Genomic DNA, 511,303 nt, shown 5'->3' with positions numbered 1-511,303 from the left:
TCTGCAAAGGACACTGGGGCAGAAAAGAGATATTGAAATTACATACCCGACTCGGTAATAGTTCTCTTTAGCAAGGCAGAAATCATTGTACTTTTTGAAAGCATAATGATCATTTGTGTTTCATGTCTTCCTTCACAGAAGCAGCTGTTGATTATTTTCAAGTCTCCATGGAAGTGATAACATAGAATAAAATACATGATAATTTTTCCAGAGCACTATTTCCATTTTCCATTATTTTCTTGCCACATACCCTGTTATAGGTGATCAAAATAACAGCAACACTGTTCAAGAAGGTAAAAGAAAATTCGAGTTGCACAGAGCAAATTGATTAAGTAAAGGTAGGGGTTCTGCAGTATTACCTTTCATCTTGTCTTTGAAATCCTCAGAAAAGGGATCTATGAAAAGCAATAGATTATACTGCTGGAGTTCAGGCACAAAGCAATAATTTATCTAGGCCTGATGTTCAACCTCAGGCCTAATGAAAACACGGGTATACACGGGTATATTAGCTAATCAATAGACAATATCCAGTGACAATTGCTAAATAGAGTACAGACTGGTCATTAGTGGGGGTTGAGGGGGTGACATTAAAATGAGAGATGTTCAATGGTAGGTCTTTAAAAAGACAATAGAATTATTCAAGTGTTTTGTAAACTATTAGCTACTACTGAAGCGTACAGGTATTTGCTAAGGATGTAAACAGCATCTTTTTAACATTTATCTATCTGCTATATCTTTGTATTTCTAGTGTTTGGAGAAGAAGACAGTGGAAAAAAGTCTTAACTGAAATTAGTATTGTGTCTGACATAACAACTTATTATTTCTTATTATTAAAAACCTTGACTACTTATAAATGGAATGCTTATCTAAATTTGTACTGTAAATCAAGCCTTGTCCTGTATTTTGTTTTAAAGTTTGAGCAGCACTAACAACAGTCCAAGTCACACAGCATTTAGTAAATCTTGAGGAACAGCATGTAATGCCATGTCTCTGTAAAATGAAGGTCAATATGACTTCAATATATTTTTCTGAAACCTGACAAGTAAGGTGATATTATAATACCTTTCTCACTGGGATATTATAAATGATCTTGGCACCAAAGATTAATTAGGCTTACGCCCTTCCAGGATGTAATTCCCCCTTGGGTTTTATGAAAATGACTTACGACAATTCTGAAATCACAGACATGCAGCTCTTGGAAAGCAACTACAAGTACTTTGTCACTTGCATGCAAAATGAATTTTCTCACTGTCGGGATGCCCTAATTTATTCAGCTGAGCACCCCTTCAGTTGACATGTCATGGAGACAGAGGAGTGGGGTGCAATTTGATTCCATGGTAAGGAGTTTAAAGGGCAATCTGTGACAACCATTAAACAGAGATGGTGTAAAGATGAGAGAAGCAATTCTAGTATTTTTGGTTATGAAGTTTCTAGGTTAAAAGCCAGATTAATTTGAATACATTGAGAATTGCACAAGTTTTTTTTACAGTTTTCAAATCTATATAGGAAGTTGAAGCCTTTTAAGTAAGTATTTTCTGTGAGGTTTATATACAGTATACTGTATATAACCAGTGAGAGTATGATCAAATGTTCTATATGATTAAAAAATAATGTATTTAAAACAGATTTTATTATGGTAGTGCAACACAAATCTACTAATCAAAAGGTTTATCTCATACAGAGTTTGAGTTTAATAGTGATGAAAACAAGAAGAAAGCCTTAAGATTGTGAGGCCAATTTACTAAATAATTTCTAATTTTCTTTTATTTCACAAAGAAGGAATAATTCATTAACTATATATATATTATTTCTGTATCTCTGCCTGCATTTCATTCCAAAACATCTTAAAGGCATGTTTTGAGGAACCACACATTAACTTAATTTTTTAAAACCTTTGAGAAAAAGATATAAAACAGAATGGAATAATTTATATGATGCCAGACTATTAAAAGCTAAAATCCAGTACAATGCAGTTAATTATTATATTTTCTTCCTTTCTTCCTGTTCGGTATTTACATTTATTTGAATTGTTTGTGAAGATTAAGCTATAGGCAGGATGATTTATGAAAACTGTATATACTGTATGGCTCTTATATTCCCTAAAATAGACTCACCTTTCCTTCTTTTTTTACAAAAGTCAAGGGCAATTACTGTTATTTTCTTGAGGAAACCAAAAAGCATTTTTTTTTAAAGTAGCACTAAATGTACAGAACATTTTGCCAATACAGTTTAGAGGTTTGCATGAATAACTTTACTCAGTTTTACTCAGAAGGTTTACCATTTTGGGGTGTTGGTTAAGGTATTATCATTTTTTTCTGTTTCCTAAAATTTTCTGCATTATAAAATTTAAACATTTTCTGGATTTTGTAATACAAATCAAATGGTTAATCAGTGACTGACATAAATATTTGATTAATATATAAAAGATTGCAGTTATTTCATATTGAAAACTATTAGATTCAATTTAAAATTAAACAGGCACAGCAAATGGAGAAAATTGATCAGGCATACTGTTCATTTCATAAAGACTGTGTTATGAACTTGATCATTAACTTCAAACATTATCAGATGTTACTAAAGAAAAAAAATGAAGAGGTTTTTAGTGATAGAAAACGGTTAAAGTGTTTGGAGAAAATTAACATTCTATTGAAATGTACTGTAACATAGGAAAGCCGCAAACACAATTAAGATAAGAATAATTTAACGAGTGGGATAAGACAGTCCTATCAGTTTATCCTGCTTACTGAGTAAAGAATAAGCATCAAATAAATTAAGAAGTGGTACTTAAAATGACCATGCACAGTTAAGGGGATATTTCTTTAAGGAAATTCAACTACCTTTGCTGCAATCACAGTGGGAGATTTACCGAAACCATGACGACAGAAAGAGTTCAACACATAACACACCACACACCAAAACACAGACACAGACACAACGTTCAGGATCACACACAAATAAACTGCAAGCATGAAAAAATTCCAACCCAAACTGAAAGCATTGCATATATGCATATAAACACCTTAGAAAGCACAAGATCACATCCATACACATTCATTCAGTGCCCACTGTTAATACTCCCTTAGATATTTACCTTTGTCATCTAAATCAAATGCATGTGGTTATACAGTTGCAAGTTAATAGTCTAATAAAACACTGTACTTCCAAAAAAAGAAAAGAAAGAGACCTATAAACACATCTGTAGAAGCAAGCCCTCAGTGAGACACTACAGAATGTAATGACCCAAAGAAAATGTGCGTCATTCAGATCAATGCATTACACCAACAGCAGTACTGAAGTAACAGTGAAATAGAGAGCTTATAGTACATAAACTATTCTGTATTTATTTTCTGCTCATAGGTTTTATCAGCAAATTAAATTGTGATGGGTTTTCAAAACATGTCACCAGTCTTTGTCTCCACTATATTTTCACACCATATTTTTAATAATATTCAATACATGGAACAGCTGCCATAAACCATAAAGTTACAGGTGTAATACTGGTGTCAATACTTCAGAAGAGCCAGGCAGTATTAGAAAAGATATGTTTACTGTACGTGTAAATGAAGCTAGAAATACAAAATAAAGGATCCATTTTTATGTTATCTGCAATAAGGTAATGACAACCAGAGTAATGTACAAAAAAGGAAGAGATCAGGCTTATTTACTTCTGTGTCGAAGAGATATATGTGGGTTAATTGCCTCCACAACAGTCATCAGAACAATCCATCAAAGAGATATTGTAAGGTTTGAAAGAGAGAGAATCAATATCAGAACAGGCACTCTTTTCCAGGGTTTGCTCCCATTGCTGATGTGAAAAACATAGTGAGTAAAAACATTTGACTGTTCTGTGAAACACAGCTCTACCAACAATGGCATCTGTGTTTCAACTGCAGCACAGAGATCATTGTGAAGAGTCAACTATCTACATTAGTCCCTGGCTAGGACAGGGTGCTGAATAATTTCAGAGTGGAGAGGCTTGCCCTGTCATTGAGGACAACTCTACCAGCACTCCTAAATAGGGAGTAATAAGCAGAGCTCAACAACCATAAGATTATTCAGTTGTGTGAATTGAAATACAGCACAGAAAATTAATCTGTGAAGATCTCCAAGTACTCTTCACATCAGCATTAGGTGTGCATAAAATAAATGTCTATGTATCATGTTTCAGTTTAACTGTCTAGAATGCTGTTTGACAAACCTTTTTTTCACTGATCACTTTAAACATGCTGAACATGTTTTCTCTCCATGTTACATACTCATCAAGAATGGGGGAGTGAGAAGCTATTAACTTCAAGGTGGCATGTTATCTTTCACGCAATTGCTGAAAAGTACATTTTATATAAATGGTAGAAAAGATATAAATAATAAAAGTAGAATTCCTTTTGAGGAGAAACCATGGCAACAAATCTTTTGCACTTGGTCAAGAAATAAACATGTTACATGAAGCCAAAATGCTCCGACCTACCTACAAGATGAATACTGATTTAGAAATTCATTTAATTGTTATATTTATGTTTTTATTGATCATCAGCAACAATCATATATAAAAGGGAAAAAAAATTATCCAAGTAACACTTTCGTCAGTGTAAAAGTTCCCCTGAAATTCTCTTCAGAAATATTTTTTCCTATTATGTCATGGTTTGAGGAAAACATAATCCAGATGCACTAAAGAGAAACAGTTTACTCAAATCTTTATTTGTGTAAAATTATTGTGTGGTTCAATCAATTATAGGCCTGGTTTTTGTAATACAATTTCAACAGCACTTCTCTGAGATTAACATGCACTTCAGAATAAATCAGAAATCAATAGTTCATCAGACTGGCCTTCAGATCTCAGATGAGCAGAATTGTAATAGCTCACTGCTTTGTATGTTGAAAACTCTCATAGAATCTTAGTAAAATTGGCACATAGCCCTGTGTGCTTCTGCTCTGTTATATTCCAATTTACCTAAGAAAGGTCTTTGTTGTACTGATGAAATCAAAATGCTCATGTACCACTATTCCAGTAATCTGAAGGGACTGGTTGTTTGATTTTGAAAGTAATCTAAAAGGCATATTTATGTTTTAATGTTTCAGAATAAATCAGAAATCAATAGCACATCAGACTGGCCTTCAGATCTTACCTAAGCACAATAACCTCGAATCTTATTGAATTTATCTATTATATTCCAGTTTACCTAGGAACTATTTTTGTACTAATGTTCTTAGCTAATGTAATAATGTTCAGAAGACTTTGTTTTTTTTAACAATAAAGTCACATATCAGATTTCAGACAAACATCAAACAGAATAAAGTTAACTAAGAAGGCTTCACAGCCGAAACGTTGTGTTTTCTCTCTTCTCTTTTCAGCATGGAATAAACCTATTACTTGTTCCTTTGCAGACTACGCATGCTGAACTAAAGTTAAGTTCAAGTTAAAAGTAAGTTGTGGACATGACTGCATTTCATCATTACCAAACATGAGTCTACATACTGTAGTGCAGCAGACATGTTGAGCAATGATTTAAATTTTGTGGACATCACAAAAGCAAAACCCAGGACTTTGGGCTTGTAGTTCACATCCAAGTTAATAAGCTTTGCAAAGTCAGCATTTTTAGACACAATGGTCTAAAACATTTATCACATGAGACATCATGTGACCAATGGATTAGAATAGTGTGGTATCAGAGTCACTACAAAGTACCACAACTATCTCACAGTGAGGGTTAGGTTATTATTCACAGCAATGGAAGAATTTGAAATAGAAGGAAACAGACAAGTTTTAGCTCCAAGTTTCTCCATGGCATTTTTTCCCACATGGATTAGAAAGACAGCCATTGAAGACTGTGATAAAACACAGTTCTTGATATGGGAGTGGTATGTTGGGTCTTTTTCAATAAATACAAAAAGACAAATCTGAAAACATAAAGAAACTGCTTGACTGTCTTTGTTAATACAGTATTTAGCAATAATGCTAAAGATCCATTTTCTTGACATTTAGTTGCAGGCACTTGCTTATATGACTTACTTGATAAACTGTAGAAAAAATGCATTTCAAAATGACAAAATGCATAAGCAAAATGTAATTAGTAAGGAAACAAGGGTGCTAAGATTACATTAATTTTAATAAAGATATCTTTAATAAAGATAGTTCAAGATAATATAGGGCATAAAACCTCTTAAGAAACAGGCTTACGACAGAAGACGTGATATTCTGTAGCATTTATATGGGTGTTTATGTATCATAATTGCTTACACTTACAGTATAGAGTGCTTTTCTGGAAACTCCACTCAACCCTCTTTACAGGTAAGGGGGACTCACCAGAGCAGAATAATGAAGCCAAATTCATTTATGGGGATTATTAGGAGTCCATGATTGGTAAGGGCCAATGGGAAATTTGACCAGGACGTGGGGTTACACCCCTACTCTTTTCGAGAAATGCCCTGGAATTTTTAAGGACCACAGAGAGTCAGGACCTCGGTTTTACATCTCACCTGAAGGACGGCACCTTTTACAGTATAGTATTCCCGTCACCATACTGGGGTGTTAGGACCCACATAGACTGCAGGGTGAGCACCCCCTGCTCACCCCCCGATAACACCTCTTCCAGCAGCAACATTAGTTTTTTTCCAGGAGCTCTCCTATTCAGGTAGTGACCAGGCTCACACCTGCTGAGCTTCAGTGGGTTGCCAGTTGTGAGTTGCAGAGTGATATGGCTGCTGGCAACTGCTGGAATGCAGTTTATTCTACAAGCCTAGTGTAAAATAAAATTTGTATGAAAAGAGGAGACATGTTAGTGCTGAACTTCTATTGTCTACGCAGTCAGTAAAAGTTTGTTCGAGTGACTTTTCTAAATGAATTTCCCTGTTCTTGGTTTTCTTCCCCTGCTAAAAATTTCAATAGAATAATTTTAGTGTTTTCAGCCAAATTAGATGCTACAGTATGTGCACATATTATTTTCATCCTGTCTGTCTGTCTGTATTTCTCTGAGTAGTAATCACAGGCTTTCTCATGAAACTGAAATCTGCAAAATTGTCAGTTTCATGATAAGAGCATGAAGAACCTGACTGAAGGTGCTGTATTATATAGAAACCCAGTCAATCCTGATCATGAAAGATTAAAGAGGTTCCAGACCTTATCATATAATGATTTCACTTCACTGAAATCCTCTGCATTTTGAAACATGAAAAGTCATTGTTCATGACTATAATGTATAGGATCAGGTTTTAGGGGTTCACTTGGTTACCCTTGTTTTTGCATCTCAGAATTCTAGTCAAAGCCATTGGGAACTAAGGGATTGAACTGCACAGTTGTGCAGATCAGAGACATGACTGGGTCTGTTCTGATTAAACCTTGTCTGTTCTCCCTGAGTGTGCATGGGTTTGAGCTGGGCACTGCAGTTTCCTCCCACAATCCAAAGACATGGATTGCACAATCCAAAGACTGGCAGGTTAATTGGCTTCTGGGAAAGTTGTTCCTAGTGTGATTGTGTGCATGTCTGGATCTGTGTGAATGCCTTGTGATATACTGAAATCCTTTATAGGATGTATTCTGCCCTGCCTTGTGCCTGTTGCTTGCTGTGATAAGCAAATATTGGACATTGGATACATGTAGAAAAATGTCAAAACTGCATTTCTATAACTTTTAACAGTGAATGCAGAGATGTAGAGATCTGCTTTACAGATGCTGAACTTCTTCAGCTATTTCAGTACCACCAGCAACTACTTCTGTACTGAAAAGTGGGTGTTATTTTAAAATATATTTATATATTCTGCATAAAACCACTGGTTTCTGTTTCAGTAATTGAAGCTGAAAGGATGAAATAGTACATTTGGATGGACACCCGATTGTCAGTTTCAGGTAGAAATCTCAGCAAAATTAACTAACCTGACTTTTACTACGGGCATATAGCAGTTAAATCCCTTTACACAACAACAATCTGTGGTCAGGACCAGAGAAGCACATATAGTACTTTTTGACAGAAAACTGAAATTATTTTCTAAACCTGGTGAATCAGTATGAAAAAGGTGAAATTGACAGAAACAGGTATTTGTGGGATTTTGACCATTACTTCCTTCCATCAGACTAAAGATGTCAATATACTATCTTCTCATCAAGCCACTTACTGATCAATAATTAAATAACCATTCCGTTAATAGCAATGCTCAGTCTCCCCAATATCCCATAGACTGTATTTATCAGACAGACAGCACTGTAGACATTTATTTAATCTTTTCTTCCTTGTGAAAATCTCCAGCATAGCAGGATAATAATAATAATAATTGCTTACACTTGTATATAGCACTTTTCTGGACACTCCACTCAAAACACTTTACAGTTAATGGGGACTCCCCTCCACCACCAATGTGCAGCTCCACCTGGATGATGCGACGGCAGCCATAGTGCGCCAGAACACTCACCATACATCAGCTATCAGTGGAAAGGAGAGCAGAGTAATGAAGCCAATTCATAGAATAATTGGGAATAATTAGGAGGTCATGATTGGTAAGGGCCAATGGGAAATTTGTCCAGGACACCAGGGTTATACCCTTACTCTTTTCGAGAAAAGCCCTGAGATTTTTAATGACCACAGAGTGTCAGGACCTCAGTTTTACGTCTCATCTGAAGGACAGTACATTTTTACAGTATAGTATCCCCGTCACCATACTGGGGCGTTAGGACCCACATAGCACTCCCTGCTCACCCTCCAATAACACCTCTTCCAGCAGCAACCTTAGTTTTTCCCAGGAGGTCTCCCATCCAGGTACTGACCAGGCTCACATCTGCTGAGCTTCAGTGAGTTGCTAGTTATGGGTTGCAGGGTGATATGGCTGCTGACATATTTTGTCAGCAGGAAACAAATGTTTGCAGTGTGTCCATGCAAGTGATTCTTTCAAGTTTTACAGACATTTTTTTCATATTAATTGACTATTCCATGATACTCAAACCATAGTAGTAGTATTACAGTAACAGTCTCCTATTTCTGCCACTCATCCCTGACTATAAAGCTGTGGAAATCAATGGATAGATTTGTAACTTTTTAATGAGGTAGGGAATTATATACTTCTATGTTTGCAAGGAGTGTTTACTTTACTTACACAGCAAATCCTTGTCTATTAAATTTAAGCATCATCAGTAAGTTTACTTAACCTTCATGTTTTGTTGAGATTGCCTTTACTTCCTCATTGTTTGGGGTCCAAGAGACACCAATGCTGTACTGTATGTATAAACATAATAATAATAATAATAATAATAATTTTGAAAATTAACCTATTTTTTTTCCTTCAAATATTTTTTCTTCTTCTGACCTACTGTAATTAAAACCCAGTAGACAGAAAATGATTGAAGCCTTAACCCTCCCTTTAGCCACAAAATAGGCGAGCGGATTTCAGAAAGATGATGAAATCCGTAAATGACCATAGAACATTACGTTACATTATGTTTATATGTTACATGGGCTATACATAAACAAATATATAGTTCTTTAGTTTTCCAAAAAAATAATTAACAGAAAAATAAATGTATGTTATCCAGGATAGTAATGCTATTTATGTTTGGAGTCAATTTGACTGCAGAGAGAACACTCTGTTAAAAAAGTCAATTAAACCAATCCAAATAGACAACTGATCTGTCTAAGCACTTGTCCAACAGACAAACTATGTACAAATTTGCCATATATAACACCCCACCACCACCCCCGTGGACAAGATTGCCAGGCATGGACCACTATTCCCTAGACCCAAGGCATAAAACTCTACCAAAAGGTCCCTAGCCCCACAAGATGCTAAGGCAAATGAACTATGTACAAATGTACAATATATACATCTCCCCAGGCCAACAGGACTGGCAGACGCAGGCCCCTGCTCCCTAGAACCCAGTCCAAAATGCTTCCAAAAAGTCCCAAGCCCTGCAAGATGCCAAGGCTGGGGGGAATAGGCAAAAATGAAGCAAGACCCTACTTTATGCAAGATGTGCAGACAGTTTGTGTGTGTGCCCTACATACGTATATACTTGTGACATTTCATACACGTTATGCAAGTCTTGGAGCCATTTTCTTTTGTGCAGACCTGGCACCTGCCTTGTTTCCCAGTTGCTGCTGGAGTGTTGGGGGGGGTTCGGGCCGATGTTGAATCTCCCTCACTATGGATGCAGTCGTGATCTGGGAAGGCTCCCTCCTCCCTATATGAGGCTTCACCTAGCTGCTCCAAGAAAATTCTCCTCCGGTTCAGTTTGCACTGTACCAATCATTGTTGATTTCACTCCAAATGATAAAAGCATTGTAAGTGCTAACATCAATGATGTTAAAAAAAATGACCAAGGGCCAGCGGGCAGACTTTCACTGGCAGTTATAGGTGGCAATGACTTTATCCAAGTTGTCTACCCCACTTTTGGTTTCATTGTAGTCTAAAACCGTTTCAGAGATGGAGGTGGGATTTTTTGCAAAGATTTGTGTATGTGTGCATGCACATTTATCTGTGCACATGAGCAAGTGTGTGTGTGTGTGTACAGCTGTATTTGGGAGGGGTAATATTGAGCCAACTGGACTCTCAACACCAATCAGAGAATCAAAGCATATGAAAATCCATTGCATTTAATCATATTTTATAACTGGGTTCTCTGAGACCCTAAACAGACCTTATGTATAATTTTCCGCAGAGGACTTTGAAATGTCATCAAATCAAAATCATGTTTATAAGCAGTTCTCATAAAATTAGGAAAAGTATCAAGCTGATAAAACAGTTAGGTATGTTAAGTATGTTTATTAAGCTGTTAAAGAGGGTCTGGGGTCTCCAGGACCCCAAACAGAACATAAGGGTTAATGTAGTTCAGGTGGATAGCTGCTTCAGCATGTGTAGGCTGCAAAGGAACAAGTAATAGGTTTATTCTATGCTGAAAAGAGAAGAAAGAAAACAACATTTCGGCCGTGAAGCCTTCTTCAGGTGTGAGAAAGACAGGGCAATAAGGAAAGGTAATGTAACAGGAGAACAAAAGCTGGGAGCTGGGAAGGGCGGGAGGTGGGAGCAGGGAACAGACAGAGGTTCACACCTGAAGAAGACGCTCACACCTGAAGAAGGCTCCACGGCCGAAACATTGTGTTTTCTTTCTTCTCTTTTCAGCACATTATAAACCTATTACTTGTTCCATAAGGGTTAATAGTTTAATATTGGGTTCTTAAAATTATAATTCTGTGGATGCTGGAAAATCTATAAAATATCTTTTCAACTTCTCTTTGTTATGATGGGAAATAGATACTGATGCAGAGATATTGCATTTCTCCAAAATATCTTATAAGAGATTCGACTGTTGTTACATTATAATTTGCCATCTTTTCATTTTCAAATCCTTGGACAAACTTACCCTTAAATAGTGTGTTCCAGGTTCCAAGCTGTTTTGATACAGAACTGCCCACTTGAAGAAATAAACATTCGAATTATATACTGTACAGTACATAGTACCACTATCTGTGGAATTTATCCAATTTATGTGCCTATGGCCACCATGTTTTATGGTGTGGAGTAACCTTGTATAAGGTTAATAAATTAAATTAAGATGTGTATGTCTGTAGGGAACATTGAAAGCTAAGGTCTTTATTGCAATGTTAAAAAACATACAAGCGTACTGATTAGCTAATCTCTTTCTATTCTCTCACTTGCCTTGCTATTTGTCTGTATTACACTTTAGTGAATGCACTAGAAAACAGCAAGTTTCCTCTCTAATCAGGAGATTGCAGACACAAAGGTGGCTCCTGTAACAACAACTCTTAGGTAACGTAGAGTAATAGTCTTTCACAGGACAAAGGTCATTTTTGATAACAATGATTGCAAAAATTGATGGACTAGAGTAGCACAGTAGGTATGCATGCGTGTCATTCTTCCATTTCTGCACTGAAGATTTCACAACTTTTTTTTCCAAGGGTACACTGATTTCTGCCATATCCAGTTGAACTGAGTGGAATACCAAACTCAAATACAAGTAACAGTTCTGTAATGTTTTTACATTTTCTTTTGTTGCCACTGAGAAAAACAGCACAAACCTTAAGCAATGATATCATCTTATATTTGTCTTTATTTGGCTACATCATTGAACGTCTCAGAGCTGAATCAAGGCATTGACTTCATTTCTGATTTTATTAAGAGGAGAGACAAGTCCCCTTACTGATATATTGATATACAGTATCATTTACCATAGCCAGTCTATCTGGGACACTTGACAAAATGGTCTATTTGTAAAGACTAAGCAACTGCTATGGAACAAGTGTGAACATGATTTTTAGTGTCTTAGTACAGTATATAACATGAAAATAGAACTGTGCAGGAATAACTGTCCCTCTATTCAAAGACAACTTTATCAGGTAAGATGACCACGTACAGTATATCTTAATGATAATTTCATACAATAGTTTTCCTCCACAGTTCTCTGGAACTCTATGTCCCAGCCAGTTTGAACCATGTGACCCCTTCTTAAATCGGTAGATTTAAGTTTCTTTTCTTCTCTTTTCAGCATGGAATACACCTCTACTTGTTCCAAGGTACCTCAATATGTTGCACCAATGGTTCAGTACAATGTAGGAACAGCACCTAGTCTACGTTGAGTTCCTAATACAACAAGTATGGAGATACAGTAGGATTAGAATTCTGGGCTTGTAAAATGGAGGTTGTGGGGCACATTCCAAATGGGGCACTGTTATACCCTTGGCCAAGGTATTTTACTCAGATTACTTCTGCAAAACGCCCAGTTGTTCAAATGTAAGTCGTTTTGGATAGAAATGGCAACCAAATAAATTAATAATCAAGGTAGTCTGCTATCAGATCGCTGTTTTGTTTCATAGTAAGAATATATGTCTGTCATTTTAAACAATGACCTTTACTCCAAGTGTGCACTATGGCATGGTGCCAAAAAGCTTAAGTTAAGTTAAAACCCTAACATAGGTTGTAAGGCTCTGTTTACACTCATTGGCTTCGCTCTGCTTTTAAGTTTGTAATTGAAAAATATCAATGCCACTTGAAATTTATACTCGGAAACATTTATACAAAACTGACAATTCTAAGGATTGCTTGAACACTTTTTTTTTCGCTATAGCTCTCCAACGCATTTATTGTGAGAAGTAATGTTCTAAAAATTCTTAAGGAAGGAAAGTTTCTTCACATTTTTGAAAACTGATATTTTGTGAGTTTTCCTAAAATCAGAGGGAGTGTATGAAATTTTGGTCATAATCTAAAACAGACATTAGAAACAGATAAGGAGTGAATGTTTAATTAATCAAGCTGCTGCAGTGCTCACACACAGAATCTCTATCAACTTCTGGCACTTTCTTCAAAGTCAGACTGGATACTGCGTGTATCACCACTGCAAAAATACAAGTCTAAAAATAACACTTATGAATAACTGAATGAAGTCATATTCTGCTCCCCCACCCAACTCATCCTACTCGCTTCTGGGGCACCTCACTGGGCTGACTTTCATCACATGTGACAGGACCTAAAGGAGCCCTGCTCTCACAGTTCATTGGCCATTCCTCATGCTCAAGGATGATTGTGACCCATAAGACCAATACATGATCTGCACAGCCTCTGTATGTTAAGCAAGTTTTATCTAGGTAGATAAACTGGCCGTGTATCGTACAATCCAGTCACAGTGAGCTTCATTCAATGCTCTCACCTTGCTTCCTTGTTCTTGCACATTTAGGTCTCAAAATCCTGGGCTCCTTCTGAGATAGTCTTCCTTCATCAGGTTCATTCAAGGACCTGAACATCCACAAAGTCAACATTTGTGCTGCTTTTCTTCCAGGTTTGGTTTAAATGTATCTTTGAAATGGTTCTTGATGGAATAGCTTCTTCTGCTGGGCGACTGAGTTGCATAGCTATGCATATAAAGTCTTGCACATGTGAACAATAAGCTCATTGATCATTTGGTCATTTTGATCAACGAAGTTCTAGTGTTTTATGGCTCAACAATCAATGCACCTCTTTGCAGCCATCGGAGATTTTTGTTTTTTTTGGCCCTTCTCAAATGGTATGAACAGAGCCAGATTAACATACCAAGTGCCCAAATATTTAGGAGAGACTATAAAGATTATCAAAGACCATTAGCCTTTTGTACAGACAACACACATATCAGATATACAGTGGGTCTGTTGGATGGATGTGGGTGAAGAACTGGTTTCTCAATGTCACTGTTTCAGGTGAAGTTATGGGTATAAAAGGATGGAAAGATACAACACAGATGAAGCTTAAACGGATGTACCACTTAAGCATGGTTTGGAGTGTGAATTTTTACTTCTTGTAGAGTTAGGTTAGCACAGTGCCCTTGTATGTTGCTGCTGAGCTTGGGCATTGATTTCAAATTTATAGTCCAGAGAACAGAGTGCCATCTATTGGTTCACCAGTATCACTGCATCCATTGACTGTAAACTCCGGATTTTCCTTTATAAATTTATAAAATATATAAATTCCTTTATATATTTGGTCTGTACCGAGTATAATCTCTTCAACAATTACTATAATGTCTCCTGAAATCAGAGAGATTGACAGAACTATGTAGTTATTTCTTTGATATTTGGCTAAAATTCCTAAGAATTTCCAGGCAATCTTTTAAAGCTTTGCTCCTGGAATTACACCATGCCTGATTCTGATATCTAATGAGACTGGTCTCCTTGACAGTAATGTTGTACAACAAACTCTATGTAATGCATTAAACTCAACTGAGTAAAGCAGGAATTTAAATTTGGAAGACAGTACTATAAAAGTATAATTTGAATATTCCATTTTCATATGGCCTAGTGCCCTGTGAGGTAAAGTGTTTCATGGAGGCTCAGATCCAAGATGACTCTCGACTAATCCCATTAATGCTGCTGATATTCACTCAGGGGGTTGTAAAAAGATTAGGAACATGAAGATGGGAAATTACAAGTGGAAATGAAACTGCTTTGTTCTGCTAAATCCTGTGTAAGTTTTTAATTTGACAGTACTAAACTTGTGATTACATTTTTTTTCTGGGAAAAAATACTCTACGAAACATGAGACAAAAGTATGCAATTTATGCGTTTTAATGGTACTGAAGACTTGAGTGCTCACTTCAATGTACTACCGTACAGTATGTCCTATCTTGCTGAGTTTTAGTCATGGATACATGTGAGCAATGGGCCCCAAGAACTCTTATTGAATAGATCCTAGAGTCAGCTATGCATTATAGAGGACTTTTGTGTGAAAAGAATGTGATATTAGTATCCTTTGCTCGGTAAACCTTCTTTTGGTGTTTTTTTTACTTACAGATCTGCTACTTTATTTGTAGTGATAAAGAGGAAATCAAAATCATGTTAAGCAATACAGATCTTAATTTTATGTTACAACATGGTTTTAAGGGTTATTTTCATAAACTGAGAAGTCGGTTAATAGTAGTGCTCAGCAAAGAATTACTACACACTAGTGCTTTATGGTGGCTTTTTTTGTTTTCCAGAAGATTCTTATCTCTACCCAGTGAAAACTAGCATTGCCCTTTGCAATTCGGAAATAGCATTGGAAAGCAGTGTGTTTAACCACCGTATTTAAACCTAAATGTTACACTTTTCCTTGTCAAACAACCATTAAGCACTGCATTACTGCAAGTCAGGTTACAACGTACCTTTTGACTTTTGATTTATGTACTGCCTGGCCTGGCAGACATCTTGCTAAATATACTGTAGCTATTCTCTATAATACTATAATACCAGGCAATAAAGAATAATGGATATAAATATGCATGTATAGGCTAGATTAATCATGTAATGGCATCTCATGTCCCTAAAAATATCCCAGTATCAGAAGAGCACCATCGATTGATTGAAACTTCCTTTATAAACTCAATTACGCGAGTATCTGCAAGCAAGAACTGAGCTAGAGTGAGGTGAAGTATTTCATCTGTGGAACGAGCCAATGAGGACAAATAGGATTCATATGCTAGGCCAGTCTCCTGTCCCCTGTAAGATAAGATAAGATCACTTCATTGGCCATATACAATTTCTTGTATTAGGAATTGGTCTTTTCACATACCCCAACTTGCTCTTCATGAGACACACAGACAAGGAGAGAAGCTTGGGGTCAGAGCACAGGGTCAGCCATTTATACAGCGCCCCTGGAGCAGTTGGGGTTAAGGGCCTTGCTCAGGGGCCCAATGGAGTAGGATTCCTCTGCCGGCCGCGGGATACGAACCGGCAACCTTCCAGCCACCGCACCGCCCCTGTATCTATTAAAATATGAAATACGTCAAATATTAAACCTTTAAAAAGTCATACGTAAATTTTCAAGTACCAATAAAAATAGGGAAAAAATTCCTGAATAAAAGATACAACTTCATGTATTTGAGTCCATATTACTGTTCAGTTTTCTAAACACATATCTAAGCAAGTAAATGCAGTAAGGATTAATTTATAACTATGTACTGTATGGAAGCATTCTAATTTCCAGGAAACAAAAGAAAAATAAATATTTTCCTTTCCTTTCTGTACCCAGAAAGGTACCTAGAAAAGTATTATGTACCCAGAAAAATTATCAGGAATGGACCTGTGGTGAAGCAAAAGGCATTTGAGTTCATGATCTTCCAGCCGAGAGGAACGTGTTGGGCTTCAATTCTCATTTCCAAAAGTAAGAGAAGGTCTGTAAAACTAAAGGGGTGTCAAATTGAGATAAGTAAACATCAACATGCCAGGTTCCCCACTTCTCAGGTACTCTTGCTTTAAATAAACCTAGAAAACCTAGAATCATATAGCCTAAAAAATCATATTATATCTTTTGTTTGATGACCGATATATACAAACACTGGTGTACATATGATCTGTATGAGCAACAGCTCATTCCATTCCTTCTAAGAATTTTCAAAATCCATTTTATAGCATCATATAGCCAACTTAAACATTTCAGACAATGGTGTACACATGAAACAGTCTAGAATAATTTTAGACCATGGGTAATTGAACAGTAAATCTCATACACAGCATGCTCTGGTCTAGGAACTCAGTTGTTTAGTTCGTATGCAACCTGTTCGATAATTATGCTGCCAATATAATGTAGCAAGACCTATCACCCTGTGAGGCTGAATTTTCTGGAAGGCACTATCTGGCAGTAAAATGAATATTAGGCCTTTGTGAGATGTATGAATCACAGGACAGATATTTGACAATACTGGGCTGCTGTCAGGAACTAATGTTTTGAGACAGGGTTCGAACTGAAAGTCTGTCAAACTGCCAGTTGCATTTCTCTTCGGTTCAAGTCCTTCATCTCAATCCAGTCGAGTGCTGGGCACTTTAAGATCACTTCACTACAAACCCTCTATTTAACAGATGGACATCTTTTCAATTACTGCTTTTCCTGGAGTTATCTGCTGTCTGGGGGATATTTCCACTCTTCCTCATCAGGGGTTTTGTGCATGAACGGATTTCACTGGTTGGAAATGGCTTCCCTTTCTATTTGTCTTTAACTTTAACCACAAATAACTTGACCTGTTAATGAAAAAAAAGCACCTGTAATGTGCTGCTGCGTTCTTCAACGGATTACTTGATAATGAGTCTGAAATTATAAATGACAAAGAGAAAATACATCAGTTTAAACAGAATAAACTTTAATTTGGTTAATTCAACATGTGTACAGCTTGTTATGACATGAATGTATATTACAAAAAAGCTACTGTATACAATTTGTCAAGTGAAATGGTTTCAGAAATTTCAAATATTCAATAGATTAGAACCAAAAGTATCAGATGAGATGTAAACAAAGCTGTGCTTTACTTAATTAATACATTTTTTGTAATTATCCATGATTGTATAAACATATAAATTTTCATGAACAGCTTAAGCAGGCCAAACCTGAAAACATACAGAACAGCTCCAAAACCATGGAAAAAAGTATATTATAAATGTCAACATTGTTAACTATATAATTTTTAAACCATGTATATAAACCTAGAAAAATGTTTATTACATTCATTCAGGAAGAAAAAAAAGTATAACAACAATGTTAAGGAATAATTTAACTTTGCAATATTAACATCAATTTACAGGCAAATAATTCTAAACAGGTTATCTTCTTTTTAGTGTACAAAAATCAACAGAATGTAATGTTCCACATGTGCTGTCTTTTTACTGTTCCTATAATTTCTAACACTTTATAACTATGACCAAAAGTGTTTGAACTACAGTGTTAGGGCAAAGCAATACTCTTGGGCATGGTTGTAATTAAGTGCAATCAGTAGTAATGAATTTGTAGGAAACTGTAAAGACAGTAACTTTGTGAGCATGGGAATTCAACCTGAATTGGGCATTTGAAGAGCGTAATTCGTGCAGAAATGTCAAGGTCCTGACCTTAAATCCATTGCTTATTAACTTACACACAAGACTGCTTACTCTTAATTCAGAGTGTCATGATCACTGACAGTATACATATGTTTACAGAAAGCCTATGATGCGTGTTCAGAATGAGGAGTGGGACAGTGGCTAAAGTACCCAGTTCTGCTTTGACAGACACTAAATTTCAATACAGAACGGTAGTTCTGATTTCAATACTACTCTCTGATCCACTTAAAGAGTTTTTAACTGGGCACATGTGCATTGGACACAAAAAGATTTCTTTTGGGGGTGGGGGTTATGATTGAATCCCTGAAATCTGAGACACTGTCAAATTGCAGTCTGTAATTTTTGCTGTTTCTACACTAGTTTATGGAACTTACTTCCTAACTGTGTTATCCAATTCTGCCAGTGTAACAAGCCACAAGTCAGATAATTTCCCACTTGGATTGCACTCACGATTATCACCAAAACATAGGAAAGCAAAAAGCAGATATAGTTTCAATTTATTTTTTGACCAGTCTGCCTCCTAAATAAACGTGCCAACTCTGCACAACTACTTCATCTATAATCAGTGAAAACTATTGCAAAGAAAACAACCATACCAATCTTTTGGTTTCAGCCCATTCACTTCCAGTGCTCTGAGTGACTACAAACAGGCAGATCTCAGGACACTCAATTTGTTTTCAGCAGATCTGTCTTTCACAGTCTCCAAAAACATACTGCACGATGAGAACCTGTAATATACAGTATACATCTTTATTTGCTATTATCATCATGTCTTTGTAAGCTCTATTGATCACCTTGCATCAATTATGCTGAAGTCTGCATTTCCATTCCTGACCTTGGTGTTGGAATACACTGTAACTATCTCTTAGGCCTCAGAATACTGCAGTTAAGCATTACATCATTATAACACACAAAAATAAAACAACGGGGTTCTATATTACACTCTGCAGTAACAAACCAAAGCAACACAAATCGAGGAACAACTTTCCAGTCCTGGTGGGACTGGCCCTGAACAGGAACACTCTTGGTCCAGACCCTTCAAAAGTAGCAGGAGACAGTAAGAGAGCAGAAGCTCTCATGACTGCAGAACAGTCGACAGCAGGACAAAAAGTAGAAAACAATCTTTTAAATGAACAAATCTTCTTTTCTATTACTGACTATCGCAATTCTTTTCTTCTTTTGTAAGAGTACAAATAACAGTGAGGAGAGCATATTAAAAAGGCTTCACTCCTCAACTACACTATACTCTTCAGCATTATAGTTATGTTTGGGTCATCATCATTGAAAAGAGAAAGTAAACACAAATGGGCAAGAATCCAAACTCTCCGGGGTGCCAATTTCATGTCGACAGTGTATTTTATTTAATCAAAAATATGCTATATGTAGCACTGTGATGGATTTGTTCATTCCTAGTCATCTTTATTTTAAATATTATGCAGCAGGTACCATCTGTTCGGAAGTGTCTACATTAATCCAGTCAAGCTGTGGTGGCTGCCTGTACTGTATGTGAATGTGTGTAGGAAAGAAAGGGAGTGTGTGCAGTGCAGGTGGGAGTGATCAAGCAGACTGATTGAGATTCTCCTGGGAAGACTATGAAACAAATATATATACTGTATATGTATATTTTAAGCCACATACTGTACTTGGGAAAACACTGAGTCATTATTTAATTCAGAGGTATTGCATAGTCTGGATAAATATTGTCACAAATCAGCTGCATACAACATAATATCATGTATTGCTTAATATTAGTAGCAGTCCCCGAGTCTCAACACATTTGAAAAGAAGGTTTCTGAAAGTTTCACTAAAGCATACTAAAAGAACATACTGTACAAAAAACGGCAAGTCCTTTACAATGTATGGAAATGTACAGAAAACTAAATATTTTGAATCCACAGTTCTTTTTTTGTTTTAGGTTGGATATGTAAAGCTTCTGTACATCGAGATTTCTGATATCTCTTCACTAAGAAATAAACTGCCAAGGCAAAAATAAAGAAATGCTTTCAGGGATCTAAGATGTAGGTAAAATACAAGATATAAAGGGGTGGCTACTTTATACATTGAGAGATCAAACTGCATTAAAGCTGTTATTTCACTGTTAGTTACCTTCTTCCTTACAGCTTTTAAAGACTGCAAAAAGGATCATTAGTTTCTGCACATTGTGGATAATCAATCAGATACCTGTAATTATGAAATATATTTATGCAAATTACTACCACGTAGACTGAAAACATTCTCTGTATTCTAACCATTTCAAAATCAATGGTCATGATCATGAAACGAGTTCTACAGTATGTATGACATTCTGCATTCTCTGCTATGACAGATGTCTTCCAGCTAGCCATGACCATTTAAAAAAGACTTACATCAAATATTTTAAGTAACGTTGCATTACAACTTCAAGTAATAACAGAGAACAGAAAAAAGTTGGTGAAATCAACTGTATAATACAAGATTTCACAAAGGTATGAACAAGTTAAGACGTTTGTTTACAAAATGGACAAAATCAAATCTTTTTTCCCTTGTATTTTGCTGTCTATTATGACCCACGGCATTCCTCTTTAGTGGTGATAACTTCAAAAGCCAGACACATTTCGGAATAGGCAACAGGAAAGCTAAAAAAAACCTCTCTGAGAGTCTCAGATGTAGGTCTGGAAGAGAACTTTGTTAAAATGAATGATTTTTTCAATCACATCAACTGGTGTTATAGCAGAATGGAAATGTATTTGCTCTGCTACAGGGCGCAAAGGCATTACCCTTTTAAACCAAGATAGTGTAGGTGCCAACTATTCACGGCAGAAATTAAAAACAGCTCTTACTAATGATATCAGAAAAAAATCACAAATAGCACTGAAGAGAATAAATTAAGACAATCTAAGCATAGTATAATTTTAAATTAGGAGACTGAAAAATGAGTCTAATATCTGAAATGCGTAAACCCCTTTATTCACTATGTCCCTGGGTTCTAAATAAGCAAAGGGATACAGATAACCACTGTGTGCAGGAAAACGGACAGATGCACTAATGTTCTCACAGGGCAAATTCTAGAGCCCACTGACAAATAAAACCCATATGGGCTAATGGATAGTTTCCATCGCTGTAATCATGGCCAACCAAATTAAACCAACTGAGAAAATACCCATCTCATTACTTTCATGCTTTCTTTAAACCTTTTTTTAAAATGCTGGTGTTTCTGTGTATAGAGTAAATCCTTAACAATTGGTGGACAAAACAGTTGAAACCTCTAAAACAGTTGATTACTAGGAACGAAACCGCATTTCTTTCTCTGTTGTACTACAACTCTTGAAAACATTTTGTACACATTTTGCAAATAATGAAAAATAAACATCAACTCAGAACAGAACCCAGGACTCAAGAGCTGTGAGGTAGCAGCACTATAATAAAACTGAGATGTAATTAAATTAATCCGGAGCAAAGTGTATCCAAATGTCTGTACATCACTGTACAATGTCTGTACCTCACTTAACTGTGGTTTTGGAATATTAATCAGTCTTCCAAATTTCATGTTTCAATTTTATAGAATGCATGTCAATTATTAACAGTTATTTTTAAGAAAACTATTAAATTATCAGGGGCAATTCACAAATTGTGACAAGATATAGTTGACCTATATCGCCATATGAGGCACAGTCAATATTCTGTACATGTGACCTTGGACTTCCTTCATGCTCTCTCAACTGCAGTATTCATTCTTGCCCTGGAAAGAATGAACTCAAATAAGGATTGGATGGAAAGTAACATAACTGAACATTCAACAACTGAAAAAAGGATTAAAGATTTCTATAAATGAACACATTTATGAAGACAGTACACAAGAATACATTGCAAATAATTAGCAGCTGATTCAGCAGCAACCTGTGATCAGTTTTCAGAAGACTTAGTACAAAGCACAAGGAGGAATACTAAATTTGTTCAAATACATTCTTCACCACTGGAATTTTTCTATTTTACTTAGCAAATTATGAAATAATCAAGTAACCTTGAAAACCTCACTTCCCATATTATCCTACTGATTTTCGAGTAAGGTCTGAATACACCATGATTAAGATAACCAGTTTGCTCCCCATATCTTGGTGCATTTCTTCTGTATTATTCAAAGGTATCACTTACTCATGATAATTATAGCCAAAAACTTTATGGGGAAAAACACAGCTTTGTCATCATGCCAGCAGACAATCTCAAGCATGTCTGCATCAGTTATACTATGGAAAACCATGAGATGTAATAACATTCCTGTTGTGATTGGCACAACTGGAATCACAATGTTATTCTGCATTCTAAATTGCCAGCTAATAAATTGACGAACTTATGTCCTTTTCCTAAGATTCCCAAAGCATAATGGGATACTAATTTGCAATTACTAAATTCTTAAGAGTACGTGCAATGGACGGCTACACATACAAGCACATACTGTACACATTTATAAATGCAGAAAAACACAAAGGCCAATTGGGACGTACTATTTGGACACTAGTCTGATTAAGATGGGCAATGGCAATTTTGTTTGCTTTTTCCCCCAGACACTCTTGTAACCACTGCCCCTCACCTCATCCCTCTATCATTTCTGACTTTTAGCTCCTGATGGTCTGGTCAGAGGGTGAATCTTTGGCTTGGTTTGACAACTAATTCAATAAGTATCAGAATAACAGACAGGTAGATGACCCAACATAAGGACACTAGACCCCTCCTCTGTAATCTTTTCTTCAGCCTTGAGAATGCCTGAGGTTTTGAGTTTACTGTGCAAACTTCAAGAACCACATGTGGCTTGGCATTCAGTTTCCACAAGGATGACTCAGACCCATGCCAAGAAATTGCTGATTTAAGCTGCTCTGGTATTAATGGACCACATAAATGGATGACTTCAAATGTAATTTAAACCTTTTACGAGCATTTTGCTGTTCCTAGTGGCTTGTAATTTTGACAAAACTGAACAGGGTCCTGGTGATCATATAGCACATGAAATAATGTCTTCAAAGAAGAACAGAAAGTTTCTGCTTTGCATCATTATCGCACTTGCATATTTCATCTATCTCACTTCGCATACACTTTTCCACTGGAGTAGAATGATCTGCAAAAGATCAAACCACTATCAGGGTAGCAGTATAGACATAGCCTAAATCTCCCTCCATAATGAAGATGCCTGCGTTCCTCTGTTACCCCTCTAGCTTCAGTAATCGAAAGCTTAACATCAAATCTGCATCTTGAGTATTAAGAATTGAGTATTTAGTATGGGCTGTCATAGCTGCACAACATCTCCAGCAATAAAGCTAAATCACAGTAAAAAGAAGATCTAGAATGATACTGTTCAATTACGAATAAGGAACATTAGCATTAAAAGGTGCATTATAAAATACAAGCTGGCCTATCTGAACAAAACACAATGTTTTTAATTTGGAATAGTCCTTGGCTAAAGCAGTAGTTGGCACCGATCTTTATGATATAAATCTCTATGAGCACCATTCTCATTTACTTGAAGGGATTCTTTTTTGATAGTCTATGCTTTCTTCTTAATCCACCAATTACACAAACAGTTAATTGGGAATGCCAGACATATCAGGCATTAAGATGTTACTTTTACTGTGCACAGTATAAAAGTAATGTTTTTTTTTCCCAATCAATTAAAAAAACAAACAAAAACAAAATAGGACAGTACAAATAGTGCTAGAAAAATCTTATAACTATCCATTATAGCAGTAGTAGTAGCAGTAGGTGTAGCAGTAGTCATTTTCCCCAATGTGTTATAAAGTGCCACAGTTCACACGCGCTCCGCCACGTTCTGTGTGTCTTCTCTCCTGCTGATCTGTGGTTTGAGCAGAACGTCGGAGAGAAGTGCAACTTTCTGGCTGTGGGTCAGCTGTGTGGGAGCCAGGCTCCCCTCCTTCCTCTGTTCCCTGCATGTGTGGGCTAGCTGGACTCCAGTGACTGGCCCCGCTGCTCCTCGTACACACGCAGGATGGCCTCACACACGAAGCGATACTGACTCTGTAAACAGAAATATCAGGACATCAGGTAAGAGGCTGCACCATCTCTGAAACTCCAGACACAGAGGCAGGACTGAGTGTCCCTCCACAGTGCCCTCTACTGCTCTGATGTTTATAGAGTGAGGAGAAGGCACCACTAGACAGCGTGACTGAACATTTGTGACTATAGCCATATACATAATGCATTTTCAGTCAGTCTGAATTGGAGAGTTTGTTCTGTAGATTGGACATTTCTGTGAAATGGGTATTTATAAAACAAACCATATGCTATGTAACCTCTTGCATTTTAAATTCCATCAGTACTTTATTCCTTTTAAGAAAGAATGTCTGGTAACATTTAGTTTACATATAAAGAAGCATGTGGCTTCACAGTGAAGGCATTTATTATATCAAAACTTCAGTCCACCTGCTAACTACAGTACAACTCATAAATGCAGCTTGATGCGTGGTTTCCATTCTGAAGAAGCACAAAACCTTAAGACAAAAACCCGCCCGCAAATTTGCAATTCGATACTTGGACAATTGCACTTCAGTTTGTCCCTTGGATATCATTATTTTATGTACTTTGCATGGCCTAATTTGAATGGGTAATAAAGGTCAGGATCAGACATAGTACTTAACAAACCAAACCAGAAGCACATTGAAGTCAGCATGTCAGTTTCCCTCTAAGCACCTTGTTACTAATGGCTAGGAAAAACATACACAGTAACAGTCAGCATACTGCATATAAGGAAGACTATCTAGTTTTTCTCAAATATTAATACCACACCTGCCCTTTAGTCTCTTTAATGTTTTATAGAAGGAACTTATTATCTTAAAGGGCAGCATGGCACTGATCATAACATTAAGAAAGAGCAGTCTAACTCAGAAAATAGAAGGATAAAAAAGGATTAAATTAAAATATGTATGCTACAGAGCCAGAATGTGTTATTCAATTGCAATTAACATCACTTTGAATCTGTACACACACAAAGAGGGAAAGAGTAGGAAAAAGAAAGAGAAAGACTGAAATCTGTGTAAAATATTGTACAATGGGGGTTTTTAATTAAGAAGAATTGGCTCTAGAGATCAAATACATCTTCATACAGCACTTGGATAAGTAAAGAAGAAACATTCTGATGTTAAGCTTTATGTGGAAGCTGTACAAGAAACACTTTTCTACACTGAACTATGAAGAAAGACCCAGGTTAACCCTTTCCTCATCAGTAATAAGGGCTAGCACTCAAAGCAGAAGTGATGTCCTACTGTATGTAAACATGGTAGACTGGCATTACCCATCAATGTGCCAATGGTGGGTTCTGGCTTGAACATTGTGACTGATGTACATTCCAGACATGAACTGCAATTTAGTGATGGACACATTTACTAGAGTTTTAAAAGGCAGGAATTTCACTGTTGAAGTGTTTTAACTAATCCCCTCAAAGGCATGGAGAAATAGGACAGTTACTCATTATATTCAGAATCATACTGTACAAAGCCTACCTCTAGATCAGAATTTCAACATCTTCCATGAAAGGACAAAGACAAACATTACATTTTGGAGACTCAAAACACATACTGTTATTGTTCATTCCCTGGAGGGAAAAGCAAGGTAGTACAGTACAAGACCACAATCTGAGGAACAATTCGCATTCTCTCAGAAAAAAGTCCCAATGTTTATAGGGTAGGTAAATACCTCTCTCGGATATAACACTGCTAAAGAGAAAAATACTTAGGAATCAACAATTCTGAGGAGACAAAGACATTACCCTTGCATGAGCAAATAGATTTCTCCAAAACAAAGCAATTATACCCTTTAAGAAACAGTTAATTTATTAATAATAACCAATTTCAACATTTAACACAATTACACTGTAAAAAAGGTTACCTCCAAAGTCCTATTTCACAATGAATAACTGTCAGTTACAATAATAAAAAGGCCCCATGAGGTTAAAACGCAGGCCGCAAAATGTCAGCACGGCAGGCTCTTGCAGTAACCTGTTATTATGATAAAGGAAAAAAAAATGCTTGAAGAAAAGAGGGCATGTTGCTGGATTACTGTTCTGGGAAAGGGCACAGATCAGGGACCTGCATTCTTTTATAACTGGAAGGGGCTGTTCCAGCTGTGAGGCGTTAAATGTGCTGACTCATTTGAAGGTTCTAGATATTTTCATTCTTTCCTGTGCGATTTATTTACTTAGGACAAACAATGTCAGGTCTGAAACCCTCAAGTAATGAATTAACTGTGCAAACAGCCTGCTTTCCTGAGATATACAGCAGGAGACGAACATTGCTTATTTCCAACTTCTCTAGTGGGAATTCGATGGTGAAGAAAAAGAAAAAAGAGCACTTAAATACAGCCTCATTTCATTCACCTTTTTTAGGGGTTGCAAAGAGCATTGATAAATACCACTATAAGTAATGACGTTATAATGGTTTATAACATCATTAAGAAAAAATGTAATGGATTTTTTCTGTTCGGTTATTAATGGCAACACAAGCCAAAGTGTTATTCATTTTTGTGTGGATTTGTGAGTGTTTTAGAACCTGTTAAATTGCATTTTTACTTCCTGAGTAAAGCAATTCCATAAACTACACAACCATAAATAACTATAACATGGTCAGGAGCTACTGTACCACTGTTAGAATATGTGGTACTAAATTACTCTACATAAAGCAAACTCTAAGGTAGAAACTACAGATCCAAATGTAAACATGAGTCAGAAACATAATAAGTCACTTAAACTCCAGGTATAATAGTCGTGTAATAACTTAGTATAGTAACATATGTAATGGTGTCTGACAAACTTCATGTTGAGTGAAAATTTTAGCTTTGAAATGCATATGCCTAAGTGAACTGTCTGCAAACAAAATCAATGTCTGGAACATAGAAAAAAAAATCCCCCTATGGTATGCAGGGTACAGCGATATCCGTACAGTATATCAGACTGCCCTCTTCCATCACAATATTAAGAATGGAACCAATTCAATCTGATAAAATTCATGTTAAATACCTCTCAAGATATACCGTGATTATCTTCGAAAGGCAAAGAAACTTGCTAGTCTTATAGAGTTCATCTCTTCCAAAGAAAGAAGAATCCAACAAGCAGCTGTTAAGTTAAAAACTTTAATTTGCTTGCTCAGATACCCAAACTCACCGCAGTCTGCACCATCATGGCTCTCTGGTCCCTCATGGTTCGTACAATGTCCAGTGGGTAAACAGGCTGGTTCTTTTCAATTAGCTCCACTGCTGTCTCCATGGTAACAAGGACACCAGTTCGGCCAATCCCAGCACTGCAAAAGATTCCCCACAATAACACACAGCTGGGTAATCCTAGGAAAGCCTAGAAATACTACAACCACAAGTGTGAAGCCATTTATGGACCTATCTAGATTAATCTACTGTGTCTCTACTGTGTTGTTCCTTTTGAGTTTTATGAACATTCAATATGTACTTAAGTTACTTATAAGAGATAAGATCACTTTACCAGCCATATACAATTTCTTGCATTAGGAATTTGTCTTTTCGCATACCCCAGCTTGCTCTCCATGAGACACACAGATTCACAGACAGGGAGAGAGAAGCTTGGGGTCAAAGCGCAGGGTCAGCCACTTATATGGCGCCCCTGGAGCAATTGGGGTTAAGGGCCTTGCTCAGGGGCCCAACTGAGAAGGATTCCTCTGCCGGCTGCAGGATTTGAACCGGCAACCTTCCAGCCACAGATCCTTAGCCACAGTGCCACTGCTCTGCCCCAACTTGTATATTTAGTATGAATTCATGGTACTCTAACACAAATAATGCTGAAAAGAGATACTCTATAAAAGTCATAGATCCTGGATTGTTTTATTCCCAAGAATGAACTCTTTAAAGATTACAACCCCCACCATCTAACAAAAGTTCTGAGAAAGTTCTCATAGAGAAGCTGGGAGAGACAAGAAAGGAATTGCACAAACAATTGCAACATTAGATTTTATTATTTTTTTAATTTTACACCAGTAAGCATCAACATCTTTTTTAGAGAAAACAAACTGCAATTTGCTCATGCATATTACAATGGCTTCAGGGTTGTGGGTGAGCTGGATCACATTCTGGCAAGCTGAAGCCACTAGGCAGAATACACCCTGCAGTCCATCACAGGGCAGACAAACAGACAAACTGACACCAGGGTCAATTTTCTCAGAATTAGTATTTCTTTGGACCATGGGAGGAAACTGGAGCACCTGGCAAAAACCTCAACAAACATGGGGAGAACATACAATCTCCACACAGATAGCACCCCAGGAATTGAACCCTAGACCCTGGAGCTGCAGGACAGCTATGCTAAATACTGTGCCTCTATGCTATCCTACAAGTTTGCAATTAATTATATCAAACTTTTCTAAAATGCAAGTCCCGTAAACGGAAATATTGTTATTTTAAAAGACCATTGTTATTTTTAAAGAACACTGCTGCAGTGAGATCAACAGATACAGTTAAAACAGTATTCACACTCACTCTCAACATAGCCACAAGATGTACATATTAGTATTGATTATATTGAGATAACTTTGTAAGGGACCGGACCTGTGCTCCATGGAAAGTTGTTGTTGAGTTAGACAACTGAGGATTAAATAGATAATTAGCAATTCTACTGTATTTTGCATGAGCACGTTTTGGAACATTCAGTGTGGGTCACATGAAGATGGATGGATGTTTGCCCGTTATGCCTTCCGGCACTTAGGGGCACCAACATGCTGTTGATGTTACCGGAACATTAGTTTTTTATGGGACAGGGTTGTTAGCATTCTGCCCAACCTCCAACATGGAGGACCTGGCGCCCGATGTGGGACACAAACCCACTGCTCTGAGATTATGAGTCTCATGCTCTACCAACAGAGCTAGTCAGGGCCGGTCACGTGAGGAACATTAAGATAAGTGATGGTATCGGTTTTGACCACATTGTTTCAGATGCTCTTTGAGTGATGTAGTACCTCAAGTTCTTGGTTGTAAAAGGCATATCCTCTTAGTTTCAGTTTGTGCGCTCTGGTTTGTGTTACACTGTTGATTCCAATTACCTCTAAACATTTTGAATATTTGAATTAAGTCCCCTTATAGTCCTGTGTTCAAGGCTACAAAGGTCCAGTATTTTCTTATTGGTGAACCCGAGGTCTGACCTGGGTGCCCTTCTCTTAATGGATTATCTTTCTTGTTTTACTGTTGATCAAACTTGATCACAGTTTTACAATTGTGGTCTTACTGGCACGCTAAACAATTTTAAGATAAAATGTCTTGCATTACGTTATATGCTTTTAACGATATATCCTACCATTTCTGGCCTTTTTCATTGCTTCCCGCAATGTCTACAACAGGGATATAAGATTCATTTGCTATGGGCATTTGATTTCAATGTACTTCAGGTGGGCCCTACATACCATAAAGTACAGAAATACAAGGCACATTCTACATACAGTACATGCATAGTATTGTTTGTTGCATTGTTGCTTTTTGAATTTTGGTGTTTATTTTTATTGTATTTACAATAAATGTACCTTTTTAAATGCAATAATAAATACAGTCATTGCGTTGTCACTAGATGTAAATTTAGCAAAACTTACAGATGACCCTCTGGGTATGGGACGTTTTTCAGCAGTATTAACTATTTAAGATGGGGTAGCTGTGATTGTACTGTGTGCTATGTATGTCTATGTTCTGTCCTCCTGTTGCAGCCCATTGGACAAATAAAATGCTGTTTCTGGGAAACATCAGCCCGCTTGGCTTTCTAAAACTTTCCGACACTTTTTCAGGACTCACCTGCAGTGGACAAACAGTGGGTCACTTTCACCCCTCTTCTGCCGGATAAAGTTCACAAAGTCCAGGAAGTCAGAGGGGTCATCGGGCACACCGTGGTCAGGCCAGGCTACGTACTGCAGGTGAGTGACGCTGCGCTCCTCTCCTGTCTGGGAGAGGAAGACTGTCATTAGTGGGACTGTGGAAGGCCAAAAAGATGCAGAGGCAATAAAATCAAATACCTGAAGATTAGAGAGTAAAGAATCTGGAAAGACTATACAGTACACATCTTTTTACCCCTCGCTCTGGTTTCCTTGTAACTTGTTTAGTGATGTGTTCAAACTCCTATAAGCTATATCCTACTAAAATATCCTCTATAGCAAAGCTTCATACCTTTTGATTGACATCGTTAAGCAGCCCACATACCAAATCTTTGGATGAGAGGAAATACTCATGCAATATTTTCTACCTTCTTAAACTTGCTTGACTTATTCTTAATGAGAAAAACTATAAGGTTTCAAACACTTGGCTCACTCAAGGCTGTGTTAGAATGTTAAGTGTTTCTTCTAAATACTGGAACATTTGGGTTTTGGCTATGCTTTTTTTCTCCCAAAGTTGTACACTGAAGTTAGTGTAGTGGAAAAAGATCCGTGTGCATGGCCGAATAGGGCTTCAAAATTAGTCACTTGAGACTGCACAAAGCCTGGTCTTTTACACCTTGGCCAAGAATTCTGTGGAACACGTGCTGCTTAACCATCTTTCCCAAATCCACAAAGGGCTTTTCTCAGTCACTAATTAATTAATGTGTCCTGAATACAATTTGCCTTGCTTGAGTGAAGCACTGCGGAGCCCAACATATTGCCATTTTTATCATCAATAATTGGCATACAAGCCCAGTCTTTCAGCTTCTCAGGAAAACAAACATCAAACATAACAAACCATTAGCCTTTAGAGCACATTATCACATATGAAATGTGCAGGAGATAGAGACATTTAACTTAATGCAATGAATGACTGCTTCTGCATTCTGAATGTAAGAATTTAAAAGATGTTCACCAAGAATGGTATTACATTCAAATTTGGTTTTCTTAGATATGATTCTATTATCAGCAGGCAGAGCTGTCTTGTTTATTTTGATGACACACAAGTAGCATGAATAGAGCTTGGATACTTGAGTAAGGCGAGAAGAATACTGTATTTATTTTTAAAAAGAAAGATAATAAATATAAAGAGACTGAGGCTGCATATAAAACCACTTCACTGATGAGTGTGAGAATAAGTGAAAAATAAAAATGTCTAAATGAATCTAAAGAGATCAGAATAAAGGACAGAAGAGTGAGCAAATTAAGGTTTTTGGATTTCCTTAAATTATTTAATTCCTTACCTAATTACTGAATAAAGCCAATAAAGTAAGCAACATTCTGACCCATACATGGATTGCAAACTGAGCTGTACATATCAACTGTTTGGGCATTAACATCTCCAACTTTAATTGATAAAATCCTTTGAATTATCTGGTCTGTACAACTGTAAATATATGTTTAACAACAGATTACATATAATTAATTTGTTTTAATTTGTTTTTAAAACAAGTTTTGCCTTGGCTGGATCCAAGTCATTTCCATGGTTATCAACATGAAAACCAGTTTCCTGACATTATCTCCTCTCTCTGTTCACAAACTAGAAGTCAGTACTTTAAACTCCCATAGTAGATCACAAATGGATGGTGATCTTGACTAAACAAATTCTTAATTAAGAAAGTGAACCTGTGGATCCTCCTTCCCTTCTAACTCCCTTCTGACACTGTCCTTTCAATTCTAAAGGATTACTTTATGCCAAGAGAGGTCAGGGACTGGAACAGACGGGCTGCTCTTCCTGTGCAGTTTCATAGATGCTGCCTTGGAAATTACTGTGTGCTCTGGATACTTTCTCAGAAGTCTATGATAACAATCTGCTGCAGATAAACAGAAAAACATACAGATAAAGACAATTGTGGCATTGGAACTGTCCCTAGACTGTGGCACAGTCCTATTTTCTCACAATGAACACTGAATATACAAATATATCCATCAGGTAGTGAGTGACTTACAGTACAAGTACAAGGCATGAAGCAGACATGTGCTTTTATCTGCACCATCGTGTGCTTGGATTTCTGTTGCAACTGTTCTGTCTTCTAGGTTCCTTATCTTAGTGTTGTACATCTTTAGACCTTAATCCTTCCTTGCTTTTGGAAACTGAAGGCTGATGAGATTTGCTACTTATGTGCTTCAGCCCTGTTATTAAAGAGAATGGATCCCTTTAATACTTAAATGATATTAGACCTGTGACTCATTATGCAGATTTCTTTACTCATCTACATTTTTTCTTTTGGAGAAATACAACAAAGTAGTCCATGGATTCAAATGACCATTTAAGAAAACCTTTAGATCAAAGTTTAATTTTGCATTTAACAATGTATACTCATTTGTTGACCTTACACTTGTTTTTGTCGAAATTTCCTCTAATTTATAGTGACATAGCAGCTTTCCATATTAAAACACTTTCTTGCTCCCTGCTGAAGAAAGCATTCTTTTCTATGATAAATCAATGCTGTCGTTCAAAGCTGGTATACGATTTAATGAATAGATTATATTATATATAATAGATTTATAGTCTATTATTCCCTAGAAATGATTAAAAAATGCTACTCAGGACCGGTATGTACGTTGCACATACAAAAACAAAATACACCACTTCATAAAACATACATTTTCCACTAAGTGGCAACGCAGAACTAAACAAAACAAACCTTCAACAGTCAGTAGTGTTTTGAAATGACAGAAACCTTAGCTCAGGTGCAGGCAGCAGAGTCTTCAAATGCATCTACTATAGGGGATAATTCCCTTTGCGAGAAACACTACAGCTGCCTGCTCTCTGGCTGCCCTCTCCTTTGTGGTGATGCATTCAGATTCCCATGGCAACAGCAGAGTGAGAACAAGAGGTTCATTTCAAGGTACACTAATCTGACAATCCTGCCCTGGTCCCTGTATGAGATAACAGCAAACTTCCTGGACAAGGAGCTTTATTTCTGCTCTTGTCAAAGCCAGAATTGAGAAAGGAGTGAAAAACCCTCTACTTTTAAGGCAAAATGCCACAACAGGAAGCAAAGGGTCAAAAGTGAAAAAACCATAAAGGTGGAAAATGATATGGGATAATAGATAATAAATCAATGATTTATTTATTATTAATAATATTTTCATCTAGAAACGTGCTAAATATTTTACATACAAGATTTTTATAAATGACGCTTATCACAGAAAAAGGATCAGTAGTAAGGGGTAATTGTAGCACAATTAACAATGAGGGTCTACATTGGCTAGGGAGGTTTACAATCAATAAATCACTGAGGCCCAATGGTATTTTTCTGGTCCTACTTAAGGAAATGGGGGATGTTATTATATCTACCTATAATATCTTAACACTCAGAATCAGAGCAGTACATACACGTAACAACTGAAGTTGTTACATCAATCATCAATAGTATTCGTCCAAAAAAGTGAATGTTTGTCAGTTTTGTCTGAAGCAGGTTTTCCCACTAAATTGTGACTAATTTTGTGCATTAATGTTCCCATGAATTTTGACTCTCCTGCTCATTAGAAGCAGAATTATAGCAATACTGCCACCGGTTTGACAATAGGGATGGTGTAGACCGAGTTATGGACTACGTTGGGTTTGCCTTAGATGTAACTCTTTGAAATTAGACCAAAATATTCCAATTCTCTCTCACAAAGCCTTAGGTGCATTGCTGCAAAATGTAATGTGGGAATGGAGATATTTTTCCTTAGTTCCACACAAGCACGCTTTGTGGATTGACTGGGCTATTGTTGACCCATCTTTCAGTCAACGCTGGCCTCGTTCTAAATAGGTTCCTCCTCACCTGGCTGTGCAGTTTGGAGGGACAGTCTGATCTAATCTGGGTGCCCTCAGCTTCGCAATGTTTGACTTCACCTTGATTGAGATATTAGGGGATTGTTTTAATATCCTTCTACTGATCAGTGCCTAACTATATCTGGGTTGTTTTGAAAGCTCCTTGGTCTTCAGAACTGAATTTCTACCAATGATTCACTACCTGAGTCAGGGACCTTAAACTGGTACATTTATTCTCAAGTCTCGAAGATTATTTCCAAGTGAGAGACGGAAGCCATACAACTATTTGTATGTTAAGATATTTAAATTAATTTAGGTGTTCCAATCCTAAAAGTTTGAATACTTATGCAATCAAGTTTTCTTTCATATTATCTATTTACTTCTTTTTGTGCAGTTGCAGATCATGTATAAATTGGCTTCATTACTCTGTTCTCCTCCCCACTGATAGCTGGTGTGTGGTGAGTGTACTGGTGCACTATGGCTGCCGACACACCATCCAGGTGGGGCTGCACATTGGTGGTGGTGGAGGGGTCCCCATTACCTGTAAAGCGCTTTGAGTGGAGTGTCCAGAAAAGCGCTATATAAGTGTAAGCAATTATTAATGATGTATATAATATATTCATTACTGCTTTCATTACAAGTTTCATAAATGCAAGCTTTGAAACAGCAAAAATATGAGAACTGTGCAAGTGTCTGATACTTTTGTGAGTTATTTACACTGGTTGAAGGATCATACTGCACATATCTCATGAATGATTTGGAGCTTAAGCAAACTACACACAAAAAAGGGATCTTGGTGATTCTTCTATGTCCTCATGAGACAAAATGGAAAAGCAGTAAAAAAAAGTAAATAATGGCCGAGTATAAAGCAAAAATGTGTAATGTAAATCCATGTAAGTAATGTTAAACTTTACAATGCACCAATAACACCTAACTAAAACTTTTAAAATATCCTGGTCACTTTTGGTTACCACACAGAGAATATATGAAATCTTAGAACAAAATAAAAAATAGCAACCAGAATGGATAACCATATACAGACAGGTGAAGTGAGGTAAGAGAATCCACAAGGGAGACTTAGAGCAGCTTTAAGTAGAAAGATCCTAAATCTTATATAGAGTTAACCCAGGAGACTATTTCCTAAAAACACAGGATCACATATTGAACATCCTTGAAAAACACACCATCTAAAGAACACCATCGTAACTCCTTCATAAACAGTACATAGTACAATCATAGTAAATCATGTACAGGAATCATATAGCAAACCAGAATCACTGTTACTAAGCTGATTCTGTAGAAAGTTCATGTCATCTATCAACTTCTTAATGCAATCTTCCATAATTTTACCTGACATGTTTTCACCTGGAGTTCTTAGGTTTTAGCTGAGCTAACTGTATGTCTATAATGCACAAATGGTTGTAAAGGATCAGGAGTGTGAAGTGTGAAAGAGAACTACTTTGCGACACTACTTATGCTACTTACACATCTAATTGTGTAAAGCAAAGGCACATTCTGTGTATCAACAAAATGAATACTGTAATGACCCATTAAACTAAGCACTTAAATGGAGTTTAAATTTGTTTAATTTGTTTAAGAAACAATTCAGAATTGAGAGCATTAGTGACATCTTCTAAATCAACTACTTGCTTGCTTGATCCTATCCTAAATATTATAAATTTGTTTCTACACCTTGGATACAGCATGTACCGAAATCTCTAAAAATGGCTATTAAATTTTTTAAATTATTTTATTGCTAATGTCCTGGAGAAAGCTGTAGCAAAACAGTCATGTATATTTTTGCAAAGAAATTAGGTCTTTGCAGTTTTTTGACTGCTTTAGTCAAAGTACTGAATGACCTACATCTCTCCACTGACCTTGGCTGCATTTCTATTAGATCTAAGCACAGCGTTTGATACCATAGATCATAACATTCTATTAAACAGACTTGAAAACCTTGTTGGCATAAGTGGACAGATGTTCCTGGTTCAGATCCTACCTAACTGATCGCTATCAATTTTTACAGGTAAATAATGAATATTCTGAGCCTATTGGGGTAAAATATCGAGTCCCTCAAGGTTCAGTGCTTGGTCCTTTGATGTTTTCCTTGTATATGTTACTCCTCGGTCATATAAGTCGTAAGCATGACATTAACTTTCACCCTTTATGCAGATGATACTCAGTTGTACATATCAGTCAAACCAGATGAAGTATATCAATTTTCCAAGACAGAAAACTGTCTGAAAGACATTAGAAGCTGGATGGCTTGCAACTTCCTTGTGCTTAATTCTGACAAAACAGAAGTGCTGGCGCTTGGTCCTAAGGTTGCTAAAACTAGGCTAGCTGAATGTACTGTACCTTGACTGTTGGTGGCTTCTCTGTTGCTCCCAGTACAGTAATTAAAGACCTAGGTATTACTATAGATTCTGATCTTTCATTTGATATTCACATTAAAAATCTTTCTAGAGTAGCCTTCTTCCACTTAAGAAACATTGCAAAGCATAGGAGGCTGCTATCTCTCCTTGACGCTGAAAAATTAGTACATGCATTTATAACTTGAAGAGTGGATTACTGTAATGCTGTGCTCTCTGGTTGCTCTTCAGTGTCCCTAAATAGACTCCAGTTAGTTCAAAATGTGGCAGATAGAGTACTCACAAGAACTAGAAAATATTAACATATAACTCCTGTTCTGTCATGTCTGCATTGGCTTCCTGTTAATTCTGCATTGATTAAAAATTGTCATTCCTCATTTATAAAGCTCTGCATGGCCCACAATATTTGAGTGATCTCTTAGTGCCTTATAATCCCTCTCGTACACTTCAATCACAAGGAGCAGGTTACCTAGTTGTTCCTACAATTAAAAAAGTCACAGCTGGCAACAAAGCATTTTCTTATAGAGCTCCCAAATTATGGAAGAGCCTCCCCAAAGATTCAGACACATCTAAATGTTCAAATGTAGGCTAAAAACATATTTGTTTAGTCAAGCTGATCTGAGAAGTTGCTAATCGATTGCAGTACATCTTGTTTGGTTTTTGGTAGCCGCTAATGACATGCACTTTTTTAATTTCAGAAATTACAGAGTTTCACAAAAATATGCTAATCTGCCAATCAATCATGATATGAAGATATTCATAAACATTTTATGCATCAAAATCTTTAACTCTGTCACTTGCGGTTATTTGGAAATAACTGGTTATTTGGAAATGTTTTGACATGCTCATTCTAACTATATTAAGTGTATACACTTTATAAAAAGCTAAAATGTTTAAACCCTTTCTATGAATATTTGCTTGTATTGTTGTAAAAAAAGTTGTAAAATCCACTTAATAGGGAATATTAATATGGAATCATGTAACTAAAACTTTGGTAGCTGAAAAAAACTGTCACTAATGATATTAATTTAAGGATCTAAATACAGCTACAGTAGGGTAAGTGCGTGCCTATCACCCAGAAGGTCCCATATAACAAAGACTCATTCTCTAAAAATAAAATAGTATATAATACTGCATGTACACTATATTGACATTTTTATTATTTGTATATACTGTATCACAACATGTTAAATATTAAAATGATTTTAATAAATTAAAGACATGAATGAGTTAGCAAATGTGAATACCGTCAACGGTGGGAGTATAAACCAGTTCAACCAGTTTAAAACAAGCCTTAAAATGAAATCATAAAAATTATAATTATAATCTAGAATAAAGCGGTATTACAAAAAACTCTGACACCAAAGTATAAGAATGTCTCTGATCATTATCAACTATATTCATTTTATTACTAATAAATAATAATTTCAAACTACTTGTATTCTGTTCAGGGTGATTTGTGATTTGTTTTCACAATGTTCCACAACGCCTAATTTGAGATACGATGTTTCAGATGTCAATAACTTTGTAAACAAAATACACAGAGCCTTCAAACCACAAGCAGTAAGCAAGTTCACAACAGGAGAATTACTATTCAAAAGTTATGTAAGAGAAACACCTGACCATATAAAGCAGAATAACACAAACTCAAAATTATGCATCTTGGATGAGTATTGGGTTCAACCTCTCTTTAATGTGCAAAAGTGTATTTTCTGTTTCTACTCAGATAACAATAAACTACATATACAATTCTTTTGACAGGAAGTGGCCACTAGCTTTTTCACTACAGCATGCATTATGCTAAATTTTTATTTTCTATTGTTTAATTGGAAAAAGACTGTCTCAAGGGGCTCAGCATTGACAGAGGTTCGAAACCAGGTGTTTTCTGGCGACAGCCCAAGTGCTTCCACACACCACATAAGGGCTTCACTGTGCCGCCTGGCAGTTTTACAAAAAGTGCACTCTGACAACAATATTTTAAGAATGTAGTGCTGAGGTGCACTGCAGATTGCTGTATTATCCGGCTCGCATTCTGAATGGCTGGATCTATACATGCAATGTAATCCCATTTTCAGGAAAAAATACTGTAAAGTGATATTACATTTAAAAAAGTAGCTACCTATGTATTTTATATAACATATAAAATATTTTCAAGAAATAAAATTACATAATGAAGAAACAGTTTCATCTAATGCAACACAAGTGCTACCTAGTGATCTGTCTTGAGTTGTGAAGGGCTGAAAGCGGTATGCTGGATAGATGGCTGCGTCTGTAGCTACTGAACAACTAAACAATCAAGATGGACTAAATGGCCTCTTTTTGTTTGCAACCTTTCATATGTTTTTACTATAGTCCAAAAAGTCTTAGAAATCTAATTTATACTGTCTGATTTGACATTTATAATGATGAGCACATAAAAATTAGATAGATGATTCAGAATACACAGTAAAGTCACCATAGTTACCACTGGGTAGCAAACACTGTATAAATAATACACTGTGTATACCACTGCTGTTATTGTGGTATATTTCATTACTATGGTTCTGCAAGAAGGTGGATTATATGAAAAACTCATGCAGTAAATAAGTAAATATGGATGAAAATAAAAAGGTGACAATGTCCTAAATATTTGAAAATTAAACTCTCTTCATAGGTACTGTAAGTGCTGAAATAGAGATAATTTAATCTGAGAGGCAGTGCTCGGAGTACTTTTATGTGGTATTTATGAGCAGTGCAAAAGCAGTTACTTTTCAGATGATGAAACAAAGACCACATAAAGGTATATTTTACTTGACACCTTTTAGACTAAAGACTTATTTTTTCTGTCACTACTTAAGAAACCAATGTGACTGAATAATATAATAGTTATTAGGAACAGAATCCATGGGTTGCTTTCCTGCACATTCATCCATTTAATTTGCAGTTGTGAGAAAGAGGACAAAAGACTTCAACTTTTTACCCACTGTGTTGAAACTTACAAGGGCAGCAGCACAAGCAATTTCCTTCAGATTTTAATAATATACCTCTATATTACTGAAAATGGCTCCACAGAGGGAAGCGAGTGAAGTAGTAATTTCCTAAACATCAAATACAAACACTGTCAACAGGAGATTTAATATAGGAAGCAACATCATCAGCATTTACACCATCCATCACCTGCTTAATTCACGCAAGAGTACAGTGTTTGACTGCATTTTAAGTTCAGCTTTAAAATATACAGTGTGGACACTGATAATTTCTTCACAGGATGTAGGAATTATTTTTTTTAATTTATTTTGATTCTTCGTTGATAAGGTTCATTTTAGTACACAATTACGAATATCATTTAAAAACAGAAACTAAGAACTGCCATGCAAACAGATGATCATGTTGACAGACTTTCCAATGGCATCAACACTATTCCACATCATCAACCATATTGATGTTGTTTTCATCTTCTAGAGCCTTTAGTGTGGTATACCATAGTAAAAACAGGTTCACGTGTTGCAAAACCTTAGATAATTAAACCATGGTAAAAATACAGGAGTAGGAAAAGCACGATAGAAACCATGGCAATGAAAAGTACATGCTTGTCACTTTATAACTTTAGTAAGACTACAAAACAAGGATGCTAACCATCAAAGGTCCAATATGATTCTTTAGTAAACATAAGTCCTCCCCATTTAATCAATAACCTACAATATAAGTGAGCAAAATGAACCACTAACCAATGGTTATGGCATCTGTGACACTGTTTCTGCCATATCCATATTGGTATGACCTGCAATGACAAATAAGCACCCGCACATGGCACCTCAGTAACCCTCTATCCATTATCAAAGAGCTTCATATTCCTTGGCTGGCTGTGGCAATCAGGAGCCTAGCTTGAAAACACTACACAGCAGACAGGATTGTAGTCTATTTCAAAACGTCAATTAGCCCAGCCATCATGTCTTGGTTGAAGGAAACCTGAGCACCCAGTGAAACCCTATATGAACATGGAGGAAGCATGCAAAAGCCACAGAAAAAATGTCTTAGTCCAGAACTGAGCCCAGGAGGCAGCACCCACTGCCACACTACTATGCTGCTGTACTCCAACATACAGTTCTATAATGTGCAATGAGGGCTAGTGTCATCATGCTGTGGGTGTAGCACTTTGCAGCAAGAGTTGAAGGTCTGAAGCCATCACTTTTAAATGTCCTCTGTGAAAAAGGAGTGCTGGCTGCCTAGAGCTTGACTCATCCTGGGCTGGTCTTGTCTGTATGTGAATTGCTTACCAATAAAGGTGCCCCCATACAACAAAGTCAGCATGTGGATGAATGGGTATGTTACATTTGTAGAATTTGCCTTAAAAAAGGATTACAGTTTTTGGCTACAGTCAACATTGCTCAGTATTGAATCTTAAAAAATCTACCCTCTGTCTGAACCATACTAGACCTTCTAAATTGAAACTCAATTTAATCCTCACCAAAGGGAACACAAGCTAATTAGTAAATCTTGATTATGTTAGGAAAAAAAAAGCTTATCAAGTGAGAACAGAAACAGAATCTTGAAATGAGCTTTTAAAATGTCTAACATTTAGACAACTTTTTAAAAAGTGCTTCTAAACAACACTATATCAAAAGGTAGCAATAAAACCAATTTTTAAATGAAAACGTTTAGTTTTGAGAGTTATGGTACTGAACTGCTCCCTGAGTTAAATCATTGCTTAATAAAATTAATGAATTTTGATTTAGCTTTTTTGCATTTTTAATAAGGGGCATACATAGGTAGGAGTTTATCCACCCACTTTCAGATCACTTTATCCAATACAGGGTTGCAGTGGAGCCAGAGACTAACCTTGCAAACAGCTGGAGCAAGGCAGAATACATGTAATAGAGTACGTCTTTGGACTATGGGAGGAAAACAGAGCACCCGGAGGAAACCCACCCAAACAAGGGAAGAAAACTTTATTTTCCTGTGTCTAGGCTACAGTTTGGATAATGTATTATTTTGTTATTTGTCCTTTGTAATTGTCCTTTAGGCGTTTCCTAGGACCTCCTTTCACATGAGGTCTTGGTGGTTGGTCAGGTAAATCACTTCATGCATCGCAGCAAATGTATGAGATACACAACCACTTGAAAGAAGTTTAATTAGACAAGATGTCAGGTCAGGGTTAGTAATGGAATTGGGTGTTTAAGCAAAATGAAGTCGTGTTCAACTATATCTTTTTCGCTTCTTCTCAGTGCTACAAGCCTGTACTAAGTGACTCACATTTTTGTTTGTAGACAATAAAGAGCCTTCAAATATTACTGCAAGGTCTGGCTTGTAGCCCTGGTATTTAGATTTAGTCTGTAGTCATAAATCACTAAATAATTATCACAAGAAGCTGCCAGTCAATAAAAATATATTGGTGATGACAGGTGTACTGTACCTTCTCAGCTGAAAGATGCTCAGGTTGGTTTAAGAATTCCATCTTTCTTTGTGCAAACTCTTAAGCATATAACTTGCTAATATTTTAAATACACTATTGTGTAAAACTGCCAGCTTGCACACAATAAGGAGTTACAATACACGTATATTATTAGCACAACTTACTTAAAGTCTCTATGACTATCTACTATCATAACAATACTGACTGATACTGATATGCGTATTCTGGGTAAGAAGCAGCCAAGCTTGTCTTTTCAGCAATCTTTAATTTAGAATGATCATAATCTCCAAAAAATGATCTCTAGATCTCAAGAGATCATAATCTATAGGTTAGCCAATATAAAGTACTGTAGTAGCTAATACATCAAATTTATCAAATCTGATTGACTCATTCTCAAGTGTTTCTCATTGTCGACATCATTTGTCCTGCTATACATGTCCATAAAGCTAAGTGGGCTTTTTTGTAATACAAAATATACATGTATCAGGATTTTAACTATACTTAAAGCAAAATTACATTTTCAGTAGAAGATCACCATAGAATTGTGTTTTTGCATAAAAGAGAGGAATAGTGCAAAAGAGCAGAAGAATGAAAAATGTCAGACTTTTTCCACAGCAGAGATTAAGCTATTGGATATTAATAAAGGGGGGTCTGAATGTATAAAATGGTCTAGACGCAGTCCATACGTTATAAATAATGCTCCATGCTATAATGTTATTACAATTTTGCTCATGATTGTTTAATCTTTACAAAACTCAAATTACTAAAAAACTGTGAGAGCTGTCATAGCTCACCACAAGCTGTTGTACAGTATGCAGTGCAGTTATGAAAAAGACAAGTTTGCATTTCTTATAACACAACTATTTAAAACTACTTTGATGTTCGAATAATTTCCTGATGATATATTTAATATTTTGCTAAACCAAGCTCAAACCTGTGCATGTTACTGATGTTTTAATCATCATAATTACATGATTAATAATATTTGACTCTGACCTTAAGCATGAGAACCTTTGAAAGCCACAGTTGACATTTACGTTTATCAACCAATTCAAACACCCGAAGCAAGGTCTTATGTTGAGTGATCCATTCTAATAATGGTCTTCTCTGTTCCAGGTTTACTTTACTGGTAGGATCTTGTTTGTACAGAACAGGGGAGAGCTCCCAGAAATTCATCTAAGTCTGGCTCATTTTCACCAAGGTGTATTAAAGAGGCTATTCGACATAAATAGTACCTAAGATGCCTCTAAATCAACATCTGGCTGTTTTGAAGAGCGTTCAAGTAAAATCAATTTGGTTTATCTAATGCCAAAAAATATCAGACTGCTTCCTTGTAAACACATTTGTCACTTGTCAGTCCCATATTGTTTATTTATAAAACTTTGTACTGTATGTTCTACTGCCTTAATAGTCATCCTTATCAAAGCAGATCAATAGGTTTTATATGACAAATGTTGAAAAAATATAAAACAAGTAGAACATTATAAAAAATGTAATTAAGGGACAAGAAAAATAACAGAAAAGACTGCTTTTTGTTTGTATTTAAAAGATTTATCAATAGGTCTTTATTAGTTTAGAGATTATTTCTAAGATGGATCACATCAGAAAACTCAGAGTCAGTTCCTCATCTGGGCATCACAGCCTTTCCAGAGATGGACAGAACTGTGAAGCAGCTGTCTGGCATGTTTCAGGACCAGAACCAGAGCCGCTCAATACTACTCAATCATTACGATGGCACCCTTCTTGTCAAGCAAAGCAAAACACTTCCCAGACAATCAAAGTGTCAACTGTGCTATGCCATCTTCTTCCAATCCGCAACATTTCACTCGGAGTTTGGATACCGGAGGCTGTAAATGTCACATAAAACTCGAACAGGAATAACCTTTTTTTATCTCAGTGACAACAGAACTGCTTTTCTGATGTTTAAGGGGTACTCTGGATCTTCTGAAAGTTGAATGTGGTATGGGCGCTCACTCGGGAGCTCTGAGCACTATAATCGTGGGTTCGAGCTTGGCTCACATTACTCGCTGCCCGCGATGTGTTTAATGGTGAGTGGCTTGAAGGTGTGTGTTTCACAGGAGTCTGCCTATACGGAGTTTGGTAGCTACAAGCTTAGACATGCAAAACAAATGGCCCTTCTCAATCAGGTGGGTATAAAATATAATTGGAGATTCTAAATTAAAAAAGTCAGATTGCAAGATCGAAAGATGGGAGAAACGGCAGCTTTGTACCTCTGTGTTTGTAAGTGTCAGCTCCCGGAAGACATAGGCAATGTTGCACTCTTCTGAGTGACAGCACACTCGCAGACGCCCGTAGTCTCGCACCTCCTGGGGGTCAGGCCAGTACTGATGACATTTTGTCTGGAATAAAAGACACTGAATTAAGCCATGAACCAACGCATGTTTATTCCCATATCTTTAAGTATGGGGTAATGTATGGAGCATTAAACTGTATTTGGTCTCATTAGGCTAAAATAAGATGAAATACAAATTTACATTCTTAGGCTACAGTTTAAACTTCCTTCAGCGTCATGCAAAGTGTTATAGGGCTGGTGAACTGCTGTAATTTTGAACCACCAGTGGAGAAAAAAAGAGTGTGTGACTGGTAGAGGAGCATATAAAGCTTGACATACCACCTAAGTATCTGCTCTTGAAATTTGTTCCTGTCACCATGCATAGGACACAATGAACGATGGTCTTATTCTAATCCTACTCTGTGACATTAAAAAGAAAGGGCAACGTGGCACAAGTTCTTTGTTAAGTGTATTACAGCGCCACTAGCTGGCAAGAATCTGAACTACAGCAGAACGTGCTACAGAAAGGATTTCTGGTAAACTCCACCATGACCTTTTAGTTCCTGATTGTAAAAAGGAAAGACACCTACAGCAGGGAGCCTTCACACACAAGAGCACAAGCACAGTTTATTTAGCATGCACTGGAAGTCCTGCATGCTGCAGAGAGAACAGGAATAGGAAGAGGAGGAAAGGGCTGGCCAAAACTCATCCTCAATCCTGGACGCGAGGAGCATAGTAACTACATCTGAAGAATGAGACACTCTCCAGACAACACAGATGAACCATTTTTATGAGCTGCCCCAGGGAGAATTTTAGCTATCACAAGTTCTGTTTACTAGCCAAGGAGCAATCAATAATTTTGCAGATTTACAAAGCAGCCCAATTGCCTCAGCTCTGCCTTTTGATTTACTTGCTGGATTACAGGTGCATAGCAAGTGGGCAGCATTCATGAATACAGAACAGAACTCAGAGCTCAGACAACGTAGCTTCTCAAAAGACACAAGAGGAGGGGAAACTCTTCTAAATTCAAAACTAGATCTACAGTCACACTAAGCTTCTGCATAACATAGGAACAACGTTTACAATCCAGAGGTCATTCAGCCCATCTAGCTTATTTTGTTTCTAGTAGCTAATTGATCTCATCCATTTCTTAAAAGTAGGGATGCCATTGGCTTCAACAAGATGGCTAACTTATTCTAGACTCCAACAGCCCTTCATGTAAAACAGAGCCCACTATTCTCAGTTTTAAAAGCATTTCCTTTAATTTTCATGTGTCCTCTGGTCTCAGTTTAATATTTGAATTGGGTGTCCCTGCCTATATTCTCTCTGTCCAGTTTTCTTTAGCTTGTCAGAGAAGTATACTCCTTTGAGCCCAGGAATGCACTCCTTAGAACAATTCCAGAGTAATATGTTTTGTAGCATATCTTCCAAAACCGGACACAATGTTCTAGTGCGACTTCGTTTAGAGTATTTAAGATAACCCTTGATTTAAATTCGGAGCTGTTAACATTGCAAGCCTTTTTATTGCTTCCCCACAGTCTGGACAACATTGTCTAGAAGACATGAATGATTTATCCAAAACACTTAGGTCTCTTATATGTTTTTTTCATGCTCAGCACTTTCACATTTTCTATTTGTACTTTGTTTTTGAAACCTGCATTCAATACTATGCGGTTCCCAACATTTCAGGCCACCTGCCTAGTATTTGTCAGTCATGAATTTAAATCATTTTGAATTTATTTTGGAATACAGTGTTTTCTAATTCTCCTAATTAGGTATTATCTGCAAGCTTCACACGTGTGCTTAATATAACAGAATTTAGATAGTTCACAAAAATTATGCAGAACAATAGTCCAATTCAGATCCCTGTGATTCCTATTAAATTATATCAACCTATTCTCCCCCAGTTTACACCATGACATCTGACACTTCAGCCTGCCTTTTAGCCACTAGCCACTGTACACTTGCCCACAAAACACCACTTGGCACTAAAACACTTCTAATAGTTTTGTCTTATACAATTTGTATCTTTTCCAAGTATTCATGGGTACTACAACAGTGTCACTCCCAGTTTGTGGACATGTGTTCTGGGGTCTAGAGCCCAGACATGTACTCCATATTATCATCTCAGCATGACTTTTTTTTCTGTTACTGTATTTCACCTGAACACTTGGTTTATTAACTGGTGTGACAGGTTTCACATTTGTTTTCAGAATTCAAAATTGTTCATATATCTTGACATAATACTTTTCCGTATAAGAGGGAGAGACCTTGAAAAATCTGTACAGATAATTTGATTACATTAAGACTGGTCTTAAGCTTGGACAGAAACCAAAAGATTCCACAGCCCTCTGGGAAAGTGGATATGCCTTCTTTACAGCAACAAGGGAGTTGTGAAAATCTGAGCTTTGCATCCAGTAAGTGAAAACAAATGTACAACTGTGTTGGTTAAAAGGAGCATCCAGAGAGGAAATTGGACTGATTATAACACAGATATGTCTGCTTATTATGCAATTACTAATTTGTTTTTTTTACTGAAGCAGAGTAGAGAACTTGTCCTATGTCAAACTGTTGTCCCAACAAACCTGCACTGGTAATGGTAAAGAAAACAACTAACACTAGACCAAGGACCCACATTTTCAGCTGGCACTGATGTTCTGCAACAGCATAGGATGACTGACTGTTAACAGTGACTTTAGCTTTCAGCCACTTTAGGCCTGTCCTGCAGTGCTCAGACAGGTGTCTCCATTGAGCCTTCTTTGCTTATACACTTTTATACACTTAAGTGTCATGCTGGCAAAGGGTTTTCATTTGTGTCAGTAAGTAAGTGCCAAGTAAGTGCCAAGACTTAACATTCGTGAAGTATACTATGTAGGTTTGGTTCTGCAGAGTAAATTCTACTCATAAGTTTGAAAGTTTTTGGCAAACTACATAAAGTGGCAAATTTAAATCTTTATGATATTCCAAAATATTTTTATACTGTATATAAAGCATCAAAAGAAACTATGCACTTTATGCATGTATGTTTTTAGAAAAATACATGTTGGATACGGATTAAATAATTTTAGGGTCATTTTGATTAATGGATAACTCACGACACGTCTACTTCTGAGTGACTTTGTTGCATATGCAATAAATCAACTCATAGCAAGAGAGCTGATTGGGAGCCATTTAGCTTGTCAATTTTAAAACTTGATGAAAATCAAGAAACAGAAAGGACCCAATATGCTCTGATTATCAAGAGAACAATGGGTTCATGCTTTTGGCATGTTGGAGGTTAATGCACTCTTGCTTGCCATCTGTAGTGTGAAACTTCCAAGTTGGCAACATGTTACAGTTAAACTCAGTCCATCAATGATTGGCCACAGTCTGGAAGACGAGTCATGACATCTCCTCAAGATGGAATACAAGTCATCTAATTGTGATGGTCTGGGAAGGAGTCCCTACTTGTACTAGCTGATGGCAACAACTATACAGCACTAACTTCTTCAAGGTCTGGAAACTCACTTGCAATCTTTTCTCCAGCTGATCCTCATGTAACATGACTCGAGCAGGACAATATCCTTCCTCATGTTGCTCAAGGAACAACAGCTTTTTTGTGAGATGAGAATGTGACTGCTGTGTCCTCCTCGCCAGACTTGAGCCCCACTGAACACTTGTGGGATGATCTGAAATAATGTGTGGCCCTAGGACTTGAGGATCAACAGAAAGGCACCTTCTCACCCTGGCTCCAAGGAATTGAACAGACCTCCACAAGACAGGATTTGCTACCTGGTGCAAAGCATGCATTGCAGATATACAACTCGTATGGTAGCCTGTATGGTAGGCTACCAAAGGCAGTCATACAACTGAACTTAACAGACCACCTGTTGATGAGAAATACATTCATATAAGCCATTTCTGCCCAAGAAACTGCATCTGCTCCAGTTTTGGCAGTTTTCCAGGTAAATTGTAAATTTGTTGTAGATTTGAGTGTTAATTTTCTTTAGATGCTCAGACTTTTAACTAAAGACATTGAACAAGTAATTAGAAAAAGCAATACAAAGATAATAAGGAAGATGACCTACTGCTGAAAAATCTTGTCTTGCAATATTCAGAAATTATAGATCAACATCTTAAAAAAACTCAAAAGTTAAGCAAGGGTATTACCTATGAACATTTCTGTTTTATTAAATGGTAATGAACTCTTGCAGATCTACTTTTAACACTTGGGAACATTAATCTCACAGTTAAGAAATAGAGGTTCTAGTACCTACAGTAAGTGTTTTAGATATAGGGCCCTGAGCATGGATTTGAACAGCATAACACAATTACAGTGAATATTGCCTTTCCCGTCATGTTCAGCAGACTACACCTATAGTATAAACAGAAAACTGAAAAACCAAAAGAAGTTTGGAACTGGAAGTTTGGGGCAGGACTGGAAACTTGAAATCCCCACATACAGTACATAACTGACATAGTTAAGATAATATAGTTAAGTTTTACAATACTACTTTGAACTAGGCTGACATTTTCAGCACTGGTTAAATTGCCAGCAGATAGTAAGACACCTCAGTTTATGTTGTTGACCATTAAAGCCTCTACATGAACTTTTTCACACCTCTGTGCCACACCCCAGAAAGGCTCATCTGCCAGCTTTTAGCAGGAAAAATCAGGAAGAGAAATACCCAATGTCTGCTTTGAAAACAAATCCTAATTGAAGTTGGCCTTTCCTCCAAAGACATTGACAGAGTGATGCTACACATCATGCATTTTTAAATTCTAATACAAAAGGTTATTATCAGTGAGCACAGCTAGTTTTCAATTAAAATGTAAAAACAGAAGTATGAAAAAAAAGAACTGCAATGTTGTGGTCTTTCCTTCTTTAATACGTAAATGCAAATCTGTACAACAAAAGCAAGTTAATGGTTGAGTATTGATGTCATTGTTCTTTCAGCAAATGAAATACTTATTTATAATTCTTGTTTTCCAGAATGAGATAATTAAAAGCAAACAAAAGATGCCTCCAGTTGTTAAGCAGTGGCCATGAAATGGTAGGGAGTTATTTTGAAGAAGCTCTTCTTTAATGAAAGCACCAACTGAATTTTCTGTTCCTAGTAATGGGATTGTAGTTGCCAAGCAACATCCAAGCAGAAGTATATATGCAAGCAAGCTTTATTGCTCCTACAAACATGGTAGATGTCTTTCAATAAATGTTGATATTTATTTCTGAAAGCAGCCGATGATGAGACAGGAACACGGGTGACATTTTAATGATGTTTCTCTGAAAAAATGCACCTGTATGGTTTGCAATTTGGGCAAATCATTTCAAGCACAATGCCAGCCGACCCACAAGGATTCCTTCCAAATCGGACTGTAAGGGCACCTTGCATATTAGCCAACCAACAATTCAGAACAGTCAGAAACCTAAAATCTTGAAAAATAATTTGTTACAGAGTACATTTTTTGGTTTCTGTTATTTTTCTTTAGCTAATACCAAAGGCAGAAATTAATACATGTATTTCTAGTTAATTATTAGATTATTACATAAACCAACCTGCATGTTCCTACACAGACTGTGCTATATGAACAGCTGTAATCTCTATGCCCCTTCAGCTATGGGCTGTACCTACCCGGCCGCGCTCCGTCAAGGTAGTGAGCATCACAATGATGGCAGAGTTCTGCTCCCACACAGCCTGCCAGAAGTGTCTGCAGGTGTGTGGAAGGGGGCCCTGGCTTGCTACATACTTATTCACAATGCCAGCAGAAGGAATTTCCATCTGAAAAAGAGGGAGAAACACTAGTTAAAACCAATGCCAAGGCTTCCGATAGCAGAAGAAGCAGGGAACAGTCTGATGACGCACATCTTGCATGTTGCACGCACGGTGTAGTTCATATGTTTCTCAGGCTAGTACGAGGTTTTGTAAAAATAACCCAAGAGGTGGAGAGCTGGAACAATAAGTTCCAAATATTTGACAATTTCATTTTGTTCCATGACAAAATGATTAAGTGCCAGAGCCTGAAACTAAGTAATACTGCCACACTCACATCATTTCCAATGCACAACAGAAATACTCAAGCTTGAGCACTTATTTTGGCATTCAGTTTATTCTAGGATGCAAATATTTCTGTAGATGTGGAACATTTTAAGTTTGGAATGTGCCATTAAGATGTACTGCATCACTGTTTTTTTCAGCAGAAAGCATAGCCAGTACTACTCCTGTTATTAATCAGTAACACAAGATGCATAAGTGCCCATTCAGCAGGCAATGCATGGTATATTTTTTGTTCACCTGGTATCTTTCCACCTGAACATGGATTTAGTACTCAAAGCAGGTATGAATGGATTTTGTTATATCTTTTCATCACTGTCCCACCGTTCAAACACATTATATGATGTTTGCATTAATTTCTCACTACTGCTTTTGACAGTTGAGCATATTTACATTACCTAAACAATTTTATCTGGAGCACAACAACATCCCCATTATTTTGCCAGTGAAGTCAATTCCAGGTTCTTTTTTATTTACATTTGAGTTATTAAAAATAATATTACCAAGAAATCACTTTCTTGAAATAATGTTCTCTGTTGCTCAAACCAAGAGCAGTCATGTTTAACCACCCTGCTATCAGTCCACAAGCCAGATGTTATATTTAAACCTTTAATTTGTAAACGTAGATTTCTAAATCTCTACTCCTACTATCCTCCTAGTCATATTTTCTTTTTATAAGACAAGTAATTCATTGGGTTTACTGTATTTCATAATAAGAGGTTTGCTGCTGCTTTAAGTCTGCACATAAATACCACCCAAATGAGAGATTAAAACCTGAAGGACTGCAGGCCTTTGAACTTTATATTGAAGACCTGGCAGAAGGCTGCTTTAAAAAAGTACAGCAATGCACAGCTTCACTATGTGACTTATAAACTTGTTCATCCCAAAATATCCACTGAAAAACAACTCCTGATGACATGGATCGTGCTGGGAAAAGTGCTCCAGGCATCAACCAACCAAATTAATTATGGGCAGAATTAATCACACTTCTGGGATTTAAATAGTCACATTCAAGGGTACACTAAACACAAACATATAGTATATCCCTTCATCCATCTTGTAATCATATCATTCAATTCAGGGTTCACAGAGGAGCCAGAGGCTATCCCAACAAGCAATGGGTGTGAGGTGGGATACACTCTGGACAGGACACCAGTCCGTTACAAGGCAACACAGACTCACACCAGTGTCAAGTTTACCAGAAGCCAATTAACCTACCTACATATCTTTGGACTGTGGGAGGAAACCGACACACCCAGAGAAAACCCATGTAAACACAGGGAAAAAACTCCACACAGATAGTGCCCCAGGAACTGAACCCAAGTCCCAGATTGTGAGAAGCAGCAATGCTAACTACTGTGCTACCACAACATACAGTATATCCTTCCCTCTCAAACATAAAGGTATTTCAATAAGGTGTAGGGAAGTCACAGTGAGGAAGTCACAATGAAGATTAGTTTTGAAAATAGTTTTAAGGTGTTTTACGAAAAGCCTCTTTGGAGAAAGCAAAAATGGAGACATACATTTATCTCTCCCTATCTGCTCTTCACGTAGATGTTTACCACCATCTTATAAACATTAAAACATCTCTTTTACCGTAAATGTCAGTTTAAGAGAAACTTCTTCAGCAAATACTTAAGGCCAGCATAACTTTTAATTCAACATACAGATTATTAGAAATACTATTGTGCTATATATGGTAAAGTTATCTTTGCCTTCTAGTTTCTCTGAAATGTCCAACTTTTCCTGCAAACATTCCACACAACAGGTGTCTATCTCCCTGGTTTACACCCTTTACATACATCAAATCTGACAAAGGTAAGAAAGGTACTCTCTCATGGTAGAAAATGAAATGAAATGGTAGGTTTGAATACACAGAGTACTATAATATCATCATCCGCCTCTGCTCACATAAGGACATGGGGATGGGAATTCAAGCACATTCTCCATGGAAGAGAATATCTGCCACATTGAAGGCATAATTAGGAAGGAGAAATGTGTGAAACTTGCTATTATTGTAAACAAATTCAATGTTTCCCTGGGTATTGTTCAAAGTGTCCTCCATGGGCTGCTGGGAACACTTACAGATGTTAATAAAATCCATGCAGATGGAGAGCAGCTCCAAACAAACAAACTTCCAGCATTAAGAATTGGATGAGCCAGACCACACTTCAAACCCCTGACCTAGCAGCTACTGTTTTCCCTCTCTTCAATCCCTTCAATCAACAACGATTACAACACTACAACATTTAACTATTAGTTAAATCCAGCTACACTCTTTACACATTTATATTAACACATTTATTGATCAGACTTCTTAAGGAATAGGTTTCCAATTCCAATTCTCCAAACCTGGTCAAAGACACTCCCATTCCAAATAGTCCTCTGATTCTAAATATTGGGAACACAGATGCTGAAGGTTGGAAGCACGTTGGATATAAATTATTATGGATAACTTAAGCAATAATCTGTCCAATTAAGAGAACTATAGAATTTGAGGATTAAAGGGTACTCAGTTTTGTGTTGCAAATCTCTGAATTGTTTAAAGTATCACCACCTGGAAAATGGTTACTGTGATCATTTAAACCAGGATTGTTCTCAGCACAGGCAAAACAGTGGAGTGGCAGTTACTTCTTATCTCTTGGGTCCTGGTTTCAGTCCAGACTGAGGCAGTCTGCACAACCTCCATTTTCATATGGGTTCACAAATGCGTGCTCTGAGTTTTCTCCTTACTTTCAAAAACATGTTTGAGTGTGTATCCCCCCTGTGAAAGGTAGTCTTAAGCTTCAAAGAGAAGCTCTAGGTTGCTGCAGTTGATAAACACATAACAGAACTATACCTCATCACAGTAATTATCATCTTCATTAACATAACATTAATGTGAAGAATACAGCACTTACATTAACGTGATTGGCATTGAGATAATCATCCTCCTCCCCCTCCAAAACCACCCTCGTGGTGTCATCTAAGGAGAAACAAAAATGAATGTACTGTACACAGAGAAAAGGATAATCCGTTTTGCTTTAGGATATAAGGTACAGAAGAGAAAATGAAGCTGACATTCAAAGCAATATTGTTACATCTTTGTTTGCCTAACAATGTGATATTATGGTTAATGGGACATTATTCTTTACAACCAGCTAAAAAATAATTGGAGGATTAATGACAAGACATTTTTTGTTACAGAAAATGAAAAAAAGAAAATGGAGTATTGATGAAATTCCCACAGCTCATACTTTAAAGTACTCCTTTTTTAAAGCTCAAGCTAACTGGTAACAATGCTACTCTGCAGCCATTAGTTATATGCAACCATAAATTCACATTGGTTATAATACTAGTAGAACTACAGTAGTAAGTACAAACTGACAGTGGTTGAGTACAGATAGTAAAACTTACATGGCAGCACGTCTTTGTATCTGTTTTTTTCCATGTTCTGAGGTAATTTGGCACACAACACTGCCATCCCAGGCTTTTTTCTGTATAGTTGCTACAAAAAAAACATTTAATTTATTCTTACATTATATACAACAGATATCTCCAGCCAGATATTCATTCACAAGTTTTTTCTTTATTCATGTAAAACAAAGCAGAGAAATGCTTCCCCATATAAGACACAAGCCTTCATTTCATTAGGTCTGTATGGCAGGAAAACTCTGCACAAGACATTGTCATCTATCGAACTATTTGTATTATCAGTACAGTACACAGGTAGTTTTCTGATATATTTTTGTTTTTCTTCCTGAAGAGATCTTCACTATTATTCACTATTTCTTCACTGTTATCGTTAGCTTTTCGATTGTTTCATTCAATTGTTCGAATACAACTGATCTGTATAAAACAACCATTTACAATAATTAAACTGCCAACATAAAACATATTAAAATATACTTTACAGTTGAATGTCCTTAATCTGTCAAGATGGCTTTAGTACATCAACATACTTTCATTATGATGGAGGTCACAGTCCACTAATCAGACCAGTATAATCTATCCTCTGTTTGTTTGTCCGTGTCCTATTATTCAGACTGACACCCAACATTTTTCTACACTCCATCTGCAATATGATCAATAACCTACTCAAAACATCTGATACTTCATAAAACTGGAAGTAAATGCTTCTGCATCTATCTTCATTGCAGTTCATACCTGCAGTTTAACCGACTATGACTGCAATTTGCGATGCAAATTTGATCAACAAAAAACAATTTGGGTGAGAAGAGATTCTGGCTAAAGACAAACTCTTCGTCTTGCTCCTGTCACCTCAAACTGAATCAGCAGTGTCCCACTCTGCAGACCCCTCTTCAGCTGCTCCATTGACTCCTCCAGGGTTTCCCCGTAATGTGTGCAGGGGGGCAAGATGGGGTCTCCCAGCAAAGAGGAATGGTCATCATCTTCTGGTCGTGGCACCACGTGCAGACTGACCACTGCAAACCAGAGACGAGCAGGAGAGTTGTATGACTAACATACCCTTCCTCAGCGCGAGCCGCTTCACTTCTGCTTCCAACATCAAGCTGTCCATAATCTTTACGTTTTACTACTCATCTGTAGCATTCAGCTCCAGCTGCTTACCAAAAAATGACTGTTAGAGCAGTCTATCAATCTAATTACATGGTTATGAGAAAATATTTCTCAAGGATTTGGTGTCAAGTGTAAAGTGCTTAAACAAAACATTGAGTTTTCACATACTTCATCTGTCTGTTGATTTAACATATACTGTATGACAGATGTAGTCCATTTCTTGTCCATGTCTTTTCCTCAGTCATATCATTATTGCTCTGTTCTCACATTAATCATGACAATTGCAAAGTACTGAAAACACTTGAAGGTGATAATGTGTTATGAGCCATTATATTTCCTAGACAGTTGCATTCTAGTGGAATTGCTTACCTTTGCGCCTGACCAGTAGTGCAAGCTCTTTGGTGTGTGACTCCCGGCTGGCTTTGATGAACATCACTACTTGGTCGTGGGTGTGCTCAGAAATATCTCGGCCATTAATCAGGACAATCTGATCTCCTTCTAGAAGCTTGGGGACACACTTACCAGCCTGCAACACAAAAATACCTAATATTGCTGAGAAGGAATACATTACTTCATTAACTGAACATACACATTAAAGAGTCTGCCTGACCAATGTTGTATATTAGCAGTTCAAAATAACACAGCGCATCAGAAGATATATCTGAATGTTTTGCCTTAGGAACCATCTCATGTTCACTACATCACTATAGAAGATGTGTCTTTGCCAGTTCTGGGATTAATCTGCCCCATAGGGAAAAGACTCACATAAACAAATTTGTTTTTTTAAGAGAGCTTTGCTACTGGCCTAGGTAATTGTCAGCCTCTAGTGAAGAATATGATTTTATATTTTGACTGAGGGAAACTGATTCGCTTGCATCCTGTGGACATAATGTACAATAAAAAAGCTTTTTCAAGGCAAAAAAGAGGATGAAACAAACTCTCCTTTAACTTGACCCGGTTTAGAACACTTAACTGGTCTAATTTAATTAGATACTTTTGTCTGTCAGGAGTACAAGTACATAACTTAATCAGTTATTATGATATGATTCAAATCATGAGAAGGCCATTTGATACTTAGGTACGGGGCAATAAGAAAGGCATCTAGCGAACAAAAAAATTGCCATTAAGATGTAGGAATGCAATTTGTGATTGGCGGTTGATGTTAAACTTAGCCCTCTCATAGAGCAGTTATTCCTATTCCTCTTATGCATAAAGCATCGATAATTTAATTAATGAAATATGGATTTTGGTATTTTTGACACGTTTAGGATCTTTGAAGTTTTGAAAACAACCACAAACTTATAAATCCAGACCCTGATAGTTACTACCACTTTTGGAATTTGTTCTTATGATGATAAAATTGCCACTGAATTTCCACCGCATTTCTGCAATACCACATTAACCACATGTGGATTGCAGCCAAGATAGAATGTGAACCTGAAGCTAGGACAAGGTGTGAAACGCAATTAAAAGGCTAAAAAATAAATGATCATTTAAAACGCCATTAAAACTGAATTTTTGTGCAACCTTCTGTTTAATCAGAAACCAACAGTGCACGGACACTGTGCTGTTTCTGTTCTGTCAGCAAACTGCTTTGCTAGGCTGCACCAACTGGAATTGAAAGATTACACGTATTTTTTCCATTGTAAACATTTTAACTAGGATTTTGGCTTAATTTTCAGTCCATTCACAAAAAAATCATTTGCCTATTTCAGCATTGCAAGTCTGTCTTAATTGGCTGGACAGAATCAAATTTCACTTTTGCATTTTATTGTTTTGATTGCTACAGTTCATTACTATTTCAGCTGCTCTTACCGGTGAGTCTGCACTGACCCGTGAGATCACCAGAGGCATCTTCTGGTCCACTCCTCCCTGAGACATGCAGAACAGAGTTGATAGTTTATACTGTATGCCTGATGCAATTAAGATGATGTAGACACGAGAACTGGGACACATGGTGCATAGACATGACTGTCTAATTCACCAAGCTACAGTATATAAATGTTTGCTTGACACTCACATCTTTATTAAGCAAAAGAAGAAGTCCAGTGTCTTTAAACCCACACAAATATGAATTTTAGGCTCTACGTCTTAAAAAAAAGATTAACTGCTGTCTCCAATTTCTTGACACACAGGAGGAACAGTGCATAAAAGCATATACTGTACAGTGCTCTCCAGATTTATTCACAGTCAAAATGAAATGGAAACAGAAACACAAAGCATCATATAGCAACAGAAGGTTCTATAGATTAGATCAAATATCTTTACAAAAGATTCTAAAAATATTACACTGTAATCTAAAAAGCACTGCAAAGAGCAAAGTGATATTTAACATAAATAAATTAAGTCCAGAAAACATGCAGGTCAGATTTATTCATACCCCTGTGTTTAGTATTTTGTAAATCTTCCTTTGGCAGGGATTACACTGATGCCTCATGTAGTGTGCTAGGAGGTTCTGGCATTTCTGAGAGAGGATTTCTAACCATACCTCTTGGCAGAATTCCGGTATAAAGTCTGAAGGATACAGTTTCCATTTCTGAACTGTCTTTTTGAGTTCAAATCACAAATATTTGACTGGATTGAGGTCTGAGAATATTAGTTTGCTTTAATTATTTCTATATTGGTGTGGATGGATGCTTTGGATTAATGTCATGTTGGAATGTCTACCTTGGCCAAACTTGAGCTTCTTGGCAGAGGGAACCAGGTGTTTGGCCAAAATGTCCAAAAATTATTTTGCATTATTCTTCTGTGTGTTCATCATCATTGCTGTTCTCCAGCTTTTAAGTGTCAAAACCTAGCTGTTGTTTCATCCTGCTTCCTTTGGCTACTGATTTCTGCCTTAACTGGAAACCTTCTCGTATTGTCGATTTTGTTCATCTCCATCTTTCCCTTCACAGTCGTGTACAACAGCCTACTGCTTCTCTTTATGCCTCTGTGTTTGTTATTCAGTCTTTGCAGTTTATGACAGCATTTGTGTCACCAATTCATAGAGTATTTATGGTATGTCCATCACTTTGGTACCAATACTTATGCCGGTCCCCTGCACAGTTGTGTCATTTTTATCATTACCTACATTTGTTTGGCAACCTTTGATTTGATATCTTCTTGTTAATTCCTATTACTTGTATTCTGTCCTTCTGAGTATGTGGCACTCTTTACTTGCTCTAGGTTATCTCTTTTTAGCTTTATTTTCACCCTGTCTTCTCTGTCCTTGCTCTTAGCCATGATTTTAGTTTTGTAGGTATTCACAATCAGCCTTAATGTCTTATGTACAGTGCCCTCCAGAATTATTGGCACCCTTGGTCATATGATGATAAAACTGCCACTGAATTTCTGTATCACTGCATTAACCACATGCGGATAGCCAAGACTAGGTCGCAGTTGGATCTGCCAGCAGGACAATGATCCAAAGCATACCTCCAAATCCACACAGAGATGGTTCACTGACCACAGAATCAAGCTTCTGCAGTGGCCATCCCAGTCCCCTGACCTAAACCCCATTGAAAACATGTGGGGTGAGCTGAAGAGGGGAGTCCACAAGTGAGGACCAAGGACTCTGAAGGATCTGGATTTTTTGGAAGGAGGAATGCTCTCAAATACCTTTATATGTGTTCTCCCACCTCATCCAGCATTATAAGAGGAGACTCAGTGCTGTTATTTTGGCAAAGGGAGGGTGCACAAAGTACTACTGTAAATGCAAGGGTGCCAATAATTGTGACACATGTGTTTTTGAGAAAAAATATTTATTTTTCTTTGAATAATTTAACCTCACTAAAAGGTTAGATTTCTCTCATATTTTCAGTGTAAGGTCAAGCTGATGAACAACAAAGATATTTTTTCATAGCCTATTTTGCTCATTTTTACCAAGGGTACCAATAATGCTGGAGGGCACTGTATGTCACAAATTCACTTAATTTGTGAGCTTTTGTAGCTTGTTGCTACAATTTCAATATTCAGCAGTTAAACCACTGTTAGATTCACATTGTTTAGCTTCTCTCTAGCACAGTTAACGTTCTTACCTCAATTCTGTCTTGCTAGTGTGTAGATTGCCTCCAGTATAATGATAAAATGGTTGATAGCACACAATCCTGCATATTCTACTACAGTATAACATTCTTAGAACTGACTTTTTAAGGAAGACACATTATCTAGTCACTAACTCATTCTGTACCATGAGTACCATGATGTTTTTCTTGCCATTTCATTGGGTGTATGAATAAACATAGGAGGTACTGTATACACAAAGATGATAAGAATTTTAAACTCACTTTTACATTAAATCCAAACCTGCCCTCTTCATCAGGGGTTATCCGAATCAACAGAAGGTCACCATCTACCATCTCATTCTAGGGAAAAAGAGATAGTAGTTTGTTGTACACAAAAGTAAAATGCAGCTAAAATAAAACACAGACCAACCACAGAATCAGGCAGTGTTGATTTGTACACTATAAGAACATTTTTTTCTTTTTTGTTAACACTGTTATAATAAAATTAAATTAAGTTCCCTCAGATAGAGACAGATAATGTATTCTTTGAAAATCTTTTTTTTTTAATCTGGGTGAATTATCTGAAGATTTAGCCCTTCTGCACAGATCTTTGAATTATAGCCCTAAACATTAAGAACACAATAAAAGCCCATGAAGCTTGTACCACAGTAATAGAGCTAATGTATGCACCCAAGCCAGTAAAATATCTGCATTTTGTTATAAGCTACATTAAACAAGAGATCCTATATAGTCTGCTAATGACTGCTGGCTTAGAAATCGTGTTCTGCATCATGATCCCAGTGAGCCAGGTGTTGTAATAAAATACATGTCATTTGTGTTAATTTTATTATAAATTAAGTCCCATTACATTACAATGTTTTTGGGCAGGTGATGAATTTTTCAAGGTACTACAAGCTCTGTCACATCTTTGTAGAAGACTGGCAGCAGTGAAGGAATGATACATTAATATCGCAGTGATATCAGAGTGCTGCATTCCTATAGCAGCATACAAAAAGAAACTTGTATCTTGGTGTGAATGGCGGCAATACTCGGGACAGGTCAGCACTACTCTGGGATTACCAGCCCTGTACAATTCTATACAGAACCAGAGGGAAAGAGATAAAGACATTTTTCATACGCCATGACTGAAAGATACCTGTCCCCTAAGAAATAATAAGGAACGACCAAAGCATCTTATCAAGTGCCTGCTTCAGGGAACTAGCTCTGCTCCTGCTGCCATAGTTGAAAATGGGGCCAAAGGAACAGTGAGGTCAGTGGAGTCTGTGCTTCCCAGTGGCATTGCACATGACACGGACACCAAACAATACAAATGTCCACAGGCCTGACATTTCAGGGAAGGAGCTGCGACATTGCCTGGGACAGCAAAGAAATCCTGAATAACTGCAAAGCTTTCAATGTTCTGCAGGGCTGCATACTTCACCCACCCATCACTTGAGCAATGAAAGTCATTTCCAGTCAACTCTGCAGCACTATTTCCAGCTGAGCAAGGTAATGTACTATAAAGACCCTTTTCAGACTGACCTGCCTATACTACTAATGCACTTGCAATGTGAAAGAGGATTTATCTAACAAGTCTAACAATGAAATTGGAAGGGCATGAATAACTGTCTGCCTCTAGTGTTAGGCAGCAGTCCCTAGCACCCTCTTCAGTGTAAATTATCTTTTAATAATGACTACATTGCCTCAATGTTAACCCGATACAATTTTCCAGGAAACAATGCTTAAATGGCCGCAAAGCATATGAATGTGAAGGTAACCAGCAAATGCAAAACATTTAAGCTCTAGTTAACCTTTTAACTGCCATGCAGGATAAAAAAAATACAAAAGTTAAATCCATAGTTTTAGAACTGCGTCTGTGGAGAAAAGCAGTGGATAATCTGTCATGTAGTAGGTAATAGCAGCTAACATTGACTCAAGCTTGTGAACTTGTGAATTTGGAAGGTACATGCAAATGGGAGCCAGGGGCTGCTTAGCAAGCCTTCTGAACTTCACCTTCATTTAAAGAATCTTAATTAACGTTTCATCAAACAGCTCATCAAAGATTTATCAAAAAGGATAACATTGACTCCTCCCTTATCAACTAAACAAAGGGCCTGTCTACACTGCATCAAGGTTAGGAGGCCATTAAACCATAAAGGGAGTTAAACTCAAGATATGAGACCATGTGAAACAAGCAAAAGGCAGATTTTTCTGCTTGTCAAGACAAGCTGTCTCCTAGAATAGTTGTGGAAGATTGCCACATTCAGCAGAGCAGCATTGTCAGAGTGCTTCATGTGAGAAGGTCCTCATGAATGTATATGAAAGGAGCAGGTTCTGGCTGTAATGGAACAAAAGCAAGCAACCAAAGCTTCTCTAATGAAAACACTACTGTACTGAGCACCACTCCAAACTCATACTCTTATTGACTACACCTGGGTACACATAGGTACAGTACAAAAATATGTTAACATCCCACATTCCAAACAAATATCTTATTACACAATTAACAATCTATTTCTAAAAGGAAAATACATGTCTGGTAACCCCACCATTATTACAACCCCTCAGTTTCATCTTTCAGTAGTAATCCATCACATAATGTTGAGATGGTTCTTGTAAAACTACGTTTTCTTAATGTTCTTGAACTTGTAAATTACTGTAAGTTTCAGGTTATGCTGATTTTATATGGTCTATTAAAATCACAGAGCTTATTTCTTACCATAACTGACTACTTAATTGCATTTTATTTAAGTCTAGATAATGATTTTGTGATTTACTTGAAAGAGGTGAGAGGTGGAATGGGAGTTTTGTAAAATAAAAAGTAAGCTTCTAAAATCTCCTTATTTAACTCATATTTAAAGCAACTTTTTTTCTTTTTTAGTTGGTGGTTCTTCTAAAATTTGCAGCAGTACATAATGAATACACAAGGCTTAAAATATAGAACTCACTCTAAAAGTGATGACTAGGAAGAAAAAAGGAAGCCTGTTTTATTTCTCTCTCCTGGGTCAACGATGGGAAGACACAAAACCATACAGAAGCAGAAATCATATTAAACTGTGGGCTTTTCTGACCTTGTCACAGTAGTACTGAGAGTCTGGGTCAGTGCTGCTGCCTCGGGTCACATTATCATAACTCTCCAGGAACTGCGAGTCCAACCCATCCAAGGGGTGTGAGCCAGACAGCCGATGTGTAGTTGTGACTTGCGTCTCCTCAATGCTGGGGGAAGACTGAAGCGAATGATTCTTGGGCGCTTCAAGTGATGCGGTTGGTGCTTCACTGTTTTCCAGGAGTTTCCTTTTTAACACAACAAAGAAAGGCATACATTTTTCTTCCATAAGCTACACTGCTTACAGTAGCGCTACCATAAGATTTATATCAGTTACATCTCATTTTGAAGAAACACAACCTTATCTGCGAGTCAGGTGTGTCTGTGAATTCATTTGTGTGGTTTTGTTCACTTACTAGACTAGATAACTCAAACATTTCATAAGAACGTGAGAAGGTCTGAATGGTTTCCTTTCCTTTGTGACTTGCATAAAGGACAGGAAGTAAATTTGAAAATCTTGATTATGTGATTGCTGGAAGCTTATTGATTTAAGGATCTCACAGAGCCTCTTCTTAAATGAAAAAAGGAATGGGCTTTAAAAATGAAGATAAACTTTCTTCCAGACGTTCAAAGTCTTTGTGTTGTATTACTACTATTGTGTAGCAGTAAACGTAAAAAGTAGTAGCGATGCTAGAAGTATTTCTTGCATTTGTATAGCAATTTTGATCTTGAAGGTTCCCAAAAGGGAGACACTTTACCACAGAGGTGCAGCATCCACCTGGCTGATACACAGCAGCCATTATGTGGCCTACGAGCTACTGAACAGGAGGTCAGGTAGAAAACTGAGGAATAACTTCAGCTCCTAAATTAAAGAGGAATACTGGGGAGAGCAGATTATGCAAAACATAGCCATAATTAAGTCTGGGCAGTGGTGTGAACACCCACACTCCTACATATGGTACCATGGATTCTTTAACCACCAGGAAGTCAGTAATGTGGTTGAATGTTTTATCCAAAAGAACACACCTTTTATAATGCAAAGTCCTTTGGTCACTATAATGGGGTATTGGCTGAACAGCTCAAGAGGACCAGAGGGAATAGTGCCACCTAGTGGTCCACCAACAACTTGGAGCAGGACTCACGAGGCCCAGCCATGCTTAGTTTCTGAGACCTAACAAGAACAGGCTGCAAGGTGCTAAAACTGCTGTCTGCTGTCAAAGTAGTGGCTTACTTTAAGACTTACTGTAAAAACCTTCTTTTAATTCCTACTTCAACCATTGGGCCTGTGCGTCATTGCTTTATTTCTCACAATGCACAGCACTGTCTGAAACACTTGTTTTTTTGTACTTAGTAAAAGTAAAACCTTTAAGATGCATTTACTTTAAATCACTTATGCAATGTAAATCTTTTAGTGAATATATCATTTGGAAAAGAACAAGGTAAGAATCGTATAAGCATTTTAATTCCCACTTTATCGCCTGTAGAAGTACCTAATAATGTAAAAACTTACTTTGGCAATTCTGATTCAGATGACCTGTGGGAAAAAAACAACAAAGCATGTCACATTCCATTTTATTCCCATTTACTGTATATTTTTATGGTATTTCTATATGTTTGAGTATTTCTACAGCAGTACATACAGTACGTACTTACAAAGCTATTATAAATGTTATAGAAAACAGACATTGCATTCAGATTCTTTTATCCTGCCTTGTAGAGAAATCAAAAACTTAAAATACAAAGCATTCCAAAGATTATTTTAAATAAAAGAGACAAAATCAGAATGAACTACTGTACACCTGGAACCAAGAACCAGCGGCACTAATTTTGTTCAGCAATTCCACAGTCTATAAACTGATATTCTCAACATCATGTTATACTATACTATCATACTGTCTCATCTCTGTAATATTTCTGTCTACACCACAGGCCATGACAGTTACAGAGCAGTATGTCTTGAATGAGGGGAAAAAAAACAACACAATCCTGGTTACATACGAAAGTTAATGATCGAGAACAAACCATTCAGTTAAAATCACTCAATTACAACACTTTGACATTTTTGAACCACTCAGTGCTTGGAATACTTGCAAATATCTAAAATGCCATTGTTTCACACACAGAAAACATCAAATATTGCAACCTCATTTAAGCACTAATTAATGTATAATAGAAAAAAAATTTGAAAAATGAGATGGAAAAAGATACAGTATACCAAAACACATCTTACTAAATTCATTCACATGCAAGTACTGGAGCTGACATGTAAGTGAATGGGCTTTAGTTTCAGAAATTTGGTTTGATCATGATCTGAAATTTCATCATTAATTTAATCAAAAAATCAATTTCTCATTGTCAGTTTAAGCACAAAGCCAAAACCGATTAACAATATAAAAAGTACTTGAGGTCTTCCATATAAAATAGTATTATTGCACAAACTCAAGGGATATACAAGGTAACAACCTCACTACCTAAAATAGTTCTTCAAATGCTATTCCAATCAGACAATCAAAGATACTTTCTAAAATCCTGCAGTTTCACCTGCTCATTGGGGGAGAAAATGAGTTGAAGCCTGTATCAATTTAACATTGATTTGAGAAAAGATTTAATGCACCTGCTATCCTGATAAATCCATTATCGCCATTCTGGCTCTGCCAACCTTTCTCAAGCTGTAGTCTTGTCTCATACTCACAGCAGGTAACTAGATAATATCCTATTCTGAAACTGAGGACTGGGCTCTGTAATGTATTGCAATACTCACATTTAAATCAGCAGTTTAATGCAAGTTTAGTAAAAGTGCAAGAAAACCACAAAAGGGACTCAAAAGGCATTCACATTGCATGAACTTGTACTACAAAAGCAAAGGAAAACTTACACCTTGAGAACAGTTATATTTATGGAAGGTGAATCTTGAAAAACAGTCTAAATGAGCATCCACATTGAATAATTTTAGACAAATGCAAAAGAAGAGTAGCATAAGTAACTATGGAATATTTACTATTAAATATTGTAGGACATAAGGGTCAACTGGTCAAGTGGCCAACCTGCTCTCATATAGTAAATTAGTAAAGAATGTGCTCACAATTTGCTCAAGAATAATGTACTATCTGATAAGAACTACATGATAAAAATACAATGAAATAAAGCACTAAGACAAGAACAGGTATTTTAAATCACTGAAAACAAAAAAAGACCCATCACTGTTAAAACTAGAAAGTACAGCTCTACTCTTTACCAAGGAGGATATTCAACAAGACAGATAAGCCATATCAACTTCCACTTTACATTATTTCAACCTGAAATTATTTCACTTCACTACAATTTAGTGCAGTACTGCTGTATTGTGCATGAGCGTCAAGCTGGAGGCTGTATTTAAAGACTTACCACAGAATCCAATGAACTTCATCTCCCAGCAATAGACCTCCCGTTGTTAAAGAAAGTAAGCTTGCTGTATCTTCTTGCATGCTCCAGTAGGCACGCCACACACAGCTTTGCACCCCTCAACCAACCAGGAAAAGGGCACAGAGCTGGTATTGTGCACAAGTTACAGTACCAAGGGATTTACAATAATATCTGATTAGAAGGCTAAAGCTGCTTGCCCTGGAATCTCTCCCAGACCCCTCTTAAGATAATGTGAAAAAAGGAAGAAACATCACAAAACAGAAAAAGCTCCAAACACACTTGAACCTAGCTCTTTTCATCAAAACCTTTCACAGGATCACAGTTAGCCATAAATTGAACGGAACAATAACATTAGCCACGCAATAAGGGTACAACAGAAGAAACAACCGGGTAAATGCTTTTACACGGCTTCCCCCCCTTCCCCCAACTCAGGTCTGGAGGAAACAGCTGCAACGCCACTGGAACAAAAGAAAAGGAAAAAAGATCTGGTTGCAGAGCTGACACAGAAAAATATACAAGGGCTTCAATCGCCACAGACAAAGACTACAAACACCGCCCGCAAAGAAACATTAATGAAGCTCCGTCAGCTATTTGTACCCAGTAAGGCTCATTGACGGCTATCATTCAGGGAACTCACGATTTATTAGGGGCGTTGTATTTCACTATACAGCTCATTAGCCTGTAGCAGGATTCTAGAAAAGCCATAACTGTTTCCTCTCGTCTATTAGAGGAATCCACTTGTTTCCTCAGACCTCCCTTCATTTCTGTTAAACAGTTTCACTCTTCTTGTATTCCTGCTTATTCACAAAGCCTGGGGGTAATTGTTATTTTAAAGTCCAGACATCTGGGGATATCAATGATTAATAAATGGCATTTACTGTAAGGCTGGCTTCCTATGTGACTAAGGGGTTCCATATCAGTCGATGCACAGTCAGCATCCCGTAAGGAGGAAGCCGTTCTGAAATTGAGATCTATAAAAAGACAGTTTGTTATTTATTCATGCGCTTCCCTCAATTGTTTTAAGATGTACTGCAAAGTGTTTTACAATGTCGTAATCAACCTACTGGCATGGCTCAGTGTAGGCCTCAATCAAAATGAAGTGTTAATGGCTTCAGTAAAGTTATCATTTTTAGAAACTGGCTGCTGCAGGCACACATACCAATATCTAAATATACACGCAAGCATTAAGCACCCTTAATCGTGATAACGAGTGTACGTAATCTTTTTAAATAGATTAAAAGCCTTAAGACTTTCAAAATCATACTGTATGTATAAAAATAAGATCTGTAAAGAACTGGGACATATATTTCAAAATGCATGATATATGAAATTATTCCTATCCCCGCTATTTTATGAACTCACCTTTCTTCATCTGATATCATAAGTGCTCTAAGAGACTTTAATGAAAAACAAACAGATTTTTGGGGTACTTGCTTGAGTTCAGGATGGCCTCTATGATCAAGGTTTGGTGCTTAGGTCACAAGTTGAATATGACTGGAATTCCCCAAATGGGGGTACATGGTGGTGGGATTAGTGGGCCAGGACGTTTTGGGCTCAGAAAACACAGTACCTTCCCAAACCCTGTGGCTTCCAAAACCAGATATCTAGATTTGCAGTGCTGTTGGTGAGGGATGCCCCTCTCCTCCAATTGGTACTGAGCCTCCAGTACAGCACAGGGCAGAGTTGCCTGCTATAAAAGACGAGCTGCTCCAAAGTGAGCAGGTCAGAGGAGTCTGCCTGCACTTCCTCATTCTCCCGTGTGCGGTTGTGGGGTTTGCAGTTGCAAGCCTGGACATGAAAAACTCACAACCGGTGACTCCAAATCATGCAGGTATAACAAAAGAAAGAACAGATGATTCTTGATTCATTTGATTACCAAGTCTGTTATCAACATCTGAGATTGATGCAGTTATTGTACTGTTAACCTATTGTAAATCGCCATTTTCCCATCTAGTCATTTTAGAACTACTTTATCCAGTACAGTGACATGGGGAAAGCTTGAGCCAATCATGGTGAACAACGGATGCTGGGCAAGACACACCCAGGGCAAGATGCCACTATATAACAGGGCACACACACAAATACATACACGCTCACACCAAGGCAATTTTTCCCAGAAATCAACTAACTGACCAGTACAATTGTTGCAGACATCCTCTTCATGAGGTTAACCTCATCCTGATGCTATCAGAATTTGCTGAAAATACCCAAAAGCCTGCCCTTGTGTGTGCATTAAAGCCCCAAACTACATTTGGGTAAAACTTTCCTATATCGCCTGCCTGGTAGCAAGGCAACTAGTCAATTGCCTTTGAACGTAAAATTGGTCAATTTCAGACGTCGCAGTCAAAACTGTCTTACACATTTTTATAACCATATCTAAAATTTTGGAGGTTGATTGGAAGTTGATAAGCTTTTACTTTCAAAACTCTGAAAAGTCTAATAAAGGCTAATAAAGCCTAGTTCCTAATCCTTTCCAAAACACTTAGAAAATATACAGAAACATTATGGACACAAAGAAATTGGTGCAAGTGGCAAAGAAAACCCACAGAACACCATCATGTAGATCATGAAGGAAAAAATGAAATGCACTTTTGTAGTTCTTTGTTGACATAATACTGTGTGGCTGGCTGTCATGCACACAAACAGAAAGTGTCACTACCTACATAAGGACTTCCAAAGCATAATGTATAATCAATGACACCATTGTGGTGACAGATGACTCACAGTTTGAACTGTTTGGTAATAATCAAAAACAGTTTGAGGGAGGACTGGGAGGCGTTATCACAGCCCATGAAAAACAGCTACAGTAAATAATACAGTGGATTAATACGAGCATCTTTGCCAAGGGTAGTGAAGATTTCTGAAAAGAAATCAATGGTACACTGACTGCCACAATGAATCCATCGGAGAGGAGTGGGGCTAGAGCTGCAGACTCCAGAAAGAAGGGTTGTAGGGACAGATCTGGGTGGGACACCACTGCCATCCCTTGAATCTAATTTAAAATGACAACCTGGTGAGCTTTTCATGAAGCAGGGCACTCAATGAAACAAACTGAGTTAAAAGAGCATCCATTTAAATGAAATGAGTGTTAACTCAAAGGGGTATCAAAATCCACACTGAACAAACTTCAGTAAGTCCAGGATTCAGCAGCCAGAATCATGACCAGGTCACATGCAAAGCGATCACATTACTCCCATCCTGGAGCATAGCCAGTTTATCCTTGCTGTCATATTCACATTAATTTAAATAGCTTTCTAGTTTCATAGTTGCTTTATCCCGTTGGCATGGGAACGCACTTCAGTTTCGCTGTATTTGTAGCTCAATGGAGCCTCTTCTTCTTGCTTGCTTATTTTGAAAAATTCTAAGCACTGATTTCCATTGACATCTTCACAAAAAGGTTTGTTCTTTTTAAAACACCTTATACCCCACCCATACGATTTGATTCTGCTTTACCTTAAACAGAAGCACTGAACAGCTATCATGGTGTAGTGTAATCTGTCTTGTGAGTGAGTTTGACATTCGAGAATTGCTTCAACTTCAGGACTTGGTATTTGGCAAAACTTCTATTATTGTTCAATTGTCCATAAGTCAATGTCATTCTACAATCACAAATATATTTTATATGAATACAAAGGGGGCTCACACACGAAATATGAATACACTTCACATAGTAATGTAACTTATTCATTACTGTTATACAGTATAATGCATTATATGACTTCATATGAATCTCTTTGCTGCAATTGTTCATTATTTGTGCCTCTGGCATGCATAACCTGTGTGTAGTTTTAGGTTTATTTCTAATATGGTCTATGTGAACAAACAAATGAAACATTAACAGGTTTATATGGAAGCCTGTTTCCGCCAGGGAGTAAAAAAAATGCGCTATGGTATCTCAGAATTGCGACTTAGTATCTCACATTTGTGACTTCGAAATAGCCCATATTTCATTGTCTTTCCTTTTGTTATTGTAACGGATTCAGGTTCTAGGGCTTGTGCCCTTGCCGCTTCCACCCTAGTTTGTGCCTCACTGCACTGGCTCGAACCCAGGTCTTGCCAGCTATCTAGACGCACATATTTGCATTGACCTTAGTCTCTCAGCTGGTGTGTCTCTCAAAACCCTGCTCTCCAATGTCACAAACTGAGTGAGATTAAAGTGTGTGATGGACAGAAGAGACCCAGAGCAGCCCCTGGTGCTGTCCAGATGACTTAACACAAGCATAGTCTACTGAAGAGCCTACAGCTCCTCTGCAAAGACGAACAGTTTGTGGCAGAAGTATGCATGATTGGTTACTCATCCAAACCATATTCAACTTTTAAGTTCAGTTGCTTTTAAGTACTAATTAACCTGGGAAACCAAGTTTGTTTGTGGCTGAGATTGAGGACAACTATAATCTTTAGCAAAATCTATTCAGTCAAGAATATATTTTGTACCTTTTATGGAACATTTGAGCCCCATACATCAGCTACCGAGGTCACCAAGTAAAATATGCATCTATGTCATTCTTTCTAATAACCTGCCAGTCCTTTTAATTGGTGACAGTTCTTCTCTTAAATTCAGAAGTAGATTAGAGTACATCTGATTAAAAGTGTAGCACAAAAGCTAAAGTTATATCTAAGATATTTATAACACACATCTAAGGTACAAGAAGGATTGAAAGTAATATTTTTTAAAAGGATTTGGTACCAGCAGCCATACCACTCTGCAACTCACAACTAGCAGCCCACTGAAGCTCAGCAGGTGTGAGCCTGGCCTGTACCTGGATTAGAGACCTCTTGGGAAAAACTAAGGTTGCTGCTGGAAGAGGTGTTAGTGGGGCCAGCAGGGGGCGCTCACCCTACGGTCAGTGTGGGTCCTAATGCCCCAGTATAGTGACGGGGACACTATACTATAAACAGGCGCTGTCCATTGGCCCTTACCAATCATGGCCTCCTAATAATCCCCATTTATGAACTGGCTTCATTATTCTGCTCTCCTCCCCACTGATAGCTGATGTGTGGTGAGCGTTCTGGCGCACTATGGCTGCCTCATCGTCCAGGTGGGGGCTGCACATTGGTGGTAGTGGAGGGGAGTCCCCATTACCTGTAAAGTGCTTTGAGTGGAGTGTCCAGAAAAGCGCTATATAAGTGTAAGCAATTAGTAATTATTATTGAACAAAAATGTCTAAAAGAGAATCTGCATGCCTGCTTGATTCCAACGTTTTATCAAAACAATCATGTTGGAAAAAAATAAAACACAGCCATGTTATTAACTTGTGAGCTGTCTGTTTAAGTGGTTTGAGTGGAGACCTGCATCAAAGTGTGCTGCCTTTACTCCTTCCGATCCAATTAATATATTCTTTGTCATTTTGAAACCTTGTCATTCTAATGTTGTGATGTTAGTAAATACTTTTTAAATGCCCCTGTTTAAAAGAGTGGAAATTTCTGCACGAGTTTTAATGCATACACAATGATTCCTGCCCAGCACCCATGGTAGCATCAGAGACTGACCAATATCAGATCTGATCTTAAAAACCCTTGGAGAACACTTGAATGCAGAGCATTTCAGTAACATGCACTTTGTGTGCGTTTCTGTGTGTTCTCCGGAAACAGCCCTTTTCATAAATTAAAACTCATTTCAAACCTTGGCTGAATTGCATTGCACTGTGACGTGTCGTACCCCTAAAGATTCAGCATCAGTCGAACTGCACTGTGCACCTGCATTTTAAATGAGCTAAAAAGCGTTTTAGTTGTCAGTGGGCGTGATTAAAACCACTACGAAGACCAGAGGGGCCTTGTTATCTTACTTCCTGCTGGTGCCGTAGTTCGGAGGGGCTTCTGTGTCGCTGTCCTTGCTTCCTAGAGTCCCCCTGTAGGTATAGAAGACGTCCTCCGTTTCGGTGATGTAGCTCATCTCGCTGGCCAGGTTGTCCATGGAGGAGTGCCGAGGCTTCCTTATCTCGTGCCGCAGTCGAGGGCTTCTCCTGCAGGGATAGCCATGAGGAAAAGAGGCCTCTTATCCGCTATATCCAGTGGCTACACTCGGACAACCCAGGTAAGCTCAGCATGTGAAGCCAAGAGATGAACAGTTTCATGTTTGCATCCTCAATGACATTTGCGGAGTAGCTAACAGGCGTCACTGTGAATGTTTAACAAAGATCACACTCAGGCACTGAGGAGGCTCCAGCAATCCAGCTTGCCATCATGGAAACATTTAATAAAGTTTCATAGTATAGAAATATAACATGTTATTCATACAGCTACTCTTTCTTTCACTCCAAAACATCTACTGTTCAAGTATTTTACAAAAGTATTCACTCCCTTCCAATGACGTCTCATTTTGTTGAATATTGAATAACAAATGATTTATACATTTTTTTAAAGTGCTGCATATGCTTCTGGAACAGCTACTTGCCACATCAAGTTCATAACTTGACAAAATCTAATGAGCTATGTCAGATGCATCTATATGTACTTTTGAAAACACTTATATTTCTGTTTGCATGTTCATTTGAACAACCACCTTTTTTTCCCATAATCCTTAGTATTCAAAACTCGAATACTCAAACTGAAGATTTTTATGGGTGAAAGAAGTTAAATGTCCACAAAACCTGGAAAGAAAATCACTTATCACTTATCATGACTTATCAGGGTAATTTTACGCATTTGCGTAAACTTATTTGCGCATTTGAGATCATTTAATTTTGCCATAGCAAAGGTTTTAAATAGTTAGGTATTGGATGTTGCATGTTTCATTTATTTCTTAAGGTAAATCTCCAAACTTTGGTGTAATTTTTTCCATATAGGCTCTTCATATATCATTAGGACTTTTTTTCACAGAACTGTTCACTTTATACTCACAGTGGATCATGGGTAATGCTAACTGTGTTTCGTCAAAAACTGTTTATCTAATTGAGTCAAACCTTGAAATGATAGTAATTGTGCAATTTCATTATAGTGTTAATGCAATACAGTGATATAGAATTCTGCCTCGGCACACGTTTCCTCATTTCAACCTGTAGTCTTAGGAACTGTTAGAACAATTGACATGAAACTTGGCAGATTTCATTTTATTAGACCCTGCATTCAACTCTCATTTTAAATCAACTCTTTTTAAGTCTATTGGTTAAAACCTGCTTGTCAAAATGAACTGTAAAAAGGGCTAATTGCACTTATCCAAAAATTGTTCACCCATTGAAGTCATAATGTGGTAACAATCTTTCTCGTTTACCCTGTTTACTTGTACAGTAGTTCACTCTGTTATACAGCTTGCAGTGTTCTAGTTAAGAAGCATTATAAACCGCATAATAAAATTGCAATAATACTACTACTACTATTAAGGCTGTCATTTTTGAATACTTGTGGACTGTATTTTAAGAGAGCTTCTTTTAAACTGTCCATAATCATGAAGATTGCTGTATATTCTTTGTGCTTCACTACTACAGAGTAATGAACTGAAGGCAGCCTTTTAAGAAAAATTACCATGCTTGACAGGACTAACCAGCTCCTTGCATTTGTCTCCCTGTATTGGCCTGAATTGTGAGAAGCATTAATGCTTCTAATAATAAAGAAATTTCCCAGCAATGTATTTAAATGGAACAGAACTGTGGAATTCCTGCCTCCAGAATGCCTGAATAGTTCCTTGTGTGTGGCTCAGCTCTGGCATCTTACCAGTTTGGTGTCACTGGTGGGGAGCGAGATGGAAGGCTCTTGGTCTCCAGGTGCTCCAAAGACAAGGATTTTCTCAACACTGGATTCCACACCATGCCTCCAATGACCTTCCGACAGAACTGGCTGTTGATGGATCTGGGGGAATTCAACCACAAAATGGATGAAACTGGGCAGGAAATATCCCTAAAGACACCTAAGGAATAGAGTCAAAAGTGCAGAATACCCAGGCTTTTGATGTTTTCATGTAAGAATCTGAATGCTCCTGAGGAGACTTTGCACTTGAAATCAATTTCAGCTTGCCACGCTGTCTTTCAAAAATAAGTCAGATAAATGGATTCACTGAACAGACTCAGATCTATCAAGGAATATCACAATTTCCCTGTTCTTTCAAAGCAAAAAGGAGGGATTGCTACACATATGTCTGCAAAAACTACAGAAAAGAACAAAAGGAGTAAATATTGTATAAAAATTGTTTCAACCACATTCTGAAAAAATGCAGTACAGTATACCTTTTGGTACTGAACAACATAACTCTGTCTCTGTAATAAAGGCATTTTTTTATTGCTGTAACAAAGGAACACTATCATGTCCAAAATGTAACATACAAGGAACATGGCACAAAAATGCTGCAGTAAAGCAACAGCCCTTTCAATACAAATGCATTGCACTATGGTTGTGCACAAGAGGCATGTCACGTGCACAGGTCAAGTGAGCAAGACTGGAGGGGAGATGTTGAAGACTAACACTGTGCTGGCCCAGAAAACAATCTAGAAACCATTTACACTGTGTGCTAATAGCAACAGTTGATATCTTTAAGGTGACAGAAAGGAAAATGAACCACTCACCACTATAGTCCCTACCATCATGCACCACCCAAGGAAATTAAATAAGACGGAATCAATGGACTTATATTTCTTAAAGCAAGGCTAAGATCTGAACTGCAGAGACCATGGTTAATTGGTGATTACTATGAAAAAGGAGGCATAACTTCTAAACATTAGCCATACCTTAAATGCACAAGCTTAATTTCTCTTAAGAAAACCATCCGATAACAAGAAAAAGTAATTACTGGATATTCTGAGCTACTCATTTATTGGTACACAGGGGTATAGATTTGTAATGAATACATGCTCTCGTCAAAGATAAATAAGACATAAATATGAACCTAAATGTGTTTTATTGGCATACCAAATGTGAATTAGTCAATTGCTATTAAGATTAGTCTCAAATTAGTGTTTTCCTTGGATATCTTTTAGTAGATTAATAATATTGTTAATGATGTGATTTGTATATATTTATTTTACATTTATATAAAAATGTCTATCATCATTAACAATATTTTAAATGTTATGCAGAGCAGTGCAGTGTTTAAAGATATGAAAATGTTTTAGATACTACCATAAACTAATTACAAGTGCAAAGTGTTCCAGAATCCAAGACTGAACTCATTAATGATTGAATTAGCAGATCTCACAAATTGTGTTCTAAATTCCCTTCTGTGCCTACAGAGTACTGTTTTCTTTGTTCAGATCTCTTATAGGAAACAAACTTTAATCTTAAAAAGGAAAACAAATTGCTAGGGATGGGCCTATCTAATGTAGGACAGGGAGAGCAAGGTTTAGATTACGGCTGCAAACAGAGAAGGGTTACTTTTTCTGTGTGTGATGTTCTTGCACTGCACATCGCATTCCCAACATACTCAGAAATAATCAGAGATTTGTGCAGCAGGCTTTCTAATGTCTATACTGTGCAGGCTGCAAACAGTGGATCCTTCCACTTCCCCAAAGAAGGAAATTGAGTTGAGATTTATTGTGTACTTGTGAAGCAGCACATACAGTATTGTATAGTAAACTGAATCTTCCAAAGAAATAGAAATACCAAAGGTGATAAAACTACACACATTCGTAGTGCAGTTAACAAAGATGACAAAATAAAAATATCACCTTTGTAACAGGCATCTACAGAAACATTAAAAATCTTAAATCTTAAAATATTAATTCTTAGCACAATAATTTATTGCAAAATACAAGCATTAAATATTTTCGTGGTGTTATTTCTGTATTTTGATATTTTTGCCATATTATTCCTCTGAAGCCTCAACAATACTCCAGATTCACCACAATAAAGCTAAAAGTTATGTGGCTCAGGTTATGAAGACTAGCGCAAACAGACTTAGGGATGGAGAAGAAAAAAAACATCTTTACATACCACAAAGTGCCACTTTACCAGGCAGAAAACCGAAAGCAGGTGACAAAGGAAGGAATGGCTACAAGTTATTAAGAGATGTCTGGGAACAACTCTTATTCCCCAGCATTTTTGACTGAAGCTACCTTCCTACCGGTAGAGCCACTCACTTGGCAGGGGCTTTGGAGCCGAGGGTCCAGTAGTTGGACAGCAGCTTTTTTTCCTGAGGTAGTGATTTCTTGGTCTGAAAAAAGGTGTGATGCTCCACGCAAGATTTCCACAGGTTTTTGCATGCTCTGTAGTTCAGCATGCTGAAGGCCACTGAGTAGTCTCGAGTCTCACCCTACAATGCAGAAACATGTTTATTAAAAGACAGAATCTATCCACTTCATTTATGAACCCTCAAAAAATCGGTCTTAACCCACTCATGATCCTAAACCAATTGTGAAACATTTCAAGTACAATATGAAGATATACCCCCATCTTATCTCCATCCATCCACCCATCTTTTAACCATCTTTTATTTTTAATAAAGCCATCATTGTCAATATGGTGAAGAGTAATGCTTGGTATTGTCTTTTCCAGTGTTCCAAAACATGGTTTCATATTAACAATGGTTTGCAGTGTCATTTAGTCGACGAAAGTTATGATGAAAATCTCCGTAAGCGATTTTGTTTTTCATTTTAGTTAGCGAAGATGAAATGCTCATGAAAATAATCCACAATGACGATGATGAAGATGAAATTACTTTGTATTATCGTTTGAGTGAATTAGGACCTGTCTGACTAAAACTCACACTGAAATGAATTTTGTCACATGAAGTTCGCAGTTTGTGCAATTACTTGTCTGAATTACTTTTTCGCAGCACTGTAGGACAAGCAAACCAGGAAAAGCTATTCTAAAAAAATACTGAAGATAAACACAACGTGGCTACATTAACAGTTGAAATCTACAAAAAAATTGAAGCACCATTATGAATCACAGTACGTAGACACGTTTGCATTAAAACAATAGTTTTATATACTGCAGCTAGTCAACAAATTAACTAGAAAATGAAGCTTTTACAGTTTGCGTATTAGGGAACTACTATTTTTTGTCTTGGGTAGAGATTAATGTGTAAATTGGTCGAACACGCCATGCGCGCTGCATTTCTGCTTCGTTATTGCGCTCTGTGAGAAATGTGATTTTTGTCTACATTTTATTTTCAAAATGTTGAAGTGAGTTTGCAAAATGCTTTTTGGGTACTGTACATTTCGTACCATGTAATAGCTATAGAATATATAAAAGAATGTTATTTAATTACATTTGTTTATTTATTGTTGTTTATTTATTATTGTTATTATTTTTAAAGTTATTTATTAATTATGTTTGTTTATATTGCTTTGAAACTTTGAAAAAAGTTGCTTTGAAAAAATTAATTAACAAAAATCATTATATAAAAATAAGGAATTATTAATAACAGTGCCAAACTAGATTTTCTTATTAGGAAAGATTCATATGATGTCTCTGGATAAGATTATTTATTATTAACCCTTTATTGCACAAATATTTCTTGCACAAATATTATTTGACCTTTCTGGGGATCAGCACACTGTTGCACAATCTAAAAAGACTTGTTTTTTAACAGAATCTGATCAGATGTGTTAAATATTTTCTAAGAAATACATTTTATTATACTTTTATACATTTTATTATACAAATTATCTGCTTGACTAAAATGTGACTAAAACTAATTCTGTTGTAGTCAACTAAAATTAAGATAGAGTAAAGTCAGAATTTAGTTGACTAATTCATACTAAAAGTGGGTGACTATACAGTGACTGATTAATAGACACTTTAGTCAACTTGACTAACACTATGACAATCAAAAACTAGTGACTAAATTAACACTGCTGCAAACCCTAATGAAGGTGTAACTTGACAAAATACAGTACTTTGAAAAAGAAATAGTGACTAAAGAAAATTCAGTTTTGAAAGTACTAAAAGCACTGCATTTTGCGCTAGAAATATAGGTTTCAGGCAAAAATTCTTCTCTTCAGTTTCATTTTATATTATGATCCTAAGCCCCCTAGTGGCCTAAATCAGAAAATTCCCCAACTGTACCTGAAGGAGTTACAGTTAAATGTTAAGGTGTACCTGTTGAGCTTTTCTTCACATTTTCACATTTAAATATCTTTCATGATGGCTAAGAAGTAAAGCCCTGGAAAGGTGTTAATGGCCTTGAGCAGTAAAAAGTAAAATAAATACTACAACATGGCTCCTGTACTAGATTTATTGTCCACGTCCGTTTGTCATTTGTGCCTATTTTTTGTTCTCTAATGTTACTGGGTATAGCTGAACGAGTAACCATTCCAATACACTTGTTGTATATAGAAAATAAAGAAAATCTTAAACCTTGAAGATAATCCTGTGAACTCACAAATGGCTCAACCAAATGGTTTAAGCTTTATGACCCAGGCATCGTGGATTTGAGCTTGGGTCATACCACTTGCTTGCTGGGATTCCCCAGGTGGCAGCACTCAGCCATTAGTGCTAAACAGTGGTATTTCACAGGTAGGTGGAGGCATGCTCTTCACTTTCAAAAAGTAGCTGAAAATATTTTAGCACCACCTAGCTCTTTGCAAATCTAAAATAGTTGAAATAATGTCTTGTGGTTGGCACTATAAAAATCATTTTGGTCATTTAAAACCCTGGTTTGTCAGTACTGTAAATGTGCTTTAAGAAACAACCCACTGTACAATATACAAGTACCTTTCTCACTGTTTTTATCATCCTGGATCACATACAGTGGCTATCAAAAGTATAGGTACTCACCTCCTTGAACTTTCTCAAAATAAGTGGTTTATTTTGTGGTAAAACAAGTGGTTTCTAGAATATGCATTATATGAGTAAACGTACAACAAACAGAGTAAGAATGTTTTTAATGCAGAATTGCACTACGGCAAGGTGTCCAGGCATCACGAGCTTGAACCGGCATCGCGTCACTAGCTGATTGTGCCCAAGACTCGCCAAATGATGACAATCAGGTGAGGGTGGGTGGGAATAGCTGGTCGGGGCTCTTCAGGTTGTCAAACTCCACGTCCCAGGCACTCACAGGCAACAAGGGCACCCTTCTGGTCCAATCAGCACTGAACCTCCAGTAAGGAGTTACAGTGGCTGAAAGTATTCACTCTCTCGGTCCTCTTCACATTTTATTGTGTTACAATGTGGAATCATAATGTATTTAGCTTGGAGTTTTGCCACTGATCAACACAAAATTGTTTCAAAGTGAAAACAACATTTTATAGATCCTCCTAAATTAATTATGAGCATAAAATAGAAAACAACTAATTGCATAAGTATTCACATCCTTTGAGTCCATACAGAGGCAATGTAGAAGCACCTTTGGCAGACATTACTATTTCTACAAAATCTGGCAAAATATACTTGTGATAGCTAAATATACTGTACGTAGCCTGTGACACATTAAAAGACCAGTGAGTCAAGGCAGGCAGGTCAGAGAAGTCTGCAAATACCTCCTTCTTCTCCTCTTGTGAAACCGGAGGATTCCAAATCTGTCGGGTGTATTAAGAATTGAAAAAAAAAACTGAGGACTCAAAGTTTTAAAATAAAAGTCACATTCTTATATCTTATTAATTTAAACTCACAATTAATTTAAGATTAATTATTAGTGTATTACATGACTATATTTTACTGCTTCATATGCTGGATTTTGTAAAGTTCCAGTTCCTTTTAAACCCGATGCCAGTGTGTTTAGTTTTTGAGTCAGTGCTCTGAGGCAAGCCTGCCCCCTCCATGATCACCACTGCACTGTCCCTGTGATAGAGCTCTTCAAGAGCCCCAGCAAGGCCCATTCACAGGAGATATCAATCTGTTGCCAGCCACAGCCTTTTTCCACCTTAAGTCAAGGCAACAGGAGGTAAGGTGAAGCCCACATAGCAGAAAATCAAAGGGATCCCACTTACGTGTTTCTGCCTTAACTGTACAAAGAACCTTTTCCTTTTAAAGGAAATTTTGATAATGTTGACCCTAGAAGAAAAAAAAGAAACAGGAAAACTTTGGTTACCAAAAAACTAAATTAATAATGTTTAAAATGTAAAAAAATATGAAATTGTTCTTTGTAACCTTTCTAATATAAGTCGGTGACATTTCGATAATCTGTTGTTTGACAGGCTGACAGGAAATGTTTAGGATTTGTGACCTATCAACTAACTGTGCTGCCCATTGTGTTATAATTCTCACTCTTAGTGTCATACATTATGCAAGTAGTAGAATTTGGGAAATATCTTGCTCAGTTCCATTTTAAGATCAAGTCTCGGCTCCAGTTTCTTCGGCATCATGCAATTGAACAGATAAAAAAACAAAGAGGAACAGTAGTATTCGAAAAGAGCTAGAAGAGAAAACAGGAACTCATGCCAACCCTGTTAGAACCAATCCCCTCCCAGTTCCAATCACTTGAAGTCTGGACAATTGGCATGACTGAATCATCATGGAATCCCTGCCAGCTTGAGGGCCAAGGCTAATGCTTTTCTGTGCTTTTAACAGAGGAACAACAAAGGCTTTACAGGAAAATAAAAGAAACAAATAGCAGAAAAGACCTGATGCATATCTAGGAAAAACCCTGCCAAGGGTTTGATTGCCAAGAAATTACCAATTGGAAAAATCCCAGTGTAACTACACACACGTCATACTTGACTGAGCAGTACAAGAATCAGTCACGTGTAGAGCTCATGTAAAGGGAATGACGGCAGTAAGATTTTTTTGGGATCAATTTAGAACCCGCAATTTTTTTTTCAATTCAATTCAATTCAGAAAAGGAGAGGAGCAGGCTGACAGCTCTGACCTGAGCCATTTGTTTCTGAACACTTTACAGGTAACTCCACCCTGTAGAAGAGACACATTGCTGATTGAAAGGGTTGTGTGTATCTCACCCAACAGTACACCTTGCCTGCCTGGGAGGCTACGGGGGTCACTATATCACTGGGAGATGAGAGAGACCTAGTTAACTAATTGCATCCTTGGAGGTGTTCAGTCAATAGTGTGCTGCTATTTGGGGAATCCCAACAGTCCCAGCTAGGTAGTGGCATGACCCAGACGCGAACCCGCGATACTATAATATCTGTGTTTATCCGTGTTTGGTGGAAGGCCTTTACAGATTTTTTTTAACTGTGCTAAAAAGTTTATTTTACTCCAATGAAGGAACAGTACCATGTCTTAAGTTTGGTTAATGCTATTGGTTTTATGGTTTTGTTCAATGTTTAATGAAACATACACTTAAGTTTTGTTGTACTTTGAACTTTAACAGTACTGTTTTGCAATGCAGCACAATCACTTGAGTCATGGGTGTTTTTTATACAGACATCTGTATTAAAGTGTTTAAAACATGATCTACTTAAAAGCTTAATATCTTAACGAGTTCACACTTAGCAACATTGATTTAGGATATTAAGATTTTCTCTGTGGACAAAATACATCTATTAGTGAGAAACAAGACCTTTAAATAAGTTTCTAAATTATTTAAAACTGTCAATTGTATGACACCTTAATATACTGTGCAATACAACACGTTTTTCCAACCCTTTAAACTATAACACAGATGTGAGGCATTTTGTTTTGAAATTAAATACATTCAGTAAAAACAAGCATTCTGTTTAATCTTCCTCCATTTTTATAACAGTATATTTAAGATGCCTATATATATTTATACCAATATACACCAGATATTTAATATCTTTGTTTTATTAAACATTAAAGTGTTTCAAGGGAAAACATTAAAAGACTGAGATGTATCACTTTAATTGCATCAACTCCCCACCCATGTGTGGAACATGTCTACAGAGAGGCAGTAAAAATGAATGAAATGTCATTGGTTCTAATACTTATATATTGTGGTACAGTACAAGAGTAGATTTTCTACTACTAGACCAGTTGTCTCACATAGGCCTGTCAAATGTGCAGAGAGAACCATTAACAGTTTCTGGTACATATAAAGCCCAGTTTATAGATTGCCATCTTTTTTTTATATTGAAGAACTGAAGCAAGTTCAGAAGTGACCAATGTAGTTACATGTGGCTAAAATTACAATTTGTTCTAGATCTATGAATTATAACTTTACCTATTAAAAGAGCTCTTAGTGCTGGGATCTTTTACATGTATTGTAGCCACTATGTCAGGCTCCTGGCTGCAGGAGCTCAGTACTAAGTACTATGACAAATTATAAGTACTAAGAAAAAAAAACACTTTTTCCCTGTTTGGAGTGTATTTCCTTAACAGCTTCACATCTCAGTCCTTGAGCTTCTTTTCTTAATGTTATATTAAGCAATTTATCATCACATAATTCATGCTGAAGAGAACTAGACTGCAATAATTTCTGTTAAAGGAAAAAAAACTTACAATTCTAAGTTATACCTCTGCCTATTGCAATCTTCATTTACAAAGTACCAATTCCCTTGAGTTTAATTCAGAAATGTAAGATATAAACTTTCTTTTTGCATACCAAACACCTATTCCACTTCTCACACCAGGGACTAAGAGGTGAAATCAATTAAGGCAGAAGCCTTTAAGTAGGCATTAAACAGAAAACAGTCTTAACCTTAAACCACAATCCTTTAACTGTCTTACCAGGAGAAGAAACTTGTGCAAATCATGTTGCGAAAGACGGCAAGCCCCCCAGAGGCTATTCCAATGAGCATCTCAGCATTGCTAGGATCCTGAGAAAAGAAACCGTGACATGAGTTTCTGGGAGCTGTATGTGCTTTGTGAGTTTTCAAAGTGGCACAAGAAGTACGGAGGATTGGCATTTCTTACAGTATATGAAAGCTGTGCAGCATGCAGGCTTCTCTGAACATACTGTATAGTTCTGATTTCTATAAAATGACTTTAAAACTAAGATTCAAAATTGCAGTAATTTTCCAAAATGTAATTAGCAGTTCAAATATAGTACATAGAGTAACACAATTTACTATATCAGGTATAGGCATGTCTTGTACAGCTAGTATATGCACGTCTGGAACAAGCTACCCAGGCATGTTATCAAAGCTAATATTGTTACTGTCCCAGATCTTAACTATGAACCCTGCAACCACACAGGGGAAAATGAGGAGGTGCAGGCAGACTCCTCCAACACATCAGCCTTCAAGCCACTTGTCTCTTAACATGACAAAGCCCACACAGCCCTGGACAGGTTGTTCAACACTGATTGAAGAAGAGGTGAATCCCTCACTGGCAGCAAACCCTCAAGCCCTCGGGAGGCTGCAGGTGTCACTGTGTTTGCAGTGAGCACAATAGGCATGTATTATAAAGCTAGCCTTGGTGGCAATACAGCCAATTGTGTTCCACTCCTTAGGGAATCCTGGTCACAGCTGACTAATCCCATGACCTAGGACTGCTTGTGATGAGCAGATGCTTACCGCACGGATTTATAGCTCATGACAGAGTATGCCATTATATACAGCAGTTCTTTTGGAAATTATGGTTTATAGTTGCACTCTTACTTTGCTATGTGGTCAGGTGTGACTTACAGAGAAATAGTCTCTGTTGTTGTTGTTTTTTTTTAAGTTTCATGCGTACACGGATGCAGCTTTTTAGTAAAGCTACTTCTCTAACCATATTCTGAGGTAGAGATGTATGTCATGACCTGGGTCATTCATTTTTGTTTGTGGTGTTTATCCATTTAAAGGTTAAGCTCTAGTTGATTTTTTTAAATTGTTTTTGTCCAGCAGAGGATGTGAATAAAAAAAAAACTTTGTGCTGTACATCTTTGTGAGTAAATCTGCCTCCATTAGGGACACAGGGACAGTTTTCTTGCAAGACCTTCCCTCTTGACGACTGTCTTTGAAAGATGGCTTCATCACACTGCTGCATCAGAGAGCTCAGCCTCTGCTTGGGAGAGTGTCTTTACAGGCTGAGCTACTTAGGAGAAAAAATTGTTGGATGAGGCCTTCAGATCAATTAGCTACTGAACACCAAATCAAAGTGATAGACGAGGTTGTCTTTTCTTGTTTTTATAAGATGTATAACGATAAGAAGTTGTTTACAGTTGTTAAGAAACAGGGAATGAGCAAGAAAGAGCCACCAATATTCTATTCCCAAACCACTCAGAGCAAGGGGTTTCCAAACTATTATTTGTGTGCGCAAACACACAAACAAAAAATTATTCTTTATAAAAGTAATGTATAAAAGCATCTATTATGAAAGCTATGTTCAGCTCAGGGCTTTTTGCAGACCAAAAAAGTAATAATTCAAGATACATTAAGCAGCCTTTACAGTCAATATATTTGAGGGAAGTAGCTTTTTTCCAGTGCTTTCAGACAGGTCCTTATAATACTCAGGAAAGCACAAAAAATAAAAACAAAAAAGGATATTACTCCCACAAATGAAAGAAACCAGCTTTTGCAGGAGTTTTAATTTAAAACTGCAATTCCCTCTTCAGACCGAATGTTAGTCAACTATTTCCCAGCAGCCCCGCCATTGTTCATCCCTATCAAGGGACTAAGGGCATGGAGCTCAGTGGTGTGTGACCAGCTGAACACAAAGTTCTCATTCACAAAACTCTGAGAACTTCTCCACGCCCTAGGGTGTTCTGTAAGTTTCGGCTCAAGACTGATTTGACTTGGGCCTGTATGAAGTCTCCTCACCCACGCTTCCTGTTTATGGGGGTGTTAAAAAAAAAGAAGTCTGGGAAAACCAAAGGCGGATTCATCAAGGATCTTTTTTTGTAGCACACAGGCATATGCGAGGCATAAAAAGAAAATTAAAATCACTTTCCACATTTAGGAAAAATAAAATTAATCCTTGGAAATGCAATTTCTGAAGCAAGGTCTAAGTCTAGTGTTATTGCAAAATGTCATGGATTGTCGCTACAGGAATGACCTCCTAGCCAGCTTTCAGAGCTGACAAGCAAATAAACCACCCCATGAGTTATATGGGACAGAAGTAAACCTATGCATCCAGATAGCATGATGACCATATTAAGAGACAGATGTAAATAGTTTTCTTTGGTAGCAAGAAAAAAAAAAGTGAGCTCGAAGATCTGCAGGATTTCTACAGTCAACAAGCCCACTGTTGCGGTGCAAACTAAGGAGGTCAGCTAATTACATTCCCCCCCAAAAACATTCCACCCCTGCAGCATATCTCTGCTCCCACTCAGACAGATAAGGTGCTCCTGGCTGCAACAAATCCCTGCATAATGTGCTATTATAATGTCATTAACAGACAAAGGATTTATATTCATGTCTTAAAATGGGTTTAGGATTTTAACTAACATTAAGTACTGAAAACAAAGTCTGAATATATAACACGTTTGGGTTTGTCTTCAAACTTCACAAAAGATGAACTTACTCTAGCACTGTGCAATTCCACACCATAGAACTCCAGAGTTCTGGCTACATTTAAATAGCAAAGCTCTGCTTCTGACTGCTTAAGGCCTCTGGAAAAGAAGAAAAAAATTGATACGAAAACTCCGTTATCTCAATAGTTGACATGTTTTTTTTAATTTTCTTGTGTGCTAAACAATCTCACCACAAGGGGGAGATGTTACCCCGCATAATTCTGTAATGGCCCAGTTGCACAGAATGCACTCAGTTCTTTTCTTGTTTAGTTCTTTGCTTAATCAACATATAGAATGTACAGCACAAGAGGGACATGTGAAATATGTAATTTGCATTCCATTTTATGTTATCATTTAATGATGTATGTGCTTCAGCCGGTTTTGCATAGCTATAGGTCTTTTTTTGTTAAACTGAATTGTCGTAAAAGAATCACTGAACCATCCTTGAGGAAAAACTTTCTTGAAAACCCAGAAAAATTCTGAAAGGTAAGCAGATTAGTAATTTTCAGAACTCTGGAAAATCTCTCTAGGGAAAATACTGCCACTCAAGCCTGTGCAACTGGAAATGTGTTATTTTTTATTTAAGTGAACAATTAAAAAAATGTTATTTAATAAACTTTTTATCTGCAATTTATCTGCCTATATTTGGAAGATGAATTCAAACTACTTTATATTTACTTCAGAACCACTGAGAATGGGGGCTAGAGATAACTAATTCTTTCTCCTGGCTGTAATTTTAATCTGCAAATTGTTTCCCGACATAAGATCACTGAACAGCATGTGAGGTCACCTTTAGAAAATAAAAAACAAAATACCCTTTTCTTCTCAGTATGAAGTTTAAAGAATTAAAACCAAAGTAGATGTAAAAAAATGCTAAGCAAGTGGCTTGAGATGTGATTTTTCTTAAACATTTGTTAACTTACATCCTGATCCACTAGTTGTTTTATTTAGAGTAAACTCTGCATGAATTAACTCAGTCTGCCATCAATTAACCTCCTTGTACACAGCAATTTGTATTATATCCAAAGTCCTAGGTATAGTGAAACACAGGAATACCAACAGGAGACGAAGTGATGTGGCAAATTTAATTAACTTTCACATGACTGTGGTAACGTCAGATGTAAAATGATATTGATCAGCTCATCAAAGCCACAAAAATAATCTATATGAAGCAGCTATCTGCTGAGAGTGACAAATATATGTACTCAAGGTAAATAAAACACATTATGGGATGTGGAGGTTCGTTTTTAAGTGCTGTCCATGGGATCTATTAACATTGTATATTAATGATTTCCTAAAGAAAGAAGGCTTCAGAAGAATATTGAGGGGACCGAAACTCCCCAGATTGTTAGTCATTTATTCATTGCCACTTCAGCACAGTGATAAAAGACTTCAAGACTCTTAACATTTCTGAGTTCTAAAAAAAGTGGAGGAAGTGTTTAGATGGCACCTTCTTACACAGTGGATGAAATGCATTGTACAGAGTTTGGAAGCCAGACTGACCACAATATCCAGTCATATCCATCTGCTGATAGGGATGCTTCCTGAATTAGCCGGAGTACATCACTGAAGTAATACATTTTCGTTAGGCCAGATGGCTTGTTGTCATAATTCGGTTATGTTCATAGATGAAAACGGAGATATAATAGAGAATACGTGGTCCTCTTTTGTAATTGAAATAGCAATTTCTTTGATTTTATTTGGTTTCAACTTCTCACAAATGCAAAAAGAGGAATTCAGGAAAGAACTACCTGTGTTGCTCATGCAGGGACTCTACTTTGGTTAGAAAGTCCTCATCCTGCTCAGGGATGAAGCGGAATTCTGACAAGTATCCTGGCTGGTGCTCTGAATCCGAATGGTCTCCAAGTTCAGCTACAAAAGACAGTTCATTGTCAGTCCTACAGTTATGAAGATTACATATTATATCAAATCCACCTTTTGCAGTAAAATGAAAAAATAAAACTATTATGAATAATTATGTATTATACAAAGTAAGTGGACTCCAGAAAAAAAAGCATATAGTTTAAACAACCTGGCTAAAGTGAACTGAAATATTATATAAATCTGTACAGTACTCTGCAGGGTGAGTGAAAAGTGTTTATGTCCAAAGTGAAGAGAATACTGGATTTGAAAAATAGAACTGAACTTATGATATTTATCCCAAATCCAAACACCTCAGAGACTTTTAGATAACGTAAGAAAGGTTACACTTGAGAGAAACAGGCCTACTTGGGGGTCAAAGTTAACCAAAACTATTCAACTCGCCAAACCCCCTAAGCAATGTCACTTACATTGTACTGCATAGGAGGCCAAGACAACTGCAGAACTGAGTGGGCAACTCAACCTGGAGGACAGACAACAACAAAAGATAGTATAGCAAGGAAGGCATTAGGAGAGATCAAGGGCTACAGGCATCCAAATGTAAAGTTTGCACAAACTGAAATAAGGACATTCCTATAATTTCAGAAGGAAAATAAAAGTATATTTTAAACAATTGTCTTTTACATATTTATATTTAGTCATGGCAACCAAGGTTATGATCAGAAATGACTGTAGATCAACATCCAATATGAAAACAAAACACCTGGACTCACCATCCCTGCACTGGTACTCAGAGCATTAGCATGGAGCTAGGGGATTAAACATACGCTCTGCTATATGCTGCACCAATAAGGCAGTGCTGAATGAATGTGACCAAAAAAGCAGTTTTGTAATCTCTACAACCCACTAGTATCTTCCTTTTCTGTGGAAGTCCATCAGCTGGCCCAATTCCAGGTAAGTACTCTATTGTATCAGTCCAGGTTTTTATGCTCATCGGCTCCTAATCATTTTTTTTTAAGACTGCAAAAGCATCTTTAAAAATACAATAAATCATATCACCAAGGTGCTGCAGACATCGAAATATAATAACCAAAAAGTATGGAGAACTCTGCTCTAAATTAAATTCCGCAGAAACTGGGTTATCTAAGATTGTGAGTTGCATCATGGGCTCCTTTTTTGTTTTTGTTCCTTATTTCCACTTTGTCTTTTGTTGGCAAACCTAATGGATACTTAAATGCTCAAACATTGAGATGTCATGAAATTGTTCATGCATAAAACAATAAATCGAGAACAAAGCCCTTCACAACCAACTCGATTACTTGAGCACATTTAACATGGATTATAATAACTCTTCATGACTTAGTTTATATGGTACCCAAAACATTCTAAATAACAATGGTCAGTAAATGCAAAACTGTAATATTCCATTCCAATACATTCTAATAAGGGAATATCCACTCAATGTTCCGCAGTATTAGAACTCCATTTTCGTGCAAACTGCCTGACTCAAAAAGATGAATCACAGATTCAGTTACACAGCAGGAAAGAAACCATGATCATTACCTTCCTTCTTGAATGTCGTTCTTGAGCTGCAAAAAATACAAGTGTCTGAAAAAGAACACAAACATTATCACAGTTATTTGGTTACAAGAACATTAAACCTTTGCATGAATGTCAAATAACCAGTTTGAAGGAAAAAAAGAGGAAACAAGGCAAGGCCTTTGGTATTAAAGCTCCACATCCTATGCCCAAAAATATATTATTTTTGCCTTCCTAGAGAACTCAAAGCCCAAAAGCAAAATTACTTGATGGTATGTTTTCCAGAAGCATTTTGCAGTTTGGAATCAATTTTGTTGTTAAAGAGTTTTGATTTAATTCAGACATTTTTCTGAGTACTGAGATGACTAATCGCTGTGAAAGAATACAAATTTTAATGGATGGAATGAAAAGGACATGGCTCTTATGTTTATAACTTGCAAGACGGTTCCACCATGAGTTACAATTATACACAGAGCAAGAAAATGATGCTTTTCACATTACAAAGGTGACTACCTCACTGATGCTCACCAATGAAGTAGAGAAAATGTGGATCATACACCAAAAACCTTTTAAAATGGATCTGACACCACATCTTTACACACAAAGCTTTCTTAACAGGTCCAAAACAAAGAACATTAAATTATTTTTTCAAAGAAAAGCACTAAGAACACTAACCTGGTTTGCTCCTGCTGTAGGGTATTGGGATCTGGGCTGAAAAACCTCACCCGGAAATTCAAAGAACAAGGGAAACTCCCTGGAAAATGTCAAAGTGTACAATTTTTCTACAGTCATATTTCAGTCCCTGGATAAAAGGGCAGGTTTTGTGCACAATGGTAGTTTTACATGGCTCTTTAACTGTGGTCAGAGTACGGTGTTTCTGTACTCAAGAATCCCAGGAATTTCATTAGCAGAGTCCCTCACTTACAGAGAGGGCTGTGGCTTAAGATATAAACAGGAACTTGGACCTAATGGAATGTTTAATACAAGTAAAACATTTTCACGTAAGGTGTGAGCCATGTGGAAACTGTCTGGAGGCAGAGCGGCTCATTACAGCCTGAAATAAAGAGTGCGAAACATGTACAGATGAACTCTAAGGAGCCCTTCATTAAAGGCCAAGCTTCTGTAGGTAAGGACATACATTCACAAGCCAGTACCAAGTCACACTGTACATAATATGATTCAATTATCTGTCAGCAGTAAGTAAGAAAAGATAACTTGAAAAGTATAAAGAAAAGCCTTTCTTTCTACTTCTTTATTTTGCTCTACAAATCCACACAAGCATCCATTATTCATGGTCCACAGTTAATTTTACCCAGAAAAACTTTTCTTCATAGTTATGCTGATTTACTGTAATGTGTGCTTACCTTTCAGCTGCTTCCTAACAGGTTTGTTAGGTTCAAGCCACCTCTGTGAAAACAAGTGGAAATTATTAAGTACATGAAGTTCTTACAAACTTTTAAAAAAATAATGTGCTTCCATGCTTGCAATGGCATTAACAAACTCCCACTTCTCTAATGAATCTGATTTATATGGTAGAATAAATCTGCAGATTTACACAGTCAGTACAGATCAGGGGTTGTACCAATTTGATTTCTAAGGCAAAGAAAGCCAGTTAGAAGACTTGGCTCTCTCAGCACTTTGCAGTAATTATTCCAGTCAGGTGTGGCAACTTACAGGAGAGTCTATTGAATCCTCATTGTGCTGTAGGCTGAAATATTCCTTCTCGATCAGGCCCAAGTGGTTATAGGCCATATCCAGCAAAATTTGACCAGCATCTTGTTTCTAAATGAAGACAAGCACAGGAAATAAGAACTAGAGTAAATTATCTGTTGCAAAGAGTTTAGACGAGTGCTATACCAAATAAAATGATTGACTAATTTTTTTTTAAATAGCTATAGGATATAATTTTTAAGGAATTAATTCTTATGGGTTAGCCGAATCCCATGTATTTTAGATCAGATAGGGAATCTGTGCATGTAAACATTAAGAAAAAAAGGCAACAAAATAGAAAAAAGGGATAACATTCTAGCTTTCAAACGGTGTTCAAATTAAAATGAAAAATCAAATATCTAGTAGTTGTATTTACCTCTGTAGATGTGAACAACTACACTGAAATTTGTGGAAGAGTGAACTTGCTCAATTATTTTTCAATAAAATAAGAATAATGCTTAAAGCTTAATTTATTCATAACCAAAATATACATTTCTCAATTCTCTCAGCTGAAATAAGAATCACTCACATAAATGCAGCCAAGTTTGGATAAACAGAATCAAGTATCACATTCAGTTCAATACTTCATTCCTTATTGTTCTTTGATGATACTGATGACCATGAGTAGCACAATCTATAAAGATTAATTTACATGCTTACAGTAGGGCACTGCAAAGTCACAAAAGAAGAATACAAAAAAATACAAACGAGCACACAATCCTTAAACCAAATGGGTAGCAAAATACAGATACATGTTTATATATATCAAGCAAGACAAGGGGTGAGCTTAGCTCCAAATTTCTGTCAGACACATTCATAAGGTAAAAGTCCAGGATCATCTTTTAATTAGCTTTTGATAGCCCCACTGTCTATTTGCTTCAGATGTGTCTGCTCACATTTTCTTCAGCAGATGCAATGACATTGTGAACAATATTCTGGTACGGCAAGGATCCAAACGGGTAAAGACGTGGTTAACCGTGCGCAAACCAAATTGCTGGACTGGCCATCTCAATCTACAGATCTTAAGCCGATTTGTGGTTTGAATTCAAGAAGTTCTCGAAGAGAAACCACAGGGACCAAAGGACCTAGAGCATGGTTAAAAATCCACCTTCAAAAGCGCAAGAACCTCAAAGCACACAATCCAAGCACCCCTACTTGGATAGAAAGACAGACGGGGACTCCATTATAATTTTAGCTATTTTTTGTCACTTTTTGCTGATAATATTTTATATTTATTGATGTAAATGACTAATAATTATGATATTTAAGTAGGTGATTAAAACAATAATAAACCTAAAGGATTACAAAAGTCACTATAAACATTGCACATACCTCAGTAATACAACTGGCCTGGGTGAGCAGCACACAGCTTTTCTATTCTTGGGGAGATGGAGGATGACAGACAGAGGCTTGGATCACTCTCTGGCTGGAGTCTTGAACCGTTTTTGTTTTTCAAGAAACCCAGGGCAGAAAATCCACTTTCACACCCAAAAAAAAAAACACGTTGTTGCTAATGGCACAAGGCTCCTCACTGCCTCTGTGCTCAGCTGGGGGAAATCCTTCAGGTAACAAATCCCGAACTGGATGAGAGACCTTGAGAGTCAATGTTCCTGTATATGCGGCCTGTGGAGAGTTCAGTTGATCGTGTTCAAGGGCTGTCACGTCTGAGGCTTCTGATGCATTTTCCTTAAAACATTACCCATGTTTTGTCCCGTTGCAAGTACTCGGCCTCCAAAAAGTACTTGTGAAATTGAAGATCAAGTGCCTCCAAGTGTCCAAGTATTGAGCTTGTCATCCAGGCTGCGAGTCTGCTCTATCACTAGCCATTACACTGTACTGTCCACTAATGAAAACATGGAAAACTTTCCTTCCACTGCTCACTGTTTCATCTTTCACACTGGATTTACGGTGTAACATGCAGTGTGTCCACAGTACTTGAAGTGCAACCTCTTTGAAGAGTGCAAGGAAGCCGCTTTTTACACCGCTCATAGCTCTTGCACCATAGGGTACACACTGTGACATGTTTTGCCCAGATTATTATCATTTAAAAAAAAAAAATCGAGCAATCATATAAAATTTCAGAACTTGTGCGTTCAGGTAGCTTTTTACAAAAGTTGTTCACAAATTTCACTGTCAACAATGCGAAAAGTTGTACACCTTTAGCAATATCAGTTGACGTCTCTGCAACGCCGCAACTAATTTGAGTTTTTGTATTAAATGTATTGTGACATTTTACGTCATTTTGTCAATTCTGCAAGCAATCGTTGTATCTGACAAAGGTACAGACAGTGTTTACTTATCATTGGCTGCCAGCAATATCAGTCTCTCTGGGATGGAATTTGTTTTACATTGAGCTATTCGCAGTTCCACTTGATAGGAAGCTTTGAGGGCATTCTGGCTCACCTTTGACGATTTTCTCATCAATGTCTGAAAGATTTTAGGCATTCCTGGAAATATCCTTGTTCCCGTTTTGTTTCACTGCAGCTTTGGTGGTTTCATACATTCATTTGACCGAGATTCTGAACAACTGACACATACGCATATGTCCTCTCCCCCAATTTCTTTGAAAGTAAACACATACCTAAGGTACTCTTCCATATATTTCCTCAGTTTCTCAGTTTTCTGTTTACCTTGGGCTGCTGGGAAACCTGCAGTTTCTTTTGTTTCACCAGTCTTTGATGAGGTGGGTGGTAGACCAGTGTTCTTGATTTAAGAAGCAATCCATTATCCCTTTAACAGCTGTCTTTCTTTTTCCCCCCATGTGCAATATTCACGAGTGAATATGGCCAATTACTATAGGTTGAATGCACTGACCAAATGATCCTATATGTTGATTTGTCAATGCAGAGGTGAAGATCAGGAACCTATGTATTACAGAGTGTTTAAGTAAGAGATAGCATGTTCAGAGTAAGAATAAAGCGTCTGATCCTTAGTAGTAGGTCGTAAAATGTATTATATATAGTTAATATATACAGTATATGTAATATAGTAGTTAATGTAATATATATAGTTAATATCCAGAACTATATTCCAGAAAAATTTCTCTTGCAAAAACATTTTTCTATGGACCCCCTGCAGTTCCTCCGCAGACCCCCTAATTGAATACATTTGCACTACAGGAGGAGTCTTGTCAGTGTAATCCTTGCCAGAGGATTCACAAAATCTTAACTACAGGGGTGTAAATAAAAATGAATGTTTTTAAATATATTTAATATTTAAATTATTTATGACAAATATTATTGAGCTCTGTGCAATGTTATTAAGATTACATTATGACTTTTTTTAATGCTTTAAGCGGGACTTACCAAATTTGAAAAAGCTTTTGACTTTTTTGTCCTGGTTTCAGGGTTATGAAATCGTAAGCTTTGGCCATTTTGCAATGCTAGATAGCAGGACATTCTAAAAGATGCTTTAATTACAGTTTGCCTTTATAAAGTCAGTTTGCAGACAGAGGTAAAGTTCATATATCCCTAAATTATTAATTGAAAACATGCACATTATACAAGCCACTGGTCCCATCTAAGTATTCAACATTGCTCACATTGAAAGCCAGGTTTGTCAACTGGATAGTATTTATTGCATAATGAGTATCCTTACACTGCTTGAGGAAGAGAAGGTAACCCAATATCACTGTGCCAAAGATCTTCTGTCTAGTGAAGGTCCCACAACATTGTCACTTTCAGGTATGCAAACAATTGAGGCTACTAAAGCACAGCTAATTCAAGCCTCAAAATTTTCTGTCAAACATATCACTGGGCCAAGTCCTGCCAACATACAGACGTACTGTAGCACCATTCTTGAGCTGTAGTTGCTGATGTTGAATGGGAGGACTGGAATAGGCACGACCTTGTGCTAGCCGGCTTTATGATGCTCATAGTCAGTCTTCTTATATCAGTGGCTGCTTTTACAAATTTGTCCAGCATTTCTTGCAATGCAAGATATGAGTGTGCTTTAAGTGGTGTACTTTCAGCATACGATAACTAGCTTACACTTGTCTTGCTGATCCTGGATTTCCATTTTTACCAGATGAGACACACTGCAAGTCTGCTATAAATCCATAAAGGGCAGTTCAAATCCACACAAATCTAATTGAAAAACAGTACAGTTTTCTAAGCAAACTAACAGAATAAAACTGACAAGAGGTGGTTGTGAATTAGAGCAATTAGTAGTATAAGTGAGGAGAGAGAAGTGATGATTCTTCCACTTAGAGGAGGAGAAGGAAAAGAAGGAGGAGGCCTCTATAACAGTAATTACTATGCTCAGAAAAAAATACATGAGATCTACGAATTGAAGGGGATATTTGACCAATGTGCTGCTTTTTTGGAAAGAGGGGTCCACAGTAAAGAATGACACACTTTTAGTTTATTTTGGTCCTCTACAAAAACACTGGAAAGCACTGGAGGAGTGAAAATTACTCATAACAAAAATTAAAATGTCAATTGAGCTGTATGAGTAAAAGAATAATGAATGCCGCCTAATATGCCTGAGATAATTAATTATAGAATGTACTTAATCCTGAAATGCAAACGCATGTCTCTCATAGGTTGAACAGTATCATATGAGAAGTTGCCTCAAATTGCTCAGATATCAAGGTTAAAGGCAGAAAATTATTTGCCTTAAGACTTGAGCCATAATTGCTGTCCCTTCAATTAGTATTCAATTAATTTCAGGTCAAAAGCTTTAGTCATCACTCATCACCATTACCACTAAAAATGTGAAATATCTCCAATGTCACAGTGGTTCACAGGGTGATGCAGGCCTCCAGCTATCACATTTAGAAAATCATCTTAAATTCATTATCCCTTGTTAAGCTATATTATTACAGAAGCCTCCATAAATGGGCCTAAGCCTAGTGGAAGTGTAATGAATATAAACTTCGGGTAGCTTCATTCATACAACAATCTTGTAACAAACAAATTAGGAACACATACAAGGGGAGGATCTGATGCAAAGGGAATAAAACATCTTCCTTGTCGGATAATTAACATTGTTACAATCATCATCAGAACAATGTTTTGCATGGTCCCGAAAAAATGCTGAAAAACTAAAAACTGACCAAAGCTCAACGACCCTTGAAAGACTTAAGACGGCGTCACACAACACAACTTCTCCTAGGTTTTTCAGTCGTAGACTTCATTTACACAATCCTAAGAAAATCACAGCGAGTTGTAGAGAGTCGCAGCGTGTGCTCCCATTACCGTCAGTTGTATAGTGTGACACCCCCACCGTCTCAGCCCCTATGACTCGCTGCGACTCGCTACGATGAAATCAAACAGGTCTGATTTTCTCGTAGCGAGTGGCAAGTTGTAGGGGTGGGCTCTTGTGTCTGTGACAGTCAATAGCCAATGAGCGCTCAACCGGAAATACAATGCATACAATGCTGCTGCAAGGAAAGAAGACCCTCTAGGACAGAAAAGGCAGCGAGATTCAGCAACTCCAGTCGTTAAATTTGACATGCTCTCTGACTATAAGTCGTGTCTAGTCCTGTAGTGTGACAAAGGCTTAACAGTGCTGCACTTTTCCTTGCAAAAAAATCAGACTGCTCACCATATTGACAGGCTTAGGGGACTGGTCTTCTTGGCCTGGTATGACCTTTTTCCCCCCAAATTGAAAAGTAAGACAGTACCTTTTTTTTTGTTGCAATGATATAGTACACTTTTAACACTCTCCTGTAACACGTCATTTTGGACATTGCCATGGTTATTACATAATGAAAATTTGACGTTTATGTGAAAATGCATGTTTTCCATAATATTCAGCAAGTCTTGGAAATTTGTCAAGGCAGATCTAACATGTCTCCTGTGTTTTGGAATAGCTGCAGGAGTGTTCATTAAATGGAACTGCAGACTAAACTGTTTAAACATAGTCCCTCTTAAATCTGTCAGATCAGAAGAGCTCAAGGAAAGGAGCAGAAAGCCTAACAAGCCGTAAACTTTCCAAAATCTTGCCTTCTTGCATTTCGATAAGAAACGATTGAGGAGACTGAAATTTGCCCATTTTAAGGAGTGCCCTTTGAAATTTTTAAAGAAATGTAAGTATGTAGTATAGAGCATAGATGTAAGAAATCAAACTATTTAGAATACGCTCAGGTGTGTCTTGTTGGGTGCTTTATGATTGAATGTTGTGAGAGGAGTGCATGGTACACAAGCACAAAGCAATATAAAAGACATTCCATTACCTCCCCAATTATCTGTGTGAAACATGGGTAGTCAAATGATATGGACATGACTTCTAAATGTAACTATAGCACTGCAGCCATTCAAAAGGTGAAACATTAAACGAGTGAGCTTTTCAAACAGCTTTTCAGGTACGTATGCTTTGGTTAAATCATTTTTCAAGAAACATCTTCTTCAATTACAAGAGAGGGGAGATCCATACTTTGCCTTATTCTTTGCAAGAATGACCAAAGAAGGATTTTGCAATTTGGACATTCAGCTTAACTCAAAAGGTGCAACACATTAATGCTTCAAACATTATACACATAAGCAGCAGGAAAAGACTCTGACAGGGCAAAGCTACAGAAAGGCTTATATTTCGATGAGCAATCAATCTCCCACTCTTTACAGTTCACATTTAGCAGCCCAAAGCTTGCCAAGCTATTAATTTACTACTAACCATTCATATCCTTTCAAAGTTTCAAAAGACAACTGATTCATGGTTCCACCACGTTTCCCTCCAGTATAGATGATTGACTCTCCTCGCCTATCAATTATGCATGGCAACTGCTTTTTCATACAATTTAAAAGCTGAGTATCAGAGTAGTGTGGTATTCCTTCAAATAGGATGCCTTGATGTCCCATATTGGGGGAAAACAGGTTAAAACAATCCATCTGTTGTCAAGTTGTGTACTTAATTCAGCTACTAATGGTCTGGTCACAAGGCTCTGACAGTTACTGTGAGGTGCTATTTCTCAGGCATGCGAATATGTATGTCCACGGCACGTACAACGACATGCAATACATTTGTCCCTTCTGTGATATTCCTCAAGCCAAGGAAACAGAGAAACTCATAAATAAAGTATCAGAACACAAAAGAGCTTTGGTACAAGCCCGGTCAACTGAAATAGTTTAGTCACAGAACACTGGCATTTATGCATTAAATTTTAATATAACTTTTACAAAAAAAATATTTGTTTTTTGAATAAGATGGAGAATACAACAAGTCCTAAAATAATTGTACTGTGCATCCAGCATATGCTCTAGGACAAGCTGAAAGCTAATCATCTTGCTGAATCGTGTTTTATGACTCAGGTATTTAGTGCTGCAGCTAGTCTCTTATTCCATTTCATTTAACACTGCATAAAGCAGTGAATGGAAATGCTGCTAGTGCAACCGCCTTCCAAATCGAAATACAAAATGTATGCTAAAAAAGCCATATCATCAATAATGAAGGACTGGGTCAAGGATAGTTGGCTTAGAGCATTCTTGTTGCTGAAAAGCATGATTGCCCAGATTCTCCAGCTGAAATCCAATATTCATTCAGCTCTCTTTCACAGCAGTGAAGTATCTCAGTAACCCAAATCCAGAAGTCCACATCGTTACACATCTAAGCAGCTAGATAAAGAGGCTATAACAATACTCACTATCGACCACACTTCTGTATTAAACAGAAAACTCTCTGCTACACTGGATGCCACAGGCTGGCTGACCTGCAAAGAGCTGATAATGGACAGCTAGTGTCCGAGGCTCTGATGTTAACATGTACAGTAGCCATGCAGGGTCTTGCTGGGAGTCTCATTTGATACAAACCGCCTTAAGCTTCCTAAGTCTCTCCATCCCAGGATAACTCATTTTATCTCTGTAACCATGCATTCTGTACAATTAAGGTGACAAGGCCCACAGCTGCTTTTAAACGCCTTTCAGAGGAACTATTTTTGGAGCTCTGTTGAAGCCAGGACTGGTTTAGACGTGTGGGAAAACTGCGGACCCCCCACCCCACCCCCACCCCCCTTGACAGGAGGAGCGCTGAATCAAACAAAAACAAGCCCTTTCAGGAACACTGCACTCCAATCGTGAGGGCAGAGCACACTCACTCAAAAAAAGGGAACAGGAAAGATTAAAATAATGGTATGTTATGCTACACCCTGTCACCTTTTGCACGGTCTGTTTCTTTGTACAAAGTAACATGAGACGTACAGTATGAGCAGCTATTGTAGTGTTGAGTGTTTTGGGGCTTAAGACATTTCAGTTTTGTTTGATGTTTAGATCTGAACTCCCCCCCCGTAAAGGACAGACTGCTATCGCTTCTATAAAAAATTTAAAAAATGCATCCATTACTGAATTTAGCGTTTTCTGTACTTATTTTCTGGTGGAAGGTAATGATGCTTTATGGTGCATACAATTTTTGCAGTATGTGCCAGAGTCCTGTGTCTTGTTTCTACACTGTAATCTAAATGTACAGGACTGCAGTACTGTGCTTGCTTCCCTATGCCCTCCATTGCCATGAAAGCAGGGCAGCTGATACTTCTAATGAATGCACAGTCATTCTGAAACTTGCCACACAGTTCATTACAATGCTAGTGCAAGACTGAACTGAACTGGGATAAAGTGCATCAGTGAACCAGCTGCAACAGTGCACATGATACAGACTAGACTCAACATTTTCTCAATCACTGCCCAAATACAGTCAAACATACCAGTTAAAAGCCAATAATTTCATTTATTTCACCCAGCCCCTGAATAATTTGTTATTCTCACCAAAAATAAACCATTTGAAATCTGGTGAAAAGATTCTAAAATCCAACAGTTCTACAATGCTTTTTTAAAAAAGATCATTTTAACATAACATTATTAGGAATTTTTTTATTGTATCATAATATGAATGTGAGTCCCTTATCAAATAACAGCAAAAAAAAAACCTTGACACTGAAAATTAAGATTCATGGGATTTGAGAGGGATACAGGCCTCTACTAATGTCACACAATCCTATACTAAATTCTGATCCTCAAGTGCGTTCTAAAGCTATTACAAAATGTTGTTATTCTGGTGACAGCATGTCAGAACGTACTTTGTAAATGCAGACAATTCAGCCCAAAATAAAATCTTTTCTCATGCATTTGTAGACAGGTTTAAATCTCGGAGGAAAACAACTTTATTCTTTTCTCTACAAAACCATTTTAAAGCACATTGTTTTGGCAGGCTTCAAACACATCACTAAAATTTGAGGTGAGTAGAAAGCACAGGATCATTGTGTGTAAAAAGAATGAATTTTGTACAGTATACAAAAGGCATGAAGCTCACTTCCAACAAATGTTAGAAAATAGGAATGAAACTTTCATTTATATATTCTTACTCTTCCAAAAACTCTAGAAAAAAATGTTCCAGTAATGCAATTTTCCTGCTAAAGAACACTGAAAGTCAGATTTTATTGGGGATAACTACAGAGGCAGAAATTAAAGAGCCATTCGCACTGCAAAAATGGTTTTGATCATGTCTGTCCAAGGAAACTTACACCACCTGTGACTGTAGCCTTTCCCCTGTCCACCAAGGAGTTTATAAGGTCACTTCTAAGATTCGGCAGGTGCTGTCTGACCACTTCATTCCAGAGTGAAACTTTATACCATCACACTGCCGACTTCGTAAACCTGACTTTATTCTTTTGCTTCTCAAAGCACAGTAGCTGTCTCTGGGTATTATCACCCTCTAGACAGCTGCATGTGTGAGAATGACTGAATGCATTTTCTCACACAATCAGTTGCTCTCAAACGGACGTCTGAGAACTCCTGCAGACCCTGAAGAAAAAACAATGTTTGTGATGGAAAATATAGTGGGCAAAATCAGCATTCATAATACTGTTTAAACAAAGTTAAAACAAAGGGCTGGTTTAAGGCTTTATTTTTTGTTCTATACAAGTTCAATAAAACATTTCCCCATCACACATGTCAGTGTGAGTGTCATATGTGGTGACATATCATATATTGTAAGCAAAAAATATTTTAACAGAAACCCCAATTTTCTCTGAGCAACCAAGGACAGGTTACCAGGACAGATTGAATTGTGTTGCAAGTGCTCTCATTATAAAGATAATAAGCAGTTATAGTGCTGCGGAATAGTTCTGCCGACAGTGGCTGCTCCCTGACCTTCAGTGCCCAATCAGAGAACTGTCTTAGCAGAGCAAGATTTTCACACTGGGCCACAAATTACAGAAACCACTTGCAATTTAAAGAAAACACATGGAAACTAGACTTTTCAAATAAAAGAAAATCTTACAGGCCAAATTAAATAATATCTGATGTTTTGTATTTTAACTAAAATTGACTGAAGTAATCCATTATATAAATTTGTCTTTATTAGTTGAATCTATATAAACATCCAACCATTCACTTTATACTGTATTTCAGGGGAGCCAGGGAGCCTGAGCCAATCCCAGCAAGTAACATGGCAGGATACACTCTGGATGGGATGCCAATCCATTGAAGGGCACACACAGACGCACATGCACACCGTGGCCAGTTTTCCCAGAAGCCAACTTCCCTACCAGTTTATCTTTGGACTGTGGGGACAAAAACAGAAGAACACCCACACAGACACAGACAAAACATTGTGTTTCTATTCTTCTCTTTTCAGCATGGACTAAACCTTTACTTGTTCCTTTACAGGGAATACATACTGTATGAACTCCATCAAGATTGCACCCCAGGTCCAGAATTGGGCCCCAGTACTGCGAGGCAGCCAATGCTAACCACTGTACCACCTTGCCTCTGGGAATCATCAATTCCCTGATATCTTTTCCTGTTTACTTCCAGGTAGAAGCAGTTTTCCTATCACAGATCTTGCATCACTATACAAGCTCCATGCAGATAGCATCCCAGATCCGGTCTTGAACCCAGGGCCCAAGCAGTGCTAACCAGTACACCACTGTGCTGTCCCACTATATAAATATAGATAATTTAAATATGTCTAGACATGAAGTTTATTGCTTTGTTTTGAGGATTCATGTTGCCTGGAGGAAGATGTGTACATACATACTATATTCATACATCCATACAGATCCAACTCTTCATTTACCCTACCAATGTCTATGGTGACAAAGGACATTAAAGATTTTGTTTCTGGCTTACACCAACCTGGTATTCAAACTTGCATGATCAGTTTTTTGTATGCCGTGTTACTTAATCAAAATATTGAACACCAACACACATTCGAAAGACGAATTAGAAAAAACATGCAAACATACCAGTTTCAAGAACTTCATATCAACCAATATAGAGTAGCAAGTGAAACAACAGTATCCTTGGTGCCATCACATCTGCTCTGGCTTGCATTGTCAGAGTGTCTTTATTTTCAATCTACACAAAGGCTTAGTTTACAAGTAAGACCATAAAAACCTCTGACAACCACAAGGAGGCAGTGTTTAACAGACTCCTTGAAAGCTCTGACAAATTCAAAACCTTGCATCCATCTGTCAATTCAAATCTGACACTTAAAACTCTCAGAAATGTCTGTAGAGTGTTGGTATAGAGAAGCCATAGTGTGAAAGTCCTTGCTTCTTTTGAACTTTAGTACATTACTAGAGCTAAAAAACATATTTAAAGAGGACTTTTTGCACAACAGTTGCTAAGTCTCAGCATGTAACATCTGAAATGAAACAAGACACACTGGTAAGTCTTTAGAATTTCGTGCACTGGTGTGGGATAGATTCCCATTTCCATAATCCCATCTCCCATCCAGCCTACATAGTTGAATAATAACGCTGACGTGACCTTTAGCATGCTGCTCTAGGCATCTGACCCAGAAGCTGCAACATTAACATTTCCACCAGCTTTCTTGTCGTAAAGACACTCTAATTTCAAGATTATTAGCAGGGTTTAAGTCAGTTATGGCATAAAGATTTAAGAAGTAATGAAAATGTCATGTTATGAGAATTAGATAGTTTATCAAAATTAAACAGAAAAGAAAACCGCTGGGCAAATCTTTGCAAAATCCACACAACCTACATGTTGCACCCAAGTAATTAATCATAGAAACTCCCTGTAATGTAAACCGATTTGTTTGCATCATAAACAATTTACCTTTTACTGCTATGGAGCCATTAATCAATCCATTAACCACGTGAGAATAGAACAGGAGACGGGGGAAAAAGGAAAGGTTTGCTGGAGGGGATGGGTGTAAATTTCGGTTGGGTTTACAGCAATAAAGCTTTTAAACCTGTGGCATGTGAGTAAGAGGTTTTAAACATGATTTATGTGATGAAAGTAGTGAGTTAAGGTGTTATAATGTTGGAACCAAGCAAAAACATATATTTTCTAACAGATTAGAGCAAACTAAAATTTTTTAACAGCTCTCAAGCCTTAAAAAGGCTCAAGTCAGAGGTACTCTTTCAGTACAAATAACATTAGGGTCAATATGAAATCGGGATAACAAAACAAACTACTTGAGCATGCTTAAATTCAAATGTGTTGAGCAGAAGAAATAGCAAAAAACAGATGAAGCAGCAATATCTTATTAAAGCAGGCTATTATAGCTAAATTAGAGAACAGCAATTCACTTTCGTAAATGCATCCAGCTCTACAACGCAACTACCAAACTGAGCCTGTCTTCTGCAAAAATAGGTAGCTGGTTCGCGTGAAGACCGTACCATGCTGTCCTAAAGGTTTCAAGTCACCCAGTTCAAGTTTAAAATGCACTTAAATTGCCTCCAAAGCCAGGATCAATAGAACTATAATTGATACTTTTTCATTGAACAATAAGATCATTTTTAATTACCTCATCAAACAAGACCAAGATGGTGATTTGCTGTTATTGTAGGACTTGTTATAAAACAGATGACAAAGAGAGATTTAGAGATTAAATGATCCCCCAAGAAACTGGGTTACAGTGGTATAACAAAGTTCCAGTCCTCATCATCTCCCCACCCATAGTCAGATCAGTTTTTCCAGGTGAATTGTGAAGGCTGGAGCTTAGGCACTTACACTGATTTTGAAGCTCTGGACAGTGCCATCCAGGAAGTGCACATTGCAGATGACCTCTGACCTATTCTTGTCCTTTGGCAGCTCCGATACCCGTATGTTGCTGATCCTCCCGCCTAACACGCGAAGCCTGGAGGTCATCACTGTGGACAAGCCGCCTGCGCAACAGACAGAGAAAAGGAACACTTTTTAGACAAGCTGAGGAATCGTTTATTACATAGCAGGATTCCTTAAAAAATAATTAGTAATTCTTCAATCACTTCTTTCTGCTCCTGAGAGGAGTACAAAACCTGGAACAAGGCATTTTCTGATGATTATAAGCTCCCAGTACACATTGGGACGAAGGGACGCAGTTGCATATACGCATTTTAATCATACAAACCAATTTAACAGAACACCATTTAAATTGAAAAGTATGGATGTAAAAACTGAAGTACCATAAACACAGAATCTTTTGTTACAGAAACTTGGTCAAACACTTTATGGTTAAACATGGAATTTGGTTCCCTGTGCATGCAAAAGAGTTTTTCTGTAAGCTGCAAAACCAATTTTCATAGACTAGAACAACTGTGTTTTCAACAAACGCACATATATTCTCTGATCTCATTCCCAGTGACACAGCTCATTCATCACACAACTTCAGTTCTGTCCTCTACAGATCTTACAGTCTCATTCAAACCCAATTTGAGTCATCTCCCTAGCGGTTAATTAAGGATGGAAAAAAAAAAGTCAAGTAACAGCAACATTACAATGAGTGCTTCAAGAAAAGCTTTCCAGATTGCCTGTCATTAAGTGCATAATTATTTAGCAAAATTTATATTATGACGTCAGCCCAAAAATCAAGCTAAACAATTCTTAATCACATTATAAAACCTAGCTCAATCATTTTTTTTTTTAAGTTGAGTACTTGTAATGAGATCCTTAGTTAAGATAAAATTAATGACAAGTACTGTTTTATATGGTACGCACACTGAGGACTTTAAGTATTAACTGTGAGCACATATGTATAACTTTCCTTTGATAAATTTTGATTACTTTTTTGGATTAAAAATTAATTAAAAAAAATCTATGTTCACTTTGTGCTTTACTGTCCAAAATGTTGTATATAACTATACCATTTATTCTATTCCACAGTTAAATACACATGTAGTTCTATTTCCTTTCTTGAAAAAACATGATGAACATGGTATAGCTCCTTGGATAGAACAGTGCCATTAGAATGCTGTTCTCTCCTTCATCGCTGTTCTCCTTCAAATCCTCCCCCCTGTCCCTCTTTCTCTTGTCACATTCAAATTTCATATCTTAAGTAAACTCATTTAACTTCGCCTTTTAGCCTTGTACTCTACTGCTGTCTAGGTTCTCTTATTTATTTTGTTGACAGATGACTTCCCTCCCCTCTCCCTCTACACATGGGGATCTTGCTTGGCGATTTCAACATCCACCTTTCCAAACACTTCCTCAGCTGGGCTTCTTCCCCTCTTGCACACTCTCGACCTCTCCCTCTCTGTTGGGTCTCATCTTCTTCAAGGAGTGACCTTCTTCCCTCCGTCTGTCTATTCTGTTAATTCTTCAACGTCTTGGTCTTCCAGCTGCTCCCTTAATATAATATGAACTTACCTACAGTACCTGCATAGTCTTATCTCTTTTTACTTCATCCCATGACACCCTCTGTTCACTCACTTCTCACCCTGTCTACTCTTCCCTTTCACATTCCTAAGCCAGAACTGAGCTGCACTCATGTGAAAAGATATCTATACTACCAGTCTGGGATATCCATCACTCTTTATCAACCTTCATTTGCCTCTTCAGCACTTGCCTCTGACAAATTTTCCTATTCTGAACCCAGTCCTATAATCAACAATCTTACTGAGCTTTTCTCCTCCATCTTATCTGATGACTATCTCCTCTAAAATCTCTGACATTCACAAGCTCCAAAATTTCCCAAACTTCCAACTCCTCCCTCAATCACTAACCCACACCCTCAGCCTACTCACTACCCACTTGCTCCTATTTCTCTCACTGGTGCTCCCTCCTTCACACCCTTCTCTGACTCAGACACTTCCTCCTTCCACCAGAACTATCACTTGAAATCGGTATCCTCTTCCCACTCATCTCTTCAAAACTAGTCTCTCATCTGCTTCCCTCTTCTTCCCATTTCTTTAATATTCCTGTACTTTTGTACTGATTTAATTCATTTTCATTAATATGAAACAGGTTTGCATCACCTCTTAAAAAACAGCCTAGTCCCCCATCTTCCGAATATTTCAAGCATGTGGTAGACCTCAAACTCTCTCCTTTCCTAATGCATCTTGATTCTCTCATCTGGCATTTGCTCGGTACAGTAGACAAAGTGCTCTCCTCTCCATTACAGATTCTTCACCCAACTCATCCTGCTTCCTCTTTCTTCATTCTTGACTGCTTTGCTACCCTTAAGATTGGATAACTATTATCCCGTCATCTACTGATCAAGACCTTTATAATGTATACTTGCATATACTAGGACTTCTAGTAGACTTGTGTCCCACAGTCTTGTCCTGTGTCCCCTACCTTTCTTTCTCTAGATTCCTGATATTGCTTCTTAAATAACTTTTGCAAGATCTGCTTCTATATCAACCTGTTCTACAAAACTATTAGCCTTGGGACTTTCCCGCTAATACTATTATAATTCCCTTTTGGCCAGACTCCCTGCCAATGACACCCGCCCACTGCAGCACATCCAGCAATCTGTGGCTCACCTCTTCGTTTCTCTTCTTAGCTTTTCACATGTAATGCTTTACACCAGGGCCACCTATTGCATTCGATTCAAACTCAGAGGCTTCCCCCTACAGTTCTCTCCACTTCCTGCTCTTTTGGCAAATATTTCATTCCTTTTTTCTGTTTTTTTACCTTCCAGAGGACTTCATTCTCAATCTTCGGTGATGGAATGAACTACCCAGACAAAGCAGAAGTGCTCGATCCCTGACCACCTTTTGAAACTTGACACAAGATCCATCTTGGATCTATATTCATACCTACAGGGTGTTTACATTACTGCTCTGCAATTAAACTGTCTGTATACCGTGACATTTCTAACCATTTCAATACTTTGCATGGCACGTGACATTTGCTTTTTCAGTTGAAAGTTTAAAAAGTTTCACTTCATTATATCTGCATATAAATTACATTGGAGTTCCAATCTTTAAAACAGGTGTGAAAATCATTAATGGGGACATGTAGTGACAAATCAATCCCTACGGATTCTTCTCATTTTCACATCTCAATCCCACGACAGAAGAAATCTTCAATAGAAAGACCATTACATCAGCTTTTTAGAGTGAGGTAAGAAATGTCACAAACCGAAGGTGGAAAAGTAAACCATCCCACGCGAGCAATTGTTAACTCACTGATCGAAGAACCTCTTCAAGATCTTAGTAAATCAGTAGCCCTTAAATATCCCAAAGCAGTAGTTTCTCATGCATTTAACTTCTTCTTGTACTCATTCCTTCATCGACTTTGTATACATACTGCACATATAATACTGCAGATCTCCTGTTCTGCCTCTCCTTCATCTGAAGTATAGGCTAGAATGAAGTTCAATTAATACATCTGAAGAAGATTCCACATTTAATTGTGTCTTTACCCCTCTTTCTAGAGTTTGGAACTAACCTCTACTCCTCTAACATGCTGACGCAACTGTCCACTTGACCCTTTGATGCTTATTTCAGATGAAATGTCCAACTGAACACATACAGTATGTGGACTTCTAACAAAGTGGTCATTCGTGCACGCCTTAGTTAGTCTCCAATAAAGAGCTGACGTGAACTTGTTACTAAACATTGAATTCTGTTTTTATTACAGGAATAAATTTTGATCATTTCTGCAGACCTTTAAGCTAAGAGGAAATAAAACAGGTTCCATGTTGTGTAAATGTAAAGTCTGTTAGACAACCTATCTGACAGCCTCATTTCAATCCGCATACTGTAGAGGAGTAAATTCACATAAACAGACATCAGCAGCACAGCACTAAAACATATTCTTATTAATACACCTTTCTGGAGAGCTGGCTGATTTACAGTAGCTGCCCGTGTAACACAGGCAGCATGAGTGCATTGCATTATTAATGAGCTGCTGGCCAGGAGGTAATGCATTTACCTTTGACTAATCCCCAGGGAGAAATGAAGGTGAAGTTCTCTTAGGTTGGGTCTTTTAATCATTTCAGACTACGATGCCTGCAACAGCCTTCTAAATGGTAAAAAGAAGTTTACTGCCTTTACCTTCTATTCCAAAAACACTACAGAGCAGAGCAGCTTTTACTGGTTTTGAAAAGTTGTTTATACCAAAAGACACCGAAAATAATTTACTTAAATATCAACCAACTTCCTTTCCAACTTTGTAAACAAGCAAAGTTCTACAAATCCTCAATCATGTGTAGAAAGAATATTTTTTCAATATAATATCTTCCAACGTGCCTCCCAGGTAACTACCGAAAACACAAATCACAGATTACTGAAAAAGAAAAAAGACGTCTTGAAGTCTTTTCTTGAGGAACAGCGTTGTATTCATAGGTGCAAAATGTTTAACAAGTTTATATTGAACATAAGGAGGGGTAAAAGACTTTCATATCAATGTAACGCTTCATAAACGTTGGCTTTAAAGTAGATCTGAAGCATTATGCATGTGATCCTGCAAGAGTGATTCTGCACTGGTCCAGAAGGGGCACCACAGATACACTGTAGCTGCTACCAGTAATAATATGCTTTGATCCGGATACAGAATAATATCCTGACCTCACAATAAATGTGTATAGTCAGAGATAATACTTTCTTGCATTTGTATATGGCTTTTCACCTGTACTGGTTAACACGCAGTGACATAAGAGGATCACAAATGTATGACTTCAATGTTAAAGTTTAAAGCTCAATTAAAAAAACAATGCCATTTGGAACCTTTATAGTTCTGCACTTAGTGAAAACCTCCGATTTTACGATACTCATAAACCAACTTTCCAAATTACTGTAACAATGTAGTAATTTTATGTTAGTAATAATGTACTGCATGAGTATATTAATCTAGGATTCTTGCAACATCAAGACATTTTAACAGCGCACAGGAAAAACAGGTTATGAGTCATTAGTAAAATGCGCTGCTGTATAATGCTGTTGGTCAGCATAGATCAAAGCAACTTTCTCACATGATGGCACGATTGATCAAACAGTCTGACATCTACTTGAATCGAATTGTAACGCACTTACTGCAAGGTACTCATGTAATAATGATCCGGATTGATTGCTATCCAAAGTTTCTATAAATGAGTGCATAAATCTTGATTATGCATTAATCTTAAAGTCCGTCATAAATGCATATTTTTCTTGAAGAAAAAAAAAATCAGTTAGCATGATGGATTAAACTAAAATATAACACAAAAAACATTGGCTTCCCAAATAGCTTATTTTATCATCTTTCGTTAAAAAACTCATTCCAACATATGCTCCAACATATTGGTCTTCCAATACCAAACAACCAGTATGCATTTTAAGTGTTTGTACTGACATACAAAATGCCTGTTTTTTACAGAATTTGCAGATTTCCAGGGCCCGTTACGCTAGTGAGATAATGACACTCATTTCAGTAAGGCATGAGTTAAAAGCCTCCTTGCAGACAGTGCTGTAGGTATAGTCAGCACTCAAAAACTGTGGGCTTTACACCCTGTGACCATCTGGACATAAAGCTAGAAAAGATGGAAAATCCAGACTATGATCACTTACAAAATGTAGTGCTACATTTTCCCGATACAATCTAGCACTTTGCATAAAAATGTAATTGACCATTTAACGCTCAACGAGGACAAATACTTTTTCCATCATTTATAATAATGACTGAAATCAGCACTGTGATCACCAAATTGCGATTTCAGAGCTGAAATTATTATATTCATAAACTACCATGTTATCTGAATGAATTAGCTCACATCCCCAAGAACCAGCCCATCAACTTTTAAAACACTGTCACAAACTCTGGATTCCACCTCGCCCCCCAAACTGAAGTCTCCCCCCCCCCTCCATTCACTCATGCACACTGCAGCCTTGTTCCAAGACCTGGCTCCCAGCAATCAGGACACTTTTTGCATCAATAAGCATGCAGAGACTAGCTCATCCAGCAGGCCAGTGTTGGCCACTTTTGGTAGTTTTATTTTGTTCCCCTTTAAAGTGTTTCTCAAGCCAGCTGACCTTGTCACTGAGGCTTATAAGCTTATATTATTAAAAACCCTGATTAACAGAACAAGCAATGGCCAAGCGTCCTGGATGCCAGCCAACGCACAAATTCCACAGAACGAAATGCATCCGAGAAGCATGGACTTTGCACTTGCACACCATGACTGAAAAAATAATTCCATCTGGAATGCAGCCTACAGAAAACACTTTCCATTTACTCAGTCCAGCAGTAGTGTTTTCCTCTCCTTTTGCAAGAATCAACTGTTCGCTTAAAGTTCCATTCGGGAAAGTTTTGCTGCAGCAGACAACATTTTTTCTTTGCCTGTTTTCTAAATAAACAGGCCTCAGGGTAAGCAACCTTCCAAGCACGTCAAGTACAGGTAGCAGGAAAAAACATGCCCTGCTTTTAATGGACACTCTTGCTTGTGAAGCCTCACAACTTATCTTCTTTTTAGCAACCAGCAACCAGGTTATCTAAAGAAACAATCCTGCCCCTGAGCAGCTTGACAATGAGTCACTGAAAAGAACATGTTGTACAAGAGCTTGCAGTAGGCCACTGAATGCAGAAAGATATCTTCACAACACCTGTGAGTCCTAAAGCCCTGGATTAAAAACTTCTAATGTAGTGAATGCAGTGTACAAGTGACTTCAGTTCTGTGCAGCAGCCTTTTAATTTTGCACGTGGTGTGGCATACAACAGTGCAAAACAGAATACTTGCTAAAAAGATTGCCCATGGCATTACCTGACAGTACAGTAGTAACCACATGAACCTTAACATCTTTCAGGTGTCTTTTTAAAAATGTAAAGAAATTTTCAAAGAAAGCTATTGTTCCCATGTTTTTTTTTAATGCTACAAATTTCTAAGCAAAATGGAACCTTAGGGGGCATTTTAATTAGGAGATGTTGAACTAAGCACACATTTTATGCATTTAATACATGCTTAACTAGGTCCAAATAAAATGCTGTGAGGGACAGGAACAGTGTTTCCAGTTCAGCAACAGTGTGTATAAGTTCACATTACTAAGCTACCACAGAGACTTTTACTGTCTGTTCACCTTGTCTAAATGAAAGGGTACTTTCTCTGTTGCACCTTAACAATGCAGTCTACAGAAGCAGGACTTTGTGATTAACAGCTCACAGTTATAGAGTCTCCATTCATCACGTCATGCACCTATAACTGCAGGCAGGTCAAAGGGCTATAAAAAGGTACAATCTACTGTGCTTTGCAAGGAGAGAAGAAAATGCAACTTCATATTTCTTTCACTTAATTTAAAGCAGAGGATCTATTCATTTTTCATTTTATGAGAATGTCATTTTTCTCATTCTGTTGCTCTAAAAAGGAGCATTTCAATCTTGGCTGTGACATCAGTATAAAAGCCAACACATTAACAACTGAGTGAAATGTGTCATAAACTGGGCCATTTGGTAACTACAGAAGAACCTGCCAGTGATATTGAACTTGAGTGTCAGTCGAACATTATTTTTACATTAACACACGATTAAGGGCCCTGATAACCACATTTATTCTTTTAAAATGCATTGTAAAGACAAGACCCCAAACCTGCCTTTAAGCTGTTCTTAGATGGTCTATGAAGCCAGGACAGTATAAGCCAAGGGTGTCCAATTGTGATCCTGGGGGGCCAGTCAATTTTAGGGAGGATTTTGTCTTGGAGACCTTCAGTCCTAACAGGTAGCTTTATACAGTACCGGTGTCTCCTCGGACCAGCACAGACCCCAGATATCTGAATCTACAGTTCCTCTTGTAGTGAACAGGATTACTATTATAATGCATCATCAGATGAGTAAAACTACCTGTCTCATGATGGCCTAGTCCCAGCTCACACACCATACTAGTGGGGAAAATAATCCAAAACTTGGTAAATCCTGTTTCAAAGTAATAAGAGCAGCCTATATTGTATATTCAACTATAAATAAGATTGCCATAAAATCCTTCAGAACCAGGACTGCCCATTCCTTGTTTAGGCTTATATAGAGTGCTTTACCCAGTGATCTGTTTTATGCTTTTTTATTAAACCCGATTGCATTTATAAGTTACTCACAATACTCTCCATTACATGGGCATGTTCTTTGCAGAGATAGATTACTGCCCTTCAAGATTCTAATGAAATTTGTTGCTGCACAATGCTCTATGTACAAGCCTAACATCATGACGCAGCACGACAAAAGTAAGTGCATTCTGTTCAGCTTTTAATATTCTTTGTTAGGATGGAAGCACGAAGAAACCATCCAATAAATTACTTTTGAAATTGTTTTATAAAGTACCTTTCATAGTAAGGACCATTTTGAAAAGATTAAAGCAAACCATCCAAATGTATTATTCCAGTACTAAATCCAACCTTAATTTCTGCATTGAATTATTTTTTAGTTATATTCATTTAGTGCTGGAACACCCTCAGAAAAAAAAAGTTGTTTTATATACAACTTAAAACAGTAATATACTCTGCAGCAATAATAACAGTTTCCACCCTATAAAAATTTAATTTCTGTGGTACTTTGCTGTCAGTCCAATTAGTCACCCTTCACTGTAATTAGTTTATCTACTTTCCAGATGGCACAGACTCTGACTAATTAAGGTCAGTTGGTAATGCCTGGTACTTCAAAAAAGAAAATAAAAATGCTTTTGGCAAAACCTTCAGGAAACCTTCAGTGGTGGGCTGATATTATAAATGATCATAAAAAGTGATGGACAGATCTTATCACAGGTTTGCTGTCAAAAAACAAGCACTGATTGGACTGATAATTAGCTTAGAATTCAGACATCAGTGTTGCTTTCTTTGCAGCTCTATAAGAGCTGAGTGACGCTCCTGCTAAATAAACTTCAATGCACTGAGAACTAACCTGTTGCCTGTTGAAGGGTCTTCACACACACACATCCATTGTATTTCATGTCTGAGTCATTCCGTCCTGCTCGCCCCTTGCCACACCTTTGTCTGAATCTGATCATGCCATGTGCAAACCCCCTGCACTCATACATAAAGAATGGGAGTGATAAATGCATTTATCACATAGTAATGCACATGTTCCACATTCTTTCAAAATCTCAAACATGATGTAGGTCATAAATTAATGACTTGGCAAGGGGCAAGGCTAGAAAAACAGAGCAAACAAAGCACACACAAGATTTTTCTACTGATTTAATACCATAAGTTAGTCAGAACTCTAACTTATCTAGTTAACAAAAAGAATAAAAAATGACTAATTGTTTTGAGATATCTCTATAACTATAAAACTAGTGACATAACTGAATCAAGTAATTATAAACCAATAAGCCTAGCTCCTAGGTTGTGGAAACAATGGCCAAAATGGATTTAGAAATAAAATACAGTGTTGCTGAACTAACTTGATAAGACACTCTTAACAAGCAACAACAGTAACAGAAATTCACGGAGCACATGAATATGGTCTTTAGATTTTCAGAAGGTTTTTAATAAAGTTACTCATAACATTACAGGCGTTACACAATAGGAGAAAGGAGTGTGTTCAATTTGAGAATTAGTTCATTGGAAACACAGATAAGAGACAGGCCCTCTCTCAATGGAATGAGTGGAGTACCACAGGGATTTGTACTATGTAAATACCATTCCTAAATTAGATAAATGACTTAGAAGTTAGTATAATTCACAAATTAGCTAAATGTACAAACAATATCAAAATAGGAGAATTAGCAAATACTACAGAAGTATTCTACTTTACTACAGAATTTAAAGACTGGGTAAACATTTTGCAAATGGTGTATGCATGTGCAGAGTTAAATTCAGGCAGTAGAAAACTAAAAAGGAACTTGCTTTGGCTCATGAACTATTCACCAGTACAGTGGATTTAATAGGGTGGGAGAATGTTGCCTTAAAGTACAGACCGGAAAACCAAGAACACTGACTTCAAATTTTAAATGAATTGCAGTTTGTAGATCATTCCACAAACTCTATTAGAATACACAAGATGAAGCAGTCAAGGTATTCAAGTAATATACAGCTAGAAAAAAAAGTAACAAAGACTTCTAATGATGTTTACTATTATAACAACTTTATTTACAGAGCATAATTTGGTTAAGAAGAAACCAAGCTTGCTATTTTTAAATCTTTCATCCATATTGACCTGAGTCTAACCACAACAACTCAAGATAAACCATACCTGGGCAGCCAATATGAAGTGCTTTCATTGTCAGGTGTTTCTCATCATCAAAAACATTCTTTGTTCTTTTAAATTTTTAAATTTAGACTTTTTAAATTGTATACCAACTCAGTTTGGAAGCACCAGCTGTGTGTCTTTCATGTCTTGGTTCGCTGTTACTGTACGAGTGAATGAGGAGATGAGGCAGACTCTTCAAACCTGCCCACCTCAGAAACACTTTTAACACGTCACAGGGTTAATGGCCCGGACATCAGCAGTGACTGGAGGCAAGGTACAATCCTCATCACCATCCTACAAGTATTTGGCAAGCTGAAGGGCTTGCAGCCCAGGTGGCCAGAGAATGCCTGGCTCGCACCATTTTCCACTCCAGCCTCAAGAGCGCTGAGCTAACTGTGTGCCGGGGTTGGGGAATCTCAGCCACAGTCTGACCCACGGCTTGCCTTCATCGCACAGCTCAACCTGATCTTGGGAGAGCACCCAATTCATCCAATATAAATAAATACAAATATTTATAAAGTACTAATTTTACTGTAGAGTAGTTTTACTCAATATAAACATTCCAGACAACAGCAGATACAATTGTGTTATCCAGACCAGGTACAGGTGCGAAATACATTGAGAACTGGGATACTGGGAGCACTTGAGGTTGTGCTACAATGCTATTTGGAACGAATAAAAAAAAAAAACCCACTGTATTTACAATAATTATTAGCCAAAATGATCTGGAATAATTAAGCAGAAAGAGATTAATGTAGCCACTATAGATGAAGGGGTTGAGAGATTAAAATTGGTATAATACAAACTGACAAAGTATTTTAAAGCAGTAGAAAAAAATCATTAAAAAAAGCAGTCACATTTAGAAGTCACAGCACAGGAAAAAAAGATCTTTGGATAAATTATTAAAAACAACTGAAGTATTAGTAGGCAAGGTCAAGCATTTTATAAATATGGACAGATTGTAAAATGTTATCTCATAACATAGCCCACTCCAAAAAAAAAAGAAGCACTCCTAAATATTTTGTTCAACTTCACTGCAAATGTATTCTACTTATAAACAGCAGACATGTTCCCCTGTTTAAAATGAGCTCCTGCACTACCTGTTTCTACCAAAGAAAAAAAACTACAAACTGTGTCAGTTACTGCTAATACTATTTCAAGGGTACTGCAGTCTTCTTCAGCACCACATGGGGATTGAAAATACTCCTGCAGATTCCTGCGTTACTCTACCTGCTTCATTTTTCAAAGTTAAAAATGTTTACACTGTCAGAACTACATTATCCAATAGAGGTTTCAAGGAGAGCAAAGTCCATCAAAACTTATTTAAAACTCCCTGTTTTGGTCATCAGATTTCGCCTGACGTGTATTATTGATTTTGTGACCAATGGCTCCCACTATTTAAGGAGTTAAATATAAAGCTTTTGTACTGTACAAAGGGTAGTGTTGCTCCTGGAAATAAGATTACATCATCTCCTGGTAAAATAATTTATACTCTACAGGATAAAAAAAACAGGTTTCAATCCATATTGCAACATGCTGTACTGCAACAGAGAATGAAAAGGAAGAAGCCTTTCTATGAAAATACAGAACATCTTTATTCTCTGAATTGTTATTCTAAAGTATGAAAAAGGGACCAATTTATCAAATGCACCATCGATTTTCACCAGATGAGAAAAAAAAGCTGCTGAAGTTCCAAATATAAATCATTCCTGATGGTTAATTTCTATAGAAGGGCATGTCTTGGAAACTGATGATTCAGAGTTTGCGGAATTGAAAATGTTACTCTTCCTCCGGAGGGAACAGAATCAACTGCAGTTTTTCATTTGGATCTCGCAAACCTCTAAACTACAATAAAGATCTCTCAAATTGAATCATCTCTCTGCCCCCCCCAAAAAAAATGTTTCAAAGCATTGATTTACACTTAACAATTTAGCTCACTGTGCAGTTATGGATATCCTTCCATTGCTTTTCACCAACATTTGACACTATAGTTGTATTAAAAGGCTGGAGTTTCCATCTTATTCAAGTGTTGAGGATGGGTGAACGTCCCATTTATGCATCTTAAAAGTTTTAAAATGCCACAAAATAAGAATATTTGTAAAAACAATTGGCAAATTGGCAGATGATACAATTGGCTGATGTATCATCTGTGATGCACAGCATCCCCACTGCTACAAAAACTCTTAATCTGACAACAGTCATCCACACTTCCCCTTCTAAACCTATCACTTAACACATGATTCTTAATGTTTCCAAGCCAGCTGGTACATTCACAGGATTGAGAATTCTATTCCATGAACAGGAAATTCAGACAGGACTTACTCTATTGTACCTACTCTAATGCAGTTTGCAGTATTTTCCATAAGTTGCTCATTTAGTTGTAGAAATTTAGAAGAGGGATCTACAAGGAAAACAGCATGTAAAAAACATACGTTGCGAAAATGGTACTGAATTAAGAACTTCGAATGTTTCAAAACAAGATGGAAGAGCAGCAAACAAGGGCGTGTGATATACCATCATTGTGATAGATGGTGAAGAAACAACACAGTTAATCTCCCCTCAAGGTTTAAATTCTCCCAGAAAATACAGAATTGAGTTTCCTGAGAAAGCGGTTTAAATTAAATTTCTAAAAAAAACTATTTTTAGTTCTAGCCATTCCGTTTTTTGAATCACCAGTTCTGTTTTTTCATGACAGCTCACAATTCCAAATTCCACACTCCCTTGCAGGAGAATTCAATTCAATTCAACTTTATTGTCATTAAACTTACACAGGTGCATAGTATAATGAAAAGTGTTTCTCATTAGTCACTCAGGTGCATTATATAAATAGGACAGAAGATAAGACAATAGACAGTAACACGGTAGCAATAACAGTAACATGTAATAACATAACATAAATAACATGTAACATGTAATCAAGTAATCTTGAATATGAATATCTCAAATAATCAAGAATATGAGGAAGTGCGGGCAGATTACTTGGCTACCTCCTCTCACCTGCCCACTTTTGAACCGCTCATCTTAACAGGTCACAGGCAACACAGGCCTGGACTGGGACTGCTGCAAGGGTCACTGAGACACTGTTATTTCCACCCTACCCTCCGTGGTGCTGGTCCAGCTGGGCACCACTGCTTAGGGAATCCCAGGAAAACCCACAATATGTGTGGATCATATAGCCCAGCCTGCATCCATGCCTCTGGTTGATCAATCAGGAAGCCTTAAGAGGACCTTTGATAAAAGCAATGTAATATGATGTTCAGGTACTCTAAGCCAATACAGAATCACATGCCAATTTGTACTATGACACCTTTATAATAAGTGCAATTAAATCTACATACAAACGAAGAAAAAAAAACGAATGTACAATGTAATTTGTGTAAAGTTATGTTTGTGTTCCTCTTTTAAAAATACCAGAAAAGCTAGATTCATAGTTGATCATAAATCAGTGTTACCTGACTAAAGGCAAAGTTACCAAGCCATTAGCTCACCTCTCCTCTGGGCAGATTTCACACAAGATCATTTTTAACTGTCAGTCACAGAGAACCACTTTCATTATTTTTATTGATACAGAACCACAGTTGCAACAGAGCACAGTAGCTGTAGTGACAAAGCTATCAACTGCCCTAATAAAAGCTGCCCTTTTTATTGCTAAAGAATGGTAGCAGTTGAAAGAGGGAAGAAGACTTCAAAGGATTAAGAACATAAAAACAAAGGTTACAAATAAGAGGGGGACCATTCAGACTGCCAATCCCATTAGACTGACGTAATATGTCTGATTATTGCATTGTATAAAGTTAACATTCACACCCAGTTGTTATAAATTAGACAAACTCTACACTTTTAACTATATAAAACTAACTTCTCCACCATAACCTTCCAACATAAGGAATTTCTAACAGAGGATGTTATGAAAGTTGGGCATCTATTTTGTAATCTGGGACCACAAACTCAATCTGCTGGCTTTTATTTTCGGATCTGTAAAATCAGGCTAGGTCTGGATCGCAGACCTCTTAGAAAAAAAGTGAATAACTTGACCAAAGCAACATGAATGTCTCTAAGCTTTATAAACATTTTAAATAGTCCACTAAAGCAAAAAAAAAACTACCACCACATATGCTTACTTTCAGTTAAATGTACTCAGACAAAAATGAGGAAAACTGGAGGTTGTGTAAACCACAAGCTTTGTGGTCGCTAATTCATCTCTCACAAACAGGTTTTTGATAGGGTTCAGGCTAATCCTTGGGCTCTTTGAAGCTGCTGTAACATCTCCCACTTCTCTCATGAAAAGCTCTCCAGGTAGACTCTGCAGAAAAGAGGTGTGGACAATTTCAAGGCACAAGTCTCTCCTTTCCCCACAATGTACTGCATGCCAAGACTCCTCTTCACATGGCAGCTTTGTGAATACTATCCAAACAGCACAGGATGGCAGATTCCTGCTGACACAGCTTTCTGTAGACCCAGGCCTGCCACACATTGGCCACAGTCAACAGTCCATCCTAAGAGTCAATTAGACACTGTGTTGTACAGATCTTAAATGGCTTTCCAGTAGCTTTGATATATTCATAAAAGGTTTTATAACTGTTGTTGGTTTATTTCCTACCACAGCTAGAGAGAGCAGAAGAAGCTGGATTCAAAGCCTTGTCCCTCTCAAGGCTATTAGCACATGTGGATGTTCAGTATCTCACCAGCAAGTGAAATGGCAACAAAGCAGGGACACTACGCAAAGCAGGGAATAAAAGTAAATTAATTTGATCTATAAAAGATAGAGCAATGCATTCTGATAGAGTTAAAGTTCCTATTGTAAATTTTAAATTTAGTTATATACACATAAGTAAAAACAGGCTTTTAGATGTAGCTATGTACACTACAACATAAATGCCACTAATTCCTGTATTTCCAGATGTAAAACCGACTGTGTGTGATGCTCAAAGTTACATAGTGGTCTCACATCAGACTATAAGCCAATGGATCCTTTTGGATCAGTGTTAAATCAAAAGCCAGAAAGCAGCTGCCTGTCTTGCTATACACATATGGCTGACAGAGGTCCACAGCATTACTTAAGAAAAGAGAAGAGATCTGGGAAAATAAAAAAAATAAGTAACCATTTAAACTGTACCATATGTTAATATCTGTAATACAAATTAAAACCTTTTTTTTTCCAGCACTAATGATCATAAACTAAAAGTCTTGATAAATGCCAAGGAGCCAATTAAACCACAAACCTGCCCTTTTTAAATCCTTTATAATGACCTGGAAACACTCTTATATGTGCCTTGTATCTTATAGCTACCCACCTTAGAATGCAAAAATGAACTTGTTATTCAGGTGACGCATTTGTGGGTCACCAGACAGTAGCCAACCCAAACATTAAAGATTTCCCAAGCATTAGAGTTAGTGGTCTTGCAGATATAACGCTTGACTTTTTGTGGCAGGAGAGCTCCTCGACTTTCACAGAGGCAACGTGACAGTTACACAGTGCAGCCTTTCGGCACACTGCCAGGCACCAGCTTCCTGCACTGTGTAAATTGAGGAAGCACTACAGCTTCCTTTATAGCCTACTTCCACTTCCGCAAAAATCAGTGGAAAATCAAATAAACATACCAAGGCAGACATGATTAATCCACTGCCCAGGAAAGGAATACTGCTCCAATAAACAAGAGCACAGGGAACAGTGACGCTTACACTCAGCCAGTCACACTCTGTGTCTCTCTTATGTCGCACTGGGGAGATTGAATTAGCTTGAACAGCTGGAGTGACTTGCAATCGAGATGAATTTAAATTGAGCACCACAAATCTTGAGTGAACATCACACTGGGAAGAAGGCAGCCTTTCAATTAACTGGAAGAGCTTGGTCTCGGAATAGTGATTAAAGGGATCAATGGAGCTGTTATATTGGCTGAATAGGCCTGGAGAGGCTGAAACAGATGTTTAAACATCGATGGGGCTTCGCAGCCAAACACGTCTCCTACCTGGCATTCAGCCACTCACAATCCAGCATTCAGAAAGTTTTCCAAAAACAAGAACTTTACACACATTTGCAACCACGAAAAAGAGAAGAAAAGTCGGAGAACCCATGGATATCATTCAAGAACCTTGCAGGATGGCCTTTTGTTTGTTTGTTTCAGGTGAAATTATGTATCTGCGCTGCTTTGGAATTATGCTGTAAAATTCCCTGATTTACATTATCTTAACAGACAAGGACCTGCTCGTGTATAACAAGGAGTTCAATGACACAGGGGTAAAGAAATATCGCTGTCAACATTCATTTGGTTTGCATGCCAGTGGGTTGTTAGAGTATACAATGCGTTAATATACTGGACATAGAATAGCAAGATTAAGACTTGGTTAAATTCCTGTCAGAATTATTTATCCAAACCATTAGAAAGATATGGATTAGGTGATTTACATATGTATGTAAAAACCGAACAATTACACAGCATACGGAGCTGGAAGGGACACCCCTAACCCCCAATATGTAGACCCCTTTGTCGCTCCTACTAACCATTTCCATCAAAAACTGCTGGCTCACTGTTTTGTTTACAGCTCTTGGTAACTTGCAACATGTCCTTTACATGAGTTGCATAGTAGAAAATCTTTACTGGGTGGTACAGAAACAGTAGTTCCAGATTCTAATCCTGATCATTCTGTACATCTGATGTAAAAAGTAGCAAGACAATATGTCACAACCTAATTGCAATCAGGTTTAGTTTCAAGTTTCAAGTGTTCAGGACAACACCCTGGTTAATATGAAAACGTGTTGGAACTCTCCACATCAGTATGTAAATTAATGTGCAACAATCAGTTTGGTAGAGAAGTCAGTGACCTATCAATTAGTTTACCTCTGAGAGCAACAGCATCTTCTAGAACTTCAACTGGTAAAAAAAAGGAGGACAGGCCTGTTATTTCAGTTCAAGGTCAGTGAAGCTGCACTGAAATGGTCTAATGAAGACTTTTAAAAAAATGTATCTGAAACATGTGTTTTGGAGAGGAAACCAGTACAGGATTGGTGCAATACTATGGATCTACCTAGCAATTAACTGGGAAAAACAAAGGACAATGTCTGAAAGAAAGAACCATAGGGATCTTCCAAAATTAAGTAGCCTCACCACATGCAATGTGTTACCTGTTATGCAACCCCAGGCTATATTAAACCACCATGGACGCCACTTCCTCACTTATTCAGACACATGGAGAAAACCCAAACAAACAAACAAACATTTCCTAGGTACATCAATTTGTCTTTCGGAAAATAGGCCCAGTCTGGACCTGCCCTGTTTTGTTTTTTACTCCTCCGCCTAATGCGGTTTGACTAGAAATTGTTCCCAACAGAAATGTTAAGAATGTAAAATATTTCCTAACCAAATCGCACCTAAATATAAGCCCTAAACACAGGCCTTGAGCAGCAGTACAGTGAATCAAGGTACTAGTATGATGTCAGTCCTGCCTAATGCAGCTTCCTACTTCACTACTTACTGTACATTCAACACAGAAAAGTACTGTAGATCATTCAAAACATTTTAGGAGCACTAAACAGCAGAGAACATGCAGCGCCACAATGTATTGTGTCAAAGACTTTTTTTGATACCAGTTTGGTACAATAGCTCGTAGCGAATTGATCCAAGTATCTCATCAAACTGTTTTCCTGTAAGACACCAAGGAATCTGTTTCTACAGCATAGCTGGGTAGCCTGCTTCACCTGACCTCAACTCTTTGGGTAAATAAGTACCTCCTGCTCTTGGTTTTTAATGCACTTCCATGGAACCAGAAATTTTGCATTTTAAAAAACATGATATTCCCGTGCTCACATTGCTTTGCTATCCAATATATAAATTTAGGTTTACTGCTGATATTGATTCTTAATATACATTGTAAATGCAAATTTCTACTTTTTTCCACCCCATGAACTCCCTTCAAACTCTACAATCTAGGCAGACGTCTACTTTATATTTCAAGACAACAATGCTGCTAAATCTTCTGATGCAAATGCAATGAAAGTCAGTACTTCATATCAATTATTCTTAATGTTGTTCCTTAGTTACATTTAATCATTCGAACATGTACTGTAGTGCCTTGCACATTTTTCACCACCTTCCACTATCACATACAGTAGTAGTAGAGCCCTATTTTTTTCAAATTAATTTTCATTAGAACTGTAATAATAAAACTAGTGTGAAGTAGGATGAATGCCAATGAAAACAAGCAAAGAAATTTACAACATTTAGACAGTACCTGATAGAAGCACCTCTGGGTACAAATGATGTTGAGAGCATTTTTTTTGGATAGGTCCTCATCAGCTTACCATAGTGCGATAATGGAGTTCTTGCCCATTCTTCCTATACGCCAGCAGCCATATAACCCTGCAACTCGCAACTGGCAACCCACTGAAGCTAAGCAGGTGTGATCCTGGTCAGTACCTGGATGGGAGACCTCCTGGGAAAAAACTAAGGTTGCTGCTGAAAGAGGTGTTAGTGGGGCCAGCAAGGGGCGCTCACCCTGCGTTCCATGTGGGTCCTAATGTCCCAGTATAGTGAGGGGGACACTATACTGTAAACAGGCGCTGTCCTTCGGATAAGATGTAAAACCGAGGTCCAGACACTCTGTGGTCATTAAAATCCCAGGGCGTTTCTCGAAAAGAGTAGGGGTGTAACGCCGGTGTCCTGGCCAAATTTCCCATTGGCCCTTAGCAATCATGGACTCCTAATAATCCCCATCTATGAATTGGCTACATTACTCTGCTCTACTCCCCACTGATAGCTGATGTGTGGTGAGCGTTCTGGCGCACTATGGCTGCCGTCGCATCATCCAGGTGAGGCTGCACATTGGTGGTGGTGGAGGGGAGTCACCATTACCTATAAAGCGCTTTGAGTGGAGTGTCCACAAAAGCGCTATATAATTGTAAGCAATTATTATTATTATACTGCTCCTGGTCTGACAAGTTCCTTGAAGACAATGATTTTTAAGTATTTCCATAAATTCATTGGATTTAAGTGGAGACTTTGACTAGGCCACTCAAGTGCACTTTCTTTCTGTCAAACCACTCCAATGTGGCTTTGGATTTTGACCTGCTAAAATGTTAATGTGTCCTACTTTTAGGTCTTTGGCAGACTAAAGCAGGCTTTCCTTTGAGATTTGCAAACAAGTTCTGCTATCTCACCCTTGATCTACAGCTGTATGACCAGAACAAGAAGTGTCTACAGCCCCACAGAATTAACCCAGATCAAAGGCTGTCATGGTATTTACATTGACTTCAGGGGAGGTGGTACAACAATCTGGCCTTGGAGTGCAGTGATATGGAATACAGTCGTTACAGACTAGCCTCAAAACAGCAACCCTATTCTGCAGTGGCAGAAATCTCACCAATAAGAGCGTTTTGAGAGACAGCTGGAATCTTATCAGCCTGTGTAGAGGCAGACAACAAAAGTTCTACATACCACACTAGCAATCCTTACTGGGTAATTCAAGCTTTAAACAAGTAGAAAAGATCGACACCTGTGAGAGAGTTCCTTACAAAATCAGAGCAGCCAAACATTATCCTCTTTAACCTTATCTGAAGATAATTTCAATGTGAAATCTTACCACATGCCTTTTCAAGATCCAAGTGGTTTGGCTCAAAGGTTATCCATCTATTTTCTAACTGCTTCATACAATTCAGAGTAGAGGGGGAGCCAGAGCCTATCCCCACAAGCAATAGGCACAAAGTGGGCTACACCCATTAACTTACCAGTATGTTTTTGGACTGTGGGAAGAAACCCACTTAAACACAGGGAGAACATACAAACTGCACTCAGATACCACCCAACGTCCAGAAATGAACCCAGGGCCTCTGTGCTGCAAGGCAGCAATGGTAACCACTGCAGCAACAATGCCACTCAGTTTAGAATACTGAAAAATGCAAAAGTCTACATTTTGTCTGCCACTAATTTTACCATTCACTCGGGTTATGTTGAATCTATTTTATGCTTGTTTTTCTTTGTTTTTATTTTCTGGAAGAAATGCTTGTCACTGGGGTTAACTAAAAATGGGGAGTATACATACATGGTTTGCTGAAAGGTTAAGGTTTACTCATATCTGAATACATCCAGAGAAAGTTAGTATGCTCACATCTAGATTCAAACCTGCCGAGACTTGCAGGCCTCCCACATCCTAGCCAAATGAAAAAAGGGTATTCAGAAAACATGCCCTGCACTGCACATTCAATGTAAAATTGTAGCTCATAGACTGCACACTTGAGATAAAACTTCAACAACAGAGATATAAAAAACACACATAAGAATCATCCCTCAAGTCATGTGATTTGGTTAGCTAGCTGATGAAGGGTTAATATCACAAAACAAACAGCTTTCGAGAAAAAATATACCAAATAGACTATTACAAGACTAAATTAACATGAAGGAACTTCCTTTGTGTAGCCATATACACACTATAAATGGAATACATTTTGTACATACATTCCTTCCTAAAAATCATTTTCAGTATTTCAGCATGACAGGAGGGAGACAATTATGCAGTCAGTTGCAGTCATCCCACCCTGCAACTCGCAACTGTTAACCCACTGAAGCTAAACGAGTGTAAACCTGATCAGTATCTGGATTGGCGACCTCCTGGGAAAAACCAAGGTTGCTGCTGGAAGTGGTGTTAGTGGGGCCAGTAGGAGGCGCTCACCCTGCAGTCTGTGTGGGTCCTAATAACCCAGTATAGTGATAGGGATACTATACTGTAAAAAGGCACCGTCCTTTAGATGAGATGTAAAACCGAAGTCCTAACTCTCCGTGGCCATTAAAAATCCAAGAGTGTTTCTCAAAAATAGTAGGGATGATACCCTGACGTTCTGGCCAGATTTCCCATTGGCCCATACCAATCATGGCCTCCTAATAATCCCCCTCTATGAACCATTTTCATCACTCTGTTCTCCTCCCCACTGCTAGCCCATGTGTGGCGAGAGTACTGGTGCAGTATGGCTGCCATCACATCATCCAGGTGGTGCTGCACATTGGTGGTGGTGGTGAGTGGAGTGTCCAGAAAAGCACTATATAAGTGTAAGGAATTACTATTATTAAATGCTTGCTAGGTGCATGCCAATTTGGGGAAGCAATAAAAAGACCAAACATTTTATTTCAATTCTACACGTCTGGCTGTATAAAGAGATGGTATGTTCAAATTGTGTAATGCACTAGTAAGGATTTATTTAGCATATTTAATATACCGTTTGGTCACCATGTTCCAAAAAAAGATATTGCTGCTCTCCAATCAGTCCAGAGAACAGCATCCAGAAATTCCTGAAGGAGTCCTAAATTCCTGAATGTCCTAAATTAGTTCCCATCATTAACAGATCTAAATTTTTTTAGGTCTGGAACAGAGGCAGTTAAGGGGAGACTTGTTATAAGTACTCAAAACCCTCATTGAGAAAGTAAATGCAGTCATCATCTTCAGAATGAACAGTGAATTTTGAACTAGAGGAGAAAAGTAAAAACAAGTGGGAAGCTGAGAGAGAATGGAACAAACTCCACAGCCATGATGATGAAGTCAGTACCCTGGCTTCTTTCAAGAAATGGCTGGAGGAGATGTTTTGCTCAACAAACTACTAATGTCCAAACAGGCTAAATGGGCCAAAAGCCACCACCTTGTTTAGAACTGTTGTTATCTATTGGCCAGCTCACACATAAATCATCCTTTTATTAGCCAAAATAATGTCTCCCTGGAATCCGCCCCACCCCACACATTTTTTCCCCTCGAGTTGTTCAAAGCTTATATATTTTGGCATCCTAGCATTATAGTTAAAAGCCTTCAACTTGCATAAAAAGGTGATGGCCGATTGTAATTTTCTCATGCATCACCTACTGGCTATCTACAACATAATGCAGTGAATCCCCTGAAAAGAAAATTAAATGATTCTGAATTCTGTTGCTACTTTTGCTCTTTGTTGGAAAAAAAAAACAACTCTGGCAATGAAATATGATTAAGACGAGAAAAATCAGTGCATGTCAAGACATGTTCAGACCGACCTGATTGTGCCAAGATGGGAATCTATGCATTAGATGCTGTGTGTATGTCACAATACAGGCAACGCACTTGGACTCTCTGTTCACTATGCGCCTGACTCATCTACCGGAAGAGCCATATTTCTGCCTGAAGCTGCTGTACTGTACATATTAAAATTTGAGCCATTCTGCACTGCAAATGTAAATATGTCATGCAAAGAGTGAAAAATGAATAATGGAACAACAAAAATTAAACCTGTATTTCAGATCAGCACTGCTCATATTGGCCATGAGAACATGGAAAACAGGCAAGACTGCAGAGATGCTGAAGTCATGAGAAGAAACAAACAAGTTCTACTGTTGCCACTTTGTGCCTCATAATGGGGGAGCAGAGTAAATCAGGTAATAGCTTTAATGCCATGAATTTAAAAATGAAGAAATCTAAAATAATTTAATTGTTCTAGTTATATAAACACAATTTAAGTGTTTGTTTTAAAGAAACTGGCCAAGCTTCCTACATGTGTGAATTTTGAAAGCTAGTTTATTATGACAGTGCATATTACTGGGTTAACATATGAAAAGCACAAATTAGTAACGTATAGTTCTTACAGACTGCCTCAGAGGTTATTTATTACAGTCAATAATGTATACCGTCAATAATGTAATAATTCAACCTTTCCACATTAGTGAAAAAAGTCCCAGTTTCATGAACCCCCTCAGAGTCTTTCACATACAACACTGGGAGGAATGTGAAATCAACCATCTGTAGGAATACCCTAACGTACTTAAAACTGATCTCTATGCATGTGAGCCAGTGTACACCATGTACTTGCCAGAATGATATCACTGCCTATACCATTGCAGGCCTTGAGGTGCTATGGTATTTTTTTTTTTATGGCCAACCTATGATATTGTAGTGTAGCAACATAGTACTATATATTAAATAACATTTAGTTTGTATATAAAAGCTATTAATAAGTAATTCATAATCTTCTTTAAATACCCACCTTTTCCCTTCCACAGTTATTGACAATCCTGTAATGCATTTATAGATTTCTGAGGTGCAATATTGTACTTCTGAAGTGTACTGTTATGTACCACACATGCGTAGCATCTTTTCACTACTCCTAGGCTACGTAGTAAGACATCCAGAAACCCGCTCCCAGTTTACATTGCATGAATAACCCAAGTCGTAGGTTAGTTATTAATGTTAAATTTTTGCTCCAAATAAGTACAAAATAACGTTTTTGCTTTATTTGCACACAAATCAAAAATTATAAACGGCAAGAAGTCACAGTCAAGATTTACAGTCACATGTTTAAAACAATAGAATTCTAATGCAAGTCCCTTTTATGTACTAAAATGTATTATCACTTTAGAAATTACTGGGATATTCATTTTCCAGAAATGCTAAATATTAGTAATACTATATATTTAATCATGATCGCTATATAGTTATATATAACTAAAATATACAATAACATATTATTATATACTCATTTGTTGGCATCTATGCACTATGACAGTGCCTGCAAACCACTAAGATAAAGCTGCAGTCCACAGCTTGCTTTATTACCTGTAATCTTGTCATAATAGAAAAAGAATAATGAACTGTACATATCCCAGTTGTACAGCTACTTTTGGCAGGTTTTACTGCAAAGTTATTGGATGAGCTCTTCAAAATCTAAGGCATGATTTAATTGACATTAGAGGATGAAGCATCTGGGTCCTTCACCCGCGCAATCATACCTTTGCTGATCTTTTCACCAACTAGTGAAAAAGGGAGCAGTAAATAAAAAAATGCCATTTCACTATGGAATACAGCCAAGGACATGGCTATGAAGAATCACATTCTTTTGACGTTTTTGGGTCACAGTATGAGGCTCAGAAATGTAACTTTCTTTATTCAATTATGTAGTAATGAATAAAAAAATTCTGAAAAATGCTATAAAAATAAAATTTGTTCTCTGTGGCCTTTCTGTATTTACAGTACATCCTATTAAGATTTCTCTATGAAAGTTGCATTTATTCCAACAGCCAACCTCATGTAATCAAGTTCATTTTCCTTTTGACACTGCTTGTTTTGACTGCTTTCAGATAATATTCATACTGCATGTATAACCTGAAAATGACAGAAATCAACACAATTGTTATTTATGGGCAAGAGAGAGAGAAACGTTAATGCTCAGTTGACCTGATAAAAAATAACAGATCATGTTGCTGTACTGAGGGCTAAAATCATTTGGTCTTTTATTTTTTGCCACTATTACTTTCCAGGAAGTAATGAAATGACACTTCCTGAAGCCCCCAACATTCCTTAGGACCGTATATGGAAGATGTTTTTCATTTGGTGGGGTCAAAATCAGGCTTTAAAGAGATCAAAGCTGATAACATCACAAAAAAACTATCAACACTTGTACCACTATACACTCCTACCAACACGTGAGAACATGTAATTTTTTTTGCTATTATAACTATTATACAACTATCACACTTAAAACATTTTTTGTAGTTTATTGCACAAAATTGAAAAGTGATTATACCCTACCTAGAATCGCAGAAGATTCCAGTTTAATGTAACTCAGTTCAGACAGGGATGTCAATTCCCAATATGGATGTCTGCAAGGTTAAATAAAATAACTAAAAAAGGTGCTAAAACATATGTTTGCTACTTAGTAACACACACTTTTTTTAATTGGTCCTGTCGGGCTAAAGGGAGGAGCTGTTACAGTCATTGACTGAACATCATATTTAGAATACAGTATATCCAGCCTTAAAAGCAGTTAAAAGTTAACACACCCTTCCCAACCAAGAAGAAAACATAAATCAAAGGTTGATGTTATGTGTTGGAAGGTATGAAGCAGATACAAATGAGTTGGGAAACATGGCTGGGAATTTAATGTATTTGATACTATAAGTCTGTCATGGTACAAAACAAGTAGTGTGAAGTGTGAAATGGTCAAGCTATAAAGAAGCACTTAATACTCTAACAATAAGGCCTAAACAGAGTATCACTCTAAAATCAAGCCTACCGGATCAGTTTATTTGGCAAGACTAACAGAATACTACAAGAATGTTTTAATGTGACAAGCAAAGATGTGTCTTGCAGGGTTCACAACTTGAAAGTGAGAGAGGATGAACTAAAAACAAACAGCTTCAGCCGCAATAAACCAGATTACTGGATCTGAAAAACAACGAGAAGACAAAGCCACACAATGAATAAGTTGCAGAAATCAAGGAAGAACTGTAAAAGAGGAAAAAGGAAAAATGATGTGCTTTGAGAGTGAGAAGGAGTCACTCCCCTAAGACTAAAACAGTTTGAACATAAAAATGTGTGTTGCATAACAAGGGAGAGAAGAGGGGTGGCAGTAATGTTCAAGGCAGCACATAGTTATAATTTGCATGTCATTTCAGTCAAGAATACAATATTTAACGCAGCCTTCAGGAAGCTTCACTAAAAAAAGGGGCTTCTAAGAGAGATGACTTAAAAACACACAGAGGCAGCCTGGGGAAAGTAACTCGGGGAGCTTTATAAATAAGCAGGAGATGTGAGGATTCAAGTTTTACCACTTGATTTATAATCATACTCTGATTGTTCAGAGGCTCCTCAGAAAGAACAGCAGGGGTGTAGGATGTTAGCAAGGTGGAGCCAGGCCTTACAGATTGCAATTACTAATAGAACATTGGCAAGTACTGTTTTCTTTACACAGGACAGTTCTCATTCCATGCTATGGGGAAAAGGGAGGAAACACAGGCTATCAAAATTAGGTACTGTAATTAAAATCCCCTGCAAAACCACCCATCAACTCATAAGTGAAGGTGTTTATGGGAGAAGGTACGTGATGTGCCAAACATAAGGCAAAGAGCAACTTGCCTGTTCTTATATTCAATCATGTTAAGTGACATGACTTCTGGTCCCTCCCCTCTCTCCGAGTAAATAATTCTCAAAACTTAATATTTTGTACTATGTACTGTATCAGCATTCTACTAACTACGCTGTAATAACAGAGATGTTAAAAGGAAGGAATGAAGTGTTGTGAAGTAATATGAGTTGTCATTGCAAACGAAAATTGCGAAAGAATTTATAAATTCACTTTTCTAGTCAAAGAAATAAATGAGTAGTTATCAACTGTCTACTGCGGCAGTTTTTCATATCAATTCCAGTCAATGTCTTTATGCTCCAAAACCAAAATACAAAATGATTGAGGGTTTTCCTGGAATCTGCATGGCCCTCACTTTCTTCAGACTAGAAGGTACCATGCAAAGACCTTGAGGATATTCCATCCATAACACCTGCCCCATTGATTTAGTTGTACAACAATCATTTCCATGTATTAACCCGCATTAACCCACAACCAGCTGCGATAACAGGATTTACTTTATCACAAAAAAATCTGTCACCCTTCTCATCCTCAGCTTTTTTCTGTCAGATAGTGTTAAATCGTATTAAAGGGCAACAGACGGGTTCTTTTCTGCCTTGGCTTTGACAGCAGAGGCCTCCAGGCAGTCAGCTTAACTGTTAGTCAGAGAGATTATGAAAGCAGCCTGTATAAAACAAAACTATCTGAACTCCTCTCACCAGACTATAAACCGCTGAGAGGTGAAGAAATAAAGTAATTGGCAGTCAAAGTGGACACAAGAGAGCAGGATTTTATGAGCCATATTGGTAATGGGTCAAAGTTTATATCCCACAATAAGACGTACAGTACTGTTTGAGCTATTGTCTATATACGTGCATACACAGAATTTTTCCTGTGTAGATATTTTACAAAACGTTGATATAGAAAGAAAGCCCATTAACATCCAACACTTCTCTGTAGCACCAAGCATGTTTTAGAAATCAAGTCACCCTATTAAAACCTGGACAGGGTAGTATCCTCCCGTGACAGGAGGACAGAGCGTCTCTGTGATTCCTGAAAAGGGCAGAGGAGGGCACTTATCATCCATGGTCAGAAAAATAAACCTGGATGACTTAACATACTTTGCAGTATTTTTTACATGTTGTAATTGTGGGAGCGGGAGGAGCTGTGGCAAGCACCGGTAAAAAGTCAACGCTCCTAACTGAGGGACGGAACCACCGGTGTGAGGTTAGCAAGAACCGAAAATAACACAAAAATGGGAGAAAAACAAAACAAAAAGCAAAAAGAAAAAATGTGTCACTGTGCGTCACGACATCCAGGCTGGGCTTACCCTATTTAGCGGGGTCCAGTCTAGAAGAGCAGGGAGCACAAGGCCAAAACGAAATAAAAACTCAATGTGTGAAAAAGGTCAGCCTGCCCCAATAGAGATACTGTACATACCGGAACAGGCAAAAAGAAAAAATAAAATAATGACAGCCTTACTCAGGTATAATCCACTCCAGGACTGCCAGTCTACTCAACCATTTTATGGAAGATGACACCCTGGCTTCAAATGAGCTTCACAGAATAGTTACCAACAACCAAGAGAGCTAAATGTGCAAAAGGAGGCTATTTGGCCTATGAGCACTCTTATATTCTTAAGGCACCAGATTTTTAAGTTATCCTCATTATCCCTCAACTTCAAGTACAAGACCAGGACCATAGAATGCAAAATAACCATAAGGCTGCACAGATCCATTCCTGCTTTTTTCCCCCAACATCAGATTGACCTTTTCGTACTAATCAGACCACACGTACTGCTCAGAAACAATTTTTGTTTAATCTAACTGCATTCTCACTCCACGCAGTTGAGGATTTTGATGTTACTAAAACAGAATTAAAATGAAGCATCTAAGGATCATTGCTATTAATGAAACTGTATAATCATTGGCACCCCTCATCACCAACAATTAGATTAATGAGTATGACAGATAACATACTGTATGTTACGATTTTATTGAAAATGGTATATCCATAAAGTTTAATGAACATCCATTCATTCATTCTCAAACGCAAATTAAGATTGCTAGGTAATTCACCAATATAAGAAATAGGGAGGGTGGCATAGTGGCACAGTAGTTAGGATTGCTACCTAGCAGTGCCTGGGCCCAGTGTTCATTTACTGGAGTGCGTGAAGTTTGTATGATCTTGTGTTCATGTAGGGTTTTTCTCAGTGCTCTTGTTTCCTCCCACAGTTCAAAGACATTCATGGTACGCAAATTGGTTTCTGGGAAAAGCGTTTCTGGTTTGAGTGTGTGTGTGTCTGCCCTGTAATGGACTGGCTTTCAATCCAGAGTATATCCTGTCTGTTGCTTGCTGTGTACATGTTCTTGTTGTATTATAATTAACCTTTAGCTTGCTTAATACATTTTGTTAAACTATTTGTATTATTGCTCATATAAGAGATTGAGGAATCCTGGAGCTCTATTTCTTCACTAAGCACAAAAGGCAAAATCAACTAAAATGAAGGCCAAAACATGGAACCTTTCCTGAGTTTTGGACAGCCTTGCTCAATGGCTACAATAAGCAACATCAACTGTTAGCTTTACAACCGCAAAAAATTAAAAAAACTCCCTTTGCAATTTAAGTATGTTCAGGAAGAAAAATGCTTTTGTCTAAAGTATTTAGAAATAAGTAATATAGCATTCAGGTGTGTAACACTGTAATAGCACATTTAATAATTTAAAATACAATAATAATTTGTAATTACAATGAGTAATGACATAAATCTCAAAGCACAAAACAAACTTTCTGAATGTCCCTAAAAATGTGTGATTCTTCAAAGCCTAGACCGGACAATACAGACCCACCATAGCACAGTATGCACAGTTCTGCATGCAGGTACACTTAATTAAGGATATACCCGTTAGAGGATACAAAATATTGATTCCTACAGATCAGGTTGCATGTTTTTACATTATGCTCTTTGTAGTTAATTTCTTAATGAATAATTTTGAAAAGCTCTTTATATGAAATTCCTTCTGGCAACATGCCTAAGCATGCAGAACACTCCAGGTGGCACAGATGTAGAAAAGAACAGAAATAGGGAAGTAAAGTTTTTACCAATGTTCAGCCTTTGAGCTCCGTGATCAATTCAGTAACATTTGTTGCCAAGATCAGATTTCAGTTAAAAATAAAGGTAAATCACATTGCAATGAGAGGGGCACCTGTTATCACCATTTTGCAATGGATTTGTATCTCCCGGAGAGGGGACGTCATGTACACTGGTCACACTTTCAGAATCGGTAAGCTGCCAGTGGATATATTACATGGAGAGTTCTTCAAAATGATAAAATTTCATTCTATAACCCAGTAGCTGATAATTAATAATTATTGTTTAATATTAAAACAATGGGCACCCTGATCTCCAGGTAGCACATCACATAAGCTCATGGGGTTTACATAAGCCTTTTAATATTTTAGCAGATAAAGCACGATAGTTTGTGAGGTTAACACTGAGTGAAACACAATTAAAAATTATAATAATTAAAGGAGAGCTGGAAATAGTGTATTTAATCCATTGTTGACATATAAAAACATCTTAAGCTTGCCATTGCTCCAGCTAACCAAAGAGGAAAAAAAAATCTAAATTGTCTAGAAAGAAGAAAGCATTGCTCTTTGTGAAATCCTGTATTTAAGAGCCAATGTTATAAGACAAAATGAGCGAATGTAAGGTCAATGTATAGTACTAAAATAGAGCAGTACAACTGCGAGCTAAAGGAGCGAACATTTCTGAAGAGCAAAAAGGGCGCTGAACTGAGTGTAGGAGGATTGCTATTATTAACATACATGGGAGAAATGCAAATAAAGTAATGTTAATTATGCAAGCCAGGGCTATCTGGTATCTCCTACTCACTGTTGCACCTAAAAAATGTGGGTGTCCAGCTGTCTTTACATAGCATTTTTATAGCACATAGGAATTCGGAGCTCTGCAGATTTCTACCTTAATGTCAAAGTACCCATTTGAAAGACATGAAAACACTTTCCTCCTGAGAAACTTTAGGAGGTTTTTAGTTCTTCGATCATTTTTTTTGGGGAAAAAAAAACAACTTTAAAACAAATGTTTCAGATGCTTCCTTTCATCTTCGGGACAAAACACAAGTTTGACAAAGCTTTTTGACAAAAGTACGGTACAGACAATTCTTGTATTGTACAAACCAGATTCTGTAAGGACAAAAAGCCATCATAAAATCAGAGTTTAATGTTTTGTCAAAACAGAATTCTAATCAGATGTTTCTACTTCATCATGAGTTGCAGTAGTTTGAAGTGGTCTTATTATAATAAAATTAATTTAAAATTTTGGAAAAGGAAAAATAGATCTATAAATCTTCACATTTGCTCCTACTAACACGTAAATATAAGGTGATATGATCTAGACAATCCTGACTCATTAAAGGCAGAAAATACACCAGTAATAAATTAAAATATTAATGAAATGATCACTAAACTAAAATATCCAACTAACACTAGCACACTTTGAGATGCATCTCAGCTTAAGAGGCATTTTCACTAACACTGTACAGAAGTTAATTTAAGACAGGCTATTCATAAGAATAGATACTGAGAACTGATAAATTGTTCAGAAAAAGTAATGCGTTTTTTCATCAAAACCTTTTGTTTTCTTGGCTTAGCTCTGTACACACCAACTGGATTTCGGCAACAGGTCATATAATTATGAAATAATTATGAATTTAAAAAATCTGCACATTCTTAATTTATATTTGTCATCTCAACAAAACTGTTGTTCAGTTCAACTGCTTTTATTATTTTCCGACCCCAAATTTGGATATAGTTAGATAAGTTGTGATTTTGTTTCACTTTATTTTTATTTACACTCTGAACATTTGAAAACTAACCTAATACACAGGGGTGTTGTGTCTATATGCTAAGTGAGGTTACCTCTACCTAGGCTATTTTGTAACTTAACAGGTACTAAGTATATACCCGTTAGTGACATGATCAACTGAACATGAGAACACAACCAATCTAGTTTGTCAGCTAGTAACCAGCTGACGCAAAGATTTCATCCAAATTTTCTTGAAGAAAGCCAGGGTATCCATTTCAACAACATGGTTGGGGAGTCTGAAACAACCTACCACAACCCTTTGTCTGAAAAGGGTCTCCTCTTATCAGTTAACATTGCTGCCCTACAGCATTGGGGCAATTCCAGACCTGGTGTGTTATCTGTGTAGAGGCTGAATGTTCTCCTCATATTTTTGCAGGGTGCTCCAGTTTCCTCCCACAGTCCAAAGCCATACTGGTAGGTTAAGTGGGTTCTATAAAACTGGTGCAACGGTGTGCATATTTGTATCTCTGTGTGTCCCGCAATTGACAAGCATCTTACAACTCTTTAAATGTAAAAAAAAACAACTCTAAAGTTAATAAGATTACAGAAAATAGACTAATTGATTACAAAAATATTCACTCCTCTTGTTTTAATACTTAGCAGAAGTATATTTCATTGTTGTAATTGAAGCTAGTCTGTTTGGGTAAGTCTCTACCAGCTTTGAAAATCTGGACACTGCAATTTTCTCCCATTTTCCTTTGGAATATTGCTCGACCTCCAACAGGTTGGATGGGGGCCATTGGGGAACAAATCATTTCAAATCATTCCACAGATTCTCGATGGGATTGAGGTCTGAGACACTCTCCGACACTGATTTTGTTGTTTTTAGGCCACTCCAATGTGTCTTTTTCTGTATGTTTTGGGTCTCCGTTCTGCTGAAATATAAATCTTCCCACCAGTCCTACAGTAGGTATATTGCAGACTGCAGCAGGTTTTTCCTCCAGGATTTGTCTATATCTCACTTCTTTTTGCCCACTATTTTGACAAGTTCTCCAGTTTTCCAGTCCCTCAAGCAGTAATAGCATTATGCTTGCACTACCATGTTTCAAGCAGGGGAAGTGTTCCTGGGATGATGGACAGTGTTACTCTTCCGTCAGACACAGTGCCTAGCGATGAGGTCAAAAAGTTCAATCCTGGTCTCATCAGACCATAGAATTTTCTTCCAGTTGGTTTGAGCTTCTCCCACATGCCTTCTGGAAAACTCCAAGGAAGATTTCACATTTCGTCAACACTGACTTTGTTTTTGTAACCCTCCCACAAAGCGCATATTTGTGAAGTGCCTGGACTACTGCTGTCCCATGGACAATTTCTCCTGTCTCTGTCATGGAAGACTAACTCTGTCAGAGTTGCCATAGGCCTCTTAGCAGCCTCCCTAACATGCACCTTCTTGTATGGATGCTGAGTTTTGGAGGACGGCCTGTTCTAGTCACAGCTGTACCATATTCTCACTATTTCATAATGATGGACTTGGTGGTGCTCCAGGGGATATTCAAAGTCTTTGAAATGTTCTTATATCCGTCCCCTGATTTGTGCTTTTCAATAACTTTTTTGGGATTTGCTAATAATAGTCTTTGATCTTAATGGTGAAGCTCCTGTGTGGAAATGCACTAACCAACTGTGGGACTTTCACAGACAGGCACATTTATTTTGCAATCGGCTGAAACATTTTAATTGTATACAGGTGGACTCCAATCAAATAATTAGGTGATGTCAGAAGACAACTCACTGCACCAGGGTTTATTTAGGTGTATCTTTGCAAAAGGGGTGAATACTTGTCTTTGATTTGTAATTAATTAAAAAAATAGTGTTGGGTTTTTTTTTTTGTTTGGCATTACAGAGTATCTTTTTTTGGTCAGTGTTAATAATTCCTGAATAAATCCATTTTGATTCCACGATGTAAGAAAATAAAATGTGAAAAATGCCAAAGTGGGTGAATACTTTTTTTAGTCACTGTTATACTGTAGGTTCAGGATGTCAATGCTTTCAGAAGCTTTCCTTTCATCTTATGTTGTGCATTATTGAAAGAAGGATGAGGTTGTCTGGTGCATTACACCTAAAAACTATGCTATCTGATCAATTTAAGTCCCTGTGGCAGACATTTGTGGCACACTTGTGCAGTCTGAAGCAAATTACACCTTTTAACTAGCATGCATGCATGCCAAGGCCTTTCCACAGCCCGTGTCCTGCAAGAAGCTGCAGCAGCCCATCTGATCAGAGCCTGGAGTATCATGTAGAAGAAAGCGCCCGTGACCTAAATTCAAACCCCCTCAAGAAACCTTCGTGAAGGATTGCAAATGCCAGCCTCCTTCACAGATGGATGAATAATTCTGAAAAAGCAGCTGGATGTGCTGTTCCAACTGGGAAATCCACTGTACAGTATAGCCCTGAGGCGAACAATAAACGTCTTTTAATAGCAACCAAATGCCTCTGGCCTAAAGTTTCAATGAAGTTTGAAATCCTATGCAACACCAAGTGAATCAAGTCAGTGTACTTGCTTTGCCAAACTGCAAGCAATGCTAACACTACCTCGGAGTAACTGCAGGAATTCCAACAATTATTCCCCTGTCATTGTTAATACTGCCATCAGGATCACAAAATAAACATTTCAACGAATGACACAGCGACACAAACAACAAGAGAAGAAGTTGCAGGCATTTGTAATTCCCATCCAATCTGGGATGTCTCACTAACGGTAATTTTGGCAACATTGTTGGGGGGAAAAAAAAAGAATTAAGCTAGTCATTTTCTAGAAAGGAACAAAAAAAATTACAGATCACATATGTAAGAAATGTTAGCTGCACTATAGCCCATATGAAACAACAGAATGTGAAAAACTTAATACTGTACAATTGTACCTTAGCTTTATGGAGTCTCAAGAATAAATACTAGCTCGTAAATAAAACAATTCAAACGTCTTCAACATTATTTAAATAAAAACACTACGGTGATTTGTCAATGTGCCAAGGATTCTTGTCTCATGTATAAAAAGATCAATATTCTCACCTTGATAGTATTTCTCTAATTGCTACACTCTTTTGCTTCTTTGATAAAGAATTTTCTAGGTACCGTTAAACAAAGGCTCTGCTTTTTTTTTTAACCAAGCCTGAAAATGTTTACACACTGCACAGCAGCAGGCGGCTTTGTACTCAGAAACCTCAAGATACCTTAATCAACACCAGCACTGAAAGACATGGAGGTGCAACAATACAGTAAGCACTGCTTTTCTTTTTGATCCTCAATTAATTAAACCTATAAAAATGCATTTTCTGAGATTTACTGTATACTTCAATGGTATAAAGCAATCAAAATTTTGAGCATTCTCTCATTAAAAAAGAATAGCTTGATGAGTATGGAAGATTGCCATCCTTTTTTGCCTCCATTTCTAACTGCACTCCCGAGAGAGAGATAATGGCCAAATAACAAATAAGTTTGTCGCTCAATTGCGTGTTTTGGCCTGCAGGCATGGGTGTCCAAATTCTAGGTCACAAGTAATACCCACCAAATTGTCATATCTTTGTGTGCTTTAATTCCGTTCTATCAGTGTGGCCTCTAACAAACAACATCAAACAACAAACCATGAAATGTCATCAAACATTTCCAATTTTCACTTCCAAATAGTCTTCTGTTTGGTTATCTACATTATAACTGACAAAAAGAGCTATTTTGTAAAAATAAGACACGAATAAAAAATGTGTTAAAAATTGATGGGATTTAACTGGACTAGCCACGAGAGGAAGAAATTATTATAGAAAATAAGACAAGGTATCTTTTTTTCTCTTAAAATTATGGAAAAATATCCAAGCTTCAAGTACAGCTTACAACAATTTGTCTAAAATTTGTCTTTCTCCACTTGATGATTAATTGCCAGCTCTGAAACAGTTCTGGACACTTGAGCTGCCCAGAGCCTCCAGCAAATTTTCAACCAACATGACAGTGAAAGAGGAGACCTTTTCTAGTGCAGCTATAGTAACCACATCTGGATGATTAAGTCTAGTGTCTTCATATTGTAAAATAGATGGTGACACAGAGCAAGTCACTGTCTTGTGAAACAGAGCTCACTGACTCACTAATCACAATGAAGCTAGCACTCAGGTGCAGCTGTCAGATTCTAGCAAGAATCTGACAGTTTTCAAGTTTTTATGCAGTGGTGGGTAAAGCTGAAAAGGCACTTTTCCATTCTGAATCTAGTGTAATTGTGACTCATACAGGAGAGGATATGCTGCTCTCCTGGGGTTACAGTATACTCAATATGAATCCCCCACCAATGGATGAAATGGATTAAAATCCCCAATAAAGCATCCCCTGCTACATTCAAATATACTTACTGAGAACATCACATTTTCAGGAAATATTTCAGGAAAAATAATCCTCTTATTTTTTTTGTAGGGGAGAGGCATCATAGATACAGTTCACCTCAGCATGTGGACTTTAAAGAAGGATGGTTACTTTCCCCACTTTTAGAGAAGTAAAATTTATCTTGGGTATACCCGTCATCATCCAGAATCTTACATCTGTCTGGGTTCCACAAACACATAATACTATCATTTCACAAACATAAAAATCATCATATTTCTGTCAACCACGACAATTGTTATTCAAAGAACCAACCAGTATCACTCTTATCAAATGGTTACAGCTTTAAGGTCATGTTTTAGAGTAAAAACTTTGAAAAGGAAGACTGGGCACATCTATGTAGACTAAACAAAGCGTCGGACTGATGTAGTTACATATTTCCTTCATCTGTTACAGACTGACGCTGAACAGAACACTACACCTCATCTCCCCCTCCTATGTACAGTACCAGCTGATTTGGAGACATCCAAGAACCTCTCGTGGGATTTTTCTGGGTCCCTTTAATAACGGAAACTAAATTCAATTTTTTCTAGGCGAATCTGACAAAAAAATAGAAAAAAGCTTAATGTGTAGCACAGTAATTTGAATTTCCCTTTTAAAACACTTTTAGCAAATACATGCTTAACACTATATTGAAGCCAGTGGTAAGATCAATTGTGGATCACTCCGAAACAAAAACATCTTGTGGATAAACTCAAAACTTGTCCTTGCATTTTCATTCAATAGACTATGTTCATCAACTGTGCAGAGCTTTCATCCCAGCACGGAGCTGTCAGTTCTGTGCCTGCTTCCCAACTGGAATAAAGACTAGATAATGCAGACGCTGTGTTTTAAATTGCAAATGTGAGCTGTGTTATTTCCATTTTTACTTAAAAGCCGTCATCAGCATGAATGTGCAATAGCAAAATGCAAGAGAGGAAAATTATCCTTAAAAAATATGAGTGTTCCCACCAGGCAACCATAAGCAAAGTGGTTGGATTTATCTTGTTATTTTGTTACCTTATTAACATGACTGTTAAAATGTACATACTGCAGTGGATTGCTGCATAGCACACTCCATCTCTTACTAGCTTGAGACAATTATGTGTGGATCCCATTGCTGTATGTAAAAACCATAGGTGACCTACATTCAGTACTCACAGTAGGGCTGGCTGTAAAATGTTAAAAAAGATGGATTGTGCTAGTTTAGCACTGAACTCAATTTCTTTCTCGAATATTCCAAAACCTGCATCAGGCATTCTTCCTAGAGAAGCTGTATAAATACGTTGCTAAGTCTGGTTCTAGAGCATACCTGTACTTTCACATTACATTTTCTAGTATTTTGGGAAAAATAATTCTCTTTTTTTTCTGGAGGGGAGAGGCATCATAGAGTTCACCCCATGCATGCACTGGAGAAGCCCCTAAAAAAAAGTTATTAAGCTTTTTAAAAACGTCTTAAGGGGAGTGGAATGGACTGTATGCGTGTGTTCTTTAAAAACATGTAAGATCAGCGAAGCTTTATTGACTCAAAACTCAAAACCCTCGAAGTCTCAGAGGTTTGCAGGTGGGTGACAAAGTACAAGGAATTCTAAGTGTCAACAAATTAAAACATTCATCAACTAAAATGATTAATGTGGAACATTAATATAAAAAATGGCCCACTGTTTAGAGGAGATCTTTATAAGGCAGACCAATCCTGCCTCTCTAGCTATTACACTAACAAAAGATCATGCAATACAAAAACAATTACAGTTATCCAACAAACACATTCAGGTATAATATGTTTTTCTAGCTGTTTTTACAAGGATATGATTATTTTCACAATTCAGTAACTACTCTGCAAATACTCACGTGCCGTGTTCTCAGAAACACTGAAAAACAATGATGCATTCTATACCAACATCCAATAAAATGTCTGTGTGCCCTGTGTTGGACAGTGTACAGTCCCAACCTGTGCACTATGCTCCTGGGATAAGCTCTGAATTACCATGAAACTTGCCTGAAACAAATGGCTCTCTGATAATAGATGGATGCGATGTTAATAAATATTTGCTCCCACTATAAAAAGTCACAGTACCATTTTCTGCACATTAACAATTACTAAGCACTTGCACTTTGCCACTGTAGCTGGCACATGGCAAACGCACCGATCCACACATTACAGTACCTTTGAGAGCCAGAGGAAAAACAATAACAACCCATGGGACCTACAGTACGTGAGGCACCAGCAGACCAAGCAGGCAAAGATTACTTTCAGTCTACCTGTAAAACATTCCAGAAAAAAAAACTCTCCAAGCGGTTTCTTAAACTGTAACACTGATGCTCAAGATCTTTCAAACACTGTGATGATTTTAGAAACAAAAAAATGGCACTATAGATGAAAAATGCATCGTGTGATACAGATTAACTGAATGTCCTTTTTGGCTTCATCTTTACAGAGCACAAAACATATTTTAAGCCATTAACTGGTTCACTCACTTACAACTTTCATGTTTTCCAACAGCCATTTTACTTATCTTCTAAAGGGATAGTAGTATAAAGCACACAAAGCAACATCAAAGCCCTCTTTATACCAAACAAGCTTACTGAGGAGGTATTGAAATATTTTCTACACTAAATGACTCACTAGAATAATAAAAAAAAAATACACTCCTCCTTCCTAAGTTGTCACTATACAGTAGAAGTGAATCTGTTCTTGGTTTGTTCTACCAAAATAAATAAAGGAACACATTTGACTGAATGCAATGTCTGTTGAGGACTGCCAAAACACAAGGAGTTCGGCTGGTCTCCAGGTTTCTAGCCACCGACCAATTCTTACAGACTGTGCCAAAGCCAACACAACTACAGAACAGATAATAGATAAAGAAATAATTCTCCAGATTAATCCATCACTGAGGTGTTCCGAAAAAGTGATGCAGGCTTTTTTTAAGCTGCCACGTAGAATGTAGATGGTCTGTTTGTTTAGAGAATTGCTATTTGCCACTGGAGGTGATCTTCACCTTCTTCTGCACTGCTGTATATATCCTAGCCTAGTACTGCACCTTGCTGACACTTACTCTGAAATAGAGAGGAGTACACAGAAATGTGGACACAATGGCACTCTTCACTCAGTCTCAGAGTCTCCCTTATCTCTATGGGTTGTGCACACTGCTGATCCATTTCTGTTCTTTCTCCAATTCTGACCGCTGACACAGAGCTCTCAGTCGCTTATGCTGCTGTCCTGACTCATTTCGGCATATCAGCCAGCCAAATACCCTTCAAGCATCAAAAGCTAATGGAAACTGAAGCCAATATATTTTCAAATGACACAGAACAACGGATTAAAACAGTGAAATTCTAAATTAACACTTTCTCATGACAGTATTTTGCCCAAAAAACACAAATCCACAAATCCATTCAGATGTGCAGCAATATTTAGAAAATTAGACATTAGTTATGGGAAAATGAGCAAAACAATCTCCCCTCCGTTATCTTCTGTCTGTGTAATGTACTGTAATGAAGAAAAGTTTGTGTTCACAATTAACAAAACATCACTGTGAGAATTACAGGAGCTCCTTTAAAGAACTTAAAACCTGCATCCTATTCATAATTTTAACAAGTACTGTAAAAACACAACATGGCCTGTGCTAGAAGCTACACTACCATACATTTCCCCCATCATAAAAAATGCACAAAGAACATTAAGAATGGTGACAAAAGTTGGAAATTCAAAATTTTAAAATGTATAGTACAAGACATTTGGTCTGTTACATTCCAAATAGTATAAGAGAATCATTTAAATAGCATAGCAGAAGGTAGACAGAAGCAGTTTTGGTTGAGCCCAACATGTTAGCAAACAAAGACATACGTGTTTAAACACAAACACATAGGTAAACATGCTGTGCAGCACATAGCGCACTTTACAGCAGATACTCAATATACAGTACCAACCTGATGTCACAGGGAAATCCCATACAGATTACTTAAAGCTCATCCAATTCTTTTTATCCCTTCATGATGGATTACTTCCTCCCTCATTTATTCTTGAATCGACTGTTCTCTAGATATTTTCCCTTCACTGGCTTTCGCTGTTATCTATACTAACTGACAGCATTCATGTAACTTATCTATAGGCAGTGGTTAGACTGGGCCACTGCACTGAAGCACTTTGACAACTACAGCTGTATGGATAATAGTACAACTGTTGTTGTTGCAAACTGGTTCTGAGCCTTGCTTGACTTCTTTTATAATTGACTGAATATGATTCTATTCTGAAATATAAATTCCCCACCCTGGTCCTGGAGGAACACTGCTGGTATTAATTCCAGCTGAGCTCTACATCTCCAGTGCAAATTGATTAATTGATCTGCTGGCTGGCTGGTTTAGACTTTTTTAAAATTGTTTCTTCTGTCAGTACTGAGTGATAAGAAAATCTTTCTTTAAGGATACCAACAAGTTCAGCAGGCAAAACTACCTCTCCTCAACCTTCTGAATAAACAGTTCTTACTAGCGGATTAATTTATGATGAACAGACACGGGTGGGTATGACACTATCAGACACACCCACAGTGAGGCAGTGTTTTTGCTTCTGCAGAGGTCCAGTAAGTTATATTTCAGGCAACGAAGCTGAATGAATACAATTCTGAAACTCAGAAATCGCTACAGGGTTTATACCAATTACAAATCCAATTTGACCATTTAAAAGCTGAAAGCATATTTTCATAAATGTCCCAAACTGAAACTGAAATCAAAGCCTACGATTAAGGAAACAACTGAAAGCAAAAACCAGAAGAAACTTGTGTTCCTCCAGGACCAGGAACCACTGGAATAAATTGCTGTTCTATTTAAAAGAATGTGAAGACTCAGCAAGTTAAAAAGACTCCATTCCTAGACTGAAAGTCCCAAAAACTTTACAATATTTGCTCTTGAACCAGTATTGATCCACATCCATAGCATTTAAGAAATATATACAGTGGTGTGAAAAAGTGTTTGCCCCCTTCCCGATTTCTTATTTTTTTCCATGTTTGTCACACTGAAATGTTTCAGATCATCAAACAAATTGAAATATTAGACAAAGATAACACAAGTAAACACAAAATGCAGTTTTTAAATTAAGGTTTTTATTAAGGGAAAAAAAAATCCAAACCTACATGGCCCTGTGTGAAAAGTGATTGCCCCCCCTGTTAAAACATAAATCAATTGTGGTTTATCACATCTTTGGAAAGCTGAGTTCAATTTCTCTAGCCACACCCAGACCTGATTACTGCCACACCTGTTCTCAATCAAGAAATACCTTAAATAGGACCTGCCTGACAAAGTGAAGTAGACCAAAAGATCCTCAAAAGCTAGACATCATGCTGCAATCCAAACAAATTCAGGAACGAATGAGAAACAGAGTAATTGAGATTTATCAGTCTGGAAAAGGTTACAAAGCCATTTCTAATCTTTGGGACTCCAGCGAACCACAGTGAGAGCCATTATCCACAAATGGCGAAAACATGGAACAGTGGTGAACCTTCCCAGGAGTGGCCGGCCGACCAAAATTACCCTAAGAGCGTAGCAACGACTCATCCAAGAGGTCACAAAAAACCCCACAACAACATCCAAAGAACTGCAGGCTTCACTTGCCTCAGTTAAGGTCAGTGTTCATGACTCCACCATAAGAAAGAGACTGGGCAAAAATGGCCTGCATGGCAGAATTCCAAGACGAAAACCACTGCTGAGCAAAAAGAACATAAAGGCTCGTCTCAGTTTTGCCAGAAAACATCTTGATGATCCCCAAGACTTTTGGGAAAATACTCTGTGGACTGACGAGACAAAAGTTGAACTTTTGGAAGGTGTGTGTCCCATTACATCTGGCGTAAAAGTAACACAGCATTTCAGAAAAGGAACATCATACCAACAGTAAAATATGGTGGTGGTAGTGTGATGGTCTGGGGCTGTTTTGCTGCTTCAGGACCTGGAAGACTTGCTGTGGTAAATGGAACCATGAATGCTGCTGTCTACCAAAAAATCCTGAAGGAGAATGTCCGGCCATCTGTTCGTGACCTCAAGCTGAAGCGCACTTGGGTTCTGCAGCAGGACAATGATCCAAAACACACCAGCAAGTCCACCTCTGAATGGCTTAAGAAAAACAAAATGAAGACTTTGGAGTGGCCTAGTCAAAGTCCTGACCTGAATCCAATTGAGATGTTGTGGCATGACCTTAAAAAAGCGGTTAAGGCTCAAAAACCCTCCAATGTGGCTGAATTACAACAATTCTGCAAAGATGAGTGGGCCAAAATTCCTCCACAGCGCTGTAAAAGACTCATTGCCAGTTATCACAAACGCTTGATTGCAGTTGTTGTTGCTAAGGGTGGCCCAACCAGTTATTAGGTTTAGGGGGCAATCACTTTTTCACACAGGGCCATGTAGGTTTGGATTTTTTTTTCCCTTAATAAAAACCTTCATTTAAGAACTGCATTTTGTGTTTACTTGTGTTATCTTTGTCTAATATTTCAATTTGTTTGATGATCTGAAACATTTCAGTGTGACAAACATGCAAAAAAAAAGAAATCAGGAAGGGGGCAAACACTTTTTCACACCACTATATGTACATAGCAATTTATTAAGCCTTACTAAAAACTCCAGGAGATCTTGATCTTTTAACTAACAATTAAACTCGTTTTTTAATAATATAGGAGAAGCCATTTAGGTCATGCCCAGTAATAACCAAGATTTTATTCACTCTAATAAGGCCAATTATGTTATCAGACAGGCAGCATGGTGGAACAGTGGCTGCATTGCAGTACTGGGGCTCCAGATTCAACTAATGGGATGCTATCTGGTTGGAGAGCATGTTCACATGCACTTTCTCCAGGTGCTCTGGTTTCCTCCCACAGTCCAAAGACATACTGGTAGCTTAACTGGGTTCTGGGAAAACTGACCCTGGTGCGAGTGTGTGTGTTTGTGTCTATGTGTTCCTTGGACTGGCAATGGACTGGCATCCCATCCAAGGTGTATCCTGCCTTGCGCCAATTGCTTGCCAGGATAGACTCCAGCTCCCCCATGACCCTGAATTGGACAGAGCAGTTAGAAAATGATGAATGGAAAGCCCGAAGGTACCTGCCATGGCCTATCTAGAAGTGTCAACCTATAGAGAACTGTTTAGCTGGAATAGTTTTAAGGACATGAAGGCTAAGTGCACTAAAGTCTAGGGAAAGTGATCAAGAGATCTTGACATTTCATTGACTCAATCTCTTAACAGAGACCGATTCTTCAAAGCTCAAAACAGTAGTCCTGCAAATTCACTTTTTCAAACTGCATTTTAAGAACACTCCTGCCACCTAAACACAAAGACATACACACATTCAACAAAGCATGAAAAGCCTGCAAAATACAGATCATTTGGAAAGTGGACAATATTAGACTGAACTAAAAAGAACGCTTTCTTGTAAAATAGCTCTCAGCTAGATGAATTTCTCAGCTAGACGTGTAACTAGCATAGGAGAAATGGAATGAAAACTACTTTTATCATACAATCCCAGATATGAATGCTTAACACAGGTGTCTATTCAGACTTGAGGTCAAATGTATTTATATGCACATAACTTCTCATTGTTGATTTTGAAACTGCAAGTGGATATAACCTCTCCACTAAAAACACTGATTACAGAGCAAACATGTGACATACTGTAATGCAGTTAAAATTCCCTTCTTTCTTCATAACAGACTAATCAACTCAAACAATAGTATAAATAACAATTATTAATTTTGCAGACAGTTAGCTCAAGACAAAAACTTTTGCAGAAAAGTGTTTACTTTTAAGAAAATAACCTACTCATGAGAGGGAAAAAAAGAGTCATAAAATTTGTGGACTAAAACATTTCAATCTTTAGCTTGCTTAGATGGAAGCATATGACAAATATCAATTTTATAATGAAAATAGGCGTTTATAACCAAGTTGACTGCATGGCAGCCAGCACAGGTATGATTCACAGGTTTGTGTTGATGAACAGGAAGTACACTAATGAATTAAACTTGTGTTATTGACAATTTGGTACAAAGCATTTGAAATAAAGCTCCCTTAAGGAGTGAACATACAAATCTAAACACTTGCAGTACAGCTCAGGTCCTATAAATGTCAAGTACAAATGAGAACACTTTACACCTGGTGTTTAATTGCTTTGCATGTAAATACACTTTCTTTTGACACCAAGTATAGTCAATTATTAAATACATTTACTATGATTGGATATTATTGAAGATTATGTAATACTGCTGAATGTCTTATGCATTACAGTATGTATTATGCTCTACAACTACAGAAGTATAATAAACATCTTTTGACTGACGGTGAATTTACAGCAAATACACAAACATTTGGCACACCCAGCTCATTTGGTTTCTAGCTGCCAATGAACTGAGGATCTCATCCAGCTTGACAGAAGCCAGGTTACAAACAACATGGCTGGTAGCCTGTTCCAGCCTCCCACTACTCTGTGTGTAAAAATGTGCCTGCTGTTCTCAGTTTTAAGTGCACATCCACATACTTTTCACATGTCCTCTGGTGCGCGCTTCACGGCGGACAACTAAAATAAGGTCCACTGGGCTTACTCTGCCAGTTCCTTTGAAGATTCAGACTACATAAATCTGGTGCCTTTACAGTCTTCTGTGTTCACAGAAGAAAGCCACCAGGAAATACTGTCACCTCTGGCAATTTCAATGTAGACCTTTACAATGGCACCCCCTTGGGGGAAAACTCTCATAGTGTGTTCTCCAAAGTTTCATGTACATGCTTGTTAAACCCAACACTGGCATCACTGTCTCAGAGATATAAACAAAGGAATGCATGAAGAAACTTCATAGCTGCCCAGTGTCTTATTCTTAAATAATCAAAGAGCCTTGGATGTTGAAATAAACGTGTCACCGGAAACATTTTCTAATCTTTTTTTAGAATAATTAGTAACACTTTATTCACCCTTATTGCTCCAAGCTGCCTTATGACTTTGTCAAGGTCACAATCTGTTGCACTAAATGCAGTACAGTCGTCTTCAAGCAAAAATAAACAGGCCTGGGGATGTGGAATTACAGCATGTCACACTGATTTCACCCTATTATTACAGCCCTCTTGGTGAGTACAGGCTTTGTCTGAAGGGCGACTAAAAATAATCTCTAAATATATAATTTCCATAGGCTACCAATTTGCAATAAGACTCTTGAATAAAGATTCTTTGATAATAACACACTTTCAAACCGGCTGGACAGTGGCAATTTGCTAACAAACGCTGGAGACCTGCAAATACATGTATATTCAGCTCTTCCGAATATAAATACCAACATCTGAAGTGGAGGTGCAGGGCATTTCCACTTTGACATTATATTAAACTGTACTTTAGTTACTTAAGAGATAATAAACTGTCATTACTTTGTGTCGGGACCTGAAAAGAAATACAAGCAGCTGTGCTTCCAAATGCCAGAGGTTATCTTAAGGCTTATTTTCTACCCTATAAAAGAGAGAAACTTACTAAGCAGGCAGCCACTGAAACCACAAGGTGACTGTTCACTTCTCAGCGACTCCCAACCTGACTGGGTGTTGCCAGGGTGCAAATAAGGACTTGCTTCAGTAATGACTCTGTCCCACTGCTGGGGTCGTACAAGGCTGTTCAAATATGGATTTCCAGACAGGAGAGACTAATCAGATGAGCAGGCACCCAAAAAAACAAAATAACACAATGGGACACTTTTGTAAAGGTTATTACGAGCAAACACGGGAGTGCAAGTGTTCTCCAAATATGTGACCATAAAATAATACAAACCATCATGTTTTACAAAGTAAACTGTAGCAATTTATTTTGTGCATTTTACATTATAGTGCACGGTGAGCCCTGATGCACATCTTCACAGAAAATGGGAAAGGGGTAGGCTTGATTCGTGCATGTATCAAAACCTTCAAGCTGCACAGGCCACTGTGGTTTAATTATTAAGTGCATCCACAGTCCTTGTTGTCTTTGCATACACAACTACCTTATTTAAAGTAAAAGGGCGTTAAAAGCCTCAGCTGGAGGCTGCACTCGGCTGTTCCATATCTACCCTGTCTAAAATAACCACGAGTGCTTAAGCTGTGCAAGAGTGAATGATTTTTGAAAGTCTTCTTTTTTTCCAGCCTTGTTCAACAATAATTTGCTTTCTGTATGCACTTCTTGACAGTTGGCTTTGAGAGATATCTTTTCAGGGGTGTTTTCAAGTGGAACAGTAACTCAGTATGGTAAATAATCTAAGAAAGGAAGTCTCAGCTCCTTTCTTCAGTTTTCAAAGACCACTAAGTTTTCTACTTTCCATTCCAAATGCTATCTTAGCCACTGAAATTACTGTGGGCCTAAATTCTGATGCACTAAAGCCCTGAAGAATAAAGTTAAAGGCTCCTCATACAGACAGAAACACTTACAAAAAAGTCAGTGAACACATGTATAGGTAACAGGTTTGAAGTGTACTGTTGATTTATGCTGTTCTCTAGTATATTTCAAATTGCTTATAAGTGGAATAAAAACTGCACCCCATTTACAAAACATGTAACATACAGAAAGAAATATTCATTCAAGAACTCATGAAGGAAGATAAACAGACATCCCTCGATATGTTTTTAAAAAGAAAGAAAGCTAAACAGAAACGTGGAATTATACTGCAGGACAATTACACTACATACATTACCACAAATATCAAGTGTAAGACACTGTAATATGCACAAGATGTATATTGCAATTGAAAATATATTTTTTAAATTTATACCATATAATAAATAACTCTTCAATAAACACAGTGCTCTGTATATGCTATATAAAAAGCATTCATAATCAAAAATGACAAAACGCTTGGTAGTTGTTTAACTTTGTTTCCAAAGTCATTTAGCGTTCTAGGAATTCCCAAGGACACTGCTTTTCAAGCTTAATACAAAAAATGGTTAGAAACCAACATTGGATACATCAACGTACCATTACAGTTGAAAGGGGCACGTCTAGTTCACTATTTAAGGTTACAACATGGACAGAATGCTTTTAATATTCGACACAATGTGCCAAAAATACTGAATAAGCACAGTCCATGAACTATGTGAAAATTAATATTGCACATAAATTTGCAGTTCCAACATTAAATTATTAAGAATATGCAGGTGGAGATACATTAACGTAAAGTTAAAAAATACGTTCAACATGGGCAATCCACCTGAGTACTGGACGTTTTTACAAACCTAGGTCACAAAATAATGTTTCTATTCCCAGTCCGCCTCTCTACGTGAGGTATTACTCAATAAAGCACCACGAAGCTACCCACAGTGGCGTGTTGCTTTTCAAAGCGAGACGAAAACCTTGCGTCTTAGAAATCTGGCTTAAAAATAACACCGATCTGATTGATTACCGACCAAAAAAGAAAAGAGTATTGTGTTCAACTGGGGGAGGAGAGTGTGGGTGAAGTTGAACTGTGCTCCAACATTAGTTCTCCAGGAACTACCAAAGTCTTAACAGCATTTGTGCAAGAGGAAAAAAAATCATGCATGGCTTATTACTGGGTTACAAACAATAAAAGTTTAGATTCCACAAAAACAAGAAACAACAAAAAGGCATTCCAATGTCAGCGATACAAGCAAAACTACGAATCCTGGCAGCGCTGTCGAACTGTACTGAAATTCATTACTGTAAATATTTACGTTGCTATCACAGTCATCTTTACAAGGCTTCACACACCTCATATTTAACTGGGAGTAGCTCTAAACGAGCCGTATGACTACACTACTACCTTGCAGGTTTTCCCAAGTAAAAAGCCCGTGTGTGGCACTGTGTTATTACCTTAACCATCCAGATTCTCGCAGTTTTGCCTTTCTTCTCTTTACATGTGCCACAACCGTTCGTCCCAGTTTGTGTATCCGTACAATTCAAAGACAAAGACAGGTGTCGGCAGGACGGATGACCAGGAAGAGAAGCACTGTTCTTTTCCCCCTCGCTCCCTTTCTTGTTGGACTGCTGCGATACTCGATCTCCGCCTCTCTTCGGGATTCCCGATGGCACCAAGTGCTGATCGGCAATCTTCGGGTTTTATCGGAAACCTGGAAGCGATTCCAGGCTGGAATAAAAAAAAAGCTTGTGCTCGCATAGGTGTCGACTGCACCCTGTTTTACTGTAGTTTCGATTTTGGACATTAATCAGCGGTTAGGCAAGCATTATGTCATGGTAGAACATACAACCTAACAATAATTGAGATCATATAGCGTCTGTGGAAATAGAGTCTGTGTTTATGCATAACTTTAATTTATTAAAACAATAAAACAATTATTGTATTTTTGTACAAATATGTCACTATACAGATTGACTGTATTCGCAATTATAATTACTATTTATTTTTTCTGTAATATTTTGTCTTAATTGTCACCTTTCTGCTTACAAAAAACAATACTTTTCCTGCTGTTTCCTGGCCATTAGATTAAATTCTGTCTACCTACGCATTTAGCTGTATGAGGATGTAAATAAACATGTATAATTTACTTTCCCTCAGAGAAAAATCCGATGATTGCGTGTGGTGTTGTTGATTTTTTTCTCAATGTTTTTGCCAATAATAATCGCCAAAAGTCCCCGGCATGGTTGTGTTTAAAGAAAAGAAAGTCAAATTTCTTTCTGAAAACTCATCCAATTATCGTGTGAGATTTTGTTTTGTCGCAGGACAGAACGGGTGGAAGGTAGAAGGGGCTCCCCTGGCGGCAATGTTATGTAAATGCTGCCGTTTTTCAAAGTGGTTTTGGAAGTGTATTATTAAGCACATACATGTTGTCTTCTATAAACTTGAATTACATTTTGAGTGTTCCTGTAAATTGGTATCAATATAGAAAACTGTCAATTATAATTATATTTAATTATAATTTAAAAGAACGTTTTTGAAGTTTATTTGAATTTATGGAGTACAGTTCAGTTTAGCAGATCTGAAACAGTCATTATGAAAATAGCTATAAGAAATACAATACCAAATTAAGTTTGAGTGTCTGCACACATAAATACTAGTGTGTGTGGGTGTGTTAGAAAATGTTTAGTTTTGATTACTTAAGGAGCAAAAGCTGCACTGTTACCAATTAGATACAGGCACTATTTAAGCATTTATTTTTAATTAGTACAGTTAATAACATTAAACTCCTATGTTCACCTTGGAATTTTAATTCCTACCACAAAAAGAGTCCTGGTTTATGCTTCCCTTATTTACTTTTTCATATAACTCTTGCACACCATAAAGCTCACTGGGGCAGACTTGTTCCGACTGTTCTATTGTGTACATTATGTCCCACATCTCACATACTGTGTTCCAGCTTTAAAAAGGGTGGCATTATAAATGAAATTCATGTTTACCTAAATGGTGTATAAAAAGCAGTAATTCTGCTACATTAGAGTGATTAGCCGCTGTGAACCACTTGCCCTTTTCAGCTACTCACCAGCAAACATGAACAAGGAGACCAATTATCTGCTTCTGCATTGGTTATTATCACTATCATCAAAACACAGTTAGGCCCATATAAGATCACTTCAAAGCACCCCTGTACAAATGATGGTAATTATCCTAGTTGACTTAACTGGGTGTTCACCAATAGACAGGTAAAACATATGACAGGAGTTATTGAGCCATTTTCTGACAATCACTTTTACATTGCAATCAAAGCCATTACTGCAAAATGCCGGGCTACATTTAAAAATTTCCATTTACTATGCATGTATACATGTAGAGCATATTAGATCATTATTATGTAAAGAGTCGTAAAGAATAATCAATTGTATCCATTTACTGTACATAAGTAGTTTTACTTAAATTTGAGTAAGATTAGCTAAAACTCCCCTACTGTATTCTTAGGACCATAAATTATAATGGCTTCCTTTTTATGATAGAAGCCTGTAAAGATAGAAAGTGCACTTTGTACCCTTAAAGCCAGGACAGACATCTATTGCCTGTATTTTACTCATATCACAGAAAAAAAAAATCATAATGCTATGATTAGCACAAAGCTTTTTCTAAACAAATATGTATTCTAAAAATTAATACCAAGCAGTCTATACCCTGTAAAGTTCATGCATACTGTACATAGGTACATAGGTCTTACATAGCCTTCATCAATCAGTGCTACTTAATTTTATGTATTTAACTATAACCAAAATATGTTGTGGTGCTTAAAAATATTCGAGATCTTATGTTAATGTAACTAAATCTATGAACGGAGAGTATTCACATTTATAAGCACAGATGCTGGACTACCTGCTGTCCACATGGACATCTGTCCACAAGTTTTAGTAAAATAACCCTTTAGTGTTTGAACACCACTGCTGGCTACTAGAAGACAAAATACATGAGGAATGAACTCACCTTCTTCTTCCAGTGAGGGGGCTTGTTGATGCACACCTTGGTCCTCCACCATGGCCTCCTGCTTTATCTTATAATCCTCAGTTTATTCGCTATTCAATCCATGCAGCAGAGAATCATCAAAGACAAGGATGTACAAACAGCACAGCAAGTAAAAGGCTGTCTTCATCCAATCTCCTTTCCTTTCCTTTCTTTTTTGTATATTAGTTCTCCGGTACAAACCAGAGGAACAGGTCCTTGCTCATTGCAAAAGAACACCTTAATTAAAAGCACACACCCTTTCTGTTGGCTCCTAAAATGTCTAGCCCGCTTCTTTAGGGCTGGAAAACAGCACATGCTGAAGTAATAGCTATGCTGGTGCGCTGGGAAATAGGTTGAAATGAATAAGAACTTATCATTTCCCTCTTGAAATGTGGGATTTAAGTATGTACCAGCTGGTTTTTAAACAGTACCTGTTACCTCTGTATTCTCTGAAAACATTCAATTGTCAATGAACTGAAAATGAAACACCCTCTAGTTGTTTGTGCACTGTGGCATGATTGTATTGGTAGTGATGCAGAGGCTTAGATATTTTTCCAATGTTTGAACGTGCAACCAATAATATCTTCTCTATCTGAACATGAGCCCAGGTAACCAACAGCTGTAGGTTTATGTTTATTCCTTGTTTGGCATATGTGTCATTTACTTGTAGCTGGGTATCAAGAGTAGACGTGAAACTTGTGTGTTGAGAATACCAAATCTGCTTTGGTTTCTTTGGAAAAGGATGATCTATGTTGTGGCACTAATGTAATCCCAGAGGACAGTGTGCTATTTCCTCACCTGTTGCTGGGCTGTTTTATGCTGAGTGTCACTGACTCACCCTGGTGCTGCAATAGATATGAAACTCAGTTACTGTAACAAAGGCCTCCACCCTTTCCTTCTTCTAAACTGAAGACACATTTCTGTGGTTTACCATGCAAATTTGTTCTCATCAGTCACATTTTCAGATCAACTTTGACTTGCGTTCTGATTAGACGTCTTATTTTAATGTTTAGGTTGTTCATTTTATAAACTTTGAGCAAGGTCCTGAAATTGGAGAATATACCAAGTTTGTTGGGTTCATCAAATGTTTTGTTCACATCTTGGGATGTACAATTTACTACATCTTTCTGGCCCTCTGTAAAGCACGTTTTGAGAGTTTTTGTTTGACATCACTCTTTAAATTTGAGGTTTATTTATTTTATTTATGTCACATGTTATGTAAAACATTTGTGACCATGTTTGATAACAAAAGGCAAAGTGTCTATTATATGTTACTGTGACAGACCATTAGCAATGAAGGTAGTAATTTCTGCTGACCTACCACTAGTGGTTGTTAAGACCTCTATTTTTGCATGTACAGTAGGTTCACATGTAGTACATGGATATAATTAATTACTTAATTATTGAAGGTCCAACAACTATATTTAATTTAGATTTATTTGGTACATAAAGGGACTCACAGGGTAAGGGTAAGGTACAGAGTAAGTTTTTGTTATTGTGTATAAAAGGTTTTGTCTGAAAAGAAAGTCTAATGTGATTTCCATGTGCTCAGGACTCACAAGCCACATGTACACCTTACAATAGTTATGTGACTGAGTCCTGTGATGTGACTGACTGTGTGCCCTCTTTGCTTTCTCATTAACACTTCAGTTATCCATGGATGAAATGGGTGTGATTTTTCAGAATATGTCCATACAGTACATGTATCTCCTCTTGTACTAATGGGAGGAATCTTTCCTAAAGGAACCTGCTCCAAAAGGAATAATTTCTGAGATACTGCAAAATCATGGAAATAGTGTCTTGTCACAGTATTCAGAACCTTCTTTTGGTGTCCCATTTTGTGAAGTTATAAAATGATGCAGACATATTATTTTCTACGCCAAAAATACAGCCGAAATGTCGTGTTTCTTTTCTTCTCTTTTCAGCATGGAATAAACTTTTACCTTTACGATAATACATTATGCAAAACCCAAAAGGTGAGAAAAGCAACAGTTAATGTAATCAAATATTAAGAAAAAGAAATGGAATATGTTGATTGTATAAGCATTCAGACCCATGAACTCAACATTTGGTACAAGCACCTTTCATAGAAATTACAACCACAATTGCTTTGGAGAACATTTCTACCAAATTTGCTCACTGGTTTGGTGCATTTTTTTGCCCACTCCTCTCTGCAGATTTGGACAAACACTCTCAGGTTGCTTGGGGATTGCACAACAGTTTTCAAGCCTTTCCACAGGTTCTCATTAGGATTCAAGTCAGGACAGTGAGTAAGCCACTCAAGGACATTTACTTTCTTTTTCTTAAACCTCTCTAGTGTAAATACGACCTTGTGCTTTGGGTCACTGTCTGGCGGAAAGGTAATTTTTTTGCCCCAATTTTTGGTCTGGAGCAGGTTCTTCTCTAAGATATGCCAGTACTTTGTTCCATCTGTCTTGATAAGCTTCCAAGTCCCTGCTGATGAGAAGCAGAACTAGAGTATAATGTAATGCTGCTACCACTATGCTAGACTGCAGAGTGATGTAGTACAGTATGTTGGGTTTATATCACATGTAGGATTTTACCTTTAGTCCATACGGTTCCAGTTTTGTTTTGTCTGACCACAAAATCTTTTTAAGCATCACTTTGGTGCTTTGTTGCAAACCCCAAGCAGAACTTGAGATGGGCTTTCCACTGTGCTGCACAGGCCCACTTTGTAGAGTGGCTGGGCGGTGACTTTGAAAGAGCTACAGAGCTCAGTGGCTGAGATGGAAGGAAAAGTGCATGAGTCAACAAGATGTTGCCATGTTGACTCATGCATTTTTCCTTCCATCTCAGCCACTGAGCTCTGTAGCTCTTTCAAAGTCACTATTGGCCTCATATTGGCATCTCTAACAAGTTTAATCTTCCTCATCTTAACCATTGTCTTTAACATGCTCAAGGAGATATTAAGGATCATTGAAATCTTTTCATACCCTGCTCCTTATCTGTGCATCTTTACAACTTCATCCCTGAATTTTTTGAAAGCTTCTTGGTTCAAGCTCTTTGCTTGAAATTCACTATGTGACTGAGGGACTTTGTAGAAATATGTGTATTTATTCTGAAATAATATGAACCACTATTATTGCACACTGGTAGAGGCCACTCGACTAATTGTTAAACTCATTCAGGTAATTTTGTGCACCTAAATTAATTTAAGTGTCACGATTATAGTCCCCCCTCCTTAAGGGTGCTCCAGCCCTTTCACTAAGACTTTATTCTCTGCACCTGTTCCCTATTCCCAGCCCACCTTAAAAGCCAGGCGCTGACGCTCATCCGGGCTCTGCATCTGATTTCCATATCGTGCGAGTCCGGGACCTGGAAGCGCCTGGTCCCGTTAAGGTTTTAACCTCTGTTCCCGTTCCTGTTCCCCGTCCGCCGGTTCCGACCCGGCCTTCGTGGTTTTAATTCTTTCTTCTGATGGATCTTCTGGTTTTGGACTTACTCGTGTGTTTTGGATATTCCCTAAGGACTACTCTCTCGGATTGTTCGCCTCGGCCACACCTCCCCCGTGCACCAGCGCACCTTGGACACGCCCCCCTGTCTTCAGCCCCGTTTTCCTGCATGACATTTCCCTAGTGTTCCCCCACTTCTTTAGATTGTGTCGTCCGCATAGGGTCCGGAAAGAACTGTTCGTTACATTAAGTTTGCACATTGCAAAGTGTTTGAATAATTATAGAGTTATGACTTTTCCATTTTTGCTCATATTATCCTTTTTACTTCTTTCTTTTTGTTATGAAGGTTAGGAATATATAACAGATATTAATTGCTACATGTAAGCATCAAGACTGCAAGCTTTATAGCAACCAAATGACCAAATGTTAATACTTTTGCAAGGCACTGCATTTTATAGAATTAACTAATATATTTGCCACAGCAATGTGGTATGATGTTTGACCTTTGTTGTGGATTCGGTTTTAAAATTCACCTTAGACAATTAGGCACACATTTTCTCTTCTCAATTGCATCTATGATTTTCCTCTAAGATAAACTTCAGTTAGGGATGTATTGAATTAATTCAAAATATGGTGAGGAAATACAACATTTACAGTAACTTTTCCTTTTTATTGCACACTACCCCATTGCATGCTGTTTGAACAACAGTGTGTTTTGCTCCTTCCACAGTAACTGGAGAGACTGGGAGAGTCAATGTATCTTCTGGTTTTACCTCCACCTGCATTGTTAATGACCTACTGTAACTTAATGGGACTGATTTAGCATTTCCCCTGGTCTAAAACTGTGAATGATTCACAGATATCCAGATGCTCTGTTGAAGGGAGGACCCAGAGGACCTGAATACCAAGCTTACAGTATCATGTAATGGAGTTAGATCTTATTTCCCAATCTGATTACAGTGTCACACAAACATCAAACATTCAGATGCCTTAGTTATGAAATATTCTGCTGCCCGTTATACCAGTCATTCTTTTGTTAACCCCACGGGTTTCCTACGTATGCAGTGCATGATCAAACACAACATTCTTTTGTAATTGCTGGATACACATTTTGGATTCTCTACTGAATGAAGTTCAGACTGAATATCCAGTGGACACTTGATTTGACACTGATTTGCTAGTATGTTAAAAAAGCACTCCACTAAAACACATCATCATGTGGATTAACCTAATTCACTTGGTGAATAACAAGCTGACTGTGTGTCAAATCAATTAATCTCACCCAGTATATGTTGGTTTCATGAGGATAATTTAAGAGTGAAAAATTAAATGTCTTGCTCAAACTAGTTGAACACAAATTCACAATACTTCATCACATCAACAGAAATATAACATACCCATTATCTATTTGTCAAATCAATATAACATTATTCTATACATGTTTGTGCACCTGCAGCTTTTTGAGTAAGTACTGTGCCAAATGCTACAGAATGAATACAGGAAGTCCAAGTCTGTATGGCTTTTACCAAGGCAAAAATGCCTAAAGCACTAAAACACTATATTATCTTAGCTGCTTTTTTCTTATATAGTAGTTGCTGATTAGAACTTTGACATTCACACTAAAATGTATTAATAGACATTGATAGCCTTATACAGTATGTGAATTATTTTATGCTTTACCATGAAGGACACATGCATTAATGAGCATAACCAGGTTGTTCAGCATACGAACACTGGTGACAGACCAGAACACATACTGTACAAGTCAAGTGCTCTCAATAGCAGCACTTGAGAAATACAAGGCAATTCTACCACCTAGTGGAAACTGCTGAAATTAATTTCTGTGTATATTGCAGATACTGTATGTGTAAAATGAATGAACAATATAGACACACGACACGCTATAGTGATCCTAGAATACATACTCCAGACATTCCAGTATTTGTGGCAAATATCTCATGCTAAGAGAAAATAACAGTAAAGCTGATGTTAAAGAATACATGGATCAGACAAACCCCAACCTACTGTACTATATTTTTGTAAGACTGCTTTACAGAATTTATAGGATATTTTTCACTGGATTTTGCAGGGGCCGTGTGGTGGTGGAATGTGCTGTAATACCTAGGGGGAATCAGATGTACATTGTAAAAAGTATACAATTCTTATTACATGGAACATGGTCAGAATTCTCTTGGTCAATTCTGACACCTTTCAGGAGATAGATCATAAGGATAGAATTAAAAGCTCCATATGACAAAATGAGCTAATACTTGTTCTCTGCAGCGCATTCCATCTGCCACTAATGACAAACATGACTCATTTCCTTAGCTAAAGCGCTACAGAGCTAGAGGCAACAGAGTCACCTCTACTGTACATTTGACTACATTATATCTGTAATCTATCATGGTTATTGCCATACAAATACAGTACATTTTTCTAATAATGGTTCAGTATACTTTTATACTCTTCTAGTGCTTTAACAATGCATTGCTTGTATTGCTTGCATTGCTTGTATGTAAAACCTTATTTACTCTCCACTTTGCTGCCAAGTGGATTGTATTAATACTGTAATAAATAATTATTAATAATAATAATTGCTTACACTTACATGTATATAGTGCTTTTCTGAACATTCCACTCAAAGCACTTTACAGGTAATGGGGACTCTCCTCCACCACCACCAGTTTGCAGCCCCACCTGGCTGATGTGACGGCAGCCATAGTGTGCCAGAACGCTCACCACACATCAGCTATCAGTGGGGAGGAGAGCAGAGTAATGAAACCAATTCATAGATAGAGATTATTAGAAGGCCATGATTGTTAAAGGCAAATGGGGAATTTGGCCAGGACGCCAGGGTTATACCCCTACTCTTTTCGAGAAACGTCCTGGGATTTTAATGACCACAGAGAGCCAGGACCTCAGTTTTACGACTCATCCGAAGGACAGGGCCTGTTTACAGTGTATAGTGTCCCCATCACTATACTGGGGCATTAGGACCCACATGGACTGCAGGATGAGCACCCCCTGCTGGCCCCACTAACACCTCTTCCAGCAGCAGCCTTAGTTTTTCCCAGGGGGTCTCCTATCCAGGTACTGACCAGGCTCACACCTGCTTAGCTTCAGTGGGTTGCCAGTTGTGAGTTGCAGAGTGATATGGCTGCTAAATTATTAAATAAACATGTATTAATATGTATTTTACCAGGTAAATTGTGGTAAGACAAAAACCTCTTGGTATTTAATTATCCTACCATTTACAGGGACCATTATCTGCATGCTATTGTTTCTACTGTCAATATATTCATGAAATTATTTTTCAACCCAGTAACATTTTAAGAACTCACATCAGTATCTACTCAGAAGTTAATTAATTTATCTAGAATACTCACCTAGGAGTTACTCTTTTCTCTCTGTCATCCCATTCCTTTTGACTGATCTGTGCTATACTGTACTGAATCGTTAGTTTCTAGCATTCCAGCAGCGAAAAATAAAAAAATAACTTGACAGCTTTCACTTCTGAAATGTGTATATATTTTATTTTTCTGAGTAAATGTTTGGAAGTAATTGTTACAAAGATAGTGGTTAATTAAAAAGATATAGTTTGCATAAAATAAAAACTAATCAATGTTAGGAAAAAATGCTCGTTTACAATTTGAATTCTAAATATGAAAGTCAGGTTTCTGGTTAAAAATAACAATTTATTTTAATAGTGCCTAGAGCTAACTATACAACATCTTAAGAAAATGTAAATGTAAAAACAATGGTATCTTGAATATTTTCAATTTGTACTATTTTTAATTTCATTGATCTTATTTTACAGTTACCAATGCTGAAACCTTGGTGGTTTCCCTCTGCACATTCATACATCTACTGTAATTAGAACAGACCTTTTACAGGATGTAATTCATGAGGATAAGCTCTGACTGTGTGATCTGTGGAATCTTTGGTTGACATTAAGAAAATAAACCAACAATATAATTCTTCTTTGTTTACACATTTATGTGTCTCACTCTGAGGTCAGCTGGCAGTCCTAATCAATAAACAGAGTCATGTGTTGCTGATCCTTCACATTTTTATGTTAGCTTTGAGAGGACACTGCAAGAGACCAAGTCAAAATGGTTTCTCTGCCTGGGGGCCGCTGGCTGCTCGGGAAACAACAGGGATTGCTGGAGACCCCACTGACAGGATGTGGGTGTGCTGAGAAGCATCTGAGGGCTGGTGTATCAGGTATATTCCAAAGCTGGCCTGTGAAAAGAAGTTGTGTTAAATGCAAATCAACAAATATATAAAACTCACTTAAAAATTAAGATGGCTATTGTTGAAGCTTGGTTTAGCATGTATTTTATAACATATTTACACAGATTCAATGATTCAGTATTGGAAATCATTAAGAAATGCATTTTTCTCATTAACTTGAAAAAAACGGGAAGAATAAATCACACAAGTATAATATTCAAACTGAAATCAAACTATTATACTAATACTATTTTCTTTTTCATACAGTACCTTAAACTATCTTTTAAGAATTGAAATGTCCAAGTAAGTTCATCTCCATTGTTATCCTTCATAAAGAATGAAGATTTGCATTATTTTTCTGGCTTTAGCTATTTGTTCTAAAGACCACTATTTTGTCTGTGCAAGAGTAAAACAATAACCCTTTTCAGCAAGTCTCTTCAGAAATGCACATGCTTTTAAAATGTCTTATTCCCACAAATTATAATTATAGCAAATTATAAAAATAACCTGAGCTTCACCATTGTTTGTTATATGTTGTATGATACAGCAGAAGCAAAAAAAAAAGCAACACAAATAAATAGAGACTTTATTTCCAGGGCTACGGATCCAAAAAAGCACTGCATTTTTCAAGTTTCTTATTTCTTTTTGATGTACTATTTAGGATTCAGAGCTTCAAGCAGACTCATTCTTATTCTTCAGCTGCAGCCTTTACAAAGCAGTTTTGGTGCAAATAGTTCCAGGACAAACCACATTCTCCCTGCAGATGTGTGGTACAATAAAATATAGCTGCTGTGCTTCTTACAGTTTATCATAACATTTTTACCTATGTAACAATAAATATCATTATATGACACGGGTCTTAAGAATTGTTATATTAATTGGTGCCCCTTTTAGAAAGGAACTTCCTCTCTACAACTGGAAGCTGGTGTCAGAACTGACTGTAATTATATTTAACTAAACCTTTAATGATTACGTAACTAGCTCTTTTGTTAATAACACCTCCAATGCACACTTAAAATAGTAATGTGAATTGAACAGAGGACAAAAATTTCTCTAGTGAGGCTCAGAAAATCTTAGACATTACTAGTGTCTTTGAAAAACTTGCAAAGTTGTTCTGGAGTACATCAAACATTTAATTGGAAAATTTAAAAAACAGGAAGTGTATTGAGGTATTCAAGGTGTTTTGATAAACATGTTGAGATAACAGATGTATTTGATTTTTGGATATCTTTTTCTTACACAACAGCAATAGCCTCCACAGGTCTTTGGAGCAGTAGTCTCTAATCCTAGTTCAGGAAATCTTATGTATCTATATCTGTCCATCTGGGCTCTCAATGACTTGAATCAAGTCATTATTGATTTTGTTTAACAGCATCTCCCAGGTGCTGGTGCTTTAAAGAGATCTGAAAAGACTGCAGACGCACTGGCTCTGCAGGACCAAGACTGGACATTTCAGCTTTGCCATCTCTCTAATGTTTTCTTCACTTCTTGGACACAAGGATTTTTTTTGACTGCCTTGGGTTTAATGCCTCAGGATTAAAACAAAAGTCTGACAAAACCTGGACAGAAGCCAATTACAACATCAAACTCAAGAGGGCAGCATAACACAGATTAAAAAAATAACTGGGTAATTCTATACAATATTTTCCCCCCAGTGCCACATTGGTAGAAATCTGAACATCCCTGTTCAAAATAGGTATGCCTGAACTGTCGATGGTACAGTAACTTGTCATGTATTACTGAAAACATAAGACTCAGCTTGAAAAAACAGAATTGACATTGTGACAAAGGACATTTGAAACAAAGGCCTTGGCATATACAAACATTTTTATACATCTACATTATATTAAAAAAATTATGTGTTTCATTCCCATTCCAATTTATGCTTATTTTAAATAAAATAATATTTATTTTTTACGGTCCATAAACAGAGAGCATCTCAAAGTGCTGGAAAGTTTAAGACATGATGCATTTAAATTGCCCTCCTGGAATGAATAAAGTATTTTGAATTGAACTGAACTTGCAAATGAGACGGCAACATTTGGCATCTCTAGTTCATTTTGCCACTAGTTGCTAAGTGATGTAAAGATCTCATCTAGTCATTTCTTGAAAGAAGCAATGATATCAGTTTCAATGTCAGGTTCCAGACACCACTGTATTTGCAAAGAAGTGCCTTCTGTTCTGTTTTAAATGCACTTACCCTTAGTTTCCACTTGTGTCCTTTGGTTCATGTTTCACTGTTAATTCTAAAGAAGTCATAGTTTTGACTTTCTCAATGCCTCCAAGGATTTTGAATATAATAATATATAAGTTTTCTCTGCGTGAGGCTGAAGTTTAATTTATTGTACTATGTTAGAGTACAAAACTCTATTAATCCCTGGTACATAACCTAGTTTATTTTGTTTCCTGAGGATTTTTTAAAATATTTTTGGCATTGTGGTGACAACAATTGTATAGAATTTTCTAAACAAGCTCTTACTAGTGCATTGCACGATTCTAAAGTAATATCTTTTGATTTAAATTCTACCTTTTGAACTGCATGTACTTACTGTATTTTTTTTTTTGCTCATCTAAATTGTCTAAAGCATTAAAATAATGCAAAAGCATAAAATATTAGAATCAGACACATAAATAAAAGCAAGCCAAAGCATAAAAAATCAGCCAAAAACAATACACATTTTAGCTGAAGATAAAAGCAGGCATTACACGTAACACAACCAGGAGACAATATCAGGACATCAGTATCAGTAGTTTTGTATTTCTTGATTGCTCGAGAAGATTGTTTCAGAGTGGAAAATGCTAACAAACCTGAGTTTGTAAAACACTGATTATGTGTGGGAACTTGGCATATACTAATATAATAGCTCAGTGATATAGCTTAAACCTAGACGATTAAAAACATTTTGTTTTAAAAAATAAGTATTAAAAACCACAGTGTGGCACAGTGGTGAAGTGGTGAGCGCTGCTACCTCACAGCACAGGGCCCCATGTTCAATTCCTGGGGTGCTATTTGTATGGTGTTTGTCTGTTTCCCCCATGTTTGTGGATTTCCTCCATGTGTCCTGGCTTCCTACCAGAGTCCAAAGCCATACTGGTAGATTAATTGGCTTTTGTGAATAATGGCCCTTGTCTGTGTGTGCTGGCCCGGCGTCCCATCCAGGGTGATGTACTGACGTCCTGTCCAGGGTGTATCCTGCCTTGTGCCAGTTGCTTGCTAGGATAGGTTCTGGCTCCACTGAGATCCTGAATTGGATAAATATGTTATGGTGGTGGTTTATGTTAGAAAATGGATGGATGAATTAAAAATCAAGCCTGCTTGTAAGAGTAACACAATGCAGAAAAGTCAGATTCTGTGAAATTTGTGTGGCTAATTCAGAACCAGCTAAAACATAAGCAACAGAGTATTGAATATATTTCACCTTACGTATTGCAGCCTTGGAAGCACTAGCAAACAAAGTTTTACAGTAGTTTGCTCTAAAGGTATGCACCAACTTCTCTCAATTTAACTTTGAAGCTTTGAGATGCAGACCTGTGAAAAAGCTACTTTGGAATCAGATATAAGACTCAGAAGTTCAAAAAACACACCTAGATTCCTGATCTGATCTGTGCCTCACTTGATGAGGAACGCCAAGCAACATTTCCTCAGTTTTATCACAAATAGAGTGTCCCAAGTGGTTCAATCAACCAAGCAAGGTTGAGGTGAGTTTGAGCTGTGTCATGTCACTAACCAACGGTGACCAGGATTTCCAGAATGGATACATAAAAACATTGTCACAATTGTAAGTCCCTCCTCTTAAGGGCGCCCTGGCTCTTTCTTGTTTCTCTTGATTTTTTACACCTGCCTCCTGTTCTAGCCCTTCCCTTTAAAAGCCAGACGCTCCCACCATTCTGGGCTCAGCTTTGGAAGATGGACGCCCGGAAGCCCGACTACCAGCAGGTCCAGCAGTGGTCCGACGGCATAGGCTTCACAACGGTGTCCTGACCATCTGGGTCTGGGGCTTAGATTGCCTGGCCGTGTTACCCCTTTTTATTTCGCAATCCCTGCACCTGATCCCGCTCTTAACTTTTGTCGTGTCTGTCAAGGATGGATTTTCAAATCTGTCTCACAAATTTTAAATTGATTGAAGATTATTTTAACTTTTATATCAGTGCAAAGATGGCCACCTTCATATCAGTGGTAGTCTGTTCAGGAGCATAAACGTGTGCAGTCTATTACCAGTCAAGTCAGCAGAACATGTAAGTAGTCGACAAATAAATGGAAACACCTGTGTAAGTAAGGGATGCAAAGTATATGGAAATTAGAGGCTTTTGACACAGGTGGATGCATTAATGAAAGGTCATGTATAAAATATTTGACAAGCTTGGTTGCTAACATTTGTAACTAGCATGGCTATAAGATGAGACCTCAGTGACTTTGAAAGAGAAGTGATTGTTAGGATGTGTGTGGCAGGAGCATTAGCAAGAAACAATAGTGGAAGCGCACACTCCAGGATTGTGATATTTGTGCATGAATTTAAAGTGCAAGGCAAGACTGGCAAGCAACTGCAAATTAACTGACTGCTAATTTCAACCTGGGGAATCCAGCAGCCAGCTGGATTATAAACGGCCCACTGAGAATGAGTGATTGTCTGGTTGCATTGCACAAAACACTCATCACATTTGGCAATGCACGATTGTGAGATGCGATGCAAAGACACAGGCAATGGACTACAGAGCAATAGAGAAATGTAATATTATCCATCAATGTGTTTTTAAGAAACGGACATGAGTGGCACCATCCTAAAGAACTCCACAGCCATGAGTGATTGGTTTCAACAGAGAAGGGTTCTAGTGGGTCTGCAATGTTGAAGAGCACATTTTCCTGACCAGGTTTCCTGACATGGCTACATGTCGCATCATTTCTTTTCTGCCCGGAAAGGTGATTTCCAGGATGACAATGCGCCCATCCACAGAGTATGTGCGGTTGCTCAATGGTTTAATGAGCATGATACTAAAGTTATCATATATTCTACATCCATCAGTTAGGCACGAGTTGATTGACTTTCTCATGGAAGATTGGTGTTGCATCCCTTCTGCAGAATTCCAGATGTTGACAGACTCTATGCCAGGGGTCAGTAACCTTTCAGAAGGGGTTAGCTCATGCACTTGTTTTTACAGATTTGCAAGCCACTGATACAATTTTTAATGTCAATTATAGCCCTACATATATTTTTATAAAATTAAAATCAATACATTAATACTTCTTACCATTTTGTGTGATACTTGCCCTTGCTTTCCTTTGCTGAGTTCTCATATCTCAGGCTTGCAGCTGTACACAATAAGCATCTCACAAACTTGAGTGTTAACTTGTTAACCGGCTACAGGAAGCACACAGATCTGACTTAATTTGTGAAAATAACTCTTCACAGAGGTATTTTGATCTTAATACTGAGAGCAGTGAATATGTCACTTTCTTCAAACAATCAATTTTATTGGCAGGGGCTTTCAACAGGTGATGATAGAGATGCTGTGATCATTTTGAATCCTTAAGATCCAGCAATCTTTAATCTTTAAACAATCCTTAAGATGTTGGAAACTGTGAAAAGCTGAGGTGTCCACATTTTGAAAAGTCCCATAACAGTTTGATCTGTACTCTTCAGACAGAGGTGGTATACAATTTCTTGCATTAAGAATTTGTCTTTTCACATACCCCAGCTTGCTCTCCATGAGACACCCAGACAGGAAGAGAAGCCTGGGCTCATAGTATAGGATCAGCCTTGCTCAAGGGCCCAACAGAGTAGGATTTCTCTACCAGCCACAGGATTTGAACCGGCAACCTTTCAGCCACAGTGTGACCGCTCTGCCCCCAAACCCATGGCGAAAGCTGAGTTCAAACCCCCGACCTCCAGCATGCAAGGCACACACCTAAGCTATTACACCAACGAACCGCATATGTTGGCTAGAAATATTAGTTTTGCAACCCATTTTTCATTGTATAGTTTAGGGTAGGTTTGACCTTTTTCTTACAAAAAGATCTTGATTGCATCAAGACATCAAACAAAACATGCCAAACATTCCCTTGGCTTAGCCACCAAACATTGCTGTGAAGCAGAATGTCCCTGTATGCACTTTCCATCTCCTGAAGCAGAGTTTGAAACTGCCTGTGCGTCTGTTGTTTGTTAATGTTTTCAGCTATTTCACTTACAGTACTGTTTCTCTCCACCGATCTCAGAGACACGGATACTCTAAGTCCTTAATTCTTGAGATGATTGTCTCTTTGTTGGGTAAACAATCAAACAAAACATCTGAACAACTAAGAAAAACACCTTTTATATATTTATATTTTATATATTTGACTGTACACTTAAGTTTGAATAGTGCTATCACCTGCACGGATTGTGAACTCTCCTTTGAAAACAACAGGCTAGCCCCACTAAATAAACCAAGTGTCACGATCGTAAGTCCCTCCTCTTAAGGACGCTCTAGCTCTTTCATGTTTCTCTTGATTTTTTGCACCTGCCTCCTGTTCCTGCCCTTCCCTACAAAAGCCAGATGCTCCCACCATTCCAGGCTCAGCTTTGGAAGATGGACGCCCAGAAGCCCGCCTACCAGCGGGTCCAGGAGTGGCCCGACGGCGTCCTGACCATCTGGGTCTGGGGCTGGGATAGCCTGGCCCCGTTACCCCTTTTTTATTCCCCTGATCCTTCACCGGATCCTGCTCCAGCTTTTAACTTCTCTCATGTCTGTCTTGGATTGGATTACCTGGCTCTGGACTTTTGCCCACACTGGATTTCCCTACGGACTCCCTTTGGACTTGTTTGCCTTGGATCACACCCACCGAGCAGCAGCATACCGTGGACATGCCCCCCTGTTCTTCTTCCAGCCCTGATCCTAGTCTTCTTTCCCCTTGATTGTTTCACTCCCCTCTGGATTCTGCTGTCTGCGTAGGGTCCTGAAAAACGCTTCGTGACACCAAGTGAATCATTTTTCCTGTGCCAAAGAGCTTTTGTTGGGTAGCATGATGTAGAGAATTACAGAACTATCAAGCATAGTTTTTACAGTTTTTTAACTTAATTTCTTTATGGTTTATTAGATATTTATTGCACATGCCATTAAAAAACCTTGTGCATTCCAATAATGGCACATCTGCTCTACGTTGCCATGACGTGTATATATTGGCTGCATTTGGTGGCCAGACGTCCAATTAAGGGACCTTACTCTGGTGTATCTTGTCCAATACCTGTACATGATAAAAACTGGATGTCTTAGAACACCTATGGATAACAAACTAGGATTATTCATTTACCCATAGATATACTTAGCTTTCAATTGGAAAAATATGATTTGAACCACTGAATAGCAATGTCAATAATACCCAAACAATATTCCAAATACAAGGCTTACTATTTTTTAACTGTTTATAAAGAGGACACTTTTTTCTTCAATAAAAACATTGTGCATGGTTTACCCACTGAAGTTTTCATTCCCTCATCCTGAGAACACAGTTAAATGACTTTAATACTAAAGCTTAAAACAAGACATGGACCCACAGCCAACTCCTGCACGGGCATAATCAATTCCTTACACCTATATATTAGTTTAGTTTTTTTCTGTAAAGTTCCTTCCGTGCCTCACAATATTGAACCAGCCTGTCCAGTAATCAATGGGTTTTATTTTTCTAATTACATGGCTAAAGTATAATCCATCTGTTTTCAATGACTGCTTAGTCCAATACAGAATTGTACTGACCTAAAGCCTAACCGGCACACAGTGAGCATAAGGCAGGGTACACCCTGGATAGGACACCAGTCCCAAAGTACATTTTTAAAATGTACATAGATTTAACACATTTCATTCGGAGACAAAATCTATGAACACACTTTGTATAAATATGCATTTTTTATTTTCTTAAGCATTGTGATTCTGAGCAGATTGCTGGAGCTCTGCAGCATTTCCCTATATTTTATTCAGAAAGAGGTGGCTGCTGTATCACTCAAGCTGCTCAGCTTCAAAGACAAAAACCATGAGCAAAGTAGCTTTGAAGTAGTTGTTGTGAATAAATCAGACATAATTCCTGCTGGGAACACTTAGTCTCCTATATGAAACAATTTACTGTGTTCACATGCTTTCAGTAACAGTCTGTAACTACCTCTGCACTTTTTCCTTCTGTTAATTCTTCAAAGCTTGATTTGATTCTTAATGTTTACCTCCCTCTGCCCCTCCTTCTGTTCTTCAGTATTTGGAGGCCCAACACAATACTGAAATATCAGCTTTTTTAAACCTCAAAAAACAAATTAATTAACTGATTTAATTTTTTAAGGTATAGATGTGACAAGTGGTGTGAAGAACCCTATGCAGGTCGGATAGCAAACGAGTCCAGTAGTGCAAGTCAAAGTCGGAGTCGGGTAGGCAGGCAGCGTCGTTATTCAAGAGGGTGCGAACAAATCCAACGGGCGAGACGAAGACGGAGTCAGATCGGCAATCGGTGACGTTTCCAGGAGGCTTGAAGAAAGGGCTTGCAAAGGTTTCGAAGGTGAAGAGCTCAATAAAACAGTAGACTGTTTAATACCAAGCGTTGAAGTGAAGGTTGAGGAGGTTTAAATAGCAGGTTCGGTGAGAAGCGAGAGAGATGATAGGATGATTAGCTTGTGCGTTGTCGTATTCGGGAATTGGACCGGGCTGGTGTCTGATTGACAGGGGTTGTGGGAATACGGCGGCATTTATCTGAATTATGTGACTGATTATGTGAGAGCGTGACAATAGGTTTATGTTGTGTACATTAAAACAGAGGTCTGCTTTATCCACTTCTAAGTTACATGCTGTCATGAGCTAGTGGCATCAAAGTCTTAATGTTTGCTTTTCACATTCTGATTGTGCTACTCAGGCCTAAGTCAGAAAGCCTAAGACACTGGGTAGCATTCGAGGAGTTTGCCTAGTTCCAGGTGGGCAAAGAGGCAGATAAGCACATAGGGGGTTCTGTTGGTTTACTCTGGCTAATTTACTTCATGGTAAATTATCTAAGCATTCAGCGGCCATGGAACACAACATAAGAGAGAAAGAAGAAAAGACAAGAAGCAGAAGGAAGTAGAAACACAGTAGAAGACATGGAGAAAATAAATAACACCATCCTCTGCTTCCACCTCAAAGCTTGTGCCATGCATGGAGGAACTTGTTCTGATCAGGTTTGGAGACCAGAATCCAGTTACATAATCTTAACATAATTTTCAAGCTTTACTGTTTTGTTTATTTGAGGAAATTCTGATTTCCTGTGCAGTGGAATCCTTAGACCAAAAAATGTTCTTTCCTAATTTCGTGATGCATTTCTAGAATCGAGGGATGGGTTCCTGTTTACTTTTGAACATCCCTGTTGTAGGAAGAGAGATTTAGTTCTGAATCATATTCTTTTACAATTTTTTTCTCCTTTTGGTCTTTTTAGGTGCACAGTGTTTATTGGGTTACAGGAGGTTTATGCATCTTTAGAATGCAGGATTCAGAAATGCATAGTTTCTGTACATATACAGTATAGCATGTAATCATTCAATGTGGTGTGTTGTGTAAATGTTTTCTATTATTATTTCTAACAAATATTTGTTTCTATCAAATTTTGACTCTGATTTTGTTATTTTATTGCCAGATCTGTGCTGCAGAATATATTGAATTATCAAGCCATTTCACTCATGCCTCAAATTGTACCTAGGCTATGCTTCCGTTTTCACTACATTTTTGTGACAATTTGTAACAATACCTTTTGACTGAGTTTAAGACAGTGAAGATCTGTGCTTTTGGTAGGATACTGCACTGAGTATAAACATAAGGAAAAATTTAGTTATTCAGAGTCAGGAGTTACTCGAGTAAATGTTGAGCAAAATGGCATTACAATTTTCTGAAAAACAAAATGCATTTTTAATAGAAACTACCAATGGCATGGTGTAGGGCGGCATCTGAAAAATCATCTTCCAGCCAATTAGAATTTTGATAATGTTTAGATATTTTGTAAAACAAAAAAATTTATGAGTAATACTAGCTTAATTTATATAATTGCATTGCTTAAGGGTCATTTTATGTCAAAGGGACAGCCATGTTCAGTTCTAGTGACTATATCAACATTGAAGAATTCCAGCTCTTAAGTTATTTGTATTCTTGATTTCTGATAAGACTGCAAACCTACCAGTCCTTCAACATTTCAAAGTATGAACCATCACTAAACATATTATAGCATACTGAAAATAAGTCTTCATTATAATAATTGGTCTTACCTGGCAAAATAAATATTTGATGTAACTGTTAATGTTCAATCCTGACTGCCTCAGAAAACTATTTAATTACCTTGCGGTAACTGGAAGATGTGCTTCATAGGAGAAAATAAGACATACTGATTTGCTTGCAAAATGTCTATTTTCATTGGCAGAGACAGATTAAATGATCGATGTAAATGATTTAATTGAAACAGTTCCATGCATAATGTAAAAGGTTGCTGATATTGTTTAATGAATTCTATCAATATACCACTGACTAAATAAACACCTCAATTATCAAATAAATCATCTCTGTTTACTAACTAATGCTCAATAATGGGAAATGTTTATCTGGTAGACACGCTAAGACCTAGCATCTAATTTCCTGTGTGGTTGCTGTTGGAATAAAATCCATCAGCAAAACTACTTCCACATTAATAAATCATTAAATGCTGTCACTTAGAGGATGGTGCCTCAAGAAAACACGATGCAAAAATAGAAAATGAAATGATGTCACCACTTACATGACAACCAGCAATATCAGGGAATGGAGCATAAATAATTATTTTTTTGGTTCATTCCAAAACTGTGCACTTACATTTGCTGCAGACTATGTACAGGTTCATAATTCCTGAAGACCCACAATCAATCAGGTATTTTATTTGTCTTCAATTTGTGGTTAAACATCATGTTTGGCTTGACAAATAAACGGTTCAAATAATTTTGTCATTTCTCATTTGGAATGAAAAGCAATCATTTTTCTTCAGACCTAGTGACCTATGACCTATAACATGGAACTAATAAAGACATTAGGAAAATAGAAAATAGATGTTTATACAAAATAAGGAATTTATTTTAATCCTCCAATAAATTCAAATTTTTAAAAAATTGGCAGCATGATGGGACAATAGTTAGACTTACTGACCTGCAGTGACAGGGCCATGGGTTCAATCCCTGGGGTGCTACCTGCATGGAGTTTCTATGTTTTTCCTTCTTCAGTCTAAAGACATACTGGTAGTTTTCAGGAAAACTGGTCCTGGTGTAAGTGTGTGTGTGTTCTTGTCTGTGTATACCATGTGATGGACTGACATCCAATCCATTGTGCTACAAGGCAGCAATGCTAACCACTGTGCTACCATGGTTCCCCATATAAGACAAAAAATGACTTTATTTTCCTGACCTTCCCACTGTGGCAGCCAGGCAGAGACAAGAGAGGCTCCCTACTTCTGTCTCCAGTTTTCTGGTCAATTCCAATCATCTGACAACGATTGCACTGTCCCACAACCTGAAAAACACAAAACCAGAAAAAGTGACTTAGTGTATTTGTTTATTCTGACCTGCTATCTGCTCATTCCTTCACCTGTCCTCACTTCCATCAATGTCGTCCTGCTTCTGCCTAAAAGAAGAAGTTGCTCAAAAACTATCTCACCTGAAAAGGGGTTTGGCCTACTGTCACCTTTGTCCAATTATCTTCCTCAAAGGGCTCCTTCCCAGATACCACTAGGTTGGCACGGAAACGCTCAATAAGCAGCTCTGTGTTGAACTGCAGGCAGGTACTGGAGTCACTTCTGTAACATGCAGAGATAATAAAAAAATGGATGAGGCAATCAATTCTCCTCTCCTCCTCTGTATAAACCTCCTGCATCAATAAAAGCAGGACACTTTAACAGAGCTCTATATATTTTATATATTGCTCTATTACATAAGAGAAAGTAAGCTGCAGAGAGTGCAAATCAAAATGAAGGTTCAGACAAAACTCTTGAAACTCCTGGGTGTAATATAAGACAGATATTAATACGAAAAATACATTCTACAGCAAAAACTGTAAAAACCTGCAAAGAAAATTCAAAAAGACTTGAAATTAAAGATCAGATAAATGTGCAGAAGACATTTAATGTAGGTAACTGCAGAATATAACATGCAAAAACATGAACTGTAGATAAAAAAGAAACACTGAGCTTGATGAAACTTCTTCTGAAGGAGTTTGAGGTTTTTTTTATTATTTACATCTTCTAGACATTGTGGGTAAAAAAAGACCCACGATATTTACAATATTGCATACAATTTTGATAAGCACATTGCAAAAAAGATATTGCTGCTTTGGAATTAATCCATAGCAGAACACCCAAACACTCTATTGGTCTTAAATTATTTTCCTACACGAAGAGCTTAAAGAACTAAACTCTTTAGTCTTAGAAAAAATGACAAGAATACTTGTTTCAAGTATTCAAAATCTTCAATAAAATTAACTCTTTTCTTAAGGATCAGAAGGAAAACATGAACCTGAAGGCATAGACTGGGAATCTATGTTGCATTTAAAAGTGCATTTAAATCTGAGAACATGAGGCCTTTCTTCACATAAAAGAATGTGGGATTCTTGAACAAGCTACTGAACCACCCTGTTGAAGACAATTTTGTGAATTGGATCAATTAACAGTTAGCACCCAAATGTGTAGATGGGTTGAATGACCACCCCTGATTTGTATTTCTTATATTATTAAAAAAGTCACAGGTTGTTCTTATATAAACCCTGTACGGCTGTATGCACACATTGCAAAAGCCTCGTCTGCAAATCATTTCCTCTGGCTGCTCAAGTGTATGAGTTGATAATAATGTTTACTAGTTTCTTAGGATCAGCATAGCATGTATGCAGGTCTACAGAAGTCTGTATCAGACTGGGTACTTACCTGCTGGTGATGTGGTCCTGAAGTAGCTGGATGCTAGCTCTGTTGATCATCAGGTACTGCGCTTCATTCACTAGTGAAAGTGAGGTGCGTGATTCCCCTGGAAGTAACAGAAAACGTACTTACTCTTCTTGACAACAAACCAAGCCTCTGTTTAAGAGAAAGATGTTCTGTCTCTACATTAAAAGAACTAGACTCTGTCAGGTATACAAACAGTCAAGGCTGTAGAATAAGCTTAACAAGTCAGTCTGGGTGATTGCTGTTACAGTAACCACTCCATTATATTGACCAGGAGGCAACAGAAAATTGCGCAATATTGCATTAAGATAAGATACAGATTCAGCCATTTAACAATAAGCACACAGATTTTAGAACTTGTACTTGTACAGGATAGTAAATAGCGATTCAGGTGCAGAGTCACAACATTAACCAGAAACCTCTTGCTACTTCTATATTTTCCTGAATCACTGCCCATACCTTAGCTTTCCAGCTAAGAGTAGACAAGAAAAGGGGAGAGCTCACTGTTTTTCTTACCTTGCAAATGGCCTTTCTTTACATTTCTAGAGAAGTCAGCCCTCTGCCTGATGAGCCGACACGTTTTTCCCACGAATTCAGATAGCCAACCTGCTACCTCATCTCCACAGTCTACTGTCTGCACCCTGGTGAAGAAACAATACCATTTACTGAACCAAAACAAGTTTACAAAGTTTAAAACCCAATTTAAGAAATTCAGCCTTTACAAAATGAAGACAAATGTGACTATTGACCTAAAATCTGTCCTGTAATTGCTTTCCTGAATTAGTTTAACAAGGATATTACCCAGTATCTGTATCAATCAAATTTATTCTTATGTAGTACCTTTCAGTCAGAACACTGAGCTCAGTAGTAGTGACAGGCAACAGATTAATGGAAATTGAAGGCAGAATGTTTAAATTAGGTTAACCTTTAGCACCCCATTACAGATTGAAAAAACTGATAAAGCTTGGGCTTTTATTTTATGAAGATGACAATATCGAGGTCTCACCTGTCTCCACAGACTTTGGTCTGACACACCTGCACAGTCTGCTTTTCCTGGCTACTGCCTTCCAGGGGAACTGATATCATACTCATTCCTGAAAGAGAGGGTGAAAGCACTGTTCATTAGCCAACTGTCAGTTTAGTTAAATACCAAATTCAGGTTTCACCTTCTGTTAAAGACTTTGGTGTCAATACATACTGTACTTATCCGAGGTTAAATACAGGTTTTCACTTTGACTCTGATTGAACAGGCTTCTTATCTGAACAAAATCTAAAACTAATAACGATGCTAATTATATAATTACTTCTGTTTATTCCATTACTTTACTCAGACTTTATAAGTTGATTCAGTTTCCCAAATGAAATAGGCATTCAGTTTTCCCAGTGCTCCAGAAGATGGTGCTAAATTATAGGCAACGATGGCTGAGAGAACAGAATGGGCATCTTGAAGTCTGCTTTTTAGTCCAGTGATCTTCAAGGCTATCAGTGCAGAGAATTATGTATTCTCATTCAGATACAATAGCAATGATATAACAGCAACTATATAAGGTGGTATAAATTCCACACAAAGTTTTGTGTAATTTGTTTACTTTACAAGCATTATTAATGTAAACAGAGATACCTAGAAACTGGGTTCGGTGTTCTGAACAGGATTTGAATTTTAAATTTCCTTTCACAATTCAATGAGAAAATCAACACATTTCCAAAACTTTTGATCAAGATTTAGTGACAGAGCTTTTGAAACACATCGTGTTTCACTTTTAGCTTTATTACATGTTTAATTGTTACTTGTTAAGAAAACCTCTATTGTTCATTTTTAATAAAAAGGCTATCTCTTCAGATATCGGGTCAAGATCTATATTCCATTTGAAACAATGATTCGGGTGCCAGGGTGCTGAATCTGATAAACCCCCTGTTAGTCTGAATGTATTTTGTATTTTTTCAGATATGCCATTTGCAATGAGCTGCTGAAGGTTCTGAGAAGATGCTGGGTTATACAACAGGGCAATGTACAACCTCAGCAGGCCTTCAGTGCTTTGACACTGAAGTAGGGCGCTTTCCCTGGCTCTGTTGCCATGGAGCTGTGCCTGACCTTCTGCGCTCAAAGACAGCTTGCTGTGCTGTAGACTGATGTGCGGCCGGATGAGACATAGCTTTGGCTCCTGCTTCTGGCTTAGGCACACTCCGTTCATATTCACCACCATCCAGATACGGTCGTAAAGCAGGCCTCTCTCTCCAATTGGCCACTCCCTCACCTGCGAAACCCACAGGAGCAGAGAATACACAGCGGGTGAAAAGAAGTCCCTATGGGGATACAGTACACCATGATGATCTGAGTCACTGGTCACACAATGACGACTAACACATACTGTAACATACTGTTATTCATCACAACCATATTGCAAATTGCTCACTTTATTGCATTAAACTAACTACAGGCACATGGCATGAAATAACGGTCAGGGCTCTCTGGACTCCAGACTGGAGAGATTGGCTTAAATCCTGAGCAGGAGGCTGGAAGTCTGGGTGGGAGTGAAGTATTGTACTGCAGTAAGTGCCCTGCAGTATAAATTGGTCTCCAGGCCACCACTCTGAATGAGAATTTGTACTCAGTTAACTTAGCTTGGAATTTATAAAATCCTGAATTAATGCTGTAGTTCCTCTTCTTTAATTCCATAGGCGCTATACAAGTCAATAATGATGGATTGTTCCAGTCTATTATAAAAAATATTATAAAGAAATAATGAGATTACGTTTTACTTAGCTTTAGTTCACCAGGGAGTTCTCTGTTTCTTTTTTGTTGCTGTTTCTGCTTTAATTGGGGTTTTGCTCTCTTTTCTAGTAAAAATACCTTAAACTTATAGTATGCAAATGACTGTTAATTCCCACTCCTTCATGTTTATATTTTTGATGTGAAAATACATTTGTTACCAGTGCAGATATATTTTGCGCACAATCATCACTCAGTCTTGTCTGGCTGATAAAATTATCTAGCATTACCTACAGGTGTTCACTAAACCTGCGAAACAAAAACTTGCCTCATCTTGACTCTTGCTTTCAGCTGTCAGCCAAACCCTCTAAACCCATTTATCATTAAAAGGCCTTTTCATTCTCCTTAGGATGCTTAGTCATCTCTGCAGTCAATCGTCTGCCCTGTGACACCAATCTAAAACAAACTTATTTTTCAACGAAAAACAAAATGTTTAGAAAATAATTCTATTACTCATCATCTGTTCAAAATAATTAAGACAATTTTATGCAAGGGGAATTGTACTATGTTGAAATTTTCCAAATATAAAAGATTACAGGATTTCATCTTCTCAAATATTGGGTAGGTCTTGAAAGAAGTCTTTAATTATAGCTTCCATTATTCCTGACTCCCACACTACCCTCCCTCTTTGTACATGAGCCTGAAACTAGAAGCTACAATTTTACAGATGTTACTCACTAACATTATACAGCCAAAGAATTGTTACTCTTTCTAATAATGAGGGAAAAAAACAATTCATAATATAGGCAATTGTATATCCCAAATATGTACTGTACATTAATTAGTATTATAATGTAAAACAGGTGTGGGCAACATGGTGGTGCAGTGGTTAGGATTACCGATTCACAACGCTGGGGTCCTGGGTTCATTTCCTGGGGTGCTATCTGCATGGAGTTTGTATGTTTTTCCCACGTGTGTGGGATTCTGAGAGGGGCTCAAGGTTCCTCCCACAGTCCAAAGACATAATGGTAGGTTTTTTGGCTTCAGGGAAAATCGGCCCTAGTGTGAGTATGTGTGTGCTTGTGTCTGTGTGTGCCCTGGCATTTCATCCAGGGTGTATCCATCCTTATGTCTGTTTCTTGCCAGAGTAGACTCTGGCTAGCCGGAATCGGCTCTGCCTCCCCTGTGAGCCAGTATTGGATAAAGTGGTTAGAAAATGGATGGACAGATGTTAAGCATGTGTTGTAAATACAGCACAGTCTCTGAACATACCAAGTGCACCACTATTTATTGCCAGCAGGCGAGGGCAGTGTAGTGATGTAATTGTTTGATTGTGATGTGATGTAATGTAGTTATGTAGTGAAGTGATGTAGTTACAGTATATAGAGATGTAATTGTGATATAGGGGCTTCTGAGCAGGTTAAAGTCTACAAGGTTTTCTGAGATCCTTAATTTCCCTGAAGAAGCTCCTGTCACGCCCCGCACAAACGCCATTACAGTACATTTCCAAACCCACTGTTTCACAATCTCATTCCTAACTGAACTCACCAGATTCTCACAGGCACCAGATTCCACAGCTTCTCCCTCCTGAACCTAATATCGAACCACATTCCTCTCCCTTCACTAGTTAAAGTTCCCTCACGTACCAAACCTTGATCACTATTGAAAAGCCTCCTTTTTCTAGAGTTTTCTAGTGCGCGTTTTTGTCTTGTAGGATTTCCCGGTTTTCGGACGTAACTTTTCCCTTTTTTGATCTCGTCTCTTGGATTTCGCCTTTTGGGTTGTCTTCTCGGTTCTTCTCAGCTCTTTCTGGTTAAATGATCTCTAGCTTCTCCTATCCACTTTGCTTCTGGATTGTTTGCCTCTGCATCCTGTAGAATTCACAGCTACACGCAGGATCCCCGGAGAACTACCTGACGGATCCCTAACAGCTCCCACACCAACTCCCTTATATATAGTGTAAATGCCAGCTTGTAGGCTGATTGCCTTTGGCAGTGGTTCTCAAACTTTTTGGACCAAGTACCACCCCTAATCCAACCAAAGCATTCAAGTACCACCTACAAGTCATCCTCTCATAGGAACCCCAGAAATTCTCAATGACCAACATGAGCGCGCGTGCACACACACTCACACATACATATAATAAATATTATAATAATAAACTTTATTTGATATAGCGCCTTTAAAGGTGGCTTCTCAAAGTGTTTTACAGAAAAAAAACGGTAACAACAACTAATAAAAAAACACCATTTCAGTGAGAGGGGTGAGCCTGTTTAGTCGAGCAAAGCAGATGTGAATTAATTTTTCGAGTCTTGATACAATGCACAACAGAGTCTAACAGATTTTAAATCGTCAGGCATTTTCTTGACGGCAAAGGTCTCGCGGTGGATGTTGCAATGCGTTCATTAATTTCTGGAGCAACCTCTCTAATTCGTGCAACTACACCGTTATGTCGGCTTGTCATTGCTCTAGCACCGTCTGTACAAACTCCGACACATTTTTTCGAGTCAATGCCATTCTCTTCGATAAATTCATTCAGAAGCTGAAATATGTGCTCTCCTGTATTTCCTGTTGGTAGCGGTTTACAGAACATAAAGTCCTCATGGGACGTACCCTCAAACTCGTATCTAACGTAAACGAACAAATTGGCCAAATCGACTACAGACTCACCTAATTGCAGTGAAAAACATCTGCTCATCTTAACGCGCTCTATCAGTGTACTTTTGATATAATCCTTCATTTCAATAATTCTATGAGTGACTGTGTCTTTCAGGGGGAGGGGGGCAGCAGGTCGAGCTGTTTAGCAGCTTTTTCTCCACACATAATACATGTCAGCTCTTTTGCCAACGGTAAATACGGTTCTTCAAAATTAGTGTGGCTTACCTGCTTTAGCAATCTGCAAGCTTGCATTTTTCTGCGTTTCCGTTTTTATTTCCGTATTTATTTAAAGTTTTTATTTCATGCACATGAGAGCGAAACACAGAGACGCTCGGTGTATTTTCCTCAAATTAACTTAGAACATTTCTTAAATATTTTTCTGTTATCTATCACGCTTTCCTGTGCTCACAAGATTACCAGCGTTCATAGCACGTATTTCTATGCATTCCTGTGTTTACAACGTTGGCATTGTTCCAAAATCACGCACATTCTCCTTCCTCCCTATTTGCTGGAGATACAGTAGCTTTTTTAAAATACAATTGGTCACTTGCATCCGTACCACGCATTCCTATAGAGTGGTATAGAATTAGAGTATCTCTTGTGTCCACTGAAGTATTAGCGCGCACTGTATCGTAGTACGTAGGCTGCGTATTCGACACGTTTAAAATACAAAACACAAAATATGAAAACCCGTCCCGATTTTTCAGCGCACACGACACAGTTCCAGGGTCATTTGGCGTACCACCTGGCGGCACTCCGCGTACCACTGCCGGTACGCGTACCACAGTTTGAGAACCACTGGAAAGTGTTTTACCCTTTGGTAAACTCCTAAAATGTATGGTATTAACTAACTTTCTTAACCCAGTCACCTTGTAATCTGAAACAAATCATGGTAGTGAATATGCATGTCAGAGCCCCAGGTGCTTCAGAAAAGCTTTCAGCATGTTATTTGAACACTGATGACAGGAAAACCTACTTAGAGATAGCTGGATGTCAACTTTAAGGAGAATTGTAGAAGAAAACCTTTTATACAGTAGCTGGTTCAAAGAAAGTTTAACAGCAAGGTATCCTGGCTCTTGCACATAAGTGAGCAACTCTTTAATATAAACTTGTTGTGAATGTTTTTAAAAAACACTATGTCACGAACACGGACTGAAATCCGTGTCAGATCTTATAGAAGACCCTATGCGATGCGGTAAGAGCTGGAGAAAACAGGAGGCGTGGTAAAAGGGAAAACACAGGGGTTTAATAGTGCACAAAATAATAGTGACAGTCCGTGAGACAGTGTACGGGGAAGACAAAACGGCATCCAAATCCAAACGGGTCCAAGGGCAGGTCAAAGCACAGTCCGAGAGTCCATCAACAAGGAATCCATCGTGGGACGCGACAAAGTTAAAATCCCCGGGAGGGGGGAGCACACGGACAAACAAAACATGGAGGTCCAAGGGTGACGGGGCGAGATCCTCCAGACCCCGGGCTCAGGAAGGGGGAGATGTCGGGGATGAGGCCTATGCCCTCAGGAGACGGACGTAGGGTTTCCTGGTGCTAGGCGGGCCTCGCGACATCTTACCCTAATGATGAGCCCCGAGGACTGGAGGTCTTTAAATAATAACTCTAAAAGGGTACACCTGGAGAGCTTAATCACACGGACAATCATGAGAGCAGTGGAGCGCCCTCTAGGGAGGGATGTCGGGCGTGACACACTATTTCAATACTTAATTTATAATTGTGTTGCTTTACTTTCAAAAAAATATTTTTCATCTTTGTGTCAAAGCACGTTTGTGCCCCCCTTTTTATAAAATATTGGCACTCACAGTGAATGCTGGATTATCTTCTATAATGTGGCAGTTTTGCAATATTTGTACAATATTTGCTTCAGGCAATCAATAAAAAGTTGATAGAAAACAGTGTTGGTGCCAGGTTTCTCCAAGGTCATCTGTGATAAAGGGTTGAGATGGAAAAACTGGTTGATAAACTGGTCATAAGAAAAGCCATGAAGAAGTGACTTCTTGACTATTGGAGGTGGAACATGAAATTAGTACTACCATTTGAGTCCATAAGACAGCAACATACTGTATCATAATATACTGTACTGTTCAGTTTGTTATACATTCACTTTTTAAAGTCAATGATGAATTTAAAGGTTAATGAATTCTTATTTTACAAAAGAAAAGATGATTCTATCACACCCCACTCTTGGGGATCAACAATGTAGATCAAGGGACTTAAACACAAATCTCCCAATGGCAATACTAGGCAGGAGGCTTTATTTTAGCATTTCTGCAGGTCTTTTCAACACAAAGCAGCCTTTCAAGACTACTGTCAAACATCCAGCTCCCAGGAGAGCCCTATATTTACCCAAACAGTCCACCTCCCATGAGAAAACATTGAATTAATCAGTGCCAATAATCCCAATATACTAATTAAGTAAGGGATAATAACCATGCTGTTTACCAGTCCCCTCAAAAACTGACCTGTTACTAGAAGCCAAAGGCCTCTTTGCCTAACCATCTGGTATCTATCACTTGAATAAAACCAGTTCTTTGGAAAATCATGTTCTCTATTATTCTCCACTTTCCTCTCCATTATAGCTACAGTCATAACAATGACTTGCCATTTATTGGTCCTGATTAGAAAGCCAGGATTTTACAAATGTTTTCATAAAAGAAGTAGTATAAGCCATGTTGGAAATATTGTAGAAAAAAGGGAAAAACATCTGTTTGTCATGGACCAGGGACTCTTGCACTGAATCAATACTGAAAGGATGGGCTGGATTTAAGATGGCAATGGATTTATTTCTATCTCTTCCAGTGCTAGGATGAGCTGGCACATAGGAATTTCATTATAAAACATCAAAAAGTGTGTATGGAAACTCATAAATTCCAGATAAATGGGATCGAAGGGAACACATATATTCTCTGAGCATTTCACCTGATCTTCTGTGTCTCTGCTCAAATTAATCACTGCATATTTGATTCGGAAAATGAATACCAATATAAATAACATCTGTGACTCACTTAAGAGTTCTCTATTACATCTTCTTCTTAACGTCAAACTCTGAGAAATGATCTTGAAGAGCTTAATCTTAGGAGAGGTGTTAAAATATATCTATTTCACAAATGCATTGAAAACCAGTAACACTATAAAAGAAGAGTAAATTTTAAGAACATTTAATAAAAAAATACACTTAAAAAACTATATTAAATATGTATCCCTGGGGCTCCAAAGGGTCTGGCAGTGAGATGTTCTGTTCAGCTATAGTAGGCTGTTGTATTTAATCAGAAACTGCTTTTCAGTACCTGGTAAAAAGATCCTTGTCTTTTCTGACTGTGAAGTGCCTTTAGATTCTATATGGAAGGCACTAAATTAATTTAATCCCCCTGCCAACACTCCAGCTTTCACATGTAAAGTAATTAAAGTTAGAAGAGTCCCTGCAGATCCTCGGCAATGAGATATTAAGACAGAGGTTTACATTGCAATTGCACTGAACAAGAGCTGACCACAACTTGCTGAAAGACATTTCAGATAAATTTGTAATGGATTATTACTTGCAACCCCTGTTGATTATGCCGAGTTATTCCAAAGATTGAGTTAGGACAGTTCCTGAAAACAAAAACAAAAAAATGTAATTTACTGAAAACACATAAATATGTAAATGGCTGAAATATTAATATAGTTTAATGACCATCATCCTGTTACAATTAAGGTGAGTGGTTACTTAAACCATATTTAATTATGCATAAATTATGCTAAAAATTTTGCCTGGTATAAGTGTAAGAGGCTTGAATATAGAAAATTAAATATTATAGATAAAAATGAAATATAGTAAAAACAGATAAACACAGACAATACAGGTAATCTAGAAATGTAAGAAGAATCGATCATGATACATTTTTTGACATATTGTCATTCTCCATATTTTATTATGCTATTTTATACAATGGATATTGAATCTAAAGAATTCTTGCAATGTATAAAACATACTGAGTACTCTTTTACTGCTTTTGAACAATTGCATACTGAGTTTGTTCTTGTAAATGTATTTCAGGGGTGGGAGGAGGTACAAGGGGCTTTCCTTCTTTTGTATTCACAAGAAGAAGGAAGGTACTCAAGTTTCAGCTTTGATGAATTTAGTGCTCATATAAGGTGATAGTCTGACAGTAGTGTTGGCTGTAGCCTTGTGTATCTCATTAGAGGAGGAGCTCAAAGGTTATCTGCACTGCCAGGCTTGCATGTAAACTGTCCTTTATCTAGAGTTATGTAAACAAGCAAACCTTCAGAAGGAGACAGAGTAGGCTAACAGAAATAATGAGCAGGGAAAAACTAGAAATATTCAATCTTTTTGGAGCAATGCTAGTGCCCATGAGAGTCAAAACTGTATATACAGATGCAGCCATTCAAAGTGCGCGTTACAGACACGTACCGCAGGTGACGTCGCTCAGTATGACGCAAGATGACGCGTGGCACCGCAGTACATGATTGGTTGACCGACAGGGGCACTCGTGGTCCGTTGGTCTGTCGTAGAAAGACTTACAGTAAACGTCTTTGCTGTGCCCGTTGTAGGTTTTGAATTTTACCACTGAAGGGAAATCTTAGTAGCTGAGCATAAAAAGAATAGGAGCATACTGTAACGCGTGTGAAGGCCATAAACGATATTAATTTTGGAACATAAACATACAGTGTATAGCTGGTCTTGGTACTTTAAAGAAAAAAATACACACCAGTATTCCATTTCTCCCTAAACATTTTAAGCTTCGAAGTCTTTAACTAACGCGATACCGGAGTCAACAAGCATACTTTTAGAATTTGATTAAAAGGGAATATAATATGGAATCGCGTATCTAAAGAATTTAATAACGGTATTTGTGTGCTGCAACAGGGCTGTGTAGGGCTTTTTCGCCTGCCTGTTCATGAGAGCTGTCTTGTAGCCGACTGGTCTAGGTGCGTGACTCCCAGCTGACAGGTTGTGTGGTCGAATCCAGCTGGTGCTGGAGTTTTCTTTTAACAAACATTTCTTCGAAAAAATAGAATAGCGATATTATGGACAATCAATTGACTTTTATATTTCAAAATATCGCAACATGATCGATATTTGCGATATTTTGAACATATCTTCCCTTCTGACAGCGGTGCCTGCTTCTATTGTGTGTGTGTGCAACAGAGTAAATTTTTATTCATTTAGGGCTAAAATACGTTCATTGTCTTCCAATCGAGTTGAGTTGACATTGGAAGCCTGCCACACCCGGACTGTTAAACCAACGCATTAGCACGTCAAAGCCCATTGAGGGTATTGAGCCAGTATTGGCTTTAGTATTCCCCCCCTCTCCCCTCAATTCAATTCAATTCAAGGTGTTTTATTTGCATGACAGATGGGTACAAGCAGTGTTGGGTATGTGTATTGTAACGCTTACGGCAGACAGGCACTGTGTAAGAGCCGGCGCACCAGAGCAGCGCACCGAGGGAGCGTCTGCATTTATAACTTGGTTTTTAAAATTAGTCAAGCAATATGAAGCATCTTCTTTTACTTTTGAGTCCCTTAAATACATTGAACACAGCTTTCTCACCACTTAAGATTGCTCTTGAAACCATCCTTACACAAAGCAGAAGGGAGATCTTAGTGCCTGAGCATAAAAAGAATAGGAGCATACTGTAACGCGTGTGAAGTCCATAAACGATATTAATTTTGGAACTTAAACATACAGTATATGGCTGGTCTCGGTACTTTAAAGAAAACATACACACCAGTATTCCATTTCTCCCTAAACATTTTAAGCATCGAAGTCTTTAACTAACGCGATACCGGAGTCAACAAGCATACTTTTAGAATTTGATTAAAAGGGAATATAATATGGAATCGCGTATCTCAAGAAATTAATATGCAATAACTGAGTCAAGGGACTCAGAGGATCCAAGGCTAGACTGAGTATAATAGGCTTCGGGCTTCTATTGTGACATCTACTGTAAATTACAGAAATGTTAAAAGTAAACAAAATAAAGTAACTAAAATGTGGTCTGAAATCACCCCTTTAGACACCCCTTTTACTTCACTGGTGTCAGATATGAAAGGCAATAGTCTCCCGTTCTGTCTGCTGTGTGTTGCAGCAGAGGGACTCCCTGCAGCTGAAAGGGGCAGAGTAACTTGCATGCCCTCTAGTACAGTTTACACATGCACGACTTTAAAAGCTAGCAAGACAGGTTTCGATTCACATTAGCTGGCGAGCCTTGTTAAAAAAACGAATGATAATGTAACATGCCACTGTTCATGAACAAAGTTATACTGAGATTTCCTAAGATACGCGATTAAAAAATAAATAAATAAAAATTTGAATCTCCTGCGGAACACATTCCATAAGAATCAGTGGTTTTACAGTATATATCGCCTTTAAAGGTGGCTTCTCAAAACGCTTTACGAGATAAAAACAACCAGAACAGCAGCAACAACAATATTGTATTTCGTTGCACTTTGAAAACCAAGTAATAACTATACAGTACGTGCAAACGTTTCGTATGTTGGTGTCGTGAATGCCCGCGTACCCATAAGTATCTTATTTGCCTTGAGTCTGTCTACAGTATCTCTGTCCCACTACCCCCATCTCTCCCTCAATTCAATTCAAGGTGTTTTATTTGCATGACAGATGGGTACAAGCAGTGTTGGGAATGTATACTTTGATATTTACACCCGGCGCGGCACCGAGGGAGCGTCTGTATTTATAACTTGGTTTTTAAAATTAGTCAAGCAATATGAAGCATCTTCTTTTACTTTTGAGTCCCTTAAATACATTGAACACAGCTTTCTCACCATCCTTACACAAAGCAGAAACTGTCCGATGACTCACAGTACAAGTGGAAAGATTACAGATTTTAATCGTCTTTAATTTTGTCTTTAATTTTGCCTGTGGAGTGTATCTTATTAAGCTCTAAATTGCATTTTGAGCGCGGTTTTTTACTTTTTTTTTAATTGCATTTTGGGCGCGGACAGCACATACAAGGGTTAATGAACTGCGCCAAGAAATTTAAAATAGTATTCTTTAGGTGTGAGGGTAGGAGTGGACCGCAGCAGGCATAATCAGCAAACCAGGAAAACAAAGAACAGGACAGGTGAGATGTGTATCCAGAAAGCGAGTGATCAGAAAAAGGAAATGGAAAACGCAGAAAAAGGAAACGCTTTACAGGATAAAAACAATAACAACAGTAGTGGCTGGGCAAACGATTTTTTTATCGAAATACAAATTGAGATACTGTACTGTATAATGATGTGCATGAACAAAGGTATACTGCAATTTTCCTTAGATACGCGATTAATGCTTCGTAGGAGGAGGCGGTCTTTTCCTCTTGTCTTACAGTCTGTCCACAAACAAAACTTTCCTGTTAGACAAGAGGAATTGAAAAAAAACAATTTTGTCAATGAAAACCGGTGTGTGTGTCTCTCCCTGCTGGATGTTCCTCTCACAAACTGCTGAATGAATAAAATAATTTTATTGAAAATGCGTTTGCGATTGTCTGGTATTTAATTTGGTCCCTTTTAACTGTTTTTCGATCTACTGTATTGCTTTGAGATGCCACTTTTAAAGGCGATATGTAAAATAAAGTTTTTTTTATTATTGTTATAGAGAAACATGATCAGATTTTCCCTGGTTCAGAAAAAAGATCTAAAGTGCTACACATAACTTTCTTAATTCGATGTATTTAAAGCAGTGAACTACTGTAGGTGTCACATAACATTCAGAAATACAATCACGTATTTGACAAATAAAAACGATTATAATCTAATCCTTCCACGTTTGATCCCAAAATCCCAAGAAATATAAATCTTGACGGGTAGAAAGCTATGCTGAAAGTTTATTAAGATACTTAGAAGACAAAGATACTGTATCAATTTATGTTGCATTAGCCTGATTATGATTAAAAAACACATATAATTAAACACGCGTTTGCGATTTAAATCAGAACACGATTTAAATCAATATAAATGTTTATATTGTAACGCATACTGTCCAGCCTCCATTTCTCTATAAAAATTTACTCTGTTGCACACACACACACAATAGAAGCAGGCACCGCTGTCAGAAGGGAAGATATGTTCAAAATATCGCAAATATCGATCATGTTGCGATATTTTGAAATATAAAAGTCAATTGATTGTCCATAATATCGCTATTCTATTTTTTCGAAGAAATGTTTGTTAAAAGAAAAGTCCAGCACCAGCTGGATTCGACCACACAACCTGTCAGCTGGGAGTCACGCACCTAGACCAGTCGGCTACAAGACAACTCGCATGAACAGGCAGGCGAAACAGCCCTACACAGCCCTGTCGCAGCACACGAATACTGTTATTAAATTCTTTAGATACGCGATTCCATATTATATTAGCAGAAAAGCTTAAAACTACCACTTTTTCACACGCTATTTCACATGCTAGTTAAATACTTCGATGCTTAAAATCGTTAGGGAGAAATGGAATACCGGTGTGTATTTTTCCTTTAAAGTGCCGATTCCTGGAATCTGACTGGCTGACACCCCTCTGAAGTGGTTCCATAAAATCTGGTATACGGAAAAGAAAGCGTTGATAAATACAAGTGTCTTTTAATACACTCTTTGCTGTGCTCTTGAGGATCCTTGTGATATTTTGAGCTCTAGTTGAATGATAAGTGTCGCATTTTAAATCATTTTCGTAGTTAGAAATTATGAAACGCCCTGTTAAAAGCAAGGAAGTTTTTATGTCCGTTGAAGTAAAACAAAATGCCTGACAAAGTATGGCTTGGACAGATTCCAAGTGCTTGTACAAATGTGCTAAAGAAATTATACTTTGAGTATACAGCTTGTCTAAAGTCATCCATTATTAATACTATTAGTAATATCTTCAGTAAAGGCTTTGATGCATAAATATTTCTGATAAAGGTAGGTTGTGTACTTTTGTCCAACTGAGCAATCTTGCTTTCATAAAATATACCAACATTTTAATGACTGATGATTAACATGCTGTAATACACAGTTCAAAATTAAAGGCTCAAATGCTGTACATGAGAGGTTAAGCTCCCCCTGGCGGTTTTACAAGGCGACGCCGGATAGTTAACCACGTGACACCACGTTAACTGCGTCATACCGCGTGATACTGTGACACGCCCACCGGGGTATGCCGCGAAATACCTCACGCATTTTGAATGGCTGCATCTGTACAAGTAAAACAACAAGGAAACACAATTCTTATTCTTATATGCTATTAGAATAAACAAGTGTATAATAGCATTGCCCCTAAGGAAGAGAGTTTTTGAAGCATTTACAAAAAAATACTCTGTCAGCTTCATCCAATGAATGGCTTAACTTGAAGGATCAAACCTGGTGAAAATTAAAATCCTGTTGTTACATCAATCATCTTTGCTGATCGAGCTCGGTGATATACAGCATTTATTTTTCCAAGATGGCGCTGACCAGAGCGACATTGTGTTTGCTGTTTGTGTCTTGTCTGTTTTGTTTGTTATTGTTTTTTTTAATAATTATGTGTGTTAAAGTACGACAGACTGGGTCAACTGTATTTAATCTAAAGGGTACTGAATCTCAATCTACAACCAAAGCTTACTTTTTCCTTCAAGTGACTTTGTCGGTCTGAATAATACAGGTAGCCCACCCCAGACTACGAAATGGGCCAACAATCTGATTTTCTTACCTTTCTTAGAAAAAGTATTCTTGACTTACCATGTCCACTCTCTACCAAACAGGAAGGATGAACTGGCTTTACTTATTCAATCAAGACAAGATTACATGAATTGCTCTGCACTCTTTCTACTCTTTCTATGTGAATCAACAATAGTGCTCAGACCCTAAGCTACTTATAAAATAATGCTCTCCAGAGTTAGAAACTTTTTTCATTAATAGCAGGTTTTTTATCTGCCTAAAGAATTTGCCTTGGTTATACTAGTGGCTGTTTATGTCCCCCTGGATGCAAATGCAGCTTCTGCTATTCAGCAATTAGTGGCAAAAATTCATATCCAGATTTCCCCGTCATTGGTTTGAGAGATTTTAAAAATGCCAGCCTGAGGAAGGTTCTCCCCAGATATAAACAGCAAAAAGAAGCTGCCACTAGGAAAAATAAAACACTGGATCACTGTTACTGCACTATCTCTGAGGCATACCAAGCTTTGGTTTGTTCCCCTCTTGGCCAGATAGATAATAATGTAGTACAGTATTTCTTGTCCCAAGGTATAGACAGAGATCCAAAGCACGTACAGTATACCAACCATAAGAACTGTAAAACAGTGGTCAGCTGAGACTGAAGAAGTGCTAATGGATTGTTTTGATACCACAGACTGGGGCGTGTTTATGGAGGCCTGCCGTGATCTTAATGAGCTCACTGACACAGTAACATCATAAATTCACTTTTGCGAAATTATATGTGTTCCTTGCAAATCATTCATAGTGTACAATAATAATAAGACTGGTTCAACCGGGAAATGAAAACCCTGTGAGAAAGAAGAACAGGGCTTTCAAAGAAGGAGATGATGCTGACTTCAAATCCTGCAAATGTGAATTCCAGCATACAGTACAGTAAAGAGAGGCAAAGCTGAATATAAGAACAAACTAGAAAATAAGCTAATCACCAACGACGGCCGAGGTGTCTGGCGAAGCCTTCAATTTATCACTTTTTACAAGGTGAAACAAACTGCTGACAATCCTTTTCTCCGAGACCAGCTGAATGAATCCTATTGCACATTTCATGCTCAAAACAACACATAGCAGACTGCACCTAGAAGGCCAGTGGAGCCCCTCCAGCCACCTTTTATCATTCAGAAGTATAATGTAAGATGATTTTTCTGCATACAGCACAGCAGGAAAGCATCTGGACCTGACCTTGTTTCCACAGCTACACTGAAATCTTGTGTTGTTCATCTTGCTCCTATCTTAACAGATACTTTTAATCTATTCTTTAAGCAGACTAAGATGGCTACTCCAATACCAGTACCTAAGAAATCCACTACGAGCTGCTTCAATGACTAAAGACCAATAGCTTGAATTCTGTTATTATGAACGTTTTTGAGAGACTTACTGTACAGTATAGTAAATTTCCTGTCTAACGAGCACTTGCCTACAGAGCAAACAGGTCAGAGGGCTCCATGATATATTTCAACATCTAGAAGTACCCAGCACGTATTGTATGCCCAGATCCTCTCTTTATTGACTATAGTTCCGCGTGTAACACGATCAACCTTCTCAGGCATTTCGATTAGCTAGCAGAGACAGGTATTAATCAGATGGTATTGGCTACTAGATTTCCTATCCGATAGGAAGCAGGTGGTGAAACTAAAGAATACCATCTCTAAACCTCTCACCTTGAGCACAGGAGCTGATTAGGGTTCTCCCCTCTGGTAGGTGGCTTAGGTCCATCAAGACAAGGACAACTAGGTTCTGTAACTACCCAGAGGCTGAGAGATGCACAAACCTGGCACTTTTTGATATTTTTGCATGGCTTATTGATACTCCATCAGAGCCCAGTGTTATTTATCTGTTATTTATTTTATTAATGGTGTGTCTTTAGGATGGTGTGTAAATGTGTTGGGTGGATGCATTATGTTGTATTTTTGTATGTCTTTAATTGTATGAGCTCACTGGATCAAATTCCATGCAACTAGCTGTTATAGTAATAAAGTACTGAACTTTAACTTATATCACTTTGAAAAGCATACAACATAAAAGCTGCTGATTTCCAGCAATCATCTCCTAATTTTCTTACTCTGATAAAAGTACACCTCTTGTACTATATAGTGTCTTTTAAATGTGTTCACCACTCTGTAAAGGTTACATTTTACTTCTGTCTGATCTTGCAATTGTGGCACTTTTAAATAGGACTTTATTAATAGAATCTACACAGTTTACCCCAAACCAATCAAACAAACAAAAATGATAGAATGTAAATAGATTTGATTTTTTCAGTGAAAATATAAAAAACCCTACGTTTTATACATATTCACCCATTTTACTATGGCACTCTTAAATCAGTTCAAATGAAAAAGAGTAGTTTGAAATTTCACAAAGTTAGTGTAATGGTCTCTGTCTCTGTGTATCAAATGGATGTTTTCACTTGACTTCAGAGTACATGCTGTGTCTAAAAGTTCCCTTAGATTCAGTAGATACTGAATTTCAAGGCACAACTCACAGAGTGGGTGGTAAGGTGGTACAATGGTTTGCATTGCTGCCTCACAGTGGCCTGGTTGGATTCCCAAACCTGGGTGCAATCTGAGTTGTGTTTGTTCTCCCCATGTTTGCGTGTGTTTCCTGCAGGTGTTCTGATTTTGTAATGGAACAGTTCTTTCCAGACCCTATGTGGATGACACAATCCGGGGTTGAGTGAGAAACACAGGGGAAAAAGTCATGCAGGAAACGGGGATGAAAACAGGGGGCGTGTCCTTGGTGCGCTGATGTTCGGGGAAGGTGTGGCCGAGGCAAACAATCCGGGAGAAAATCCAAGGGGGAATCCAAACGAAAGCTAAAGTCCAAAACCAGGCGGTCCATCCAAGACAAACTAGATAAAAACTGGAACCGGGTTGGAACTGGCGGGGGGGGGGGAATGGGAACAGAGAATAAAACCTTAACATGACCAGGCGCTTCCAGGTCCTGGACACGCATGATGCGGAGATCAGATGCAGAGCCCGGATTAACGTCAGCACCTGGCTTTTAAGGAGGACTGGGAACAGGCTGAAATGGAACAGGTGCACAAAATCAAGTCCGAAGCGAAAGGGCCAGAGCGCCCTTAAGGGAAAGGGACTACAGTCATGACAGATTTCCTCCCACATTCCAAAAACATAATAGTAGGTTAAGTGGCTTCTGGGAAAATTGACTCTGGGTGTGTATGTGTTTGTGTCCTTATGTGCCCTGTGATGGAGGAGCATCTCATGTGGGAATGGTGGACACCTTCACCAATAATCTAACAATTAGCACCTGGTGGGCCTTTTTACAAATTATAGAGACCCTTTGGCAGTCTCTAGTGGCAGGTCAGTTGTTTTTAAAGTTCCTTCATAGGGTGGCTTACCACAATAATTATGTGATTTAAATTATAAGCAAAATGCAACGTACTGGTATCCCATCCAGGCTGTACCCTGCCTTGTACCACTGCTTGCTGGGATAAGCTCTACTGTAGCTCATTTGAAATCCTGAATTGGAAGGAGAGGTGGAAACAGGTTGGATGGATGGAAATAACTAGTAAAGTGTTGATTTTGAATTTAATGTTAAGTACATGGTAGAAAATTATATCACTGTGGAGAGCCGACTTGTAGTAACTGTGTTATACTCTCTGGCAATGCACATGTGGGCTGCTGACAAAGCTGCTCATGTCTACCCTGAGGCTACTAAGAACACCGCTGTTCTGTGGTTTACTTCTGAATAACCACCTAAAATGGAAAATGTGTTTAAAGTCATTAATTAATCTTAAAAAGGACTGAATACATAACTATTCATTTTTAAGAAATTTAGTCACCACAAGGAAAGTAGCATTCCACTAAATTATCTCAAAATGATGTCATGATGACATTCTGATTAGGCCATAGTCACTGCTTAGATAACCCGCAAGACTGTAAAATGAAACCCAGCCCTAGGGCTCTGTAGCAACAATACCGAGACTGATTTAACTTTAATAGGAGGATTTGAAAACTGCATTTAAGACCCAAAAATAAATCATAAATTTGGCTTAAATCATTCAGTAAGCTTTTGAAAACCTATTACATTACAGTGGGTGTACATACGTGACAACCAGAATTGTTGTTTTTTTTCAGTAGTGACCCTTTTCCTCATGAAGTGGAACAATGAGGCAGTCTGTATGTGAATATTAAAGACTAGAAAGAAAGTCTTTTTGGAATTAACAACCAGTAAGACAGCTCCTTACAAACTGACACTCTCTCCCATTTACATGGACAGCAGGATGCATAAGCAAAGGTCCAAGTTGCTTTGTAAAGCTACCAGCTGCCTGGCAACAGCAAAAGCAGTCACTGAGGGCAAAGGGATTAAATCTGATGGTTCCACATATATTTTCCAAACTGACAAGAAGTACAGACTCGTACCAGCATCAGCTTATTTGCTATTTACCAGTTTTGACAGAAGCTGTGATGAGAGTGAAGGTCTAAAAAAGTATAAAATTTCAATCTCTGTCGACTCCTGCATTACCTTCTGTATACTCTCAAACATACCATAGGCTCCCTTCACATTATCCCACTGCAAATACTCGCCTCTCAACAGAGCATTACCATATGTCTTTCACATGCCTGCAGAGACAAAATGATGAGAAACCAAGGACAGGGCTGATCTGCACACTAGACAGAAGAGAGCTTTTTTGTATGTGGGTGTGTGGGTTTCAGCAAAGCGACAAACTCCAAAGTAATTAATAAAGCTGGGCAACACAAAAGGGTTGATTGTACAGATATGACTGTGAGTTTCATAAGGAACCATTGAAAAATCTCCCTCTGCAATTATAGTTTCAATAAAGAATATTTATGGTTTTCTAACTCTCTGTCATAACATATTCCTGGTGTACAGCTTGAATTGATACAGCATTAAACTCAAAATCACTAAAGGCTTAATATTTACATTCCAATAATGAGATCTGTGTTAGTTCATACACTGAAAGTGCAAATTTCTAGGCTCATGGTCAATTTTAAATGTTTGCAGTGGCCTTTCAGCTTGTATGTAATTTTGGTAATTGGAATCTTTCCAAAGATCAAACTGTACAAAAGGAAAAGGTAATGCCATAAAATAACTTTTAAGTATATCTTTGAACAATACCAACAACAGAGCGATGTAACAATTTCTCCAAACTCATTATTATTTTGGCTGTTTTTTCCAAAGCACCATAAGATGTTGTCTTCACATGGAGTTACTTCTCATTAATTTACAAAATGCTTTTTCAAAGAAATTCTCTCAGCAAACTGAGGAGGTATCAAATTTCTTAAAGCCCAGGTGTCAGGTTCTGCACAGTCTGCTGTATTTGTTCACATGACTGTAACTCCACGATAAACTCTTGTTGACCTGATCACTTTATGTGTTGCAGTGCTGCTATCACTTCAGCCTTTAATCTGCTTTGCAGTCATTTTCCGGTCAGAACTGCTAGAGGAGCATTCATTTAAGGGCTTACCTATAATATCCTCCTATATTTGAATAATACAGCCAACTCACATGGGGCTCAACTGCATTATGTACTGATTCCTTATTTTCTAAGGGGGTTCATACCCTGCAATATTGCAGGTGACAAGCAGCACATTGTCACTAGCTTTGGCAAATCTAGCAAATCTAATACTCTGAACAAGGAATGATACAGCTTGCAATTTTTGGGAGTTGATATGGAGGAGAGGTGTGGGCTGGTGTTTGTGGTCTGGCAAGAAATGTATCCAAATACTATCTTGAAACAGCTGCTTTCCTGAAACTTCTTTATACACAATTTCCATTATTTCACTGTAAATGTTCAGCTAGTAATTTGATACAGTAGCCTTAATATGGAAAATCTAATGAAATACTGTACACAAATCTGCTTAAAGCATAAAGCTAGAAGGAAAATTGTATAAAGTAATGTGCGATGAAAACATTATTAACACCCTGAAACATTCACTAAAAGGTCAGAGAGGATATATAGACTGAGAATTATAAATTCATTTTGATCAATGCACAGCCCTAATTTGTCAATGTACACTACAGAGCATCCAGGAAAACCCAGAACATTTCTCTCTGACACTTTTCTATTCCTGGTGTGGTCCCCTCACACACAGGTAATGTGCTGACACTCTGACAACACTGGCTTTGCTCTCTCCACATACTTGAACTGAGGAACAAAGAAGCAAAGATAAACAAACTACTTTACGTACAGTAAGAAACATATGAAGGGGTATAAACAAGAGAAGGCCTACAGTGCATCTTGCTTGTCTGGCTACTACCAACTCAGTAAACCAAGGATCTCACTGAAAGAAGCCAGTGTATCCTCTTCACCAGCATGGCTGGGTAGCTTGTTCTTACTTCCCATAACCTTCTGTGTAAAGAAGTGTGCCCTGTTCTCAGTTTTTAAAAGCCCCTGCCCTTAGCATCAATTCATGTCCACTGGTTTGCATTTCATTGTTGATTATGAAAATGTCCATATAATTACATTTGTCAAAGCCTAAACTGATTTTGAATACTCGACTGTGCCGAGGAATAGGCATTATTACTCTTCTTTGGATTAATTCTAAATTACCAATATCTTTTTTGTAGTATGGTGACCAAAATTGTACACAATATCCTAAATTATTTTAGAATATTTATGATACTATTTTAAAATAAGACCCCCTTGATTTACATTCTATATTTTTAATTATATAAAACACTCTGCATTTTTGTTTTAGAAACTTAAACATCTCTTTTCCATAAGTACCCTCTTCAGACTCAGTGTTTCCCATTTTATATCTTTACAGCTTGGATGAAATACTATACATTTTCCTGGATTAATTATCTGTCAAATGATTCTCCGGTCTTGAATTCTTTCTAAATGTTTTTAAATTTCCTTTTGCAGCATCAGTAGTGTTTGGTAATCTTTCTAATTTGTTATCATCTGCAAATGTGACTAGTTTATTCAGGTAACCATAATCTACATCATTGATATAAATTAAGGAGAATTGTCCTAATACATATTCCATTAATTACATCACTCCTTATCTGTACTTTCTGTTTCCTGTCTAATAACCTCTTCTTAATAAAATACTTTCTATTTCTCTGAATGTATTTTGTCTTGATGAACTTCATCTGGAAAATTAAAAATGACCATACCATATTCTCAGTTGTGTGTCTGTGTGTACCTGATAAAATACACCCACACCTTATATTACTACATATACAACTTTATAATACAAATAAGAGTATTGAAGATAGTGTATTTAGCAAATCAGCCTTGTCTTAAAATAATTTTACATGTTCTCGCACAGTATATACACATCTCATGTCATCACAGGTTGAGCAGGGCAGAGTAGACTTCCCTTTTCCTGGCAAGCTCCTCTTAGGGGCTTCCCCAGTGCCCCATGCCATCTGAGAGATATACTGTAATCCCACCAGTGTGTCCTGGGTCTGCCCTGTATCTCTTCCCAGTGGGCTGTGCCTGGTACACATCCAGTGGGAGACACCTGGGGGGCATCCTCACCAAATGCTGGAATCACCTCAACTAGCTTCTCTCAATCCAGAGTGATATGCCTTTTGGGTTTTTTTTAAGTGGGTGGGCATGTTTTTTTCCTCTTCCCTACATCTACAGCATCTGTTCTGGCTGCTGAGAATATGGTGATTAGAGGGGTTGGCTGATGCCCCATGTATTTTGCTGTTTGGATGAATCTACTTTAAAACAACATTGAAAAGGGATCCCTACCCTGAGAGAAAAAGCTGATTTGACCCACATGGTCAAGTATTATGCTTAGTCAGTTTTGAAATGTTGCAGCTCTGATAGGGAGTGACTTTTGTTTGTTTTTTTCCAGGAAATTTGTATGTGTTAGAAGTTGTTCTTTTCTTATATTGGTTTCTGATAAAGCAGGAGATGTGTATGTTTTTCTTTCTTTTCTGTCTTCACCCTTCCCTTTTCTATTAGGTTTATTTTGGAGCTTGAAATAAAAGGTTTTTTAAAACTTATCTGGCACTTGTGGATTTTGTTAGTAATGGTGCGACTCACTATGTTCTTGTTTTCCCCCAGACTTTATTTATTTTTTAAAAAGTGGGTCGTAACAAGAGGAGCAGCAACTCTACTCCATGGTCCTCTTGGATTGCCGAGCTCCTCACCCCGTCATGGAGAGTATGCCCAGCTGCCCTATAGACAAACCTAATTTCTACCATTTTTACCTATTATCTCATTCATTTGGTCACTGCCCAAAGCTCATGGCCATAGGTAAGTTTGTATGTTTGTAAACTGACCAGAAAACCAAAAGCTTCATTGGAAAATTCAGCTCCTATTTCACAGTTCAGAGTACATCGGGGTCTTTTTCGTGAGTGAGGGTAGACAGGATCATGAGACTGACCAGTGGAATTGTGCAGCGGGTGCAGTAATAATAATAATAATAATAATAATAATAATAATAACAAACTTTATTAAAATATTCACAGTAAAGTGAATATTGTACTGAGCACTGGTGGTTAATTGGGAATATACTGTATACACATTGTGGTGTTGCCGGAGGAAACGTTTATGTAAATGAGATAAGTTACTCACACCACACTTTTTTTTAATTTTCCAGGTGTTCTTCTCCATTTCTTCCATCCGTTTAGCTTCCAAATCCAGTCCGTAATCTGTTCTCTCAATTCTTATTCTATTCGAGTTCCAAAATCCATAAAGCAACACAAATCCGTGCCATATCCAAGCCACAATCCGTAAATTGTAATCCTTTTTCCTTTTGTCAGTCCGTAATACTTCAATCCTTTGTAAACACCAACCCGATTCCTCTATCTCCTCCAAAACGCATTCACCTCACTGGCTTCCCCACCTGTTCACCGCTTCCGGGGCATTTATATTTTGTTTCCTGATGAGGCTCACCTGTGTCTCATTGTTTCTCTGAATAGGCCCTTTCCATATGCGGGTCAGCTGGTTCTTCTTGGTGGCCATTTTGCTCAGGTCTATGTCGAGTATATTAAGCAGGTCGTTCCGGAAAATACCTGTCATGGATGACACTTCCCCTGGTCATCTTACATTCCCTCCCCCTGAGATCAGCCCTGTTCTCGGGCTGTCTAGAAAAAAATAAACAACGCATTCGAGAGAGGGCATCTACGTTACCTTGTTTCTTTCTGGGTCTATAAACTGTTCGGAACTGAAACCTTTGAAGACTAAGGCCCCATCTTCTGGCTGGAGCCTAATATCTAGGTTAATGGATGGAGTTCTTCCTAATAAATAATATCTTAAATAGTCAAGGGCCCATTTTATTGTGAGACATTCTTTTTCTATTGTAGAATAATGTTTCTCTGCGGGGTTTAACTTATGGCTAATATATAAAATAGGGTGCTCCAACCCATCAATTTCTTGTGATAGTATGGCTCCAATCCCAGTGTTGGAACCATCAGTTTGTACCATGAATGTTTTGTTAAAGTTAAAGATAAAGAAGATAAAGTTGTTATTAATTCTTGAAAGGCCCTCTCTTCCATTTCTGTCCATTTTAATTTTTCAGGACAATTTGTTTTTGTCAAGTCGTGCAAAGGGGCGGCAATGGAGGCATATCCTGGAATGAAATGGTGATAATAGTCTAAAATAAGTCTAAAAAACATTTATATTTGCTTCTTTGTAGAAGGTTTATGACAGTTTTTAATTAATTGCACCTTCTGATCTTGTGGCATGATCATTCCTCTCCCAATCATATAACCAAAATAATTGGCTTCCCGGGCCCCTAGAAAACATTTATTTGGATTGGCCGTTTATCCTGCTTCTCGCAAAGCTCCAGTTACTGCTTCCAGGTGTTGTAGGTGTTGTTCCCATGTCATACTATGAATTACGACATCATCTAAGTAGGCAACTGCAAAATCTCGATAAGTTCTAAGTATTTGGTCCATTAATCATTGAAAAGCAGCTGGAGCCCCGTGTAAACCAAATGGATGGACCCGATACTGGTATAGCCCCTCAGGGATGGTAAAAGCGGTCTTTAGCTTCTTCGGCCATTGGCATTTGCCGATATCCCTTCATAAGATCTAGCATACTGATATATCAGGCGTTACCTAATGGCTCGATTAGCTCATCTATACCGGGCATAGGGTATGCATCAAACAGCGAGATCTCATTTAACCTTTTGAAATTGTTACAGAACCTAATAGTTCCGTCCGGCTATGGTATCAATACTATTGGACTAGCCCACTCGCAATGGGATTCGTCTATTATTCCCATTCCTAACATTTTTTATACCTCTTCTTTAATTAATTTCCTGTTGGCTTCAGGTATTTGATAGGGGGGCAGTCGTACGCTTTTCCCTGGTTCTGTGATAATCTTATGTTGGATGAGGTGAGTTCGACCAGGTGTCCGGAAAAAAAACATTTTTATTTTGAAATAGTACTGTAATTCTTGTAATTATTGCTTCTGAGACAGAGCCAGGTCCCCCACAGCTACCGCACCAGTTTCTTCTTCCAAAGGGTCAGGGGAGAAGTGGGTGAGCAGAACTTCTGCACCATGCCATTTCTTTAATAAATTGACATGGTAGATTTGATGTTGATGCCTTTTGTCATGTTGCTTAACTTTATAGTTGACTGGACCCACCTTTTCCACCACCACAGGAGGCCAGGAATTTACATTCCGGGGTTGGAACTAATACCAATACTTTGTCCCCTGGCTGAAATTCTCTTGCAATAGCTCCCCTATTATAAATCTGCTTTTGTTGGGCCTGGGCTTTCTCCGGGTTATCCTTCACAATGGGAACAACAATGTCTATTCTTTCTCTCATTTGTTCTACATGTTCAGTTACAGTCTGTAAAGGTGAAGGTTGATGCTCCCAAGATTCTTTAACCGAATCTAATAAGTCCCACGGTCTCTGAGCGTATAGTAACTAAAATGGAGAAAACTTGGTGGAGGCCTGCGGTACTTCTCGAATAGCAAACATTAGATAAGGGAGCAGTTGATCCCAATTTTTACCGTCTTTTTGCATGGCCTTCCTCAGAATGCCACCAGAGTCTTATTACAATGCTCCACTAGACCGTCTGTTTGTGGGTGATGCACCGAGGTTCTGATTTGATGAATACCCAATAGCTTACTTAAGTCTCTCATGACTTTGGACATAAAAGGAGTTCCTTAATCTGTTAAGATCTTCTTAGGAATTCCCACTCTAGAGAAAATTTGTACTAGTTCTCTAGCTATGTTTTTGGCCGTGGCCGCTCTCAAAGGAATAGCTTCGGGGTACCTCGTGGCATAGTCCACTATTACCAGTATATACTGATGTCCCTTTGTGGTTTTGATCAGTGGTCCCACAAAATCCATTCCAATTCCCTCAAAAGGAGTTTCTATAATTGGGAGAGGAATCAAAGGGCTCTTATAATAAAGTTGCAGGGCAGTTTTCTGACACTCCGCATTCCCGACAATACTTCTCGATGGCCTTATATATTCCTGGCCAAAAAAACTGAGTGAGCAGTCTCTCTGCTGTCTTCTTCACCCCCAGGTGTCTTCCCAGGAGGTGGCTATGGGCAAAGTTGAGGAGTTTCACCTGGTAGGCTCTGGGAATAAGGAGTTTCTCCACTTCTTCTTGATCCTTCCTCTGCACCTGATAGAGGAGATTGTTTTTAACCATGAAATAAGGGTAACTAAGGGCACTATTATTATTACACAACTTTCCATTAATTTTTCTCACATGTCCCCATGAATGTCTCAAATTTCCATCTTCCAACTGGGCCGTCCCGAACCTACTCAATGTTCTGGTGGCTCCCAGTCCGGTATATACATATTTAGGAATTCATCTCCAAGTTCGGGGCCTTCTTCCTGTTGGTCTGCCTCTCCAGGGGAATCTACTGTGTTGTCAACCATGTCTCCAGGACACGGGTGTGGACTTTGTCTAGCTGACTGGACAGTACTCCAAATTTGGAGAAAGTAGGGACAGTCTCGTCCCAACACCACAGGGTAAGGCAATTGCTCAATCACCCCTACTGTCAGACTATATGTTCCCCTTTCTGTAGAAATGTTAATTTTCTCTGATGGATAAACCTTTGTTTCCCCATGAGTACAAGTAATAGGGATCCCCTCCACTTGCCTGATCTCTGTTTCTTCGGGTAGTGCTGTAGAGGTCACCAGGGTCACCATACTTCCAGAATCAAACAAGGCCTCGACAGGTTCTTCCCGTATCTTGATTTTAGTAATGTGGGGATCCTCACAGGATAGGATGCTCGCCGTGAGGTAGTTACACTTTGCTTCCTCTCTGGTGTCCACTTGCATAGGTTCACACAAGCTGGGAGAATGGCTGGCTAAATGTCCCTCTTCATGACAATTAAAGCATCTACGGGCTTCTTTCCATGGTCGGGGCCTTTGATCTGATCTTTCCTGAAGAGATTTCTTAAATTGTGGTGGACCTCGATAATTACTGTACTTTAGTGACTGAAACTTCAATTAATTCCCCAAACTCTTGGGGTTTCTCCTCTCCTCTCTCCGAAATTCCCCTTTTTCTTCCTTAATTAAGGTTTCAGCGGCATGCTGTCTGTCCACTAAATCAACCGCTTGGTCTAGTGTCTGGGGATCCCCATCACTCACTTTTCTTTTCAAGTGAACAGGCAGTGATCCAAAGTGATCCAACACAACTCTTCCTACCACATGCCCTGAGTTTAGTTCTTCTGGCTGGAGCCATTTCTTTGCCAGATGTACCAGATCAAACATTTGAGATCTAGTGGGCTTGTCCATTTGATATCTCCAGTTATGGAACTGGACCGCTCGTATCGCCATTTTTAGCCCTAATCTCCCTTTTTAGAGTCTCATAGTTCTCGGCATCCTCGTCTTTTAAATCATAATAGGCTTTTTGGGCTTCCCCAATTAAATAAGGTGCTACTGCCCACTGCTCTCTGAACCATGCATTCCTAGCAGCTGTTCTTTCAAAAGCTGTTAAATATGCTTCCACATCATCTAGCTCTGTCATCTTTTGAAGCTCAATTTGTTCTACATTACTGGTATCTCTCCCTGTTACTGGAGGCCGTCTAATTTCCTCCCCTAATCTTTGCAATTCTTCCCTCACCAATTTCTGTTCCTTTATAATTCATTGATTAGTTTCTGTTTGAATTTTATTAGCCTCCTTCTGTGCCTGTATGGCTTCTTGTTGTCCTTTTAAAGCCTGAAACTGGGTGAGGGTGGCTTGGGATAATTGTTGTATCAATTGTTCCATTTTCCTTAGCGAAAGCTCACACACAAACCCCCCAAAAATTAACTTTTTATTTACACAATTCTCAATCCCGATCAGCGAGTGCCCGCATCCTCCACCAATTGTAGTATTGCCGGGGGAAACGTTTATGTAAATAAGATAAATTACTCACACAACACTTTTCTTTTTTAATTTTCCAAGAGTTCTTCTCCATTTCTTCTGTCCATTAATCTTCCAAATCCAGTCCGTAATCCGTTCTCTCAATCCTTATTCTATCCGAGTTCCAAAGTCTGTAAAGCAACTCAAATCCGAGCCACAATCCGCAAATCATAATCCTTTTTCCTTTCGTCAGTCTGTAATTCTTCAATCCTTTGTAATCACCAACCCGATTCCTCTATCACCTCCAAAACACATTCACCTCACTGGCTTCCGCACCGGTTCACCACTTCCAGGACATTTATATTTTGTTTCCTGATGAGGCTCACCTGTGTCTCATTGTTTCTCTGAATAGGCCCTTTCCATATGCGGGTCAGCTGGTTCTTCTTGGCGGCCATTTTGCTCAGGTCTATGTTGAGTATATTAAGCAGGTCGATCCATGTATATTAAGTCCCTTCCCCTGGTCATCTTACAACATGTACAAAGTAATTATGTATTGTGATAGGATGGTAGGTTCCAACAAGATGGCAGCTCTTGTCAGAAACAAAGTCCTTAAAAAGCTGTGAGGGATGACCTGCTGCTCTTGGTTACCTAGCTAATTAGACACAGATGCTTTCATAGGACTGTTGACCTCTGTCAGTGCATAGTATCACTGGGATAAGAGAGAGATTGGACAATGATAAGCCGATAGACAGTTCTGAGAAGAGACTTTGTTTGGAAGCCGGTACGCAGGTTATCTGCCCGGTTGTTTACATAGAGCAGGCATTTGCAGAAATCTAGTTCTAATTCAAGGAATAGCTTAGGCTTCAGTTTCTGTGGTTTAGGTTATTGAGCGTGTTTACACTTTTCTTATTTAATGATCTCCTCATGGTATCCCACCAGATGTGTCACAATATGTAGACGTAACATTCTGAGCTAGAGGGTGTGTCGTTTGCCATTCACATCTTGAAAGTTCACATCTCAGAAAACATTTGTAGTGTACATTTTATTACACTACTTTTTCAGGTTCTAGAGTTCACATTCTGAGTTTCTCCATCTGTAGAACATAATCCTCTGAAAACATATTGTATATGTAAATACATGATAGAGTGTAACTGGTGCATGTTGTGTAACATTTTTTGTTGTGTAGTTGTGATACTGTTTTTGTTAATAAATATTTGCTTCTTTGTCCAAATTATGACTCTGATGTATTGATCTTCAACCAGAAGAGAAAAGAAAGAACTTGCAACCTCACATTGTTACTTCTCGGATACATTTTAACAGCTCTATTTTCCTGAGCCCTCTATTTTGTGACAATATGTAAGAGTATATATGCATTTATTAAATATTATGCAATGAGACAACCTGCTTTCACAAGCACAAGCTAAGCTTAGACTAAGAAAACAGAGCAATTGTTATACCCTGCTAGGGAGAATAAAAATAAACCAAGTCTAGCTTTGTATTGTTATTACACATGATACTTCCCAAGGATAAATTGGCTCTGACATAAAATTGACATACAGAAAACATGTGGCATAATTTCTTCCCAGCAGGATTAATTTTTTATAGTAGATGATTTAATTTGTAAATGTAATTTAAAATGCATTTAATCAACAAACTCTATAAGGGTAACTTATAGATCTAAATCTCCTATTTTAGTGTAAAGCATGGGGTGCTTCTTTTTGAAGGTCCAGGGGGTGGATACAGTCTACTGTCCGCCCTCTGATCACCAGTCAGATCAATAGAGGTTAATTCTAGTCATGACTAAACAAAAGACATGTGAGGTTTTTCACCTGAGCAGCTGCACATCATTTAGGCCATGTGTACTGTACATGCCTAGGCAGAGCTCAGCTGTTCAGAAATCAATGTCTCAGCTAAGGTGTGACACAGGAGCTGGAGGACACTGTTCTGCTTTCAGTATCATCAGTCAAGTATGAATGGAAGCCTTAAAGGCTAGAAGCAATTGAATAATGTTTAAAGAATAAACATGAAAACAAAATGTGAATTCAGAAGCATTTAGATAATATTTTTTGCATTTAAGCCTGTGCTTGAGCATATCTGTCTATAATGAAAAGCAAAAATTAAATATGTAGCTATGTGTATTCTTTAAGAAGAGATGCCACTGCCAGCTACACAAATCTCAGGAGAACTATTTATGCTGACGATGGCAGAGCTGAATTACTGGATGTGCTTTGCTAAAATTTCATTGATTATTATAGTACTGGGAAAGATACTTTGCCCTCTGAGCTAAATAGAGGCCAAACATAGGAAAGACAGCAAATCCTTACAGTTTAGCCCTTGATTGGTTAAATCACATAGCGATCATAACTCATGTCCATGTTGACCTAAACTAAATGAGACCATTTGCTGTAATCAGAGAAAGAAAAAGACCCAACAGACTGAGTCTGATTTAGAAGAAGGCTTTACTCAGGCAGTGCCTCTAGATATTTAGATACTAGGTACTTTCTAATGAAATCTAAATTGATAAAGGTTCAACCCTTAATACCACATTTTATTAAAAGGGACCAGAGTAATAATAGACATCTCATCAACCTTTTGACAGGTGCCACACCCCATAATTGATCCAATGATTTCAATTGATTTTTCAGGAAGTCCTTCTTTCCTGTATCCTTGTTTGTAGTCTTGAGGAGAGAGTGAGTGTGTTTTTAGTTGTTTTAGACTTTTATAGACAGTCAGCCGGGGCAGCTGAGTGGTTAATGCATTAGGGCATTAGGTTAAGAGCAAAAGAATGTCTTGGTCTCTTACTACTAATGGACAGATGTCTGCATGGGTTTGAAGAAAGTAACTTTACATTTACTTGATAGGGATGTCAATGCAAACATCCTACTGTACATGCTGCAAAGTACAGATTGAGAATTTTGCTTTTCCCACCTGATTTATCAGTGACTTGTGTCTTTAAAAATTCTAAAAGCCATTGATTTTCATCGGTATGACACATTTGAAAAGTGTTCATGCATTGGTCAGCATGTCCTCATGTGTACAGATCTGGATCTCTTACAGTTATTGACAGAGGAAACAACCAAAGGAATGTTTTACTTTTTGCTGCCTGTGATGAAACAGCTTTGAGCACTCTGCAAACTGTTGGGAGTTTAATTCTTAACCAAAAGGGTGTCTTTGTTAAAAGAAAGAGACCGTTAGTTAAGCAATCTGGCAGTTTTATCTGAAATATATTGTGTATGGCAGTGCTGTTGATTACAGGGGTCCTGCAAAATTAATGTTTTCTGTGATGGAAAACATATGAATACGATGCACCAGAAATAACTTGATCAGCTCAAAGTTGGATTTTAGTTTGGTGTCCAAACACCAAAAGGCTAAACTTTATGGTCAGGTGCTCCAATGGCCCTTGATTTTGGTACAGAAGGGGGGTCTGAAAAATGGACTTTAACATTGTTAGTGGGGCCAGAAGGGGGCGCTCACCCTGCAGTCTGTGTGGGTTCTAATGCCCTAGTTTAGTGACGGGGACACTATACTGTGGAATAGGCACCGTTCTTCAGATGAGACGTAAAACTGAGGTCCTGACTCTCTCTGTCGCTCTAAAAGAGTAGGACTGTTACCCCGGCATCCTGGCCAAATTTCCCTTTGGCCTTTACCAATCATGGCCTCTTAATAAACCCCATCTATGAATTGGCTTCATTACTCTGTTCTCCTCTCCACTAATAGCTGGTGTGTGGTGAGCGTTCTGGTGCATCATCCAGGCTGGGCTGCACATTGGTGGTGGTGGAGGGGAGTCCCCATCACCTGTAAAGCACTTTAAGTGGAGTGTTCAGAAAAGCGCTATATAAGTGTAAGCAATTATTATAATTATTATTATCAGTAGTAGTAGTAGTACAAGTTTTGCTGGAAAGCAACTCTCTTGATCTACCACTCCTACCACAGTCCACTTAGCAGCGTGTCTTAAAGGTGAAAAGTCAATACCAAAACATTTGAATTTGCATACAATTGCTTGTTGCGAGGTCTCAGATGTTAGATCTGGAGAGGTCAGACAGAATCAACTGGTACCAGCAAGAAAAAATCCTAAAGGGTGGAATGGATTTATGGAGGCAATAGTTCAGATTAGCATCCCAGGTGCTTTATGTGCCAACACTAGTAAACCAGGCTGATGCAGACAAGTACAGTATCTGTAAAGCCATTAAAACTAGATGTAGAACTGCCAGTTGCCAGTGTGTCACCAGATATAGAAATAGTGAACACCTCGCTGATGCAAAATGCTTGTAAGAACCTTCTGGTTGTCTATGTAATTTTTTTTAATGGGGTTTGAATAATAAAGAAATATATTAACAAGCTAATACCTGTATGTGTAACGATAGTAGGATAAACAATGTGTTTTAAATAACATATCTGTATTTTATTAATGTGTTATGTTTTTGTGTTTTAAATTAAATAGCTGTTTTATTTATGTATTATGTTAACATTTGTCCATAATCTCTCATTAATAAAAAATAAAACTATTATTTTATTTATACATACTGTAGAAGTTAACATTTTGACACAATTCACGTTAGAATACATAATGCATAACTGAATATCCTTATTTTTAGGTGGCTTAATTTGGTACAGAAGTCTTCATCCCTCAAAAACACAAATTTTTCACCAACATTTCTGCCATTTTGACTTACATCAGTAGAATAAGGTTCTACAATGTGTCTGTTAAAAAAAGTAACCCTTTACATTTCAGGTGTAGAAAATAATACACAGAAAACTGAAAGGAACTCTTAAAACTTGTTATAAAGTATAGAATTAGTGTTTTCTTTAAAAAGTTCTCAATGCTCTTGAGGAACAGAAAATGTCAGGAAAAAATCTGTATGAGCCAAAAAAATTAATCTCTTCCATCAGTTGTCAGGTAAATATCAAACCAATCCTCTCAGGGCTCATCATTGTCAAACTAAAAGGTCTCCACTTTTAGAGTTTTTCTTTCATGAGCATGTCACTAGGAAACTCTTTCAAAAAGTTTCCCTAGTATACAGATCCCATGTCAAAATATCCTTTTTGACCAAACAGTTGTTCATATTCAGGGTCTGCTTTTTCGCACGAAATTAGCTGAAGTCATAAAATCCCTGACAACACCTTTCGTTTTCGATCAGGTTGTCAAAAATGGCACACACAGCCATATTAACTGTAGTGGGAAAAGGTTGTGCAAAGTGAATGTCTGCCCTCAGATTGCCTGTTTTACAGTAGCAATAAATGCCTGCTCTCCTGGTCCACACTGAGGCTGAAATTAAAACAAATTGTACTCCCTTGCAATCTCTTCCACTAGAATAAGTGTCTTTTACCTGGTGAAAATTTTCCTGCACACAGATCCCTTTCTGAAAATCTATTTTCTTATGGGGGGGTTGGTCTTCTAGAAACACACTCTCAAATCATTGGATCAAAAAAAGGGTTTGACAGTTGTCATAGCTGTTGACGAGATTTGTATACTCTTGTATACAGTATTGTATTACAATGATGGAATTACTAAAGTAATAATAATATACTGTACACTATTATTACCACATGTAATATGCAATGTATTATGTAAAATGCATTATTAATTACTAAAGTAATAATAATATACTGTACACTATTATTACCACATGTAATATGCAATGTATTATGTAAAATGCATTATTTATTACTAACCTCATTAGATCTCTCAACTCCAAACTCTACCAGCTTCTCACTACCGAGAAGGATAAAAAACTCAGTCATCTTCTACAGAAGAAAACCATCAACACCCCTAACACCTTCACCAATCCCAACCTTGTTGTCACAATACCTTCTGACCTTTCCCTTTCACAGGATGAGTCATCCCTCCTCAGCAAAGGCCTCAGTTTTGTACCAGTTCCCAGGAAGCTGGACATCCCCCAGACCATAGTTGACCTCAACCGCTTTTACCACAGGATCCGACTCAGAGCACATTTTGCTGACGATTCCTCTTCACAGGCAGCTGACAACAATCCTGTTATTGATGTCATTAACAATATTAATCCTAAACAGAGCTGTTGGACTCCCCCCTCTGGCCCCCCTCTGGACCTCACCCAAGGAGAAATTCAGGTGCTGATTATCTTAATTGTGGAGGAGCCTTTGTGGTGTGACGGAAGGACCTATATGTCTTTGAAGCCTCTAGACATCTAACCCGACACTTCTGCCTACCTCCCTCTCCAACAGGATCCTACCACTGACTACCAAAAGGAAGTGGTATTCAACATCTCCCTTCTTATCAGCATTCAGGAGCTCCCTCAGGAGGTGAACCAGCTCATCATTGAACATCCACAGGTATCTCAATTTTACCTCTTCTCCAAAATCCACAATCTGAACACCCCTGGATGCCCCATCATATCAGCATGCAACTGTCCGACTACTTACATCTCGGCCTTTCTCGACAGCCTCATGAGACCGCTGGTTGAAAGTCTTCCCTCATACGTCAAGGACATCAACCACGTGCTCCAACTTCTTCATGATTTCCAATTTCAGGGCCCTGAAAGCTAAATTTTTACCATGGACATCACATCTCTTTACACTATCATTACCCATAATGACAGCCTTACAGCCCTCAAGCACACGCTGTACAAACGCACGGTACTTGATCCACCCACACTGAATGCATTCTCATTCAATAACCTTTTTTACCAACAGGTCAGTGGAGCCGCCATGGGCACCAGAATGGGACCCAGCTATGCCAATATTTTTTTTGGCTGGGTAGAAGAGCGCTTCTTCACTTCGTACAGTGGCTATGTCCCTGACATCTACAAGCGATACATTGTTGACTGTGTCGGTGCCACCACATCCTCTAACCACCAGCTTGAGCACTTTCTGCATCATTTCACCAACTTCCACCCGTCCCTCAAATATACAGTTAACATATCTTCCACTACTCTTCTGTTTCTAGACAACAACTTCTCCATTAACTACCCCGGACTCTCTAATTCAGTCTATTACAAACCCACGGATTCACACAGCTATCTCCTGCATAGCTCATTTCACCCCAAACACACTAAAAACTCTCTCCCTTTTTCACAGTTCCTTCGGCTATGACAATTATGCACTGATGACATCAATTTCCAGAACCAAGGCCTCAAAATGTACTCCTTTTTCATCAACAGAGGATACCCCAGCAGTGTTATTGACAGGGCCCTTGCTCAAGCCATAAACACCCCTCGGACCATCAACTCAATCAGGAATTCCCGCCGTAACAACTGCATTCCTTTGGTGCTTCCCTACCACCCCAACAATCCCCAGGACTATTAACGACAACTGTTCCATCCTACAGGATGATCCCTCCATTGGGGCTCTCTTTTCTGACCGCCCCATCATCTCATATTGCCGACCACCTAATCTGCATAACCTTCTTGTTCACAGCTACCTTGACTGCCCTCAGCAACCATCCACGCCAGGCACTTTCCCTTGCAACAGAGCTCGCTGTATCACCTGCAAGTACATATCTAACACCACATCATTCAAGGCCCCTCGGGACAATTCTGGATCACCCAGATGGCATCTTGTACCTCCAGCAACCTTATTTACTGTATCTCTTGCAGTAAATGCCCAGCCATCTACATTGGAGAAACAGGAAGGATACTCGGAGACCGCCTCAGAGAACATGCTAGGGCTGTGAAGATTAAAGATCTCTCCACACCCATTGTTTCTCATTTCACCTCTGACCTTTAATGGCCATGATCACACTAATCTCTCCATCTGTGTTCTCAAAGACGGTTTTCCAAACTCATACATCAGAAAGACTACAGAAACTTAAATTATCCTGCACCTAGGATCACACCTTCACCTTTTCTTAATGACAGACTACTTTTCTTCTAAATTCTCTCTATTCATTGTAGGTTTCATTTCACACCTCTCTTCACCTATCCTGACTACACACCTCCTGATTGGCCTCTCTTTCTGTCCCCTGCTCCCGCCCCTTGCTCCTCCTCTCTCCCAGCTTTTGTTTTCCCACTACATTACCTTTGCTTACTGCCCTGTCTTTCTCACACCTGAAGAAGGCTCCACGGCCGAAATGTTGTGTTTTCTTTCTTCTCTTTTCAGCATGGAATAAACCTATTACTTGTTCATTATCAATATACTGTACTTTTTATAGTATATGTTCAATTTCAAACACTTTTCATTTTTTGAACTGTCACATTTAATACACACACTTTATATATTTATGTCTGTGTAAGTTCTTGAAAGCGCTAGAAAGAATTTAGGCCATGAGCAGAAATGAAAGAAATTCATTTTAAAGCTCTTTTTTGAACTCACAGTGTGTGATCAAGTTTCTAAACCTACTGTACAATTTCTAAATAAACATATTTAACCATATTTATCTTCAGATTGCTTTTCAGAAGGCTGAAACAGTAGCTTTAGGCTAGAACATACTGTACATTAAGCCAAGGAAATAATAACATCAATCTTTTCAGAGTACTGTAGATATCACTAGTAATATGATTTTAAATGGTTAAAAGATTCAAAACTATGAAAAGTAACATGGCACAATGTTTGTATGCAGAATTCTGCTGCTTATTCTGTCACATCAATACAGACCTTCAGTTCAATTTCTGGTGCTCAGCCTCACAGGATAACAACAGAAGTGTAATGTAAACCACACTGTTCTGCACCTGCTTAGACTGTATATTATCTTCATTATACATTATTTAATACCAGTCTGTGCTGGGTTTGTGGCACTATTACATGAAAAAAGCAATTAAAATCTTCAAGGAGGAATGATTCAAATGGTATTGCAAAATTTAAATGTCATATTTCAGTTCCAAATGCATTTTAATGATAACATTTCTTTCTAATGTAAATAACTATCTTTTAATCCTTATCGTCACCCTGTTGCTTCTTGATTAATGCATGTCTCTATGGCTGAGATGTCATCCCATGCTTCTTTTTTTCCCCTTTTTCTATCTCCCTGTCTGACTTGCTTTTTACAAGCATGCTAATTGCTTAATTAAAATTTGATTCAAGAGCGCCAGTGGCTTTACAGCTCTTCACCAGCACATCAAGGCTGAAGCTGCATTATGCTTCAGATTTGTCTGTTTGTAAGACTGCAGATCACATACTGTACATATATTCCAATTCTCTGAGCAACAAAAACCCACATTATGGGTTTTTAAGGACTTAATTATCAGGGACTTGCAAACCCCAGCTAATACTCCAGATTCCTCACAGAGATATGCTGTAGAGGACCTAAATGATCAGGGCTCCTCTCTGGCATTCTTTTCTGTTCTTTGGATTGTTTCATAACACCATTACAACATCTGTGAGAGAGGCTTGCATTTCATCTGTATGTTGATGGTGACTGGGTTAATGTCACCACTGATGAAAATTGAAAATAAATGACAACGACTGATGACTGATTATCTTATTTGACATTTTCTCCTCCATTCTGGTTGAAACTGGTTAAATGTCTCCTATGAATTATTGTCTTATACAAATGCATCAGAATAACTCCACCCTTATTTATAAGAATAAACTTATACAGTGTTTTTCTGGTCACTCCACTCAAAGCACTTTACAGGTAATGGGGACCCCTCTCCACCACCCCCACCGTGCAGCCCCACCTGGATGATACAACAGCAGCCATAGTGCACACAGTACACTTATGGCACATCAGTTAATCTGACAATAAATTTAAACATATACCCCACTGGATCAGAAGACCTTAGTGATTAGCTGATTCAATAAGATTCAGATTCAAGACTTGCTAAATCTTGTTTTAGAAATGTACCTAACAGCTGCTTTGTCAGCAGCTATATCACCTTGCAACTCACAACTAGCAACCCATTGAAGCTCAGCAGGTGTGAGCCTGGCCAGTACCTGGAAAGGAGGCCTCCTGGGAAAGATAAGGTTGCTGCCAGAATAGCTGCTAGTGGGACCAGTAGGGGGCACTCACCCTGTGGTCCGTGTGGCTCCTAATGCCACAGTATAGTGATGGGGACACTATACTGTAAAAAGGCAGTGTCCTTCAGATGACACATGAAACAGAGTTCCTGACTCCTTGTGGTCATTAACAATACCATAAAACACACTAAAACCTAACACTGTATCTGCCTTTAAACCTTTCATATTTTCATAATAATATAGATAAATAGACACTAGGTAATCATTATAAGAAAAGATTGAATTTACGTATGAGAAAAACATTTATAAATTTCAATATATTTTATAGATAAAATATGTCATACATCGATGTTTTTTACATGTTAATTTGTTAATGCATGTTAACGCCAGCAGCCATATCACCTTGCAACTCACAACTGGCAACCCATTGAATCTAAGTAAGTGTGAGCCTGGTCAGTACCTGGATGGGAGACCTCCTGGGAAAAACTAAGGTTGCTGCTGGAAGAGGTGTTAGTAGGGCCAGCAGGGGGCGCTCACCCTGTGGTCTGTGTGGGTCCTAATGCCCCAGTATAGTGACGGGGACACTATACTGTAAACAGGTGCCGTCCTTCGGATGAGACGTAAAACCGAGGTCCTGACTCTCTGTGGTCATTAAAAATCCCAGGGCGTCTCTCGAAAAGAGTAGGGGTGTAACCCCGGTGTCCTGGCCAATGTTCCCATTGGCCCTTACCATCATGGCATCCCCATCTATGAATTGGCTTCATTACTCTTGTAGCGGCAATGCTTGTTAATAAGACACAATTAAGTGTTGCTGTGCTTTCCTAAATCAGGCCCCATCTCTCTCTTCATCTCTGTGGTGCAGCCACAGAGAAGCTATTCATGCAGGCTGATTTAAAGATGTTTTCTTTTGATAAGGGACAGCTCCCAAATGGGGATGCACTTAGCTAACCCTGGCTATCATAATCAATGGTCATCCATTGGCGCCTATCTGTCTAGGGAGTGCCAGATGGACATCTGGACTGCATTCCTAGGTGTCAGGAGTAAGTGACTCATATCTCACCTTGATCAACCAATCAGGGACTGGTAGGGCCGAGTAACCCACGTGGGTCTCTGATGCCCATGAAACTTTCAACCCATGAACGAGCTGAAGTTCCTCCAGGTAAAAACAGGCAACACAGAGGGCCTGAGAGAAATTCTAAAGACTATTCTAAAGGGAATTCAAAGGAGAATTCCAGGGGTGCGAGACAATTCCAGGGCAGGACGGCCCAGGAGCAGAAGGCTCCCAAGGGCAGGACATTCTCGCAGCGCGCCTCCTGACCATCCTGAGACTCAGCCCGGACAACCATGTAACGGCCAGTGTGTCCGAGTGCCAGAACTTTCCTTTGTTCTAAGAGTCGAGTAACGAGTAACCAAAGGATCCACCCAAGGTTAGCATCAGCAGCAAGCCTCTTGAACAGGTCGGAACTGTGGAAAGCTGAATCAGTATTCAGAATTAGCGCTTCATCAGGAACGAACCGGTCCTCTTCCTGACTTGCTGGGACCCACAGTCATCTTTTCTCCTGTGCACAACTGTGCTAGTTTCAGCCAAAACTAACTAGCCGGTCTTCAGAGAGCATCAGCAGCGCACCGTCGCAAGCCGCACAGCACAGCCTGGCACGGAGCCAGAGAGCGCGGATTGGACAGCAACAAGCCTGCAACTGCTTCTTTGTGCCTGCAGGAGATCTGAATCCCCAGAGATTGGATGAGTTTTCAACTTCACTGCATTACTGCTCGAGAATTCAATTGTTATCCCAGCCAGTTGATATCTATTTAATTCCTAAGAGTTATGTACTTGTTTTGAGTATCTAATGTAGAAGTTGTAACCAAGTTCAATTACGAAACGGTCTAAATGAATTATATAGTGAACGTATGTCCTCTTGATATGTGTAACCCTTCGTAACTGACTGAATATATACCTTTTGTATTCTGATAACCCTCACGATGGGATCTGTTAGGTTTACATGCATATTCTATGTATTAATAAATGTATTCTCGTGTATTAGTACCTGTGTGTGTAAGTTGTTTGAGTTATATTGCATGGTTGGATTCTAAGGCCATTAAAAGAATCAATTTTGTGATTTACTGCCACAATTAATAATTGTCCCAGTAAATGCCCAAACCCCTACAGAACTGGTGCCTCGTGAGAGCACACTACACTCTGCTTTCCTCCCCACTGATAGCTGATGTGTGGTGAGTGTTCTGGCGCACTATGGCTGCCGTCGCATCATCCAGGTGGATGCTGCACATTGGTGGTGGTGGAGGGGAGTTCCCATTACCTGTAAAGCGCTTTGAGTGGAGTGTCCAGAAAAGCGCTATATAAGCGTAAGCAATTATTATTATTATAATTATTATTAATTTGTATTAGACAGGGATTAGGAAACCCTGCAATTACAAAGCCATCAACCTGCAATTGCTATAGGTACTTTTAACATTAGCAACTTATTAAGACCTAAAAAATACCTTGAGCTGACTTTCTATCCAAATGATTCCTTCAATTAGGTGAACAAAATCATAAGTAGAATTAAGGTAAGAGAATACTCAGAACATTTGAGAACTGGAGCTGCCCATCCCTGAGGCAGGAGGAAACTGTTGGTCTTAGCATGTATTTATCAACTTATGTTGTTTTATATTTATATTTTAAAGCTTATTATTTATCTACAGGTATCTTTACCTTTGCTTTTTTGGGTATAATTCAATTTGATTTCCTTCCTGGAACAAAATGATTAAACATAATCCCTAGATATACAGTATAATGCAAAATTTATAAACTAATTATAAAAGATAATTTATTTTCCTTTCAAAAAGGTTCTTTTTAACACCTAGAGTAGAAGAACTTGCTATCTTTGAATTCCTTAATGACCTGGATAGATGGTACTAAGAGGCTTCAGGCACTAGCACTCTTGTAGGAGCTGTTAACTATAATTACAATCCAAATAAGCACCAAACTAGTTTAGCATTTATTAAGTACCTTCTGATCTAGAGTGGCCCTAATTTACTCCAAGTTCATTACCAACAAAAATGCATCTTAAAGAACCATTCACATAAAACAAGATATATACAAATAGTCACTGTCATTAGAAAACCAAAGCCTTTAATCAGCTAGTAAATTAATGTGATTTCAGTAGCCTTTTTCTCTTTAAAATGTTTTAAGACTCAGAGTTTGTTTTCTCACTGCAGAATTTGTCACTATTTTTACTTTATCTCAGAGGACAACACTTCATTGAAAACAGTAATGTGTTTTTACAATCACCTCCAGTAGTAATTAATTTTACCTGGTCCCTTTCACCATCACAGGTCTCATCACCTCACACCACTAACTCACAATTTTTACTTCTTCAAATCCACACATCAGTAGTACCCAGCCCTTTTAGTTTTCTCTCCAGCTAATCTTTTCATGCTCTGCCTCTCCAGTGCTAATTTGTGATTTAATTGATCTGCTTATTTGTTTAGATTTGTATTTAATTTGTTTCTTTGATCACAAATTCCCTGTTTCCAATAACTTCAGCGCACAGAACTTTATCTTTCACTAGTTGAATTGATGATGAACAGACACAGCTGGCAATGACACTGTACCTGAAACTCCAACACTGTTTTTTTTCCTTCTGCAAGGGTTAAACGTGTTCCATTACAGGCAACACATCCGAATGATGGCAGTCCTTAAACTCAGACATTTTTACATGGTTGATACCAATTACGTATCTCATTTGACCTCCAATTACAAACCTCATTTGACCTGAAAAAAATGCAATCATGCTCCAAACAAAAAAAAAAACCTCAAACATTTTAGCTTGTCATTAAGAACTCAACTGGAGCAAAAACCAGAAGACACAGTGTTCCTCTGCGACCACTCTGTGATTGTGAACCACTGCAATATATACTTGAAATAAAGAGATGAACAAGAATACCATTAAATGTGAAAGCTTAAAGTGAGTGCCCACATCAGGCTTTAAAAACACCCATACCTGTATAAAACACATACCTCTACTGCAGCACAAGACTTGATCGGATAAAGGAAGATGTTGGTTAGAGTTCCAGAGACTTCCGCACTCCTTGAGCACACAACTCCAGATCTCAGAATGTTGCTTTCCCCACGCTGAGCAGAGATGCTCGGTGTCTTCACAGAGCCACTGAATTCAGATCCTTCCTCTTGAACTTTTAGAGGGCCATTATGATTTGGAAGTGCGGGATATGCTAAGCTGTCTGCCGGCAGAGAAGTTCTTAACCTCTTCAGTCTGTCTTTATCCATTTTGACTGGCTGTTGAGTGAAAGAGTCAACAATGAACCTCAAGAAGGTCTGGCAGTCCTGGAAGGTCGACATGTAGCCAAAAGAGATCCGAACAGAGCCAGTGGGTCGCCCTCCAATCAGATCCACATTGTCTCCACAGACATGGCCAGCCTGGAAAAAATAAAATCATTGGAGATTCCAGTAGGGTGAGTGGGTTTCATAGAAGAAGAGATGACAGGGCTAACACTTTTACTTAGCTGTAAAGCGCTTTGAGTGGAGTGTCCAGAAAAGCGCTATATAAGTGTAAGCAATTATTATTATTATTACTTCACAAGAAAGGTTCTGCACTATTTTTGTATCTTTCATATTTTATCTATATATTATTTACAGTCTTGTCATGTTCCTTGAGTGCTCCGTGTTTTTTATGTAAAATAATAAAAAATTAGAGCTTCCCATCAGCACACAGTTACTAGTGTCTATGAATGCTGAGAAGGAAAACGTTATTAATTTATCATGAAAGTTCATTAGCTTTTACAAGTCTTGCTTTCTTTCTTATTGCTGAGGTTTCAAGGGTTATCATGAAATGTGCTAGGGTATACCGAAGGTTGTTGGGAATACATTTTAAAGCCGTTTTAATGAGGCAATTAATTTAATGAGGGGTATATTTTGTGCATGTGAGTACTGTGAAGGCATGGGTATTGTATATTGATGGACAGAACTCGAGTAGGATGGACTAAATATTTTGCTTGTTTTGGTGATAATTGATAGCCTGAGGTGTGATTGGGGAAATTTTGTCTTCTCACATCTATTGCTTAGAAAAGGTAACACTTTGAGCAGAGGTACCTAACTTCAACCACTTTACACAATGGATTATGGGAGTATGAAACAAACTATCCAGCCAAGTTGTTCATACTGATGCCCTGGTTTCTGTCAAGATCCTTAGATCAATTAGCTAGTAACTACCAAAGAGGTCAAATGGCCTCCTCTTGTATATAACCTTTTCCTACATGTATGTTCTTAAATTATGAGAATGTGGTTATTTGAGAATTTTAGATGTGTTGTCCTTGTAAGTGCTTTTGCACATTTGTTCCTAGTTTTTATGCATATTTGTGAAGGAACTTTTTGAACCTCTGAAGAAAATTGTGATGTCTTTACCTTTTGTTTCCTGTGTATGTGAGATGTTTTTTTCCATTGCTCAAAGAGGGTGACCCTACTTAAATCTAGGTCATTGCATTACATGTACAATAAGGTTTTGGTGATCGAAAAGGAAGTGTATTTTGCCATTAGAACTGGGAATGAAGAGGACATCCCAATTTTCTTTTAGAAAAGCTGCTTTTTTGTTTGTTTTCACTCAACAGCTTGAAAAGAATTGCTACCCTGAGTGGATCATTTCTTTTTGCCTCATTAAACCTTTTCTCACATCTGTTATAGCCATTTTAACAGTCCGACAGTGTCCTGCGGTCCTCTGGTCTCTCACCTGCAGATTGTTTTTCATTTCCTGGTCACTGATGCCCAGGTGGCGCTGGCAGGCTCCAGTGTTGCAGAAGCAGCCTGTGCGGACTTGGATGCTATGCAGACTAGCGAGTTCATCCACCTGAAAGGGAAAACACAAAGCTGCACTGTTGGTGTATGTACAGTAGGAATGTCTTAAGAGACATATTTTAATATATGATGCAGACAGTCCCTGAACTGAAGTAGTTTAAGACTGCTTTTAGGAGCAGGTCATCTGAAACTTGTAAGTTCCATGAAAAAAATTCCAAAGGCACAAAAACAAAAGGAACCAAATTTCAAGCCATGTGCCATTGCAAGCTTGCTGTTGCTTCACTGTACTGCGAAAAAAAACCCACAAATGACAGCCCAAACAATCAGATTGGTACATGCATGATGAGGAAGATCAGCAAGATGCGTCATCTAATAGCAAACTCTACTCAGATCCATTGCTTTGAATATTACCTGTACCATCTTTTAAATATGGCTGTCTTTGATTTGAAAAAGACTGGGATTTCACTGCATTTTTAAGGCAGTTTAAAGCCAGTGACATCAGAGAGATGTCAATCAAACATGACACTAAAGAAGGAAGGCACAGATTTAATATCTCTTGGGGTGCAGCTTTGTATACATGCTAGAACAACAGCTTGGATCAAATCTGTTTGTACTTCAATGGTTAGTTGCAAAGCATAAATCATGGAGGAGTTTTACAGGTTGACACAGAAAAAAGTAGATGTTTGTTTCATTTTTTAATAAATGAAAAGATTTTGATTCCCAAAGGATTTTCTATTCTGTTAACTTTACAATGTCTTCTATATTATCTATCCCAGTGGGACGACCAGTTCATTCAGCAGTTTCGGTTACAAGAGAAAACATGAAGACAGTCTGATTATCACTGTATAGAGTTTGACCTCTGGCATGTTGTCTGACCAACAATCACCTGGACAGTTTCTTTCCCAATGCCATATCCTTACTTAACCAGCATCCTCCCCCAACAACTCCCGGTTTCAGCTGAAAACACTTTGAACTATTATTACTCCTTAGTTCATACATCTTGAATATCTTGTGCATCTTCCCAACATGTTTACATAGTTGCACCTTACTCCTCCATCTTTTGTATATTTTCCAATGTAACTATGTCAGTAATGTTAATGCTTCTTTTGCACCTGTGTGGGTTTTGTGTTGAGCAGGTTCCAAATGTACCAAGGCAAATTCCTGTACCTGCACGTACTGGCAAATAAAAGCAATTCTGATTCTGATTTTGTTATAAGGTTTTTATGGGGCTGATACTAATGTAAAAAAAAAGTTTTTATTGTATTGTAAGTTCCACATGAGAAAGTCTAAAAGAAGAATATAGGAAGGGAGATGGTGCAGAACATACTTCACTCCCAGTTGCTAGCATAATGATGTCAAATCAGACAACACAACAATCATCTACATCTTAGATGTGCAGGAATCCTATTTAGCTTGAAAGATGCATCATAAGACCACTGTAGCCAACAGTAGCAGTTCAATGAGAATTGGTTTTCTCAGCTCAGAGATAATGCTCATGAAAGGATTCTAGAAGCATGTCTGATTGACAGTGAAGGTCAATCAGACAGCAAGCTTGTACAGTAGGTTTCAGTATGATGAACAACTTTGGCACCTGTATTTAGAACAGTAGAAGGCATAAGAAGAAGTGGTTTATAATTACAAAACATTTACCAACACCCTAAAAAAGAAAATAATTGAATGGAGTTGTGATATTAAAGTAATCTTTCAGGATGGAGTAAAGCTTTCTTGAGAATTGTGTTGCATTAGGAGTTTGTCTCTTTATTAAAGTTTGTATCTGAATATTTTGTTAATTAACACACTTGGTTAATTCTTAACACAATTTAGTTGGGTAGTTTATTCATCTTTACCCTTCTTACTAGCTTGTAGAAAAAAAATATACACTTAAGAGACAGGTTAGTTTTACCCTTGTGAATAAGAGTTGTTGCAAATAGTAATCCTGGTCAGTATGAAAAGGAACGGCATATTTAGATATTTACCTGCTAGAACATTATAACTGAATGCTTCTAAATAGGAAATCCTCCTAAAAGGTGACAGAAATTAACAGCTATATTACAGAACTGTGTGGATACCTTGTATTTTTAAAATGTATTGTCCAGATGGGCTAAATTATTTATTTTCAGTAGAATGTGGATCTTGACTAGACACACGGTGTCCTGCGAAGCAGAAGCTGCCTTAATACTATTTGCATTCAGGATTGTAGTTAAGCTGAGCTCATTAATTATTCGCACATCAATGTGGTGCTGCACGTTGACCAAATACAGAGACTGAAGTTACTTGCATTTTTCCCTTTATGATTTAATTTATTTCAATTTGTGTATGGTAAATTTAACAGAAAGACAAAAGCTTAATTCTGAATTAAAACATTCAATTTTTCTGTGCCCAAAAAACATTCTGAAAATAAAAGATTTACATAATTCTTACCAAAATACCAAACTCTTACCAAAACAAAACATAACTAGAACATGTTCAAATAAAACAAAATCAGATACTAATTGGAAAATTGCAAACTGTATATGCAATTTGTGGCTCAAAGATAAAAGTTTCAAGAAACTAATATTTAATCAGAGTTTAAATTTAAAATCAAAGACTCTTCTAGGTGTGATAATTTAGCCCCTTTTCTAAAACATACTCATTTGTTAATTTAAATCTTAATTAGAGTTTCCTGCAATTGTGTATTGAGCAATCTACTTTATGTACTATATACTACAGTATATAGTTTACACCGTAATTTATTTTAATTAATGTACATTAATCTTAATTTCATACTCTCACAAAAATGCCAGAAGCCATGCTTGCAGACTTGTGCACATTTAAACAGAGGTTTATGCCAGGGTTAATTATAATTTTCACAATGCAGTCATTTGCCTTTCCAAATCCCCCTTTAGCAGTTTCACAGATTTCCTCCCACTGATGATAAAAGGACTGCTCACAAGCAGTGTCCAATTAGTAACTCAGACTTGGAATAACTTTATAAGCACAAGCACAAACAGAGCACTCATTATTCTATCTATGAATCTATGAATTGGTTTCATCAGTCTGCTTTCCTCCCCACTGATAGCTGATGTGTGGTGAGCATTCTGGCACACAATGGCTGCCGTTGCATCATCCAGGTGGATGCTGCACATTGGTGGTGGTGGAGGGGAGTCCCCATTACCTGTAAAGCACTTTGAATGGAGTGTCCAGAAAAGCACTATATAAGTGTAGGCAATTATTATTATTATTCTGTACAACTGCCAGGGGGCTCAGTGAATGCTTAACGCAGCATACAGAAGCATTTAGGCTGTTGCCACAAAACACCTAGTTTCGATGCTGAGCCACGTAAAACAACAGGGAGATAGAAGTTTGGGATCAGAGTGCAGGGTCAGCCCTTTATACGGTGCCCCTAGAGCAGTGTGGGTTAAGGGCTTTGCTCAGGGGCCCAATGGGGTAGGATTCTTCTGTCAGCCGCGGGATTTGAACCAGCAACCTTCCAGCCACAGGCGGAGATCCTTAGCCACAGTGCCACTGTTCTGCTCCCGCCTGCTTATAGTAGATATTTTGGAAAAGTTTTAACATGCTTTTTATACTGTTTATACGTTTATATACTGTACTTCATAAAAAGCTATAATGTTTTATCCTTTACTAAGAATACATAGTAATAACAGTACTTGTTGTTATTGTAAAAAGGTTGTACTAATTTAATACCACTTGATAGGGAATATTAATATTGAATTGACTAACTAAGCAGCTCAAAACATCACTCGTGGATAAAGTGCGACAAGCAAACACCAAGAGTGCAGGATATAGAAAATTCATCACATCCTCCAAAAAAACTATCTATTCTACATACCAAACTCAGGGGATGTAACACCTTCAGCCTTTGTGATAAACAAAATGTTTGTTAAAGAAGTATGGAGCTGTTTTGCATAAACTGGCTGCAATGGAATACGTAAAGGGTAGTTCCAAGCTTAAAGGAAAAGACATAACTCATTCATAGTCATTCATTATTAATAATATCTTCCATATTGAATTTAAATTAAATTACAATCCACCAGTCTATATATTTTCTAACCCAAGACAGGTCGGGGTGTGGCTTATAGTACTAAGTGCAGTACAGTACTGGGTGGCTACATCTGCACTCCTATATTCAGTAGTTAACTCTGAGTGTTTATTCTCCTTGCTCTAGGAAGATGAATTAGAGCATCACTGATTTCTCAGATACAACAAGATGAAACATTTACTATATTTTCCCCCTTAGAGCTGTTTCTGGAAATCCCAGCTTTTGAAACATGTGCATTTGTTGGAATACTGATATGATACAGACCTAAAAAAAAAGACTGAACCCATGGTTGGAAAAGCCTTGTGAATACTGTTAAAAACACAGGGCTTAAGGAAATTTTAGAACACTGAGCAGGATAATCAATAATTAAGTACCATAAATATAACTCCCAAATTGTAAAAGACATCCCAAGCATATATCTGATTAGCCACACTTGAGATCTTTATTCTCCTGTACAGCTCTGGCAATGGAGTAAAAAAGCAAGCAAACTGTGATAAATAAATATTTATGAACAATAATAGAAATCTAGTAACATACAATACAACATACAAGTGCCTCAAAGGCCTAAATTCTGACAAACTGGAAAAACCAGACTACAACCTTGTGTTCACATATCCTGTATAACGCCTAACAGGCCAACAAAAGATACATTTGTGTCCTAAATGAAACATTCAGTAGAATACAGCACAGAGGTAAATCTCTTCTTATAAATCCAGATGCTCCAAAGTGAATGAGACCATATTCTAAATAAATGCATCCACTAAACCATAGAGAACATTTTTACCCTGGGGACTCATTATAAAGGAAATCAGGAGTTTCCTAAAAAAACAGAAGGCAAGCTCTCTTAAACAAGGTTCAAATACTTAACTAGAATCTGGTCTTCAGGGGTTGATTTGAACAAGGTCCTTTTGCCTGTTACATATTTCTTCCTTGTGCTCTTTCTCCATCTCTCTACTCCTTATGCTTACACCTCTTTTATCCTGGGTTTCAAACTGATGAAAACTCTTTATGACACTGTGGATAAACTTACTTTTCTCACTGTGATATCGTTACTCATCCCTAGAGGCCAAGATACCAGCAATCACAGTCCTCTAGCTTTCATCCCTGACAGCCTTATGAAAATATGGGCTCTCTTATCAGCACTGTATGTGTCTCTAATCTATATTAAATGCTCATGTGGCTGCCTAAAGGTTCATTGCAGAACCATGCCGAAACCTCGGTCCACTACCAGAATCAGTAATCTTGAATGGACATTCAAGTGCTCCAAACACTAGTTTACTCCGGGAGTGTGCTCTGTTTGGTATCCCCCTTACTAGTGAAAAAAGATATAAGATGTGAAGAAGGGGTTAACTGATTTCTTTCTGCACAAAGACTTCTTGTGACACAAGACATTCCAGGCTTTGAGTTATGGCAGGGATGGGGGTTAACTGATAAGAATTCCAGATGCAAGTTAGAGACCCCCCAACTAAGGAAACCTAAAACCGACCATTAAAAGTGGTCAAGGTCCGAGAAATGTCCGAGCACCGGTGTCCTTCCCCCATTACCATGGTAACAAATTGCGTCAGAAATGGCTGAAATTTGCTATATAAACTGAAAGTTTTGTACCTATATTCCGAACAATATTTTGGTCTTATTGTTCCTTGCATGCAATAAACTCGGTTGTTTAAATGTCATCTCGGGATCCAGAACTTATTTGTCTGTTACAACAGTAGTGAGACCAGCTTGAGTAGAGGAATGACAGAACTCTGCTGTCACATGCATTGACAGCCGCCTGTGTGAATCTCTGACTCAGAATAAAAAGTTATAGCATCTGGGCTGCAGTGATTCAAAAACATTGGCAGGGATTTTCCTTGGTTACATCAGTTATTTCTCTCATAACCTTTCACCCAGAGGGATCTTACCGCAGAGAAATTGGGAATAATTGAACCTGTAAACACTAAACAAATAATCTGAGCCGTGGGAAAATACAGAGAAAAAAGGAGTCACCACACAAACCAACCCTAACAATAATGCTTCTTTCCCTACTCTCTCTCCATACAGATCTAGGACTCCAAGGATTACTTCATCTTGTGCTGATCCCTTTGACAACTTGGAGATGGGTCTTTTGACAACACACTTCCAACATGATCAGATCAAGGATTCTACGTTGAGCCATGCACAAGAGCAAATAGTGGAATTGAATGGACAGTAGGACAAAGGATGGAGTCGACTATCCACTTCCTTTATTATAAAGAAATAATCTATTACATCAGTTAAATGATCAACACTGTGAGCGACTCCTGGTGCACCCAAAACATGGACAGTTCATCCTTCGACTAGCCCATTCGCAATTGCTAGGATGGTGCCTGGGGATAGACAAAACCCGAGAGGGGATATTAAAGATTCCTCTGGCTGGGGATATATAGTATGTAGATATCAGGTGTTACTGCAATAACTGTCCTGACAGTTGGTTTTGTGCTCTGGTTACACACTCTTATTGTGACCACTATCTATTATCGAAGAACCTTTCTCTAGCATCGTAATGGATCTCCCAGGACCCCTCACCAAAACTTCTTGAGGATATGAATACATTCTAGTAAATGTCAATTATGCCTCCCACTACCTGGATGCTAACTCTCTATGGAAGGCTGTAAGCAGTGTGATCGCAAAGGAGAATTTATTCATGTGAGTCGGTTTACTGAAATTGATCCTAACCAGGGAACCCCGTTCACCTCTTGCATCATGCAGGAAGTGGCAGTTCTTCTTAAAATCAAAATGTTAAATACCTCTGTATATCACCCTCATATGGACGGCCTGGTAGACCATTTTAACTGGACCCAGATGCAAATGCTAAAGACTGTGGCTGAATCTGAGAAAAGACTGGGATCAACTCCTACACCTTCTAATATTTGCAATCAGGGAAGTGCCCTAAGACTTAACAGGCTTCTTCCTGTTGAATTACTTTACGGCTAACAAGCCTGGGGTGTCTTGAATGTAGCTAGGGAGTCCTTGGAAAGTCAGGATTTCACTACACATAATGTCCAACTATGCGAATAAGTTCTAAGAGGGGATGACACAACTTAAAACACTTGTGTTAAAGAAAAATACACCTCAAAGATGCACGGAACCAACAATCTAACTCACAATTCAGGACCTTTAAACCAGAGGACCATGTCATGCTTTTGCTTCCCATTCTAGAATGCAGCAAGACCATATGAAATACCATGTGAAGTACAAGAAAAAGAAGCAGGTATACTATGTCAATGTGTTAAACCCATGGCATGAATATACACCTGAAAAAGGGTAATCTTCCCACTTTTGTTGCACCTATAGCCTTCTGGCAGAGGATCAGAAACACTCACTCCTCATCTCTTACTAACACACTCCTTGGCTGGATCTGTCATCTTTTTTCCAGTTTACTGGGGTGTATTCATCTTCTGCAACATCATATCGAGACACCACCAGGAGCTATTGTAAGAATACCATTATATCATGTACCAGACACCAAGCATCAGGAAATCAATCAGGAAGTGCAGAAAATGCTGGATTTTGACGTCATCGAGGGGAGCGCCAGCCCCTGATTCAGCCCCATCGTTCTGGTACCTAAACCTAATGGCTCCTGGTGCTTCTGCAATGACTTGAGGAAGCTTAATGAGGTGTCCTGATTCATTGCTTATCCAATGCCCAGGATTGATGAACTACTGGAGAAACTAGGGAAGGTGAAATACATTACTACCCTGGACTTAATAAGGACTTTCCTTCCTCTCTCTTTCACCTGAGAGAAAGGATAAGGTGCAGTTTTGTCTCAGTAATTTGAAAAGGTGGAGCCGTCCCTAACAGCTGTAGGAAAATGCAGGTTCTCTCATCAGCACCATCTATGTTTGACTGAGAGCCCTATATTAAAAGCTCACACGACTGCCTAAAGCTTCATCGCAGAACAACACTGGAACTCCATAGCTTTTTCCTCTTGATATAGAGTCTTAATGTTCACTCCTAAAACATTTGAAAGAAAACTTCATTCACAGATTGATTCCACACTGGCGCTCTATCTCCTTTGGAGATATTCAACACTAAGCCAGTGGAACACACACTCGTAAAACCCATGCATTGTCACACAAGGAATTAATTAGGGTAAAACAGAAGATTCCTTTTCCTATTGTCTCCCGGGCTACTGACAGCTCTGCAAACACTTCATTCTTGTAGACAATTGTCCTTAGACACTTCAATAGCCACTTCTATAGCAAATACACTCAACCCACCTGGTTCATATCCATTTGATCAGTGTCCTTTAGATTTGAGCCATGTGTCTTCCTTGTGTTGCACCCTAGCCTTCTCTTCACAAATATATTTGTAAATGTGTTTGACATTAGGTTATGTATCACCTGATTATGCAAAACGAGAAACACATGCCCAAGTATTGTAATAGAAAACATAATCATTCTCTTATGTTAAATCACATAACTAATCTACTAAGCAGAGCACGTTCTTCTGTTGTCAGTCACTGAAAATTGCTTTTGTTTGAGTGAACATGAAGCATATGTATTTAAGGTTTATTGGTTGAAGCTGGTAAATGTCATTTCTGATAATAAAGTGACCCCTTAAACTCCCTCAGTGAAAAATAAGTATTCCAAAGAAATTCATTGTGGACTTCACACAGTTCAGCCTAAAGAATATGTTGATTCTAGCATTTGATATTGTATATTCACTCAAATATTTTGAAAATAAGAGACTTACAGAAGAAGAAACATGAAAAAGCATTGATATTTTAGATGTGTGTGACTTTGTAAACTAGCATAAAGCCATCCCTAGCCTGGCCTTAACATTCTCCAAGCTAGCACAGCTTCAGGTCAGTACAATTCATACTATTCAGGCTGTTATTTCACTCTACTTTAATCGCACCGGCAGTATAATGGAGCAACAAAAGGTATTTTCCATGATAGATTACACCAGCCTCAATCAGCATTTTCAGGTAATAGCAGTCAAAAATACGAAAAATTGAACTACAATTGCTAAGGATTGTTCTCTGAGATCCCTATAAAGTCTAAAGAATCCTATTGATTTCTTTATATTTATCTAGAGTAAATACTAGATATCATGTCTAGTGAAAGGATTTAGTCTTTTGTCTATTTAGACTTAAGGGAATCTGAATCCATAATGGTTTTGTCACTCTGAAAAAAATCAACAGGTTTGTTTAAAGCAGTAAGTTATAAAATATTAGCCAAGTTCTAGTATGCATGTTGTATAACGAGGTAAACTCAGGTGATAGAGCAGGATGGGATCTGATAGGAGTAACTAAATCATTCCCAGAGAGAGCAGTTCTGCTTCAAGCAACAGATCAGTATGGAGTTCTGCCATCGTAATTCTTGTTTTATGGTTGTTTTCAACAGAATTAGTCTGAAAATGCTGCTTGGGTGATTTTTAGGAGGTTACTGTTAGGCATCTAGCCAAAAAACCCATTAGACCTACATTAATCTTCATACTTTTCCAATGCATCATACTGCAACAAAGGAACACTTAACAAAATGAGCTCAGAGCATTTTTGAACCCTTATATTACAAACCGGACATTAGTGGAATTTTAACCCCTTAGGCTGAGACAGTACAGCTTCTAGGACAGTATTGCACCTACGGTAAATAATAAAATATATCTCCTTTATGTTTTGAGATGTCTGAAAGTTCTGCATAACAGCCACACAAACACAGCTATAAACTGTCACCTGCTTCACTCACTCAGAAAGCTACAGCCAAGGAAAAAGATGAGCTGACATTAAGCTGTAGTACATTAAGAATTATCTGGGATGAATTTAATAGCTGTACAGCGGAACATTAATTCTTAGTAACTGGAGAGGAAGAGTACTATAAGCAGTTATTTAATCTGGATGATATTACAGACCTTAATGTTATGGATGAAAGTTGAAAAATATGTCTGACATTTTTTTTTCTCTTTTTTTGTTTAGATAAACACTTCTTTCAATGAAGCAAATGACACAACCAATATAATACATCAATTGCTCATGCTTTTTCTATTCTAAATGGAACTAAACATCCAAGACATCCTTACTTGCTGGTTTCAGGACAGGAAGAATGGTACTCAATGTCCAGGAATCTAACATTAAGAATAAGGAAGCTTGGAAGAAGAGATGTGTTCCGTTCATAACATATTGTAAGTGAGAAACAGTGGGTTTACTAATAGTGGGAAAATAAATGCAAGTGGTCATGCTTTTTAGGTTCTTTGTAACCTTAATGTATTATAGTATTAAGTTTTATAAGGTATAAACACAGTAAAGTATACTTAATTGTTCAAGAAAGGAAGAACAATAGTTTTGTAATAAGGCTCAAATACCATGTTCTATTCAGCAGTAAAGCTACAGTGTATATGAAACACCTGAAACATCATACAAATAATCAAAACGAAGAATTCTAAAAAGCTTGTGGGGATACTATTATAAGGCCAGTAAAAAATGTTTATTGCATACTAATTGTCCACTTCGTTTTGATTGGAAAACCAAAGTGTAAATGGGAAGTCTTCTATGTTTTAGCTGTTTTGCCAGTATTTGCCTTGTTAAGATTGGTTGTTTGACAGACTGTATGAAACTTCTGCTAAGCTCCCTGTTTGTGGCTATTTTGTGTTATTTAGACATACAGTAAGCACCAGAATCCTTTCTCCCACTATTACATTTGCCATATTATACTCTCTATTAGCATTCACACGAAGAATCCTACTATACATCATGTAAAAGGAGTGGAAATCATCTGTTCTTATATTTCTTTCATGTCTCTAGTTTTGACTGATTATCTGACATTGTTTCTGCTTAAAATGTAATTTAGTTAAGTAAATATGGCTTCTTATTTCTCAAAACCGATTGTCTTGAGGTCTACAGAGGAAGCCAGAATTACACATACAAAATCAACCTAGTAATAAACATCTCTTGAATATTTTCTTTCGAATATTTCAAAACATTCAAGGAATTATTAAGTTCTGTTTTATGCGCAAATTATGCCACATTGTTTATTCATTCATACACTTTTAACAATTTTTAAAACATTTTTTAGATGTCGTTTAACAATTTTCTATAATGAATATTCAGTGTGTTTTTCCATCTGATTCTTTAGTGAGATACCTTATATAACCCTAATTGACCAAAAGGATTAAATTAATTAGCTTACCAGAGACAATCTGGGAAGTGATTGGTGGAATGTACACGTATTTCTAAAAATGAGCACTGTCACCCATTTCTTTTTTTAATTGAAAGTATTGTAGTTTAAAAAGCCATTTTGAAACATAATTATACTATGGAACAAGTAATAGGTTTATTCCATGCTGACAAGAGAAGAAAGAAAACAAAACGTTTCAGTTGTGGAGCCTTCTTCAGGTGTAATTTTACTATGTTATTAAATACTACATGTATTGACAGCAGCTATATTGCTTGTTTTTAAAAGATACACAGGATGCTGAGAGATTTTAAATGCTATTTTTTGTCAAAATCAGTTAACTAAAATGAAAACCAAAAATCTGAAGGGCCACTATATTTGCTCAGTGCACACAACAATACGTTATAGAAATCTGTATTCTATATTTTGAGTGACAGAGTTTTAGCTGCAGGGATTTAGGTTTTCCAATCTTGGCTGCCTGAGAAGTGATTTATTGCCCAACAAGTCTAACAGATGCACTCCCTCTACTCCTCCAATTACAATAAAGCACTCTGACTGCCATCTCCCATCTCTGCTGCAGTTCAGCACTACAGACAGGGATTGAAAGCAGGATGCCATTTGTTTAAACACATGAAGCGTTTAATGAGTTCATAAAAATAAAATATTCTCACATCTCTACACATGTAGGCGTCAGATAACAATTTTCTATCATGATTCCCCCCAAAATCAAATAAATATGCCAGGTTAAATAAGCTATGCACTAGCAGCAGATCTCATTCTGCTTACTTTCTGAAGGACATAGAAACCTACTTAGTTTGTTTTAAAATAGGCACTAATAATCATTCAGAAATCCATCCAATCGTTGTGAAAAAGCCACTTAGACCTGGTAAGGATGATGACAACCCACCAGCCATGCTGTAAGCACAAGGCTCAAGGAGAGGTAATCTGGAATACCAATGCATCACAGGTGCTCATACACATACTCAGGGACAAACCAGGAACACCAATTAACTTAAAGAGCAAGTGCTGTCCCAGTTTTTCAGACTGGTTATTAAATCACAGTAACAGAATAAATTCACTGATGGTATAGAAAAATTTTACAATTTTTAAAACTATACACATAATTGTGAACTTTGGGAAAGTACTGTAAGTTGCCATGTTATCGCAAATCCCTGGTATCGGCACGGGTGGATAGTATTTGTGGTAAAGTAGTATTTGTTGGTAAAACTGTCTCAAAGTCGAGAGCAATATTTCTATTGGATTAAAAGAGATGTATTCACTAGCCTGCTTGTTTAAAATGGTATAAGGCTGCATCACATCACTGCAACCTTTATTGCCTAGTTCTGAATCACAGAATGTGACAATGTGCATACCTGGAAATTTAGTATATTTTGCGATGCAAATTTGTGGTTTTAGAAGTTACTGTGTACATTTTATTTTTACTGTGGTTTGAAATGCACTCAAATCAACATCAATGCTGATTCTTTCTAACCTCAAAATATAAAAATAACATTACAGTTCCCTTTTAACTAGCATCTATTTGGAAGGTGAGAGCAAACGAGAGCCTGGTACAAAACCCACACAGATGCAGGGGAGAACACGTAAACTATGAGCAGGAGGCTTCCCAGGACCTGAAACCCACGAGGCAGTATGAGCTAATAACTACGTCATTCAGAATAATGAAATATATTATTATCCTTCACACACTCAAGTGTTCTCTGATTATTTAAATGTAAACAAAAGCTCCTGAAAGGACTTCTTGTTTTATATTTTATTATTTTTCTTTTCTTTTTCCTATTGTTACCACCTTATCCTATCAGGGTAGCATGGTCTGAATGACTTACTTACCTTAAACCATATTTTTTTAAATCATGAAAGTGATTAATCATCTGAGATTGACAAACCTAATGTTGCAAGCAAGATGTCGTTTGGTCCTCATCCCTACAGCCATGTTAGTTTCTCAATTTATTTAAAGCCTAATTGAACTAGTTGGTCCTGTTTGGCCAGGGACAGGTAACCAGAGATACAGTACTTGTCCTGAAATACTGTAGCAGTCAGTATAGACCTCAACAAAAACATAGTATTTTCACCTTATAGACAGTTTACTTTTTGCCAACACACAAAAGTTTTGCTTCAAAACATAGGTAGTACAAAGTACACTGCTTGCTCTATGTGATTCTACTTGATTAGTACCACTGTAGGATTAAACACACTTTTCTCTGAGCTAGTCTCTTTTAAAGTGTAAAATCAGCTCGTTAACATCTGAAACCGATTTCCCTAAAACTCTAGTGAGGAATGTGAACCCTGAATTATTACTCTCCACGTGCAATATAATGAAAAGTGGACTTCCTGTTAGATGTTTTTGGACAGCATAACAGCACCTTACTAAAATTAATAAATAAATAAGAAAAAGAAAAGTACAAAAATTGCCTTATATTGGATAGGTTATTTACCATATATTACCATGGAAAGTGTTTCACAGTTGCTCTAAAATATTTATGACCTGTATATGAAATTTACAAGTGGTCTTTTAGGATGATTTCGTTCATTCATCCTTTTGGCACAGATCATTTTCATTAACTAATTTAACTAACCCTTTAATCCAAACAGATTACAGCATTGTCATTTTTTCAATAAAAGATTTTGGTTTCCAACAATGCAAATGTGTATTAAATAGTAACTATTACACTTTTGTAAGATTGGTGAAAATTTGATTCAAGAAAAAAAGGAAGTGAAACAATGTTCACATGGTGTGATAGATCACAAAGCTTCTTGGTACATAGTTTTTTTGTTTTTGAACAAAACTGTTTGTACTTTAAATTTCTATTTCAAGGTTAAAATAATAGGCTGTATGCATGCTCACAAAGCTGAGGGCTTACATTGGAGATGCAAACCAAGGTGAGTTTGTCTCAGGTCATTTTCTGCGTGAATAACTGAATCAGGTGCAGCTACTTAAGACTAAGCCCTTTCATCACACCTGCTGTGAAATCAGCGATTTAGCCCCCACAGGGAAAATGACTATTTTTCACCCTTTCAATAAAATGTGTCACTGTGCACATATTTTCTGCTTTATTTAAAGTAAAAAAATGAGGGTAAGATTTCTGTAGCAGAAAATGCATCATTAACAACATCATAAAGATGGTTTTATGCCTCATTATTAACACATCATTCAGTTAGCTTAAGTGTAGCCTCTCTCATTTGAACATTTTTTTTGTTTCTTCTCCATTATATTTTAGCTCTATACTCTTGACTATACTTCTTGTACATCCAGCAGTTTTTTACATCATAGGTCCTCAGCACATGGGATTTATAATTCCCCTCTCATTATTGTTTAATCAGCATCAGCATTGTATAAAATGCAATTTTTGTATTTGTGGAGTGGCTGTCAGCCTCTCATATCTAGGGACGTAAGCAGTAAAACTCTGATACAGCACAACTTCAGAGTCTCTGCTGTGTTTCTCAGAGAGGACAAGAGCCACTGCAAGCATTTTCTTCCTGATTTTTAAATGTAACTGAACTAATAGTCTTCTTCTATCTGGTCCAATTACAGCATGTGGTACAGAAGGTCACTTCCCTTCTGGGGAGTGTGGTTCAGATAAGAACTGTCTGAATCTTTTGCTCTTTAGCAGTATTTTTGTACAATAACTATCAATTTAATGTAGACATTTTCATTGTGGGCTGTCACTCTGTATTACGATATTAACGTTACTGATTAATCTGAGGGAGATGGAAATGGTAGGATGGATTACTGTAGCTATTTTAACTTAGCTACACTTTTTTGTCTTATATACTGTACCTGGGAATATCCAACGATGTCTCCCTTGTCGTCCAGTACATTGAAATTAATAATGGCACCTTGAGTGTCGGGGTCATCATATTCTGTCTCACAATATATCTGGGCAACTGGGCTGCCATTTGCATGCTGCAGGCTGGACAGGATCATGTAAGTGTAACGTGCAAGTCCAAAAGTGTGCAGTTTGATAAAACTCATCCCTCCTGAAAGAGAACAGAAAATTAGAAAAAAAATGCATCACTGTCGCCAATCAAAACTGATCGATCTCTATGCAGAAAATAAAAAAAATCTTAAAATAAAGTTATAATTTTATTATTAATATATTTGTTCAAGTAGAAATAGATTAAATAAAATGTCCAATTAGATGCAAAGTAATTACACAGCTACAGTATCTCTCTTAATTATTAACTTTGGGGGTTTTGTTCCTGTCTGCTCAATTATCATTGGCAGACATTCCCTTAAATAACATTTTAAATGGTCTTCATCATGGAGTAGAAAGGTAAGAACTCTATACAGAGTCCTATTCTGAAAATAGACAGATTGCTATTATGTAAAATTTTAGTTTTTTAAAGTTCCTTAGATAAACTGTTTTATTACATATTTATGTTCTGCATGAAACATTTCTCTGTTTAACATATTGTTATTGAGGAAGCAGCAGATTGAAAAAATCCCTTGATAAATTGGAATATATTGTAATATATTACAAATTCACAGTGTTTTTAATAAAACCTGTATTACACCACTAAATTATTGTATGATCCTTTTTTAAAAATAAACATATATTCAGTGACCAGAAAGGTCTAAAGGCTTCTTCAACATTCCAGTTTTCTTTCTCAGTTTCTGTACAGTACCAACACAAAACTGTTAGTGTTGCTGAACCGCAGGTTCTCTGACCTACAAAATGATAATTCTCTCTCTTTGAGAGCTTTCAAAATAGTAAAAAGCTACATGAGGTGAAACTTAAATCTCAAAACTGGTAATAACTTGTAAATATTAATTCCATATTTCATATCTGTTTGAAATGTTTCTGGATTAACTGGTTTCCCAGCCTAAAATCTCAAGTCTTACAGTATATACATTTGTCTTATACTGTTCCTGCTCCCTCTCCTCTCCTCAACAAACAAAACAAAAACCAAGACCAAAATTCAGCCAGATATCTGAAGCCCATAAGCACTAACTAAGAGGATGATGTTCTTCAAAATAAAGTCAGCATCAGTTACGTTTTGAAAAGAAAAGAAGTAAGTCTAGGGGTCACAAACAATAAGAGTTTTAAGGCTTCATAAGTGCTTGCTTACAACACGATGACTAACCACAGCCGGGAAATCAGCCACTGATATGAAAGAATCCAATAATCTTGCTATTATTTGAGCAAGGACTGCCAGGTTTGAGCATTGTTTAATTTCACCTGGAAGTGGCTCTATTTCATTTTCCTCTTTAAATAATCACAATATTAAGCTAAAACAGCAAAATGGCAGTCCATGTTATTCAAATCGGTTTTGTTTTAAAGTGGAAGTGTAGGAATTGACATGTTTTGAAAGAACCTATACTTCAGAACTAACAACCAATGGGAAGGGATGCTTGAGAGATTTATTTTTATTAAATTATTTTTTTTGTAAAAAGGAACTGTAACAAACTCTAAACGTAACATAATGGTGGAAAAACATAACTAAGGATCCCTAAAAGAGCAAAGGTAATTTAAAAAACAAAGAGGCCTCATCTTTTGAACAAACAGAAGACATACAGTAGACTAAAACACCTAAATTTATCTTATGAGAAAGCCCAAGAATCTGACAACATGTCTAAGAAGATAAACAGCTCCATGACAAGGTCACGGCAGTATCAATTTACTACTGTTCGATCCATTTGCAATTCTGCTGAAGAGGGAACTATGACAACTCTCTCAGACTAAAAAGTTGGCAATTTAGGGAAAAAATGGAAAAAAATTGAACTGTTAAGTACAGGTTGTTCTGTCAGGTGTTCATAGTGAGCTGAAGCAGGAACTCTTTGCAGTTATTAGTGTGAAAAGCTAGGTAGTGACAAGGTTTTCAAGAATCCTTATAATCCAAAAGGTAACAACACATGCTTAGAAGTACTTATTGTAGTTTTTTATTGAATGTTGTGAAAGTATTGATTGGAATAAAATATTTGAGAAATGAGAAAGAAAAAGCAAGTAACAGCTTTGACTAAGAGATAAATCACATGATATCTCCATGATACACCCATTAAAAATCTGTCCAAAAACCTTCCTGTGGTTCATTGACTATTTAACATGTCTAAAAATTAGACCAACTCTGAATTCAAGGTCAGCCGATTAACTACTCCCCAGTAATCCTGAATTAAGTTTGAGCTGTAACCCTACTGACCAGTACAGTGATGCGGTGGTAAGCATTGCTTTCTTGCAGCACTGAGGCCCTGGGTTTAATTACTGAGGTGCTAACAGTGTGGATTTTGTATGTTGTCTACGTTTTCGGGCCCATTTCCTCTGGGTGTTTTGGTTTCCTCCCACGATCCAAAAACATTCTTGTAAGTTAATAGGCTTCTGGGAAAGTCGGCTCTGGTGTAAGTGTGTACTGCCTGTGTTAGTGTGTGCCCAGTGATGGACTGGTTCTGTCCAGGGTGTACTCTACCTTATGCCTGTTACTTGCCAGGATAGGTCCTGGCTCCCTGGAGACGCTGTACTGGATAAAAACAGTTCAAAAATTGATATTCTGTACAGTATGTAATCCTACCTCTAGTCTTAAATTAAGCCTAACTCTAGCGTTAACCCTTAACCTCTGACTTAATATTAACTTCAGACTGAAATACAATCTATACCTCAACTTACACCTAGCAATAGTTGTAACCACAATTTAACACTATTTCAAGCATAAACCCTATATTTAACTCTAACTTTAAACCTGACTCTACCCACTACCCCAGGTCAGATGTTATTACAGCAAAAGCGTAGGCACCCCTGGTAAAATTTTATGTTTCAGTAAATCTCTAAAAGCAGTTGACACAAGTGGCACAAAACGTAAACATGACATGTTTCTTCAAATTTAAATGCACAGTTAGTATTGATTTACAATATTTACTTTCTGTAGAATAATAAAACAGTGAATATGGCTTCTGCAAACGTTTGGGCACCCAAAAAATTGGTCGGTATTTTCTAATCCCCCAACTCACAAAAATCACAGCCTCCAAACATTTCCTGAAGTCAGCTAAGAGTCTTTCTATTCTTTCTTTTGGATTTTTTTCCCACTCTTCCTCACAGACATTTTCTAGCTCAGAAATATTCTTACAGTAGGTCCGGGGACTATGAAGGCCATTCCAAAACCTTAAACTTTCACAAAATTCACGCAACGCTAAAGCATAATAGATCCAACAAGTGCTTAATCGTTGGTAAGGTGTTTTTTTCTCTAAATGTATCTTCTGTGGTTGTGACAAAAATTGCATTTTAATTTCAACAGTCCACAGAACTTTGCAGGTTCTTTGCAGTGATCTGTGAGTTCTGCTTTGCAGATCTGAACAGTTTTTCTGCAGTTCTATAAGAGGTTTTTCTGGGTCTTCCAGATCTTGCCTTGACTTCAACAGTTCCCTTTAACTTCCATTTCTTAATGATTTTTCTGACAGTTGAAATTGCAAGCTGGCCTCCCCCTGCTTTGTAACTGAGCATTATCTTAATTTTCAAGTCCTCAGACAGCTGCTTTGAGGATCTTACAGTTGTTAAAAGTAGGCATCACAATCTGAGAGATTAAAAGGGTCATTTGTTTAATACTGCAAATGTCTTCACCTGACTTAATTTAAGGCTTTACAAGTCAATCAAGTTTTGTAGCCTTTTGTAGTCTTTGAAAAACATAACTTAAAAAAATAGTCATGAATAGTAATGAAACATTTGCACATCACATCAACTTTTTTATTTTTTTGAATTGTTCAAATCAGCAAATAAATATTAATTTTGCAATACAATTTGCAGAAATATGTTGGGTTTAACTTTGTACCATGTAGAGGTTGTGCCACCTTCTGTTCACTTAGAATTTAATTGAAATATAATTTAGCCAGGGATCCCTGAACCTTTGTACACAACTGTAAATGTACATTCTAAACACAACAACCCTTTACTGAAACCTTAACTAATTAAGTTAATTACACCCTACCTTATCAGTACTTCTTATAGCTAAGGCAAGACAATTGGCATATTTTGAGTGTTGGTGTAAACAACATGTAAACAAACTGTTCAGTAAAAATATTCTTTATTTAGCAGAGAATACCTAACAAGGGCTGAATTAGGCCAAAACAATAACCAGAATCCTACCAGAACTCCAAAAGGCCCACTGAGACAAGAACTGAACCCAGAGAAAACCCCCTATGCCAGCTGGTCCTGATGATGCTCACTGACACTACAGTACCAACCTCAAGACAGCATTAATCAAAGTCAAGCAAATCACAGCACAAGCCAAACAGCATTGCCTTTTCCACTGGGACACACACATAAACCCAACAAAAATGTTAATGTTACAGTACTCTAAAAAGAAAATACACACTATTCAATTCAATTCAATGAATTTTATTGGCATGACCAATGAATTGCAGTGTTGCCAAAGTGTATATAATTAACGCAACATCTGCAGACATTTCCAATACAAACACATCATAGCACATTTACATATGCATACAACAAATAGAACATTATTGAGAGACAGGCTCATTGTTCCTCAGGCTATAACAGGAGATCACATACTGGGCTACCAGCTCAATGAGTTCCCTCCCCCCTCTCCTAGTAGGATTGGAAGCTGCTCTGATTCTGGTTGGTGTGGGAATTCTAGGATTAGGTTTGTTATTTTAAGGATCCCATATTATTTTGCACGGTAATCACATTTTTCACTCTGATTCCAGAGTATTTTTCACAGTGCAGCAGAAAGTGCATCTTTGTTCCCTTTTCTCCCTGCTGGCAGTAAGAACATAGGCTGTCCTCCCTTGACAGCCAGGTCTGTCTGTGCCTCCAAGTTTTGTGGTTACTGAGCCTGTGTCATCAGGGTCTGTTTCTCTTTGCTTTCTTTGTCTATTTAGGGCTCTGTAGCATTCAAGTTTGTGTTTTATTTTTGTGTGTGAGAGAGATATTGTTGTTTGATTTGTGCAGTGATTTGGCTGACTCAGATTTGGAGTGTTCTACCAGTATTGTCCTGAGACCATCGGGTATCAGTGTGGCTCAGGGCAGAGAACTTCAGGACCAGCTGGCTCAGCAGGGTCTTCTGGCGGTAAGTGTTTGTTCACTGCTATTTAGATGTAGCTATTATTGTATTGCTCTTTTCTGTATGTTGATCAACCGTGTGTATTGGCCTAATTCTGCCCTGAACATTTTGTTTGGAAATTTTCTCTGCACATGAAGGATGTTTTTACAGAAAAGTGCAGAGCTTCTGTTGAGTCTTTATCCCATTTTATGTAATCCTGGTCTGTGATTGGACCCCACACTTTGCTGCCTTATAGGGCAAGGAGATATATTAAGTATTCAAATGTTTGAATCCAGATTCTTGTGGGAGGGTTGATGTTAAAAAGACTCCTTCACCACCAGGTCTGACAAATTGAAAATCAGACCAAGGAATGTGTAGCTCGTTGTGTGCTCAAGTGTGGTGTTGTTCACTGTGAAGTGCTACCTGTTTCCCTGAGATCTGGCTCTCTTTAGGAAAACCCCTTGTCACTTATCGTTTTCCGATTGACCGTGAGATGCCCATGTCTAACAGTACTGCTCCAGAAGTAACGGGCTCTGCTGCGGCCTCTGATTTTTGGGCGATGATAAGGAATTATTCATGATACTGCAGAATCACCTTCCCCAGATTACTGTTCATAGAGATGCCCCAGTAGTTATTGGGACTGAGTCTGTCTCTACTTTTATAAAAGGGAGTGATCAGTCCTTGATTCCAGGCCTCAGGAAAACAGTGGGCTCTCAGGATGAGGGTAAAGAGTTTGAGCAGGGCTTAAACATACCAGCTGAATATCTGACCGGGGTAAGAGATAACAAAGAAAAGCAGATCCTGATGAAGTACTGTACAGGCTCAGTGACCATAGCCTGTCCATAGAAACTGGGCATCACATGCACACCCTGGCTGCCCAAAGAGAAGCACTGATGGAGATATACTTTCTGCTGCACTATGAGAAATACTCTGTGTTTAGACATTTTTCCCTAAAATAACAAATCTAATCCCAGAATTCCCCACATCTGCCACAATCAGAACTGCTTCCAATCCTGCTGGGCAAGGGAGAAGGAGACATACAATAGTTGAGCCGGCAGCCCAATATGTGATCTACTGTGTCAGCCTAAAGAACAGGGAGCTATGCTGTCTCTCACTAATGTTATGCTTTTTATGATATACAGGTACAGTATATAAATATCCAATAATGTTTGTCTGTGAATGTTGCGTTAAATGTATATACTTTGGTGATAATGTAATTCATCATTGATGCTAATAAAGCTCTTTGAATTTGATGTCAGATTGAAGCCCCACAAATGTCTTTTGTTTTATCTTACCAAATGAGAACACAGCAATGATAATCTTTGGAGATCAGTAAACACCCTCTTTGAGATGGGGAAAATGGCCCCCAATACAGTATAACTAAAACTTCAAACATTCTCAGACTAAAGAGAACAAGTGTAGAAGGAAAAAAGAAGAAACTGTACTTTGAATACTATACAGTAAGTGGTCTTATAGGAAAATTTATTTTCCTTTTGTAGCACCCACACTATACCAAATGCAATATCCTGCATTTATATGTACTATTTGGTATACAGAGGAAGATTTTCAGTTACTATTTAGGATGTGCATCTGTCATGAGAATGATCTTTTATTTTATAAGAAATGGGTTCCCATTTTCCTTTGAAGTTTTTGTTCCTCTTTTGCAGGACTAAGATCTGTTTCCTGTTTCTATAAATGCTAAGCCCCATTTGGCCCATCTTACCCATTTGGTTGATAGTAGATACATGTTTCAAGCATCTCATCCAGCTTTTTTTTAAATGAAACCAAGATATCAGCTTCAACAACTTGGTTGGGATATGTCCATACCTGTTTTTTCTCCCCAAACACATCAGGTAAAGAAATGCCTCCTGTACACAATAGTCTAAATGAGACCTTATTGGTGCATTAATACTATGATTAGATTTAAACTAATTCTGAAATTGTTTTCACCCCATTTTGGGCTCAGTATGTATACAGTAACTGACACCCCCTAGCTTGTAAAGCTATCAATAACAATCCTAACCTAACACTTATTTATGAAATGCTTCCAGTAACACCATGTATTTTTGTTTCAAAATGACAGCAGTAAGAATCAGAAAAAATAATTAAGGCATAATAATTAAAAAATAATTAAGGCACTCCCATCATAGGGTGTCAATTATGTAGAATGATAAGTGATGAGGATTTATACAGAGAACCCCCTGACTCCTTGACTTGAGTTCAAGCTGAGTTCAAGTGTTGAAGCTCTTAATTGGGAACTTGCTGTTCCATATTCAATACTCTTTGATTAAATCCATGACTTAAAGTATGAAATAACAGGAGAAATGACCTAGAAATCTGATCTGTGCATCTGATATATTGTACACAGCTGCAAAGTGATTTCCACTGAGAGTGTGACTCAAATGTTACTGTAGGTTAAAAAAGTTTTTAAAAATGTAGAATTTGTCTTCATCCATCAGGTTCATCCTTTATAAGATGCTAAATGTAAAAGGTATACAGTAAACACAATGAAAATAAAAATGTTCATTTACTTCACAACAGTGTCTGGAAATGGATGCTTAACCATAAAACAAAGGATAATTGTTTGTAACCATAGGATAGTAGCTTTTAGAAAGAGGTCAGCTGATGGAATAGATTTTAAATATAATCCTTATACAATTAAACATCCCAAACCTGAAGCCAAAGATCAGAACAAATTAAAATAATGTACACAGACACAAAAATTATATAGAAGCATTACAAACTGTGTAATTTGGGCTCTAGAAAATGTCTCTGTTGTACCGCTCAAAAACTTTGTCTGGTTTGAACAGAGAATGTAAAAAATGCTGCTCAAAAACAAAAACTAGCTTACTGCCTCACCAACACAAATCCAGTCTTATGGTGAAGCAGTAGTTAGTGTGTCAAAATCTTGACAGTTTAATCTTGATCTTAATAACTCAAGCATTCATAAGCAATGGTAAAATCCATTTAAGTAAAGATTATCAGTCAACTAAAAAGCAGACATCAAAGTTATCTGCATATCATTTGTTGTGAATAGACACTCTCTTCACCATGACACATGATACAATAAACTAACCAAGCATTATGACAGGCTGATCTTAATGAAGAACTTCAGAAAATGAATTGTGATTTCAGGGAATCCTTTACAGATCAGAGAACAAAACATTTCTATAACACTGAACGTTGTTACAAACATTTAATTAAACTGATCTCACATTTTAACTTGATAGAGCTAATTTTAAAAAATCAAACCAAGTAGCCCTCATACTTGTGTCTAAGTATAATGTATAATCAGAAGTAGTTCAAGTGGGTTTTCAAAAACATACAAGATACATTCCTAGGCTTAAGGGAATGTCCTGCACTGACAGGCTGAGGGAACTACCCACAATAGTCTTGAAAAAAGATGCCAAAATCAACTTCAAAATGAAAAAGTAAAAGAAGTGGGAACTACAGGGAAGTGATTTTAAAACTGAGAAGAAGAGGCAGTTCTTTACACAAAGGATTGTGGGAGTATGGAATGAGCTACCCAGCAATATACAGTATATATACTGTATAAACTATATACTGTATATAAAGCCATCACTCATTAAGAACAGACATATTATATAAAGGAGCCACTAATGCTGTACCTTTCATTTAACCAGTTTTACTGCATTTTCAACACAAATCATAAATTAAAAAATAATCCAATGCCTAGTCTAAAAAAACTTGAAAGCACTGTAGCATAAATGAAAAAAAAGGAAAAAAGCTGGTTGTTCAAATGAACGTGCAAATAGAAATATAGGTTCTCAAAAGTACATATAGATGCATCTGGCAAAGCTAATTAGGTTTTGTTATCAATATATATGAACTTGATGTGGTAAGTAGTTATTCCAGAAGCATACAGTATACAACAATAAATGCTCCCTGTGTGGTAGGAAGGAATTTCTAACAGAAACCGTGACATACCAACAACACAACAGAAACCATTTGAAGCATAAGAGAAGAAGGGTTGTTTTTTCAGACACAGAATATTGAGCTAACAAGTGTTGAAATTGTTCAATTAAAGCAAATCTAGACCTGCAACGCGATCCATATGGCAAAAAGTACAAATAAAAATGAATGATTTAGGTGGCTTTCCCAGGATGATATTTCAAGATTGAAATATATTGAAAAGAAGGCTTGACATGGATGCAGTATGAAAGTTTAGATGTCTTTTTTTCTCAAATTACATGGAATATCAAGATGTATAGTAGTCTGATAATAAAATGTGATTTTTTTTGTTTATTTTAACATTTTTGGAACAATTTTACTTTTATTGTTAACTGTGATCTGACACAGGGGCTATCTTTAATTTAAACTTTAATTTAGAACTAGTTACTGACAGTGTTTTGCTGTTGTTCACATTTCTGAAAGGAGGTTGACACCTGGGATTGTTGTAAACATTGTGCGGATGAGATGATCACTAACCATCATCTCAATTTCTTTAAAACACTCTTCACAGACCTGTGTCATTGGGTCTTAATACTAGTCCTTTAGGGATTTCATTGGCATGACTCTTCATTCAAAGGAGTTCAAAATCCAGACATATGCTCCTGTTTTTTTCCATACTGACTGCCAGTTTAACTACGCAATCTACACAGTTCACAATATCCTTGTACAGTATTTCTGAACAATGGAAGGAAGTACAATGAATTATTTATGCAGCATTACTCTTGCTTTCCTTAAAGTTCCAGCAGGCTGAGCTGAGAAATTTTGTTCTAGAACTTTAAGATGCCCTTATTAACAAAATGAGAATCCTAAAGCAGTTGCCTGTCTCTTTAAATGAGCTCCTCGGGTACTTGCAAAGCACAGTTTTCCTGAGATAATATCCATTTAATCCAAATGCTGTCATTTCTGATTTCATACATGCTCCAGCGAGCAGTAATTCTGTAGGGAATTAGTTGTGTGTAATGAAAACACTAAAAGAGGAAAATGTGTCGCCGTTTGATCATCTGACAGTTGCCTAGGGCTCAAACTGAAAAGTTTTTTTTTATTATTTAATGTTATTATTTTCCTCTTATTTCGACAACGAACATGGCTTGGTGAGATACTCCCTAGCATTACAACTGAGAGTCAAAATGACAGACCCTGCATGGCACAGATACTGCTAAAACCGCTAAAACTGAAGGTTTTAGAAGTAGCTTTTAAGCATTTTGCAACTATTTGTCTGTTATGGCTTTTAGGGTGGTGCTTCAGACCCCGTCGAAACAGTGCCTCTACAACTGGATTTTGGATGCAATTTCAACAGTTTATGTGTGGATTAAGTGTGGATCATTGTGCACTCTATCACAGTAATGTTTGGCAAGGTCAGTTGTTGGGTAGGCAATAGGGGTTCTTACACCCCAATTTACATAGCCGCGATTGGCAGGTTTATTGCTAGTTGTATTATAATTAGAAATATGTTTGGGAATGAGATTGTAATTGACACAACTAAGAGCACAGAAAGACCCCATGTAATTGGATGGCTCTAGATTTCAGTGCTTACTTTATTATCATCTGACCACACTGTCAAATTGATGGTTATTATTATTCAACAAAGAATGCACTTTACAATGTATCCACTGATGAAAAAATGTTTAAATTCATGTTCAAATCTACAGTAAATGTTGGGATTTAAAAAATCTACAAATATAAAATACAAACAAATAAATGCATTTACATCTCACTGACTGCTGCACTGGAAAATCCCATTTTTAAAAGTCTTTTTGAGAAATTATATTACCCGTTTACAGTTTGGTTGGGGATTATCATGCTAGTTGGTTAGTTAAATTGCTTGTTAAGAGCAACAACTAAAGGACACAACCCTAAATGCAGAGAATGTCTGTGCTTTTCCATCAGATTTTCCAAAAGCATTTTTTTCCCACCAGTACACATGCATTAATATTATCTCTGCAGTGACATTAAAATAATTCTATTTTTGCTGGATTTCCAGAAGGTAGGCAGTGCTTTCTTTGCATTTCCCATGTTCTGCTAGCGGTACTGTCAACTCTGTTATTATGTATTCGGCAACTAGCTGTCATATTTGACACACTTTGTGAGGTTCAACTGTCTGGTCCCATGAGTCATTTAATGGTTAAGAGACAGAGCAGCACCCTAGTTCTGCACTACTACAGCACCTACTATATGTCAACACTTCCCACCAGGACTACTATTTGATAGTTGGTCTTCTGTTTCATTGGTGGATGGATAGTCTTCAAGATGACATGAAACTCCTATTAGGCACAAAAGACCTACACACAAAACCACCCTTGTTTATTGTGAGGGAATGTGGAAGTGGGCTGAGAATTGACTAATCCATAATCTTCTCAGATTTCCTCTACTACTCAAGAGCTACAGTAATTGATTCTATTTGGATAGGGATGTACTTCGAACGTGACAAGCTACTGTAGCTTCCTGGTACAACTGCAGTTGCTTATCACTAATGCCCCACCATGAGACTGAAGTGGTAGTTTTCAATATCATCTCAACACAAGACTTTAACATTCTATCCTGAAACCAGCAGTAGGTAACCTCTATTGCGGTTCAGGTGGGTAGCTGCGTCAGCATGCATAGGCTGCAAAGGAACAAGTAATAGGTTTATTCCATGCTGAAAAAAAGAAGAAAGAGAACACAACATTTTGGCCGTGGAGCCTTCTTCTGGTGTGAGCTTCACAGCTGAAATGTTGTATTTTCTCTCTTCTCTTTTAGCAAGTCCCTGGTCTTGCGAGAGCAAGAGTTCCCACGAATTGTGATGTGATGTGGCTCTTCCTGCTTAATAGTCACTGCAATGACTAATGTAATGTGATATACAAACGAATAAGTGCAGGTTGGTTGTGCAGCAGACATTTCACCACAGAAATGTTCCAAGGTGATCTGCATACAGAGTTAACAAGTAAGTACATTGTAGCATTTGTCGGCAAAACCGTCTTGAAATCGAGAACTATATTTTTATTGAATTAAAAGAGAGAGTATTCACAAGCCTAATTGTTTACAACTTAATGCCACATCACATCACTGGAAGTTTTGTTGCCTCATTCTGAATCACATTGTGCTGTGCATACCTGGAAATTTCATCTATTTTGTGATGTAAATTGGACATTTTACAAGTTATTTTGTACATTTTAGTTTTATTGTGGCCTGAAATGCACTCATCGATACTGATTCTTTCTAACCCCGAAACATAAAAATAACATTTCAGGTCCCCTTTAAAAAATCATAAGGTATGAATCATATGTTATGTTAAAGTAAGTACTGTAAGTGAACAACATATGGTGCATCACTCAAAAATAAGCATTTATAAAAATGATGTGGTACAAACAGGCATAGCCATTCCAGAATGTATGTTCATCAGCTGCTACATCATGACAGTGTTTAGTCATGGTATGGGCTGATGTACACAAACAGCACATTTAGATAAGATCACTTTATTAGCCATTTACAATTTCTTGCATTAGGAATTTGTCTTTTCGCATACCCCAGCTAACACCTGAAGAAGTTGTTGTGAAGAAGACAAACGTCGTGTTCTCTTTCTTCTTTTTTTCAGCATGGAATAAACCTATTACTTGTTCCTTTGAAACCTCTGTTGTATGTTAACCTCTCTTATAGAAAGAAATCAGCTCGCAGACAGCTAAAGCTGATTTCTCTAGTAACCTCTTGAAGAATGCTAAACCTTATTAAGCAGTCACTGAAGCCTTCCTGTGCCACCTTCTAGTAGCCTACCCAGTGTTATCACTCCAGATCCAGGTGATCCATTACAGAAATGCTTGGTTACCCCTGTAACCCTGGTTCCCTGAATGATAAGAGCAATCACTAAGCTTCTCAAGATATTTGACTGACCCTGCATGTCTATATCAATGAAAGAGGAAGGGCAGAAGGCAGATCAGCCATAAAGTATATCTTCTCCGGAGAGGGGGTGGAGACAAAGCTGTATGCTCCTGACTGGTTTATTGGAGGTGCTGGAATAAATTCTCAGTCAATTCAATTCAAGCTTTATTGTCCCCTAGGGGAAATTTGTTTCACGGCACAGTCAAATACACAATGACAAAACAAACATCACCAAAAGGGAAGAGAATACAGTAGTGTTACGGAAGATAAGAAACAAGAGACAAGGTAGTTACTTTGCATTGTTTAAGTGTGTAATTGCAGTGGGAATGGAAGATTTCCTGAGTCTGTTGGTTTTACATCAGGGGGCACAGAGGCGTCTCCCAAATGGGAGAAGTGTGAATTCACAATGGAGAGGGTGAGACACACACTCCATGAGGCTTTTGGCTTTCTTAGTCACCCTCTGTTTGTAAAAGAAACTTAAGTTGATTTGATTATCATACACCCTTGGGAGCAACACTACCCCATTGTCTAGTGGCTATTCTTCTACATCAGGGAACCTGGGATACAGGAGCAACAACAACAACAACATCACTTTATTAACCCTTTACAAATTCTTGCATTAGGAATTATCTTTTCGCATACCCCAGCTTGTTCTCCATGAGACACACAGACACACAGATAGGGAGAGAGCCTGGGGTCAGAGTGCAGGGTCTGCCATTGAACGGCGCCCCTGGAGCAGTTTGGGTTAATAATAATAATAGCTTACACTTATATAGCACTTTTCTGGACATTCCACTCAAAGCCCTTTACAGGTAATGGGGACTCCCCTCCACCACCACCAATGTGCAGCCCCACCTGGATGATGCGATGGCAGCCATAGTGCACCAGAACACTCACCACAGCTATCAGCTATCAGTGGGGAGAAGAGCAGAGTAATGTAGCCAATTCATCTATGAATTGGCTACATTAAGGGAGTAGGATTCCTCTGCCAGCTGCAGGATTTGAACCGGCAACCTTCCAGCCACGGGCCCACAGAGCCACCGCTCCACCCCACATAAAGCAATATAATGCTTTGTTTTCTTATTTAGTATTCTAAATTGCATTTCACAATGTACAAACCTTTAATGTTGCAACATGTAAGTTCACAGATGCAATTTATCAGCTTCTAATTTTATTTTGTACACACCTAGCTTTAGCTATATTTTTGCTGACACAGGTGGCTGGCATACAAAAGCCAGTGCTGGCAGCGCTTCAGTTAATTTTCTATTTTTTTTTCTTTTAAATTGATCATAAGAATTTATTTAAAAATGAACCTGAGACATTCTCGAGACATTCATTTATGACATTTGTGAAAAAAATCAACAAAGGGAAGTCAGGAAGGTGCTTTTGAATACAGAATTATTAAAATTGTATAATGAATTCCAGGCAATTTAGCTTCAATCACAATGTCCTTAAAGAGATCTGTAAACACAATACATCTACATTTAAACTATTTTTATATATTTTGGGGAAAAGTATTTTGTTGGCATCTTCCATGCATCCTTTCATTAATTTTCTAATTTCTTTATCCTATGCAGGTTGAAGGGGGAGCAATGAGTGCAAGACAGGGTACACCCTGGACAGGACACCAGTCAATTGCAAGGCACACACAGATATAGACACACACACCAGGGCCAATTTTCCCAGAAGCCAATTAACCTACCAGCATGCCTTTGGACTGTGGGAGGAAACCGGAATTGAACTCAGTGTCACAGTACTGTGAGATAGAAAACACTGCACCACTATGCCACCCATGGGTTTCTTCCATAATTTTTAAATAAAATTTCCTCATTCGTAAAAAGATGAGGCTTTGATGCTGCCTCTCTTTCACTGAATACATTAAACTCCCATTTAGCTACAGGCAGGCACTCTGTTTTTTACTGCTCTCTGATCTGGAGCCAGTAGGATCTCCTAGGGCAAACCTTTGATTGTGAAAGGGCTCAGCTGTGTGTTCTACACATTAGATACTACATTCAATTCCTGCCGCTGACTGACCTAGGCTTAAAATATATGGCAAGATAAAGTAGGTTCAGTCACTGTGACAAGATGGGGATGACTGGAGATGCATGGGGAAGAATGCAGCCTCACGGAAAGCACATAAAAAAAAAGAAAATGGCACAGCACTGCATAGATTTATAACTGCGACATTAGTGTGCAGGTTCTCCAGCTGCTTTATTTACAAGCTGTTCAAAATATGCCTCAAATGCTTTGCAGGTATTTTCAAATAACTTCCTCAGGGGGGAATAAATAGGCAGTAACCTTGAGAAAGGAGAGGCAAAGGGTCAGCAGGGGAGTCTGAAATTCAGAGAGGAGAAGTGCCTGACATTCTCCTTTCAAATAAGGCCCCACACTTTGATGACAGCTGCCTTCTATGTCGCTTGCTTTGCTGTCTGTTTATAAAGAGATGAGTGACGAGCAAGGGCATAAAACCTCCTGTCATGCAAACCTACCGCAGGTGTCATGCCACTTTCTGCTTAGTATACACTGAGTCACTCAGGCTTCAGTAATGTAAAATAAAACATTCACCTTTTTTCTTATTCCTTGGAAGGGAATATTTCAAAAAAGCACTTGAAAGCACAAGAATCTGTAAGTCCATTAATTCACATACGGGCATATGAAAACTTCCCTAGAATCAATCAGCAAAATAGATGAGATCCATAATCTTTTTTGTTTTCTGCTGATAAGCCAATAGTTGCTTGCTACTCACAAAGAAAAGGTTAGGGAACATATTTTGCAATGAAAAATAAAGCATCTCATTTTGTTTTATTAATGGTACTTAAAAACAGAGAATTTGACTTCAAAGCTCGACCTCACATAAACTTATACTTCTGAAAGGAAATTAAGCGCAAGGTCGAAGGGAGGCATCTAGGCAATGCTGGAGGGATGAAGGCTCTCTTTGTGAAGGAATGATTCATGCTGGGAGAGATTTGATATCATTAACAATATCCATGCTTACTACTCCAGGTGTCCAGTATGTTATCTGCCAGCACAGCTCTGGATGAAGAGATACACCGAAGACCTACAGTAATATTACACTTGACCCCCCTCGCAGCATCACTGCATCACAATTTATTTTCAGCCAGGTCTTCAGGAAAGCACTCTTGCAACAGCCCCAGATTCGACAAGAAACAATACATGTTTGAATGTGAGTTACATTTATTCAAATGTTTTGCAGCAAATTTGCTTTTATACTACTCTGTGCAGTGAAAAATTAAATATGTCCATATAAGGTAATAGCAATAACAAGTTTACACTCTCACGTGTTATCCCCAAAGCTGATTGATTACCTGTTCACCAGCTGTAACACAAAACAGATTGCCCTTTAAGGGAACATGGTGCAAATTGTGCTGTACTCTAAAGTGCTTTGATAAGCTTGTCATTCATTAAGATTAAGCACTTTGTTTTAGTTAGAGCAAATTGGAAATTGAATATTAATTAATTGCTACAATACTGCCTAACCATGCCATCTTGTGACCAATAAGCATATCTCAACCCTAAATCAATTTGAAAATATGTAAAAAAAAACAAAGCTTTTCTTTTTGTCTAACCACATCAGGCACGGTTACTAGGAATATGCATCTAATGTCACTCGTGTAACACAGAAATGACCATAGCACAATACCAAAACAGAAGTAATCTTCTGTACTATTGTCGTGCAGTTAATTACAGCTGACCTGCCCCTAGAGGCTGCTATAGGCTACACATTTACATGTAAATAGCCACGGTGGGGATTAATTAGACAATTATTAATTAAATAAAGCAATACATTAATAAAGCAGTTGGAAAACAGTTGAATTGTAAAGGATTTAGGCTTTCATATTTTCACATGGGTGCTTTAATAGTGCTATTGATTTTTAAAGCTGTCTTTCTGTTTGTTATTCCTGAGACTGTAAGGCAGAAAATAAAGCTTCCTGGACTTCTTGTTACTATTTTGCATGTTTGTGTGTACAGACCTTCAGAGCCACTCTGTTATATTAAGGAATGTAACAATGTGAAATACTAATTCCATGGCCATTTGAACTAGAGAACAAACATCTTTAACCATGAAGAAATGGATTGAAACTGCCCAACTACAGATCACCATGGCTGAAAACTGTTGGAGAAGAATCTGAGTCTTAATTCCTTTCAGGCACACTAATAAAGCTGTCACAGCAGAAGCTCATTTACATTTCATGTGAAATGCAGGTTTCCACTTCAAAATGGGTGTGGATTTCCCAAGTTTAATTTTCTTTTCACAAGTCAATGAGAGCATAAGGTGTAACTTGCATTACTTGCATGCGACCTGGTCAGTATCCTGGCTGCCGGATTCTGGACAGTCTTCCATTTAAATAAACTCAGTGCAAACTGTGCATCTTACATGCATAAAAAACAACATTGTATTTGTAAGTGTGTTCTAACATTATGCATTTTTGTAAAAACAGAAGATTTATGTAAAACAAGTGGCAAGCTGTTAAAAAGTCAAACATGTCTCTAAAAAGCCTATTTCCCTTTAAATATTCTTTACACTGCTTGTAAAGCTAGCCAAGACACTACATTTGTTGATCTTGTCCTCGTTCAGCACATAACCATCTGTTCTGAAATACCCCCACCAAATTAGAAAAGAGGCTGATTCTCCCACATTCTGGAACAGACTGTCTTATTGTCTTGTGAAATTATACTTCACTAATTCAAAACATGAAAAGGTAGTAATCAAGAATACTGGTGATGATGGGAATGGTGAAATAATGGGAAAGACATAAAACTTATAGATGGTCAGCCATGAAAAAACCAATGCAACACACTGGTGTATAATATTTCACTAGGAATGACACCACCCAAGATTAAAGTGTCATGAAAGGATTAGGGCTTAACCCGCTTGGCTGAGGGCTGGCCTCCCGGCCATAGGACAAGGAGGCCAGGAACCTCATGCAGGGTGACCAAGGGGTAGCTGCAGAGGTGGAGATGGGGTGGAGGTGGGATGCAAGAGACATGCAAGAGAGAGAGAGAGGGATCTCATTGGTATTTATAGTGTTTTGGGAGAGGAATGGATGTCAGGAGCAATTGCTAATTATTGACAGCTGAGTCTGATTGAACTTGGTTGTTGTCACCCCTCCCGAACGTTTGTTATAAACTCCATTAATTGTAAACACAGCTGATGCCCAGAGGCACCTGCAACAGATGATAAAAGAAGTTGAGTTGCAGTTGTGCAGAGTAAACATCTTCATCGATGTCCTTCTGCACTGTGAATTGAATTGGTTCTATTTACAGTCCTAAAGCATTCTCAAAACAGCCAAGCCCCCTTCTGAAAAGCACAAGTCAATTCAGTCTTAAGCAGATCATGACAAACCACATCTGCAGAGGTGTGCAACACATTGTTCCCATAATCACCACATGTGCAGCAGTGGCCCAGATCACACATGCTGGTTTCCATTAGATTGGTGTGCCAGGAACTTGGATGTGAGTGCTTGGACAGCCCAGCATCACATTTCAGTAAGCATAGATATCAAAATAAATGTAAAAAAAGTTAAATTGAACTCGCAAGAGGAGAAAAGAGACACTGAAAATTGATCTCTGTGGGTTTTCTTACCATTCAGAAGAGGTTGCTGTGTGGTCCAACAAAAAGAAAGAGGAGTCTAAGAAAAACTCATCTGCAACATGTTACAGGCTTCTGGGCCTCCTCAAGTCAGAATGGGCAGGCACTCTGTGTGATATTGTTCATGCATTAATTTCATACGCTATTTGACGGTCTGTATGGCTTTGACAAATTCACGTTCCATGTGGGAATTGTTTAAATGGTTTCTGGAGACGAATGATAAATGGAATTCGATTTGTTGTGCAAAGTGTCTCCTGTAATTCATGATTTATCATCAGTGCAGGTAGTATTAAAGAATATGCTGCAAAATAATAAAAGAAGAAGGGACTCAGATAGTTGTCAGCTTCTTTTTGATTGCTAGTTTACAGTCAGTAGATGCATATTGTGGCCATTCAAAAAACAAAAGCATTTCAAATTACAAGGAGCACTGAAATGAATCCCACTGAATAAAAGGTCCTTAATCATATCTAGCTACCAATAGATCATAGTCTCAGATTTGGAGAAAACAAGAATGTGTAATAATATTCAGATTGATTGATAATGAGAGAAACATATTCACATTTACTCTTTTTGACTGTGATGGGTGTTTATTTTATCTTATCCATATGTGTTATAAATCTTCAGATGGCCATATCAACAGTCAGACTTATCCTTCAGTCATCATAATTGCTCAATGGCAGATGACTACAAGGAACATATGCAGTGCAGTTTAGGTTAATATGTAAACACAGCTGTACTGTTTAATATATTCATAAATATGCTTGTGTGCTATAAAGCAAAAACATTTTATAAGGATTCATCATTTCACTTGCTTTATACTGCATCATGATGTTTGAGTTAATGAAATAGGGTGCTATTCTTAATCAAAGACCATGATTTCTAAATTTTGCTCTACATATGCATCAGCAACAAGAAATAGCAAATCAGTTCTAAGTTGTTAAGATTGTAGATTTAGCATAGAATCATGGGGTTGCCAACACAGATGAAGTAATGGCTTACAATGTTTGTTGGCAAACCATTCAGTGTTAATAGTTATGCAACAAAGAGATGTCTTTAAAGATGCCCTCGATATCATATAGCTTTGCAATTAACAAAAACAGAGAAAAGAGCATTAAGCACTGCAGTTGCAGTTGGTATTTCATAGTACAGATGAACAAGCACAGAAAATTTTAAGCTCACTGAAGCCTGAACAAGCAAGATTTGCGCATTAGGCCTAGACAGATTAATATGAGCACTTGTGTTTTATTTAAGCTTTATTAACCTAGCAGAACCTGAATTTGTTTAAACTTTCTTAACACATGTCCAGGTTGTAAGACGAAGACGATATAAACAGTTCTAGAAATCCTAAAGGGAAGAGATGCGGTGCTCAGAAAGTGAAGCTGCTACATCTAGAGGAAGTAGTTCAGGTGGGTAGCTGCGTCAGCTTGCGTAGTCTGCAAAGGAACAAGTAATAGGTTTATTCCATGCTGAAAAGAGAAGAAAGAAAACACAACGTGAAGAAGGCTTCACAGCCAAAATGTTGTGTTTTCTCTCTTCTCTTTTCAGCATGGAATAAACCTTACATTCTTATGTCTTTATATATTTACATCCTTAGCTTCTCAGAAGAAATCTATTAAAATTTAGAGAAGAGACAGATGCACAGATAAGTAGACAGATACAGTATGTTGATAAATAAAGGTAGAGCTCTAATCACAGCAACTTTCAAGCCAGATTTTCGATCAGATTCAAGCCAGTACTTTGACTGGGGCGACTTGTACCTATTGGTGTTTAAGGTCACTAGACTGCTGAAAGTTGAATTTTTGTTCTATTGTTTGTCTTCAGCAGACTGAAGCTGGATCTCCTTAAAGATTTTCCTTTGCTTTTCTCCATCCATTTTTCCCTCAGTCTTGACAAGCTGATGATGAGAAGTAGCACATTAACATAATGATCCCACCACCATGCTTGACTGTAGTGATGGGGTACCATTTGCCAAATATGTGCAGTATCACTTAAATGCTTGGTTGCACATTACATGTGAAAAATCCAATTAGTTTGGATTTTTGCCATGCAGACCAGCTTTGTGGAATTGCAGTACCATTGAAGCCATTGAACCAATGGCCATTGAACCTTGTATCCTTTTAAAGTCACTATTGTCGTCACAGTTACAACCTTGTGCAATTTATTCTTAGTTAGAAAGGATAGCATGCTCTAGTCACACGTTCCACTTCTTAATGATCAACTTCACTGAGCTCAAAGGGATAGTGAATTTTTTAATAATAATAATTCCTTACACTTACAGTATATAGTGCTTTTCTTGACATTCCTCTCAAAGCGCTTTACAGGTAATGGGGACTCCCCTCCACCACCAATGTACAGCACCACCTGCATGAGTGCGCCACAACACTCACCACACACCAGCTATCAGTGGGGAGGAGAACAAAGTGATGATGACAATTCAGAGATGAGGATTGGTAAAGGGCAGACCGGTGACTCTGTGGCTAAGGATCTGCGCCTGTGACTAGAAGGTTGCTGGTTCAAATTCTGTGGCTGGCAGAGGAATCCTACTCCATTGGGCCCCTGAGCAAGGCCCTTAACCCCAACTGCTCCAGGGGTGCTGTACAATAGCTGACCCTGTGCTCTGACCCCAAGCTTCTCTCCCTGTCTGTGTCTCATGGAGAAAAGCTTGGGTATGTGAAAAGATGAATTCCTAATGCAAGAAATTGTATAGGGCTAATAAAGGAACATTATTATCATTAAAGGCCAATGGGAAATTTGGCCAGGATGACAGGGTAACACTCCTACTCCTTTTGAGAAATGTCCTGGGATTTTTAATGACCACAGAGAGTCAGCACCTTGGTCTTATGTCTAATCATAAGGACAGCGCCATTTTACAGTATAGTGTCACTATACTGGGGCATTAGGATGCACATAGACCACAGGATGAGCTCCCCCTGCTGGCACCACTAACACCTCTTCCAGCAGCAACCTTAGCTTTTCCCAGGAGGTCTCCCACCCAGGTACTGACCAGGCTCACACCTGCTGAGCTTCAGTGGGTTGCCAATTGTGAGCCGCAGGGCGGAATGGCTGCTGGCTGTTTTTAGAACCTTCTACTGATCAGTACCTTTATCCCTGAGTTATTCTGAACGCTGTTTGGTCTTCATGGTTGAATCTCTGCATCAAATTAACTACCTAACAGAGCAATCTTATAGTGACAGTATATTCTCAAATCACATCAACCTCTGCTATGCACATAGCCTGAGGCCTTTCAACAAATAGTCAAAGTAATTTTGTGCACCTTAACTAATTTTGGTTTGCCACAGGAAAAATACTTGTGTAATTGACACAATTATAGATTTGAATTTTGTTTGCAGTTTTTGTTAACATTTAACTTCTCACATATGAATATTGTGAAAATAATATATCTTAATGATAAATAAATATTAGAACTAAATTTACGCTTGAAGGTGTCAAAAATAAAGTATTTTTAGAGCTATATTTGAATGGCTACCATTTTTAAAATCCTTGAGTACGTGATCCCTGTAAGCAAAAACTGCTTAATACTGGAAAATATAAAGCCTGATCTCATTTTTACTTTCTGATAGTCTCTCTAGCTTATTCTTGTTCCATCTGGAAACAGTAGTTCATTATTTTATAAACATATTCCAGTTGATTCATGGGAGTAATTCCATTATCCTCTTTAAGGTGTAAAACTCCCAATCCTTTCTTTCACAATTATTTTCAATTTGCATACACAAATTACAACCGACATTAGACATATGGCTTTTAATTTGAACGCAAAACAATTTTTAATTAGAATTAGTTAAAGCATAAAATCTATTTGGAGAAAATTGCTTGTTCATTATTTTGGAAAAAAGGCACAAATTTAAATCTTAATGAACCTCATAATTACAACAGAACCAAGGCGTAAAATGAAGTGCTTGCTAACCATTCCCCACTTATAGAAAAACTGGGGTACTAAGTCAGAATTTACATACTTAATAGAGGAAAATTCAAAGAGGAGGCTTCATTCTGACGGACAGCTCCTACAACATGGGTTCTGTGTGGAAACTCTTTAAAAAAGCTAGCTTAATCATACAACTTTTAATACTCATTTACTTAACAAAGATCTGCCCATTTTTTTGTATAGCTCGTTAACATGAATCAAAATATCTCTGGCAGGTATTGCAGGATTGGAAGCGCAGTTCCTGTCTTCTTCATAAACTGTTGTGGCATGTGAAAATGACTTGATAAGAATTTTTCTGAGAAGGTGTCAATTCTGTACAGTAAAGTCATGGCAGAGTTTGGAAGGATTTATCTGGTGTTCAAGATTAGGGCTATTTAATCCACTGTGCAACATTACGAAGTATTAGGGATATGTAAGAAATGGAAATGCTGCAGTTGTAAAAAAAGAGCCCTGGCAGAATTTATATTTAAAAACCTCTGGATTACACATGAGGGTAAGAGCAGCTGGCACGTGATATCTTAAAGAGTTGAACACCTCATGAATTAAACAGCCTTATCCTCAGAACAGCATTTCACCTGCATAATAATAAATCAGTAACAAGAATTTCTATATGGGGAGAAACACAAAATATCAGAATCTCTCTACATTATTTACATAGCATAATCCTGTATATCATTGTATTCCTACCTTAAAAAGAGGCAGCAAATTCTGAACATAAACTGGATTGCTGCACGTATCACATTTATATCAATAATAACATTTTTAACAAGTGGAAAAAAAGCATAACCATAAAGAACTTTTTTTATTTGGTTTCTTAGCTGCGGGTGATCTGCAAATTACTGGAAAAAGAAACTCTCAGGTTTCTTTAAAACTTGCAAAAATGTATGTAAATATATAAGAATAACAAAGCTTGTTTTTTGCTGAGATCATAAAACCTTAGTAACACATGTTTCAGATGGGAGGAACGGAACAGTTTTTCCTCCTTTCTCTATGAAGATGTAGACGGACAGATTGTAATGTAATGAATACCTTACATCCATCCACTTTCTAACTGCTTTATCCCATATAGGGCCGTATACTGTACCAGTCCGTCACAGGGCACACACAGACACAAACATGCACACACTCACATCAGGGCCAGTTTTCCCAGGAGCCTCAAAAGACACCTTAATTAGCTGAGTGTGGTGGTCTTTATCAGCCCACATGAAAACGTACTTCTAAGCACCCTTGTCAGGAGGTGTAGAGCTGTAAAATTTTTATATATGACAGTGCTACTGGCACCTTGTTCCCTGGCCATCAGTTGTATCATACTTGCAAAGAATCAGATTTTAATTAACATTGGATTTTAAGAACCTTACTTTGATGTAAATTGAATTTTTTTAATTATCCCAGAAAATAAAATAGAGAACAGTAATGTTACTGATTACTGGAACTGAGCAAAGAAAGGGGACATCATGAGAAGTGGACACACCACCAAAATGATGTGACTGCCTCTATAAATCATTATGCCTCATCTGTCTGTCTCTGTGTTCTCTCCCTTTCTGATTCTAAAATAAAAATAGCACTTGACTTCTGCTACACATATCATAACTTCCTCTAACACAACACAAAAGCTCTCGCTTTTAGTTATTATTCTCCTTCACAAAAACAATTTAGACACCAGAAATATAACAATTCTCCCACTTATTATAGTGGAAATATGAGTAGATGCTTTCAAGTAGCATTTTCATTCTGCACCTTATCACCTCCAGTGCACTGTGCAGCACCGTATTAAATGTGTTTGGGTTCTAGATATATTTTGATTACTTGAGAGTGTCTATTAAATAAGTACATGCTGTAGAAATTGGAAGCAAATTACAAAGAGAAAACCCACGATGTGGGAAAATGTCAAAGACCGATCTTTTGTGTTGAGGCAAGTCATGGTTACTTAGATTCAGATGTATGTTCTGATTAGGGATGATTTTTGTATCAGCGAACCATTAAAATAAGCATTTAGCATAACCACACATAAGCATATATTTGTAATGGGGTTTCCAGCAACATTTGGACTTCTGTACTGCTGGCTATAGTCAGGCAGACATAAAGATATGAACATTTTTTAAAATAAATCTTGTTTTCTATACTTGTCATGGATTTATCTTCAAAGGCACTTTGTTCTTTGGCCCTAGGTCTGACTTTGAGAAAGATGAGCAACACACAATTTCAATCTTTCAATAAAGGGTTTTTAAACATTGGGGGGGGGGGGGGGGGCAATTTTGCAAAAGTTAGCCACAAGAAATGGTTTAAAAGGTAAATTGAGTAATTTATCTTTTTATCCACCTACTTATCCATAACTGCTGAACCCAGAGCCTTTACTGGCAAACAATGGGCACAAGGCAGTATACACCCAAATGAACACAGGGAGAACAAATAAACTCCATGCAGACAGCACCCAAAGTTCAGAATTGAGGGCTCTAGCACTGCAAGCAGCAATGCTAATCACTGTGCTACCATGCCACCCTTTTGATCCAACTGTTTTATATTATTAATCACTGTCTTCGATATTTACATTTATAACTTTAACACAATAAAGTTGAAGATATGACCCTCTCAGCCTTTAATTTGGAATGTTGCTTGACCTACTTACTTAACTTGGCTATGATGGACTTTGACCAAGTCTCTTGTTATCCTCAAAACGAATCTTTGCTCAAAGGCTTCAGAATCTTTTCCATAAATACATCTGCTGCTTAAATGGTGGTTGACAAACACCACATTATAGAATACTCACAACATTTATAAAATATATCAGCAATTAAATAGAAAAAAACTACTGAACTTGATTCATATTGTAGTTACAATTTATTTACTGTTGTGTTTATTGATTTTATTGATTTCATGTATGATTTACTGATGATGTCAATTTAGTAAAGAGTTTCATGAAATAATTAAAATACCTCTTATTGTCAGGTTACGTTGTTCACTGGCTTTGGAGGTCAGAACATCATCAAAGTTTTCTAGTACACAGTGATGGGTGAAGGACCTCCTTTTATTTGAAAACTACTACTTCACCGAGCAACAGTCCTTCCTCCTATTCAAAGAGGTCCTGAGAGACATGTTGCTTTATGAATATAGGCATAATTAAACACAGCTTTTAAAATTTTTAATTAGCCCTGTGCAAATACTGTAAAATAATGTGCAGTGGGGCAGTATACTGAAGAAACACATTGGGACTTTAGTTAGGCTCTTTTGTTTTCGTTGCTGGCATTAGCACAAGAGGCATTTAACTAATTCTATTTTTAAATATTTGGATATTAGACCTCCTCAAAGTGATAAGTGTAAAGTAAGGAAACTGTTGAATTCTCTTTCAGTCCTCACAGGAACTACAACATGATGTGGTTCAGTTTGCGTGACAGTCTTCATCTTGTCTCTACATTGTTGATTTATAAGACCAGTATTTTCTCCCCACATGTCCATCTGAGAAACTGTTTAGACTGATGACTTACATGAATCCCACAATCTTTCCCCTTGGTGATGCCCTGTCACAGTGGGAGAGACTATTGAGCTATTATCACCTCTTCCAGCAGCAACTGTTAATCTCTCAAAGGTCATCATTTCAACCACTACTTGATTTCAGCCCTGCTAGGTTTCTGCTGCACTCCTGATGTTTGACAAACTCTTCTTATAAAGGCATAGAGTGAGAAAGACAGACATCGAGTACCACACTTCAAGGTTAATAACCTCCACCTTATCATTTCCTGCAAATCTATAAAGGAGAACCGAAAGTACCACTTGTTTGTTCTCAGTGGTCAACATCTACTTTATGTTTGCAATTTGGCGTATTCATACAGCATAATTAAAAAACATGTATATAATTTAAATCCATTGCTTTATTAATTTAAGTTGATAAACATCAACAGATGAAACTGAAAAACAGGAGCTAGCATTCCTCCACCCAAGAAAGTTTGGATCTGTGGAAAACAGGCCTATTCATCTTCATGTTTTGTTTTGGTTGTGATCAAATTTTGATGCATTTAATACTCAAATAACAATGTTTCTCTTACTGCAAGTTGTCTTTATTTGAGATTGATAATGTTAGGTGGCACGTTATTGATTAGGAAAGATGATAGGAGTTGAAAAGGGTACTATAGAGATGAAATCTGTATAACAAAATACAGGGAACATTTGCTTCTCTCCACACTCATAACATTGCTTCTTTTTACTTTTCATTATAGAATTAACCATAATTTGTTACTTGCATGTTGGCACAGCTCCTGACTGTATGTATAATGTATACAGTATTTACTTTAGTATATACAGTGTATACATATACAGCACTTTGTAACTAGTATTCAGACACTTCCTTTGGTGTCCATGTTGTAAAATTACAAAATTATGCAGACACAATTTTATTTAAAACATAAGAGTAAGATAAGTTACAGTTAATGTTAGCAAAAACTAAAGAGAGAAAAAAATATATTGATTGAATAAGTTCTCAGTCCTGTGAACTAAATATCTGATAGAAGCACATTTCATACCACTTACATTTTGAAGTGTTTTTTTGGAACATTTATATCAACTTTGAACACTGGCTGAGTGTACTTTTTGCCCATTCATCATGACAGATTTTCTCAAACTCTGAAGTTTCTAGGGAATCGCTTATGGACAGCGGTTTTCAAGTCTTTCTACAGATTCTCAATAGGATTTATGTCAGGACTTTGACTGGACCTATCAAGGAAATTCACCTTCTTGTTTTCAAGGTACTCCATTCTAGTTTTGGCCTTGTGCTTTGAATCATTGTTCTGCTGAAAGGGGGATTTTCATACTAGTTTTAGGTCTGAAACAGATTTTCCTCTTAGATTTGTCAGTAATTTGATCCATCTATGTCAGTATCAGTTTTGACAAGCTTCCCAGTCCCTGCTGATAAGAAGCACAACTATAACATAATGCTGTCATCACCATTTTTGACAGTAAGGATGGTATTGAGTGATGCACTATGCTGGGTTTGCATCAGATGTAACCCTTTGCATTTAGACCACAAAGTCCCACTTTTATGTTATCTGACTACAAAACCTTTTACCAAATGTTTGCAGTATTACCTAAATGGGTTGGTGCACATCCAGTGCTGAATTGGACATGTTTTTGTCAGCTTCCTTCTTGACACTCTGACACACAGACCAGCTTTGACTTAAGTATATTTTGTCTCATCCTGGCCAATGAACTATGTAGCTTTCTAAAAATTACTGATCCTTTACCCATTTTCTCCTTGCTTGGCTGCTCAGATTGCAGGGGCAGCATGACTTAGGTACAATACACCTTCCAATTCTCTTTGATTGACTTTTGTGTATTTTCTATAATGCCCTTGTCTTGGCCTATGCCTTTCTATAACTTTATCCCTGAGTTGTTCTGAAACCTCCTTAGTCTTCAAAGTTGAAGCCTTGCTTGAAACGAATTACCAGAGAGAAGGACCTTTTTGAGATAAATGTATTTATTATGAAATAATGTCAACCACTATTATAGCACACAGACAGAAGCTATTCAATTAAGTGTGTGGCTTGTTACAGTAATTTTGAGGACCTAAATTAATTTAGGCTTGCCAAAGCAAAGACATTGACTACTTATGTAATCACAAATTTTCCACTTTCTTAAGTAATAAGCTATTTTTTTGCTTTGAATGTCTGTAGTAGTTTGTGTAACTGCACCACGTTTTAAAGCAACAAAATGTCACAACCTAGCAAGGGCGTGAGAAAACGTTTGCTTGGCACAGTACTATATGTACTGTATAAAGCTCCAGAGTTCACTTGATGAAAAATACTTTCAAAGTTGATGAAAAATACTTTCATTTGCAATTTACACAGCAATCTAGCTACATATTTAATGTTAAACAATTTAACAATTTAATTTTTAGAATTCAACAATGTTTAATACTTAGGACTTGATAATGAAAACTGTTATGCAGGAATTGTTATAGATAGGCAGGTGAAATCTGCTGGTCACCAACATTTGCCACAAGCACATAATCTTTATGAGATCATTCTCTTCTGGCAGTGGTTGTTCAGCAGTTAGGAGTGGGAAAACAATGGTAGCTGCACAATAGTTTCTACAACACTGTTAAGGAGACACCGGCATTGCATGACATTCAATTGTTGCATCCCCTTTAAACATAGCAAAATGAATGGTTCACTGTTCCTTGTTTATTGATCAAAAACATTCATAGCAGTTTAGTTTTTTATCCTCTTATTTTATTTTCAGGTTTCTTTTTTGTTTTGTACAGTTTACTCAGTACGATCATTTCTGTGTAATAATTACATATAAAGTATACACTATATGATCCCAACCTAGAAAGACATATTGCTTTGTGCAGAATAATATATTCATGTTTGTGTTCCTTTCATGAACAGTACTTGTTTACAGACTGAATTGACATCACAAACATTGAACATACAGCTAAGTAAAATAATTGGCTAAATCCTCGGCTATGAATGTTTAGTCGGTTATTAATGTAACTGTTTCACAAATACTGACAGAATCCTTGCCTTTACAATTATAGCACAAGCATATAGCATTTTGCATCAGTGTTTGTTTCTGTAGATATACACAATAAGTTGGATTGTTAACACAGCCTTGATTGTCTGAGAAGAAATACTTCATCTTGGCACAATCATTAGTCATCACCAATGGGAAGTGGCCTTATTATCACCTTTCCTGAGATGGTATAGCAAAACTGTCCTATTGCATTGCCCAGGCCCAACCTCATTTCCTCAAAGCCTAGGTGACAAAAAAGATAACTGCCATTTTTTTAGTTAAGCAGGAAGGCCGAGAAGAAGCGACCTTAAAATGCGACTGCATTCCTTTTCAGGATACCCATATTCTGAAACAAACCAGCAAACCTTTTCATGCATGGGAATTGGGAAACAGGAGGTCAAAGCAACATGGTTGCACCCTGGACAACTCCAGAAGTGGAAGCCAAATGCAATCCTTTGAAAGATGCATAGCATTCAATACATTCATGTAATGAAATCGTGCAAAGATGTTTGGCAAGGTCCTAGTGGCTGTTGAAGGTGATCCGTACAACTAAAGCCCACAATGTAGAAAAGGCAATAGCGCTTTGCATGCACCACATTTCCAACAGAAGCCTGTGCAGGGTCTCATATGTCTTGTAGCTTCCATTGTCCATAGGCACTATCAGAATCAGGAGCAAAATAAAAATGAAAAAAAAAACAGTTCTCATAACTTTACAGTTTAATTCTTCCAGGTCCCGAGTAACTTACTGCTTCCACAAAAAGTATATTGTTGAAATCCAAAGTTCAGTTCAATAAAAATGCCTGTCTGGAGTGGTTACCCGTTTCATCCAATATTAAAGAAACAAAATATCACATTTTTTCCCGTTGAAAATCTACACTCAATATGTGCAATGTGCAGCAGAAACTTTCTGCTTTTTTTTTCTCCGAGCTTAGGCCTCTAGTTAGTTTGCCCCAGTTTTACAGTATAGTGGCTATTAAGTTGTGACAATAACCTAAGGAAGAGGATATGGGTTCTTTCTCCTTGTTTAGTTTTGGATTTTTGATTGGCTGTGACACTGACCAGCAGGCAGGTCTGAAGCATTGGTTTCAGTCTGTTATGGATAGCGAGGGGCTGAATCTGAGACAGAAGGAGATTGAAGGATTAAATTGCTTTCATTAAGTTAAGTATTAGGGGCAAGCAACCAATGGTTTACCCAGGTCATGTTAATGAGAGGCTGGGATGCTGGGCTGAGATTTAATTGGAAAAAAAGGTCGCTTAAACATTTTAAGTTTTAAGATGTACTTTAGTGGACTCTTTTTCTTCACTCTCTCTCATTTATATTCTAAATTTCCTTCAACATACTGTATGCTGGTTGATGTCTGCCTTCCTGTCCTGCCTTGTCCTGCTGCTTGTGCCTCACATGACTGATTTGGAATGTTGGCAGTATTTTGCCTGCCTGCATTGAGGTCTACTTCAGAGTTTTGGGACATAAGAATTGCTGAGGAGTTTGGAATAGTATGGTCTTATAGAGAATTGATTTGGAGGAAAATACTTTGCCGTGGATGAAGTGTCAGCCTCATCTTTCTCCCTTTATCTTTCTACTATTGTGGTCTCTTACAGTTGAGAACTCTATATGTAAAAACATGTTAGAGTCTAGTTAGATGTTGTTACAATTGTGCAGTTTAAATAATTAAATAATTCGTTGAGCTATGTAACTAAAAGATCAGGAGAAAATAAATAAAACAGAAGACACTACGCCCTCAAGGAACTGAGACTGAGATCATGGGATACATGTCTATGTGATCACCTCCCAAAAACCCAAAACTATAAGTGCAGCTGCCCTAAGCAGTCACTAGAGGGCGAAAGGGGGTCAGGTTTTCAGTCGTGATTCTAGGGCAGCAGATGAGTATTTTACTATGGAATGTTAAGTACAGAACCTGTATTCTCAGGAGACATTCATCCAGGAAATTGAATCAGAGGTAAAGCAGCACAGCTGAGGGAAGGGATGAGCTCTCCTTTAGAGGTATTAATTCTTAACAGTTTGGATCAGTTTCAACCCACGATAAAGGTCGCTTTTGTGTGTCTCTTAGAAATGCGTAAAGCTGTTTTTGTAGAAGAAATATGGGGTGGTTCCAGAATGAGAATATCAAATTCTTTTAAGTAAAGGCAAAGGATGTATTTTTGGAGATTGATGAAAATTTTGATTAATAAGTATTGTACAGGTTGGCAAGAGAACTAAATTCAAAAGAAACAAGTCCCGTGCTCCCTACAAAGAGGTTACTGGAACTAAAGACTGTGGGTCCCATCCCACATCTAATAGTTATTTACTGGGATCTCCCCAGGCTGTGCTACATGGTCTCTGGGGAAATCTCACACATTTTAAAACCTCAAATAGGATATTTCCATTTTCTCTTTTTATAATGTATGTATTTTTTCTTCTAGGGATTAGCTTGCATTTTCCATCTTACAATATTTTAATTTTAGTTATATAAGCTTTATACAGTATGTATACACAGTGCCACATGAGAAAGGCACTCATAATATATTATTAATTGTGCATGTGTATATATTCATATACAAAAATACACTCAGTGATTTGCAATGATTTGCCTTTAAGTTCTTCTTTTTTATATTAGTCTTTAGTTTTACTTCTGACTTAACACTCCATATTTATAGCCTGTAGAGTCATTTGCTCTGAGGTGTGAACTGAGAAAAAGCCTTCCCGAAACAGCTCTTTATAAATGCAAATGCCAGACAGTGACACAGTTTGTGCAGAATACCTTTACACGAAAGCATTAACAAGCACACAGCACAAAAAGTGTGTTCAGACCTTTGTCCACAGTGTACAAAGCATGTTCCTAAAATCACAGTGCAGCACAAATAGCTCTTCGCCCAACTTTGAGCTTGATAATCAGGCACCAAGAGATCAAAATTTGTCCCTTTTTTAAAACCCTAAATTTAAAATCTCATGAAAGTTAATTAGCTGTAATTGCTGACAGACCATCTTGAGATAATGACAGAACTAATAAATGTTACAGCTTTTAGTATAGTAAATTAGTTTATAGTAGTTGTATGCTTAGAAATGCACAACAGAAGGAATTGCAGAAAAACAAGATAAGGAAAAAGGAACAAGTATTAATTGAACAACTAACTCATGGCATCAAATTTGAGGTTGGTATTCATCATAAATGTTTTTTTTTTGTTGTATAGGATTTCAGTACTTCACATTGGCATAACGATCTCTTTCACCTTTCTTTTCACTCAGAAAGAGTTTATTTAACTTTAGTATAATTACATATGGTGAAATCATAAAAAGATCTCTGGTGCTCAGATATTCTGTAACTGATAAATTGTACATGTTTAATTGACTATAAAAAATCACTTACATCCCAGTACTGATTTGTAATTGACAATACATAGGTGCATTCATATTTTTCCATTTTGAAAAGGCCAGATTTTCCTTATGCAGATAATGTAAAAATTATATGCTAGTCCATTATCATTGATAAATATGCCCTTAAGTCCATAAGAACTGTAGTTCCTTTCCTAATCATTAGTCATTCTGATGTTCATACTCCAAATGCAATTTATAATGAAAGTGCATATTTTCAACTGAAGTGCCTTACAATAAATGTTACTCCACGATTACTTACATTGCTGTCTATTCATCATGAGTGCTAAATCACGACATCCAGAACTGCAAACATTCAATTACAAAGTCTTCTCATTAAAGCTCCAAGTATCAAGAACAAGTACAATATGGGTGTAGGAGGCTGTATTAGTGATTCAGTCAATAGACCCCCAAGAGAGAAAGAAAAGGAAATGTGACTCATTTAAAGAAAATGCATCCGATTGAGTGAAAAGCCACAGAACAGTATCCCGAATACATACATATCTTGTATCAGAGCTTATTAAAGTCTGCAGTTGGTAAACATTTCAATTAACTTCAAAGGTTTGGTAGTTTCCCATTAATATGTGAAATATCCATTACAGTGCAGTGAAACACAGCTGGGTATGGCACCCTTCAGCTGGTGATTAGAATTTCCGCACTAGATAAATGCACATTCAGATGGAAGTAAAATTACCAACAGCATACTGGTAAGGATGGAGAGAGCTGTGCTGCCATGTTATCAGAAGAAGGGATAACCATATAAATCTAAACCTTGACCCAGAAATAAAGTTTCTATGGTTGTGTTTTTTTCCTTCATATATTTACAGTATATTTACTGTATATGTTCCTGAAAGGGCAAAGCAAGTGGGATGTTGCCAAATAGAACAATAAAGCTTTGATTCCTTTATTTTATGTTTAGAGTTATGCTGCTGGCCTTTACCATAAGGACTTGATAAATAAAACTAAGTGTAAAGAACAAAAACAAAAATGCAGGATTCTGGACAGGTATAAAAATGTTTTTAAAACTACGAAAATATCCAATATTCCATTATATTTTTACGAGTTTACGACCTGGTTCCTGATTCTAAAACACAGTTCTTTATAGCTACAGTTCATTGAGTTGCACAGAACACCACCTTCTATCAGGCAACAGCAGTTAGGGCTCTGGACTAGTAATTGCAAGGAGACACCCATTTTCACTAAAGCTGACTAAAAATCCCAGATGTACAACATGCCCAGTTTGTTACAAATACTGTATAAGTATATTTGGATCAAACCATCAGCCAATAACATCAGAAAAGTGAAAAATGACCTATTCTTCAATGTCAATACCACAGCCCCCCCATCACTGTGTGTGTGCATTTTGCTTAGAGGAACAGCAGTTCTGGAAGTTGAACCCATCACCCTTTAGTCTGGAATCCATAACCATGAAGCTTAAATCAGCTGGTTGTAATGAAATTCAATTCCAAAGTTTAGCCGATCTATGCAGCTAAAGCTCAGTGTAAAAGGTTCTACCAGTTGGGTTTTCATGTAACTTTTTGTGTACCACAAACAAATACTGCCATAAAGCAAGAAATGCACCTGTCAGAAATCAGTTTGAGAGGAGAGAAACTGCTTAGGTAATGTAAGTGATTATGTCTAAATCAGGCTTGCAATGGTTTGTGTGACTAATAATGTCAAGGAAGTAGATGAGATCAGTGAGATCTTTTTCACCCAGAAAACTTTCTCAGCTTTCTCCCACAGGATGTTTATGACCAATGACTGCTTAATTCTGCAACAATACAAGAGTCCTCCATGAAACCATTATTATATCTTGCTTATAAAACACAAATTGGGTACTTTTCCCTCCCACAGTATTTTGTTTGCTGCACATGTATGCATTTTACATGTTTTCAGAACTGTACTATCACCGGCCGTATACTGTGATTTCAGTGTTAAAGATAATCAGACATTTGAAAGGGTGCTTACATACTATAGCACTATGGCAGTGTGAGAAAAAATATTTCAAATGCAGAATCTGGATACTAGATACTAATAAGCTTTGTAAATTTATCCCTCAGGCTACCTCAAGGCTGTGTCATCTTTCAGCTTGAGAAAAACAGCATCTGCCAAACATGGTAGATAAAATTACAGTAGGATGCTAGAAAAGTTACACAAGCAGGATCTAGGATCTTTGAACCGCACTGATAATAAATTAAACATTTTATGTATGTCCTTGAAACTCCGGAGGGATTTAAAAAATGTGTCCAGATTTTATATCTTAAGAGGTGACTAAATTGAATTACTTAAATATAAGTCAGCTGTTGAAATAGTGTAAAGTTGTAATGCACGTTTTATGTGTTTTTCATTTTAATTACTTCGTGTACAAAAATAAACCTAAAAACCGTTTTTGTAATTTTACAAAAAACCACAAGGGATTTTCTGGATTAATACTACTTTGATAATTTATTAATACTGCTTATGTAATGCAGAAATTTGTAAAATTTGTAAAAGGAGAAATCACCACATTTACCTATTCCATCTTTGTTTTAAAGAAATATCCTAAAGCAATTGGTTTTCACCACATTCTAGAAGTAAACAAATGAAAAACAAATTATTTGCATTCTCTACCACAGCTTGATTAAAGTCAAATATTAAGAGTCTTAGGATACTCTATGGTTAGAACTCTATTGTTCTGTGAACTATATACTGTAATTAGGTGGAGGTGTTAGAAAGGCTGGGTTGGAGGTGCTCTTCTGTTCAGGGTGACTTAGCATTCAAATAATGAACATCTGCTAGAGTTCATATTCATTCCCTAGTGTAAATGAGGTTAAGAGAATACCTGTGTTTTCCCATAGGGCTGAAGACATTTTCACTTAAATCTTATTTGCTATACGCTTAATCAAGATTATTAAGATACAAATATACTGTAAGTAAAACATGGCAATGAAACAATTTATTTTGAAGTTGGAATGTCTTCATAAAATGCTAAATGACTATGACAACTAGCACCTCCTTCTAAAAAAACAGCTGTTAATTTAATTTATAAAACAGAATATTTTGTATCTTTTCATACTGTACCTTTTGGTATATAACTAGCCATACGTTTTACATACAGTTCTACCAACTGTAAATTTATTATTCATCAAGGATAGTCATACTATTGTTACATTATTTGTGTTGTGTACAGTTAAAGAAAGATACTCTATTATTCTAAAAAGATGCTTCTCTGAGCATCTACCTGTCAGCTTACAGGGAATGACATGGAAAAGCACAGGAGGTATAAAGATAAGTGTTTAGTGCACCATAAGTTCTCTACCCCTAAAATACACAGCCGATCACCTAGCACATTATTTAAAATATTTTCTGAATTTGACTATTGTTTAAAAATCCATTGAACACTTCCTGTATGCTGCTTCTACATTTTAGTTCAGTTATTTATATACAGTACATGATATAAACATAGTGTGTTGGTACACCATGGTTGAACAGATTTCATCCCTGCTTTTCATTTAAACAGTTAATTGTATTATGCATATTGTGCGTTATGGACCTGGGGTGCCATTTGAGTGGCTATTTACTGTATGTTTTTCCTGTGTTTACGTGGGTGGGAAACCAGAAGCCAGAGTGGCTAGGAAAATAGAAGCCAGGAAAAAGCAGAGAGACTAAGACCAGAAGCCAGGGCAGCCAGAAAAACAAAAGCCAGGAAAGAAGAAAGGGGAGACAAGGAATAGAAGCCAGGGTGGCCAGGAGACCGCTCGCGGTGTCCAGTACAGGCTCGGCATCCTGTCACGGAAGCTGGAGGCTAGCCGTGGAGAGAGACCAGTGAGACGGAAAGACCCTATGCTTAGCAGCAGGAACGGAGCAAACACGGGGGTTTGGTCTGGGCTCAAGGTATCGGAAGGAGTCAGAGCGAGACATAAGCCCTCAGGTAACAGGCGTGGGGCGACCTGGAGAGGGAGCCTCTCGACAACCGATCCCAATGCTGAGCGAGGAGGATAGGGAGACCCAGAAATATAAAGCCCCAGACAACAAGACACACCAGAAGAACAAGTAAAGCACAGGGAAACTAGGAACAGGACAGAGCAGGACCACCCCCTAGATGTGGAGGGCGTGACATTATCCTCCTGGTGCTACGGTATGTTTTCCTCCCTACTAGGACATACTAGTAGTTGAATTGACTCCTAGGAAAATTGGTGTGAGTGTATGTCTATGTGTTCCCTGAAATGGACTAACGTCTAATCTGGGGTGTATCCTGCCTGGTGCCCACTTCATGCTGTGATAGGCTCTGGTTCCCCTGTGACCCTGAATAGGAGAAACTGAATGGATGAATGGATGAAATGCTAAGGCTTTCATTTGTGTTTCATCACTTCATGCAGTACATGCTTTTGAAATGTTCCCAATATTTAATTTACTCTGTTCTGGGCTCAATACATCAGATGTCCCACAACTTCTAATTAGCCCCATGCCTTTGTTTTAATTCTCTCCTGTGAGATCTGTGTTCACTCACCTGTCAGAGTTTCTAGCACCTCAAAGCCATGGTTAAGAGCAATAACATCCAGGAAAGAAATTGTTCCATCTTCAAACCTAGCAACAGGAACAACAGAACACTTTGTTATTTTGTTTCTTGAACTGATGTGACTCCTGCAATTTACTGGAAAATGTTAAGTATTCATATTGGAAAGGTATCCAGTATATATTATTTAAAAACTGTGTATGATATAAGAAATATTAATGACCATCAGGGGTTAAGGAACCTTTGTGGCTCCAGACAATGAGTGAATTAGTATGGACTTATCACTGACACTCTGTCAAGTTAGCTTAATTCATGCAAGGCACCCATGTTCTACTTCAATAGATCGTTGTCAATCACTATTCTGTGCTGTTTAAAGGACTGCAGTTACTAAGCTTTTGAAACACTGCAAATATCTTTCAGAAAGCCAATAAATAATTATGCAAATTCTCTGATTTGTGTTTCCCAAAGAAAGGGATAACTAGTGCAAATACGTAGGCTAAAATATGTTTTAACACAGTCTGTTTACTTCTACATATTTTTTAACAAAAGTAGGTTAAAACTAAAATAACCTTTTCTTTTTTTATTTGGTTTTGTATTTTTTTGCTTTGTGTCTTGGAATGATATATTAAAACATCAGATTCAAATTTTATTTGCATGTAAAGAAAACAGGCCTCCAGACCTCCATAATATGAAACATACAGTGTATTGTATGGTGTGCTTTAAATTTATTTATTTTGTACCAAGACCTACTCGGTGGTTGTGGTGTCATAGCAAGCAATCTTTTAATAGGTGGAATACAGACACAAATACTGCTTTAGGGTACAAAAAGTACTTTAAATTTTCAGTATAGGAACACAAAACAACCAAGAACAAAAGAAACAAAAGCTTATTTTGTTCAAAAATAATAATGCCTTGTACACAATCCATGGACAATTGAGATTGGTTTCTGGAAATCTAGATGCTCAAAAACCTTTCAAGCAAACAGAATAAAATCAGTTGTTGTATTGTTACTTGAGAATGATTTGATAATGGTTCCTGTTAAGTAGGTGATTCTGTATGTACAGTAAAAGGGATAAGCAAAGGACTATGAATGTATGCAAGTTTGACACCAGCTGTGTTTATTACCCTGGCAATTTGATAATATTGTAATACTAAGCAGTAATCATAGTATGATAATGGACAAGTGGTGTGGTACTGTATACAATCTTTCCATGTTTCCTCATTTGTTTTCTATCTTTCTAGTTTAGGTCTGAAATGCTCCTGCTTACCGAGTAATGTTATGCGCACAGAACTTTAAGTTTACTGGCTACGCAATTGCACAGCTTAGAGGGAATACAGGTTGCCATCAATTATTCCAAGTGGGGGTCAGTAGCGACTACACTAGATACTCCTTGTCAGACAATCATGTTTGTTCAATCATGGTGAGGTGTTGTTAATCATGGTCTCCCAGATTGTGTCCAAACATTGCCAGAGCGTGTTTGACTGTAATGTCTTGCTAAATTAGAACTACTGACTGTGAACACCAACGGTTCAAAGAAAGTGTATCTTGATAAGTGGGACAGATTGACTCCTTTCTTCTTCTTTTCTTTCTTGATTTTTACCAGACATGACATTCAACAGGTTAAATTACCTCATCATCAGTGCTAAATCAAGTCTCTATCTAATAGGGTGATATAGTAAAACAAAGTCACTGGAATGTATGACAGTTTGTAATGGTTAATAATAATAATTGCTTACACTTATATAGCGCTTTTCTGGACACTCCACTCAAAGTGCTTTACAGGTAATGGGGACTCCCTTCCATCACCACCAATGTGTAGCATCCAACTGGATGATGTGACGGCAGCCATAGTGCACCAGAACACTCACCCCACATCAGCTATCAGTGGGGAGGAGAGCAGAGTAATGAAGCCAATTCATAGATGGGGATTATTAGGAGGCCATGACAGGTAAGGGCCAATGGGAAATTTGGCCAGGACACAGGGGTTACACCCTTACACTTTTTTCAAGAAACACCTGGGATTTTTACTGACCACAGAGAGTCAGGACCTCGGCTTTACATCTCATCCGAAGGACAGCGCTTGTTTACAGTATAGTGTCCCCATCACTATACTGGGGCATAAGTACCCACCTGGACCGCAGGGTAAGCGCCCCCTGCTGGCCCCACTAACACCTCTTTCAGCAGCAACCTTTTTTTACCAGGAGGTCTCCCATCCAGATACTGACCAGGCTCACACCTGCTTAGCTGCTGGTTGATCAATTAGTCTAAATGTCTATACTTTATTTTTCTTAAATCAAACATGCAGAAAGTAATATGTTTCTCTTGATGCTCATATGCATATTATTTGTAAATATGGCAACACTTTTATTAATCAAAACTTGTTTTAATATATGGAGAGTAACATATATATATGAAAAGTAATAAACTTTATAAAAGAAACATACTGTAAATTGTGCATATTGTGTTCATACAGTACTTCAAATGGCACATTTCCCATCCCATATGAGAAAGGCCATTTTGCCATTTCTATTTATGAGGGATAATCACACACAAGAATGAAAATATTTATTGAGTGTTTAGTTATAGTAAACATGGTTTAACCCACTTGGCTAAATTCCAACCTCCTGACCTTATTGCTGTGCCATTCACAATGAGGAGTTAACCAAGGGGTAGCAGCAAAGGTGAAGAAAAGGTAGAGGAGGGATGCAGAAAATAATTGCAAATGAAAAAAAGACTATATAGTATATACAGTATAGAGCTGTTAAGGATAGCTGAGACAAATTGAATTTGGCTGCTGTCATCCTTCCCAAACCTAAGTTGTGAATTCCATGAACTGTATATTTGCCAGATAATTATGGAGTTGGGCCAAGAACAGCTACCATATGGTCAGAAAAGACTATTCATCCCCCAAATTATTACACTCGAATTTGTGGGGGAGAACCTCAGGGGAAAAATCTGAGTAAACCATTGATTGATAGTTGGTGACCCAGTTGGCCAGAACACATGTTTGTTTTAATCAGGTATAGCTGAAAAAGGCAATATTCAGCAAAACCTCATTCAGTCAATGTGCCCTGATGCAGTATTTCCCTTTAAAAATGTGTTTTAAATGCTTCTGCACAATGACATCAACCAACACAAAAAAGGGCTTCTGATTTAAAATTATACACACAAGACATGTTAGTCAAGAAAGACTAAGAATCACCTCATTCCATTTGATAATTGGTATTCAGACTCATATTATAGTAACAAAACTCCAAGCAGTAAGGAAATTAATAGCCTGTAATACATTTTTTGACATTTCCTCATCACAGCCATAGTAATGTGTGTGAGTGCTTGTGATACTGTGGATAATATGCTGACAGTGAAAGAGACTGTACAAGATGTACAAGTTAATGAAGCATTAGCTACTGTAACAAATCTCATCTTGTGGCAAAAAGTCCAGTTCAATCAAAGCTTGCTCAGTGAGGCCACAGCCGTTCCCACTCATTAAGATCAGCTCTTCTTTGACAAATATAGAAAATATACCCTTCTGACTCATTACATTGATGAGTGGTTAACCAAATGGAGTAAAAATAGTTAAAAAACATATATTCTTTATTGTATTTTTGTATTTTGTAATTGTATTTACCAACAATCAAGGCTCATACAATATACGGCATGTGTATGTAAAGAATCCTATTACAATTTTTCCATTGACAATAAAAAATATCAATTGAACACCAACACTCATACATTTCACTCACATTTTTCAAAGATTTTCCATTTTTTGTGTACTATTTATTTTAATATAAACATATTTCAAATGTTTAATTTCACCTGGATTAACTCTGTGACTCTATTTCACTAGGTTTCACTTTTAAGATCAAAACAGTCTTTCTGCTGGGAATGTGATGATTGCTATTACACTCACATTCTGGGATGTCACTCCATTTCTTATTCAATCTGGTCTAATACCTTGTGTTTTGTGTAGTATGCTAAAGAAGGTGACCCTACATTTCACATTTACAAATAAAAGAACAACACAAAGGACACAATTTCCACAAAAAAACTAAAGTGTGAAAATCCAGTAGAAGCTGCAGCAGGTTGTCTTGAAGACAGAGCTAGTCAGAACCATCTAATTAGTAGTCCACTGTCAACACAGTTTAATTGAGCATCTCTAGGCTTCTCATTCAAGGAAAGTTTCATAAATACAGTATCAAGAGAGGAAGGAGTGACACCCTCTCATCAAGAGCAGTGATCACATTGACTTTGGCAAGGTGTTAACTTTTATTTCTTTAAAGTCGCAATAAAGATTTTAATACACTGAATTCTATCATGTGATTTTCTCTGGCATTTCTGTGGCAAATGTGAAATATTTTCACAGATTTGATCTTTTTTAAAAAACACAGAACAATATTCTTTATGAAAACAGTCATCAATGTATCAGAACTGTTCAAGGTGCATTTTCACTACTGTTTCACACATAGCACTAAGCCTAGACAAAGACATGAGCTCACTGGTTCAAGTCTGGCCTACTACATGTCATTAGCCAACTATGCTCAGGACTCCTCAAGCAGTGGCCCACAATTGGCCTGGGTGCTGCAGAGTTTGAGTAGGAAATGTGCTGACCTGGATGTCTTGACTTACTGCAAATTAGTGACACCTTTAATCTACTAAACACCCAAACTAAACACCAACACTAAGCATGTTGTAAGGTTTTCAAGTAGAATGTCAATGTCCAACCTAAAGGCTTCTTGATTGAAAACTACAAACAAAAGACAAACAAGAGTTTCTAGAAGGACAGTATCTTCCAGGTTACATTTGTTTTCAGTTAGAAAGTGAGTAAGAAAAAAATGTTGATTTAACATAATTCAAAATAATTAGATTAATTAATTACTTAAGATCAGGGTGGAATGAAAACCAGAGAACTCTGGAGATGGCTGTATGAAAAGTGGTAGATGATTAGACAGAGTCAGAGCCATTGCTCGCCTGGGAAACCACAGCTGCCGCTAGTTACTGTCTTGATAAGCTGTAGCTGCAATTCTCTCTATAAAAACCCAGTACTCTTTTCAGTAGGTGTGTGAAAGGTGAGCTGGAGAAAAGCAGCACATCAAGGCTCTGCAGATGAGCCAAGCAACAACGACACTGACAGCTGCAAGTGCTGAGAAAGACGAATGAGCCATTGAAAGCTGCCTTAAATAAAGAAGCAGACACTGACAGCTGTAAAGAAGAGGAAAATAAGAAGTCCAAAGGAGACTAGGAAGGACAAACTTGTTTCTCTTTGGCTTCCTTTTTTCAGTTAGAAATAAAAGAATGCTAGTTCAATTAAAAAAAAAGTGCACTGCATTAAAATATCTTTCTTGGTCAGACCAAATAACATGCATTGCTTGATAAGTCACAGATGTACAGGATGGTTCATAATTTGACACAGAAGATATACTGTATTTAAGGACAACTATTGCAATTATTGAAAATTTTACTGCTATCTTTATCATCTTTGAACACTTAAAAGCTTAACCTCCACCAAAGAATTCTTTGCACCAGGGAGAGACATTTTATCACCTCTGAGAAAGCGATTCAGAGAGGACGAGAACTACAAATACACAAATATGGGATTTGGCTTCCCTATGGCCATTGGTCCTTCTGTTGAGTTATTGTCAACACATTCCCACGAGCACAGATCCCTGCAAACACCAATGCACTACCTAATTATCCAACCACGTCCCTTGTCCCGCACCACACCTCTCAGCTACTCACTACTTAAGGACTCCTCACCCGTACTTCAATGTTCAGTATTGAGAGCTCCCAGTTCTCATCCTTGAGATCATCCTGGTTTCTTTAATACTTCTGAATACTCCCTGCTTCCCGACCTTGTGCTCTGACCCTGACTACGACTCCTCATCTTTCGACTCGGCTAAGTAAACCCGACTTTCTCTCTCTCTGAAACACGGCTCCTGAAACTAGGGAGTTATCGCATAGGGTCAAAGAAAACACAAACAATTCGGCCTCAGCGTCGTGACAATTATAACTGAAGAATAGATGGACTACAATGTTTTCTGGGATATTTAAGTCAAAAACTGATGCCTTTTGTCATGAAACTTAGGCTTGATGGCAAATGGATTTTACAAAAGGATAACAATAGAAAATATGCATCAACCTCAATGACTACAAGGTTAAGAGATCCAAAACGGGGTGTTCCTGATAGGATATACTAGCAATCACAGTTTGAAGTACAACATGAGCTAAAGAAAACAGGTCACAATGCAGACTGTACACCTTTTAAAAGGAAATGGGAAGCATATTACCAAAGCAAAAGGATGGTTAATACAGTATAATACAGGCTGAACATTACAGGTAGAAGAAACAGTTCTGAAAGATTCTCTATTTATCCATACAATATACTGTAGATGGTTATCAGACTTTAGCAAAAAAAAAGTCTGTCTATACAGATGGATTTTCATGCTAAATCAACATTTACAGTTATTTGAGGGGATACAAACATTTGGAAGCTACAGTAAAATGAGTCAGATTAAAGGGAGGTAGAGGCACACATAGATTGACAGAAACTTGAAATCTGATCCTTAATACCTTAAGCTTTTACAGGCAGAAGCTGCTTTATAGACTTGCTTTATAGTTTACATACTTATGCTGTCTTGGAAATCTGAAAATTTTGTATATATAGTAATTGTGAACTTACTATTGACAATTGCCTTCACAGTTTCCATCGTGCATTATATTTGTAATAAAATATATAACGTGTTGATGGCTTGTCAATAAAAACAATAAAAATAAAAAATACCAAGGCATAGTACTGTACTACAACCAGTTACAGTACTGTGGTTTGTCATTAAAGGTTCTTCTGAGGACAAAGTGGGAAAAAAGGGCATCTCACAATCTTCTAACTGTGTTCAGTGGTAATTTTCTCTCTGTAGGTTGACAAATGAAAACACCTGCAATTGTGAATGTTAATAGTAGAATATAATCTTGCTGTGTGTTTTGTATAAATACATGTAAATATACTTTTGTTTTCATGGTCATTGTATTCACATACGTACTGTAAATTATTCATTCATTCTCACCTGCAGATAAACACATACTGTACACACATTCACACGCACATGTACGCATTATGTCTTTTTCTACAGTACCTTCTATTTTCAATTTTACACAACATGATTTTATTGATAGTAAAATTCATGGGTGAGTAAGCATTGCACATATCAGAAGATGCTGAATGCAGAGCTCCTGCTTGATATACTGGCAATGATTCCATATGCTGCAGGGAAATTTAAACATACAGACACTTCTATTTTATCACGTTTATCACAAACAGAGAATAATATAGCACAGTCTTTATATATGAATTAACCACCAGCAGGCTGCAGGACTGAATTAGTGGATTAGTGGGCCAGCTATATTAAATTTGCCCTTGGGTCCCTTGCTTGTGTGAACACTAGGAAAAGATGTGAATCCTTCCCACTCAAAACGGTTCCCTTAGAGAAGTGAGGAGATCTTCTTTATTGGTTAATGCTGGAGCCGCAGTGACAGCGAGCTCTATTTTAATCTCTGTGACATCAGTGCACTTGCGAGGCATACCGTGGGGTCTGCTGCCTGTGTCGCAGGAGCTGTCACTTCACTGCATCCTTGGCAGCACACATGCAGGTCTCGGCACACCTACAGTATGTACTGGCAAACCGCTTGCTCCCGGAATATGAAGCAGCTTGAAGCTCTAGGTTCCAAAAGTATACAGTATATATATCCTGCCACTAAGGTGCTGCCACCCAGTACAATTTTTGGCACTCGGATCATCAGAGCAGATTGTTGTTTTTTAAATTCAAAAGTGAGTTCAGTGCTTAGTAGTTACTCTTAGTAGCAGCAAGACCGGAGCTGAATACAAAGGCTGGTTGTACTAAACAATTATTGTAGTAGAACTACAGTAGTAGTAGTAGTAGTAGTAGTAGACGTGACATTCGGTAGCAAATCTTAAGCTTATTTTCTAAAACACAGTACAGCTACATAATTGCAAAGTAGGCCCACAAAATCAAAGACTCTGCACTTTGTACAGATTTTACAAATAAAAGTCGAGGTTTGATTGTGTGGGCGTGTGTGTGTTTGTGTGGGTGGTGAGGATATTTTACGAGGGTATTTGAATTATGCATACTGAGATCAAGTGCCTCATAAATTCTCCAAATGAAGATGTACTAAAAAGTTATATTAGATTTAAGTGACTTTCCTGGGAATCCATTAAGACTTTAGTGTTTTTTGTGCATAAAATATACTTTCAACATTCTGCTACATTAGCACCAATTACAATGTATACTGTATGAATACACTGTGCCTGACTAGTGCTCCAGATACAATATTTTGTCTCTTTTCAGACAATACATTCCAAATTATTGGAATTATCAAACTTAAGAATTCCAATTCTTAAATTTGAGTTACAAATACAGTAATTGGGAATTCCAAACCCACATATTCATAGTTGCAGTTATTTCCCTTTTTACAAAGGGGCAGTCCAGTTATCATTGAGTAGGCTTGAGTTCAATGATTCTATCATCACTAATTCCCACACAACAATGGCAGTCTTACTTAAAGAACACACTTCTCTTTCTAACCTCAAATTAATCCATTTTTGCTCCCTGTTGCCATATTATTCTGCATGACACAAATGACATTTGAGACCCCAGCCCACTCTAATAGTATTTCAGAATCCTGGCACAGAACAGCAGTTTTCCATGCGACTGTGATGAGCTCAGCCTGACAACCTAGTGCTCTAATCACGACTCTTGCTCCTATACCAGTTCTGATGTTATAACCATATAGGAATTAAAGTGGTGAAAGAGAACAGATGTCTGTTCATGCCCTGTAACCTTCATGAAGTTGTTTTTATAAATGGTGATTTGAAATTTCATCCATTATTCTAAGGTTCAATGCACTCCATCAGGTGTTCATTTACTTTCTGTAGAACTAGTAGAAATGCATCTTTGAAGTCTGATATAATGGCTCTATAGAGTATACAGGACATCTAAGTTGCTGTACTATTATTCTGCAGTTTGAAGATCGCCCTCATATTAAACACAACATGTTATTAACAAATCTGCTTTAACATAGTCAACGGCATGAATGCAACATGGGAAACAAAATTAATAGGATCATGTCATTCACACAAGCTAAACATAAACTTCTGCTTTGTGCTGTTAAGACACATGAACTGAAAAACTGAAAAAAAGATTATTCAGTACATAGATTCCGTATAAGCAGTAACTCAATTTTTAATGTTTTCCACATGAATTAAGAATCTCTCCTCATTTTACATCCATTAGTATTCTTTTTCTCTGGTAGGTTTTTCTCTTGGGCGATTTTTCAGTTATGCAGCTGCATGTCAGTACTTGTTATAGATTCTATTAGCCCTCGTGTTGCTGCCCTTCTCCTGAGCATACAAGCCACCACTGCCCTACACTCACCCCCACCACACACACACACCACTAACCCCTCTCACTTTAGCCACAGAGTCTGCAGATCAGCACTGCCCCATCAATATTAACACACAGACACTAGCACTCGTGCCTATCAGTTTGCTTTTACTGAAGCACCTTTGCAAGTTATGTCACTCTGTAAGAATGGTTGAATATGCTGAGGTTTGCCATCTGAAATAGTAAATAGCCACTCTTTGACTTCAATCTAATATACATTATTGTTTTTATGTATTCCATTTTCCACATTCCATTTTCTTCATCTGCTTTTTATTTCTGTTGCAAGATGATTCTGTTAAAATATTCTGTCCTGTTTTTGCTAAAACTGCACACACACAAACAAAAACATTAAACCTATTGGAGGGGTTATCTGTTCAAAATAATGGTAGCATTTTTATGCGAGATGATGGCCATTTAACACTACCATTGAATGACCAGTCACTGCACATGACACCCATGTGGGTTATCCAAGAACAAAGCAATTTCAGTGAACCCTCTTCCTGATATTTCCTTATAATTCCTTAACCAGGAATAGACAGCAGTCTAGAACATATCTGATAATCTGGTAATTATATATAAGCATGTATCTGTCTTATATGATGCAAAGTATTTCTATCACTATCACTATATCTTTGTGTTTCTTTTATTTATTGCCTACTTGAACGTTTTTTTCCATGTCTTATTACCAACTATGTAATGATTGCTGATTATTCATGGCTCTTGGGTTTTTCAATTAGTTACGTTGCAAACTCATATAAATACATGAAATACATATAAGAGCGTTTCTTTTGTCACTGATATACACAAATTACTCTAACTGAAAATGAGCAAGAAGGACCTTGGTCAGAGAAGTGACGAAAGAACCCAATGACAACCCTGAAAAACTACAGAATTCCATAGCTGAGATGGTAGAATGTGTCCAGATGATAATAATCTATGCAGCAATATATACTGTAGATTTAGCCTCTATGGGAGAGTGGCAAAATGTAAATGGAATTTGCATGCAGCTGAGCCTAAGACTGTGTGGCAAACGTTTTTCTGGTCTGATGAAACAAAAAATAAACTCTTTTGCCTGAATGTAAGGCACTGTGCCTGGAACAAACAAAACGCAGCTCAGCCCCCATGTAACATCATTCCTACTATGAGAAGCATGGTGTGGTGCAACATCTAGGCGAAAGCCCAGACTTCAATCCCATTGAGAATTTGTGGAAGGACCTGAAGATTACAGTTCAAAGATGCTACCTATCCAACTTGACAGAGCCTGAGAAAATCTGCAAGGAGGAATGAGGGAAAATCCCCAAATCTGTATGTGCAAAGCTCATTTAAACACTCACAAAAAGTTTCAAAGGTGTATATGCTGGACATTTTTTACATGTACAGTAATTTAAAAGAAAACAAGAAAGCTGCAAAAGAGCATTTTCACAAATTATTGGCTCAGGGGAGTGAAAGCTTCAGTAAACAAGACACTTTTTTCATAACATTGTTATACAATAACATATTTTACCGCTTTAAAGTATTGTGCATGTTGTCTGAATTGGGGGGGGGGGATTCAATGCATTAGAATTTCTGTAATATTTTATACAATATTTGCAATTGTTGAGAGAGGTGGAAATGAATACTTTATAAAGACACTGCATGTATGGTACAACATTCAATAAGCTCATGTCCCTTTATGATCTTACTTTCTGAGTATGAAATGTCAAGGTATACAGAACATGAACAATAAGAAACAAGACTGCTGTAGGTGACGTGTGCATGCATAAGCAGCAGACTAGTTCCATGATTTCATTTATACTGTAATAATGCTGTAGCTCAGTGAAATGGTGAGAGAATGCACTTTGGGAATGTTGCCGGCAGGAATCCTTCAATGTAAGCATTCAATCCATAGTATATATAGGTAGTCTCTATTACTAGACTGTGGAAGTGCTACTATCTTTCAAGAAGCACTTGTGAACAGCAAAGAATTGGCCAACCGTACTCAATACCAGGATAGTCTGATTCAGTAGAAATGGTTCAAGACTGTTTCTTCCAGCAATCTGGAATGGCTGTCATGCAGTATCCCACTACATCACTTCATTTAAACTCCAGTAAGAACTTGTGAGACTAGCTTATTACATTTTAACAGTTCCACTTATTTTGTATAGCAGTTTTATCCCGATGGGACAAAAACAGAAGTGCAGCACCCACTGGATTGATGTGTAGCAGCCCTTATGAGCCACAGCCCCACAACATAGATAGCAGGTCAGATTTAGAAGTAAGAAACTGATTTTCTAATTGAAATAGAGGGGATTCAGAGCCTGGCCAGTAAACTTAAGCCCAGGGTAAAATCAGCAAGGACACTAGTGTGCCATCTGATCTTTTGTGAGTAAGTTAGTTCCTCACTTTAATGTCACACATCCTAGAGCACAGTTTCCTCAGTTACAATACAGCCACAATCTTTCCTCTGAACAGAGACTGAGCAGCAATCTAAGCCATATGTTTTTTTTCCTGGTGTTCTCTTAACCAAGCACTAATACACTAACAAGGCCCAGCCTTGTGCAACCAGACAAGACTAGGCTACAAGGTGATAAATTGGGCGGAGCAGTGGGACGGTGGCTAAAGATCTGCGCCTGTGGCTAGAAGGTTGCCAGTTCATATCCCCCGGCCAGCAGAGGGCCCCTGAGCAAGGCCCTTAAACCCAGCTGCTCCAGGGGTGCCATATAAATGGCTAACCCTGTGCTCTGACCCCAAGCTTCTCTCTCCCCATCTGTGTGCCTGTGTGTCTCATGGAGAGCAAGCTGGGGTATGCGAAAAGACAAATTCCTAATGCAAGAAATTGTAAATGGCTAATAAAGTGATCTTATCTAAATGTGCTGATTGTGTACATCAGCCCATACCATGACTAAACACTGTCATGATGTAGCAGCTGATGAACATACATTCTGGAATGGCTATGCCTGTTTGTACCACATCATTTTTATAAATGCTTATTTTTGAGTGATGCACCATATGTTGTTCACATACAGTACTTAGTGTAACATAACATATGATTCATACCTTGTGATTTTTTAAAGGGGACCTGAAATGTTATTTTTATGTTTCGGGGTTAGAAAGAATCAGTATTGATGAGTGCATTTCAGGCCACAATAAAACTAAAATGTACAAAGTAACTTGTAAAATGTCCAATTTACATCACAAAATAGATGAAATTTCCAGGTATGCACAGAACAATGTGATTCAGAATGAGGCAACAAAACTTCCAGTGATGTGATGTGGCATTAAATTGTAAACAATTAGGCTTGTGAATACTCTCTTTTAATTCAATAAAAATATAGTTCTCGATTTCAAGACGGTTTTGCCGACAAATGCTACAATGTACTTACTTGTTAACTCTGTATGCAGATCACCTTGGAACATTTCTGTGGTGAAATGTCTGCTGCACAACCAACCTGCACTTATTCGTTTGTACTGTATATCACATGACATTAGTCATTACAGTGACTATTGAGCAGGAAGAGCCACATCACATCACAATTCTTGGGAATTCTTGCTCTCGCAAGACCAGGGACTTGCTAAAAGAGAAGAGAGAAAACACGTTTCAGCTATGAAGCTCACACCTGAAGAAGGCTTCACAGCCGAAACGTGGTGTTTTCTCTCTTCTCTTTTCAGCATGGACTAAACCTATTACTTGTTCCTTTGCAAACTGTATCATTGTTTAGTTTGGGAATTGTAAGGTCTCAGACCGCAAGTCCTTGCAACAAATTGTCAATACAGCAGGAAACATCATTGAAGCCTCCCTTCCGTCCACTCAGGACATATACCACAACTGCTGCACACACCCTCCCATCCCTCCTGCAAACTCTTTGCCCTCCTACCATCTGGTAACAGGTATCGCAGTATATGGGCCAGCTCCACCAGACTCCGTAACAGCTGTTTTCCACAGGCTCCTCAACACCCTGGTACCCACTGCACCTACTCCAAATCTGGAAACTCAGTTCTTTTTTGCCTAATGTCAGGCATACTGTCTGATGTATTCTTTGCACAATTCTTTGCACAATCTTGTAAAGTTAATTGCACTATGCACATTGCCCTGTACCCTGTCAGAAATGGCTATGTCTACATTGTCTATACCATTGTCTTATCAGTGTCTTGTCTGTATTCGCACCGTAGACCTGAAGAACGATTTCTCGCTCCTCTCTATACTTGTATATGGCTGGATTAACAAATAAACCTGAACTTGAACTTGAAATATGAAAAATGATAAAAGACATCAAAGCAAAACATTAAGAATAAACCAAATTTTCTCTTGTGTAATGTTTAGCTTGAATCTTGGGTAGCATCTCTAAACATTAAGTAATTATTCACACACATTAACAATAGTTTAATTTATATCTATGAGACAGTATTATTTGAATTACACGTCAGTTATAACAAGACAACCAGACAGCAACACAGTTTGGATTCTTCTGATTAAGCTGAAAAGATATAAAATTTTAAGCTACATCAATTCCATAAATAAATCCTCATTCCCAGGGTCTACTTAATCATTTCATTTTAAATCAACATTATGTAACAGCCCTCGAGGGACTGCTTCATCCAAAAACAGTTAAGATTTCTAAATTAATGAATTTTGGAAGACAGTATTACGGGTGAAATTAATGCTGACGACTCTTCAGAATCTCATAAATTATGAAGCTTAAGTAACTCACAACTAGATATTTTAAATGGAAAGATAAATCATGAAAACAAGCAATGAAATCAAACCCTAATCAAACTGAATGAAAAGCTTAGACAGTGTTCTGAAAAAGACATGTGCCCACCTTAATCAAAAGCAAATATGCTCCTATGGGTTTGTTCAAACTGTGAGACTGCAGCTTCTGTTTTGGGCCATATGTTCACACAGGCTTAACCAACTGTTTCTGGACATGTGGTATAGTACATGTGGCGTGTACTATACTTATACAGTATGTTTGTATGTATATGGCGGACTTGGGATATGCAGGTGTTGTAAGCTCTTCCATAGTAAGAAGAATTTTATTTTAACACTGTCAAAAGGAGGAGTATATACAGTACTTTCTTTATAGTATATTAAAATCTAATGTGTACTCATAAAATTACCATTTGATTTTGAATGTACTATACATTAAATAGGCTGCATAGATGTACTGGGAAAATTATAATTACAGCACTGTCTCATGTGACAGAAAAAGTGTACACAACATGTGCACATCCAGGAAAACAACACCTAATTTTCTCGTGCACGTTAATGTCGATGTAAGAACAGTGGAAGAGTTACAAATGAGATGAGGCCAGTTCATCTAGTCCATTTGGTGCCTTTTTAAGCAATTCTTTTTAACTATTCACTGTTAAAAGCATATATTTAATTAACCACTTTTGTAATCTGCACATTCTTCTCCCACTGTTTAATTCATTGATAACATGAACAAGTTTTTTTTTTTTAAATTTCCTTAGTGTTACATTGTTTTCTGTGACAAATTAACAGAAGCAAGTAAAGCAATTTGAGTTACTTAATTTTTCTGTATATTGGATAAGAAGTATAAGCTTCACGTGGACTACTGTGGGAGTGTATCTGTGTACTTTTTAAATTTTAATTAAAATGCAAATAGGCCAAAATAGAACTTCTGAAATCAAGCCAAAATGTAATGTTGTGAATTAATGATGACAGCATTATGTTGCAAGACCAAGGCTTTCATTGATTGTTTGAAAGGAAAGCTGATACAGGAGGTCAGCAGCTCTGTAGAGGTGAGCTGGGTAACCTTCACATGACAAAATTTCCATTATTCCATTAAAGTATTCTGGAATACCATATAGAAGCCACATCTCCATCTCTTTTGCCTCTACTAGGTCCCATGGAAGCAATAACAAAACTATGCATAGAATAAGCTCTTGGGCACTGATTTAATCATTCTGTATATGTGATAAATACAGTGCCAGCTTGAGGGCCTATTGCAATTAATGTTGCTAACAATGCTGCTCCAAACAAAACAACAAGAGATACATTTCTTAACCGACATATGTTACCTGGTAAGCAACCTTTACATACTTTTGTTACAATTAAAAAAATTGAAAATATAACAGAGGAACACTTAAAAACCCAAGAAAATTACACTCCCTGATTGGCAGTAAGGATAAATGTGTGATATATACTGTAGGTGACAACTCCTGTAACATTTGATGATATCTTTATCTATAAGCACGGTAACCAAGCAACTGCAGATCCCATGGACATCTTGTTTATTGGTCTAACTTGAGCCTGCAACCCATATAAAGAAAGGGACCCACTGAGAACCTAAAGCCTTCAGATGTGTTTTGATTTTGTCTACTGAAAGCCACAGATATTTGTGTGTAGCATTAAGATTTGACTCTGGGAGAGATGTTTGTAGCAGGTTGATTGTGTTGCAGTATACATTTAAAACAGCAAGTCCTTATGTTCATATGGTCATCATAAGTCAGATTTAATTTAATTTACCTGCATGCTTAATTACTTTATCTTAAAAATAAATTGTTGGCCTTACCTGCTTGCTACAGAGCTTTGTGGCACAAAGTAGTCTTGGCCTGCCAGGTAGGCAGATGCTGTCCCACCTCCAAAGTATCTCTTCTTTAGGATCCCTATGGTATCATTGCGTATGAGCAGGGCTCCTAAACCAGTGGGGAAACCAAATAGCTTATAGAAGGAAATGGGAACAAAGTCAGCTGGATGGACCTGTAGATTCAGTGGAGAACAACTCACAAAGCAAGCTGCATCCAGCAGCACAAACCAATGGCCTGCTGTTTTGCATGAAGGATACAGCTTCTGAGACTGGATCCCTTTTACATAACTCAAAGGATACTTCTTTCCAGAGAAATTACTCTGGGCAGGGTAGCAGAAGAGGTGAGGATTCTGAGAGTCCTTTCCATTTGGTACCTGCCCAATGTTCATCGATTCTTCAGTTTGAGTCATTTCAATCTCCTCTGGTTGAACAGGAACACTTGTTACACCAAGTGGAGTTGTCACTCCCCTGATCCCCACCACAGAGGTGTGGTTGTCTGTCAGGTAACAGAAGAGACTCCCTGTGTCTGTTTGACTAGTGGGCTTCCAAGGAAACATCTCTGAAACTAATTTAAGAGCTGCGGTGCATCCAGAAGTGAAAATCACTGAGTACTCGTCAGGGTTAGTGTTGAAGTGCTGCAGTATTCTGTAGGAGAAAACAAAGGAAAGTTGGATGCAACTGTGAAACTACATTGGTCCATTATTATACACCTCAATGATTTAATTTCACACCTCTGGAAAATATATTGATTCTAATACTTAATGTCACATGTACAGTAGCACTGCCAATTCTATGGCAGAAAACTTAAGCATGTTTGCAATTTTTCCACAGTTTACCAGTCTCAAAGGTTTATCATAGTTTGTATCAGATTTAAGGAAATCTCTCTTTGCTTTGCACTACTTGTACCATGTACCATGATTTTACTGTGTTTTGCCATGATACATCAAAGTAAATATTTAGAAGGATGGACCTAAATTTTCTCTCCCTATTGTGAATAGTTTACATGTGGAACATTTCCATGGAATCAGGACTGCCTAATCACTATAATAGCATGTTCTAAGTTTGTAGGGAGAGCAATATGCATATTTATACAGTACATCTTTCCTAATTAAAGTTTTCTGACTCTCGCTCAGTTTCCATATTTTGCTGTTTTAAAGCTTGCAGTCATGATGCTTTGAAGCAGCAAATAAAATGTGTTATATACATAACCTACTCCACACATTCAAAACAAAAAAAACAAAAAAATGTAAATAGAAAATTAGTTTGAAAGAAAATGGAAAAGCTGTGATTGCAAACCCTTTGCTTTTACAAACCTAAATTAATTTAGGGACACAATGTTACCACAAAATTAGTTCAATGGCCTATGTGTATAATAATGTATCACAATCAGTATACCTATCTGATTAATAAAATGTCGACCCTTTTATTTGCTGAGGGAGTTTCCACCACCGTTATTACAGCCGTTTACATTCAACCTCAAGCCTGCGTGGAATCAGCACACAGCAAACTCCACAACATTATCAGCAAGCATGAAAATTCCCACCAGGAATGTGGTCTCAATTGTAGTCAGGGACTTCAACCACTGCAATCTGAGGAAGGTACTGCAAAAATACATTCACAATGTACCGACAAGAGGAGGCAATATTCTGGACCACTGCTACACAACAATAAAAGGAGCATACAAAGCGCTTCCCAAACTGAGTTTCGGTAAGTCGGACCACATCGCTCTCCTGTTGCTTCCTGGGTACAAACAGAAGCTGAAGACTTTCCCCGTTACGAACAGGTCAGTGCGTTGTTGGTCTGAGGAGGCAGAAAGCAGGTTAATAGACTGCTTTGATTGTACAGACTGGGACGCATTCAGAGCTCCCGACACAGATTAAAATGAGTATACAGACGCCGTCACTAGCTATATTAAATATTGCACCGACATTTGTGCACCAGAAAAGAAAATTAGGACATTTCCCAATCAGATACCGTAGTTCAACAACGACATTCGCAATAAAATAAAAGATAGATCCACCGTGTTCAAATTGGGGGATAAAGAGCTGTAGAGGGAATCACAGTATGCATTAGAGAAAGCCATAAAACGCTACAGAGTGTGGCTTGAAACGCAGTGCGTTGACACCTGGACGCTGTGGCAGGAATTACAGTCAATCACAGGCTACAAGGGCTGCAGCCAAGAGATCGACACGAACAACGAACTGCTGGAGTAGCTGAACCATTTCTATGCCCGCTTTAATGCTCTGAACACGAACACTGCTGAGAAGACCCCAAGTGTACAGACATCTTTAACTCCTCCCTGTCACAGTCTATTGTCCCCACCAGCTTAAAAAAACACTATTGTTCCACTCCCCAAAAAGGCAAAAGTGACGTGCCTGAACAATTACCGCCCAGTTGCATTAACATCTGTGGTGATGAAATGCCTGGAGAAGCTGGACCCCTTGCAGTTCGCCTACCAGAACAACAGATCAGTTGATGATGCTGTCTCCCTGGCTCTACATACAGCCTTGGAACACCTGGACACTAAGAACTCGTATGTGAGAATTCTGTTTGTGGACTACAGTTCAGCATTCAATTCCATCATACCCAGTCATCTGGTGACAAAGCTCAGGGGATTAGGTCTGTGCAACTCTGTCTGCAACTGGCTGCTGGACTTCCTAATCGAGAGACCACAGGTGGTGCGGATAGGTAATAAAACATCAACACCATTCACCCTGAGCACTGGCACCCCACAAGTCTGCTGTCTGAGTCAAAGGTTATACTCCCTGTTCACTCACGACTGCACAGCAAGACACAACAACAATTGCATCATTAAGTTTGCTGAAGACACCACTATAATAGACCTGATCAGCGATGATGATGAGTCCACTTACAGGACTTATAAGTCATACAGCTGTTTAGGTGGTGTCATAGCAATAACCTGGACTTGAATGTAAATAAAACGAAAGAGCTAATAGTGGACTTTCGGATACACAGGCCACACACTCACAGCCCACTCAGTATTGATGGAACGGAAGTGGAAACAGTCACCAGCTTTAGGTTTTTGGGAATTTACATTTCTAATGATCTAACCTGGACTGTGCACATGGACTCTATCTTGAAGAAGGCTTAGCAGTGCCTTTATTTCTTGAGGTGCCTCAAGCGATGGGGGATGCCAGTACCTGTTTTGGTGAACTTCTACCGCTGCACCATCGAGAGCATCCTCACCAACGGGATCACCGTGTCGTACGGCAACACCTCTTCTCGAGAAAGAAAAGCACTGCAGAGAATTGTGAATGTGGTCCAGAAGATCATCAGCTGTTGTCTCTCCGAGATTAAACAGCACTATGAGGGCCGCTGCCGTGGTAGAATTCTGGCCCTCACAGAGGACAGTCACCACCCCAGGCATGAGCTCTTCACCCCACTGCCCTCAGTCAAGAGATACAAAAGCATAAGGACACTTACCACTAGATTCTTCAATAGCTTCTATCCACAAGCAGTGCGATTGGCGAACACATTTAGCCATGATCCTTGGACCACACCTACACCATCTACCTCATTATGATTTCTTATTTATTGCACATCTCCAGTCATTGTTTACATGTCTGCATTGTTTACATTCAAACTGTTTGCTTGTTTGCTTGTACATTGTCTACTGTTTGTATATTGTCTTGATGCACTGTCTGCACTTTATGTTTTTACACTTGCTTAGACATTCGAGAGATTTAAGAATGTAAGAAGTAAGAATTCCATTGTACATTTACAGGTTACATATGGCAATAAACTTCAAGTTCAAGTTCTGTCTCTGCCTGTAAGGACTACCTGTCAGTTAATTTCAAGCAAAAATTCATCCATGAAGACCAAGGAGATTTCAAAGTTTAGGGATAAAGTCATAAAAAGGCACAGATCAGAAGAAGAGTTTAAAAAGAGTTTTAGGACCCACAATATTTCAATTTTGAGCATAGTTAAGATCCACACTGCATCAATCATGCTGTCCCTGCAAACTGAAGTACTGGGCAAGGAGGAAAACCGTATTAGGAATGAGACCAGTGGCATCTTTGAAAGTGTTACAGAGTTGGTATTAAAAAAAAGTGATGGAGATGCCTATGGGTCAACTGCATCTTGGTCATTCCACAAAAGGGAAAAGTATAAAACTAAAAAATATGCAGTGTATATGCATCAGATCCCAAAGGGATCTAGTTGCGATGATTCTGCATACATATAGCAAAACATTATTTTTTTACCTTTCAGTCGGACAGTGATCCAAAGTAGAAGGCCAAAACCACAATGTAAACGTTTAAGAATATGAAAGTGATTTTCCTTTCTGAAAGTGAGAGCCCCAGTCCAGTCTTGACTTGAATCCTATTGAGAATTAATATAAAGTCTATAGAAAGACTTGAAAAGTGCTGTCCATTAGCAATCCCCCAGCAAGTTCTTTGAGCAAATCTTCCAAGAATAAATTTGGTAGAGACTAAGCCAAAAAGACTTGCGGCTGTAATTGCTGCTAAAAATGAGTCAACCAAATACTGACTTGATGAGTCTTGAATTCTTATGCAATCAACAGATTTTATGCTTTTCCCATTAGAATTTTCTAATGATGTATATTGTAATTTCACATTTGCAATGAAAGACTGTGTTTGTAGTTACACAAAATAACTTCATTGAAAGGGTGTGCTTTACTTTTTTATTAAAAAAGCCATTCACTGAAAGAGAAATGCAGAGCTCTGTGTGATTCTGTCTGATTTTATTTTTAATAAAATCAGTATTACAGTGAAGTATTCCTTTTGTTTTGCTTATTAAAAGACTGATGACAAAATGACAAGTACAACTTAACCTTATTCAGCTTATTACAACTTGGTGTCTCAGAAAGCTTTATAATAATAAACAACCAAACATATTATCAACTTACACAGCCATATCACAACTTTAAAAACACAAAAAACAACAAGGAAAAGCCATCATAAGACTGACTTTGTTTTTATACTTTCCTCTTAGCATGAACTGCAAGAAAAAAGGTGGAATTATTAAACAGATGTGACAACATCTGTTCTCTGAAATGTCACAGCTATCTGTTTTCTCATAAGTGGGGTAAAACAGAAGAGAAGATATCATAGGAATATACAAAGATCTGAAGTTAAAATCCATCAAAGCTAAGTAATTCACTTTCTTATTGTCTGTCTTGAGTTGAAACAAAATAAGCTGTATGTCAATGCTTCACATGATTTCAACAGCAATACCTCAAATTAATCACACAAGATACGACTGAACTCCATGTCAGACAAAAAAGAAACACCACTGAGTATGGAAGAATGTAATATACAGCACCCTCCAAAGGTAATGGGACTAGGGTTCTCAGATTTCTCATTTTACATTTTTGGACAACAACGCATTATTCAAGACAGTTGATTCCAGGGAATTCTGTTTTGTTTTGAAAAAACATTTCCTACATCATAAACTCTGCCAGCCCACATCAAATGATACTTCAATAGGATTATTGCAGGAAAAATATAACAATATTATTAGAAAGCCTTCAATTACAGGTGTTTTCTTGACGTTAGTTCGAATGGATTGTATTTTTTTTTTATAAGGAGCGGGAGCTATCTGATTTTGTCACATAGATAATATATCTAATATTAGATTCATATTTAGTAATTGTAGTCAAGCACATGATTTACTTCTGACCAGATATTTGATACCTGGTCTATACATTAAACTGGGCACTCCAGTACAAACTTTTATTTTTGCTTTTCAGTGAAGCAGTTGCATTTGTACTGTACATATGCAGTTGCATTTGTAACTATATAATATATAGTTACAGCTAGATGGGGGTTGGTCAACATCTAGCTAGTGTCTCAATATTAGCAATTCTTGGTGGCTTCAATGTAAGAAAGGAACTGAGGTATTTGCTGAGGTCGGGTGAGTCTGAGACACACACACAGGCTATCCAGACAGACTTAGAGAGAAGAGAGGAGAAGGAAGGATCCCATGATGAACAAAAAGTCACAATAAAAAGATAAAAAAGAGTGCCAGGCGAGAGTTCCTGGTTTGGATCAACCGTAAAGACCAGATCCTATTTCAGATTCATTGCAGAATTCACACAGACATAGACCTCCAAACATTCATACCAGGGACAATTTTCCCAGAAGCCATTTAACCTACTGGTATGACTGTGGAAGAAACCAGAGCACCCAGAGGAAACCCACAAGAACATATGGAGAACACAGCATATGCAAACTCCATGCAAATAGCACTGGAGGTGCAAAATTGAATCTAGGACCCCAGCCCGCAAGGCAGCAATGCTAACCGGTGTGCCACCATGCCATTGGGATGGTGCTCCCTGCTCCCGTCTCCTACTCCTCCGCTGTCCCAGCTTTTGTTCTCCTATGCTACATTACCTTTGCTTACTGCCCTGTCTTTCTCACACCTGAAGAAGGCTCCACATCTGAAATGTTGTGTTTTCTTCTCTTTTCTGCATGGAATAAACCCATTACTTGTTCTTTTGCAGCCTATGCATGCTTGATGCAGCTACCCATCTGAACTACTTCTGTCTAAAAAAGTGCTATATAAGTGTAAGCAGTTTTTATTATTATTATTAAACTGAGCTAATGTTCTTAAGGGCAGAGCAATGTGGTCGGGCAAGTACCTTCAGGAAGATTACACATCGGGTAGGCCACATAACATGCAATCTGGCTGTTTGCAGCGTCATTATCTCATCATAATGAAATACCAGAACACATTCATTCACATATTAATTTGTGCTAATCAGCCGCTCCTGTTAACATCTTTAATCACTTTCCACTTGCCTTACAGTCATGTTGTCTTTATAACATTTCCATGCTAGAGTGTTAACTTTTTAACTTTAATATAGGAATCTAATCAGCATAAATGGGCAAAATTATCAATCTGAATGCAATATCTCAGAAAGAAGTGTCCTGACATTTTTCCGTATGTATAGAGAATACAGATGTGTTCTCATTAATACACAATCGCAATTAACTGAATAAAAACAGAAGATGCCATTGCTTTTCAAAACACATCAACGTGTCAGCCAGGTCTTAATTGCCCAACAATTGGTAACAAACAAGATACAAATGTTAACATACTTAGGTGCTTTTGAGTCTCAAGAAAATTAAACAACAATGTTAAATGACATATTGATGAATTAAACAGCCAAACCAAACCATTATTACATTAAATGTGTGCTGTCACATCATCAGTTTGAGTGAATCTACAACTTCTAAAGATGCAACTAGGTCATTAAAACATAAAGATTATGAACAGGCAAATAATCAATAAAAATGAAATAATTCTCTAGTTTCTTCTTAGTTGTGTTGTAAATGTTTACCCTAAATGTTTCTTTAATGTTTTCATTTCATTCCTTTATAGGTTTGCAAAGAAATTAGAAGTGTTTTCTAAGCAACCAGAACAGAAACAGTCTTAGTGGTAAACTCCTAAAAAAGTTTTTCTTCATTGTCTAATCAAGCTGTGGAAAAAAATGTAATACTCTTACATTCACCTTCTATTCTCCTGCTAAGCTCTTTCCTACTTGGAATGTTTGGCAAATGCTACTATGTGGAGTGCAATTGAAGATTACAGACTGAGTGTACAGTGTTGGGTGCAGTTATTGGAATTAAGCCATTAGTGGGTGCTTGCTGTGTGCTTTACAAGAGACTGTAAAAACTAAAATCATTCAGTACAAATAAATTATAGATGGCAATTTTTTTAATTCAAATATTTTCACCAAGCATTGACAGAAATGTATAACCCTTGAGAGTCTAATTGTCTGTAGTTTGTGTCATATCTTATTGTACATGGTTTGATTCTCACAAGGGAGCAATTAGTGCTTTTTTAGTGTAATTCTGAGGTTTCTATTTCCACTCAAAACAACTGAAACCATGTGAATTCCTCACCAAATGACAGCAAAATGAAGACAAAGAGAAAAAAAACCATCCCTGAAATGTTTTTCATAAATACAGTATACTAGTTAATTACATTTACAAAACACAGCAGTAAATAATAATGAAAATGTATGTTTAAAAGGGAAACAATAAAGCTAAGTAGAAACACTTCAGTTTCAATACCATTTTTGAAGCACAGTACTAGGGAGAAGATAGGGATATGTCCATTTTGAAAAAAAATATTTGCATGGGTATGATACACACAATGATGATATCATACACATCCTCTGAAATCTTGCAATGTATACAGTATATATATCCCGATAATAAGCCCTGGTTGGCCAAATCTCTCAAGTCAGCTCTTAATTGGAAAAAAATCACTTTCCATCAAGGTGATGCTGTTCTGTTTAAGGAAGCGCAAAAGAGAGAGAATAGAATAGAGAGATTAAGAAGGCTAAATGTAGGTATAAGGGTAAAATGAGGGAAGCAATGTGCAAGGGTAACTCATGCTCTGCATGGCAGGGTATTAGGTCTATGGTGGGAATGCACAAAAATGGAGGCAGCAATATTAATACAGGTGGTAAATCAGATGCTGACTTTGCCGATGATCTGAATCAATTTTATTTTCGGTTTAACACACTAATTTTTCTGATTAAATTAGTGCCTTCAGAGGCAGGATCTCTGATTGTGCAATTAGAATTGATGTGGTTTGTAAATGATTCAATCAGATTAAAAAGAAGAAGAGTCAGTTGGGGAAAGAGTATTGAAAAGGTGTGCTAGACAGCTGTGTGGCATCTTTTCTTTCATTTTCCAAATGTCATTAACCAAACAAAAGGTTCCTAAGGTGTGGAAAGAATCAGTTGTCGTCCCAGTAGCTAAAGTCAAATCTCCCAGTTCACTCAATGATTACAGACCAGTAGTCCTCACCTCTCTGGTTTTGAAAAGTTTTGAACAGATTATGAAAAATGAGATTGTGGTCAAAGTAACCTCACCTACTGGCAACTAAGCTATTGTCAAACTTCGGTCTTGATCTCAATCTCGTCAGCTGGGTTACTGATTTCCTAACAGACAAAACTCAGAGGGTGAGAGTCAAGAATGTTTTATCCAACAAAAAGCATTCTCCTACTGGGTACCCCCAAGGATGTGTATTGTCTCCCTACCAATACCAGCCATATACAGTTTACATGATATGTTTATGTTCCTAAATTAATATTGTTTATGATCATCAGACGCGTTATGCTCCTCTTCTTTTTATGCTCAGCAACTAAAATTTCCCTTTAGTTGTAAAATTCAATATAAATATTCAATACTAAGGGGATTAAAACGTGCACAGTAAAAAGATTAAATAATTACATATTTTCACTACTGACCAATGCACCACGAGTGCCCCTGTCGGTCATTTTGGCCAGCCAATCACATACCGCGCATGACGTAGGTAGTTGCGTGCAGTACAGGTTTGTATCGTGCACTTTGAATGGCTGCATCTGTACACTCCCACCCTAACCTACATCGAGGGAGATTCAGTGGAGCTAGTGGAACAATACAAGTACTTGGCGACTGTTCTCGACTCCAGGCTTAATTCAGAAGCCAATACTGACCTGATTCTTAGAAAAGGTCAACAGCGTCTGTTTTTCTTAAGGAAGCTTAAGTATTTTAAGGTCAATGATTCATTGTTAGTTTTGTTCTATCCGCCCTTCCTTGAATCTGTTCTAACTTTTGCCCTGATCTTTGCCACTAATATATGAATGCATGAGAAAAACACTGTTGAAAGCTAAGGTTTATTTTCTGTTTCCAGTTCCAGGGCTATTTCTAATTTTAATTATATATTCCATATATTTAAAAACATTTTGTCTTCACATTGCAATAATTTATCATGTTGAGTTTAAATGTAAATTAATGTAAATCTAGCCCTGAGTTTACCAAGTTTGCAATTTTCTTCCAGAAGACCTTCTTCATAATCAGTTATTGTAACCCACATTCTAAACTCTATATAAGTGTTTATGTACCTATAATGTCTTTTACTGCAACAGCCAAATTAATGTGAATGTTGTTGTAACATGCCTAACGACTCCATAAAGGTATTACATTGTACACCACTAATGACCGCATTCTTTTTATTTAACATATGTTTGTAATACCAGTAATACTCATTATTCCATTTCAACATGGTATGATGATAAAACAAGAACACTATTAGCACAAACCATCTTTTTTAAAACAGTGTTGATTAACATTTTGTTGAGAGTGTAACGTGTCAATTGATATCAGCCATTACTGGCTTATTGGTTTAATTTGGGCATTATTGCTCTCTAAAGGCCAAAAGCATCAGTAATTAAATTGAATTTTCCTAAAGTATTCTGCAAATCTTTACAATTGCATTTAATTCACAAGAAGTGTAGTGGACAACTGTGGGTATTGGGAAGAATTTAATATAACACTAATTAAGTATTCTAGTTTTTCCTTAAACCCCTGGCAATTTTAATTGATAAAAGCTGCTTGGGTGTACTATTTCAAATGAAAACTGATTGAAATAGTTTTAACCTGATAATGACTTTCAGATTTAAATCATTTTATAATGATGCTAGGACCTATGATATTTAATTTACCTGAACAAGATCCTTTAGGTTTAAATTACTTAATAATTTTCTAGAGGTTTGAAACGAAATCTTTTTTTGCACTTTAGCACTCTAGCCATTAATACACTATACTACAAAGTTATTAATATTACAAAGAAGTGTCTGCATATTGCAGCACTCTAAACGTGTAACAATGGAAAAGTAAAATGAATCCTAAAAGCTCTTAATTAGAAAGCATTAGTGAAATTCTTTGAAAACAGGAAAAGTTTATGGCACATATTTTGAAGCTATGAACACTTGTTCCAGTTTAAATGGAATTGTTTAAACTAATTTAACTTAGAAAAATATTTTAAAAATTAAACAGGCTATAAAGTATATATTGATACATAAGAATCTTTATAAAAGGACATGTATCAAATTTGCAGAAATGTGTAGACTGGTCACCTCATTCTCATTCTGAAGATTTTTTGTACTTATTAATTATTACTTATTAATTACTAAAAGTGATGGAAATTATCAGGACTTTTGCAAATCACACTGAAATAAAACTAATACTACTCCGTTACATGGATTATGAGCTTATCAAAACAAAATTCAAGAAATCATGTTCCACAATAAATATTTGTAATCAAATATCCCTTCTGTTTATCAACAAGAGCAGGATATAGGGTACTCTGGGAATTCTGTCACACAATATTAGCGATCAATTTATGTGTTTTTCTTTTGCCAAATGACATATATAAGTGTTAAGAAAGTCTACTCTATATGATAAATGCTTTTCAGTAAAATAACCTATTGCTAGGTGCAAAAAAGTCCATGCTCTTTGCAGGTGCTCTGTTGCTGGGGCAATTAGCAAGGAACTTAACAATATATTTACATTTCCTCTTAAATACATGTGGTAAGTAGGGGCTTACTAATGGCACAAATAGCTGTGAAGAGTGCACTCTGAGCCCTACAGACCAGACTTTGCTGGCCCAGTTCTGGGCTCTGTCATCAGCTGACCAGGAATCCCCAGGTGCTGATACACAATTTCTTGTTAGACTTAGACAGGAATGAACTGGTCCATGGGTCTCACAGTTTATAAAACAACAATAGGAACACTGTCCTCATGCCCCCTGTGCTCATACAAGGGTTGCTGCAGTGAGTCAAGTTGATAAATAATTAGTGATTCCAAACTGGAGGCTAACACAAATATAAGTAACTGCTCATTTGCATTGATCTATTCACTGATACAAAGATACTTATTCTGGCAAGTGTCACAGAAAATCAAAGCCTATGCAGGAAGCAAAGGGCACAAGGTGGGTCTATGCCCAACTTGAGAAGCCAATCCTTCACCGGGCACAGGCACAAGCCTCAGCAAAGGGACAATTTAAAGACGAAATAGCCAACATGTATTCAGGAGGTGGACGGAAAATGGAATTCCCAGAGTAAACCTAAAGACTTGAGGAGAACAAATTCCACACAAACCATGCCCCAGACTTGAATTCAACGCAAGATCCAAGAGCTGTGAGGCAGCAGTGCTAACTGTCATACCACTCTACTGCCCCTGGCAATTTCAATTTAAATAAAAATAGTGTATCTATTTCTCTCTCTCTCTATATATATACTTTCTTTATGGGAGAGCAGCGCTATCTCAGAACTCAAGAAGACACGGGTATTAAAAGCTTAAAGCTGATATGAAATCCTCTGAAGTTACTTCTGTTAGATGAAGTGTCACTCATAGATAAGAAGTCAATTGTGAAGTACTTAAATTCCTTTTATGCTATCTTTAAATATTTGGTAGCAAACCCTTTTAATTTCAGACTCTTTCCCTATGTTTCAATTATACACCAGCTACTCCACTACAGGCAGCTCGGTGGCGCAGTAGTTAGTTTAGCTGTCTCACAGATCAACGGCCATGTATTCAACTCCTGGTGTACTATCAATGTGGAGTTTTCCCCAGGCCCTCATGGGGTTACTTAGAGGATATGGTTTCTTCCTTTAGTCCAAAGATATACTGGTAGTTTAACTGGCTTCTGAGAGCATTTGCCTTTGTGTGAGTGTATGTTTGTGTCTGTGTGTATCCTGCAATGGACTGCTGTCCTGTCCAGTATGTATTCAGCTTTATGGTTGCTGCTTGTTGTTTGCCATGCAATACTGTATTGGATAAAGAGTATTGGATAAAGATAAACAGATGCTCTCCAAAGATGACAATTCTAACTTCTGTGTTGCCCCCTTTCAATGCCACGCATAGGGTCTTTACTGCTCTCCCGGCCATTCCACGGTATGCCCTTTCCGAAATCCGTAACAGAGAGATTCTGGCAAAGAATAATACTTTCACTTGTCTTCACTGTAATCTGTAATATAACCCAATATATCTGCTTGTCTGACCAGATAACTTTCCTTTCTGTGCAAACCTTTGAAGGGCATTGTAGAATAAAACAATGACATGCACATTTTTAATTTAGGAAAAAAAGCTTAGGAATGTCTACTGAAGTTTCTTTTACACCATTATTTCTGAGGCTTTTCCATTTGTCTGCCATGTTAAAATAATTTTCTCTGAGGTCTAACACTTGTGTTTTTAACATGATTTATACTTATGATATTTCCTTTAAGATGATATAGGGCTCTTCAATTCTTAGTGAAGAACAGATCTATGCATTTGAACTAAATTGTATCTCACACCTTACTGGACTCACAGATTCCTTTCATCAAGGAAAAAAAACTGAAGAAATAATTTATTTCAGTCCTACAACAACATGGGCTAATAACAACACAGACAGGTTCTTGATTTTAAAGATATCTTAAGATAGAATCTTTGATCTTTCATACAAATATTCTGCATCTCTTTAAACATTGTCTGGCTTGCAGCAATGAACAGCTTGTCTTCTCTGCTAGCCAGGTTCAGACAGACAGGCCAGCCTTCAGCAACCTGGAAGCATTTGGGCTCACTGTGCTCTTTCTTTCCATCAGACAATGTTATGTAGATTTTGTGCAGAATGCCATGTCCTTGCAATTGTCCACATGCTTCAGTTCAGCTACATAAAACAAAAAATTATAAAGGTATTAAAGGGGCGAAGCTTACATTACCTGATATCTGCTAAGAGCTTTTCAGTGATCTTTAAAAATCACACATTCTTAAAAGAATGTGTGGATATACCTAAAAATTAATTAATGATTGATAAAGCTGCAACTGGTTCTTTCACATCTTAAAGACCACCTCTTAATTACAAGGGACCTTAAGTGTATTTGCTTTTGTAAATACATTATTAGCTACTTACAACATGCCTTCATCCAAAGCTACTAACAGAGCATTAAAAATCAATGACTACTTAAGAATCATTTATAGCTGTACATAGGTTTGATGTTTTTCAAGGATAGGGCATGAAGAAGCTAAGCAACTTGCAGAGTATAAAATGTACTCCATGAAGGGTGGGACCAGAGATTTAATAGGAAAACCGCTGGACACAACACATTTTCCTTACCCAGGGAATCATCTGGCCTCATCTTGGCTTATTTCTAGCTTTCTTTCTGTACCCTGGTATAAAATACATTTTAGAAAAATATATATTTATTTAGGGGTGGCATAATGGCACAGTGATTCTAGACCTGAGTGCAGTTTGTATGTTCTCCAGGGTTTTGCCAGGTGCTCTGGTTTCCTCCAACAATCTAAAGACGTACTGGTACTGTAGGTTAACTGGCTTCTGGGAAAACTGGTCCTGGTGTGTGCGTCTGAGTCTGTGAGTGCCCTGGAATGGACTAGCATCCTGTCCTAGGTGTACAGTACCTTGTCTTGTACTCATTACTTGCTGGGATAGGCTCTGGCTTTCCTCTGACCTTTTACTGGATGAAGTGATTAGTAGTTGAATAACTACCCCTTAGGTCTAGTACTTCATTTAGTCTACTGTATTTTTTAAATTGGGAGTAATGGATTAAAAAGCTTCCTTAAATGGATGATTTTAGAAACCACTACACATAATAAAATAATTTGATAAGTATATAAAGAAATAAAATGTTATAAATGAAAGATTTATCAAAAGTGGGTATTTTTATATTAAATCCTCACATAATTAATTCATATGACAACAGAGCTGGTTTACTTCTTCCGAATTTTCATGTGGCTAAATACAATGCCCTTTGACCACTCAAAGCAGAATGCTGATACACAAATAAATAATATTCATTAGTATTGCAATGCCGCTGACAGGATCTGTATCTGTATAGAGATAAAGGGAGTCTAGTTAATTCAATTTTTATTGCTGAAAATGTGTTTTTCTCTTAAGCATTTAAATAATATTTCAATAACAAGGTCTGCAACCCTTATTACTTTTCTTGTGCTACAGTATGCCTGTTGGCTAAATCCAACTTCCTCTCGTCAGCCTGCTTAGTTTGAGACAAAAAAGTCAAATGTTCACAATACTATGTGGCAGTCATATTATCAAAATAAAAATTTATAACAATCAGTTATTATCTTTTTATTATATTTTTTTATTTTCCTAATTTGAAAGTGTCAGTTAGTGACATCCTACAGAAGAAGGCTCCACGGCCGAAACGTTGTGTTCTCTTTCTTCTTTTTTTCAGCATGGAATAAACCTATTACTCATATCTCAGAAATATGTTTATTTTCAGGGAAAAGTATAGTTCCAGAAGCATTTCAAAGATCATCTTAAAACATGGCTCAAGTGGAGAAGTACAAAGAGTTCTTAAACCCCTGCAGTTCTTTAAACTGTTCAATGACAAAAAAAAGATAAGGTCTGGAATGCCGTTTCATCTGGTGCACATCATCTATATTGTATTTAATAAACAGTGTGCTTGTAATAAAAGAATTTAAAATATAATGTTATTAATTAAACATTATAACATGGTGTACAGCTATTGAATATGTAATTATACAGTATCTTTGGTGTCTGTGTGATTTTATAGGCAAAAAAGAAATGGCGAAACTGGAAAACAAGTTGAGGGGCTTCTGTTATTTGTGTGATAGGCAGCAGATCAGAATATACTTTGGCGATGCATCTAGCTTAAAACATGAGCTGGAAGCAGTGTAATTTTGCTAAAGTTCTGACACCATATTTATAGGCAACAGTGACTAAAGGAGGGGACAGAGAGTGCTGCATGGAACATTTATATACAGTAGTATAAGAACCTTAGTGCATTACTCCCACAGTAGCTTTCTCCCTCTCAAACATCCTTACAAGTTAGCTGCACCATGTAAAAATAATGATGGTAATTCCCTGCTTATATTAGCAGACATCTAGCATCTAGACATGTCTAGACATCTAGACATCTAGCATCTTGTGTTCTTTCTTCTTTTTTTCAGCATGGAATAAACCTATTACTTGTTCCTTGACATCTAGCATGTTGAGTATGTGTAAATGCAAACACCTTCTATATGTTTATGTCAAGGTGTATGAATAAAAGATATTCAGACATGTTTTCATGATTTAGCAATATGGAGGTTCATTATCCACCTTGTGTTTTTGGTTTTAGGAAGGAGGCCTTAAGGATTTTTCAAAATGTACAGAAAAGGTCCTTAAATCCATTCTGGCATGATATCTAAAGTGCAACTGTGTAGAACACTGGCAGCCTTGGTCATCAATAATGCATCCTTTGAAAGCTCAAAATAGCAGGACACTGTCACAAGGGATCAGCACTTAGCGAAAGACAAGCAGAAAGAATGAAAGGAATCGCATTCTCCTTTATGAATCAAGCTAAATTATTGAACACAGAGAAGTTCAAGATATTTGTCTAATGCTGTGAAGATAGGCTGATATAGTTATGTGTAAACTACAAAGTTGCATTACAATTTTATTAAAAAAGTTTGATGTTTCTTTCCTCTCCAAATGGCATATTTGTTAAAATAACAGGATAGGTGGACATACAGTAAATGACTTTTCATGAACAAAAATGTGATGTTGATTATTTAACCTAACTTTATTCCGTATACCTTAAATACAGTACATACAGCATACTAACATTCTGACTTTAAATCTGACTATCTGACTATAAATTACTTAAATAGTAATTATTTAGCCCACCTATTACCCAGGACATGAACAGACATACATTTCTCTCCAGAATGTAATGTTAGACACAATCTGCAGTGTTAGTCAAAGGATACGCATGGCATTGTCAGTGAATGAAAAAAAAGCCAGGGTATCGGCTTTGACAACATTGCTATCGTATACGCCTTGTTAAACCTGTTGATGCCACAACAGTTCTGCGTAAAGAACTGCCTCTTGCTCTGAATTTTAAATATAAAGTACTTCTTCATAGCTTCCACCTGTGTCTTCTAGACTATTGTTTATGAGAAAGTTCAATAGTTTGAAAGAGTTCAATACTTTGATTTTAGAATACTTCGAAACCTTTTGATTTTAGAATACTTCAGTCAGCTCCTGATTTTGCTATTTTTGTGTCTCTGCATGCAAGCTTGCCACATGATTTCTGTGGTGGTTTTAATGGTCTAGCACTATATGGCTACTATACTTGGACACCCTCTAGAATCTTAGCTCATTGGTTCCCTTCCTTCTTACTAGTTGTGTTTTTTTAGAGTTTTTAGTTGTGAGTTTTGGTGTAAACTTACACACTTTCTCTCTCTTTACTATGCAATAGAATGGTGTCCGGCTCCATTTAAATTAACTAAATCAACTACTTTGAACTTTGAAACTTTCTTATGCTGCCCATCCAAATGTGCTTGTTATTATACAGAGCTCCATATAATTACTCTGTGTTATATTAATAATTATAATAATAATTGCTTACACTTATATAGCGCTTTTCTGGACACTCCACTCAAAGCGCTTTACAGGTGATGGGGACTCCCCTCCACCACCACCACCAATGTGCAGCATCCACCTGGATGATGCGATGCTACAGCAGCCATAGTGTGCCAAACACTATGCTATTAGATACACAAACACCTGCTATTAGTGGGGAAGAGAGCAGAGTAATGAAGCCAATTCATAGATGGGGATTATTAGGAGGCCATGATTGGTAATGGCCAATGGGACATTTGGGCAGGACACCAGGATTACACCCCTACTCTTTTCAAGAAACACCCTGGGATTTTTAATGACCACAGAGAGTCAGGACCTCGGTTTTACATCTCATCCGAAGGACGACACCTGTTTACAGTGTAGTGTCCCCGTCACTATACTGGGGCATTAGTACCCACGTGTACCACAGGGTGAGCACCCCCTGCTGGTCCCACTAACACCTCTTCCTGCAACAGTTTTTCCCAGGAGGTCTCCCATCCAGGTACTGACCAGGCTCACACCTGCTTAGCTTCAGTCGGTTGCCAGTTGTGAGCTGCAGAGTGATATGGCTTCTGCCAGTAGTTTTTAGTAGTAGTGTTGTTTAGACTCTTGTCCTTTCTGTGGCGAGAAGATACACAGCAGCCAGGTAATGCCTTACTCCACCAGGTATCCAATTCTTCAGCTTTTCCATTAATCACTGGGCATCCTGGATCAAGACTTCCCACTGGGAGCCAAGATTCTCACTCCAGCAGAGGTTTATTAGTACAATGGACAAAGTTAACTTAGCATCACTTGATTTAAATTCTACACATTCTGTTACATAACATAACATTATTTTCCCTTTTGTTCATTCCCCATATTATTTAGAAAATGAAAATGATGAAGAGATTAAAAATGTCAACATAGACTCCACTCTTTTTAAAGCTTGATACTTGATAAGCAGTGAAAATCTGGACAAAGAAATTAGTGAAGGACAATAGGAATCTGTACTAGGAACACTGCTCATCCTTATTTCTATCAATGATCTAGATTCAGGAAAACAGAGAGTAAAATGTCACATTTGCAGATGATTAGATGATTCCAAAACAGGAGGATCAGCAAACACTGCGGAAGCAATAAATGAAGTTCAAATGTTTTAAAATTTAAGAATCAACAAACACATGTCAAATGAAATTTAACATAGTAAAGTGCAGAGTGTTGCATGTAGTTAGTGACAACGTTAACTATAAATACAAAATAGGAAACTGTGTTAGAAGAGGCTACTTTTTGAAAAGACTTTGGTATTTATGTTAACAAATTGTTTACATCTTCCAGACAAGAGAAATGTGAAAAACAAAATACAAAATGGACTAGAAGAGGCTACTGGTCAAAAAAACTTAACCATTCATCACTAATGCCCGAGAACTGACATCTGATCTGCTTTATAGTGATTGAATAAAAATGTCATGGACAACATCTTTGAAAAGCATAGAGACTCATATTAAATACATTTTCTCAATTTCTTGCCTCTTAGATTTGAATTATGCAGTGCGCTGAGAAAAACTCAGTACTGATATGTCTGTAAGTTTGGTTGGTCACCATGCATCAAGGTTCACCCCTCTTGTGATGTCATCAGAACCCTGGACATGAAGGTTCAAATCTTTAAAAAGCACAAACCAAGTGGTAAACTCGGCATTTTATGCTTATCTATCAGACAGAGAAGATGCAGGCTGTGAAGACTGTACTGGCAGCTTTTGGACTCCTAATATGGGGGGGGGGGGGACAGTTTGCTAATGAAAAAAGGGCCCCGATCTCTGCAGAGCTCCACTTGATGCACAGTGAGGCCGAACTACTGATCAGACAGGAGGAGGAGCTTTGGAGGCAGGGAAAGGACAGACAGGACTCTGTACTCTTACTCTTACAGTAAGGACTCTTACTGTACTTACAGAATGCGAATTCATTCTGAAACAAAACACCTTCCTTATAATTTACTCATTTAAACTACCATTTCTGCCAGATTGAAGTCAACAAGTGGAATAGAGTTGAATCCAATGGACCAAAACTGGTCTTTGACCCCAAAGCTGCCGCCAGTGCAGCCTAGGGGAAGAGCTCTGAGAGCTGGGCCCAGATGATCAGGACCCTGGTCCTCTCCTCCACAGAGACAGTGAGGACAGGCTGCCGTCTGTGTCATGGTCGTCTTCCCTCCTCTAGAGGGTGCTCCTACCTTTTTCATTGTGTTTCTACTGTTATTAGTTTCACCTGTGTCTTATTCTCTTTATATTATTTAAACCCGGTGTTTCCGCAGCTCAGGGCTCAGCTTTGGAAGAGGGACGCCCGGAAGCCTGCCAACCACCGGGCTCAGGAGTAGCTCCAGGGCATAGGCTTCGTCACGGGATCCTGACCACTGTGCCCGGGGCTTGGAGTGCCTTTCTCCGTTATGGTTTTAACCTTCTATGTTCCTGGATTCCTGTTCCTATTTGTCTGGATGGATCTCCCGGTACTTAGACCCTGGACTGCGCCTTATTTCCCCCTTTTGGACTTCCTCTTGGAGTAGTTCGCTCTTGTTTCCCCTGAGGACCAAGCACCGGATCACTGTCTACACCGTCCCCTGTCATCCTGTCCATTCCTCGCCATGTTTTCCCTGATGTCCTTCTCCTGTCACTTCTGAATTATATGCCGTCAAGAACGGCTCCCGTGACAGTCTATGTGTGGAGTACAGCGGGTCCTTCATCTCCTGTACTGTGTCCTGGTCTGGATCAAGAGGCATCTCCCACTGAATAAGGTCAGAATCTCTGTAGTCAGACTGGAATAAGAGCACCTCAATGTCAGGAACCACAAACAGCTGAGTTGCAGGACAGCCCCCCACTCTTACATTGGAAGGGGAACAAAAGCAGATAACAAACGACAACACAAAATTTGTATGTTTTTTTTCTTGTCTTCAGGGTGACATGTCTATTAAAACATACTCACGTTAATGCAGTCAAGATTAAAGTAGGCACCTTTCCAGCCTAGATTTTTACTGAGTATTCCCCCATTTCCCTAGTTTCAATTACTTGGCCTCAAATTAAGTATGCCCATCAAAGAGTAGGATGTCATGTAATCTGTGTAGTTTTTTGCTTGAAGATTAAGCTGTAGAAGATCTTGTAAAGCCAGAGATATTTTACAAAAAGCTGAGATGCTGTTTTTTCTCAGGGCTGTGTTCCAGTAGCAAAGAGTCGGCCGTGCCCAGGCTGTCAGCACAAGGAAGAGAGGGAGAGTGAGAAAACTACTGGTAATTATAGTCCCACCTCTTGCACCCAGATCACACTGAGAAGACAAGAATCAGGGGAAAGGCATCTTCTTAGACTGACAGTCTCCAGGAGAGAAATCCAGGGGCAGTGCCTGAATTCTGTCTGTACTGAAGAACGTCGTTGCTTAGCAATTCATTCTGTCTATTAAAGAGCCAGTGTTTCTCTCAGTGATGTCAGTCTTCATACATTATTCCTGTTTTACTTTAAACGGTATCTTTTGTTGTCTTAGTCCATTAGATATATTAGATTTATGGCAGTTGTATTAAACAATATGGGCTCTAACAATGTCTACCTCTTCAGAATGGTTTTAAAAGAAATAGCAGCTTTATCTATTCAGACATCCATAGTTCATGAATGTTCAAATTGAGGAGATACTGCTCATCCTAATTTGTATTATTGATCTAGATTCTGGTATAGTTAGTAAACTATTCTCTTTTGTAGCTCATCCCAAAATAATTGCATTCACAAATAGTGTAGGAGCAGTAAATTAAAGTCAAAATGATTTACAGTATATCAAATTCAACACTGGGCAAGCATCTGACAGATCGAAAACACTAACTTAAATCTTATAAAAAATACATAAGTATTTATGTTGATACTGTGGAGATACAGGCTGTGTTGGTGGGAAGGTGGAGCTCTCAACAGAGAGCAACACATTGTCTTGGTAACCACAGCTGAGAGGAGTGGTAATGACTGTCAGCTGTGGGAGTGGTTTAAAAGCATGCTGAATGCTTTCTAGTAAAGAGAGATCAAGCAAAGCCTTAGTCTTGGGGTAGTTACAGGCGAGTGAGGAGGTGGGAGATCAGGGCTCTCGCACACAGAGTTTCGGCTGTGAGAGAGCCGGGCCAAAGCAGGACAAGTGCAGGTGTGAGGCGCTGCTAGTGTGGGTGCCATTAGGAGAGCACATGTGCTGTACAGGGGCAAGAGAGAAGGCAGACTAGCTGTTGTAACTAAACCCCGGTAAGGGACATAGAGAGTGAGCTACAGTTCTGAAAGGAACAGGAAGAAACTGCGGAGCCTTAAAACTGGAAGGGAGCAGGAAGAATGACAGTCCTGGAGGGGACTGTGGAGGGGAGCCTTTCAGAGAGAAGTTGCAGAAGAGCCAGAGAGATTTAAAGGGACGGCAGCCAGCTATAGAGCATAAGAAAAGGGCTGGCCATGGGTCCACTGTGTGAGTGTATTTGGGAGTTAGTGTTTGTCAGAGTATGTGTACTAGAGTGTCATGTACATCCAGAAGAGGGACCCCCAGGCGATACGGGGTATTGGGGAAGAGAGTGGGGTCCATCTGGCTGCAAACCTCTCGTGGTGAAAAGTACAGTGGTGGTTAGGCATGGAAAAGGTGCACCAGCAGCTGTGTGTACTGTACACAGCCCAGGGCATGGGAATGACGTGCCAGAGGTGGGAGAGAGGTTGTGTGAGTGTGTATAAAAGTGTGAAAAAGTTCCCCAGCAGGCTGTAAGTGTCACTCCCCCCCATAATCAGAAACAAGCCCCTTCCAATTCCCGCAAAAGCCGGCATAGAAACTAATTATCCAATCACACCCCTCGATCACCACCACACCACCTGGTTCTCAGAATACTTAAGGGCTCTTTACCACCATCATGGTGCTCAGTATTGGGTATCCCAGTTGAGCTCCTAGTTATCGTCCTTATGTCTACTTGCTGTTCAACTCTTGAATCTCTGGCTTCCTGACCTGTGCTTCCCTTTGACTACGATTCTGGATTTTACAATTTGGCTAAGTACACCCGGCTCTCTCTCAAACGCTGTTCTTGATATTAAAACTGCTACCGCATTAGGGTCCAATTTTACATAACTTTTTCAGCCATCGTGCTGTTACAGTAAGGGGCAGCCTCCCTTGCTCCAGACATGCCTGTTCATGCCCAGGGAAGCAGCCACCACCCCTGTGGAATTACAATACATTTACATCTTCTAAACAATGTAACGAATCTATACAAAAAGCTGAACAAAATGATAGGATATATAGTTAAATATACAGAATTTATATGCAATTGTGTAATGTTAAAATTGTACAATGCACTAATAATATCAGAATAAGAATACTGAATACAAAAAGTATTGTTGATTTAGAATCATGCCACATCAAGTCAAACATGCTTTGGTTTATTGAACTGCTCTAAACTGACTTTGAGGAATAACCTACACTGACAGGTAAAAAGAACAGGAGCTTTTTAATTAACCTTTGACAAAAGATTATGAGGGGACCTGATACTTTTTAAAATCCTCAAGGCACTGACAAAGCCAACATATTCGACTTCTTCAGAATCAACAGTGAAATGTGAACCAGAGGATACACGTCAAAACTACTAGAATGCTCATTTAAAAAGAAGAAAGATGTCCTTACAGTAGAATTGTGGGAATACAATGTTATTTGAAGCTGATACACTTTCATCTACTTACTACAGAAATGGCTAGATGGACCAAATAGCCTCTTCTCCTTTGTAAACTTTCTTATGATTTCCAATCTCATATTTATAGCAAATCTCCTTTCATTACCTGCATGTGACACTCGTCATTTGCCCTCCATACAGTATGTCTGTCCAGTACTGAACTCTTTCTGAATTTCCTTTGCAGCTTATACTGCTATTTTATCATTTATTAATTTGAAGTTTACTTAGACTCAAGATAATATAAATTGATGACATAAATTGATATAAATTAGGACAAACAATGCTGATAATACTGGTGCCTGTAGTTCTACTCTGACCATATAATCCCAATCTGAATAATACCTCAATGTATCTTGTCATTAACCAGTTTTCAGTTCAGAGACTTGCCTTTTGTTTAACATTAATTTTACGGAGAAAGGCTTAGTCCTGATTAGAATATTTGTGACATACAGTAAGTTCCCTCCTCACCCTAATACTGTTTATGTCTCGGTTATAGAGAGAATAGGGAGTTATCTTTCTCTATAGAAAGCAGGACATTGATACTCACACAATTGTAAATATCTGTATATAGCCATAAAACACTGTATGTACAACTGATTGTAAATAAATATTTGTCTTATCTGAGCTTGCAGGCAATTTATTACACTGTTATCAAACTGTGCTGGAGAATAAAGAAATCACATGCTGTGATGCCCTCATGTATATTCCCTCACTATGGGGGATGGAATTAGCATTAAGAATTTGTTTGTCTTTAGAATTTGTTTGCATAGCAATCTGGTGTAAGGACTTGATTTTGATTTCATAACAACATATTTTATATTTTTATATGATTTGATATGAACAACCCCCACCATATTTGTACACTATTTTCCACAGTGTTTTGGCTCCATAATTACAGAACTACAATTTGGCATTCAGTAGAATTACACAGAGGAAATAGTATACCCATTTTCCATTTTTTATAATTATAAGTTCCTTACATGCCGTTCCTCTTTCTCCTTTACACATTGGAGAGATAAAGGATGATTTTAGAGATACAATATTTTCAATTAAAGGCTTCCTAAAAACCCTTAACATTAGTTATTCTCTGGAATAGGGAGTCATATTGTAGAGAGGCCAATTCCTGGGGCAATATCTTATGAAGATAATACTTAAGAAGAGAGTTTCTAATCCCCTATGTGCACTATGTCTGTCGGGCACTGTTCTTTACATGTTTCAATGGTCCCTACAAATTGATAATTTCTGGAAACAGGGCTCTTCTACTTGTTCTATTATAGTAAACAGTATTATTCATTTTACATTTAGTCATCTTGCTAAATGACAACTCTCACCTGAGACTAGCAAAAGCATTAGACATGGGTCTGGCTGGGTAGTGTGACTGTAGCTAAGAATTTTTAAGGCACTTCCTTGGGAGCTTCCAACTTCCCTCTGCTGGCATCACTGGATTGTGGTGAATCTTTATAGTATTTTTATGCGGAAAGTTCAAAGCGCCTTTGGGATGATTCTAGAGGCATTGACGTTAGTCAGGCTAGGACCTATAGTTTTTTTTTATGGGTCCATTAGAAATTACAGTATATGCTCAACATGCTCATTAGTTTTGCATTTATGAAATTAAATGTCAAAATATTTTGCCAAAACTGTAACGAAAAATCAATGTTTAAGTAAACTGCACAAGAACTATACAGTACATGTACAGATGCAGCTGCTCAGAATGCTTTATTTCTACCAAATACATCAAACATAATGCAACGTGTTGCGTTGTGCAATTTTGGAAAAGTTTTGACATGCTCGCTCTGACTATATAAAGTTTATATACTTTGTAAAAAGCAATAACCTTTTGTATGGATACTTGCTGTCGTTATTTCAGTAAAAACAAAAACATGTTTTTTGAATCCGTCTAATAGGGAATATATTATGGAATCGCGTAACTAAAGAAATTAATAACGATATTAATTTAAGGATTTAAATATAATATATTTATATAGCTGGTAGTATTACCATAGTCCACTTTCTTTGTATAAGTGTTATTTTTTCTGACTCATTCACTTATGATACACACACTCACACCAGAGCCAATTTTGCCAGAAATTTTACCTCCCAGTAAATCTTTGGACTGTGCAGTACTGTACAGTACAATATACGGTTTAAAGTTTTTAATTTAAAGTTAAATTAGTGGCTTATTACTGGTTGGTGAAATTTGGATTAAGACAAAATACAGCTTTTCTCAATTTGCATGTAAACCTGAAAGAGGCACATCGTGTTCACTTTATTAGTGGACTATTTTTATATATTCAGCTATGTAAGAAATAAAACAAAAGTCATGCTCTGATTGGGCTTTGAACCGCCTGGATGCAGCATACTACATTACGGTCCATGAGCGTTCCATTGTCCATTACCACTGTAAGGACAATAAAAGTTTAAAAAAAAAAACAAATGTCAAAATGTTTCCAAAACTTCCACTTGTGATATTTTAGCTGCTCAGTTACACGATTCCATATTAATATTACAATCAAGTGGTATTAAATCAGTACCACCTTTTTAAAAATAACTGCAAGTGATGTTCTTACTTTGTATACTTAGAAATGAATAAAACATTATAACTTTTTATGAAGTACAGTAAGTAAACTTTATAATGTTAGAATAAGCATGGTAAAACCATAACCCACTGTAAGTCACCAAGTTAAAGACTTTAACGCTTAAAATATTCATGAAGAAGGTGGAATATTGCTATGTACTTTTTATATTTAGCTACCACTACTATCTACTGTTTGTATATTAGGTATGTATTATATTATACTATTTTTTTATACTATACTATTTACCTTTGGATTTTCTCTATGTGGATATAAACCCGAAAGAGGCACATGGCATTCACAACAAGTTACAGTATAATAATAAACTCTTTTTAATATATCCAACTGAGCAATCTTGCTTTTATAAAATATATTGTACCTACTTAGCTTAATATTTAACATGCTGTAATACACATTTTAAAATTAATAAAAGTCTAAACAGTATACAACTTATATTCTATAATTGGAAAAAGATTGTCCGTCAGCATTGACCAAGATTAAAAACCAGGCAGAAACCGTTTTTTGGCAACAGCCCAAATGCTCCACATGCCACGTTAAGCTTTCACTGCACCACCTGGAGGTTTTACAAAGTAGTGCAGTCCACATTTGAGTATTTCTAAAAAGCTGATACCGCAGACACTCAACTGCAAACTACTGCAGTATCCCCCGTGCATTCTGAATGGCTGGATCAACTTTAATGCAGGAAAAATGTATTTCCCAGAAGCTATACTGATTCTTATGGAAGCCAGTTTCCGCCAGGGAGTAAAAAAAAACACACTATGGTATTCTCTCCGATGCAGTGCAGTTAAAAACATATCTCTGATGCTGTTCCTAAATGAATATCGTTTATGACCATCAGACGCTTTATGCTCCTTTTCTTTTTTCCAGTGGATTGAACAGGGAGAGGCATTTCATGATGTACTTTTCACTGATGAAACAACAGTAGATCTGGAACAGTTTTCAACCATGTCGTTTTATAAAAAGTGGAGATATGTGAACTAGCAAAACCCAAAACAAACATGTATGCCATACGGCGTACGCATTACTGAAGCTAAAAGTTTAGCCTTTGTCACTAATGTAACCACTAAATAAAGACATATAGAAATCCCTACGTTACAGACTGTATATGGGCTGGTATTGGTAGTTTAAAGAAAAAATACACACCAGTATTTCACTTTCCACCTAAACATTTTAAGCATCAGAGTCTTACATGTGGTTATTTCGGAAACGTTTGTACGTGCTCCTTCTGACCATGTTACTGTTTACTGTGACTGACCATATTAAGTTTAAGTGCCTGTGGGCACTTTTCCTGTCCGTAGGGGGGTGGGTGGGGGTGGACCGTCTTTCATTAGAAAGTTAGTCTGTTCTACTCTGAGAATGTAGAGGGGGTGGAAAGTGCCCGCAGTCATTTAATTAGTATTAAAATTTGCACTGATTCCCTTGCGAAGATACGGACATAGGAATATTCGTGCGTGGTCAAAAAAATGGCATAAAAACGACAAAGTGAAGGCTGTGAAAACATTCACAATGTACTTTATACACAAAGCAAGTGTTCTCACAACTCTAGGGGGTTTCATGAAAATGCTACAGGCGTGCCAAAATCGTTTTTTTTAAATTCAATGTGACTTTACCACGGTTTTCATTTACAGATTGTGAATCAAAAAAGGCATTTAATTAAACACGCGATTGCGATTTTAATCAATTACTGTATTGATTGAAACACACATTCTGTACAGATACAGTACAGTCACATTCTCCTGTCGTCCAGTGGTGTAAAACGAATTAGCAGGTGATTGAGATAACAATGCACCGCCCACTGAGTGGAATGTTCTCATTTGTTCTCAAGTGTAAAAAGAGGTGATAATTCTTAATAATTCTGTGTCGCATTAACTAACCTCTTCAGTTTATTCCACCAGACAGTACATGAATATAATTATATCGTTATTAATTTGTTTAGATACGCAATTCCATATTATATTCCCTGTTAATCAAATTCTAAAAGTATGCATTTGTTAGATAACAAGCGAATTCACAGAAAAGGTTAGAAGACTATCACTTTTCACAAAGTATATAATCCTAATATGGTCAGAAGGAGCACGTAAAAATGTTTCCCAAATAACAACATGTAAGACTTTGATGCTTAAAATGTTTAGGGAGAAATGGAATACTGGTGTGTATTTTTTCTTTAAACTACCAAGACCAGCAATATACATTACAGTTTACATACAGTAATATGTTTATGTTCCTAAATTAATATCATTTATGAGCATGTGAAAGGCATGGTGAATCGGAGATTCTCAAGAATTACTTTGTATGATTGGAAACGAATGCGTGATCAGATCAACTAAATGCTGTGGTGTTACTTTTTGTCAATGTAAAAATAAACTCTTTTCGTTTACAAAGACGGTTACAAAGAATGTGGACCAGGGTAATACTTTGAGCTCACAGCTTGTCCAAGGTCATTCATTATTAATACTATTAGTAATATCTTCGGTAAAGACTTTGATGCATAAAATATTCCTGCATAATTAAAATATTTATGATAAAGGTGGTAGGTTGTGTACTTTTGTCCAACAAAACAATCTTGCTTTTATAAAATATACCGCCTTTTTAATGTTTAATAATTAACATGCTGTAATACACTGTTTAAATTTAAAAGTCTAAAGAGTATACAACTTAAATTCTTAATTGAATAAAGATTATCCCTCAGCAGTGATCGGGATTCGAAACCGACGTTTTCTGGTGACAGCTCAAATGCTGTACAGGAGAGGTTAACCTTTATTAGCTCCACCTGGCGGTTTTACAAGGTGATTCCGGATACTATTAACATAATCTAATTTGCATACGGTATGATGCGGTATACTGCGACACGCCCACCGTGTTATACCGCAGCATACCCCACTTGTTTTGAATGGCTGCATCTGTATATAAAGCTATAATGTTTTAACTTTTCCTATTGCTGTCGTTATTGTTGTAAAAAAAATGTACTTTTTCAAATCCACTTGATAGGGAATATTAATATGGAATAATGTTACTAAAGAAATGAATAACAATATTAATTTAAGAATCTTAATATAATATATATATATAGCTGGTAGTAGTACCGTATTCCACTTTCTTCATAAATATCTGCATCAATTTCTTTGACGCATTCACTTGTGATCACTCTGGAAACATTTTGACATGTCCTTTTCAGCTACATATGTAGCCACTCAGAATGCTTGGTATGTCTTCTGAATACGGTAAATGTCATGCGGTGTGTTGCGGTATGTAATTCACTGGCCAAAGATGATCGATAAGTGGCACCTGTGTATTAGATGTTAGTGAAATGATTAATTAATTTAATCTCTCTACTGTGTATGTTTAAATCTGCTTAATATGGAATATAAATATGGAATTTTATAACTAAAGGGAAATTTTGGTAGCTGAGTTAAAAAATAACGAGCATAACGTCTCTGAATATCATATTCATTTAGAATATTAATTTAGGAATATAAATATATTATACAAACTGTATATGGCTGGTAGTGGTAGCTAAAAAAATACACAACAGTATTCCACTTTCTTCATAAACATTTTATGCATGAAAGTCTTTAACTTGGTTACTTACTGTGGTTAGTTTGGAAAAGTTTTGACGTGCTTGTTCTGATTATATTTAGTTTATATATTTTATAAAAAGCTACAATGTTTTAACCTTTTCTATGAATACTTGCATTATTTCAATAAAAAACACATTTTAGAATCTGCTTATATCTGAATATAATATGGAATCATGTAACTAAAGAAATTAAAACAACATTAATTTAATGATCTAAATATAATATATTTATATAGCTGGTTTTATTACTGTATTCCACTTTCTTTTAAAACATCTGCATCAATTTCTTTGCTGTGTGGAACTTGAGTGCAGTGGGGTTGGTGTGTGCATATCACACAGAAGGTCCAGTGTTTGATTTCTGGTCAGTTTTATTTTGACTCCTCTCTAAAAGCAAAATAGTGAATTATATGTTCACTATATTGACATTTTTATTATTTTTATATACCAAAACATGTTAAATGTTAAAATAATATTAATAAATTCAAAACATTAATTAGCAAACGTTCAACCAGTTTAATTCAATTCAAAATACTTTATTCATCCATGGGGACAATTTAAGACAAGCCTTTACAACAAGCCTTAAAATGAAATCATATATATATTATAATTATAGAATAACTAGAATAACAAAGTGATATTAACAAGACCACTGAACCTGAGCAAGAAAGGAAGAAGTATGATTTAGATTTATGATTATGAAGGTTCAATTCAAGCAAGCATAACATTCAAAACACGCTACTCATTTTTTTGAAGATTTAATTATTTGAACACTGAGGACACTAGAGAAATCACGTTAATTAAAATTTATGACTGTAAAAAACTGTCAGGTTTCACTCTCTTGTGTAACAATCGTGAGGTTTCCAAAATTTGAAGCTTCTTAATTTTTTAAGTATTTGCTACCAATAAGAATCTTATTGGCTTTAATACAATATGGCATTATGCTGTATTACTGTATATTCAATATATGTATATAATGTATTGTACACTATCGGTTCAGCATATCATTGGAAATAACTTATTGTGATTCTTGCATGTGGCACGGAATGTAGTCTTTGTTTTTAAACTACAGTACAAGAAGAACAAGTGCTCTTATAAAACATGCCATTTGACTGCTGATTGCCTCATGTTAAACTTCACTTGTTCTTTTGCAGCCTACGCATCCAAAGCAGCTCCTTACTTCTTTAACAAACATTATGTTTATTACAAAGAGTGGGGGTGATACGTCCTGCTGTGTTTGTTATTTTGAATAAGCACTTTTGCTTGGGGGATGGGACTGAATTTACAGTCTCTTGCCCTCTTCTTCATTGTTTATTGTGCAATCCCATGATGAAAGTTGTTTCTCTTTTCAGCATTCCTGGAAGTAACTGTCACTTGTTCCTCTACTGTCCATTAAAACAATGTATGCTGGTCACAAGAGAAACTCTTCTATAATTCTTTAGCCTAAACAAAAAAACTGTGCAGTACTATGTGTTATATTGCACTCTGCAGTAATCAACTGCAATATGATATAATTTGTATATAAATATATGTTATACACACTAAATACAGTATGGTACTGTATGTTTTTAAAGCCACTACAGTACAATATGTATGAAATATTTTTTATAATCAAAATTTAAATTATTTTTTTCCTGAGTACTCCTTGCAGAAATTTGCATTAAGACAAAATATAGATTTTGTGGATTTAAACCTGAAAGAGGCACATCAGGTTCACAAAAAGGTGTAATAATAAACTATTTTTTTATATACAGCTAAGAGCAGGGTGACTTTCTACTCAATGAAAGGAAATCTACAATACAGTCACTTAGTTACTATGTTCGTGTCTGTCTGCCCTGTGATGGACTGACGTCTTGTCCAGGGTGTACCATGCTTTGCATATGTTGCTTGCAGGGAAGAGAGGCTCTGGCTCTCCTGCTCCGCTGAAGTGCAAGAAGTAGGTAAGAAAATGGATGGATGAATATATCAAAAGGGTATTGCAAAAGACTGGTTTATGAAAGGGGTTGCAGTTACAGCAGACTTCCTGTCACTAGAGGCTGCACTACAACCTCTAATTCTGTAAATAGTCCCGCAGCGAGTGTTTATTAGATAATTAATTAGATAAGGCTGTTTCTGCACATTCTCACATGGGTATAATTAAGTTTGTGCGGGTTACATAAAGCATGTGTTTGGTTCTAGTGGAGGCTGGGTTTTGCCTGAAAAGACAAAGCTGCCTGGACTTCACTTCTCACAACCACAAGTTTTTGTGTCTGCAGCACAACAGAACCACTCTGGTTCATGGTAGGGTCTGTCACAGGTATACATACTGTACTTTGCTTTTTTTCTCTTGGGTTCTCTTTTTGAGCCTATTCACAGTATATTTTTAAATATATTGTCTTTAGGTTCTCATTGTTTCCATTCTAGTTTTTAAGTTTTTGAATTTCACTGTAGATCTTTCCACGAAAGAATGGAAACCTTACATCAACAGACTGAATGACTTTTAACAAATGAAACAAATGAACCTATTACAACCCCACGGCAACCTTGATTTTTGTTGCTTGAAATAACCCATCGTAGACAACTCTCAGGGAAGAAAAAAATACGACAAAACTAGATCAGTATTTCTTTGAAGATAAGCAAATCACCCATGAAACAGGGCTGTGAGAGCCCATCATCATTGTGAGATACCTTATCTGTCATGCTGACTGCATTCTATCTGCAGGGACACCTGCAGAAAATGTACCTCTAAAATGTCTTATATCTAGTATGCTTAAGCTCTGTGATCCTTTTCATATTGAAATGGAAAAGTAGACTGAAATCAAGGCCACAGCTGTGCCACGAACTGGTCATTAGTAATCGAGATATGTATCTTCTGCAAAAATGAATTATTTTTATGTAGAAGACAAGGTTTCACTGAACATGTTCTCATACTAGAACCTTGAAGGAAACACACGGCCTAAATGTTATTCAGTGAGAACCCCTCCGTTGTAGCAGTACAGACATCTAGGTTAGAGTGTTCATTTTAGCTCAAAGCCATGTTAGGAACAGGAAAGCTTTTTGATGTTCAATTATTTGAGCTGACTGAGGATTTAAATATGCAGCAATCAAGGGATTGAGATATATTTATATCGATATATATCATACTGTATTTGAAGATGATGTCTGCTTTGCCATACGCCACATTCTTAAACAATAAATCAAGAAAATTAGAAGTTAAAATGTCAGCATACCTGCCAATTTCTGGGCATCTTTTTTTGTCTGTCAGCCCTGGCATTTTACCCTAGGTGCAGAATGTTAATGCCAAACTAATACAGGTATGTGTATTTTGATGTCTAGTAATCCTATGTGGCAGCAGGTTTCTTCTTTTTTTCTTTGTTACAAGAGATCTTGTACTGTGTAAGCAGCACTGCAGCCTGGCAGGGTCATGCAGATCTGAGCAGTGTCTCTCAGGATAATTCATACCATAGACAAACAGCCAAGAGAAGAGTATTATTGGAATCTGACACTTAAGCTGTCACCGTCCAAGTGAACTATGTGCTTGAGGGGGCTGTTTATGTTTTGTGAGTGCTCAGAAAACCCTGTACTGCTATAGGATCAAATCAGTGTATAAATAAGGATTAATTTGCCAAATTTTGAGAGGTTATAACTTTTGATTACTTCTTATTATCTACTTAGAAAAAATACCTGTTTTGCAATGACGTTTCACATCATATTGGAAAATGTAACACCTTAGTAATGCGCTCTGACATTCTTCAATGACTTGGTATTAGCCTGTAAATCTTTACTTAGCAAATTAAGTTATTTTTATTGGACAACTAATTATTGCATGTATGATCTTTCTTTTTAAAATCAAATTAAAATAGATACAAATCCTTAAATCAAACTAGAAATCTGTAATGATGTACAGTATTTAAATATCTAAAGTTCCCATGTTTTCTTTCCATATTAAATACTGCTATTGTGACAATGAAAAGTACTGTTTCAAAAGAAATATTTCTCAACAGAGTGTGGTATCTCACAGATAGAATAATGTGGTGATTAAACATAGTACTATACAGACATCTCTACTATGGGAATCTGGTTCCTTATTATGGATAATTGTAACTTTATCAGGATTTGCCTGTGACACACAAATACAACCGAAGCTGTTCTTTGTAAGATTAATAGTCAATTTATCTTAGCAGCAACAACAGAAATACTTACAAGAAAAGGGCTTAACATTGTTTCCATCAATCCATTTATTCTTATACAGTGTATGAGGCCTGTCATGCAAGTGGTAAGATAAGAGGTTTTCCACCTATTCTACTCACAATGATTTCTCATCACAGATAACTCCTAGTGTGCAGAAGCCAGATCTTTCATTCCACTTAACAGCACACATTTCCTCTACATTTTCAGGTGCTTTGAAGCAAGAATGAGTATGGCATAAGTCTTCCAATTCCCTCTTTAACCTTCATAGGGGCAAAATCTGGGAAGAACTCCTCCTGCAGTTGTTCAGACAAACTATAAAATCTATTAAATGCTTTACTTTTATAAAGCTCATACATGGTGGACATCTGGTAGTACTTTCAAGCAATAAAAAGACAAAGTAAGAAAAAGAGAAGAAGCTACATGAATCTGATAATCACCCATATCAGACTCAATTCCAAGTAATCAAAGATGATTGAACAAAAAAAGAAAAAAGATGATTGATCAAAAGATGAAACAGTTACAGTATTCTTAATGACAGTTTTATTATTGCACCAGCAGAAAAACAGTGATGACTGAAAATCAAGGAAAAGCATACAATGATATATGAAAACATTTCTGTAGCAGACTTGGTTTTAATCATACCCTTCAGTGCAGGTTCCACTTATGACTATTTTTATACACATTCTTTTGAAAACCACACAGCCTGATTACATTATCTACTGCTCAATGAAAATAAAGCTGCATGTTTACATCAATAACGCATTGGGCACATACAGTACTTGTTATTTATCTACAGTGGATATAAAAAGTCTACACAACCTTATTGAAATTGCAGGTTTTTGTGATGTAAAGCCAGAAATCAAGATAAATCATGTCAGACATTTTTCCATCTTTAATGTGACCTTGTAACCAAAAACATTCAAGAGGAAAACAAATAGATAATTATTAGGAAAAATAACTTAAATTAAAAGACCTACAATACCCTGGTTGCATAAGTGTGCACACCCTTTTATAATGGGGGCTGTAGCTGTGTTCAGAGTTAAATAATCACATTCAAAATCATGTTCAAAGGTAAGTAGCATACACCTGCCGTCAATGAAAGTGATTCTGATTAACCCCAAATAAAAATCAGCTGTTCCTGTAGGATTTCCTTGAAACTTTCATGGTTACATCCCACTGGGATAGCCATGGTCTGCAAGGAGCTGACAAAACCTCTACGGGATCTTATTGTTGAAAGGTACCAATCAGGAAAGGTGTATAAAAGAATAAAGACATTGGATGTACCATGGAGCACTGTGGTAACTATCATCAATAAGTGGAGAAAATATGGCACCACATTGCCAAGATCAGGATGACCCTCCAAAGCTGATGACAGGACAAGGACAAACCTTATCTGGGAGGCTACCAAGATGCCTACAGCAAGATTAAAGGAGCTGCAGGAATTGCTTGCAGGTACTGGTCACTCCTTGCATGTGACAACAATCTCCTGTATTCTGTACATATCTGGGCTATGGGGTAGTGTGGCAAGACGGAAGCCATTTCTCATAAAAAAGAACATCCCAGCCCGTCTAAATTTAGCAATAAATACATTTAATCACCTCAAACTATGTGGTAAAATGTCTTATGGTTTGATGAGACAAAGGCTGAACTTTTTGGCCTTAATTCTAAAAGATATGTTTGGCGCAAAGACAACACAGCTCATCATCCAAAGAACACCATACCTACTGTGAAGCATGGTGGTGGCAGCATTATGCTTTGGGGTTGCTTCTCTTCAGCTGGGACAGGGGCTCTAGTCAAAATAGATATGATAATGACTAGCTCCAAATATCAAGATATTTTGGAATAAAACCTGCTGGTCTCTGTCAGAAAGCTGAAGATGAAGAGGAATTTCACCTTCCTACATGATAATGACCCAAAGCATACAACCAAATCAACCAAGGAATGGCTTCAGAAAAGGAAGATCAAAGTCTTGGAATGGCCCAGTCAGAGCCCAGACCTCAATCCCATAGAAAACCTGTGGAATGACCTAAAGAGAGCTGTGCACAGGAGATCCCCTGGCAACTGGATGGAGCTTGAACTTTTTTGCAAGGAAGAGTGGGATAAAACTGCAAAGTCCAGGTGTGCAAAGTTGATAAGAGACTTATTCACAATGACTTTCTGTCGCAGATGCCGGAAAGGCCAGCCGTGGAATGAACAGAAAAACAGTAGAGACCCTATGCGTAGTGGCAAAAACGGGACAAACACAAAGGTTTGCGCCGGGCTCAAGGGTCAGGCAATGCCGGGGATTAGGCCTATGCCCTCACGACACAGACGTGGGGTGACCTGGTGCTAGTTGGGCCTCGTGACATCCGTACCCTAATGCTCAGCGAGGAAGGACATGAATAATCACACGGAACTAGAAACAGGAAAGAAGTAGAGCTCCCTCTAGGGGTTGGATGTAGACCGAGAAAGTTGCACACGTAGAATAAGCTGCACAGCACAGGGGGAGGAAAATCCTCATTTAACTGTCAGAAAACCTCTGGGAGTCCACGGCTGAGAGCAACCCCCTCCTCCAGGGTAATACGATAAACTTTATTAACATGTGATAGAGGGAGCCGAAAGTCTCTAGTGGACCGTGATACTTACTGCTGTAAAAAAGAATTCCAGATTTAGTAAAATTCCATGTCCAAACAGTGATTGCCCTGCTGTTATTGTAAATGAGAATGTGTTCTTAATTTACTTTGTAAAATATAGGAATACAAAAACATACAACCTTCTCATTTTGTACAGATGCAGCCATTCAAAGTTCGCAGTACAAACCTGTACTGCATGCATCTACGCTTGAACCACCGCGCCATACCGCGGTACGTGATTAGCTGGCCAAAATGACTGACAGGGTCACTCGTGGTGCATTGGTCGGTAGTGAAAAGATTTAATCATTTAATCTCTTTATTGTGCACATTTTAATCCGCTTAGTATTGATTATTTATATGGAATTTTACAACTAAAGGGAAATTTTAGTAGCTGAGCATAAAAAGAATAGGAGCATAACGCATCTGAAGGTCATAAATGATATTAATTTAGGAACAAAAACGTATTCTGTAAATTGTATATTGCTGGTATTGGTATTTTAAAGAAAAAATACACACCAGTATTCCATTTCTCCTAAACATTTTAAGCATCAAAGTCTTACATGTGGTTATTTCGGAAATGTTTTTACGTGCTCCTTCTGACCATGTTACTGTACTGTACGTTTATATACAGTACAGTACTTTGTGAGAAAAGTGATAGTTTTAAGCTTTTCTGCGAATATGCTCAATATTGGAGTAAACAAAAGCATACTTTTAGAATTTGATTAATAGGGAATATAATATGGAATCCTGTATCTAAAGAAATTAATAACAATATAATTATATTCATGTACTGTAGCACAAACAGTAGTATATACACATATCTATTGATGATGGTGTGATGGCTTAAGTGACTGACTTATAAGCATGAGGTCGGGTGTTCAAATCCAGCTATCACCACAAGTTTTCTTTTAACAAATAAACACTTCTTTGAAAAACTAAAATAGCAATAGCAAAATAGTAATAGTATGGACACTCTATTGACATTTTTATATTTCTAAATATCACAACATGTTCAAATCTAAGTCATTTATTAATAACAACAAATAATTTCAAACTGCTACTGATATCACTATCATCAATATGTGAAAAAAGTTAATCCTGTTTTTATAGACACAAGAAGAGTATTACTGGACAATGTTGTGAGGCTAAAGAAATTAATAACGATATTAATTCAAAGATCTAAATATATTTAACGAATACGCCTGACAGAGTGTGTCTGCTCGCCTGTGCGGTGACGTCACCGTCTTTCCCTCTGAATAGCTAGCAGGAACCTGTACTGTGTGGATCCCTTTAGATCTCCCTTTAGATTTAAAAGGTTATTAATAATATCTTCAGTGTTGCATTAACATTGGAATGTTCTTCCAAGTGTAAAAAGAGGTGATACTCAACGTGTGTCCTTCATAAATTTTCAGTTTACAGACTGTACAAGATCATTTGTTATGAATAATGTCTTCTGTATCGCATTAAAATTGGAACGCTTTTCACAGGTGTAAATCCACCTATTTCCTAACTGCTTTATCCAGGACAGGTAACAGTTTCACAACTCACCCTTCCTCTTGCCTGTCTGACTTTCTTTTTAACCCTTCTGTGCCTGAATCGCAACGGGTAAGAAAGAAAGAAATTTTTCCAAGAAAAATCTGATGACGAGGAAAAAAATCACATAAAGTGGTTATTAACTATCGAAACCTGTTTTATCGCTTTTAAAGTCATGCAATTTCTAAGTTAAGCAGGAACACATCATTACATCTCATTTTTTATTTCTTTTTTTTTAAATTAAAAAATTCAATTGCCCAGCCTAAGGGCGTTTATAATACTGTGGCATTATTATATAGGACGGACACAGTGACTCAGGCACTCGTTGAATGAAAAACGGTGCTTTATTTTTTAGTACAGCTGAGTACAGAGAGACACACACGCACACACACTTTTTCATTGGCAAAAAGTAATGCCACACTCTATTGTTTAATGCGCACAGGCAGCTGAAGCACCACGTCTCTTCCCATAAAAAGTCTCTGTCTCCATACTATGGCCGCTGTAGTGCAGGCTCGCAGATTTTTTTGTAATGTGAACTCAGCCCAATCCCTTGGTGTATTTATATTATATTCTCATGTACGAGTAGAATAGGTTAATTGTCTTCCAATGAAAGACAGGTTCCTTTCGCTCAAGACAGTCAGGGGACAGTAGAAACTTGCCACACCCGGACTGTTACAGTAACTCAATCAGCCTTAATAGCCTTGCAAATGAGCTCAAGCTGTTGGATATATATCGACGCTCAAGAGATGTCACATTTTACTGTACATGTCAAACTGGTTGCTTTCTATTGCAGATGTGCTCTCGCGGAGACTTTTTTTCGTCATAGCACTTTACACTTAGTTTAAGCTACTGATTGAAATAGGTTTAATACAGGTGGGTAGCCGCATACAGCATGCGTAGGCTACAAAGGAAAAAGTAATAGGTTTATTCCACGCTGAAAAGAGAAGAAAGACGACACAACGTTTCAGCCATTTCAGGCTGCGCTGTTCTGCTTCCTATGGCGATATACAGGTTTTTTACACAAAGCTGTATTGAGCAGTAATTCACGCGTTGTGAACATGTGCACCCAGTGGTCACCCAGGTTCCAGTTAGTGCGTAATTACGCATCGATGAAAAACCAGAGGCTTAAAAAAAGAGAATTAGCTCGCTGATAGTTTTATGTGGAGGCTGTGAAGATTTTCACAAGTCGTGGTCTTTAAAATGCATTTGGTTTGAAGGTTTTCTGTGTTTCCCTTCCAAAGATATGGACAGAAGAATATTCGAGCGTGATAAAAAAATGGCTTAAAAACGACATATTGAAGGCTGTGAATGTCACATGTACTTTGTACACACAGCAGGTGTTTTCGTAACTCTAGGAGGTTTCGTGAAAAAGCTACAGGCATGCCAATTGTAATCATTGTAATCCTTTTTATATTTAAATACATTTTAGAAAAGTGTTATCTATATAAAAAAGTTGCATTTAATACCACTCGATACTAATATATTAATAGAGATAAGCTCTCTATTAAAGCTCAGATCAAAGATCAAGCACAGATCAGACAGCAATATCTCACACATTGGGACTGATCTGTGATCTGTGATGTGGCTGAATGTGAATTGTGGTGCTCTAGCAGGCAGGCTGTGCCGAAAAATAAATAAAAACTAGTTTAACAACTCTTAACCGTACTGTAGTTTTTGTTAACACAAGTTTATCAGTGAAAAGACCATGGGCATTCTCAGAGTAGAATAGGCGTACCTTCCAATGAAAGACAGTCCCCCTTCCCCCCATGGAAAGACAGACAAATGTTTTCACTGCCTATTCAGTAGCTATTCAGAGGGAAAGGCGGTGACGTCACTGCGCTGGCAAGATAACGCGATTCCATATTATATTCCCTATTAATCAAATTCTAAAAGTATGCTTTTGTTTACTCCGATAGCGAGCGTATTCGTAGAAAAGTTCAAGTTCAAGTTTATTGTCATTATACTCATATACAGGTATATGGTATAACGAAATGCTATTTAGCTAGCTCTCAGACGATAAGTAGTACAAAAAAACAACAATACAATGGTATAATAAAAGAAAGGCAGAAAAGGTTAAAACTACCACCTTTCTCACAAAGTATATAAACAATATGGTCAGAAGGAGCATGTAAAAACATTTCTAAAATATTAATGACATTTTGAAAAGTATGAGTTACTTTTACTGTGATAAGGAGGGCAAGTATTCATGGAGAATGGTAATCACTTAACTTTGAATGTTTTGTGATATTTAGAAAGACAAACAAATTCAATATGGTGTTGATAATATTTATTGTCAGTAATATCGGTAGCAGTTTGAAATTATTCGTTGTTATTAATAAATTACTTAGCTTCGAACATGTTGTGATATTTAGAAATATAAAAAATGTCAATATAGTGTCCATAATATTTGCTATTTTAGTTTTTTAAAGAAATGTTTATTTGTTAAAAGAACTCAAAACTGGACTTGAACACCCGACCTCACGCTTATAAGTCAGTCAGTCACTTAAGCCATCACGCCACAGATGCAGTGACGTAGCATTGTGGTGAAACATCCGTACACATATCAATAGAAAGTCTTATACTACTGTTTGTGCAACAGTATCTGAATATAATTATATCATTATTAATTTGTTTAGATACACAATTCCATGTTATATTCCCTATTAATCCAATTCTAAAAGTATGCTTTTGTTTACTCCGATAACGAGCATATTTGCAGACAAGCTTAAAACTATCACTTTTCTCACAAAGTATATAAACATACAGTAATATGGTCAGAAGGAGCACATAAAAACGTTTTCGAAATAACCACATGTAAGACTTTGCTGCTAAAAATGTTTAGGGAGAAATGGAATACTGGTGTGTATTTTTTCTTTAAACTACCAAGACCTCCAATATACAGTTTATGTAATATGTTTATATTCCTAAATTAATATTGTTTATGAGCACGTGAAAGGCATGGTGAATCGGAGATTCTCAAGACTTACTTTGTATGATTGGAAATAAATACATGATCGGATGCTGTGGTGTTACTTTTTGTCAATGAAAAAATAAAGTATTTTCATTTACAAAGACGATTACAAAGAATGTGGACCAGGGTAATGCTTTGAGTTTACAGCTTGTCCAAGGTCATTTATTATTAATATTATTTGTAATATCTTTGGTAAAGACTTTGATGCATAAAATATTTCTGCATAATTAAAATATTTATGATAAAGGTGGTAGGTTGTGTACTTTCATCCAACTGAGCAATCTTGCTTTCATAAAATATACCAACTTGATGTATAATGATTAACATGCATTTATTTAAAAGTCTAAAGAGTATACAACTTAAATTCTTAATCGAAAATTGTCCTTCAGCAGTGATTGGGATTCGAAACTGGGTGTTTTCTGGCAACAGCTCAAAAGCTGTACATGAGAGGTTAAGCTTTACTAGCTCCACCAGGCGGTGATTCCGGATACTATTATCATAACTGTGCTATGATGCGTTATGACGCGTTATGATACATTAAATTGCGACACACCCACCGTGTTTTACCGCAGCGTACCTCGCTCGTTTTGAATGGCTGCATCTGTAATTAATAAATACAGCAATGTTGTTATTGACATCATGAACAAATACAGGGCAAGGAATTAAATTGGTAACAATAATATGGAATACTTTTAAAGATATTGCTTTAACTACACTGCCAGTGTAAGGAATCCCTTCCATATCATTACAGAATTACATGTCATGTTTATGTACTGACTTTAAAAAAGGCTTCTGTTTTTACCACTCAAGTAAACTACTGAGGATAACACTGAATCTCAAGCAGTATAACAAGTGCCACTTACTTTCTGTTCTAGGAATTTTACTTTTACCACAATATGATATATTGCTCAACTGATCACAATCTTATTATGAGGCAAAAAGACCCCTTAATAAACTTGATTTATTCTTTGCATCTGTACAACCTAGATAAAATAAGACGTGCTGATTTTGCTAAAGATATGCTGATACAGAAAGCATTTCTTAAAATTTTGTACCTATGACCACATATTTTGCCACAGGGCGATATGAAATTTAAATTCCAATTAGACTTCTGTTTTACCATGATTATGAAACACCACAGCAAATTGATTTGAGTATTAAGCTTACACAGTAAACTGAGTGTTATTCCTCTATGTGTAACACTTTATTAATATTCTTGGGGATAAAAGAATTAACATCATTCTTCAAAATTTCAGCTTTTTGGACTTATTTTATTCAGTATTTTTTTTTAAGTTTTATTTAATTTTAAATATTCAGATTAATCTCGCATTTAGCATATATTTTTATTCCAAAAGCATCTGAGGTCTTATATATCTTTCCTGACAAATCAGACAGAATACTTATATGTCAGGATAAAACACAGAATCATGAACATTAATTCAAAAAGATTTAGAAAAAGTACTAAAACTTGCAAAGCCATGATAATAGTAAGATGAATGCATTGCCATGTAGTCTTACAGAAAGCAATCCTGACTAATCTCTTCATAGAATATCTAATTGAGAAATACTGTAGAGACAAGTGCATGAAAAAAAATATAATTATTAATTTGGCTAATTTTCTGTAAATATTTAGAATTCCCAGCTCAGAAGAAAATTATAGTATGACAAAAGCCTCACTTATTTTTAACTGGAATTTATCGGGTTTCTTGAGAGAGATGAATACACAGTGCACTGTAACAGCTACCAAAAATGGACAGTCAGAAAAGAACACAGGACTGCTGAATGACTCCACAGTTCCACATGACTCCAAACCAAAAATAACCATGAGTACACTGATGCAACCTATTTTTTCACATGAATGATAGCTCAGGAAGCAGCTTTTACAACACCACAACCAAAACTAAACCCTGTCGTTTCAACTCATCTTAACATATCAGTGCCCCATCAATCATCCTGTTACCTAGGTTACTGTCTTCCTTCCAAAGATGACTTAGAAAGAAACCTATTTACATTAATACAGCAACACCCCTCCCAACAGCCACCACATTCCCACAGGATTGGGAATTGTTGAATCCTTTAGTGTGATTCAAAAAAACACACCAATATACTGTACTGTAACAGTCTCACTTACTGTAGGTGTGTTTTGCATTTGCTTTTCTAAATGCCGATGATGTGTTTCAGAAATCACAGCAAATGATTATTCTATTGCAGTAATCAAAGGTAGCTTTAACCCCATACACAGTACTTATATGCACAAATCAACTAGAACATATAAACAAAAAAGTTGTATCTTTTGGATAAATTGGGGCCTTTTAGCAGTGAAATCCATTCATTGCTGCTACCAGAGCCTATACTGGAATCACAGGGCAATTAACCTAGCCCTGTTAATTGTCTCGTTTTTGGAAAGTGGGAGGAAATGAACACACCCTTGAAAAACCATTTGGACACAATAAGAACATGAAAAATGCACAAGGATGGCACACAAGACCCAAGTGCTTTGAAGCAGAAGAACAGGAGCAAAGACATACTGTACGAATCCTAAATATATGTGTGACTGTAATGTGTGACTTAAAGACATATCAAAATCTGAGTGTCAGAAAAGTTAAAATAATATAATATGCTATGGTACAACCAATGGTATAAACATTTTTTTTTTGCCAGATTCTCACGTGAAAGTCTGATTTTTGACTCTATGTGCCCCTTTTATAAAACTGCTTTCTTTTTTTCTTTGTCATCAGATGGGAACATGGGTCTCTACATCTCAGCAGTAATGGAGCGTGCACCTTAATTCAGACACAGATGCCAAGATGGATAACAAATGCATTTGTTAATTATTTGGCTAGTTTACCCTAATGCATTACTGGCATGGATTCCAAAGCATACTTTATCTCAAATGAAATTGGTCTCATTTTTTCCAGCCTGCAGTTGGACATTTACCAAGGCACTCCTCATGTTACTCCTGTTTAATGCAGGATACAATTGCTCCTTATGCTACAGTCAAACACAAAACACTCTCTGTAACATTACTTTGTGAGTCTATGCCTCTGTGTTTCACTTTGAACGTTAGTAATGGCAGCCAGGAAAGGTTCAGTCTTGTTTTTGTTTTTGTGCATTCACTACACACCCATTTCACATATTCAAGTTTCAGAGATTTCGATCTGCTTTTTTTGACATTATCTATAAAATTTCAAAAGAAGCAACACAAGTGAAATACACCATAGGGATAAGGGAACAGAAGCTAACATTTTTATAATTTTGGCAGGGTTTAAAAATAAAATACTGTTAATTTAAGGTGTAAGCATCTTTTGAAAGATATACAATTTAAATCATTTCTTTCATTAAACTAGAAAACATTTTTATTCAGTATTTTCTCTACAACAAAAGACAATAAAAGATAGATTTCATATCATTTAGTCAGTCTTTGCATCATCACTGTATGTTTTCTAAAGGCAGTGTCACGTGTGAAGGAAGTGCTACTCAATGAACAACAAAACCTTTTTTTTCATGAAAAAAACATTTAATGACTGGCAATTGAACAACCATAGACTAAAACAAAACATATGGAAGGTCTATCAATGGACCAGAGAAGAGGATGTGATCATGGAATCTCTATTTGTTAGATGTCTAATGTTATTATTTTTCTAATTATATAATAATGAGTACAGAATAAACCAGAGATGTATGGTTTATTCAAAGCAGGTGCATTCCAAGTAGGTTGAAAAGAGTCTAATCTCTCTCTTTATACCATCAGATCAGAACATGTGTCTGATGGTGAATACGGAAGATTAATATTCACTAATAGACCATTTTTTGGCACCTCGTTAGTTAGGTAGTTAGTTTAGAAGTGACATTTGTTAGTCAGCTTAGCCCAATGCCACACTTGCACCAAAGTGGGCGGAGTGAAGACTGAGCCTTCATGAGCCTTGAGCCACCTGTCATTTTTCACACTAGGAGTCCAGAGCACCTCACTGACAACACTGCAAACTATAGGACAAATCAATGAGGCCCTGGCCCACTCATATGCTTTCAACAATTAACTAGCTGTACACCACTGTTTAGATAACCAAAGCTAATGACATAGCCCAGATACTAATGAACTGTTTCTGTAATTTAGGGCTCAGCTCTGTTTCAAATGAACGACTCTGAGAAGCCCACTAGTGCTTCTTTTTAACCACAAAATATTAAGATCAAAGTGTTGGATAAGTTAAGGTTAAGGTAATTACATTTTATAGCTTTCTGCAAGGTCTTTAAATTGATTAAACCTCACAGCATTTAATGAAATAAAAGTTCAAGGCTGTGTCTTAATATGCACACTTGCGGTCTTGTGCCCTTCATATGCTCATTTCCAGTTGGGTCTGCTAGGGCTTAGGGTGACCCATTTCTAATTTGTGTTTCGCAACAGTGCCCAAGAGAGCTCCCAATGCGCCCTTTATGCTTCCTTCTCTGAAGTCCTTATCAGACCTGACTTTGCTGAAGGGAATTGCCCCAAATTCCTTGCAGAATAGTAACATTTCATGTTCTAATCTATCCAAGCGGAGTGAAGCTGCAAAATGAAGTTGTGTAATCTCACAATACTTTATGTTAAAACAAACTTTCATTATTCTGCTTTAGATGTGTATTCCTGGTATGAAGTGTTGACATACAGATATTATTTTGTCACTGGATTTTGACCGATATTTGTTCGGTATTGCATATTTGTTCTCCTAAGGTGTATTTTGTAGTATTTAATAGTACAAAGCTCTGAGGTATTGCCAAGTTTACCTTATTTAGTTTACATACTTTGAATCAATCCTGTGTGACTGAACATATTATGTTCCAAGTATTGGCATTTCTGTACAGGAAAAGATGAGGTGAAATGTATTTAATAGTACAAAGCTTGGAGTAAACAGTGGTATTGCCAAGTTTACTTCGCCTGTTTTGATTCGAGTATGCTCAACATGAATGAACACAATATACTACTGCAGGAACAGACGAGATGACCTTCAATTTCATCAAACTGAAAAATTCCCGAAAAAATTCTGTCGACGTGGACGTAGCCACTAGAAAAGAAGCAATGCAAAAGCAGCAACAACAGAAAGCATTTTGACCGTAAGCCATAACCAATGAGTGATTTCATGTTAGAGTGTCCCATTACCTGTTTTATAATAGTGCAGCTGCAAATGCTCGTGTGCTACGACACAGAAGTGAACTTGGAAGAAGGGCTTAGTGCGGTTTTTGGGACACAGCCCGAAAGGAAGTAAACTGTTAAAGGGCTCCATGACAGAAACTTCATTTAGTCATCTGCTACATGTCAAATCTCAGTTATTTAATGCTGAACTGAAATCTGGTACTGAAGCAGCACAATGCCATGTAGAACTGGGTTTCTAAAAAGTAGGATAAGGAGCATACAGTACACATAATCCTGAAAGGTATGAAATGTTGAGATCTTCTATGCCACAGCTCTATATCACTGATCCTGCAAAGATACAGAGTTGAGGACAGCTATAAATCCTGCAAGACTGAAGCCATTCTAGACCAGGTTTGAAAGCCACTGTTCTACACATTGTTGAACAACATTTGGCCATGTGGAAACCAATGCCCTAGCTTCTTTCAGGAAATGGCAAGGTAAGATCCAGAGATCAATTAACACTAGCAGCCAAACAGACTAGAAGCACTGAATGGCTTACTGACTTCTCTGAATATCCTTATGTTCTTCTTGTAGTACATAACTTTCCAGAGAAAGATCTCACTTATATCTCAGTTTTATTAGTTACTGGACCTTTACTGATAAAAGCATAACATTCAATCATTTGTCACAGCACATTAGTCACAATGGCGAGTCTTTCATTAGTCCAGTATTGACATTTGTGGTGTTTTATGGATATTCTACAAAATGTCTACACTTCTGAGTAAAGTTCAATAACTAAACCATTTAGATGAATTTAAGAAATAAGACAACTTCTACATTATGATATTAAAGCACAGCTATATATCTTAATTCATGTACTATGTATTTTTATATACTGTAGAAAGTTTTACAGCATTTGCCATTTTAGAAAATAAGAAAGTGCAATGCCTTGCAAAAATATTCACCCCTTCTAATGAAATTTGAAATGGGGGAAATTCTTTATCAGAAGAGCAGGACACAATCTTGTGCAGATTCAGTTTTTTATTGAGCTCAATAAGTACTGCCATGCTCATTCAGATGGTGCACTTTTTCCAAATTCTTGTTTTCAAACACATTCAAGCTCACAATTTTGAGTTCTGGCATTAGGCATCCTTGTAGTTTATTCTGTTCAAGTGAACAGTTTCTAAAACCTGTCAGTTTAGGGCATCCTTTAAGGCAACATATGTACCTGGTTGTGCTTTTTCTGGACTGATTTCAGAAAATAATTTAATAAATTATTAAACTTTATAAAGTTTAATAAGGCAAAGCCCATTAAATCTTATAGGAAACAGGCATTTTTAAAACAGGAAACAACGTCAGTCAGAAAACTAAAGAGTAAGAACAGTGATTTCTCAAGGGGTAAAATATTCTCTATACTTATGCACTATGTGATAGGATAATGAATACAGTATACTTTTAATAATGCATTATACGGTAAAATGCTAAGTATACATTTTATTTATTTTAATATAAATATTTTAATTAACATTTGATATGCAGGCCATTAGACTTAAATTAAAAATTTTAACTAACACAGTACATACAGAAATGATATAACACAATTATCCCAGTACTCTTTGTATCTATTGAATCAAATAATCACAATTAAAAAATAAAAAAGTTAGAATAAAGTACTGAAACGAGAAATATTTAGTCTTTGAAAATTCCCTTTTTCATTACAGTATGTTTCTGTAAAGCTTTATGATAGAGATTATCATTCTTACAATGTGCGACTTACATACTAAACAGATCTTATTGGACAACCTGTGGTCTGACCTTAAACATTTGCCATAAATATTCATAAACAGTCGCCCGCCACTTTCAGTTAAGAGAAAAAAGGAAGAGCAGAAAGCCTGCCTTTGCCTGTACCAATTGGGATAAATGTATACTCTTCACCACAATTCCCCCACCCAAACCAACACACAAAATATTCTATTTTTAAAAAAGGTCAATATATTCTTTCTATCTCTGATAACAATGCACATGGAAATTACACAGGCATGAGAAAGCAGAGACATTTCACGCAAGTGCAGAGGTCTGGATGATTCTTCCAAGTAAACTGAATTGATGAATTGCAATGATTTATTTCACAGAAATAACTTCCTGCTTCCTAGATGTGATAATGGATTAAAACAGCCACTGACCTCCTGAAGCATGATTTTGTCATATTGAAGATGAGCTGATTATAAACAGCATGATTGGATTCAATGAGAGCAGTTTTCCTTGTTTTATTATAGGGACAGTGGTAAGGTTGCCTTTTAATTTTAGATTACACTCTTCACAAATTCTCATTATGGCAGAGTAAGGCTCATAGAGCTCAGATTTCAGTTTGCTGTCTTAGATCATTCAAGTTTCCGTCAACTTGAGTTTTGAAAAACCTATTTCAGCTACAACCACAGTCACTAGATCCTCACTTTTAGAAGTGGAGGACTTGAGGCTCTTTTCACATTAGAGTTCTCTCTTCTAATACTCTACTGGCTTTAAAAGGCACTAAGTGTTTTTGGGGTTGGTGAAGCTACCAATGTTTCATTATTTTAAATGCATGAAATTAAATGAATCCTGTCTGCTTACTGTAGGTAATGGCAGAACAAAGAACAGCAGAATGGCACAAACAGTATAGCCAACTGTTAAAGTCTCAAACACCAAGCATGCCACAAGGGGAAACTTTTATTCAGCAAGCCAAGGAAACACAGTTCATCTCCTGACCTATACATCTGCAACAGCAATAGGGCTATTATGAATGACCACATGGGAAATTCCAGGCACTGTTGATTAATGCCACAGCCTTGATTTAAGCAAGAGATTTATCATCTAACGGGCTAAACGTGCAATCTGAGCAAAGACCTTTACCAGCTGAGCCAACCTCACACCCTCATCAATGAAATCTTAGTGTGCTTGCAACTACCGTATATATACTGTTTAAGAAGATTCCGTCATTATGCGTAGGCTGCAAAGGAACGGGTAAAGGTTTATTCCATGCTGAAAGGAAAAAAAACAAAATGTTTCAGCTGTGGAGTTTTCACCAGGTGGGCCTCTTGAAGAGTCTGCACGTCATGAACCTTCTTCACACCGAAAGATAAAGAGAAAAACCTTTACCTGTTCCTATATATACTGTATTACACAGTGTACACAGAGGATCACAGATGCTTACGTAGTGCAGAGACTCTTCAAGATCTACATGACTAGGAAATTGCATCACTATTGTTGCATCACATTGAAGAGTTCTATGTTACTACTTGCGTATACAGTACATACTGTAAAGAAATTAAAAAATGTGTTACTGGATTTTTACAAAATATGTTGTAAATCAAGGCATTTTCTAATTTTGTCAGAGTCTAATTAATTAGCACTCACTCAAGCCGAAACTATGCAAGATGCTCTAGTGTTGCCATGACAAATTATGTCTTCTCATCCACCACTTTAACTAGATGCTACAAGAAAAAAATCGATACCACCTGTTGATAATTAGGATCATTAACCACCAGATATTTTAGACTTGTTTACACCCCATAACCCAGCTTTGTTTTGGTTTCTGTTTCGTTTTCAGATTGTTGTGGTGCTTCATCGGCTATGGACATTCACTTGTGTTTCTCTCGCCTTGCTTTGTGAATTTCTCTTTTGGATTTCATGCTTTGCTATGTGATCTCCTGGTTGCTGTACATGTCTGAACCTTGTTCAAGAATCACTTACTACTGGGCTCAACCTGCTACATGAGCTGTTGCTCTTTACATTAAACTTAGTAGTGATAAGCACATCCACAATCTCATGTTTCATGTCCTGTGACCATATGATGTGGTGGTAGTTGACTTTCAGATGTAGTTCAGCAATCAAGATTAAAGTGCAGTATTTTTAGAATACATTTTAAGAAAGACACATTATCAACAACTAAATTTTATATGATGTTTCTTCCCTTCTATTTTTTGGGGGATAAGAATAAATTTGGAGGGCACTGCTCTCACTGCTTTTAAACTTAATATTACACAGGTTAAAATGGTCAGTGATACCATCGATGTTGCAGTATGGAACTACTTTTTCTTGAAATTTCTGCGAAGTCAAAAGTATATACTGATGCACAATGAAGACACAATAGTCTACATTTTACAACACTAATTCTTTCAAGTTCAAGTTAATTTGTCATTTCAGCCATATACAAGTATACAGAGGAGCGAGATATCATTCTCCAGGTCTACGGTGCGAATACAGACAAGGCACTGATAAGACAATGTTATAGACAATGTAGACATAGACATTTATGACAGGGTACAGGGTACATAAGTGCAATGTGCATAGTGCAATTCACTTTACAGGATTGTGGAAAGAATTGTGCAAAGAACACATCAGACAGTATGCCTGACATTAGGCAAAAATAAAGGACATGCAGTAGGTACCAGGAGCTTGTTGAGGACAGCCTGTGGAAAACAGCTGTTACGGAGTCTGGTGGAGCTGTCCCATATACTGCGATACCTTTTACCAGATGGTAGGAGGGCAAAGAGGTTGCAGCAGGGGTTGGAGGGATCCAATGATGTTTCCTGCCGTATTGACAATTAATTGCAGGGACTTGCTGTCTGAGACCTTACAATTCCCAAACCAAATAGTGATGCAATTTGTCAGGATGCTCTCGATGGTACCTCAATAGAATATGGATAGTATGGGGGGGGGGGTTGCCCTTCTCAGTCGCCGCAGGAAGTGGAGACGTTGTCGTGCTTTTTTAGCTAGGGAGGTGGTGTTGATGGTCCAAGTGAGGTCATCTGTGATATGCACACCAAAAAACTTACTACTTGATGTGTAGTGGGGAGTGATCAGCGCGGGCCTTCCTGAAGTCAACTATCATCAGTACAAAGCCCTGGGGGGTTCCAGTGTTCAGTATGGTGGTACTAGAGATGTTGTTTCCAATCCAGACTGTCTGAGGTCTCTCGGTCAGAACGTCCAGAATCCAGTTGCAGAGGGAGGCGTTAAGGTTCGGCAAGCTCAGTTTTTCTATCAGTTTCTGGGGGATGATTGTTTTAAATGCTGAACTGAAGTCAAATAAGCGACTCTTATCCATGGGACAGGGCAAGGTGAAGGGCGAGGGATACGGCATCATCAGTAGACCAATTGGGACGATACGCAAACTGGAAGGGGTCCAGAGAGGTGGGGAGTCTGGACTTAATGTGGCCCATGACTAGCCTTTCGAAGCACTTCATGACAATTGGTGTGAGTCCCACTTAGCGATAGTCATTGAGACAGGACACAGTAGTCTTCTTCAGCACTGGTATAATCATGGTGGTCTTGAAACATACAGGGATGACATCTTGGCACAGGGAGATATTAAAAATGTCTGTAAAAACATCAGCTAACTGTGCTGCACATTCCTTGAGCACACACTTGTGTGCTGCTAGAAGCTTTTAACATAGCCTTTAAAAACCTTTTGACACGATACCCCCATTTTTGGTCTTCACCAGACCCTCATGACCACCACCTCTGTTTTTTGTATTTGAAATAAATTTAACTGAAGCAGCAGGGAGACAGTGGTTAGCGTTGATGTCTCACAGCACCGGGGCCCTGAATTTAATTCCTGGGGGTGCTGTCTATGTGGAGTTCGTACTAAAATGTGAGTGTGAGTGTGTGTGTGTTTGTTCCTGTGTATGCCCTGCAACTGACTGGTCTTTTGTTTGGTGTTTATCCTGTCTTGAGCCCAGTGCTTCCAGGGACAGGCTTTGGGCCATTGTGACCCTAATTTGGATAAGCGATTATTGAAAGTGATATGATAAATTTAGCTTGTTGCACACCTTCTTATTGTTTATTTTTATTAAATTTGTATGTTATATTTTTATTTCATGATTCAAGATTAGCTTAAATTTAATATCATTTATATTTTATATTTCACTATATAATTTACACTTACACTTACTCTAATTAAGATTTGCCAAACAAAGGGATTGATTATCTATACAATTCACATATTTAAGTGTTTAATTTTTCCTTTGATTAAACATATTCACTATAAAAATATACTGTATATATCTCATTCATCATTGAAAGGGGGGTGAATACTTTTTCAAGACATTCAGTATTCTAATACACAACATATAGTATGCAACACTCAGATCTAATGGATTTAATGAAACATTTAATATGTAATTGTTAAAATCACAGAAAATGTGAACAGTAATACAGACCAAGAGTCTTGACAAGTTTTCAGTACTTACCGTGACAGTCAAAATTAACACATTACAATGTTAATATCAAGTATAAGCTACCTGAGCATTAACAGAATCCCGATAGCTGGGACGCGTAAACCTGATCTTCTATATAGACAATTGTGCGATTTTCCAATAGCTGCAGCCAACTGGTTGACCAGAATTGTTTGTCTCTGGTTGATGATATTGGTGGGTAAATGTTTGATTAGACTCCTTGAAGTTGTGCCATTGCCATTAACAAGTGTGTGGACGTGCAGTGTTATGCTTGCAGGAATGGAGAAACTGTTGAATCAAAGACATAATCAGGTGTATCACTAAGTATCTTTGCCCTCAATCTCAACCAATTCCTCTCCACATCACAATTTCACCACATCACCAACAAGTGCTTGAAAAGTGCAACATTGAAACATAATGTTCACCACTAAATCTTCACAGCCAGATGTATTAGTGGAAAACACTATTCATTGCTAATTAAAACACCACTATAACATACTTCAACCTGTGATAATCTCTGGCTCGCAGAAGATGGAAATTTAATCTCTCCCTTGTTTTAACATATTTTTTACATATGTTTGAATATACAGATAATTTTCATGCAGTTTGTAGGCAACCGTCATTCTGTACATCCAAGGGTGCTCTCTGGAATTTCTCATGATGTAGATATTGCAGTGTGAAAATTATGCAGAAGGAACAAATGTGATGGTTCCAAGAAACTGTTAAATCTGTTACTTACAGAATTTGGTCTTTTCTTCACAGGAAAGGATCTCCTGGTTTCTCTGGTTTAGTGTGTTGATTGATGAAGCATAACATCGCATTTTATTAGAAATCTCTCTCACAAAAAGTCTGCCTTCAATCAAGCTGATAGCAACTAGGTGATCTCCATTACTCAAGCAGGGCAAGGACATTTTCTAACAATAACTCTAAATCTTATTTTATGTAGCACCTTTAAAAGCAATAATCGTATAATGCTTTACAATGCATAAAAGACACAAAACTGAAAAATACAAAAGATAAAAAAACTGGAAAATGTCTGTCTATACACCCCATATAACTATGACACCAATTTATTTGGGGTTGGTACTGTTGAGTTATTGGGCATAGCAACAAAAGGCCAGCACCAATTATCTAGAATATGCTGCCCGAGGTCATCTGGGGGGGGGGGGGGTGTCACTGAAAGGTAAGTTAAAGAATTTTAAATTCAACCTGAAATCTGACAGGAAGCCATTGCACAGACACCAAGGGAAGAGTGATATAATCGCTCATCACATGACATTAGCTTCTGAAATTTGGACATATTGTAAATTGTCAGGTGAAGTTTTAGACACTCCTGCAAATTGGATGGTACAGTATGTACAGTATTTAAACACAGTGTCATAAGCTGACAAGGTTACATCACTGGATTTATGTAATTGTAAACCAGTAAACAGTACTGTAAACCAGTAGCTTATCACAATAAGGTAAAGAATTTGTGTTATCCAGACATTTGAAAGAAATGTAATCAGAGAGCACTGAAACAGCTATTTCCATATTCAATTCAACTTTATTGTCATTAAACTTACACAGGTGCATAGTATAATGAAAAGTGTTTCTCATTAGTCACTCAGGTGCAGTATATAAATAGGACAGAAGATGAGACAATAGACAGTTACACAATAGCAATAACAGTAACAACATGTAATAACATAACATAAATAACATGTAATCGAAAACTGTGCAAAATTCTGCAAACAGAGAAAATTTAACAGGACAAAAACAGTGCAAGGTAATTCTTGGAACAGTGCAAAAAAAAAAAAAAAGGATAGTATGGTTAAAAGTAGTATGGTTAATTAATAAATATTAAATATTATTATGCCTGTTACAATTTTACTGGGCTATCGAGGGGACAGTACAATTTTGGCTTACATGTGTGTGTGGTGGTGTAGGAGTACAGTGGTTGTGGGTACAGGAGGATGTTAGGAGAGATCATAATAAGGTGGAAGGGAGTGGGGGCGTCAGGTTTCAGGTCAGGTATCAGGTTTGGTTTAGACATAACAGTAGATTTGAATGTGGTCTGCATAGTATTAATATTTCAGACAATGTATTTTTAGTATTTGACCTAGAGGAAACACAAATACTAAATAACTGTTAGCCGTCTCAAGCATGACTGAAAGAATTTGGAAAGCTTAGTAACAGTGAGAAGAATATTTACAAGGAATTTTTTTACAAGGAAAATACAAGTTCAATATGGTCAAAAAAGTATTAGATTATCCCAGGCTCTAATAGGTGTTTCAGACACTAACATAACAGCAGAAGTTATGTTAAAACATTGAAACTTGAGGAGGGCTTGAAGTGCCCGAGGGGAACATAAGACTAAGAGAAAAAATATTTTCGCTGCCAAATTCAGCTAGAAAAACACACTTTCAGCTACATTTAATCATCTCTTTCGTTAGTACCTGTCAGAATTGGTAATCTAAATGTTAATAAAATGTGAGTAGAGTTCAATATTTTTTGGCATTCTTCACTGTTGAAGAACACCAACGATCATACCTGTGTGTCTTGAAAAGAAGAAAGAAAATAACTAACAAAGAGGCAACACCTCCGTGTAAAACTAGCTTTGTGTGTCATAAAGCAATGGTGGCAGTTTCCCTACTCTTTTCACTCCTGTTCATATGACCTTGAGTTCACATCACCACAGCCACAAATATTCTTGTTATGGTAATGTCTTCACTCACCAACGATCTGAGTAATCTTGTCATGATCATTAAAAACACGAGAGAAAGTTCCTTGCTCATTAAAGTTTTGTTTCTAGATCGCTTTTGTTTAGAGTATATATACTTGACTGAATGAGCCCTCAGTCAGTTAATAATTAAGAGAGTTTAAAGTATGATTGTATATAGCACAGTCTATAATGTTTGTACTTGTGATATGTGTAGTTTGGGATAGAGCCTATATCTATTCCTTGTTAATTACATGTTTCTAAGCTATTTTCTAACTGTTATTTTTTATTATATTTCTTTTGGTATTTTTTCATTTTTCTAGAAAATTTGTGCAGCAAAAAAAGGTTATATAATGAAGAGCGTATCAAGTCTGACTTTGGTTTTGCTTTCTTCAATGATGATAGCACGAGACCTGAACTCTAAAGTGACATTTGAGCCCAAAACACAAGGAACTGAAAGGCACACACACAGTTTCGTTCTGCCAAACACCAATGCTTGAAGCTGGACACTGCCAAAACTTTTCATTAGGGCACGGCACAATTTGTGGAAAATACAGTATCTCACAACCTGTCACTACTCACTGTCAAAACAAAGAAAGCTCAAACAATAGGGAAGACACTTGTGAAACAGTGCTTGTTGACTGCTTCAAGTAATGCGCTTAGTGAAAAAATAAAAATTGTGCTGTATAACAACAGTGTAGTGCCACAGTGATGAACTTGCAGCAGACATTAAAAGACACGTTTTGAAAGGAAGTCATTGTTTTTTGCTTTTCAGTGCCATGAAACATTTAATGAAGCTCAACAATGTCAGTTGCTCTTCTGTTGTCGATTTGTGGATGATAGAGCTATGAAAGAAGAAATTCACAAGAGTATTAGAGACCACATCAAAGGAGTCTAATGTTTTGGCCACAGATTCTGACTTTGTATAAGAAAATGGGAAAACTAGTAGCCGATTGCACTGGTGGTGCCCAGGCAATGTTTGGCTCTTGCTCTGCATTCATGACAGTGGTCAAAGAAAAAGAGGTACAGCGGGTACAGAAAGTCACCACCCCCTTTCAAAATGTGTACCTTTTGTTTTTTTAATACACACAGTAACCCACATTAGCCAAGTGAAAATAAAATTCTAAAACATTCTGAAAATTAATTAATATTACAACAGTAAAATACAGTACCTTATTTGGATAAGTGAACACCCCACTTACAATTGCATTTGTAAACTTGCTTAGGTATAACCAATCACCTTACAGATCACACAACAAACTAATTGGCTCCCACCTGTGATCAATTGTGGTGATTTTGATTGGTTCAGAATAAAAGCAGCTGTTTCTAGAGGATTCCATTGCTTGGAAGTACATTTCAAAGCAAAGAAAGGTGTTTTCAAAAGAGCTTCGAGATGGAAAGGCAGGAGATTGGTATAAAAAGATTTCAAAGGCTTTAAGTATCCCATGGAGCACAGTTAAGACCATCATTAAGAAGTGGAAGGCATATGGCACCACCCAGACCTTGCCTAGATCAGGCCGTCCCTCCAAACTGGATGACTGAGCAAGAAGGAGACTGATCAGAGAGGCTACCAAGAGGCTGATGGCAACTTTGAATGAGCTAAAGGCCTTTATGGCAAAGACTGGTCATTGTGTGCATGTTACAACAATATCACAAGCTCTCCACAGATCTGGCCTATATGGGAGGGTAGCAAGAAAAAAGCCACTCCTTAAAAACAGCCACATCAAGTTGTTTCTGTTTTGCTAAAAAGCACCTTAAAGATTCTGTGGCCAAGTGGCAAAAGGTGCTGTGATCAGATGAGACCAAAATCTGACTTTTTGGCCGGAATGGCAAAACAGTATATCTTACCATTCAAAGAACACCATTCCTACAGAAAAGCACAGTGGTGAAAGCATCCTGTTGTGGGAGTGTTCTCTTCAGCTGTGACTTGGGCACTTATCAGGATAGAAGGGAAGATGGGTGGTGCAAAATACAGGAAAGAAAACCTGCATCCCTCAGCCAGGAAGTTGAAAATGGGAAGACAGTTCACCTTTCAGCATGACAATGACCCGAAGCACACCACCAAAGCAACCATACAGTGACTGAAGGACAAGAAGGTAAATGTCCTTGAGTGGCCTAAATCCCATCGAAAATCTTTGGATTGACTTAAAAGAGGGCAGTCCATCAACAGTCACCACGCAGTTTGACTGAGCTTGAAAAATTCTGTAAGGAGGAATGGGCAAATATTCCTCCCTCTAGGTGTGCAAGGTTGATAGAGATGTATCCAAACAGACACAAGGCTGTAATTCAAGCAAAAGGTGCTTCCACCAAGATTTAACTCAGGGGGATGTCCTCTTATCCAACCCAGTTATTCTACTTTTTTATTTATTTTTTCAGAAATTTTGCTTTCTTTTTTCACTTGGATGTTTCAAGGTACATTACCCACCGTAACTGGCACTCACTGTGTGCTTTATTGACGAGACTTGGCTGCTACTACCCCACACATGACCTGTGTATTTCACTGAATTTCACCAAGTTGTGAATTTTATGAAGAGGATTGCTTTAAATGAAAGATCTGGGCTCCCTTTTGTCCAGATTTAGGACTTGATCATTAAACTCTCATTTCACATGGGAGTCCACTGGCTGTCAAAAGGATATATGCCAAGTCAATTTTACTCAAGCATGAAGTCGAAATTTTTCTCCAAGATCAGAAAAAAACAGTATGGTGCTTTCATAGATGAGATGAAACATTTCAGTTTTCAATGGCACACTGTATAATGTTTGATGATTTTGAGAATATCAACAGATTCAATTTGAAGCAGCAAGGAAGAAATGTAAACAGCACTATCCACTACATCAGTCATAAGAGCTTTCATGGAGAAAAATTAGCTTCTGAACTACAAATTGGAAGTGGAAATGAACAATTTAGGGGTGTTAATACTTATACAATAGTTTTTGATTCTTTTTTGTAATGTTTGCTTACATTTAATTTCCTTCACCTATAAAAGTGAACCTTGACCCTTGACCAGTTTAAACTTAAAACACACAGGTTTATGTGTATCTTACAAAAAAAACATCTAGAACAGTTTAAGGAGACTGCATTTAAGAGCCCTATTAAAACCACATCTTGCTGTTATGAAACTAGACAGAAATACAAATAAATCTGACTTTGTTGTGTGACTTTCTATTACAAATGTTTGCCATGACATTGATTTTGTGTTCATTTATTTCAAATCCATGGTTGAAGGTAACTTTTTTTCTGCTAGCATCTAAATTCCCCTCAGTGTACAGTATCTCAAAGAACCCCCTTTGTCCAGCAAAATACAGATTGACAGATCCTCCTATTGCTTTTGTCAGCCAACAGTTTCTATTTTGAGTGGCCTTTGGTAAAACTGCGAAATCATAAAGGCATCTCACCTTGAGCTTGTGACAGGAGTTTTCTTTTCCTCTGCTTTTTCAGAGTGGGATGATTGCTCTCAGAAGATGCTGTGCATGTTAATCAGGCAGCAAATGAGAAAGATATCTTTCAGTTTCTAGCTTCTCGCCTGCTTTAATAATGTTCGCTAGGGGAACAAGACCTCAGAGTCCAAAGCAGCAATATTTTGATGGTAGACATGCATATGCAGTCATTTTCTCCAGAGCTACATCATAATGATTTCATGAATAAGAACACACAAACATGCTCATCCAATTAATGATAATTTAAATAAATAAAAGTTTCCTATCAACTAAGGAAAATGATTTACTAAAAAAAAATCTTTGCAAGGTGAAACATGAATACATTATACTGTATATGCTATGTATTTTGTATTTGAAATAAGGTAACAAAGATATTACAGCTATTGGACTTCAAATGGGGAACAAAGACTATAATTATATAGTTTTAACAATATTATACAGCAGAAACATATTCTGAACCAAAAAATAAGAGCCTCTTAAGTTTTTGCAATAAATTAAGAAAGTTCTACACTTGCTTTCTCAGCACTGTCATCTCCAGCTTTATCTTTGTACTAATGATTCCTCTCTTCTGTGTTTTATGTTTTACTCCTCTTTGATGATCCAACACTGTGAGATGGGATCTACTGTATATAGTGTAGTACAGTAAATTACAATTATATATATTAATTGTAATATAATTATAATACTATAAAACATATACATTGTAATATTAATATTGCATATTATAACACATATTGATACAGAATTATATATCCTTTTTATATTCTCTTAAATAAAGCAGTTTATAAATTAATGTATAAATAATCATTAAATAGAATCATGAAGCGCCCTACATAACGTAAACAAAGAATGTGCAGTGTGCTAGCAGTTTATCTACTAAATCGCCTTCAGTTTAGATAAAGAGGTCAGTGATGTTTATTTCTGTTCCTTCCTACAACAGAAAATGCTTGGATGTCAAGCTAAGCCACACATCTCAGAAATCATTTTCTTTGACCCTAGGAAGACTAATATCATAATCACATTTGTAAATTTGAAGGAAACGGACTAAAAGTGTACAGTAAGTGTCCACAGGAGCAACTACTATATAATAGCTTCTTCATAATTTCATAATACGAGTATACACAAAAAATGTAAATTGTGTACAAGCTCCAAAAAGGAGCTCATTGAAGTAGTCTGCAAGGTATTTATGGATTGGAATCACCAAAAACAGTTAGAAAATCTTGAAAGACCCAAATAACTCAGTAAGGATGCATACATAATTCACTGGCACGACTTTTGGCATTCAAAATCACATAAAATGTCTTTTAAACTACCTGTTTGTCTGACAGCCTAAAATTGAGGGTTGTTCATTTCTGAGTGAACATTTGCATTGTTTCATTGAGTAAGCATGTCAATTTGAAGGTTAAATACATATTATTTAAGCAAGCATATACAGTAAATAAATATAATCATAATATACTGTAATCTTTTAGCTTTTTTAGGCCAGAATTTCCTTTCCCTTTATAGTAAAGTCTATTTTCTCATTGCATAATGTCAGTATTCAGGTTTAGATTTCTCCTTCTTTAGTCATCTTATGGGAATTTTATCAGTAAAGCAGGAGAATAAATCCCTCTTTTCATATACTCCATGAAAAAACATAGACCTTTCTTACTAACAATGCTGTATAATTTAAAACATAAAGGGAAATTTTATTCAATTTTAGCCTTCACATCTTCATAAAAATGTCAGGCACAGTACTGTCTCTTAAACCTGTGCTTTGTTAATATGAACAATTTAACTAATCCTACTAAAATGATTGCTCTGATATGACTTATTGTGTGCTTCATTGCATTCTAACAGCAAAATGCTAAGATCTTTTTGAAGTAGGATGTAGAATATCAATTGTAAGAGTTGTAAGAATCTAGAATAAGCTACACAATCATGTTGTTGAAACATATACTATTTCAAGAAATGTAATGGATAAGATTTTCAGATCAATGATCTTCTAAGGATTGAAATGGGCTAGATAGCCCAAATGGCCTCCTCTAATATGCAACCATTCTTATGTTCCTACTTGTAGAGGTGACTTTTGTAGAATAGTTTTGTCCTTGGCAGTGCTTTTGCACATTTTGCCTAATGTTTATCAATATTAGTCATAATGTCTGTGGACTTTACACCTCTAAATCAGATTGAATATTGTGATGTTTTAATCCTTTTATTTGTGTCAGAGATTTTTTTTTACTGTGGTTAAAGAAGGTGAGCCCAGTCAACCCTCAGAAATGGAGGACATGTACAATAAAGGTGTGGTAATGCAAAGAAAATATAGCACACTTTCTCATTAGACCTGGAAATTGAGAGATCTCTTTTGTAATGTTTCTTATTTTTTATCTATGCATCACTGCTGTATTTTCTGGAACAACTTTTTCTCAAGACATACAGTAAAGCAGTGTTTTCCTATTAACCAAATATTCTGTTTATGGTGTTAAATTCTGATCCCTTCCTGACTGCTTGTTTACCCTCACAGCAAGGGTAGTAGATTTCATGCAAGGCCTTTTCTACAGAACAGAAAATCATGTCTCTGAAATAACTGTGTGAGCAAATGAAGAAAGCAATTAAAACAGGCACTCCTTACCTTGAGATATGGAAAACCCTGGGAGTCATTAAAACCTTTAGCTTAGCATCGTTATTGAGACCATGTCCAGCAGATCACAGTGTGATCCAAGCACTACCTCCTTAGCAAACAGCTTCTTATCTTTAACAGACACACATGGTTAATTGGATTCCATATCTACACACCTCATAGTCTACAGTTTGTATATAGAAAACAGAAAGGGATGCAGTGCTGGCAAAACTGAGAATTCCTTTGTATGGCTTAAAGCGAAGGATGTTTAAGAAGGCACCTGTGCATGAAGGTTTCACACAAACGACAGTAGAAGGATAGATGTGTGAACATGAGTAAAACAAGAAATTATGTTTGCATTTTAAAGAAAAATGTGACACCCTGAAGAAAATGCAGGTAATGTTACTGGAACACAGTACTACAATTCCCCTTAACAGGATCAGGATACACATATAATTTAATTTAATTTAATTCTGTATTCTGTAGCCCTAGTAAATGTTTTAATAGTTCCCCCTAAAACATTACTACTGATAACAGACACTTTTAAAATAACACTTTTTATGTATTAAAGCCACTGGAATACCAATAGGATGTTTTAACATGCGGACAGAATCAAAATGTACTGATAAAACAAATCCTTACAAAGATCTACTCAAAGCACGGCTAATGGCAATTAATAAAGGAAACCAAATACTAAGTGGTATTCTACCTAGTGATAAGACTGAAGTGAATTAATTAGGAGAATCAAATGACAATTTTATATTAAAAAAGAAAAAAAATCTTTGTGCACCCCTATGCTCAATTTTTATTGCAGAGCTGACCGTTACAAGGAATCAAAAAGGAAATGAAAAAGTATATTTGACCAGCATTTACCCCTTAGGCCATCATACTCTCCAGGACTTAAGATTTATATTCTCTAATTCTCTGAAACAAAAATAATTTTGTCTGAAATTATATGCAATCATTTTAAAACTAATTTCTCTAGATCGGGTACCATACAGGACACCCATTTGCTTCCAAAGATCCAATTTTCCAGAAGAAGTGGGAGCAGGTCCTAAATAAATTTTCACTGGACATAGAACTTAAACCTGGTTAGACGTCCGCTCTCCAGACCAAAGTTGGGATTTGAACCCCAGGTGGGATGATGTTGTTGTATACTTGAACAAGGCATTACATTTAGATTATACTGCATATACCACTGTAAATCACAATTTTGTCCTAAATTAATTTATGTAAAAAATAAAAAAAGAATAAAACAATCTACTGACTACTGAGCAAATATAAAAGAACATTAATGAAAGCAAAATTACACCAAATTAGTAAAACGTAAAAATGTAAAACCACAAAGTAAAATGATGGCAAATTCATTTATATTCAAGATTCATTATTCAGGATAAAATTAAGTCTATGAATAAAATGGAAAATGCATTGTGAAAGTATGGAAATAAATTAAAGGCATAAAAAACTAGGCAATATGAAAGACACTAAAGTCTATAAAAATAAAACTGTGTGTAGCTGTTGATTACTTTAGAACTAGGAAATATGTTATTACAGGACATAATCTTCTTTGTTAAGTTCAAGAAAAGATCTATTTTTTTCTGGGAGGTATTGTGTATTTTAAATTAAGTACATTTAGCATGCTGTTCTGTAGAAAAGGCCTTGCATGAAATCTGGCATGAGCATGTGCTTGTTTGTGTCTGTGTGTGCCCTGCGACGGACTGGCATCCTGGTTAGAAAATTGATAGACGGAAACTTTAGTGTTTTGATAAATGATGAGTTAGTAAACATTTCTCTCCATTCCTACATGTCTATTTAAAGAAAAGAAATGTAAGTAGGGACTGTTTACATTTAACCGAGTTCCAGCTGGCCAATGCTTGCCCAAATGTTGTCTTGAATTTTGCTATTGTAATACTGAAAAATTGATAAATTAGAAATTACTTTGTCCAGTAAGATGAGAAAGAAATTCAGGTATAAAAGACTAAGCAAGTCCAAACCTGGATTATCCAGGGTACTGTGCTTACTAACCCTACTTTTGCACAGGCAAGATTTTGGTCATCCACAGGAAGGCACAGTGTCCCCTGTCACTATAATGGGGAATGTGATAAGAATTTGAGGTCTGGAATGAAGGCAGCCACCTACTGGTCCCTCAGCATAAAAACAACAACCTGATCTTCCTTAAATTCTGGTAACAACTAGGCAAAGCCTTTCAGTTGGGGTCACTGCTGACATCATGACAGCCTTTAGATAACCAAGGAAAGTGTTCCTCATAACTGACAGAGATTAGTTCATGAAAATAGCCCAGTTTCTGTGCATCTTCATGTCCATGTGCAATAATCCCAAAACATGTGCAGAAGTATCAAGTGGTGCTTAGATCTAATGGTCACAGCAAAATTAAAACAGTGCAGAAAAACAGAAGGCATTAACTGAGACCACACATAACATGTCTGTTAAAAAGTAAATAATATTATAAGAAAATAAGAAGTTTCTCCATAAGGAACATCTTTTAAATACAACGATTATTCATACATACAAAAGACTATTCGTTGAAAGACCAGGGAGATTCAAAGTGGGAAAAAAAAACATACCTCACTGCAATAGTCAGAAAAAAACTGTTTTTTTTAATGGACAGCAAGCTCTGTGATTTTTATACTGTATGTAAAATACCTGGGAATTAGTTTCCATACTGTAAATAGTTGAGAACATCTGAAAGCTTACATTTACAATTTTATCTCGAGTATGTAAAGAAAGTCACCAGTCATCATCTTTCTTTTACCTTCATACTCCTTGTATGAACTCTAGGTCTGAACCTGATCAGTTCAGACCCTTTCTTTGCCCATTAGGTGTTACTTCACCTAATCAAATCAAGATTACATGACTACAATGTCTTACCTACAGGCCCAGTAAAGTTAATTATGGGCTTTAGTATGTTTAGAATTCATTGGTTCATCCAGTAACTAAATTAACTAAATTAACTAATGAGCACATTACTCCCATCCATTGGTGCCGGTAAAAGTCAGAGAGAACTTAAAGGAGGACTTCTGCTCACATACAAGGTTTTATATATTTTTCTAGATCCAGATTATCACGATAACCTTTTCTTAAAAAGATTTTTATGAAAAAATGTAAATTTTATCTTTATCTTTTTGATTGCCTTTGACACAGGTTTGTATTTTCACAGTGAAGATCTTCATTGCATTCAAACTGCGTTAACAGAACATAGATACTCTCAATGCAATATTTTAATAACATACAGTATGTCATTTAATTCAAAACAGGGTAAATGTAACATTTTCTACCAGTCAATTAATTAGTATTGGTTGTTCATGTTTAGTTCAATATTTAAAAATATGTTGCCACAAAAAGAGACAACAACAAAAAATGTGGAAGGGATTTTATGATAATTGTATTGTTTATTTCATTTTTTAGAAAATGCATACTGTAATTATCATTATAATTAGAACTGTTTTAAACAGGATGGTTTATATGTTACTTTGTATCACATACTTCATCATGATAATTTAACTAGATGCAAAACTGAGATGCATTTTTTCAACATCTTTAGATGAAAACCTGACAATTGTTGTAAGGAGATTTTGATATAGTTTAAGGCTCTAAGATACACTAATAAGACTCATACAGTTTTTAAGTGAGATATAGCATTGTTCTAATGAGAACTGTTAGGTCATAACCTTTATAAAGCTCTTCAGTTTATAAATATTTACCCAGCAGTTTTAATAACATTTAATTGGTCCTAGGTCACCCATATTACTCCTTAAACAAATGATGAATCATGCATCCCCATGGTATATTATTTTTTTTCTTTTTCCATTTTGAATTTTGAACTGTCACAAGGCAAAAGTAGTCCTACAGAGCAATTAATTTATACCGATTCCCTGCCCACCCTTAACTGCTACCTAAATGTCAAACTGGTTGAAGAAAATGTGAAAACTCCCAAAAAAAACACTAATGGCTAAAATAAACCACAACCAGCAGCAAAGCAAAAAATATTTTTTTTACTTTTTCATAATTTATCCCAGCAGTTCTTTTATTTTAATGATTTAATGACCATGCCACAAGCAATGTGCCTAAGATTCAAGGGGGTGGGGGAGGGGTGTAAACATTTTCCTCAACTAAAGAATTTTTAGGAGATTCATTCATACTGTACATGTTGGAAATATTTGGGTAATATTATAATTTTAAAACCTATACACATATTTGAATCTCCATTTGAACAGAATTTGAAATATTGGCTTAGATCAGTAAATAGTAGATGATTATACATGACGTACAGTAAAGTCCCATTGTTTTAAAACACAATACTTCCTTCTCAAGGCACAGGATTCTGTTCTTATTTGACTTTCTTGTTTTTTCTTATTTTGGTTCTTTTCAACCAAAATACAGTTAACAGAGTATATTGATAATACTACTGGGAAACTATAACCACGATAGAGGTTTTAGTTTATTGACTATTGTCATAAGTGCAATGAAATGCATATTTGCATGTACGTATGCTCCAATACAAACAATACAAAGACATTAAGGAAATACCAAAACATAAACACAGAACAGCAGAAGCAGCAAAAAGCTAAATACCATACATCTTAGAAAAAAACACATCAGTGTGAGCCAGTGGAAGGGGCAGAGTTCAATAATCTGACAGCTTGTGGGAAGAAACTCTCTCTGAACCTGGACGTACAGTACAGTATGTGCTCCTAAAATGCTTACCAGAAGAAAGGAGGGAGAAAAATGAGAAACCAGGATCCTTTGTGATTCTTTCAGCCTTCCTGAGACAGCAAGTTGTAAAAATGTCTGAAATAGAAGGGAGCTGTACTGTACTCCAATGATGGACTGGGCTGACCTGATCACCACCTGTAATGCCTTCCGGTCAGACAACGAGCTGCTGCCAAAACACACCTTAATACCACACATGAGCACACTCTTAATAGCGTACCTGTAAAATGTGGTAAGGACAGTTGAAGATAGACCAAAATTTTTAAACTGTGAGGAATTAAAGGTGCTGTTATGCCTTCTTTGTTGTTCCACTTACATGCTGGGAACATGTTAAATCATTAGAGATGATTTAAGTAGCCACCCCACTGATGTGATGTGAACCCCTGCTTTCTAAAATCGATGACCAGCTCCTTGGTTTTGCTGACATAGAGGGAGAGATTATTGTCAAGGCACCACTCCACCAGGTTCCTGACCTCATCCCTGTAGCAGTTTTTGGCCAATGATGGTAGTTTCTTTTATGTAAACTGTACATTATATTTCCAAAGCGTCAGTCTAGAATTAGGATTTAGTATTTCAGAAAAGCAGACTTTTAATACACGTGGCAGAGCTTACAGGTGATAATACTACAGACATTTTCAGAGCGAGATAAAGGCTGTTTGTACTTCAAAAATAATGTTAAGGCTTATCCCTAAAACAAATATGTTGGGGTCTAGGAAAATATTACCTACATGCTTTAATAGAGAAATTAGAAAACAAAACCTGAAAAGAACTACAAACGGTGTAAAGAAACCCAAGATATAAATCCAGAAAAATAGTACACTGAGCTCCTGGCATGGCTGAAAAAAAGATAATAAAATTGCCAAAAGAGAACAAAAAAAGACTAATACAACAGAGGGACAAAAATAATGCAAACCATTTTTCAACACTGCAGCAGTAAAAGAGCTATAACAGCATATTTCAACTCTCACTTAAGATGAGCTGCAGCCACAGACAATTTCAAATATGAGACCAATTCATACAGTACAAAAGGAACGAAAGTGAACTAGGAGATTGTAAACCAATCAGTCTTATTCTTGTTTCTGGTACAGTAAGGGAAATGATGGTGAGAAAAAATTAGAAGAATAATTAGAAAACAATTTGGTTTTAAGAAACTGAATTTAGAAAGGGTATATTTTGTTAAACTTTTCATATTTCCCCGAACAAGTAATAAGCAAAGTTGATAGCACTAAAGGTCATAAAACTATGTATTTTATATATATATATAAGCTTTTTTTATAAGGTCTCTCATAAAAAAGGTTCATTCTCAAATTAAAAGCTATAAGAATCCAAGGCAATTTACTGTATGTGTATAGATCGAAAAATGGGAAGTGAAAAGGAAATAGTATGTCTTTAGGGACATTAATTGGACAAGTGTGAGCAGTGGTGAGCCACACATTTTAGGCCTGTTGGTCTTCTAATTAAATTTGCAGATGATACAAAAATAGTGGCAGCAGAAAACACAAAACACAAAAGCAAAAACAGCAGAAAGAAAAAAAAGACTTTGTAAAATTCTTAGATTGTGCAGACACATGTCAATTTAAGTTTGACATTGGTAAGTGTATAGCAACCTACACAGGAAGAAGGAAGATGTACTGCACATATCACATGGGTGATTCTGAGTTGCATGGAGATATACATGAAAGATGTAGGGATATTGATGTAGATTTGTTTATGTGTCCATTAAGACAATGTGGCTAAGCAATATTAAAATCAAAAAGAATGATTCTGAATAGAGAAAAAAGTGTTCATTTCAAAGTAAAGGAGTTTTACTCAATCTTTACAATGCATGAGTAAAACCTCGCTCAGAATATCATGTTCAGTTCTTATAGCTATACCAGAAAATAAGACAGTATAGCCTTAAAAAGAGTTCAAAAGAGTAATAAGAATGATACTTGGTCTCAATGTCTTTGTCAGACAGGTTAAAGGAGCTAAATATTTTCAGTCCACAGCAAAGGAGATTAAGAGATCAGGAGATCTCACATCCTAAGGGTCAATCTGGGGGTTATCATCATGACTGAAAAGACAAAGAGCAGACAATAGGAATCATGTCTTTACACAAAGTGATGTGTTTGTCTGAGACAGGCTTCCCAGCCAGGTGTTCATGGCCTAAATTCAGAGCTCTTTCAAGTAGTGATTGGATGAAATTTTTAATTTACTTTTGAATCTACAAAATGTGTTTTGTAACAAATACATTCTTTGTGTCTTTTATAGACTGTTAAAATGCATAGAAATATAATAATTAACATTGCCATCATAATCTGGCTGTAAAAATGATAGCCCTGTATATCATTACCAAAGCTGAAACACTAACATAATGTAAGTCAATTAAAATTAAGTCAATTAAAAGAAGGGAGGGAACTAACATATATTTGCAGTGAACCTCAGCTATGATATAATAAGACACACTGCACTTATATTTGATTAACCTGGCACACACATTTTGTTAACAAGAAAATTATAATGACCTGGCAACTTTATTCATGGGACTAAGCTCAGAATCACTGAGCAGACCTTATTAGTTTTTCTGGGGTCTGCTACTCATGGGACGTGAATTACCCGTGTTTACCTGATTAATCAAGACAAGAAAGCCTGACACACCAGGATAAGGGATAAATACCTTGGGATGTGAAGAACTGTGGAGTGAAATATAGTGGATTGTTATGGTGAACCGCTGGAGGGGGACCAAGGTACTAAAATTAGTTGGAGATCTTGAGGGCCAGTAAAACCAAATGATAGAAGATGGAAACTCTTGTCTGAACTATATTCAACAGAAAATCTATAGGGAATGATCTGCAATCCCCACTGAACTGATCAATTGGTGTAAGACAGCTGGTTGTGTTCCAGTTTAAGAAACAGAATATGGAGTCTCTCAGTTATTATTTGTTGTCTGGAAACACAAATCAGATTCTCTAATATGCACACGGCACAGGAGAGAGGAAGGCAGCAAAGGAAGAAAGTGTCCAAGTGGGTGAATGGTGGAACTTTTGTGTTTTGAAACATTTTGTTGCCAGAAAGCAGTTACAGTAAGTTGCCTGGTTGTTTAGAGAAGAAACTGAAGAAGTATAGTAAAAAGCTAAAAGAGCTCAGGCTTTTGTTTGCTTTAGCTTTGGATTTTTTTTCTGTTCAGTGTAAATAAAAGAACATTTTGTCTTGACCTTACAGTTATTTTGTATGTTTAGATATTAGACAACAAATAAAAAGGGACCTGACTTTGGCAATACCTGAGGTCCTAGGCCCCAGTAAAATGAAGAGAAAAAATAAGAAAAGACAGTGTGGAGCAAAATTTAAAGAGGGAGAGATTTTGCCCTACTGTAAGAGGGGATAGAGGAAACAAAAAAATACTTTACCCAAGAAAGTGTGAAATAGAAGAGCTACCGTAAGGGACGAGGCAGAAAAATTGGAATGAACTACTGTGAATGTAGTCATAGTACAGTTGAGAAGTCCCCAAGCGACAATAACCACCTCCAGACATAGTTGGGAAATGCCCATAAAAAATGTACTTATCATTGTTGATAATCAATTAATCACCCAATCAATACTAATGTATGAGAAATAATATGGGGAAATTAATGATGCATTTAACAAGTGTTTTACTTTGTTATTTACCAGAGGAAACGACTGTATCTTCCACTGAAGAATCAGCTGTATTACAGGTACTAGAAGCACTAAAGTAAAAATACAAGACACTCAAGATAATTGCTAATGTAGCACTCATGCATAAGAAGAGAAAAAAAGTGAAACAATTATAGTTTAATAAATCCTACTCAAATTACATATGTGGATTATGGAAATGAAATTTCAAACTACAGGATCATCTGTACTGCAATACATTTCTATGGGATAGTGAATGTGAAATTAGAAAAAGTAAGCCTTGTTTAATAAATCTGTTAGAATTCGCTGAACAAGCAAACAGCAATCATGGATATAAATGTGATATGGCATATTCAGAATTTCAAAGGGTTTTAAAAACGGAGAGCCCCATTAAAGTTTAATTCTAAAAATGGAAGGCAGTAGTGGCATTAAGTAAAGCATGTATTTGAATAGAGAACCAGCTCACGGATAGGAAACAGCACAAACAGAATGTGCAAGGTGTCTGTTAATACACTGCAGTAGGCGCCACAGTATCATGGACAGGACCAAGTAATGGCATTTATTTTTCTGAATAATCTCATGCAGGATTGTCCTACTCTGTATAACTGTCAGGTGGCTCAGTGAACCCTACTGCACCTGTGGTTGTCAGACAAACCATTACAGTATAAAATACTAATTAAATGCTTTTCTGTGCTAATTACACTGTATGCATACTATACTGGTGACAATTTCATTTAATATAATGATTACAGTACATTGTTGAGGCATGATGTTGTTACCCCATTGCGACCACAACTCAACTCAAACAGAACTCAAAAAGAATGATTGTTTTCTAATCACCTAAATATACATAATTACAGTATTAGTAATTGAATATAATGGTAATTAGAAAACTATTGTACACAACATTGTATTTAAAAGCAAATAAACATAAAACTAAAAAAAGAGTCCATATTAAGATACATTTTGAGTAGTGATTATAATGACATTGTCGATTCTGTACCATAATTTGCATTGCAGCTGATAAAAGTCTGCACTATATAAAAAGGTTAAATCCAATACTCACACAAGAATCATGTACCTCAAAGCTGTTTACAAATATCCAGAGGCTTCAATCTAACATTACAGTATATAAACTGATCATTTAAAATAGAAAAACCTTTCAGTTTGTGGTATTGCTGTATATGGCCATGTGAACCTACTTTAATGTAGCCAACTGTAATTCTTATAGTATGAGGTCACGCAGACTGCGTTTACACTGTAATCTAGTCTGTGCATAATTAACCATAAACAAAAAACTAAGGTTAATAAAAATGCAAATAAGTAATAGATATTATCAGAAATAGTGGTCTTTTCAATATCAGTGATTTGAAAGAAAACAAAACAAGAGGAGCATAAAAGCGATAAAGAGATGTCCAGTCTACACTCACAGAACCTCTAATTTACTTATCTAACCAACTGAGTCGCTGGGGGTGTCACACTACACAAACTGACACTGATTTTCTTATGATTATGTAAATGAAGGCTACGACTAAAAATCCTAGGAAAAGTCGTGTAGTGTGATGCCTGCATAACATAGCTGGCTGTTAGTTCATACATTCATTTGTGTTCTCTGGCCCTGCTTTCATTGTTAAATATGAAGTAGTTCCTTGATCTAACTTTGTCTATTCCTTTTTAGATTTTAAGTACCAACCGCAAATCCCCACAAACTCTTTTCTATTTCAGGTTAAAGAAATGAAATTCTTTTGATGACTGAAGCTTAATTTTTTATATATAAATACTGGCCAAAAACAATGAATGTTACTGTAACGTGTACTGTTAAATCATTTTTTACTCTGGTCATAAATAACAGTAAATTTTAGCACTTGCTACTGAAAAATTAAAATTATTGACAATACATCAGTCATTTTCTTGAATTACATATTCAGTAGTTTATTCATGTAAATTATTGAGGAAAAAAATCAAAGATGAAGTAAAAGAAAAGTATGGCACAAAATAATACATTTTGAAGTAGGTGTCTTACACACTTCACAGCTCATAGTGTCTTTACAATTTTTCAATTCAATTCAAACTTTATTAGCATGACCGATGGGTACAATCAGTGTTGCCAAAGCAAATAAAAATAATGAAATTACTCTCACTTTACTTTTCTAAAGACTTACTCTTAGTCTTTACTCTCACTGGAATTGTTGCTGGAATGTCTGTTGTCATGTTTTTGTTTGTTCATTTGTATTAATCCTGTCACTTTACAAAATGTTCTGTCATTCAATATTAATCATGTTACATCATTTAGAAAGCTTTAAGCTGTATTAGCACTGCAAAGAGAACCTTCTCAGGTAATGAGAAGAAGACTACAGTGTCTGGTGAATTTTTGCAATCAACAGGAAAAGAAAAATCACAATCATCTGTATCTGCTAAAAGACAAAGAGGAAAACATGCATCAATGGAGACAACAATAGATTTTTTTTTACACATTTAACAGTTTTTTATTTTTTTTGTCTGTCAAAACTTTTTAAAGCCTCATTTAAGCTAACAATTCAACCAGTGTAAGTCCCCAGAAGGTTGAGTGCAAATCCTTTCCTTTGATGGATTTAGACATCGGCTGTAAAGGATTCTAGGTTATTAATTATTAGATTTTCAATTAAATACCAGAGGGAACATATCTTTCTCATCTATTTATTACCGGCCTTGGTCAGAGTAGCATACAATCAGTCTAAAAGGGTCATAGTGGCATACAATCAATCCAAAAACAATACCATCAGGAAAAACTGACACTTTAAACAAATGGGCCAAATCAAACAGCTAAACTGTCTCTAACAAATAAACTACGACATTCATATTTTACGCATAAGTCACACATCTCATTAGACAAAATAATAAATTATACAGTATGTTCGATTTTAAATGTTGTTTCAAAAGGATCTACCATTTACTTTAACTCTAAAGCAAGAATATCTGTACCTAAAAAGGGCTTGAGTTTAGAAACAACAGAAAGACACTGCTGCAGGATCACTTAGGTCCTTCTCCACTTACATTCCTTTGATCTCTCATTACTCTGCTAGAAACATTTACGTCTCACTTGGATTATTCCTGAATTATTTTAATGGCATTTTTAATATGTTAATAAAGCAGGATTTGCATAAACTGCAGTACAGTTGGCTTCACTAGTTATCAAAAGCTTAAAGAAGTACAAGATGACACCATGCTTTATTTTTCCAGAGTTCTTTCCTAATACAGTATTTCTAACTGAAACTTAGTTCCCTGTACATTTGGATAAAGATAAGGAAGAAAACTGTGGCAATCAAGACCAAATACAGCGTATGCAAAGTCTTTAAAACAGCAGGCCGAAGGATTCCTTAGTGGCTTAACCAGTTAAGGTGTTTGCTCATAGCACATGCTGAGCCCTGTAGTGCAGAAATTTTCGCAGTCTGATGCTGTGCTGTTATTCGCCGATTGACCTGAATTTTACAAGCGCTAGCATGCAGGGCCTGAGTCAAGCCGAATATAAAAAAAAACATTTAATCAAAACCAGTGTACCTTTTTTTCTAAAAACATCCATGCATGAATAGAGTGAGTGGATTCTTTTGATGTTCAGTATATCGTTACATTATATTTTTCTATCAAGCTCTGTTGAAAGACCTATTAATTCTCAAGGTAACAAGTACCCTTTATTACAAAAAACTCCAATGCATTTATATTACTTTGTCTCAAAGACATCATTGTGCTACAATTTTGAGGTTTTGGTAAACTTGCTTTGTGAAAGAGTACATAGTTTTAATGGATGTCATTGAGTGCTAATGAATTATTGTATGTTGTAAGACATTTTGACGATACAGTATTTATTTACCAGTTCTTTAATTTTTTTTTATTCTATCAGGAACTCCATTTTGGTTAAATATAGCCTGTGTCTTTCTTTAGATCACATGACTGGCTACTGTCTTTGTCTTTTTCTTCACTCTACAGATTCTTTGTCCCTGTCAATCACTTCTGTTGATCTATTCTTCATAGTGTAGCTGCAATGCTTATTAATAAGACAGAATTAAGTGTTGCTGTGCTTTCCTTAATGAGGCCCCATCTCTCTTTCTCATCTCTGTGGTGCAGCCACAGAGAAGCTATTCATGCAGTTCTGATTTAGGGTGTTTTCTCTCAGATAAGGAGCAGATCCCAAGTGGGGATGCGCCCAGCCATGCTTGGCTGTCATGATCAATGGCCATTCCTGGTGCCTATCTGTGAGATTTTTGAGAACATCTGGATTGTGGTCCTATATGTCAGAGGTCATTGTGACTCATCTCTCACCTTGACCAACCAATCAGGAACCTGTAGGGTGTGGTAACCCCGTGTGGGTCTGGAATGCCCGCTAAACATTCAAACCAATCACCACCTGTCGTGGTCCTGGTTTAAAAGACACTGCACAGCTCAGAAACTTTGCTTCTCTGGCCACTTTTCACACCCTCAGAGACAATTATGTTATGGCCAGTGTTGTCTGTATAGGGACTGGAACCTTGTTTCAGCAAAGTTTCGGCCCGGGAATGCCCCTACGTAAATTGCTAGCCAATGCCAATGTGGATGTTTCACTTGATCACCGAAGTATATGTCTGGACTCTTGTCGACAACCTGAATAAGTTTTATTCATAAACAGCGCTTCACCGGAAGCAAACCGAGTTTCTTTCCCCTAAAGAGTGTCCGTGCCGGGAAATACGAATCCATATCTGGATAAGTAAACCCAATGTTCTACATTGCATCTCGAGAATTTAATTGTTACCTCAACACAAGTTGATATCAATTCAATGAGTAGTGTATTTACTTTTGAGTAGCTAATGTAGACTGATTAACGATAGTATAGCCGAACGGTATACTGAAGCATATTCTTTGTATCTCTTTGTGTTTTGCATCTCTTTGTGATTATATACCTTGCATTTTGATAACCGTCACAGTAAGATCTGCCACCTGTATCCAGGCAGACTGTTATATGTTTTATACACAATTTATGTATTAATAAATGTATCTCATTTATTGAATCCCTGTGTGTGCGTTGCTGATCGATTGATTTTATAAAAGCCATAACGAACCACCTCGTGATTGCTGCTATAATTAATAAATTGTCCCAGTAAAATCACAAAACCCCTACATTAGGATAAATGAAACAAGGCTTTCCCTGTTTTCTTTAATCTTTTCTTTATAACATTTTCACTATTCGCTATTCTTGTATGCCTTTAGGCCAGCATGGTGGCACAGTGGTTAGCACTGCTGCCTTGCAGCATTGGGCCCTGGGTTGAATTGTGGACCTGGAGTGCTATCTCTATGGCATTTGTATATTCTCCCCATGTTTGCATGGGTATCCTCTGAATGATCCTGTTTTCTTCTGAGTGTGTGTGTTTGTGCCCCATGATGGACTGGCATCCTGTCCAGTGTACAACCTGTGGTGCCTCCGGGGGAAAGGTATACGTAATGGAGACAAAAGTACTGTACTCACACTACACTTCTCTTCTTTAATTTTCTTAGAGTTTTCTTCCGTTTCTCCAGTTCGTCCTTATTCCAAGCCAGTCAGCAATCCTTTCTCTCAATCCTTATTCAGTCCGAGTTCCAAAATCCGTAAAGTTCCACAAATCCACGTCGTATCCAAATCACAAACCGTAAACCGTAATCCTTTATTTCTTCCGTTATTCCATTATCCTTAAATCTGTACCAACACCATCCTAATTCCACTATCTCCTCCAAAACGCATTCACCTACTGGCTTCCGCCTTGGTTCACTGTTTCCAGGGCATATATATTTTGTTTCCTGATGAGACATACCTGTGTCTTGTTGTTTTTCGAACTAAGCCCTTTCCATCTGCGGGTCAGCTGATTTCTCTTAGCGGCCATCTTGGTCAGGTCTAAGTCGAGTATATTGAGCAGATCGTTCCTGAAATATCTGTCCTGGATGACCCTTCCCCTGGTCATCTTACATACCCTCCCCCTGAGATCAGCCCCGTCCTCAGGCTGTCTGGAAAAGAAACAATGCATTCGCGAGAGGGCATCGACATTACCTTGTTTATTTCCAGGTCTATAAACTGTTTGGAACTGAAACCTCTGGAGACTAAGGCCCCATTGCGTAATTCGATCGTTTTTGTCCATATTTGTTAACAACCAGGTTAGTGGGGCATAGTCGGTATACAAGATAAATTGTCTTCCCAATAAATAATATCTTAAATAATCCAGGGCCCACTTTATCGCGAGACATTATTTTTCTATTGTGGAATAATGTTTTTCCGCAGGGTTTAATTTACGGCTAATATACAAAATGGGGTGCTCCAGTCCCTCAACTTCTTGCGATAGTATGGCTCCAATCCCAGTGTCAGATGCATCAGTTTGTACCATGAATGTTTTGTTAAAGTTAGGCACCTGTAAAACCGGTTGAGAAGATAAAGTCTTTTTTAGTACCTGAAAGGCCCTCTCTTCCCTTTCTGTCCATTTTATTTTCTCAGGACAACTTGTTTTTGTCAAGTCGTGCAAAGGGGCGGCAATGGAGGCAAATCCTGCAATGAAACGGCGATAGTAACTCGCAAGTCCCAAAAATTTTCATAATTGCTTCTTTGTAGAAGGTTTAGGCCAGTTTCTAATTAACTGCACCTTCTGATCTTGTGGCAGGATCATTCCTCTGCCAATCGTATAACTGAGATAATTGGCTTCCCGGGTCCCTAGACAACATTTGCTTGGATTAACCATTAATCCTGCTTCTCACAAAGCTCCTGTTACTGCTCCCAGGTGTTGTAGGTGTTGTTCCCAAGTCGTGCTATGAATTACGACATCATCTAAGTAGGTAGCCGCAAAATCTCGATGAGGTCTGAGTATTCGGTCCATTAATCTCTGAAAAGTAGCTGGAGCTCCGTGTAAACCAAACCTCAGGGGTGGCAAAAGCGGTCTTAGCTTTAGCTTCTTCCGCCAGAGGCACTTGCCAATATCCCTTCGTAAGATCTAGTGTACTGATATATTGAGCATTACCTAATTGCTCAATTAGCTCATCTATACAGGGCACAGGGTACGCGTCAAACATCGAGATCTCATTTAACCTTTTAAAATTATTACAGAACCTAATAGTTCCATCCGGCTTGGGTATCAGTACTATGGGACTAGCCCACTCGCTATGGGATTCTTCTATAATCCCCATTCTTAACATTTTTTCTACCTCTTCCTTAATTAATTTCCTTTTGGCCTCATGAATTCGATAGGGGGGCAATCTTACCCTTTTCCCTGGTTCCGTGATAATCTTATGTTGGATGAGGTGAGTTCGACCAGGTCTCCGGGAAAAAATATCTTTGTTTTTTGAGAGGAACTCTTGTAATTCCTGCTTCTGCGATGGCGCCAGGTCCCCCAGGGCGACAGCACCAGTTTCTTCTTCCAGAGGGTCAGGAGAGAAGTGGGTGAGCAGAACTTCTGCACCATGCCATCTCTTTAATAAGTTCACATGGTAGATTTGATGCTGTCGTCGTTTGTCATGTTGCTTAACTTTATAGTTGACCGGACCCACCTTTTCCACCACCTCATAAGGCCCCTGCCAGGAGGCCAGGAATTTACATTCCGGGGTCGGGACTAATAGCAATACCTGGCTGAAATTCTCTCACAATAGCTCCCCTATTATAAATCTGCCTTTGTTGCACCTGGGCCTTCTCCAGATTTTCCTTCACAATGGGAACAACAATGTTTATTCTTTCCCTCATTTGTTCCACATGTTCAATGACAGTCTGTAATGGTGAAGGTTGATGCTCCTAAGACTCTTTGACCAGATCTAATAAGCCCTGTGGTCTCCGAGCATATAATAATTCAAATGGAGAAAACCCGGTCGAGGCCTGCGGTACTTCTCGAATAGGAAACATCAGATAAGGGAGCAATTGATCCCAATTTTTGCCGTCCTTTTGCATGGCCTTCCTCAGCATGCTTTTTAGGGTCTTATTAAAGCGCTCCAATAGTCCATCTGTTTGCGGGTGATATACCGAGGTTCTGATTTGATGAATACCCAAAAGCTTGTTTAGGTCTTGCATGACTTTTGACATAAAAGGAGTCCCTTGATCGTTTAAGATCTCCTTAGGGATTCCCACTCTAGAGAATATTTGCACTGGCTCTCTAGCTATGTTTTTGGCCGCAGCTGCTCTCAGAGGAATGGCCTCGGGGTACCTCGTGGTATAGTCTACTATTACTAGTATATATTGATGTCCCTTTGTGGTTTTAATCAGGGGTCCCACTAAGTCCATCCCAATCCGCTCAAATGGGGTTTCTATAATGGGGAGGGGAATCAAAGGATTCTTATAATAAGGTTGCGGGGCAGTTTTCTGACACTCTGAGCATTCCCGACAATACCTCTCGATGGCCTCTGGTCATCTTACAAACCTGACATACACCCTTTCCTTTCCATGAGAAGCTCTGGCTCCCCCTACTTGGATAAAGTGGTAGAAAATTGATTAATAATACGTTTTCATTACACTGTACGGCATTATTCTGCTCCGATAGAATAAACCTAAATATTCTGGAATCAGTCAACTGGGGGTCATGAACTGACACTCCGTCATGTATAAACTGTTTCTGTAAATAACTTTAAGTGATTTCTGACTGACATGGGGTGAAAGATCCCCCTTTCTGATAGCGTGGCAAGGGGTTTTCACATGAACCAAAACCATATATTTCTCCAGATATCAAAGACAAGAAACACACTCGGTCGATTCCGGTTGGCCAGGTATGCTCATTAACCGTCTTCTTATTTACCAGTGTCCCGACCCAGAAAACGAGGCTGCTGCCGATATTATCCCGCTATAATCCTTCTCGTACCACACGAAGACCTTTACCTCTGAATCGTCTTTGAAATGTTCAATGTTTTACTAAAACATAAGGGTCAGTGAAAGACAACCTCTAACTGCCTCAAGAACTGCTTTTATAGGGAGCTAGAGTCTCCAGGTAAAGCCAGTTCAGTGATTTCCCTGTGACAATTTGAAAAAATGTGACTTGCCTAAAAGAGATAACCCCGCCCCTTGGTGATTCACCCGTACAACCCAACACCTGCTCTGCTACACATGGTCAATTGCAGAGTTCTAATTTAGTATGGATATCACTTTCGAAAAGACCGTTTAGTTCATAAAGGGCTAATGACATTTTTGTGAAACCTCTTGTCTATGTTCACATATCGACAGTCCCAAATTTTGTAAAAGGTTTATTACAAGAAAGCCACACTAGAGCAACTCATCCACAGGCCCTAGGCTCAGCCAACCCTTCCTATTAACATACTGATGAACATACAGTATAGTATATTCTGTGAAGTGGTTCATCAATATGCATCGGAAAATTGTGCACATGTTGCACTAGAAATTACTTGAATCCTTTTGTGACTAGGGTGAAGGTATGAAAACATTTTTTTTCCACAATAGCCTTGCTGTTACTTAATACTGTATTATTGAGTATTGTATTCAGAATAGGTTACAGATTAAACACACAGTTCATACATTTACTGACAGACTAAGAACAGTACAACAAAACAAGTTCAGGTTCTTTGGCACAGTTAAAGCAGCTACAGATTGTTAAGTTTAATTTAAAGTGCCTTGCTCTGCTCTGTTCCCAGCAGAATGCAGGTGGTATAAGTGAAAAATTGCAGCTGCACTTTGGAGCCCTGTTATTCCTCCAACACAATACTGTAGTACTACTGACACCAGCTCTCTGATATAAGTGTTTTTTTTTTTTGCTTTGATCCTGAAGTTTCATCTTAACAGTGGCTCAGTTTGGGTCACATGCTGTTGACAGGTCTTTTGGGGGGAGTACAGATTGGAAGAAAGTAACATATAGAGAGATGAAGAGGAGATACAGAAGAGAGAATACATGAGCCTTTAGCCTTTCTTCCCATGAGACCTGGGTTTGATTTTAGCTCTGAACACAAAGCATTTCAGCTCGACACTCTATGAGCATTACACTAAATCTGTGTGATACAAAACAAGCTTTACTTCAGTAGTAGTCTTGACAGAGATGCAAACGCCTTGTTGGAACTGGCTGAAAGGTTAGAGGAAAGGTAAACTGGAAATAATGAAGGGATGAAGGGAAGGAGTACAACACTCCAGTACACACTGTACTGTATGTACTACCTACTCTGGGGACAGATGCATTACTTTGACTTTAAGCCTATTATCCTTAATCCTTAAACAGTAAATTTAGGTATTTTTTCTTATTTAGTTAAAGTAAGCTAACTAAAGGCTGTTTTCTATGAAAAATACATTCCAAAAGGAGGAAGTAAATTTCTTGAATTTGTGTTAGTCACATTTTAAGCAAACTGCTTTACTAATTAATTTGTATTTCAATATCCTATTTATTTTTTTAATTTTATGTTTAAAGGTCCTTTACACTGATAAACTACATGGACTAAAGGCATCTCCAAGAAGATTCTACTTTCAATATTTAAATGTACTTGAGAATTAGCTTGTATTAAGGGTAGAAAGTCATGTTTGAAAGCTTTTATGTAGTGGGAAAATAATAATTGAAGGGTCACTGAATTTCATAAATATATGACAGCAGCTTTCATCTTTCATCTGTACATCAAGGGCCACTGTGTCACATCAGAAGGAGATTGAAAGGGAAACACCCTCATTTTGTAAAATAAAAAATATCATTTGGGAGTCTATCAGTAATTTAACCAAATTCTTTTAACAGTGACTGCTCCTGTTAAATAACCGTAGCCTATGTGTTCTATTTGACAGATACCCTGATAGCTACAGTATGCCATTGAATGTGATATTTTGCTACACTAATGGGGTGACCTTAAACAGTGGATAAATATACTGAAGGCAAAACTGTATGAGCAATGTATGGGTTTTTGTGACGTATAAGGTTAATTTCCAGGCTTTGAAAGTATTACCTATAGTATCTGGGTTATTGCTTAAGCTATAAGCCAATTTAGTGATGGGTATACTTCCCAGTACTTCCCAGTAGATATCTTTCTACACAGTAAAAATAGTTTGACAAAAAGCAGGCACAGAACCACAGATGCTGATTGCATTGAGGGCTGCATTCAAGAGCCTAAGAATCCTTAATCCTTGCAATGGTCTGTAGTGATGATGTAAAGTGAGAGCTAAAAAGAAAATGATTTAAAACCCTTAAGAATATAAGTATAAAAATCTAATGACTGCATATTGTACTGCTGAAGCTAGGCAAAGGGAATACATTCTACTATCCTTTCCAGATAAACCAGCCCAAGGTAAATCTATTATTTAATTAAAAAATGCAATTGCATACCAACTGCAAGGGTTAGGTTCCTAAGAACCTTAAAGTAGGTAAATTTGTGGTTGGTAAACTTTATGGAACAAATTGGGTTAGGCAAAGTGAAGTCACGGAAGAACCTATAAAATCCCTTAAACATTATTTTTTCACCTCCAATAAATTATCCTAAAAATAAAATTGTATTATTTTTAAATATTCTTATCTATCAGGCTATACACTTCCAAAATAGCACTGTTTTTACAGTGCTGAAGACATCAGGTAAATAACCTTTTTTATCAATTCGGCATTAAACTTGGATACTGCCTCCTCATCTGCTAATGCTGTTTCATCAGCTAACTTCATCTTATGCAAACAGTAATGGTTTTTAAGGTTATTGAAATGGTTATTTGGTGGCCAGAGGCTTTTCAGTCTTCCTCTCCTGAACTTTTCGGTTGATGCTTATTAATTCTCTCATCTTTATTGCACATTATATGCGCATTTTTTTCAAATGGGTCGCAAGGTACAAAACCTTGAGCAAAGACAGTATACCACTAAAACATTTGCGCCGATAGCAGCCTCATTTTTCTCTATTGTTCGAATCATGAATTTATTAACACAAAATCAACCAACAGCACTTCAGTTTTGACCTTCTCACAAGTTATCAAGAACTTTTACTTTATCGAGACATCCCTGATCTTGCACACTTAGCAACATCAGATTCTGCAGCCTTTCTCAAACGCTTAGGAGCCATTTTAATTGCATATTTTGACTACTGTATTATAGTAGTTATGCAACTTTTCAAGCACTTTAATTTTTTCTTCTAAACTCATCAGGAATCTAGATTGCTTAGCAACACTGGACTCCTCTTTTCTTTCTCACACACTTTGGAGCCTTTTTAAGTAATTTTTTACTTAACTAATATTAAAGTAATTAACAGTACTTAAGTATTTAAGTTATATTAATTATTTAAGGGCTAACGCTTTTACTATGGAAATCACTATAACTAACACTTCTCTGCACAATCAAGTACCAATAACCATCAAAGCCCATTGCAATAATATACACTAACATGCGTAGAACACTTGAGAGTCCAATCGGCTGATCTCATTTTCTCCTCACATGTAAATAACTCTTGTGCCAGCATGCATCACAGCACACAGATGCTTCTTGACCTTAAAGGTAAAATGGTATACAGAAAATTGTGTGGATACTCAATAATGAATAAGATAAATTTCTGTATAGCAAATGATTACTGTAATGCATATTTATTCCTACAGAAGACCACGTTCTGCTACTGGGTTACTGTTTTCCTGAAAATCCTATGCACATTTTTCTCATTAGATAATCATAGAAGTACATTTGTTAATATGATACTTAGCATATAGTACGTTGTTGGCCATCAAAGCTGATTTTTATCATGTAAATTCCGTAGCTGCAATGCTTTTTAATGAGCCACGGAACAAGGTGTTGTTGTAGTTTCCTTATTGAGGCCCCTCTCTCAGGTCTCAGCCGCAGAATATCTAATGATCTTTATGTGTTTTGAATGTAGGGAGATGAAACTGTATGTGATAAGTAGCATCTTAGGCTAGTGGCACCGATCAGTACCCCATTATTACCCCAGGCGATCCTGGCGCCTGAATGTCTGGCAGATCCATAGTCGTGTCTACATAATGGTCTTAAAGTCACAGGCTGTGATCAATCAGATGGCCAGCCAACCAGGTACTTGTAGAGCATGGAGACACACTCCACCGAGTGACATTTTAACCAATCACCAACCACATTTTCCCCATTTTAAAAGCAGTGCACATCACTTCTAACTCTGGTTCTCTCCACTGAAATAACTTTGGCTGGCTGACGACCACGTAGCTGACTAAGAACCACGTGACTGCCACAGTTGTCATCTAACTTTGGGATGTAAACCTTTTCTTGAAGCGCCAAGTTAGAGAGTGAGCCGATATGTATAGAGGCTACAGCAGGATCCTTCTCTTCTCTCTCGTCCTGAAATGACAATCTGCTCCAGAGCGGACAAGCCTTGGGCCAGCAAAGCACAGACTGGACAACACTGCAACAGATCCCGTCAGCTTGTTCCCTTATTCTTATCTGCGGGAGTTACAAATCCATGGTGGATGAGTACAGTTTAGTTTTCAACATTACCAATCTTGACAATTCAATTGCTATCCTAACACATGTTGATACCAATTTAATTCATTTACTATGAGTATTTGAATGTTTAAAATGTTAGTGAGACTGAACCTTGTTTTTGTATCTCTTCTTGAAATTGTTATGCCTTTTGTATCCAGACATACTTTCAGGTTATTTACTTTGAATGCTTTTATGTACACTTTATGTATCAATAAATATATTCTATGTGCTGTGAATATGTATGCAGACCCTTTGTTATTCTGTTGATTAATTCCTTATAGCCAAGATAAATTCACGCTTTACTTTTTTTTTACTGAATTTACTGTTACAACTAAAATTGTGTAAGTTCACACTATTCATACCAGAATGGAAATTCTTAACACTGGGTTCTTCTCCAAATATACAGTGGACTTTGCTCTGGGAGTGCAGTGTAGCGGCAATGCTTGTTAATAAGACAGAATTAAGTGTTGCTGTGCTTTCCCAAATGAGGCCCCATCTCTCTCTTCATCTCTGTGGTGCAGCCACAGAGAAACTATTCATGCAGGCTGATTTAAATATGTTTTCTTTTGATAAGGGACAGCTCCCAAATGGGGGTGCACTTAGCTAAGCCTGGCTATCATGATCAATAGTCATCCATTGGCGCCTATCTGTCTAGGGAGTGCCAGATGGACATCTGGACTGCATTCCTAAGTGTCAGGAGTAAGTGACTCATATCTCACCTTGATCAACCAATCAGGGACTGGTAGGGCCGAGTAACCCACGTGGGTCTCTGATGCCCATGAAACTTTCAGCCAATGAACGAGCTGAAGTTCCTCCAGGTAAAAGCAGGCAACACGGAGACTATTCTAAAGGGAATTCTGAGGAGAATTCCAGGGGTGCGAGACAATTCCAGGGCAGGACGGCCCAGGAGCAGAAAGGCTCCCAAGGGCAGGACATTCTCGCAGCGCGCCTCTTGACCATCCTGAGACTCAGCCCGGACAACCACGGAACGGCCAGTGTGTCTGAGTGCCAGAACTTTCCTTTGTTCTAAGAGTCGAGAGCGGAGGTTTCCAGAGAGTAACCAAAAGATCCACCCGAGGTTAGCATCAGCAGCAAGCCTTGTGAACAGGTCGGAACTGTGGAAAGCTGAATCAGTATTCAGAACTAGCGCTTCATCAGGAACGAACCGGTCCTCTTCCTGACTTGCTGGGACCCACAGTCATCTTTTCTCCTGTGCACAACTGTGCTAGTTTCAGCCAAAACTAACTAGCCGGTCTTCAGAGAGCATCAACAGCGCACCGTCGCAAGCCGCACAGCACAGCCTGGCACGGAGCCAGAGAGCGCGGATTGGACAGCAACAAGCCTGCAACTGCTTCTTTGTGCCTGCAGGAGATCTGAATCCCCAGAGATTGGATGAGTATTCAACTTCACTGCATTACTGCTCGAGAATTCAATTGTTATCCCAACCAGTTGATATCAATTTAATTCCTAAGAGTTATGTACTTGTTTTGAGTATCTAATGTAGAAGTTGTAAACAAGTTCAATTATGAAACGGTCTAAATGAATGATATACCGAACGTATGTCCTCTTGATATGTGTGACTCTTCGTAACTGACTGAATATATATCTTTTGTATTCTGATAACCCTCACGATAAGATCTGTTAGGTTTACATGCATATGTTATGTATTAATAAATGTATTCTTGTGTATCAGTACCTGTGTGTGTGCGTTGTTTGAGTTATATCGCATGGTTGGATTCTAAGGCCATTAAAAGAATCAATTTCGTGATTTACTGCTACAATTAATAATTGTCCCAGTAAATGCCCAAACCCCTACAGAACTGGTGCCTTGTGAGAGCACACTACAGCAGTATTGCATGGTGGGTACATTAGGTCCATGGACTCACGACTGATGGGTTGTGGATGCAAGTCCCTGCTGCTGACCAATAGTTTACCGCATTTGCTTCAGGCCACCTAACTGTATGAATGAAGACCAGCATTAATTGGGGTTAGGCTCTGCCATGGACTGGCGCCCTACCCTGGGATACAGTTATGTGCTCTTTATTTGCTAAACACCATAGTAACAATAAGCTCTGGGCTGATGGAGATGTGGTAACTCAAATATGAAACTACCTACCTACCTTCATTCTGTGGATTTTGAATTACAACTAATAGAACCTGAAAAAGGCACAGACTGATAGTAAAAGGACAAAACAGCTGCTCAATAGGAAAGGTCATATATTTCATCAGAATGATACAGGCATAAATTTTTGCATCTGTCTGATTCGTCCTGAATAGTAATAATGAAAACACCAACATTTTGCAAAAGATTGATAAAATGGTCCGGTTTTCTATGACTGCTCCTCCCCCTTAGAAGAAATTATCTTAACTAACCATTAAGATGTCATATTATAATGAACAAGTGCCAAGCATGAGTAAGTGGGACCACATTTTAAACATGTGGAATTACTAAACTGATTAGAACCTTTTTTCTGCACGAGTGGTGATAGTAATGATATTGGATTTTAAATGAATGCTTGAAAATTCCCTGGGGATAAGTGCACAGGTTCTTGGAATTTGCAGAAGCCAAAGAGCTATTAACCTCTGACTAGCTGAGATAACCTCATTCTTAAAAGTTCAGTCTGAAATTAGGAAAACACTTAATTGCATGTTTTTCGATATGTTTGATGCATTTATATGCAGGACATATAAAATAGTACAGATGAAATAAAGACATTCATGACAAAATACATAAAAATACAAAATCTGTTTTGCAGATTAAAATGATGAAAAATAATGTAATACAAATATGTAAATCTTCAAATGAAACTACCACAGTAACATTACACAGTGTTGTGAGGGGGGGATGCTTACAACTGTAGTCAATATACAGAAAATGCAGTTAACTTAGTGGTAAAAAAGAACTTACATGGATAGTAAGTTGATTAGTTTAAAGCTGATTTCAGTGAAAATCTAAACTTTTTACAGAGCATCCTATCATGGACAGCAGCATATAAAGGAGGTGTAAAATTAAGTATAACACATACAAATTAAATGATTTGATTTGGCCCAATCAAATGTCTAAAGCTCAGTAGGTACTTCTTGGAAAACTGTATAAGTCTCTGAAATACAGGTAACTCTCGATTTACACCCTCTTAATGTGTGCAATTTCAGTTTAACATGGATCATGAATTATTACAACTTTTTAATTGTACGACAAATTAGTTTTTACTTTAACATGTGGGCAAATGTGAAATGAGAACTGAATTAACTAAGAGCTAGTCTGGACACTATTAGTCATTCTAGGTCTTAGTCATCATCACATCACATGATCATACAAGTCTTTGAGAAAATATACAATTTACACAAAAAGTCTCGTGGAGAAAATACCTTATCCCTTATCCACTGTCTCTGTAACAAAAGGACTTCTTAACTTACTGTACATTAAGGTCGCTAAGTGTCTTAGCCCCAGGACTTCATTAAATGGAAAAACTTTCAACATTTTATTCATTTTGGTTATTTGGACAAAAGTCTGATTACAATCAGTAAACTACATACATTAACCATTTGTTTTTTCAAATTACCATTATTTCTAAAAAAGCCAAGCACTTCTTACAGTACATACCAACATTTTGAGATCAAATTAAGATATAAAATCATAATAAATAATTCGCATTTGAACATTCTGATGTGTGAGTGTTTTAAGTACCTAAATGCATCACATTATCTACTCATGATTTCAAGGTGAACAGTGTCTTTGCTTCATCTCAGATCTTGAGAATGACGCAGAGGTCTGGGGAGATACTGTATGTAGCATATGTCTTTTGCGATTTACTGTTTTGCAATTCTTATACTTATCCACTGCAATCAGCCGAGCTACAGATCATCCCAGAAGTGGTCCAAAACATGTGTGGTCACATCATCAATATTAAGTCATTATTGCCTCTTATTTACAAGACCGTGTTTGCTCATTTCTGCACATTGCCTACAGGCTACAGTTAAATAAACCACTGGAACACATCAGAAACCAAGTGTCACAGTAAAATAAGTTCTTTACTAAGGAACCTCCATCTTACTATGGGTCAATGATATGCAGCTGTCTAACTTGCAATTTAAATCAGACCCATAATTATTGTTTGTCCCCAAAGTGGCAAAAGGAACTGTCAGAAATTGAATATATGTGCATAGCATACTGGCACTAAGCAATGATCATTTGGAATCAATCTGTTTTTCAAATTGGAAATAAATATCTTTTGATATTCTTGTCCATTTGAGAGTACAGTCATAATGTCTATTGTGCATCCTAAAATTGTTTCACATGACAATTTTCCAACAGGATTTTATTGAATCAGACAACGTATTATTAGACCACATTAAGAGATTAGTTTGCCAGACAAGATGAAGTTCTCCAAGGCTGAAGTTCCTTATATACAATGTTTTAAAGCCTGCTGGCATGCTGAATATAAGGATTAGACTAAAAGTGGTAAAAAACGTACCTGTAACGAACACTTTCCACAGTGTCATATGTCAACCTGCTTGTGCTGTTGTGGCTGTGAGGATTGCCTGAAACATTAAAATTTAAGGGTTTTGTGCAGTGATGTCAAAATATTTAAGGGAATTAAGAAACATATAAATGCAACTGCAGTTTCTGTAAATCATTTACAGAGTTTCAGTACAGTACTTACAATTTTTTTATCAACAGCTTTTTCTACCAGTGATCTGTTTTGAATTGAGAATCGCTTTCACAGCTGCTTTCCTTTCTGCAGCATTCCAGTGGTTAATTAAAATGTCACCAAACTGTTCAGTTAGTAAAAACCAATTTTCAAATGCTATTTTTATATTCGCTGCTGCTAATTGCCTTCTGCAAACAAAGGTCAAGCAAGTCTAGTCATGTAAATGAAAGCTAATTTAAGAGAGTAGATGGTTTTTAAATTTTCAGATTTTAATTAACTTCGAACCCAATAGGCAAGACAAAGTGTCATATGTTTAAAACAACATCCAGTACACTTACAGTATCTGGTTCTGTGGAATTGGAAACTCAAAACTATTCCCATTCTGAGGCATGGGGGATATTCTCCACCTTCCAATATGTTCCATTTTGTTTAAATGAAAACGGCTTGATGCACATTATTAAAAAAATATATATTTTAAATAAAACTTGAATATACAAACTGAGCTCTTTTATACGTGAAACCATAAACTGCAATGAAAAATCAAAAACCTTTATTTTAAAAAAATATGGTGACTGAATAAATATCCACTCTCTTTTCTATTGCATACTTACATTATATCAAGTGCACAAAATTATTTTAACACAATAACGCAATAACAGTGGTTCATATGCAAGGTCAAATATTCAAATAGTGAATTACAAAGAAAGCTTCAACCATGAAGGTGACACAGTGGGTAGAATTTCTGTATTGCAGTGGGGTTTATATGCCACACTGCTCTAAACTGTATTAAGTGATTAGAAAATGGATGGATCCAATCATATTGTTTTTAACCAATTTTTAAAACAATACATGGATACATTTGCAGAAGGCCACAAATCAGGAGAAGGCCACTGAAAACCAGAAAAGAAACAAAGCAGAAAGAGGCAGGCAAGCAAAAACTGTCATGTGGACTTCTAGAACTGATAGAATTATTAGTTGCTTTTCAAGTCAGTGGGAGTAACCAAACTGAGCTTGGAAGGAAGACTGTTTTCATGGTCCTTTAAATGTTTCTTCTTGGTTAATTTAATTCCATAAGGTGCTTCCTAACTTTGCTGTTACAGCAGATCCTTGCTGAATATAAAATAACTGATCTCAGCAGACCAGCAATTTCACTGATTTGTGAAGTAATGATGAGTTATAAAAAATACATACAGTAATTACATCACAACTTTTCAATATTTAACAATTTGAAATTTGATGTAAAATATATGAAAGGAGTACTAAGAATATCAAAAGCATAAATGAAAATATAATTACATATATTTCTAAAACCATAATATTCTAATATATTAATACCCTGTAAATATGCAGAAAATAAGTACTATAAATGTAATTTTCCAATGTTTTTTAGTTATCTTATCACAAAGCCTTAGAAAGCCTATAGAATCTTATGGAAGTCATGTTGATTGTCCCAGGCTATTGAAGGAGGCTATGCACAGAAATAAAAACTCACACCATCATGGGATAAGCCAGAGAACTATCTGATGATTGAAGGTGAAAGGTTATTAACTTCAATAATTCCAGGGTCAACTATTAAAAATTCCCAGTTCTCATTGTGGTGACCATGATCAAAAAGGTAAATTACTATAAAGAGATAATTACTACCTGAAATGCAATGCAAGAAGGTTTAACCCAAAGCTCTGTGAAATGTTTCCAAATACAAACAGCACAAAAAGGAACCCACTTATAATATGTGAAAAATAATGTCATCCATTCAGTGAAGAACAGAACGTGATCTTTTCAGCTTTAGGATTTAGTATCCTCTGGTCCTGGTGTTCTAGTTGAGGATTTTACCAGGACATACAGTACAGTATTAGCCCAAAAGGTTTGACTTCTGTCATGAAGCTTAAGCTAAGTATCTGATGGACATAGTATTTGGACATAGTATACAATGGACAAAAGGTTAGGACAGCATAAAAATCAGTTTCTAATATCACTGTCTCTAGTAGAATATTTAGGGTATGAGCTGAAAAACAAGTGCAACCTATAAAAAGAAACAGGAAGCCTCCTCAAAGTTATTAAAACAAACAAGGGCTCACAAAATACTGTTTGCTGGGGCAAAAATAAATTTGTACATGATGCATTTACAAATAAATGGAACTGTTATTGACAGATGTTCTATTTTCTTTAATTTTGTAACTTGTTGTCTACAAAATCCTATTGCTTGCCAAAAGCATGCAAGACTAAACTGTGTCACTTGGAGTGAGCTGTAAGCTTACATTTACCTAGGTGAAAGGTTTTGTTGCAGCTAGAAGCTGAAAGCAGCACATAACAACTGTGACCAGGCCCTCCTGCACTTTAGGGTGAATATCTATTAAGGCAGCTGCACCACAGGCATACAATGGAAAATTTCATGTGTCAGATGGTCATACTCAGGATCTACATACAAATTGTCCAAGCACCTCCTTCGTACTATTTACACCTTAGCAACACAGTACAAAAGATGATGAGGTGATGATAGCTCCTGCTTCCGAAGACACCGACAGTATGTGTGCCTGAGGCCATTCAGAGTCAGTGCTGGGATACGTATAAGGGTTTGGCTGAATAGGTATTACCACTTTCAAAATATAGGAAGTGACAACATGTGAAAATAAGATTTATAAGAATAAGATAATTATGCATTTAACTCAAAACCTTTAGCAAAGTAGTGAAATATCCCTAGTCAGAAATCAGCCTAGTTTCTCCTTAAAATCCACATGAAGACACATGACACTATGACCATGTTTTGACCAGGCTGAAAAACCGAACAAATGTAATAACTTACCGTAGACATTTTCAGACAGATCTTGAGAAAATCCCTTAATCTGGGACTGTGGAAAGAGTGTAGTGCCTGCATGATCAAGATAAGTCATTCCTGTCGGAGAGAAAGATCAGAAAATAGAAGTTAACATTTCTATCTCGTACTGTACAGTGACAAAATAATAAAAAGAACTGGATGAAATCATATTAAAAAACTACTCATACATTTGATCGGATACAATCTGACCACAACTTGTCCAGATAACCTACAAGATATATCTTGCATGCTAAAATACCCTTGCATCAGATAATGTCACAGAAGCCATGTTATTTTAACAATTTGTCTTCCAACACTGATTCCTCAAGTGCAGAACCTATTAAATGTGTAACAAGTACTCTCCTTGTCTGACAGACAGAGATTGTGCCTTTACCTTATATTATGTATTTGAGACACTGTACACTTGTACAGGACATCATGTTTGAGACATTGTCTGTGCTACTACTGTACAAGCCAAGTTTGCCCTTGCAAGTGCTGCTCAAAATGGATGTTAAGGAAGTGAGAAAGAAACTGTAAATGGAATGCTTCTTTAACAAATGAAACAAAAGAAACAAATTTCTTTATCTGCAGGGCTCCTTACAATGAATTGTGACCAGGTTTTTCAGAAATGAATTACTAAGAAATGCTGGCGGGCAAAATAGGCAGTAATCTAAGAAATTAAAAGACTAAATAAGGACCAAGGACACATATTTCAGAAAACATTGCAGAGTAATAAATTAAATCAGAGAAAAGGTATATTGGGGTGGCACTGTGGCACAGTGGTAAAACTGCTGTCTTGCAGCACTGGGGCCCTGGGCTCAGTTCCTGGGGTGCTATCTGCATGGTTCCATTGGTTGTGAGGGCTTTCTCCTCGGTGCTCTGGTTTTTTCCCACCATCCAAAGACTTATTGGTACAGTAGCTTTATCAGCTTGGCCCTGGAGGGAGTGCGTGTCTATGTCTATGCATGCCCCGTGATGGACCAGTGCCCTGTCCAGGCTGTATCCTGCCTTGTGCCTGTTGATGGCCAGAATAGGCTCCATGTCACCTGTGACACTAAATTGGAAGAGGTGGTTAGAAAAAGAATGGATGGATATTATATAAAGTAACAGATCCCCCATTGGTGGTAGCTAAACATGTAGAATCTGCACAGCACCCCATTTAACCTTCATTAATTGATTAATTCAATTTGTAAAGCAATTTCTCTTTCTGCCAACTGATCTGCTGTGTAGTGGAGCTGCTGGAACATAATGACAGTTGTACATCACCCACGTGCGTAATGGCTATACAAAACCAGGACATCAACTCCATTATGCTTCAGAATATGCTTAGAAGTACAAATATGAAATGTGAGCATTCTGAACAAAGATCTTTGGACATATACAGTGCCGTGAAAAAGTATTTGCCCCCTTACTGATTTCCTCTATTATTGCAAGGTTTTTACACTGAATGTTTTCAGGTCTTTAACCAAAATCTAATATTAGATAAAGGGAACCCGAGTGAACAAATAACCCTTTTTTTAACTTATTTTATTTATTTAATGAACAAAGTTATCCAATACCAGTTGGCACTGTGTGAAAACGTAATTGCCCCCTACAACCCTGCCCAATATAAACCTCACTTACCATCAGAGTTAAGTTGCCAGCACAAAGATTCAACAAGCACATTATGCCATGATCAAAGCAAATTCCTGAAGAGATCAGAAAAAAGTTGTTGATATCTATCAGTGTGGGAAGGGTTACAAAGCCATTTCTAAGGCTCTGGGACTCCACCGAAGCACAGTGAGAGTCATAATCTTCAAATCGAGCACACTTGGAACAGTAGTGAATCTTTCCAGGAGTGGCCGGCCTGCCAAAATTTCTCCAAAGGCGCAGCATAAAATCATCCAGGAAGTCACAAAGGATCCTAAAAAATATCCAAAGAACTGCAGGCGTCTCTTGTTTCATCTAAGGTCAGTGTTCATGACTCCACAATCAGAAGAGACTGGGCAAAAATGGGCTTCAAGGGAGAGTGGCAAGGCAGAAACCACTGCTAACCAAGAACATAAATAAATTTGCCAAGAAGCACCTGGATCATCCCCAAGCCTTTTGGGAGAATGTTCTATGTACAGATGAGTCAAAAGTGGAACTTTTTGGACGACACGGGCCCCAATATGTCTGGAGTAAAGCAAACACAGCATTCCGCAGTAAGAATATCATACCAACAGTCAAACATGGTGGTGGTAGTGTGATGGTGTGGGGATGCTTTGCTGCCTCAGGACCTGGATGACTTGCCATAATTGAAGGAACCATGAATTCTGCTCTGTATCAGAAAATTCTTAAGGAGAATGTCCGATTATCCTGAAGCTGAAGCATAGTTGGGTCATGCAGCAACACAATGATCCAAAACACAAAAGCAAGTCCACATCAGAATGGCTGAAAAGAAGCAAAATGAAAGGTTTGGAGTGGCCTAGTCAAAGTCCAGACCTAAACCCAATAGAGATGCCGTGGCAGGACCTGAAATGAGCAGAAAGAAGACTTACCAATGTTTCTGAATTAAAGTAGTTCTGTGAGTGGGCTAAAATGCCTCCACAGTGATGTGAAAGAATTATAGGAAGCTAAAGGTGGCCCAACCAGTTATTAAGTGTAAGGGGTAAATTACTTTTTCACACAGGGAATATGGGTGTTGGATAACTTTGTTTATCAAATAAATTAAATCATAATAATAATAATAAAGTGTTATTTGTTCACTCAGGTTCCCTTTATCTAATACTAGATTTTGTCTAAAGATCTGAAAACATCCAGTGTGACAAATATGCAATAATAGAGGAAATCAGGAAGGAGGCAAATACTTTTTCATGGCACTTTAAGACCAAAATAAAGATTTATCAAAGTGATGGAAAGGATAAAGCATGAAAAAAGAAAGGAACTGTGAATGCTCCAAAACAATCACCTATTCTGTGAATTCTGGTAGAGGTTATGTCATGGCCTGGCCTCTGGAATTGACTCACACATCTTTACTAATGATGTAATGAAAGATGGCAGCAGTAGAATGAATTCTGAACTTAAAAGAACCATGAACACATACTTATTGAGCGGTGCTGCAGCATGAAGTATGACAATGACCTAAAATATATGACCAATGTAACAAAGGAGTCAATTAAAAGAATACAAGTGAAAAAAATCATAGAATGCCCACGTCAATCTCCAAATTTAACTCCAACTGAGAAGGTACTTTACATGCTGAAGAGAAAAAGTGAAGTGAAAACACCACCAGAACAGGTGAACAGATAAAACTTCAATCTGGTTGCAGCAAAGTACTGATAAATTACTACACGAAGTGCTTGGTGTGCTCAACAAACTTAAGTGGGTCAGAGACTTCATGAAGTTATTGCCTCAAATGAATGCTTAAACAAATAATAGACTTTTTCACTCTGGAATTTACCCAAAGTGATTGCCCCGATTTATGAAGTAGGTTCATTGGGTTCAATGTCATATGAACAAGTGCAATGAAATGCTTATTTGCATGTTTGCCCCAATACAAAGACGTTAAGGAGACACCAAAACATAAACACAGAACAGCAGCAGCAACAACAACAAAGTTAAATAACCTACAACTTAAATACAAATCACCATAAGCAGTGTGAGAGAAAAAAAAATCCGTGTGAGTCAGTGGTAAGGGTAGAGTTCAGTAATTTTATGGCTTGCGGGAAGAATCAGTACGTGCCTTTATGCTCCTGTAATGTTTACCAGAGGGAAGGGGAGAGAAAAGTGAGAAACTAAGATGACTGCTATCCTTAGCAATGCTTCCAGCCTTCCTGAGACAGCGAGTTGTAAAAATGTTCTCCACAGATTATATGCTGGCCAAGAGAACACTTGGGAGTGGGGCCCAGTAGCCAAGGCATTTCCCTTAAAGTGCTTGAAGTGTGTCTACTGCGCTTCCACGTCCGTCGCATTCGCCAGCTCTGCTTTGAGTCAGATGGAGGATCCGTACAGAGCGGCATCCCACGATAGTTGGATAGTTGGATCCAAATAGGATAAATCTAAGTTTAAGTAAGTGATTCTCGATCCAATGTCCGCAAGCACTTGTCGATCATAAATAGTTGCTGCAAAAGCAGACTGGATATAAAAAACCCACAACACAAAACTGATAAAGCCATACGTATGAGGAGCAACATGCAACACATCGCCACTCACCACTGCCATGTTGAACATAAGTAATTTTTTGTGTGCAAAAATGATTGAAGTAGAGGCATGCACTAAAAATGAAGAAAACAAATACATTAAAAGAGAGGGTTAGGGGGTTAAATAGCACAGTGAGCAAACACAAAAGAATTGCTCAGAAAAAAAAGAAGTTGACCACTGTACAGGTGGGTGGAAGTGAAAAAAAGATCTCACTGGGAGCGCTGCATTCCTGCCATTGTCGAGGAGGCTGCATGGGTCACTGCTGCTGAGGGCCGAGAGAGCCCTGGCCAAGTATACATCAGTGAGTCTCAGGAAACTAAGTGTTGCTACTTGGGAAATCCAGATGAAAGTAGGTTTACAGACATTGCCTAGGCTCGGAGAATCCTGGTCACAGACTGCTAGTGACATGATCCAGTCTTGGGGTACCCTGGTCACAGCAGGCTTAGAGACATGGCCCATTGGGGTATCCTGGTGTCAGTAGACTGGAGACATGGCCCAGTCTTGGGGAATCCTGGTCAAAGTAGTTTAGGGACAAGGCACAGGCTTGGGATATCAGGGTCTCAGTAGACTAGTTACATGCCCCAGGTTGCATAGAGCTAACCCTGTGCTTAGACAAGTGCCATACCTCTGCAAATTCTAATGTAACCCTGTTTTTCTTCTTTTTCTCTTTTATTTGACCTTTATCGCCCTTATTCACTCTTGCTTCCCCCTTTTCCAGAATTTTACCATTTCATTTCTAAATGATTATTATCTTGGTATGTTTCTATTTAACACTTCATTAAATTTAATTCTCATTTGTCTTTATAAGTATGGTTTTGCGGATATCCATATACAAAACGGATTGCCTTGCACTGTTTTATGTATATTTTTGTTTATAAAGCTCCAATTCTTCAGCATACTTTTTGCACAATTGCACTTTAATTAAATTTGGTAATGTTACTTTACATTGCCATCTGCAAAGAATTTAAAATAATTCCATAAAAAAGAATAAAACAGACCTCTGGTGACTCAGTAATGCAGTCCATTAGGGGAAGATCTGTAGGCTTCATTACAAGTGTATAGAGTCTGTGCCATGGTGGCAGTACAGCTCAATCCGTGACCAAGGGGTAATGTTTCTAGTCTAAATTCATTTAATTTATAAGAATTTTTCTATTTTTTTTGTAGAGCAGAAGTCCTTTTACTTTGTGACTGCACACATGATCTGACATTCCTGTGTTGGGGCTGCTGGTCATTAATTACGCAGTTGTGAGACTGTCAACACCACATATTTGCATGCAGCTCAGGCACATACTGTATTATCCTACGTTAATTTAGACATATCCCATCTTAGCAGATGCCTTTGATATTAAAGAAAATATTAAATGGCTATGCTTAATAATAAATGAAAATGTTTAGAAGCTTACATAAATTGGAGACAGAACTGTTCAAAGTGAAGCAAGCACGCACTGGGGATTAAGCTCTTCTGCAAAATTATTAAGATATATTGCCGTATTTTTAATGTACAATATTTTGTTAGTATGTCTCACCGTTGTTTTGATAAGCCTTCAGTTACTGAAAATGTAACATTCCTTGAATTAACCTTTGTCACACACAACATATGGACTAGAATACTAAACTTTTCTTCTTTCTGTGTAATGCAAGTTGTACATAATTAAAATTCATAATTTAAATCTAAACTAAATGTGTTTTCCACTTAGTTAATGACTTGATTATGAATTCACTTTGGACTTCGAAAAGCTTAAATTTACGCAGCATCTACAGTACAAAGAAAGAAGAAACAGTATAAAGAATTTAATTTTAAATTTAAAACTGAAGTGTAGGAAAATATACTCATGTACCTGAACAAACTGACAACTGTTAATTAGTATGGGAGCGTGACGTAAGGGGACAGAGGGAGGAGTCGATTAACGTTTAATGTTCTTTCATAAAAATGAAGTTGTGCTAGTTTACGTCATTGTTTATATTTGGGAAATTAAACTGGAACATTTATTTATTTTTGTAAATATACGGTACCTTTGATCCTGGCGAACTCCTTGTTTTTCATTTCCATCATGTCACCGCTTTCATAGCCGTAGTGATTCCAAACTTTTCTGAAACTGGCGAAACTGCAAAACTCTTCGAAATCCGCAGCAGGCTTCTCCATTCTGGTTTTACCAGATGTCGGTAATGAATCCGAAACTAAGTCAGTGATTAGATTACTGAAATAAATAGTTTGACAATACAATACCGATTACGCGGTTTTATTCACAAAAGTATCTAAATCCACGACTGACATTGCAAAACAACTTTAGAAGACTTTGGTTATTATTTAACTTTTCCCCATTATCTGAAGCCTGCGCATTAAGCAACAGGAAATATGGTAAATGTAGTTCGACTGGTTCTACGCTTTTGCATTTTTATCGCATTCTTCTAAAACCATTTTTAATAACCGCAGTACCGCAGTTAACTTGTCGGAGAGCAGTGAAAATTCTAAGAGGTGCAGATACAGTATGAAGCATTTTTCAGGAAAACACTAAGAGGCTTAGACAAGATATTAAATATGTTCGTAACAATTGGATCCATCGCTATGCGTACAATGCTATAATTACAACACTATTGTTTTTTAGATCTTTTAGATACATCTTGCATGTACAAACCACTTTGTTTTTTTAATTTTGTATGTTGAAATCCATGCATGAACGAATAGTCTGTGAGACTATTTTAATGGTAAAGTGGTTTTAAATGCCAAAAGTTGAAGTTAAAGGACAGCTGCTGGTACCATTTTACTGTACTTGTTTTACTTGTTGCCAGGAATGCCAGGAAAACACAACTTTCAAGCACACATAGAGCATGCATGAAAAATGCATTTATCTTGCTCATATTCTCATATTCTCATATTCAGTCTGGCACGCTGCAGTAAGACAGCCTCTAACTTGTACAAAGACACAGAGCTACAATTAAACCATGATCCATAGATTATGTTAGAGTGTGAGATTATTAAGTACAAAAATAAGTCTTTCTTGTTGTTGAAGGGTGAAATAATAATATAAAAAGGTTAGTGACGGAAACAGGTCATTCATTTTATCAGCACTTGTCATTTTTCTATACACTAAATGATTCCATCACAACGTAAAGTTTTGGCCTAGAAATTCCAGTGTCTCTGCCTCCACAATATGCCCTAATAATTCATTTACACATTCATACATTTGTGTAAAATATATTTCCTTGTACAGTGGTGTAATGTTTTTAACAAGTTTCCATGTTTGTCCCCATGTTCTGCTCATTATAATCTAACATAACAATTTGAATGAACCTAAATGGTTCCCTTTAAAAAGTTCTTAACCTCAGTCAAGTATCCTCTGAGATGTTAAGTTCCTTCAACCTGTCTTTATAACTCATTCTCAAATGAGAATCTTTTTTCTCTTGTCTTGTTTTTCTTCTCTGGACTTTCTCCAGTTCTTGTGCAACAGGTCAGTTACAGAAGTGGCACCACAGCTTCTCTGAAATCTAGACAGCATAGAACTCTGCCACACCACTGTACCTGGTCTGTTGGCGTGGCAGAGTTATCTGCTGTCTAGGGAGTGGCATTGTGCATGCTTGGAGACCACAGTGACCTGAATCAAAACTCGGTAGGGGCAGGGGGGGCTGCATTTGACACACTTCTTCATCCATCCATTTTCTAAATGCTTCATCCTACTCAGGGTCAAGGGTAGCCAGAGGCAGCAGGCACAAGGTGAGGTACACCCTGGACAGTACTCCAATCCATTGCAGTCCTGTACACATGGACACATTCACCCTAGGGCCCATTTACCCAGAAGTCAATTAACCTATAGTAAATGTACTGTATGTCTTTGGACTGTGGGAAGAGACCCATGCAAACACGGGGAGAACATACAAACTCCACACAGATAGTGCTGAACCCAGGGCCTCAGCACTGCAGGGTGGTAATTCTAACCCCTGCACCACAGTACCACCAAACACACTTCTTCATCCTTTTTGTAAAGTGAAGTCTAGAATTGAATGGGGTACTCCAGATGTGTGTTGTACTGTAACTAGTGCATCGTACAGTTTCAGAATAACCTCTCTTGATTTATATGTTCTACACTTTGTTCTGTAGCCAAGCAATCTGTTTGCCTTGTTCTTGTTTCTGTACCTTGCCATTTGCTGAGAGCGACGAATCTTCTACAGTCCTTTTCCCACAGAGCAATTTCGTAGCTTTAAATTTAAGAATGAGTCTCTCATGGGGAACCTTGTCAAAGGCTTTCTGAAAATACAAGTACAAAATGCCATAAGCACTACACGTGCTAGTGATTTCTGAGGCTTCTTCAAATAAACCTAGATTTGTTATGCAGGATCTTCCTCCACAGATCTCAGCTAACTATCTCCAATACCATTACTATACAAAAAGATTTCCTAATTATGCACTCCATATTTTCTGTGACATGCACATTAAATGTACTGGTATATAATTAATTATATTAGGAATTTTACAGCTTTTTAATGACAGAAAAACACTGGGGTAAATGCCATTTAGGCCAGGTAACGTTTGATATTTTATATCTGTAAAATTAGTTACTGTGTTACTCTTGAATTAGTGAATGTTATGATATATACTTGAAGTCAGAGTTTAAAACTAAGAACATGAGGGTTTTGGGAGTCTTGAAAAAACTTCCCATCCATGTTGTTGAAGGTGATACTCTGGCATGGAATCCTCAGATTAGTTATTTACTGCTAACTGAACAAGATTTCTTGTTTGAAATCTTACCTACACTATGTTCTTACAGTGTATGGGATTCAGTATCTTTGACAGTAATAACCAGGCTGCTACTGTCTTTGGCTTTCAATTCTTCATTTTCTGTTCCCAGGTAACTGAGTGAGACAAACATTTTTCTCAAAGTGATGTTAGGTATGTGTGTCAGGATAAACTGCTTTTCTTTTACGTCCTTTTTTCTAAGACCATTTCTTCTCTGTCATTGTACTGCATTGGTTCTCATGTGATTTCGGGTTCATACCTATTAGAATATGGGATTTGCCAGTACCTCCATACTCTCCTATTTTCTGCAAATCCCACTCCAGTGCATTCACATTGGATGTGAGGAAAACATCAGCTTTCATGGATGTTTGGCTGCTGGTAGTTTTACAGAATGATCCATACAGTATATTGTTCCCTTCACAGATCACAGGCTGGGAACCATTTTTAACATATTCAAATTTGGAATCAACCTCTGAGGCATTGATACGTCTCTGTATTATTAGGCCCATGATTGATTTGTTTGTGTTTTGAATTTCTAAAGAAGGTCACTTATTTTCAATCTAAATCTCTATCCAAAGCCAAGCTACTAGTACAAACTAAATGCAACTTAAGCAACAGGCAACATTCCTCAATTAATAATACCAGGTCAATTAATGACCTAGATGTATTAGTTTAGAAAGGCAAGCATACAAAACTAAACAACAGTCCTGCCTAAGTTTTGCAAAATGCAAATTTATGTGCATACTTCCTTTAATTTGTTTAGTTCTGTGAATCCTTGACTGTCCTGAAATGTTGACATTCCTGAAATATATGCATTTATTAATTTCTCCAGTCTCCAGAGTGAAAGATTTGTAGGGGAGCTAGTTCTACCAAACCTTAAATTTTATTTCTACTCTTTTGGTTTTGTAATTACACCTGTTTGATTTACTGTAAGTCTGGCACTCCAGTATCTTGGCGACCAGTTGAAAAAAGTCTGGTATCTCCATACAGACTTCAAGTTTTAATTTAAATTGGTGTTCCCCTTAGACATTTTAGATTGCATTTTAGCCCCATAACTACATACAGTACTTAATTACAATTTGTCTTTCAGCAGAAATATTCACTAAATCCCAGAAGACTTGGCATTCTCATTCATTTTCATAATCAGAAACTCCTTACAGGTGAAGTAAACCTTTATTGGTTGCACTTTTTGACATTGGATAGACTAGAGGCTTCACCTTGTGGCAGTTATTCTAAATGAGAATGGTCTTCACTTTTTCAGGGCTTGTAATCTCAATACAAGGTACTGGATCATTTATTTTACCTGGTTAAGAATGGGGGGAATTTATCTACCCTACGCATAATGTTCTGGGACAAAACAAATGTATTAGCTGCCTCTATTTATGTTTTTTATGTTAGGGGCTTCATAAAAACTTTAAAAGCATTTACTATTTGGAACAGTGATATAAATATAACAGATGTTTAAATATCCTGGGATGATGTAAACTTGACTTCCAAACATCCTAATTGTTAAATGATTCAATTACATTTCCTTCACAGAGTGTAATTGACCCCTTGTAGACACTATTATATAAAACGTGCTGATACCATTTACACACATTTTGGGAGAGTCCCTGTGTGGTTGGGTTTTGGAGAAGTCCATCGATCTTGACAGCAATAGTCCTTGCTCATACTTGGTACTCTTGAAGATGTCTCTAGTCTTTGTCACTCACAGCAGAAAACAAAAATGATTGAGTTGCCTCAATGCAGCTAAATGGATGTTTGTGCTACATTGGGATCTTCTGCATTTTGTCCTCTGGTATCCTTGGATCCTGTGTTTTTTTTATGTTTTTTATATCTGAGTTGCCTGGGTTCAAGAGGCTAGTGGAGGTGGGTGTGGTGGGGTAGACACAGGATAGTTCAGTCAGGATAGGCTGTTGTTGATGCACTCAGGTCTATATTACACTCTACATTCACGAATGTGGTGTGATTTTCCTTGTAATGTTTGTTGGAGTGACGTTTACAATTTGGAGATGGCACCAATGAAGAAGGTTTTTTTCAGGGCGAGGAAATATTGTTTTGTACTGTTCAAATGAAAAAAGGAAAATAATGATTGGTAAAAGAAGAAATGCTAAATTGCATGCATGGTGGCAAATTAGACAATAGAGAAATGGGAAACACTTAAAAGAATTAACTTTTTTGAGTAGGGGCTGTGTCGGCATGCAATGGTTGCTAAGGAACGATTATATATCTGTATTAAAAAATAGAAATGAGAAAAATATAAAATAAAAAAAATGTTTTGTCTGCTAAACCTTCTTCAAGCTCAACACTTTAAAAGAAGTCAAAATTCAAAAGTTAATTAAAAAAAATATTCTTAGCAAAAGTGTATTTGAGGATGGATTCATTAACAAGAATCCTGCTGAGGATGAATGAATCTGAAAGAAAAAGTCTGATCAAGAGAAGACTGTTATACCTACTGTACATCAAGAATTCAGAGGCTCAATAAAGAACATATCTGACAATCTTCTCTAAATGGAATATGAATGACTAAAAGGCAGCAGAAGAAGAGCTGAAAATCAAAAATAAACTCAAATATTTTTGTAACTTTTTTTTTAAATTAGAGCAAGGTTAAGAAAAGGGTGCATTCAAAAGTGGTGGAGAGAAACTATACAGAATGACAAGGAAACCACAGGTTGCTATTTGTTTTTTAAAGCCTTCCCACAGTGTTTAGAATACAAACACAATGTGACAATAAAACAGGTGATTGGAGAGGGACAAGATAAATGAAGAAACTGGAGGATACTCACACACTTTGCAGAATAATATCAAATGCCTAAGATGAGTAATATAGATAAAAAGGCAAACTATGATTTATAGTTCAAACAGGTCTGTACACCATATGACTATGGTGATATGACAGCGATATGGTGTCTCAGTATCTAAGCTTTGTGTACCACTTGAAAAAAACTATAGTGAAGGGGTTACACATTTGCCATAGATCAGTCACACTGAGGTCTATTTCTGAAAGCTACATAATTCAGATACTGGCAATCACCTTCTTAGACTTTGATCAGTGATGTGTGTGATTCATGACAGCATTCACGTTTGCAGACAAAATCACATCCAATTCAGTGAATTCCAACAGGGATTTGACTACTAGGAAATTTATAAAATCTGATCTGAGCATCGTAAGGGCATAAATTGAAGCATTTTTAAAACATTAGTTGTTAGATACAGTATGCTAGTCTTCTCATTTTCTCAATATTCCCACTTCTCATTACTCCTGATCCCAATATACAGTACAGATTCACAATTCATTGGTAGTAAAATTAAATCACCCTTTGTTTTCACACAAGAAAAAGCTGCCAGAGAGTAAAAGTCAAATAAAAATGAAAAAATATCTAGTTTTTAAAAAAATAATTATTCATGGCAACATATTGTAATGACCGTGGGTTTCGGTATGGAATGGAGCAGGCATGGGACTCAAGGAATAGGGTTGAACAACACATTTATTAACTTGAACCAGGGAAAGGTACACACACAGGGACAGGGGTTACAGCGCTGCACCTACACTAACACACACACAGGAAGGGAAGAGACTCTTCCAGCTTCCGTCCCACTATATACAGTCCTGTAGTCCTGCCCCCAGGCGCTGTTCTCAGCCCGCCTTGCGTGCGCATGGCAAAAGCGCCCCGCATGGCGCTATAATATATATTGTGACTGCACAGCAGTTGTGCCCACCACTGTGGACGTGGATCAGGCACGTCCACTGCTCTGAAGATCCTCCTTTTTCCCTGCTGCAGGATCGCTCCACTGTGTGCACTCGCTCTTGCTTTTCACACACTCTTCTCTGAGAATTGTGTTGATCATGGCCCCTTCATCGAGAGGCTGTGCTATATTATGTCTATAGTCACAGTTAAAAGGTGTTGTTAGGCCTGACATGAAGCGGAGGCAACCTTTTTAACTGTGACTACTATATATCCATGATATAGCACAGGGTTCGAGTGCCTTATTGTTTTTATAAAAAGGTCCCCAAATATGCGATTGCTATATAGAATGAATTTTAATTGAAAAATTTATTTAACATGTAAATTAAGCTGTTTACATTCCTCCACCTGAGAATATAGTCCTTCATTGCTACGCAATGCAGAAACAGAGCCAGAGGTAACTAGGAATTAACTAGCAAAGAGAGGACATTAAGTAACCAATATGATAAAGGAATAAATTACTTGTTTTTTGTTTATTTCTTTAACACATTTATTTGAACATTTCCATTGATTGTACAAGCATTGAAAAACTGTCCAATCCCTAGTTCGTCAGGCATTTTCTTTTTCACTGCGAACTCTCATTTTTATGTCCACTATAACAGCCATAATCTCCCTTGCTTTTAACCGAGCATTTGATCATTTCTCAGAATGAAAATGATTTAAACCATGCGATCATTCAACGAGAGCACAAAAAATCACAAGGATCCTCAAGAGCGCAACAAAGACAGCAGAAGAAGATATATGTATCAAATACCTGAGAAACCAAACTTTTTTATCTATGTTTTCTTATCTACCCTAAGAAGTAGTCTTTAAAAGCCTATGCAATTGATTTGATTGACCGTTATTTATCAGTCAGCGTATTGATATTTCTTTATCACACAGTAAAAAGTCAAAATTCCTTCTGTGGTGTGCGCATATCAGAGCATATAGCACGGCTTCGAAAGTGTGTCAGCCAATCAGATTTCAGGACCAGAACTATCCATTTTATAATCTTTTTTCTAAAATGGGAACATTATTTGCTCACTGTAACATGAGTCACTTGCTTTTATTTGCTGTAATTTTAGTAATGGGTATCGTTATTGTACTGAAGTGCCCACAGCCTGTTTTTCCTATATCAGAGCTTCAAATTCACACCGGTAGATCATGCTGGACTGGCAAATGAAAAAGTAGATCTTACATTAAAAAAGGTTGGGGACCCCTGGCCTGTCCGAATGATTTGATTGATCATTATTTATCAATCAGCGCATTGATATTTCTTTATCACATGGTAAAAAGTCAAAATTCCTTCCGGGGTGTGCGTATATCAGAGAATATAGCACAGGTTCGAATGCGTGTCAGCCAATCAGATTTCAGAACCGGAATTATCCGTTTTAGAATTATCATTATTCTTGCCTATTCACTTGTATCCACTTTCCCTCCACCTCACATTTGTCCTTGTTTCAGTTTCCTGTCTCTTCGCTCATTAATAGGAGGTAAAGACAGATCCATTAAAAGATGGATTGTTGTAGTACTCACCCAGGTAAAACACCCTTATAGTGCTCACTTAGAGGGCAGCATGGTGGCACAGTGATTTGCATTGCTGCCCCGCAACAACAGGGTCCTTGGTTTAATTCCTGGGGTGCTAAATTATTTCCTTGAAAAAGTCACATATGAGTATTGCAGTGATATTGGGATTCTGCCACCAATGCGTCCTAATCACTGCAGCTCAAGACGTCATTTCTTTCCTTCATCCACTTGCAGAGTCACTATCCCTGTTTCTTTGAGCAAGGCTGCACTATCCCACATTGGCACCGACCTCAAAGATTTACTCTTTCTACTGTTCCTGGAACCCACTCTGGTGCTCCCTGGTTCCCCGGGACACCCACTCTGTGAATAGTAAGGCTTTTCTCTTAAGTGACTTTATCACAGGAAAAAAATTGACTTTCTGTGCTTATCCAAAACCTGGCATAGACAAATCATTTGTGTAACAAATTAGTCCCTCCAGGGTGTGGTTTCTTGAACTACCTCATCTTCTTAACAGTTTAAGTCCTGTTATTCTACCTGTGATGTTTTCTTTTGGATGTCGTTTCAAATGTCTGCGTTCCCTACTCTACTACCATTGCTACAATCTATAGACACCCCAAGCCTTTTTTAGGTGGGTTTGCTGATTTGCTTTTGTTTTTATGTCTCAGATTTAAGAGGATTCTTATTCTTGGTGACTTTAATGTACATATTGACTCACAGTCATCCAGTTTAGCTAAGAATTTTCTAGTTCTGTTGGGATGCTTTGATTTAACCTAGTTTGTTCTTAGGCCATCACATAATAAAGTACAAACCCTTGATTTAATTATTGCAAATGACTCTTTTGTTTCCCACTTCTCTTCCCTCGAACTAGGCCTCCCTGACCACTTAGCAATTCTCTTCAATCTAGAATTACCCATTTCTAGCATTTCCCCCTCACGCTCTGTAAGTGTTCGCAGCTGGCCATCAGTTGATCAGCCTAGGTTCATGAATTCTGTTATATTCTCCTTATCTTTCTTCACTACCTGTGATACTAGAGGACAAAATACATTTGTTTAATAGCGCTCATCTTATCTACCCTCGACACCTTAACTCCTTTAAAAACTCAAACCATCTCTTTTTCTTGCTCTGCTCCCTTGTACACCTGCCATCTGTGTTCAATGAAGGCAGTCTCCCAGAAACTTTCTGGCCTAAACATAAATTATCGGGCTTGAAAAGATTACTTGTCTAAATACAAGGATACTATGAACCCTTCTAGATCCTGCTACTTCTCTCACGCCATTGAAAATTACCATAACAGCCTTAGACACATTTTCTCCAGCATCAACAGACTGCTAAAGCCAAACTCCCCCACCACATTTCCTGCACATTTGCCTAGTGATCAAAATCACTTATGATCTTCTTATGGCTTCTGATTCTGGTTCTCTTTCTGTCTTTATTGTTTTTTATCTCAGTGCTGCTCTAGACACTGTTAACCATGTTACCTTACTTTATTGTCTTGAAACAGTGTTTGGGGTTTCTCAATGCTCTTAAATGGTTCTTACATCACTGAGTTCTGTCACTTTGTCTTGGCAGATTGAGCTCTGAAATTGGACTAAATCTGGTGATCCTCAGGGCTTGATACTGGACCCCTACTTTTCAGCATTTACATGTTTCCACTTGGTCAGCTTTTAAGATTGCATGGCCTAAATGATCATTTCTATGCTGATGATACTCAAATCAACACCATTTATACCAAACCTGATACAGAAGTGTCTCTGTTCTCTGTAATTGCATCTATGACATAAAAACATGGATGACTCAAAGTTTCCTTCATTTACACTGTGACAAGACTGAAGTCATTCATATCGGCACCCCCCATCAACTTTGTAAAGCCAATGGATGGTACTGTATTTGAGCTTCAGTCAAAATTGAATATTTTGGGGATTATACTGTAATTGATTGATGTTTGACCCACATGTGCAATGTATTGTTAAAGCATTCTTTCACCTCAGAAATATCACTAGACTATGTCCTGTGTTATCACTAACTTCTGCTGAAAAGCTTATCAACACATTTGTCTTCTCCTGAAATGACTACTGTAATGCTTTACCTGCTGGGATTTCTAAATACACATTGAACTAACTCAAAAATTCAGCAGCCAGTATCCTGATCACATCTAGTGCAAGTGATCACATTACTCCTAACCTGGAGTCGTGGAGTCGTGTCAACTTCAAAATCCTCATGCTCACCTGTTACACATTCTACTCGCGTCTCTGTTCCTTCTTGCATTCCCACGCGCACACCCTGTAACACAAGCTCACGCCGCAAGTAACACGCCAATCACCTTTCTCTCCCGTCCCTATTTTAGTTCTCCCTTTTCCTCATTTCTCCACTCACTATTACGGATTCTCCTCGAGCTCCCTAGTGCGCGTTTCTCTCTTGATTTTCACCGGTTCTGATCTCCTTGCTTGCCTCTCGTTTTCTGATTTCGCCTTCTGTTTTGGATGTAGCTTTCTCGTTGTTCTTCCATGTTCAGACCTCCTCACCTGCTTCCTGGTTTTGACTTCACCTAGTGTTTAGGATTGTTGCTTCGTCCCTGACTCTCCGTGTTCAGACCTTCTTTCCGGCTTCCATGTTTTTCCTTTTGCCTAGCGATTCGGCTTTGTGTCTTTTTCTCTCTCCTGAGTCCTGCACAGGATCCACTGACCAGATCAGCCCCAGTCTAACACTCACCTATAAGGCTCTCCATGGTTTGGCACCTCAGTACCTGTCTGAGCTACAATCGTTCTACCTTCATTATTCTAATTCTGGTTCCCTATCCCTGGGTCACCCAGGCCCATCTACACGCAGTGGGTGACAGGGACTTCTGTTATGCCCCAAAGTTCTGGAACACGATCCCTAAGGATATCAGAGATTCACCTTCCCTAAGCTCTTTCAAATCTAGTCTCAAAACCGTCTTCGTTACAAGGGTCTTTACTTAACTAGTCCTGTTATATACCCCTTTGCTCCTACCATATTCCATATGCCTACCTACTGTCTCCTCTCATTGTGTTTACTGTATATTGTGTATTTTTGTTGTTGTTGAGTGCAAGAGCAAGTGCAAGAAAAGCCACCTTTAAAGGCGCTACATAAAATAAAGTTTATTATTATATTATTACTTGTTATCTGCATGGAGTTTGTATGTTCTCTCCCATGTTCGCTTGGGTTTCGCTTTTGTGAGTGTGTACATGTCTGTGTTTGTGTCTCTGTGAACTCCCAGTGATGGACTGTCATTCCATCCTGGTTGTATCCTTCCTCGTGCCCTTTGTTTTTGTTGGGATAGGCTTCCTTGTGACTCTGTTTTGCATAAAGCTGTTAGAAAATAAGTGGATACCAAAATAAAAGTACAAGGAAAATGACATTTCCAGCAACAAAAAAACAGTAGGTGGGCAAGTAATATGTGTGATAAACCTCACAAAAGTCATGTGATAATGGTGTGTGATCACCCTCCATCACAGGTGAATTATGTCATTAAATTACATTTTAGTTACTTTTATGTTTGTTTATATGAATTCAGGATTTGAGTGCAATTGAACAGTGGTTGTCCTAGTAAAACAATTAATTAGATTACAAGCGAAAAGTAAATTTTGTAATCGATTTTGGATGGATTGCAGTCAGCAATTATAGCACAGCTGGTACACTAAGAAATATTTCTGAACAGGATTCCTACTAAAAATGGTTTGTGAGGAGATGATGGAGATCTTGTGAAGGGTTACTTGTGTATCTAAAGATCTAGATTGATTCTTGAAGCATGCAAGTTTTTGGCTCATATAATTTTTAGTCTAGGAATAGACGTTGAGTTTGACAATTGTCAGGATTAGGCTTCCTCTTAGATTTCGATTTTGCATAATGTTGCATTACATTTCAACCAAGAATGGCTGTAGAGGATGACTGATAATTTTGTCTGTATTTTTGGTCTAATTTATTTTTTGTTGGCTGGGTCTTGGCAGTTGAATTAGTAATAGACCTGACACTTACCAGAGCCCCAAATTAATGTTATATTAATAATGGAGTCTAAATTATTCTCTGTTTTGGACATTCTTAGTTAATTCTTAGCAATTCGGACTCATTAATTTCGGTTAATTGAACTCAAAGCACAATGGTTTTACTAACTGTAAACCAAGTTTGAACATGAACTGAGCCTTAATCTGAATACTATTCCAACATATCCCTAAAATCATATACTGTACATTGCAATACTATTTGACTGTAGAACAATTGTAATATGACCCTTATAGCACAGCTCAATTAGCTTCATCCCTTATTAATTTTATTTGCAGTTAAATTGAAGTCTAGAACATACTTCATCAGCTGAAATTTAGTTTTAATTCATCCTTTTTTATGGATGAACTGTTTCAGTGGTAAATTAATAAAGGTTCATTTTAACTTCTACTATCATGTTTGTGTTATGTATTTCTATTATAAATTCTGGGTATGAATACAATAAAAGAACAATTAGTATTAGTATTACAGTTCAATTAGGACATATGTGGTAAGGGTGGTAAGACAGACATTGTCTCTGGGTTAGCTGGTTGGTAGCCAGTGATAATTTAGTTGGCACAACATTAACTGTTTCTTAAGGATTTATGAATAAGAGAATATATATCCTGGGATTACTATCTTTGAGTGTTTAAATGCACCATCTTTTAATGTAATCCATCAATTAAGATTTGCTTAGAACAGCCCATATGCCTTTAAAAAGCTGTAAGATGAAAGAGAGTTTTAATTTCTTTCTACTTTTCTATTCAACAGAGTCTCAAAACTTAATATAGCCTAATACACTGAATAGGCATCAGTTTAATATGTTTGGTTAAAACTAATATAATTATTTTATTAAGTTCTTGAATTCATTGCATTAGCATGCATTAACTGAATACATAAAGCTACCTGGTAATGAACACCTGACACAGTACCATCAAGGGCAGTAATTCTGATGGAAGTAGAAAAGACACAATCTCCATCTCCAGAATGATCTCTTTTCTTATGAAAAAATAAATTATTTGATTGGAGTTTTAATTCTAGTTTTCAAGTATGAGTTTATACTTTTATGCTAGATTTCATATACAGTATTTACAAACCTCCAAATTGTCCCTATGTATGATTGGCTTGCACTTGCCCTGTGATGGACTGGCGCCCCATCCAGGGTGTACCCTGCCTTGTGCTTGTTGCTTGCTGGGTAGGCTCCGGCTTCCCATGACACTGTATGGTATAAAGCAGTTTGGTAAATTACATGGCATGACAATTATGAACCACTAGTGTACAGATGCAGCCATTCAGAATGCGCAGGGTGTCAGGCAGTATACCACAACAAGTGCCGTAATATGCCGAACACCATCACATAATGCCTTTTTTTTTTTAAATAATCTTATGCAGGACTGCACTGTCCTGTAAAACTGGTGACATCCTTAAGCAGTGTACCACTGCTTTGTGTAAATGTTATTTTAATAATAAAAAGTAAATGTGTATGAACCCATTAATGCTTTCCTGCACTAATCACACTGTACAGTAACACTTACAGAATGTTTTATTTTTTAATTATAAACAGTATACAGAATTATTAGTAATTTATCTTAGATTTTGATTGTCAACATTATATTTATTCTGTACATAGTGGCTTTAAAATTATGTAATCTTTAAAAGCAACCAAGCAAGTAAAAAACAAAAAAAGAGGCCAGTAGTGACTTAAATGAGTTTCTGTCAGGAATCCTCAATTAAAAGGTATACAGATCCTGTGCAGACGCCGGGGTAGGTAGATGACAAGGCAGGCAAACAATCCAATACGTAAGGTGAGTTCGTGGTCCAAAGGAAAAAGGTGATTCAGAATCCAGGAAGTACGATTGAAGCAAACAATCCGAAGCAAGAGGCGAGACCGTGGTCAAAAGGAGTAAAGTAGGTCGAAATCAGGGAAGTACACTGGTGGCAAACAATCCGAGATGAGAGGCGAGGTCCAAAGTCAAAAGGCTAAAGGGAAGTCCAGAATCCAGAATAATATGAGGTACAAAAAACGCCAGGTAGAGCTCTCAACGAGTAGACTCAATACCAAGCAGCGGGAAGCGGGTTAGGATGGTTTAAATAGTGCTGCTCGCCACATGGTAGAGCGTGTGCTGATGGATTAACACATGTGGTGGCGCTTGTTATTATTAACCCACTGCTGGTACTGGTTAGTTCTTTTGTGAGATGATCTCCGCTGGCTGGTGGTGACAGTTTCAAAGAATGACTTACAGTTTTGGCCAGCATCTATATCACCCTGCAGCTCTAACTGGCTACCCACTGAAGCTAAGAAGGGTTGAGCCTGGTCAGTATCTGGATATGAGACCTCCGGGGAAGCTATGATTGCTGCTGGAAGTGGTGTTAGTGGGACCAGCGGGGGGTGCTTACCTTGTAGTCTGTGTGGGTCCTAATGCCCCAATATTGTGGTGGGGACACTATACTGTAGTGGGTGCCATCTTTCGGATGAGACGTTAAACCGAGGTCCTCACTCTCAGTGGTTATTAAAGATCCCCAAGCATTTCTCGATAAGAGTATGCAGTTACCCTGGTATCTGGGTTCAATTTCCTGCCTTGGCCTTTACCATGGCCTCCAAATTGTCCTAATGCATGATTGGCTTGCCCTTGCCCTGTGATGGATTGGTGCCCCATCCAGGGTTTACCCTGCCTTGTGCTCATTGCTTGCTGGGTAGGCTCCAGCTTCCTGCTTCACTGTATGGTACACTATAAAGTGGTCTGGCAAATGCCATGACATGACTTATGGTTGGATACTATAATCAGCTTTGGAGATGATACAAGTCTGCACTATATAAAGGTTTTTTAATGTAAACCACACTTTTGCCACAACAATGCCACAATAATTACGACAGTGTTTTTGATTTATAGTATGTTGTTTTTAGTGTGTTTCTCAGTACATCTGTGCACATTTTCATTCAGTTTTTTTTATTTCAAAACCCTTCTGATTGGTTTCACTTACTCCGCAAGCAATTACAGTATAACATCAGTAATTATAATTGTTTCTTGTTTATTGTATTTATATATTATGTAGTGTATAATTCTTTTTTACAGTATAAACAGTGGAAAAGGCTGCACAGTTTTTAATTTAGCTCATTTGAGCACAGTGCCACATTAGTGGTTCTGTGGTAGAATTCTCTCCTGCCATGCAAAAGGGACAGGGTTTTATTCCCAGCCAATGTGTAAGTTGTAGTTTTAAGAAATCGCCACTTGGGGATAATAAAGACTCTTTCTCTAATAAAAAATACAACCAATAATGTATTATATATGTATACTATATTGACATTTTTATTAATTTTATATATCACAGTGCATCTATTAATTTTAAATATCGACCCAAAAACTGATTATTTTCATGGCCCATTGGCTAATATTGAAGCACCTGTCATCAGTTGCTGTCAACAGGGACCAAAAAGTCCTATGTGTCAGTTTGATTATTTAAAAAATGTTGTCCTCATGGCACCAGGACTCTGCTACCATAGATAGTATATAGTCTAACAATGTAACTTAAACATCTATAAGACACATTACTGTATGTCATGAATAAAAAAAATATCATAAAACCGTGAACATTAATGAATGAATATTATCAATTGAATAAACCTCTCCCCCACCCCCTGCTCAAAAGCTTGGTAGAAGTCATATTAAATCTAACCAGAGACTGATCATTTTAAATGGTCCATTCTCTTTAGAAATGTCTTTAGAAATATTTACCCGTATGTGGGTTTTGATATCTGTAGTATCTGATTTATAAATAAATAAATTTCTGCTATTTTGTTTTGCATGATAATGAACATATTGAAAGGTTATATGAATCAACTGCATATTTTTTTATTGTGAAAACGGTCTAAGTCTGAATCTGTGTAGGTGTGGGTCCCATCCAGCCTTGGCGGTGTATAAGTTGTCATATAATTTATGTTTGTTGAAGAATTGTCCTGTAGTTAAAACAAGCATGTTAATAAATTTTTTCCCACAGTAACCACAGCAAGTGACTGAGTTAAATTGATCCACAAATACGTTTATGAAAAAGGTGGAATACAGTTGTGTACCTAATTTTTTTATTTTCAACTACAACGAGTTGCATAGATATATTATATTCATATTAATAAATTAAGATTGTTAATGATGTTCAGATACATTATCATACTTTGGTTATTATTATTTTCAGATATCAAAATGTCCCTTTAGTTACATGATTCTATGTTAAGATTCCGTATTAAGTGGATTTGAAGAAGTACAACATATTAAATGAAGTTACTATTTCACTAACATCTAATTTCACCACAAGTGCCACCTATCAATATTCTTTGGGCAGTGAAAGTCAAATTCAGCAAAGTCGACTCATATCGTGGTACTGTACATAGCGGCGAACTTCCTGCTGACAAGGGTATTGACATGCAATCTGAATGGCTGCAACTGTATGTATCTGGAACACCTTCATCTCCTGGCAACCTACGCAGCCTGTTAATCCACCAGTTACCATAGTAAGGATTTTAGGATGAAGCTCTATACCACTGGAACGTAAGTAAATTACGTAAGTCCACCAGCGGGTATTTAAGCTTTCTGAGGATGGTATTCCTCACTATGTCATAGAATTCCTCCAGTGCACTATATTCCCTAGCATTTCACTCTTAACTTGTTGCCTGTCTGCTTTGTCTCTCTGTGTTTGACCCTACTTGTCTGACTACATTTTTTTAACTGCCTTTGTGTATTGAACTTTCTTGTTTCTCGTATGACTCTTTAGGATTCCCCAATGTGAAGTGGCCTTGTTTATCACTGACTTTGACCCTTCCTTATCTGACTGTGCACTTGGATAGTTTTAATTTCAGTTTCATCTGCCTGATCACCACCAGCCATATTGCTCTGCCCACACTTGGCTATCTCCCAACTATTACACTTCATCTGGTGAGTTCACCAGTATTACAGTTACAAGTCAAGCATGGATACAGTGGGCTCAGAAGACATCTGCCAAACACTGGCAAGTCATGGCTCAGCCTTGAGTTTGCAGCAGGCTAGTGCTGATCAATGCAATTCAATATCTACGGTTACAGTATGCAGCACTGTTATTAACAACATGCATATTAGCCATTCTCTTTGCTTTACTGGGCAGCCCTAGCTTGTTCCAGCTCTTCTTTCTGAGGAGACTTTGTTCTGGGATACAGGATTCAGTGCTGTAAATAATAATTTTCTATGGTTCAGAGACAAATTCTGCCTATTTTTTGATGTTTCTAATCACTCAGTTGGATCTACACATGTACTCTTGTGTCAGAAACAGGGGAATTGTTTATTGACTAGCCATGCCAACCACTTTTGGCAATTGAAAGGAGATGGGGAGTAGAGGCTCTTGTGGCATTATTCCAGGATGGACTGTCTGAAGAACTCAAGAAGAAGCTGGCGTGCAGGTCAAGGCCTGGAAGCTCTAGTCAGTCTTATCAGTTGCTTGCATGAGAGGGAGCTTGAGATACCCCACAGCACTCCAGTCAAACCTGCAGTCCTGAGTCTAACAGCTCCTCTCCACAGACCACATAAAACGTCTACCATCAACACTGTGTTTCCTAACAAAGAACAGAGGAAGAACCAATGCACATTGGAAATGCCAGGCTCACCCAGCAGAATGTTTGCAGTGTCAGACTAAGGATCTTGACTAAGATGTGCATATACTGTACGTGGGGCAATGGACATATTTGTCACAATTGATCTGAGCTTCAGAGAAATGCCTCAGCTCAGTAAGGTACAGGGAGTACTTATTGAGCAGGGTAACAACATCTTCCGTCTCAACTCAACATTTAGTTCAGACTGGATTGTTATCTTGGAACCATCAGCACATCAAGGTTGATATTTCTGTGGATTCCAGAGACATGGGGAGCTTTATAGATTTCACTTTAGCTAAGTGGCTTGAAATATCTCTCAAAAACACACCCTGTTCCCTCCCTGTTCAGGCCCTAGTTAGATGGCCCATTGAAAGTGGAGTTATCAAGCAAAACACCTAGTTTTGCATGGCTGAAGCAGCACAATTCACAGTTCAATTGGGATCTCAAGGAATTCAGTACCTGGAGTTCTGCGTGCCATGGTCTCTGCTTCAACATGATTCAAACCATAGCCCCCTCCCCAGTCCAATGTCCTTCAGAGTATAACAGGTCTTCAGAGTAATATCGATATTTTCAGCAAGGAAGCTCAATCTCTGTCTCCCCTCTGGCCCTGTGATTGCTCCATCGACCACTTGCAAAGAACCGTCCAGAGGTTGCCTGTTTTCTCTCTCTCTCCAGTATAATTGTGGGCTATGAAGGAATACATCGAGGGCAATCTCCAGATTGATATGTTCATCCTCATCTCTAGCTGGAGCCAGATTCTTTTCTGTAGAGAGACTGAATAACATTACCACTAAAAAACAATTTCCACTTCCATTGATTACCTCCCTGGTAGAAAAGGCGAACCAGGCTACAGTTTTCACTACAGTCAGACAGAGAGAGGGCCACAAACTGGTGCATATCTGGAAAGGAGATGAGTGGAAGACAGACTTTGAGCTGCAGGTGGGGGCTTCAGATATGGGAGTTGGAGTTGGAGCCACTATTTTACAGTGGTCTGGTTCAGTGAAGATTCTTAACCCTTGTGGTTATTTTTACAGGAAGATCTCAGCAGCCAAATAGAACTATGATGTGTACAATCGGAAGCTACTGGCAGTGAAATTGTTTCTGGAGGAGTGGAGACAACTGTTGAAAGGAGCTCTGCTCTGCTACTCTACTACTTTTACTGACTCCTGTCCATGGTCTTCTATTTTGGTAGATTTCATCACTGGTCTTTTACACTCCCTGGGCTACTGTGTGACTTTAGTCTTGCTCGACCAGTTTTCAAAAGCTACCTATTTCATACCTCTCCAAACACTGCTAACTGCCCCTGAGATGGCATACAGTACATGTTTGTGAATATTGATTATTGAATATTGAATATAGAATATTGATTTGTGAAAGAGGTGTTCCACCTGCTGACAGGACTGCTCAAGATCTGCAGAGTTTGTGGAAAACAAAGCATTGCAAACTGATGAAATCCTCCCAGTGTCAAAAGAAATTTGCTGATAATTGCAGATGCAATCCTCTTTGGTTCTTGTCAAGACAGAGAAACTAGGCAACTCGGCACCTCCTACACCACTAGACAAGTCCACATGTAGGTCCCTTCAAAGAAATTGGCTCCCTAGTTCATTGGTCCCTTTCCAAATAGTGAATCACATCAATCAGATCACTCACCGGCTGGCACTTCCTGTCAACTCAGACATTTTTGTTAGCCTTCCACATGTCCTTGTTGAGAGCTATTAGATCCAGTCCCCTCTTGCCTGCCCCTGCTGCACTGACAATCCTACCAGTCAACAGGAGCTTCTATAACAGAAGACAGGAAAGGGAGTATGAATCCTGTGCAGGACTGGAGAGAGAGAGAGAATTCCTATCCAAATCGCTAATCAAAAACTTAATCCAGGATACAAGCAAGAAGGTCTGATAATGGTAGAGACGGCAGGAGAGCAACATTCTGAAACACAAGGCTAAATCGTAAAAGAAGGGGCGAGCAAGAACATCTGATACGGGGTAGATTGTAGTAGTTAATAACGCGTACTTGGGAGCTTGAGGAAAATCCCTAATAGTGAGTGGGGAAGAGAGAAAAGAGGGGAACTGAAATAGTGACGGGAGTGAACGGTGATAGGTACATTACTTGTGGCGTGATAGGTACAACACAGTGCGCGTGGGAATGCGAGATGAGTCAGACGCGTGCGGAATGCGTAACAGCTTTTTTCTCAGACAACATTTTTGGATTCTCTTGTGAATCACCTGTTTTAACCTTTGCCTGTCTGACTGTCTGGACAGTGTTTTATTTTCAGTTTCATCTGCTTGATCAATGCGAGCTTTAGCTCTCGACCTACAGTACACTTGGATCTAGCCTCCTGCCCCCTGACCATTTCTCTTCATTTGGTGAGTGCAATGGTATTACAGTAAAGTGACAGAAATCATCTCTATATAACACAAGAGGCACACATCTGTCAGACATGCAATTTAGGCACTTTTATGCCTAAAATAGTTTATGCAATGTATTTTTTTGCAATGTAGTAAAATTCAGTGTTTAGCTAATTTCACAATTTCAGTGCAGACCATGAAAGCATGATCTGCATAGGGCCTTATATGTTATTGTTAATGGCAGACACAGTCAGATTATTGTTGCTCTATCAAGTTAAGCACGCTGCTTAAGAGTATTTTAGAATACAAAATATGGAGTGACACTTATCTCAATATGGCACTGTTTAAGTGGACTAGATTGCAAGTAAAACAGCACATGGAGTACTATGCATTTATGTACTTAACTTATTCTGGTATTAATATCACTTGTGTAAAAAATCTGAATTTATTTTAATTAATTCTGATTATTTTTTCAAAATCAGAGTGCCACCTTTCTGAACTGAGCTACAGCAGAAGGATATCACAGCTGGTGGTTCATCATCCTGCTTTTAGGCATACTGAATATGTTTTAGAGAATTAAATAGTTTAAGATACACAGTGTGAGTTTTTATTTCTGCAACTCTTAAGAATTCTGTGGAGGTCTAAAAATAAGTATTTGCCATATGCATTTTTTGAATCACTTTGGTTCTATATCATGAATTCAGTGCTACAAATACTTGTTTTGCAATCAATTAAAAACAACATTATATTGAGGGCAATTTTATAACAAAGGAATAAATAAATATATTGATCACATTTGGGTTTTAACTTCTGCTTAATTTAACTAAAAACAAAAATAAAACAGATATGGACTCCAAATGAATTACTGAATGATGCCTCACTATCTATACATTTTCAAAATACTATTTAACAATTTCTCTTACAAAATAATAATGAAACAAAATATCTGGACTACCCAAATGAAACAACAAAATTCAGTCTATCTATATCAGTGGTTCTCAAACATTTTGGACCAAGTACCACCCCTGATCAAACCAAAGCATCCAAGTAACACCTACAAGTCATCAACCACAGAAAATCTCAATGACCAACATGAGCACACGCACACACACATATAATAAAAATAGCACTGAGCACTTACCATTTCAGCGAGCCTGTTTAGACAAGCAAAGCCTTGCAGTGTCAAGGACGAGGGCAGTGAGCTTCAAACGCAGATCTGGCTCAGCATCCATTTTGTCGTGGTACTTTGTCTTGATTGCAGTGAGAGCAGAGAAGCCTTTCTCACAAAGGTAGGTAGTATCAAAAGGCGTCAAAAATCACACAGCCTTTAGATAGATAGATGAGACTTTATTGATCCCGAAGGGAAATTGATGTGTTACAGCAGCCCAAGACAAGCAAAAAGACAGACTTCAGAATAGACGAAACATTAGAATACGTACATTAATACCAAATAAATATAAAGTACAGTAAATAAATAAAAATAAATAGATACATAGGTGTGTACAAAATGAGTGGGCTGGGTATTCACTCTGCCTTTGGATCCAGAAATCCAACAGTGACTGTCGTTTCAATTCTGACATCAAAGTCGAGCAACTTCTCTTGTTCGGCACAGGTCAGATCCTTGGGTATTCGTATGACATTAACTGTAAAGGGGTTCCTGATCCATTCTGGTGTGGCCTCAACTGGAAAATACTCTGAGAACTGTTCTTCCAATGACAGGAGGTGCACTGCGATCACATCAGAAACGGCAGCATCAAGTGCCACACCGTATGTGTGCAGATAGTTCTCCAAAGTTGGGAAAGCAGAGACATCACTTGCGTTGATTTTATTAACAAAATGCTGCAGCTTTTTCTTCATAGCAGTGATCTTGTCAGACACGTAAAAAGAGCCACTGCCGTCCCATATTCAGGTCATTCAAACATGAGAATATATCAGCCAGGTAGGCTAATTTTACCAGCCACATTACAAAGCACACTGAACAGACGTGAATTCATTGGTTGAGCCTTGATACAATTCACAACTTTGACTGCAGAATCTAACACAGATTTTAAATCCTCAGGCATTTTCTTGACTGCCACGGCCTCGCGGTGGATGCTGCAGTGCGTCCACTTCATATCTGGAGCAACCTCTCTAATTCGTGCAACTACAGCGCTGTGTCGGCTTGTCATCACTCTAGCCCCTTTTGTACAAACTCAGACACATTTTTTCCAGTCGATGCCATTCTTTTCGATAAATTCATTCAGAAGCTGAAATATGTGCTCTCCTGTAATTCCTGTTGGTACAGAACAGAAGGTCCTCATGGGACATGCCCTCAAACTCATATCTAATGTAAACGAGCAAATTGGCCAAATCAACTACATCTACAGACTCATCCAATTGCAGTGAAAAGCATCTGCTCATCTTAACGCACTCTATGAGCGTACTTTTGACATCATCTGCCATATCAATAATTCTACAAGTGACTGTGTCATTTGAAAGGGGTAGCAGGTCAAGCTGTTTAGCAGCTTTTTCTCCACACATAATACGTGTCGGCTCTTTTGCCATCGGTAAACAAAGTTCTTCACTGATAGTGTGGTGCTTACCTGCTTTAGTAATCCTCAAGCTTGCATTTTTCCCCATTTTCCTTTAAAAGACAGTCAAGAGTCCATCTCAGAAGTTAAAAGAAGTTTTTATTTCATGCACATGGGAGCACTCGGTGTATATTTCTCAAATTAACCTAGAACAGTCCTTAAATATTTTTCTATTATCTATCACCCTTTCCTGTGCTGTGTTCCAAAATCATGTACATTATCCTACCTTCCTATTTGCTGAAGATAACCTTTTTTAAATACAATTGGTCACTTACGTTTGTAGAATGCATTCTTGTACAATGGTATAGAATTACATAGTAGCTCTTGTGTCCACTCAAGTATTAACGCGAGCTGTATCACTGTAGTTAAGTATGTAGGCTGTGTATTACACACATTAACTAATTTTATTAAAACAGAAAATATGAAAACCCATCCCAATTTTTCAGCGCACACAACAAATTTCCAGGGTCATCTGGTGTACCACAGTTTGAGAACCATGGATCTAAATAATCTTGAACATGAAGGCAAGTGTCTGATAAATAAAGTTATTATTAATAATATGTAACAAAGGTTAGCTACATGAAATTGCCAAAAATAGAGGTTTTGATAGATCAAATAAACACTGACAAACATGATACTGGATACTGCGTTGCCAATTTTGGAATTTGGAATTCCTATTTGCATATCATGATGGAATAGAATGCACTCGACCAGTATGACCATAGTCTTAAAGGCCTGACACTGTAAGCTCAGCAGTTCCTTACAGGACAGTTAGCATCAATTCAATGAGAAATATCTACAGGTGCCCTCATGTCACAGTGAGTTGGTGCTGCAGGCAAGCAGTGTTTGCTGAGTCAGGCCCACCTAGCCATGGCAGGTCTTAGTGTGTTGTGCACAGCTCAACCTGGTGATCTGGATTACACTCTAAAAGACCACCTTACGTGGTTGAATCTCTCTGGATTTAGGAAACACAGTTTTTTTAAATAAAAATATTTCAAAGATAAATGCAAAGTAACAAATGTACCTTACAACAAATCTCAGCTAGCCCATACCAGTGGTACTCATTGTCAAAGGCTGTGATTCCTTTTTAGGCAGAGCGTATGAGCTGAGATAACTAACTGGCTGGTTAATGGCCTGCAACACAGTTTGCATTCTAATAATTCTCATGCCAATCAATCAGTCAATTTTCTACCTTTAATAAAAGTACCTTTCTGAGCTCTTTATTCAATTAGGAGGGCTTGCCAGCTGGGCCAAAACAATCTGCCTCGGCACCCTGCCACATTGGCATAGTTTGAAAAATAAAGATTATAATCAGACTTTGGCTAAAGCAGTGGTTCAACAAACAAGTGTGTACTTTAATTCAGTGCCAGCTGTGTGAAATTATGCAATTAACTCAAATCATTTTTTTTCTTACATGCAGCATGCTAGTGGCTGAAATAAAATATAAATGGTGCTATAGTAATTTGCCCTGCATACAACAACTGAATTCAAGTACTAAATTTAGATATATTATAATAAAACTATTTTTCCCTTGTCATAGTTTTAAATAGTGTAGTATTTTTGACCTTTTAACTTGCAGAGATGCATCCCTAGTGAGTATGTTAATATATTGTTTGGAGCAAATTATTTCAGTGCTATACATTTGCATTTCAAAATAATAAATCACAATAGATGAATAGCATAAAGAATGCAATTATTCATATATCAGAGTGAAATGACAAACCGGTCTTTGATTTTTGGCTCCACTGGCACAGTGGTGTTGTTAACTGGAGCACAGCCAGAAAGTGCTAGAACTGCACACACTTCTGTGGTGAGCAGTCTCATTATGAGTACATGATCTGCCATAGAAATCATCTGATTAACTGCAGGTGAAATGCATGACCTGAAACTGAGCTAGCAAACAGTCTCTTTCTAAAGTGTTTCCAAGGAAACCGATGCCAAAGCTTCTGCTAGGTAAGAAATAATATTAAAAGAATCACCGCCAGCAAATTATGCTGGTTGGAGTTGCAGAGAAGCCCATGGGGGCCATTGCAATTAACATGGACTATATTTACTGCCAATTAAGGTGAAATGAAATGAGATTAATTGATTAAAATACTCCAAAAATCAAGAATTTGTTAGCATTTTGTGTTAGTAAGAAGAAATACTTGGTTTTAGTGTCAGGCTCTGTTGCATTTGGTAGCAGGTAAAGCATAGTGGGCTCAAGGTTCATATTAATCAGCTTGCCTATGCTGAACTGACTGTAATAAACACTGAACATACAAGATACCATTCAATGTTTATCATGCAAAAGTGAGGTGGTGCTGTGTGTGAAATGATCCCTATTGAAGAACCTTTGACTTCATGGTTTGCTTTGAGATCATTCTTTGGAATTACCAATGCCAATGTGCCCTTACTAACAAAAAGCCTCACATTAATACAGAGTAATCTCTCCTCTTGATTTCCGGCTGCTCCTCTTTGATGATTCTCCTCATGCACTTTCACATATCCCCCATCTTGCATGAATGCTAATTTGCTACACAGGAAAGATCTTAAAAGAATGTGTTGTATTTGTCAAACCTTATAACTGATTTCTTTGTATGTGACTTTTATATTTGATTATGATTTTATAACATCATAAAGCCCATCTATTCAGCCCATCTAGCCCATTTGCTAGATGACTGTAGTTAATTGACTCAAGGACCTCATCCTCCCTTTTCCTGAAAGAAACCAGGGTTTTGGTTTAAGCAACCTGACAAACCTTTGCAAAAATGCTCCCTGTTCTTAAATTTACTGTAAAGTACTACCACGTATGTTCCACTTTTGCCCTCTGGTTCATCGTTCACTTATCATTCTGAAGAAGTTCAATTGATTGACTTTGTTAGAGCTATTGAGGATTTTGAATACTTGTGACAGGTGGTCTGTTCAGAGTCTTCTCTGTTTAAGACTCAGAAGGTCCAGTTCCTTCAGTCCAGGACACTCCTTTGTGCCCAAGATCTTTTTTTTTGCTCATTTGCTTTTTTTGCTCATCTCTGGACCGATTCCAAAGGAGCAGTATATTTATATAAAATATATTTGTATTTGTATTATTGTATAAGATAATCTAAATGAGGCCTTTCTAGTGCATTATACAATTTTAACGTAACATCCCTTGATTTAAATTCTACCATTAAACATGAAATCATATAATTTTGTTTGCCATTTTAAATGCCTTCCTATAGTGGTTCTCAAACTGTGGTACGCGTACCAGTTGTGGTATGCAGAGCGCCACCAGGCGGTACACCATATGATCCCGGAACTTTGTTGTGTACACTGAAAAATTGGGACGGGTTTTCATATTTTCTATTTTAATAAAATTAGTTTGTGTCGAATACGCAGCCTACGTACTACGATACAGCGCGCGTTAATACTTGAGTGGACACAAGAGCTACTATGTAATTCTATACCATTGTATAGGAATGCGTGCTATGAACGCAAGTGATCAATTGTATTTTAAAAAAAGTTATCTCCAGCAAATAGGGAGGTAGGAGAATGTGCGTGATTTTGGAACAATGCCAATGTTGTAAGCACAGGAAAGCATATAAATGCGTACTACGAACGCCGGCAATCTTGTGAGCACAGGAAAGCATGATAGATAACAGAAATATACTTAAGAACTGTTCTAGATTAATTTGAGAAAAATACACAGAGTGTCACTGTGTTTTGCTCTCATGCGCATGAAATAAAAACTTCTTTTAACTTCTGAGACAAACTCCTGGAATGGAAACGGGGAAAAATGCAAGCTTGCAGATTTCTAAAGCAGGTAAGCCCCACACTACTTGTGAGGAACTTTGTTTACCGTTGGAAAAAGAGCCGACACATACAGTATTATGTGTGGAGACAAAGCTGCTAAACAGCTTGACCTGTTGCCCCCTCTGAAAGACACAGTCACTCATAGAATTATTGATATGGTGGATGATGTCAAAAGTACGTTGATAGAGTGCATTAAGATGAGCAGATGCTTTTCACTGCAATTAGATGAGTCTATAAATGTCGTTGTTTTGGCCAATTTGTACGTTTACGTTTGATACGAGGTTTGAGGGCATGTCCCATGAGGACTTTCTGTTCTGTAAGCCGCTACCAACAGGAACTACAGGAGAGCACATATTTCAGCTTCTGAATGAATTTATCGAAGAGAATGGCATTGACTGGATAAAATGCGTTGGAGTTTGTACAGATGGTGCTAGAGTGATGACAAGCCGAAACAGTGGTGTAGTTGCACAAATTAGAGAGGTTGCTCCAGATATGAAGCATCTACCGCGAGGCCTTGGCCATCAAGAAAATGCCTGTCGATTTAAAATCTGTTAGACGCTATTGTGAATTGTATCAAGGCTCAACCAATGAATTCACATCTGCTTTGCTCGACTAAACAGGCTCACCCCTCTCACTGAAATGGTGCTTTTTTATTGTTTATTTTTAATTGTTGTTGTTCCTTTTGTCATTCTGTAAAGCACTTTGAGAGGCCACCTTTAAAGGCTCTATATCAAATAAAGTTTATTATTATAATATTTATTATATGTGAGTGTGTGCGCACATGTGCACTCATGTCTGTCATTGAGATTTTCTGGGGTTCCTACGAGAAGATAACTTGTACGTGGTACTTGGTTGCTTTGGTTTGATCAGGGGTGGTACTTGGTCCAAAAAGTTTGAGAACTACTGGTCTGGAAGATGTAAAAGACATCAACATAAACACCTACAGTACATCTTTTTCATAAGAAGCCTCTTCTATCTCATTTTCACATTTAAGTATTGAGAGTTTGTTTTTACATTCTACATGTAATACCCTACACTAAATTAAACAACTCAAATCTAGATCATTGATATAAATTAAGAGCAGCTGTCCTAGCACACATATCTGCAGTATTCCACTAATTTAATAATCCTAAATTAAGCATTTACCCCTTAACTTTACCCTCTGTTTTACAGTTGTTATCAAAAGTATTCACCCCACTTGAACTTTGTCACATTTATTGCATCACAAAATGGAATCACAATGTATATAACTGGGGGTTTTGCCACTTATAGACACAAGAATTATATGTGAGAGTGAAAACAAAATTCTATAGATCTTTCTAAATAAATAATATTTGAATTGTATACTTAATAATCAATGCTCAACCCAAACACTCACATTTCTCTCAATGCTTACTATGTGCAAATTAAGCATTGTTTTTGAGGAACTTTATCAAAAGCCTGCTGAAAAACTGAATACGCCATACTGTATGTGCCCTGTGTGTATCCATTTTTGTTGTTGTTTGTTCAAAGAAACCTACTGTAATACTTCTTATGACATTATTTCCATAGGTGACCCTCTAGTGAAGTTCCTTTAATCTTTTCCACACCCTTACACATAATAGTAGTTTGGGTTAGTTTGACTTTTTCTCAGGCTTTTTATGAATGGGTACTACATTAAGAATTCTTCAGTCCCTGAGTACAACCCCTGTATTAAGTAACTATTGGAATAGTTGCATCAATGTCTTCTGAATAATATCTTGTTTCCTTGCGGACAATTGGTAAGATATTATCAGACCCTGGAGATTTCTTATCTTGAGTGATTTTCATAATTGAAAACACCTCTTTTACTCTAATTTATATACATGTACAATAAAACAGAACTTTCTTTACTCCTGCTTGGGGATTGTTGTCTTTTTCCCTTGTGAATACCTGAATATAGTACTTATTTAGTAAACCAGCCACTTCCCTTTAATTGTCTATGCATTTACCACTTTTGTCCCAGATGTCTAATACTTTATCCTCTACAGTTCTTCTGCTGTTGTAGTACTGAAAGAATGTCTTTATTTTAGCCTCCACTGCAGTATTCCATTGAATTTCTCTCTTGGCCTTTCTAATATCCTTTTTTACCTGAGCTTGCAATATATTTTACTTTTTCTTTTACTGGATCCTTTTGTTCTTTTATTAATTTGATACTTTTTTACTTTTTTATTAATTCTATAAAGCAATCCCACTTCTATGAGTTGTTTCCTAGTTTTTTTGCTTTTCAGAAATTGTGAAATTTTGCTTTAGACTAAACCTTAATGATCTGAGGCACTACTTGTCATGGAACTATTCTGCCCCAGCCTTTCTCTTCTTCCTGGGATCTGAGAGAAACAAGATTCATTGCTTTCTTCTTTACACATTACTACTGTTTATGAAATATTAGCAACTCATTCCAGAATAAAGTTATCTTTTGGCCTTGAAGGTTTAAATGCTCCACTGGCTCCAGATCCTAGTATCTTCTGAAATATAAGAAGATTAAAATTCAAAAGGTCTGACCCAAGACCTTGATTACCATGGTGAGAAACTAAGTTATAGGGCTGACACCATTTATAAATCTTATCACTTTCATTAACAAATCGTTGTGCAACAGCGTTTTATTTGCTGTTCTTATTATGCATGCCCAATGCATTGTTAGATAACTCCCTCAAAACCACCTTGAAATTTTCCTGTAAAGATTTCCTTGGGGTTTCTATTAGTGACTTCAGTTGATTCAGTGACATTAATTGATTCTACCAAATTACACCTGGAAATAATGATTTAAATACAGCTTGAGCTTGACACACATATTGAGTTGACATACTCATTTTAGCACATGCTTTCTACTGGCAAAATCTGACATTGAGGAATATAAGATTTCTTTGTTGAATGCTCTTCAGTTCATCTGATGATCAATAAAAATACAGTTGCAGTTTTGTGTTGTATCTAAAAACAAGTTTTATGTTGTATCTGTGGAGGCCATTTTCACTAAATTGCAACGCAATACCAAATTTACTTCACGTTAACTGTATGTAAACTTTACATTTACATCAGTCATGCATAAACCATATTGCACACTACATGTACAGTATATAACACTCTAAACTAACTTCTAAATCCAGTCCTTAGTCCTATATGATGTCAAAGTCTGACTATTTCTCTGATCAAATACGTACAATGAAGTGTGAATTTACATGAAGGTTGTATACTTCCTATATAACCCACTTGAGATCGAAGTTTATCCAGGCAGAAATAAGTCCATCACAATTTCCAGTATTGGTTTCAAACAGCTCTCCTCCTCCATCAACATTATTGTAAATGTACAAAAGTTAGAATTTGCCACACTGATTCTTAATAATGGCAAAACATCTGCTAATTATCACACTCTCACATAATCAATTGCATAATTCAGATAAATGCCAGTGCATTTCCACGACCCCTGTCAATCAGACACCAGCCAGATCCAATTCCAGAAAACGACAACGCACAAGCTAATTATCCTATCACATCTCACCGCAGCTGCTATTTACACCTCCTCAACCTTCACTTCACCCCTTGGTATTAAACAGTTTACTGTTTTCCTGAGCTCTTCACCTTTGCAAGCCCTTTCTTCAAGCCTCCTGGAAACGTCACTGATTGCCGATCTAACTCCGTCTTCATCTCGCCTGTTGGGTTTGTTCGCATCCTCTTAACAGCCTCCTGGATAACGGCACTGCCTGCCTAACCGACTCCGACTTCACCTTGCCCTACTGGATTCGTTCGCTATCCGAGCTGCATAGAGTTCTTCACACCATTTGTTACACTCATTTTGACTTCATATAGTTGAGCCATAATTAAATCGTGTGTAGATGGTACTTCTTTATAGCATTGTAAAATGGTCTTAAGTTAATTCAGATTCTCACAAAATATATAAATAATTCTACTGTGTTCACTAAGCTAATCATCCCCTGTGGGACCAACTCAACACCATTGACTCATAAACACTAGGCATTGAGGCACAATAGAATGATTGTTGACTGGAAAACAATGTTGGGGAACCCCCCCCCCCAATATTTCAATAAACACCTTATCAGTGATCTCGCAAAAATGTCACCAAGCTAAAACTGGCTGAAATATGAAAATATGAAAAATATGGAGAGTAATCAACCAATGCTGGACTACAATAGGAGAAGCCACCATCACTTCCACATCTGGAAAATAAAACCCTCCTACACATATGACAATGTACTTAAAATAGAGCACATTATAAATTCCTTACCAAGATGAAAGCTTGCAGGGGGTTTCCTAAACACCCAAAGTCATTTGGGGTACTTTAATGTTGCAGATCTAAACTTACTGTCAACATTTCATTTGACAAACTGATATGTAAACAGAAATATATCCCTTTATGCAGAAATGAATGATTGAATGTGTAAGTATTTTACATGTAAAATAAAATGGCAATAAGCACATGTATAATAATCTAATAACTAAGTGGTTAAATCTATCTAAATTCATTCATTTTTTATTTTTTTTGCACTTAAAGTACTACAACTCTGAAATCAAGGACATAATTCAACTCTTGAGAAACAAGTCTGTTATTCGCAAATGATCTATTAAGTATTACTTCCTATGTTTTAAAAAAATATGACGGCTTTCTATCACTCCTTTCTGAAACCTGGGTGTGGGCACTGGAATGTACAGTATGTGAAATACTTATTGCAGTAATAATATCCTGCGGATAATTAAAATATAATTTTATCCAGTCTGGTTGTAAATTAAATAAGGATTGAAAGTCAAATAATTCTTGAATGCTGTAGATTTCTTTCAGTTTCTTTGTCTGAAAAAAAGAAACTCTAGCCATTTAAAGTACAGAACATAAAAATAAAGAAAAAAAAACAGATGTCAGTTTAGAAGAAGCAATGTGAGTTTCTCCAAATTTTAACATTTGACCTAACAATGTCTAGAATTGCTCATCAAAAGTGGAAAGGTGCTTTTGTTTATCTGTGTCAGATCTGTGGCAGAGCAGTTAACTTTTAATTTCAATATTTCATTTGGGGTACACTTTAAGCTCTTAAACTTTTTAATGAACCCTGTTATTGGTATCGCCGCTGTAGCAATTTCTGAGTATCCAGATCCCTGAGTTGTAACCAGTTAGCCCTCAGTAAAAAGAAAAACACTCATTATGGGAGTGTCTTATACATTGTCGTTCGCACCTGTGTCCATTCATCACAAATTCATTGCCAATAAAGAGATGTAATGTCCAAAAAAAGGCAAGGAAGCTCAGGAATCACTGCTAGAAATTTTATTTGCTGTTGTTGGAAGATAGGCCTTTTTGAATGAAGTAATCCAAAGGTCTAAGCAAATAGATAAATCAATTAAATGAAGGAATTAACAATAGTAATTTAGTAGATTTCAGTAAAAATTAAAAGCACATGTTTGGGAGCCACTTCTATAAACATCAATACATCTATTTATAATGTATATACAGTGCCTTGTGTTTTTTTCTGCTTTTTTTGTAACTTAATGGTAGGACTCAAATTTTCTCTATTTGCTTTTTCTCCATGTTAAACCCAGACAAACTGCAAGAAAGTTGTAAAAGAAAATATTTCTCAATCAAAAACATTTTTTTAAGTACAGACATTTTTTATGAACAACTGAAATCTAATTGATATAATCTAATAAATATAGGAAATTGCTTATACTGTATGCCTCCTGGAGTGTTACAAATTAGCTAGTTTAAAGTACTCGGCGGCAGCGAGTGCAATCCTGTGCTGTGATTGATCATATGTTTTTGAAGCATTCAAGAGTTGAACAATTTAGCCAAGGGACAACTGAAAAGATGGAGAAGAGCTGAAGGTTGCATGTTAACTCTGCCTTGAGCACTTAAATTTTATAACATAATTAAGGAGTTACCTTGAATGAACAGAAGAAATTAACAGAATCTGTGGTATAATAATCATTCTTACTGCTAAGATATTGACAGCCTTTCTTTATTAATTAATTTTAGTTGCCATGGCAAGTAGTAAATGATAACTCTTTTGTCTTTCTATACTTCCACTATATTACTCGGTCCCTGTGCTTTGAGAGCACTATTTGCTCCACAATGTAGTTCAGTGCCTATTTATAAAATATTTTTTCCAAGGACAGATTGAGAATATAGTTGTGTCTTTAAAAGTCGCTCAGGAAATCAACCCTTCTATGTTATTCAGTGTCAAGTATACCTTCACTGAAAGGCAGTACTTTCTGGAGGTTGTGAGCATTTTGTTTGTGCTTTTTGAAATGTTGCACTCTTAACACCACATTCTGAAACCCACATGGGATTTCAGAATGAGAAGATGTACTGTATGTCTACTTTAGAATTTCAAATGTGCAGCAGAAGAAATAAAAGCTGCAATCAGTAAAGACATGAACAAGTTCTCAGGATGAATATACAGTAGGTGTTTGACAATGTGAATCTAGGTGCAACTGTCAGGATAGTTCACAGGATAGTAAAAAAATATGTATTGTGTCATCCTACACTGATATAGATAAATCAGCCTTATTTTAGGAGAAACAGTGTCACTGCTTAAACGCAATCAGTATGTTTGCATGTTGCCAACACGTCATCAGCTCGTCCTGCACTACCTGGCCTCCAGTAACTAACAGCAAACTTTTACCTTACAACAACTTTATACGCAAACACCATACAGACAAGCTGAATGAAGTCCAGTGGAGTCGCTCCAACCACCCTTTGTCATTCAGGAGCAAGACCATTTTTCCACATACACAATGGCAGGAAAGCATCTGGGCCCAATCTTGTTTTAACAGCTATGCTAAAATCTTGTGCCAGTCCGCTTGCTCTTAATTTTACAGATTTTTTCAATCTATCACTTAAGCAGGCTATAGTTCCACACTGCTTTAACATGGTATAGCAAAACAGGGGTTGGAAGCACAGGTGAATCCCCAAGGGGTGGTGTCGTCTCATTTAGGAGAGCCACATTCTTCACAGGGAAAGCACTGAATCAGCTGCACCTGGAGTCTCTCGCTTGCTGTAAAAGCAGTTCCTAAGGCAGCCAGAGGTTGTCTTTTCACAGACCCTCACGGTTTTTGTATAACAGTGAGCATTTAAGAGATGATTTGGAGGTAAAGGTTTTTGTGTGGTACAACAAATTCGAGAGATTATAGTGGGATAATATTGGTAGCAGCCTTGGTTGTTTTCCAGGCTGGGATGCCGGTAAATAAGAAGACAGTTAATGAGCGCACCAGGCCAACCGGAATTGACCGAGTGAAGTTCTTGCCACTACTGTCCAAGGAAAGATACGGTTAAGAATCTTTCACCGATGGCTACAGTACTATAATACCAGTATCTAAAATATCCACTGCAAGATGCCTCAAAGACTATAGACTAGTAGCCTTGACGTCTATTATTTTTGAGCCACTCAAAGTAAATTTCCTAATGTGTACTTGGACCCATGTCAGTTTGCCTACAGAGCAAACAGGTCAGTGAATGATGCTTCATGGGGCTCCATGATATATTTCAAAGTGTAGAAACACCCAGCACATACTGTTCTGATAAGCTAGCAGACACGGGTATTAATCAGACTGTGTGTTATTGGCTACTGGATTTCCTATCTGATAGGAAGCAGATGGTGAAGCTGAAGGATACCATCTCTAAGCCTATTACCCTGAGCACAGGAGCTTGTCGGGGTTGTGGCTCCTCTCCTTTGCTCTCTGTACACAAATCACTGCATTTCAAATTCAGATTTAGTCAGAATATTTGAATTCACTGATGATAGTACTCATAGGGCTCATCAAAAACAAGGATGAATTGGTATACAGGAAAGAAGTACTGTAGCTGAATTAGTTGAATGGTGTAGCCATTCAACCTGGAACTAAATGTCAATAAAACAAAAGAACTTGTGATGGCCCCTAGACGAAGCAAGGGTGTATTCTCACCACCATTTTGGCCAGGAAAACTCACCAGAGGCTGTTATTTCTTAGACAGTTAGAACAGTTTGGAGAGACACAGGAAACAATGGCCCTCTTCTGCAGATCTGTCATTGAGTGTTTTGACCTTTTCCATCACTGCGTGGTATGGCAGCACTTCTTCCCAGGAAAAGAAGCAGCTAAAGACAGTAGTGTATAACACCTCCAAAATTGTAGGAAGCCAACTTCCTTCTGTAGAGTAAATTTACTTATCTGGACTGAAACACAAAGCTCTGAAGATCCTTGCCAACCCTGCCCACCCTGTCCAACCTCTGTGGACTTTTAAGGGGGCTTAAGTCTGTCAAGACAAGGGCTACTAAGTTCCTTAACAGCACCTACCCAGAAGCTGTGAGACACCTAAAATCTGCACTTTATTTTTGAAACTTTAGCACAGCTCATTGTTATAATATCAGGTATCACTGGTATTTATTTTATTACAAGTGTGTGTTTAGGCTGGTACTGTACACTATGTGAAGATGTGTTGGGAGGATACTGTCTAAAATTGGCTTTATGTTGTATATTTGTATTGTATGTCTTTTTATTGTATGAGCTCAGAAAACCAAATTCCATTAAACTAGTTATGTTTATAACATATTAAACTTGAACTTGGAAACACAAGCAATCCTGATTCATTTTATGTCTTTAGAAAAATATGGTAAATCACAGAAAACTGCAGATGCTTTGCTATATGAGTTGCAATTGCTTACTTAGGGATATTCTCTCATCTCTCATGGGTTTCTCGCACTAAGTGTAGAGATACAAGGTATAGATAGAAGGTCAAAGGAAGGGACAGTTTATGACACAACATACAATATATGTATCTTTATTTTTTTCCATATCAACCATTCACTTTGTATTAAGTTATAAACTAAATGTGAATTTTTACCAAAAGGAGATGTCAGAGGTATTTAATGGTTGCCAAATCATGTGATCAGTCATGTTTATTCAGTTGTTGACAGTAAGTAGGCTGTTACTCCTTAATGATGATTCATGAGCCTACAACATTTTACTTTATATATATATTCCAACATATATAAATACTGTACATGCATTTTACGAAAAATAGAATTTAGAGTTCCTTTTTTTAATTACCACACTGTGGGGATGCTTACCACGCTGTGGGGATTTGTGTTTTTTCGAGTGTCATACTATGGGGAGGAAAATGGTGCCGACAAGGATGGCTGCCATCCAGCAAGCTCTCGTCTGTTTTTGTGTTTTTTATACTGTTAACTGTCCATAATGCTTGTTTGATGATCAGCTATGATTGACAAAAGCTAATGGACATAAGATCGACTCAATGAGGTCTTCACCGTATATGATGACAGATTACCTGGACTATGGAGTCTTACTATGGAGGCTTGTTTTCCCACGGGACATTAAGACCTGCAATGTGCTAGTATTTACTGAAACCTGGCTCAAAACACTGCTATTCTACTGGGAGGTTTTTCCGTGCACAGTCATGACAGGACAACAGATTTGGGGAAGATCAAGGGCTGATGGGTATGTTTCATGGTTAATTACTCCTGGTGCACAGACGTGGAGACTATTACATCGTCATGCACCCCACATCTTGAACACCTGACAAATTTAATGTCGCCCCTTCTATCTACTGAGGGAGTTTACACTGATAGTCCTCATGGTAGTGTATATTCTGCTGCAGGCTAACACCACAAAAGCACTGAACACCTAAGCAGACATGAAAACTCATACCCCGAGGGTGCATACATCACAATGGGGGACTTCAATAGTGTGAACCTGAAGAAAATCATGCTAAACCCGCATCAGCATATCAGTTGCCCGACGCGTGGAACAAACATGTTGGACAACGTTTACATTCCTTTCCGGGATGGCTACAAAGCCCTCCCCCAACCTCCTTTCGGCAAATCAGATCACACCTCCACCCTTCTACTCCCTACTTATAGGCAGAAACTAAAGCAGGAGACACCTGTGACAAGGACCATTCAGCACTAGTCAGAGGAATCTGACTCTATTCTAAGTCACTGCTTTGCCACTACCGACTAACAGAACGTCATTAACCTGTACGCAGACTATGTTACTGGCTACATCAGCAAATGCATAGAAGATGTTGTCCCCAGGATTACTGTTTGCACATTCCCAATCAAAAACCTAGGGTAAATGGTGAAGTACACGCTAAACGTAGAGCTAGAACACTGGAGACAAGGACAAGTACAGAAAACCCAGATCTGATCTAAGAAAAGTATAAAATATATAAAAATATAACTACAGAGTGAAAATGGAATCACACTGTCATGAGGACCAGAACACTTGGAATATGTGGCATGGAATCCACACCATCACAGACTACAAAGCGAAACCTAGCAACACGACACACACCGCCTTTCCCCCTGATGAACTACTGTAAATTCATTTCACTCGGTTCAAAGTCCATCACACAGAACCAGCTAAGAAAATCCCAGTAAACCAGGGGAATACCCACTGTCTGTCTTCAGAGCTGACGTTGTACAAAGTCTTTAAAAAGACTAATCCACTCAAAGCTCCTGGCCCTGACGCTATCCCCGGTCGTGTACTGAAGGCTTGCGCAGATCAGATCTTATCTTATCACCTGCAGACATCTTCACACACATATTTAATCTCTACCTTAATGCATAGTCCCCTCTTGCTTTAAGAAAACCACCATCGTCCTGATCCCCAAGAAAATCATTGTCAACTGCCTAAATGACTACCGCCCCGTTGCACTCACATCTATCATCATGAAATGCTTTGAGCAGCTGATCAAAGTACACATCACCTCTTCACTGCCTGACACCTTGGACCCACTGCAGTTTGCAGACCGACGGAACAGATCAATTGAGGATGCCATCGCCACTGCTCTACATACTACCCTTTTACACCAAGATAATAAAGGAATGTATGTGAGAATGTTGTTTGTTGATTACAGTTCAGCATTCAACACCATCATACCCTCAAGGCTTATCACCAAGCTCCTGGACCTGTAGGACTAAGCTCCCCTCTCTGCAATTGGATCCTGGATTTTCGTTGTCATCCGCAGGTGGTGAGAGTAGGCACAAATACATCCTATGCCCTGACTCTGAACATAGGTGCCCCCATGGTTATGTACTCAGCCCTCTCTTCTACCATTCATTTATGCATGACTGAGTCGCCAGGAACAAAACAAACTCCATCATTAAGTTTGCGGATGATACAATGATCATCGGCTTGATCACGAACGGTGATGAGTCTGTGTACAGGGAGGAGGTAGAAAGGCAAGGTACTCCAGAGGGTGGTGAAACTGGCTCAAAACACTACCGGCTGTGTGCTATCGAATATCGATGATATCTACTCTGTTAGATGTCTCAAGAAGGCCAGGTCTATCCTCAGGGACTCTGACTCTGAACTTGTTCTTCCTACTAGCATCTGGAAAACAATACCGATGTATACAGACCAAGACCAACAGGTGTCGAAACAGCTTCTTCTCCCAGGCAATAAGACTGCTAAACCACCAACCACAGCAGACACCTGCAATTACCCAAATGGCCGCTGGTGAATAGGCAACCTACTTGACCTGCTAGGGTGCACCGGCACCCTCCTGTCACTTTGCACTCTCAGATTGATTGATTGGTGAGTTTCACCATGTAGTAAATACTGTCCCACAAGGAGTGCATTAGGAGTGCATGTTTCAGTGGTCTGTCACCGTATATACAGTATCTTGCAGAAACTATCAGGGCTCCTATGATGAACTAGTGGTCCCCTTTTGGAGACGCCTGCTCAATATCTTTCAGCTTTCAGCTCCCATGTATCAACTCAAGTTCAAGTCTTTCACAGTCCGTTGGGGGAACTGAAAGAGCTGAATTCCTATCAAACTCTATTCCTCTTCCTTAAAAACTATTAATCACATTTCCAGGGACACCCTGACACACTGAACCAGACTCATTCCTTAATAAATTGCCAGGCTTCCCCTTAAATGGCAAGGTGCAGTATATGTCCCTTGTCTCCTTGGAGACCTACTGGCTACTACACCTACAGTACTACATTGCTTAATATGTTGTATCCCTGAGCACCCCATTTCAAACTATAATCTTCACTACTCAACATCTCTACAGAAACTATGGAAATGCAATTTAAATCCAAGCACACACACACTGTAGTGGAGAAAATTCTAAATTCACTATGGATCTATCACTCATTACCTAAACCAATTTCATGGATTACTTGCATTTTCTTTCATTAACTCTTTAATCCTTCAGTCTTGGCTTTAGAACTACAGGCTAGCTGCTGATGTTAAAGCACAAGACTGAAACAATTACTGCTGTGCTCTCTAAACTCCTTACAGTTCATTTTTTACTCCTGACTCTCTCCCTGAAGTACAGGAGCTTAGACACTGCATCAGTGTCCTGCTCCTGACTGCTGTTATATCCTAATTGCAGATCCTGTGGAAAGTTCTATTATCCAAAGGGCCAATCAGATGAATCCATGTTTTACCTCTGAAATTTCATTCCACATGATTCTTATCAGCCAATTAAGACAAGTGTGTCCAATTTACCTCCAGCATAAAGACTTTTCACCCAAGCCTCAGCTGGCACCATCACACACCAAAAAAAACTTTGGCCTGACTGTGAAGTTAAAAATCTTTTTAAGCAGGAAAAATGAATCTTTTTTCCCAATCTTACTGTATGTCGGATTCCAGTCCAGGTTTCAACCAAATCGTGTTGCTCAGTCAAACTTCAAAAAACAATTTCCATATCTTTCTCTTTAAGATCACTGTATTTCTAACTTCCTCTTCGACTCTCTTATGCTAGTCAGTTTGTTAATTTTCTTGGAAGGAATGTCCTCTTGCACATTTTGGGACATTTGTAGGTATTAGAGGGAAGCACTCCGTCTGCCCTACTGTATATGCTCCTTAGCTGTCAAGCCTGCCATAACCCACCTTTGTTCATTCCTTATTGGATGAATATTTATTTGCGTTTTTGACAGGATTAACTGTTCTCCTCTCCCTCACATGAAACAATCTTCAGTCAACCTTGGTGATATGGTCAATGCTTTACTTTTGAAGGACGTTAGTCATGGTTTCAGGATGTGTCATTGGTGGGTTTTTTGGTGTAATTTCAGAGTAAATGGTTCGTGACAGGAAGAAGAAAGAAGAGATGAGCAGGCAGCATGAAAGACTACAGTGAATTCTGGATTGGTTTGTCCTAAAGGCTTTATTTATGGACAGGATTGGCATGGACTAAAGCCTGTCTTCATCTTTAACTTCTGTGAAAATTTTTTAATCCTTAACATAACAAAGAATGATTATTAACAACAAGAAATGATGTACACTGAAAGTCCAATTTTCCACTGTGTACAGATGTGGAGTTGCCTAGTGTACTTACTGTGCAACACATAATTTGCCAAAGTGGAAAATAGGGACTTGAGAATTTCACTGTGTTTCTCAAAGGTTACAATAGTGTGATCAAGTGCTAAGCAACCACTAGTCTTTGTGTGAACTTTTCTGTTGTATTTTTATATGTGGCAAATAATAAACTTTCTTCAACATTTACTTCTATCACAGGTTATTCAATACAGATGCAGCCATTCAAAGTGCGCGTTACAGACACGTACCGCAGGTGGCGTCGCTCAGTGTGACGCAAGATGACGCGTGGCACCGCAGTACATGATTGGTTGACCAACAGGGGTACTCGTGGTCCGTTGGTCTGTCGTAGAAAGACTTACAGTACAGTAAACGTCTTTGCTGTGCCCGTTGTAGATATTGAATTTTACCACTGAAGGGAAATCTTAGTAGCTGAGCATAAAAAGAATAGGAGCATACTGTAACGCGTGTGAAGGCCATAAACGATATTAATTTTGGAACATAAACATACAGTATATAGCTGGTCTTGGTACTTTAAAGAAAAAAATACACACCAGTATTCCATTTCTCCCTAACGATTTTAAGCATCGAAGTATTTAACTAGCATGTGAAATAGCGTGTGAAAAAGTGGTAGTTTTAAGCTTTTCTGCTAATATAATATGGAATCGCGTATCTAAAGAATTTAATAACGGTATTCGTGTGCTGCGACAGGGCTGTGTAGGGCTGTTTCGCCTGCCTGTTCATGCGAGCTGTCTTGTAGCCGACTGGTCTAGGTGCGTGACTACCAGCTGGTAGGTTGTGTGTTTGAATCCAGCTGGTGCTAGACTTTTCTTTTAACAAACATTTCTTCGAAAAAATAGAATAGCGATATTATGGACAATCAATTGACTTTTATATTTCAAAATATCGCAACATGATCGATATTTGCGATATTTTGAACATATCTTCCCTTCTGACAGCGGTTCCTGCTTCTATTGTGTGTGTGTGTGCAACAGAGTAAATTTTTATAGAGAAATGGAGGCTGGACAGTATGCGTTACAATATAAACATTTATATTGATTTAAATCGTGTTCTGATTTAAATCGCAAACGCGTGTTTAATTATATGTGTTTTTTAATCATAATCAGGCTAATGCAACATAAATTGATACAGTATCTTTGTCTTCTAAGTATCTTAATAAACTTTCAGCATAGCTTTCTACCCGTCAAGATTTATATTTCTTGGGATTTTGGGATCAAATGTGGAAGGATTAGATTATAATCGTTTTTATTTGTCAAATACGTGATTGTATTTCTGAATGTTATGTGACACCTACAGTAGTTCACTGCTTTAAATACATCGAATTAAGAAAGTTATGTGTAGCACTTTAGAACTTTTTTCTGAACCAGGGAAAATCTGATCATGTTTCTCTATAACAATAATAAAAAACTTTATTTTACATATCGCCTTTAAAAGTGGCACCTCAAAGCAATACAGTAGATCGAAAAACAGTTAAAAGGGACCAAATTAAATACCAGACAATCGCAAACGTGTTTTCAATAAAATTATTTTATTCATTCAGCAGTTTGTGAGAGGGACATCCAGCAGGGAGAGACACACACACCGGTTTTCATTGACAAAATTGTTTTTTTTCAATTCCTCTTGTCTAACAGGAATGTTTTGTTTGTGGACAGACTGTTAGACAAGAGGAAAAGACCGCCTCCTCCTACGAAGCATTAATCGCGTATCTAAGGAAAATTGCAGTATACCTTTGTTCATGCACATCATTATACAGTACAGTATCTCAATTTGTATTTCGATAAAAAAAAATCGTTTGCCCAGCCACTACTGTTGTTATTGTTTTTATCCTGTAAAGCGTTTCCTTTTTCTGCGTTTTCCATTTCCTTTTTCTGATCACTCGCTTTCTGGATACACATCTCACCTGTCCTGTTCTTTGTTTTCCTGGTTTGCTGATTATGCCTGCTGCGGTCCACTCCTACCCTCACACCTAAAGAATACTATTTTAAATTTCTTGGCGCAGTTCATTAACCCTTGTATGTGCTGTCCGCGCTGAATATGCAATTAAAAAAAAGTAAAAAAACGCGCTCAAAATACAATTTATAGCTTAATAAGATACACTCCACAGGCAAAATTAAAGACGATTAAAATCTGTAATCTTTCCACTTGTACTGTGAGTCATCGGACAGTTTCTGCTTTGTGTAAGGATGGTGAGAAAGCTGTGCTCAATGTATTTAAGGGACTTAAAAGTTAAAGGAGATGCTTCATATTGCTTGACTAATTTTAAAAACCAAGTTATAAATGCAGACGCTCCCTCGGTGCCGCGCCGGGTGTAAATATCAAAGTATACATTTGATTATGTGTGTTTTTTAATCATAATCAGGCTAATGCATTTCTACATTTTCTGTATGAACCAGCTTAGAGGTTCATACAGAAAGACAGCTTGTGTTTAAATTGAGTGTAAGGTAATTTATGCTTCTAAAGTCATGGTCAGCATTTATTATTGTACTGTGCTGTAAACTTTTTCTGTGTCTAGTCACATTATTTTATAGCGTTTTTATTGCGTTATTAAATCCGGTGGCGCTGTGTGTTAGTTTCCTGACTCCCATTATTTAAACTGCGACACTGATCATTCATCTCTAAATAAACTTTATTTTATATAGCGTTTTAAGCGAATAGGTAATTAGATTGCTCATAAACCTAATCGCTTTTTCTACATAAACACAGCGTGATTGCTCTCTGAAAATGCTTTTCCTTTATTTTTAAAGTAGGCTCAGATTTCAACTATAGATCGTATTATTATAAACTTTCTTGGAAAATGTATTTTATGTAAACCATGTTTGCTATTAATTCATTTAGGGCTAAAATACGTTCATTGTCTTCCAATCGAGTCGAGTTGACATTGGAAGCCTGCCACACCCGGACTGTTAAACCAACGCATTAGCACGTCAAAGCCCGTATTGGTAATGAGCCAGTATTGTCTTTAGTATTCCCCCCCTCTCCCCTCAATTCAATTCAATTCAAGGTGTTTTATTTGCATGACAGATGGGTACAAGCAGTGTTGGGTATGTATATTGTAATGCTTACGGCAGACAGGCACTGTGTAAGAGCCGGCGCAGCAGAGCAGCGCACCGAGGGAGCGTCTGCATTTATAACTTAGTTTTTAAAATTAGTCAAGCAATATGAAGCATCTCCTTTTACGTTTAAGTCCCTTAAATACATTGAGCACAGCTTTCTCACCACTTAAGATTGCTTTTGATACCATCCTTACACAAAGCAGAAGGGAGATCTTAGTGCCTGAGCATAAAAAGAATAGGAGCATACTGCAACGCGTGTGAAGTCCATAAACGATATTAATTTTGGAACTTAAACATACAGTAGATGGCTGGTCTCGGTACTTTAAAGAAAACATACACACCAGTATTCCATTTCTCCCTAAACATTTTAAGCATCGAAGTCTTTAACTAACGCGATACCAGAGTCAACAAGCATACTTTTAGAATTTGATTAAAAGGGAATATAATATGGAATCGCGTATCTCAAGAAATTAATAACGATATAATTATATTAATGTTGCAAAAGAACTGCAACGGACATAAAAACTCCCTTGCTTTTAACAGAGCGTTCCATAATTTCTAACTATGAAAAAAGTCAGGTGAAAGGATTTGTAAACATATTTTGTTAAAGCGAGTCAGTTTTTTCCGCAACACATAAAAGACATTTTTCCAAGAAAGTTTAGCCTTTGTCACTAATGAAACCACTAAATAAAGACATAAATATAGAAATCTTAAGATTTGTTTTATTTAATGTTGGTAGCAGGATGAACTGTCAGAGTGTATATTTTGTCGCAGAGTTGCTGCAAGATGTTAACAGTGAAAAAGGTATTTAGAAATGAGTTATTTCAAGATGAAAATTTTCAGGATAATTGCAAATCTAGCAGGATAGAGAAAGCACAGAAAACTGGCAGTTAGATTGATCAGATTAGTATGAAAAGTCATTTAGCAAAGGGAATGAGAAGAGTGACAAACTAGTATACTTTAGATCTTTTTAAATCTGATCATGTTTCCCTATAACAATAATAAAAAACTTTATTTGATATATCACCATTAAAGGTGGCATCTCAAAGCAATACAGTAGATGTAAAAACAGATAAAAGGACCACAGATTACAAAGTAAATGCATATAAGAAAGACAAGCAGTTAGAGGTGCTACCAAAATTAGAAAATGAAGCAGATACAGACACTAAGTCTTCTGAAAAGAAGGTTCTGAGGTTAGATTTAAACTGGCCCTGGTGTGTGTGTGTTTGTGTCTGTCTGTCCTGTGATGGACTGGCGCTATGTCCAGGGTGTATTCTGCCTTGTGTCCGTCGCTTACTGGGATAGGCTCCAAATCCTCTGTACTGGATAAAGAGATTAGAAATGGATGGAAGTAAAGGCACTGTGTGGATGGAACTATACACAGTGTTAGAAACCCACTATGAAATGGCAGCATCTCACTGAGAATAAAACATTTTATAGTGCTGGCTTAAGGAAACAGCCTTTCCACCTCTCTTGCACATCAGTATTCATACCTAGTTATTTAAACAAATTGCCTCTAATTATAAACATCTTAATATGCTGGCTCTGTGGATCCGCATCAGCTATGTTTGCCCATTCCTTCAATTCATGTGCATCCAACACACAGTTCAAAGCTAGCAACTACACAAAATCTAAAATATGAGCTCTACTTGCCACTTACAATACCAACAGTACCAGCTAACTTTAGTAGTGACATTTTCATGGATCTTTTTAACAATAAAATTTACAACATCAGACTTCAGACACAATTAAACAGGCCTCAAAAAAGTCTGGTACAAACATTTTCAGCATGGAATAAACCTTTACTTTAATGGTATAAACCTTAAATGGATTCATATTCTCAATAAGATTTGGTGCTCAGTAACATGACTTAGAAAATGACAGAAGACATACGTATCATGCTTATCCTTCTATTTTTCATAATCGTAAAGTCCTTAAGGCAGTTACATTTTCTCTGTTCTGACCTGGAGTTACAGAGAAATTTAAATTCTAATAAGAGATTTGTAATGAGGAAAGTCATACCAATCACTCATACCAGGATTTGCAATTACAATACAAATACTTTCTTTCTGTATGTGTTTATTTTGCAGTTTGAGTCTATGGCATTCCTTTGGGGGTCTATACTCCAAGGCATGACTTTTTTATGGGAACATGACATTTTTTTAAAGTCTTTTAATGCAAGCTTCATATAAACCCTTAGCAGTGGTTACTGTCTGGAGCAGGTACTTGAATGGCACAGATTCATTGAAATGATTCAATTTCTTTTGAAAATATTTGGGATAATACATATTCCAGAAATCACAGCCGTTGAATTATCCAGAAATTAATTTCTCTCAGGGTGTATTTAACCCCTCATGGATGGCATTGTATGAAATGAGTTTGAAGTTCCCCATTTGCCTCTATTATGAGATGCTGTGGACACTATTTTATACATTTTAGGAGTGTCCATAGGAAGGTATGTTCTAGAAAGAGTGAACTTCTGTTTTGCCATTATTTTTAATAGGGGCGTTACATGTTTACACTTGGTGCTCCTACTAGAGGAGAGGATATGATTAATCTAGGCTTATCACAGAAACTGAAACACATCTGGTTGGTGAGTCTACTGTGGGTAAAATGTTACTGGTACCGCATGTTGTAAAGCTCGGTATTTTCTCTCTTGGCCTGACTTTTTTTAATGTCTGAGTGTTAGAATCCATGTTGTTGCTGGTAAGGGAATGGTAGGTGCTGTGATTGACACAGTCAAAGCCTTGTACAGAGATACCATTGTAGCTGTTTGACAGTATTTTAGATGCCCTTAGTTAAAAGCATGGGAGGAAGTACTGCCAAGGGAAGGGGGGGGAGCAAGGATTTTTTCTTTGAGTTTGTGAGGTTATTTTTTGTTATATTGTGTTTCAGAAAGCAAGAAAATAAGATTTACTGTATGATAAAAAGAGAAAGAGCTGGAGTAGATCCTCAGATCAGTTTGCTACCAGCAATCAAACAAAAAAATGGAAAGAATTGTCTCCTCCTGATTGGAACCTTTCTTACTGTCTTATTATAATTTATCAGGCTACCTTTTAATTTCCACTGAGAGAAGGAAGTCACTTGTCATGCAGCTATTTTATTCTTCATTGCACAATATGCTCTAAGTAAGCAAATGAAACATGAAATAAATCAAGAATACGATTAACATGAATGTATAAACATCCAAACTATACTTTATCACATTTAATTATTGGGTTAGCTTTTTATTGAGCCAAAATGTTATAAATGTGTGAACGTCTGTAAAATGGAAATATTTATATTTTTCTCTTTTCTGTTACCTGCCTGACAGCATTTTGTATCCCATTCTATATATTACTGGAAAATATTAGACCCAACCTAAAGAACTCATGGGGGTAGTGGGACACAGTACTGCAAAGAGTCTCCTAAAGGGACAGAGCTATTAGTACTTATGTGTTTGAGTCTGGAGAATATAGTAAACTCTAAACATTACGGAATGCATGGAATCGGAAAATATAAATTGCATAGTACACAAGACTTAACTGGTTTTATTCTAGCAAAGCAGACAAGACTGAGTCATGGGACTCAGAGGATCCAAGGCTAGACTGAGTATAATAGGCTTCGGGCTTCTATTGTGACATCTACTGTAAATTACAGAAATGTTAAAAGTAAACAAAATAAAGTAACTAAAATGTGGTCTGAAATCACCCCTTTAGACACCCCTTTTACTTCACTGGTGTCAGATATGAAAGGCAATAGTCTCCCGTTCTGTCTGCTGTGTGTTGCAGCAGAGGGACTCCCTGCAGCTGAAAGGGGCAGAGTAACTTGCATGCCCTCTAGTACAGTTTACACATGCACGACTTTAAAAGCTAGCAAGACAGGTTTCGATTCACATTAGCTGGCGAGCCTTGTTAAAAAACGAATGATAATGTAACATGCCACTGTTCATGAACAAAGTTATACTGAGATTTCCTAAGATACGCGATTAAAAAATAAATAAATAAAAATTTGAATCTCCTGCGGAACACATTCCATAAGAATCAACGGTTTTACAGTATATATCGCCTTTAAAGGTGGCTTCTCAAAACGCTTTACGGGATAAAAACAACCAGAACAGCAGCAACAACAATATTGTATTTCGTTGCATTTTGAAAACCAAGTAATAACTTAACTATACAGTACGTGCAAACGTTTCGTATGTTGCTGTCGTGAATGCCTGCGTACCCATAAGTATTTTATTTGCCTTGAGTCTGTCTACAGTATCTCTGTCCCACTACCCCCCTCTCTCCCTCAATTCAATTCAATTCAATTCAAGGTGTTTTATTTGCATGACAGATGGGTACAATTCTTGTTGGGAATGTATACTTTGATATTTACACCCGGCGCGGCACCGAGGGAGCGTCTGCATTTATAACTTGGTTTTTAAAATTAGTCAAGCAATATGAAGCATCTCCTTTAACTTTTAAGTCCCTTAAATACATTGAGCACAGCTTTCTCACCATCCTTACACAAAGCAGAAACTGTCCGATGACTCACAGTACAAGTGGAAAGATTACAGATTTTAATCGTCTTTAATTTTGTCTTTAATTTTGCCTGTGGAGTGTATCTTATTAAGCTATAAATTGTATTTTGAGCGCGTTTTTTTACTTTTTTTTAATTGCATTTTCAGCGCGGACAGCACATACAAGGGTTAATGAACTGCGCCAAGAAATTTAAAATAGTATTCTTTAGGTGTGAGGGTAGGAGTGGACCGCAGCAGGCATAATCAGCAAACCAGGAAAACAAAGAACAGGACAGGTGAGATGTGTATCCAGAAAGCGAGTGATCAGAAAAAGGAAATGGAAAACGCAGAAAAAGGAAACGCTTTACAGGATAAAAACAATAACAACAGTAGTGGCTGGGCAAACGATTTTTTTTTATCGAAATACAAATTGAGATACTGTACTGTATAATGATGTGCATGAACAAAGGTATACTGCAATTTTCCTTAGATACGCGATTAATGCTTCGTAGGAGGAGGCGGTCTTTTCCTCTTGTCTAACAGTCTGTCCACAAACAAAACATTCCTGTTAGACAAGAGGAATTGAAAAAAAACAATTTTGTCAATGAAAACCGGTGTGTGTGTCTCTCCCTGCTGGATGTCCCTCTCACAAACTGCTGAATGAATAAAATAATTTTATTGAAAACACGTTTGCGATTGTCTGGTATTTAATTTGGTCCCTTTTAACTGTTTTTCGATCTACTGTATTGCTTTGAGGTGCCACTTTTAAAGGCGATATGTAAAATAAAGTTTTTTATTATTGTTATAGAGAAACATGATCAGATTTTCCCTGGTTCAGAAAAAAGTTCTAAAGTGCTACACATAACTTTCTTAATTCGATGTATTTAAAGCAGTGAACTACTGTAGGTGTCACATAACATTCAGAAATACAATCACGTATTTGACAAATAAAAACGATTATAATCTAATCCTTCCACATTTGATCCCAAAATCCCAAGAAATATAAATCTTGACGGGTAGAAAGCTATGCTGAAAGTTTATTAAGATACTTAGAAGACAAAGATACTGTATCAATTTATGTTGCATTAGCCTGATTATGATTAAAAAACACATATAATTAAACACGCGTTTGCGATTTAAATCAGAACACGATTTAAATCAATATAAATGTTTATATTGTAACGCATACTGTCCAGCCTCCATTTCTCTATAAAAATTTACTCTGTTGCACACACACACACAATAGAAGCAGGAACCGCTGTCAGAAGGGAAGATATGTTCAAAATATCGATCATGTTGCGATATTTTGAAATATAAAAGTCAATTGATTGTCCATAATATCGCTATTCTATTTTTTCGAAGAAATGTTTGTTAAAAGAAAAGTCTAGCACCAGCTGAATTCGAACACACAACCTACCAGCTGGTAGTCACGCACCTAGACCAGTCGGCTACAAGACAGCTCGCATGAACAGGCAGGCGAAACAGCCCTACACAGCCCTGTCGCAGCACACGAATAACGTTATTAAATTCTTTAGATACGCGATTCCATATTATATTAGCAGAAAAGCTTAAAACTACCACTTTTTCACACGCTATTTCACATGCTAGTTAAATACTTCGATGCTTAAAATCGTTAGGGAGAAATGGAATACTGGTGTGTATTTTTCCTTTAAAGTGCCGATTCCTGGAATCTGACTGGCTGACACCCCTCTGAAGTGGTTCCATAAAATCTGGTATACGGAAAAGAAAGCGTTGATAAATACAAGTGTCTTTTAATATACTCTTTGCTGTGCTCTTGAGGATCCTTGTGATATTTTAAGCTCTAGTTGAATGATAGGTGTCGCATTTTAAATCATTTTCGTAGTTAGAAATTATGAAACGCCCTGTTAAAAGCAAGGAAGTTTTTATGCCCGTTGAAGTAAAACAAAATGCCTGACAAAGTATGGCTTGGACAGATTCCAAGTGCTTGTACAAATGTGCTAAAGAAATTATACTTTGAGTATACAGCTTGTCCAAAGTCATCCATTATTAATACTATTAGTAATATCTTCAGTAAAGGCTTTGATGCATAAATATTTCTGATAAAGGTAGGTTGTGTACTTTTGTCCAACTGAGCAATCTTGCTTTCATAAAATATACCAACATTTTAATGACTGATGATTAACATGCTGTAATACACAGTTCAAAATTAAAGGCTCAAATGCTGTACATGAGAGGTTAAGCTCCCCCTGGCGGTTTTACAAGGCGACGCCGGATAGTTAACCACGTGACACCACGTTAACTGCGTCATACCGCGTGATACTGCGACACGCCCACCGGGGTATGCCGCGAAATACCTCACTCATTTTGAATGGCTGCATCTGTATGTGCAATTTTAGCTTTTTGCCATGGATTATAAACTGTTGTTATTGTTGTTTTGGTAAATTGTAGTCTGTGATTTATCTCTATTTTCTCAATTGAGGACACAACTTCTTGTTGCTTCAGAAATATTATGAAGAGATGTTGAAATGCAGTACAAGTTTTTTTATAGATCATTGTTCTTTTTATTTTTTCTATCATGGAATCAGTAAACTGTAATCTGCAATGAACACCACCAGTCCAACTGGAAGAGCAATGGTGAAACAATTGTTTTTACCCTGATTTCCATCTTAAAGGACATTGTGTTCTGTCATCACAGAGTTCAGCTGTACAAAGAATATAATTGACTGATCTAAATAATGTAGAAAGGATTTCTATTTTCCCCTTCAAATTGCACTTCAAAAAACAGAATGGGGTTAAATTCAATGTTTACTGAAACATTTCAGTAATCAGAAATCAACAATAGGTAGGATTAAGATGAGGTTGTTCTCATCTGTGACATTATTTCATCATTCGGATACATATTTCTGTCAAGAAAAATATGAAAGTGACATGTGGAGGCCATGTCATACATTCAATGCAAATACCCTTATGTAAGTGATAAGTAAATAATGTGTCCAGCATTATAATGCTGGACATTCGAATTTCATGTAACTTATTATGAAAATAATTTAGTCCGAATTTGTTAATGCTGTTTTTGGGTTGTTATGTTCAGTTGAACAAGTCAAAGCTAATCATGTCTACTTCCTGCCAGCCCCGAAGTCTGATAATTTCACATTGCAATATTCCTGGCAAAAACAGTCCCATACTATGGTTTCTAACTTCTTAATTCTTTCTTGACTTTTGATTAAAACCTGTGAACCTGTGTGTTGTTTAAGCATGGAAACACTTTTGCACATATAGTACAAAATATAAACATGCATTTATGGAAATCGATATGTGGAGTTCTAGGGCAGTGGTTCTCAAAGTTCTACGATCCTAAGTTTTAAAGATCTGTGGACCACTTACACCAAGTCACAGATGGGTGGACCACCTATGCCTACGTCCACTTCTTACCCTGTAAAAATCATCACCTATTAATGTACTAAAAATAACTAATATTAAATTAAATTTGATGAAAAGTACTAACATTTTTACAATCAAAGCTGCATATTTTGCAAATGTTTTTATTACTTAAAAAGTTAATGTGAAGAATGGAGCTGCTTTTGTTGAGCAACCAGAGAAGTGATATCTGGATGCAAGCTGGACAACATTAGTCTCATGTCCAGAAGAGGTTGAAGACATTACATCAAGGACAACTTCAGCTTCCTTGCACATCACATTTATCAAGCTGTTGGAATTGGAATTACAGCACTGCTGGTATGGTGCACAAATTACCTCACTTGCATTTTCACTTCTAATCTGCACTTTACTCACACTTGCGCTGTCACTGTTTTCGCTATATTTGTGGTTCAGAGTCCCAGATTTGAGCCAGTGCTCCATAATAACACTTCTGTTTTGACTGCATCTTTAAATTACACTTTAAACTTTCAAACTCAAAGTAAGATATTCAAAAGTGAGAACAAAATGGTACGAACAATAATAAGTGCAACGGTCGAAGCACTCTCACAAAAACGTAAACAGCGTAACCACACAATCATGACAACTAGCGATGCACAGTTTGACTTGGGTTAAAAAAAAGGATTTCAGATCGGGTTTGGCGGGTGTGGGTTGATATATGACCAAAAGCAAAATATTGCAGAAAACCGATCATTTGTATCTTAAGTTAAAGTGATTTTAAAGTTTAAAACTGACGTTTTACCATATTTATGCTCCCATTGGTTGTATCACAAGGCAAAATGGGAGAAAAAGTACAGTAAGCAAATGGACAACAGTATTTTACAAAGAAAAAAAACATAATGGCTGCTGTATCTTCACATGAAGCAAAAAATAACATGGAGGCGGGTGTAGAACAATGAACTATATATTAAAGTAAAGTTTGGTTGTACAGAACATCACACTACTGATCCAACATCTTACTCTCATGCTAGCTCTCTTCAACTGTCCTGAAGCTCCCCAGTTCTTCCCATTTTTTTCCTTCGCTTTCTGGCGCCAAAACTATAATAGCCGGGTGACTCCTACAACTCTGATTGGATCCGATGGACTATTACTTGTAGTTCCAAATAATAGTTACACATTTATTTATATATATATATCACTTTAATACACTCCCCCCTTCTTAAGCTAACAACTGTTGTTTCTCAATAAATGTTCACAGTATGGAATAACAGAACTTTTCTTTACATACAACAACAAAATCCCTAGTCTAGGAAGTTCAGGGTAGACTGCTCGACTTCCGTGAGATCAGGGCGCATTCTTGCCCTTTCTGAAACTTGATCTCACTCCTATCTAACATAGTCTTTCAAGGAGGTGGGAGAACGTCTCTCTCATGTGGAGCGTCGAACAGGCAGTGCGACGGTAAGTCTCCACTCTCCGGGGACGCCTCCTCTGGTTCCTGCGGTGCCACAGGAGGATCGCATTCTGTATCAGAACTCTCCTGAGGCCCAACAAGTCCTTCTGGAAGAGGCTCCAGCTCTTCTTGGTATTCTCTATCTCCCACTGAGGATCTGTCTGGTGATGGACTTGGATCTAAATAACATTTTCTGATTTAATCAACATGTCTCCGCATTCTCTGTCCAATTCTTAGGTTCACTGTATATGACCTGGCCTGAGCACGTCTGTATGGAAGCAGGTATCCATTTTGGCCCCAAACTGAAGTTTTGCACGAATACTGGATATCCTGGTAAAATACTTCTCATTTTAGCTGTTTTGTCATGATCCAATTTTTGCTTCATTTGCTTCCGTTCTATTTTAGTCTTAAGGTCTGGCTTCAGTAAATCAAATGCAGATCTTAGTCTTTGGACATCAGCATTTCTGCAGGTGATGATCCTGTTGTTACTTGAGGCGTGATACGGTAGCTGAACAAGAACCTCAAAACTCTTGTCTCCGTACTATCTACTTGCATTTTTCTCGTCCCCTCCTTGAAGGTCTGGACAGCTCTTCCTGCCAACCCATTAGAAGAGGGATGCAAGGGTGCAGATGTTACATGGTAGATTCCATTTTACTTCATAAATTTAGAAAACTCTGAACTTGTTAAACATGCGTCATTGTCTGACACCGACATCTGCGGTAATCCATGGGTACTGAAGCTTCGTCTCAGCTTTTCAATCGTTGCCTGTGTGGTGGAAGTCTTCATGGGGAAGATGTCCATCCACTTTGAATGGGCATCAATGATCACTAGAAACATATGTCCAAGGAATGGTCCTGCATAGTCCACATGATTCCGAGACCATGGCTGTTCAGGCCATTCACATGGGTGTAATGGTGCATTCGGTGGCACTTTCCTATTTTGCTTACATTTGCTGCATCTATTTACACTTACACGAGGCCATCCTCGTAAGAAATATTCGTGCACTTACGACAGTATGACATCCTTCGCTGTCCACTTCTTGATTTGTGCCATGTTTACTGGTGCATCATCCACCATGCCCAACATTAGAACTAAGCCTTGTAACTCTTCGTCCTCACCTTTTTCTGGAACTGGAAGTCTACTAAGTGAATCTGCACTGCTGTGGTCTTTGCACGGTTTGTAGACAATTTTGTACTCATACTGTATGTATGTAGCAAAACTGCCCATCATTGGATCCTGGGTGAAACCATCTGAGGAACCGGATTCATCTCGTTAAATAAAGAAATTAGAGGTTTGTGGTCTGTACAAATGGTGAACGTTCAACCATATAAGTACTTGTGGAATCTTTGAATTCCAAAAATAACTGCTAGTTCTTCTTTATCCATCTTTTCTCAGCAGGTGTCAGTGTTCTGGACATAAATCCAAGTGGTTTCTCAGCTCCATCTTCCATTTTGTGTGACAACACTGTGCCAACCGCATATGGTGAGGCATCACATGATATAATCAACTCTTTGTCTGCAGAATAATGAACCAACACTGTTGCTGACTGGAGTAGTTCTTTAGATTTCTTGAAAGCTTTTTCTTGTCTTGAGGTCCAGTTCCACTCAGCATCCTTTCTAAGAGACTCGTGCAGTGTTGACAGCAGTGTGGAGAAATTTGGAAGATAGCGATTGTAATAATTGAGCAACCCTAGGTAAGCCTTGAGCTCTGTAACATTTGTGCACGGTGGGGCCTCCCCTATAGCTTTAACTTTCTTTTCTAGAGGATGCAGTCCCTTAGTGTCCACTTAGTGTCCTAAATAATGGACAGCAGTGTGCATTTGCTTCGTTTCAGACGCAATCCGGATGCTCTTCTTCATTTGCTCCTGTTACAAGAATATTGTCCAAATATACTGCACCCTTTAGGCAACAAGCCTTCCATCATTCTTTGGAATATTGCCAGCGTAGAGGATACCCCAAAAGGCAGTCGGTTATAAGTGAACATTCCCTTATGTGTGTGTATTATCAGGTATTTCTTGGATCCTTCATCCATAACTATTTGTTGATATGCATGACTCATGTCCAACTTTGAAAATTGCTGACCTCCTGACAAAACTGCAAATAAGTCCTCCACTCTTGGTATTGGGTACTGCTCTAGCGAAGAGACTCTATTGACAGTTTATTATCTGTTCTTAATAAATCTATTTATTATCTATTATTCAGTTTATAATCTCCACAAAGTCTAATTGAACCATCTGGCTTCAGAATGGGCACTATGGGTGCGGCCCACTCCAAATATTTAACAGGAGTAATAATTCCTTCTTTCAATAACCTGTTGATTTCAGCTTCCTCTCTGGGGCGCATTGCGAAAGGAACTGATCTGGGGCGTAAAACCTTGGAGTAGTGTCGGGTGCGACATGAACTGTAGCATTTACCCCTTTTAAAGTTCCCAATTCATCTTTAAATACTTCCTCGTTCTTTGCTAGAACTTGTTGTAAGGTCAACCTCTCAGCTTTCACAAATTTTTCCCAAGTTCAGCTTTATTTCTTTCAACAGGCTTCTTGCTAATTTGACCTGAACCTTCTACTACAAAGAGTGGTAGTATTTTCAGTTGCGCGTTGTATTGCACTTTCACTTCAGCTGCACCCAGCACCTTAATGCTCTCCCCAGTGTATGTTTTCAATCTGAGAGATGTGCTTTTTAATGCGGGCCTTTCAGCACCTTTCCAGTTTTCTTTGAAATTTGTAAGATTCATTAACGTGACACTGCAACTTGTATCTAGTTCAAACGTAACCTGTTTTCCATGAATTTTCAAATCAACCATCAGTGGTTTCACTTTCTCATTTCTGTCTTGCACATTGTACATGGAAAAGGCTTGTGCTGCACCCTCTGACCTGTCTGTGTCTGTGGTTACGTGGTGCAAGCGGTTTCTAGAAGTTTCACTGCGTGCACTATTCTTTTCCCTTTGCTCTTGGTTTGTCTTTGCCCATTGTTTCTGCTTATTTCAGCATGCCTTTGCTGTGTGACCTATCTTCCCACACACATAACATTTTTCTTGCTTAAATCTACACTCGTATGGAACATGTTTTCCTGTACAGTGGTAGCATTCTTTATTTGGTGAAGCTGTCCACCTCTCGCGCTTATACTGCGGGCAGGCTGCTCCTCCCCCTTATACTGTTGCAGGCTGTAGTGGTAGCTTTAACCCGCAAATCCTGTACATTTTTGTTAGTTGCTTCCATGACCTGCGCTATCTTTAGTGCATTTTCAAACGTTAAATCAGTCTCGAACAATAGCCTCCTTTGAGTCCGGTCATCATTTATTCCACACACCAGTCTATCCCTGAGCTATTTTACGCAGCTCTGTCACATACTCAGCTATGGTTTTGCTATGGTTTGGTTTGGCCTCCTTGTGCGTGAATCAAATTTAAATCTTTGCACAATTTCACTCGGTTTGGGGTTAAAGTGATCTTTTAGTAGTATAACTAGATCTTCAAACGACTTGCTTCCTGGGTTATCGGGACTTACTAAATTCCTCATTAAACTGTACATCTGTGCACCGACCACGCTGATGAGAACTGCTCTTTTTTATCATTGTTTTCTATTCTGTTAGCAATAAAGAAATGTATCTCACAGTACTCCTCCCATGTTTGAACATTCTGATCAAATGCAGCGAGCGAGCTTATTGTCCCCGCCTACCTGATTCTGCTGTCCACCTCGTATGGAGAATGTCGTCAGTAGAAGCCGTTGTTTTTGTCTGAAATGCTTAGATTCACGCTTTAACTTTCATCCTCGTTGCCAAAATATGTTGTATCTTCACATGAAGCAAAGAATGATACTGAGGCAGGTGTGGAACAATGAACTATACAATATATTATATACTGTATATAAGTAAAGTTTGGTTGTACAGAACATTACTGTCAGAAACAGTTCTTTCCGGGCCCTATGCGGACGACACGATCCGAAAGGTGAAGAAACAATAGGGAAAAATATCATGCAGGAGTCGGTCAGGAGACAGGGGGGTGTGTCCATGCAGTGCTGGTGTCCGGGGGGAGTGAATCCAGGGTGAGCAATCCAAGGGTAAATCCAGAGGGGGAATCCAAGACGGGAGGTTTAGTCCAAGACCAGGGGATCCATCCGAAGTTAAAACCAGAACCGGGTCGGGACCGGCGGGGCAGGGAATCAGGAACAGGAAACTAAAACCATAACGGAGCCAGACGCAGCAGGACCCCGGGCTCTCACGATGCGGAAATCAATGAGAAGCCTCGGGCAAATGCCTGCATCTGGCTTTAAGGTGGAACTAAAGAGGGGCTGGAATAAGGAACAGGTGTGGGGAATGGGACATAACGAGGAAGGGCTGGAGCGCCCTTAAGAGGAGGAGTAATGATCGTGACAATTACACTACCGATCCGACATCTTACTCTCATGCTAGCTCTATTCCACTGTCCTGAAGCTCCCCAGTTCTTCCCGGTTTTTTCCTTCGCTTTCTGGTGCCAAAACTATAACAGCCGGGTCACTCCTACAACTTAGGAAAATGAGGGGTAGAGCCATCTGATGGACTATTACTTGTAATTCCTATTAATATTTATACATTTATATATATATACAGTATATATCACTTTACTACAATGGCAACCTCATTAGAGCAGATCAGGACACAACTCCAGAACAGTGAGATAAAAATAAAGAAGAGAGAGCGACAAAAGAGCCAGGTGGGAGACATTTGGCAAACTAGTTAACACAACACAAGAAAAAAGCACAGGTTACATTATCTGTATCTATTGTGAAGCACTTTACAAAAATGACAGTCACAAGACTAGGCTACATTAGTCTGTTTATAACAAGGAATCTGGATATGCTGTTTCAAATAATGTAGATCAAATGAATGTTCAAATATTGTTTGGTGTAATTTCTAATGGAGGAGATGGTCCGCCATAACTCAAGCTTCATTGAAACACAAAGGCAACAGAAGGGTCCAGCACAGGAGAATGAATGGAAACTTTGCCCTTTCGGCAGACCCTCAAGCCAGCCAAGTCGACTAGACTGGTGCTCACCCCATTACTGACATGCACAGTCCCCTTAATGGCTGGTGAAACCCCGATACCTAGAATCAACACACAACTCCATCCTCCCACATTTTACAGCTTGCAGTTCTTAACAGTGCTCCTAGGGGGAGCCCCTTCCTAGCAAACACTACAATATTCTGACCTCTGACTTAAATAGCGTAGACTTGCTTTTTTAAGAAAGATGATTAGGTCAGCCTGCGTACCACCTTGCGCATGCTCCCGGACCACTGGTGGTCCTCGGACCACACTTTGAGAACCACTGATCTAGGGGAAAAGCTGGGGGTGCTCTGCCCCTTCCTCTATCATTCAATTTCCTCTTCCCTATTTAAACCATAACCACACTAACACACACATCTAAAGTTTTGAATTAAAGTCTTTTGAGTTCGGAGCGCTAGACCTGTAATGGATCACATGCCTATTCTCTGCCATCCTCTGACAAACTTTCTTTCCTCCAATACCTTGAAGATTCACTAGTTGTTCGTTTTCTTGTTCGACCTCCTTGGTTCCAAATTAATCCACCTGTCCAACATTTCTTCTCCCATCCAGCCTCCCGCATTATGCCGCTCCACTGCCATGGATTCGCTGACTCGTCTTTGAAAGGACCGGTCTCTTTCAAAGCTCCTCAAGTTGCTCTCCAGCAGCTGTTTCATCTCAGTCCAACCGTTTTGATATTTTTCTCTACTCTTATACAATTCCATCCCATACAAAACAGTTCTTCCTTCTCCCTCTACTGTTGTTTCCTCAGCTCTGCCTACTGCAAAACGGGCAGCTCCTACTCCTTCTCTCAGCTCCCCAGTTCTGCCTTCTCCTCCTGCTCCTCCTCCATTGAGCTATCTAGTACATATTATTTCTAGTACATACTATTTCTCTTCAAATTTCCCAGCAGGTTTTCCAGATCCTTGAATCCCCTTCTCGCTCTCTAGCCGGCATTAAGTCCTATCTTCTTAAAACTTCCCTCCTTTCAGCTCCGCCTCCTGCTTCAGCCCAGCCTGTCTCTCCCTCTTCCCGACCTCGTGTCATATTTCACTCTCAGCACAGCTACCGCTGTAGATTCTATGCTGTTCTCAGGCCATCCTCGTTTCTGCTGCCAGATCCTTGACGGGGAAGATGTCTCATAGGAGATAAATGAAATTGACAGCTCTGAATGTGATTAGTCAGTAGTGGAATCTGGAGATCTCGCCGTTGCTCTAAATCCTGGGACCCACGTCTTCTCAAGTTTAACTTTGGGCGAATTTATTCTCTGTTTTCAGGAATGTCAGCTGTTCTTTCCACCTTCTCGAGCACCAGGAGTGGACCACTACTCCTGATCTTTGTTAAGGTGGTTCTTTGTTTTATGCCCAATTAAAATTTCAGACTGAATGAATTTGTAATTTAACCACTCTTTCTGTCCTAAGGCATGGTCCTATTTGCATATTCATGACTTAGTGGTCTGGCCCACTCTAGACTCAGCTGTCCTGCTGCTCTTCTCTCTTCCAAGTTCATGCACCCATTTGTATTCCCAACCAGGAACGTGCCCTTCAGGATCTCCCCTCACCTCTTGGCTTGTTTTCAATTCCATCTTATTCTTGTACCAATCTTCCTTCCTCTACTACTAAGCCTAAGATGATTGCTGCCTTGATTCCAGCTAAGCTTCGAAAGGTTTTCTCATTGGCTCCTTCCTTGAGCCTCCCCTTAGTCATACTGGATCACCCCTTTTGGTATTGCTTCTCATAAACTTTCCAGCAGAAAGCCTTATCATTTTAGATATGGTTAAATTTGCAGCTCACCTTCCTCCTGACAAGCTCTCTCACTTTCAGATTTAGAAATTATTACTAAATGCAACTTGCTATCCTAGTTACGGCATTAAAGTTACACTACTCGCATTATACCTCAAGGCAAATTTTTCTCCCATCTTCTCGCTTTCTACAACTTTCTGTCTCAATGCCCACATTACTTTATCATCTGACTCTCGGAAGGATATCATTAAGTGGGTCTTTTACTCGGCCACTGGAACTGCCTCTTTGTTGGTGACCTGTCTGTTTTCTGCAGTCTTGCAGTAATATTCAATGCTCAATCTTTTTTTGTAACTTCTGGCCCTCTCAAATTCAGGATCTACCTCCCCTTCACCAGATTCTCTGTATTCTGTTTTCCAGAATTGAATGTTTGACTCTGTGACCAGTCTCGTATTCCAGCTTCTCACTTTCTTTTCTAGGCTTCTAACCTAATCCACTTCGCTGCGGATATTTCAGTAACCAGGTACATGTTTTCGCTTCAACTGTGAGTTTCAATCTCCAACGCTGGTCTCAACCCTCAGTTTTACTCTCCTCGTTCCTTCAGAATTGGAGCTTCCACCAAAACTGCCCAAGCTATCTTGGATATTCAACTTATTTAAGCAGTGGGCCATTCACTCTCCTCTGCTCTCTACCTTCACATCAACACCACTCTCTCAGGAATTTCAGCTACTCATTATCTATTGCTAGTATGCCTAGAGAGGGGGTGTCTGTTATGCCGGGGCCACCAGAGGTTTTCCCCTCAATTGGTATGAAGGGTTTTTTTCCTCTCCACTGTTAAGGGTTAGGGTTAGGGTCCATTGTTTTATCTTGCATCTTTAATTATGCATTGGCACACACTTCGTTTGTCCTCACCGGTGTTGGGAGAGAAAGTGTTGGTCCAGGTCCCATCTTTGGGGGGTACTGTAAGTGAAGCTCACTTGCCCAACCTCAGGATGGCAGCACCACCTTGACCCTTTCTGGGGAGGTTCTCAAGCACGAACCAGATGGTGTCCCTGGCCACATTATTCTCGGTAACTCTAACTTACTATTTCTAATTCCCTTGGTCCCCTGAGGGCTCATCCTGGTTGCGAGGTAATGCCTCAAAAGCAACTCTCAGCTAGTCAGGGGACTTCTTACGCTTCCTTCTCGAGCAGCTTTCTATTCGTTCTCAACCCCTCGAGCAGCGCTTCTCAAAGTGATTCCTCCAGTCAGGAGTTCATTCTCTTCCCCCTTGAGGGATTCATTCCCAGTCATGAGGCAGCTCCTCTCATGCAACTCTCATCGAGTCAAGGGAGTATCTCCTCCTTTCTATCACCTGAGGGCATAGCCTGGATGTGAGGCAACGCCTCTCAAAGTGACCCTCAAGGAGTCAGGAGAGTCTTCCTCTTCCTTCCCTACCCCCGAGGGCCTAGCTCCCAGTCGTGAGGCAGCGCCTCTCAAGCGATTCTCCGCATGTTAGGGCTGTTCATGTTTTCATGCCCCGGAGGCTGCCGAGTCAGCCAACCTAATAGGTCACTCGGATGCTACTTTTCTTTATTTTACTATCCCCTGCTTTTCCCCTTGAATTACTATGCATGTATCATTACACTGTTAGTCATCTTATACTCAGCATACAGTATAAAGGAGGAATGTAAATATGTTCTAACATTATATAAATATTTCACAGCCTCTAAAAATCTAGTGTGTGTTTCTAAAAATCTAGTGTGTTTTATTAGTTAATTAATAATTAGGACTTAAGATACGGTTTATTTATTCAGCACTTCAGTTTATCTACTTACACAAAGAAAAACACATTAGAAAGAGCTGACTGTTTTACTGCAGGCTCCTTTTCTGTAGTGTAATTTACAAATTAAACAACAGATTTTGATGAAGGAAGAGAAGATGACTTGGAAACAGGAGAGTGAACAGAAAAACAGAGCTGAAGAGGAAGAAGTGAAACACAAAGGCCACTGGCACAAAATCAAATAAACACAAGCTTCTCTACAAAACTTTACTGTATGTGGGAGATTTTCAAAAACATAGTGAACATGTATTACAGCAAAAGCAGCATCGAAAGCAGAGGATTTTCAAATGGAATCCACATAGTTGAAAATAAATCATTGAAGTCTTCAAAGAGCAAATTGTACAGAAAAAATGCTTGATCCCTGCAGGTTGCTTACATCGCCATTGTTAAAAACTAAATAATAGGAATCCATTTCCGGGGAACATAATCTGTGTACATTCTTCTGGTCATGTTGAATTGATTTTCCTCTCGTATTCAGCTCCACTATAACACCATGATAAATAATGTTAAAATATGTACTGTAGCTACTTTATACTTAAAATTGTTACTTGGTAAAGAGGCAAACAACATATAAGTTTATCCATTTCCCTTTCAACATCTAAATGTTTCCCATTTATATCCCTAAGACACTTTACTTTATCCTTTACTGTTCTATTGTTGTTGTAATGTTGAGAGACTTAATTTATATTGGTCTCTAATGAAATATTATGCTTTATCTCTCTCGCCGCCTTGTGCTTGCAATGCATTGTATTCATTTTCTTTATTTGGGTCCTGTTTTTCTAATTGTTTGGCAAAGTGCTTTCTCCATATATTGTTGTTAATCGGTATAGTGGCCTTTTTGGGCCACTGTTTTCTAGCTTTGGATTAGCTTATTCTAGGGATGAATCTTGCATTCTTCAGGTAAAACAAGTACACTTTTGTCACTCATTCTCTACTGATTCAATATATCTCCTATCCATTTCTAGTTCTCTTAAGTTCTGTCTCATTCTTTGATTGCCTGCCCTATTGAAATAGTTTTTTTGGACACTGCAGAGTTTAAATCCATACACTAAAGCATAAACATATTCTGATTATAGCTCCTTAATGATTCTCTTGCTTTTATTTCCCTTGTTCAATCTCAGTTGTTTGAAAAGAGTAAGCCAGCTTTTCCATTTCATTTTTATAGTCAATGTCAAAGTCAATATTGCCAAACCAACCAAATATTTAGACATTTTGTGGTATACTCAACATAAGAGATAGAAAAAAGATACAAAAAGAGAGAGAAAAATCATACTGTAAATAATACACATTTCAAATACAAAATACAATATGATGCTACATTACACCTTCTATACTGTAGAATCCACAAATTTACCAATAAATCATTTAACGTATACTTTTACAGCAGTGTTAAGAGAATGAATAACCTCGGGGCATGTGCTCTTCCAGAACATCTCTGTTCTGTATTTGATACATCTTAATCTTCTTATCGCTGGAAGGAGCTCAAACAGGAAAAAAGCTAGGTTGGAGTGGTCACTGATTACCCTGAGTTTTTCTCTTTAAACGATGTTGAGTATATGGAAGCAACAGATGGTAAGTCACAGCGAGTTATTTAAGAAGCACTGTGGACCACTCTATCAAGCTGTTTTAGTAGCATCCTTGATGGTTTTTCCCAATCAGTGTGAGTGAAATTAACATTGTCTATTATAACCACTTTTGCCTTTGGAAACACATCCCTGATTTAATTATACAGTATAAGACTGCTTTATAAATAATATCAGAATTAGGAAGTCTATAGATTGCTCCTAATTCTATGCTCTTTAAATGATCTTTTAATTTGATCCATATACTGTAGATTCTAAGACCCTTGATTCATTTAGTTTAACATTCACATTTCAAAAAGTCTTTTTACATATATAGTGCTACACTTGCACCATCTATCCTGTCTCTTTAGAATATAGTGTGTCAACTAATAAATGTTGTTGTCACCAGCACTCTTAGCACATACCCAACCCTCATGGTAAAAGGAAGCATGGACAAATTTGTGACAAAATTTAAACTTGCCTTTGAGGCAAGAACAAAGAATTTCTTGAGCAAGGACTGTGAGCTCTTTCTTTACCAGACTACCCACTGACCCTTGCTCTGTGCAACAGAGCAGCATCCACAGAGCAAATTTTCTCCAACAGACAATTAAACTTGACATTTTACTGTAATCTTCAACTGAATGTTTCACTTTACCTCCAGGTTCTATGAACCATATTAACAATAAATGAATGTGAGTAATAACTGTACAACACTACGGTGATACTTGAACACATTCTACTACTCTCTCAAAGTTTCTGTCTTTACTGGAATAAGAAAATAATAAAACAGTCCAAAGAACATGTTTAGAGTAAGCCCAGGTAAGAAATGTTAATAAAGACAAGACACATGTGGCTAAAATAACATCATAATAAAGGCAGTGCAATTCATTTTGTCTTATGCAAATTATGAGGGCACAACTGGTCCAGACCTAGAACTCAAGAACAAAGGAGAAATCATTAGTGCTTGGCTTTTGGGAGTCTATATGACTCCAAAGCTTTGTTTAAATTGATGTCAGTAAGCAGTAAAGCTCAGCTGGTAAGGGACTCAAGAAATATTGCCAGGAGTTCATCATGGAGCTAGGCTTTTGTTTAGTTCATATTAGTTTGGTTTTGATGGTGACTGTGTAACCCCCGTTTGTAACTAAAATTCACAGTTAAAGCTTAAAGCTTGTGTTTGGGGTGTGTCTATTGGCCAGGGACCAACCTAAAATGATTACCCTGTTGTGACCCACCCCAGGTGGCATCACAAAATATGCAGATTATTGTAATTCGCAGGGCAGACACACGGACACAGAGATGCATGCATCCATGCCTAGGGACAATTTTCCCAGAAGCCAGTTAACTTTCCAGTATGATTTTGGACTGTAAGAGAAAACCAGAGCACCCAAAGCCAAGCAAACACAGGCAGAACATACAGTATACTGTAAACTCCATGCAGGATTGAACCTAGTGCTGCTAGGGACCAATGCTCATCACCACCATGCTGCCCTCAAAATGAACAATATATCTTTAATGCAGAAAATGTACTCCTTTAACTTCAGCTACCTTTGTTATTAATATTCGATACCTTTGGTATTGTATAATTTATCATTGTACTGTATATCTCAATTTAGCTGTTTTGTTTATGTACCAGGGTTACATAGAATATTCAAGATTGCCGGTTAGCTGTTGTTTTCAAGTTGCTTTTTTCCCCACTGTACATTTTAGAAATATTAGATATTATAATATTATATATTATGTTTCAGGTACATTATGCAGAGCTGAAATTTGAGTCAATACAGCCAATGTAATCTGAAAAGCCACCAGGTGTCTTTGTTTGGAAACACAACTAGGCAGAGAACTGGATGAAGCTGGTGCTGACAGTATAAAATGCACTGTGACACTTATCAGGAGCTGCTGTGTTAGCTACTGTAGCTTCATTTGTGGTCTGTAACGGTGTGCTTATAAAAATAAATCTACAGTGGTTTTTAGCGGCACCTAGTGGCTAAGGAAGAAACTGTAACACCTTGAGGGGGGATAGTGTAATGCGAGGTTCCCAGTCCTGGTTCTGGAGGCCCAGACATTTAATTGCAACCGAGACTAATAACCTACTGTAACTATACTAAGTCGAACATGTGCAAATGTTTGTTTCTACTCAGAGGTTTCTGATTTTATTTCACTTGTGAAACACAATAGTTAAAAGGCAACCTCCAGCAGGTTTAAAAGCCTTAAAACAGTCAAAAGAGTTCAAATTATTATGTTAATAAGTGGTTCAATTGCATAGTTGAGATCTTAGTAAGAACAAAACTAGCAGGTGTGTAAGCCTTCAGGATCTGCATTGAGAACCCTTTTATATGTATAGTAGTTTATTGGCAGTCAGGACCTCAGTTTTCAAATCTCATCTGAAAAATGGCAACTCTTGCAATACAGTGTCCCCAGCCACCATACTGACCAGGGCCAGCCTCCTTGCTTAGCTTCTTAGGTCTGTCAAGATCAGGCTAAAAAGAAACAATACTGCTGCCAATTAAAATAAATAATATTACATGACCATTACATTTATTTTAAGTTTTGATTGTATTTTTCATACTTTCTGTTTTTTTTATAATTTTGACTCAAATAAATTAAATAGATTTATCACCTATCTTGAGTCATAACCATGCCTAGCAATTTTTTTTTTAAAATGCCTTAAAATTACTCATTCATTCACATAATGCTAGCAGATGAAGCAAAAGGACCCATGCTACTGTTAATGGTACAGTATGCACTACTGAACAGATACTGCATGAAATTGTGACCTGAGATTACCATGTTTGCACCTTTTATAAATGAATTAGATTATCGTCATCCACCTGTGACAGATGGATCATCACTATATTTGAAGAGTAAAACCTTAGAAAAACAAGTTTTGTTATTATTATGTAAAATTATTAAAAGAATATACAATACAACAGAGCTACTGGCAATACAGAGCACACGCAGAAAAATGTAAAATGTGATGGATGAGAATGTCTGCTTCAGTATTGTTAAAATGAAAGCAAGCATATACAGTAAGTATGGCAGTAAAAAAGATAGAACTAACATTGTCTAATGATGATGCTGACGTGTGGCCTGAAGGGAATTCTTGTGTAACCTATACCCAGTATTGCAGATGTAGGGCAGTTTACACAAAATAGAAGACAGGAGACTGAAAGCAATTTGAGACAAAGCTTACTAGACCTGCTGTACAAGCAAATGGGGACTTGGTGCATTCTCACACACATACTGTATAGGTTATTGTGGGGAGAAATGTCCTCTGACAGGACTGGTTTCTCTCCAGTCAGCAGAACACCCCAGAAGATGAATTGTGAAGTGGCCAGTTACAGTACTGTTTCAGGATAAAACCAATATGGAAGACATACTGTAGACTCAGACACTGAGTCAATATCAGGCACCAAATGTCAAAGCTTCTGACTACAAATCTGCCTCATTATTCTCTAACGAATGATTGTCTGCTGTATTTCAAAATATAGCAAAATACGATGGAGATTTGAGAAATTATTTTTATTTCAGGAATAGGTTTGAAAACCCATAGTCTAAAGTCTGAGAAGACTACAAAGTCTTACTTTAGCAGCTGCTAAATCAGTGGTATGATTTAAGCACTGCTTACTGTAAGTACGGAGTGGTTAATTAATGTCTAGCAAATAAATAAACAATCCTTCCCAAGTTTAATTTTCTTGTATGAATTCTGGGAGTCTAAGGTCTAAATGTTCAAAGGTGAAGTGCTTGTGTGTTAAAGATAAAGAAAAGGAATGCCTATAATAACTTTGTTTAGATAGTTCTTCCATTCAGTGTATTTTCTTCTTGAATATTCCATTGCTTCTGCTTGTTTCAAATGCAACCTACCAGAGTGGCATTGCAAATGACCCCTGAAAAGGTTCCTCGAAATTTACCTGTAAGGAAATGTGATGAAATGTGTTAGTGCTGATTGAGTATTCATTAGCATAGAACAAAGGCATTCTGCGGGCTCAGTACCTTTGTATGACACTGAATTCAGGTTTAAAAAGATAACTGAGGATTACTGTGTTGTCTTGAACGATCAAACCATATACTGTACTGTAGAACGATGCAAAATGTACTAGTACTGTAATAAGAATACCAACTACTTATTTAAATAATTCCAGTATTTAAAAGCAGAATTACAAAAAATAACCTTATTTTTTCAAAACTGTTGTTCCAATAACAGTGATTTTTGTCAGTGCTCAGTTTTCCCAGGTGAAATCCAGATACTTCATCCTAAGGAAAGATGTACAGTACCCGAAATCCAGCAGAGGGGGGCAGAGGTAACACGCCTGGGGTAGTTAATAAGAATGGTGTGGCAGGGCAATTTTGTGAAATTTTGCCATAATGCGATGCGAAATATAGAAATGATGCAGGAATTCATGCATTCATTCATTTTCCTATTCAATCAGTATAATCATTTCTTCCTCCTTTAAAATGATCAAGTATTTTGTGATCTGAAGCCTTAGAAAAGTAGGTTATGCAGCATAGAAGAATAAGATGAACTACAGCAAGTACCAAGAAATTCGATTTAGAAACAGCTAAATAAATTAACCAATGACAAATATTCTCACATAGCTGGGAGAATATTAGTCACTGGTATATAAAAAGTCGCTCAGGGAAGGTTGGAAATGCATACACGTAGACAATTTATTGGCAGGAACGTATGTTACAGTGGCATTTCTGCAAAAAAGGCTTCTAACCATCTTTCTAATGACTACTCCCTGTAAAAAATAAGAAGCAAAAATTGATGCATACATTATCATTGACATTTTTAGAACTCAAGTCTTAAGACTGAACAGAATGAGAAAATCGCCACGCTTAGAGCGAGGAAAAAGCAGAGGACAAGGCCTATGAAAATGAATAATTAATTATCTGTAATTAATCGATTCCTGTTAGATCCCATCCGCTTTCTAATTACAAGGTGGAGAAGATTTTTTTTTGTGCTTCTTTTGGTTGCAATTTTCTAGTTATTTCACACTGCACCACCGAAGTCTAGGTTGAAGGGAGGGGGAGGAACAGCATTTTGTGAAATTACATTTCTGGCGTCCTTTTCTATATCCAGTCACACTTGGTTTTTACCAGGCAAGCTTTATGAATGCAGCGGCCGGAAGGTGCTTCAGTGTGAGGAGAAAAGTAGCTGACAGGCGCTGCACCGTTCACAGCTCTCGGTCTCCGTGACGTCAGCGTGTAGTGTTGTGCCGTGGAGATGCAGCTGGGTGCTTTGGACCACTTTTGTGAGAAGGGAGAAGAAAGCGACAGTACACGCACGGAGAGCAGGAATAGCAAACACAGGCTTGGACAGCAACATCATTTTCTACCTTTATTCTGCTACGGCTACCACTGTCTCTACTACTGCTTCTGTCGTGGGCTTTCTTGTCAGCAGCAGGAGCTACTGGATATATATTCTCAGCAGACGACGCAAGACTTTGGATTACTCCTGTAATATTTTTAAACAAAACAAACCAACTCGTTTTTTATTATAATTATAATTATTTTCGTTTACTCTTAGATCCATTAACCCTGAACATTTTTACTGACTGACTACTTCTACCCTTTTGATTTTTATCTCCCCGTTTTCCCTCCCGCTTCCAAACCCTTGTGTCTGTGTTTTAACAATATCACACCTTCGCTAAACCCTCCTCTTTGATCCCACCCAACATCCCCTGTTTAAGGTGAGTTTTGTCTTTTCATCACTTTTTTCCTTGTGTGTGTGGAGCAGCTTTTATGAGATGTTTTTAAAGCAGAAATCCCGTCATGTTTCTTGCAAGCCTTCCTTTTTTTGCGTTTGCAGCCTCAGCATCATTCAGTCCTTATCCATCAACCCCGGAGGTAGTTTTACTGTAGCGAAAACTCTCGAGTAGTCTTACTACTGGAGCTCTAGCTAGCGGTACTCACACCTTTAATTTTGCGAACATAGTAAGCATTTAATATACCGCAGTTTGTAGCTGCAGTTATTTTTAAAGAGAAATAACGGCGTTACGGAGTCGTGTGCAGTATGTTTTCGGTAATGGTTAGCACTTTGTGCAGAAGTGTCAGGATGTCTTATTTACAAGGCTTAACGGTGCAGAACTGATTAAGTTTGTCTGAAAGGCACGTCGTTAAACAAATACTGAGACTGAAAAACAATTTAAATCGTTGCCATATTAAGCTTGTAAACAGCCTTTTCAGACCATACACTTAGTCCATTGCAGGTTTAGGGTTTTCAGGAGGTGTTTTCATAGTAATAGAGGCTTGCTAAGTTTTTCACCAGTATTTTTGAATGCTGGAAGATACTTATGTCCAGTCAAACCTCCCCTTTAAATGACTATCCCATATACAGTATATTTATATTACTTTGTGTTCATTAATGGAGGTCTCTCGCCGTGTCAGATTGTACAATTGGTTAAATCTAAATCAAAAGGTACAGTATGCTAATATGCATCGAAAAAGCATTCTAGATTTACACATTTTTATTCTTCAGTTGCCAAAAGGTCACAGAATATGGAGTTTAAAACAACAACAATGTAGAAATAGAAAAATTGTGTGGATTTTTCTTCGAGCATTGTTGCTGTTGCGCAGAATGAATTATAGCAATCCAAATCCATCTCAAGTGTCGCACAAGTTACTCTTAGACTCGTCTAAAACCCTATTCTCAGATAAAAATACTGTTTTAAAAATCTTGAAATTATTTAACAGGATTCTATGTTCAACCAGATTCTAATGCATTTCTATATATTTTGCATTAAGATGTTTATCCTTATATAGTATAGTATACAGGGTAAGTGTAGTTACACTTTTTATGTCATTGCTCTAAGCACTTGAGAGATGTAACTGCCAGTACTTTACAAATTGTCAATGGGCTACTTAAAAACTAGTTAGTAGTAAATATGCATTGTATTATGTATTTTATACAAATAGGTACATGTATATAAATTATGTTTTTGAAAATAATTATTTGTCATATTTTTTTAAAAGTATTGACAAGAGAGACGTATCTATTTCTCCTGGGTACAGTATAAACAATATTAGAAATGTATTAAGATATCAGGATTGTTGAATAAATGCAGTAATCTATAAGCATGTCACGTACAGGACAATCAAAAGGAACAAAATTACAATTAAACTCGGCGACGACCAACTGTACATCGCTGAACAATAAAGTAAGAGTTTAAAGCTAAAAGTATGAGTACAACACCTTGTGGTTAATGATGATGCGGTAAATGATCGCTCCGTGTGCTTAAATGTAAGTGTTTTTTAAAAAAAGGATCTGTGACATAGTACCACAATGGTAATTACTCTGTCCTAAGAACCATTAGATTACAGTTTCAATGAGGTGGGAGTGGGTGTGTGTGGGGTATATAGCCTTAAAGGAGCACTGCTTAAGGCAGCATTGAAGGTATTCCAGTCAGTAATAACTGGCAATTATTCGGAAACTATTGGTGTTGTTTTCTATGAGGGTTTTCCTGAGTATATTATTTTAAATTTAGTCCGCTGTTCCTGCTGAAGTTTATTATTGTATTTTGCCGTTTTCTGTGCTTTAAAATCAAAGCAGATAAGTGAGGGCATAGCGAGGAACATTGTGGTGCATTACAATGAAAAACATTCATTATTTCTTCGAGGGACACAGAGTAAAACAGTTTGCATTTTAACGGAATTAAAAAAGTATTAATACTTGCCAAAAGTGTATTTTGTCACGTTGGGTGAAAGACAAACTATTCCATCAGATACATGTGAATTCAGGACTGTACACCTTAAACCCTCCATACTGTCATGTTTCTTGAATTCTGCAATGTTTAGTGCTGAATAAGCTTTTCAATAGCTTTTTAAAATAAAATTTATTTGACTCTCATTAAAAGATTACTAGCTGCTAATTTATTTGGCAAATTTATCCAAAGCAACTTAACATTTTCAACCCTTAGTACAGCCGTGTATCTTAATGAACCAATTTGAGTGAAGTACCTTGTTCAAAATCATAACAGCAAAGCCTCACCTGAGATTTAAATCCACAACCTTCCAGTTATACAGTAAGTGCAAAACCTTAACCACTGATCCATTGTGCTGTCAAAGAACCTCATCGCCTTTGTATTACTTATACAGTACTCTCAAACCCCTGTGGTAATATAGTTTTCCAGTATTTAGCATTGTTTTGTGTTGAGGATAACAGTTTCTGAAAGCTTGGGCCCTGGTGCTTTGTGTGACTATAATATTACACAACTTGCATCTCTGTTTTTATATTTTTAACATGAAGTCTATACTTTAACTACTGTACATTACCACTTCCAATAGTACTTTCCAAAATAACTACAAAGCTAGATTAAGGCACTTGAACTAAAAAAGCAAACATTGCTGATATCATGAAGCAAGTTTAATTATATCAGAGTCTGTCTAGGCACTGTTGTGATTGAAATCAGTAGTTGTAGGTAGTATTATTAGAAAACAACAGTAGATGAACTTATTCCATGACATACAGTAAATGTACTGAAATTCTACACTTTTTTAGTCCTAAAGGGCTGATTATGGCCTTGAAATGTTAGAAATTCGTATTCAAACATTTTCTCAAAATTGAACCTTGAATTACTGTAACAATTGATCTTTGAAAGTACTGTACAGGTTTGGGGTGTTGGCATTATGTGTTTCTTCTGTGATGTCAAGGGAATGGTATCAGGGGAATGTGAAAGAGCTTTTAAGTTCAGGGTATAGATAGATCCACCTTTGGCAGTAATCACAGCTTTGACCTTGTTTTTGACATCTACCTATACATTTTGACAGTCATGTGGTCCAAGGTTGCATTGTTCTTCTGTAAGTACATGCTTTAGTTCAGTTCAAGGTTTCAAGGTTTTTTGGTCTTTCTAAATTCACACTTACAGTAGCTAATGGTTATTTGGACCTTTTTTTCTGGAACTGGTCTCTGCATGGACATGTTATACAAGACTGATGGGTTGCCGTCATAATAGTGCGTTGTCTTTCTAGAACAGCTGGAAAGGCATTCACTACTAAATTGTAATAATGCAGATTATAATGTGTTGTCTTTATTTGGATTAAAAACTATTAAAGAAAGTGAAAGAAAATAGTCCACGGCATTTCATTTATAATATGATTAATTACTTTCTTGGAGAAATGCAGCAGTGTTTTAGAAGTTTTTCCAAAAAGCTGCAAATACAGTATGTACAAGGTTTATTTAGGTTGATCTGTCGGGGTGATGCATCATAAGCAGTCTAACAAATGCATTGAGAAAACAGGCAAATATGATAATAAAATAAAGTGATACATTCTTAGACAGTTATGCTTCAGAGTAAAATAAAATAATGGATACATTGTAATACTACTATTATATTGAATACTGTATACTTATAAAGGTCTCAGTATTAAACTTTACAAATAAATGGTGTGGTACCCATTTTTATTTTTTTATTTCAGAGAAATCAAGGATCCACTTTCTAATATGTTTCTGTTAAAAATAATTATCTGAATTCTTATGCTTTTTTCATTCTTTCAGTCATTGCTAGGCTTTTAAAGGTTAATTTGGAACACTCCTAAGCATATGAGGTCTAAAAGAGACAGCTTGTAATTGTCTGGGACCTGTTTCAGACAGGAAAGGGGCAGTAGTTCTGACCACAATGCTACGGTACCCACAATATAAAATATTTTATTGCCAAGTTACCAGAGTTACAAAGATTCCCACTGATCATAGCAGCAGTGGTGTGACAGCAATGTGTCAGTAGAAATCAGCACAGGTACAAATTCACTACGGTGTCAAGAATATATGTTTGGGTTGAGTTACAGTAGATCTTTAAATATTTCTTATGATGTAGTGTTTAGCAACATTTATGCACTGCTGTTGTGATTATTCACATACAATGCCTTTGTATTCTTTTAATTAAGTCAAATTTTAAGATAGGGCATCAGTTTTCAAGGGAATTTTATATCTATTTTAAGCATATTGTACCAGCCAGAATGGCTTAGTGAGCTGGAAAAAATATAATGCCTTATAAGGGACAATTTTTTCCATTGTTCTGCAGGAGAGATCAAATCTGTTCTGGTAGTGTATATTAATTAAAATGCTGTTGATATATACTTAATATTCTGATTAAACATGTTTCAGGTTCCAGAACTATTATTTTGGCCCATTTATTTATGAAAAACACTTAGCAGTTTACGCTGACATGGCATTTACTGTACATCTTCTAGACAATATATGAAGCAATTAAAAGGCAAAGAAAATGCTAAGATATATAGTTAAAACATCAGAATTTCAATCAAGGGATGCTATTTTACAATTGCATAATGCACTGGTATGGTCTCATTTACTGTATCTTATTTTGTACAATTGTGGTCATCAGATTACGGAAAAGATATTGCTGCACTGGAATCTGTTCAGACAAGAGGAACCAGATACATTTCAAGGCTTAAGGGAATTTCCTTCACAGACAGACTGAAAGAACTGAACCTTTTTAGTCCTGAACAGAGAAGACTATGAAGGGACTTGATACCAGTATTCCGAATCCTCAAAGGCATTGACAAATTCAATCAAGTGAATTAGATCAGTTTGAGCAGTGAAACAGGAACCAGAGAGCAAAAGTGGAAATTACGTGGAAGAGCATTTAAGACCAAGGACAAGAGGCACTTCTTTACTCAAGTTGTTGTGGGAGTTGTTGTTCAAACTACCCAGACGTGTTGTTGAAGCTAATGCCCTGGTTTCTTTTGAGAAATAACTGGAAGATATCCTTGGATTAACTAACTGCAATCTATCAAATGGGCTCAAATAGGCTAAATGGACTGAATGACCTTCTGTCATTTGTAACTTTTCATGTGTTTTTATTTCTCAGTTTTTCTTCTTCCAATTCTAACTTCCAGTTTCAACAGGAGTTCTCAGCTGGCCATCTTTTGCACTGCACTGTGCCGTTAGAAAAATGTTTTAAAAATTTAAAATACAGCAAGGAATGTTGTATTTGTTTAAAGGAAAATATCAGCCAATGATTCCAGTTGCCCTGTTTGTTAATTCTTAAAGAATTATTAAACTGAAAAAAACACAATATGTGAGTTGTAGTTCTAATAGTTGAGATCTATTATCTCCAGATCATTATATTATTATACTGGTTTTATAAAGAACAATACCGTCATTGTACATTTTTAATTGGACTTAGTTAAAAAACATACAATAAAATTATATCTGTCCCCATACAGGAGGGATAATCATTCTCATATTTAATTTTGCTAGAAATTTGTTGTAGTTTGATATTGCATTATTGACATTTCTTGGCCTTAACACTTCCAACTCAAAACTGACATTGTACAGGAAAACAAAATTCTAGTGTAGGTGAAATGTAGTGGAATCACCTTCCGGCCACATCTCTCCCAGCATGCTGAGTTATAGCTGGAAAACAGCTGTGGAAAGGATGGGGCATTTAATTAAATGTGATGTTGTGTTACTCATGTAATACCAAAGCACCCTTGCAGAGCCTTATTTGCATTTCATTTGCATTGTACATTGTTTACCTGTTCAGTGCATTTATGCATAGACAATATGTACTGTAGATTAACGGGTAGAGGGAATTTTAGTAGGTAGAATATATTTACTGTATAAATCGGTAAGAAAGTGGCATTCCAAACTGATTGACATGAAAGTAAATGACACACTGTGGTTTACTCAATGACTAGTGTCTTATGTTCCTGTGACAGAGCTGTCAGTAGGTGAGTTCTTGCACTCTGAGGAATGATATGATAAAGCTTGATCCAGTCAGGCTCACGAACTGCTGCAGTAGTCATGGCTTTCTGTGAGGCCACTGCACTATCATTGTCCCACTTTAACCAGATTGTAACACCAGATTTAACACCAATCTCTACTCTAGACCGTCGTGTGAATGAAGAGGTGAACTGATAAATCGCAAGAAAAAAAAACATTGCTTCACATTTGCAGCTGTTGTTTAAAATTCATTTTAAATTCTGAAGATTCTGAAAAACCCACAGAAATGCAAATTCCTTGGTTTCTCTCATATACATTAGTTTATTTACGTGTACAGTATGTAAAGTGTTACAAAATGCAAGATTAGCATCTCTGATGATAATTTCTAATCTTTTAAATATCAACCATATACACATATGAAATGCATGATATGGATTTATTTTCCTTGGTTTTAAAAATTGATCTGTGAGATGGGTGTATTTATAGATTTAGTGAATGTCCTTGGTTATTTTGTAGACTAACAAAATGATACCACATATATTCCTGCATGTCCCGGTTTAATGTATATTTGCTTTTGCTAAGCAACCATTCTACAGTATATATATAAAGGTGCAGTAGTCAAGTTCAGCAGTATGGTCATGGAAATTACATGTATTGAAGAACAGTAAATTACATACTGTGAGTTAATAAGCTTGACTTTATTAGAAACATGCTTAGTATGAAATCAAGGTGCTTTGGGATTCTCTGTGCTACTGCATTATAATAAGGGTAGTTACTGAATTGTGAGTTCTGTACTATTAATTGTAGGTAATCAGAGTGTATTGACCTCTCTTGCAGCACTGGTGGTTTCTTAGAAATAATACTAGTTATTAGTTTCACTAATAATGATTATAGTGAAATCCAGTGCATTTTGTAACCTTAGCACTGTGTATAGAGAGATATGAATCCATTAAATATGATATGTCCAAAAGTGGAACATTCAGAAGAGTTTTATGCCAAGAGTATTACACTATTTTACAGCCATTCATGTACAATAACTATTAAACATAATTTAAAGATGATGATACTGTATGTTCTACCCTTAATTTTGCTTCAGGTTTAAGGCTATATTTTTTATTCTCTAAACTGTATCCATTCATAGTATTTTCAAACACAAATGTGAAGCAATAATAGTTTGATTTGTCTGCATCAGAGGGTGCTTTCAAAGATAATTTTTCGTGCATGTTAAAATCTTGTCATGTACTGTAATCATGTAATGATTACAATGTACCCATGTAATGTAAAGCACCAATGTAAAGCTACATTTGAAGCTTTAATCTGGAGTCTTTTAAAGGATTCCTCCCATCCTACTATTTTTTTCATTAGCCTTCCTTTATGTTTCAATTTGGAATATTATCCCTTCTCTTGAAGGCCTTGTGGCGGGCTCATCAAATATTTCCTTGAGAAAACTAAAATATTTGCGGCACCTACATCAAATGTGTTCATACACAGACTCCATTTACCAAGAATGAAAACAGTGAAATTTATAATTTGGCAACGTATCCTGAAACGAAACAGAATTGTCTTTAATATTATTTTGTTTTACATTTACCCTAGTTATTGCGTTTATGAAGATCAATTTACAATAGTAAAAGAAAAAAGGTCTGAAAAGGCTAGCAAGTTTTTAAATGCCTTTTGCCTCCCTTGTGGGTGAGAGTAAATAATTTACAATCCTCCTGTCCTGAAGCACGTTGTTACTAAGACATGCATGAGTGACCTGCAGACAAGCAGCTTTCAGACTGGAGTGATGGAAGGAGAGGATGGCAGCCAATGTGTCCACAAACCCTTACACTTTGATAAGGTGGGGATGATATATTATTTTACCAGAGATGAAAGCAGTTAACAGTCACAGAGAATTTATATTGGTGGTGTAAACAATGTATTTGCAAAGTATTGGTGAGTAGTATTGCAGACTTTGCATCAGTGATTCTGTAATATGACTTACTCTATAAGTCACACTACTAGAATCTGCAACAAAATAAATATTATCACTAACTCATAATAAATGCTATGTTTTCATTATTGGTTATAGTTTATCTGTGTATGTTTACTTAATACACACAGTTTTTCTATTATTATGTATTTCATCTCACAAAGTAATTGGTTCTTCTCAAGAAATTAATGTTTATCACAATGTGTGTGTTTTTTTTTATATCTACACTTAGTGTTAGATTAAAATGTGGAACTGTCCATGATAACATCACAGTGTTGAGGGAAGAGGAGCTTTCCACTGCTATTTGACATGAAAACCCAAGGGACACATTCTCCCTCTGATTCTGAATGTGACCTCCTGCATTGGTCTAGAGCTGTAAGTGCACAGCTCAATAGGAAAGAAAGGAGGGTTATAGATTTAATATCCTGGGCCATTCATCACTGGGGTTTTGGCTTAATGAAGACATTCATTAATTCTGTATAGTCTTTTTTTTTAAAGACATGAGATTTGTGGGGATGTAACATTTTAATTTTAAAGTGCTGATCAAATCAACAAAACTTGATTACAATGGAAATCAATTTGACATTTCATCCACTACTCTAGTACAGATAACTATTATATTTTATTTTTTTTCTTAAAACATTTTTTTACTCAGCATTAGCAGGACTACTTGGATCACACTGTCCCTTCCATCCAGTGCTTAGGAAGGATATATAAAATATATGACAAATCCATTGTTCATAATAACTTACATTTTCTGACACACAAACATTGGAGTGCTTAATAAACTTAATAAAGCTTAATAAACACTATTATATCTGATTTTATCATTTTATCTGATTTTATCATTATCTGACAAAACTGCCATATAATTTTGCTTAAATTCCTACACGTAAATCTCTTCCTTCCTTTATGAAATTAAAAAGCCACATTACCATTTTTATGCTGGCAGATTTTAGAAAGAAAAAAAAGACATATTGAAGTTTTAAAGCCTAGAAATGTTTTTTTAGTGTTTCATGGCGTGAAGTTAGATCTCAACACAGATACAGAACAAATCCATTCATTTTCCAACAGGACAGGATACAATCTGGATGAGACTCCACCCTATTATATGTTTACTATTGCTGCCTTGCTGGCAGCCTGGGTTCAGTTCCAGATATGAGGTGTTATCTGTGTAGTTTGTAGGTTCTACCCAGGTTCACATGGGTTTTCACCAGGTTCTCTAGCTTCCTCCTACAGTCCAAAGACATACATGGTATGTTAATTGGCTTCTGGGAAGATTGGTTCTGGTGTCATTGTGTGCGTGTCTGTGTCTGTGTGTATCCTGTGAGGGATTCAGGGTGTACTCTGCCTTGTGATGTTGTAGGATCCAGCTCCCCTTTAACCCAGTATTGGATAAAGTGGTTAGGAAATGGATGCATGGACGAACATAGTAGGTATCTGCATTTTTAAATTAATTTTGTGCATCAGCTCTTCAAAACCATCTCTCTTACCTTGCCACATAATACTGTATATAACCATGATATCTTCAGCAGCCCAGGAATTAAATCTTTCATCAATGTGAATTGGATGGAAGTGTGAGTCAAACGCAGTCCATGTTAACAATGCCTGTCCCCCACCAGATGGTAATGTACAGTATGTCATGAAGAGTATAAAACTTCAGGTTAAAAGGCAATATGACACATGGCACTTCATTCCTGTGTTGAGCTTTTGACAATTATGTTTGCTCCAAAGGTGCTTGTATTGGAAATTTGTCTGTAACTGAAGTTTCTATACAGTATCTTTCCATCCATTTAAGTGTTTGATAAAGGCATAGAATTCTCAACTCAGCAAAAGAAGATTTCAGAACTGTGTGATATCAGTCCACTCTTTTCCAAGCAAAGGTGAAATATTTTTAATCTGATTCTAATTATATCTTGAAGTGAGTCTGTCCATTAAACTACCTGGATAGATCCCTACAGATAATGCCATCTTGGTAAAATTTATAAAAAGCCACCACTTAGAGAAAGAACCAATACCATGTTACGGCATCTTTAACTCTCTTGTGTTTTTATTTGTGAATACAGTATTAAATATTGCAGTGATGCCTCATAATTTCCCTTGCAGAGGTGGTGGTGTAGGAAGACAGGCAGGGGATGGTAACTGGAACTCACTAGTTTTATTGCCCCTTTCTTGGTACTGCAATGTCACAGCTGAATACAGCCAGACACATGGTGATTTGTCAGAACCCAAACGCAAGAGACCAGAGAGTGAAAGGTGAAAGGTGGTAATGAAATAATTGATTACTGGCTGGTGGGGCTTAATCAGCCAAGGCTGGACAGTAATGGGAAAGAAAAGAGAGGAGCGATGGTCCCAGAAGAAGCCGGCTAACTACTGTACATCCCTGGTGAAAAGAAGGGAACAAAGCCCATCAGTCGGAAAAGGGGAATCTTGTGTAGTGAAAGACACCAAACAGCAAGATCCCTGAAAAGGGAACCCGAACCTGAAAAGGGAACCCGACAGGCTTGAAGCGCTTGAATCCTAAGCAGCGCTTAGGATTTCCAGGGGTACAGGTTGGCAATGCAGTGACCAGTGAAAATAATAAGTACAGAATGGAGAGCAGGCTCGAATCTGACACTACTGCATCAGACAATGCAGAGAGCAGGCAAGGAGCTGAGGCTGGTGCACTGGGCAACATTGGAGCTGAGGCTGCTGTGCAGAACGAAGGCTCTTAGAGAAGCAAACCCTGAAAATGTGAACCCTTGTGAAAAGGCAACCGTTTCCCAGGGCAACCACTAGCCGAAGGGTACCGTTAGACAACTGTCATGACAGGTACACAGCATGCTTGTCACTGAGAGAGGAGAGGTAGGCATGAAAAAAAGAGAGAGAAAGAAAGTTACAGGTGCTACTGCTCAGCTTAGAGGTTTGGTGCAAAAAAGTGGGAAAGGGAAAGGGGCCCTACCTATTTCTAGAGGCAAGGAGAGGGGAAATGAGTCTGCAAAAGAGGGGAAGGAGGTCAGGCTTCAGAGGCATGCAGACAGACAACTTCCAGGGGTGGAATGCTATACTGCCCGCCCCCCCCCCCCAGTTCCCTTGTCCCTGAGAGTGACTTCAAATTTGCGGCAGCGGGATGGCAGTCTCCTCTGTCAGTGGGGATGGTTTAAGTGCTGAGGAAGTGGAAGCATTGAAGAACAGGAACACAGCAAAAGATGAAGCTTCTCACTCAGTGCCAGGGGTCTGGGCTGCAGGTGGTGGTCCATTTCTGGTGCTGGTGCTGTCTAGCAGCTGAATTAAGGCTACAAAACGAACTCTGGGGCACAACTGCATGAACTCCCCCTGGTAAGGGGCCATCCAGTTCTGGAGAGGACAACTAGATGGCCCCATGGCTACAGACATACATGGTAGCTGGTCTGGGATACAGGCAATGGACTCTTGTACTGCTGACTGGCAACCCAAGAGGACCAGTTGAAGCTGGATATTCTAGTCCTTTTGATGTGTCTCCATGATCAGGGACAGATGGGTTCTTAGAGTGTAGTTGAAACACTTGATCAGGCTGTTGCCCTGGGGGTGTGGTGTGGTCTGAGTCTTCCAAATTTCAAGGCATTTGCACATGGCTAGAATAAGTGGGACTGCTTTTTCAGAATGCAACTTCGGGGGGATCCTTATACTTCCTGGTCTGGTAAGTATATGTTTCTGGCCAGCATGTGAAATGATCCACTGCAACCAGCACAAAGCATTTCTCTCTGGGGGTTCTCAGGAGACCTGAGCACAGTTCCAAGGACTCATCAATCCAGGGTGGTGCTGACTGCTGACTGCATTCAGTTTGCAGTAGTCCACACAAAACCCTCAGCTGCCATCTTTCTTCGGGAACAGCACTACAGGTGATTTCCATGGGCTGTATGATCTATCATCCCATGCTCTATAATCTCAGTCTCTTGCATCTCTGCTATGGTGCACTTTACTGCTGTTCTCTTTGCTGGCGTCAGGTGGCAAGTTTGTTGTGAGATTGGGCATATGTCTGCAGTCTCAATGTGGTGCTGTACCATGTTGGTGTGGCTTTTTTCCTGCGGTGTTACTGCAAATACATGGTGAAACTGCTGCAGAAGCTCCTAGACTCACTCTGTTGCAGGTTAAGGTCAGTATTCTTCTTCCAGACTGCCACGATCACTGACCTTCTGGTGTGGTCACACGGTGGTGGCGGCTCCATTGCTCACTCTCTTCCAGGCTGGTATTGGTTGGCCAAATGGGAGGCCTCTTGCAGTCAGTCACCATGGCTCTGAGCCTTCTTCACAGCTTGAGTTTGTGGCTTTCACATCCAGAGCTGAAGGATGGGGGAGGTCTGAGGTACATGGCTTCAGTGGGACTGTTGCAGGCAGGGGGAAAGAGACCACTCCTCAATGAAAAAACAGTCACACTTTGGCCCTGTGGAGGAAGTCCAATCCCAAAATGCAAGCTTCCTGGACCCAGCTCCACATCCATTCATACATGTACTCTTCCTCTTCTGTTGCTGTACAGAACGGAGCTCTGGGTGTACTGTGGTGGCTCTGGAGCCCATGACCAGCAAGGCCTGGCATGGCTTCCCCTCTACAAGGACAGATAGATGATAATTGAGCTGGGTGTCAGGGGTCTCTCTTGGGGCAGAGCTTAGTTTTGGCAACTGCACAGGCCTCTGGATCAGCTGGCCTCTGGTGAAAGTGCAGTATGCTTACTGAAAATCACTGCCTCTAGGCCTACTGGGCTGCTAAATGCTTCTGGTACTCAGATGGTCAGGGGGTCAGGTTATATACAAACAGGTGAGTCTCCAGATGTACTGTGCTTCCCTGGGAAACTGAGAATAAACTCTGCGGTTGAGGTACAGTAACAGGTCAGCTGCTAGTCTCTCCCCTCTATGATGGACTCAGTGGTCAAGCTGCTCCCAAGCCACCAATGCAGGCACTGTGCCTCAAAACCACCAATCAAAATCTGCTAAGACTGCCTGACATCTTCAGGTGATATGTCTAGGTACTGTATATACCATGTGCCTCCCCTTCTGCACACAGGGCCAGCTGGACTGCCATCTCTGTTTTGGGCCAGATATTTAAGTGAGTGGCCAGCTCAAACTTGGTTTTAAGGGCTTGCTACATACAGTAATTTGTCTGGAGTAACGTTCAACCATGAGCTGCGTTGCTCTGCTTCTATAGTCACTTGGGAACCCCAGAAACAGGACCTGCTCTCTTGCTTTCACAGTAAGACCTGGTAAATCATTTTTGCTGTGGCGACTGTCACCATGCTCTTGTCCGAGCTGTGCCAAATTTTGCTCTTTCCCTGCTTTGATTACTCTAGGTCTTGGTTCGTCTACTAATCCGTGCAGTACCTCAGTTATCAGCAACCTAGATAACTCCTGAACCTTTGCTTCTGGGCTTCTTTTATTCAGCTTATCTTTTGCATTCAGCTCTTCCATTAACTCTGCTATTGCTATCTTGCACTCCAGTCAATAAAAGACAGCTGTTCCTGTCCTTCTGGGTTCTTGTTGCTAGATAACTCCTTTCCATTATTTTCGTCTCTTGCACACAGCCACTTCTCATTCTTGCTTCAGGTGAGGCAATGGGAATCCCACTTATCTGACACCAATGCAACAATCCTCCCTAATTTCACTTGCAAAGGAAGTAGAAAGACAGGTAGGAGATGATAACTACAGCTCACTAGTTTAATTGCCCTTTTCTTGGTACATGGGCTTGCTTGTTATTGAGAGAGGAGGTGTAGGCAGGAGGTAAAGAGAGAGGAAGAGAGTAATGGCTGCAACTTCCCAGCTTGGGGTTTTGGCACGAGAGCGGGAAAGGGAAAGGGGCCTTGCCTATTTCTTGAGGAAGGTAAAAGGGAAATGAGAGGCTCCCAGTCAAACTGCTTCTGGGGACGAGATGCTACAATATGTTTAACCGAACACAGGTCTATCTTATAGTGTAAACAGAACTTTTTCCTTCACTTAAAATTATGCTAAATGGATGTTTAATAGTTATTTTAATTAATGAAAAGAAAAATGCTACGTGTGCAAAGTGCTCCAATTCCTCACTAATGTCTACATAGAATACTGCTCATAAGTTCATAGTACTTAAAACATTAAATCACTTGAAGGGGGATTAATTGTGTGTGAAATTTTGTATATTAAAAAATGCTCACATGATGGAGTAGCAAAAATATGTCATAAAAATTGCAAGAATTATGTACTCAGTTCTATAGATAATAAATCCATTTATTTAGATTTAAGAAATATATTGTATGCTTGCCTGCCACCTGTGTATATACTGTACTGCCTCTTCCTCCAATTTAGCTCATCACTAACACACCCACTTCCAGCTGCCTGCTGTTTTGCTTTTGACACCAATGCAATGCTCATGGGGTGGTAGAGAGGGTCTGACTGGCCCAGTGATAGCCCAGTCACTGAGTCCCAAGTATTTGGAGTTACCTCATTAAAAGGTCAAAAGGTCAGGAAGAAGGCACCTTCTTAGTCCCTCACATTTAGCCAGCTATACAGAAATATACTTTTTAAATCTTGTGGTACACCATAAATAATTTTTGCATCCTTATAACATATGTGTGCTCTGAAAGCAAAGTAAAGGAAAGAAAATTTTAAAACAGAAGAATCAAACTGTGGCTGGGTCCCCAAATGTGGCTGGGAAACAGCGGAGATTAGAGAGAAGAGAAGAGATTAGAAGTAACATAACAGGACTGTGCTGGAGCTCCATACCACGTCATATTTATTGGATTTCAATTCAAAGGCTCTTTTGACTGACAGGTGAAAGGTATTTTAGATGTCATGCTAACTAACCATCCTGTCCTGTCAGTATTAAATTTGTATCTTAACAATCTACAATTGTCAAATTAACTGGCAAATTACATTTCTTTTTACTGTGAAGTAAAAGCACAAAATTGTTGTGTAGATTGTATAGACTAGGGCCTTGTTTAAATGTGAATACATATCCTGGTTTATGTGATGAGGTGGTTGGGAGTTAATGGAAGTGCAGCTGGAGCAGTTTGGAATCTTCTGAGGAAAGAGTTTGGAGAAACCAGCGTACAGTACTTCCTAACCTCTTCCCAATCTTCTGTAGTCTCTTGCTATTCAAGCAATTACCATACAAATTTTCATTTATACAAAATGTAGTAATTCCTACCTGTTTTTTCATTCTCATGAGCTGGGCTCTTCTAAAACATCGCCAACATTCTTCTTGTCCTGTGTCCTCTCGGATAATAATATAACTACTGTACTGTAAATGAGCAAGAGCGTGATTTCCAAGTTTTTGTTTGTGCATCAGCTAATGACTTTAAGCATGTTGCTGAAATAATTAATCAGGAATGTTATTATTTTCATACTTAGATACATTATGTGCTGTATGAAAGTGAGGTTTTTGTATCTGAGTGAACATTTTGGGGTTCTGGAACCAATTGAAGATTATATCATGAGAAGTAATGGAAATTTAATTTCCATTTAGATTAATTTTCCAAGCAGTTTTTGAGGATCAAATTAAACTTGTAGGACAAAGGTTTACTGTATATTGTTTTTCTTTGGTACTTCAACTTGTTTGTATCATCCCTGCACTGTGCCTCTATTATCTATCACACTGTATTTTTTATTTTGATGTCTTTGTAGTTTTGGGTTTTGTTTTGGGAATTTGTGACTTCTTTCCACTTGAAGTCTACTTTGTAAGTAAATGGCACTTATACAGTACCTTTCACTGTATTTTTAAGACTTGTGTTGTTTTTTTCAATGCTGACTGTCACATGCATTTATTGTACCCCAGATGATTCTGTTAAATATGACAAATTTCATTTAGAATTTCTCCCCAGAATTCAGTGACTTTTTGTTTAGGTGCTGTTGGATAAAATAAAGACAGACCATTTTAAACTGTTGAGATAGCATGCTGTATACATTACCTTCAGGCTTGTAATTATTGTTTAAAAAGTGGAATGCAGTAAATGTTAACAGACTATTTTCATTAAAATGACATACCTTAATATCCCCCGAGAGTGTACTTATTAAATTTGAATCCTAGAAAACAATGTGATATAGTACAGTAGATCTACAGTAAATGTTTTTTTTACTCTTCTTCACTGTTAATTCCTTACATAAGAATACTAATTTATATAATGAAGTGTGCAGTATTCTGACCTATTCAAGCGCATGGAATATCTTCAATGTCTTAATTAACACAAAAGAACTGAAATAGTTCTTCTGTCATTATTAATGAGATAGGTTTACACTAGCATGTGTTATTGCATTTTATTAATATCACATTGTATATCACAAAATTGGCAACTGCGTGGAATAACAAGTATCATAGACTAAAATAATAGCAGTCTAAAACACGATTTGAGGGAGGAGAGCATGTGTTTTCCAGGAGGCCTATAAAGTAGAGAGGAGTATGAAAATTGCTGAAGTTGAAAACACAAAGCTGGGCTCTAGAGTTTCTCCCCTTTTTGGGAAATTCAGTGTTTTAATTTTGACACTGTACTTATCAGAATAATAAGCAGTAGGAGCCTGTGTATCTGCTCTAGAAATAAACAGAAGTAATATTTGCACAGAGCTAAGTGCTTGTCATTTAAAGAGCTTGTAAATATTTCCTGTCGCCTTTTAAGACATTTATTTTGCTAAATTGGGTCTTTAATTGCACCAGTCTATTAGAGTGATCTATGAATGCACAAGGTGTGACGAGAGGAAATGCCATTTCTCTTGTCCTTCACGTCAAGAAATGTGTCAGAGTGTCCTGTGACACATTAAAATTAAATTGCGTTTATTTAATTAAAGATTGGGAGCTTACACTTTCTGGAGTACAGTGGTTGTGCCACTAGCCAATGTGGCTTGAATTTCAATTACTAGGCTTCTGTCTTTTCTTTTTTTTACTGTGATCCACTACACGGACACTGCAGATGTGTACCTATTACAAAGAGTGCAATAACATAAGCTTGACAGGATAAGGCATGCAGTAATGCAGTTATGTATCACCTATAGTAAGTCCATTAGCTTAATGGAAAGCTAAAAAAAGACATAAAATCACTTAAAATGGATCCATTAGCAAATGAGTGAAAGGGCACTGTAGTTCTTTTTCTTTTGTGAATGTGAAATTCAAAGGTGACAGACAGTCCAGTCTGAGCGTCTTAGCTTGTATGCTGTTCAGTACTTTTCTAAAGTGTACAACATGGTCTTTTTTTACATGAACTTTTGGCCATACTGACTGAAACAGTTTTATTTGTTATATGTTTAAGGTTAAAGATTATGTACTGTACAGCATGTACAGTACTTTTGAAGGATAAACTAGTATTAATGGCAGAAATGCAGTATATTGAAGATTTTTTCACTACCATTTCAGTCCGGATTTTTATTTGAACATGCTACAGCTGTGCACTACTTTGATTCTGGTGTAATGCAATCCAGTAGAATAGGTGGTAGCTGTTGACTTGGATCAAATGAGGTGAAAGGATACAATATTATCCTCTGAGGGACATCAAAAGGTTACAAATGTCATTGGTTCACATACTCAATTGCCACATTTTAATGCTTTTAAGTACTGTATATACTATATAATTAAATAATAAATTAAAAAGACTATATGATGTTTCAGATGGTTTCTCCTTTTGAGAAAGAGATGAACTTGAGTTGAATCTTAATAGCATCTGTTGCTGTGATACAGACAGCCCCTGCTGTTTGCAAACTTTTTAATGTGCAATGCTATAACACTTTTATAAACTGTACACCTCCTTATTTTGGAGCTGTAGAACCACAAATGTCTGGAAACAAATGTTTATCCAGAATATATTTTTACTTGTCAGTTTCTTGAATCTTGAATCTTCAAAATCGGAAAATCAGGATGCAGAATAGGTACTGTAGCTTATACATCAAAACATCACCAGTGCCCAGAATGCATGATAAATTGATAAGCTCTGGAAGCAGATTTGCTCAAAAGCCAGCACTGACACAAGAGTTTCTCTTATTTTTTTTTGTTTTTTTCCACTCCTGTAAAGTGCTCCTGTCACTAACAATACTGAGCCTACTTAGTTTACTTTTGAATTGTGCAATGAAACTGGTGTCTATTTCACAGCTTTGACATTCTTTAGATTAGCTGTGATTTTTTCAGAATGCACCCAGAGAACTACTTGTCTAAGTTAAACCATTGCCCATCAAGGTGGCAGGTCTATGCCTTGGCTTTGGAAACCCAACTGGCAAGTGGAAGGTTACAACAGCTGACAAATATCAGTGCTGATGTCAAATGCAGGCATACCTACAGTACAGTACTTCAAGCAAATGTTGTAATCAGTACCATAAAAAATGCATGATTTAAAAAATCAAAAGCAAATCATATGTCTATTATGAATCCTAACCCTAACTCTAATCTCCCGTTTATACAGTACATGAGCAAAAATAACTTGTCAATATGTGTTTATTCATCTTTTAAGAAACTGAAATACAACTCGTTGGTTTAATGGAGAAACTAATTGCTGCTTGGTTGAACATCATCAAGAAAAAGAGTCTAGATATGTACTCAGGTCAACATTCTTATGTTGATCTATTTCAAGATGCAATCACTGTAACCTTGTTTCTTTGATATGAGAGTTGCCACTTTCCAGAATTATTGCACTGCTTCTTAAAACCGTAGGTTTCTGCCTTGTAGAAATAAGACTCTAAGTGTAGACTACACTAATAGTTCATCCTTATTTACTGTAGCTGTTTTAAAGTACTTACTGTATATATACAGTACCTAACAATTTAATATTAAATACTTTAACTTAATTCACATTGATTTTTAAAGCTCCTGAGTACATAAAATTAATGAAAACTTATGAAATACATAATAAAGGCTACCAAATGTTTTAATTTGTTTAATTTTTGTCTAAATGTTATGTTCTGCTAGGCAACTTTACACAATTTAAAAACATAAACATGTTATTTAACAGGTAGTTTAGGAACTTAACTTTAAGACTTCTGTTTTGGACAGAATTATAATCATGTTCCATTAATTATAGTAATTTTGACAAATGTAATAAAAGAAAACTAATGACAACTACCCAGATCTGTGCACATAACTAGATGGACTGCATTAAGGCATTATTTCTTTCTTTCTCTAATTCTTGCTCGAGTATTCAATGAACTTTCATGGCTGGTTCACATTCAGTGAAGTGGTTCACTTTTTTAAGGAAGGAGTGCGTTTTGCTTCCAAATTGATGCATGCTTGCTCACATTTTATAAATCATTTAAAATTGCCCTCCACAATGTAATGTTTTGGAAAGCAATCAAATCATATAAAATTCTGTGTGAATCCTAACAAAAACTGAAATTAATTTAATATTACTGTATATTGACTGGTGTATGTGATCCTGTGAATTATATTGTATTTTTGGTTCAGATTGTTTTCATGTTGAATTTGTCTGCTATTTCCAACATCACAACTAATAATAGAATAACAGAGTAATTAATATTCTAACAGAATATTAGAATATTGTAAGGCGCAACACTAAAAACCCTTGTTAATTTTTTCCAATCATTGTGAGAGAATACAGTGGAGTTCTTTACCATTGTTACCCAGGCTGGAGTGTTTCACTGCTAGTCTCCCTTGCAGGAAAAAATCAGAAGTCTTTACAGAAGCTGATTCTCTTGGGAATGTTGGTAAGCATGGCAACAAACAATATGAGCAGAAAAAAGTCATACACAACATTTGCACTATCTGTAATAGGATGGGAAAATACTGTAGTAGAACATGTAATAATCTGAACACAGTGGATGTGAATTACTTTAAACATCTTCACTACATTACATTTTTTAAATGCAGAACTTACTCATTTTCTTATACATTTCTCTTATTCCCAAAACTGTAATTCAGTGTTCATTTCTTAACCATCTGATGCAGAACCTCTCCTTATTGGCTTCACAACAGGGAATTAATCCCATAGTCACAGTGTATCGAAAAGTAATTTGATTGCACACTGACTACAGCATGAGACAGTAAACTAGATTCCATTTCAACTGCACATGAATATACTGTAGACCATAGAAATCTAAAGACTGGATTATGCAGGCAGGGAGAGGGTGTTGTGCAATGCAGTATTGTCACATAGTAAAAATCTTTATTATACTGTACGTAAAATATTAAATGCTTCCCCACTGGCATTCACCTCATCACTGACTTGAATCCCAGGACACCTTAACCTTATCGTCTTTCCAATGTTATGATCAGTCTATTCAAACTATTATGTGCATAGTTTTGTGGTACTCCCAGCAGCCTGCAACTCACAACTTCCACCCTAGTGAAACTAAGTAGGTATGGACCTGGTCAGTACCTGGATGGGAGACCTCCTGTGAAAAACTAAGGTTGCTGCTGGAAGTTGTTTTGGTGGGGCCAGTAGGGGGTGCTCACTCTGAGATGTAAAACTGAGGTCCTGACTCTCTGTGGTCATTAAAAATCCCAGGACATTTCTCGAAAAGAGTAAGGGTTTTACCCTGGCGTCCTAGCCAAATTTCCTATTGGTCTATACCAATCATGGCCTCCTAATAATCCCCATCTCTGAGTTGTCTTTATCACTCTGTTCTCCTCCCCACTGATACCTGATGTGTGGTGAGTGTACTAGTGCACTATGGCTGCTGTTGCATCATCCAGGTGGGGCTGCACATTGGTGGTGGTGGTGGTGGAGAGGAGTCCCAATTACCTGTAAAGCACTTTGAGTAGAGCTTCCAGAAAAGCACTACTGTATATACTGTAAGTGTAAGCAATTGCAATTATTATTACTATTATATTATTTCATTCAGCTATTTGGAATATTAACTTTCTTTCAGTGCCTAAATAATATCCTCAAAAAGACACCCTCTGAGACTGTTTCTTGTTACTTGTATTGCGGACACATGCTCTTGGCATTCTCAACCCTCTGCATGCCACAGAAAAAAATGCTGGTATATAGCAATGTGAAACTAACAAGGGAAAAGACTAGTCACTGCCTTAGTTTGCCATATTGCTGCAGCGGTAGAGATAACAAGTGACAGAATGTAATGTAACATTCCAGGGCACAGATTTAACTCCAAGAAACAGGTAGGTCTTTCTCTACTGTGGATGTATTTTTGTGGGTTCTCAAGCTATTTGCCCTTTCTTCCTATTTCTTTTATCAATCGTCAATCTTTTTTCTATTTCATATTCTACTTCTTCAGCATTGCTTTATGCTAAGCATCATTATGTATATTGAAATATTACAATGGAATATAAAGAATGTAAAGGATTATGGGCATATGGAACACGCTACCCAGTCATTTTGTTGAAGCTACTACTCTGGCTTCTTTTAAGAAACAGCTGGATGAGATCCTCAGATCAATTAAACTTACTACCTAACAAGTCAAGGGCTGTATTGCCTCCTCTTATTTGTAACCATATGTTTAAAAATAAAAGAAAGGTTACAAATGACAAGATGCCATTTGGCCCTTTTATCTTCTTTGGTCGTAGGTTGATGATATTACATTCCTCTATATTTTTTTAAGATTCAAGACTCCCACAGTCCTCTGTGAAAAGAAGTGTCTCCTATTTTTCTTTCTTCTTGAATGGTCCTAATTGCTATATTCACTTGTGTGCCTGGATCCATGTCTAGTTGCTGATCTTAGTCTGAGTATGACATCGGCTTTAGACCAGGAATAAGTGTAGTTCCTATCCATTGTTTAGCTTCTTTCTTGTGTTGCAGAGAAAATCAAAACTGAACACAGCATTCCAGGTGTTTTCTAGTTAATGCATTATAGAATTTTATAATATGGCTTTCCTGTGATTTAAATTCTACACTCTTAACTTTGTATTAATACATTTTTTGGCCCTTTTAAGTGCTTTCCCCATACTGTTAAGCAGAAGAAAGTGATGAATTAATATTTATTCCCAGATTTTTCTCATATTTTTCCTTTTCAAGTTCAATACCACCCACTTGATAAATGAAATGCATGGTCTTGCTTCCTGCATGCAGTACCTCATACTTATCCTTGTTAAATTTCACTTCTTGGGTGTCCTCCCAGTCCTGAATATTGTCAATAATTCCTCTAGTATTTGTCTATCCAATTTGTCTAAAATGACCTCTTCTATTGTTTGCTCTGCTACTACTATTTGTCACTCTGACTACTTTTATATCATCTTCAAATGACCTAACTACTTGTGGTCATAATAAGCATTTTTTCCAAAACAGCGAGGGTGTTAATGATGTTCTGGCTAAATTCCCATCTGGGCTTGTATTACATGGCCTTCCTAAAGTTCCCCTTTTATTTTAATTGGTGAAGGTATCCCTTATTTCTCTGCCTGATCTGCTGTGCAGTGGAGTTTCTAGGTGGATGCTGCACTTCAGTGGAATGCTGGGTGAAGTGGGTCTATTCCCTATAGTATAGCTTTTTCATACTGGTATACCTGAGCTGATGTGAGTTCGGCTCTTTTCACACAGCTCAAAATGCAAAATTAGCTGTAGGCATGATCAGTAAACACAGGCGGACTGGGACATGTTGTACATTTATAATCTAGACCATAGAGAAAGAATCCCATGGTCCCATTTTTGTTTAGAGAAGAAATTGGTATATGTTTTAATTTTAAAATAGAAAAGGCTCAATGTACTGTAGCATACCACACTACCACAATGTAGCGTACCACACACTACCACACTACAAATGCAGAGTCGTCACTTGGAACTTCACAAATACAAATAAGTTAACACTTGCTCCATACGAATTAGTGCAATACAGTATGTGCTGTGGGACAAGCAAGCCATGAATTCCATGTTTTGAACTTGCAGTGTTATTGTGTTTAATGTTAAGTGCAAAAACTACATAGGCATCACATATCAAATGGTCAAGTTAGACACAGTACACAGTAAATAATCAACACCTCACCACAGCTCAGTTTTACAGAAAGGCCTGCTCTACCATGAAGGCTTGACTCATTTCTGATATTCAGCATGAAAAGGCCACTAGAGTCCAGATGATTATTACAGATTAGGACGAGCTGTGGTTCTAGAACTAATTTGGATGGTACCTCAATAATAATTAATCGTTAAGTAGTTCAGTCATACCCTAATTACAGCAGAGAAGAGTTGGATCTGAATTTCAAAGCTGTTTTAAGGTAACTTAACTTGTTGAGGAAAATGACAACCCATCTTTAAAGATAAACACTGGAGGAACCATCCTTTTAAAGAGGAATGAGCATATGAGCTGCTGCAAGGGTGAAGGAGGGTGGGATATGAAAATAATATTTATAAGTAGGCAAGCAAAAGTGAGCAAGACTAGGGATCAGCCTCCTCCCAAACCTTTGTTCTAAATTCAATATATTCTATAATTTCAAAATCCATCCATGTTGGAACAACTTTATCCAGTCCCGTGCCATGGGGTATGTCAGATCACCGCTGGCAAGCAACTGGTGACAAGGTGGATCCTGGTAAGGCCAACAGGTGCAAGGCCATCACAGGGCACACACAGACACAAACACACATACTGTACCAGGGCCTATTTTCCCAGATATCAGTTAACCTACCAGTTTGTCTTTGGACTGTAGGAGGAAACCAGTGCACCAAAATCACAAGAACACAGGGAGAACATGCAAACCCCACATAGGTAGCACCCAGGAATTAACCCTGGAACCCCAGCACTCCAAGGCGGCAGTGCTAACCACTATGCCACTCTGGACCTGTTTACGTAATCTTAATTTTATGTTTTTTATAATTATATTTTCATACTGTTTTTATATACTAAAGGTATATCTGTGCCTTCAGACTGATGAGCTGCTATTAATTAATGCTTACTTCTAGTAAGGTCTGGTTATTATTAAGCAATAATTTATCCATCTCTTTTGATCACGCTGATCTGATTGTCTCCTACGAAGGAGTATTTTCTTCTTCAGGAATCAGCTTGATCCAGTCTGAATCTTTAATTGAAATTTTAAGTGGATACAAGATATCCACACCCAGAAATATCCTTTGTAGCACTATAGGCATTAGAATAAATACATTTTATGCACAATTCTATTTTTGTATCTTTATTTATTTTTCAGATCTGTTTTTAATGAATGAAGCGTAGAGTAAACAGAGCAGCATGCTGTTTAAGCGTTTGAATTCAAATGACTTTGATATGCAGTGGATAGAAGTAATATACTAATGCATAGTTATTTCTGCCTTTGGAAAAATAAATTTATTTTTGATAGATACTAAATTAGGCAGAGACTGGCATTTATAGGTGAGCCTTTTTGATATTAATGAATAAAATGTTTATGATGTGTGATCATTGGACAGGCAGTAAATTAAGGCACTAATTTGGTTAGAAAGGAGCAGGATTCTTATTATTCTAAATTTAAAGAGCTACTCCTTTCAAAATTCATGTGGATACTTGGGGATTTCAATATTTCATGAAACCTGAAAATACAATACTGCCACACACACAATTGTAGGAATCTCTTACTTGCCTAGAAATATATATTTAAGAACCTTTTATTTATTTATTATTTATTATTTAAGACACCTGAAGAGACCCGACAGTCTCCAGTATGGAGGGAAAGTAAAATGAAAGACAGGGGTTAAGGAATAATAGATTACTGGCCCCCGAGGCTAATCAGCCCTAGTCTGTCAGTAATGAAAGAGACAACGCAAAAGACACAAGTGTCAGAAGAAATGTCTGTCTGCATCCCAGACAAAAAAAGGGAGAAAAGCTAGGAGAAAAGACTTCAGAGAAATTGATCACCTCAGCCTGTCAATCAGAACAGAGGAGCTCCGTCTCTCGGGGTGTCACTCTGTCAGCTTCAGAGTGGATTCCTAATACCAAGCTCCAAGAAAGAGGGGGCCACAGGGCACAGCCTCGCTAAATAATCTGTAGTCCAGGCAGATGGATTAACAGACTAACATGGAAGGAAATTACAAGGGGAAAAATTAGAAATACTGACCCGTTGGCAGTGGAAGTTGGCTAGGAAGGGAAAAGAATAGAAAACAGAAAAGTGACCCAGACTGCCCGAGAAAACAGGGTGAGAAAAAGGGAAGAGCCCTAAAAGACCGGAGAAAGGCTGCCCTGAAGAGAAGCCAGAAAGGCGGCAGGGATGAGGGCAGTCAAAGAGAAGGCCAATGTACAGGACCCTCTATGGGACAGGAATGGGACTGGTAGTCTAAGGGTAGATTACTGCATGGAGAGAGCCCAGGGGTCCTGGATGACGGTGGCTGCCCTCCCCTGAATTGAGTCGGATGATCGACAGAAAAGGGGGACAGCGGATAGAGTCCAGGGTTCCAGGACGAAGGCCAGAAGAAAGCGTGTAGAGTTGAGTACGGGACAGAGTGAAGACTTGGAATGGGAGCTGCAGTGCAGGCTAGGGTGGCTCTGCGGGCTGTTTGAAGGTGCAGGCTGTTTCAGGAGAACGGTAGTTGGCAGCGAGTCCTGGAGTTCGGGAGCCTGAACTCTCAGCCTTTCTACTGGAATCGGAGAGCTTCGGCTCTCAGGGTCACCCTCTCTGCTTCAGAGTGGACTCCTGCTGCTGAGATCCCAGGAAAAGTAGGCCGAACGGGTCTGCCATTCTCGGGGGGGATGACAGCCCATGAAAAGCCACTGAAGCTTAAGCCCGACAGCCTGGAGAATAATGGAAAGAGTGGAGGCAGTACTGCAACTGCGGAGAACAGTGGAGTCAGGAATAAATAATAACGAAGCCCCACCAAAGTGGTGCCTCATCATTAAACAGAGAAACAAAGCAATTGAATATCAGTAGATCAGTAGAAGGAGATCCTGAAAACCCTCAGCCCTCCTGAGAATGTAGATGTTTCCCAGGGCAACCATGGGCCAAGAAACACTGCGAGACAGTGATCATAACACTTCGCTGTATTGGTGAAAATTATGAGAATCTGTACAAAAGCAAAAACAACTTGTTCACTTACCTGCCATAGCTTTATTTTAGCAAAGCTCATATTATTCTTTTAAATGTTTTATGTGATAATATAGTTTTAACACAGTTTTAACATTTATTGTTACACAATTATAAAGAATCACTTTAGACCTCTAAATTAGTGTTACTCAAGTCTTTGGTTATTGTTATTTTGTAGCCATGTTGTTGAAACTGATACCCTGGTTTCTTTCAAGAAACAGCTGGATGAGATCCTTGGATCAATTAACTACAAACTACCAAATTGGCTAGATGGGCCTCATCATGTCTGCAACTATTCTGTTATTCTGTTTTCTCTGCTGTCTTAACCAAACTTACAGTACTGTAGCATTGTTCTGTTTGAATCTGGCATTGTTAGTTTGTTCTGTGCAGCACACCAAAATACAATCCAACAATATTTACTGTACATATGAAATGATGCTGGACATGGCGGTTTATGTTAGGGTTGTCAGAAGACTTGATGGCTCTAGTAATTCATACAGCATTTTGCTTGTCTGCTGTCACACTGTATTTCTCCTTGTCTTAAATTCTGGAGTCAATGGGATTGTGAGACTCTACAGTAGGTTTCGTATGTGTAAGAATCAAACTTATCGTGGGGGATTTCAAATTTTATATTAATGTCAAGAATCCATACCTGATTTTTGACCACACTAGCCACTCTTACAGTAGTTTGTTTTGTATAATAATGATCCAGTACTGTTGCAGTAAAGCTACTGGTAAAAAAAAAAAACATACTGCAGCATACAGTACATGCAATGCAGGTGCACATCCCGAAACAGCTGTAGAAGTAGAATAACTTGCTTAGGAAGAAACATGTATCAGAGCATGGTTGGAAGATGTGTGTTGGGAGGGGTGATAACTGATCTTCTGGAAGAGCAGAAATATATAACACAGGGGAAAACTATATATACAGTACTGTATATTGCTTCATATTCATTCATGTAATATATAAAGTAATGTCTCATGAACGAATTTCAGCATCAACTAAATTCAAAAGGATTTGTTTTGTTGTAAAATGAAGCATGCTTTTCATGGATTCAGTGCAGTAAACACCTCCTATTCCTCCCTGCCATCTCTACAGTCACTGAAACTGTCTGGCTCTTGAGGTCTGACAAGACGAGGCTCTGAGGTGGTATGACTGAAGACATGCCTTCTGATTTGAGTGCAATTGACTGTGAGAAATGGAGGAAAGTAATCTAATTCTCCCCAGTTGGGTCTCCAGAGTGTAAAAGACCTCTGCTGATTAAAAACCACAGTGTTAACTGATTGCCTTATCAAAGCTGTTGTGAAAGAAGCCTCTGCTTTAGTTAAGGTTAATACATACCTTCCTGCAGTTGTCAGGTGTTTGTGTGGGTTTTTGGTAATCCAGACTTTCTCTGGGGATTTCTCGATCTTCACTTGAAAAGGAGTATTGTAAAACTATTATTTCCCTAGATTCAGTGTTTTATTACTATTATTCTGGTGTATTATTATGGCGGTGCTCGATGGGGCAAGCTAACATTGGCATGGCAGCAGGCCTCTGCTCCACCCACTTGTCTCTTAGAGCTGGTTGCTATGGACACCAATTGAAAGAAGACCCAGATCACCTGGAGGCAATTACTATCTCACCTGTCTGGGCGAAACGGTGGGACTGCTCAGACTGTGCTCTGGGCTCTATTATAGAATTTTGCTTTTGAGACTCTTGAGCTTTGTGGTCCCTAATCCGTACCTTTGATTTGTCTTCTGTGCCTTGCTTCGGATTCCTGACCTCACTTTGTTCTCTTGACCATGATTCCTGGATCTCCCCTTGGCTTTGTTTACTTCTCCCCGTGTTCGACCAGAATCACCTGATTCCTCAGATTGAACTCTCCAGCGCTACTACTTCACACCTGTCTGACCATCCAATCTGGTTTGTCCCGTGTGCCTTCACTTGTCTCCACCTCAGCAGTGTGCCTACAGCTCCATAAATGCTGTGCGGCTTTATCATACTGCAGCCCCTGTCAGTGTGCTGCTCACAGTTCCCCTGGGTTTCACCTGCCTTTCACCCAGCAAGTGGGTTCTACCATACAACACACAATCCATTGCTAGTCCGTCGAGCAGTGGGAGTTACACTAATCTTACAAGATTTGATTGCTGTTTGAAGCCGGAGTATCTGATAAGTCTTGTGGCAGTTTCTAATCTGACACCGGAACCTCAACAGTGAGGCGACTCTCTACAGTATAATGGAATCTTGGAAGTAGCAATGTCAGCACCTGTATACAACAGGTGATTTCTTCCACCTTTATCTCTGATTAAATTAAACATACAACTCTCAATTTATCTCAGTCAAGCTTTGTCAGAACAAAAACAAAAAATCTGTGTTATGATGCTGTGCATTGTAGCAGGTGCAATTCATTTTTTTTAAAAGTCATTGACAGGGCTGATCAGTGTGAAAGTCACAAGCTAGGGGTGTGTCTAATCATCATTATAAGCATTTCAAGGTGGACATCCACAGTGCATGATATTCACCTGGGGCAAACCCACACAAAAATGGGGAGAACATATAAACTCAGATAGCACTCCAGGAACTGAACTCAGGCTCCTAGCCCTGTAAGGCAGCAATGCTAGCCACTGTGCCACCATTTCACCCTACATTTTTTTTTAAATTTCTGTTACTTGTAACATGAAAGCAGTGGTCCAATGTGATTTTTTTCCAAACACATTTCCTTTGAAACCTATAATTTGAAGTTGAAATTGAGCATATAAATGCATTCACTTTTACCTCTAGGAGTGTGTTCTTTCCACAGCTGTTTTCCCAAAATAGTTATTTCTTGTGTCCACTGACTACACTGTAAAAAAGCAGGCAGTGTTTTGTGTTTTTAGAAATAACACCTACTTTTTGTGAAATAAATGAGGATATACATACTGTTATATAAGAGGGCAGCATTATGGCACAGAGGCTGGCATTGCTGTACTGCAGCGATGGGGCCCTGGGTCCAATTCCAGGACAGGGGCCATATCTGCTTGGAATTTGTATATTCTCCCTGTGTCCGTGTGGTTTTTCTCTTGGTGTGCTGGTTTCCTCCCAAAGGCTTAAGACAAACTAGTAGTTTAATTGGCTTCTAAGTAAATTGGCCCTGGCATGATTTTGCCTTTGTGTGCCCTGCAATGCACTGAAGTCCTGTCCAAGGTATATAATGTCATGCTTTCCCGGATAGGCTCTAGCTTCCCTGTGACCCTGAATTGGATGAAATGGTTAGAGAATGGATGGATTTAATAAAGCAGAGTAAAAAAGAACAACAGAATAGTGCAATGCTGCACTGCTTGAAACAGCAAATAAAAACATAATTTAAACTATATATCTATATAAACGCTCAGGAGAAAGCAAAATAAGATTAATCATTTGAATGCTTATTGTTATTAATTCAAAGCCCTTTTATATAGTAAGGTGGAGGTGTAATATATAATATTGCGTGTTATAATTTGTATTTCTTTATAATAATTGTTTTTGTAATTGCAGAACTCATTTTCAGTGTATAAATGTACTTTTGTCATCAGTATGCTCAGGCTCAGTGCTCACATTGAAGGACAGGAGACAGTTTGGAGCATGCTGGAGGACTGTCAGAAGGGCTGGTCATGAAATTCCCATATTCCCATTCATCCAGTGTGTTCACTTGCCTTCAGGACTGCTGCAGTACATTTCTCTTCATGTGCCTTTCCATCCTGGTAACATGGCATCATTCCCAGGTAGACTGATTCTCTTTGCCCAGTGGCAATATACTGTATGAAGGGCTTTGGCTGCACTGTGCTAATTAGATGCTTACAGTCAGCTTGCAGCTTTTTTCCTAAATTAAACATTTATATTCCTTTAAGAAGCTCCCAAAAATAGATGATTTAGCACACCATATGGTGCCAGACCCAGGAATAGTCCCTGTGTAGTTCTGTGCCATTTTCTGCCATCGTGTGTGTAATTAGCAAGTAGTAAGGTGTGGACCACATCCCACTGTAAAGTGTATCAAAGGCTCAGTGAATCTCCACTGGAGGAGAGTTCAGATGGAAGAATCACAAGACAGACTTTTGATCTAGTCTGCTTCTTTTTCTGTTGCTGTTCTAGCAATATTCCATTTGTGGACTGCTGTAAGAATTTCATAACTGTGCAGTACTTATATCAGCACACATGCCCATGCACCCTGTGTTAATAAACACGAGAGAGACTATTTACAGCATTAATAATATCTTTCTTAGCAGTAAAAGGTTGTCTTAGTCATCATCGTCCCTATTATATCTCCTACTATTTTTATTTAGTTATCATCATCCCTATTATATCTCCTATTATTTTTATTATGTAACGTTAGTGATAGTTGTATAAACATAATGTTCCAGATAGATAACCTCTAAAGCATTGCTTGGCTGTGTTTAGGGCCAACCAGTTGTTGCTAACCTTTTTGGGACTATAAGCAATGCTTGGAAGATGTCAAGAATGCTTTGGCATGACCTGAATACTTTTGGGTGGGATCCCCTGTGAAATTAGCTCCTGCTGTTTACAATCTGAGCCATGATTATTTGTGGGAATTGCCATTAAGGGTAAGAACAGATTCAGACTGCTAAGTTGGTATTTGAAATTAAACTGAATGCATGCAGTACAACTTAATAGTAAATGTAATACAGATATGTCTGCTTTTCTGTAACCCTAAGTGATGGGAAATGTTATAGGACAGGGTGCATAGGATATTTCACACATTATGATGTGAGTCCTTTGTCTATGAAGAACAAAAAGTAGTGAATTGCAATACAGTAGCATCTTGACATTTGCAATGGTTCTCTGCATCAAAACCTTGTGAATGGCCAAATTGAGATAGAACCAAGTCCACCCCTGTAATACTGTATGTATGATTAAAAGACATAAAAAAACAGCAGCCATATAACCCTGCAACTCACAACTGGTGGCCTACTGAAGCTAAGTAGGTATGAGCCTGGTCAATACCTGGATGGAGGACCTCCTGGGAAAAACTAAGGTTACTGCTGGAAAAGGTGTTAGTGAGACCAGCAGGGGGTGCTTACTCTGTGGTCTGTGTGGGTCCTAATACCTCAGTATAGTGATGGGGACACTACACTGTAAACAGATGCTGTCTTTTGGATGAGATGTAAAACTGAGGTTTTGGCTCCCTGTGGTCATTACAAATCCCAGGCCATTTCTCGAAAAGAGTAGGGGTGTAACCCTGGTGCCCTGGCCAAATTTCCCATTGGCCTTTAACAATCACGGCCTTCTAATAATCTCCATCTATGAATTGGCTTCATTACTCTGTTCTCCTCCCCACTGACAGCTGGTGTGTGGTGAGCGTTCTGGTGCATTATGGCTGTCGTCTCATTATCCAGGTGGATGCTGCACATTGGTGGTGGTGGAGGGGAGTCCCCATTACCTGTAAAGCGCTTTGAGTGGAGTGTACAGAAAAGCACTATATAAGTGTAAGCAATTATTATTATTATTAACCTCCCCACACTGATTAAAGTACTAATGCCTTGCCTTTAACTACGCTACATCAAACAACAGTGATTACAGATATAGGACTCAGCTTAAATAAACAACATGAATTAGTCCTGTGTCCAGCAGATGCTTGCACGTTCTCTCTCTGTCACTCCCCATTCCACCTACATAGAAACTGGAGTGTTTGTTGCAATACAGAGATGAGATGCTGGGTATTTGGGTACTTGGGCAGGAGGCAGGGAAAGGCTCACTAGCTACATTTGTCTTGCAATCTTGGTCTGATGTGCGTCTAATTTGAAAGTTGTGCCTAACTGTCTTCGTCTCAGTTTCATCCTGCTCTGCCCTTCTTCCATCCAAGACCCCATCGGCCAGAACGAATCACAAATAAGCACATTTGCGAATGTTAACCTCACAGATGACGAGACCCTACTGTATAGTATTGTATACTGGATGCAGCAAGGCTTGAAAATGTGTCCAGTAAGTTGCCATTAGTATTATTACTAGTGACAGTTGCACTGGTAATACAGTTACAGAAATGGAATCCATATGTTTAAAGCTTTTATTTAATTTGTTGAATGTTTTCTTGCTGCAAAATAGAAAATCTTTCTTAGGTGCAAAGAAATGTACACAAAATAAACAGACATGGCATAGTGACAGTAACTTAACTCCTCAGCTGCCAGTCCTGTTACAGATCATGGCAGTCAGTAAGGTAGCTTATCTGAGCTCCTATGGAGGTACAGTATTATAATCTTTAAATGTTCCTTTTCATTCCTGCAAATATGAATGGGACTTTATTTCATCAGAGAGACATAAAATGAATAATAGAAGGCAATCCGAAAGATTCATAAAGAATTATATTGAGTATTAGATCAGGGTTTTAGTAGTGAATGTACATTTGACATTAATGATGTAATGAATGATTGAATTTCTTTATAAAGGGATTAATGGCTTTAGAAGTGAAGCTGGCTAAACTGCTGGCAAACTGGACTGGCAGGACCTGGACCAAAATGACCTGTAAACAAACACCAATGCATTCCACTGCTTTTAAACAGCATCTGTATTGTGTTATTGATATGATTTAGTCATATGTTAATTGTTTTTTTTATAGTATGAGGCTGTCATGAAAAACAGTGAAGACATTTAAATATTTTTATTGTCTAGGCTAAATCAATATGAAGTTAGAGTACTCCATAGGGGAACTGTAATGTTTAAACAGCCCTATAGATAACAAGTGGTGGATATATGTTTTGTTCTACAAATGAGAATTACACTGTTGTGGAAAACAGTGTAGTTATATTGGATGTTTCTGTGATAGAAACTGTGTTGTAGCTTCATAACTGTACTATGGTGAAATTTTAGAAAGCAGGCGAATATTGGTTATCTAGTTAATTTTGAAATTGAAATGTTCAAATTTCAATTTTATTATTAAAAATGTTTGACTGTGTAAAACCTTGTTTGTTAACCTTAATACAATGTTTTTACTTATAGGTGATTTTTTTTAATTTTAGAACATCCAGTTTGCATTCTGTTTTGGGATCATTTGACTTCTGAGAAATTGTAGAAATTGTACTTTTCTCAGACTGTTGTCAGATGTGCAGCAAGTAAAGAAAGTTCATGGCCAAAGTTGAGTTCTGTGATCTATGTATTGCATTGTTATTAGACAGATGTAATGTTAGACCATGTAGTTTTCATAGTACATCATCTCATGGAGCTGTGCAATAAAGTAATGAAAGAAAAGAGATAAAGGTTCATACAAATTAAAACAGTAAATTAATATTTAAGTAATAAAACATATTAATATATAAAGCTAGAGCAGAAAACTAAATTTAAAGACAGGATTTTTAGGGTGCTAACTGACTTTCAAGACCTGATATAGGCAGTCCTGCACCATCATAACTGAAAGTCTGGTTTCCAAGTTTTCTGAGCCTTCCACAAGAAACTGAAGGAAAGCCAGAGCCCAAAGGGTGCAAACAGGGTGTAGGAGTATAGGGAGTTAAAAGTTCACTAGTGTAGTCAGGAGCCAAGCTGTTCAAACCCTTAAAGGTGAGCAGTATTTACAACACTTTTCTGAAATCCACAGGGAGCCAGTACCAAGTGACATACTGTATATTCTTTTTAGTTTGTTTAAACACATGATGCCCCATGTGGCTGGGAATGATTGTTCCAGCACTACCAAGGAATGGGCAACCACCACAGACCCCAACCTGCTGGGGTTCCTACACAATTGCAGTGTTGCCAGCAAGGGATCCACTGCACGATGAATTGGATTATGCATGCATTCGTGCAAACACTACAGGTAACTGAAAGAGTGGATGTTAAAAGAAAAGCATGCAAGGGTCATACAGTAGCTGTGCTTGGTTAGATGATTCCAAACTGGAAAAAAATAAATTAAGATTAATATCTTGTCCTTTGTTTAATAACAAGATACTAACCAAAACCACTTTAGTATAGCTCCAATTAATTGACATACTAACCTAGGTTAGCTAATAGTGTTTGTTTTAGCTGCCAAAGCATTACAATATCTGAAGGCAAAGACATACCATAAACCCATAGATTAATTTCTGAGATTGTCAGAAATAATTCCAGACGAAAAAATGAAAGAACATATCTAATCATCGAAGCAAAATTTGAATATGATTCTTGCTTGTATTGTATATATCCAGCTTCTTGGATATAAATTTATTTATCAATTCTTTAACATTGCGTAAAAAGCTTTTGTAGCCAAAAACACTGAAAGAAAATTAATTTAAAAGCTTTGGAAAGTCACATACAACATTGTTCTGTACATACTTTCTACTTTACATAATTCATGAAGTGTTGTGAATTCTATATTTTTCAGACATACCTTTACTGTAAAATATATGAGTTTTCTAACCAAATTGATAGTGGTTACAATTAGACTCCATTTCAATTCAGCCCTTGAGGTATGCAGTGTGTTAATCTACAGTCATGCCCTAATTCTTTGTTATATCTTTTTCTTCAAATCAGAGAAAAGTCAAGTTTCAAAGTTTTCTATTTTGTCTCTCTTCCCTTTGGGTACAGTGCATCTGTAGCTAAAGATCAGAACATCCCTCATGTGTCAAGTTGAGGACAGGCCTAAACTCATCTGTGGTTCCCACATATATCATAGTTTTTCAGTGCAAAGGGCTATCTGCACCCACCCCCCAGCTTATGTGGCATAAGTGTTTGGTTCCTCGAGTCTTTAGGTAACACGAATCTTCTAAAAGTCACAAGTGATCCTTTCTTGCATGAATACATATAGAGAATTACCATTCATGATATTGCAGCAATCCACTCTTTTTTTGCCCTGGAGAAGGGACAGGAGAGCAGAATTGCAGGCTCACCAGAGTTGATTGTCATTTAATGCTTAATAGGTATGTTTACTAATCATAAAGGGAAGTAGACAGTAAGGGAGAATGTAGCAGCAGAAGCTACAGTAGCTTCTGAGGCAGAGAAAGAAAGGAAACATCCCCTTTTTCATATAAAAGGAGAGAAATAAAATAATGATGAATGGAAAAAAAATAAACAATATTATTAAAATAATTTAAAAAACAAATACATCGTACACTTGAAAATATACGGTAAATAAATTAGAGGATGACCTTTTCGCAAATTTATAATGAAATCACTGTACATTTCATTAATTGCACTACCCTACACTGTACAATTTAGTAATTAAAAGCAAAATAAAATGTACAACAAGTAATAAAAATAATGAAAGCACTTCATACGAATTACAGTACAATTTTCAATTAAAAAGCACAGGATGATATGCAGAGTTTGCGACTCGTGCACGAAAGCAAAGTGAGGCTTGAAGTGTAAAACTGACCCCTGATAGAGACTGCATTACACTTACTCCTCTTACGTTACCTCGAAAATTTTATAATGTGACCCACAGGAGGTTTTTACGTAGAGTGAAGTATGTATGAAGTATTTGGTTTGATTCACCTACTTTAGCTGAGGGAATGGCAACCTATTCGAGAACACGCTACCTACGCACGGTAACCCCCCCCCGCTGACAACTGCGAGTCATACTGTACATAGAGGGAAGACCTGGGTGCAAGACTTGTTGTAAGGTATATATTTAGGTGAGTGAAGTGTAGGAGATTAGCATCTAGCCTTCCTCCTTTTTGTTATAAACTTTTTTTGCGTAAATCAAGTCTATTAGAGTATATTAGGAATCGTGTTTGTTCTCCCTTGCTGTAACAGGAAGATACTCCTCCTTTGCTACTGTACATTACAGTTGTGTAGTAAGGGGAAATGAGCTTTATGGCATTGTATACTTTGGATTGCTGCAAAATATTCCCAGGTTTGGGGCATTAAATGGATTCATAGGCAAAAGGAAGTATTAGCATGGATTAAGATGGTTGTACTAGTGAAATCTACTAATTAAATTTCTCACTTGTGGCATTTTACATTAGGTTCTTCTTTCCTCAAACCTTCCAAAGCTGTTAGATTCTGAGCTTGTTAAAAGTGATGGTGGCAGGGCAGAAAGTGATCAAGGTGATGTACCAGCAGACTAATGATGTGTGTTTTATGATATGAATTTCAGCAAAATGGTCAAATGGAAGACAGAGGCTAATTGACAATATGGCACCTAAACAGAAAAAAATGTTTATGAAATTAAGCAAATTAAGTATATTTGCTTAATTAACTTGGCACCTTTCAAAGTATCAGAGTAACAAGACAATTGATTAAATGTGATACATGTATATTGTGGCAAAGGTAATCTAAAACTTTAAAATGGTACAATTAAGTTATTTTTGTTTGTTTCTGGGTAGAATTCATACCACATTTGTTTCCCCTGTTCTTTTATTCTTCAAAAAACTCCAGAAAAATGCATCTCATTTTTTCTTAGTGTCTGAAAAAATTCTCTTTCTTCTATGACCCAAATCTGTCTATATTTTATTTATTTATTTTTTACCAGATAAAAGCACCAAACAAGAGCTCTATTGTACAGCAGGCAACACTTTCAAGCAGATCAAGTGAGTTTGCCACAGTAAGCAATTCTGTAAATTTTAATGAGCTCCACATGTCATTTGAACTCTGTAGGGTACAGTCAGAAGCAAAATTGGCTCTACCTGAAGTGCTGTTGTATGCTTTAATGTAACAGTGAAAACTGCAGACACGAAGCTCACACTGCTACCACCGGCACATATTTGCAACAGCCGAATTCTCTCAAGTGCTTGATTTTCAAAAGCTGCAACATGAAGCAACCGGTTTTAACTGGAAAACTATGGGATGGCTGTTAGATGGCCTGGCAAAACGTCTGGTTTCCACTGAAAATCTTTTGCACATAAGTTGACATTGGTTATGTTTTTCTTTCTTTTGCTCTCTGTCATCTTAGCTTAAATTCTCAGCAGAAAATTTAAGGGTGTTTAAGGGTAAAGTACTGTAACTGACAAATCCTGTCAATCTTTACAGGATCGTATACTGTATATACTTTACTGTAGTACTGTAAACAGCAATTGTAAAGTAAACTTGATCAGATCAAGGCATTGTATTTCATGAGGACAGATCAATCAGCTCTAAAACTGTTAGCATAGTATGAGAGGTGGTGCAAGTTTCATTCTTGTTGAATCATAGCATGCTTTATTTTTTTACTTGAATGGAAGTGATACATCTTCAAAGCTTTTCTGCCTTGCTGCTCTGGCTTGGGTATAATGTACCCAAAATGGGGCCTCCTGAGTGTCTCAGCTGATAGAATTTTTTGCTGAAGCACAGGTTGAATAGCTTGCCTGGGGCCTGGGGCCTGGGACATGTGACTAGCTGACTGAGACCAGGGTTCCCCAAGTGGTAGCATGCAATTGGCTGAGTGCCACTAAAGGGTGATGTGGGATTAATTGACCATGGCTCTCATGGCTCTCAGCAACACAGCAACCCTTGCAGCTTCCCAGGTGCTTGCAGGATTGTAGTGCTGTTGGTGAAGGAAATATATCTCTTCTAGATGACACTGAACCTCAAGTACAGCGCTGTGTTGCTTGTAAAGCCTTACAAGATATACACCTCCATGGTGGGAGGGTCAGTCTACATTTCCTCATTATAATTAATAACAATTGCTTACACTTACATAGTGCTTTTCTGGACACTCCACTCAAAGCACCTGGATGATGCAACGGCAGCCATAGTGCACCAGTACTCTCGCCACACATCAGCTATCAGTGGGGAGGAGGGACAGAGTGATGTAGCCAATTCATAGATGGGGATTATTAGGAGGACACGATCAGTAAAGGCCAATGGAAAATTTGGCCAGGACGCTAGCATTACACCCCTACTCTTTTCGAGAAACGCCCTGGGATTTGTAATAAGCATAGAGAGTCAGTACCTTGATTTAACATCTCATCCAAAAGGCGGCACCTTGTCCCTGTCACTATACTGGTGCATTAGGACCCACATAGACCTCAGGGTGAGTGCCCTCTGCAGGCCCCACTAACATGTCTACCAGCAGCAACCTTAGTTTTTTTCCCAGGAGGTATCCCATCTAGGTACTGACCAGGCTCATACCTTAGCTTCAGTGGGGTGTCAGTTGTGAGTTGCAGGGTGATATGGTTGCTGCTGGGATTTATTCATTGTCTACTGTGTGTGGCTGCCAGGTTCGTGTCGAGCTAAGATATGAAAAACAAATGATCAGCAATTCCAAATCCAGTAAAAATATAACATGCCAAATCATAGAAAACATAAAATGATTTGTGATTCAAAATTTATGGAATGCACAAAGCATCCTTAATTTAATAAATGGACAATAAAATGTTGTGTCTGAATAGAAAGAAAACACCCAACCACCTTGTCAATACTTATAAAATAAACAGGCCATACCAAATTATCCCTACCAAATAGTTTGTAACCACCATTTCTAGCAATTTAATGTGAGCATAAATCTCTAAAGTTTATTTTTAATTAAAATCCTATTAACACATGAAAAAGCAACAACAAAATCCTTAATCATTTTCAAATAGGATGAACTTCATGTGACAAAATGAGAATATAACACTTTACAGTTGTCTCACAAAAAAAGAAAAATATGTGAACATTTTTTTTAACTTTCTATTTGTGCTTCCTGCGTGCCTACTTATTCTCTATTGGTCCTGGTACATGTATAGTGATAGCTTTTAGGAAGAGAACTTATTTACTAGTTGCCTAGAATCTCTCTGTAATCATTTTCTCAATGCAATAATGACAAATTTGAAATGTATTCCTTGTGAGAGCATTCTGAGCAACTCATGCAAGACATACAAACTCATACATTTTAAAGCAAGATATTTGAAAGGGGGTAAGGAAAAGATTGAATGCCTGCCTTAGATAAAGTGTGTTATCTTTTTATTGATCTAAGCGTCTTGCATATCCCTTTGTGTGGTCTCTGACTCTAAAGCCTTATTCAAGAAGTGCCCTTTCTCAAGAACCAGAATTGGAGCTATTATTTCCCACAACTCCAAAATTGAAAGGTGCTGACGCCAGTGCTATCACACTCATTTTCAGCTGTGGTAATCGGAAGGTACTTGTCTGGGATATAGTTGCTGTAGAGCAGAGTTTGTTGGGGTGAGTCGGATGTTAGATTACCTGGGGATTTTCACTGCCTACATTTTATTGATTATTTTATCTGTACCTGCAGATCAGTGTCCTCTCTGCAGTAGTATGGTTGCGCCTAACTTCTTGATTAAAAGGGATCTGTGTAATTCCCTTGTAGCAATAAATTAATTAGCACTGTATCCAATTGTTGCTCACTTTGTGCTGTGCTACTTTTGAGTCTTGTATTATGGCATGAGTTTATTGTTAATTCTAATCAAACAATTGTTTCAACTAGGTTGTGGCATCTTAAAAGTCTGTTGTACTACTAAATAATGCATTTTTATGGCTCAGCATACAAATGTAACAGATATCCCATAAGTCTTTATGTTAGCAGATGGGAGATATTATTGCTATAAACTAGCATTTAGAAATGGTAAATTCCAGGCTTTTATGCGACCTCTTTGTGAAGAAGATTGCATGTTTTAAAGTATTTTAAAGCATGTTATGATACAGAATAGCAAAGCAGCCATTATAAATAGTCTGTCACATCTTGCAAGACATTCTTTAATAAAATCAGTAGCAGAAAGAGGAAATAAAAGCTTATCCAAAAGCTTTAATGCATATAGTTAATAATTTGTCATTATGTGAATAGTAAATTTAGGTAGAAGATGATGCTGTCTATTGGAGATACATGAGTTGCTGGACAGAGAAGAAAAGAACACAATCAGAATCTGTATCAATTAAGTATATTGCACAAATATTGTAGTTAAACAGGGAAGAGACAGAATCAAGATGAGATGCAGTAATTTTGTTTCTTCCCAGCATTCTAGTTCCAGTGGATCTCAGTAAGAGGGTAAAGTGATGTACTGTATGCTACAGTATTTGAGCCACCTTTCATTGTATCATACAGTACCTTGCCTTGTGAGCAAATGAATGCTCTTTCTTGGTCCCCACCTCCACCCTGCCCCCTCCCCAACACACTCCCCCCTTTCTCCTTTACTACTCTCCTCCTTCTCCTCTATCCTTCTGCTGCCAAAGCCATTACCATTTGAACTCAGTCCTGTCCCACCATCCATTAGCCACTAATGCTTCATTAGTGTGGGCCAGCTGAATATGATCCTCCCCCGTGTCTGAACCTAAGCTCTCATGGCATGAGACTGGCCCTCTCATTTACCCTTAATGTACTCACCCACCCCGCCCACTTTATAATCAATACCCCCCTTTGCAACACAAATTCAATGGCTGCATTATGACATTGGAGCTGGAGACATGAATTATTGAACATTCTGACTCTGAAGGGAACGGAAGTGAGCTACACGTGAAGCTGTCACCGAGGACGTGCTGATCTAAGGAATTGCAGTCTCCTTTTCTTCTATTTTAAGGTTGGATGGTTTCTCAGTAGAATCACTTATCAATAAAAAGAACTGTATCTCACGTTTTCTGTTTCTATGCCTTTTTTGGGGGAGGGATTCAAGAAAACAAAAGGAAAATGCCAGTTTGTTGAAGCTGTTAATGTTCTTCAGAGACTGCAGCAGTAACAGCACCAGCAGTGACAATAAACGACGGTGTCTTTATACACACTCTTTCCTACTTGTATTTTGCATGGGTACAGCTTTTTCAATGAGGATCTCGAAAACCTTCTAAATTCAGAATGGTGCAGAGAATCCAAATTGCATTCATTTGTCAGCTTGACTCAACTTTGCCATTTAATAAAGGCTGTTTTACTTAGAAAAATAATAATGGCCTTTTAAGCCTTTACTTGCAAACCAGCCATTTGGTGTGGCTTTTTTACTGGGATGTGTTAACGCTTTATACTCCATTATTGGTGCTGTTTGACATTCTCAAACAAGATTTCATTTGAGTTTAGTACTAACCTTAAGGCTATTAATTTCCCTGCTGTTCGGCTTAAAGGTTACACCCCCTTTAATAAATGATTCCTCATAAAAGAACCTCTTTTTGCTGCAGCTTCTGCTTAGAGTCAAGGCAGAGCGCTTACCTCCTGATAAGGTGTTGAATCTGACAAAAGAAAAAGGAAATTTGGTGGCCACAGCTGTTTTGAGAGCTTAGAGAAAGTTCCTTGCAAGTGTCATACAGAAAAAAGTATACATTAGCATCTGGCTTATAGATTGTTACCCTTTGTTTTTTTTTATAATTTTAAGTGTTTGAACTTTCAAATGTGGCTCTCCCTAAAAGCATCCTGACACTGGAATGTAAAGGAGGTTCTTCAGCTGTCCCGCTGTCACTGGATGGTTAGCATTGCTGCCTTCCACCTTGTGAATGTCATCCCCCCTCTTAGGCTGCCAGAACAAAGGAACAGATGGCACAGTCCTTCAGCATCTCTCTAATTGTGGGGTTTACCATTGCATATTAACAGAGATTAATGCAGATAAGAAGGGTGTTACCCACAAACACACTCATGCTTTTGTCTATCAAATGAATGAAGCAGGAGTAGTTATTTGATAGATTTTCTTACCTTGCACAGTAAAAAAAGCATATTTGTATGTGATTGTCTTGACATTTATTATAGCACAGTGTGATTTTCCTCGTGGAACATGCTAGAGAGAGCACGGCATGGCAAAATGTGTCAGCATGAACTGCAAATGATTTCTGCAAAGCCATGCAACTAATACTATACATAACGTGCACTTTGAATATGCAATACTTTATGTCTTCAGAATATAAACTTAATTTGAATTTAAGTGCTGTGCCTTGGCTACAGTGCACTTACAGAATAATAACATGGTATTAACGAATGTGATCTTTTTTCAGCTGGTGTTGTGCAAACATTTCTTTTCATGTTCTTTATTAATAGAGATAGAGTAGTGTAGCATAGTAATATATCAACAATATATTAACAATATAATATGACACCTGAAGAAGGCTCCACGGCCAAAACATTGTGTTTTCTTTCTTCTTTTTTTCAGCATGGAATAAACCTATTACTTGTTCCTTTGCAATATATTAACAAGGCTGGAGACAGGTGAACTCTTTTAAAATTGTTTACTTCTGACATAACATTTGAACAGTGTTCAAAAACCATAATTAATAAATCACTAGAATGCAAACTACTGGAAGTTCAACTAAAAAACACATGGGAGTAAGCAGACTTTTGCTGTTTATTTATTATTTTAGTACATAAAGAAAGTACAGTTTGCACTCAAACTCGACTGTTTCTACAAAATATCAACAGATAAAAAAACAGAAAAGGTCTTAATGATTGAAAAGTACAGACGTGTGTTTACGTAAAGTATTTTAAGTATGAATAGAGAAAGCCTTTAAAATATGCATGGGATAAAATAGACTAGCTGAATGTTTTAAAGATATTTTAAAAGCAGACATACAGTACTGTACTACAGGTACTAGGAAACCTTTTTTGCACATGACTGGAAATAACAGTTTACCAAGTCATATTTCAAAAGTAAGCACACTGGGATCTTTCAAAATCACCAACTGTATATTCTATGTAGAATCATTACAAGCAGGTTCTGATAAACTGAGGGGTCCGTTCTTGACCTTGATTGTTCTTCTGTTCATATCCTGGCCTGACAGTATTAACACAGCCAGAATCCTTGGTACATTTTTGAATTCTACAGTTGTATTGTGGAACATAAGAACGTTAATCACTTTTCTGTGGCATAGAATTTTTCTGAGAAATCCCAGCACTAACAGGGACGGACAGTACTGGCCATAATTGATGAAAATATGCTTTTTTTTACAGTGTGATATTGGTGATATTGATCACATTACATAATTCACAATGCATTTTTCATCATAATGCATTTTGTGTCTACTTGTTTGGCATTCAACATCACAGGACAGAACTAAGGGAAAATCAAAGTGAAAGAAAAAAGTTAAGCCATTGAACAGAACAATAAAAAATCCTCACTATTAAAATCAAAAGTGATATGAAAACATTTAAAATTATTGGAGTATAACAGGCACTGGTGCAGGTTTGGTCCTCATGGCTGCTGCTGAATGTCATTCTTGGGATGTGAAACTTCAGTACTCTTCAGTTCCACATCAACTGAATATGCAATCATTCCTGTCAGACATTAAGATGCTGATGATTGGGATTTCTTAGCACTGTGTTTAGGAGCAACACCTATTTGTAAAACAGAATTTAGTACAGCCTGCCTGATGAGTAGTTTTATCAAAACATGACATCCAAATTGTCAAAATATTGCAATTAAAATATTAGTAGATGTTAGAAATACAGAAAGTTATTCCATTATGCAGATTTGTGTATATTTTAGTAACTTGGTCAAAAAAACTGGTTGTACATTTTCTTGGATCAAGCTCATATAACATTATAGGTAATTTCCATATATTAGCCACATCAGCTCATTAGGTCAACACTTTTGTTTTCCATGGCATAAAATGGACAAGAGTGTATCAGACTCCACTCACCCCCCACCATATGGAACGCCAGTCCATCTTAGAGATTACCCTAAGCAATGCTCGTCCCCATTTATACAGCTATGTTATACGAGCATGGAGCTACTGAGTAAAGTACCTTCCAAACCCAGAGCCATATGCAGTACAATACACACCATGACATATCCCTCCAGTCATCTGAAAACAGGTTTTTGTCAGATTACTTTCCATGAAAGAAAAAATACAAAGTAAAGTAATTATTAATCACCTAAAGCATCGGTTCAGCCATCTTGTCCAGTACAACAACAGCTGCTAACTACAGTATAAGGCTTTTGTGGCGTTGAACATCAGTCTTACATTTCATTGCATTAGGGTTATCATGGAAAAAGAAAAATTTTGGAGGAAAAATATTTTTTAGTCTTGGGAATCACAAACGTTTTTTATTGTATTGTGGGATTTTTGTAAAAGTCTTTTATCCGTATTCTTTAAGCTTGACTTATTATCCCTGCCATTGAAAAGACAAAAAGAAATTCCCCACAGATTATGATTTAAGTTCATCCTGTTCAATGCACTAATAAGCCTAACCTTTGTATTATCCCCTATATTGGCATTCTTGCTCCTGCATATCCTCATTATATTGTGATGCATTGTGGCCTTTATAGAATTAACCACAACCACAAAGGCCTGGCTTAAACCACAATTTGCATTTCTTCACCATCTGAGAACTAACCTGAAAAATGTATCTGTCTGTGTGTGAGTTCATGTATTGCATGCCATACCCAGTAAAGCAAAGCATTGATAGTAGTAATAATAGTAAAATGTGAAGTGATAATAAAGATGATAATCAATCATGCTTTTTTTTCTTGTGGATTTCTTATTACACAGTTCAGTTGCATTGTAATCCCAAGATGCTGGATGTTGCATTTTCAGAAAAGCCTCAGATATCCACTTCCTAAACATAAACTTAAGGTTTGCTCCATTAACTAAAGAAACACATGAAAGGATTATGTTGATTAAATTGACCAGAGAAACAGATCAGAGTTTCTCTGGTCAACTACATCTCTTGTTTGTACAGTAGATAATGTACACAGTATGCTTACACCTGCAGACACTAAAACTCATTTTTATGTATGATATTAGTGTTTTAATAACTTATCTTGTTATGTAACCTACCAATCATTCCTATAAGATGTCATCGCCTACAGTACCTTCCCTTTGGCTAGAATAATCCCTGATACCCAGTACTGTTTCATCCTCTATCTCCTGTTGTGCATTCAAGAGGAGGAACAATGACATCAGAGTTCAAATGTGAATGAATTTAAAATGAATTAAAGCTCAGTGCTGGATTTTGAAAACAATCACAAATCACACATAACAATACTAAGTTTTGTGTATGTTTTTGTTTCATGTGAGATCAATTTTCACTTGGCAGCAAGGTAAGACAACATTATTTGGAGCAAAATCCTGCAGAATACAGACCACTTGATATCTCATCTACTCACTTTGTGGAATTATGGACATAAAATACCTTGTGTTGTTTTTTTCCACAGAGGTATAAAAATATATTTATAATTAATATACAGTACTTTGCAAAATCATTCAAATGGTATCCCATTTTTAAATGGAAATATAAGGCATACACATTTTTAAACCTAATATTCAAAACCTGAATGATCAAACCAAAGTCTTCTAATGGTAAGATAGGTTACAGTAACGGTCAGGAAAAAGTAAAAAGAAAAATGTTAAATACATTGATTGTATTAGTATGCAGACATGAGAACATGAGAATATTTTGTTGAAGCACCATTGACAGCAATTACACCTTACTTTGGGTAAGTTTTTACAAACTTTGTATGTGAGCTTTCTGCACATTTTGTCCAATCTTAGCAGTTTTGCTCGATCTCTCTCAGTTTGCTTGGGAATTGGTTATGAACTTCAGTTCTCAAGACGTTCCACAGATTTTCAGTAGGATATCCCCTTTTATATTCTTATTCATGAAGTACCAATTTTATCTTGTCTGACCACAACACCTTTTGCTTTTGCATGCAGTGTCAGTAAGTGTTTTGTTGTAAACCCCATGCAGGATTTGAGATGTTTTGTGTTCAGTTCCATTGAAGTCCCTTTTGATATTCTTGATTCTTGACTCATGGACATTATCTTCCATCCCAGCCACTGTAACGTCACCTTATGCTGCCATTTCTAAACAGTTTCCTCTATGTTTGGAGGGACAGACCGATCTATGCAGTGTCCTGAAAACTTTATTTTCTTAATGATTGATTTCACAATGCTTAACGAGATGTACAGTATTTGAGACGTTTTGTACCCTTTTCCTGATCTGTGTCTTTATACAACTTTATGCCTAAGCTCTTTCGAAAGCACCTTGGTCTTCATGATTGAATCTTCACTTGAAATTTACTACCTGACTGAGGGACCTTACAGAGATGGGTATATTTGTTCTGAAATCATGCGAATCACTATTTCTGCACACAAACAGAGGCCATTCAACTGATTGTGTGCCTTATTAATGTGATTTGGTGCATCTACATTATTTTTGCTTTTTCACTGCAAAGGGTTTGAATACGTATGTAGTTTGACTTTTGTTTTCATAAAATATCAACTATCTTTTTAAAATATTTTTTATTGTAATGACTAGATGTACAGTAACTATAATGATTTGGATTGTTTTCTTAAGATGTCTCAGTAATGATAATGAATATGACTTTTTCAGGTCAGGAGAGATTTGTAATATTAATTACTTTTAGACACAGATATTCAAGTTTAATTGACATTAATATTGTCCTTTTATAAAATGTATCTACTATAAAATGAGAATGTCAGTTTAATATTATGAATTATGAATATTATGAAGTAAAGTCTTACAGTCTCCTTTATACTATCTGTATATCGCAGATAGTGCAGTGGTTAGCATTGCTGCCTCGTTGCACTGGGGGTTTGGGCTGAATTCTGGATCTGGTGTGCTTTCTTCTTGAAGTATGTATGTTTGTAAGGGGTTTTGCTTGGTGCTCTTGTTTCTTCTCACACTCCAAAGACATTGTGATAGGTTAATTGGCTTCTAGGAAATTTGGCCCTGGTGTGAGTGTGTGCATTTTTATGTCTTTGTGTGCCCTGAGATGGACTAGTCCCGGGCGTACCCTGCCTTGCACCCATTGCTTTCTGGGATAGGCTCCCCTGTGATTCTGTTTTGGATAAAGTGCTTAGAAAATGGGTGAATTTATTTGTTCATCTATCTGAATTGACAGCAGCATGACCATCTTGAAGCCTGCTGTCATGAGATCTCAGAGACTTAGGGCTTAGAGACTAACAAGTTTTCCAATATAACTTGGTAGACAAGTAGGTAGCACTCTCCCCTCTGGACCAAAATGTCAAAACCAGTACTGTGAAAGAGGACACAGAACTGTAGCAGGTTTAATCCTTTAAATGAACTGATAAGCTAAGGCCCTGATGAGTTGGTTATTAAAATCTCATGGCACTGTGCATGAATATAGTTAACCCTATAGGTAAATATGGTTAAATATAACTCTGAACTTGTACAATCAGGCCTTGCTAAAGTTAAATTAGTTGCTGAAGAAATTAGTCACTTTTCTGCCTGAACAGCTACAGTATGTTGTTTAACTGCTTGTGCAGAATTACTTTTTACAGTTGCACTTCAATGGTGGCTTCCTCCCTACTGTATATGTGAAGAGCTGAGAAATCCTTTGGGATGTAAAACACTACAATGTATCAATACAGTTAATAGAAATTTGTGGAGTATACAGATGGGATCTTAACAGCTGCTACGAGAGGCATTACGATAATTACTGAGTGCTAGCCCCATCCTGATTCATAACTGAATCAAAAAGCAAATGATACTGAAAACTGCTGGCATGTTTCTGAGAATATTAGCTACAGCATGTTGAGATGGCAGCTTTGCACACATGCAGAGATGGTAATGCTATTCCTGTTTATTCAAAATATACCATACGCAAAGGTTCACAGGAGAGAGATTCACTGCTCTAACAGGCTACTGAATCAGAAACCCAGAACTGATGATCCGGTCTCCACCATCCCAGATGAAGACAATATCTCCAGGTATGGCACAATGCTTTAAGACATACAGTAGTTCCACCAGGAGCTTACAATGTCATTTGCCAGTAATATGCAAGTCGGAGCGTGTTCCCAAAAAAGCATTAATCTATGAGTAGCAATGCCATGAAACCACAACATACTGTAGTCACTTTAGAAGATTGCAGTACAATGGCATGAACCTTTAAATAGACTTGGCCCACAGCACAATAGTAATATAAGAATGATACCTGAGTTAGGATTTGAACCCACAAACATCCCATTATAGCCCAAAAGCTCTGAATCCTACTCCATACTGCTGCTTCTAAAAGCGAATGAAAAAAGTTTACGGAGAAGTCCAAGTAAGACCCTTTGACTTGTCCAGTCCCTGCTGAAACGTTGTTACAGTATATTGTATGGGCATTGTTTCAACTTCACTTGCAGACATTTACTAACAGTTCTCCGGAGGATGCTTGTTTAGCAAGATACTTGATGAGCCCTAAGCCCCTTACTTTCATTATTTGCTACCTCTTCCTGCACAATCTCAGTAATCACCTTGACAAGTATACATGACCAACCTGGTCTGGGATAGTCAAAAAAGCTTACAACAACTTTTTTTCGTACTTAAAACAACTGCTCACTGTTTGCAGCTTTTGAACAGTCAGACAGTGAACTCAGACAGTGAACAGTTGACAGGCTATAGGGATCAGCAAATTCTCTCAGCACTGAGAGAGTATCATTACCTACCTGGTTGTAAATATATAAAAACAGATACAGGCTTTATCCTGAGGTGTCATTACTGTAAGTACTCCTGTTATTATGAGACTACATTCCTGGTACAGTACACAGTGATGGGTTCAGCACCACCTAGTATAAGTGTTTTTTCCATTGCCATACACATGCTGATGGTCCCACTTGCGTACTCTATCATTTTTAATGAAATTGTATGAACAGATATTAATTTTTTTTGGTATAGTTGAGTGCAAGACTTTATAACTACCAGGAATGTGTTAATCTTTAAAATATTGGACTGAATTTAGCAAATTATTAGTCATATTTAGTTTATTTTGCAGCAATCAATTGCCATTAAAGTAGTATAATAAGTGTAATAGTAAAATGAATTGCTTATTTTAAATGGATTAAGTGGATGTTGAAATTAAATTTCTAAACTTACATCTACATTTCTTTGCGTCTTAAACATTTAATTATTGTAGGCCACATTTCATTTTTGACAGCAGGAGGTCAGGCTGGCTTGATAGATGTGCATCAGTCTGCAGTGGACAAAATTATTTTGAAAAAAAAAAAGCTTTATTTGATGGGTGTGGAGATTATGCTGCTTCATCATCCCTTGAGGCAGGGTTGAGCCATGTTGATTCACAGAAACCCACAACATGTGCTTTGTTCTCTCTCTGGGTTGCCTGAGATTTAATGTTAGTTTGAGGCAAGGTTATATGAATTGTTCTTTTGATTCACGTGTGATGCCAACAATGTAATTGGTTTCCAAAACTAGTTTATTGTTGTCAGGTTAAGGGAACATTAGAAATGATCATTTCACTTGACAAAGCTAGAATTTATAAATGTAAATGCCTATTTAAAATACGTTTGGACCGACACTACTTTGTGAGGAATCCTTCAGAGGACACCTTGGGCTCGAAGGATGAATGCATTACTATTTATCTGAAAATAAATATTTGAAAATAAAAATAATTTGGAAAAACATTAAAACAGTATTTAAGTATAAAAACACAAGCAATTTAAAATGTATGTTCTTTTCAAGCCTAAGGATGAATCTACAATTTTATGTTCCATCCCTCAAAAAAAGTAAAAAAAAAAACTACATACATCTTTCCAAGCTCAATTACTGTACTTGAATGCTTTATCTGAATTATGCCCATTTATTCATATACTTTATTGACAGTGTTGATTTACAACTCAGTGATACTTAGCAGTTTTGTGAATTTTAAAAACAGCAAAAGCTTTAAGAAAATTGACTGAACTGGAGACTAGAGTTCAGTGAATCTACTGTATGACCGCAACAGGAGGAGATGGAATGAATCTTGCATCTAGTCAGTTAAAGCGGAGTAAAATTACAATATCTAAACATTGTCCTGCTTATGCTGGAATTGTGAATGCTAATAAGATGCTACATCTCAGGGGAGACTTCTGAATTGTACTGCTGCTCAAAACAAAGAGTCATGGTGAATATAATGGGAAGAACTGTAATATGACTAAAGAAAGTGTGGGAGCAGGAAATTATTTTATAAACTTTTCTTGCTTGGTAACCTGAGCTCTTGAGGGAATAGTCAAATGAGTTAGTAAGTCTAATGACCCAGTTCATGATTGGTTCACTTCACAAAAGTCCTAGCATTGTCTGGGACACAGTGGAAATTTTATGGGTGGGGCAGGCAGTGGTGTGTGTATGGTACAATTACAGACAAAAAAGAAGAGTTTTTTATGCTGATTGGCAATGTGTATTGCTTTGTACCTTACCTTTGTGCATTGGCCTTAACTAAACAACTAAAGGCAGGGTTTAGAGTCTATTGATTAGAACCTATAACACCCTAGGGTCCTGGGTGTATTTTCTTGGGCATCTTTTTGGAAGCATGATTTACCATCAGAAACACTATTGTGTCTATGAAGTCACAATTGCAAGTGCAAAAAATAACTTCTTTCCCTTTTTTATCTATTTTATATCTGTCCATGGTTTTTGCTACAGCCAAATCGTTTTGCTCAGGCAGTCTTAGTGTGTTTTCTAGTTCCCCCTCCAAAAAGATATTTTTTCCAGACAGAATCATTTCCTTAAGGTTCTGTAATTAAATACTTGAATTTGGTGTTTTCTTCCAGGAGTGTCTGATCCCATCAGTTGTTTACTCTTTCCACGGTTGTGTTAAGGCATTCAAGCTGGCCCTCAATATTTCTTTTTCATTTAACATTATATTAATGATATCTCTATTTACCCTGCTCCTCGGTGTGTTACAAAGTACAAATAGAATACATGTGAGTAGCCAAACTAAAAAAACCCACAAATGAATGCATCTGTCTAAATAGGAAACGCTGGCCCAGAGATTTAGTTTTGATCACTAAGATGGGAACCTGTCTGCCACAGGGCAACATACATAGCATAGTACTGTAACAGTATGGCTGCTACTTTTATCAAACTCACTTCAAAATCCGGTTTAACTTGTGTTTCGTCACCTTGTTAAGCAGATAATTAATATCTAAGCTATGTGATACAGAAGGAAATTTAGAGTGTGATTGAGCTACAGTATGATACGTTTCCCAATTGTTCTTTCTTGACATGTGGTATCATATTGACATAATATATGCTTTATTTTTAAATAATTAATGCACTAGCTGTGAAAATTGGTATTGTTATCTGAAAGGGAAACTCAAATTAAACTTGAGCCTAATTTGTTTAAGAAGCAGTCTGACCAAAGCACTCTTGTTATTTAATGTCACTAAACATCACAGCATTGTGAATCTTTGAAAAATCTGCTGAAAAATGGGAAGACGGGATATTTGTCAGCTTATGAAGGCTTGATCTACAGTGACTTTTAGGTAGTGGTAAAAGATGGTAATTAAGCTAATCTAGTGTGCTTTATGTTGTCAAATGCCGAGTGAAAAATAAGACTTTGATTGCATTTAAGTGTGATCCAGGTGCAGGTACTGTATTACTATCTGCATCCTCTAATTTAATGTCCAGGATGCAATCACCAATTAATACAATTGTTGCTACTTTTAAGCTCTCTAATTTGGAATCTTCATTTGTTGATCAACACAGATGTCTGGACTCTGTTTGATTCTTATGATTATAAATAACAAGTGTATGTAAAATAACCCTAACCTACAGGGTAGTAGATGTTCTGTGAGAGCTGTAGAAGTGTATGTATGTTTTTTAATCAGATAGCATTTTTAGTGCACATACAAATCTTTACCCTTTATAAGATGTTGAATGTGACAGCCAATCTTTAAATTGCAAAATTCATTTAAAACATTGCAATCTAGACCTATTGTCTTGGCTCTCAATGGGTTTCTTCAAGGTTTTCAGACACAGGACCTGGTTATAACATTGCACAGATATAAAAATAACTAACAATGTCATCTGAGAAAGGTGAATTTTTTTACTTGGGCAGTGTTTTTACTTGGGCATCACAATGGTTAGGCAGCACTCAAGAATGTCAAGAGTGCAAACAATCATTGATCTGAGATGATGCATGAATCCACTCGGTTTGGAAGAATAAAAGAAGCTGCTGATTTCTGACCCTCAAGCAACATGGGAACTCTATATCAGAAGGAGATGTGGTTACCTGATGGGCACCTGATCCTGAGTGATCCTGATCCAGGGCCCCTGATCCATCAGCTACTTGAAACCATCAAGAAACCATCTGATGGTCTCTTGCTTAATTAATCTCTGAGGGCAGTGAATGTCTGTGGAGGAGTTCATGGAATTCTGCTGGAATGGGGCTCATCCTCCATGAATGCCTTTCAATTGGATTGATATTTGACAACTTTACAGGCTAGTCCATATTAGTAATTTCTTTGTCACAGAAGAAGCCAGTCAAATAGCAGCTGTAAGCAGAATGTAGAGTGTAATTGTAGAATGCAATTTGTCTATTCTGGAGCAATTCCTGAGTGTCTGTTGAAAATATGGTGATTGTTACACTACATTTGAGCATGTATGGTCTTGTCTGGGATGCCTGAAATAATCATTTGTATCTTGGAAGTATTCCCCTCTTTCCTGCTTATCTTCTAATACTTAATGTTTCACCTATCTTTGAGCATGTCCATTTACGTATCCATTCTAAAAATAAACAGATCGCTTTGTGGAAATCCAGATATCTTTTGGTTTATTGCAAGACATTTTATTTACATAAATACATTTAAATACAATTTAAATTTAAATAAAAGTTTCTTAAATATGTCCTTACGGTCACAAAGTGACATCTATTATACCATGTACTTAAGATTTTTAGGTGCATTTACTGCATTAGGGACAGGTGAAATCCTTGAACTTTGAGATGAGCCACGTCTAGTTATCTCATCCCATCCTCAGACTTCACTTCATAGGGGATTTTATATCCTCCTGACCCTACTGTGATGTGAGTAATGTAAAGTCTTTGAAGGTTGTCCTTGAGGAAGTGAACTAGTGCAGAAGAAGGTAACTTAGGTTAGAAGAAACTTTTTTCTTGTAGTGTAATGAGCAGTATTGTATCTGAGAATGAGCTGTCAGGATAGAGAATATTTATTACTAACTCCTGTCAGGATGACTATCATGCAATATCTCTTTTTACTGTGAGAAAAGAAATTGAGAAGATTTGATGCCTGATAATCTGTATTGCTTTTTTTCCCTCTATACACTTTTTGTTACCAGCAATGAGAAAATCATATTTTAGCATTTTATTCCAGAACATTTTGTCACTTGTGATCTCCTCAGTAATTACTTTTATCACAGCTGTCACTGCTGAAAATCTCCTATAATCTCAATTTATCTTGCTATTTGATATCAATGTGTCTTATCTTGAGTTACATACCACCCACTAGATTCTGCCCACAGTGGAAATGAAGTACAACAAGCATTGTCGATCAAGTCCGTATTAACCATGTTGATTTAAGATGAGAACAATATGGAATGTGGAATGTGTTTGTTTTTATGTGTCTTTAGAAATTCTATTATTCAGGAAGCTTACAGAAGTCTTGAGCCTCAAAACACAATGATTCATAAACAGAGTTACATTTATGTCAAGTTAAAATATGTCAGGTGCATTTGTTTTCTTCCATGAGGATGTCATCAAGTATCTTTCACAAATGTAAGATATTTTTCAAGTTATGTATACGTCCAATAAGCTGTCCAAAACTGTATAACAGTTGTATATAATATAGCAGTCAGAAAACGTATGAGAGGGTTACATTAAAGTGGCATAGTCCTTCTCCCTTTGGTGTAGAGGTAATAGAGTATTTAAATTTTGGCTACTCTTCTTTAGAGTGTTTTACAAGAACAACCATTATACAATAAGGACTTTCAATCAAACAGGAGACCATTTCACATCTTTTTTTAACAAAACGTGAACGAAGGCCTCCTGAATTTAGAAGGAAATATAAATATTAAACATCCCTTAAATATTGATATTTGTTTCCTCTATACACTGTAGCCTGACGATAGGTGGTATTTGAGAACAATCCAGATAACAAGTACTGTAAATTAAATCTTCAGTTTCTGAAATATGTAAATTTGTTGTGTAAAGAATGACTGTTATATATAGTAATATATACATACAATATTATTTAAAGCCAGAAATTCAAATAGAAATAGCTTTTAAAAAATAGCTACTTTTTAAAAATAAAAATATGATCCAATTACTGCTTCAAAAAATATGTTTTTTATAACTATGTTTCTGGATCAATCAGATTTAATTTGCTTTAGCAGTTATGATAATGTTATAATTCTAAATGCTTTCTGGTATATCATAGATATAAATTTCTGCATATCAAGTCTTTGGATGATCCATCAGTCCAAACGACAGACAATACACTTTGTATCAGGTACATACGGCTTAAGTATCCAGTTTTATTCTTAGTCTGGATTTCAGAATGTTATGTTCTTTAATTATGAATTATTCTGTGGAAACATGGTTTATCTTGGGAACTGCTTCTCTCAAACGGATGTCTACTGTGCCACAGTGTCTATCTATGTTTCCCCATAATAAGGAAAGATATCCAAAAAGAAATACATTAAGGACCTAACAATTGGATTTCAAAACAGAGTTAATGTGATTGGAAGACAACTGTTCAATCATTGACCCTTTTTAGTAATGCTATGACAATTTATAGTAACAGACTGCATAACATGTTAGTTCAGTTATTATTGATTTTTTCCTTTACTCAATTTACACTTATTGCTCCTTATTGTGTGCTATAATGCATGAAAGTGGTAGCTTGAAAGTGTATGACTCCTGTCACAAATAATCCCTGACTGTGAGCACAAATAAAAAGTCTATATGAACACACGATCTTTAAAATGCTGTATATAGCAGGCATTTGTCATAGCTTTCTTCAATGTGTGTTTTGAAAGCAACTTCTTGCTTGGATAATGTAAGTTATCTTAATTTGGCCTTTTAAAATACAGTTATTGCCATACATGATGATATTCTTTTTTAATTCATCCTGAATATTCTTTTAGAAGATTTTCTGAGTGTCGATGACACTTATTGTAATATGTCACAATCAAAATTGCATTTCATTTTTCCATATAAACACATAAGAGTGTTCATTTTTCTGTTTCCCAAAACTGTCAAAACAAAATTTGGAAATGCTTGTTATGACTATATGGTCATGGTTGTGCCAACAGCAGTTTTCTATTGACTATAGTTTTATTCTTATCTAATTTTCACATACACTTTTCCTAGAATTTGCTTCCCAGATATCCATTTCTCAGGAAACCCTTCTCTCCTCCAGTGCCCATTCTCATGTTCTTTCTTTTGTCCTCATTACCTACTGTACCACTTGGCCTCACCTTCCTGCTCTCACCTTCATTCTCCCCACACACTTGGAGAAAACACTATATTTGAAATGTGTTATTTTTCTTTTTTCTACTTTCCAGCATGGAATTAAGCTCTACTTTTTTGTATGCATGGCCTGTTGGTCATACTGCCATAAATGAAATATTGTACTGAACTACAATATGTTTACATGATTTTTCTTTATTATAGTTCCCAATAAAACAGAAACAGTTACCTGCATTACATATTGATATATTTGTTATCTCTTTGGCTTATAATGTTCATATTTCACCCAGATGTTCACACTGAAAAAGCACTAGGATGACGAATATCATCCTAATTCATACAATGTACAGTAAATACAAATAAATACATGAATATTACTAGTGAACTTTGTACTGAATGTGGAAAATTATGGGTGCATGGCTTGATACTTCAAAAGCTTTTGAAGCTGATCTTGTTTGTATGATGATCAGAGAAAGGCATCTTCTTCCCCCCTGGGAAAACACTGAAGAAGTTCTGCTTTTAAAGTATGCATACTGAACTAACTTAGCTCTGGTTTACACACTCAGTACTCTACAAAGACACAAACATAAACTACAGAGACACAGACACCAAAATCTCAGAAATAAGGAATGTACAGTCAAGTAAAGTCAAAATTAATGTGTTAATTAAACAAATTCCTATTAACATTTCTGTTAAAGTAAATGCCCATAACAATACAGTTTGGGTGAGGTTATAGCCTTAATAAAAATGTACACCTTGAATGCACACAAAATGCCACATTTGGTATGCTAATAAACCTAAACCTACACAGAAATATTCTAATGTTTTTAAAAAAGAGAAAATGCCCTTTGTGTATAAATAGCTCAGAACTGAGCCTTCAGAAATGCAACTCATTAGCACGGTGGATACTGGTGAAAGACATAACAATGGCTAATTAATAATGAAATCAGGCATCACAGTGTTTGCAACATTTGCTTAAGTCTAAAGATTCAGTGTGGGCTTTACTAATGAAGAGATTGTTTATTTTTATTTTATATTTCAGAGTTTCTCAAAATGTCTTATGTGTTGAGCAGGGCTTTTTTCTCACACTCTCTTTTTTTATAAATTCTTCCGATTTACATATGAAAGGATCCCAGAAAAGCTCATCACTCATAAATACTGCCACATCAAAAGCCTGAATGAATATATCATTTCAGGGTTGCTTCAGTAATTTATACACCATTTCCTATGGGTTTGAATGGAATAATAACATGTGAGTTTTTATTTAGCAGACTTAACACTTCAAAGGAAGTAAGTAACATGATAACCTTTCTAAAGGTTATAATGATGCCCATGTATTATCCTCAGAAAGGTCTGGTTTAGCTTTATTACCGTAAAAAAGAGAGTTTGGTGCGGACAGAGAAAGTCCCTGTAGAGCTTATACAAATGGAAGACAATATATTTAATATTTGTAAATATGTCAAAATGTGCTAATACACTGTATAGTGGCTATGAAAAGTATTTACCCACCTTGGACTCTGTCACATTGTATTGTGGTACAATATGGAATCCTAATGTAATTAATTGGAATTGTTTGCCATTTATCAACACATAGCACTCTATAATATCAAAGTGAAAACAAAATTCTAAGATCCTCCGTAATTAATTAGAAATATAAAAAAACAACAATTGCATAAGTATTAACCCCCTTTGCTATGAAACACATACTATAAATAGGCTAAAAATAGGCTACGGTGCAACCAATTGTCTTTAGAATTCAAATCATTCATCGAATGGAGTCCACTTGTTTGAAATTAATGTGTTTCACCTGGGTTCAGGTTAAATACATCTACATTATCTCTGGGAGGTCCCACAGTTGATGAGCACAGCTCCCAATAAAAACTACATTATGAAGACAAAGGAACATTCATAACAAATCCAAGATAGAGTTATGTAAAAGTACTGATCAGGGGAAGGGTATAAGACAATTTTCAAGGAATTTAATATCCCCCAAAGCACAGTAAAGTTCATAAAGTTGAGTAAAGTCCATTATCTAAAGAAATTGAGAAAATATGTCACAGCAATGAATCTGTGCAAAATGGGGCATCATCAAAAACTGAGTATCCAGGTGAGAAGAGCATTAATAGAACACCAAGAGGCCTATGAGATCTCTAAAGAAATTACAGTCTTCCACGGCTGACATAGGAGAATGCAATTGATGTACTGTACTGTGTATGGCATCAACGGGCCAGGTGAAACACAAATCTCTGCTTTATGGCAGAGTGGCAAAATGAAAGCTGTTGTTGAAAAAAATGCACGTCGAATCTTGACTGCAATTTACTAGAAGGCATGTGGGACATTCTGAGACCAAGTGGAAGAAGGTTCTATGGTCTGATAAGACCACAGTTGACCCATTTGGCTTTAACACTAAGCTCTGTGTTTGGTGCAAGTGTAACATCGCACATCATCAAGATACAAAGCAAAATGGATGCAGCAAAGTACAGAGGAATACTGGAGAAAACTTGCTGTAGTCTGCAACAGGGATGTAAGAGAAGATTCATCTTCTAGCAGGACAATAACCCAAAACATACAGCCAAAGCCACACAAGGGTGGTTTAAAAACAAAAAAAAAGTCCTACAGTGGCACATTAAGTGGCTCAGTGAAAGCCTGAACCTCAATCTAAATAAGAATCTGTGTCAGAAGTTGAAAATTGCTGTTCGCCAATGGTCTCTATACAACTTAAGGGAGTTTGAGCAATTTGGAAAAGAAGAAAGTGCAAAAAATGCAATGTCCAGATGTGCAAATCTGGTAGACTCACAGCTGTAATTTCTGCCAAAGCTGTATCTCCCAAATTTTAACTCAAGGAGGCTGAATACTTATGCAATCATTTACAGTATTTTCTGTTTTATATGTATAATTAATATACTTTAGGAGGACCTGTAGAATTGTATTTTCACTCTGACATTATAGAATGTACCGTATTGTGTCGACCAATGGCAACAAATACCAATTAAATGCACTATGATTCCATATTGTAACATGATAAAATGTGAACAATTCCAAGGAGGTGAATCCTGTACTTTTGATAGCCATTGTATTAATTGTGAAAATGACCGACATTAAGGACAAAAATATCTGAAACATCATACAATTTAAAAAATAAACCTACAAATAGAAAATGTTTTTTTTCCAAACACCACAGAAAAACATTATCCTTGGACAAGCATGAGAATACTGAGATGAAAGGCTCCATTGTTCATCGAAGAGAAATGCATATCAAATTCTGTCAGTAAGAACAGGAAGCAAAATTTGAAATTGATGTTTTATGACCATAATCTTACAAGTAGTCACTGTTTTCTTGAAGCATAATTTCTGCTTTCTTTGTTTAATGTCCTCAAGTATTAGAAAGAAGATGAATGACTGATGATACAAAGTTCTTTGCTTGTGTTATGATCTCCGTACTGTAAATAAAAACGAGCAACCTACCGCATCATTGTTTTTTACCAAAATGATTTTCAAAGGTTTTATTCTCTGCATGTTGTGGTCTGTGTAGTCATTATCTGCAGTCAAAAGAATTTGTAAATTCCCAACAGAATATGGTTCCTGTCAAAGAGGAATACATGTTAGAAGTTATTGGCATGTCATTATCTTTCCTCGTGTTCTAGGCATGAACAGATTTGCTAAGGCATCAAGAACTCAGTCAGGGATGCTATTCTACCAAGAAACTACCAAGCATGTTTTCATGAGAATCACTTTAGTCCTTTAGGAAAGGGTCTGAAAAGATCAATAAGTAACATAGTTGCAGGCAGAGCAGTGTGGTCTGAAAGGCATCTTTTAATTTAAGATCTTAGTTTCTTAAATGCAACAGTATTTGAAAATATGATTTATATAGTTATGCACAGTTCCAATACATTTTATTTCATACAAAGTAAAGAAAGAAGAATAAGTATACAATAAAGCTTTTATAAACTATTTTTGCAGTTCTTAAATTCACATTGTATCAATTCTATGCATACATACAATACTGTACTGTACTGTACATGAACACCAGACACAGAATAAAATCACAATAATAACAATGAACGTAACTTGGAAATGCTCTGGTAAAGTAAAATACTTTTTGGTAATTTCTAGAAGTCAGAAATACTTTAGGTAACAGTAATCAAAGCAGTGCTTTGCCAAATATAGATACCTCTATCTAAGTTTTAAGTAGTTTTCTTGATATTTTAGTACAAACATAATTATGCTTTTTTAAGTACTGTACATGGTTTGATGCTGTTTTGCCTGTCATCTCCCAACCACTTTTAATTCTTGTAATGTGCTCAGTGATAAGCAGGTGTGTCTTTCTCCAATCTGATGTCAAAACCTCAAAATCCTAACACCAGTACATACAGTATACAGTAGATTGTAAAAGTCTGGGGAAAACTGGGGAAAGTGCAAATGTACTGTACTAATTGATTGCGCCTAGTTTTCATTGCCTTATACCATTTGTGTTGGGATTTCAAAACTTAATGTTATGCAGGATCAAGAGACTGTGAAACAAACAGTTACCTATTTTTTATTTTTAAATTTTTTTTTAAAAGTTTTATTACATTTGTCAGGCAAAAGCCTTAAGATGAGGCAGAAAACACCTGTATTAGGCACATCCCTAACTACAGTATGAGATTAAATGGGACATACTGTACCGTAGAACATGTGCCATACCTTGATTGTCACATATACAGCATATATATTGTATATATTTACACTGCATTCAATTCACACAACAAATACAATCAAATGTCAATTAAATTAGAATCAAACTGAATTAAAAAATGAATGAATTAAAAAGATGCCAGCAGGAGACTTCTAATGCATGGCAATAGCTCAATTAATCAATTTTGGCTTTATTTAGTCACTTTTCATAGCACACTATGATATATTACACTATTACACTATTAATATTAAACTATGATACATACAGTATGGTAGAAACATGGTGTAGTAAGTAGAATGGCTACACGGAATTTAAAGAAATACTGCCAATGCTGTATTATTTAGATTAACAGTACAAACAAGTGCTCCAACTTTGTTCCAAAACCCTTTTGGCACTTGTACAAGTTATTCTAGTCAGCTAGCCATCTCTCATGGATAATGTAACTTACTGTATGATGGCAGCAGCCGAATGAGTTCTGAAGTTCAGAAATACTCAGAGTTCAGGTTTCAGAAATATTTTGTCCCTTACTGGGCAGCACTTCCCTTCCCACCACCCTGCAGCATCACAATGGGCCAAAACGTTCTGGCATCCAAGTGAGATGCATTTTACATGCTGAAAAAAATTATGCCAAAAGAATAGACAATATCTCAAATTATTATACAAAGACTTTGGTCAGCTGAATAGGTGGATAACTTCACATACTGTAGACTCAAAAGGATATACTGTACAACCAAACACTGACATTTATACTCTGAAATGTACTTGAAGTGAATAGTTCCCAGGCCTTATGGTCACTTCACATCACTGAGTTGAACACAAAGCATGTTTATGTTCTAATATGATGAAATCTTTACAGTAATCATCCAAAAATAAACCCTATATTTTAATCGTATTTATTCATTTTGATCTCATGGGAATAAATACAAATTGCTCATCTATAAAACAAAAATAAACTTTTTGTTACACATTCCACATGTGCACTGTGTTAAACAAACGCTCACGCATCACTATTTTAGTTCCCCTCTTTCCTCACTTCCCCGCTCACTATTACAGATTCTCCTTGAGCTCTCAAGTGCGTGTTATTTCTTTACTAGTCTACATTTGGTATTTGAGCTTCTAGCTTGCCCCTCGTTTTCGATTTCATCTTGCCTTTTGGATTGTTGCTCTCTAGTAGTCTTTCTCATTTTCTGACCTTCTTGCTTGTTTCCTGGTATATGTTTTGCTTAGCGATTTGGATTGGTGTTCTCTCTCTCTCTCCTGAGTCCTGCACAGGATCCATACTTCCTAACTGCCCTTTGTAAGTTTTGATTTAGCCGTGTCAATAATTTTGGCGATTGCTGTACTACTTCCAATCCAATAGTAAAGGATGCAACATCTATTTAACCACTATATAAAATATGAATTGTTTAAACATCTGTGGTACAGTAGGTGTAACAGATCAGAAAATGTCAAGTAAGCTGAGCAGCATTACATCCCATCCTACATTTCTGATACTGCTACTGAAGATATAAGCCTATGACACTTTTAAAGGCCTTAATTTCAATTAAAAGCCAAAGTGTAAAAATACATCTTTATCTGGGCCTAAAATAGCCATAGATTTAGGGTCACAGATAAATGGAGTTAAGAACTTTGCCTATTTAATGCATAGAATAAGCATGTTCTCTTGTAGTTCTCTATTACAAGTACTAATATAGGGTTTGATAGGACAGCATCATCTAGTAAATTAAGCTTTCGTAAACTAACAAGTTTTTTTCAGTTCAAAATTGTGGTAATCACCCACCTGACTAAATAATGATTTAGTACCATACAACAGTATTGCACTTTGGTTGAGCCAAAAGAAAAATACAACATTGAGGTGACAAATTTAAAAACTTCAGGGGATATCGTCAAAATAACATGGTAATACTTTTCTTAGAGAACAACCACATGATTATATTAGTGTTAAACACTGGCAATATCACAACAGCAATGCACTTTTGTGACGACAGCAGAACAATAAAGTATTGTGTCAAGGGCAAATTTGTAGACTCCAGTTGATGCTGTCAAAGAATTGCAAAATAAAACTGTAAAGTTTATAACACTTCAGTAAAAATTGTACTCAGATGTTTAAATACAGAGATGAAAAGTTGTGAACTCTCAACCGTGAATTTTGTGCCTAATTGTGCTGCAATTGAATGACCACATTATTATACAGAATTCCAAATGATTAAAGATCCATGAGAAAATTTTAGAGCTCAAATTTAGTGTAATGTGTCTCTTAAATAATAAAGAAAAGTCCAAACAATGATGCACAAGTTGCAGAAAATGAAAAATGTAATTATTTTTCATTTCCCCATAATGAAAATTCATTAAGCAATCTATGTTTTGATAATTGTATGATGTACATAATATTTTAGAACCATTAAATGGAAAAAACAGTCAACTCAGTATTTTCTTTGTAATTAAAAAAAAATCTTATTATCTTTCCATCCAGATTAAAATGGATGCTAAAAATATTTTTAGAACCTCTACATGAATAGTATTTTTTCTAGAAATTGTATGAAGCTTTAATATTATTTTTCCCAAGCTAAGGTTCTGAAAGAATGAGGACAGCCAGCACCACTGCTGACCTTTACATAAATCTACTGTATACAGTACATATATCAGGTTTGTTAATATTGTGCAAACATCTTAAACTGCTATTGTTTTTTCCAACTTTTATTTGCTTGCTGGGTAAAATAAATGGTAAAAGTACAGTAATAATTTTGATCTGGCATCAGATCATTTGTATCTTGAGATGAAAATTATAGTCTTCTGGTGTCTAAGTAGCACTACATCCTGTATTTAAGGTATACTGTAAGCCCACATTTGTAGGTATTGAGTTCCATTTGTTTTGTTCATTAATTATACTCCTAATTGATTTTTTTTGGTTCTGCTTTGTGTTTAAAAAAATATTCAGCAGTTTATCAATCATGAACAAATAATCTGTTAAACGTGTTCAGTCAAATATACTTACAATGCAGCGTCCTGTTTTTAGGGTTGAATATTACAGTTGTAAAGTAAATTAAGCAGTTGTTTTTTTTTATCAAATGCACCCATTAGGTTATGACAAATACACACCATAGACAGTGGTTAATAAAACAAAACACAAAAAATAAATTGTGATTAAATGTGTGTTGTGTATTTTCAAACTTCAACTTGTTATTTAAATAAAAGCTGTGAAAGGAATAGCAGTTATTAATAAAAAATGAAAAATAGTTTCATGGTGATGAATATATCAGCACATAGCCTCTAAATTTCTTCATGCCATAAATGAACAATTAAGACAGATAGATAATACTTTATTAATCCCGTAGGGAAATTGATGTGTTACAGCAGTCCAGCCCAAGACAAGCAAAAACAGACATCAGAATAGTTATAAAACAAAAGACAACAAAATAAATAAAAATAAATAAATAAAAAATAAATACATAGGTGTGTGCAAAATGTGATGATCATAGTCACTGTAAAAACAATAAAATATGTGCAAAATGTGTATAGGTTTATACAGACTGATTGTCCAAAAAGTACAATGGAGCAAACATGCTGTCCATAGACGAGCAAATGAAGGGCTAACAGTCCTTGCCTTGGGTAGCGTTATACACCCTGACAGACCTGCAGAAACGTTCCCTTGAACACCGTAGCTGGAGCAGTCTGTTGCTAAAAGTGCTCCGCTGCCCAGTAACAGTCCCATGAAGTGGATGAGAGGTGTTGTTCATGATGGCTGTAAGCTTGGTCAGCATTCTCCTCTCAGCCACCACCTCCATGGGGTCAAGGCTCATCCCCAACACAGTGCCAGCCTTCTTGATAAGTTTATTGAGCCTATTTGCATCTTTTGTCATGATGCTGCTGCCCCAGCACACAACAGCGTAGAAGATGGCCGCCGCCACCACTGATTCATAAAAAATGTGTAGCAGTGTTCCACACACACCAAAGGACCTGAGTCTCCTAAGAAAATAGAGTTGGCTCTGACCTTTCTTGTACAGGGTGTCAGTGTTACCAGACCACTCCAGCTTATCATACAGGTGTACCCCTAAGTACTTGTAGGAATGTACGCCCTCTATGTCCTCAACCTGGATAGAAACAGGGTTCAGCGGAGACTTATTCCTTCGAAAGTCGAAGATCATTTCTTTGGTCTTGCTGGTGTTAAGCTGGAGATGGTTAAGATGACACCACTCC

At 37.5% G+C, this 511,303-nt stretch overlaps 2 protein-coding genes across 2 annotated transcripts; both read right to left on the bottom strand.

Moving 5' to 3' along the window:
• Positions 1-23,923: 23,923 nt before the first annotated feature.
• ptpn3 (protein tyrosine phosphatase non-receptor type 3) lies at positions 23,924-149,509 on the bottom strand. The gene is made up of 27 exons (XM_088929442.1): positions 149,335-149,509; positions 102,141-102,295; positions 89,194-89,301; positions 88,884-88,926; positions 88,195-88,273; positions 87,544-87,588; positions 86,451-86,503; positions 85,911-86,031; positions 84,171-84,258; positions 81,453-81,541; positions 78,797-78,860; positions 75,002-75,174; positions 72,648-72,782; positions 70,784-70,960; positions 63,106-63,129; positions 61,621-61,843; positions 58,832-58,909; positions 56,379-56,435; positions 54,933-55,089; positions 54,306-54,469; positions 53,442-53,532; positions 52,946-53,010; positions 49,626-49,772; positions 43,952-44,080; positions 30,075-30,220; positions 27,442-27,577; positions 23,924-24,305 (listed from the first exon to the last, which is right to left on the bottom strand). The coding sequence occupies exons 2-27, from the start codon at positions 102,276-102,278 to the stop codon at positions 24,228-24,230; spliced, it is 2,808 nt and encodes a 935-aa protein (XP_088785568.1). The 5' UTR covers positions 102,279-102,295; positions 149,335-149,509; the 3' UTR covers positions 23,924-24,227.
• Positions 149,510-159,031: 9,522 nt separating this feature from the next.
• On the bottom strand, positions 159,032-380,265 carry mocos (molybdenum cofactor sulfurase). Its single transcript, XM_088929593.1, has 15 exons — positions 380,000-380,265; positions 373,814-373,903; positions 370,834-370,900; positions 284,259-284,918; positions 268,285-268,361; positions 231,340-231,539; positions 216,310-216,426; positions 214,587-215,003; positions 174,552-174,714; positions 173,466-173,553; positions 172,976-173,100; positions 172,445-172,541; positions 171,187-171,325; positions 170,938-171,042; positions 159,032-159,552 (listed from the first exon to the last, which is right to left on the bottom strand). Exons 1-15 carry the CDS (start codon positions 380,127-380,129, stop codon positions 159,418-159,420), a joined length of 2,610 nt encoding a protein of 869 aa, XP_088785719.1. The 5' UTR covers positions 380,130-380,265; the 3' UTR covers positions 159,032-159,417.
• Between the last annotated feature and the right edge of the window lie 131,038 nt (positions 380,266-511,303).

The sequence above is a fragment of the Atractosteus spatula genome, chromosome 12 (assembly GCF_055471065.1).
Source record: "Atractosteus spatula isolate fAtrSpa1 chromosome 12, fAtrSpa1.hap1, whole genome shotgun sequence".
NCBI classification, from domain to species: Eukaryota; Metazoa; Chordata; class Actinopteri; order Semionotiformes; family Lepisosteidae; genus Atractosteus; species Atractosteus spatula.
This window is presented reverse-complemented; position numbering and strand designations above follow the sequence as displayed.

Coding starts and splice junctions, on each gene's coding strand:
- ptpn3 (XM_088929442.1), bottom strand. CDS start 102,278: ATGACCTCCAGGCTTCGCGTGTTAGGCGGGAGGATCAGCAACATACGG. Junction 88,927..89,193: donor AGGATTCAATAGACTCTCCT/GTAAGTTGCCAC, acceptor TTGTTTTCACAG/AGGTGGCTTGAACCTAACAA. Junction 70,961..72,647: donor CCACCAGTGACACCAAACTG/GTAAGATGCCAG, acceptor CTATCCCTGCAG/GAGAAGCCCTCGACTGCGGC.
- mocos (XM_088929593.1), bottom strand. CDS start 380,129: ATGGAGAAGCCTGCTGCGGATTTCGAAGAGTTTTGCAGTTTCGCCAGT. Junction 370,901..373,813: donor TCTGTCTGAAAATGTCTACG/GTAAGTTATTAC, acceptor TTAATGTTTCAG/GCAATCCTCACAGCCACAAC. Junction 268,362..284,258: donor CAAAGCTCTGTAGCAAGCAG/GTAAGGCCAACA, acceptor TCCTGTTGCTAG/GTTTGAAGATGGAACAATTT.